The following is a 576,716-nucleotide window of genomic DNA, read 5'->3' as shown; positions in this document are numbered from 1 at the left end:
TGTAACTAAGAAATGCGTGCCTGTTGACACAAGAGCAAATGACATGAATGAACCTGCAGACCTCAAGAGAAAAAGGGAAAATGATACCATAACAGCCACCCGTCTGGTACTGATTTCATCGTATTTCCACCCAAATGTTTTCTTCAGCTTTTGTTTTTAACTTTCTTCTGGTGACATATTACAAAAACCTGGATACCTTGCTCTCAAGGAAAGCTTCTTTTTTTGTGTGAACTCAAAGGAATACCATGTGTAAAGTGCATATAGCAACATTATAAATAAAAGTGCTAATAGAACAGATATTGCAAAGCTCAGAAATGCAAACACATATTGAGGTTCACAAAAAAAGAACATGGTAAACCACTAATGATCGGATAATTTCATAGGTCTTACTCAAGTTCAGGGCAACATTAAGGAGACTGCAATTATTACTAAGCTCTCATGTTTTCAGTCACAGTGCCTTTAAAGAGTGAGTTATGGTCAATCAAACAAAAAGCTTATCACGGTCTTAAAGTGACTGATTACTATAACATCTCATTTCTAGTTTTGAAAAAAAAAGCTTATTTGGGGTCTGGGAGATGCTGGGTCTGTGTTTTCTAGATCTTACTATCCTCAGATTGCTGTAGATCTTTCCTATTTCTCCTTCTGCTCCCATTCTGGTGCTTTTCTGTTTTTCAATCACTTTCACTTGTTTTTAATCCCTCATAGTCTGCCCTAGCTTGCTTCCTCACACAGCTCTAACCTAATACCGTTCCCCCCACCCCCTTCTATTATTTCCTCTGAGGAAAAAGATGACGCTTCAAGTCTCATCCCCAGCAAAAGAGAGGGAAGAAGTGAACAGGCACATGTTCTCTACCAGCAGAAACAGAATTGTGAAACGGTCTGATAAAAATCAGCATCTATCTCATATGTGCTGACTACCAAATATTTATAAGTGACTCGTTTCCCAGCAACAATATTTCCTGGCAGGCAATGACGAATTCTTTTCTTTTCATGATTCAATACAAATTTTTAGTACCTCAAATGAAGTTGCTCATTCTTCATAATAAAATATAGAGTAGAGGTAGAATAAAGTAGAGCAAGGCTTAGAGAAGGGGAGGATGATTCATTTTGCCCTGATTACAAATAAAACACTGCAGGGTTTGTTAAAATTTGATGTGGATATCATTACTCCTTAAAATTTACTACCCCAGACTCCCTGTTGCTCCTAACACAATGCAGTGGAATACAAGAGTAACACCTCTTAAATTGTCTGACAAAATCCTGCCTTCAGCTGAAAATTTCTGACCCATCTGAAACCTCTGTTTAAGCTGGCTCTAGGCACAGCTTACAACTTTGCAGATATATATTCTTAAGCCTATGCTCTTTGCATATGCAATGAGCAGTCCCCTCAGTGATTTCAAATTCCACTTCCAAGCAAAGAGTTTTAACCCTCTAGTTCCTAGCAAAGGTGAGAAGACCCTCAAGACTAAACCCTGTGTTTCAAGTACTCAGACTGATAACTCACAGATGAGAATCTCTCTTCCCATCATGGCAGCCTGAGCAATTGGGAAGAAAGGGATCACGATCTGTCTCCCACTTGAGGAAGGAGGTGAACAAAAGAGACAAAGGGACAAAGACAGAGGCAGGGAGGGAGGGAGAAGATGTCTAAGGGCAAGCAGAGATCCGGGCTAATATGGATAACAGCAAAACCACCAACTCCTTTTTCAGTGTGTGCAACCCCAGGGAGGCAAATTCTGAGATCGTATTGTTCAAACAATGGATTGATCGGCATTTTCATGGGCTGCGAACAGGCCAGCTTGTGGTAGAGAGGGGGGTGGTGGGGGAACAAACAAGAGATTTGGAGCATTAGGGAACCGGGAGGGAGGCCAGCCAGGCATACTCTGCGCCATCAGCCCTGACATGTGGCCATGACTGCTTAAAGAGTAAAAATGCGGAGGAAGAGAAGTTAAGTAAGGCCATGCCAGAAGAGTTAGCTCAGCTAAGATCTGTCACAGGGAAGAAAAACGATTCTGAGTTAGAAGACACAGTGTCTGGGTAGGAGTAGCCATTGGAGTGGAGAGAAGCTGTGCTCTGAATGTAGGCTAAACACCACAGAAAAACAGACTGTAAGAATCTCGGCCTGGGTGATCTGAAAACCAATGAGCATCTCTGGTTTTGATCTCCCTCACTACCTTTAAAAGTTAATCAGAATATTTTTTTTTTTATTTCTCAGCCTTAATTGTATTCTGTGATAGCCAGAGTACAAAGATTAAACACATTAACTTAAAGCTTTACTGCTATCTCCCTCTCATTTGAGGAAGTAATTTAAGTGTCTATGTTCTGATGAAAAACTGTTTACATTAAGAAGTAGCAGAATGGATGTCAAGGTAGAAATAACACCACATTTGACTCCTAGACCTACTGCAAGCTACAACTTAATGGAAAGCCTACAAGGAAGAACTTTGTTTTCTGAAAAGACTTGTACCAACATTAAGTTTTGTGGCATTTTATAAGTCAATCATAAAAAGACAACCACTTAAGAATTTACATTACTCTGGATTTGCCCAAATAAATGTTTTATTATCCGAGACTACATCAAGCAAATACTGCAGAGCGGTAGTAGATCTGTAGCACAGTTGTTGGCTTTGAGGGCCTGATGCATGCACCGTATGGGTTTCATGGTAGGTAACTTTGAACTAGCTGTAATTTTTGGCCACTGCCAAATCAAAATGAACATTCTGGGGAGAGCAAAAAAGATCACACACTGCTGTATAGCTGAAGAAGAAGAGTGGTTTTTGTCTGAGGTTCTTTCTTTTAAGGTACAGGACACACACAGGAAAGTCTTCCAAGCTATAACTTCTTATGAAAAAGCACTGACAGCATGAATGAGTTCTATAAACATTTATTAAATAATTTTACAATAAATAGTAACACATTAAGTGTTATCATCACTTATTGTAGCAGTCTCATTCGAAGAGGGAAAGCACCAGCCAAATTACTTTTTAAGCCTTTAAGTTATTATTTTAATTAATATCTAAGATATAAATTTCTCTAGGGTTTCCCTAGAAGATCGTTTACTTTGTACAAACATTAGGATACTGTATATCTATATATATAATATTGAAATTAATAAAGAACTTTCTGATTGTTGAACTACCTATACTTCATAAGTGGAGTAGTGTGTACATCCTCTAGTCTTTTGGGCAGGAAAAAGCAGAATACACACTGGTAGTCCATGTTTGTTAAAGCCATGGAGGATTCAGATTTCATAAACTGCATATTAGTTTATGTCATGAATTTGGGTGAATTAGGAGTTGGTGCATTCAAGTTTATTTTGCAAAAATAAAGAGAAGAAGGAAAAATACAGCCTTAGATCCTTTTTCTCATTTTCATGTTCTTGCAAAAGTTAAACAGCTAACTCTCAGGCTCTTTTCCCTTCATTTTCTTCACTTTGCTAAAAGCTTTGACAAGACAATGATTTTTTTCCCCTAGTTAAACATTGTTCACATCTTACTCTCCCAAATCCCCACCTACTGTGAGAAAAAGTGCTCTGTAAACAGCAGCATAGGCTAAGAACAGGGAGATATTTTCATATGTGTTTTAACTGAAATGCCATTTATTTTAAACAAAAAAATCTCTTTGAAATATTGTAGATTATTCTAATATTTGCCTTAGAAAATGTATTTTGTGCACCCAGTAATTTTTCTGATCAAGATTTGCAGCCCTCTTGTTTTTTTTCACATGAAAACCCAATAGTCCCTTCCCTTCCTTTTCTTCTCTTTTTTAATACAATAAGGACACAAAATATGAGGTGCAAATAAAATCTCCTATACAGACACAGCAGGAAAATCTGTTGCTGTGGTGGCAAGTGGCTACCTACATATTGTACAGCAGAATACAATACTATTTCCTGAATTTGGAATGAATATTCTCTGTGCTGCTTCTATGATGGTGTGACTGGCTGGGTAAAGTAAGGGATGTTGTTTACCTAGACTTCAGCAAGGCTTTTGTCACTGTCTCCCATGACATCCTCAAAGGTAATCTTAGGAAGTGTGGGTTGGATGAGTGGACAGTGATGTGGATTGAAAACTGGCTGAGCAGCAATGCTCAGAGGGTCATGATCAACAGGGCAGAGTCTGGCTGGAGGCCTGTAACTAGCGGTGTTCCCCAGGGGTCTGTGCTGGGTCCAGTCCTGGTCAACGTATTCATCAATGACCTGGACGAAGGACTCAATGTATTTTCCGCCAGTTCACTGACAATACCAAGCTGGGAGGGATGGCTGATAGACCAGAACACCTGGCCAGGCTGGAGAGCTGGGCCCAGGGGAACCTCAGGGAATTCAACACGAGCCAGTGCAGGGTCCTGCCCCTGGGGAGGAACAACCCCCCGCACCAGCACAGGCTGGGGGGGACCTGCTGGAGAGCGGCTCTGCTGAGAGGCCCTGGGGGTGCTGGGGGGCAGCGAGGTGACCCTGAGCCAGCACCATGCCCCTGGGGCCAAGAAGGCCAGCGGTGTCCTGGGGTGCATGGAAAGGAGTGTGGCCAGCAGGGTGAGGGAGGTTATCCTGCCCCTCCGTTCTGCCCCAGTGAGGCCACATCTGGAGTCCTGCGTCCAGTTCTGGGGCCCCCAGTTCAAGAGAAACAATGATCTACTGGAAAGAGTCCAGCGGAGAGCTACCAAGATGATTGAGGGATGGAGCATCTCCTTTATGAGGAAAGGCTGAGAGACCTGGGTTTGTTCAGCCTGGAGAAGAGAAGGCTGAGGGGGGATCTCATCAATGCTTATAAATCTCCAAAGGGTGGGTGTCAAGAGGCTGGGCTGGACCCTTTTCAGTGGTGCTCAACGACAGAACAAGGGGCAACGGGCACAAGCTGGAACACGGGAAGTTCCACCTGCATAGGAGGAAAATCTCCTTCCCTGTGCAGGTGCCAGAGCAGGGGCACAGGCTGCCCAGAGAGGCTGTGGGGTCCCTTCCCTGGAGACATTCACCCCCCGCCTGGATGCGGCCCTGTGCCCCCTGCTCTGGGTGTGCCTGCTCAAGCAGGGGGTTGGACGGGGTGATCTCCAGAGGTCCCTTCCAACCCCCACCAGGCTGGGATTCTGTGACTTGTGTTTGCCACTGACCACACCACATAGCTGCAATTTCAGATCATCAGAGAATAAGGTAGCTTCCTAAAATGCATCTGTTTTGCCAAAGGAAAGGTGCCCATCATGGGGAGGTGGGGACGAGGAAGCTGAGGTGAACAACAGCCCTAAGCAGATGCCACTTGACCATGCCTCTTTTCCCCTTTCTTCTTCCCTCTTCCTTTTTTAGCACTAGTAATGAAGCGTGTGAGGTTTATTTTGACCTTTTGAGCAAGTGGGCAGGAGGCAGTGCACCCAGCGCCTTGGACTACATTGCATGCCCTGTGTTTCCTTTTTTGGCAGGGACCTTACCCCTTTTGCCCCATCTCTACCTTCCTTTTTGCAAAGGCACATTAAGACAAAGTGGGGAAGTAAGTTGCTGCAGCAGTGTGATGGGCCAGGGTGAATATCCTCTTCAGAGGACCTTCAGGACCTACAGCAGAGCCAGGGCAAGCATTAGGTCAGCATGCAGATTGCTGGGTGTTGGGGGAAAAGAGGAGGGTAAAGGAGGACCTGAAAGAGGAAAAGGGTGGTGAGAAAAGGAGCCTGTGAAGTGCCCAAGAACCCAGCAGCCAAAAGCCCCATTTCTAAGGTTGGAAAATACCTGTAAAATGCAATGCAAAATAGCCATATTTCTCAGTGCAAAATAACCATGTTTCTTACATACAAAACAACAAATTTCACTCATTTATTATTTCACTAATTCAGTGGTATAACCCAAGGACTTCAAAACACTGCCAATAACTAAGAAACCATGCCAATGAAGCTAAGAATTAGCATTATGACATTGTGAATAAGCATTATGCATAACATACGTACAAAGAGTCTGAACGTATAACATTGGTAACTCTTCTGAATGCTTGAGTTTGTTGTCTTTACAACTAGCTTTTTTATTGTATTAAGAGCTAAAAGTTCACAGCCAACTATAAGACACAACCCTCCCCCCAATTTTATGAAGTTTTTTTGACCAGAAACCACAAAAAATAACAAAGAAAACCCCGAAAAAATTCATCAACTATCTGCAGTAGATTTTCTTTTATCATACTTTGTGTTACTTGTTGCAACCACTGTTAAAGTGAGGATGAAACTAACCTTTTTATTCCTCCTGCATGCAGAGAGATTTTGGGATTTCGTTAGCTTTTTCTTTTTCTTTTTTCTTTTTTCATATTAATAAGCATGCTTGAATACCAGGTCACTGTTGAATACTTTCAAATTGCTCACTCACTGTCCACAGAGAGAGAGACGTTTCCAACTAAATTTGAATAACAAATTTGAGGAACCTGTGATCAGGTGAAAAAGTGTGCATAGATAATTCAGTATGAAATATTAATTTAGGTTTCCTAGGAAAGGTATTTATGGGCTACTCTATCACTAGCAGTAAAAGGAAATAAGAAGTAGAGATATAATAATTTTGAGAAGTACTCAGAAAAGCCAGCGTGTTTGGGGTTACTTGAGCATTTCAACACCAGTTTCCGTGCCTTGTTTAGCAGAATACTGGTGCGCAGATGTTAAATAGATATTCTGGTTTGGGGCCGAGAGCCCAAGACTCTGTTCTTCCAACTAATTACTTTAGTTTTACAATTAGAGCACAATGCTCTCTCCTCCCTCCTCCAAATGCTCCCTCCCCCCTCACTGTTCCCATAAGTAAACCCTCTGTGCTCGGCTCCATCAGCCTCCTATCCTCTAACTCACTGGCATGCTCCCTTTCCTCCTATCAGGCAAATAACTTTTTTTTGGCTTTATAGAGAGAAGAAGTTTGAAGGACACAAACACACAACCTTTGGGATTTTTTTTTAAGCAGAGTTCAGATGAGAGTGAACTGATATTACCAATGTACAAGCACTCATTTCTGCATTTTCGGGGGGAAGAAAAGGAAGATTTCAAGGGCAGAAAGGAAAAAGTAGAGACAAAGTTAGGTTCTTCTACCATTATGGAGCACATAATATAGCAGCATGACCAGACTTTCTGGTCATGTAGCTATACTGTACAGGAACAGACCAAAAGGAGTAAAACTATAGCTCTGCATTCCTCTACATATAACAAACGTAATCTTGTTACAAATAACCAGTCAATAAGGTGTAACAAAAATGAAGTTGTTTCCCACGAGACGATAGCCAAGGCGTGACATGGCCAGCTTTTCAAAAGGCAATTCACGGAAAAAACAGTGCAATTTTTACTATCAAGCAAGCAGATCCCAGAAATCATCTAAGAACAGGCTTTCACGCAGAGTAATAAACACATCTTAAAGTTAAAAACAAACCATTTTTGCCAATGATTCTCCTTGTGCCTGACCAGGGGTTTTTAATTATGGACAGTGACAGCTCCTTTCAAAAAGTTCCTCTACAACTTTGACAACTGGAATTTCCACTCTGTTGATATGAAGCTGACTTTTTTGAAGGTAATGTAAGTACTGTGTAATACATTAAGATAGATTTGACTCTTTAATATTTATAAGATTAGCATTTATATTAGACCATAATGAGCTCCAATTAGTATCATTCCAATCTAACCTAAGGTCTATAACCCAATTTTCTTACATTTCAGACATCATCTTCAAAAGTAAGATGGAAAAGAATTGATTGATTCACGACAACATTTTTTAGGGTCTACTGGGAAGAAGAATTGCTTGAATGATTGATCAGCATTTTTCATCTGTCGCTTGAGGTATCTTTTATGAAAAATACCTTGTAAAGCTATGAATTCACTGATAATAGCAAGTATTTAGAAATTAACTTTTTTTTTTTTTGCTTTTTCAAAATCTAAACATTTCTCTTGCTTGTCAAATAAATCTTTAATTAAATTGATTTCCCCTGTTGCATCCTTTTCACAGGTAGACTGTTAAATCACTTGAAACCTCAAGGTGTTGCCAGGCTGGCATCTAAATAAATTTATCCTGTATAACCCCTGCTGACACCCTGTGCTTTGCTCTAGTCAGCAATGCTGTGACTTATCAGAAAGCTCGCTTTGTGAGATTTTTAGCTCACATATCCACTGTCGTTTGAATGAGCCTAGTGCATCCACAGAGAGGTGTGAGGTGAAGGAAATACCTCACCCATGCGGGAGAGCATCTGATGGACACACAGAGCTTGTGCTTTGTGGAGAAGACATGGCATATGCCTGCTACAGAAGGGAATGGAATGTAAAAAGAAAGTATAAAAGGGTTATTAACCTCACAGAGACACCAGAAAGATGAGCCTCCCCTAACTTCAGGAATCAGTAGGCTGGTAAAGATAAACTTCTGAGGATAATTATAAGAGATGGGTTTTTTCATAAGGTTGTAATTTTTTACAAAGGTAGTCTTTGCTTTATGCATTTCAGTCAAAAGAGGCTAACTTTTTTGGAAGTGTTTCAGCAGAAGAGAGTCCTAAATCAGATACGGAATTGTTGTGGGAATAAAACACAAGAGGTGTCAGAAGTTGACACATTTGACCGGTGATGATGAACTAAGATAAGGCTGAATAAAGATGGAGCTGTGAGAGGACAGTGCCTTGCGTGCAAAATCCCACACCTCCATCACCTGGCCTCTGCAGCGTCTCCTTCCCGTAAGCATGCCCAAAGACAGATCCTATTTCTTCTTCTGAAGAATTACCAGAAATGATTACTTCCATATCAAATGAAAGAATGTGTTCTCTAACATTCAGCCTACATAAACGATGAGTAATTTACCTATTCATATTCATGACACATACAATCTGATTTATGCACGTCTCTTCAAGCAAGGTCTCCCACCTGCTTTTGAGGACTCTCCCTTTACCAAGCACAGTTCCCTGGTAGCATACACTAATTCGTTAACAATCCTATGCTTTTGTACATGCTCCCTACTTTAGATTTTACCCTATGAAAGTCCTTCTAAACATAAATAAAATAAATATAAAATCTGTTCTTAGGCATCATATTAGCAGATGCTGCTCTGCCCATAGAAATATTACGATAGATACCAATAGTCAATGAAAACAAAGATTAAAATAACATTCAGAATGTTGCCCTTATTCTCAGTTTAGTCTCTCATGTCTTTCCACAAGATGGGCACATTCTCTAGTGCGTAACTCACTAGGAATGATTGTTGCTCTGAAGTGCATCACATAAGCACATCACGACCATGTGCCCACCACGCTGCACTTCACAGCTTTTCTGTCTTCTGCAGCACTGTCCCTCTCTTGTCCCTCAACCTGAAGTTAGAGGGCTAAGACCCTATCTCAAAACCTATTTTCAGGCAATAGTTCCCTGATAGATATGCTTCACTTCAATTTATTTCATAAGTTAGGATTTGTAGTCTTGATTTCCAGTAAAAAGAACAAATTCTGTCCTATGTGCCTTGTGAGCTCTAATAAACCATTACCCTCCTCTACTAATTTCCATCTTCAGTTCAGTCCATGTTATCAAGTCCTCCTAAACGAGTATTCAGATCAGCTCATAACCAGTAGTCCATCAGTGCTGATGGAACGTCATCCATCGTGTTTCGTGTTTCATGTTTCTGTTCCCTCAGTATCTGCCGGAGACATTAAATGGAAGTATTTGGAAAACAATCCTTCATTCTCTTGTTTCATGAAGCAGTCTCAGTGATCTCTACTTTCCTGCAGCACGTCCACTTTCAAGTAAATTCTGTTAACTCTCCAGTTCAGCTGGCAGTGCTGCTTCTTTGCTGCTTCGGTTGTATACTTTTCTCTGTGCCCAGGAATTGTAAAATCAATTTGACTCTACACGTCATGTAGCAAAGGAGGATTATGCAGGGATATCAGTGAAGGTCCTGAAACAGAGGTGTGTTTTAGATGGAGTGCAAAATTAAAGAATACCGTTTCTGCAAACCTTCCCCACTACAGCATCATCCACATGCTAATCCATTGAAATCTTTCCTTTTATGACCCACCAGCTTTCAGGGAAGTGGGCTGTTTCAATATATCAAATGTGCTACACATGTTCTTGCACTCTTCCAAATGAAAATCAATGCAGGAATGAGAAAAGGTGTTGCTCATAACAGAATTAAAAAAATAACTAAAGGTTAAAAAAGAAAATCTGTCAAGACTGGAAATCACGTATCCAACAGAAGAAATGAGATGAATCCTTAAATGCCCGCGGAAGTTGTGATTAAACACAGACCAAATGGCATACTTAAATTAAAGGTAATTGGAAGTTTGAATTGTTCAGAAGACACTAAATTACAGTTCCTAAAATGGCTGGGATACCAGTTGTCCCATCAATGACATACTTCCCTCCCTATCCTAAACTGATAGAGGTACCTTTATGCTGGCAGTTTTCAGCTAACATTAAAATGAGCAATCAGAATAATGAAAAAGTCTAATGACTGAATTAGAAAGCATCTTGCAGCCAAACCCTTTATCAGCACCCAATGTTAGAGGCACCACTACGGAAAACATCTCAAAAGTAAGGGATTAGTACTGTACTATTTCCTTTATGCCTACGCTCTATTTTAGGGGAGAAAAATAAAAAAACCCAAAGAAAAAATTCATTTGTTTGCCCTACCTCTTTCTGCATCATCCATGTTGATTACCAGTGTTGGTTTGGGGCAATTAAAACAGTGCGAGTGATGAATTTGCATACCCATTTTTATATTGACTGTACAGCACTGGTGGGAGAAAAGAGGTAGTTAGCTAAAAACTCATTAAGTAAGTTATGCATGCAGACAGAGAAGCTGCACTGAAAACAAACATACAAGAAAAGCATTTCTGGATCAGACCAAGGGTTCATCTCACTCAGCAGCATATTTCCAATGGCAATCAGAAGCAACTGCAGAGGAAATCTTAGTACAGGAGAATACATAATACTTCCATTAACACTTTCTCAACCACCAGACCTTTTCAGTTCTGGGTCCTCTCGAGAAACATGTGGCCTTTATTTAGTCAGAAAACTCCAGTGGATTGCTATTGCCTGAACCTCTGCAGCTTTGCTTTGGTTGCTTGTTGTCTCAGCTTTCGCACACTGCCTTGGCAAGGACTTCCATAGCTCAGATGCACATTACGAGCACGGCTTTCTTTTGCCGGCTTTCAACATGACTTCTACTAGCTTCTTTATCCCCTCCGGAGGATCTGATAGAAGTAGCATGGTATTAATTCCTTCCAGTAATGTTTGTAATTCCTCTATCCATTCATTACAAGTACGCTTATCACCACGATGTCTAGGGGCCCTTTCAGAGCTCCTCCTGCTTTCCCAGGGATGTAGCAGCAGCCAGAAAGGCTTTAATCCATCTGCATGTGGTAATAAGTTTGTGACCTTTATTCTCTAAGGCAGACCTCGAAGTTAACTATGCATTTGTGACCAAGAGATTCAACTGCAGCTGAGGGCTCTGCAGGAATTGCTCTCAGACTGCTCTGATAAGACTCCGTGCAGAATATACCTCTCAGTGATGTTGTAGATTTGATATAAGATGTCCACAGAGACATTGAGTTTCTCTCTGCCTACATTACCAAAAGAAGGGTAAGAGAGTAGGGCTCAATAACAGGTATTAAGCATTTTTTAGCTATTTCAATTAGAAAGAATTTTTGCTTTTCAAATTTCCAGTAGCAGATATTTTTTGCTAAAAATGCAAATAGCTGAAATGCACACATGCTATTTTAATAAAACAAATGTAATTTTTTTGCTTCAAGCAGGCTCCATTTCTCTAGAAAAGATGACTGCCTTGCTAAGCAAAATACTTTTCAGAAAACTGGGTCCATTTTCCCATTTGAAGCAAAATGCATATGGCTAAGCCACTATTTATGAGCCAACATATTTTCAAAAATAAGTACATCTAATTTAAGAAAGGTCTTTGGAATCTGCTTTGAAAACTACTACATAGCAACTTACGTGACTTGTACATCTCTTGGGATCATAAACTGGGCTTAAAGGTATAGGAAAAAGCAGTGATTTGATCAAAGATTTTGCTTAAAATAAAATATTTGCTAGGGGTACAATCACTTATTGGTATTTTAAATAAACAGGCAGTCTTTGCTATTTCCTAAAGCCCTTTTGGGGTATTTTTTCCAGAGAAGCATTTCCCAGAGGCTTTTATCATGTCTGGAAAGGGGGCTTATTCACAGAGTATTATTTATGATTTGTCTTCAAGGTATATGCTATTTTTTGGACAATGTCTTCTGTGGAAAACAAATAGTTCAAGACAGAATACTTTTAAGTTCAAAACAGTCTAAATTTCCCCTTGCCACACAAGAAATAAGCCAGTCTCATATCTTTTGCTGTAAATATTTCAAAATATTCAGCAACGATCTTATCTATGAAATAGGTCAGTGAACCCTAGCTATTAGTGACTCTGACACTACACACAATACTTTTGTACCATTTTCCATGAAAAACAGGAGATCCTTACATGTCAGGCACTTGCCCGCATTGGCTGGATGCCAAACCAGATCCTGAGGAGACCTGGCATGCCTTCAGCAAGTAAATAGAAAGTTGTTGGCCATGTTTTGCATCAGGGTCAGGATTTCTGCCCACCTGCTACTGTGCCGTTTCTCAGTATGGGCCAGCAGATACACTCCTGAAAGATGAGATTTTATCACTTATTTTATTCCACCTGCATCCAAAGCCCTGAAATCCCTTCTTTTATTACTTCAAAGGCTAAACAACTCGTTCAGAGGAAAATCACTTATTTTCTGCACCTTAAATCCCCAGTCAACATCATCAAGAGCTACTCAGTTATTCCTGCGATATTCTTCTGGATTTTTCCCCCAAGGACATTTCACTAAAAGCATATATAGTTATAGAGCTGTTTCAGAATTTGAGCAATAGTTATGGTCTACAAAATGAAAGCTATATTGCAGCAGATGAGAAACAATGGAAGAAAATGGAGGCACTGGAGAGGATCAGCTGTGGTTCTGAATTTCTCACAGGTGTACGATGATTACCTGGTGGATCACACACATCAGTGTGCTCTGAAGAGAAAAAAGGCACTCACTGAAGCCTGTGTTTCAGCCCGAACTGTTCAATGTAATTCTAACTGCAAAACGAGAGAAATTTGTCCACCATTTTAGCACATTTCTTTTTATTTCACTGAAAGCACAACTGGGAATAAAGTGTCCATCCAAATGGCTTGTTTGGAGCTGACGGCAATTCTAATCACTGTCTTGTTTAGGTTGATAGATTAAGGGGAACAACAGGAAGTTTAATCAACTCTAATCTTTTCCAGCCCAGAAGCTGTATTTCAGCTAGTGTAGTAATTGAGGATATTTGTGTTGTGTGTATCACTTGTGTGACTGTGCATAAGGCATTCAGTTACCAGGTTGGAAGGTGCATGTACACTTGGCTAAGCACATCTAATGATTAATTTAATGTAAGGTTCTGCATCACCAGGTTAAAAAAGATATCTCTATAGCAGCAGGATTAAGTCTTTTCAATGGATATGTTTTGCAAAATTAAAAGATGGAGTGATCTGTTTTCAGTTTTCATTACTAAAAGGCTAACTCCTCAAGTTTATTAGCTCAGTTGTGATTGGCTCCTATCTTTCATAATACTTTTGTTCCTTGATGAATAAGTAGAGATTTCAGCAGCAAATGAACCTGTATTATGAATTTAAAACATGTTCTTCTCTGTATAATATTGTATGCCAGTTTAATAAGCCAAATATTAGTGCTGGTAGAAATCATCCAAAAGTGATCCTGCCTGAAAATTTTACTCTGAGTCCATATGTTTCCACGAAATTCTTTTACCTATGAATATGGAAAAAGAAGACACGGACAAGAGGATTATTGAAATTGGAGATTAAAAAATATTTAATGTTTGAGTGTGTTTTAACACACTAGCCAAACAGGAGAGTTCATTGCCATAGCATTGAGTTCAGTTTAGTTCTTGACTATCATGATTGATGACCAAGTAGGTAGATAATTTTTGGTTTTGATTTTATGATTCCAATCCAAATTTTACTATGAAGGGTTTCACAATCCTTACACTGGATTGTGAAATCAGCTTGCTAAGGTAAAATTAGTATTTAAGAGGAAATACTCCAGCACAAGAGCTGACAAAATAGCTGCAACAAATGAAGCATTTATTGTGAGAAGTCATGAGAATTATTTTGCCAATTGTCAGCTAAACATCGAGCATTTTCATGTTAACTTGGAAATAGCAGTCTCCATTGAGAAACCCCAGCAGCTGAAATCCTGCTATTCACAAGAAAATAATAAGAAAAAAAGCCCTTACTAGACAATATTACTTTGTATTATCTACCAGACCCTATGCATGAGCTCTTCTCTTGAATATCCCCACTTTGTTTCACACTGATGTATTTAATGGCTTCATTTGTGTATTGGTTCACATTTTCATTATATTTTGCCATTTAGCATTCTCCATGATTGTGTTTCATTGAACAGATGCACTACAGTTTCTCTGCAGCAAATTCTATGATCCATAATTAGATGTCAATATGTTTTCTTGTAATGCTATTGTGAATTAAACACATTTTTAGTTACATGGACATTAATTAAAATCATATGCTGAATTGTTACATCTTTTCAAGCCAGTTGGAGAAAATATTTCTGGTTTACTTGAGTGCTGTAGAGCATTTCATTTTATTTCTTCATTAGTTACTGTACTGGAAGAATCTACCCCCATCCCACCCCAAATGACGCAGTATTAACGTTTATAACAAGATCAATCCTGCCCTGCAATGCACGCATCTAAGTGCTAAAGAATGCCTTTGGTCATACACACTTAAACAGGAGATGAGGACACCTTCTCTCTAGGAACTAAGATCTGCATTTATTAAACATGACAGAGGGAAAGGTAAGATCCGGAGTTTACCTTCATCCCAGGTGTCTCTGCCTACACAGGGCATACTGGAGAATAAATGTATTACAGTAGGAAAAGGTGACCTTAAATCAAGGAAGAACCAGGTCTATAGTCCCAAACTAAGTGCCTACAAGCAAAGTTTAGAAACTTGACTGCTGTTAACAGGTAGGAGGAACAGAGGGAACAAGAGTAGTACCAAGATCTTGCATAATCATTGACATGTTTTATATACTAAATCATGTAATTTTTTTTTTGCCTGTAGGGGAATCAGTTTTGATGGGCAGGAGCTAAGAATTTGCTTTAAAAAAACTCTATAGCAGTAAGTTTTGGAGGAGGTTTCAAGCAGGTCCCAACAGAATGAATGGCATAAGGCTGGCATAAGATGTGTGAAATAACTGTAAACAGCTAGTGGGATGTGAGCTAGTGAGGAAAAGAGCAAAGAACAGCTTAAAATAATAAGGCGAACCAGTGAGAACCAATATTCTTCCCTATTATTGTAGGTGGCATGTCCTTCCAAAAACACCCTTTTGCTTAGTATAACATTTATTTCTACTTCCTACTCACTAAGGGCAAGTTTTGCCTCCACTTTTCAGTTGCTGAAGTTTCCAAGACATAAGTGATGGTATTCAGAAAAGTAAAAGCAGGATGAAGAAAGGAAGTTGGGGTTCAGCCTCTGCCTGGCGGAGGTTCACTCTGTGGAATATATTGCTGTGGGCTGCAGAGGGGCAGAGACAAGGCAAAGAGATATCCACTAAAAACAAAAAGCTAGCTAGATCGCTTGTTTAAACGCCCCATCAAAGGCAAAGTACGGCTGAACTGTTCAAAGGGAGGGTTCTGCGCTGCCCCTCTTTTATTCTCCTGCTCTGGCACATCCCTTTTGCAAAGTCCCTCTCTCCAGAGAATTTAGTTACGCGTGTGAGTTTGCTCCAGGAAGAAGCAATGACCTAGATAAGAGCCCAGTTCTGCTTTTTCATACAATTGTGTCATGCACCACCATACGAACATGTTCTGCAGGATCTCAGTAGTTTTCAAAGGTCAGGCTAAGGATTTGATTAGGAAAGTATGATAGAACATACAGGGGAAAAAGAGAGATTAATCCAAGCCACTAAATGAGCGTCTGTCATCTGTGGGAATGTAAAGCTGCCCTGTAACACTTTTACACCCCACAGGTATTTTGCCGCAGCGGGAAGACATTGCTAAGTTGGCTACAAAAGCAGTATTTCTGCAGCTTTCCTCATTCTGTCCTCCCTCACCCCTCTCCATATGCAGCTGTATAAGGAAGATTATAACTAGAGTTTGTGGGGATGTGCCTTCAGCATTTTCCAGAAGATGCTAATTGATTAAAATTTGAATGTTTATAAGATGGGTATTTGCAAAATGAGACATTCAGAAGGAGAAACGGAAAAATTTTTCTTCATCCCATTTCATTGTTATCTGAGTAAAAAGTTCAAATTTTTAGCTTTCAGAAGATACAGAAAGACTTATGTGAAAACAAAAAACTTATAAATGACTGCCTTTTCCCAAGTTTTCAGCTTGTGAAAGTTAGAGAGATTGCAATTTCTCCTCCTGACTTAGCTCTATTTTCAGTGAGAGCACATGCGGTTCTAATGAGTGCCATTAGGTCCGTGACAAATTTTCTGAGTATCAAACCTACTTATGGTAAAACACAGACTTCACAAAATTAAAAATAGTGTATTGAGTTCTTAGGAGATTGAAAGGCAAACATTCTGAACTGTGAATAAGTCAATTTTTTAAAACCTGTAAGAAATCTCAAATTTAGAGAGGAGCTCAATTTGCATGCAAGATATACTGTAAATTTTGAACACAAATGTCATTGAAATGTTCACAGAATTAGGTTATACAAAAGACAACTCTGACTGAAGACTCTTTACTATTTGCAAGTATCACATAGGCAAATAGCTAGAGCAGTTATGAGTTTAAAGACTATAGATCAAGGCTTGGATTCTCTGAACACATCAAAAGTCTCATAGCAGCTCCCAAGGTTCTGCTGATTAACCCAGTAGGATATTAATTAAGGAAACATCTGCCATCCATACTCAGCATTCTCTTTCACCAATTAGGAGAGATCTGGGTAATTCAGACTTCTGAAGCACATCTTTATTTCTTTTTTTTTTTCTCTTTTTTCCTTCTTTTTTTTTTCCCAGAGAATTAAGTCTGTACAGCACTGACTGAAATAAGCCAGTTTACTACAAAAACAGACTGTAATACCTACTGGAAGTAGCAGAACTGAAGGAAAAAGAAGATTATAATTTTAAATATAGTTCAGGCTACCTGACCCAGTTTTGTATAGCTGCTGGATTCTCAGGCAGACATCTTCCTGTGCCAGGTACTGGAAGAACAAGGGGTTAGCTCGTCCCTTCCCAGAGGAAAAAGCTCTGAAGCAAAGCAAATCAACAAAAGTATTCAGTGGAGCTCCACGAAAAAGTCTAGATAGGGAGAACAGGATTATTATTTTTGAAAGTTGCGTACAGAAAGGTCAAAGTTAGAGATATGTTAATCATTTTGCTTGCACTATATCTGCCTTCTCATGATCTTGAGGTACTTTGTAACACTGGTGGTGACATTTGTATGACCACAGTCAAAGGTACAGTGCTGTTTCTGTGGTGCCTACTTTGCAGAGGTTTATATATTTCACTTAAATATACACCAGAGTGTAGCAGATCACCAGCAGACCTTTCTTACCCTTGTTGCCAGCACACAGCCCTGTCCAGTTTGCCCCACCTTACATCTTGACTTCACTAATCAAAGCCAGGCAAACGCTGAAGCCAGTTGTGCCTACTCAAAGCTAGCGGAGATCTATCACTCTCCCAAAGCTTTCCCTAGTCCACTGCTTCGATCGCATCATCTTCCTTGCAGTCACTTTAGTTCCCCCTTCTTTAACCTGCTGTGATCTTCAGCTTGTGCCCCCACCTTGTCCCAGTTATCTCTCCTTGTCCTCTACTGGGATGTCAGCAACTCCATCCAACACACAACAGACCATTTTTGGTGCTTTCACTCTTGCTGCCCATGAGAACACGGGGTCGCTTGTAAACACAAAGAACCACTTAACTTTTTTATTTCAAAACTAACCTTAAAAAAAATCTCCTCTGCCATGATGTTTTTTAAAAAAATATGTCCATGGTTTAGCAGCTGGTGTGCCGAGACCACTGCCTACTGTGCCAGTCAATTTCCTCTTATTTTTAACACTCCCCATGTAGGACCAGCCATCTGTTTCTTGTTTTATCCTTTGATTACAATCTTTTGGGGACGGGTTTATTTCTGTACATTTAGCACCAGCCAGACTGGGGTCCATGAACCCAGGAAGTCCCATTCAGTAGTATACAAATACATAATAAAGCGCTTCATACTGCAGTTGTGGGGATTGCGTTTATTTTCCTTTTGCCATTGGAATGGGAAGTAATCCAACATTTTTCTTTAGTTCTTTGTACTTTTTAAACTAGAATCCAATAATAGCATAGACAAAATAGTAAAACAATGTTGTTGTTTTTACAGGTATGTCATACAATAACACAAATTAAGGATATAATTTATTGCCGAATACCAAATATCTGCAGTGAACCTTTCTTCCCCGCATAAGAACACTGAATCCCAAAGCAATGTATGATGCACTATGTTTTGTTGCTTAATTCTTAATTACCACTGAGACAGAATACATGCAGAACTGTGACTAGTTTTATAACAAAAGAAGTGAAAGTGTAGAAGAACTGAAAAAAAAATTATAAAAACTGGGAGTCTTGCAAGACTTACTTCAAGTTTTCCGAAGGTACTGTCTAAAAGGGCTTAATTTCAATAGTTGCTGTGCAGTAAGACCTGCTTTGAATCACTGAAAGGTCTATAAACCAGAATTACAGAACTTGGGTAGATGGTGCCCTCTGCGTTGGTACCATCCACCTCATTGCTAAAATGCAGGCTGCATCAAATAGATGCCAAGTTTTTCCAAACTGCAGCCTTCACTGCCACCAAAGATGTGATTATTTTGTCCCTGCAGATGTCTTTTCAAGCTTGTTTTAAAGAGCCCTCGTTACACTGCTTTGCACGGTAGGGGCACGGCAGGTGGCAGATCATTTTGTGAACTGGCTTTCGTAAAACAACAGCAAAAGGTGGGAAAGGCAGTTTCAGATTTCCTTTTTGTCTAAGGCAGCTTGATTGCATTTTCCCATATCAGCTCCCTAACCATCCAGAGACAGGTCTTTGGTGAAGCTGCACCAATTGCTTCTCCTGAAGATATTGCATTACTTCTTGCAAAACTAAATGGCTGTGCCTCCAATTCTGCTCCTTTTTACAGTAGACGTATGTGTGTTGTGTACCAGACCTTAGGCTTTCCTGCCATTTGTCCAGGTCCAGTGTATCTTCACAGATAAGAAAGTGTGGGAATGCCTACTTGATAAATGCCAGAGGGGTTTAAACATGTTAGTATTTCTCAGAGCTGAAAAGTGTTGCACACTCCCAACCATGCCCAGAAGATGAAATTTATTATGAAATTTTTCTTCTGAAAGAAACAGGCTGGAAAGGATTTGAGTTTCAGAAGTTACATGTCGAAGAGGTGGGTTTAATCATCAGAATTTTGGCCTGAGGTGAAGAACGGTGATTAATCACCTAATCACATCATTTTCTGTATCTAGTTATGCATACAATATACTCCCTTTTCTAACATGATCCTGTATGAAAAATGGCTGTGTGATGTATCTGCTATATGGAAACAAAAGATAATCAAGTCACTAAAAAAAAAGGAAAGGAAAAATATCCAACAAGCTAATACAGAAGACAACAGAGAGATGGAAAAAAAAAAAACAAAACCCAAACAAAACAGAACAGTAGTTAGCCAGTCATTTTATTTTGCTGTACTTCTTGATTTATGAAATCCAAGAACAAAATATGTGAAGAAAAAAAAATCTCTCCCTTGGACATTTGCTGGTATTTCAGGTCACACTATGTAAGATGCCTTATTTTAAGGATTTTCAGAGGATTACTTCTTCTGTGTCTCTGTTTTGAATTTGGAATTCAGGAAAAGACTAATAAAATTAACCAGATCCACACTGACACAAAATCATGTAACATATCACACATCCACACAGCAGACATCAAAACACAAGGGCACAATCCTGCAACCTTTTGCTCAAGGAAGTCTTTTTGTCTTTTTTCCATGAAGACAGCCCTAGAATACCATACACGTTCTTTCACAAACACAACATATACAGTACTTCACATCTGGAGTACTCTGGAGCAGAAGCTTAAATGTGCCAAGTTATGTGGTGCTTGCTGTTGTAGCAAACGTCTGCTAGGGATTTATAGGGGAAAATTTTGCTTTGGCAAGGGTGATAAACATGTACTAATAATACTTTTCCATCTCAAACATTCATGTTTCTATGGGTAGACAGGGACCAACAAACTTATCCATTGGTGATCTAAACCAAAACATGAGCCCAGAGGTGAAACCCGCTGTGCCAATAAATGATTTTTCCTACCCTGAATCCACAGGTTGCAGAATGCAGGAATTAAAGCTATCATTCATTTTGGCTTGTTCCTAGTGTTGCTGTATGAAAGCAATGGCTGATGAGCAGCTGCATCATCCTGGTGCAAACTCAACGAATTTGCCCCAACATAAAGACAAATCACTCCAGTTATTAAAAGATAAGCAGTCACTAGGAGAGGAGCTGATTATTCTACCATATTATACTATCCTCTCAAATGTCTTGATTTTGTTTGATTTTTCCCCATCAAGTGCCAGAAAGAGCTGGCTGTCAACAACTCGCAGGTTCCTTTTACAAAGCTGTAGATTTTCCAAGACTACGCACCAAACCAGAATTTGTGATGATTTACACCCACTCACGCTGTACATGCAGATGGAAATCTGAACAATGAAACAAAGCCCGTTATATATCCTTCTTTTTGTGACCTGCAGTGCCGGGCTTTATATGGAGCACCCGATGGTAGAAGTTACTTTATATGGAGTACTCTCTAAAGATTGCAAAGATACTACAACTCACCCCTACTCCACCAAAAAAAAAAAAAAAAAAAAAAAGAAGGCCTGATTCCTGGCAGTAATAGCCCCAGGAAAGTTTTGACCCATTCTGTGAAGACTGGGGTACTTTTCCTTGTCTTTCCTGACACTAAGTTTTATTTCTAAACCGTGAGAATTGTGTAGGGTTTGGGCAATGGAGAAACCACACCCTATTTTCCTCTTGCCCCAAATTATATAGCAGTGTAGTCTTTATTCCCTGTGGCTGGCTTACTTCTGATCCACAGTGACAGGAATAAGCAAAGAAGCAATCTTTGCTTACACACACCAGATTTGAACACCTGGAGAGGGGAGAAGCAGAGCTGAATGTTTCCCTTCAGAAAGTCCTCGGCTCTGGTTTTCATCAATTTTCAGTCAATTCACAGTATCAATATACTATGATATACTGACAATGACCCACCTTGTTAGACTTTTCCTTCATGTGATGAATGAACGTTGCTAAAGAATAAAGTTAAACGGTAAGTTCACACAGATAGTCTTCACAACTGGCTATAAATCTAAGTGGGTGAGAGCTTCTTAGCCAGCTGAACAGAGTCATTCAGCACACAACTAGCATAAAAGACTCAAACTTGTCCTAGGCACTTACCTGGGGCATTTCCGGGATTCTTGGAAAGAACTAACGGCTTCTAGTGTTTACCCTATTTCAGCCTTCCCAGGTATCTTATACCACTCCATCTCCAGTACTTGGCAGTATCACTGCTTTCTCCATTTAGAGTGACACTTCACACCATCTCATCTCAGATAACACTTCTGCCTTATATTATTCCAATAACCAGGCAGATCTATCCCATATATATATCCTTTATGATATATAAAATAAGTGAACTAGAACTCAGCTTACTGATCTTTTGTTTGTGGAAATAAATTGAAATAATATTAACTCCTCATTTTATATTGCTCAGAAATAATAAAACATAAAAAGCAGGTTAAATATTTGGATCCCTGTTAATGATTTGACTCACACCTAAATTCTCCTTTGGCTTTGAAAGGGTGGGAAAGGTCAATCTTCCTGCAATACCATAATGCATCCTTACATTACCAGAATAATTACGATGAGTTGAGTAAATTCTATTAAAGGCTAACATTAAAGTTAAAGTGAGCAAAACATGTAGTCCTGATCAAAAGGCATATGCTTCTCTGTGTAATTTGTTCTATAAAGCACTCACTGTCAGACTTTGTGGTATTCATCAAAAAAGGTAACAATTTTTGTCTTCCCCTTCTATATTCAAACTATAAAATCTTTTAAAATATAAAATCAGGAAAACCACAGTCATTAAGGCATGTATGATGTTAATCTAGAATTACATCTAGTACTACACCCAGTACGAGGCCTGTCAGTTAGCAAAGGCTGTATCCACCCATGCACCATCCGTTTCTGATGCCTGTCATATGATTGACAGATCTCAGGGTCAGCAGTGCCTATACTGACATGGAGAACACAAAGCTACATCGGAAAGAGCCCAGATCCTGAAAGGCTCAGTAGTTATATATTCAGATATTTTAGCCCAATACACTGAAAGTGTGCTACAGACAGGCTGTGACCATTATTATAGCAGATAAGCTATAAGCTAATGCTCCTCACTTGCCCTGAAGGGAGGCTTGAAACCTAATGTTTAGAGAGAAATCACCATGTCTAAATACTCACAGTTTCCATACCTGAAATGTTTTTCAGGTTTCTGTAAGCTAGTTGGGTCGCATGCTTATTTCACTGTGCAGGAAAATGTAATGGTTAAGCCACAGCATACCTTGAACTGTTAGACAGTGATGGCAAAGGGGCACTAACTTATTTGACAGGCCCAAAAGTCTCACTTTCTTCAAAAAGTGATGGCCCAGACATATAATCCATACACAAGTAAAATCTCTCAGATCTTTCTGGGTAAAGTTCCTCCCTCTCTTTCTTCTTCCCTTCACTTGCAATTCCACACGCCCATGCGATACTGGAGCAATTTGTCCATGCGAGGAGCTGTGCCAGGAGGAATCAGTCTCGGCAGCTACTCTGCAACGGGCACCACAACCCCACTGCACTGCCTGTATCTCAGAGAAACCACCTTCCCTTTCCAAGGGACAGACTACTATTCAGTTTTTTCATCATTACTATTTATGCAGCTCTTCCTCACCCTGTCCCCCCACTTCCCAGTCCATCATGAATGCTCTGAAGGGCTTTTAAGCTATGTTATTTCTTTTGTATATGCTCAATATGCTCAAACTGCTTTTGACTCTGGGTTCTTCCTATAACAATCAGGAGAGGTTTTTTTCATAGCTAATTCTTTCTGTCTGACACATTGCTGTAAATGACATGAGTAACAGTATTCTGAACTATAATAAGATTATATAGTCTGAAAAACTGATATGAACCCCTCCCTTGTCCCTGTGCCTGTTACCAAAAGTTATTTTCACAGGTTGGCTTTTTGGAGGGTTGTTTGGTGGTTTGTTTGATTTCTTTTTTCATCCAAACACATCTTTACAAAGCTGAGTTTATAAAACAGAAAGGTGTTTTCACGATGCTTTCATTATTTGCTGACACAATGTACTTGCACTGAAAAGAACTTAAAGAACCAGAAGAAATTAGTGAAAAATGCATATAGGAATAACACATATGTTACAGGTAATGCTTTCTTGTTTCCTGGGAGGTAAGGAAACTTGTCTGTGTTGTGAATTTAGGCCTTAATCACCTAATTTAACCAAAAGTCTGTAGGACTTTGATTTATATACCATGGATTTCTTAAAAGTTTCAGTATTCTATACATCACAGAATCCCAGAATCCCAGGTTGGAAGGGACCTCAGGGACCATCTAGCCCAACCCCTCTAGGCAGAGCGCAGTCTAGACAAGATGGCCCAGCACCCTGTCCAGGCGGCTCTTGAAGGTGTCCAACGTGGCTGAGTCAACCCCTTCCCTGGGGAGATTATTCCAGTGGTGACTGTCCTCACTGTGAAAAATTTCCCTCTGGTGTCCAATCGGAATCTCCCCAAGAGCCACTTGTGTCCCTTCCCCCTTGTCCTCTCCATGGGACTCCGTGTAAAAAGGGAGTCTCCATCTTCTTTGTAGCTACCCCTTAAGTACTGGTACATGGGGATGAGATCCCCTCTGAGCCTCCTTTTCTCAAGGCTGAACAAACCCAGCTCCCCCAGCCTATCCTCGTATGGCAGCTTCCCAGTCCTCTGATCATCTTGGTGGCCCTTCTCTGGACCCCTTCCAGCCTGGCCATGTCCTTTTTGTACAGCGGGGACCAGAACTGTACACAGTACTCCAGGTGTGGCCTGACAAGCCCTGAGTAGAGCAGGAAGATGACTTCTTTCTCTCTGCTGGCGATGCCCTTTTTGATGCAACCCAGCACCCTGTTGGCCTTCTTGGCCGCAGCAGCCACTGTTCGCTCATGTTGAGCTTCCTGCCCACCAGGACCCCCAGGTCCCTTCCCACAGAGCTGCTCTCCAGCCAGGTGGATCCCAGTCTGTGCTGCACTCCCGGATTATACATCTCAACTTTAACCCAAACCAAGCAAGTTCAGAAGGTTGCCATAGGCTTTCATCTTGTTGAAGGCCTTTACTGCAAATAATGAACTCAAATACAAGGTGGAGAAGAAATACAAAGGCCGTTTCACCTCTCACAACCACATATAACATACAGGGACAATTTTTAGGTTTCACATTTGGGTTTTTTCTATATGCAGGGTATAATACTTGATGAGAAGATGAAGGAAGTGACCTAATTCCATTTCATAAGAGCCCTGTTTATTAAAAGTCAAATTTTCCAATAGTATATAAACATATAGAAGATGCAGTTAGAGCAACTCATTATTAGCAATATCGAAACATACAGAAGAAGTAGCTCCTCCACCCCTGTGCTGCTCTCAAAGCAGGAGATGGAAACAAGCAAACATCAGAAGGCAGCAAGCAGACATCAACAGTCTGCTCTAAAACACGTCAGCAAGACAGGGTAATTGATCAAATGAACATCAGGAAAGCTAATGGAGAAATCCTTTGCTAGCCTTATCCTCCACCTTCCTTTATAATGTTGACCAGGAGCAATATGGGGCTAAACTCTGCATGACTGAGTAGCAAGTTCCACCTCACGATTTTGCACTGGTCATTTTCACTCAGTTACAAAGTTATGCCTTGTGCAGCTCTCAGTAGACATTCCTATTCAGTGTGTTCATTAAAATAAAAGTTAAAAAAGGAAAAGTGTTTGCCTCAGCTTCTTTTTTTATCTAGCAAGGTGTAAAAGTACTATTGATCAACTTTGCCTTTTTTTCTAATTGTGTTATGTTTCAGTAAAGGATTACTGTGAATTAAAAGTTGGCAATTGCTCTAATCTTGGCTTCTGAAAATGTGTAATGAAATACACATTGCACAATGTGAAATGAAACCGCATGGGAGGCAAAGCAGGGGAGGGCAACACATTCACCATCATACGTGACTATGCTGAACCAGATAAGCATGGAATTTTTTGAACCAGATCATGGTTCCCTTAGGCTTGCAGTAGTGAAACTTTTCATTTCATTAGACAAAAATGATGAGGGGAGCTGGAGAAACTTGTATGTTGAAGCTGGAAGTAGTAAGAGCTCTCCCATAGCCTTACCGACCTGTTCACACAAAGCAAGTTCCCTCTTTTAGGGACATGACTTCCAGCACAAAATGGAACAAAAGCAGAACACTGGTAAATGCATTGGTATGAAAGCATCTTTTCTTGTAGGAAGGGCCTGTTAAATTTATGGTTTATAGTAGAGCAAATACTCAATACCAATAGTATTACTACAGTTTGTGACTGCACTAAATAGTAGTGTTATATTTGAGGTTGGAGATGGTTTTCCCAGAAGCCCTTGGCAGAGAGCTTTCCTTCATCAGACATAATTTTACTGAGAAGGACTGATTCCTTTCCCCTACTGCTGTTGTAGAGTGCGATCGTTATTAGTTACATTTGGCCCCCAGGCCTTTAAATTCCTACAAAGGAACAAACTGGTCTAATTTGCTTTTTGAGTACTCTGCTATCAGACATCACCATGTTTTTGCAAATAGTAATATCAATGTGAAAAGCACCACATTTTAAGCCAAAAAGCTCAAGTCTAAACTTTTTCCTTTTAAAAAAGACTTAAAAAGAATTCTGCAAATTTACTTCTACCCAACGAAAAGCCATACATCAATGAAAATCCTGGCCATTCCCAGTCTTTAAAACTACTTAAAATGACAGTAGCAGAGGTATTATCCCATGTACCATACCAAATATAAGCAGCTATACTCCAGCCACCTAAGTTATTTCTTCAGTTTAATTGAATGGCTGAATTGAAGTGTTTCCATTTCCTGCACTAAAATGGTGTGCAACATCCCAGATCAGTCTTACCCACCTTCTTTCAATCAGCAATACGTTTCCATGAAAATGTAAACCATTTCATTACGTGTATGAACTCATTTGTGATCTCACATGCTAGAAGACACTGATAACATGCATTATTTAGTCTCAATTTAATAGAGAGGGCTGGATCATTAGCTGGGTTATATGGCTTACCGATGCTCCCACTGACTCCAGCAAATGAGCCTACTCAAGATAACAGTTATAGAGAAACCTTCAAGCCTTGCACCATCGCTTCACTTATTTAACAGCCAAATGAATCAAACAGATACAGAAACTATTGAAGAGGTTTGAGTGGAGAAGTGGGAGAGCCAGAATTGCTCTTGCCAGGCTTTCCCTGCCAAAAACATTAGGAAGCTTTCTCTATATCTAATATTAGACAGCAGAACTGGACCTCTAGCTACTGTCTCCAGAAATGCACTCAGCAGGAATGAATATATCTCCACATGAGATGACATGAGAGTACATATGTCGTGCCAGGCTATCACTAAGCTTCAGGCGGGTTATCAGAGATGATGCCAGAGGCTGGATGCTGCTGAGAGCAATGCTTTTTGCCCATAGAAGAAGGGATGTTAGTCCAACAGAGCATAACCTACAATGCTGCCGCAATTTTGAAAAGGATCCTTCAATGTTGTGGGGGGCTTTGGGTGGGAAGGGGTAGGAAGGCTAAGACAATGGCTCATTAACTACTTCTCTCCAGTGTACACCAAAAAAATATTTTCTAATTAAAAATGGTGCCAACTACAGAGAGAATGATCTGAAAATAACTCTTACTTCTTTTACTAACTCCCCCCCCCCCATTTCTTCAAGTTTCTTGGCTTTAAGACTTTCCACACTCCTCTCTCTGCTTCCCCCTCTCCCACCTCTCACCTCCTCCTCCTCCAATCTGGCTTCCCCGCCTCCCTTGGCAGGCTCTTTAGCTTTAATTCAATAGTTAAAAGACTGAATCAAAAGTTGTATAATCCATTTGAACCAACTTTTATTCCGTATCAGAAAAGGAGCAGAGGCTAAGGACAGCCCAGCTGTGATTTCAGATCCATGGGAGTGAGCACAGTGGGCTACCAATATTTTCCCCTTACCGTGCATGTTTTATTTGCCTGGTGGGAAATGGTACCTGGGCAGTCAGGTGCAGCAGCGGAGCATCTTGGTGGCAGGTATGAAACTGCACAGGGCTGTTCCTCTGGCCCTTCTCATCTGACACACTGCATCACTGCTGCCATGTGAAACCTAAAACCTAGAAGCTGCTTTACCTCTAGCTTTAGCGGGAGGCGCATGTCAAGGAGACAAAGGCAGAATAAGGCAAGGAAAAGGAGGGAAAGAGACAGAGGAAGGAATGATGGAAGTATGAAAAAGGGGAGAAAGACTTCCCAATTTTATTCTCCCTCTACAAAGCAGTTCAATTTCAGCTGAAATAAGTGCAGGGAATGCAGATAGGCTCTATGGGAAGTATACCGGGTAGGGGAGACCAGAAGATGCCTTGATTAGCCTGACAAAAAGGCTGATACGTGTTATGACTGCTGTGTCTAATTACAAAGAATGAGCACCAGTGAAGAAGAAAATGTCTCGATGTTAGTAGACAGTATTAATACAAAACCAAGTATAAGCTCACCATAAATGCTTTTAGACTCCAAATAAGGAGTTATGGCACTAAAGCTATGAAAAGAGTTGCAGGAAGAAGAGTTTGTGTCTTCCAAGGCACAGTTTGGTAGGAGTTAAAAGAGACACACCATGTCTTCACTACCAAATGGCTATGCAGAACAGCAGTGAAGGAAAAAAAGTAGACTGCAGGGGCAGGAACTGAATCGCTCTTAGTGCTGGCAGTGTCACAGGCATCTTCAACACACTGTCTTCTGCTTCAACACCCCAAAATAATACACCACAATGTGCTGAGACTGGTAGCAGAGTCTCTACAGCCCCGGTAACATCAATACTTGAGCCAGCTGCAGCCCCATCACAGGAGGATCACAGCCTGGTCTCGATCAGGAGTTGAGTAACTGGGTATAATGAGGCTCAGCCGCCTGGACAATGCAAACCGGAATCAACAAGTGATGGGAGAGCAATGCCTGAATGCTGGAAATGCACAGGACGTCACTATGGGTTGATTTCATTGGTGTCCGGCTGTAAAACAATATTAAATATTTCGAGTAGAAAAAAGGAAAAACAAGTTTTATTTACTTGGAAGACTTGTGCTGTCTTTATTTAAAAAAAAAAAAAAAAAAAGAAAAAACAATCATGCTGCCTTATACAACTATCAGAGAAACAAAAACACTACACAAAGATTTTTAAGCTGCTTGTGGAAAGCAGACAGGCTGATTTTTCTCAAAGGCCAGCACTGCATCATTTTAGTTTGGTTTAACCTCATTAACCCTGTCTATAAAACCCTTAAATTCCTTCAGATATTGCCTCTCACAAAAAAAAACATCACCCATTATATGTGTTTGAGGCCAGGTATTCGTTACCTTCAAACCATTTCCTTTAAGGTAAATGGTAAAATTGGAAATCTAGATTATATGAATTTATTCTGTCTGTCCTTGGTTTTTTTCCCAGCTATTTGAGGGTTTAAAAATAAACCAGCCATACCGCATTGCTTGAGAAAAAAAAAAAACTTAGATCTCAGATATAACTTATAATGGGCAATTTTTTTTTTTTAAATTAATCCTAGGATTTTAAAACTTGCAAGAGCATATGGGAACTGCACACACATCTTCGCATGCACTGAAGCCTGACACTTGCGCAGGGGCTGAATTTTGGCTGTAAGTGATCCCATAAGGACCTTCTACCCTCTGAGAAATGGGGCACGCACCCCAGCAGCAGTGCCACACATCTCCCAGATCCTCACAAGACTCAGACACGTGTGTCTTGCATCCAAAATATTCAAGTTACACATATTTTAGAAGTTGGGCTAAAGACTTTACCAAGTTGCTATCAGTATCACGACTATTGCATATTCAGCCATTTCTTCTCTTTTTGTCTGGGTTCTTTTACCAATCCATCCTTCTTGTATGTAGTGACAAAATACAAACCAAAATCATTTCTTTATGATCTAGGGGGAAACAAATCTTACAGTAGCTTAGAAAACACCTCTAATTTTGATAGTTACTATCACACCAAGAACAATACTAGCTGTTTTTGAGGCAGCTGCTTAAGACACCATTCCTACTTTTTCAACCACTTTCTTGATTGCTTCTTGAACATATCAAAACCTAAAATTTTCTTTCATTTTTTAACCACTTAGTGGCAACAAAAAAAAAAAAAGAAAAACAAAACGGAACCAAAGACACTGACTGTACCCTGTTATTACAAGGGGGTTTTATTGCTAAAAAGCAGAGATAAAAGTTACATTAATTTCATCTCCTACAGCTCCTTCTCACGTGTTGCCAGCTCCCCTCATGCACACACGTCCACCCTACACAGAGTGAGTGCATTTGGGACATTGGAGTAGCTGCTGGATAAGTGCAGTATTAGCTCAGCGTGGTCGCTTTGATACGCGACTCTCTGCAGGGCTGCCAGCAGAGTGACAGTCTCCTTACCCTAATGCAAAGACTATCCTTCACCTATCCAGTTCACTTCTAATAGCCTTATATTGTCATTAGTGGCACAAAGCAGATTGTGCATTGCGACAGAAAGCCTTGCATCCCTGAGGATTTGTTCTTGCTTTTGAGTGCCAGTACTGAAACATCCGTCAATTTTTATCAGATGAAAATACGGGTCAAATGCAATCAAATGAAAAGGAGGGAAAACAAACAGGCCAAAATAAAATAATGAGATAAGCTAGAATTCCTGTTTCTACTACATTGCTTCCAAAGGCAAGAACTAGATTTTTGCAGCAAGGTATATTTCACACCAGCAAAGTTAGGACTTTATCTTTGAACGTACAAAGAATATTGCACTTTAAATTCGAATATATAGACAGCAGCAGTTAAACATTAACTGCTTTCTCCTCAAAAAATCATTGCAATGTACTCTTCCATGAAATAGATTTGGTGCATTTAGACCTACAAATTGTGCTAAATTTGGACATCGGAAGACCATGAGAAATACCTCAGAAGGTAAAGCAGTTCCGAGTGCCTGTGACCCAGTTCTGATACAAGTGCCCATGGTAAGCAGAGCTTTCCTTTGAGTGGGTTTGCAGATTCAAGGAGAAAAGGTGCCGCTTAATTTGTCAAATCCATTCTTGCTGAGGTTATAGGACCACTGCGCTAGGTGCTACAGAAAAAAGCCATCTGGAATGTTTACAGCACAGAGAGACTAAATATGACGGAGAAGTAACTTGCCTCTAGTGATATAGCAATTCAGTGGTAGAGCCAAGAACAAAGTGAAGGTCTCCAATCCTAGTCTAGCAGTTCCCTCCTCCCCACCCCATCCCCCACCATGATATTACTGTATTTTAAGGACTCGTTTTCAAGGCTCTATTACCTGTAAGTGTGGGAACATTTTGTGTGGAGGAGTGCTGGTAAAAGGCTATTTAAAAGAACAAAAATACCATATGCTTCCTGGATTAATTTTGAAGCCTCTTTAAGGTCACCATAAAAGACTAAGATACACTTGTGATTTGGCATGTACTTTCACTTGATCAGAGAGGGGTGGTATTTTTGTAAACAAAGTCGCTAATTTAACCCAGTCCAGAATAGACTTGTGTGTAAATATCCTGAGCTGTAATAGTGTTGTACCTTAGGAACAAACACCCTAAGTAGATGCTGCCCTCTGGGTTTACTAATCCTAAATACTAATGCCACTTCATTTATGAACACAACAGGGTTCATGTTATCTAGCATCATCTAAGGAGCTTTCTACTAAACTAGCAACTAGGTCTCTGAACTGTTAATTTAAAACCAAGATGGAGGCTGTACCTCTGTATGACAAAGGGTCTGTAAGGGTAATAATCCTTGTGCCTATTAACAGCAGATTATGCATTAACTAAGGCTACCACACTCACATACTGTGATTTTATTCTTGCTAATAGCTATTAAAAAAGTATGAGAAAACAAGGCTGAGATTCTGCCCTGAAATATTCTAGTGACACCAAACATAGTCCCAATATCCTTGAAGAGAAAAACAAAAAAAGTAGTAATATAGTAATTATATCCGTGTAAAACCTAAAAGCATAATTCTCATCCGGTATTGGTTCTGTAAATAGAAGAGTATTGATCTCAGTGAAGACATATTAATTTTTTTCAGCCTGGAAAAAGAAAAATACTTACTTTCAAACTGCCAGCCCAAAACCTAATACTCCTTTCTGAAAGCTCTGACATTTGTTTTCATGTTAACAAAGTATTTTTTACTCCAGTGACTTATCAGTGGAAAAAAAAAGTCAGAAAAATTGGAATATCTAATCTGATGGGGTGCATTTCCTTGAATAACCTTATCCCAAAACTAATAGTGTTCATTATTTGAAGACCAACATTTGCAGAAGTTTAATTTAATCCTACAGATCACAGAACCTTGTTTGATACTGAAGCGAGAGGTAAGGAAGGACTCACTTGACCAAACTGAAAATATTTGTTCATCTTTAGCACCGTTCACTGAAAACCTGTCTTAAATTTTTAATCTTTAATAGGTGATTGAGACCCACTGATCTTAATTTTAAATCTTCCTTAAAATGTAGACTTCCAAAGTAAAAATCACAATAGCAAAGGGCAAAGGCTGGCAGCTGATGAAAATTAATTTGGTATAAGGGAAAGGAAGCAGACTGGCAAAATCATAAATACAACTACTCAACATTTCCAGTTTTCAAGTTTATGCAACTATTTACATTTAAATTTTTTATTGATGCTTCTCCTTTAAAGCATTTAAATCCAACTTTTTAGATCTAAAACAGACATCTTTTTCAGTTTAGGGAATGTTGAGTGACAAAAATCTTTAACTGAAAAAAACCCAGCCAGTACCAAAGAAGAAACTTTCCCAGGGAACATCTAGACTTTGAACACTCTTTATAAGACCACAACTTTTTCTTCTAAACTTTTCTATATTTTTCCACCTAATTACTTCAACTGACGTTAATCTACGATAATTCCATTTGCTGCCAGAATTTGTACCCACATGTCAAAGCTATCCTGCTTTAGTCACAGCAGAATAATTTATTCCACTGTAAAATGTTTAGGTGAAATTCACTGTGTAGGTGAATTTCACTTACACCCAAGAAGGAGGTCTGAATGTTGACAGGTCCTCAGGAAAATACTTCAACAGACTAATCCCATTGACTACACACACTGATCTATTAGGTTCCTCTAACGTCCCCTAAAATGCAGTTCAGAGTGCATTAAGACACACGCTGTGGAGGCATCTTCAGCCAGCCAGCAGGAAAAATATAGCTACATTCATAAGGTTGAATTTAAAACATCTGAATATGGCAGTGTCAAGTCTGTAAGTGACAGCTATGTAGTTTTGCTATTAGAGACGTAACAGCAGTAGGAGCTGTGGTGGCTCAGTCCTCCCGCACTGGTACAAGCCCAATTCTCCCTCATCGCACCTGGCACCTGTGCCAAATTTCCCGCCTAAAGGTCTTTGATGAAGGGCTCTGCCTGGATAAAATGTTCAGTATTTGTCTTTTCTGCTGTACCAACTCTAACAGGCAGTTTTCCTTACTGCCGTTTAAAACTTTGGGTTTTTTTTTAAAACCTACCCATTGGGCACAGGGCAAAATCGCCACCTTTCTTGCAGCAAAACTAGTGTCTTATTAAACCCTTTGCCCCATAATTGCCTTCAAAGCTGCATAAACCCATATCCTTCAGTCTTTCCTAACAGGTCATATCTTCTAGATCTCCAGTCACTCTCTGCAAACAACTATAGTAAAAATCATGAATCCAGAATTTATTGAAGGAAGGTGCAAATAATTGGACTTTCTTTCAACTATGGTGTCATCAGCCAGAATCTCTTATAGACAACTTTGTTTCAGTATATGTTTGACTCTTCTTTTTTCCTTTTCTTTTTTTTTTTTTTTGTAATAGCAGGATAATGCAGGCAACTCATTCCAGCTGCAGGTGACCTCACAACACTGTATCTCATTCCCTCCAGACAGGAGGCATGTACAGATATTTAGTCTTGCCTGAAATAGGTATTTGCACTTGTTCCTATTGAACTGCATCAACAAGCGCCTTGGCATTGCAAATTTGCCAAGACTTTTCACTTGTGATCTTCAGCCTCCAGGGCTCCTCCAGCCTTCCATGCCGTGCACAAAGCTAATGAACACAACATGTGGTCGACCAGGATTTCAGAGTTTTCGTTAATACCTGATCAAGAGTCATCCTTACAGAAACTCATTTTGACAGAAATCCGTTGATAACCACTTTAGTGTCATTTTGCAAATAGATTTCTTACTTTCTGCCTGGTGCTTTAGTTTAGATCAATTGTAAGGAACTGTCAAAAACCTCACTATGCTCATGATGTACACCTACAATTAATGTGTCTCTTAGTGCCTCTTGTCTAGCCAGAGTTGGCTACCTGATTACAGAATAAGCAACCAGTGTGAAAAAAAACCTGCTCCCAAACTACTTGCTAACTTAAAAACGCCAAATTAGAAACCTTATCTTCTCTTGTAAAACTGAAGAGAAAGGAGTTTTAGGATGAAAAAGAATAATTTCCAATAGGTGTCCACCTGTTTTTGTACCAAGAATGACTGGGTCCTCTGCAACTTTGAGGAACCATAAAAGTGCTGATAATATTACCACAAGATGGGATATGTAAAAGAAACACTCACATGAAATCACACGAAACAGAGGAAAAAAGAGCAGGAGGGTTTCTAATTGAGCATGTTCCAACAAATGTAGGACAAACTCATGGTAATGGGAGGTTGGCAGGAGGGAAAAGAGAGGTGAGCAAACAATTTAAATGCCATACATCAAAGAAAGGCAAAGGCACTACCACAGCATGAGCCTCACAGGAATGCTTATGACTCTATATGTACCTAAGACAATGAATAAACACATGGAGCATAGAACAATAATCATTTCAGCACTGAAAATAAGAAGAAAAAAGAACAAAAGCACAACATACCTTGTAAGAGTCTGATGATCTGATCAGTCAGTACAGTAGCAAAAAAAATAAAGATTAATCAGCATAAACCTGCTAAAAGTATAAACAAAGAAAATGTATTTTTAAAACACAATTAACACCTATTTGGGCATTGCTTTCAAATTTCTTTTTTGATGAAAGGTAAACGAACATGAGGCAAGGCCTAATTACCTGTTCTTTGTAGGCAAATCCCAAAGCCATTACCAAGTCTTGTTGGATTTAATGTGGATCTGTCTTTAAGAGTGGCTGAGAATATTGTGTATTCCCCACCCGTATACCTGCCCAGCAGCATGGGAAATCACTGGCCCTGCTTAGTCCCTAAATACATTGGAGGATGTCCTACAGGCACACATGTGGGGGATGCTCAGAGGCTCTCTGCATGAAAAGCAGGCACTGTCTTGACCATATCTTGACTGCAACAGCAGAGCTTCATCAGCAAACAGCAAGACCACAGTAAAATTTTTTTCCAGGAACCCACAGTTTTCCCTTCCACCCTTTGCTCAATGTAATCCCTTCTGTGTAAATGCTGGTGTGGTTCTTAATGCTCCTTGGGCCACTGACCTGTAATTTTTGCAAGAAAGTCTTTGCAATTCTCTGGAGATATATAAATAATTGACAGAAGTTAATTATTATTATACCTGCCTAAAAAGTGAAGACAGTGATATATCACCAGAAGTGGAAAATTACTAAAGGCTATACTTCAGCCAAGCTCTCCAAAAAGATGTGTTCTGACCTTCTTTCTGCTGCCTTGCTTTTCCTTTATGATGTATGTATTAAATGGTACCTTCTGCACCAGAAATTTTCACCAATCTTCACAAATTTCAGAGGCACAAGCTGCAACTAGATTGCCACTGTCAATATGCTACTGTTTGGGGCCTCTGCTTTTAACACCAAGCACTGCTCAGAGACTGGAATGATGCTTTTTATTTAACCTATGAGGACCATCGGGTCTAAAGACACCACAGCATCTCATGTTCGTTCTCACAACTCCCCTCTAGGCGTGGAGATTTTTAAAATAGATGACCAGGTGCAATCTCTTTGCAGCAAGAACTTTTTTCTATGTTTACATAGCCTAATGAAAGGAGGTGCTATCCTACGAACTAGAGCCCCAAACACCTCAGTAATACAAACAACCGTGCTTTATCAATAGGAGACAGAGACACAAACACCCTAAGGCTGCAATGTCATCTGTCATTCTCCATGTTTCCTTGACAGTAGGTTTGCAGTCATCCAGGGCTCAGCCAAGTGGGACTTACAGGGAAATTTCAGATGGCGTTTCGTGCTTCGCACAGCAACATGGTTCTGGAGCTTTACACATGACGGGTTTTATCTACCATATTCTCCTGCAACAACATGATACAAGCCACACTTGGAACAAGAGCTGAGTTCTTGTTAGAAAAACCCAACATTTTGTGCTGCAAGAATAAAGCAGAATTTACAGGTATCCAAAACTCAGATTTCAGGAGCCTCTTGCCTTTCTAGTCAACTCCTGACCAGCCAGATCTTGTAAGTACAGGTATGGTTTCATGCCTTGTGTGGGGCAACTGAAGCTTGTGGCAGACCAAGTCCAAGTTTCCTTAGTATTTTAGACAAAAAACAAGTGTATTCTCACTACTAATACAATAGAGGAAAAATGCAAGTATCTCCTGCGTTATTTTCCATACGTTAATTTTGTGAAGTGCTTCCAATCCTTCAGTACTAAAGACTAACAAAAGATAGATGCAAAGTTATTTTAATTGCTATGGATGCAGCAAAAAGCCCTTTGATTTTTTTGAGGGTTGGGTGGATTTTTTTGTTGTTTTTTTTTTTTTTGTTAAGCAAAATTTCTGCGTTGGTGTAAGGCAGATTTTCCAGGCTTCAACAAACCAGATGGCCATCCAAAAATGCGATATGAAATTTTTATAGGAAGCTAAGAGCTGAACCCATCTAAGGGAGAGATTTTTCAGAGATTCCAAACTTTTAAAAATAAATATTACTGCAAGATCTTATGTATCTACATTTGAACCGTAATGAGTAAATAAATAGCCACAGTGATAATTACCTAAATTCTATATTTAGAAGGAACAGAACACGTGCAATAAACAATAGCACATTGTGATATTAATGAAGCGCTTGCTTCCTCTAAATGTAGAAATTCAGCAATTATCACCAGAATTGGCATGTATAAAGGTGCCGGTGACAATTTTAAAAAGGCATATTGCTTATCTGATAGACCAGAATGCATGCTTTGGACCCGATGCATTCTGTTATGAAGCATTCAGTGACACAGTCCCACACTGAGCCAAGCTTATGCTCGGCACAGTGACGGCTCTGGTGGAGAGGAAGAGGTGATTGCAAGCCTTCCTTCTGCTTGCCCCAACTTTGCGTTGGCCGGAGGCCAACTCAGCCATCAGCACAAATTAGAGCTGCTATAAAGATGTTCTATTTTACACCAGCAGGTTTGGACCCCTGAGGAGAGCACCACTCAGACATCAGAGCATGTATTGAACTTCAGACCTTTCCCATCAAACCTCTGTCAGGCTCCTTCCCTGCTAAAAGGTGTCTCCTTTATGCTCTCAGGCATTTCGCCCCGTGCATTTAGAGCCTGTCAGAAAAACTGTCAGAGCTGGCCACACCAAGCTGAAACGTCTCTGAGTCACAGGACTTGCCCTCTTAAGCTTTAAGGTCACTTTTGGTAATGCTGCTTTGTGGCCAAAGATTTGGCCTGGAGACCTTGCCAAAGAAATACCTCTCAGCGGCTCGTTTTTTTCAGACCTGCATCTCTGGCCCCTCGTGCACACAGAGCTAAGCCGCTCTGCTGCCAAGCACACCACTCTGTGCCTCTCCAGCCTGCCTTTGTGTCCTTAACTCTTTCCAACTTTCATTCCCGGGTTAAAAATACCCCACTTCCATTTTTCATTAGACTTTTCTGTGAAACCCGGTTTCCTATGACCCTATTCTAATTCACTTACAGACAGAAAACAAAGTTAGCAGAATGTGGGAAGGTGATAATTTACCACCTGGCTGACTCCAGGGTCTGAGTTTTAGCTTTCCACCCTGTTACATGCCAAGCAACGTTAGTCACAGGGCAGAGGACTCAGGCAGTGGATGAAGTCTTCTCTAATTCTCTGAGTAATGAAGGTTTCATACTCAGCCCTCTCCTTTGCAGCATATTTGCTGTGCAGAAAGCACTGCTGAACTGCTAGAGCAAATTTCCTCAAAGGGCACTTAGTGGCCAAGGAATTTGTGGCACATAGCGTTACAGTCCAGCCACACCTTGCAGCAGTCAGAAAGCTCTCCTTGTGTTTGGGAACTTGGCACAGGATATACGAGAAAATTAATTACTGAAGGGCTATGGTAGCCACACTTCCAAATTACACAATTTAGCTGTTTGGTTCATTCATCAGCATTCAGATCATGTTTATTCTGCAATATAGACATAATTGCTTACTGTGGCTCTGCTCCTGCAAATGCCTCCTGAAAAATGGACACCTGCCCCTGCGGCACTGCTAGAGCCCCACACGTCCCCTCCACCCACCAGCTGGGAGCAAAGACTGTGTATGGTCCTGATGGAGAGACGTCAGGAGTCGGTCACGCTCCTTCACATGCCAGAGATGTTGACTCCGTCTCTGCCTCAGGAAGCATCACCAGAAGTTGACTCACGGGGCTGCAGGAACGTGTTCGCACGCAGAGGCTCCCAGTCTACGGGGAGGTGACAACCATCACACACTGCCAGGGTGGGAAGACAAACTGCTGCATACATTGGAGCGTTACAGCACTGAACATACACAAGATCACGGGGGGAGGATAACATACAACGCAGAATTCATGCACCAGCTGTGCCAAAAAAGAGGTGACTAAAATGACTGCAGCTCGTGCTTACCCCCTCTGGGAGGTAACATTGCCAGAGGCCACAGGGTGCAGAAAGCTCTCCATAGGTATATACAGAGGCATCCTAACCAGCCTTCTGGAAGGAGTAATTGTATTTTTTCTACAGAAACTTTCAGATAGGATACCATGCATGACTATATCCATATCACTGAGGCTTTAGGTATATCAAATCTCATTATTTGTTGGCATAAACTGCTCACAACAACTCTTCCCATAGAATAAGCACTCAGAAGCTTGCAAGCACAGTAATGTGATTCACTCGGTAGTTTTGCTGTCTCTGACATCCCCATCATCATCATACACTGTCCCTCTCCATAAAGGGCTAAAGACATGAGGATGAAATAATTACCACAAGGACTCCTCTCAGCCACCTAACCTCTTGGTGGCTTTCTGACTTGGCAAAGTAGCTGAAGTACACTAACACAGGTCTGGGAGCTCTTATCGCAACAGCCAGAAAGGAACGACTCTTCCCCCACTAAATCAGGTCTCTCCATCTGTTTCTAAATGAAACCTGGCGTTTCTTTCCCTACCAGTTATGTGAACTCGTAATAATAATGTACTGTGGCATCCCAGACAAATAGCCTAATAAATGCAGGAATTACTGTGTCTTAGAAAAAATGTGTACTTCCCCTGTGCCTTCCTGTGCTGGACAGTAATGACAAAATGCCTGCCGCAGGGGCAGGTATCCCAGTCCTCCGTGCATTTGAGATATACTGAACCCACACAGGGACCGCTAAACAAGTGTGTGATCCAACCGCTTGGCTTGGCCCTTCTCAAGATGCTCTTTGCTCACGCAAGCTCTTGTTGTGTTTTCCACTCAGCAGCCCGATGACTGTCTACAAAAACATGTAGTTATAAATGAGCACACCAACTGGTTCTCAACACAGAGCAGAACAATCAGGCAGTGGAATGCACTGGGAAATTCCCCGTTCTGTGTCTTTTGTTCCGAGGCTGCTAATGTGTTTTCCATGAGAATTTCTTCTGCAATGGAAAAAAATAAACATCTCCTCAAATGTTAGGCAAACAATTTATTTATTATTAGAATGAAAGGCAGAAACGGGAGTTTAGCAGAACTTTAAACAGAGATTTATTATGTAGGCTAAATATTTTCAAAATGCAGAAATGTGTTTCAACAATAGTCCTATTTGAGAAGAACTGCCATCTCAAGGACATACAGTCAAACTCTTCCAAACCACCTTTCAGATTAGCCGAACTGCAATCTGGAGCAAAGTTATGTACATGCAGAAAGTGCAGGATCAAGTCTCTATTACTGGCTATGGGACTACACAATCTTAGGGACACTTTTCATGTCCAGAACACCTCGGTCCCTATGGAGATGGAGCCATAGACCTAGATGGAGCCAAAATAAAAGGGACACCACACTTCCAAGCATGGTAGGCTACATTTAGCATGATATCTGCTATGAACATATTGATGTTGCCCCTCTAAGTTCATCCAATTTATGGATGACCTCCAAAGTTGAGGATTCTAGTTCTGGAGCAAACTCCGGATGCAGCTCTCCAAGAATTGTCTAGGTTTAACTGTTGCCTAGCATCCTACCTCTGAAAATGAAACAGAGGAGGTAAACGGGGAAAAAAGGAGAGTTGGTGAAGAAAAAGGAGTAATTATGTAGCTGAAACGAAGTAAAGGGGAGAGGAAATGTGAGACAAGAAAGAAGAAATGGGGAGAAACACAGGCAGAAAAGAAGGATGGGTAAGTGCAAAGGAAAGGAGTGGTCAGGCGAATTCTGCTGGTAAAGTCCTACCGTTCCATGTATGTTTCAAAACAGAACTCTTGTAACAGATAATCCATGACTTTTGTCTCTTAATCCTCTCAGCGTGCCTAAGCAGCACCATGGTCTATTGAAAGAAATGCTGCACCATTGACCATAATTACAATACCAACATCCTCCTACCTACTGCAGCCATAGCCTATGTAAAATAAAATACAAACGTACGACAACATGCACAGGAGAATTACATTTCAAGCAGCAATTGCTCTATAAACATGCTATGGATTAACATGTAGCTTTCAAACAAAAATCTTTTCTGCAAGGAGTGCATAGCTGAGGGCTAAACAACATCTTTTAGCCTTTTCTCAGTATTTCTGAAGCAGTTTTTTCCTCTGGCTATTTTCCTAAGGCACAATCTGTTTTTAGGCTGTGCAAACAACAACATTTTTGCCTTTTTGTTCAGGGGAAGCAGGGCTTGTGGTGGCTGAAAGGGCAGCTGAGGTGAGCACGATTGGGCCCGTCTCTTCTGTGGTGGCATTGTGGTTTTGCTACAGGGACCAACCAAATGAAAGAATTGTGTGTCTTAATAAATACAGCCCTGTGTAATGCTCACTGTGAACATGTGTACTGGCCTTATGAGTGAGAATAAAAGGGGTGTACACTGCCCATAATTGATTTTCTTGTGCAGTTGTCCGCACTCCCCTGTACCCCAACCACATATCCTTCTGTAGCAATCTTGTGTCTTGTAACTGTTTATCATGCGGATTCAGCAAACCTATACACAGCTGAATTCTTGTGCAAAACTTGATTTATGGTCACTGAACTCATTTTTAATGAACCCTTTCCCAAAATATCAACAGTGTGTTTTGATTTCCAAGAGCAGTTTAACAGTGAAAAAAGAAAAAAAAAAAAAAAAAAGAAAGAAAAAGAAAAGAACCTTCTTGCTCCTTGACTTAGGAATGCCACAAAGGCTACATTTTCCTCCAGCTTTGGATGTTACAGCTCACAGCATCAGCTTGTACTAGTATATGAAAAAGACTACCTGTATGTTTACACAGCTACAGCCTCAGAAAAATGTCTCAATTTTTACAGCTGCAGGGCAGACACAGGGGTTTTAAGGGTGAAAGTTCAAGAGAGGTACAATTAAGGAGTCAAGGCCTCGCAGAGTGTCAAGGGCTGGAGAAGCTAGTTACTTTCTGATGCATAAGGTCACAAAAATATCACACAGCATTTTAAATTATACTTAAATAATGTAGCAAATGCTGAACAGCAGCTCTTCTCTGCTGCGTTGCAATGCTAATGGTCATGCAGTCATGCATAGTACCTTGAGGTCTAATCAGGAGCTTGCATGCTTGACATTACGTGGGCTTAAGAGCCTGCTTCCTTCCCAGGGAGCCAAAACATAGATGAAGACTAAAGTTAATCAGAGTTTTCCCCATCAAAGCTAGGTTTTCCATAGGAAATACCAACTTTTACTTATATTTCTCATGTGAAGCATGTAGAGGTAAGAAAATTAGAGGTTTTCTTTTCATTTTTTCAGAAGTATTTCCACAGGTGGACAATCTCTTTACACAAGCAATCAACAGGACTGCTGTCCTTACCCATGAAAGGGCTCCTCACAGCAGGTAGCAGTGTCCACAAGTGACTTTGAAGAAAGGGAGGGAACTGAACCCATCTGAGCCACCCAGGCCATTTCACTAACTAAATTTTTGCTAAACCTTGGAGCATCCTGGATGACTGCTGAGGCCCCAGCAGTTCACAGCCTAGTAGAGACATCATGGTGGAGAAAACCTAGGAGCAGCAGATATCCCTGGTCCTCACCATATAGCAGCTATGAGAGTGTCACAGCAATACACTACAAAGCAACACCACGGACTAGCAAACACAAACTTTTCCATCTGTTAGGACAGACTTAAACGCTGAGCTAAGCAATTGCATTGTAAACTCAGCTCATGTACAAAGGAAAGTCTGGCTTCTCTTACAACTTCTCTGCAACCATATGCCCTTCATTGCCCACTGCCCTTCATTCAGCAAGGACTAAACTATCGTTTCCTAATTAGACAAATCAGTAATCGTTACATGCAGACCTTCAAGTTCCAGGCAAAGAAAATAAACACAGAAGTTAGAAGAGGGCCTGGAAGAGGTCCTTGTAAATACTATTACTAGAGACTTTCTCCTATCTATGCATCCTATAGCTGCAATAGAGCAAAAATTCAGCAGAAAACTTGGCAATAACTACTACATATTGGATGTGACTATGTCTTGTACAGGAAAAGTGCATCACCTTTGGGCTGAAAAGCACAGAAACAAGCTTGTACTGAATTAAAATGACCTCCATTATCAGTTATAAAGGAGACAAAGAAGAAAAATCTAAATTTTCCAATGGTTTTGGACCACAAGTTATTATTTCAAATGTCTGTACAAGAATTAGCTTGATTCTAGAAAATCCACAGAACCTTGAAACGGATGTTTTGTTAGCAGATCAAATACCCAACAATTACAGACTGTCATTGTACCAAAGGACATTATCAAAGGATCCATTCACAAAATGTGGAGGATTCTTATGCATGGGAAAAATAACATGCCATCTTTTAGCTTCCAGTCTAAGGCATGACATGTAGTCATCCGCAGGTCTTTCTGAAAAGGCAAGGGTCACACATGAAAAGCAGAAAAGCTCAGGAAAAAATTACTCTATTGGGATTTTTTTTCCAGAATTGGCAGGACGAAGATGCTTGAAGGCAACCTGTACTAAAGACAGGAGCAACCGGCATCTTCCTTCTATCTCAGTGCCTGTCTTTTTAATTTTCCGTGCCTTCCTCTTACCTGTTGACATTGAGTTATTCATCTTTTTCTTTTTTCTGTTATTTGTTTTCTTGCTTGTTTTGATAGATGCCATACAATTCTTGTGCTGAGATTATGGCATTTTAAACAGAAATGGAAGCATTTTTTGAATACCTGGGCTCTTTTCTGATGCACAGGAGTTTTGTATTTGTTCGAGATGTTTGCACCTAGACGGTTTGTTACAAAACAAATTGCAAATGTTTAATAAATAATACTGTTTAAAATAATTTTGGCACAGAAAAATATTTGTAAATAAGTTTTAGTAAAAGTAGCTTAGGTAGAAACAAACGCTTGAGTGTTTTTCTTTCATTGTGTAAAGCCAGTGTAGCAATTGTGAACAGGTTTTGCCATTGACGCCCTTTTCCCTTCTGCTGTATAAAATAGAAAGGCAATATTTGCTGTATAATTCCCTTAAACCTGGTGATCCAGGCAGAGGTGGTAGGGATTTGTAACTTAGTCTGGCAGGGACTGCACCCTTTCTGTTTGCAGCCCCTTAATAAATCCTTGTACCGCTAGCAGGCTTGGACTACTATTCAGCCTATGATGGCCTGGAGCAACTGCCCTGGTTTCTTGCTCCCTAAAACTGCTTCTGCCTTCAAATATATTAGTTCAGCAAATATTGCGGATCTCCATCCAAGCACAGGAAGCTGCTCACTCGGTATGAAGTGAAGGTCCAAGCCTCTGTTTCTGAGATCAGCTGGTGCTGTTTCATTCTCAGACTAAACCAAAATTAACTCAAACATTGGGCCAATCAGTAGGCTGTGAATGAAAAAAGAAAAATCCTTTTGGGAAGTGTTACCACCTGAACCAGTGAAATATTTCATTGTTTTATCTTCTTGTGCCCATGCAAAAACAAGTGTCAAAATACAAGGGGTTCCTGAAAGGCAGACACTCTACTTTTTAGCAGTACTATGGAGGAATAACGCAGGAAGTTTTTGCTTTGTTTCCCTTACTTTAATTTAAATAAAGAATTAAAAAAAAAATGGCCGTTCCAAAGCCACAAATGTAATATTTTATATTTTATCCAGTCTATTGTCTCCATGGGTAAAGATTAATTATAATATTCAGACTAAACTCCAGAGGTACAAAGAAATATGTTTTTAAACAGAAGCCTTCATTAAAATACGGAAGTTACACCAGCCATACTGCCTCTTCGGTGCTTTTGAATCAGCTTTTTTGCCGAAGGCCCTATTCTGGTTTCATTCAGGAAAGCCAGAGAGCTACATGTGGAATGAGAAGTGATTGCAACACCCAGAAACCCACGTGAGGTTTACTTTCAAAGAGACTTTCAAATGCAAAGTGTCTGGGCTACTTTTGAAAGTGGGAGCTGGTCATTCAAATCCTGACTCTTCGATGTGTTTAAGAACATATATACACTGGGAGATCTTGGCCGTCTGTGCCTCGGAGCCTCTCTCCGATATTAGGATGCACATCCAGCTCACGATGCTCAAACTGCAGTAGGGTTACAGAGTTGGGAAACTGACATCTGAGGGCTGAGATGCTAGCCTTCTCCTGTGATTTGCCCCAGTTTTTTACAAGGAAACATGTATTACCCTGGACAGGTTTTCTATAATTTTTTTGTAGCACAAAAGATAGAATCTATCCCATGTTAAGAGAAAACCATTAAGCAAAAAACATTTGAATTGCAGACACAGTGAGATCAAATCATCTGTTCTGATGCTACTGAGTGATTCCCAGCTTTGTCCTTCATACAGCCCTTCTCTCCTCTTTCCTCTCAGCTTTTTTATTATAAAATAGTAATAATAGCAGGCCATCACCTGCACTGACAAGAACACTGAGATGTTTTACTTTTCTTCCCCTAGGAAGCTGCTTTCCCACAGGCTGTCTTTCTGCCCGGGTGACAGCAGAAATGAAGTGCCCAAAGGGTTTATCCCTCTGTCCCAGTTAGACCCACACAGTTCCCTGGGACGGTGTAATTAACTCTGTCCCATTAAAACACTGCGCACTCTGCAGCAGCACCTCAACCCTGGTACTTGATGGATCTGTCCTAGTTAATAGCAGCCCTGCCCATTCTGTTTTTTGAGGCACAATTACAGTCAAGCCTGGAAAGAACAGCATCAAAATCAACCATTGCAGAAGGGTAAAGTGTATTTTCTGTGTTGCTCTTTATAAAGTATAGAGTCAAAATACCAATGACAGCAATCACTGAGAGGTAGAAATCAGATCTGTTACACACCATTTGGCTACTTCCCAGCAAGATGATTTTTGTGTTTCTCCAACTTTCTCTCTCCAATATTATTCAGGAGGGAAGGGGGAGAGGGAATACTGGGGAAAGAGATTTCTCTTCAAAGTCATTTAACCAAAAAGCTCTGACTTATCTTGATATATAATATGAAATATTAACAGCCTGACAGTGCTACAACATTTTCCAACTACCAGTCACTGTTATACAAAAAAAGACATTGTACTAAACTGTTTAGGGTGAAAATTCTAACAAATATCCTCCCTCCACACTCCCTGTTTTTATCAATTACCTTTTTAAATTTTGCTATTTGTAAAGGAAGCAGAGGAAAACTCAGAACTGGGAAATGCACTTGGTTTTGAACATGAAATGTAACCTGTTTATTAACAACAGGCAATCTTTCATCTTTGGGATTTGAGATCTGCACAGATTGCAGTGTCACCTCCCGGCATTCCCCACTGCGAACCTCAAGTTCGTGGGAATGACCAATACTAATGATCCCTGAACTGTTTCCCACAGCCAAATGACAGCTGTGATTCTTTAGCCCCAGCTCTCCTCCTTAGAGCTGATTCAGCGGTAAATTTATGGCACTTCCTCTGAAGTGTCCCATGCTGGCTTTGGGCATTTATCACCCAACCTTATCACCAGAAGATGAGTCTTCCCCATAATTCATAGTCAAGTGCCTACTTCACAGGACCACGGGTAGCAGGGAAAGGCAGGTCTGGGTATATTCTGGGAGATGTCTGAGGCATTTATCTTACTATCATCTTTCTTCAGTGGAGGAGGAATAATGGTAGAACTTTGTGCAAAGCATGGAGGAACTGTGTCTAAAAACGTGGTGTTAGAGAAACATCGAGCATTCTGAACAAGTATACAAACAAACAGAAGGAATGACATCTTGAACCTATTTCAGGTTTGGGACTTTTGTACTGCCCATCTCAGAACTCATGGGAAACATTTATATCCAAGAGCACCTACTGGCATGGGACCAGTGAAGCGCTGTAGAAGCTAAACATGAATTATTTAGAAGTCATTACCCAAATCACCCAGAACCCAAAATCAATGCAGATCACAAAATCTGCAGTTAATAAACAAATCTACAGGTCAATCCGTAACAGATTTAACATTTTCTGCTATATTCCTTATCACTGTATTTCAAAGCAAGCAACATTAACAACTTCTCTGCATTGCTCTTTCTACCTGTAAAATTGATCCTTAGAGCCAGAATATATTTCTAAATTTACTGGTTAATATATTATAGACAGTGTGAAGCAAGGTCTGCATGCAACAAGCTGTAATCCCTCCAACATGAAGACTTCAACTCCTAGCGTTTAAAATGGAGCTCCCCTGTTTAGTCATAGCTGAAAGTAATATAAGTATGAAATCCTGACCAGAAAGGGCCTCCGTGAAACCTTAATCCAGATTTTGTCCTGACTGTGGACTGTTCATGCCAGAATATATGATGAAGTTAGGCTAGTGCAGGTTTTTAAACTGCTTAGAGAGCAAGGCACTATTGGGAGGAATTGTTTCCAGGTTTGGATGTGGATTTCAAACCACTTCTCCTTCCTCCCCATTCTCAGCTCTTCCAGGCAGTATTTTATTTTTAAATGAGGGCAAAACCCAGTGTCTTTAACTTCATAACTTCTTGTTCAGAAACTCTAGCAGCGTGTGATAGTCTGGTTAAGAACTGTTTATCCTGCAGCCATGCCAGCAAAGCAATGCACCCTTGATCTTTCCATATGAGCTGTTACACAGAGAGCAGGTTTCACAGCAGGTTCCGTGGCACAAAAGACATCACGATGCAGAAATAATGCTCCAAACAGCCAGACGCATTCTCACTTCTACAAATGTCTGAGCAAACATCCGCATCTGGTATTCTGATTTTTTTTTGTTGTTGTTTTAAAGAAAGTGAAATTCTGAGTATTCACTTCTGTACTTTGCCATTTAAGAGAGCCTCCACTGGCTCAAACAAAGGTGTTCTTGCATTGGATCTGGCTAGAAATTGGCCACCGGATCAGGAGCACATTTTCAGCGGGTTCTGCACAGGATACACCTGAAACGCAAGAGTTATTTGATCCTCACAGTAGAAACATCTAAGGAGAGGTTTTCAAAACAAAGCTATCAAAAAAACCAGCATGTTTTTCAAAGTTCTGTAGGCTATATATTCAAACACCATTTTAAATTGGGCTGAGGAAACATTTTTCGTCTGTTTTGAAGTCACAAAAATTCTCATTCGAAGTGTTGCTATTCCATCTGGGTAGTAAAAATTAGAGAAGTAAATCCTGAGCAAACAAATCAGACTTTTGCACCTCGTTCTGTAAAGAAAAATATTAAAATTGCAAACAGTAGATAAATAGAAACATTCTAAAATGCAAATTAATTGTTACCAGTGATATAAGGCCAAGCCAGTAAAACGCTCTCATTAAGAAGCTTTACGGAGGCCATAGATTTAATTATCGGGGGCAGTTGTACAACTCGTTCTGACCTACTAGCAGCATTTTTGGTTTGCACAGATGGGCCACAGTGCTGTCTCTTTCCTCTGTCTGTCTTCTCTGTTCCCCAGACCAGGCAAATTACTGAAATCTATAAGTATTCTGCTCAGCAAAGCTCTCACACTTGCTTGTCAGTCTTGAATGCAGCATGCTTTCTGCTGGCAGCAGAGGTGGAGACAATTTTTAATACTGTGAAAATCTTATAAGTTTCATTCCTTAATAGTTATTATTCTGCAATTGGTGAAGGTAAATGCAGCCTGTTCTCCATGCTCATTTTCTGCAAACAGCAGTGTCGTACAAGCTTAAACCATGTGCCGTGGACATGCAGGGTGGAGGATAAAGACAAAGCTTACAGAGCTGGCTTAATAAATAAGGGGCTTAAAATGTTTCACTAAGTATATGTAGGGTGTATAACTCTTTTCTGTTCACTCACCATGAAATAATGAAGTTTGGGGCCTGCTAAAGGACGTATACTACACTTGGCTGTGTTAGTTTTACAGGAGGGCAAAGACTTGTGAGAGGCTTGGGCTTTTCATTTTCCCCTGAAGGGAAAATGAAACCATCAACAGCACATTGCTGAAAAGTCCATTAAATAAGGCCCTGGAAATTTCTTCTATATATTTATGCAATATCTTGATAGAAAAAAAAATTATCCTGTTTATCATAATGTGATACCCACTTACTTCAGTTATAAAGTATGTCACCTGTGCTTCCATCCAGGGGTCTCTGCTCCTATAATCCTGGGGATTACCTTGAGTAATCAGTTTTCTGTAGCCTGCACTTCTGTTCTGTTACCAAGTAAATGCATTTAAAACTTACATTGCCATTCAGTTCTCACAATACTTGCCTTACAAATTATGGACCACCATTAGTAAAAGTTCTCCATTCTTTGTCTCTGGCAAAAAAAAAAGTCCTAGGACTTTTGTCATCCCTAGAACATTACTCCTGGAGTAGAAATCTTGGATCACCAAATCATATGTGAAGAGTGGAAACTTCTGCCTTAAGTTCCTTCTCTTATTGATGATAAACTATAAGGACAGTGGAAAGCACAGGTTTCCCCTGCAACACTAAGTAACTGGATAAACTTATGTCTGACCTGATCATTTCTCATTTATTAAAAAAAAAAAAAATCTCTAAATGAGTGGCTGAAAATACACTGCCAGCTAATGAATACATAGGACTCTTCAGATCTTGACTTTGTTTTTAATGTTGTTTAAGAGGACCTGTCTCACATTTGTCTTCACACCTTCCTTCAGCTTGTCTGATCCATTGATTAGCAAAGGTTAAAAGAAAGAGCTTCTGCCTGGACGCACCACTTTTGACCCATGCCACACAAAAAGTCAGAGCATCCTTTAAGGTAATGGTTTTCCCACAGAACCCAGTTGTGAACACTAGACTTGCTTTTAACATACTTAACTTCTAAAAACAATCTTCTTGACATTGATGTATCCACGTACTTAAGCTACAGTTAGGATCACAGTGAGAATATTTCCTTATTTCCCAGCCCTAATGTTCAATTTCTCTTTGAGGCATCATAACTGCATTTTACTTTCACTGATCCTTGGTGCCAGCCAGCCCTAGCTTGCCTAAGTTTCACACAGTGTGGTTGCATTCACTGTGCTAATCTTATGTTACATACATTTTTTTGTCACTCCATGTGTTTCTAATTGGTTTCCCAAGCACCCGCAGCATTACAGCTGCTCTATTTGGCAGCTGCAAGTGCCCACAAACCCCTGTGTCTTCCTCTTCTACACTGTTTTAGGTATTCTCTTTTGGCACTAAAGTGAAAACAGTTGTAATCAGATGTAAAGTATTAAAAAAAAAAAAGCATATGGAAATCTTGTGGCTTTGATGTTGCAAGAGGAGAGAAGTCTCTTCCTGCGTTATGCCCGCTGCCCCACCCCAGCCAATGGAAACTGGCATTTCTGTCTAATCTGGGGCTATTATAAGAAACTACAAGCAAAATAACTGCAACCAGACGATGAATGACCAAGAGTGCACAAGATGCAGTTGGTGGTGGACTAGGCACGGGCGAAGGCAGGGCTGACCACAGCATCCCTGGCTGGAGGCTTTTCACACCCATGTGCAGAGCTGCCTGGCTGGTCTTAGGAGGCTGAGCTGTCCTCCCAAACCCTGTTGTGCTTTCGCTGCCTGGAAAACGGCACACTGGAGGTTACTACTCCACAATGAAAAATGTAAATATTCTTTAAAAAACACAGGTTCTTGCATAAAAGGCCAAAGAGATTACTTTTTAAAGAGCTGTCTTTTATGAGTAGCAGGGGGATAAGCACAACAAGGTGCTTTGTAAGCTGCCTGCAAACAGGCAGTGAAATGCTGTGTGGAAACCCATTAAGGAAAGGACTATGTTATCTTTACTGGGCATGGGGAGCAGGTGGGTCTTCACATTGGCATCTCTGATCCCACCTCAGAAAGATACGCAGCGAGTGAAAAGCACAGTGCTCGTTTTAACAGTCATGCAAGAATGAAGAGTGGAACCAAGCCCAGCACCACCTGAACCTATGGTTCAAGGAGGTCTAGGTGTTTTAAAATAAATACCCAAGCCCAACCAAGTTGTCCTGAGTGCAGATGTCCTAAGGTCATGGGTTGGCTTGACTGTGAGCATCAGCCCCAATCCCAGGTAGGAACCAAACCACTCTTCCTGCACAGGACAGTTAAGAAATGCTGTTTCTTTGTCTATCACCATAGTTTTCATTTACTGGAATAAATACTCTAGTAGGCCTGTAACATGAGTTTCTCATAGCAAGTGAATCACTATTTGTGTATAGAAAGGGACGGAGAAAAATAATGAGTCTCAATCCCATGCTCATTTTTTGTGTAAGATCCCGGTGGAATGGACTAAAAATAGTCATGCAGTACAGCAAAATTTTTGCTTAATAAGACAAGGGTGCCCAATCCACACATGTAATCCTTGTAATGGTTCTGCTGAATCGAGCTTTATATGGGGGTAGAAAAGAACTCCTACAAAATATGCTGTTCCATTAATTATAAGTTTTCCATTTGACAGCTTAATTAAGAAAAGAAGTTAGTGTAGGGCTTGCAGAATTCATGATGAATCACACATATTCGTACAGACTTCATTTTCATGTTTCAATTATACACATTCCTAACTGATGAACAGCAACATAGCATTTTCTGTTTAATAAATGTGATATCTGTTGGAATTGATAACATTAGTTCAGTAATTACTGAACCATTATTGTCAGGCATCAGGAAAAAAAAGTGGAAGGATGCCCTAGTTATTAAAGTTTAGCATCAGCACTAAAAAAAAAAACTGTGGGGGCTTTACCTACAGGCGCCCTATTTAGCAGGTCAGAGACTGAAGGTTCCTATGGATCCAATTAGGAGACAAGGGGGAGAGAACAATAGCTTCACAACTGGAGAACCAGACTGAGGGCCGGGAGGTCTGTGTTTAATTCTTGTGTCTATCACAGACTTCATGTGTGGCTTTGGTCAAGTTATTTCATCTCTTTATGTCTCAGCTCCCTATCTGTAATAATGTGATATGCAATAATAAATATCTCCTTCTCCCACACTCATGTTATCCTTTTCAATCGCAGCAGCTTAACTGTTGGGACTATCTCCTTCCCTGATACAATAGCTCTCCAGTTGTATGGGGAAGTGTCAAATGTGCTACCATAATACATATAATTGTAAACCTGATTGTCTTTTAACTTGGGGTGCGGGGAAGCAAGCCCCTTCTATGTAGACACCTAGAACTACAACATTGAGAGAAAAGAAGGCTTATATTAATCACAGAATCCCAGAATCCAAGAATCCCAGAATCCCAGGTTGGAAGGGACCTCAGGGATCATCTAGTCCAACCTTTCTAGGAAGAGCCCAGTCTAAACAAGATGGCTCAGCACCCTGTCCAGATGACTCCTGAAGGTGTCCAACGTGGCCGAGTCACATATTAAGCTCAAGCAACTTTTCTAAAACAATTTTTGATACACCATTTTGTATCCAAACTTTCCAAGAAGAATTTCCTTTTCCTTTTTCCCAAATATGAAGGAAAGGAAGCAGAGGTTAAGAGCAGGGCATACCTTCCCTGACAGAGCTGACAACATAGAGCTATGGATGATGGTTTAGCTGTGAATTCAGCCAAATCTTTTGGATTTCTTCTCAAAGAAGGACTACTCTCTTGGCTACAGGAAATAAAGGTTTGCAAGAGATGAGCATGCGTGGAGATGCCAGGGGTCTCTGTCTGATGGCTTTTTTCCCTTTTGCAATAACGGCAGCTTGAAATCAAGTTCAGAGGCTTATTTCTTTGGTGACCTATCCAATGTTTCCTTACTGCCATAAAGGCAACTGCTTACACATAAAATAGGTTTCTGCTATAATTACCTTTGAATGTATTCATAATTATCTCTAACAAGATTACTGATCAAGAGTCTCGCCTGAGAGAACAGCTGGAAATGGCTTCTCATTCAACTTTCTAAGTAGGAGTGTCTGCTTTATTTTACCTCCTCATCACGAGAGACTGATAATGCACAAAGCACCTGACTCTTATTTCCCAAAACATTTTTTAGAAATGCATATTATCTTTCTGACTTGATGACATCAAATGAAGCACAAGGACACTGACTGTATGGAAAAACAACAGGTGGGCATTTTGTACATCCCATCAAGAGCAACAAAAAAAATATGGTTTGATATTTCGATGTACACAAAACTGACAAAAAAGTACTAGGGGATGAAGAAGATGGCCCCTTCCTGTAACCTACAAATTTTTGCCATTTTATGAAATCTGCATAGCAAACATGGAAATGAATGCCATCAAGAAGCAAAGGATTATTTTCTTACCATTTCATGCAAGTATTTTAGCAGACAACAGATAAGCACCAACACAAGACCTGAGTGAACTCCACCTGATGTGGTAGGTCGTGGTGTTCGGCATGGTGGTGTGATGCAAGCCCACTGCTAGAGCTGTTCTCCAATCCATCATCTCACATTTGATTGTTACTAGAAATGACGGCAACTGTTCCAACTGAATGTTTTTGTTTTTCTTTTTCCCACTGGAAAATGCTGATTTGTCAAAATGTAGCTGATCCATGGGAACAGAATGGTTTTAATGAAGTTCTGGTTGAAGCCAAGGAAACTGGCAGCTGTGCCAGTTTTGAAAATCTCTTGCTCAGGCAGGTTTCTAAATTTATCCTATGTGATTTGCTGCCTGTTCACCTGATATACTGCTAAAGAAACTGAGCTCCCCCAAGTCCCAGGCTCGCAGACACGGACTGACCAGACCTGGAAACACAGATGCCCAAGTGCCACCTTTGGAGTTTGCTGAGACTCGGTAAAGTTTGGAAAGAAAAGTTTTGAAATTATTGAACAAAATAGCATTTCATTTTTTTGTTAAACAGAGCTGTGGACTTATTCAGGAGGTCATTTTGAAAGTCAGTTTTTCACTTGAGGTTTTTTTTATTTTGAAATTTTCCATTGAGTGTCTGAAACGCAGCAGAGTCTGTTTCTTTGTTTTGTAGTTACCACCGCAAAGCCATTCTGACTGATCAAAAAGAAGTACAGGAGTTCTGCTGGGTTTTGTCTCAGCCAAGGTGGCTCTGTAGAAGAATCGACCTCTGGAGATGCCTTTGTCTTTTCCAGGCTGTGGAAAGACCTGCGCAGTTAACTGAGGCTAGACACACATCGTAGAATTTCAAGAGAGCAACAGTTCAGCAAAATAAATCCTATTCCTGAACATTAAAAATCCCTGTGAAATTAGAAGAGCCTGGGCATGCTACCTACTATAGCTGGATGAAATATAGTCTATAGCTTATCTCGCTTTGTTTGTCCAGTTTGGTGCTTTGTACTCAGACCATTAAAAAATAGATTTATTGATGAGGATGAGTTTGTGTTCTGAATTTAGTTTTATTCATAGTATCTGAAGTATCTGAAGTATCTGAGTACCTGTGTGCTCTCTCCCCTCTTCCAAATGATGTGCTGTAGTCTACTGGAGAAAAAACCACTGGATTTCTGCTTCCATTCTGCCAGTTCTGTTTTACAAGAAATATTTGTGATAAGATAATTTGTTTCTAGACTTTGGTGGTCTGCAGGCCTTTAGATGTCTGAAAAGATTGCAAACCCAAGACCTTTTCCATTTCACATAATTCATATTCCAGCTTCCTTAGCCTCGCTGGGCAGACCTGTTTCTTTGGGCACAGGAAAGTCCTCCTCAGCTGTTCTTTAAAATGTGAGACAAGGATTAGCTGTCGAGATAAAACCACTGCACTAATCAGTTTACAGAGGTGTAAATTGTTTGTCAGAACACAATGCCAGCGAGGCAATTTTGTTTAACAACAATCCTAACAGCAAGGGTCCCTGGGGCGGAAATAAATAATCAAGCAACCAACCGGGGCTGAAACTTTGAGAAAGCAAGGAGCCACCTCCTTCCAATGCATGCGCAGTATAATGAGACCTTGCACAAAACACTGGGAGAGGAACCAGACTTCTCTTTCTGTGACCCTGAAACCAGCATTTATGCAACTAATCTTTACTCACGTGAGCAAACTTATGCTTTAACATGAAGAAGGAAGAACAGGAGGACCAGGTCTTTGCCCAAGGTTTTCAAACTTGCCCAGCACTAAGTTGGTTGTCCTTGAATTCAACGGTTTTATTGCCACTCATGATGTGATTAAAAGAAAGTAATCAGAATTAAAGCCAAATGAAACAATCCTGGAAATCCCATCCTCTGAGTACCAAAGTTATACAACATTTCATTCACTCACTCCTAATTAAATCATCCCAGACATTTTAAAGACGGCAGAATCAAGCCATTCTTGTTTTATTGTCTTAGTACGGAAATTAATTCTGTGCCTATGCCCATACGGGGGTATGTCCATAAGCCCAAAGCATGAGGAATGCTGAGAGCACCTCATTTCCCCTCACCAGCTACTGCATGGATAGATCAAAATTTATTGAATAAAAGCTTCTCTTTTTCCCTACAAATTTTGCCTCTCTTCTGTCCTTAGACAATCATTGGTCCCATCACACCATTACAATCAGTCAGCACACCAAAATGAAATGATTGAAAGGCAACTCTCAGCAGAACTGGAACAGCCCCTTCATTTTTTATTTCTTACTTTCATGTGTGTGAGACAGGGAGAGAGAGCGAGAGAGAGACTATTGAACTTTAAACTTCCTGATAAGCTGTATTGTGGGAAAGTGCCATTTTTAGGTTTACATGAAGGAGCTACCTCTGAGAATGGCCTTTTAGCCTGTGAAAAAACTAGAAACATCCCAGGAAGTCTCCAAAACATTGTAGCACTGTGAGAATTTGTATAAAAATAAACATTGGATTATTTCAGTCCTACTCCCTTGAGAAAATGAGACCAAATTACTCAGAGCTACTAGCATAATCTTGACAGAGGAAGGGAAATTAGCAACTGATGCCAGGGATTTTTGTTTTATTTGGGGTTTTTTCCCCTTCTTTTAGTGTAAAGTTATACTTGGAAGAGGCAGCAAAGGCAGGTTAAGCATGTGATTGAAATGGGCTCAGAGCTGAGACCAAGCCCTGGAGGACAGCAAGCCAAGCCAGAAGGACCGCTTTTAAAAGGTGTAAACTGGAATTCACAGAAACATGAGAGCTTGGAAAGTGTCCACTGACAGACACAATCCAAAAGTAGACAAATCCTGGTCTCTAGAGTTCAGGGGATTTTTTTAAAGCTTTTTCGTTGAGCATTTTTCTCAGGAGAAATTAAGATGTGAAAGGCACAAGGAGTCAAGCAGGGTCCCATGTCAATGCAAAAGCTGTTTCTAAGCCTGGTCAGGAAAGTCCTTCATTTCATGGAAAAATTATTCTGATTAATCTGTCTTCCCATCAGGAAAGGCTGAGAATCCCACGTGGTAATAAACCGACATTTTATTCATTGCTCCTAGCACTGGTAAAGGATGGTAAGAAAGACCATGAGATGTGATTTCAGTAACAACTGGTACGTGATTTTTATAAACCAAGACAGCTACGTAGAGCAGGGAGGAGGAAGTCTAACGAAGGGTTATGTGAAGCCATAATACTGAAAATGCATGTGTAAGAAAAGACATAGGATGAAGGCATCCCCTCCACAGGGATGTCTCCACAGCTATGAACTGCTCCACGGTATAGAGCAAGGCTGAGCAACTGTTTGATGGAGAATGCACTGCGCCTTGAGAGGGTTTGTATGCACTCGGAGGAGGGCATGGACTTGCACTGTCCTCAGTTCAGAGCAACGGTTAAAAGCAGAGGTTTCATTAATGGTCTAACACATGAGATCCAAGCCTCAGACTTAAGTGTACTGTCTCTCTCCATACCTTGCATGGCACCAGGAATACAAGGAAGAGAGCATAATATGTGAGAAAACAAAAAGAGAGAAGGTATTCTTCCTGCTGCCTTGGCTGACTGTGGATTAAAGAGTAAAAAAAGAGTTAAAAAAGCATTAGTTTTGTTAATATGAGCTAGAAAACTAGGTTTTTAGCTGGATGTGTAACAAACTCATATTTCCGTGGTGTGAAACACACATGTCAACCCCCAGAAAGCTTTGAAAAAGGACTGCAGAAGCAGTCACTGCTACCCATACCCCTTTCTGCAATAATCATTCCAGGCAATTCAGGAGTGGCAGCAGACAGGATCTGGTCCTTTTGCTGTCAGATTGGCCAGCAAAGAAAGACAAAGGCAAGGATCTCCAATAAGAAAAACATGAAGGCAAAGAAGTTGCTCCACAACAGGGAGAAAACCAATACCTCCAGAAGCAGGAAAAAAGTATATGATACATTTTTAACTTCACTGCCCAATCAAGTTATTAAAAAACCTCCAAAAAATCACTATACAACTGTATGATATCTACAGTGAAAATTCAATATCTACTGCCATTAACAACATCATTAATAACAAATGTCTGTTTAATTACTCTTGCTAAGATTAAAAAGGCCATTATTCTTGTAACTTGAGAAATTCATTAGCTGGAAAGTCTGTTTAATGCCAAATGCACCCCCCTTAAAGGAACAGGGTTTAATACTTAAAGGTATTTCTGACATTCAGGCATTTGTGTAGCTTGAAGAATCACTACCCGCCTGGGCTGAAGTTTGTGCTGTGACAATAAGCAAGTGCTGTTACATTTCAGACACTCAAATGGAGCTACAAGATGTTTGATAGCACCTTCTTTCCTCCAGAACATTTAAAAATGCACAGGGACAGAGCAGGTTTCAGAGAAGTACCTAAATCACATAGGCCCCTTCACATACATGAAGGAAAAATAAATGCTTCTGAAAGGTAGGCTTTGGTACCTATATCCTGCAGCAAATTCTGAAAACGTTGCTCTGTAATGTAGCCTATATAAATCAGCTTTCTCTCGTCATGTGCTGAAAGGGTCTTGCACCACCAGCATAAACCCTAAGTCTGTGCATTATGCAACATGCACCTTCCATAACCGAATCTTCGTGACACCTAACAGTTGTGTTTGCCTTGCTATTGAAGAGAGGAAAATGTAGCAAATCCAGTAGCGCCTGGCATTGCAGCGGTTTGGCTGATATCCACCTTTTAATGGTACTAAACTTTAATGCACATTCCATCCTCAGGCCTGAATGCAGTTGTACCAGCAGGTACGAACAGAGCAATTCTTTCCTTCTAAAACACGAAACGCTTGTTTTACTCCTCCTTGACTGAAGTCCAGGGCAGGCAGAGGATCTGGTCTGTAGCACAGCCTGACGTGGAAAGGTAAAAACATTTCCCACCTCCGATCTCTGTGGATGGTGCAGAAAGGCTATAGAGAAAAACTATTGCAGTTGACAGCAATAGCAAATAGGGATGTGTTTAGCAAGGTAATAGGTCTGAGAGGTAAGAGGCTGCATAGAAGAGTGGTGTCCCTGTTCACGTGCTCCTCCAGCTGGCTAACCTCCACACCACGCATCCCTTGTAGTCACAGCTCTAACAAGGGAGACACATCGAGACAGGGGTCAGAAGTGGGGCGTTCAAAAAAGACACCCAAATGACTGGTATCTCAAAAACTAGGTTGAAAGAAGGGTCACTGCTTAGCCTGTTTGTTTGTGCAGTTTTGACAACCACAGGCTACGCACCAATGTCTGTGCAATATCCTGCTCATTTTACAAGAGCTGAATTAACTATCCAGTGTAACAGATTTTTAATACTGGGTTGTTGAGCATTAGAAAATACAAAGTGGGATTAGAAAAATGTAAAACTGCAAAATTTGTCTTTGAGGGAAGGGCAGTGACGTATCCTCTTTCTGTCATTTCCTCAGAAAATTACAATTTTCTTGGTTGCTGTCGTCATTGATGTGATGGTGACAGCAAACCATGAAGGGTTGTGCGGCTACTTGATATAATACCAGGAGAGTAATTGACACCAAGTATCATGTTCTGAAAATGTTATAGATATCTCTGATCTTAAGAAGATCTCAGAGCCACCAACCCCACTTCTTGGGTACATTTGTTCTGGTTTTCTGCTTCTGCTGGAGACATCTCCCAAAAACAGAAGTCCGGCCTCTGTGTTGTTGTTGCTGCTGTTTTAACCTTTCTCTCATGTTGATATCACCCCCAATCCATGTCTGTTTGGAGGTGATTCCATTTTCCCCATCATACTGCCTAGGGAAGTCAACTATAGTGGAATACAGACAGTTCTCCCTAAAAATAAAGCTTCCACTAATAATACACCATCAGTTAGCACTTACAGCTTAAAACAGTCCTACCATGTGACACACTGGACGCTTTTACATAGTGAAAGCAGAATGTCTTCAAATTATGAGGAAGCAGATGTCAGGGGACCAGAGCAGTAATTCTGAAAATCTTTATGTTTGCCTCCTAAATACGAAACTATTTTCTTTGCCCTACTTACAGACGTTCAAAAGCCTTGTCTTTTACAGTCACTCTCCAGCAATGTATAAAAGCGTCTCCTTCATGTTGGGCACCAATATATGAATGTCTACCACAAAGTCACAAACATCTGTTAAAAGAGCTTTTTATAAACACTTCTGCCCCGATTCTAGGTCATGCAAGAAGGTACACTAATCCAGTGTCAAGAGTAGTGGTATTGTGGGCCAGTAATTATGTTAATACAGATAATGATATGTACTTCTATTACAGAAGCTTTTTCAGTGTTAATTTTGCAGTCAAGCAATTGCTTTGCTCTGTTTAGCTTTGCGTTTGGATAGCAAACAAAGTAAAACAACAACTGTAATTTTGGTCAGTCAGGAGTGCTCCATTACAGAAGGAAGGGGTTGTCTGTGAACAGAGGTCATTAACCATTTTCCTCCTGGCTCAGATTTCTACTGCTTTGCTCTACCTTGTGAGCCTTTAACAGCTGGCTTTGAAATGCCATACCCATCCAGCTATACCTTGCTTATCTGAGGAAAGCCACACAGGAGCAGGAATTGGTCTTGCCAAAGAGCGATGCAGCAAAAAAAAAGAAAATCACTATAGATTAATTGCAGTGATTAACGACTTTCTGAAATAGGTAAGAGACTCACAACAAGCCCTGGAGTGTCTATCACAGGCCAGAGCTGTAGAGGATGCTGGTGTGTTGCTTATGCCCAGGTGAATGGGTCAGAGCATCTGTATGGGACAATTAATTTAAAAATGTATATACTCTGTGTAGTGTGTATTAATAAGCGTGGAGCTAGATCCATCAGTGCTCCTGAGCAATCAACCAGCCCTTATATCCAACATGGGAAAGTTGGGTTGCCTAGGCTTCCATTTTAATTTTTAGAGCTTAAACCCAAATATGATTAATAGACACAAAATCTAACTGCATCTTTGTTAACATCCTCACTCAACTAAATACTTGAAATATGTGGAAGCATAATATACGGAAGATAAAGCTAGAAATGAAAAAGTATTATATGTATATATAATGTCACATCCTTTTTCTCAGGAGCAGTATGATCACCATACATGTCCAGCTATCATACACTCTGGGTTAAATTAAACCATGGTACAAACAAAAGCTGTTTAAATGATATTACCCCAGGGGTCAATTTGGCCCATCACATTCTAATTACATCCCTGAAAATTAATACTTTTTTTTTTTTTTTTAGGTAAATAGTATTTTCTAAAATTATTTTTATGGAAAACAGGTTTTGTTTGTTTTTGCAAGAAAATTACATATTTGCAGAGTTCCTGGACTTTTTATGCTGTTACAAGTTACATCTGGTTTTCTCCACTGGCGCTGTCCAAGCCAGCTTTAAAGGTAAAGCTAATCCAGAGCAAGCCAAGGATCTGACTAAATTCTATAAGCCAAGAAACAGCCAAGCCACAGAGAATATTTAGGCACGAGGCTGCTGCCCGCAGCCCAGCGCTGCAACCCCCAGGAATGCACTGTGATTGCTCTACAACCTTGAAAAGCCTGGAGGCAGCTGCCAGTTCCTGGCTGCAGCCTCCGCTGCTGAAGCATTTTTTTCCAGCTTGGATTCTTCCCATCCCTGTCCAGGCCAGCCCCAAGCCACGAGCCCCGGTCTAGGATTTCGGTGGCTCCCCCATTCCCTTTCCCCCTGCAGCGGGTGTTCTTCACCACCCAACAGGGTTAGGCAGGAGGATGAACAAACTTCCTGAGGCTTGAGGCTCTGCAAACACTTGCTCTTCCTTCTTTGCAAAAATAACTCGGGTCCACAAGCACCTCTTCTTGCAAAGCCAAATACCTGACCCAGCAGTGTGGTTTGGGGTTTTTTTTGTGTGTGTTTTTGTCTGCTTGTTTGTTTGTTATTGAATAGAAAAGGGAGTCGTGTATTTCCACTTCTTATAAGCCAGGCTGGCAGGAGGGGGTCATCCGGATATGAAGTGTCTAGCCGTACCTCTGGTTCACTTCTTTATTATGTGTTTTCCTCTCTCCTTGCTCTTTGCTCTGTAATTTCATTGTGTCTGGTATAACTCAAGTCTTACAACTGAGTCTGAGCTTGCTAAGCAAAATTCTAGCCCCAAAAAATGAGTTTTTGAACAGATTTCAGTGACAGCAAAGAAAGTATAAATATTTATCCTTTGCAAGAAGACATAATATTAACTACATAAATCTTAATGTAACCTCTGTGTTTATTTGTAGTGATATGGCATGAAAACCACCAGTATCATCATAGCTGCAGGGCAGTATTCATATGTAAAATCTTACTTTATCCTGTGATAAGAATCCCTGGCTAAGGCCAATTGAAAATTCAGCATGAAAAATGGCCATGTAATTGGTAGACTTCTGCTTCTGTCTCTCATTCCTGCCTCTGTTGTGTTTGAACGTATACGTTTCTTGTATCTTCTCTTCAAAATATAGATCACATGCAGGTAAATTTGAAAGAACCAATGAAATATTTTACTGGGAAAAAGTCCACACTGAGGTAGCAACAAGAACCTGTTCATTAAATAAATGGGCTGACGGTTCTCAGTCTCATTCGCCCACTCTCGTTACTTGTGTCTCTTAGCATGTCTCAGGGCAGTGTGAGTACCCATATATATAACGTGTATTGCACTCTGCCACTGCGTGGAAGATTTAAACTGGCCACTGAATTGCAATCCCTTTTACTGCTCCCTCCTTGTTTTGCTCTCTAATGCCTTCCCCGGACACTAGGAAACGCAGCTTCCCTGTCTTTCCAGAGCTGTCACAAATCCGAGCGCCTCGCATGATCAGCTCAGACGGATGGAGCCGGTCATTGCCCATTGCGCCCCGACCCATCCGGATGCCACGTGCCGCACAGGAGCTTTTCATCCTTCCTTGTGTCTGCTCTCACTTCACTCTTCCCTGGGGGCTGTTCCCTTCCTCTCCCCATTGCTTTCTCAGTTCTTCAGCAGATGTTTCTAAGTCCCTCCTCGAGTGTTTCCACGAAAAAGGGAGGAGGTAACGTTTCTTTCATTGACAGGGCTTGCCAGGATGGCAAGAAGGCACGGAGAAACCTTTCTGCTCCACAAAGCCCGGGCTGCTGCATGCCAAAGCTCAGAGCAAGTGCCCTTGACAGCTCAGGGCTGGATGGATGGGCAAAGGTCCTCAGCCTGGAAAAGCAGCTGAAACAAAAAGTGGGAAAGATTTAATCCTTTTGGAAAGCTTATGCATCAGACAGTTACACCTTCCAGGGCTACACCTACAAAATTTCCCTGAACTATGTCCTTGATGGACCCTTAAGTCTGGCAAGGCCATTCCCCGAGTAGCTACACCGTCCCTTCAGGAGCCACTCTGGTTTACCCAGCTCCAGGTCCCTAGGAGATGCCACTTTAAATATCCTTTTTCCACTCCTTCACTTGCAGCTTCCTTTTCTGCTCACCTTCCCCACACTCTTTAACAGGGTGCTTGTGCCATTGCCTGCTTCCAAACGCTGTCACAAACTGCAAGTGTTTGTATTAATATTTTCATAGATTTTCTGTCTCTGACACCTACCTACCTAAAAGGAAGATTGCAGGGCTAGGACTGGTACTATTTTTTTACTTTTTTTTTTTTTTAAATAAATTACCAATCAAGACTACAGAGCAAAAGTAACAACTGCAGAATCCTACTACTCACATATGTTTTTTATCACTTTTTCACTCACTCACTTTTCTGCTGTTTGCAGAGTTCTGCTTTCTGCTAGTAGCCCTCTTGGTAGTTATCAATTTTGCCTAATTTACAAAGAAAAGCCATGTTCTTTGATTCTCCTTTGTAATTTAAACAAATTACAAACTATTATTCATAAACAGGACCATCTTTCATTTGAGAAGGCATGAACCAAAAGATTTTGCCTTAAAGTGACAGTTCCCCGTTTTGTTAAAACAGATGTGCCCTATTCACTAGGAAAAAACAATAGCAAATCTGAAGTGCGTGTTGTCTAAACATAATTTTTTATGCCATTTGGAGAAATAACTGGTGCAATAGAGATGAAGCAAAAACAACTCAAATTTTAGGTGCATATTAGAAATAAATTTTCCTTTTTTAATATCCTAGTTTTTCCATGTTCCAAATAGCTAGCTTACATTTCAATAATCTTCTTTAAACTAGTTTTTCTTAACCTTTTTAAAGATTATTTAAAATAGCATCAATAATTTAGTTAAGCCTAAATTTATATGAAACACCTTCTGTGCCTATTGCATTCCAGTCTCTTTTTTTTTTTTAATTAAGGAGATTCTAGCAGTCATTTCTGACTGCTGTGGCATCTCTCTGCAAATCCTTTCTTCAGCTCTGCTACACTGAGGTTCATTTGTGTCATTCAAATCCTTGCTCTTTAAATATCCTCTTATAAATTTATTATGGCAATACATTCATATCTTTAAGTTTAATCTGAAACTTCGGTAACAAGCAGGAGATGGAATAAATGAGTAGAAAGGAGACCAGATAAAAATTAAAATACTGTTCTGTCATTGCCCATATAAACTGTTAGGGACACTGACAGGATGGTATTTTAATTTTATCCTATTCTCCCTCGCTTCCTCCACCCAACTTCACTCTTCCATCTTCAGCTTGTTACCAAAGCTTCTGATAAAGCCCGGGAACACGGTACCACACACAACATGCTCGGGAGATCTTTAAAAAGCAGGGATATGAGTGACACCAGGTAAGCACTGGTGTGCCACAACCCAGCAGAAAGGGTCTTTTCTTTCATTAATTAGATATCCAAGTGATCCTTGCAGAAAAATAGCCTTATTTTCTAAGTAATTATAAAAACCCAGCATCATTTAACCCTGTCTCTCCGCCCGCCCGTGATTTACAGTGATATTATGCGATCAATTACTTTTTCCACAATTCACATTATGACACTAATGCTAAATCTGTTCGCAGGCCTCTTTCCAACCCTCTCTAAAGCAAAGAGTTCAGTAGTGCTATCACTGTGTAACTAAGAATCTGAATGTTGTTGGATTTTTTAACATTCAGGTATGACTGTTTTCTCTTTCCTTCAGTTAAGGGAGAAGAAAACAAGTCTTTTTTTCAGTTTTCTTATTTGTTGAGTATCCAGGTAACAAACTACTTAAAATCAAGCAAACAAAACTTGATAATTGGCCCCCATCCCCATCTGAGCTGCAGAAGGATGTAACCATGGCAACGTGTGGTTTAGAGCAGACCATTTCGTGTACCTTTCAGGATTTAAGCTTGTGAGAATCTGTCCATTCCTAAGTAGAATTATCACTCCGGGAGCAGTTTGTTCTTTATTTTAAAGGATGGTTGAAGCCGGGGCCAGAAATAGTCCTTGATAATGGGTTTGGGGAGTAGAGGGGGAGGAGATGAAGGCGATAGGGATGCACACACAAAAAGGAAAACAAAAACAACAAAAAACCCCTCGAAGTTTCTCTGTGCCAAGGAGCAAACAGGAACGGACACTGCAAAAGACAATAATTAAGGATGAGTCAAGCACAGCAGGTTGTCAGAAAGCTCTCCTGCAAATGTGTTTTCTCATGAGCTAAGAAGCCTGGAACAAAGTTAGTCATATCTCAGCCCTAAGGCCCAGCATCTCTTTTGTTGCTTTAGGTAACATTCATTGAAAATATATGTGTATATGTAATGTTGAAGGAGTGTGTCTATGAAAGGAAATTTAAACAACCCTGCACACCCAGGTTTGTCATAGGGCAACTTCTCCTTAATCAAGCTAAGTCAATTCAATACATTCATGCTTTTTTCCCCATTACATAAGGTTTTCTAGGTTTTCTTCTATCTATGCAATCCAACCACCTTTGTATGTTTACAATTAATACCTCTGTAATATGACTGTGTTCATGGAGACGTGCATATTATTTTGCTTTCTTCCTGCATCCCACTAATTAAATTTTATTTTTTAATGTAATTAAGAGTTGGTCTTGAAATCCACCCTGCTAATGTTAGTTTTTTGTTTTCCTTTTGAAACGGAAACTACAAACACAACAGATTGTAGCTGTCTCTTTTTACATGAGACAAGTCGCATTGTTTAACCAGAGCCTGATTAGGCAAATCAACTGACATGAGAATGAGTGATTGCAGTGAAGAGGTAATATGCTGCACAAGGCAGTGCTCAGAAATATCTTGACATGGAAATCTAAAGGAGAGGTCTGTATTCGGATTTGAAAGGAATTAGATTTGGATCAGAATAAAAATATTCTGAGTCAGAATGAAGTATATTCCTGTACATATTATCCTGTTACCCTCTGCAGCACATGAAAGGGAAAACATCATTATATACAGGAACTTTTTCAAGAGTGGATGTCCTTTAAATGGGGAAATTCCAGGTACTCTGCACGGCTCTAAGGCTGGAGGCCAGTTGGGTTACTGTTTGGCGTATGTGATGTGGAAAACTACATCACAGTCGCTGTAATACCATGAAATGTGAGGGACACACAAACACTCCCTTAGAACACTACAATAATGACAGCTAGCGCTATTCACTGGCAGTACACATTGCTTCCCCTAATTAGCACATCACATCCCACCTTTTTCTTTTTTTTTTTTTCCTTTTCTGCAATTGATGGTATCCTAGGTATCTTATCCATCTTTCTGAAAAACAGTAGTTTACAATAAAAAGGAAACTGGGGGGAGGCATTTACAATATTTAGATATGGGCTATAGTCAGATCTGAGTTTTGCACGGTCTAAGATCAGGTTTTAGACCTGCAGAAGCAGGTATTCTTGATACCATTTCTCTACTTTTGAAGTAAAACGTAAGAGAGATCATCTGGTTAGATTATTATTGTGCTCCTACCAGTCTTACTGCCATTACTATTGCTGCTACTACTACTATCACTAATACTATTTTTTTTTCAAGGAGTAAGCAGGTTTTTATTCATCAGCAAATAAATATTGCTTGCTGTTTAATTTTATCCTCAGAGAATTTTGCATCTTGCACACTTTGATAGAAATATAAGCTCATTAACAGAATATTTTTTAACCAGACCATTATGACTTCATTTTGAATCAAAGCTCATTAAAACAATTATAATCAAATGTTTCATTTTCTTTTTCCCTTGTGAGGAACAGCTGAAAAGGTTATGTTTGTTTTTCTTTATCTGAATCTCTAGGGCTATATAAACAGACTACATGGACTTGTTTGTGCTCCTTTTTCTTTACATTTAAGGGTTTGCTCGGCAGAGTATCCATGAGCGCTCTTCCTGGGGTCATCCACACAGAGTGGTAGCACAATGAGCTGCAACCCAGGCCACACGAAAATCAGTGGTAACTTTCAGTTTGGTGCCCAAGGATGTTACCTCACCACCAAAGGTCAAAACGGTGGCCATCTCTTCGTGTCAGGTCATTGATAACCGTTTGAGAGTGTGCACATCAGGGATGGGTTTGCAAGGTGTTTTCCTTCCCTTGCTCCACTTGCAGGGACCAACACACTGTGAGCAAGAGCAAGGGGAAAGGGTGGTGGAACAGGTGAGATAGAGAAGATCCTACAGCTCAGGTGGCAAAACTTCCTCTGTTTTTGTTGTTGCACAGCAAAACTGCTTTCACAGAAACAGAACTGGGGCTCCTCGAACAGACCGCTTGTGTTTTGTGGGTTACAGCAATGGTACATAGGCAGTGGCACGCCACGGACACTTAGTATAAACCCCATTAAACCTTAAAATTTAAAAAATGTTATGCTTAGTTCTTTGGTGCAGAATAAGGTCTCTTTTTCTTTCAACACAGTCACTTAATAACATCACTGTTGTTAAGCCTGAAACTGTGCTTTCAGTAAAGCGTATCTGTATTAAGCAGTCTGTAATTCAAAACAAAAATGACCAGCTCCAGTTAAGAGAAAATGAATCTCTACTTGAAACCTAATAAATCTATGTAACAATACATTTAGAATTAAGGGAGTTTACTTGGAAAGAGCATTACCTTCATATGGAAAATAGTGATTATTTTTTTTCTCCGAAGCAGCTAACAAGTACACAGCATTTGCAAGCCACAAGAACGGCCCTTAGCTACAGTGCAACATCATTTATTGTAACATCAATCATTGTCTTTCAACCTTGAGACTAAAGCCTGAAAGCTGAATATGAGGGTAAGAGCTGAAAGCTCTGTGTACAAAATTTTACTCAGGAAGGACAGTCTTCCCTATTTGTCTTGAAAATATGAGTCTTTGCCATCCTGATAGAGCAGAATTTTTGTGCTAGCTCAGTGTAACCACCATTTCCATGTAAATCAGCCAATACAAGGAAGAAAATTTTTAAAGTAGTATAATGACACACCATCAGTAAAGCAAACATGGGAAAAAAAGCCAGTTTAACCAGATGCATCATTTTGCTCCTAATAATCGACTAATTTTGAGGAAAAAGATAATACAATATAAAAGTAAATAATATTTGCGCGCTTTCTGGAAGCAAACTTATTTATGGCAGATGTATTTCTGGGAGCCATATTTGCCAATGGTTAGGGTGATGTCTTGGATTTATGGGTTGATGCCAACACTCTCTGGGCTGCAAGCAGAGCCTAGGACCCGACTCTTCCATGTGAGCATAAGACACAAGACAGAAATGGGGACGTCAGTGTTTGCTCAGCACCATGAAGGACTGAGCTGTTCAGCCCGCTCTCCTAGACCCGTTAGGTGTCCTTTTCTTATTTCCAATTTATGGACCATTTCCTAGGTTGAGAGGCACCAACTAAACCCTGCGTTTAGTCGGTGCCTCGCAGCTTGGGGTTTGCATGACCTCTTGGCAATAGATAGGAATGGCTTTCACAAAATCTTCTGAATGCGTATATTCAAGAATCACTTAGTCTAAGTGTGGGTATGCAATTCCACAATTCCATGTTTTAACTTAACTTTGAAATGCTCTATAACTGCTTTGTTTCCTCAAGCTGGAAAAACACTGTCTTTCTTTTCTTATTATTTTTCGCTTTTTTCTTTTATCTTTCTTCTTTTCCTGTTTTTTCTTTTCCCTCCTTTTTTTTTTTTTATCCCCTCCCCCAGGCTCAAGCAAACCAAGGGATTTCAGAGACACAGACCGGGAATCCATGTGGACCTCCTTGCACGTTAATGGAAATGCAAGCTTTGCTCTTTTTGGGTTGCAACATCTCTCTCTGTTTTTCTATACACAGGTAAAAGTCAAGTTTTAAGTGGCCACACATAAGCTTTAAATAATAACCAATCTCTAAAAGCCCATCTAATTCTTTACAATAGAACAGAATAATAGTTTAAAAACCCAGGTGTTAGGAGTGCTGTCCAAAAAATAATAGAAAGGATAGTTTGCAAATACCTTTAATTTCCTCAGACTGTTTCCAAATGCAGACCTCTAAACCAATGGACACTGGATTTGTTTCAGATTTAAACAGGTTTAGCTTTCAGGGTAAAGCTGTCAACTAATGTTGTCAGTCATTCTTAGTAGGCTGCCAGGGCTGGAAAGAAAAAAAAAGGAGGGTGGGGGGATGGAAGGATGTGAAGAAAGATAAATTTTTGAGCATCATTTCTTCTGTCAACACCAGTCCTTTCCTTGGTCTTTCTTAGTTAAAAAGTTGCTTCCCAGAGACAGCAAGGGTATGATATACGAAAGACATTGCATTGCTTGATGGAAACGTGCTCTTTTTTTTTGTTTTGTTTTAAACTCTATTTGTTAGGAGGGGTAAGTATGACCCTAGTGTCAAGTCTAGTCTGCATCTGGAGCATTTTGTAGTGGTCAAAGAGACAGACTGTTTCTCTCAGGACAGTGCTGCTCTGTCCACGCTTCTCCAGCTCCCGCACCATGGCTGCAGTCCTCTGCACCCTACTCAATTGTTGCCAAATGCATTCAAGACCCTCTTGCCTGCAGAAAGACAAGGTTTTCACCTTCACAATGAGCTTTGCCTGGGGGATCTGTTTTTTCTACAAACAAGCTAAATGATTTTAAAATCATTTCTGTTGTTGATGATTACTTGTTTTAAGGATGGCAGCAGACTGGAAGGCGGTGACCTACTCGCGGATGCTGAGATCATTTAAAATTGTACAACGCAGGCAGTATGGCCAAACCCAGACATTCCAAACTCATGAATCAGGCCCCATAAACCATGAGATAGTCTTGAAATAATGATCTTTTTTAAAAAAATAATGAATGTTGGGTTCTCTTCACTGCCTTCTGGCTTTGTCTTCTTTTAAGGTACACGTGAGATCAAATTTTCAAATTTTCCTCATCAAACATGAGGGCCTTAATCTTCTTTTCTTTTTTTTTTTTTTTTAAAGAAAAGCTGAGGTTGTTAAAATACTACATGATACATGGAACTTTGGTTTTCAAGAAAAACATCAAATATTACCACTCTTCTGATGATAACATCATAAGAGCTGGCAACAAAGGAATAACATTTATGCATTGAGATAGTCTTTCCCAGGCACTTTAATAAGACTTACACATTTTATATTCTAGCTGTGCTTTAATTAAAACCAGTTACTTTCTTTTGTTTGAAATAGCTCAAACAATTCAGCACTTAAAAAAAGAAAGGAAAATAGAAGAAAGAAGCTATCTGGATGAGTTTCTAATAGTGGGTGTAAATCCACTCATAATCAAGATTTATTTGTACAAATCATTTCAGTGGGAAAACAGAGCCTCCAAAGTGTGCATTCAATTAAGAATCATACCAAACCTTTGTTATCTTTGTGTTAGACCTGGCTAGTGTCTATGCATATTGTTAATCAAACATAACAATATCATAATCATAAATAATTCCTATTTCTCATGAAAAGTTGACTTCAGTTTAAACCGTTGGGGTTCTGCATTTCTATTGGTACTTGTAACTGCCTGAAACCAAAAGCAACTTTATTATTACAGATTAAATTGCAGTCAAATATTAGCTTATGAACTCTCTTCTGACTTCACAAGATTGTGCGACATTTTTGCCTGTTATCTGAAATCCTTAATAATACATTAGAAGACTGAAATTTCAGAAGAATTTGTTTGAGATTTCTTCTTTGGCTTCATCTGCGGTTCTCAATGAGCAATGCATCATCCAAACACATTATAGAAATTAGAGTCTGCATTCCATTATGCATTCAGACATTTATAGCAGAATGATAAACCTGTCTGTACCTCAGGGAGTTGGCTTTATAAATCAAGGCTTCCTGTAAAAAGATTACATTCCTATTTGAAATTATTGGGGTTCTATATCTTCTTTCCATATCAAGTTACAATATACGTCAGAAAAGTAAAGGAGAATGGAATTAAAGTGGGGGGAAAGTGGTGTTTTATTAGAGGCAAAATGTGTTATTATTTTATTTTGATTTTTCTGAAAGAAAGCTCAGATTCTATAGTTTTAGGTTTGAATGTTTCACTTTTCTGGAGCTTATACAGAAAAAACCCCTGCTCTCTCAATCTATTTTTGAAAATGATCTGCTTCTGTAGTACCGGAAAACCTCAGAAGTCTTTCATGTATTTATCATCACTGAACCCCTCTGAGGGAGGAAAATACTGTTATCACTATTTTAGAGATCAGATACTAAAGCACAACTCCTCAGGTCTCACGGGCGACTTCTTACAGAGCAGGACATTGATCCAGTGTCTCCCAACCCCCAGGTCATGCAAGGGGTGGGGGAATGGGAAGACCCATCACAGGAGCATCCCTTCTCAGGAAGCAGGGCACGGCAGCTCAGGACACACTCCCTGCACCCCTTAGCAAAAGGAATGGACTTGGATAGGATATTTCCCAGTGTGGGGGTCCCAGAGGGACTGCAACTCAGTGCATCCAGATGCCATGCAATCTGTCCTGCAGGTAAGATGCTTCTGTCAAGCTCAGAATTTGAGCTGTCTTAGTAAATGCAATGAGAATTTAGCCTGCTAACATATGCAGAGAGCAGAAATTTGAGCTCCACAGATGGCACTCACCCATGGCCATCCCTATATCTTCTTCCACCACACATTGAACAACTCCCTCAAGCCTCACCTTGGCCTTCTTGAGATGTCTGTCTTGCAAATTATGGTCAATACAACGGCAATGCTCACAGAAGACCGGGTGAATACAAGTGTAGCAAGGTAATATTTTGTCTGAAAAAAAAAAAAGGTTTTCTCTATGATGTCAAGAAGACATAACGTCCTGTAAAAAACACTTGGTATACTTTAAGTTAGGAAACAGATATACATAGCATGGTTTCTTGGGATGAGGCACTTTCTAGCTATGGTGTGGAATAAGAAATATCAAGAAATATAGGAAATTAGGGAATACAAGACATAGGGTGGAGAATGTGAAATTATCTATTATTTTCTTCTTACATGTGCTAGTACTTGACTTAATTTAACTTATAAGTCAGTGAATTCAATAACACTGTCTGTTCCTCAGCAGACCTGAATTTTCACTGAGAAACTACCTAAAACCACATCATTAATTGTTTCCCAGGCATATTCAATAACGGAAAGGGAAAAAACAGATTTCAGGATGGAGGTGCATGAAAATAGTAATTTTAGATGTAGGAGACTGTCCAAAGCCACCTGGGTTACTGATTAACACTGAAATGTACATGTGAATGGGTAAACTTTCTTAGTTTTGTTATTTAAAATTTTAGATCTGATTTTCAGAGCTCAGAAGATAATACACTATGAAACACTCAGCTAAACTGAAAAAGGCCTGTTCTCCTAGGTCCAACCACTTAGTTCAATGAACGGCCTGAAATCCTATTAAGACAGTAGAGTTGGGTCTTCTGGGTCTTTAATTTTTACCGCAAGTGATACCCACAGTGACTCCAGCATCTACACATTAACTTCATTTAAGCCACAGTGACTTATCATCTATGCATTAACTATTTTATTCACTGATTTGAACAGAGCTCTTTAAGGTTGAAATGCCTCTTGAGAACTGCAGGTTACATCCACCTTAAACTAATTGAAAGGTTCCATGGATCTCAAAACCACCAAAGGACACTGATGTGTTAATATGACACGAGACCTTTGCCTTGAAAAATAAAAGCTTTTCACATGTGTGTAAATGCAACCATCCTTCCTCTTCCCCCTGCTCCTACTCCCCCCCTCCCCCAAATATCGTTCCTTGCTTTCTCTGTGGAACAACATTTTTGCATTTGATATTTTTCTGCCTAGAAGCAAAGGTTTCATGCACCATCCTTAATCTTCTAAAAACTTGAACCATGTGTTCATTGTCTGGCACTTAGATATTCTATGTTAAATGTAAGCTATTTGCAACTTTGCCATCAAAAGCCTGCCCAAAAGCTAAGTCCGATAAGTTAATTTGATCAAGAAAATTTATCCTACATTGTTCGCTTAATCTGGGATTTAGACTCAGGAAGTCATGGAAGTAAAATCTGCAAGATGAATCCTATTTTACGATCAATAATCCTTACTCTTTCCTCATTCGTTACAGTTAGAGATATAGCACAATATAGATAAGGACTCAGGAAGTTTAACATATACAGTATTGATTCCTTTTTGTGCTTGTTTTTTATTTTATTTTTACGTTATAAAATACTCCCGAGAGTTGCAAACAAAGCCTAAGGAGGCCAGACGTACATGCTGTACCAGCACTACAGAACAAAATAATTCAGTGTATGCAATCTTAAAACCATAACCATTAATCTTTTGATGCAGTGCATCTCTGAGTGTGGACTCATAAAGCATATAATAAAACACAGATATGCCACAACAATTGAAGTCAAGTCCTGCCTTTGCTCAGCCATGTGACTTACAACAGCAGAAGAAGAGCACAGGAATGAGCAGAGGATAAACTCTAGGGGAGCAAACAACTAAATTACTTTATGCTTTTAATCCTTAATTTCCTTTAATGTTTTGAGTTTTGCAGGTCAGACTATAGAACCACCTATTCGACAGTGATTCTGTATTTTGGTTGACTGACATTCTCCGCTGTCAAGCTGTCAGACAGTTTCACTGTCTAAAAACTTTAAAAAAATTTAATTGTCGGAGTGAAACTCTTCCAAGCCATGTGTTTGAATTTGGGAATATTTCAGAATGGGGTTACCATATCTGAGATGGAGTTAGTGAAAAAACTTACCTCATTTTGTTTTATTTTTCTTCAAAGAAATCACCAGTGTCTTTTCTGAAAAGTTCAAATTAATCAATTTCTAAGGGATGTAATAGAAGTTTGACAAAGGTTAACATGTGAGTCACGTGTGTGGCTTTGGCTGTTTCTGGGAAAGTGTACCCAAATTTAGACAAAATCACATGCCTATTTTACAGCTCACAGCTGCAAAGGAGTTCTGTGGAAGCTGTTTGAACTGCTGTGCAAAACTAAGGCAACTGCAGTAACAGGAAACAGCATATCTGACTGGGCACCTCTTTGCCCCATGTTTCTGTGTGGGATTATTAGTTACAGCTTTTTATCCCCTTTTTTCATGAAGCAGTGATGGGACCCACACAAGGGAATGTCAAAAAGTAAATAATGCTGTTTTTACAGCAAAGGCTTAAACAAAGCAAAGGGTGACATATTGAAGAAAGAAAATAAAATATCAGATATCTCATCATTAATCACCAACCATCCTAGGTACTAAATGAGATAGTCATCTTTGAAAAGTCTAGGATGCGATCATATAATTAAGTCTGAATAATAAAGCGTGGGCACCTTTTTTCTGCTATTTCCTTACTTTCACGTGCCTGGTTTTGTGATCTTATTAATGTCGTCTCGGTGACAATTGCGTTGTAGTCATAGTGAGCAAAGGTGCTAAGAAAAGCTGGATTTCTGGGATCGTGCATTTCAACGGGCGAGGTTTGGGGAGGCATGCCTACAAACTTTGTTTCCCTGGTGCTCTTCAACATGGTATGCGTATGAGTCGTGTGTGTGTGTGTATCTAATATATAAATAATATAAGAAAGACATGGTTCATGTGTGAGAGAAAAATCCCATTGAACTATAACATTCCCAGATGTTATTTTCCTCGTACAGTGTATATGTAGAAGTAGCTTCCCCTTAAATAGCTTGCAAACCTCCTAGTGCTGTTCACTGTACTCGTTGTTTCAGAGCCACCAGAAACCAGCCAGAGCAGCAATATGTATATAACTAGGCCTTGCATGTTTGTATATTTTTAGTAAACATATTTATTTGGTACCCAGCTGTGCCCCTGTGGTTTTTTCATATTGTTTTTGTTGTTTAAAGATCAAAAAGCACAGGCATATACTGTACATTGTAAAGAAAGGAAATGAGGAGGCAAAACTTAGATAATTTAAAAATCTCTCTGGCACCTCTCCAAAACACAAAATACAACCCTAGAGATATCCTTGAATATTACATTATGTACCTTGTGCAGAGCCAGGATCTCTGCACTGTTTGGTTTACATTACTCAAACTTCCAAACAGTGAAATTCTCTTAGTATTGGCTTCCACAACCTCATTATCTTTTGTACCATCAGCTCCAAGGGCCTCAAAGAAGCAATTTTTAACTTTCAAATGTGACTAATGTAACCATTTAACTCTAAAAGGCCTTTTGTTTCATGTCTGAATGTGAAGATGTTTTTCTTCTAATCTTCTTTCCTTGACAATAATGTGAACTGTTTCGCAGACTGTTGAGAACTTTGTCTCAGTGAGAGGTTATTACTGATCTCTCCATTTACTCTGTGGGATCTTAAATCACATGAAAATATCTCACAAAGGAAGAAAAAAAATTACTTTATAAACCTGGAAGGTGATTGAGATGTGTAAAGGTAATATCAGTGTGAAGTTCTCTTCATTTGAGCAAAATGGCAGCAGTGAGAAAGTTGTTTTATGTAGTGACAGTACAAAACTGGGGAGGTCCTGACCAAGGTGTTAGTGGTACAGTGAAACCTCAGCGGCATTAAGCCATACGGTTTGAAGAGTTTGACGGGCACCGAGAGCAAGCACAATAGACTGGAGAACAGCTGGTTGTAAGAGGAAAGCAAACCAGGGAAACGTATAAGGAACAGTTATGAGCTTAGCCCAGGGGAGGGGTCGTCTTTGCATCCAGTGTCCAGGAATGGCAAACTCAGGTTTATGAGCAAGGCAATTTTCTATTGTTTGTTTCTACTGTGTACCAAAAAAGAGGTTTAGACCAAGAATTAGCTTCTTTCTCTTTCTTAATTTTGGGTTTGTTTGGGTTTTTTTTGTGATGGAAACAACATTTCAGGGCTTGAAATCTTAGTTATCACTTGAGACAAACAGAACAATATTACTATGTCTGAGTTTCGGAATTATCCTAAGGAAAGTATGTACGTTCAGCACAAATCTGTGGGTTTCATTTCCAACCCTTTGTATTTTCTGAGACTTATCTTTTACACAAATAGGATCAGCCCAAGAAAGTGAACCCTTTTGCAGCAAAATATCCAATTACTCTGTGTGTGCTCCACCTGAAGGAAGGCTTCTGGATGTGGGCATACAAAGTGCTTTTACTGTCATATTCACCTCCGTTAGGCCATAAATAAAGCATGTGGATATGTGTTGATATACTTCCCTAGAAAATACAAATGCCACAAGTATTATAGATTATGGTACATGGATCCTGGCAAAGTGTCTGTAGATCAAGATTTTTTTCCAAAGTGAAGTCTCAGAGCAAAAGTGTGCCCTCAAGGTGCACCTGAGGTTCCTGTTGACAACAAAGGGACCTGAACACACACACACATCCAAAGGCAAGGTCTGGACCTCAGTCACACCACAGGAAAAGCTCTGACAATGAAACTGGGGTTATATAAATTTATAAAAACACTGAGCAAGATATCAAAGTACAGCACAAGCATGCAGGGAGAGAGGTTGATGCATGAAATAGGCTGGGGAGCAAGCACTCTGCAAGAAAGATGCAAAGTGACATGTTAGAAAAGCAAACATCTGGCATACATGGAAACAAAGGTTGTCTGGATAAAGTGAAAAAGTGACTGGAGGATTATGCATAAACTGTTTTTTGAAATTCAAGTGAGAGGGCAGCAATTAAAATCCTAGAAAGTAATGGAAGCTTTTAAGAAGCTAAATTCTAGGTGGGTCAAAATAAGCAGTGGTGGAACAGAGTTGTCTAGGTTTTAATTTAGAAATCTATATAGAGAAGAAAAATTAATGCAAATTCACTTTCATTTAAATCACACTGTTTCTAGATACCTCCATGTACAATATAGACACATCTCGATGGGACTTATATTTCTTTAGATACCTACCACTTTCCCATATAGATATTAAACTAAAGAAAGAAAATAACTCCACATATTTAGTTAGAATTCCACAGAATACAAATTGTCTTACTTGAAATGTGGAAAATTATTTAGATGGTGGGTGTGTGTATGTACGTGTGTAATAAAGACTGATGGACAGATACATCAATAGATTCCAATGAGTTTGTATCTACGGTGGTTGTAAAACAGAATTTTAAATTCTTCCTACAGTAGCGTTTGAATAATATATGTAAGAATACATGGCTTTTCTGAAAAACCAATGTTAGTAGTACACTGAGTCTTTGAAACACCAGTATCAGTAGTACATCGAGTCTTTTGTCTCGAGCAGATGAATCCTGTGCAGGACATCTGTGACGTACTCAGTATTATTGCTGTGAGAGTTCATGCATGAACTAATTTTTAATCATTTTCTTTCCAATCCCCTTTCCAGGGAATGAGTGTCCACGTTCAAAATAGGTCTCCGTCGCTGCCATCCGTGGTCTGCCAGGGAAAGCTGCCTGGGCCAAGTAGCTTTGGAGTTACTCCTTCATGACTTGCAGCCCACCCTGCAGGGCTGGCCCAAGTGTCCCAGGAAGGACGCAGCATGCAATCAGCCAACAACACATATTTATGGTTTTAAGGACAAGCAGACGGGAGGCCAAGGGCTTTGGAAAGAGAGTTTGACCCTCACCCGCAGCCCTTTGCCTGTTCCCCTCCTCCCCGGCCCCACTGCTGCTCCATGCTGACGCTGTGAGTGCAGACTGCCTCCAGCATCCTCAGAGCAAATGCACTGCAGCTCCTACCCAAGTATTTCCGCAGCAAAGCACAGCACGGATGGCTGTTTATTTAATGAAAGGGAAACACATGGATGCCTTCTTCCCCAGGTCTTCCCTCCTCCGTGGTTCAATTCCCATCTAATTGCAGATGGCAGGAGCAGACCCAGGGTCGGTGCTACTGAGGACGCTGAGACACTGCCTTTGCTATATCCCACATTGGGACCAAGACTCCGTGTCCCCTGTTGTGGTGGCATCGCTCCATGCAGGGCAGCGAAAGGACCCAGTGTCTGCACGTGCACTGGGGAGACCGGAGCAGCTGTGGGGCACGGTGCCCTGGCCAGGGGGCATTCAGCTCCATCACACCCACCACCATCCAGCCCCCAAATCCAGTCCCTGCTCTGAAGAAATGACAGAATAGAAAAAGCACTCTAATGCCAAAAGTGAAAGAAAAGCCTCAAACTGAAAGGGATTGATTTTTTTTTTTTTCATGAGACATTCCGTTTTCAGACAGAAATGCCTTTTCAGCTAAACAGACAAAAACATAGGCTTTTTTTTCAAAGATATGTTATCCCTCAGACAAAACTTGAAAATAGAAAAATGTTTCTACAAACATGTTCATAATAAAAATGTCCTCAAGAGCCCTACTGAAAACAGTTTCAGTGGGTTTATTCTCTAATTTCTTTCCAGGCAACACTGTCCTTGAACTTGCTGTTGAATAAAGTTTCAAGACCTGACCTTAAAAGGTTCGTTCTGGTCCCACCACAAGGAATATGCGTAGATTGTTTTATTCGTACATATACAGATTCACTTTGAAAGATTAATTTTTCAAATTAATCCCCCAACATCTAAAAGTATTTATAGGCTGAAAACTAACAATCTGTTTTAATATAATCTAATGTAGTGAAGGAAAGAAATATATTGTTTCCATCTGTCAATTAAAATGCTCACTTGAAGCAAACAGTTACCTTGTAGGTAATTCTCCTTAATCTCATTGCTCAAATGAAGCCAAATATATTTGCTTGCCTATAGTAACAAAATCCACAACCTACTCTGTACAGCAACATACATAAGATCATAAGAATGGTTATTTAGTACAGAAGGTTTCGGTTAACACTACCCTTATCATATATTTGTTTTAAAGTTCCCTATGTGCTCTTTGTAAAGATCAATTAATTTAAGACTATGTCTTTTTAATCAGTTATTCGCTAATGCAGTATTTCACTTAATGTCCCACATTTTCTCGAACCGCCTTACAATAAAAAGTCTTCCTTTAATCATTTCAGACATTTTAGCAGGCAATCATTTATGTATGTATGTATGTTAGCAATTAAGGATACCTTTAATATTAACCTAATCAAGCTCCAGTTTGTGGTTAAGTAATCATCACTTTTGCTTCAGTGGGATCCTGCCTTTTATATATTTTGCTTAACATATACACATAAATACATAAAATACAGTATAATAAAGGGCAGGAAAAGGTCTCTCTGGTTGCATTTTCTCCTGTTTTCCTAAAAGAATTTTCAAACCTTGAAATAATGAAAAACAATGCCCATAGCCTGTCTGTACTTGAGACTAAATAAGCATGTATGTTGTTTATTGTCTCAAGCCTCCTTTTCACTAGCACTTTGTTCCAAATGCTAAATGAAATAATGTATTTTAGGAAGCTGCTGATGACTGCACACTAGTTTCTGCAGGAAAAAACTTCTTAAAATCTAGTTAAACCAACAGAAATATAATGGTCAGCAAACATAGCAGAGTACAGAATAAAAGCATGCTACCTCCACGGCAGCGAGGGTCTGAACTGGGACATCAGCAAGAATATTGATATCGTCCCTCACCAGTGATGAGTTCCAACAAATATCTGCCAAACCCTGTGGGTACCTGCACTGGTGGAGAGAGGTTGCTCTGCTAGATGTTGGTGGGACCACTGCTGAGTACTGGAGCAGGGGAAGCAGGAAGATCTGTGACACGAGGGATGCTCTTTCTGGTAGGGGAAAAATAACCCGCAAAAATTACTGAGTTATGGGGACTCACGGCCATCTTTCTGATTTGCCTGGCAGACAGGTTTTGTCACACAGATGGCTCTTCAGGGTGCTGGAGAGAAGATGGGTGTTCTATTGCAAAAGCCCTGCGGGGAATTCTCAGTTTATTCACATTTCACTGTGCCACTTTCTTGAGGTGACAGCAACTCCCTTCAGTTGCTGGATTTAGAGTTCAAAACAGCCTCCGATGTCCTCCCCAGATACAAGATCAGCTGTATGAAGGAAGGTTTATTGGCAAACAACACCTCTGCAATCAAAAATCTTCCTACAGAAGGAAATGGGTCATTCCATACATGAAAAAAAAGTCATTTATTTCTTCCTTAAAATAATTAGAGGGCAGAGCAGGGAGCAGAGAGACATTTTAGAAGGACAGCATTATTTCATCATATAGACAATCACCTTGCTTTAATGCAATTTAGAAATTTCTGATATTGGACAGATAAATTAGGAAGATAAATTGCTGGTGACAGAGACAGGATCAGAGAGAGTCTAAGGAATGTGGCATGTGTGTTTTATCTCTGCGAACACAGGTTTTAATACCCTGTGTTCTAGGTTACCTTTCCCTAGTAGGCATATTGTCTTTTGTAAAAGAGAAAAATGTATAAATTCTGAGGGAAATGTAATATCTTTTGACATAGTTTTAGACCACCCACACAGCAAGCTATGGAAGCCAATAATCTGAAGCCCAAATATGTTTAAATCACTGAACAAAGCTTTTGCCTTTTTACACGTCTTGTATTGTCTAATAAAAACAACATGAGCTGGTTGTGAAATATTTAGAGTTTTGGAGCCCACTCTTTTGTCCGGTCTATGATGCAGTTATTAATTTTCCTAATATAAAATCCATTTTCAGTAAAAATATACAATCTAATGTATTCTGAAAACAGGCCTCCAATTTAGAAGGGAAAAGAATGCCATCTATTTTTAGTGCTGCATATCTTTTAGTACCTGATATGAGTTCAAAATCTGCAATGATACAAAGGATTGACAAAAAGATGGAAGGGTATATATACATTTTATTGGAACCTGGTTTTTTTCCTCACTTAAAAATCAGAATTACTGTTGACCTGATCCACACTATACTTAGCACTGGTTTTAGAGACTACTGCTGCAAGAGAAGTCTCACAGCGCTTCACAGCACTTAGTTTATGCTTAAGGGTTGAAAAGGGCATGCCCCATGCAAGGTAATTACCATCAACTCCCATTCATGGCTGGTCCCTCACAAGGGGACACTTAGTAACCTGGGAGGTGAATTCGAGACCAGTTTCCCTCACACAAGGATTGTTCTCAACTAAAACCACTTGCCTGAAATCATTGGAAAGGGTTACCCTGAATTCAAATGATCTTTTGATTGACTTCCTAGGTAGCAAAGGGAGAGCATCAACAAAAGAGCCTTTATGTGATTTTGAAGATTTTTGCAAAAATAGACAAAAAATCCAGATGAAAAACAGTTGATTTATCCAAAAAGCTCTAAATATGACCCCCTTAATTAGAGCCATCAGATATAGTACCTTTATCTGAGAGGAGTCCCACTGGCTTCAGCAGACCCATGAATGGAAGAAGAGAAGCAGTCAGCAGCTCCGCGCAGATAGGGATTACAAACCCTAGTGTTTTATTTCTCTGCATTAACTGTTTTCTCGGCATTGCCTATGGAAAATTTACTCCCTTTAGAGCAGGGAACTACTGGGGTTAAGGAAAGCAACAGTTTTATTTTATCCTTCTTTTGTTCCTGCTACAGGTAATACCAATAGTAACAAAAATATTTCCAAGACAATGTTCCAACCCTCTACCTGAGGTTATTCTGGAAAATGTTTTTGCTTGCCAGAGCTGTGGCTTTGCATAAGGCAGGGACCCCTGTGCTCTCTGCACTTTCTCCAGTAACAATGCTTTGATTCACACAGTCACCAGCTTGAGTTGAAAACAGTGAGTAAGCTTGGCTTAAGTTGTGAGAATCATATCAAATATCCTTAAGTTCATTCCAAACACATCTTTTCCTTTAATAAAAAAAAATTATGAGTTTTTAAATGGAGCTTAAAACGAGTGGTCTGAATTAAGTTTTAGTTGTGACCTCAGGTATTGCTCGTTTTCCTTCTGAAGCCTGGGATTTGCAAGTTAATTGGCTAAAATTTCAGTGCAAGCTTGAATAAACCAGATTGTCTAACTAATATTTTTGCACAAGATGAAAAAAAATTATTTAAGTGTGAAGCTGGGTAAGAGGCAGAAGAGAGGTGTGAGGAGCAGCAGCTGACCTCAAGTGTTTCGTCCTTCTTTTCAAGTTGATTATTTTAGCACAAATGAGAGAACTACGCATATAAAAGGAAAGGAAATTAGGTGCCAGAACAACACGTCTATCGGAGATCGGTGTAACTCAGCTTCCTGTGACTCTTCTAGCAATGAAAACGAAAGTACCAGGCAGGACAAGTCCCCAGGCACTATCAATGCTGTGCAGGAGTGGGGTATCTCGACCTAACCCAGGTCCAAACACGTTGTCAGGTGCCAGTAGCTCATCATCTGTCCTTCATTTGCACAGAAGAGAGCAGACTGCCTTTCCCTGGGTATCTGTGCCTGAAATGCCACCCAGGGAGCCCAGCAATTTCTGGGAATGACAGCTTACTGCAGGAGATGAGCAGGACCGTGGACTCGTTTCACCGCCTGGGGAGCAGCGTCCAGCCGCACGTGGGACATTACTTCTGCAAGAGGGGAGGGAGATGACTGGGTGGTGCGAGGATGGAGGTGGCCCTGCCATGCTGCCAAAGCGCTGCAGCCAGAGAGCCCAGACATGGGCTTTTTAGGGCAGCCCCCGGCAAAAGATAGGCTGCTTGATGTCTAGTGGAAATAACTGTAAATGAAGCAAAATGGCTCAATCAAGCTGGTCTTTTACATCCCCTGCTTCTCCTTTCTGTCCTCCCCTGATACAAGGAAGAGATTCCTTCACTTTGTTTTACCCCTTGATTATCTGGAGTCTTGATTCATGGTATTCACAGCAAAATTACTTAATTGCAAGACAGACACATTTTCATGGGACAGCTACCATTTTTATGCTTCCTAACTTATAATACTTTTCAATTATATCAGCATGGTTTTGACCCTAACAGTACAGGCAGAAACCCTTCCCATGCACCGACAAAAACTAGCTCAGCTTAGCTCACCATTATGTGATGGAGGAGACATCCCTTTGCTGATAAGGAGATACACGGTGTTTGCAGAAAATCAGGCACAAGCCTGCAAAGCTCTTCATCTTTAGCTCTGAACAGTTAAGCGTTTTACTGGGGCTACTTGCATTGACCTGATAGCAGGCTTAAATGCTTTGCTAGCTTGAGGCTTTTTAGGTATATACATGTGTATTCTTCCTCTATAGAGTATTCTATACCACTGCTAAGGCTGGTGTGTTGCCACTGGCAGCAGAAGGAGCCAAAAGAGGCTCTTTGCTGTAGACTGCACCAATTGCATAGCCACAGAAGACCTTCATGGCATGGCAGCCTTTGGTGCCATTTATGCATGTGCTACCTGGCAGCACATGCCTTTGCCCCTGGCATGCAGGGACATCAGTGTGGAGAAGCCACATGTGGCTCTGGTTTTCGTGTCACATGTGTCCATGCGTAGAGAGCCCATCATAGCCGGAAGACCCAACAAGCGGTAGGGTGAAGTGGTGACACTGCCACCATGGACCACACACTGGGCAAGTTTGCTGCGAGGATCGGGAGAAAAATCTTCTCCAGAATCTACTTTGACTGAGTTTTCACTCTTTTAATTACCAAATATGTGGCTGCGTATCAAAATCTGCAGAAACACTAATGCTGAACTACGGGGAGACTAAAGGCTGCTTTGAATTCTCATCAAGTCACAGGGAAAAGGTCTCTTTAATTTCAGCCTACATAAGAATTTGCTCATAGGAGTTTTGCTAAGACAGAATAAGCTTAATTCTCTCAGGTCCAAAGGAATGTACCTGTCTGCAAAGTAATACCTAATGGTAGAGCTTTTAACGTCGAAAACATCCCACCTGATTTCAGCATTTAAGGGTCTGCATCCCAAAGGAGACAAATCCCCAGGTGCAAGAAGTTGATCTAATGCAACAGCAGCTTTTCGAAGTTTAACAATGAGCAATTTGCATTGTATCAATCAAATACCCTCCCTCCCCCGGTCCATGTGAGAATCTGGAGACTGTTCATAAATACAGATTCCCCTTTTCCCAACTTTCATCTGCTGTTTTTTAAACAACAAGAGTGAAAGTATTGCCTTTGCGTGTGTTCCCATGAGCTTGTGGAGATTCAAAACATTTAACCAGCACATTGTAGTTTTTATCTATTACTTTACATTTTTAAAGTGGGACAATGCAATGCTGGAAATGGTAAGGTTTTAGGGTAGAGATCTGTTAAAAAAAGATTTTAAGACGGTAAAATCAATCTAAAATCTGTACTAGGCAAGCAAGTGGCAGGGGATAACATGAGCAAAGGGAATAAAAAGAGCTCTGAAGAGCCCATACCAGTTGCTAATACTTAATCTCTTTAAATAATGAATTAGCTGCTCATATCTACTGTCGCTGCTAAGAGAAAGCACTTTCTTTGTGAAGTGAAGTAAAGCTTGAATACCCATGAATTATTCAATATAAAGTGTGCCAGTTAAAATGCCTTGATATTGGAAGTCAAGTGTAAGATTATCTTTTGTCTGTCAGAAAGCATCTCTCCCATGTTACTGAGACTTGAGGGGGTGGAAAAAGGGGCCAACCAGTGCGCAAACACATCAAGAAAAACAAGGGACAGATTGGGGTAACGCACAGAACCTCTCCCACTTATGGATGAGTTTCAGTTGTATGCAGGAATTATTTTGTTGGGCTTTGTTTACTGTTTCTGCTCTTCTTTGCCTCCATGGTTGCTCCATTGGCTGTGACTGCAAGGGAATCACTTGTGATGCAATGATGCTGCTCCAAGGTTTCTTCCTACAGAGACAGTATCAGCTATTGATCTGTCAGCCTTTGCTGACTTGTAGAAATATATTTCCTTACTCAGGTTTCTAACAGTTTCCAGAGCTGAATAATGACCTTTCCTGTGTATCAGTGTGTAATCTAGAAGAATGCACCTTGCAAGAGAGTCTGGCGCAGAAAATGACTGTTTCTCAGGAAGGTTTAGGTCATCTAGCCCTGAGGTATGATATGGGCTTTCCAAAGGGCCAGGTAATCAGCTGCTATTTTTCATCCTTCAGGAATTATTGTGTTCCTTCTTTATACAGTCCACATTGTTGGTGGCACCTCCAGATATCTCAAACATTCTTTTTTAATTATTTTATTTTATTTTATTTTATTTTATTTTATTTTATTTTATTTTATTTTATTTTATTTTATTTTATTTTATTTTATTTTATTTTATTTTCTAGCTGTGTTTTGAATGGATTCCAATTATTATTTTTTTTATGATTGCAGTTGAGTTCAAAATATCACGAAGGCCTGAAGCTGCAGAGAAAAGCAGAAAAGCAGGCTGATGTTTAGGAGGATTTTTCTTCTTTTTTAATCTCCCTTTCTCATTCTTCCCCTGCAAATTATCCCAACACTAGATTACCTCTACCACACTAGTGCCTCCATGGTGCCTTTTGATCTTACAGGTACGTGTTTTGTGTTTGGTGATTTTTCAGGTACAGTACTGCAACGTTAGAAACTAACCCACAGATGTACCATCCATAATACTAGTCAACAATCTGCACAGTCAAAATCACAGAATGGAATCACAGAATCCCAGACTGGTGGGGGTTGGAAGGGACCTCTGAGATCATCCCATCTCACCCCTGCTGGAGCAGGCACCCCCAGAGCAGGGGCACAGGGCCGCGTCCAGGCGGGGGGTGAATGTCTCCAGGGAAGGGACCCCACAGCCTCTCTGGGCAGCCTGTGCCCCTGCTCTGGCACCCGCACAGGGAAGGGGTTTGTCCTCATGTTCAGGGGGAACTTCCCGTGTTCCAGCTTGTGCCCGTTGCCCCTTGGCCTGTTGGGCAGTATTGAAAAGAGTCCAGTCCCATTGTCCTGACACCCAGGGACAAAATGGGATATATACAGATTATCACTTAAAAATACCTAATTTAAGCATCCTTACTCTTCTCTTCAGCAGCTACACAGGCAGCGCAGGATCTAGTAGCTCTGAACAGAGATTAATCTGGGTGGGTCATCATGATACTGAACTGGGATGCTATCATAAATGCAACAACCACACTTAACATCTATAAGTGGCTTGAGTGTAGTCCAGTGTAATGCTGAACACCAAGTTGAGATGACTTAATAATTTCTGGAATACTTTGCCATTATTGTCTATTATATAATTCTAATTGATATCAACAGAAGAGTTTATCCAACCCTAAGACCCCTCAGAAACCTGACCTTGGACTTTGAGGTGAGACTGGAGAAGAGAAAAGGTATCCTGTGTCTCTGGATGGCTAATAACACTCTGTGGAGAATTGTGCTAGTACAGCCAAGGGTGACGTCTGAGGGCTATCACTTCCCTGATCATCAACTAAAAAAAAAAAGAAGTTAAAACAGAACACTGAAAAATATCTCAAACTGTAACAAATGTCATAAATGTCATTAAGGGGATCAGACTTTGGATTGATTTACTCAATCTGAAGGGAGAAGGGTTACTTCATACTTTTCAGGTACAATTTCAAACAGTACTTTCTCTGTATTTAAATAAGATTTCTAGCATTATTGATCAGTCCAGGTTTGGATAAATTCCTCTATTCATAAAAGGGATTTACCTCTTTGTCTTAATAGAACCATCCAGCCCAGAAGTCATCCGTCCTTTTTCATGTTTTTGTTGAAACCTGAAGAGCCAGTCTTCACAGCCAGACCCAGCCCAGGCCAGAGAAAGTTTGTGATTGTCTTTCTAATTCACCTGTGCTGCCCATGCATTAATAGGTAGAGCTATAGTTTCAAACATTTATTATTTCCACAATAAATAGAAATTTATGGTCACTTTTCTACATGTTGGGTGCTATTTAATTTCCCTTTTAACAGATATTAGTTAAACTGAGCAAAGGTAGACTAGCTCTGTTTTCTCCAGCCTCAAATGTACCCCAGTGAGAATAAAATCTGAATCAACTCATGAGATGAAAGTGGAAAAATAGTAGCACAATTAAATTCCAGAAATTTTTGTCTGGACTACATCGGTTGAAGATATTTTCAGTCTTCATTTTTTCTTAATGTAACATTGATATATACTTAATATAAAGAAATATAACCTTAGCGAGAAGAATCAGAGCTGGAAAAATTGCATTAATTCCCTTGTTTTGAAGGGAGATAGTTGCGTGATGTCTTTTAAAATATGGCTTGCAGTGTCCTCATTCAACAGATTAAGAATATACAACATGTTGCATGACAAATCAAGGCATAGTCTTTAGAGTCATTTAAGATTGATGTTTAGCAACAAATGAAAACCATTTACCATTCTCCCCAGAGAAATTTTGGAATGAAAGATTAATTATCCATATTATTGTGAAAGCTAGATCCAGAAAAACTCTCTTGGTTTACATCTTTTGTTCCAGAAATTAATTTAAATGTCTTGAAAAGATTGCTCAGAATTCATATGGTGCCTTTCCTCATTAAAATCCATGGATATAAATTTCACAGTATTTAAAAGTACACAGATTTTAACAGGGAAAAATAAGAGGCCTGTGGCCTTTTAAATGTCAGGGACCAGATTATGGTCCCTGTTGTATGTATCTAATTCTTGCTGAAATGAATAGAAGTCCCACATATACACTGTCTTCCTAATAAGAACCAATTGTTTTTCTGTTTGCACGATTCAGTCTGGATGAATGAGAAAACATCGGAAACCAGGCATCACAGGGCACCATTATTCTTTGGTTCTCAAAGTGTGCAATGCACTAGGTCTGATTTCACTCATTTGTGGTTTTAACAGGATTTTTGTTACATCTTCCATATTTTTGCAATGAGAAGAACCTCCATAATTTCACATAACTCACAATTTTACATGTTTTGTTGAACTATTACCATTTTATATTTTTCTTGCTGAATAACAATTTTTCCTTCGCTAACTAAGGTGCACGTCCTTTTGTGTCCCTAAAACTACAAAAGCAGGCGATAGGCCCATACACACTTGAGTCAATTACCACAATGTGTGGGACAGGGCATGGTTCGTTTTGGGTGAGCGGCATGTCTGAAATTTCCCCCCAGGGTGCCTCCAACCTCCATTACAGATTTTGCTACCGAGAAACCTACAGTCTATTTTGCAGTGTGGGGTTTCTTGCTTGGGGTGGTTGTTTTTTGGTGTTTGTTTTTTTTTTTTGTATTTTATTTTTTTTTACAAACCGACAACTGTTCCTGACTATTTACACACAGTGCAATATGTATGTCTGTTAGAACGACCTAGTTCTTGCAGAATAATGCCAGATGTCCTGTGCTCAAAAATACCTACACTAATGCTACAACCACCACTATCACTGTTTGTTTATATAGTAATCAGCTGTCACGCTGCCTTTTTATATCAGTGTTTGTATTGTTTTGGAATGAGGTCTAGAAGAAATAGAGGAAAGCACATAATTTAATTGGGCCACACACATCTTTGTAGAAAAAAAATCTAAAACCCCTCAGTTTTCAAAGTACTAAAGTGCTTCAATCTCTGCTCTACCTGCTAAAGAGCCCAGATACACTTTTAAGATGCCGTGTGAACACTTAAGGACACTACTTCGCAATGGAGATTTTATACATTTGTTTTTTCTGAGGCAGGGCCAAAGGTCCTGGAGATTTTTGGTTTTACCCTGATACTTTTTCCTGGCAGGAAAAAATTAGATAATTGCACATACACCTATGGGCAGTCAGGAGTTGTTCAAATCCACGTTGTAGTCAGACTTCTTCTCTACCGGCTGATCTGGCTGACTCTGTTGAGTCCAGAGCTATAAACTTAATATTTAGAAGAAATCTTTTAACAAAAAAGTTTTTTGGAAAGAGTCCACAAATAGATTTAATTTAATAATAAACATTTTGGTTGGAGCAATACAACATGGGACAGAAATGCTCTGTTGCCCTTCCCTAAAAAAAAGTACTTGGACTTCTTGACCCAGATCCTTTCTTCAAAATACCTTCTAAACACAAAAATCTTAAAAATTAGATAATAGTCTTGAGTACTTCTTGTGCTGACTTGGAAGCTCAAGACTTGTTGGTTACTAAAATGCTCCACTAATCTTTAAAAAGAGTGCCTCTCACAGCTGAAGGAGTATCTACCACAGCTGTTAGCCTTCATCTGTAGTCCATACCCAAACAAAAGACCATATCTGTAAAGCTTGTTCACCTTGAGGAAAACTCTGGTTTTGCTAATATTTAAGATGCCACTGTTGTCTTTCCATCAGTCTATAAATAAATGTAAAAGGTATCAGTGTATCTCTAGTTTGCTGTAAGTACAGCAGGTTGGCCTTCTTACCCGATTCAGCAAAGATGGGGATATATGAAAAAGAGAGGGGTGGAAAAATGTGACCTGCATTGGGGAAGTCAGCCTTCAGAATCAGACAGAGCGGAAGAACGTTGCACAAAAAGGACTGACTCTTTCCTAATCTACACCAGAGTAACTGCCTTGCTTTCAGTAGAGTTTTATTCACTATTTGGGGGACTCATTTTATAACCTGACTCAAACAGCTGAAAACTTTCCCCTTCCTTCCTTCCTTCCTTCCTTCCTTCCTTCCTTCCTTCCTTCCTTCCTTCCTTCCTTCCTTCCTTCCTTCCTTCCTTCCTTCCTTCCTTCCTTCCTTCCTTCCTTCCTTTCTTCCTTCCTTCCTTCCCTCCTTCCTTCCTTCCCTCCTTCCTTCCTTCCCTCCTTCCTTCCTTCCTTCCCTCCTTCCTTCCTTTCCTCCTCCCTCCTTCCTTCATTCCCTCCTTCCTTCATTCCTTCCTTCCTTATCTTCCCCCATCTCCCTCTTTCTCTTTCTTCATTTTCTGCCTTTCGAAAAGCAACATATTAAGCCAGTAAATCAAGGAGGAGACAATAAACATGCCCACTCCACATAGCAAATAACTGTTCTGACCAACCAGCTGCTGGCCAGTATAAAATCTGAGGCAGCTGGTTAGCTAACTCCTTAGGGCTAACTGCTCTAAAAATCACTTCTTTTCTCTTCCTTCTTTTTTTTTTTTTTTTTTTCTTTTCACAGCAGATATCCAGATACAGAATCTCCGAGCTAATTATCAGGGCTGGGATTCTCAACTTAATCATCACTATGAATTCCCCAGAGTATAGTGGCATCTAAGAGCTAACCCCTGCCATGCTGAATCACAGCCACACAGATGAAGAGCCAAAACCCACTGAGATTTTCAACGGAGGAGTCCTGTACACATATATAATATAATTCTGTACTTTACAATTGAAGTGTAAACTAGGAGACACTAGCTGATGAAATGCAATTAAAAGTTAAAGGATGAATGTTATAGATTATTAGTTTAACAAGGCTTCAGGGAAGAGAGAGTCCATCTGTCTGCTTTGTCTAAAAGCAATTTACAGTGGTCTGTCTGTAAGAATTAACTCATGCTATGTTCTCCATGACTGAAGAAAGGTGGAAAGATAAATAATCCGTTGACTAAGTAGCTGTAACTTTGCACAAAGCATTCGGCTTCTGGTTAAATTAAGAGCAGGGAAAGGTAGATTGCAGAATTATTTCTCTCCATCATCCTCATTAAATTTCATTTCAACAGGGAATGGTGTCACTGCTGCTTTAGTTATCTATTATGAATTCAACCCAATATTCGGCTTGAGTACTCTCTGTATGTTACTGCCTGTACGTGCAGGTATACAGAACGGCGTGCAGTTATGTGATGCCAATAAATGGCAGGCTTAATTATTTTGTAATTATTCCATGAAATAATTTATTTTGCATGAATAAACACAGATGCTTCTATTCTCTGCTGGTGTAATTCAAAATTATTCCACTGACGCTGGTGGAGGTGTGCTAATTTACACCAGCTGAAAATTTGGCCCCATTATTTAAGGACCTGAGCTATTTGGCAAACGCTCAATAGGCACAACTGAATTGTAAATTTTCCTCTTAGGGCATTTCAACAGTAAATTACGTTTTATACAGAAACTTCAGCTATCTGGATGTAAAATCTTCCTGGACTAACTGCGGTAAATTAGTTAGTCTGTCAGATGCATGCTATTTGCTACACCACTTGCAGATGTTCAGTCCTATGTGAGATTTCCTTGATGCAACTGCCTATAACAAGGACATATTTATCACACTTATAGCTGTCTAACCTTTAACTAACGCTCCTCAGATGGAAGACACTTCTTTACAAGAAATCTAAACTGTGCTATTATTTTTTGTTAAGGTTTGGGTATCTTTAGCAGCACTGGCAGCTTACAACATTATTGTCCACAACGCACTCTTTGGTGTGTTGTTTAAGGCTGCAGCTTCTGGAGTTATGACAATATGTCAGAATTTATGCTTAACTTTTTTAAGCATAAACATCTTTCTAGTGCACATCATGGAACAAAAAATTAAGAAAATGTCCTCAATAAACATGGAAACCTCAAAACCACTCATTTAGGAAACTTAGCCCCAGACACTTTCTCTCCTTCATCTCACTATAGTTATGGCAACTTCATAATTTTGGAGCACCTTACATATTGCTTGATTTGTGACTTTGGCAGCACTGCAGAAATGCACCCTTTTTTTCACAAAATTATACTGGAAGATATGAACCTCCTGCCAAGAAACCATGGTGCAATTTAGTGAGATTTCAGACTGAGTGGAGCAACCATACACACATTGGCAGAATCTTCTACACCTAAACAGAAGATTGTGAAATAAATGAAAACTTAAAGTTTAAAGGACGTGAAAGGAACAAAGGAACTCTGAATTTTATTCTCAACACTGCCGCAATCACCCTTATTCTCCTTTTGTTTCCCTTTCTCTAGCCAAAAATTAAGAAAGCAACATTTCTGCATCACCATTAATTTGTCCAGTTTCGAAGAATCCTCCAGAATGGGTTCCCTTGTACTAAGTGTCACAATAACTACAAGAAGTATATAATTGCTCTGTAACCTCAAAACCAACTGTTTCTCTGCATGTCTTTAGGATATAAACCTCTAATTCTCATTGTTGTGTAATCAAATTGTCCTCAGCTGTTGCTAAATGAAATTCTATGTCCAGACAGAGTTCTGCAGCAGTCAGATTAAACTACAGGAACACTTGGTTAAATGGCTTCTTAACTGCTTAAGGAAAAAAAAAATCAGGTTTATTCCACTATTTCGGTAATCAATGCAGTGTGATGTGTGAAACAGTCTGAGGGAAAACCTTGGACAGATTATACTTTTTTTTTTTTGTACACTTCTAGCTCTCTGCAACAGCATGGTCTTTCATATTATAAGCAGAGATGTCTTTTATTTGGTTTCATTCCATCTGCTGGAGAAGGATCTGGTGCCTACTTGCATCTTCCTTAGAAACAAAAGGAGAGGGGAGGCACCAGTCTTATTTTCATCCCCTTTTCCATCCTGGGCACATACAAACAGTTTAGAGGTTCTCTTCCAAATTACCTTTGGAGTGGGGGAATCTGACTTGGCAACTATTTTTGGCTGCATGGGGTTATACCATAGCTGATGAGCAACCAGAGACCGCCTTTAAACGACTGTCTCCTGTAGATTATTCTGGTCCAATCTCAGGCAGACTGTAGTAATAGGAGCCCACTTCTTTAACCATATAGGTCCTATTTTGAAATATTTATGCATATTTATTCAAAGTCAAACATCTCAGGAGGTTCTCAAGAGCTCTTTGCCAAATGCTTCTGAAATTCGGCCTGTGAAATCATTCCTACCTTGACTGGCTGAACACCTTTACAAAAATCAGATCCTTGATCTCCACTAGTGGACAGTGCCAAAGGTGGGCACTTTACTGTCTGTCTGGTCCCTCCTTCGTATGTCCCCGTGCACAAAGCTGAACCGGGGAGGTTTCCTGGCAATGTTGGTGCCGTTACCTGCACAACTGCATGCACATATATCCCAGTGCACGGGCTGTCCTTACCCTCATTACTTCATGCAAAGGTCATTGAATTCAGAGAACGGGTTGGTGATGAAGATGGCTCCTTGGGGGATTCACATGAGCTTGGAAACAGGCTCATCCATTTAAACACATCTTCCAACTATGTTATGGTCTTAAGTTTATATCTTTTAATGGATTTTCTAAACAAAATGTGATGAACACTCAGAATTTGACATCAGACTTCTACTATATGAAAACTCAATTTCCTCACAGCCTTAGTAAAGTGAATTCTAGCACACACCTTTTAGCTACCTGTTTCTAAAAACCAATTGCAGTTTGCAGTAGCCTCCCATTTGAAGCATAACCTGCTTTGTTTCCTTCTGAAGAAAGCCAGCTGCAGCTCCAGTGCCCAAGTTGCAAGGATGGACAGAGATTAACAGGTGACCTGCCGAAGCACATTCCCTTTGTGGAAATGCATCTTCAGGTCCCCTGCCCCAAGATGCTGCTGCACCAGAGTGCACAGGGCTCTTTTCATACCTGGCAAGTCACAATGTCCTGAAGCATTACATTTCTGTACAGCAGGACACTACACCAAGGTTTCACAGCTGGATTTGGGGGCAACTTTTTTTCTGGATATTTTGCACGTTTGCAACACAACCTTTTAAGCATGGACAAACTGCTCCTGCTTTCCTTTTGTTTTCACAGTGCAATGTGCTAGCAGTCATCTCCTTTCCTGCAAAGCATGCTAATGTTTTATACCCCTTTGCTGCAACTTTACTCAGGATTTTCTCACAAAACCGTACAGGAACAAGCAGATTTGTAGGTACAATTCCACTGCAGACTTCTACTGTTTCATTACAACCAGCTCTTGTAAAGGCATTTAAAATTGGTCACAAAATGCATGCCTAGCTCTGATGTATTGTCTTTCTTCCCACTTAATTTGCCTTAAGCAAGCTAGTAATGGGTATAATGTAAATTCCCTAACAAGCACAAGGCAGCGTGTTTGAAGTAGCTCACTTGGAGCTTCGGTAAGGAGCTATGGCCTCTTCCAGCCCATTCATTGTCATCTCTCAAAACTGCAACGGAGAGTGTGCCAGAGGGTTTAGGCGAGAAAGGAGGGCGGCTTCGGGGCACAGGGGTAGCAGACATGTCCTGGAGGGCCTTGAACTGTCAGGAAAGTTGGGAATGGTTGAGAGCAAGGAATAGCAAATCCTGAGAGCTGGGACCCTGTAGGCTGATAAGGGGTGTGTGGGACCTCGCGGGACTTCAGCTGGTTTAGAGAATCACTCCAACTTTTGGGTATTCACCTGAAACTTGCTTCTGCTGATACCACTGCCACCATTTTCCTTCTCCCTTGTCTAGCTACAAAATGTCATGTTGTTCTTGTAGACATAATTATCTAATTGTTATTTGAATCCTCCTAAACCCTTTCGCTGTTCGTTCAGCAAGTTACCAGCGAGGCTAATGACATCAAGAAAATTGCTCTGAAAGGAGTTGCCTGTATACTGTGATCTATCATAAATATAGATGAATGCAAAGTAAGATGCTAGGCATAAAATGCAAATGAGCGAGCAATGAGATTCAGTTGTTCACCAGAGATTCAGATCTTGATGGAGAAGCCTCTGTAGGGCTACCAAGCAAAAAACAGGCTTATGTTTCAACTCCCCAGCTGCTGCTGAGTAGGGACTGCAACCTGTCATAGAGCACTAATTGAACAGGATGCTGCTGGAAGGAAATATGTGTCAGTGCCAGTCCCCCAGTGAAAAGCCATAAGGCAGATTCATGGAGGAGCAACACACAAAGAACAGCTTGGGCCAAAAATGTAGCCTCGAATGCTGAAAAAGTCAGGAGGGTAAGCAGCCATGTGAGAGCTTTCCTGTGGCTGGGAGAAGTAAAAGAAGGTTAAAATGCCCCAAAGATTTAAATGGCCGCTGCGAGGGAAGTGGCAGAAAGACTGCTGAAGGGGCTAAACAGCTGTCGTGGGAGGCAGTAACTCGGTATAATACAACTTTATTTCACTTTGCATCTTTTATACAAACCATCACGCACACCGTTTCGCTGGCTTAAGCACCCCAAGACAGCCAATGGTGCAGGGCAAACTGCAGGAGGCAATAGAGGGGGAGCAGAAACTGCACCCCTGCCAGCCCACCTCCACCACGGTGGGGGGAGACGAGGAACCAGACGCTTCTTACAGCAATTTTGGAAGCACAGCATGTCCAAGCACCTGAAACTAAACTTCATGTTCTGTGATATTTTAAAATATTGTTATTATCTAATTTTGTTCCAAATCAGAACCAGTGCTCAAAGCACTGAGGTCTCCTGGTTAGCCAGCCTGAAACACTCAAAAGGACCCTGAATTTCAAAGGCTTTTCTATTTGCCTAGCAAATCTTTCAGATGTATCTAAAGAAATAATCACAGCAGTCTTTTGATGAGAGTAGTAGTTTGAGGTGGTGGAAGACTGCTTGCATTAATGAACCCTGCAATCTTTGGTCAGCTTGAGCTAGCAATGTCATTCCACAAATAAAGATATGAGATCTTTTTCATGCCTATCCATGTTTGTGTCTCAATTTGGGCATACAGAACACTCAGTGGTGTTAAAACCTATAGAGCATGAGCCACAGAGGTCTGTAAAAGTTTTGAGAGAAGTTCACTCCAGCAACATCTCAGAAGCAGGCATGGGCAGTTTAGATATGAGTTTGCTGTTACAGGACTGCAAAGTCTTTGATCAGCTCCCCTGTTTCTGAATTTATTAATATTTGCATCTCACATTTTTTTAAATACATTGTGAATTATCTCCTAGGTGATTAGCACCTAAGACTGAGATCAAGAAGCCCGTCTAGGTGATAATTTTAAAAAATATTTGTGCTTTCACTTGTCTGATGGGTTAGGCATCTTGCCTGTGGGCAGATGTGTGGTCCAGTTACATAAAACTTACAAGATGGGGTGTTTTTAGCTTTAGCCAAGAATATCTGATTATTTGCAGGTAAGATGATATTCTTGTGTGGTTTTATTCCCCTTTTCCTCAAAACATCACCTGTACGTACCCTCTAAATCCTCCAAAGTGTGCCGAGCCTTGCAGAGGGATGTCTGCAGGGCCAGGCACAAGCCCACCCTCGGTCGTGAAACTCTCAGCAGAGTCCCAAACATACACTAGCGTGTCCTTGATTTTTCCACTGGTTCCTGCCAGACCCTTTCACTTTGGCTTGTACCAAAGTGAAAGTAGGAGCACAGCATAAATTAGGGAGATGTGAGGAAAGATAAAACGTCCGTGGGATATTAGCACAGGAAGAAAACCTGGGAGCAGCAGCGAGAGCTGCAGGAAACGAAGGACACAGAGCCTGGAAAAGATGCAGATGGGTTGTGGGGATCAGCAGCCGATACCGAAAGGGAAAAGGGGGCAACGTAGTGTAAGCTCTTTCTGTGTATAAAAAGTCATTCTGAGTTTGAAGCAAAAAGCCAGTACTATTTTTCAGATAAACCGTATTGTGATGTACACTAGGAGAGTTTGGTGTTCCTCAAACAGACTTATTGTGTAATTCAGACAGCTTATTATTACTAACTATCCCCTCATTAATAAACTTTGTCCCTGCGAGGTGCTAGGATTAGGTCTGCAAACCACTTTTAGTAAGGGAAAGAGATTTTCTATTTTGGATATTGTTTTCTGGTCCCTAAAACCTCTCCTGTCAAAAATCAGATAAGTTCCTGGAATTGCCCTTATTGCAAGGATGCTGGGGAGAGGCCCAGGGAAACAATTCCTGCTCCAGTAGTGTGGAAAAGTACTTTGCTGCTGAATCCTTTTCTTTTTAGGGTACAGCCCTGTTAACAACCCTATCTATATCTTGCAGAAGAAGAAAATCAACCATAACCTAGCTGAAAGGGGAAGGATACAAAGGAAAACTTAGAGGGGAAATGTGGAAATATATTTTTCAAAGTCTCTGCCTTTTCTGAGCTAGCAGCTATTTGAATATGACTGTTGTGCAAGAATCCACTGATGTGATTTAAAAATAAAAAGACTCTAGGAAAATACCAGTGGTTTTCATTATTTCTCCATTGGGAATTTCTGGCTTCGTTAGTAGATTCAGACTGCGTTGTTAGCAGCCAAATGCTGAATACTAAACAAAGCATTTCCTCCTAAATTAAATGAAGCTTTTGAATTATGCAGCTTTAATGCTCACTCCTTTGCAGAGAAGAAAGGGTTACAGCATGAAATATTACCTCTCTGTGAGAGAGGAGGGATTTAATTTCAGAAGGCAAGATCTTACAGCATATCCTGACTCAGACATGCTTTTACTGATTCAGCCATAGCATTCACTTGGAAAGCTTTACATCATGGCCTTGGCAGACTCCCAGGCTTTCCCAACGCAGGCTGCTATTTTTCCTTTAGCTTACCAAAAATAGCCATGCATAGATTTAGTGTACTTGGTTTGCTGGTGTTTACAGGCGTGTGAGTGTTGTCAAGATTGCTCTGGGCAGGCAGAGACTATTGCAGGTCAGGGAAGAATGGGGGAAATACCAATTTGCTTTGCAGGCAGAGCCACCCACCCTACAGTCTGGGACTCTGGAGGCCTCCAGGCATCTGGCCTGTGCGCTTCTCTTACTCATTGTGCTGGCTCCATCATCTGCATTTGTGTTCTCAGCTCACGGCCAGCCTTTCTGCCTGCTCATGGTGGTTTCCAAGGGGTTAATCGCTCCCCTCCCCATGACCCCCAAGGCACACTGACCATTAGGACAAAAAAGGTAGCCGTGACTTTCTTCGGAGCAAGGTGTGCCCAAAGTCCAGCTCTAAAATGTTGAGGAAAAAAGAAAAATCACTTGCTACACAAAGGGATGAGCATCACAACATCTCCTACAGATTTGCTGACCTCTTTCTAGGCCCTTTTCCTGCAGCCGGGAGGACAGAGCCTCAGCTGCTATCACAGCTGTCATGCATTACAGCTCCTGGGCGGATGGAGCTGCCTTCTGCTTCATGCACTATGATGCGAAGTGACTGACACACCCCAGTGCAGAGGATCCTTGGGTATGTATCACAGAAAATTGTGAAGGAAGACCAGCAAGATGCCTAAACCAGGACAGCCTTAATGCTCAGCTGCCAACACAGGCATCCCCAGCACACTCCTTGTCCGGGGGGCACGGCGAACACCAGCACTACCACGCTGGCCACCACAGGACTTCCTAAAGCAACATATCTAAAAGGCAGTGCTCCTGCCAGCATCCAGGCTTGCGATATAGACTGCAATTTCAGAAGGAACACACAGTTGTTCCTTGACTGTACAAGGCAGTTGGCAATAGCAGTGAGCACTCAACGAGGTTTTCCTGAGACAGCTTACCTAAAACAAATCACAGCAAGAGTTACAGCAACAGGTTAGCACATATTTTCACTTGAGCTCCCTACCAGCCAGCTTCAACAGCTTCCTAGCATGACTGCAGAAGGATGACATGCTCCATGTCCAAGCCCAGCATTGTTGCAGTGATCACCTCCAGTATAAAGAAAAAAGGACGTGACAACCTCGTAGCTTTTGGCCCAAATTCTTTCAAGTAAGTTATGTGAAATTATTGTCTCAAGGCCTGGAAGGCTGGTGAACAGGATAACTGCAAAATGTCATCAGCTGTCATAGCTCTCTCTGCTGCACTTCTTGTCTCATTGGTCATCACCACTCAACACCTGTGGCACAAATCCAGAGAGAAAAAAAGACCAAGACCTCGTGGCCATATGGTGTGTCACCGTAGTGTACCTGCTCTTCACTTCTCTGACCCTCCACCAGGGAAACGCTGTATCAAGCACTAGTCTAAAATAGGCTTCAGCTTGAATCTCACCTGGAGTGTGAGTCCTGTTGTGATGGCATTAGTGCAAATGCCTCAGTCAGAGCTCACCTTAGGAAGGCAAAGATGCTGAACAGATCTGGGAGCATGGGAAACAGATTGCTTTTGGATGTATTGAAAGTCTAACAGGGGAATTGACTGCCTCATTTAGTGACTGGAGTTTTCTTTGATTTCTTGTTCCACACAAACAATGAGGACGAAGCTCACTGTCCAGATCACTTCACCCCAGGGTCTTTCCCTAACTTTTTTTTAAATTCATTTACAGAAGACCTCACTTTCCAAGTGGGCAGAAACAAGTATATCCTCTTGTGATACCACTTGTGCCCATATCCTTTCAGTTGCATGGTCTTCTCCTAACAGCACACTCTCATATTTCATCATCCAACACCTTCATTTGTTATTTTTCTTTCTTTTTACAGGTGTTGCTTATAAGAACTGGAAAGGGCAGGATATCTGTGAAACCTGACAAAAGACGGTTTCTTTTACCTAATTAAATGTATGGGACAGAAAGCAGTGTATGTACATCATCTGTCCCTGGACATGTATACATATATGTGTGTGTGAGTGCATATTTTGTTTTCAAAATCTTTCTCAAATGTGCTCTTAAATGCTGACAATGCAAAACCAACAGCCCCATACAACTCTGGCAAGTTAGAAAGTGTAGGTTGGGCAGCCAGCACCAACCTTAATAATCAAAAATAACTGCTTGGGTCTGAACCAAGTATTTTCTCATCAGTATGCAGCACCAGGGTGTAGGAGGAGGCAAATGAGGAGTGGGAGGATATAAAACAAACAGTGAAAAGGAAAAATGTCAACTGTGCTCTGGCCTTCCTTTCTGCTTCTCACAGCCCACCCGAAGCAATGCAGTTGCGGTATGTGACGGGCTGCGTACAGAGCCGGGGTAGCACGCATACAGCTGAACACATCTGGTGAGCAGTTGCCTGGATTTTGTGCTGCGAGTCAGCAAACAGCATCCACATTTCTAAGCGAGTCCTCAGCCATTGTTGCAGAGTGGTTTATGACTTAACTTTTCCTTTGTAATAGGTTCATTCCTCCATCAGCCATACTGCTGTCGCTCTTTCATCTTTGCCTCCCCGCTCGCTACAGCCTTCATCCACACATGCGTACGTACAGTCAAACACTCGGTGACTCTGTCGGAGAGGGAGGCATTTGCAACGGAGGGTTTGATACTGAAATGCTAAATCCCTTCCCCTCCTAAGGCCGCTCCCTTCAAGGCAACCCGTATTTATTTAGGCATGAAACACCAGTTCACAGGCCTGACTTTGGTGTTAAAGTGGAAAACTATGGCTTCAGTACTGCCGGGTACAACACAAGATGTATGTTAATGTTATTTCTTGGGCAAGCTAGACTTGCATAAGGAAGTGTAAGAAAATGGACTCCCTTTTTCAGGTTAGCCTCACTGATCCAGAAGCAGCACATCTGTCCTTTCCCTCTTTTTGGTTGTCCATGCTACCAGAAGAGTGGCTAGGGACAGTTTCCTCCTCTCTGAGCTTTGTTTGCTGTAAAAGATATGGTGGAGGAGAAAAAAGCCATCACACGGGCTGCTACTGGTTACTGTTCCCATTTTAATTATTTCTACTTTCTCACCCTGCTAAGAACTGAGGTTTCAACGAGGCTGGAAGTCAAAAATAGTAGCGTGAGGAAGGTTCCAATAAAGAGAAGAAAATAGCGAGGTGTGCAGACACGTATCTGTGAGCTGGCCCAGGTGTAGGACAGGAAGAAAGGTTGGAGAAGAAACTCTCCCTGGGCACTGGGGGTTACACCAGACAAAGAACAGAGATACAGCCATGGAAATACAGCTGTTCACATAGAAGATGTGATAGACTGGCAAAGTTAAATCGCTTCAGAAGCAAAATTAACCGTGATTACTTGATGCAAGACATCACTCAAACCAATCAAATTGTTATTTTGGGAAATCATAAATTTGTATCCAGAGTCAGTTTGTCACTCATTAAAATCTTATAAGAATGATTAGGAAATGATCTTAATAAGTAAATGTTCTCCTCTTTTTCATTTAATAGCTTAAAATATAAGATGATCTCACCTGGCTTTTACATGACCCCTGACCACCTTGCAGGTAATTATTTTTATTCTCATCCTTACTGCTAGGATTGGGCCCAGTCTGATTCTTTCTGGCACAAGCCTAGCTGAAGTCTCCTTGCTACCATCTTTATCAGGATGAGGAGTATTGCCCCAGTACGGTACATCTGTAACTCATTTATGCCGGCTCATTGCTTGCTTCCCAGGGCTAGGGGCAGAGTAATGCTGCTGTGACCATGAAGTACATGAAAAAAAAAAAAAAAGGAAGAGGAATCCTTATGAATCCTTGTGAAACAAATGAAAGGGGAGTAATCCAGAGCAGCCTTCCGATTCCTCCATATTATAAGGCAAATTATTTTGGTGGTTACATGTAATAGATGGAAAATGGTTACTTAGGCCACTTCCAGCAGCCTTTTTGGCTCACATGAAAAGCTGTTCTTGCTAGGAAATCCCCTGCAGGAGGGACTTCACAGATCAGTTCGCTGGCTTTTCATGTGTGCTGCATATCTGTAGACTCAAACTGGGGACCTTATTTTATTTTAAGGAGCTTCTGTGAGAGGCACCATTGTTAAGATATGCAGAAGTAGGCACAGTCATTATTAAAGTATCACTTAAATTACATTTTCAAAGGGTGACTTCGGTGCGTATCACTTCTTTTGACTACACAGGGCATATTTTGCCCACCAACTTATGACATGTTTCTGAGTGAAATATTCTTCTCTTTCCAAGAATTACCCTTGCAAAATGATGGACTGGATCTGTACATGGAAGATCATGTAAGGATCATTGTGTCCTTAAAACTAACAGGTAAACCATACTGGAAAAACCATAAATCAAATTCTTCAGAAGACAAATTTAAAGAAAAACAAACCCCAAACCAACAGTTTTTTAAAAGGACCAGTTTCAAGTGCAGGTTACTGTAATACAAATGCAGCAGTGGATTCACTTTACCTTTAAATTTTACCTTTCCTTACACAGAGCTACAGGCAATTGAAAAGCTGTTGAAATCTGTACTTCTTAAGCCTCCTTTTCAATAGAATAACTACAGAAAACCCAAGGGATTCAAGTGCCCAACAGGTTAAGAGCAGTTTTATTTAATACATTGTCCTGCTTTGCTGAAAGAGAATGGTGATCTCTTTAAGAGACCTTTTTGATTTGCTTTCAGCTCATCCCTGCTTCACAGTGTAATTCGCTATTTCTTTCTCTCCGTGTCTAGAAAAAAAAAAAATAAATGCCAGTGTGACACATTTTCAGAAAGTGACAACATGGTTTAGAAACTGTCAGTACCTAATGAAGCATTTCAGCTCCATTTTATAAGCTGTGATTATCACGATCATTTTACTGATACATATACGGATTTGACATCTGCAGCCCTTTGACCTTTTAAATAATCTGGTCAGCAATATTGCCAGTATGTAGGTCAATTTAACCATTTTTTTCTAGGTTTTCTGGTGGTTTTTTGGTCTTATGCTCTGGGTATATTTTGCTTCTTCCCTGTAGGAAACAGAGCAGAGAAGACTTGGAAGATTTTCAACAAACTCAATTATAAACTCAAGAACTTTTTATTACTTACTATATTTGTTCAAGGCAATGCATCATGTAAGTAACACTGACAGAAAGGCTCTGACCCAAGAATTAAAGCACAGACCAGAACTATTGCTCCTGCTGCTCTTAGGTTATCAAAATGTTTGGCTAATTGTAACTCTTCTCATATAGATCTTGAGATGACAAGACTAATAATGTGGCTGTAGGAATAAGGAGAGGAGCAAAAGGAAATGAAAACCCAGGGATCAAGTTCTGGACTGGCATTAGGAAAAAGCCCAGCTAACATTTCTGAAACCAGGAGTAATTAATGCTTTTCTCCAGTTTTTAGACACATTTAGTTTGGTACCATATGAAAAAACCCTGTGGGTCAGGTCTTTCTGCCTGCCTTTGCACGGCATTTGCTCCCATATGATTAGCTCGGATTCCGTGGTGGGATTGTAGTGGTCCTGGCAATGCCTAGTGCAACCAAGCTGCTGACGACACAAAGTGGGGAGGGGGACAGTGCAAGAGCTGCATGTGCAAACCCAGGACAGCAGCTGTGCAAGGCACGCACACCTCGCTTGTGCGTGAAGGTGCAAACCAGGAGATACATGGATAATCACAGAGCAATTTGGGTTAGAAGGGACCCCAGGCTCAAGATTGGCCAGGTTGCACAGGGATTTGTCCATCAAGACTGTAGTCTTGTACTTACAGATGTTCACTGTGGTGGCTCGCGTTTTCGTTCCCTGGAAGGCAGCTGATTTGGGTCCAGATGTGACCTTACACAAGTAACCGCGACACTGAGTGAAGCATTTGAATGTGTGCCTCGTTTAAGCATGCAGGTGGTCCTGGTGAAGTTCAGATGCTTTCAAAATGCCCCCACGGAGACTTGGACTGAAGTGATTTCACATGATGACTGTGCAGTCTGACACACAGCATGAGTGGACCTCATCAACAGTTCGTTATCTGGCTCATAACAGAAATCCTCAAAACACTGATTGGACAGTGTCCCCATGCCTTGATTACTACAAAATTTTGCTGTTAGTCTCAAAGATAAGGAAGCAAATATTGCATGATGTGTCTAATGATTTTATTTTCCTTAGAAAAAGGAGAAAAAGAGTTGGTTTACACTAAAAATGTATTACTGTACCATTGTTCCAGGCTGGATGGAGATCTGCAACTAAACTTGCTCTTCAACAATCTTGAAAAGCATTTTCCAGACCAAAACTAAAAGCATTTTTTGATGTTTGTGAAACGGTTGGTTGGTTTTCAGCTTGGTTCTGCTATTCTAACACATTAAGTACAATCTTTTCACAGAAGTAGGTCTGTCTACCCTTTTTCACTTTGAAATCAAGGTGGTTGCTCAAGCAGCCAGACACAAGGAGTGCAGAAGACCTCACACAACTCCAAACCTGAGTGGAGCAGCATAACAAGTGCTGTAAGTGATGATCACAAGGTAAGTGCCACAGCATTTGGACACCTCTGCTAGATATTCATGCTGTGCATTAAATGCTTTCCTAGATATACACAGTGCTGATGGTAGGTTTAGCACCACGAGTCACCAAAATCAAGTGAGGTTTATTGATTCAGATGCGTGTGTGTCTGTGTCTGTGTGTGTCTACACAGAGGTACTTGCATATTTAACAAATTAAATAAATGCCAACTAGATTTTAATATCAATTTATAGGTAACTCGGCTTTTTGCAAATGCTGGTTTGTGCCTCTTCCTGGAAACCACCTACAGATAGCCAAGAACTAAAGAAACCTTGAAAACTGTCATAGCAACATTTCAGATTGCAGTTGGGAAGCCTGTGCAATATTGGTGCCTTGTTTCAAAACTGACATCCAAAAATTCAAGTTTAACATCCAGCACCTGTTCAGTGCTTTTCTGAATCAGGGCCATTCACAATAATAGTCATTTTCCCGTGCTCTTACTGCACAACCAATTTTTAACCCATGGGATGCATTCGCAACAAAAATTGACCAAACTATATTCTCATTATTAATTGCCTGGTGAACTTTCCTGAAATAAAATATGCTCGCTCTCTTTCACATGAAGCTATAGCATAATCTTCAAAAAGCAGTACACACAGATGGGAACTCTTTCCCCTTTTCAGTGTTCTTTGTAAACACATTTTTCCTATAAGAAATGATGAGATGAAATTCATTCCTGGAACGGTGAGTACAACCCTGTGTCAGATCTCGAGGATCTTGTTTTCATTTTCCAGTTACTGTACAAATGAAATAATCATGAGTGCCCAGTGAACAACTGCGCTGGGTCAGAAGGTCTTCTAAATTATTAGCAGTTCATTGCACCACAAAATTTACTACCACCTACCACAGTCTAGGCAGGGATGTACAACAGATTAGCTACTAATTAAGGACTAACCTCTCAGCTGAAGTAGAGGCAGTGAAAACACTCTCTTTTAGACAAGCTGGTGGTCTGATTCCAAAGTTCACGAATGGGTCTGTGGCTCAAAGCAGCAACACCTTTTATTTTCAAGCAGCAGAACTAATGGACAGAGTCAGAAGTTCAATTGCAGTGCAAAAGATTGGAATATCGAGTGTCACTTAAAATATACATTATGCATTTTGTCTTCTTCAGCAAAATCTCCTGAATTTCTCTTTCTCTATTTTTCACCCCAAAAACTCTGTGACTCTACCGGAGCCCTGGACAAGAGCTACACACCAATTTTCTGCCTCGCAGCGAACACTCCTTGTAGAGGAGCCAGCCCACCCACCCGTGCCTACCGGCACCCTTGTGCCTGCCGCAGAAAGCTGTGGCCACAGGTCTGCTGCTCCAGAGAGGCTCTCAACGCTCTCCCAAGCACAGCACCCATTTTTTAACACCTCCGTCTGCACCCAGAACTGCATGCCTGGGGTTTCTTGTCCATTTAAGTTCAGTGTCTAGGACCTGACATGCTGCCCTTGCTGTGTATTGCCCATAACTGTGCAGCTGCTATACATCTCTGTGCTGTTAGCCATGAAATGAGCAACGGATGCAGAGGTCAAGGCCCTTTCTTAAACTTTCTTACCATTCTGCGAGAGTGCAGGTTCATCTACAATTGTGCTTATTGTAAGGGCTGAGTGTAAAATGTGGTATGAATCAAGAAATCGTAATCTCTCTGCTTTTGATGTCAGATTTTCTATACTCAAAATGCACCTTGAAAATGCAAATTACCTTCTTTTCTTTTAATTTTTCTTTCTGTATTGACCCTAGTCATAGAGTCATCTCTTCATCGATTTTCTGGCTAGCATTTGTAAAGACAAGAAGCCACTCGCTTTTTCCTCATGGGCTGTTTTATATCACGGTCTCCTCGCACAGCCCAAGAGAGCACCAATGTCCATGAAGGGACTTTGGACAAGTTCAAGAGAAGCTGGCTGAAAAGGACATAAACAGTGGAAACCCCCTTTGGGTTTCTTCATCCTATAGATTCATCTTCTTTTAAGTTGGACTGGCTTAAAATTAGCGCACGCATTGTTTCTGTCCTCTTATGCGGGCAGAACACTTGCAGACAGCAACCCTATAAAGCATGTGTATCGTCTCTTTTTTTTTTTTCCCTTTTTTTCTCTCTTACACAAACCAAAACACAGACACACACACACACACATGTGCACACACAGAGTCACAGCTTGTCAACAGCTTTAGCAAAGTAAAATACAAATGATAATTAGAAACATGTGACCGTAGGAAAGCAGCACAGAAACTAAAAGGTCATCTTTTTTCCAAATGACCTAATTAGAAAATCCTGGAGTGTTGGCTACAACATAATGGTTTTACACAGCTTTTTAACATAGACTTCCTGTTTTAAAACAGCGCAATTTAGTGCTCCTGCGAAAAAATATGAATTGGCATTTAATGCCAGCAAAACTAGGCCTCACAACAACACCTGCCTCAAGCAATCTCCAGCCTGTTAGATCTATCAACAGAGCATTATGGATTTGCCATCCCATAATGACCATCGAGAAGCCCACGCCAGGACCGCTGCCAGCTTACGAGCGAGCCTGAACAGGCACTCCAGCATCAGATGGAGCCAGCAGGCACGCGGGGCTCACACACATCCCTGCCTGCACCGTCCGGCTGGAGCATCCTCACCTTGGCTGAGCCGGAGGCAACAGGCGGAGGAGAGGGGGCAACGGAGCAAGGAGAGGAGGTGGAGGCATGACGAAATGCAGAAAAAGATGGGAAAAGGAAGGTAGGGGCAAGGGCACAAGGGAAGGAACGGAGGAAGATTTCTTGACCCGGGCCATCTCAAAGAGAAGAGCATGGCATATGGCTGGGGGATTTGCTGAGTTTAGTTTCACCTCCTCACTCCTCACTCCACGTTCCTATTTAATAATTTTCTTTGTTCTGGTGAATGTGCATGCCATTTACTTCTGCAAAACTATTAATCCCAACTTATTCATCGTTTAACGAAGCTATATTTAGTTTATGGCTTTTCCTCATAAATCAAACCCTGCAGGCTCCTCGATTTTAAACAGTTTAATTATGGCAGCTATTCCCAAGCTGTAGGGCATGTCCCCACCACGGTGGGAGTGCAGGGGGCTGCAAGATCGGCTCAGGACAGCAGCAAGGGGAAGACGTGAGCTGGCTCCCAGGCTGGAAGCAGAATAACCAGGACACCATGGGTCTGGCCTGAGCTAATTAGAGAGAGGGACAGAGTTCACGGAGGAAGAAAGAGCTGGAGAAAATAGCTTGGGAAGCACTGAGTTAAGGCCATACTCTGGATTATTAGAGGCAGCCAAAATAGGTTTCTGTGAATTCAGCTGAAGAGAAGCCTTAGTTTTCACATGGCAGACAAGCTTAATGCTTTGCAGCCATCGTAAAGGTGGGAGGGACATGAAGTTTGCGCGTCCCTGTCCCAGGGGGCTTAGAAGTTCTCTGCTCATAGTGGTTTCATTGGGAATCGACGGCATTGCCCATTTCTCAGGCAGTCTCCATGTCCCATAGGATTGAGTTGGATGAAGCAGCATGGAAAAATAATATATACTGTGCATGTAATGTGCTGCTTAACCATTTTTTCCAAACTTACAAAAGCATGTGATCTTCATTGAAAACTGTGTACATGCCAAGTTTAGAGCTTTACATTCAAACTCCATTTGAGAGCCTGTAATGGAAAAAAAAAAAAAAAAATACACACTTAGTTGGTAAAAAACCCATAATATTTCCCTGGTTTCATTGTTCTGAAGGATTTTATTCAGCTGTTCATTTTTTTGTTTGGTCTGGTTTGAGACGAACAAATGTTAAATTTCAACCTCAAAGGTAATTTTACTATGAAAGCCACTGAAAATAGGGTTAGAAAAATAGAAGAATTATAACAATAGTAGTGATAGTACAATGATATTATGTATTAATGATAGTTTCCTCGTGGTAATACCTTTAGTAATAGTGGGTATCCCATCCATAATTAGACAGAGACATTCAGATATACTCAGTGCTTACAATACACAACCCAGAATGAATATGAAGCATCAGCAAGATACCGTATCATTCGTAATACAAGTTATGTGAGTGCCTGAGGTTAGAGAGTGGCAATTTACATCTTCCCTATATTGCACTGGAAATGTAGCCCTTATTCTCAAGACTCTTCTTTTTTTCTCTCCATATGTGCAAGGGGTAGTGAGTCCCACTGAGGCAGAATCAAGTCCCTGTAAAGCATTCACACCTGCATGGGGCTGTCTGTTGATCTGGGGAGAATCAGGTCACTAAGACGTAACTTGGTTTCAAAGACTGAAAGGTACTAATTTTATATGCCAGTAAATCCATCAGATCACAAGGAGACTGAGGAAATGCTTTTATCTTTAAAACGACAGGCATTAATAATGTTACCAGAATTTCCCTTATATATAACTTTAATAGTTTCGGGACTCTTCAATATCTGCACAATGTGAAAGCTTCTGAAATATAAAAGGCAGTGTCCCCTTCAGAGTTACTAGCGTAGCCAGCATGGCTGTGGGAAGATGAAATACATTCTCGGGAAAAAGAAAAGGTTGGACAGAAGAGAGGAAAAGCCATAAACGTTTAAGAAGACATATATTATATAGACACTCATACTGACAGCATTGTAGCTGGTTCCATAAAGAGAAAGACCAGCTCCAGAGTGGGGTTGCAGCCACCAGTTCAAGCAGGGAAGATTTGTGCTGAATGCCTGCTCACAGGTGCGCATGAGACATGCATTTCAAGACAACCATTGCTAGAGACCTTGCAAAGTCAGTGGGAAATTTACTACCCAATGCAAAGCAGGGTCCATAGGAAACACTCTGGGAAGCCTGAACCACAAGCTCCAAGTATGACCTAGATGGGAAATGTCTGGCCTGTTTGATCAGAGCAACATAGTCTCTGTAGCTTCCCTCAGCCTTTCTCAGACAAGGTCCTGGGAGCCAATGGACAGAAAATGGCTGCTTAAACTCAAACAAAAGTGGACAAATAAAGGACTCTGTTGGGATTGCAGGTTGTGTTTTAAAAATCTCAGGTTAATGGGTTGTCAATCTTCCCTCCACCTCAGGATAAGAAAAAATTACAAAAAGTATTTCTTTTTATGTACATGCCGTCAAAGGAGTTCTGCGCTGCGTACTTCTGATATACATCTGCTTGGGCCACAGCAGTAAGTTCATGACAAGAACATGATAAGCACAATCTACCTTTGTGCTCACTCAAGCCTCTAATAATTTCCTAGCAGGGTGCCAACATGCATCTCAGCTGGATGAAGTTGGAGTGAGCATGCCATGACCTGAAACGAGACTAATTACTCCCTGAACTACACCCAGGATGAATTTCTCCCGATACACGTGAGAATTAGCAAGGAGAAAGTACCTCATGGGCAGAATATAATGCAGCAATGGGTTGCGTGGGTTGAGTGGACATCCTTACAGGTAGTACTTGCTGGCTGCCCCATGAGCATTTAGTAGTCTGTCTGGATCATTACTTTTTTGCTCTTTTCTTCCCAAGCTAATGGAGTTCTACCTCCTTCCTGGGAACGGTTCAGTAATGGAGCTCTGCAGGGAGTTAGTGTCCCTGCTTTTTTGTCTTCACGCCTTACTTAATCATCTCTCTAATATAGGACCTATATTAGCTATCTCATATAGGAGCTGAATCTTTGCCAAAATATGGCAGAGCTCAGAGGGTGGGGAAGAGACATCACAGAAGCAGCAAACCACACAACTTTTTGGTTTTGCAGCGTGAATTAGTTACTACTACCCCACACCTGCTTCTCCTTAAAAATCAATGAGAAAAATATCCCAGTAAAATGATACAGGTGAACAATCAGGTTTATTTACTGAGGTTCCTGTAATCTGAACTTCTGTTCTTTAAGATACTTTTCATTAGTATCACGTTAGTACAGCACACTGAGATTTTTATAACAGCAGCAGCGATTCATTGCCTTTGTTAAAGGTTATTTGAAAGTGTGCGCAGAGCAGATCTATAGAAAGTCTACAGGATATTCCATTTGGTTCGTATGATTCAAGCTCACTGCAGACTGTACAGTCACAGCTTCCCATTTCTGCTGGAAATACTACAAGCTATTATATTTTTTTTTATTAGCTATAATGTACAGATATGGAAACTGAAGGATACCCAGCTCCTTCCACTTCTCACTTCCAGTCGCCCACTCTCTCTTTCTTTCCCCTTCACACACACACTTCATTGATCTGAATTCTACATTTCTTTTCATCAGAGAACAGATTTAGTTGATCACAGAACGTTGCTCATTCCAAAGTGGAAAGATTTTTGCTTTGTTTGGCAATGGGAAGCATTTTTAACAGGTTTGGGCTTTCAAAGTTCACATTTCATAAACTAAATGCGTGACTCGACCGAGGCGGTATGAGCAGAAAAGGCAATAGACTATGCACAAACAGCTCTGTAAAATAAGGTTCTTCTAACACTGATTGCCTGAGTATCAGGTTTACAAAGTTTCTTAATTCACAGAAATCCTGTGTAGAAATAATTGCTGTTTTTTCTCCCAGCCTATTTTTTTAATTTTTTTTTTTTTTACTTTTGTGCTCACTGAACACCAAACCAGACAACTGGCAGTGTCTGTCATTGCTGTCTGATTATTAACAAAAGCTGCCAAGTTTACAGGGTCTGCACAAGGGACTAACTTGTTTCTGCCCATGTACCAGAACCCCAAAACACTCCTCCTGCACCGACGTGAAACACTGAGCGCCAGCTGCAGTGAGTTAAACCCCTGCTCCTGGATGGACTCGCGCAAGCGTCCCACTTGTGGCTGACAAAGAAGAAAATGTTGCAAAGGTTATCTGTGCCTCGAAGGCAACACCAGACCCAGGAACTCACAGTTTTAAAGCTGTCGCTTGGGGACTGCTGAACATGTATATTATGACTGCAGGAGTGAAACTCAGAAGCATGGCATGCAAGAAACAGTTCTCACTAGGGGCTGGGAGGAGAATAATTCAGAAGAAAATCTTTCTCTTTTCAATTTTTTTTTGTCTTTACATAGCCAATTCCATAGCTATATTCCTCAGCTGCTGGGAAATCAAACACAGAGATAGTTCCCGGACTGTGTAAAACTGGCATCCAGAAGGTGCAGGAGGCTGGGGGGGGGGGGGGGGGGGACGGGACAGGGGACCCCTGCTAGTGCACCCATGGGGAAATAAATCGGGAAGCCACTCCAGCAGAGCCCCATGCTGCCGCAGAAAAAGCTGCTTGCAAATCTACAGCGGGTGGGAGTATGGCTCTTCCTCCAATGAGCAAATCCTGCTCCAGGGGGGTATGTATAGAGGTCGTGTTTTGGAGAGTTTTTCCAGGTTTCTCCACCCTCCATGGAGAAGGGAAGCAAAATGCTGGGTGGTGGAAGAGCAGACAGCAATGCACATGAAATACAACATTACAGGCACACTGGGGGGCATTAGGAAGTGGCAGCACTGCACTAAAGTTACCATTCCCAAAGATTTTAGTCCACCAAGAATAAAATATGCTGCTGTAATCGATCCCTGCAGCTATGGCCCCACTGGTAGCTTGCTCCACAGCTTGAAGGAGCCGTGCCCAGAAGGGCAAAGCATGGTGCAAGGTGAGAGGGAAGCTGTAAACTTGACTTTAACGCAGATTTTTAGTCCTGTAGAAAGACAATAAATAACTTGGTAATCATCACTCCGGGCAGGGAGCATTGCCTTGCGCAGGAGAGGTCAGCAGGACAGTGTGTTACAGTTTCTGGAAGTCACGGTAATTACTGAAACAAGAACTCCCTATTGTTTTAACATCCGTATCAGCCTAGAAGGTAGATTTTGTCCTCCCTATCATCTACAAGGGTCCTGATACCTGGCGTGGGGAACCGTAGGCAAAACCAGAGCCAAAATCTTTGGGCCACGGAGCTGGATAATCAGATTTTCAAGGAGCTGCCTGGCGGAACAGCCCTGCCAGGCAGGACTTGGTGCCACAGGGACCAGCAGATGCCCAAAATCCTTGGAGTTCATCACAGCAGTACTTGCACCTGGAAGGAGGAGGAGTCCTGTGCTGCAGCTCCACAGGAGTATCTCTCGCTTGGTTAATGCTATTACAGAATAAATGGTCTAGAAAATATGGCTTATCATGGTAGTGCGGGTTTGGGCAATGCAGTGAAGGTTTGCCATGTCCTGCTCGGGGCTGGCACAATCTCCACAGCAAGGAGTGCTCTGGGCTCAGCGGCTCCGTATCCACAGTCAGAAATGACCCAGTAAGATCATGTTGCTCTCAGATCAGGCACGTAGAAGCACACGACATGCCAAAGTGGTGCTTCCATGTCCACTTCCAGCACTGTCCTTATGGCTTGTGGCCAGGGGTGGGGGAGGAACAGAGGTGTTCAGAAGCATCAAGCATCTGCCAGCCTTACTGCCCTCACAACCTCAGGCCAAAGCCAGGATTTTACAATCAACGTCTTTTCCATAAAACCACCCCTGAAGTTCTTCCTCAGGGTTTATTCAGTTACATTTCAGGCCAGTCTGTGAGATTTCCTGAGAAAGAGACATGGGGAAAGGTGTACAGATGCTGAACAAGGATCTCAAACTTTCTTTTTTTTTTTAATCTTCTAAATTGTTTCCTTAGTGGTATTTGGACCAGACAGCATTTGCTAAGACAAGTAGCAGCTTGAATGGAACATGCCAATGAAACACACATGCACAAGTTATGGCTTGTTAGTATTAAAAATTATATTTTTCTGAATCAGGGTCCTTGACAGGTGGACAACTTTTTGATTGCAGTACGCCTTTGGATGGCTCAGGCAGAAGCATCTTTCTCTTTCATCAGGAACTTAGGTCTGTTGTATAATGATATCTCATGTCAGGGATTTGCAAGATCATGATCATATTTTACTGGAGTTGGTAACAATTTACTAATTATTAACTGCAGGTTTCTGAAAAACATTTTTCTTTTAATTAAGTTTATTTCTTACCTTTCCTCAGCAGCTGAACTGAATGTTCACATGTAGAACAAATCCCTGCTAATTTGGCTTTTTGCTGTTTTTTTCAGGTGGACTGTTAACCCATCACTTTTAAGGCATTTTTACATTTGCTGTATTTTTAGAATCTTTACTGGGCTGTTTAATTACTTGGAAGGTTTTTTTCTTTTAAAGCTAAATAAAAAATTTGTTCCAAATCAAAAGTTTATACATTAAAAGCCATGCACGCAGCCTCTTGTATCTGCACCTACAATTTTGTGGTTGGAATCAACTGCACATGATAATTTGGCGCTTGGTTTTATCAGCATTTTTGAAACTGATCTTTGAAACTAAGCATCTGGCCAGTTGTGAGTAAAATTACCCAGTTTGCACAAGTAATTGCAGCATTTCAATATGAAGCCTCGTGGCTCAGTTCTGCCCCATTCAGTGTCACAGGCAAAATCCCACTGATTTCTATGGCAGGCGCAGACTAAGAGCATGTGGGCACTCAACTCTCACAACTGGACAAAACATAATCTTTAAGAGCAGGGCTTCAGTCATCTGGTCTCACCTTACTGACATGCATGCAGATTATGAGCATCCAGGGCTTCCTTCTAGTTTTGCAAAACTACACCATCACCACAAACATCTTTACTACCATTTGTGAAATACTTAAGCCAGAGTCCTGTTGTGCTGGGCACAACACGTGCAGAAGTCAATCATTACACCAAAAAAAATTTATAATCTATGTAAATATCTACTATTCAGGGTTTGGTTTTTTTTCCCCACCCCAACCCTATCCCAGCTTATTTACAGCAGAATTTAAGTCTTCATGTTGAGCCTGCTGATGAGGGTAGCTCAATTTATTACATCAGTTAGTTTAATTTTACAACCTTATCTGAAAAATATCCCAGATTGACTTTATAAATAAGAAAGCTGGTTACAAAAAATCAAGAGATTTAGGGTTCATTTGTTTCCTTTTTTTAAAAGAGCAACAGGCTGAACTTAAAAAGAGGACATCTAAGTTAAATTCTCAACTTTGCCAGAAATTCCTTGTGTACTCTCGGGGATTAATTTCATTTCTCTCCGGCGCTTCTTCCCATCTTCAACAGCAGCATAAAAACCTTTTCTTTTTTCTCTCGCATCTATTTAGCTCCTTAACACTTCCTTGGCCTCTTGCTGTTTCTAATGATCTTAATACTTCCAGATGCCAACGTGATACAAGTAATAACCACAGGTTTCATACGATCCCTGCTGGGGCAGTGTGAGACGGACTAGGTCTGATGGGTTTGTCCCAAGGTCACAGAGGGCTCTTTGGGAATGAGATGCTTTAGGAGAAAAAAAACAGTATTGCATTAGGAACATTTGCCAAGTCTTCAGCCAAAGCCCATAAACTCTGTATATCTTAGTTTCTCTGTATATACAGGGGGGAAAAAGAAAGAAAAAAAACTTTACCTTCTAAAAGGATTGTCAGTAGTCATCGTCTCATGCTCATGAGGCTCTCTGTTAATGGGAGTGAGCTCCACAGAAAAAGCCCATCAAAAACAGAGCCTAATTTTCCCACCTCGTGAATTTTGTCTTCAGTTATAAGATCACGGTCCCTTCCTCCACGATACTTAAATCTGCCGTTAGCTGCAGTAGGGCTTCTCAAAGCTCTTTTATGACTGGAAAATAAAAACCAGAAAATTTTAAATCAGAAAGTAAGGAAATACTCTTAGGATATCAGGAAGCACTAAAGGAAAAGAAATGGGAGACAGATTCGCATTAATATGTGTGAGTTCAAAAAGAGGTTTTCTTTTAAAATTCTCCTCCAAAATGTTAGTCTGTATAATGAATTGGACTAGCAGGTATGCTATAAATGTAGCAACTACTGTAAAATGCCATAAAAATGATGGGTTAACAATCTAGGTGAAAAAATAGTAACAAGTCAAAATAACAGTGATTTGATCTTTCATGTGAATATTCAGTTCAGTCTGTGTGATGAGAAGTAACATTAATGATGAGAGGATATAACTGTCAAAAAATCCTGGGAAAGAAACTTAATGGAAAGGAAAATATTATTCAGACCCCAATGCTGGTAATAAGTAAATTATTACCAACTTTGATAAAATTGTACAATTAATATGTAGAAGTGCCATAAAAGCATGTAGAGTCTCTAGCATGCAACATGAGCTGTTGCTTAATAATAGAGGACCTGTTTTAGTCTAAAACTTTCATAAATAACATCTTTTTATATTGTCCTTTACATTTGGAAAATTATCCCATTTTTCTTGAGAACTTTTCTTAGGGTGTTAATAACAGAGCAGAGAGTTTTTGAAAAGGCTTTTCAGAGATAATCTTCTCAATTTTTTAAGGAGTGACTGCACTTCTCCTTTGATAGCAGCAATTTTACTTTTAACTGCATATAAGTTGCCCTTGACTATAATGAGGTATATTAAGGATGTAAATATTACATAGGCACGCATCTATAAGTGAGTCTATGGAGCACATGAAGGGTATGTACAGGTTATCCACAGTTATTCAGGACTGCTTCTGCTGTTATGCAGATATATATTGAAATGGTAGCTGAGACACTGTCAGACATCTTTGGAAATATACGTAAGTCATAATATACAGTCAGTGCGTCGTATAGCAGAGCTGGTGCAGACAGCCTTTAAGGGATCTTGCTGCAGATCCAGAAACGCTAATTCAAGCCATGCCCCAGACTCACTCTGAAGCCAGCCTTCATGTCTTATCACCCCAGCTGCAAAGAGTTAGGGGTCATTTAGGATAGAAAGCAAAATCAACCAGATGCGAGCCTTTGTGTGCCCCTTCTTTATGCACCTACTTTAAGGAGACTTCAGAAACTGTCCGATGGTGCTAGCCTCAGGTGAGACTTTCTTTTAATATGATAATGATGAACATGTTCTTAAATGTTACAGCAGGGATATTTACAACATGAGAACATCTCGCGGGAAAATCTATTCCAGAATAGGTCTGTGCAAGAGGGGATGTTTTCCTACATGCAAAAGGCTTGGTTTGCTTTCATAGCAAATTCACGGTGCACATCAGGGCTCACCCAGAAACAGGGCTCCCCAGGCAAACTCCCCCCCTTCGCTTTCCTTCACAGAACTGGCCCCAATGATAAACAATAAACGTTTTTCTCCCGTGACCTGGCAGACAGATGGAGCGTATAGGATAAGCCATAAAAGCAGTATGGTGAATTGCAGCAACATCTGACACATGGAGTTACCTACAATGTCTCAAATGGGTTGAACTGGGATGAGATCTGATATCAACCAGCTATTGAGAAGATGATCTTCTCCATCTAGGAAATGCTGCCAGAAATGCAGTCAGCAGAAACTATACGGTAAATGAGAAGAAGCCAGCACAGAAGCAATGTCCTTCCTCTCCCAAAGGCTGCAGTTTGGGTCCGTTCATCTTGTTTTTCCTCCCCGAACGAGACCCAGCTAATAAAGCACCATATAATGTATTCAGATTCCTGTGGTAACAGTGGATCTTTCTTTTTTGCATGACATTTTTTCAAAGTCAGCTTTATGTATATGATTCCCGCCTGCCAAATATCTGCCCCATTTGAAATCTATATCTAGCCTGAAACATTGTGTTTTGCCCTCTGGTTGACCGTCTGCGCCAGTGAAAGACATCCTTGTGAAGAAGTGCCCCTTTGCTCCTGTGGTTACCAATACTGTTCCACACAGTTTCCAAGGGTGATGCTATTATATTGCTCCAGCCACTGTATGCACCCTATTGAGTAATTTATTGGCCAAGATCCTAACAGAGGAAAGGCCTGTCTAGAATCCTGCTGAATTTTAAAAGGTAGGAATATTGCACTTCATAACAAGCAGCCATTAATGATAACCAACAATATAATTCTTATGGAATTATGCCTTGCATCTGCATCAGATTCCCAAGCATAATAAAAAGCGAACCAAAGAAGTTAACCTCTTGTGCGCCACGCTTCCTGGAGCGCAATTACGGAATGGTGGAAAGAGCGTGACCCCGTAGCTTTCCAACATTATAATTAGCATTCCCCATACTGAAGCCTATTGTCTGGAGGACAGTTTTGTCTCTCCTCTGTTCTGACTTGTGCAAAATTACACCCCTAAATGAGAGTTCATGGCCCTTTCTCAAAGCTAGCCTTTTGTTTTCAGTGCAGTCCCAAAATCAATGGACTGGCAGGATGTGCAGCATACACCCACAGGGTCAGTTTGATGCTCATTCACTAGATACATACGGTGCATTGTAAGGATCTGTATGAGATAACAATGATTTTCCACTTTTCAAATCTAGCCACATGAGATTAGGGTATTCGGCAGAAAAATGCTGCCAACTCTTTATGTCATCCTGTTAATGGCGAGTAGCAGTCTGTACGTTTTGCTTGGATTATAGAGCAAAACCTACTTAAAAGTCTTCCTGTTTCTCTTCCCTTGTATAAATGAAGCTGTGCATTGTACCTCATTAAAACAAACTAAGGTACCTCATTAACACCCGCCAAGAAGTAGTTTGAATGTCAGAATTGGAAGCCTGTATAATTCTGACACGAAAAGTTTTACTGAAGAAAAGCTCTGTTTAATTAAGGAGACACTGACAGGTTTTAGCAAAAGATTAACAATCAGAAGTTCAGAATTTTGCCCAGACTGAGGTCTGGTGAAATATCATGAACCCTACCTCAATCTATTTTTTTCTTGAAAATTTCTGGCTGTAGTAATGAAGGGGTTTCAGTTTGTTTTCTTTTTTTTCTACCATTATGTTTTTCATCTCTCCAAGGGTAATGAATGGACCTGCACGGGCAAGTTTTCCTGAACCTGGCACCAAAATAAGCAGACTGATTTTCAAAAGCAATCTTCACGTAAAGCTCTGACAACTCAAGTGAAGGAAGTCACTAGATAACACTTCAGATAGATGCACTGTTTATAAAGCTGTTTTCTCATGGGACCCTCACTGGCGCACTGGGTGATCAGCACTGTTAAAAATTGGGAATTTACTTAAGAATCTAACAGAGATTTAGGCGCAAAAATTGAGACTCCTATTCTTGAAAATCTTGCATTAGAATTTCACAGATTCACTACATGTAAAATTGTAATGAAAAACCTCAGCTTTTTCTTATGGATTTTATCTTTCCTGCAAAGGTGGTGTCAGAAAATATAAAATAATTACAGTGTTACTGTCATAAATCCCCAAATAAGTAGGAATATTGTAATCCAGACAATAGCAACCCTCTAAAGCAGAGGCACAATGGCTGCTGCCTGCTCAGAAACGTTGGTGCTACGTGTGGTACTGTACAACTTTATACTCAGTTTGCCTCAGCTGCCTAGAATAGAAAAATCTGAGCCTAATACAGTTTGAGTACTGTGAGTACCCATCAGTTCAATTTCTCTTCAATGAACCTTTTGTCCTTAGGAAGATTAAAGAGCTGGCAGCACTAGAAGCCGAAGTCTACCATTTATTGGGGCAGGGAATTAACAATTTACAACATGATCGTGCTCCAAAGGATGTTGAGATGGTGCGCATCGTGTTAAGTTGGTCCAGGGTCAGAGCTTCGGACCGTGCCAGAACCATGCGATACAGGTATAGCACACACTGAGCTGAAATCAGCCTCGCTTTTGCCTGGGATTTCCAAGTAGATGTAGGCAGTGTGTTAAAGGTGGAAAGCCAGCATCTGACTACTGAAGCTTTTAACTTATGTGGTGCCTTTTGACTCATTTCCCATCTTACTCATAGCCAGAGCTCAGTGAAAAATTTGTGGTAAATAATTAACACAACAAATTTAGCCTTTTTTTCCTGCTCTGCAAGCAAATAGTGATTTTTCAAGCGAATTTCTATTCAAATTTATCAAATGCATGCTGCACAGTTGTTTGGTTACTTCATGGCTGAACACAAATAGCTCTACAGGCATAGTAGATGATCGACTTCTGAAAGGCGACCTATGCTGTCTAATTGTATCAATTAACTAGGAGTTTTAGCCTTACTTTCTGTGTGAAGGATTAGGAACAAGCTGTACAACTTTCCACCAGTTCCCTCCTTTTTTCTGGGAATGGTGTGTTACTAATTTTTCTAACTCTATGAGGTACAGTGAAATTAGTTTTTTCTAGGTTTTATTTTAATATTTACTATGAATAGTGAACCACTCAATGTGTTCTAAAACTTTCTTTATTTGTATTGAAATAAGTAATTTATTTTTAGTGGTCTTACACAGCTAACACCTTCTTTTTTTCCCATGGGGATGAAGGAAAGCATGGCACACACCACACTGACGTACAGCCCTTATGCTGGCACTAGACAAGAATTTTCATTATAAAGTTATGTTAAAAAGTTATCTGCTCAGCTAATTGCAACAATGATTTCCAATAAATTGACCTCCATAAAAATATTTCAATTTCCTTTTGATTTGGAATCCAAGATTTTTCTGAATGGCTTCTTTATTTTCTGTCAGGTTTACTTTTGTATAGTTAGACAAGTTGGATTCCTATATTAATGACAAGAAAGTTAGTATTGTGAGCTTTTCATAATTTAATAATAAATATATAAGTAGTCTTAGTTCATGAGAATTTTTAGCAATTGCATGCAGGGGCTTTTGAGGCATATAGCTAACCCCTCCCAGATTTGCTCCTTTTATACAGATGTATTCAGAGAAAAGAGTTGATATTAAGTTTGTTTCCATTATTCAGTGCCAACTGAAAAAAAAAGACGACCTTGAAAAAAAAAAATTGACCTGTTTTTTAACTTCTGAAGTTCCCAGTCCAGTGCAGAAGTTAAATGGCTTTGCTTTTCCACTGTGAAATGCAGAGAATGTGGTGGGAACAGAATAGCAAGGCAACTCAGCTGGAAAATATCTCAGATAGATGAAATATTTGTCAAGCAGTTTTCTCATGTGAATATGCCTCTAGTTGGTATATGCCAGTCACTAGAGCATGGCATTTGTTTTATCTTCTGTCCCAAGGATTTATTTTAAAGGAAAAACTGCTGTGTAAGGCATCAGAACTGCGGAGAAAACAAAGCAACACAAGTTTAACAAGAGCTTTATCTTTCATGAGGCTAACAGAAAGAAAGTCAAGTTTTAATATCCTCAAAGGTCCTTTTTTCAGATAAGAATTTTATAACAAAGGAACCTTAAGGCAGGTTCTCTTTCTTCTTCTCTGTTAGACTTGTATTCATTATTGCCAACAAGGCATCATTTTGCATTTTTTAAAGATGCAGACATCAAATATGATAGTGCTGAATTTAAAATGAATAACAACAACTATAATATTAAAAAACATGTTTTCCCCAGATGTGCTGATGTCTCAATAGAATCTTTATGCAGAAAAGGAAACAAGGCACATATAAGTGTTTATCAGCTTTGCAGCTTACAAAACCAATGTCCTGAACAAAGACAGCAACATATCCAGTGGGTGTTATCTGATCAAAAACATTCCACATGTACAAATCAAAGCTAGGGGGAAAAAGCCATATAAAGGAGAGATAGCTGAGAAAGCAGCCACATTAGGAAAGGGTCTACTATTTAGACAGGCTTTAAAAAAGGCAAAACCAGAGCTAAGCAAATCCCCCCTTGGAGTTCATGTTCTCACAAATAGGTCTCTGAATTGGCTAAAGATACCTAATGATTCTGTTTTCCAGCGTGATGTGGACACTAACCTCTCTGCAGGGCATATTTGAAGGTGTGCATGGACAAAAAAAGAGAGAGTTAAGTCCAAGAAGTCATGCAGGCAGCAATTGGATTAAATTAATATTATAATTAATGTTACAAAAGGAAATATTATTAACATTATGAAAAGAAAGAGCCCTGTAGTACATTAATGCATAATACCTGCACCATCCCAATTTACTGCTGACCCTCATTGGGTAAAAACAGTGTCTGTTTATTAGTCACCTCCTGGATGAGGCAGTAAAGCAATGCAAATGAGAGGGGGTCTTTTCCCATAGGAAAGTTGCCCAGTTACTGGCTCTTTCCTCTCCAGGATGACCATCCTGGGGATTGTTTCAGTTCTTATTTGTAAGTTATTTGTGTCTCTGACCATAAGGGTTCAATAAATAGTTCAGTCAGTACTGAAACTAAAGAAGCTGGCTCATTTGCGTATCCTCTCTGACTTACTTTCGTACCTGAGGTGTGAATTCTTCATGAAGGTTTTGCTGGGGTACACCCACATAGATGAGCTCTCTGCCACCTCTGTTCTTGGGGATCCAAAGGATATCAGATTAAGCTACTGTCCCCCCACTACCCTGCCCGCATATTTAGATGGTTTGTACTCTATTTCCACAAAATATGCAGGTATTTAATGGCCTTTTTGTTGCATATTCAATTTTATCTTCAGATTTTTAAGGTTTTATATCCAACCATTCAGTCCTGAAAATTAATTTGCAAACAAATAAAAAATTGATATTAAGATTATAATAAAAAATAATTGCTATTATCATGTGACTTCTGAGTTTGGAGCCTTTAAAATAAAAAGAACCAAAATTGTTAAAAGTTTTTATTTAAAATACAAAACAGCATTAATGCTGGCAACACCAAGATAGTTCCCACGTTTCACTTGCCAAATGAATCTTCCAGGAGCTGTTTCTAAGTAAAAAAAAACCCTTGCTGGGAGGATGAAGAGGGAAAATCAACAAACCTGGGAGCTGAGTAAGTCTTGTTTAGTCCTACCTCTTTCAATTGAACAGTATAATTTTGCTTTATGCTTTCAAAGAGCAATAATTAGTAATCTGTTGATGCAGTTAAGGAGAAGAACAGAAATGCTATTGATACAATTGTATTAAATAAGCTAGGAAGACCAAAAGGTTTGGATTGGCCACCATACTGGTCTTAAGTGCGATAAGAATTACCTACTTACTTGGAAAAAATATGAAGGATTGTTATTCATTGGTATACAATTTGGAGGTGCAGTGTCCTGATCAGCTTCAGAACATAAATTGTTCTTCCACAAATAGTGTGTAAGAACCAAGGCAATGGTCAACATCTTGCATCAAAAAACTGTAGTGAATGGGGTGGTTTGAATGCGGGATCTGCAAGCCAACATGTGTCTGAAAAAGCCTCCTTCCATTTGTAGCCTTCTCTTGACAATGTAATCACCATTTTAAAGCAAATCTTTTGTTTTAAGCAGGTATCTTGCGCTTAAGCAGGTACCTATGAAAGGCAAGAGTCGCCAGAGGCAGTGTGGAATAACACAGACATCTCCACAGAGATGCCACCAGTGTAGGACTGGGACACTGAAGGTGACCAGTTAGTCTGTAGGAACCTCCTTTTTGCATCTATCTCTGTAGATAGTCACCAGATGATGGCAAACTGAACCAAAACCACAATTAATCCATTTATCCTAAACATCGTACAATGTCTCCCAGTGCTGTATGAACTTACACTGAGTTTCCCCTAGCTGCTGCTTTCAGAACCTCTGGTTCTGAAGTAAGATAAGTATGGAATTACTCTGAGGTTGTCTGTGCAGGATGACGATGAGACAGACTATCTGCAATCCTTAAACTATTCTTTGTGGTTTTGTTAAGAAAAAATAACTTTGAAGCGTTTATTCAGTTCAGAACACATTTGCTTTGTGTATCACAGGTAACAGGGCAGTGTAATCACAGCCTGCCACAACAGATTTATTCTCCTGGTGGCAAACAGGGAAGGGAGAGGTACCAAAAGAGACAAAAAGAGGAAAATGGGGCTGTTATTACTGGGTGAACATTTGGTGTGGGACAGGGTAAGGGAAGGAGGTACCAGTTCTGGACTTCTGTACTACATCACAGATTATTCTGCTTTGCTTGCTGCCCATGAGACTGCAATGTCACCAGTCTGAGATCCTCTACCCTAGACCCTCAGCAGCCTGGGGGTTCGTTCGGCTCATGACAGTTCCTCCTTCATTTTGCTCTGATCTGAAATTGGGCAGGAGTTTTATTTTACAACAACATTTGAAAGATTATGCTTTCTAACATCACCTCTTACTTGCCTTTGTTCTCTAATGCAATGTGAAGCACGGGTAGCTTGGCATCTTAAAATATAATTTGCAGAGGAGCGTATCTTTCGATGCTACCTTGCTTTAACAGGCAGCGCCTGCTGCCTGTGTCAGATGCCTCATTGGCTGTAGGTAGCACGGGCAGCACAGATTCCAGCAAAGGTTCCCCGAGCCTCTGCAGCGTAAGACCTTGTTTTCAACTGTTTAGACTCTGCCAAACACATCTGTATTAATCTTTTCACTGTGAAGTAGGTTCCTTTTTATTTTCCTTGCCAGTGATGTCAGATGGGTTGTCTGTTTGCATCTGGAAATCTTAATCAGTCCAGTCACCTTTCATAAAAGAACAAAAGAAAACTGAGTTTTAGCAAATGAGAAATATGAAGGAAGTATTATAATTGGCATCTCTTGCTCCCAGAGGCAGCTATTACCTCCTCCTGCAGGTCCTCCCACAGCTGTAACCCTAGCCGACTCTTGTCGAACTTGGCTTGCAGTCAGCGCTGTGATACTCAATAGCTTTGAATCAGTGCTGATGACTGAGATAAGGTAAACTACATGAAATGCTGGGTATTAAAGACAGAACTTCTTTTGCTATGAACATGCCAAATATTGCTGATGCACCTGTTTTATGTTCAGAGTGGGAAGACGGTCAAAAAGGAAGTGGCCAGCTTTAAAAGAGAAGCAGCACTTTCAGTTTCTGAAAATAGCCCAGATACAGAACTGGGTAATAAGAATACGTTACTAAGTAAATGCATGTTTGAAACGTGCTTGGGCATTTTTTCATGGTCAGACACAAATAGTATATGCAATGTTTTCAACGTATAGCTTCATTTTCACTGCTCTGTAGCACTTCTTATCTCCGTCTACCACTGGCAGGGTTAAGGTGCTGCTCGGTGGCAGTGGGCAAAGGTTTGCGAGAAAGCCTGCAGTGAAATCCATTATATGAATTGATTTGCCCTTTTCCCCTGATTTTCACCACAGTTCTCACGCAGAAATGAAGGAGAGCACTCGAGATGTTAGTGTACACAAGTTAACATCCTCTGGCATACAGATTTTCTAAATTTGAGGGTGATTTTTCTAGGCAGCATGTTAATTTCCTCAGTACTCAACAGGAATGCTGGCTGAAACTGCACTGCAGGCAGGGAAATTATAACAGGTCAGAAACTTGTAGGAGCGTTAGAGAGTAGAGGAAAATGTTGGTCATTGGTAAAAGAAACCTCCATTAGAACATGAAAGTGTGCAATATCCTAGGATGTCAGGGATGAGGAAAAAAGCATTCAGCATATGACATATCTGCTCTCCTTTGCTGGCTGAATCCAGTTAGATGGTACACAAAAGTGTCTTATAATGAAGTGAACAAAGATTTTCCACACCTACTAGGGTGGTAACCCTGGAGCTATGAAAGAAAAAAAAAAGGATCTCTTAGAAACCACAGAACACTTGTTAGTACTTTAAAAGATTGTACAAGCCAGGAGAAAAGGTTTTTATGTTGGCTAGTTGAAAGAGACAAGAGAACTTACTAAGAAGTATGGTGTGATTTTTTTTTTCTTTTTTTTTTTTTTTTCCTTTTCAGTTTGACCATGAGTCCCTCCGAGCAAAGCAGAATATTTGCAACCTGGGAGCTTGGTTTTGGGGTAAAAAAGAGCATGAAATACGTGGCGCTCATACTTGAAAAGCAATCTTGATTCACTCCCACACACGTATAAAATATCTATACTACACAGTTGTGAACAGCAGAATCACAGCATTTTATCTGTAGGCAAATACAGATCTATAAGGTAAATGTGGCCATTCCTCTGCCTTATAAAGGGAAACAGTTGTAGAGACTGATTACCGTGGCGGGGGGACTGCTTGGAGCCGAGCTTTCAAGCCTGCTAAGCAGGCAGGTTTCTGAGCCTCCACACAGCACATGGGAAACGTGCGAGGGCGTGATCGTGGAGGGGAAAGGACAAACCCTTGAATCATTAGAGCTGTTGATCAAGCATACCATTCATGGGGTAATGTCAGTGCTGTGGGACCAGGAGAAGGAAGGGGCTGCTGGTGGTGCCACTCTTCACTGCAGCTATTGAGTTCTGCTGAGAAGTGTGTCCAGGAAAGATTAACGTACTAAAAAGGTGTGTGTCGAAGAACTGCCTCTTGAAAACCTTATTTTTCCCTCTGAGTTAAAAACCTATCCAATTTGATATGTTAATAAACATTCATTCCACATATGGAATTTAAAAGCAAGAATCTGCTTTCAAAAACACATGCGGCATCTGGACATGCTGCATATAGAAAATCAAATAAATAGCTTTGGAGAAAATGTGTAATTTAGAGCAGAGATATGTCTAGTGTTCAGAGCACCAGGTTTCATTCAGGACCATCTCAACTCCAGAATTTGCCATCTGAGGACTCCTCTAATGTTCAGGACTAAGGGCCAAGTTAGAGATCAATTGCCTTTGAGGATATGGATACTTAAATGCTATTCCCTGTGTATCTGTTTAATCTCCTATAGGTACACAAACACACCATGACACTGAGGAGGACAGAAGGTGTTCATCACTATGCCTTTGGGAGGTGCCTGTCAGTCTGTGCAGGACGTACAACACAAGCACACCCCAACCAGTTCAGATTGCCAACTCCCAGCATGCATTTTTTTAACTAAAAGGAAGAATTTACAATTTCAAAGATATGCTATGTGCTTGACCTATCTCCTTGGCTTGTTCTTCAGTGGACGGTGTTTTGCTAAAAGCTGCAAGCAGCTGTCAGAGCAAGGATTGCAGTGAAATTCTCCCACCCACATCCTCCAGCCCGTATCCTTGATTCCTGGTGATGAGCGTTGTTCCCAGCATGGCCCTGAATGCTATCTGTGGTAGGCTAGCTAGCTAGGGGTTATTCCCTGTGTGCAGGCAGCTGGGAACAACTGATATCTGTGCCCTTAAATAAAGCTTTGAATGTGGGTATTTTGCTAATGTGGACAAGAAGCAATATAATTAATACTTTTTTTTTTTTTTAATGATGCTTGGATTCTTTGATTTCAGGATACTTTCGAGCCTTCTGTAGTACATGCTGAGGTGTGAGACCAAATGCAAGCTTGGCACTCAGGGATGATAATCACCTGCAGGCAGCGTCTCCATCTGGAACTCCAAGGAAATCACACAAAGAGCCAGATCAGCCATCCCTGTAAATCAGCCCCTTGATATCAATAGGGCAAGGCTGACCCACTTCATCTAAGAATCCTTCTCCAGATTCCCCAGATATCCAATGACACTGAGAATCTGAGGGCTGGGATGCTCAGGTTTTAACTGAAATTAAGCTTTCCCCCATAGTTTTCTAACTTTAAGATGTGGAGCTCATCTGCACTGCTACCTCCATCCCTCACACTTTTTTTTAAGACAGTCATTTGGAAAAGAATAAGCTCTCTTTATAGACATCTGAAACATTAGAAAGATGTTCAGAGAACTCATTGTTGTAGTTAAAATAGAACCATAGTAAAACCAAATATTCTCTCACTTAAAAAACAGCAACAAGCATGCTGATATAAAATCACTGCAAGAGGTTTTAGCGTAAAAGGCTACAAGAGCCTAACAAAGTTTTTATCACTTTTGAGAAGCACAGTCTCCTCTGAGCCTCGAGAGACTACTGAGTGCTGTAAAATTTACCAACAGCCATGGCTAGCACAGCATGTTATCAGGATTAGCTGCCTTGCTTTATGAGCACATTGTAGCCCGTGTGGATCACACCAACGACTTGCTCTGCCATGGCTTCGTATGCCAGCGTGCTGAATTATTCACTGCCTGCTATCTGAGTGGCAGAGTTTGCAGAAGTCCTTTTGAAGAAATAGGAAAGGGGAGCTGGTGAGGTTGGTGCAGGGGGAATGAGGGAGAAGATTTGGTCCACGAAACATGCCAGAAGGCACATGCAGATTCTTGTGTTTTGATGTGGTAAACAATCCTAGCTATTACACAGGAGAATAATCTTTAATAAAGATGATAGCTAGTTATTAGCTACGCAGAGTGCAGTGAAAGGAAAAGTGGAGTGGAAAAAGCTGACTGTCTGCCTCAGATTATTTATTTCTGGAAGCTACATTATTTTTTATTACATCTACGTATAAAATTCTTCACACGGAGCAAGTTTAATCCTCCCCAGATCTGTGAACAGTGGTTAGCATCAAGATATTACTCCAGAAAACTCCCGTGACACTGCTTGTTATTTCAACCGGGAAGATTTCTTTTACAATTACACTGCAATGATGGAATTAGCAGGGTCAGAGGAGGTAGCATGAGAGATGAGAAACAAGCATATGTGACAAACTCCAGGAGACGATTTACATGCGCAAAGCAAAACGTTTCCAAAACTAAGAGCTGTGCGGGCTTGACTAGCAAGAATGCAAGCGCAGCCCTTTTGAAAGCTGGGCTGCCTTGAACAGACGGGCAGCCACCTAACCAGAATAGGGGTTTATTTGCTAGTAAAGGTCAGAAGGCAGGCTTCTATGGGCACCAACCGAGGGGAGAACCAGAGGTGGTATGTTTCAGGGTAGGGTCATTCCCAGTCCCAAATTTTGGTCAGTATCCATGAAGGGAGGTGTTAATTGCTGCACTTAGCACTGGCATTAAATGATGCTGGTACACATAGCTGCCTCCAACCTTGACACACTCTCAGCCTCCGGCACAGCCTGCAATGCCATGGCCAGTTTTCCCGAGCAGAAGTCACCGTGAGTGGTTGTGTTCAAAGAGGATTGACGGTTTAGACTGAAAAAAACAGCTTTCAGGCAGCCTAATCTCATAAAGTATTACAATGTACAAGGGCAGCAAGAGTAGGTGTTCACCTGTCAGTCTGCTGCATCGAAGACAAGAGCCTATCTCCACTCTCCCATGCAATGACTTTAAAAAAAAAAAAAAATCACATGGGGGGGGGGGAAAAAACCCACAACATCTTTGCTACAGAGACATTTTTAACAAGTATTCCAGAAAGAGCACCAGCTATCAAAAAGGCTGCCAGGACCAGAAGGAGCCATCAATCGAACAAGTTTACATTTCAAAGTTTTTTGAGAACAGTGAAAATGTCTGTACCCTCCTTGATGGGAAAACTGCAGTGCTGTAGGAAAGTAGCTATTTGCTGCTTCTTACTGAAACACATTTCTCTGAAGTGGCCCTTTAACCCCGCAAAGGGTGATAGAATATATAGACATATATATATGTGTGTGTGTGTGTGTGTGTGTATATATATATATTAAGTAGCTCTCCTGAGAGTTCTTCTCGGAGCTGCTTTAAGACCGTGGAGTCAGTCTGCTCTCTTTTCCCTTTGTATATGCCATTGTTCAGCCCCAGAGCTTCTCTCTGATTTTAGAGATGAATTGGTTAATTTTTAAAACCCTTTCCTGATAGTATTTAAGAGACAGCAGAATGCATCTGTCTAATTTTGACATTTATCAGATAATTCAGTCAAGTTCCCTCATGTGACACAGCTTTGTTCCCTCAAAAAGAACCTGCTGCAAACAAAAGGCCATGGTATATTGCACGGCATCACTGCTCCCAGATGTTTCAAAATTAAACTACTAAGCCTCCCTGGCCCTGAGAAACCTGGAAAAAAAATGGAGTCATTCTTAACAAGCTGCATTTTCTGTTTCTGTGCTCCTTATTTCATCTCTGTGCTTGATTTTTCTGAGTCATTTGAAAATGATTAGGCAGCTCAAATAATTGTTTCCTGGGTATATTAGCAGCACTATAATTGTCATGTTTAGAGCTAAAGTTGGTAAAGACTGTAGTCTGCTCTGGAATATTCTAACTTCCAATGTACAACAGCTCACGGATAAATATTTTGAAACTTTTATTACGAGTTTCCCTCCCAGTTTTTTCTTTGTTTCTTTGGCAGGACCCCATGTGGATTCGGTCTGACACTGTTCTTTGCTACCCAACGGCACTGCCTGAACTCTGGATGGAAAGGTTGTCATCTAGCCTTTGGCCAGCATCTTGCAGTGGCTACCATAGGCTGGCTGTTGCATACCCTCCTCTTCTGGGTGGGAAGGGTAAATGGCAGGCCTTTACTTCTTTGTAGATGCAGAAAAAAACAAATGCTATCTACCGCAATATATAATTTATGTGAGTACAGTCACAGCCTCAGACTGACTTATTGAAATAAATTATACTTGGTATAATTCATTTGATGAAAAAAAAAGTTATTGGTTACCATGCCAACACTCTTTGTAAATACCATTGGTTCTCAATGAACTCCTTTTGACCCGCTGGTCTGAGGTTGTTGCTGTGTGATGTACATAATTCTCTCAATACTGGTCCATTACTTCTGAGCAGGGTTGGGGGTCAAGCCTGTAGTGTAAAGTCAAAGAGAATTAGCAACCCTATCAATAACCAGCTGCAGGACTGCAGCCCAAATCATAGACCAGAAAAATCCAAGGAAAGATGAATAAAAAGTGGAGGAACATGCGTGTATATTCTATAGTTGGAGCAGCTGCTGTGGACTATCAACATCATCAGGAGACCTCAGTGCATTAGCATAAATTCAAATGACAAATGCAGTGCTATTCAGAGACTCATTAATTTGCAATGGGTGCAGTGCTCATGACATATTAGTGAAAAATTCAAATGTCTTTGTGGCATCATGAGTTTAGTTGTGGGACCTAAGTTGCTAAAATGAAAACGTCTGCAATTTTTTAGCAATTTATTAAAAATTATGAAGTGTGATGACTATATCTGTGCATCTTTTTAAGCAGATGAGGTCCAGCGTGCTCCAGCACCAAATTGCATGGTTTGTGTTGAAATCTGCCTGTCAGACAAATTTCGAGCAGGAGCCGAAATACAGGCTGCCTGCTCGCTGCTGCAGCATGCAGGCTGATATCTCCCCCTTCTGGGTGAACTGCATTGCCAGCGAGACAGAAGGAAAATGAGGTTGCTTCATGGCTTGTGCTTTGTTACGCCTGTCTTCTCTGCCACTTCAGCCACCGATTTTGTTGCACGTTCAGAGGAATCAGCGACAGCAGAAATAAAGCAACGCAGTATGACTGTGTGCGAGTGCAAATGGCTTCTTACATTGGTCCCCATTCACCCCCACAGCCTACACATATAAGATAACTTACATGTGTAGGATATGGAGAGCATTAATTATGAGTATCTTCTCTTAAGCAGTGGCTTTGTTCATCTGTAGGGAGAGAGGAAAGGTTTGTATTTTTATATGAAGAACAACCTGGCCATAGTACTCTTTCATAACATTTAGATCGAGCTTGCAATTTTAGCATACGACAACTGAAATACACAGCGGTGGTGTTTATTCTTAGTGACTTGTCTCTGCCCGGGGTGCGCATCTCCGACACACTGTTATATCTTTCCAACCTCAATGAACACTGCAAGCTCCACCTTATATTATTTCTGCTTCCTCTTAGACCTCTAACTATATCATTGCCTGGCCCTGAGTTTACATGTTTTTCTGTCCACCTGGCTGTCACATCTAGTGTGGGTTTCCTTTACCAGGAAAATATACTGTAAGGTAATTGCTAGTACTTTTTTTGAGGAATGAAAACCTTGGTTTTAAAGTGCAGGAGCCACAATACCTAGCTAGCAAAAAATAGCTTACATTTTTCAAAGGCACTAGTGATTTTAGCTGCAGAGCCTCTGAAAAATTTTGAAGCAACCTGATTTTTAAAGACCAGGGAATCAGCTGCCAGTTGCATGTCCAAAACCATTAGTTGCTTTTAAACATTTGGGTGTCTCTGTAAAACACAATAATATTTTATATATACACCAGTCATTAGGTAGCACAATAATAAGAGCCTTAATAAGGTTTGTAGCATCTCCCAGCATATGTCACGCCTCAGAGTGAAAGGAAAGCCATTTCTCACTCTGGCTTCTCATCTGTGTCATGCCACCTGCCACGTAGGATATGGTATGTCACAGCTCCAACAACAAAAAAGAAAAAGACAAGAAAAGGATGGCATGCCTTTCGCATCCCTGAGAGGAGTGGCACATTCCTCCCTACCCCCACTATTTGGGTAACCAAGAGGTTTCCCGGGTGCCATGGGCTGCCAGTGAGTTTAGTGCATCTGGGAAGTGCTTTGCCCTCTCTAGAAATGGAAGAAAAGCAGTCAGCACATCACCAGACTAAGCCTATAGGTCACTATAAACTGGCTTAAAGCTATAGTTTCCAAATTACACAATGAGATTAGGATGCTTGTCTGCCCTCAGCCTCCACCCCCCTCCAAAGGCTTTCCAGATAGGCATCTGGGGTAAGACCAGAAAAACTCTGCGTGAGCCGCCCATTAAAGTCAACTGAAGAATCATCACACACACACTAACATCATTTATTTTCCTTAACCTTGCCCAGACCTGACATGAACCTCCACATTGCTTCAGATCTGAGTTATTGCAGGCAGAAGGAAGGAGTTTGAGAAGGAGAGGGCAAACACAGTGGCAAGGTGTGATGCAGGCAACGGCTGCGCCTGGCAGTGCAGATGTCAGGACCAGCTCGGGGCCGCGCCACTCCTTCCCTCTCCAGGTTTCAGCTGTGGGAAACCAGGTTAAAATCTGGATCAATGGTCAAGACTAGACCTACAGTAATTTTAGACACAGAAGGGCAAACGTTCAGCCACGGAGGCTGCTCCAGGGGATTGCAAGGAAGGAAGAGCCAAGAGGGAGCACAGCCGTGCCTCCATGGCCCCGACTGATGGAGGAGCACAGCAACAGCCCCCCAACTCTCACGTCCCCTTCACCACTGAAATCCCAGTGTTAAACAACACAGGCCTGTCAGACGTTTCAAGCGCAGTGTCCCTGTCCTGACCGGAGCTGCCAGGGCAGATGAAGGTCCCTCTCCAGCAGAGGAAGCCTTTGGTGGCCCTCAGTTGGCTCCAGCACTCCAATATTTCCTTCCCTCCCCTCCTCCCGGGGTAAGACTGGAGCAAACAGCACAGTGCCATGGATGATTGCCTAACATGATTGTTGATGCCAGCAGGACCTTAAAGCTTAAATGACAGCCATGGGATCAGAAGAGCCTGGAAATGAATGAGCCGCCCTTCTCCTCCCACCACCCACATCAAAAGTGCTGAGCAGGAGCTCAATGCAGCTGAGGATTCAGGCCATTAGCTAAATGTCACTTACACCGACTTCTGTGGAGAGATGAAATTTTATTTCGTGTGTGTCTCTCAAAAGCCCAGTTAAAGGAAACTGGGCACTGGGGGATTTTTTTAAGAAAGTATTCTGTACTTATTATGAGGAACAACTTTTCTTTATTAGCAGGCAACACTGAACAACAGGGTTTGGTTTAAAATATAATTGCCTAATCTTTGTAACTGGTTGCAGGAGTTTGCATGTATTTACAACAAATGCAGATTTAGTCATCAATGTAGAAAGCATTTTGCAGCTGACCAAGAACACAGGCAAAATAAGAGCTTCATGGCAAGGAAGCGGTTTTCTTTTACTGCAAAGGGCAGAGTTTTGCTTTTCAGAAAAGCTTCAATCTATTTTCTATTTTGTTGGTTTTTTTAATGCATCACACCACTCAAGAGGTAACTTCTATGGACACCTCACTTCCAGGGGTGATTTCAGGAACATGTTCCAAGAAGATGTCATAGGTGTTGGGTGGCTGTCTAGCTAGCAACAGGACTTGAATGGGGGAGTGTCCCATCTTAAAATCCTACAAAATTATTATCACCTGCCGAAAAATCCCAGCAGGGGGAGTTTGATAAGGCAAATGGAAAATTAGATTGTGTCTACAAGCAGGCAGAACCAGTGATCTCCCCCCAGAGATTTGATCAGTGGGGAGAACTCTGGTCTGAGCTACACCAGGTAAAATCCAGTCAGTCTCCTGGCTTCAAAAGTAAAACTTGGTCTGAAGTAGTTAGGAAGAAGGAGGTGACAATATTATTAAGCTTATGACACTGTTTGTGTTAACATCTTTTTTTTTTTTTTGGTGCAGAACATGTTTGTATTTCGATTGGCAAAGTATTTACAATGAGACTAGATATACTCACCACCAAGGGCAATTAATTCAGGGTTATAAAGCTTGTGTGTCAGAACAGGCATGAATAATTCAGTGTTAGGTTGTTTAAGTGTGTTTTGTAAAATAGAGCTGCAGCTTTTGTTTTTCTTGAAAGCTTCTGGAAAAAAAAACGTGATTTCTGTTTTTTCCTTTTTTTCTTCACCCCTGGGGAGAGCAGTGGCCTTTTGATGTTGCACATTGACCAGCATTCCTTGCTTGTTTCCCACTAACTTGAAGAAAATAAGACTTAAAATGGGAGGCTTGCATGCAGGGAGTAAGGAGTACAGCACTAGCCCTGGGTGTCAAAGCCTATCAAACAGCCTGCAGTGCTTCAGACTGCCTTAATCATTACCAGCCTTGCCAGATTGTGAACTTTTACGATGCTGATAAGCTGAAGTGCACACACACATAAATGTGGTACTTGCTTTTGAGTGCAAGTCTAATCTGACTGTGCCAGTGTCTCTCCATCTCTGTTTCAGGTGCGTCACATTACTTTCACCCTACTCCATGGGCTACACATGTAAACCTAAAAATGGAGCCTGGGCAAGTGCTGGCTGGTGGCTGAATTTTGCCAAAAGTCGTCTCTATCACCCAGACTCAACTGACAGCAAAAGGGAGGAATTTTTTACAACCTTTTCAAACTGTTGCCATAGTTTAACGTATGTACAGATCTCTTATAGGCCCTGTTAGTGGCTGGGTGGGCAGAGGTGTGTCAGGAGAGAAACTGTGACTTCTGTGATGGCTCCATCATGTTCTTCAAAACTTCAATATTTGGAGGCCCTTATTGAAGAGTATTTGTAATCAAGAAATAGCAGAAAGCCAGAAACAATATGCCTGAGAGGTGTAAACCTCCTCAGTGAAGTAGTAAGGCATTAGCTCAGACCACTTGTGTTCATAACGTAAACCTTGCTGGACTTGGTGTCTTGGCAGAGCTGAGGAAACTTGAGGGACTCACCAAAGACGTTCTTACACAACGGGGCAGGCGTGGCCAACCATGCCAGCCACGGTAAGTACCACGTGCTGAAAAGCAAATCACCTCAGTGGTTGGTAATATGCTTTGGTGTTTTCACTATCCACCTAAAGTGTCTTCAAATTATGAAACCTCATGGTAATCACATGGCAGCTGAGCTGAGCCGCTTCAGGCTAGGGAATAACCACTGCTAGCTGGAGATAATCTCAGTATCTCTCCATACCTCCACAACCAGAGAGAGAACAGGGCATGGTGCAGCTAAAATGCTGGATTTTCACCCTTTTCTGCCCAGGCTCCTTTGTTCAAATAAGCCACGAGACTTCTGAGAAGGAAGGACAGTATGTGCACATCTCTACTGTCACTCAGACCGTGTCATGCTCACCTACATATTTTCCTGGGAGCCTCCACATGAGGGAAAATATTTGCTCCCACAAGAACACAGCCTAGGAGATTACAGAGAAAAATTGAGCCTGGTAATGCAGTGTTTTCAAGATGGCTTTTCATATTTCTATGACAAATAAGACCACATGGCAGCAGCAGGGCAAACTCAACAACATTTTTTCCCTGTGGCAAAGGGACAAATGGGAAAGTCGATATTGAATATTTGCAGTAAGTTGTGTAGCTTATATAGGCTGTCTGCAAGGTTAGTGTGATTAAAGATTATGATTTAAAGGGAAACAAATATGTGCCCAAACTAGCATTTCTCTTCAGGAAAAAAAAATTACATATTTAATTCTTACCTCTATAGTGCTTGTTGTAAGGCTGATTTATAATTTTTCCTGGAGTGATAAATCTCTAACAAATGCTTGGATGCTGTTGTGTACGACAGCGTGTAGCAGATTTGTTTTCTAGTTAGCACTCCGTATTTGTCTTCATGTGTGCTGCAGCAAGAGAGTGGTGGAGTGTAATGTCCAGACCTCGTGCATCCTAGGATCGCTGGCTTAAGGAGGGATATGCCAAGTGCTGGGAAAGTGTGGGAAGGAAACAAATTGACAAACAGCCAATGGGAAACAGAGGAGAAGGCATTTTTACTGCACTATGTTTACAACTTGTACTTTCTCAGATCCTAAAAAATCCGCTGTTTTGCCTACATGTCTGCAAGACATTATAGTTCGACTCGGTAAAAAACAATGCAAGCACAGTTATTAAAGTAATAGCTTCCCAAGCTAATGTGTGCTGAAATTCATGCTTAGAATTGCCTGCAAATTCCAGCAAAATGGAAGATTTTATGAAAGGGTCTTCAGATCGCTGAACCTGGACGGTGAATTTGCAGCCTGCCCCTTCTTACTGCTTTTATTTCTGTATGACAGTATTTTATCCTCAACAGTTGCACTAAAGACCTCTGACAGTGAGCTAATGTGAAAGGGAGGATCTACGTGTGTGTGTGTGTGTGTCCTGCACCCGCTTCTCGAGTTCGGAAAACGGCTGACGTGCAGAGCAGCCAGGAAACCGTGGCAGAGACAGTTCAAGATACCCCTGGGTACACGTGTGGGGGCTGGGGAGGGTAATTACATTTACAGGACCCCCTCCCCTTTTTTTTCCTCTTTCCTTTCACACTAAGAAATGGTGCTGGCTTGTGTTGCGAGGCTGTGGAGGGGTTGCACTCCCCTTACCCTGCTGGCTCTTGAGGGGTCACGCAGCCACCACTGGGCACATGCAGCCAGCTTCAAACAGCGGCATCCGTTCTTTCTCACAGTTTTAGAATTATTTTTAACATTAGAATAAATTAAGGTCCAAGCCTTAGTGGCTATAAAGTGCATTCAGAAAACTTAATTTACACCAGATGCATTTTCCAAAAATGCATTTTTAACTGATAAATAAATAATTTATTAGATAGGTTCAAAAATATTGACCCAGGGCTTTCTTAAAGCCCTTTTATTATGTTATAGCTTGTTTTTATCTATCTTACAGTAATCTCCTCTGCCCTTGTTCCACTAACGAGGCCATTGCCTTTGTTTTCACCATACCTCCTCATTATATTAATTATTTTCTCTTGTTCTTTACCTGTCTTTTGCTGTTAAGAAACTCCTCTGTGGTTTGCCGAGTGACAGAATTGTCAGAAGTTCTGCATATTTTGTTTGTTATTGTCTTGTGTAATGAATACGAACTCCTGGGCATTTTGCAATATTGCATTTCCCAGTCTGTAAAACGTACAGAGTGAAAGTAGTCATGTGAGAAAAAATACTATATTTACAATACCTCCAATAACAAACCTGGTACAGAGCTCACACTGGAGCCAATCTAAACATTGCAACACTTAATAACGGAGCCACAAAAGATAATCAGCCCAAAGGAGAGTGCATTATGAAATGCTTGGAATATTTACCAATTTTTGCAGTCCTGCTGCTACCAGATAAAGTACTGGTGAAGATAATGAAATTTGTTATTGATTTCTTCAAAGAAGTTTCATAAAATGGATTTAGGAAAATAACTATGTCTTCTGTTTAATATGATTATTCATGCCTATTGCTTTTCAGTTAATAACTAATAATAAATCTACAGTTAAAGATACTGCAAGACTCGATTAATTTCCTCTTAGGCTTAGTGTAAGTACCATTTTTGTAAAGACACCAAGGCCCACAAGTGATTAGCTAGAAAGTGAGTTTGGGTCTGAACTGTAAACACACCAGCTGTTTCACAGGTGCTGCCCATGTCCATAATTTTACACTCCAACATTGTGCATGCAGAAAGGCTTAGTGCTTTCACAAAGGGCTTCATCGTCACAGATCACCTTTGCTTTTGGCGCTGAAGCAAGAGGATCGTACAGGCTCTTGAAGGCAAATTTCTCAGTAGGTGTTTTTTCAGAGTGGCATTCTGTTGCACCATCCCAGTGCTGTCCAGTCTTTCTGACCTAGCAGATGATGCACCTTCTTCCACTAAGTGAATGACGATGAATGATGCATTTGCTCACCCAATGTGGAGGACCATTAGTCGAAATAGCCTCGGGCTCCTTGCCAGGGGTTTGCATGGCGTCAGGAGGTGCCCAGGCTGGAGATGACCTGGAGACATCGCTCAAGCTCAAAATTTAAGAATCCGTGCTCTTTCCTATTCCGAGACTTGTAAGCTTACGGTCTTGTGAGAGCAGAATCAGTCTAGTTTCCCCTTCAATCACAGGTGTAAGACAGCCTAGTCAGACCCAAAGACCAAGTGAGGTCAGGGAGGGAAATTTTATTCTTTAAGGGGATTCTAATGCCATGGATATATTTAATCTGCCTTCTCATCCAATTCTTTTTGTTTGTCAACTTCAAGACTGCACAAAAGTGAGCTCCCTTTAAGAAGACTGTATTTCATGCTTTGATACCAGCTACTCCCTTAAGACAGTCCTTGATAAACAAATGCAGAAGGTGATGAAGATAAAGGTTATACAAAGTTTATCTTTTATCTTCATACAGAGGCATTGCCTAAAATGGTCAAGTTTTCTCAAAAAAACCTCTACTCAGTGGTTCACTAAGCATAGCCATGGCATTTTAAATTGGATGTAAACAGTTTATTAACCTATTTTTTAGTTTTTTTCTTTTTTCTTTTTTTTTTAATGCATTGTAACTGATGTGCTTTGTTTCAGTGAGAGAAAGAGACAGCAGAGAGACACAAAGCTTCCTGAGCCTCTTCTCTATTATATAGTGGAGTGCATAATTGTTCAGTGCTGCAAAACAGTCTGAAGGGACCTGATTATGCAAATACATTAAGCATCTCTTAAAATCTTCTGAAATTATACCATATTAGCCACACAATTAAAGAGGGAAAAGATCATCTTGTTTAAGTGTGCGTGGTCTTCACTATTCCCCAAAAAATATCTTTTTCAGAAGGAGAGAATGGAAAAGGATCAGGATATAAGCCTAAATCCAGGTTACAAGCTGGACTGCTAGTTGTCTCATGAGATATAACCCAGTGACAATTGACATTTTGTCCTCTAACCTTACCTCAGCCTTCACACAGTTGTCTGTTCCCCTTGAGCCAGGCAGATCTAAGCTGTCAATTAATAGATAATGTAAGTTTACTTAGATGTCATGTAATGCTGTTATCCATGTGGAAATACATCAAATGTCCTAGTTTGCTCTAAAGGCTATGGCACTTAGTAAAAATCTTCTCCCGTGGGAAGCCTAGGCTTGACAAATGCCTGAGGATTAGTCATAGTCAGCCATCTCTTTGTGATGCAAAACGACATAATCATTGACTTTTTCAAAGAGTATTACACTTCTACTTTCTCCAAATAAAGAACCCAATCCCAGGTTTGCAAACAGTTTAGACTGTACAAATTTGTTGTTGAATAAAGATGCCTTACTAAATCTCAGGAACAGAAGAAACAGTAGTTCAAAGACTCCTTAAATTCTCAATAAATTTAAGGATGTCTAAAATCCAATGTTTTCTTCCAATATTTGGCATGGGTTTGTATCATATTGCTGCAGCACTAGAAAATCAATAACTTAGACCATTCTCTCCAAAACCATCCTGATTCTGCATTGAAAGCACCAAAAAGTTTGCACAATGCAGGCTGATATTCCACTGAATTAATTGCAACCTTTATTTATATTATTTATTTTAAATTAGGGCATCTTTAAATTAATTTTTTTGTTTTAAGTAGGACCAAAAATTCATTAAAATGCTTATTTTTCCTAAACCCCAACATCCAAAACATATGGAAAAAATTGCCTCTAGGTATTGAAAGTTGTTGCCTTTATCATACTGTGCATCTAAATTCCCAAGGATGATTGATTTAACGAGGTTTGCACATTAAAAGTCTTTTTCTTTGTTACAATAGAGGAAATCACAAGAAAGATTAATGCCCCCTGCATGGTGCCACCGAATTAAAATGTCTTTCAAATGTCTTCACTCCAGGAACACTTTGCTATCCAGGCCTGTACTTAGTAAAGCTTTTCTGAGTGTAAAGAATGTATTAGTCATGGCTGATGATGCTGGTGTGCTATAACCTAAATACCTGGAATATGCATATATTAGGAAAAACTGGGCACGTCAGAAGCCTTTAAAGAAGTGTTCATTTTTTCAGGTTGGTATTATGGATTCCATGTCAGAAACACACAAGGCTACCCAAAGGTAGGACATTCAGTCTTGACATATTTTTCCATTGCAGTGGTGTTATCTGACATGAAACAGAGGTATATGTTCCACCATTGCTTCAAAACTTTCTTATGCATAAACCCTCAGCAGTATTTTCTTTGCCTGATATGACAACATGTCACCCTGGAATCTACTGCATTAATGTTGTACAAAACCTTTTTTTTTTTTTTTTTTGTTATAATTTCACCTGCTTTTACAATTGTGAAGAATATGCTGCTGATCCAAATATATCCTCCATACTCTTACGTAGATTCAGGCTATACTGTCTTAGCACCTCAAAGGTGAAGGGACACAGACCAGCTTGAACATATACTTCTTTCTTTAGGGGAAGGGCTTGCATCCATACTGCGTATTGACATACCACAGAGCACGAGCTTTGCTATCATACCCCACTTTCAACAACATACCCTACTTTTGACTTGAATGCAGGGAATGGAAGAAAGGGTGGGGGAAGAAACAAGAGTACTGAGGTGGCCTTGGAGAGTTGGACCGTGTCTGCTGGAGGTCATATCCATGCTGGATGTAATAAGTGCCATTCTGTGCATCCCACCAGAAGACCACTTAATTCAACCCCAGACAGAGATTGGGACACAGACGATAGGTGCAACATAGCTGACAGGAGAGTACACCTCTGTGCAAAGCAGGGAGGTAATCAGCCTGGTAATACAAAAGACTCAGCACAGCAGACTGGCTGTTTAGCTTAACACCTTCCTTAAGAAAAGTATAGGTGCTACCACATTAATTTCTTATGGAAAAATAGCTTAATTCAATACCTCCTTCAAGGAAAGTGTGTTATATAGTAATACAAATGTAATGCCTGTATATTGGAAAAATCATAGCTTTATTTAGGCATAAAGCACGAATGTATTGACAGTGGGGGGAATAAAGGAAGTCTAGAATAACAGAATCATAGAAAATTCCAGGTTAGAAAAACCTCTGTAGCTCACCTGGTCCAACCTTTCATTAAAAGGAGGGCCTTGGATTAGGTTATCCACGACCCTGTCAAGTCAAAACTTCAATATATCTATCAGGTGAGATTCCAGCACTTTGCTGGGTAAAATATTCCAATGTTTGAGTTTTCTCATGGTGAAGAATTTTTCGATACTCAGGCAGGATTCTACCTCAAGCAACTTGTGCCTGTTGTCTCTTGCCTTGGCACTGTACATCTTGTGAAGTGAGAACAACTCACTCTCCATAACCACCTTCAGGGTTTTAGAAGACAGTGATTACATCCCCCTGAGCCTTCTCTTCTCCAGGCTGAGCAAACCCAGTGCCTCCAACCTGCCTCCATATATCAAGTTCGCCAACACAGTGAACACCTTGGTGTCTCCCTGTGGATCTGACGGCCTTTCTCTCTTGAAGCAAAGGAACCAAGAGAGTTTTCCAAGGTATGGCCTAAGAAGTGCCAAGTGGAGTTGGATAATCACATCCCGAATCTGCTGGTTATACTCCTGCTGATGCAACCCAGGACACAGTTGACCTTCATAGCTGCAAAGTTGCACTTGTGTCCCGCTTGCCATCCACCATGTCCTTTCCATGTCTGCCCACAGACAGGTGAATGCAACACATAACATGACCATGGCCTTAGGGCTGCACAGTCTTCTGAGGTGTATTATAGGGTTTGTGCTTGCCTTTGCAGATCTAACCAATTGGTCAACAGGAATCAGACTGCCACCATAACTTCAGTCCATCTTTCATCCACAAAAAAGAACAAAAGAGCTTTCCCAAAGACTTTATGCCTGATTACAGTGAGAATGAAAGACAGAGAGAATGAGCGCATTGTTGATGCAAGACAGAATAAAGAGTGAAAATATAGACCTGAGCTCAATAAATGAGCAAAAGTAAATATCAAAAGAAGATTCCAAGCTGAAGAGGGTTGGAAAGTGAAATATCAGAAAAGCGGCTTAGAAATTGAGGTTTGCTTTCAACAACAAAAATAGTTCTTCAGACAATACGTGAAAATTGGGTGCGCTCTGCCATCTACTATAATTATTAAAACTCATTCGTTATTTCTAGTTTAGCAATATGTCATGAGTTCCACCCAGGCATTTTCCCATTATCCTTCATATTCTACAAACATATAGTAAGAGACAGCACCTGTCATGACAAGCCTTAAATGCACAAGGTAAAAGATAGGAGAAAACATGGAAATGAATCACAGAGAGACAAGTGATTAATTTTTTTTAAATAATTGAAGTGATTTTGAATCCTTTCACATTTAATAACAATACCCCTAGTGACTGGCCCAAGGACAAATGGGAAGTCTGTTGGAGAGACAGATATTTAGCAAACATGTTCTGAGTCACCATCCAGAGACTTTGACAAAGGCTCACATACCATGAAAGACACTGACAATGGGGCAGGGGTGCAGCATTGCTGCCACATCCCTGGTACCTTTTCCTAATATTTTACAATTCTATTTCAGGCAGGGTTTTTGGGGGGTTTTTTTGTTTGTGGGTTTTGGGTTTTTTTAAACAAAGAAGACATGAAAAAAGTACAGCTGGTCTCAGAGGGATGGAATGGACAGACACCTGCCATACCAACTATTTCATTATTTCTCAGTAGAAAATAAAATCCTTGAAACAATGGTTTCTGTTTCTAGGATCTCCTTTAAAATTACATTCTTGTAATTAAAAATGTTTTAAAGCATGCAATGAAAACAAGAGATAAACCCATGATGTTGCACAATTACATTTTGCTGATGTCAATTATGAACATCTCAAAAAGGGAAAAAACAGAGAAGACTGTCAATATCAGGCAATAAGCTGCTGTGCAGCCGTAAGTGGGGAGAATTGTGCCTTTTCAGTATCTTTGTTTTCTGACCAGCAGGGCAGAAATATTTGAAGGGCTAAAGCCAGTGACTGTTCTGGTCTGCTCCTTACAGTGGTGCAGGAACAACCATCTTTGTGGATCCGTAACAAAACCAGAACAAAGCCATGCAATACAGAATACCCTGGATCATCTGCCTTGTCTACGTGGGACAAGAGAAAGAAAAGGGGAGCAGGAACAACTTGTGCATCTTTCCTTCCCATTCTGTGCAAAAGAAATTCATACGCTCTGGGGTGTGTGGTCATCCAAAAAGGAAAGCAAAAGGTTAGCGGAGACTGGAGGATGCGGAGGCGGGAGGGTGGTAACCCAGTGGGACATGGTAGTGCAGAGAGGGAAGGAGGGCATGAGGGTGGGAGAGGAGTGGGCACAAGGTGGGGAGGAGATGGGGTGCTGGGGATGACCACAGAGGGGCACGACTTAGGGCAGAGGTGCAGAAGCAGTCCTGGGATTTGGCCTCTGTCGCAGGGGACTGACAGAGACAGAGACTGACATTCATGAACTCTGAAAATGTGGTAAAACAGTGGATTGCCCGGGTCCCAATTCATTGTGCTACAGCTGCAGAGACAGTGGGTTGGCTCCACAAAGGGTCCTCTAATTTCAATTACATTAAATGCAAGCACACTGCTCCCAGGGCCAGCAGAGTGGTGCAGACACTTTTGGGCACCACCAAATTTGATGCACCCAGAGCCAGCCATGGAAACCATCTGCAAGAGCCTGTGTAAGCCCTGACTGCTCTGTGCTGTGCTCTCCTGCAGCGAGACCCTTCCCATCACCATGTTTGCATTACGCACCTTTCCCGGTCCTGCAGAAGGGAACGATGGAAATAATTCAAATAAACCAGCCTGGCACCCAAGTGCACAGATGGGGTTGGTGGGAGGCAGCAAACAGCCTTTGAGCAGCCCGAAGCCCCATGTCCCCACTTTCTACCCACAGAAATGGGGTATGCTTTCTTGGGACTCACCTCAGCAGCAAGATGTTTAACGCAGCCCCTTCTACAAAACCAGCTTAAGGAAGGTGAGCTCTTTTTTTCCCCAAAGACACAAGCCATAATCCTGCCGATACATCAATCACTGAAGAATATGTGGCATCCATTTCTTCAAAAATTCCCCCCAGTACTTAGCTAGAAGTGTACCCTTTTCGATCCTAACATAAGTGAAAGGAGATTGTGATCATGATTCCTTAGATGATTTTTCAGCTGTCCTGAAATACTGCTGAAATACTCCCTGTTCCCCTGGATATCTTTATCATCTCCATCAAACTGGGTGTACTCCTACCCTTGCACTGCATGTTTGACCACAAAACCATGCCAGTCATCTCTTTCTTGAGCAAATAATGTCTGCTTTTTAGATGTTCCATTGTTTCAAAAAAAAACCTAAAACCTCCACAGTGTCTTTTTAACCATACATTTAGTTCATATACAGTTGAAATTAATACATCTTCCAAGACTGGTAGAGTCCATTCATTCTGGCTGCAATTCCTCAGTATCTGTTAGCTCTTCTCTTCCTCCTGGTGCTTCAAACCCTTGGAAAGTGATGAAATACACTCAATTTCTTGCATTTTTTTTTTTACATGTGAAGCGTGTCTTTTGTTATTTCCCACCTGAAGCACACTTCCAATTTTTATGCAATTAGACTTTTGGTAACTTCTTGCACGTCTATCATATCTGCAGTAATAGACCTCTTATTTGTGTACTCTGTAGTCTGACAAGTTCTTTTTCTTTTCTTTTTCTGTCTGCCTGTCTCACTTATTCCCTTTTTTCTCCCAGCATTTTGTTCTCATCGGTAGATAGTAGTGACCTCCCTAGAAATGGAAAATTGGCTCATCAACATTACACTATCTACAAATTCCTCTGTGTTTGCACCTTCCCCCTGCCTTATCTGTGTAAAGCAGTGTCATGCACACTTTATGTTTTCATGTAGCGGGTTCTCAGGCTTTGTGACAGCGCTGCTGTTAGCAACTGCTGTCTCACTTTATGAAAAGTTTTTACCAGATGAAGTGCTTCCAAACCAAGTCGTGTCAGAACAATGCAGTTCTTTTTATTGCACTCCATTCTGGTGGCACCCGCAGAGAAGAGACATTACTGCTTTCCCCATATATCTTCAGTAAGTCCAGAGAGTTTTAGCACTGATGGAGCTGTATTATTTTCCACCTTTCAATCAGGGAAGGAGTAACTTTGCCTTTTTCCACTCCTGGTCCCATGTATGTTTCCAGAATCACTCAGGCAGAGGCCACAAGCATGCATGCAGTACACAAGTAACATGCAACACATGTCTGCTTCTTTGTACCGATGTTTCCAGCTAGGAACATGCCGCCCATTCTACACTTTCCAGACCAGGAGCCAAGAACCTGGCTGTGATTTCATCTGTTGGTCCAATATTCGGTCCAGACTTGAACTGAGCCTGCCTGAGCTGGCCTTAATCTGGGTGTGTTGGGGCATGAGAACAGTCCTGCAAGCCGCATGCTACAAGCACTGTGGCCTCTAAAGCGGCAGCGAAGGCAAGTCCCAGGACTCTCCATATTGGGCCTGTTTGGAGAAAGGGAAACACTTCCACTATTTAGTTGTTAAATTTAACTCCCTGCCTTGAGCTGCTACAGCCACGAGAGCTGCAGACCAGCGGTGCAGAGGACAACGAGGCCAGCACAGCAGCAGATGCTGCAAAGGGTCTCCGCTGGCAGAGCGCAGGAGCAGAGCAGCTGTGCCGGCTGGGAAACCTGCTCCGAGAGGCAGCTGGGCTCCCATCCCCAGCTGCAGAGGGTCCTGCGCCCTGAGAGGTCTGACCTTGCAGGCACCGCTGGCCAGGGGAGCACAGCTGGGCAGGAGCCGCTCCTGCCGCCTTACACGATATCACACCTGGAGCCCCGCGATTGCCAGGGAAGATGCCCCAGCAGCTAACATTGCTGCAGGTGGGACTGTGCAATCCAGCTGCTCACCACGCTGGGACAGAGCACCTTGCCCCGAGGTCCCTCTTGATGCTGCTGCTCCTCAAAAACCCCAACTTCAGGAAGAATTTGGATGCCATATTCGTGTGCTGACAAACAAATTTATCACTTAAAACAGATATACTGTTGCACTTAAGCTACTGATCTTTATTTCTTAATGATGAATATAACAGCAAAGGAGGAAGAATGGCTGCTTTCCTAACAATTCAGTACATTTAAGGTTGTTGTAGTATTTTAATTCAGCATAACTAATGTGCCGTATGGAGCATATAGAACATTGGTTTTTGTCTGCATCTCCAAGAAAGCACTGACCAGACAGCTTTACCCATTCTCTCCCAATGTGAAAAATTGTCATGCCTGAACTAATTCCTCTATGACAGCGATCATATCTAGCATCCTGATAAGCACGTATTTGTGAACTAGCTCTTGCATAGATCCTTGAGAAGATAATAAGTGATATTTATCTTTTTCAGCATTGTTGTATACTGCTTGTCATTTTATCTGTGATGTATCTAGCTAGAGATCAATGAATCCAGCCATGACACTAAACAGCTAAATAAACCATCATATTCAGCATATGACAAATCTCTCACTGCCTCCTGCTTGCTCCTGGTCACAAATTTGCCTTTGTGTTAAAATTTTTGTGTCTGGAAATGCTTCTCCTGAAGACGGATTTTAAAGTCTACCAAAGCCTGTACATTTCCACCAAAACTGCTGCATGAGGTCGACCAGAGGTAGAAAAAGGATAACGCTTTGGCTGGCAGGCAAACACAGAAGAGAGACCAAACACATAACTCTAATAGAAACAAAACAGCCCTCTGAGCAGACTGGATCATTCTCTCCTAAGCCATGAATTTTCAGTTAATTTTACCATTCAAATTCCCACTAATAGAAAATAAGCTCATCAGATCATTCAGAAATGGCCAATTCTTTTATGTTCCCACATTTCTATTTTTGCTTTCATTTGCTCCTTAAACAATGCTAGTTCTTATCCTGGAGAGAGGCCAAGCATGTTGATAGAGACACTTTCCCCGTAGCTAAGTAAGTATATGTTCTCTCACCCCTCAAGATACTCAGTTAAGTCCTAAAAAACATGCCAGTAGAACGAGGAGGAACATGTTGTCTGAGTTTCTCTGCCTATGGCCTCATATCAAGCCCCAGATTTCTGCTGTAGAGACAAAGAGTGGTTGCCACAACTGAAAATGCCGCTAGGTTAGCCGGGAATGCAGCAGCAATGTTAAGAAGCAGCAACAGCTTTGTCTGGAGAGAGGTTTCCCTGTTACTGTTACCTGTATGATATTCTACAAGAGGCAGATAACTGGAAAATTACGAGTGTAGGTAAAAAATCTATTTCAAAGTGTCCTATGGTAAAGGGCAGGTTGTAGGACTGATACGGCAACTTATCTTTAAGGCATATAGTTTTGTCCTATCTGCAGGCTGCGGATAGTCCCTGTTAATGTTCTTTTCCCAGCAGCTGCATGTACCTCATCCACTTAAACTCCACGGGCCAGGCTCCTCACCTTGTCTTCGCTCTGGAGCATCCTCAAGGACCACATAGACAAAATATGAAAACTGAAATTATTCAGGGACCATGACCATACTATATTAACCGAGTATTTAAACATACGTTTTACTGTCCCTGAGGTCAGGTCAAGTGTCTTTCTGGACTAACACAGACTTGAGCAAATGCTTTTGCTTAATGCTGGACTTTATGCACTCATTATTCAGTGCCTAACCCTTTTCCCTGATTGCATGAGCTTCTTTTTGGCCGGTTGGGCCTATGCTTGTGTGTATTTCTGCCATGTCTGTTGCACAGCAGCAGCTGAAGCAGCATGTCAAGTGGGGTAACAGTACGCAGGAATCTTCAGTAATTGCTCTGTGTTTTTATTCCCTTGCTGTTGATCCATTAGCAGCTACTTCTAGGCCACTGCCAAACAAACTACACATTAATGCTGCTGTACATTAAAATAGAAAGCACCGAGCTACAGGGTTTAACATGTTGTCAGTTTCACCTGAAAATGAGTCATCTGGATTTCTTGTAATTAAATACAAATTTAAAAATTTAAAAAAGCAAAGCCTTTGGCTTCTGTTTGTCACAAGTTGCAGAGACTAGGGGAGAATCTCATGAAATTACACAATTTTCATTGAAGAGCGGCACTGTAGAGGAGTCAGTGAGAATGTTATGAAGCTTCATTATATTAAAGAGAGAAAATGTAGTCCTATGATACAGAAGCAAGGGATGATAGTATTTTTTCACAGAGGAGGAAAACAAGGCCAGACACTTTACTGTGTTTGTATGTGATCTCTACAGTATGACCTTTTACGGTGTCTGAGCTCCTCGCAGAATTAAATATATGCTCACAATACTTTTCTCAGCTGGGTTTTGGACTAAGGTTTTAGGAAGCTTAACTCCCAAACAGTTCCTAGCAGTCTAGAAGTTGCTGTAGGTGCATCCCAAAACACAGGACTGTGCTGGGATTACTTGACAGTGGCACAGGAGCCTGACAAAGCTTTACCTAGCTCTGACCCGAGGGCAGACCTAACTGCTTATAGCTCAGAGATCATCTTAATAGAGGAAACACAACCCTTTAGGATAAGGAAGTCACTTTGTAGTAGGTATTTTCAGCTTCTTTAGTGGTCATCAGAAGGGATGGTCAGCTGTACTGGTTAGAAGAAATAACAATCTGGGAACTCAGTGAGGTTTGACAGAGTAACTACCTTTTTAAGAGTTCTTTTTTTTTTTTTTAAAAACATCTGAAATGTTATGGCTCATTTTGAAAGTAGAAATTTTAAAAGGATCTAAGAATAGTTGTTTCCAACCAGAAGCAGTCACTACTAGACATCTCCTGAGATCTGGGTGGAACATTTTCAGTTGAGAGACGTTCTTTTTTACCAGAGCTTCATTGTCTGAATGGTGACTGCAAAACGCATATCTGCCCAGAGTTTGCATAAGTAGGTTGAAAGGGTTGATTGTCTCTGCAAATAGGCACCTGTATGCTCAGACACTAAATTTGCAAGCACAGGTGTAAAATTTGGGCATGGTTTATGTAGGCAGAAATGATCCCTTCCCTGACGGGTGAGCCTTGCTGCTACTCCTCCCTCCCACAAAGGGTGGCTGAATCCCAGGAAGCAGGAGATCCCTCTGGGCAGATCACCAGTCCTCCTGGAGAAAGCCACACAAAAAGACGGTGGGCAAAAAAGGAGGTCTCCTCCCAGCTTCCCAAAGTACAGGCTTTCCATGCTCACGGTGCCTCATATTTATTCAGAAGGGGCAAAACACCAGTTTGGCAGTTCCTTCAGATTAGTCTCAAAATCAAGGCATGGTAATGCACACAAAATAATTTTGAGGGGGAGAAAAAAAATACGGTTAATTTACCTCCTTAAAAGAAACTTCAGAGATGAAGGATTCTGTTGGGCCTGTAGGCCAGCTCCTGTTGCCCATCAGGTATTTAAATTTAACACTGAATACCACTGAACTGATTAGGACTGAACCTGAAGGAGAAATCATTGTGAGAACTACCTCCTAGGTATTTCGTTGGGGGTCGTCTGCGCTGCTCGCATTGGCAGCTCTGGCAGGGTTGGTATAATTTGGGGAAGGTTTTCCCATTCTCAGTCTGCCCAGCTATTCTCTGGGAGTAGGGAGGGCATTCAGAATTTTTTCTAATACTTCCAGTAGAAATCTGTAGTTACCCCATGCAACCAGTGTACCTAGTCATTGATAAAAGCAGAAGGAAAGGTGGTAATTCCCTCCCGCCACACATTCACTGCAATGACATTTGGGAAAATATTAAAGACTGGCTGTAATCCCTCAGCTATTCATGTTAAGAAACACATATTAATTCTGTTTTAATTATTTGAAAAAAAAAATCATAAACCCTCATAATAACAAAGCATTTTACCTTTTTTTTCTGTAATTAAGAAGATAAAATATGAAGGAGAAAAGCAGGGCCCTTTGCCTACCTCCTTTTTCTACACAAGCTGAGAGACAGGGCAAGCCAAGGAAACTGGAAGATGTCCGAAAGATATTTTAAGGCTAAAGAAACAGTCAGCTAGTAATGCAACCAGCATTAGCATAACCACTGATACAACAATAATTTATAGAAAAATCACAGGTTCTATAATCTTCCAAAAGCTTCCTTTGAATGGAAAGCAAAGACTCTTTAGTGAAAACTTCCACTCTTTTCAAGGGTGGATACCTCAAGGCAGGGTTCAAAGGATTTTCTTCATGGGGTTTTTTGTTGGCTTTTTTTTTTTGTGGTGGTGTTTTCTCAATATATAATTTTATAATGATGTAACTTGCATCTCTCTAAATTATATTCCATGTGTCAGAATCAAATGCTCCTAAAATACCCTCGAAAGACACTAAATATATTTCATACATTCCTTACTAACTCTATGTTATAAAGTAATTGATACACAGCCCACAAAACATCTAAAAATACTCTTTCAGCTTAAGAGATGCCTGCAATTTCTTCTGCTGTGCATAGCTGCAGACCACAGAAACCAATCTGAAAATCCAGTTAAGGTAACATTCAGGAAGTTACAGAGAGAAAACAACTTTTCACAACCTGAGTATTTGCTTTGTTTTATACTGAACTGCCAGCATGTTTGCAGAAGTCAGGGACATAATAAATTTCCAGTATGTCTTTTCCTAATGAAAAATATTTTTCCACAGTTCTTGACAGTATTGGTCTTTCTACAGTTAATATTGTATAAATCTAAATAAAAAAGGAGATACAATTATATCTAAATTGCCATTGTGGATGTTTGTTTATTTCAAGCTGTGTGTAATCTATCCTGGATTATTAACACTATTTCTAAAATGAATAGACCTATATCATTTATTTTCTGAGTGTGCACAGAGATGGGTTTGGGGTTGGTTTTTTCTTTTGCCCTTCCTTACAACAGTAGAAACTGTTGGTACGTCCATCGTGATTCACAAATATCAAAAAAGAGTCCCATAAAAATGGATTCATGAAGGCTTAAAACACAATAGGATTCTTTCTTTCCATCAGTGGACTTTTTCCGTGACGTCCCATTTATTTCTGCTGCAGCAACTTTCAGCCAAATAAAAATAAAAAAAAAAAAAAAGTGAGAAGACTGAATTTATGCTGGATGCTCAGAAAATTTTAAAATGTAGGAAAGGGACAGGGGGAGCATTTCAGAGGCTTCTAGGTGACCCAGTCCCATGGAGGAAAGGTGGGGAGCATCTCCTTCCAGCAGCTTGGCTGCAGCCAGTCCTTGCAGGAGCATGAGGTGGGGAAGGAGCCAAGTGTGCCCAACAGGACAGCAACGTGTATGGGTATGACTCCTCCAGCACCTGCAATTACTCGCTTCACTGCCATGCTACAGGCCAGGGAGAGCATAATGTATGTTGGCTCACTACTGCTCCTCTGCTCCAGGAGTATTGTCACTCCTGGATATCACAGGAGGAAGGGAACAACTGCATTTAGTACTTCCATATCAGCATAATTTGCAGGATCATGTCATAAAAGTGGGAAAGAAACTAGGTAAAATTGTATATTCTCAAAAAAAGAGAAGAGAAATGGATGCATAGAGAAAAAAATATTTAAAAGGATTAAAGAATTATTGCCCATGGCAAATCAGATCAGAAACAGAGCCCAAAAATTTACCCAAAAAGTCATCGTACCATTGTGGGTCTGCTGCAGATAGGCTTCACCACTCATGGGGGTGGAGAGCCCGGGGATGAGCCTGGAAAGGTGAGGAGGGAGGAAGGGCCACTGCACGCCGCCCAGGGTGGATGCCTTCATGGGGAGCAGGTGGGAAGACCAATTTCAGGAAAGACCTGGACTTTCAATACCATTGAAAGCAATGATGGCTAGGTAGGAAATTCAGTGCTCTAGGAGGCATTTAGCCTATGTATAGCCATCATTGGCAGGGCTTTAGGGGCAGGAGAGAGTGGTTTGTGCTTCCTCACTGATCATGTCCTTATCTCCTGTGCTGGGGATTTAATTTTGATTTTTTCTCCCCAACAGGCCATTGTTCTGCTCTGCCTGTAGGGCACTCAAAATCCACTTTTGCAAGCCAATGCCATGCTGGCCATGATGGATGCAGCCCATCCTGGCCCAGTGGTGCACATCCCAATGCAGTCCCAGCCAAGGGATGGAGCTCCACCAAACCGCGCATGGGGAGAGCCATGGCCAGCAAACAACACAGCCTCGTGTGTTCACCCCTCCCAAACCACCAATGAGTGGGAGGAGGCTTATGGCTGCATGTACAAGCCTTTGTTCCCCAGAAAAGAAAATATCTCTTTTCATCTAGGGAAGGAAAAAAAAAAGGCAAAAAGTCTAGACTTTTCCCTTCCAGTGATAGTTTTCTGAACCTTTGCGAATGGATCGCTGGGGTTAACAGAAATACACAGCTGCTCTCGTTGCAGAGGGACTTAAGGTTCCTCCTCCTAAGTCCCACAAAGCCACTTTTTTTTCTACTATTGTGAGAAATGACTCAGTTTGGGGGGTTGCGCCCAGGAGTGTTACCTACATGAACTGGCAGGAAGCTGGCGGTGTAATTTAGGAGGCCAGCTGTCTGCAGCACATTGGCATTAGCTAGCTCTTGGGGGTGACCAAGGAATCTTAAATAAAGTGGGGAAACACTTTGTGTTTGACATTTGGGCTTTTTGTTTGCTTGAAAGTAAGTTTTTAAAAAAAAATTCTAGAAACTTACAGAAAATACAGCTGCTGTGTGCAATAGAGAGTGAAAACTATAGATGAATCGAAAGGGGGGAAAAAAACGCTGCTAACCTTAAGTAAATGGATACAGACCTGTATTTTAAGCCCTGATAAAATATTTAAGGTCATATTGAATAGAAGCACAAGGAACATCTCAGGAAAAGCTGTTTTAAAACCATTGTGTAAATGGACAGGCACAACCACTTGTCCAGGCACAAGTCCACTTCTCTTATTTTGAGAAAACTGTTTTGCAGGCCCATTTCAGATGGCGATGTGCATTTCATTTAGAAGGCCAAGGTTAAGAAAAGGCTGATAAATAACTTCTCTTGGAAACTAGCTACCAAACTGGCAGGGAGGGATGCAGATGGGCTTCACTTGGAGGTACTAAATGTACAGCTACTCACCGTGGGAGAGTAATGACTAAACACAGAACAACAGGGAAGGGGAAGGAATAAGCAAACCCAGCAGATCTTCTCATCACAAGACCCCTTTCTCTTTCCTATGGAAGCCCCTGGTTGAGTTATCACCCAAGAAAACAGAATTTTCCTTAAGCCTTTGCACTTCCGATGCAGGGACCTCCCTACCAACTGGAGGCAAGGAACAGCAATGTTTTGTGGCGTGTGAGTCCTCAGCTGGCCTCACCAACTGCTAACACGCCTCCTGACCTGGCTCCATGTGAGCCAGTTTCCTGCAAAGGCAGTTACAGGGGTGAAGGATCTCAAGAAGACAAGGGCAGGGGGCTTTAAAAAGCAGCTGCCATTAGCCGCTGGTTCAGACACCTACCCTTATTCTTCACCACAAGCTGTTGTTCAGCCTAATCCTACTGAAATGAAACAACAAAGTCCAATCTTTTTTTTGCGACAATCATCCTGAACAGCATATCTGAACTGTTTGAAATTAACAATATTCCCATAGCATCTATTAGTGGTCCAGTATCACTCCTGGACATGTCCATCACTACACATGTAACCTTCATCGCCGCAATCTCAGAGGAGAATGTTATCAGGGACAGTAACTGGAGGTAAGTGTATCCCTAATGACCTGGCAGTCAAACCTGTGAAATCTCAGTGGAAACCCTCAAAGGCAAGAGCAAAGGAACAAAATAAACAAACCAACAGTTGAAATCTGAGAAATTTCTCCAATTCTCCCCTTTTCAGAACTTCCTAAAATGTCCATTTTATTATTAGCTGCTTTTCAGCTGTAGTTACCTTCAGTATCCAAAGAAGTTGATTGGATTGCTGAACTGGGATGTTTTAATTTTAAAACAATGTCAGATTGATTCAGTTTAGCAATTTCAAAATTTTCTGTCAAAAGCATTTCCTAATTCTAATGTAAGCAAAAGACACCATTTTCAGAAAATTGTTGTGTTGTAAAAACACTCATTTAAGCAGATTCTAAACTGGCCTTAAGGAAAAAAAAAAAAGAAAAATTCCTCAGTGAACTCTGTTCTTTATCGATTACAGCAGGTGTATCATATGTTTTATATAAGATGCTCCCATCTATCTGCACAGAGCTCCTTTCCACCTTGCATTTTGGATGCCAACTAAAGGTCCACACGGGGTGACAATTACACCTGTGCTATTGCCCTGGACTGCCCAGGCTCCCACGGGCATTTTTTTAGATTTACGTAATCATCCATGACTAAACGTAACAGCCAAACCCACACATTCGGCAGTGAGGAAATCGAATGGGCTGACATGCCTTTCAGATAGATCAACACAGCAAGTCCACGGTTTAAGAGTTTATAACTTCTCTGCTTAGAGACCTCCAGGTCACTTGAAATCAAAACGTTAAAACCTTTAGATCAAAAAAATCTCCCCCCTCTACCTCCCGTCTTTACCTCTCATTCCCCGGAGACACAACGAGATGCTGACATAACTTAAAAACATTTAGCTGTAAAATAAGAGCAAAATATTTAGAAGGTATTTCACATACAGTTGGGTAAAACGGGAAACCTTATATTGCCAATTACCTTCCCATTTATTAGAGTTTAGAATAGACTCATCGAATCATAGGATATTTAGTTTTTGCAGCTCTTTCTCCCGTGAGAGTGTTTTTTCCTTGTCCTTCCACCATTCAACTTTTTATCCTTCTCTGTAATATTGCACATCAGTGCCCATCTTTGTCTTCAGCATCTGCTTCCTATTAGCCTCCTCTCTTCCTTCCTGACTTGTCCCAGATTATCAGATCCAGATGCAGGCTTGAGTAATACTGGCAGATTTTTTTATTTTTATGTGAAGATATGCACATATACACACACACACATATATAGAACCAAGAAAAATTATATCTATGAATTTGTGTAAATATACGTGTATATACATGTATAACAAAATATACGATATGTCTATGTTAACAAGTATACATTACATATATGTACAGCCCGCTCAAAAGGTGCGATGAATGACAAATAAAAGCCCCAAGATAACTGACATATAACTATGTATATCAGAAAATATAGGTGGTCTCAGAATACCACATATAATGAAATTAAAAAAGAAACTGTGGTGTGACCCAAAGACCACAGAAAGACCCAGATGAACTTTTTTCCATCAATATTAGGTTCTTTCCAACATTTCAGCAGACGTTAAAGCGAGGTGGTCTAACAGTAACATGAAAAGCTTCAAAGAGCCACTAGTTTCACAGCATGAGATGCTCTGTATGCGAAATTACAGAGTTTATAATACATTCCTAGTCTGCAAATCAGTAGACCTAAGTGCTTTATAATAAGATTGCCTCTAAGTGCACATATAAATACATAGGCTAAAAATGCTCCAAGTAGACCATGACGCAATAAGCTTAACTGCTGTATTATGGGATAATGTGTCAAGAATTCCTGTTTTAATAACTACTTGATTACCTACTTACTCAGTCTGGTGAATATTATGTGTTTTCTGGTAAGGACCATCGGGTAAATACATAATTAAAGAATTCCTGAAATATTCATTCTGGGGACATTTTTCTGCAAAAAAGAACAAGAGAAGACTGACTGAAGTGCCAGGAACAACAGAACTATGAAAGGCTACACTCAAAAGACACTGAGACTTCAGGAGACAAAGGCCAAAAAGTTTAAATTCAGGCTGAAATATCTATGTTGACACACAAGTTCTTAAAAAAGCTAAAAGATAAATGAGGGGAGCAAGATGGAGTTGCGGGGAATGAGCTATTAAAGTCAGCCTGGATTTTTAAGCTTAGTTCTAAATGTCCTGATTTATGTCAATTTAAATATGATATGGTCTTTATTTATAAAAATATTAATTTATGCTTCCTACAGCGGTAGCAGGTAACTCTATTCATCCACACTAGAGATTTCAATTACAATACTGTTGCGATGCCCAGGGAAGGGTTGCACCGTAATCTGCTTCCCTACATGCTCTTCAGCAACACCACAGCGGGACGAATACAGTCACTTTGCTTCAGCTTCACATGCTGATTCAGTGATAGAATAAAGTACTCCACAGATTAGCTTAGTCTGCAGCACTTAAAGGTCAGGATTTATTGTAATGTAAATCACAAAGCAATTTTATCTTGACAGAGATTACATACTGTTATAATATTTCTCACTGAATCTAGTGATGCGTTTGCTTTTTCTTTGCAACTGCTGTGCAAAATTGGACTTTAGCCCAGAAAAGAAAAAGGGATGGCAGCCTGTTTGGTTTTTCAGCAACAGCTTAATTTCTCCTCAGATTTTTCAGCACTCAGAAAGAAAGGTATTTAAAAAAAAAAAAAAAAAAAAAAAAGAACCCCAAACCAAAACTGAAAACCACCAAAAACCTTCCATAAATACAAGAAAACCTTGTAGAATGGAAAAGTGGTTTGAGTAGATGTTAGGCAGGACATCCACCGAGTTATCCTGCAGTATAACAGGTACTTAGCTCCTGTTAGCTGGAAGCAAATGATCTCATTACACAATGCTGAAGCAGCATCCTGTCACGTCATTCAAAATGCATTTACTAAAAAAAAAAAATAAAAAAAAAATAATAATTGACATTAATATCCTAACTGAGATTGCAGTGGTAGAGAGCCAGCGCTCACGCATCTGCTCCACTCTCGGGTGAGCTGCTGTGGGCTACACGGTTCCAGGACTGCCCTGCACCATCCCCTTACAGGGGCTGAATCAATTATTTTTGATCATGTTTACAGACAACAAAGGTTCTGTGTATTAGTGCGTTACGCGGCCACAGCATTCACAAACGTGGCAACCTGCCCTCATCTTCAGAGTGGCATCAGGAGGAATCAGCGGCTCTCCACGCCTTGTGGCAGAGGCTCGGGGTTGCCTGAGGTACCAAGGGCAGGCATACCTCCGGTTTACCTAAACCTGCACGTTCCCAAGGACAGGACTGCGATGGTTCAAACCCGCCTGGGAAGTGCTGCACTGGATAAGCCGAGCTGGTGGTGTCGGAAGCCTGCGTGGAGAAGGACGCTGCTCCGTTTGCATGACTCCTTTATCGCAGCCTAGCCTTAGGTTAGAAGTGAGACGAGTTAAGTACCTCCTTTTTTGAAAGTCTTGCTACTTTCCCACTCTGTCTTTCAAAGGTTAGTACTTTGGAGGCAAACCAGGCGTTTCAGTGAACTCCCTTTTGTGTGGAAAACAGAAGGGAGGAGGACAGGAAAACACAATGCAGGGTGGAGAAACTTGGAGAAAGGCAGCAGCATTTTTATAGTCCTGTATACCACAACCCTAGATTGATGTGGTGACTTGATAAAATGTTGAATTACGCAACCGATCCCACAGATGTACTATGGCCCTCGAACGTAGCTAGACTTGCTGACCTCAGGCTGGGCTTGTAGTTAGGATAAACAAGTTGCTGTGCCAGTGTACAAATCAAGTCTGGAATCTGAAAAGTCATTAAGACAATAAACATGATGCTAAGTTTACAGATTCACTTTTCCAAGCGAAATCACACTTTAGGCTATATTAAGAAAGCTCTCTTTTTCAGTCAAAAATGCAGAGCTGCATATAAACATACAGTTGTACAACTGCTGTGCATATTTTATATTTAGATGAAATGGCAAGTTAGTAGATCCTGATGGATTTTCTGAATTCCTTTCACTGAATTCCCACCCTTTAAGTTTGTTTCTCTTTCATAAGGTAGAATTTAAAAATGCAACTATAGCAAAGAAGTAAAAACCATCATACGCTCCTGGATCGATCACTGGGGCTGAGTAAGGATGCCAATTAGTATTCACAAAGCTTGCTTCTAATGAGCAGGAAGAGCAGGTGTTCACGGAAAACAGCAAATTTTAAGTAATTCTACAGTTTATGAAACTTTGTATTCATTTCAAAATGCAGTTAACATTACAGTAATTGAAATGAGGGATTCTTGGGCCATATTAATGTGTGTCTCAGAATATCAGCTAACTGTCAGACACCAGGATCAGTTTACAAAAAATAGCAAGAACTTGCAATAACTATATTCGTGTTTGCATCAGGTTTTTTAATTGTACGCAGTGGGCTGAGTAAACAGTGCCATTGACCTGGCTAGTTGGGATTTAGGGTATCTTGTTTATTTACACAGAGATTTTGTAAGCTATGAAAACAAATAAACAAATAAGTAAATAATAAAATACATCTTCCACATGAGCTTGAGACCACTCTTTTGGCACCAGCTCAGTTCTAGCCAACGAGAATGCATTTTAATCAATTTCAGAACACACAAGTTTCTTTCGGTCCCTCCAGAGCAAAGATTCCTTAGTTTATTAATTTTAGCATCATTACCCTTCCATGTAAATACTTCTTTCCAAAGCTGAAAAGAAAAACAGCCTCAGAAGCAGCCACCAGGTTCCTGGGTTTTTTAAAGCACACATTTTACAGACTGCAATCAAAGCAGGTTAACAGCACATTTAGGTGATTTTGATTTTTAGATCTGCCAATGCAAATAAATAATAACCTTTCAATGACTGCAAATGAAATCTGATATAAATACCTACCCCCTGCGCCTTTTTAGGTGGTCATTTAGCAATCGGATGCAATAATAAATGAAATGCTACTAGCTTGTGCTGAATTAAAACAAGGTCATATTATTATTATTGGGTTATTATAGCTCATTTATTCTTTTATATCTCACATTCCTATTGATCACAGATCTTCACAGCAGCTTTAAAACAGTTTCCACAGATGGTAATTTCCTAGTAGATTGCACATGTTGTCCTTTTTTTCTAGAAGAGAATCTGAACTAACACATTTCTTTGCATTTAAGCATGTGCCCTAACACAAACGAGCCTGATGCGCTCAGTGTGGCAGCATGAACCCACTGTCTGGTGTTGTCTGCAGAAGGATCCTGCAGAAGGCCCCTAAAACGACCGCAGTGCAAGAACTGAGAGGCCCCAGACCCCCTCCAGGACTCCCTGGGGCTGCAACAGGAGGTGCAACAGCTCCACTGCCTCGTCTGAAGCTTAAGATGAAGCCAGGCTACAGGCATCAGCTTAACCATTACAGCTCAAACTTTAGTTAGCACGATGCAAGGTTTCAACAAATTTCAGGGTGGTGCAAAGACGCAATAATTTCAGATGTCAACATCCCTTCTGTCTCTGAAGCCCCAGCGCCAGAAAGGAGCGCTTCTTTAACAAAACTTGCAGAAGGAACTTGAGTTTGCACCTTCTCCAGCTTAATTGGCTGGGAAAAGTTGGGAGAGCACCGAGGTGTGAGACTGGGGCAAAAAGATGATGTCCCTTCTGCTGGTGTCTGCTACAGAGGCCGCAGCACCCGCCGGGGCAAGACCTCGCCTGCTGCACTCCGTCCTAACGCCGCCCCTCCACCTGCTCCAGTGCAACTTTGTGGGCCAGGCCTCTGGATAGATCAGGACTGAAGGACTAGAGAAATTATATGCATTTAATTTCCACTCTGTTTGTAAAATGTTACCCGTGCTAAAAACACCTTTTCCGTGTTTCCACCATCCACTGTGTTTCACCTCATCGAAGTATAGGGCAAATTCCTGCCTTCCACACCCAGATCTGACATTATTATTTGTGCTGGATGCACAAACACTAGCACAGATCAGCCAACATCAGGTTCATCACTGTGTGGCACCTTATTATCAATAGGGCTGAAGTGGATGCAAACCCATCCTTCAACCACATCAGAACCTCACAAAATTGTCTGCAGTTTAATTGTTTTTATCCCCTTTTTAAACTCACATGAATAATAAATACACAGTAAAATAAAAATACCTGGAAGCCTGCCACACGTAGAATATCAAGATTCCTGCACAGGATGAGGGTAATAATTGCAAAAGCAACTACGTGATTTAGGAAGCTCAAGTCACTTCCGAGGGGTGTGCGGGTGCTTATTTTCCAATGGTAGCAGGGGGATTGGAAAGTCCATTAGGTTCAAGGGCCGAAACACTGGTGACCGAGATGCCCACCTCCTGTGGTTCGCTGTGGAAATCAAGCTGCAGATCCATTAGTTACACAGATGTGATCTGAATATTTCATCCCAAAGCACCGCATCACGTGTCAAAAAGGGCCATTGAAAGGAACCAAATAGGCACTTTGCTGAAATAGTTTTAAAAATGGTCACAGCGCACAATTGTTCATCAGTCTTTTATGCAGGAGGATAAAAGTTTACTTAGTAAACACTGATTCAAGATAAATTTTCACTCTTTTGAGCATACTTAAATAAAAAATGCTCTTTGTTAAAAAAGTTAATGCATCGTAACCCCATCACCCCTAAGAAAAGAATTTAAAATATTAAATGTGCGAAATAACAAGAACTAACAAAGCTATGCATTCTTTCTGACAAAGCATGGTTACTAGTGGCATTAGGAACAGTATGAAAATGACTTCACTCTAGGCAGTAAGCAATAATTTCCATCGCTTTTTATTTTGGCACACCCAAGAAACGTGCTGTCCCCAACTTTTTAGAGCTTGGGCACCAAATTCATCTTGACAGAAGACAACATAACAATAAAAAGAATAAAAGGACTCAGATGGGGGCAGGGAGGAGGGGGGGAGGCGTAACACCACCAGATGAAGTGACCACTGATCAAAAAACGTTGCCTGCAGAAATTTCCAGATTGTTTTATTGCTGTTTGTTTTTCTCAGTCCGCTCTCCCCTGGTCTACCTAAGCGAGGTGAGGGGTGAGATGGGGCTAGTGAAACGAGGCAGGGGGAAAGATCACACACAAAGACAAGCCTGGAGGCGCCTGCGGGAGGCAAGAGGGATGCTGAGCGTGGCACCGCGCAGGGGACAGATCACGAGTTAAGGGACAGGGCCAGGGGCAGCCACAGATCCTGCTGACTGGAGCATCTCACAGGCAGGAGGGAGGCAGGGCAGCGTGGCCGGGACGAAGAGGGGCGAGCCCAGCACAGGGGAGATGCAGGTATGAGATGGTTTTGCAAGGAGCCTTCTGAAGAGCAGGGCACCGAGTTGCAAAGCCCAAAGTAAAGGCGGGTGCATGCTTGAGGCAGGAAATAATCAGGGCATGGGTGAGCTATTTGGTTGTCAGAGCAAAAAAAGCACGGTTTTAAACTCCCTCCCAGGAATAAAACAAAAACTCCAGCACATCTTTGAACAAGCATATGCTTCCTCAGTAAATTCTGCGTGTCACAAGCACCTAAATCTTCTTTCTGTCCATTTTTATTTCAGCATACAGCTGCAAGGTCACCCAACATAGAAACGTGAGGTTTCTGTACTTGCAAGATGCTCAGCTCTTATTTGTGCTGCACAGAAGTTGCATCTTAGTTGGCAAATCGCTATTAGATGGGTGGAGGAGGCCCACGGGTTTTTAAGGTGTGTGTACACACCAAAAGAGTGAAAAGATTCTGGTATAAAAACTCCACCTGACACTCGATTAAGCTGGTTTTGTTTTTATAACGTCAGATCCCTCTCTTTAGCCAGAACAATGGGTCCCCCTAGTGGGTAAAAGCATAATTGACGAATTTTGTCCTTGCAAATTTCCTCTTAACACTGCAATGTATCACACTCGATTACCAACTGGAACCTGCCCGTTTGTAGAAAAGCGAGCACCGAAAAGTATGGTTAACTTTTGAGCGAATTTTTTAAAACATAAAGCACAGCTATAGTGATATATACTCCTACTGAGCTGTTTCAGTAAGCAATCAAGTCACAAATCCTCCCAGCGGATCACTAATGTGGCATAGAAATCGCATCTCGTAAGCACGTAGGTTTTAAAAAAAAAATAATATAAATCATTTTTTCTGTTAAGATTGCCCTAGGTAGGGTGTAATTAATTTGTCAGAAAGAACTGTGTGGGAAAGGCAACACATACAACATTTTTTTTGTTTAGTTCTTGTTTGTTGTTGTGGGTTTTTTTGGTTTTGTTTTGTTTTTTAATAAAAATGGGTCACACTAACACTTTTCCAAGTCATGATATCCAGTGTTTCACAAAGTAATGAATTAGTTGCTGTTAGCACAAATGTGGCAGCCATTATAAACAGCTGTAATTAGTTCACTCACATAGCTCCAGACATCGGTACCTATTTGATGGGCTGAAGAAGGCTCAGGAAGGATAGTGGGGGTTAAGTTTTGCTCATTTAAAAGTACCAGGGAATTATCTAACTTGCAATGGGAAGTGAAGAACTGGTTTAATGCGTCTTTCCAACTTCAAAACCTTGAGCAGGATTATTCCCCAGCATTGAGGAACCTTGGAGAAGGAAGAGGGGGGCACAAACCATATTTTTTAAGCCTTCAGACATTTTTGCCCTTTATTTTAAATGACTTTTTAAGGGACATCTGTTTTATGAGCTTTATTTACTAGCATTTTTTACTAATTTCATTTTACTTCGCTGGTTTGCCTGCGATTGTTTTTTTATATATATACAGCAATCATAAATACCTTACAGATATTTTACTACTTTCCTTTTTGCATTCCTTGGTACAGCACATTACTGTGTAGTTTTGACCTGTATTATTGTACTTCGGCCTTTCACTAAACAAGAGCACATGAGGTGGTTCGGTTTTTTCCCCCGCCGTCACACAGGATTAATGTAGATCTATTTATTGTAATGAGCTCCTATCTCAATGGGTAACTGCTTTCTAAGACATTTCTCTTTTATCCCACACTTCCATTCACAGTTGGGACAGTTGCTGTGTTGTAACCTGCCTCCAGGAGAGGGCTGGGACGGGCTCCTTCCAACACCTGGGAAAACCTTTCAAACAAGAGAAGGTTTTGGAACTTGGTGTAAATTACTGCAAGTTTCTGCCAACACAAATTGTCCAAATTCTGTTCACACCAATAAAGCAGTCTTATTGTGAGTCAAACTTCAAGGTCACTTCCTCAAAAAAAAAAAGAAAACCCAAAAGAAAAGATCCTTTCACAAGTTCATTTTATGAAATTATAACTAAAATAATGCATTCATAACCAAGCTCTGCAATATAAAAGTTTATCCAGATGTTATAACAAGCATTTCTGCAAAACATTTTGGGTTACCTTATTTATAAAGTATTGCCTAGCTACCTAGCTCTAAATGGGTCTCTCTTAGTAAAGTAGCCCTTACCTGCTAAGCCCAGTCTTTATTTCTTAAAGAAGAATATTTTAAAGGAATTATTCCTTCAAATTCATTTATTTATTCCTTTGGAATTCCTTTAAGTATTCCTTTGTAAGCGAAGTAGTTTTCAAAATAGTAAGGGCTAAAAAGTGGCAAATACAGCCTCCACTGGCTAAACACTCATATGTCATTTCAAAAAGACCTACAGATGGAAAGTTCCCACTTACCATGTATTCTGAGAGCTATCACTTCTGACTGCTGGCACTTGCCAACCTGTTCAGTTTGCTTAGCAACAGTTTTACAGTAGATGAACCATTTGCGCTATCATAAAAGTAAGATACTTGCAGATTCTCTAGATGTTTATTAAGTTTCTACTGATTTTCTGTTAGTGTGTGTGACACCTTAGTGGGACTGTCCGAATTCATTTGTCCAGGTCTTCCCTTGGGTTACCGTAGGGAAGGTAGAAGCCCTCAAAACACTGACCTCTTTTTTCCCTCTGTGGCATCATTTTTCTTTTGTTAATCAAGGATTAAAACACTCTTGGCATCCCTACAGACTTACTTCAGTGGCGATTATCCCTCTGCAAGAGCACTACAGAAAATCACGTCTGCAAAAGTTTTGCTAGTGCCAGACACTCTCTTCCACAAACTCTTGGCCTAATGGAAAAGTCAGAGAAAATTGCAGCTCTCGCTTCAGATACGGTTCTGTGTGCAGCAAGGCAGAGTGCAGTCACAGCTGATACCTGCTTAATAGTAGGACCCAGTTCGACAAAAACAAGTAAAGGGTTGTTTCCGCGAGCTGTGCATCCATCAGATGTGAGTCAGCAAAGAACTCCACTTGCGTGAGGGGTTATGAGCAACTACAAGCAAGCTACAGGGCAACTGGATTTAGTGCAATTGCCCTTATCCTCTGTTCTCATGTAAGTTGTGATAAAAACCTCTGCTAACAGAGTTTACTAATCTGAGACATCCCTGGACTCCACATAGCCTGCAAAACTTGCTTCAGACAGAAGTTTAAAAGTTGAAGGATTTCTCCACTCTGTGTTTCATGCCATGAACACCACGCATAACCTCCTACAACACCAGTCTCCAGTTAAGCGTCGTCCTGAGCTGCAGCCATGGTGCAAGCAGTGAAGATGCACCCACAGACTATGCCATGAATTTGAGGAGAGCCCAGGGGCAGAGAGATTGATGTGGACCCAGATGCCCTCCCCTCTGGGATGCTGTTGCTCTCACACAGGCACGTGGCTCTACCAGGACCTCCTGTCCTTGTGCTCTGAGCTCAGGGCCAGCTGGGTCTCTTCCCAGCGCTTCTCTGCTCATCCCTCCCTTCGCCAGCTGCCTCTTTGGCCTCCGCTCCATCACCAGCCAAGTTGTCGTGGTTTTCCCTTTCCTCTTTGCTGAGCTCCAAGGGCACAGTTAAGCAAGGCTCTGCTGCATGCGGTGAAGGCGGCCACGTCACCAGAGCACTACAGAGGTGTTTGTGAACTCGGGCAGAGCCTCCACATGATGAGGCATATGTAACCTTAACATTGGCATTTTCCGACTTTGATGATTTAGCTGTGCCACGGAAACTTTCCTATGAATAAACACAAACAAAAAATGTTTGACGTGACAAACTCAGTATTGAAAACTGTTCTAAAATAAGTTAACAGAGTAACATTTGGTGTGCACTGCACTCCACACACAGTATTTTTATTTGTTTGGAGGTTCTCGATTTCCTCAAGGTTGCATGGGATTAGTTAGGGAAGCGATGGACTAATTGGCACAGTTAAATTGTTGTTACTGTAAGCTCTTAAAGAGAGGCTCCAGAGGATTTCAGTGCAATAGATTACAACATTCCCTAAGCTGCCATTTTTGGACTTCTACCAGACTCATTGCCCTCCACAGCAGAAGTGACAGAGCATTTCTCTCAGGTACTCCAGATCAGACCCTGCTGTTTTAACACTAACCTTTGCAAGTCTAGCAATAAGGCACACATTCACAGCACAGCTTTTCAATATGTAATGATGACTGTTGAACCTTGATACTATTCCACAACAGACAGGATTTAAATATGCCACCAAATTACTCTCTTCCTCCTCCAATATCAGACAAAGAATGAAAAGACAAAAACTGGGAATCTGTATCCTATGATACACCAAGCAAACTACCAAAAAGCACCAGGAGAGGTGTGAGCATCACAAAACAGAGAGCTGAATGCAGGCGTCAATGCTGGGGCCTAGAAGACAGTTAGAAGTTCAGAGCTCTGATCTTGCCAAGCTGTGGACTCCAATCTATAACAAAATACTGTTGGTCAGTGATTATCAAGAAAGGCCAACAGAAATCGCAGCACCCTGGTACAAAAAACAGCAAGGTCACCATTCAGTAGCAAAAACAAGCATGGTTTTGTCATGCAAAAATCTCCCAAGCAACGAAATGCAGAGGAACAAAAAAGCAACGCCAAACATTGAGATGCTACCACTAAATACTAGGCTGATTCTTTCTCTCTGTGCCGCTCCCACAGTCTGAGCAGCTTACAAGACCTGTCCAGTTCACCAGCCTCTGCTTACAGAGCATTGCGCTATCGCTGTCTAGCCCATAACAAGCACTGCCACACCTGCAAGAATAAAGTCAGGCTTTTCAAGTACATTGCAAAAGCTAGAAGTAAGGCCTCAACCCAGAAGAGACGAAGTGTATCTTTCTGGAAGAGCTATGAACAGAAAGTGACACCTATCAAGAAATCTGATTAACACATGGCTCAGAGGCTGGTGTCATTGGTGGCATTTGGGTTTTTTTGATCATGGGGAGGTTTACAGGGCACCGGGCCAGCTGGTGGCAGATGGTCAAAGGGGGAAGGGATTCTTGCAAATAAGTTGGCGGGGCTCAGCGAGAGGGCTTTAAACTAGGAGGAGGGGGAAGTAGCCAGACCCACCAGAGAGGAGCCTAGGGGTGGTGTACCAGCGTTGGGGGTGGAACCAATAGCCCAGCTCAAGTCCATCTATGCCAATGCACGTAGCATGGGCCATGATGCTGTGGGAGGAGCTGGAAGCCATTGTGCAGCGGCATAGCTATGACTTAGTTGCTATCACAGACATATGGTGGGATGACTCTTATGACTGGAGTGCTGCAATGGATGGCTATAAGCTCCTCAGAAGGGATAGGCAAGGAAGGAGAGGTGGTGGGGTGGCTCTGCATGTTAGGGAGTGCTTCAATTACATAGAGATTAGCGACTTTGATAAGGTCGAGTGCTTATGAGTAAGGATGAGGGGGAAGGCCAACAAGGCAGATATCCTGGTTGGGTGGTCTGTAACAGACTCCTAGCAGGATGAAGAGGTAGATTAAGTGTTCTACAAGGAGCTGGAGGAAGTATCACAGTCGGTTGCCCTTGTCCTAGTGGGAGACTTCAATTTACCAGATGTCTGATGGAAATACAACACAGCAGAGAAGAAACAGTCTAGGAGGTTCCTGGAGTGTGTGGGAGATAACTTCCTGACACAGCTGGTGAGTGAACCTACCAGGGGAGGTGCCCTGCTGGACCTGCTGTTCACAAACAGAGAAGGGCTGGTGGGAGATGTGGTGGTCGGAGGCCGTCTTGGGCTTAGCAACCATATGATTGACTTCTTGATTCTTGGCCAAGTAAGAAGAGGGGTCCGCAGAACCACTACCATGGAGTTCCAGAGGGCAGACTTTGGCCTGTTCAGGGCACTGGCTGGGAGAGTCCCTCGGGAGGCAGTCCTGAAGGGCAAAGGATGCCAGGAAGGCTGGGCTTTCTTCAAGAAGGAAGTCTTGCAGGTGCAGGAGCAGGCTGTCCCCAAGTGCTGCAAGACGAACTGGCGGGGAAGACAACGACCAGCCTGGTGGAACAGGGAGCTTCTGCTGGTACTCAGGAAAAAAAGGAGAGTCTACCTCTTTTAGAAGAAGGAGCAGGCAGCTCAAGAAGAGTACAGAGATGTTGTTCGGTCTTGTAGGGAGAAAATTAGGCAAGCAAAAGCCCAGCTAGAACTCAACCTCGCTACAGTTGTCAGGGATAACAAAAATGATTTTACAAATATACAAACAACAAAGAGAGAATCAAGAGAATCTCCATCCTCTATTGGACGTGGAGGGGAACATTGCAACTGAGGATGAGGAAAAGGCTGAGGTACTAAATGCCTTCTTTGCCTCAGTCTTTAACAGTCAGACCAGTTATCCCCAGGGTATTCAGCCCCTGGACCTGGAAGGCAGGGACAGATCGCAGAATAAACCCCCCATAATCCAGGAAGAAACAGTTTACGACCTGCTGCTCCACCTGGACCCTCACAAGTCTCTGGGGCCAGATGGGATCCACCCGAGAGTACTGAGGGAGCTGGCGGAGGACCTTGCCAAGTCACTCTCCATCATTTATCAGCAGTCCTGGTTAACAGGGAAGGTCCCAGATGACTGAAGGCTTGCTGATGTGATGCCCATCTAGAGGAAGGGCTGGAAGGAGGATTTAGGGAACTACAGGCCTGTCAGCCTGACCTCGGTACGGGGGGAGGTTATGGAGTGGTTCACCTTGAGGGTGCTCACCAAGCATGTGCAGGACAACCAGGGGATCAGGCCCAGCCAGCATGGCTTCATGGAAGGCAGGTTCTGCCTGACCAACCTGGTCTCTTCTATGACCAGGGACCCGTCTGGTGGGTGAGGGAAAGGCTGTGGATGTGTCTGCCTGGGCTTTAGCAAAGCCTCTGTGTGCTGGTTTTGGCTGAGAAGGGGTTAATTCTCCTCACTGTGGGGGTCAGCTACCTTTCCAGCTTCCCGCGCTCTGCCGCGTGGCAGGGGGGGCTGGGAGGGGCGGGGCCATGGTGGGGGCGGCTGACCCCGACTGGCCAATGGCAGGTTCATTCCATACCACGTGACACCATGACCAGTATATTGGGGGCGGGCAGTGGCAGCGCGGGGGCGGCGCGGCGTCGGGTCGGCGGGCGGCGCGTGGCTGCGGCGCGTGCGGTTTGTTTCGGCGGTTCGTTCCCCCTCTCCCCTCCCTTCCCCCTCCCCGGGGCTTTGCGCCTCTCGTTGTTCTCCTTTACATTGCATTTCTGTTGTTGTTTCTTTTAATTTTAATTATTAAACTGTTCTTATCCCAACCCACGAGCGTTACCTCGTTCTGATTCTCTCCCCCATCTACCGGTGGGGGAGTGAGCGAGCGACTGTGTGGGGCTGAGCTGCCGCTAAACCACGACAGTCTTTTTGGCGCCCAACGTGGGGCTCAAGGGTTGGAGATAACAACAGCTGCTGGTCACAGCACCATGTTGTCCTTTTTGCAGTTGGTGTTAAAGATCGGTGTTGGTTGTTTGAGTCTGCTGTGTTCTGCTGTGATTAGTAATGTTTTGCCTACAAGATTTGTTATACAAACACTCGTTTTCAGCTTTATCTGGTATTTGGGGTTTTTGCTGAAACCGTTACTGTACTTCGGATACCACCTTGTTGAGGCATTTAGCAATTATACCTCCTCCTCTGAGAGATTTTATATGGAGGAAATACAGAATAGTACCTTTGCAACTTTGTTCTATGATGTCTGTGCCTTTGTTATAACAACGTTTTTGTATCTTGACCATCCTTGGGTGGTTAAGGTGCACTTATTGTTAGTTTTTGGGCATGTTGTTTTGGTTTTGACTAAGCAACTTAAGAATATCACCCAGAAATCTGCCCCGAGGCTTGATAGTTACGAGTGGCAGGGCATGTGGGATAGCATGGGCAAATACCTAGGGCAGTGGGCACCCCCAGTGTTTTGGAGTTTCACCCCCGAACAAGTGCAGAATCCTAAAAAACTAGTAGAATATTTGGAGAAAGTATGTTGTTACGCTGGGAACTCCAGAGAGACACAGATAACTGCAACATGCTGGGGCCTGGCCCATGCATACCGAGCCCTGCTCAACAGTATTCAGTGCCCCCAGGGGGAAGAGAATGTCTCTGGATTGAAATGCAAAGTGACTGGCACTGTAGACAATCCAGCCCTGACAACAGGCACTGCAGCCGCTCAAACCCCCACAACAAGTACCGGAGCTGGCTCAGAAAATAAACCCGTACCAGTATCAGTTGCCCCCATACACAAGACGAAATATTGGAAGCGGACATCAACTCGTTTAGAACGGGATGATGAAGAACCAGGGCCATCGCGGGGAGAGGAGGGAGAAGTAATAAATGCAATAGAGACCACCCGATCCCTGTCCTTAAGCGAGTTGCGAGATACGCGAAAAGATTATAGCCGTCGTTCAGGTGAGCACATTGTCACCTGGCTGCTCCGATGCTGGGATAATGGGGCCAGTAGCCTGGAACTAGAGGGAAAAGAAGCCAAACAATTGGGATCCCTTTCTGGGGAAGGGGGCGTTGACAAAGCAATTGGGAAAAAGCCACAAGCCCTCAGCCTCTGGAGGCGACTCCTGTCTGGAGTGAAGGAAAGGTATCCCTTTAAAGAAGATGTTACATATCGCCCAGGAAAATGGACAACTATGGAGAAAGGCATCCAGTATCTAAGGGAATTAGCTGTGTGTTTGAGGTGTTTTATGGTGACCTGGACGATCAACGGTCATCCAAAGATCCAGATGAAGCCGAGTGCACACGACCCATGTGGCGGAAGTTTGTACGGAGCGCACCATCTTCGCATGCAAACTCATTGGCAGTGATGTCCTGGAAAGATGACGAGACACCAACGGTGGCAGAGGTGATTGATAGACTCCGGGATTACGACACAAATATCTCTTCCTCGCTCGTCTCTGCTGTGGAGAAACTATCCCAAGAGGTCCAGCAACTCAAAGAAGATCTGTCCTACTCCCCACCTCGACAGAGCAGTGTCTCAGCTGTTAGGAATAAGCATCCTTTGGCTCAAAGGAGGGGATACACACCACGGGCCACCCTATGGTTCTACCTGCGTGACCACGGAGAGGACATGATGAGGTGGGATGGCAAGCCTACTTCGACCCTACAGGCACGAGTACATGAACTGCAAGGAAGAACAGTCACTCAGGGAGGCTCTTCCAGGAAAGCTGCTGCTCCAGTTTCCAGCGAGCAAGTCCCCAGACAGAGGAGTAGAAGCGCAGATTTTATTTCTAAGTGTAATAGAGGGACTCCTGATTCACATTTACAGGAAGTGAGTAGTGACTGCCATGATCAGGACTAGAGGGGCCCTGCCTCCAGCCGGGTGGAGGAAAGGGATAACCGGGCTTACTGGACTGTGTGGATGCGATGGCCTGGCATGTCCGACCCACAGGAGTATAAAGCTTCAGTGGACACTGGTGCACAGTGCACCTTAATGCCATCAAACTATATAGGGGCAGAACCCATCAGCATTGCTGGAGTGACAGGGGGATCCCAAGAGCTGACTGTATGGGAGGCCGAAGTGAGCCTCACCAGGAATGAGTGGCAGAAGCACCCCATTGTGACTGGCCGAGAGGCTCCGTGCATCCTTGGCATAGACTACCTCAGGAGAGGGTATTTCAAGGACCCAAAAGGTTACAAGTGGGCTTTTGGTGTAGCTGCCTTGGAGACGGAGGAAACTGAACAGCTGTCTACCTTGCCCGGTCTCTCGAAGGACCCTTCTGTGGTGGGGTTGCTGAAGGTCAAAGAACAACAGGTGCCAGTTGCCACCACAGCAGTGCACTGGCAGCAATATCGCACCAACAGAGACTCTCTGATCCCCATCCATAAACTCATTCACCAACTGAGGAGCCAAGGAGTCATCAGTAAGACCCACTCACCCTTTAACAGTCCCATATGGCCAGTCCGGAAGTCTAATGGAGAGTGGAGACTAACAGTAGACTATCGTGGCCTGAACGAAGTCACTCCACCGTTGAGTGCTGCTGTGCCAGACATGCTAGAACTTCAATATGCGAACTGGAGTCAAAGGCGGCCAAGTGGTATGCCACAATTGATATTGCTAATGCATTCTTCTCAATCCCTCTGGCAGCAGAGTGCAGGCCACAGTTTGCTTTCACATGGAGGGTCGTCCAGTACACCTGGAATCGACTGCCCCAGGGGTGGAAACACAGTCCTACCATTTGCCATGGACTGATTCAGACTGTACTGGAACAGGGAGAAGCTCCAGAACACCTTCAATACATTGATGACATCATTGTGTGGGGCAACACAGCGGAAGAAGTTTTTGAGAAAGGAGAGAAAATAGTCCAAATCCTTCTGAAAGCTGGTTTTGCCATAAAACAAAGTAAGGTGAAGGGACCTGCACGAGAAATCCAGTTCTTAGGAATCAAATGGCAAGATGGTCGTCGTCAGATCCCCATGGATGTGATCAACAAAATAGCAACCATGTCTCCACCAACTAGCAAAAAGGAAACACAAACTTTCTTGGGCGTTGTGGGTTTTTGGAGAATGCATATTCCACACTACAGTCTGATCGTGAGCCCTCTCTATCAAGTGACCCGGAAAAAGAATGATTTCAAATGGGGCCCTGAGCAACGACAAGCCTTTGAACAGATTAAGCGAGAAATAGTTCATGCAGTAGCTCTTGGGCCAGTCCGGGCAGGACAAGATGTAAAAAATGTGCTCTACACTGCAGCCAGGGAGAATGGCCCTACCTGGAGCCTCTGGCAGAAAGCACATGGGGAGACCCGGGGTCGACCCCTAGGGTTTTGGAGTCGGGGATACAGAGGGTCTGAAGCCCGCTATACTCCAACTGAAAAAGAGATATTGGCAGCATATGAAGGGGTCCGAGCTGCTTCAGAAGTGGTTGGTACTGAAGCACAGTTGCTCCTGGCACCCCGACTGCCAGTGCTGGGCTGGATGTTCAAAGGAAACATCCCCTCTACACACCATGCAACTGATGCTACGTGGAGTAAATGGGTTGCACTGATCACCCAGCGGGCTCGAGTAGGAAACCCCAGTCGCCCAGGAATCTTGGAAGTGATTATGGACTGGCCAGAAGGCAAAGATTTTTGGATTATCACCAGAGGAGGAGGTGACACGTGCTGAAGAAGCCCCACTGTATAACAAACTGCCAGAAGATGAGAAGCAATATGCCCTGCTCACTGATGGGTCCTGTCGCCTTGTGGGAAAGCACCGGAGATGGAAGGCTGCTGTATGGAGTCCTACATGACAAGTAGCAGAAACTGCTGAAGGAGAAGGTGAATCGAGCCACTTTGCAGAGGTAAAGGCCATCCAGCTGGCCTTAGACATCGCTGAACGGGAAAAGTGGCCAGTGCTCTATCTCTATACTGACTCCTGGATGGTGGCAAATGCCCTGTGGGGCTGGCTGCAGCAATGGAAGCAAAGCAACTGGCAGCGCAGAGGCAAACCCATCTGGGCTGCCACATTGTGGCAAGATATTGCTGCCCGGGTAGAGAACCTGGCTGTAAAGGTACGGCATGTGGATGCTCACGTCCCCAAGAGTCGGGCCACTGAAGAACATCGAAACAACCAGCAGGTAGATCGGGCTGCCAAGATTGAAGTGGCTGAGGTGGATCTGGACTGGCAGCATAAGGGTGAACTATTTCTAGCTCAGTGGGCCCATGACACCTCAGGCCATCAAGGGAGAGATGCAACATACAGGTGGGCTCGTGATCGAGGGGTGGATTTGACCATGGATATTATTGCACAGGTTATCCACGAATGTGACACATGCGCTGCAATCAAGCAAGCGAAGCGGGTAAAGCCTCTGTGGTATGGGGGACGATGGCTGAAATATAAATATGGGGAGGCCTGGCAAATTGACTGTATCACACTCCCACAGACCCGCCAAGGCAAGCGCCATGTGCTTACTATGGTAGAAACAATGACCAGCTGGCTGGAAATATATCCTGTCCCCCACGCCACTGCCCGGAACACTATCCTGGGTCTTGAGAAACAAGTCCTGTGGCGACATGGCACCCCAGAGAGAATTGAGTCAGACAATGGGACTCATTTCCAAAATAGCCTCATAGACACCTGGGCCAAAGAGCGCGGCATTGAGTGGGTGTATCACACTCCCTGTCACGCACCAGCCTCTGGGAAAATTGAACGGTACAATGGACTGTTAAAAACTACACTGAGAGCAATGGGGGGTGGGACATTCAAGGACTGGGATACACATTCAGCAAAAGCCACGTGGTTAGTCAACACGAGGGGATCTGCCAACCGAGCTGGCCCTGCCCAGTCAGAAATCCTACATACTGTGGGAGGGGATGGAGTCCCAGTAGCGCACGCAAAAAGTATGCTGGGCAAAACAGTCTGGGTTCTTCCTGCCTCCGGCAAAGGCAAACCCATTCGTGGGATTGCTTTTGCTCGAGGACCTGGGTGCACTTGTTGGGTGATGCGGGAGGATGGAGAAATCCGATGTGTGCCTCAAGGGGATTTGATTTTGGGTGAAAACAGTCAATGAACTGAATGGCACAATGTGAACTGCTATATAATACTGTGTGTCACCTCTGTGTTGTATCAATGATATCAGAGTACGAGCCTCCCAGCCCATGGAAGATCAACTATGAAACAAGCCGTGCAGCAGTGATGGAACGATGACTGACTCGGTATGCAGCAACCCAACGCCACACACCATCTCTCCCACCCGGAAAGACTGATACAACAGATGGAGCCCAGAGTCACGGACTGGGTGAACTCAATGGACATTTTAGTGGACATTTTACAGGGAAGGTCCATGAACTAAGGGAATGATGTCTGTGTATTATGTTAAAGGATGGGAAGGGGAGGGGTGGTGGTTGGTACGGTTGTATTGCATCATATGGGACCTGGGCATGGTGTAAATGGTATGGAATAAGGGGTGGAGAATGTGCTGGTTTTGGCTGAGAAGGGGTTAACTCTCCTCACTGTGGGGGTCGGCTACCTTTCCAGCTTCCCGCGCTCTGCCGCGTGGCGGGGGGTGGGGGCTGGGAGGGGCAGGGCCGTGGTGGGGGCGGCTGACCCCGACTGGCCAATGGCAGGTTCATTCCATACCACGTGACACCATGACCAGTATATTGGGGGGGGGCAGTGGCAGCGCGGGGGCGGCGCGGCGTCGGGTCGGCGGGCGGCGAGCGGCTGCGGCGCGTGCGGTTTGTTCCGGCGGTTCGTTCCCCCTCTCCCCTCCCTTCCCCCCTCCCCCGGGGCTTTGCGCCTCTCGTTGTTCTCCTTTACATTGCATTTCTACTGTTGTTTCTTTTAATTTTAATTATTAAACTGTTCTTATCCCAACCCACGAGCGTTACCCTTCTGATTCTCTCCCCCATCTACCGGTGGGGGAGTGAGCGAGCGACTGTGTGGGGCTGAGCTGCCGCTAAACCACGACACTCTGATACTGTCTCCCACAGCACCCTCCTAGAGAAGCTGGCGGCTCATGGCTTGGACAGGTGCACTCTTTGCTGGGTAAAAAACTGGCTGGATGGCCGAGCCCAGAGAGTTGTGGTGAATGGAGCTAAATCCAGTTGGCGGCTGGTCATGAGCGGGGTTCCCCAGGGCTCAGCGTTGCGGCCAGTCTTGTTTAATATCTTTATCAATGATCTGGATGAGGGGATCGAGTGCACCCGCAGTGAGTTTGAAGATGACACCAAGTTGTGTGGGAGTGTTGATCTGCTGGAGGGCAGGAAAGCTCTGCAGAGGGACCTGGACAGGCTGGATTTATGGACCAAGGCCAGTTGTATGAGGTTTAACAAGGCCAAGTGCCAGGTCCTGCCCTTGGGTCACACCAACCCCAGGCAACGCCCCAGGCCTGGGGCAGAGGGGCTGGGAAGTGCCCGGCGGAGAAGGCCCTGGGGGTGGGGGCTGACAGCCGGCTGGGCATGAGCCAGCAGTGCCCAGGTGGCCAAGGAGGCCACCAGCCCCCGGGCTTGTGTCAGCACTGGTGTGGCCAGCAGGAGCCGGGCAGGGATGGGGCCCCTGTGCTCGGCCCTGGGGAGGCCCCACCTCAAATGCTGGGCTCAGGTTTGGGCCCCTCGGGACAAGAAGGCCGTTGAGGGGCTGGAGCGTGTCCAGAGAAGGGCAGCGGGGCTGGGGCAGGGTCTGGAGCACAAGTGTGCTGGGGGGCGGCTGAGGGGGCTGGGGGGGTTTAGCCTGGAGAAGGGGAGGCTGAGGGGAGCCCTTCTCGCTCTCTGCAGCTGCCTGAGAGGGGCTGTAGTGAGGGGGGGGCTGGTCTCTGCTTCCAAGTCACTTTTGATTACACAAGAGGAAATGGCCTCAAGCTGCATCAGAGGAGGTTTAGATTGGATATTAGGAGAAATTTCTTTGCTGACAGAGTGGTCAGGCATTGGAACAGGCTGCCCAGAGAAGCGGGGGAGTCACCATCCCTGGAGGTATTTAAAAGATGTGTAGACGTGGCACTTCAGGGCATGGTTTAAGAGACGTAGTAGTGTTGGGTTGATGGTTGGACTTGATGATCCTAGAGGTCTTTTCCAACCTTAATGATTCTATGAAGTAAATACTAGCCATCTACAGAGGAACAGAATGGTAACATCCCCGTTAAAAACACACCAGAGTATCAGAAAAATGGCATACTTGGAGTAAGGCTGTGATTCTCAGGGAGAAAGTTTTTTGATGACTACTAAGGGACCTTTTAAGTTCTCTATCACTTTCACCGTCTGCAGAACATAAAAATGTCCCTGAAATTACTTACATAAGAAATTACAAGCAAAGCCAGAAACTACTGAAGTGGACAATACCTGCATTGTTCCTAGGAAACACTTGTTAAGATTAGTTCATCAGCTCAATCCCAAATATGGAATCTTTTCCCCTAAATATTCACCATCCCAACAAATCTGCTAAGATTGCAAAATGCTGGCTAAAAGTTGTTGTGTTTTTTTTGTTTGTTTGTTTGGGGTTTTTTTTAATGGTTGGGGTTTTTTTAAAGAAGTTTTACATTTTATGTGTGTTTTGTTATTCTGAAGCATTTTACCTGACTTCTAAGAAGTTTGCCCTATTTATTCCCAAGCATGATTTTCTCTTGCATGGTAGAATCCTTTAACTTGTATTTTTCCCCTTTCCCAACTATTATGCTGAAATAATACAAAAGAAATAAAGTATGTCCTTCTTATTATATATAAAATAATTTTCCCCCTTAACAGCAATCTTCATCCTGCAAATATTTTGTGCTGTTTACTTTTTGAGCATGAACCTGCTTATAAAATTCAGCTCTGATATAGCACTGAAAGTTTTACTCAAACTTTAAGACTGAGACATTACCTGAACATTAACAAGGCTGAAAATTCCTGGCAAATACCAATTACTCCTTCACTCCCACAAATTTCATATTAATTTTATCCCTACCATTTTTTCCTCATTTTCAAAACTGATTTTGGAAAAAAAAAAAAGAAAAATAAAATCTGAACAGGAAGAATGTCCTTTCCTAGCACCAGCTGTTCAAAAGCCATCTCTCTGAATGAGAGTGATCCAGCATGGAAATCCCAGCTGACGGCCACATATCCACTGGTTCATATTACTTGATGAGTTACATGGAGCCACTGATAGTCATTTTGAATTGCTATAACCTCCTGTAAGAATGGACTGGTATTGATAGCTTAATAGAGAGCAACACAGTATTTCACAGGTAAGAATGTTACAATACACACTGGAAAAATAATAGGAAAAATCTATTAACTTTAATGACCTTAACTTCTATCTTCAGTAAATTCTAGGCTCTGAGTGTTTGTCCAGGGCAAACCTGTTCATTAACCCAGGATTACTGACAGTTAAAAAGCAGCTGCTTTTCTGACAGTAACAATGAACACAGGACTGATTTACCTACATTTTCTGATATATATGGAGAGTTAATTTTAGAAAGAAGAAACTACAACTAATACACAGGAAATCTGGAAGATCACCCACAAGAACTCTTCTGGAGGACACCCGGCAAACTAGAAATACATCCAGTCTCTTCAACTGCTTCAAAAGTTCACTCCCTGTGATGCTTCTCCTCTAACTAGACACTGCAGAAGGAGCATCTACTCATTGTAAACAGCTGTCATTGTCTCCACAGCTGTCAGAGCTGTAGTTACTGAAGAAAAAGCTGCTGGCTGACAACTGGATGATTTAAGCACACTTTTGATACAGTTTATCATGATGCGTGGTTGCCTGTCCTTTGCTATCACACAGAGGTAATACAGAGTTAATAAATTGCATCTTTGAGGATGCAAATGTTTGCTCATTTAATATTACCATTCACCTATAACAGTGGAAGTACAAGCCTATAAATAAAAAAAAATCTTTTACCCAAAGAATTTTACGTTATACTCTAGTTCAGATCAAACTACAAAAATAAGACTTACAAGTAGCAACAGCAAAGAACCCTTTATTAAAGTGGAAGTTTGTCAAACTTTATGTGTCAAAACTAAGGCCACAGCTAACACAGTCTACCTCAAAAGGTGTTCTTCTACAGTACAAGTTAGAAATCTTATACAAAGCTGTTTTAGGAGTGCGTACTTGATGCAGCGTTACTTAGTGATTCTGAAGTGAAATACCAATTACTCTGGTGATAATATTTAGTGATACAGAGTGCTAAACTATCAGTGCACATAACCTATCTCTATTTTGGTCCTCAGAGGAAAGTAACACTCTGCATCACTCCAGCTACAGACGTAAATGGAAGTACAAAACACTGTAATGGAACTGCCAATGATTCTTCCTTTTTGTGCCGAGTTCGTTTCTTTTCTTCTAATACTAAGTATCTCCAGTCATAATAGCAATGAATTCTTCTTGATTGACTAGAAAAAGAGAAAATCATTAGACAAACAGCAAACATTCACAAACCATAAAGAAAACAAGGCATATTTGGATTATACTTTTTACCTAAAGGTTTCCCGGTTAGTATTCGTTGCCTCACCCATTACTAATCAGGGCTCACAAGTCTGGATTTTTGGCTTCTAGAACAACAGAGATTTTGCACTTTTTTCATGTAAAGAGAAAAGTCAGAATGCAAGCTTAATTACGTGGAATACTTAAGCCAGAACGTAGCTCTCATTCAACAAGCTATTATTTTCAATTCTGATAGTAAAAATTTTCTAAAAGTACAAGATAGAAAAAACAAAAAACACTGAAAAAAGTATGTAAAAAGATGGCTATGCAAAAGCCTAATACTTTATTATTATTATTATCTTTTAAGATTTATAAAAATACAAATATAATGTGCTCTTCAAGCAACAATAATGCAGGTCCAGTTATGATCAAATTCAGTTTTATTCTTAAAATCATGATTCAGACATTTATGTACAATCTGCCCCTCCACCCCAAACCATGCTATTCCTCTCTCTCTCAAACCTGTAACACTTACCAAATACAAAATTAATTTTAAGATCATTTACTAATTATTCCACAAATTAGCTAGAATTAAAATGGATTTTGACAAGCTTTCCCCCATCTGAAATTTCCTCATTCTTCAGTTATAATTAACAGAAATTTTATAAAAATTTGCTTGAAGAAATTAAGTCATAATAATAAATTAATTAGCAGTCATTAATTATTTTGCTGCACTTGTACCTGAGCTATTGACCTTACTCATGCGTTAAAACAGAGCCACTGTAAAAGAGTTAACCAATGAACATGTTCACTCTGCGACTAATTACTGTAGTGGGGAATGATTAGAGTAAGTCAGTGGTGCTGAAAACATCAGACACGAATGAAGAATTCTCCCTGACATTATCTGTCCCAGCCAGTGTACCCAAGCTATTCCTAAACAGAGCACTGCAAAGTAAGAGCTACATTTAGAGCTACAAGAAAATTTTAAAAAATCAACTATGTTACAGGATTAAAAAAAACCCCAAATCTGCCCTGTTGCAATACATGTTAAAAAATATGAAACAAGTAGATCTAGCCTATCTTAGGCCCCTTTATTCTGAAATATCAGCCCACCGTACGACTACATCAAGTTCTACTACATATAAGCACTATGTTGTCTGTATGACTTTAAAAAGCATTTCCACAGCTTTATCACAGTAACAGCACAGTAACAGCACAAATACAAACATCCACCCCAAAATATTCTCTGGTTTGAAATATCTTTGTTAAACAATGCTGCAAAGTGGAAATACAGTATTATAATGACAAGTTTTGTAACATTCAAACAAAACTGCAAAGAGAAGCATAGTTACAGTTCTCAGTAACCCAGTTAATCCCAGTTAATCCTCCTCAGACTTGGGATCTGTTCACAAGATAAGCACAATGAAATCAGATGCAATCACCGTCTTTCCTAGCATCAGATTTCCCTCAATTCTATGACATAAATGATCATAAAAGAGCAAACCAGTATAACAGCTAATATGAAGAAAACACTGATTAAGACTCTGGAGAGTTAAAGGAGCATATTATTCCAGTGGAGTTGGTTTTTTTTTTTCCCTAATTCTGTGCCAAAATCTGAGACCTAAGACTGGGTAGTGTTTCCTACAGGTGCATCCACACAAGATGAAAAACAATGCATGAACTGACAGCATGTGTTTCTAAAAGTAGTCATACTCCAAAACAGAGTCATTCCTAAAACCAGGAATATGAAAACTAGACTATTTGCATTATTAAGGCAGACAGAAATATGTCAAAAATACTTTCTTCTACAGAAATTTAGGTACAGTGGACCAGTACAGCTCAGTGATTTTACTGGCAATGCAAGGGTTCAAGTAGCCCGAGTATCACACAACAGGTCTTATTTCACTATGAGCAAAATCTCTTAAATATAAGAAGGGTGTTATACCACAAGTGGTATTATTCCTGTATTTGAAGCATCAATTAAAAAAGCTACCAACTAACAGTTCCAGATAATTTTTTTTGGGGGGGCAGGAAAAGGAGAATTAGATGACAGCAAGATTTTGCTACATGACCCAGATGTTTGAAGCTAAACGGAACAGTGATTCATAAGATTATTTACTTTTTCAGAATGAATCTTAAAAAAGCTAGAAACAGCATCAGCTTTCTTTAAAGAACAGAAAACAGACAGACCCTTAAGTATAAACAGCACCATATACAAACATTATGCTGTCAATCTTCCATATCCGATCTTGTGCTTGACTGCTCTAACAAAGAGAGTGAATGGATGAATGACACTGAGGAAACTGAGCCACCCACTCTTAGCTGATCGAGTTAAAAGATGTAGCACTGACCTAAAATAATTATGACTCTGTAACCTTCCTGAAAGGAGCTAATGGTCTACATTCAATTTGTAGTGACCAAATAGCCACATGACAAAATACTATCCTTGATCCATGATTATGACATCTCATATGGCAGCTCCAGAAGCGCAACACGGAACAAAACGTGCTTGCAGATGACACTCACTCTTGCTCACCTCTACAGCTACACCTTCATTAAAAAAGTAAAATGCATCTTAAAAAGTAAAGCTAGCAATGCAATGTCCTTGCAACTCTTCATTTTAAAAGGAAAACAAGCTCAAGATTAAGCTATCTGCCTATGATATCCTGAAGAACATGAAAGTTTTTGAGTTCTCTGCTAAGCCATAACAATGAACTATGTGAGCTTGGCAAAACAGAATTTGGTAGCCCGAAATGGGAACAGAGAGATAAACAAGCACCTGTTTTATGACTACGTCCCTGAGGAGAGCTGAGAGACTGATGAAAGCAAACATCCAGCCTCAGAAGCTGCTGAGAACAGGGTGATAAAGTGTACAGTCAAGGAGAACAACTAATTGGGATGTTGATAAGAACGAAGTGCCCAGAAGGGGAACTATCTTCAGTATAATACTACAAATCAGGCCCATAGGCCAGGAACCGCCCCCCCAGTAAGTCCCTTAGTCTCTGAGCATGTGTGGTAAATTAAAAGTGAGGTGTGCCTGTACATCAAAGCAAGAAAGAAATTAACTGTGTGAATATTAGCTCTGACTGACACATTTAACTGTATAAATACCTTGTAATTTCTCAGAGTGGGGTGCTAGCTTTGTGGGTTACCACCTAGCACCCATCTTTGTGCAAAAATGAGTTGAATAAAATACCTCTGCTCTGTGTGGTTTGGTGGTTTGCACACCGGGCGAATGAATCCGCTTTTCAGGATAACACCTAGACTAATCAATCTAATGCAGTGAGAAAAAAAGCATTATTCCTTGTTTGCCATACAGCTACTGAAAACAAAGTAAGTCAGTATCCTATTGTCTACCAGAAATCACAACTACAATCCTGTGTGTCACTGCACACAGAAAAGTGCCTGAAAACAGAAGATTTGCAGACTTCACTATCCTGACCTGCTTCAAATAACCTGTAGAAAACACTGAGAAAAAACAAAATCTATTTTCTCAGGATGCAGCTCCAAGAAAATCCGATCAAGCACCCTGAACAGTTCAGGAATCTAAGCAGCAAGAAAAATAACCCTTAAAGACTTAAATGAATACTTTTCTTCTGGCTTAGCTCCCTTAAACATCTCACCCTGTGGGATCAGAGATGCCAGTGCAAGAAGTGGTCGGAAAGACACAGCTGGGAGCATGGAGGAACATGAGAATTATGCAGTGTGAATTTATTGATGAACCATGGCCTCAGACCATAGAAAGATACCAGAAAACAACAGCTCCAAAAGGAAAGAAATCACATACTTGCCTCAACACTTACTTTAGTAATAAGCGTGTCAACATTAACACTCTTCTGGCAGCTGAAGCACTGACCTTTCACTGCCTCTGTCCCCAGGCCCTGTATTTACACCACTACAACGGGACAAAAGATTCTCATTTCCACACCACTGACCACATTTAAAATGTTCTGCTCTTCCTCTTGAAAAGAAAGGGGTTGTTTAAGCACTTCAGTATTTGTATTCCGAAGTGCGGGATAACATCCATCTCAAACAGCGTAGAGGGGAAGAGTGTCTGCCACAAGGCCAAAACCACCACAGTATTTTTTCACTAGCAGTGAAAGTTTTGAGTCCAACAGATGTGGTGGCTCACAAGTAGAAATACTATTGCAACTGGAAAAGTTGATGCACTGCTAGTGAAATCTCAGGCATGAGTCACCATCCTGAAAGAAAAAACTCAGAAGTGGGTTTCGATGACTGTTAACAATGCTGTGTTTATGTACATGGTCTCAAACGAGTGGTTCCCGAAATTCAGATATTAAGGTTCCTGGTGTAAACATAAGGGTGTTTTCAAATTAACCAAAAAAACCCTAAGTTTCAGTGCTCACAAAGATTTAATAAACATAGTATCAAACTGGATTTGTTAATTCATTCTTTATCTAGCTAAAATATCCCTTTTGCAGCCCACTCTGTACGGATCTTGTCAATTGCCCAGAGCCGTTTTTCACAGTGTTCTTCAGCACTCTTAGTTTCAGAAGTACATTAAAAACTCATCCAAACTGATCCTGCATAGATTTAGGGTAAGGGGCCATCCAGCATGACTTATTAGCTTAATACTCCATATCTGACTAATGTGCTGAAATCACTATGGTGACACATCACCACTTAAGAAATATTGACTAGGCGATCAAAAGTGTTTCTCTTAGCCCTTTAATCCTTTTACTGATTTATAAAGAAATAAAAATATAATGTAGGTATATGGAATCTCCCATGTACCAGTTCATTTACTTCCACCTTCAACTACACTTTCACTAATCTTTTAATAGAGATCGGTTGAATAAGAGTTAGTGGTGAATCAACCTGAGAAATCAATTAGATTTTCAGACTCCGAGATGTGTTTCCAGAGTTAGTAGTTGTCAAAAACAACAGTTTCCATTATTTGTAAGCTAAGTTAAGTTTGAAGTGAAAGTTACTTAGAAGGAAACTGAAAGAATTAGAACTGTTGTGACTAAAACGTATTGCTTTCGGGGAGTCGGAAAGGCTTCAAGACAAGCTCCTAAATAAATTCATGACAACATTTGACCTTAGAAAAGCAGGTGTACAGAACCATAAAGATAAGGAACTGCACAGCAAACACTAAACCAGAACAGACTACCCCAAAAGGACAGTTCATACGTATTCTCAGAACTGAGTTTGCACGAAAGCAAAAGTTGACTAGCGGGCACAGGGAGGAAGAGTAGATCCTTCATCCAGAGACCTCTAACAACCACACAGAGACACCAACAGGCATGCACAAAGGACATTTGCATACGATAGTGAGTTCTTGGAATATTAATGAATATGTATATCTTTTCTCAGAAAACTGAATGTCTAAAGGTTGTATAAGTTATGCAACAAACCCTGTGCAGGCACGCACATTAGGAGAAGTGATCCCCTGTGCGTCCAGCGCTGCAATAAAGAATACCTGCTTAATAGTCATTCAGACTGTTGAGTCCTGATTTTGGCTTTTCATGGCATCAAAACCAAAGAGGACATTTTCACAACAAAACCATGTTTAAAAATTAGTAACAGATTATATGGGGTTTTGTTTGCTCACACATACTTTCTCCATCTCCATCCTTATCAAATTCTTCAATCATAGCCCTTAGTTCTTCATCAGACATATTTTCACCCAACTCCCTAGAAACACGGCGCAGGTTTCTCAGACTTATTTTACCAGAGTCGTCATCATCAAACAGTTTGAATGCCTTGAGCATTTCTTCTTGTGGGTCTCTCTCCAGCATCCAGTCTGTCACTGTAAGAAGGATACTTAAGTCAGACTAAAAAATTCTGAAGGGTTAACTCAGAATGACCTTAGCAGACTGAGACAATATGAAGAACATAAGATCTCTGGCTTCACCTGTTCTTCCATTTTTCTGTATTTCAATTCAACATGTGTATCTGTTTGGCTGTTTTCTGAGCTCTCCTTCTCAACCCTCTTTTCCCAAGCTGAGTTTCTCTTTGGGACATACCTGTTGCAATGCAAAGCTATGTGGCAATTTAGACACAGTCATGCTTTCAACACACTTTTTAACAGGAATTAAAAGTATACGCATGCCTCCTCTGTTCCAAACTTACCTTTCAGAAAAACATCAGCTCTGACAGGTGAGGACACGTGATTTTTTTTTTAATTTTATACATTTTGATCAGGATAGAATTTTGACTTGGAGAGAACACTGAAACACTAAGTAATAAAAAAAAATTCACACGGAACTTCTCTTTTAGATACAAAACTACACTAACAAAAAACCCTAATCCCAGGGGTTATGAATAGGACACTACTATGAACTGCAATATGTTAATTCTGAAAGGATTTATCAGTCTTTATTATTCCTTTTATCACCATTTGCCAGTTTCTGTAATAGAAAAGACAAACTTGCCACATAAAATATTTTTCTAGTAACTATTTCAGACATTTCTGGAACGAACCATAAATAATCTTCACATCTTTGTACCTGCTAGTCTTGTATTACAGGGCTTGCTATTTATGACTTTCATCAAGCCATTAAAAACACATCAACCCCGCTCGCGTGTAGAGAGCCACTTAGCATTTGCTGCTATCTGCAGATGGAAAGCCTGCTCTGGCTTAGTGAACTTGACAGGAAAAAATTAGATTGAAGCTCATACAAGCTCATTAGAGCAATGAAGTTAGTATGCCTACATAAATCCCTCAGATTTATATTAAATTTAAGTGTTTTCATTTAAACCAACTACACTGCATGACTGTGTTACGTAATTTGAAAAATTCTACTTTTTGTAACAAAAAGACAACAGCAACGTCAGCTGAAGAACAATAAAATACTAGATCTCTAAATACTATAGGTAACATGATTGTACAAAACAAGGCAAAATATAACTGCATCTTTACACATATTATATGGGTCATTCCTACATTTAAAACCATACAAAACATTAAATTATGAAAAATTGATGGCTCAATAATTGCTTAGCTATATGCAGCAGCTCTTCACAATTAAAACTTCTAAAACCTATTTTGCCTAACTCCCTGATCTTTCTTCTAGAATTAATTCTGTGTCGAGGTCATATTGTGGCATAGCAGCACTCAAATCCGATTCAAGTTTTGGGACAGGTTCAGCTGCCTTCCAAGTACGTGCAGTGCTTTCTACAACAATTTTCCTAGCTTCTCACAGCACATATTGACTGCCCATATTCATAGGCCGGTCAGAACCAGGAAACAATGACAAGACTGAACATCAGGAATTAGAAGAGAATTACACAGTAATTACAGTATATTCAACTGTATACTATTTTAGCATAATGATGTAATTATAAATTTATTTTTACTATTAAATCAATACTCTCACTTCTTTTTCTTTTTTTTAATTAAATCGGGACTGTTCACATATATTTCCCCATTAGCTTTATTTTTGGTTCTTTTCTGACTTAAATTTGCTCTAATCTGGAATACAACTACAAAAATATTATCTGTTATTAACAATACGTTTTGTTCAATGCTAACGTGTTATATTGTTAAAATTTGCCACGTTTCAATAAATAACTGTTATGCCACGTTAAGTAGATTGTTATTCATAACCAAGAGCAAATATACATGTACACTGGGTTTTTTGCTTTGTTCCCCCCCCCCCCAAAAAAAAAAATTTACAGAAATCTAATACCTTGAACACATGGACTAGAATCATGAAATGGAGATATGAAGCCATACATGGAGAAATCCCACACAGCTTATTTTTTTGGTAAATGCAAATTGCATGTAAAAGTATAAATTATGTGTAAAAATGAGAAAATCCTTAAATAAACTTTAATCTTTAAAAATTCTGAAGATCACTACATACTCAAAATATGTCAAACTGCACAATGCACATTCTTCAGATGAAAGAAACAGCTTGTGAAACTCTACTGTTTTTATCAACAGTTGAAAATCCTTGAAGCACAATATTTAATATCTGCTTCAATTTCTCTTATCTTTGGTATACTTGAAGCCTGTATTCAGTTTACAGTTTGTCTGTGTTTGTAGACTTCTTCCCATGAAATTAAAAGCTAAATACTTTCTCCACAGTATGAAGGAGAATCTTACAAAATCCATTAAAAACACATGAAAACACATTTTAAGTTAGTACTTGTTCCTTTGTATAGGTTTGAAAAAGACTAGGACTGTGTATACTCTATTTCCTTTTATACCATGGCTATCATTTATCTCTACGTATCAAACTTAATATTCAGAATGCAAACATTTATTTTCCTCCACTATTAATTTTTATTAAGAAAAATATGAAATTACATCTCCCACTTCTATTTCTTAATAGTACTAGATAACTGAAAAAGTACCCAAAGTACTGCTTCCAAATTGTAGCCATGACTATAGACTAAATTTCTCTAAAGGTGCATAATCAAACACATACCAACTTCATTAAAATCTTCAAAGGTGATCCTGCCTGTCGTTTCTTGATCATAATCTTTAAGTATTTTCAGTACATCAGCTTTTTTCACATCAAATCCCAAGGCTCTCATTGCCACCTTTTGGAATAAAACAGAAGTGCAACCGTATATGAAGATTAAATTACAGATGTAACAGATTTCTTTTTATTTTCAGTAATTACTCTCTTGCCCAAGAGAGAAGGTGTGTATCAGTGATTTGGCAACAACAATAAATAAAATTAATACAAGTAAAATAGCTTTGGATATAAAAATCACCTAAAACTACTATTACCAAATGGAACATCAAGTTACAGTGAAAAACCAGCCTTTGCATCTTCAGGGATTTTACTGATGGGACCAAATGCTTCTTAGGACAAGTAGGTTTAATTTCCTCGCTTCCAAAAACATTTCAAGTACCAACCATTTTTCAAAGATAAAATTGAAAAATCATTCTTCAAATTATCCTTCTTCAGTATTCATACTAAGCCTGCAAATGTTCACAGGTTTACAAGTCCTCCTACAAGTGACTTTACTGCTTTTCCAGTGAAAAATATAAACCAGCCTATTTTTTATTTTAGATAGCTAAGAAACAGTTTTGCAAGTGATCACAATGGCTGAGAATTCAAAGTATATGATAACAGTACCAAAACAGTCCCTGGTACTCCCCTGCTCACTGTGGCTCCAGCAAAGATAAAATACCTGAACTCTGAAATAAAGGGAAGAGAATCACTACACTTAAGACGTTCCTGTAACGGTAGTTAAAGTAAAAATAAGCCTTCCTGCTCCCCCTCCCTTTGAGTTACTTGGTAGAGCCAGAATGTGGAACGGCAGGCTGGATTAGGTATTCCTTCCTGAAAGAGTCTCACTCAATAGGTGACAGAAACACTAGCCTCTTCAAGCCGCCTTTTCTTCTTGATGTAGCATTATTAGAATAAAAAATCACCAAAGATTTAAAAAAAAACTTTAATAAGCTTCATGTACTAGTTCTAGAGGCTTCCAGTCAGGAGGACTCTCTAGGAAAGACTACCATTCTAGCCTTCATCTGCTGATAGCCATCAACAGGAGAAGCCTTCGCTGGGAAGGGAAGCTACTAAGTGTCCCACAGGCACAGAAAACAGCACACCTCATTCCTACAATCCATAGGCTCCTGTTGAAAAATGCAAGTGGGTAACCTCTGGCTTGTAGTCAACAGTTTTACAAATTTGCTGTACATCTTTTACCTAAGCACCTGAAACCTGTGGATTTTCAGAAAACCAAGCTTTAGATTATGTAGTGCCTTTAAAAAGAATGAAACAGCCTTTTCAAGAGCTTTTCCCACTTAGTCATTCTCTGCAGAGCATTCAGACCAGCGTTACACAGGACGCTGCAGCAATTCAGTTACTGCGTCAAGTACATAGTGTGGGAAGAACAGCTTATTCCTACACCAATGCAGTATTTCCTTCCCACCCCCCCTCAAATATCCTCACTCCATTAGCCCAGTAGAGATCCTGAACGTGGAGCATTTTCTAAAGACACAGCCAACATCTTAAACACTCACCAAGGAGCAGATATACAATATCTGCCATAAAATTGTGTAAGTGAAAAACACTTTTACCTTCAGTTCATGATAATTTATTACTCTATCTTTGTCAGTATCAAACAACTCAAAGGCATCTTTAATTTCTTGCTTCTGTTCCTCAGTCAGTTCCCTTCTTTTCTTCTTTCTAGTTTTGTCTACTGAAAGCTCATTCCTATAGAAGAAGAAGAAAATTAAGTGTAATTGATTTCTACTGGGAATATACGATTGTAGATAACATTTCCCACTAATAAGAAACTCACCATAATTGCAGAGATCACTACCCGCCCTATTCAATCTTTTCCCAACTTGTCCTCACAGCTTAAAATAACATCTGAAATGGACAATTCCTTTGTGAAAGCTGAACAACACTCCCCACTCAAAATAAAACCATCACAGGTGTTCAGGTTAATAAACAACAACAACAAAAAGGAGGATAGAAAAATGACCAGTTAAAAATAATACTTGAGGTTACACACTTGATTAGCAGTTGAAATGGTACAACTGCTGAAAACACTTTATTTCTAAACTACAGCTTGTAAGAAAGAATTCTGAGACAGACAGGCCACTGGAGGCTTAACTAGGCCAGACAACTGGGTTGTCTGGCTACTAAAGTGGGCATTAGGTGCAACAAATCGGCTTTGTTGCCAGCAACAGTTCTTAGACAAATAGCATTTATGGATTTCTTTTAAATCCTTTAAATCACAAACACACGCGTGCACACACACTGTTCTAAAGATCTTTTGCTCTGGTTTTGGTATACATAAAAGAGACAAGCCCCCCAGATCAGCACATCTGGCTCAAAGGCAGCCCTCCTTTCTTTGGCTAATCTAGAAAAAAGATTACGTTTTTACATACCAGACAGAAAACATATGATCTGTATACTGGAAACAACAGTTGAAAACACTGAAAAGGATGGCACTGATAAAAGATACTTTGGGACCAAGCTAGTAAAGCATAAACTTTGCTGTAAATGTGTTTTATTCACATCACTGAGAGTGACCGTATCCAGAGTAATTGCTTAGATAATGTCCATTTAAGAGCAAGAACTCTTAAAAAAAAAAAAAAGGTACATTTTGAGGTAACACATGGTTTCAGCTAAGGCTGTTACAGTACCCAAGGTAGACTCTTGGAAGAAGTGGGCATGTGTGCAGCTCAGCAACATGCTGCAATAAGCACAGCTAATTGCAGTGCTAAATCCCCTCCATTCTGTGACCAAGAGGTATCCTGCGTCAGGTTGTGGACACCTCAGTACAACAAACATATAAAGAAAACCGATGAGGTCTAAGGCAGACTACCATGCCTGGTGGCTGCAGCATGTGGTGCATGAGAAGCCGGGGGAGCTGGGTTGGTTTAGAGCAGGGTGGTGGGGCAGGAGGACTGGGTGGGGAAGGGCTAAGGAGAGGGGATCCAAGTGCTGCCCTTCACTGTCTAGAAGGCTATTGCACAAAAGACAGACAGGTTTCCCTCAGAGGAGCACAGCGAAAAGACAGGAGACAACAACTACAAACTGCAAGAGGAGAAAGTGTAACTGGATCTAATGGGAAACATCTCGCCAGTGCCAGTGTTTATGCACTGGAACAGTTGTGCTGGGAGACTGAGGAGTCTCCATCATCAGAAATGTTTGGAACCCAACTGGAGAAGGTGCTCAGCACCTCATTCTGTTTTGAGTGGGACCTGCTCTGAGCTGAAAGCTGGACTAGATGACTTCCAGAAGTCCCTTCTAACAATAGTTTAGGTTATACTCTCAGGAAAAGGCTTCTTACACTCATCTGTTTATTTGCACCAAAGGCACAATGCATGCTGTGTCACCTACTGTAAAAATGCATAAAAATCACTGATGAGTGAAGAGAAAACTGCTTTTCAAGGATATTTATTTTCCAGATCTCCTGTAACGAGCTGCTTTTTCTTCTCCTTTAAGGGTTTGCTAATTTTAATCAAAACCAAAGATTAAACACACAGCTGGGATTTAGCTTTCAACAACCACTGAACTACACCAGTAAAAATTCCAAACACAGACACGAGAAGTGCAAGCTGCACAAGCTGGACCTGCCTCAGACCGCAACATCCTCAAAGGGTGAGAGGTCCTTAGCAGACCAGTTGAGACCGCGTGATTTCACACAGGCTTTGGAATACGATAGCTTTTAGGAGGACTAAAATAACTCTGAGCTGGCTACGTAATTAGCACTGGGAGAGCACCTCAGCTCCAGGCAGCCCACATTTTTTGAGCTGTGATGATGAAATCTGTTTGGAAGTCTGACAGCAAATTACCGTGGAACTCCTGCAGAAGGACCCGGCTACTCAGGTGTTTATTTATCACTTAGCACAAAAGAATTTAAGACAGAGCAGTATTTAAACGCAAGTAGGTTAGCGCCACTTCTTCTACAAGCGCTTTTACTATATAAAGCGTGGCGTTCTCAAGACTCGAAAACTTAAGGATCATGTATGCCATATATTAATCACGCCTGGAGACGAGGATTTGGCAGGGATAGCGTTTACAAGCCAGGCCCCTTTATGCAACAGTTACTGAATCTGAATAAAAAAAAAAAACAAAACACAACAAAACACGAAAAAAAAACCAAAACGAAAAAACAATCCAACAGGGGAACTTAACGCCTACTAAACGGCCTTTTGACGGTGCGTTACTTCAGACGACCCAGAGGCGAGCCTCTCGGAGCCGTTCGCGGCGGGCCCAGCCCTCCCTCGGCGAACAGCCGGCTGTTCATCCCACCGGTCCGAGGGGATCGGACATCAGCGGCTGACTACCACCGGCCCGGCCCAGACCCCGCCGCTGCCCCCCCTCTCCCCGCTTTCCCCCTACACCTCCTCCACCGGGACGTTACCGCGGCCGGCGGCCCCTGAGGGAGGGCCCCGGCCGCCCCCCGCCCGCAGTCCGGGGCCCGAAGGGGGATCGCCCGGCTCGTACCGACCTCAAGGGCAAACTCATCGTGGTAGTGGTGGTGGTGCCGAGGCGGCCCGGTCCGGTCCGGTCCGGTCCGGTCCGGTCCGGTCCAGGCTGCGCCCGTCGCGCCGCACCGTACCAAGCCGCACCGTGCCGCCTTCCCCTCACACAGACCCACCGCGCTCTCTTCCCCTTGGAAACGGGGCAGCCACCAATCCGCGCCCTCCGCGGCAACGCTGCCGCCGCCTGACTGGGCGTTTGGCGGAGATATTCCCGCCTCCTCATGTGGTGCACTGGCCTATTAGCCGGAGAGCTGCCACTCAAGCGGGAGGGGGTGTGTCTTTTCGGTGTGGGAGGGTGCTACCCAGGATGCTGCGCGATGGTGGGCGGAGGGTCGGGGGGGACATGGCGGCGGCTGATATAGCGGATGTCTCGGCTCTGTCCGCCCCCTAGCACGGCTGGTGGGCTTCTGGCGGTACTTCGGAGTGAGTGTGCTGGCTCTGCTTGTCCCTCTCCAGCCCAGACGCGCCAGGGCTGCGGCACAGGAGTTCCTCGACTCCCTAGGCCGTCCCTGCCGCTAGGTGCGGGACGGCACCATCTTGAGCGGGAAAGCCCGGCAGGCTGCGGAGGAGCGGTGTGAGGCGGCGATCCGGCCGCGAGGAGCTGGCCGGGGCCTGGGCTTGGGCCCGGGCCCGGGCCGCTGCCGGTACGGCAGGCTGTTGGCGGTGCCTTGAGGAAGGAGCCGCTGTCGGCTGGGAGGTGGCGCTCGGTGTGCGCCGTCGAGATGGTGTCTGGGAGCTCGGCCTCACCAGTGTGAGGGGAGATGTGGGTCGTAAGGGTGTTCTTGCAATATGGATATACACACCTAGTATTTAGAGTACATCAAGCCTTTCTGATAGGCACACTTTGCCTTCCTAAAAGTTTAGGGGGGAAGCAGTCTGACGTGAAGACTGAAGACCTTAAGGCATGCTTCCAGTTCTGTATGCCGGTAATAACTCAATGCTTTGTAAACCAGTGACTAAGCCAACTTTATGTATTCTGTGGGTGGGGGAAATACTTTACTGAGAAGAAAACACTGGCTTGGAAAAAGTGCTGCCTCAGTGCTCTGGTCTGTGACAATAGATGCACCTTGTGCCTTGCCACTTGGGATGCCCTGAGCTGACAGGGCTGTTGTGTACTGGTTAGCATCGCCATCCCAGCAGTCCACAGGGAGGTCACTAGCCCTGCCGGTGTTGCGATTGCCTGTGGTTTCCAGGTTGTCCATCCTCATGGAGCACCCCTGTCCTTGCTGCTGCCTGGCAGGTAGGCTCAAATACTTGATACGGAAGGCCCTCGGGGTATGCTTCTGGGGACTGGAGATACACCTTCAGGTCTCTATTTCTAAACATAGCAGCTGAACTAGGAAATGGCCTTCTTGCCTCTGAGGCCAAGGAACTGGCCATGATATCAATGAGAAGAGACGCACAGCTGATTAAGTGCTTTCCTCTAGCCTGTAGTTACCAAACACACAGACATCTGTTGTCTTGTGTGTTTCCTGCGGGTGGGTGTTGAGTGTGGTGGGTTGACCCTGGCTGGAGGCGAGGTCCCCATGAAAGCTGCTCCCCTCCTCAGCTGGAATGGGGGAAGAAAATACAGTGAAAGGCTTGTTGGTGGAATAAGGACAGGGAGAGATGCCTCACTACTGTCATGGGCAAACCAGTCTCAACGGGGGAAATTACTTTATTACCAATCAAATCAGAGTAGGGTAATGAGAAATAAAAACTAAATCTTAAAACATCTTCCTCCCACCCCTCTTTTTCTTCCTGGCCTCAGCTCCACTCCTGATTTCTCTCCCTTCTCCCCACCAGCAGTATAGGGGGTGGGGAATGGGGGTTGTGGTCAGTTCATCACACATTGTCTCTGCTGCCCCTCCCTCCTCAGGAGGAGGACTCCTCACACTCTTCCCCTGTTCCAGTGTGGGCTCCCTCCCTCGGGAGACAGTCCCCCACGAACTTCTCCAATATGGGTGCTTCCCACGGGCTGCAGTTCCTCACAAACTGCTCCAGCGTGGGTCCCTTCCCTGGGGTGCAGCCCTTCAGGAACAGGCTGCTCCAGCGTGGGTCCCCTGTAGGGTCCCCTGTCCTGCCAGGAGCCTGCTCCAGCACGGGGTTCCTACAGGGTCACAGCCTCCTTTGGGTATCTGGTGTGGGGTCCTCTATGGGCTGCACAGGGATATTTGCTCCACTGTTGACCTCCATGGGCTGCAGGGGCACAGCCTGCCTCAGTATGGTCTTTATCACGGGCTGGAGGGGAATCTCTGCTCTGGTGCCTGGAGCACCTCCTCCCCTCCTCCACTGACCTTGGTGTCTGCAGGGCTGTTCCTCTCACATGGTCTCACTCCTCTTTCTCTCAGCTGCTGTTATGCAGCTTTTTTCCCCCTCACCTACATTACCCCAGAGGTGCTGTTGTTGATGGGCTTGGCCAGCGGCGGGTCCATCTTGGAGCCAGCTGGCATTGGCTCTGTTGGACATGGGGGAAGCTTCTGGCATCTTCTCACAGCAGCCACCCCTGCGGCACCCCCGCTGCCAAAACCTTGCCAGGCAAACCAGATACATAGAGGCAGGACTCTTCGCCCTTCTGCTGACCCACCACAGCGTTTGCAGAAGGCAGCACACAGCCAGCTCTGCTGTAACCACTGCCCGTGCCTAACCTGGGTAGGTGATCAGTGAAGGTGGGCTTGGAAAAATAAAGGCAATTAGGAGCTACAAAACCCACAGGAATAAGTACAGCCCTGTGTCCTCTGCCTCTAAATTTGATTATTTGCAGCCACACTTACTTGCAAGTGTAGGAAGGGAGAGTGTTTTAGGATTACAGGTTTACTTAGGTTCTTAATGGGATGCTATGGCAAAAGCTCTGCTCCAGAAACCAAAGCACCACTTTTTTTAAAATTTAGTAAAGCTGGCAGCAGTGCTTGTATTGCACATGAAACGGAGATGCCAGGAATTTAAAACTGCAAAGGCATGATCAAATTATAATAGTTTAAAAAAAAAAAAAAGAACTTGATTTTGGGTATGGTAGCTGAGCCTTGCAAACCCTTACATTTTCAAAGCTGGTAAAACCCCTTCTAAAATTACCTCTTACGAGTAGAGTAGGTAAATTAGAGTATCAATAGAATGTTCCTCACACCAGCTTAATAAGGAAAATAATTATTTTTGAGGGATACTTGAAGGCTTTATTATCTGTATCTTCAGCTTTTAATTAATTTTCAAACTTATCTGTTGCTATATGAAAGTAATTTGTCAGCCGTATCTTCCCTTTGAGTACATATTTTTCCTTTTCTACTCCTAATTTTATTAGCATCTGAAACCATTCTACTGTTCCCTTGTCCCCAGCTGAATTTGAGGGTGCAGGAGATTACAAACCTCCTGGCTGTTCAAAATCAGAACAACCTGCTTTGTCAATAAAACTAATCCAAAAAAGTATTAAAGGGGTAGTTTTGCTTGGGCAGATTTCATGCAGGTTCAAGTATTGTTTCTCATGTCACTCACACCAAACCACAAAATCTGTGTGGAAATGTAAAGCTGCATTAAAAACATATCACGTGACCTTCCTGGTGATCACAGGAAATGTACCCCAGTGTACATCTGGGCCAAACTGCTGGGGAATATCTTAACTCTCTAGCTCTGGTGCAGTCACAGAAGTGTTGGCCAAGGACCTTTCCTGAGTCCTTCACCCTGCATTGGGGTTCTTTTGTTTGTTTTTCCTGCGCTTTCCAATTTTAATTGCTGTTCAGTGTTACCTCCCAAGGACACTGTTGGGCACGCATGGGAGCATACACAGACAAAGTCACTTACCATATAGGTGAGATTAGCCCATCCAATAAAAGCAGGGTAGTTGGAGGAACGATGTACTGAAAATGGTTTTGGATAGCACAGCAAAAGCAAAGAGAGGCTCGTAACACTGTTGGTTTCTACTTTAATCTATAATGATTCAATGAAGCCTGTTATTTTATTTGCATGGTAAATTTAGATGCCTCTTTTTGTGCAGAGGGCTGTAGTCCCTGGTGGCTCCTGCCTGCGTGTTCCTCCTCGGGGAACAGCCAAGCACCGCCGCGCTGCCCCTGCCCTGGAGGCAGCTTCTCCCTGTACTTGTGCTGCTGAAGCACCGGGTGTGAAGCCTGCTACTGCTCCTCTTCCAGCCCAGCCTGCGCCGCCCAGGCTTACCGCACCTGCACACCGCAGGCGGGTAGGAAGACAATAATGAATTTTATTGCCCTTAGCAGGAATAGAGGAGCAGAGAAGGGATATTCCACCTGTATTCTGTAGAAGCATTAACTGACTTTGAGCCGTGATTATGCTGCACAAAGCAACGTCGTGTTAATGTGGAAGCTAGTAGTAAGGTGATTTGACATCGCACTAGAGTGGTCTGGGCTAGTCACGTGCCTCAGAGGACTAGATTGCTTCCTGACTAGCCCAGATACCCTGTCCACCGGTGTGTGTGCAGTGCAAATATAACCTAACATGTTCTTACGTGCAAAACCCCCATGTAATATTTAGCTTCAAGTAGTGTTAAATTTAAAATAAAACCTAACGAGTGTTTTCTGATTGCATTTCAATGGTATCTGTTTCTGTGGTTTGTAAATCAATTTGGAAGTGAGGGGACGGAAGAAGAATTAGTTTTGGATGATGCAATCTGGTTGAATTGGTTTCAGTAATGCATACATTAATTATAAATAATAACTTGAAACAGTGTTGGTTGAATTCTTAGACCTAGATTTTAAAAGTTAAATACTCATAATTTCTCCTTTGCCATGTGTTTTTCCACCCTTATCTCGCTCCCTGTTCCCTATCAGATCTGGATTTTGTATTCTTTGGCTACAGATGCCTGCTCTCAAAAGGCAAGGTGTTACACTAGGCTTTAGCAGCACTCGTTCTAGAGCTTATCCTGAGCTCTGCTCTGTAGCATCCCACAGTTTAGGGTGTAACAGTAAGGATACTTTTTTTTTTCTCCTGTCCCTGAGAATGTTCTTTTTAGCAGAAACATCCCATGTTTCTTTTGTAGTAACATGATGGCAAATAAAGATGTCAGTGATGTAAAAATAAAATGAGATGCTGTAGTACTGAAGTAACTAGAATGACTGTTTTGTTTCCATGGGTATTAGAAAGACGATTGCAAAGACCCCTTACTCATCTGAGATAGCTACCTCACAACATGGCATCTCCTCTGAAACACAGGCGTAGTTTAAGGTGATGAAAATAATGCAATGCATTCACAGTCGCTGTAAATAAAAATCATATGTAACCAGTAAGAAACTGGAATCAGATTGCATGCACAGCAGTATGAAAAACAGAATTTTGCATTTTAAAACTCAGAATTCGAAGCGCCAAAGAATGACTGAAACACAGATTGTTGTCAGATCCTTTCTACGTGAGCAGAGTATGGGCTGCGTGTGAGATGAAGGCACGCAGAAGAAAGGTATGAGGCAGCCTGAAGGGTGTTCTTATTTACGCAGAGATACCCTGTGTGACTAAAGCCTCAAGCTCCGTGGCTTCCTTCTCCACCTGGCAAGCTGTAAGAGGGACAGTGGCGCGTACCCTCCACACAGAGGTTGGAGGAGTTACAAGCATCATGGAGGACAGGATCAGAATTCAAAATTGCCTTGATAAATTGGTGCAGTGGTCTGGGATCAGTGGTACGAAATGGAACGAAGGCAAGCTGACAGTGCTCTGTTGGACAGGAGCAAGATCCAGGGCAGAAATGCAAGATGGGAAGAAACTGGATAGCAAATATTAGAGAACAGAAATTGGAGATTACAAGGGACCAGAAATATTTATCAGCAATAGGATGTATTAGCAAGGGTGCAAACATGTAAGGCAAGGGTGAGCCTGTTCTGTTCTGCTTGCTGCTGGTGGCTTGAGAGGCGTGGAGTTTTGCAGGGTGTAGTTTTAGACAGGAATAAAGAAACTGGAAAGATCTGGAGGGTAAAAAACCAAAGATATTGCATCTTTCCTTGTATGTCATGTTTTTAAGCTCATGGTAGCTGACTAGCAACAGTTTCCTACTGTGTAAAAAGATGTTATGCAGACACCGCATCCAATAATAACAGCTTAATTTGGAGAAGAGGAAAACCTGGGCTGAATATGAACAGAAGTCTAGGTCGGTCAGTAAGGCATTGTGGAATGACCTTTGTGGCCGATGGTGAGCCCCAGGGCTGCCCTTTCTCTGTTGGGTTTCTTACCTTGCTTCCCAGACCCAGTGCTCCAGCGACGGCAGATTTCAGGTATTGTGAAGGAAAAGAGGACATTTCTCAGCGTGAGGAAGAGGGGGGAGAAAATGTGGGGGGACTCAGGCAGAGGCATAGAAGTCTGGGTATGTGTGAGGAAGCAGCAGCAGAGGCGGTGGAATGAAGAACGCTGGTAAGAGGCCAGCAACATGAGGCAGTTGAGGGACCAGAAAGTGAAAAAGTGATGGAAAACAGCAAGGAGTAGGAGCAGGCAGACCTGGAACCGCTAGTTTTAAGCAGACATTCTGCTTCTCTGCATGAAGATGGTGCCAGGTGACCTCAAGATGTTCTCAGCCCTCTACTTCTTACGTGTCTGCAAAGAAGCGCAATATAGCATTTAATTTCTCATCTGCAAACTGAACCTGTTCCCTTCTCTGCTGAATGCCAATGAAAAATACTCATTTTTGTTGCTAGGACAACTCACCATACCAGATTTGATGTCAAATATGATGATTTTCACAGTCCATGTAGCAAACGTCCTTCAACTCGTCAGCAAGCCCATTCATTGAGAAAGGAGCAGTGACAGCGACAGTTTCAGCTGACACCTTGGTTTGCTACTGCTCCTGCTTCAGGCACGGCAGAAATGCTTGTAACCGGGGCACCGACATCTCTCTGTCCTGCGCTGCGGTGACACAGTGCCGCTAACTCTCGATGTGCATCTGAACTCGTCACTGCCCCAGATGACAGAGAAAGGCTTTGCATGTCCTTCAGCAAGGCCCAGAGTGGAAGCTGTGGGTTGCTGCATTTAATAAACCCAGATAGGGGGTGTCTTACTTCCACTAGAAGTTACCTTGTTCTGAGAGGTGTAATAGGGAACTGGGTGGGGGACCCTAATAACCTACTCTGAGAAGTGGAGCCTCCCAGCTGGCTGCTCCTGGTTTCTTGTTCTTTAGCTAAAACCGACATTGTAATATTTTTAAATTATTTTAATTTAATTGCCTTATTTCCCTCAGAATTACTTAACCATTCATTTCCCTCATAAAATCATCTTATTTCTACCTGTATTTCCCTTCAAATTCTGTCCTCATCATCCATAAAATAAAAATTTTAACAAGGCAAAGTAGTTCTGAAAATAAGACTGTATTTGTGCTAATATGCGAAGAGATTGACTTGAAGACTGCAGCGTGACCCTGGAGCTCCTGGGAGGAAAACAAGTGCAGCGTATTAACTGTACAACCACATGTCCCGCCATCGGTTGTCTGGAAGGAAGCATATCTTCATCTTTGAATGAACATGTGCATTTCACCTTCTTCATTTATTCCTGACTTTATACAGGCACATTTCTGCTCGTTTTCGTGGCAGCAGCTGCTTCTGTTATTCACGGACTAATTTCCGTGAAACTTCTACAGCTTATCAGTTAATAAGGAGTCTTATCAGAAACTAGACAGCAAGCATGCTAGGAATTATTTCAAGCTCCAGTTAGGTGCTGAACAGAAGCTATGCAGCCATTTTTATTTCAAGTAAACAGCTGTCTCTAGCTACTATCTTCTGCAGAAATAATAACCTACATCACCACAAACTGAAACTGACCCCATAAACACACTTCCATCACATCCATGTTTTCTGTGTGTGAATTCTGTGGAAAACCTAATTCTGATTTGTGTTAAAACATGGCAGGGTTTTTTTAAGAAGTACCCACTCATAGTTTGGTACAAGCTTTGCATGATTGCCTATGATATGTAAACATTTCTAAGTGTAAAAAAAACACTGCTAGCAACTTCTACAGCTTTTGCACTCCATTTAGCAAGAAAAAGTGCTTCTCTTAAAAATTACCTAGAAATTATGACTGGGCTGCATAGGATTTATAACGTTTTTTATTACGATTAGCCACAATAAAATTATTTTTTTAATGTGTAAACTGTTGTTTAACATCACAGAAGTCTCGACAGATTACAGAGCAAAACTTCCCATCTGTTTTTTTTGTTAATTCCACAGTCTGCTCAAAACTGCATTAACATACATTTATATTTTACAAATAAAATCAACGTAGTTCTAAATGTCCAAGATGTTGCAATATTTAAACTTATAATGAACATTTTAAATATTTAATCCAAGTAGTGTTAAAGGGACACTGTCAAACTCTCATGACTAAAACTTGGTGATTCTTAACAAAAATAGTCAGAGTCAGTTCTTTATACTTAAAGATGTATCATTTACCTAGTAGTGAATTTCTTAAAATACAAAAATAATTACAAGATCCTCAAAAACTACTGTCAACTGGGTTATAGCAGCAGTTTACTAACACACCCCATTTTGGGCTACGTTCACGTAAAGCTCACTCCTGGGCTAGGAAATTATTCTCTAGATTTTGGTCAAGAAGAAAACCCCAGGCAATTGCCATTATCTATGTATACTTACTGGACTTAGGCACGGCTTAACAGGGCATTTTGGCAGTGATCTGGACACGTAAGGATCTTGTAGCTGATACTGAGCGTGGATTTAAACAAATGATGGAGGGTATCTTTCCTTTTGAACTGGCATCCCTCTGAGCCTGACACCTTGAACAACAGCTAGAAGATAGAAGGTTCCAGCCTCAACCCCCAGGGACCCCGGGGCTGCCACCAGCAGCGCCGGGATGTGCCTGGAAGCGGCTGGTGCTGCCTGGCACGGTGTGGAGCCTCGGCTGGCCACATCCCATGGGTTGGCGTGGGGCTCAGCAGGGCAGGAGCTGCCGCTGTCTGCTCACCCATTTCCTCGTGCCAGGGGACTTCTTGGGGTGCCAGGGGGCTGTGGAGGCAATGTGGGGGTGACCAGGGGACCCCTTGGGGCACAGGGGTGTTGTAAATAACTAAAGGGTTAAACTTACAGCTTGAGCCATTATCAACCTAAACCCAGATCCTAAGAAACACAAATGACTCCATGAACCAGCCTAAGAAAGGAATTCAGGGTTCACCAGCTGAGAAACTTCAAGGACCGGTAACAGAAAGAAATGTCCTCCTGCAAGTAAGATCAGGGATGCCACAGCCATGAAACGATGAAACCAGTAAGAGTCACAGGAGCTGAGGAAAGGTAATTCCAGAAGGGGGAGATTGTGACCACCGACTCAACTGAGGGATGAAAGGACCACCCCTCCACTCCTCTTGAGCATGTGCAGTGAATTAAAATAGCACTGCAGCTTTAAATTGAAGCAGAGAAGATACAGACCAATGGAAGAAGGGAATGTTCAGTCAGGGCAATGATTATGTATTCAATAGGCTTGGTGTGTTAACTGTCATGTATAAATATCAGAAACAAACCCCAGTAGGTGTGCATGATAGGCAGAAGGATCCCCCGGGCATCTGGCACTGAAATAAAGAGAATTCCTGCTTCTTGATGCTACATTGGTATAGAGGTTTATTCCTGATTCCAGTGACAAGCCTTCTCTTAGGAGCTCGGGTTTTACAGTACAGTAAAATCTGGCTTCAGGACTTCTAGTATCGCATCAAATAAACAAACCGATGGTGGTCTAACACGAAATGCTATTTCAACACGATCTCACTCCCCTAATGAACGTTGGCAGAATTTTAGCAACTGGCATGCGTACTGTCAGGCTTTGTGACTAAGAGGTCTCCCTGTCCATGTTAGTGCACAGGGTTATCACTGGTGCTCCTACAGCCTTCACAAAGCATAGAGCAAAACTACTACTGTTTTTATGCCACAGACAGCTAATTTGAAGGAATTCAGTCACTGCTGGGTAACCGGTGTCACCACGGCTTCATCCGGGTAACTGGTGTAAGCTCCAGTGCTAAGTATTTCTTCAGCCGTTATGACCTTCCTGCTTGCCACCTCATGTCCATGACTGCCCACTGCACACCCCTGCCTATCGAGAACAGTGTCTGGACTGCCACGTACATAGCAGCATGCCTCAGCAGGCTAAAAAGGAAAACCGCTTTGTGGAGTTTGTCCTGGGCCTCTTCACTGCATGGCTTTTTTGCTTCCCAGGCTGAACTTCTGTATTTCTTCCTCTGGCCAAATGAGGCCCAGATAAAAACCTCTTAGCTTCGTTTATGACAGACATCTACCCACTGATTAAATGCTCCTCACATTAACACACTGAAGTACTTTAGTTTCTCCAAAAAAGAGGCTATGATCTGAGCAACTTTCAAGTGCTGCACCGCTGTACCTGTCCTGCCCACTCACAGTTTTGCTTCAGCTTGGAGACAGGCACTGCTAACAAGAACTTGGCACACCACAATCTGCCAGTACAAATCCTGGTGAAGAATATATTCAGATAGTAAAGACAGGAGTGCAGTTATCTGTGAAAGGAGAAAAGTACTACCTAAGATATTATCTTTCACAGTTTTTAGACAGAGATGCTTTTTTTTATTTTGCAACTGTTTTGGGTTTTTTTCCACCAGAATTTATACCTATTAAGATGACTACCAATTTCTACTTCCCCCATGCCTTAGACAGAGCTCAGACTTCAGGCCCCCCTTCTGTTGGGTATGATACGAGGGGGGGAAAAGCTCCCCATAAAGCGAAAGCCAAACACGTAAGGTTAAACTCCACTAAAACTTAGGAAAGCATTTGCATTCTTTTTTAGGAAAGTATATATGTCTATATACAAAAATAACAACAGACAGTGTCCTTTTAAGAAAGTTAAATATATAGATATACTGTTAGAATAGTTACACAAACTTTAACCATTTCAACAGCTTTTAAATATCACACATTCAATTTTCATAAGCAAGTTACAATGTCATTTAGCATTTCTCAAACTATTTTTTTTTTGTAACAGAGTCAAAGGCAATGCACTTTTCATAAAAACCATACGCACCAAACACCTCATAAGCAGCGAGCAAACAGTTCAAGTTACATTCGCTTTGTGGTAACAAGTGTGCCGCCTGTTCAGCCCAGCACCTGCGGTAGGGCAAGGTTGTCTGACAGCCTCCATCCTTCCCCTGCCCCAGAGCATTACCAGCCAAGTCACAATCCAGTCACACAAAAATACTCTTTGACACAAACAAAACCTTTAAGCTTGTCACAGTCCAGTTCTCTCGAATTCACAGAGCAACTGTAAGCAACATTTTATGAGCTCATCAGAAAAAAAACACATCAAGCAAGGGCTCAATCAGTGTTGTACATAGTAGCCTAACACATTAATTCATTAGTTCACAAATTCTCTTAATTCCTATCTCGCATGCCTATAAGCAAAACAGTTCCCTAGCAGATGGTGAGAGTGCTCTTTCGTGGTCCTCTGTCATGGTACAGGTGTCCCCTGCACCACACTGAGAAGCATGAAAGCCTCAAGAGTCCGCCTGCTGCGGGATCCACATCAAAAGCTTTTTGGGTAAGCTGATGTATCTATACACCTTCCAGCTCAGAATTTTGGTCTATAGCATTTCCATACATTAGTGGATTCTAAAGAGACTGCCAGACAGCTCCTCTGCAAAGACAGAGGCAACAACGGGCGCATCAGACAGCGAGCAGCAGGTGACAACGGCTGCAGAACGGCCCTTGCCTCTTTCTGCCCACTGAGTCCTTTGCAGGCGCTGTCCTTGCTTCGACCTCATGGTGCTGCACCTAGCGCACACCAGGTCTTAGCACAAGCTGTGCTAGGCCTAAACCTGGGTGGGAGTTGAGTGAACAGTCACAAACCTAGTGCTACATCAACAGGCTTTCCGGCATGAATGTAAAACTTCGCATTCTGGCATATATGGATCTGTCAGAATCGTAACAAAAATAAAACAGTATATTTCAATCACAATACATGTGCAAACATGCCCTGAAAAAATAGAAAGAAAAATGGTAGCTTTGGCTATGTAAGCTCCTAGCTTACATATTTTTTATAAAAATAGGAATAGAGTAGGCAAAAATAGGGAGAATTTTTGCAGCTCATCTGTATCAATTTGCCAGCTCTTTACTAATGCATACCGCTTTTGCTTGTATCATCACTTTCACAAGACATCTGGTTTTTCAGCAGTGAACAGATCACACAACAGGCACCGTCACTAAGAAGTGACTCTCGAATTTGTAATGCGAAGCGCTATGCTTGCAATGGATCTCATGGCACAAGCAGAAACCTTGTGACAAACTCCAGCTTGCGCGATGTAGTTGGAAGCTAAACGATACAGCCTTTCCGCCCCAAATATGTTAAAGTGCCCAGGCAGTACCTTCTCCACGAGACCCTTGTCCACTAACTCCATGAGGCGCTGGCAGCTTGCGACGTAGTCACTTATTCTGCTGTAGGGAAGCCAGTCAATCATGGATCCATCGTACACCACGTCTCCGCTGAACAGAATCTTCCGGTCTTTGTCATGTAAGCAAATACTGCCTCTTGAATGACCAGGCATGTGCATGACAGTAAGCTGACGGTCTCCAAGGCTGATCACATCCCCTGCAAACAAACGTGTCACAGGAAAATGTTGGCATTTATCATGTATTTCAAACACCACAAAGAGCGCGACCTACCCATAAGCTGAGAGTTTGTACATACTATATGTCCGCAACGATGGGAGTGGGACATTTATTTTCTTGGTGAATGCCAAAGAGGTGTCTGAAAGATAGACTTGACAACAGGGGATTTTCCAATTATCTTTAACACAGGCTTGGGTTGTATCAATTGATTCTATTCCCACCCCAATAAAGTAAATGTGAAAAGAAATGTGACAGGGAAAATGAAACAGGCAACAAACAGACCACATCTAAGCTGGGCCTCCTTTGAAAGTTTACCACATAGACATTTCATCATTTGTTATAATTTTTCCCTCACTTAATTCACCTAGAATGCCACTGCTGTTACTTTTGAAAAGCAAAATGACCAAACATAAATTGGTGGAGGAGAACCAAGACTGGCCTCCACATACTTTCTTCATCCCATTCCATCAGATACATAAAATTAGAACTTTCTTAACATTAGGTAGGGTTTTTTTGCCAGCTTAAATGTGAATGCCTTCTCATTGTACTGGTCACTGAACTGGTACTTTCAGCAAAAAGTCAGTCCATGGATGGAGAACAGGCCAAGTAAGCCTGCTGTTGATTTTAAATTGCAATGCCAGCTAAATGATAAGTGTGCAAACCCCATTAACTTACAGGTGGTAAATATGTAAACTTTAGGGCCGCGTAGGGAAAGATGACCATCGTATAAGGCAACCTTCCCAGAAGCAGCTGCTTAACAACTATATGAAAGAATTCTGAAAGAAATAACATCCAGTACTATTATAAAACAATGCTTAAAACTGTAAAATGCATTTCAAGCTCCAAGGAGAACAATAAAAAGGCACCAAACCTCTACTGTATTAGAAATCTGGAAGTTACAGATCTGTCTCACGCCAGAGACAGGCATGCCACGAATTTGCTTAAGACTCAGCGAACCTAAAGGTACTTAACTCTTGAAAAGGCAGAACTTGTGACAGGACCTGATGCATTTTGGTACTCAACTGAAAATTTCAGGATTACTGAAAATGCTAGAAGAGCGTTTGTAGGGCACTGAATAGCTAACATCTGACCACGCTGCACCCAACACGGAAATGGACCCCTACGTCTGCAGAAACAGCTAGTTTCAAAATGATCAGAGAGAATTTTTAGCCAAATTCTCTATTGGGGAAATGCTGAGAAGCCTTGGCAGGAGAAAGAAATAGACTTGACTACTGAGAAGATTGCGTAGAAAATGCCTGCGTTGGTGAAAGAAGCAACTGTGGAGATGGTGAAGTTAATGGAGCCAAGTGTTCCAGTGGGCTTCCAGCTGCTCTTGGCACTGAGAAGGGTACAAAGGAGGAGAATGTAGCACCCAAAATTTAAAGGAGACAAGTACAGAATTTAAGAAAAAAAAGGGAACTGGGACAGCTGAAGGAAACTGAGCCTTAGAAGATACAAGTGACTAGGAAAACTGTAAATGGTAAGGCACAATGGAAGACGCAATTTTAGCTACAACAGCCAAAATAAAAGGTTCTTGGAAGGTCTGCTAAGATTAAGGTAATGCAAAACCAAAACTCAACAATCAAAGCAGGCAATATGCAAGTACAAGCTGCAGCTTTCGACTGCAACAGAATATTGCCCCTGCCACGTTCTGTATTTTCGGCATCACCAGGTACCCTCAACCCCACAGCAACGACACATGCTGAGACGACACGCCACGTCCACACAGCGCGTCTCAGTGTGCGTTATCTTAGAAACTCTGATGTTACTTTGACAGTGAGCGTGCTTGCTCTTTTACCAGATTATTCTTTAAATAATTTTTAATCAAGAAAAAACAACTCAAAACTTCTGTTGATTGACCATAGTTAAACATCACCTCAGATCTCCTCTGAAGTCTTCAGTAAGTTCAGTTCTGCTTTTCCAAGCACCTATGCGGGACGGTCTAACACACCCAAGAAGAGACTAAGTCCTCTGCAAAAGGTGTCACCTCTCTGTCACACAGCTACCCTTCAACTCCTGCTTCACCACTTCATACAGTTTGGTTGTTTGTCACCAAAATAACCTAGTCATTGTTAACTATGAGGGGCTAAACGCATTATTTTATCTGTAATAAGCCATTTCTGTAAATGTTACATTTAGGTAAATTCTGTAAAACAAAACCCACATTCTTCACAGTCCATATTTCAAGAAATTGCTTTGTTCTTTACGCTGTTGTGCCTTGGCAGTTCATAACTAACACGGGCCACCAAACGCCAGAGCCGACTGACAGGGTGCCACGCCGTTAGAAGCCAGAGGCTAAACCTGGGGTGCTCAGTTAGTCAGTCACTCAGAGTACTGTTGAGTGACTCTTATTCCAAGGGAAGAAAAAAATCTGAAAGAGGGGAAGAGGTTAGGCAAGCGGAAGGTACTTTGCGCGTTTCTCGGGTTCCTGTCAGCGCTTTCCAGAATTGGTAGAGGCCAGAATTTAAGGCACATTAAATATAAACTCTTAAGAATTTAAGAATTCATCTTTTTTGCCCCACGTTGAGGACTGCAGGAGGTTTGTAGATTCTGCGAAGCGGGTCGCAGAGCGTGAGCGTCGGTTTAAGCATTGTTACGAGAGGCGCGACGTTACTCTGCGACCCGGGGTACGCAATCATTATGCGGTTTTGGCTTTTTTTTTTTTCCCTCAGACGACTTCAGCACTGACAGAAATACGGATTTAAACGGCGAAGCTGAGCGTGCCCCGTCCCCCCTTACCCTCCTGCAGCAGGCGGGTGGGCCGGACCGGCGGGACGCGGTACTGCCGTGCCCGCCAGCCCGGCCGCGGCGGCCGCGCCACCTCCCGCTCCGACAGCCAAGTGACAGCCTCGTAGTTGTCGCCGCGCAGCAGGGCCGCCGCCTCGGCGCTGTGCACCGCCACCTCCTCGAAGTGCTGCAGCCCGCCGGAGTGGTCGAAATGAACGTGGGTAGCGACGGCGAGCAGCGGCCGCGGACCGCAGCCCTCCGCCGGCGCCAGCAGCCCGGCGGCGCGCAGGTAGTCGGGCAGGCTGCGCAACCCCAGCCCCGCGTCGATCACCACGTCCCGCTGCGAGCCCCGCACCAGCCAGATATTGGCCCGGTTGCCCGATTCGTAGAAACGCTCTTGGATCCAGAAAATCCCGTCGCCCAGGGGCTTGTGGGCGAACCACTCCAAGGCCGACATGATCCCGCCGTTCCTCCCTCCTCCCCCTCAGCGCCGCGACGGGCGGGGCGGCCCCGGGCCCGCCCCACTGCGGCAGCGGCGGGCGGCGGGCGGCGGGCGGCGGGCGGCGGAGGGAGCCGTGAGGGGTCCGGGGCGGAGCGGGGTGTGGGGGGCTCAGCCGCGGGCGGCGGGGGTGAACCCTCTCCTCACAGTCCTCCTTCTCCTCTGTCGTGACAGGCGCTGTCGCGGCGGGGCACAGTCTGCGGAGGTTGAAGGAAAGGCGGGAAGCCGCGGTGGTGCGGGAAAGTCTGCGGGGGCTTGGGGCGGTGGTGGGGCAGGGCGGGAAGGGGGCAAGGGAGGAGCTGAGGGGGTGAATTCCCACATGGCAGGCGCTTCTGGCCGTCGTGACAAATGTTTTCCCCGCTTAACCTTCAGGGGCATCGGGGGGTGGGGGTGGGGGGGGAGGTGAGGGGGGTGGTGGAGCCAAAACCAACCCAAAATCTCAGTGTTTAAATTTTAGTCCTTTCTCTTTTACCTGCTGTTTCCTTTGACGGATTGCACCCGCCTCTGAAAAATCAAGGACTGGGGCGCCATCGAGGGTTTTCTGAGGAAAAGGTGCGATAAGGAGAGCTTGTCCGAGCAGCCGGCGGGGACCCCCGCGCCACTGGCCTTTCGCTCCCGAGACCCTCCGTAGCCATCCCGACCGACGGCCCCAGCGACAGCGTACGTAGTTCCGAAGGCATTTTGAAAGCTTAAATCTGAAATTTGCCTTCTCGTTCATAGAGTAAATGACACCCAAACTATCCATATACACAAAAAATGAGCTCGGGTGCTCCATTAGGCATCCCTCCTGGCAGCCAGAACGCTAGTTGTGCTAGCTTTGTCATGCTCAGCGACTTCACGTTTCCCCCAGTCGTCTGTCGCTGTCAGTTTTTGGTATGCTTGAAAAAATCATGAGTTTCAGTAAAACTCCTGAGTTGAAATACTGCTCGTTTTAAAGCTCGTTAGTTTTCATCAGACTAATGTGCTATTTCAAGAAAATCTTACCAAGAATTAGTTTTGAAGCAGCATTTTTAAAATGGAGCTTTATAATCACTGTAGTGCAAACAGTGTACCTCTCCTTGCTAGCCGGACATCTCACTTAACCTTTTTTTTTGGTTTCTTCTGTTCTTTGTTCCCCTTTTTTGCACACCTAGATAATTGCTCATGTTTGGGGCTTTACTGTGTCTTTTATCTTTCTCCATTCTGCCAGGCTCACATCTTGGCTTTCATCCTGCTTTCAAGTGAGTTTGCTATTTCTTCTTTCTCTTTTTTTTTTTCCTTTCCAGTTAATTAAATTCTCAGGCTTAGATCTTGCTTTGTTGTCTCCCTTAAAATGATCTATTTAGGTCTTCCTGCATATTTTTAGACCGTTTTCTGTGCTGCTGAGTGATGTGGGTGTATGTAGTGTGATTTTGTTTTATCCAAGCCAAGCTTATTCCTGTTGAAAATAATAAGTAGGAAAATACTTGCAGCAACATGGTTTTCACTGGAAGTTAATAAAAAGGCCATTGATTCCATTTGGGGGGAATCTTAAAGGATCTTAATCTTAAGTATGCATTTCTTTGCTTCTAATCATAATTCTCTCCTGGTTCCTTGTTATTTTAAACAAGTGTATGAGAAGTTTGAACTACTTGTCTCATGCGCCCACTAGTGGTGGGAATAGTTGTGATGGTGCAGGTACAGCAGTAAGTCTGGAACAGACGTGTTCTTAACAAGCAGGGTGCAATGCAGTAACCTTGCAATTAATGGCAAACAGCTCGTGGGATTTCTGGGGTGGGGCCTTGAATTGATCTTTACATGGTCTTGGGGAGCGAGCAGTAGCACACTGCTTCAGCTAGGCTTCGCTTGGGTCCCATTTCTTGACCTTTTCCCCTGCAAAAAGTGCATTTCTCACATTTTGCTTTACTTGCCAACCCACTGGTCATACAGTCCTGAGGTGGAGATTGGCATAATGTTGAAGGTGGTGAGACGTGACTGTAAATGTAGTTTTGCTGGCTGTTTTTCTTTTATATTCTTGGTGAAATACTTTTGGTAGAAACAAACAGGTTTTAACAGCAGTTAGCTTGCAGATACGCTGGAGTGGAGCAGAGAGGCTGTTGTGAAGAAAAGTCCTTCAACGCACTTACCTTGGACCTCTTTGGTTATTGTTATTTGTCAGTACCCAAAACTAGTCATAAAGGGAAAAAAATAATCTGAAGGTTGAAGAAGCCATGAATGACAAACACAAGCTGCTTTTTGGAGAAAAGTTCAGAAACTGCAAAATGCATTCACAGCAAGTTCAAGGTCCTTTAAATTTTTTTTTTAATCTTACCTTTTTTCTGGTTCTTCTACCCTGATTGAACTCAAGTCAGTGTATCTAAGGTTTAGAATAAGGTTTAAAATTCCTAGGTTAGGAGGTAGTTTCAGACACGCAGAGGTGGCTAGCAGAAATGAGGGAATGGAGTTCCTCTTAGGCCTGCAATAAATTTATGGTACGTGGAGGAACTTAAGATGGGCATTAAAAAATGGCTTGCTATTTAAAATTATTTTTGAGGGTTGTTTGAAAATTATCTTAATCTTTGTTAAACATAAATTTTGTAGGTAATACATACATGTATTGGCTACACGTAACAAAAATAAATCTTTAATAACCTGTAATATTTTCAGTAACTCCAAATGGCTGGGTCAGGTAGAGGACGTGCTTCGTTTACCTTCAACATTGAGGCTATTGGCTTTGCGAAAGGTGCGGCTCTACCTGATACCGTCAGTGAGCCTCCACCGCTGTTCCCTGTAAGTACAGCAAGTATCTTGGAGCGCACCCTCTGCGCTCAGGTAAAGCGTATTCAGTGTCATGTTCAGATAATGTAATGAAATATGTGAACAGCCCTGAGCACTTCCGGTCAATTTTGAAGCATTTAATGTAAATGTTTTTCTTATTATTACTTCCTGTCCCTTTGCCAACTGTTGTATCCCCTGTTTAACTAGATTGCTTGCAAGGTGTTAGTTCATTAAAGTCCTCATCATGATTTGTTACAGTAACAGAAATGCTGGATATTTGATTTTGCTGGAAATGAGGTTACACTAGTCTTTGAAGCTGATTTGCTCATTTTAGAAATTTACTGTTGATGCAAATGTAAAAGATTTTGGATGGTTGTCTTGCACCTCACTACTCTGAATTTGAAAATAACTCAAAAGTATTTTATGTGAGTAAGGAAACTGAGATTTTGCATTTGGGTTGTATTTGAAAATTAAAGGGGAAGAAAGAGCATTTTCTGACTGAGTTTTGCTGTGCAGGGAAGCTTCGACAATTTTGAGGCTGAAAAGTCGTCTTAACAATGTTGCTGTTTTATACAAGATGACTTCCCAGTTATGTCAGGATTTGATCAACATGCATAAATTTTTTCTCAGTCTTGCATGTTATGACACAGAACTTGTGAGTTTGGCATATCATTGGTGCTACGCTGAGATTTCTCTGAATTTCACCCGAGGTTTTGACTTACTGAACCAGACGTTATATGTCCTCTTAGTCCACCCTTGCAATTAAGTTACGAGATTTAATTGATGCTAAGCCATCTGCAACTGTTCCTAATGGGAATGGGGCAGTTCTGCTTGGTAGAACAAGGAAACAGAATTCTATGTGAACTACAGCTTCTGCAGTTGCAGCCTTTTAGGAGAATTACTGGCCCCAGTGTACCTAATGTATGCCATGGGGAAGTTAAAGATGCTTTCTTTTCTGTGAACAAAGTTTCAGAACTAAGTTAAACTTTTCAGGGGAAAGCTAGTGCCATTCAAAAAAATCAGTTAACCTAGTGGTGTAACTACTATTGACAAAAATTTAAAGAGTTAGATTTAATGATTGGGCAGTGACCAAAAGTATGTTACAGTTGTTGGCTGGCTTACACCTGAATTATTTTAAGCAGTGAATTGTTGCTATTACACATTTCTAATAGCCACTTTTTGAGTTCTTATGAATTTCCTGTAAGTGCAATTACAAACCCAGTTAAGGAGCATCAGCTGAGCGTCAGCAGCATTAGTGATTTGAAGTGTTGGCCAGCTAGCAAATGTAGCTGGAAGCAGTAAATTCCTTTGTTTGTGATCCAGCCCTGCGACTTGTGATAGCACTTTGGGCTTTGCAGCCTAGCACTCAGGTATTGATGGCGCACTGTCTGTCGTGGGAGAGAAACAACATCCATTCTGTCATTCTGCCTCTGGCCCCAGTTTTCGGTGTATTTTAAAAACTGGTTTTGCTTCTTTATCTTTCCCAATTTCAAGGTTCATAGTTCAAAAGAGACCCCCAAAAGATCCAAACCTTAACAATTCATTTAAATTCATTCGGCAGAAACTGAATTGTGTGAGGGCCTGTGTGCTGCCTGGTTGTATGACAATACAACCTGTGACTGTCACAATAGTCATGGAAAGGGTGTCCACACTTAACGTAGTTAAAACGTTTTAGAAGAGGTTAAGGCCAGTGCTGCTGTGACTGGGGAGAGAAGTAATGGCTACCGAGTAAGTTAGGCTAGTGTGAAAAACTGTTTTGGTGATTAAGAGCTTAATATGACTATGAATGACTATTTCACAGTTTTAATACTTTTTTTTTTTTGATTTCTTGATATATTTTTGCAGAAAGATACAGCGAAGTCATAAAAGGTATCAATTTAGTTGTAAAAATAGTTATGCATGTCAGAATGCAATGAAGTATACTTGCAAAGTAGCATAATGCATAGTTTTGATGGATATTAAGACCTTACAAATAATAAACATAATTTGTACAGAGTACAGAGAATAAGCCAGTGCCTCTGAAAACAGGAGAAGATGAAGATTACATGTTGGCCTTAAAACAAGATCTTAGAGGAACTATGAAAAAAATGCCATATTTTTTGGCAGTAGAAGAAGATCGTGAAGGTTTGTTTGTGTGCTTTTTATTTGTATTTATATCTTCAGTAGTAATTATTCCGTGAAGGATTATGCAGTGAAATGCATGTGTTGAAGATGTATTTTGTACCTATAATAAGGAATAAAAATTAGCAGCTTAAGGTAATAGGGAGTTTTTCTGCTTTTACACTTCTTGAAGTTGTAGGTCACACCTGCAAGTGGAAAGCAGCTACTGTGTGAGAGAGGTATCAAACAAGTATTCCATTTGATGCAAAGTAAGAAACAGCAAAATGAAATATATGCAGCCTTTTCAATTATATGCTAAGCAATACAAGTGAAATAGACATTTCTGCATGTTAAAATACCCTAAGAATTTTGCATTGAAGCAAAGAAATATGTAGTAAATACCAGTGTTGAAATTCAGCTTCCGTTTTAATTGGGGAAAGATGTAGTTACAATAATCAATGTTATATTAAATAGCTGGACATTCTAAAAGGTACTGATTTTTTTCCCTAAGTCCATTCAGCAAAGATAGGTAAGTATTACCGGCAAGTCGTGTGGAATACAAAGATTGCGATGAGGATAAGTGATGTACTGAGGTTTGCATCAGAAGCAGAGCTGGATTAGAAGCCAAAGCTTGATCTTATTCTACTTGACCTAAGACTGTCTTTTGCTTATCTGTAATTAAAAATTAAACACTTTTTTATTGTTCAATAACAATAAATGCTGTGCTGTACTTGACTTCCAGTCATACACCATTATCCTGTTAATATCCAAGCTTCCTGGTCAGAAAACTGAGCTGGTGGGCAAGAAGGAAAGGGGAGCAGGGTAGGAAGACTTGAATGTCTGTTTACCTTGCTGTGGGGGTATTTTAAGTCTAGCAGTCATGGGAGGTTATTGCTGTGAGGACGTTTAAGAAATCCAAAGTGGCCAAACACTGGATAATCCTTTCCATGCTATCTTGTGCTGATTTTAAATAATGAGAACTGACTTGAACTCCAGAACGTGAGATTTAATTTCCACCCCAAAACCCTCAGAATATTTGAATATTCATAGTGTAGATACGATACAGGTACATAGTCCAATCCCCTGTGAATTTTTGGTAATTTTTGTTCATGGTGCAGTGGTGAATTCTAGAGGTTTTTGAGACCGTGTGCAATTTCTTTTTTTTAGTCTTTGAATGTAACACTGATTAACACAGCTTATTGATTTGCTACTTGTTCTTGTACTAAAGCCCTGTTTAAAATGGAGCAGTGCTGTGCAGTATGAGCAGTGAACAACCCTGCCAGCCAGGCATTGTGGCTCACAAAAGGCAGAATATTTCCCCTGACCTGCAGCTGGAGCCCAGCGGTCACCAGGAGGCAGCAGGCAGCTTGTAGTGCAGCGCAAGCTGACGGCCCAGAGTGGACCCTGACGGTGTGGTCAGGTAAAACCTTGGTTATGAGGCAAGGAGAACAGATCTGATCTTCATTTCTAGATCCCTTTGTGATGGTGGAAGTATTCCAAATTACTCTTTTATCCCATCTTGTCTTTCATCTTCTGAGTAAACTAATTTTAATCTCTTTGGATTCTCATCTCACCAGAGGCTTGCCATGCACTTGATCTTTGTCGGGCTTGACGTTTGCTATTTCCGTTTGAGGCACAGAAAAGGAAACTGTTATGCCTGAGAGCCAGTCAGGGTTATTTCCAAGGAACCAGCCACTGTATGAGAACACATTATCTCTCTTGTCCAACTTTGCCTCCTGATTGTTCTTACTGTTCACCTCAAAATAGTCTTTGTTTTTGCAGCCTTCTTTTTGAGGTGATCTCACTCTGTTGCTGAGTGTGCTTCTTAATAGAACTGCCAGCTTTGAAGGCTGTTTTTCTACAAACACTGGCAGTTGCAGGGAAGGCAGGTACACAGCCACTTGATGGACTCGAATAATGCCTCACATGTTCTCAGTGGCTCCCCAGGGGTAAGCTGGTAAATTGAGGTAACTTTTTACTGAACCTTTAGTTGTACAAAAATGCCTCATCAGAGGCGTGGGGTATAATTACATCAGTGGTGGTCTGCAGCTTAAAAAGCTTGCTTTAATCTCAGTCACAGTATGCAGGTGTGTCCGGGACTGCAGTATGAGGCAGGAGTGGCCTAGCTTTAAGAAAATCACTTTCTTCCTCCAGGATAGATTATTTTTAACTGATCTTTTTTGCTCTCTGTTTTAGAGCCCTTTCCACCCCTGTATTTCATCCAAACATCTGGTAGGAATAAGAGAGAGGCAGGACCGGGACTGCAGGCAGGAACTTCTTAAATTGTCTTTGCTACAAGAGCAAATGGATTGTTTTAAACACTCGGCACAACATCTGTGAGCCAAATGTGAGAAGGGAAACATTTTACTCAGTTAAGACGTAGCTATCTATATATCTTTCATTATTCAGGTGGAAAATGAAAGCCACGTCTAGTGCTACCTGGCAATTTTGATGCGTTAGTATGCAATGTAAAATAGATTTTCATCATTCATTTCAACACTCATTTTGAGTGCGAGCAGGCTTATTCTGTAGTTAAGTTCTCTACCTTTCCCTCTTCATAAGCTATGAATCATTAATATTTTCCCTGTAGGAATACCTGCTATGACGGGGTGACCGTCACCTTGGCAGTGGTTTGGAATTAATTCATTAGTGGCAAGTGGTGAGACTCAGTCAGATGTATTTTCTTACCAACGGCATCAGCAATTAGTTCACTGAAGAGCCTCAAGCTGAAATCAAAACTAGTAGTTTCTTTCCCTCCATGTGCTGACAGTTTCCTCCAGCATCTGTGAAGGCCACCTTCATTAAAGGCCCCATGAGACATTGTAATTTTAAATGCAGGCTCTTTGTTGCACAGTTTTAAGTAGGTCTTCTGCTTGCCATCATCATGACTAAGTTTAAAATTCCGCTTAATTTCTGATGTCTTCCCTCTCCCTTCATTTTCTCTGGTGAGTATGCTAGAAGTCTTTGACTGTAAAGGTCACGGTCTGTCTTTGTTACTGTCTTTTGTTCAATACCCACAAAAATTATCCCTGTTTGGGTAATGAGTTATTACTGCAATCAGAATAAATAATTTTGCATTAAGTGGATTTTGCAGTTGGGCATGGTAATTTGGTAAGAAAAAATGGGACTGGTTTAAAAATACTTAAGTCTTTATATTGCTTTTGTCATTAGAGATTGTACAAGGAATTTTATTTTTTTGCAGTAATATAAACGGGTGTACTTACACTGTATAACTACTGTATTATTTACAGTGAATTTCTCGTTTTAGTTTCTTGTGCCTGGAAAGAGGTTAAGTGGACTAAAATACGTTGCTGCTGTTCAAGACACATCTCTGTTATGCTGCAAAGCTTTGCTGTTGTAGAAGTACTTAGTGTCTTGGGAGTTGGTCATGATTAGTCTGAGACACAGCATTCTGAGACCTGGGGACTCTGGATACTCTGTGGTTAGCACAGTGGTGATAAATGTCACTGACTGGTTTGGTAGCAAAGGTTTGATTGTGAAAGTGTTGAAGAGTAGAAGAGTTAGCGTTCATTCAATGTTTCAGTCTAGTTTCTCTGACTATATCTGCATTTTATGTTTTCATGCTTTCCAAGGAGAGAAGTATAAATTATAATAATTTTGGAGTGTTTTTTTTTTTCCTTTGGGGGGATGCTTTGATTGAAAGGAGATACCCCAAAAATGCAAAGCAGTATTCTGGGTTTTTGTCTTCTTTTGGGGGGATATGAAATCTAGGTCTTGCAAGTACTTAGCAGATGGTTAGTCCTGGGCATTATCATGAGAACTGATCAAAGTAGTGACATTAAACTGTTTCCTAAGTGTTTGACAACAGCACAAGAAAGTGTTCAGTGTGGGATTGAAAAAATACACTGTATGTTTAGTTACAGAAGAATATCAAGGGCTGTGTCTGGATTGCTTTTTTAATTAATTGTATCCAATAACTCTCTGTTTACTTCTCCATAGTAATTGAGAGGTACAGGAAAAAGTACCAGGACAGTGAAAAGGAGCATGCCACATGGACCCCAGGTAATATCTGAGATTATCAAAGGCTAATTCTTTATTAACCTGTGAAAAGTTCCGCTTTTTTAAATGTTTGACTCATTATCTCTCAAGCAATAAAAAAGTATGCAAATCCTTAACAAGTCATGCATTCCCTGTTGATGGTTATGCCCTTTGCATGTTTTCAGAACAAGGCAAAGTATTGTCCAAAAAAAAGAAAAAAGGAGGGAGGAAATTCTGATTTTATTTATTTACTCAGTTGAAACAACTGATTTGCAGCAAAAATGCAAGTTTTAGCTTTTGCTCAGTTTTCCTTCTTTCTTCCTCGCCATGCAGGTGGCAGTTTTGAACTGGGAGCAAACACTGATGTTACTAAAAATAACCCAACCTGATGTCTCAGTCACAGGTGGCTGGGTTTTATAACATTGAACTTCCACAGCCGTATCTGTATACCTCACTACTGCCAACAATTATAGAATGCAAATCGAAGGGCGTGTGGGCCACTGGATGGGCTGAACTTTGTCTTTTTGGGGCAGACGCCAGTTGCCATTAAGTAGGTGAAATGCCAGTCCTCACTCTGGTTCCTTGATTTAAAGTACAGCTAGAATTCTGTAAAACTGCTGTGTATGAAAACACTTAGGATGAATGTAAACAGTATCAACACAACAGGGGCCCCTGCCTTTCCCTAGTGCGGGGCAGGGGGAGGATTGCTGCTGTGTATTATCATTCATATATATTAAAGCTATTTTCTGTACAGATTGGAGAAGACTCCCAAGAGAGGTGAAGCCAAAGAAAAAGACCAAAAAAGGTATATATTTTTAAGAAGCATTTAGTAGATGCTAGAAGGCATACTGGAGCTGGCTAGGGAAAAAAAAGTGGTAGAAATGTTAATTAGTCAAAATAAATCAGGGCTTTTGGCACATTGTTTCTAAGTAATTTACTAGTTTGCCTGTCTTTTATGGTTTTTGCTTTGCTTCTGTGGAATGTTTTAACTTGCTGGAACAGATATAACTTCCTTTCATGCCTTTCGTACTGATGTACCATATTAACGTAGGAGGTATGTAACAGTGAAAGATAAACCACAAAACTCGTGGTTGTGAAAGTTTGTATCTTTAGTCAACACTCACCCTTCTTCTATACAATGAATAGCTGGATGTTCAGGTTTCCTCTATATCTTCGGTTTCTCAATTTTCTTGTTTATGATTTGGTTGGCTTTCACACTTTTTTTAAGCCTTTTAGATGTGATTTAATGTAGGTTATTTTCTATTTTCCCTGGTTTTACTTTTTTTGTTTATTTTCAGCTTTCTTCAGAATTGTGAACCAGATCCTTCAACAGCAGTTGGAGCTGGTATTGGTTGTTCTTAACAGCAAAAAACTTCTTTATTACATAGCATCATATATGTATTTGTTTTTCAAAGTGTTTTCTAGTATGCATGACTGTTGTTCTCTGTAAAAGCCTGTTGCTCGGTTGATGTGAAATAACACTTGGCCTCCTGTATCTAGCTGTCTGTTGTATTTAGTTTTTTACTTTCTTGTTCTCTAAGTGCTTCATGTGTCATTTTTCAGTTCAAGGATAAAACAGAAGGAGAAAAGGGAATGTGTAGTAGTCATGGAGATATGTTCAGCTGGAAGCTTTGTTCCTTTTAAGAGTGTCATTGAGAAGCAAGGTACTAAAGGAAGACTGCACGACTCAACTGAAAATTAGATACTTATTTGCTAAATCTCTAAAGATGCAATTAGTACCTACCTACTTTTTTTTCCCCAAAAAAACAAGAAACTGCATTGGGTTTTGTAAGCCTATATGCAATAATTAGCTCCCCAAGATCCAATGAAATCATAAATGCCAACTTGTTATTTCTTGTTACAGTAATGTTGTGATTATCATAAAGAGAGAGTCACTGCTCACTGTGGGGGATTTTTCCTCTTTCTTTTGTGCCAGTTTCTCTATTTGCTCTTAAAAGTATATTTTCTTACATAGTTGTAATGGCAAAGATCAGCTGACCATCAGGATTTGATTAGATAAAAAAATAGGTTCCTCTACAAGCAAAAAACATGTGATTTTAGGTATTTTTGGGGGTAATCCTGATGGCACAGGGGCCATACAAAAGTAATATGACTCAGGAAGTTTGTAAAGAGCTGATCAGCGACACGTTAGCCCTTCTGGTACAACATATCTTTGTTGTATTTTGAGGGCAGCCATTTTAGGTGACTCTCTATAACCAAGTGGAACAAAGGTGAGGGAGTCAAGAGAATCTGCACCAAAATTCAAACAGGCTTCCTACAATTCTGCCTTTGTAGGCTGCAGGAGTGGTTTTGGGATCGCTACACAGGGACATATACAGGGATGGCTTAATTTTTACACTCCTCTCCCACCCTCTTTCTGATTTCCCTGAATGTTTTAAGCCAAGACCTGACCACCTGCTTCTTAGGGACAGAACTTTGGGTAGAATTCCACATCTCTCCCCACTTACCCTGGGCTGTGGACCACACTGTCCTAGATACCAGCAGTGCCTGCCAAAACAGCCAAAACGTTGTCTGGGTTCAGCTCATGTAGGCCAGCTATATGCATAGGCACACAGCAATCAGATGTATGCGTTTAAGCCAAGAGAACAGGTATTTGGAAAGCTTAGATTGCATTCCATTGCATCTCAAAGCTACGTGGATGTAAGGAGCTTGAACTTCTGCTAACGGTGGGTCAGTGTCTCTGATTTTATGGTAAGTTCCAGAGATGGCCAGCATTTAAGGAAAGATCTTGCATGTCTGTTTTAATTTCCAGGCTGTTTGTTTTATAGGCATTGTCTCTAAAAGCCTGCAGGGGTTTGTGCAGAGCTGATAATTCTGAATCGCACTTTCCACTTGTTTTCCTTAAAACCCTACTCCATTCTGGATGTGTTTGCTTTGATGCTGTTCATGTGTCATTACTGAGCAGTTTGTCTCCCCTCAGCTCTGTGTGGTGCTTTTGTCACATAATCCCTTCCTAGGCAAAACACTGAAATGAACTGGATGTTACTTATGCCAAATGCTATTGATAAAATACAGTTGTTTTATTTGCAGTGCTTGGAGCTCTGCTTCCTTAAGCGTTAGGCCAGATAAAATACATAACCTGATTAGGATATCCCCTCCATTGATGCACGCAGTTTTTCTTTCTGACACCACTTAGTGCAGCCTAGTGTAAAAAAAATGCAAGTGGCATAATCTGGTTTGTCTGAAGCTGCCTTGTCCATCAGAGGCCGTGCAGCTGCACCAATATGGCACGTTACACAGGCAGTTTTACCCTGCTGAGCAGAGCTAACCTGTGGTAGATACAGCCCTATGTTGTAAGTTCTATGTGGTGGCGCTGAATATCGCAGGAGACCTGAAAGACAGTTGCATCATGGAAACAGGGTGACTCACAGAGCTCCCTAAAGGCTGTGACATCTCTCGGTACGGAGCTCTTTGCGTCCCCTCACCTGCTGGTCAAACTGCACTTCTGGAGCTGGGGCAGCTATTCCCTTAGTTTAAGGTGCTGTGATTCAGCTGGCTCTTACCTGGATACATGGAATACTATTTCTGACCCTTGCTCCACCATATAGTTACGTAGCATAACGGCTGCAGGGAGTGACTCGATAAAGGTGTTGGTGAATCGAGGGACTAGGTGAAAATGTGCACTGCGGACTCTAGATGAGAGCCAGCCGTGGCACAAAAGCCATTGTAACCATGCCTACTGCATTGGAGCTAATCAACTCTGCTGTCTGCCTTTTCCTACCTGTCTGAAGCACCCAGCTGCCATTAGTGCATTGCATTAATTAGCAACATCAATGAGTTTTTATCTTTTTTGAGATGGTGAAAAATAACAGTTGAGATTCTGTTCTAGTTTCTTCACATATTGTGAGTATGTAGGAAAAAAAGTGTTTTGTGAAGCTGAATGTCATACTTTGGCCAAACCTTTGGTCAACATTGGTTCAAAGTGAGTTTCAGACTGGCCCTGTAGGCATCACTTATGAAAGTCAGGCATATACACCTCCATGAATGATGTAGCTCAAAGTCTAAGGTAATTTTAATAGAGATGGTACAGGATTTCCGTGGCATTCTCAAGATGTAAGCTCTTAAGAGCAAGTAAAAGAAAACAATTTGTATTCTTCCATATTAAAAAAATAATCGTGATGTATTTTATTTCAGCAGGTGCAAAACCAAAAAAGGCAAAAAGCTCTGAGCCTAAAAGTAATCTGGATGTGTTGAAAAAAATTGAGGTAAGACGCACATACTCTTCCTAAATTGCACACTAGAAGTTGCTGAAGGAAAAGGAAACCTTTAGAATGTTTTTTGGTACCAAATAGAATAACCAGAGCAGCCTTTTTCTGGCCTGGTCTTGTTACTCTGACAGACAGCTGTTCTGCAGTGTGGCAGCACAAGGGAGAAGATAAAGGTAGAGCCTGGCTGGGGAGAAGCTATTTTCCTTGCTCTGGTTTGACTCAGAACACGAGCGTTGTTCTTCACTGGGTAGTGATGTAGCCTCATTGTAACAGCAGGGCTACTATTAGAGCTTATTGAAGGAGGAAATGGTGCCAGAGCTTTTAAATCTATTGCTGTTTTGCCAGTCTGCTGATGCTGGAAATGAAACAATTCAGTAAGTTGAGAGGGAGGAAGCGTACAGGAGTAACTTCGGAGGACAGCGACCTCGGTTGTGGAGGTGACTGCCCACCATGTGGGAATGGGAAGCTTAAAGATGAAACAGCCCTGTAGGTTTTCTCTTGGTGATCCATCAGTCGTTTGGTGCAGAAGCATTATCGTATACAGCCTGTGGTATTATCAAGTGTGACATGGCCTTCTACTGTCAGTTATTCCAGCAGTGGATGGTACAGGGAAATCATCGCCTCCATTTCTTATGCAAGACATACCTTTTTTAGATATCAGGTCTGATGGCTAATGCTTGATCAAGTAAGTCCTTATGAAGTTCTCGCGCTTCACATCATGTTGTTTTACGCATTGACAAACAACATCTGCACAACACCGTTATGCTAGTTGTCTTGCCATTACCTGCAGCGTAACGTTTTGGTAGTGTGGGGGATACGCTGTTACTGTAACGTGGGGTTGCCTTGTAAAGGATATTGCCTTGTGACAGGAGTTGGAAAAGAAGGGTGATGAAGAAGAAAAATCTGAAGATGAGAAGGACGAACCAAAAGACAAAGAAGATGAAGATGATGAAGAAGCAGAAGAACCAGAGGAATACGATGAAGAGGAGCATGAAGAGGTACTGTTAGATTTCCTATTTACACAAAGTCAGATCCCAGTGCATTGGCTTTCGGCCAGAGAAGGGTCCCCATCTTCTCTGATGCTGAGAGTTGTAGTGAGAGGCATTACATTAACGTTATTTGCTGCACTACCTTGCGTTGCAGTTAATTTAAGTGGGTGTTTTAGATTTGTTACTCCCAAGGAGCTCTGAAAAAGAGATCTTGAAAGCAGGAGCGGGTCCTGCCACAATCAGCACATACCATTATTCACTTTCATCACCAAACAGCGATGCCACTTCTTTCATAGGTATCAGAACTTGATTACAGTATTCTTCTTTTTTTTTCCCCAAAATAAGAAAAAACTCCTATTACTGTGGGTGCTCAAGTGCAGTTTAAAGCATGTTTCTCTCATAAATTGTCCCCTCCACAGGTAAGTGATAGATTTTTTTTCCATTTTGCATAGGAAAATGACTACATTTCTTCGTATTTTGAAGACGGAGATGACTTTGGTGCCGACAGTGACGACAACATGGATGAAGCAACGTATTAGCTATTGTTGCTAGGCGGTACAATGCTCAAGCCTTACACTACTTGAATTCTGGAGGCAGGCTGGGTACCAATAGAACTAACGCTCTACCTCTGTTGGTTTTAGGTATACTCTCCAGAAACACGTTGGACAATTCTCTTTAAATGTACTGTGCTGTAAACTGGGACGTGGGATCCTCCGTTTTGTTCTTTTGCCAGGTGTTTTGCAGACATGCGACTTTTTAAGGTTCCCTGGAATGCCTACTGATGGAGTAAGCTATATGCCATTATGTTGCCTCTGCACAGAAAAAAGAATGTATGTGCTTTAATCGAAATTGTGCCTAAGCATTTGCACTAGCCAGTTCTATGCTTTAGCAGTCAGACCTTGAAAATAATAATGAAATTCGTGATGACTGCAGCAAGAGAGATAGAGCCTTTATGGACGTAAGCTGCTCGTATTCGGCAGCTGACTTCTCTGAAGGAATTTCTGTAACTTCTGAATTCAGGTGACTGCAAATAATTGACTACTAAGCACTTTAATATAAACTGACTTGAAAAGACCTTAGTAATATGGACAAACAATATAATGAGAGTATTTTGAAGAGCTATTATTCTAGCTAAAAGAACTCTTTATTTTCAGTATTTTGGTAAAAAGGAACTGCAGTATTTAACAATGTGTTACATTACCTTCATGAATCAGCATAAGTAATAATTAAGGGTAATTTCATTTAGAAAGAATATATGGCAGAATTTAAGATCGAGACATGACGGAATCCTGGTTTTCACCAGTGGCACACAGATTAGTGATAAGAATTTGAGTCCTTTGCCTTTGTCTCTGCCTCTAAAGCCAGTACTAACTTTACTAACTTTCCTACCTCACAGAGCTACTTAACAGAGCTGTTAAGTGAGACGGCAGATAGCTATCCATGTCATTGCTAATGCATTTACTTACTTACAGAACAAACAAGACAGAAACGTAACAGACAGCAAATCAATACAAAAATCCCAAAAATGCAGGAAAAGAATGTGGGGAAGTATTTTGAGGCATGAGGTTTTAATTAGGAAAACAAGACAAGAATGCTGAGAACAGCAAAACCAGAATGTTTGGAAACATTAAGAACCAACCACTGAAGTGTAGAAAACCTACTCCTGAGGTGAGAAACTTGAGGAAGTAACAGAGCACTCTCTGTGTCCCACTGTCCTTTGATGATACAAAAGTGTTGTTATTGATCAGTGTTATTGTACGATTGATCAGGGGTTTTATTGCTGGGGTTTTTTCCCCCAGTTTTTTAAAACATTCTGTTCCTGGTAAGTGCCATTACCAGGTCTAACAGAAGAACAGTTTTAAAACAAAACCAATTCCTCTGTTGGCAAAGGAAAGCACAGAAGCTTTCCTTGCAAGTCTGGTGTTCTGTCAAGCAGTACTTTACCTCACTGCTGACTGGAACACAGTACTGCATTATGCTGTGAACTTCTATATGCAATAAGAATTTGTTCCTTAAGGTGTAGCTTTCAAGTGTTCTGATAAAATTCATATCAGGTGTAAAGGAGATGAAACTAAAATGCTATGCAGGTCACACCCAGAGGTATACCAATTTTATTTTGAAGTGTTGGTAGCTAGAGCCATAACCTTTAATAAACATTCTGCTGCATTGCTTAGGAAAGGTGTCCTGTCTGATCATTTTCTTCTAACACCACACATGCCAGCAGTTGTCTCTTCAGCAGGTGTGCCTGTTTCTTGCAAGTGATATGCAAGAAAAAGCACGAAGATGTGAACAGGGTAAGCATGTTGAAAATTAAATTTGCGTGCCTCAAGTATAACTATTATTATCTTCTACTAGCTGTTTTCCCCTATGCAATGTAAACGAGACTCCTTGCCTCTCATGCAAGGGTGCAAATAGGCGGCTTCTGCCAAAGACAACTAGAGAATGAACACTGGAAAAAGCATCACTGCCAGAGTTACAGTTTGGTCACAAGCTGTGGCTTGCCAGAACAGTACAGTACCTGATTTTGTAGCAGACAATAATTTTGGGGGAGCAATTACTTTCTTCATTCATCATACTGCTAATGAGAGAGACAACCGCCTCCCCGCTGTACTGCTGAGAAATATTACTCTGGCAGAATCAGCTTTTTGAGACGTTTAAAAGGTGAACTGTGGTCACCTCTGTCCTCCAGAGGGAACCAGAGTCTTAGGATGGGCCCTCTAGGACCAGTTTAACGCCAACGCTTATGAACAGGCTGCATTCTGCAACAATATAGGTCTGTGCAAGGCACTTCCGACACGAAACGAGAGACTGCTGTTCCAGAGGCGTGACACCCACAGCTGTTTTTATACGCTGATCTTCTGATTGCTTGGAATTTATTGCAAGACCATAATGCAGATAAAACTTAAGACAGTTCTTTGGGTATCAGCAAACCTCAGGTTTGGACAGGCACAGCAGGACAAGAAGGCACCGCTTTCAGTGTGCAGGGACATCACCATCTAAGAACTTCACTGATCCCTGCCTTAATTTGTCATGGGTATTTCTTAATCCTTATTTCACAGAACTAACAAGTTCTCAGAACTTTATGCAGAAAAGTTCCAAGTTCTACAAGGCGTGCACAGGATAAGCTGTTAAGGCTCCAGTTATGCTATGCTAGATATGAATGCTGTATGCAGCTACTGCCAACAGAATACTTGTTGGCTGAGGATTTTTATTCTAGATCATACATAAAACTCAGCCAAAATAAATACAAGCAGTGGCGTCCTGTAAGAAAACACATGGAGTGTATAGAGCTAAGAATACATCATATGCACCAATTCTGCTGAAGTCTAAAATAAAATCTTTATTTTATGTATATTACTTACGTTCTAAAAAGCAGAGGAGCAGAAGTACTTAAAATGAGACTTGCGTCCTCATTCAGGAATATTTTACAAAGTTATATTTTCAGCCTTTATAAAATAGTTATACAAAGACTGCGACAACATACTCTGAAATGTAGCAGATTTAAAGCATTTATGTTTTACATGATCCAACCGTGCAATATGCACTTAAATGCAAAACCAACTTCCTGATCAACAATGTCCTATAATCTAAAATGTGATTTACTGATCAGTTGTTTGGTTTTTTGGGCTTTTTTTTTAAACAAGTCAGTTTCTAGAAGACCAGCTTCATAGATTTTAACATAAATCAGATATTAGTTCCATACAGAGCAGTTACCCTGATTATTCAGGGCTGACACGTGATGATGCATTGCCAGTTGTGTTGTACTTCGGAAAAAGCACTGAAGATCCCTGCATCCTGCAGAAAGCCAAGCCAGCTGATGCTTGTAGATCACCACTACCAGCAGTCCTACAATCTTGGCAAGAGACCTCCTGTGTCTTCAGAAGTTAACTCCCTAAATTAAAAATACGCTGTAGGAAATACGCTATGTAATGAAATAGTAAAACCATGCTAGGCTCTTGGTCAGAGCATAACATGGACCAGTAAAACAGCTACCCCCGTGTTTTCTTAAGGACTGCTCATCCGGCGGTAAATAAAGGCCCGTCACACTCAGCGGTGACAATAAGCCACAGGCCTTCCGGCACTGTGGAAGCCCAAAGCCCGACGTATGCCACGGAGCTCTTCAGCTGTACCCCCACAGGACAAAACCCAACAGTTAACCACCGCACTCTCTACTCGTACGTCAGCAGGATAGAGACCTCTGTGACCGAGTCAAACCTCAACTGCAGCTATGTTCGCTTCTGTACCACAGCAATTTAATACCTGTCAGTTCCGGTACATGTGGTAAATTAGGCTTACGTTGCATCATCGCAATAGCTCATCTCATGTTCTTTGACAGTTTCCTAACAAATAGAAGGATAAAGTATTAAAAATGTTGAGGTTTCCAGAAACAGATTGAAGGGGAAAAAGCAAACCAGCAAATAAACTTACAGCAAAAACCTGACGCCTCATGTACCAAGTTTCAGTCCTACACTGAAAACATCTGTCTTCATGTGCCAAAGCACAACAGTCTGGACTTGGGCAAGTGACCTCCTGAAGTTTTAGCCATAGCAGCTGCATCACATTAGCGACCATAAATTATTCTGCAATGCAGTTTTTCATACAGCCTTGCCCAGAACTGGTACCTCGGTGTTCATGCTTGTGTTATTAACGTATTGTTTTCGTGGGAAGAACTATTATTTTAAAAGATCTTTGAAAACAAGTGTAAATGAAACACATTCATCCCCATTCTCAGTTCGTCTTCTAGTGTTCAAGCATGATCATGCTATCTCTGCAGATACAACTTCGGTCAAAGGGCTCAACAGCCACAGATCATAGTCCACAGATAAAACCGCACAGTGGTTCCCTTCAAGCTCTGGCCTGCTTCAATTTCAACATAGTATGTTAAAAGTTATCCAATTCACATTCATATCCTTAGCATGCCAGCGACGAGCATCTCTCCCCACTTCTTGGGTTAACAGGTGCCCCAAGAATAGATGGGGCTTGAGTCTTTACCTTCAAAATTTAGGTTGATAAAGCGCTTTGGAATACCTCCAATCGTTAGGAAACATTCACTTTATCAGATATTTTTTTTTTATACTGCATATACTTAGTCAAGACACTCAGAGGAAAGCTTGTAATAGTAGTCTAAAGGATAGTGATATTTCTCCATTTCTCTCTTTGTAAGTCCTATTCGGGTTGATTATCTTGGGCTGTGGTAATAAATGGTACTTTGAACAGGGCAACAGAAATCTTACTCAACAAGGCAAATATAACAAAAAGAATTATAGGCAGCATCTCATTTTTTATTTCAAAATACTGTGAGTACATGAGTACCTTCTCCTTTCTGTAGGAAAAGTCCAGGTGTTTTTTTTTCTTTTTAAATCTTGTAGCATTTTCAGATAGGGAAGAAAAGAGGGGAAAAACAAGGTTGCTCATGAAACCCCAAGTGAAACATTCAAGAACAGAGTGGTGGATGAATACACTACTACGTGAAGAACAAACCTGAAGCTGCAACTGCTCTGTTCTGCTGCAATTTAAGTTTCTTGCAAGCAGCCATTAAATCTCATTTGACATATTCTAGGGGATTTCTGTAAAAAGTTAGTGTTTGAGGTTCACGGGCACACAACTATTAGCATACTCAGTACCCCCATGACTCCTGTCAGAAGAATCAGTTATTCCTGAACTAAGATTAACTGGAGGAGAACACCACCCATTAGCATAAAATAAAGACTACTGAAGCAGTCACAGCAAGGTGCCACACCCCTGCACTTCTTCCCTTCTGTACACAGCTGACCAGATGAGAAGTGCGGTCCAGTCCAGTCTGTTTTCAGTAGGATACCACAGAAAGATGTGAAGTTTCAGCAAGACTCTCAACTGGACTGTGTTGAGAGTGTGACAGTGTCACACAGATAGAAAACAGATTATACTACTGCCTATACTGAAAAGTACTAAAGAATGGGTTGACCGCAGGCACGAGGTGTGAAGATTCCAGCCGAAGTATTAGCTACTGCCTCTATAAAAGTCACTTTCAAAAGAGCACTTCACTTCATAGTGGTAATTAATTATGGAATGATTGGGTTTAAAAAAAAAAATCTATAAGAAAGATAGTCATGAAAACGCAGTTTTAACTGACAACTGTAAACCTGATATTAAAATGTCAAGTGTACTGTGCATTCTATAAATACTTCAAAATGTCCAAAAGTTAGATATCCCCAAATGCCCATTTTAGGGCTGTAAAACATACAGTGAGGCTCCTCACGTGTTAGTTTGAACTAGATTTCTTTCAACTCATCATTAATTAAAAAAAATACGCCTATCAAAATAGAAAAAAGTGCAAAGCTTCAGAGACAATTTTTATACCTCAATTTACATCCCAATCTTGCAATAAAATCACCTGTCTCAGGCATATTCAGAGATTACATGATCCACAGAGATATCCTCGAACTGGAACGCTGCCCACACAGGCAAGTCGCACACGGGTACGCGTTTCCTCTGCATTCCACGCGCATTCTGTGGTTTCCCCTTTACCTAATGCTGTGTGACACCTCTATAGATAAGAGTTGCCTGGGGTTGTCCGTTGTTAAGGCTGAAGGTCTCCTTGATGATCAATGTTTATAATATTTGCTGGATTTACTACATTTTCCATCTGTTTCTGATGCGATGCTGCTGTGACAAACAGATGGGAAGACTCCATTGTAGAGTGGTGACTGACATCTGCTTTCACTAGAACTTCGTAATACAGGAGATAAAAAACGGGAGTTACTATGCCAATGATCAACATAATCACTACCGCCGTCCACCATCCTATCCCCCAATCTGCTCCATAGTAAGGATCCTTGCATTTTTTAGCTTTACCATCAGTTTCAAAACAGATCTGTTGGGCTGCTAAGGCAGAAACAACCTCATCAAGATTCTCTCTCTTTGTATCATTACACTTCACTATTTCTTCTATATCCCGATCCACTTCTTTTAAGAAGTTGCCAGCAGTCTCATTAGCAGAGAATTTATCAGAAGGTGACGCTTCCTGCATTTCAGGGGAACAGAGAGCAGGCCGAAGGACCGCTCTTCCTTTTGGGGAGACGTGTGTTTCGGTCAATACGCTGAACTTCTTCACTGGAATTTTGATAGACCTCAGGGCAAAAAAATCTTGATCGTTGATAAGATTGTTAACTCTCTTGATATCTGCAACCTAAAAATAAAAAAAAAGAACAGTTAAATATCAAAGCCCCATTGAGCCGGAACTCTTTAAGTGTACTACATCCTTGAGAAATACAATTCTTCCCTAATGAAACAAAGGCAGGGCCTTTGGTTTTGGTTTGCCTTTTTTTTTTTTTTAACCGATACCCATTCAAACAGTATGAATTGAGAAGAGGTCAATGGCCAAATCTGAACAATGTTAAAGCAAGAAGGTAATTGCAGTAACATGAAGCTGCCTCGCTTCAGGTGGGAAGACTGAAAGTCACTGCAATGCATATATATATTCACTTAATCCATGTTCAACTATCGGTGGCAACTATCTCTGTGAAAGGAATGGGACTTTACCTCAGTGTTTTCAAATGAAGTAAATTACTGTGAGTTCCTAATTAAATTTAAAACTTCTGAGTAAGGATTATTAAAAATTATGAGCTTCCAATTAATCTAGCCACAGCTGTGGTTTGGATACTCCCTCTGCTTCCAGGGGCTAAGGCAGAAACCAAGCATAACTTAAATGGCCATCCTCCCTTCACAAGTCGGCTCTCCTTTTCCCTATTCATGCTCAAAATTAATGTCATTTTGCTCTCAGTAAGTTCAGATTTTAAGTCCATTATGAAATACTTTGCATGGATTTAAGTGCATCTGGAGAATTAGCAGCCTCCTCCTGAAACAGTGACTCCCTCAACATGGAAGGCACAGCCACAGGCCTCACCATAATGAAGTACTCAATAATCAGGGCTTTCTTTGCAACACATGGTAAGCACACAGGAATTGCACTCATTTTCAGATGCAGAGTACCTGGGTTCAGATCCTTCCTGCCCTCGCTGGGAGGACGTCTGCCTCAGGAGAAGTTACTGACAGACAACAAGGTAGCCCACAGACCCTCGCTCCTGTGACTGCTCCACTTACAACACAGACGTGACCAGGAGAAGTAAGTTAGGGCGATCAGTGCCTACTGCCTGCACCAACCTGGTAACACGTGAAAGCGTCTCCCTTCCTGTGACAGCGTGTTTGTGACTTGTACCACACTGAGTAAGGCAGATGAGCGTAAAAAGCTGCCAAATGCAGCGTTTACCCCAGCGATTGGCGATTCCACTGCAAGGCAAGTTGTGCTTTCTGCCCAAGGCCCTGGACCGCTCTTCCACATCTGCCATGAATGTCCAAGAAAGAGCACAAACTCGGTTATCTCCTATTTCTTATCTGAGGCCTGATCTAGTAAGCCTGCTGGAAACACCTGCTTGCGGTGGGTTCTGAAGCCAAAAATTGGTTAATGAGACTAAGATCTGTCATGATTATGAAATATGTATGTCAAGGCTTTGGTACCTAAGCTCACAATGGGAAGCCCCTAATTCTGTTTCTGCCAGAAGAATTCGGTGACAGCAGGACTTCTGTAAATACAGATTTTGAATGTGACCTCCTGCAAACTGCACAGTTAGCATCACCCCACCACCACGTACAGCCTGCTGAAACTAGATATATGCAAAGGGTCGCATTAACCAAGACTGGTGCCTCTGCCTTAATGAGCACTGGCCAGCCAAAAGTACTGGGTAGACATTCACCAGACTAATTTAAGACCGAGGAGAAGCACAGAAGTCTGAGCCCCAGAAGGGAAGGCGCGGGCAGAGAGCTCCCACTGGTACAACCTGCTCGTGCTGATAAATATCGAGGCAACGGCGCAGAATCTAAAAGAAAACTACAATGTGGGTTTTTCCCCCCCCCCCATCCCTTAATGGAATTAAGGCAAGCTCTCAGTGGCAACACGCTCACCATCGCTGGCGCGGACAGCGAAGACGCCGCGAGCAGAAGTGCCCCTGCGTAAGTTTCACTGGGACGGGCCGGCTTGGACAGCTTCTTCGAGTGAGAACCCCACGGAAAAGGAACCCCGATACCCTGCGCTGTCACACGGACGCTCTGCCGCCGTCCCGTCCCGCCCCGCCCGAGGGCACTCACCGAGCAGCAGTACTGCAGCGAGATGGCGTTCAGCGTGTCCCCCTCCTGGATGTCCCTGCTCAGCAGGACGATGTCATCCAGCCGGTCCCTCGACGCGCTCCTCCGCACCTTCTCCCTTCCCCGCGGCCGCAGCTCCGACACCTCCCCCTCCTCGTCGGGCCCCTCGCCCTCCGCCCCGCTCACCGCGGGGTACAGGTGCCCCGCGGCCGGCGGCTGCAGGCCGCACACGGCGTCCCGGCCAGCCATCCTCTGCGGAACGGACGGCGGGGTGGGATCGCCGCGCCGCTTCCCCGCTAACCCGCCCCCCGCCTCCCTGCCGGCCGGTCCCCGTCGCCGAGGGGAGGGAGGGACGGACGGACGGACGGACGGACGGGAAGGGAGGGGAAGGGAAGGAAGGACCGCCCGGCCCTACCTGCCGCCGCTCCTCATGGCCACCGCAATGGCGGCCGGCCCGCCACGTCCGCACGGCGGCCCCGCCCCGGGCCCCGGCCGCCCTTAAAGGGCCCGCGCCTGCTGATGGTGGTAGATGTTCCCGCCTTCAGTCCCTGAGGGGAGGTGGCCGTGCCTCACCGAGGTTTGCCCGGCGTGGGGAGGCGATCCGCGGCGCGGCCACCCGCATTGGTGAGGGAGCTCGGCGGCGAGCCGTGGGGCTCCCTGCCCTCGCTTCCCCGCCCGGGCCCGGCGGCCGAGGGGCGGCGCGGCGGCTCTGAGGCGAGCCGGGGGAGAGGCGGCCGGCTTGAGGGTAGGGGGCCCGCCGCGGGGCTGCTCCCTGTAACCCACCCTCCTCCCGGAGGAGCGGGGCTGCCCGGGTCCGGGACGGTAAGGTAACTCTTCCCGGCGCCCTTTTTGCCTGCGGCAGCGCCCAGCGCCTCCCCAAAACGCCGCCTGGCCCTCACCGCATCGCTCCTCGCTCGGTCCCTGCCGGGCGGTTTCTTCTCGCCCCTTCCCCCCTCAGGACTGGTGCTGCAGGTGTCGTGCCCGCCATGAGGTGTTTTTTTCACAAGGGAGAAAACATAAATTAAGCCCCGTAGGTATTTCAGCTTTCCCTCCCACTGAGCCGCTCTCGGTGTCCACTGTCAGCAGCTGTGGAGGTTGCTGAGGCAGCCGTAGGACCAGTGCCGAGCCTAAAGAGTAAGCGTGGCCTAGCGTGGGTTTCTGCTGACACGGCCTGAGAAGGAAATTTTTGATTACAGCAGGAGCAAGTGCAGTATTTCTTGCAAAAGCTGGCAGCTCTAAGGTTAGGCTGAATATGTTGGAACACATGATTGTATTGTTGCTGAAGACAAATGCGGTTGCGAGTCTGGTTCCTCAACAGATTAAATCTCTTAAAAAAAAAAAAAAAAAAAAAGGTAACTTTAAATCAGGTCGGTTTTTACCTCGTTTTTGAGCTTTATGATGTTTTCAGACTTTCCTTAACAGCTGAAGACGTTAGGAAAACATTTGGTATTAACAAAGGCAAAATTCATTACTTTAGTTTTGAAAACTAAATTACTTGGGCCTCAGGACATAAACATAAGAGCTAATGATTGCATAGCTCTATTGAATGTCGCACTTCCCACCCATGGAAGTTGAAAAGATAGAAGTTGCTTTTCTAGGCATTGTAAAATAAGCTATCAAGGTGCGGTGTGTTCTTGCATGTCAGCTTATTTTAAAGAGTAAATATATATATATTCTGATATCTACCTTAAAATAACGCCCTGTTGTGGATGCAGGGTGGATTGGCTAAAATTGAAGTACTCCTAAGGATGTCTAGGCGCTCCCTAGCCAAATGGCATCAACAAGAAAAGCAATGCATTTCAGCATAGGCGTTCTGTAGGAGCACGGAATTTCTGTGCTGTGAGAGAAAGTTTGCATGAAAAAATACAAATATTCTCAGGTGCAGACATCAGCAGTGAGCATAAAACAGGAGCTGGCTAGGTGAGGCAGGTCTGATTGCTGCCCTTCGTGGAGAAGAAGGGAAGAGTACTAATGTGTATGGAGGGGAAGATTGGGTACAGTCAGTAGAAGCTATTTTTCAGGCTCTCTTATTCCACATTTGTTAAAATATTGCTTTAGGTGCCAAATGTAATTAGAATTCCCTCAAACCAGAGTTTCTTACAAGTCAGAAGACTTGTATCCCCTAATTAGGGGATATGTTCTTTCCTTCAGAGTACTTCATAGCATCTTCCCAATCAAAGCCTGCTCAGAAATAAGACTTCTGTTTTTATCATGGGTCAGATGCACTACTTGTGCTAATTAACACAGCTGCACTGAAGGCCTTAGATACAGTCCTGCACAGAAGCTGCTGCACAACAAAGGCAAGCTTGGATTGTCAGATTACATGACAAATGCGTGAGCATACTTGTAGGGGTCACAGAATGATTTTCTGTATTTGTGGGGATGGCAAAATGCAGGTAGACTGAATCTTCCACCAACTGTACTTCCAGCAAGAGCAGTGTAGAAGGTGACAAAATTGAATTAATTTCCCATAAACCCAAAGTTTTCACATGGGATCTCTAGTTGATGAGAAGTAATTGTAACTTAGTGAATGAGAATTCCATCTGTGAGGAGGTGTCGTGCCACATCTGGCAAAGAATATCTGCGGCACCAACCAGTTTTGTTTTGGTTTTTAAAGGGAGCTTTCTGTAATAGAAGTGAAGCAACTGTAGTTGTCTGTAGCTGGGAAACTGATGACTCAGACCCTATTCATGCTGTTGAAAGACTGTTTTATGAGACCAGTCAGAGCTGTGGGTGGACCTGGAGAGGAGTTTGAAGGCAGGCTTCATGCGCAGTGATGCCTACAGCGCTGTCTGATGATTGTTCCATCATACACCGCTAATGGCATATCCTTTTGGAGGTTTTCTTTAATCTTTGGGTGGTGAGGCTGCGGAAAAGGTCAGAGCAGGGAATTTCACCATTTCTTTTATCTAAAGAGGTGTACCATCAGGTCAAAAAAGAACTGCTGAAGCAGCACTCTGCCTTAGAGGGGGAAAGAAAGTATTGGAGTTTGCTTTGACCCTGCTACACCCCTGTGTGTAACCATTTGTAACTAGTGACATTTTCCCATCAATAACAAAAGGGTATATTCCAAACTTGATGAACAAGACTGTAGCTGCATAGCTCCCATGAATGCTAATAGGAATACAGCCTTTCTCCATCCCCATGTAAGTTACTTTGCATATCCTAATAGTGCATTCTCAATGAGCAACAGGGTCAGTGTTAATCACTCCATGGCATTCCAAGAGCAACTGCAGGGATCTCTACCACATTCCCCTTGGTCATGTTGTATCTAGCGTGGCTTGATCGGAGCGGGCAAGTCAAGCATATGCGTAGGAATATTAAAAAGATTGTAAGGAATTAATAGAGAGGAACTGTAAACGGGATGTTGGAGGGCTGATAAAACTTGGTCATTTTTAATTAAAAGAACTGTATATTCTTTCTGTCTGGAAATTACATACATGTCATGTGGCACCACTGTTCTTGTAAGTCTTTAAGTCATTCTGTGATTCAGGACCAGAGGGCTAGATTTACATTTAGATAGCTGGTGCCAAGTGCCTAAATGTATGTTTTAATTGCTTGAATGACATGACCAGCTATGACTCATTAAAAGATTCACACAGAAATAAATACACAGCTTTTGTCTGTCTCCCCTGCTTGGTACTTGGAAGTGGTACTAAGATTGTGGGAAATAGTAATGTCAGGGTACATCTGCAGCTCCAATGGAGTCCAAACAAAGTGGGAAATTGTTACGCAGTGGCTGGCTGTAAGGTGTGGTAAGAAGAGCTGTTTAATAACTGTAAGAGTATGCAGAAAGCAAATAATGCTGCATCTGCAGACACTTAAAGTAGTGCGTTCTCCAGTGGAAATTTTGCATGTATACGTTTAACTGTAAGTATTATCATCTGGGTCTTGATCCTTGAAACTAGCAGAAGCCTTTTTTAGTTAGCAAGGTTCCAACAGTTTCACTCTAAAATGAGTTAAATATGACCACAAAACTTAATTGTTAAATTTAGTGTTGTTACAGTTTTAATGAGAACAAATGAAAATGTATTTTTGAATGAGAGTTATTTCCCAATTTCATATTTCACATATCTGCTGCTTCCGTTTGGTTACTCAACATGAACTGGTTACTTTTAAATTAATTGTATTTAAATTTAATATGCATTCATAATAGAAATATGCTGTGTACCTTCCATAATGCAGCCAGTAGGGTGCATTGGTTGTTTGATGTTTAGTATTCGAAAACCTGTAAAGAACTGCATGTTTGCTTCAGATTTACATTTCACTTTGCTCAGCTGTCCTCTGAAACCATTCAGTTACAGTAAAGACAGTACGCAAAAATGGAGTGTAGACTCTTGAAAATGTATTTCAAATTATTCACAGGCAGATTTTACTATAAGTTTCTGAATTCCTATTTGTATATCTGTATTGATGAATAAAAGTTTCTGTACCGTGATAGCAGAAGTTTTTTTTTTCTTTTTTTCTTAGAGATTGTAATTTTTAGAAATTATTGTAGATTCCTTCCAGTTTTAGTTGGATGAATCTATAGTTAAGTCCAGGAATAGCTGTTACTGTTTGATATGCTTTCCCTAACTAAAGAACCCTTTCAAGTGCTTATCCTGGTTTTCCTCTGAGGCAATTTTTGCACTGTAGTCAAGTCTTTCCCTTCTTTCCTTTTTTTATTTTAATGAATTAAACATTCAGAGCTTGTTAACTTTTGCTCTCTGCTTTCTCTAGCTCTCAGGTTCTGGGGATTTGATTTGTTTGCATCCTGTGTGGGTTTCAGCATTGCTTTTAAAATGTGGACACCAGAACTTTATGCAGTTTCAAATATCCACCCCATTAGTGCTACGTACAAAGGTAAATGATTCCCGCACCCCAGCTACTTGTCAGTAATCTCCTGCTGCTGCATCTGAAGACCACAGTAACGCTGTTTTTTTCCCAGTCACAGCATCACATTGAACACTTATGGTGAGCTGCTTCTCTGCTAGAGTTTCTTCAATGAAGATGATCCAGAAGATCATTTGTAAGGTATAACCTGTACTTCAGCTATGAAGGTATTCAGCAGTGACTTGTTTTAATGGAACCAGCTTACCTGGTGAGCCGTATTGCTGAAGTACTGTCATTTCCTTTCTCCTAATATTGACGTCACAAACATCCAGTTGTGACTTTTCTATTTACAGGGAGAGAGTGTTGACGAGCAGCAGATCTATTTGTAATCCTTGTTAAACTATGTAAAATAAGTATTTTCATTTGTTTACAACGAAATTTATATCTTGTTCATAACCTCTTACTGGAGCATGCTTTTTGAGATCTACCAGTTAGTTTTTAACCCATTTTACCCCATTGCATTGCTTGCTAGGATTGCACTATGTCTTTACCATATAGTAATGTGAAAAACTAAGTCCTCCAACTATTCAGTTCTGTTATACCTGCACAATTACTGGCATTCAAATTTACAATCTTTCAGAATTAAACCAAATCACACTATTTGTGTAAGATCATATATTTGTTGCGTTCACTCCTTTTACCTTCTTAAAAGTGAAATCCCACATCAGCCTTTACATTATTTTGGCTAGGTTTGCTGTCAGGCTGTATTTATAGTCTGAACTTCCCTTTGTATCTTTGAAATTGATTGTAATGGACATTTAAAAGATGCTTTTTAAACCTGTCACTGTCTTGCCAACCCAGCGGTTTTCCCTTATGTCTTTATTCTTCTATAATTTATACAGTGTAATTTAAAATGTCTGCTCTCTAGTTCCCTTTTCTGTAACCTGTATGCTGTTTTACTTTTTCTTTTGTTTCTGATTGAATTTTTAACTCTACTATTGCGCCAAGATGCATGCTTTTTCAGTTTTTTTCTTGATAATAGAACACTGGCTCTTTGTCACTATAGTAAGCTCTTCTTAATTTTGGAAAGTAAAAGCTTAAGGGTTTTGATAGTTTCCCACCCCACAGGAAGGAGTTGAATGTTATATGGTATTTTTTTTAAGCACTGGGATTTCAGCTGTGTCAGGAGCTTTCTTTGGCCTCCTTGGTACAGCTAATTTGCCCTTACTGCTGGCACGGCTACGTAGGTGTGGTTGCGGCTTCATTGATACAGACCTTTCCTCTGTTACAAGCCGACTGTCAGACGAGTTGTTACTGCAGATGTATTCTGTACTGGTACATTGCTACCTACAGCTACAACCGAGAAAAGCTTTCACTGGCAAACAGTCCTTTGATGCCCGTCCATTGAGCAGGGAAGCGCCCTTATGCAGGCCCCGGTATGCCTGTGCAATCACATCAGCTGCGCAGCCTCTTTTTCCATCCCTCTGCTCTTCTTCCCACGTGAAGAGAGGCCTACAGGCAAGCGAGGGAATTGTCTGGAATATCCTAGTCTTACTGTCATCCTCTGTTTTAAGATCCTCATGGCTGCAAGAGTGGGGTATGCCAAACAGCTTTTACAAAAGGGAGAGGGAATAGTGGAGGGGAGTGGGAGCAGGAGCAGAGAGACTACCTCAGGGTAAAGAGTCTGATTCAGAGTCTTGAAAGTGTGCAGATATGGCATTCACAGCCTGCTATATAGACAAGTATTTGAACTGTGTACATAAGGTGCCTTCAATTCTCACCTGTAATGGCATGCAAGTATAAATTAAATTGTTGAATTAGTGCTCTCTGATATTAGTAACAGTAATGGTACTGTAATTGTAAACACCTTGCTATGCTTGCTTTCAAATTTTCAGTATAAAGTTGATTTAAGAAAAATGAAAAATTTGTCGTGTACTACAGCTATCAATAATCTACAATATTTATCAGGATAGAGCTTAGATGGTTGTTTTTCACACTAAACATGCTGGTTTCAGTTTTGCCTTTGTTAAAATATGTAATAGTTACCTAAAAATGACAAACGTGAAAGTACTCGTAAAATAAATCATCCCATTCAACTTTTTAAGCATTTAAAGTATGATTACGAATGTCCAGTTTATGACATAAAAAGGAGGGTGATCTAGTAGGCATAGAAACTCTTTGACAGGAGCATTTTCATGAATTTTAAAACAGATTCCCTCCAGCCCTGTTTTCTTACAACTTTTGTCTTTCTATTCAATTCAGCTTCTATACGGGACAGCAGAATGTGTCAGAAACCTTTAAGTTCTTTCAATGAGTATCAGGCATGTTAATGCAAATACATCACGAGTAATCCCTCCGTAAGGAGAGACAGTAACATAGCCCACACGACATCAGTAAAGTGTTTACAAGGTATTAATATGCCTACTGTGACAAGATGTATTTAATGGGAAGCAACAAGGAATTTGTTTTATTAGTTTTCCTCCACCCTCAAGTAATAAATCTTAAAAGCTTCAATATTGATTCAATGAAATGAATGGCTGAATCGTTCTGGAGAGGCTCTGACAAGTGGACAAATGCTTCCATGGTTACATTGTGCTATGCAGAATGGTTACTGAGCTTTGTTGGTTTCCTCCCTCTGCCATTCAAGTAAAATAACAAACCACAGGGAAGCACCACACATGGTGGGCATAAACTGGAAACAACTTTAAAAGACCAAGTTAGCTGATCTTATACAGACTTTACACAATATGGGTTTTATTGATTTATACCGTATACCCTAAGCATGCATTTCGGTACTTTCTGCTTTGTACATCACTTTCTCATGGAATATTTTATATCTTATCTGAACCACCTCTCGCTTTCAATTTGCAATGCCATAAATTAAAACACTGTGTGAAAGTGTGTTTCATAGTAGTGTTACATGGGTTATGTTTTTCTAAGAATATTTTATGTCAAGTGATGTTACTGCATCGATGCGGGCTTCTGCAATACCGAGATAATTAATAACAAATCATGTATAGAACTTTTATGTGCAGTTGTTTTAGGGTGCTTTGCAGTATAGGATAATTAAGTGGTTTGATTTCCCATCTCCTTGCATCTAATGTACTCAAATTTCAGGTGCCACAGGGAAGAGGGAGGTAATAAACACTTGATTTCATAGATATCATGTTGAGAAAAAAAGATAAAAAGTAATGGCATACAATTGTTTCATTAGCTTAAAAATGTTGCCGATCAAGCATTACATTAATAGAAGGAAATCCCGAAGACCTTAGATTTTGTTCAGGACAGAGTGTAAATGGAACTGAAAGCACATGTGTTGGGAGTAGTTGCTTCTCTTTTCCTTGCAGACCAACTCTGAGAAGAGCACGTGCTATCCTCTGTACTAGTAGCTGAGAGGGGTTATTTTCCTCTACATGGCTGAGAGTCCCCAGGATCGCTGTCTCAGCATCTGAATGCTAAGGTGTTCCAGTGCCCCTCTGTAGACACAATTTTGCTGTGAGGATGGATGCCAGGATTCCCCACAATGCCAGGAAAATAAATTCATAAACATGGAGGGCAGTTACTTCTGAGACAGAAATTCTGGCCTTAGCGCTGTCATTGGAAGCTTACGTTTATTGTGGCTACTTAATTTCACATTTACTCAAGTAACACCTCTTTGATCTTTAGGGAAAAAAGCAAGCAGCAAATGACTAGGCACTTCAATGTTTCACTTAAAGAATTTCAGAAGATAGTCAACTCTTAAACTGAAAGTTTTCTGTGTTTCCAGGTAGGGTTTTTTCCCTATTTGAAAGGAATCAAACAAAATACCTATCTGTGGATTGGGAAGGCAAGCAAAGTTGTATGCAGCAGCTGGAACCCTTTTGCTTTTATCTTTATTAGTCTGAAATACTTTTTGAGGACTTTGAAATTAAGAGCAATCAGGATGCAAGAGATTATGGAGAGATTTTAATACTTTTATTACATTTTACATTCAGAAAAAATGCTTTTGGTAAGTGTTCCTTTTGAATTTGCAGTGCTTGACATGCTCTGAAGTTGTGTGTTTTCAGTAAGTTCATGGATGTTTGATGAGAAAGCTTCTGATATTCTGCATGCTATCTGCATAGTCAGTGACATCCTGCAAATGAAGAGCTGGACACACTTGATTGGAAAAACAAGACTGCAACTTTATTTAGCAACAATAATTGCACAAGAGGAGCAGGCAGACAATTCTTGGCAAGTTGTCATCTTGCTGTTTCTCCATGTGACCTACAAGCCAGTAAGCATCCACTGTGGTTTGAAAGGAGCCACTGAACATTGCAAGACCAAGCCTTCTCTTCAGAGATGGCATTCTTTTTGTGTCATTATAATGACACAAAACGACAGAAGTTGTGTCAAAATTGCATGCTGGAGCTTGATCAACCAAATCTGAGATGCAGTAAGTTGAGACAAAGAAGTTATTTTCTCATTAATTTGTACAGTTTTTTACACTTGAACGTACCTAAATTAACATTTTCTAGAAGTCTTCTCATTTTTTTGTGGAAGTCTTGTCAAATGTCTAGCTAAGTTCAGTAATAAAAAGGTTATGATTATATGAATGGCATTTCTGCTGTAATGTGTGTTAAAATATAACAGCCTACCATGAGCAGATGCCAGGGAACATTTACATTTTCCCTGTCGTAGGAATACTTCAATTTTTTTCCAGTTAAAAGCTCTTTTTAAATACCTACATCAGTATGCTTTATCAGTATACAAATAAGGAGCTGTACCATAAAAAGGTTAACCATTGCCAAACTGATCACAGGAGGCATAAACAAATTAACGTTTGCCCATCAAAAAAGAGCACTATCTGCTTGGAAGTTCTCATTTTTCAGTTTCTTAAATCCTAGACATCTCTGACAAATAGAGGATCAAAACCTGAATTTTATCTATATCCATCAGCACATCAGCCAGTCCAGCATAAACCACTGGGCCAGAAGCATAATACCCAAATTTTGTAATTCAGTCTTCTCAGACTATTGGTACTCTTTGTATTTGTCTGCTTTCTGCTCTTTTTTGCATGTGTTTGTTTATTCTTCAGGAAACTACACAGTAAAATCAAGATTTTAATATTTAAGCATTCCCAGCCTGTCAAGAAGGATGTGGAACAGTTCAGGAAAGAGAGCAGTGCAAGTGCCTGGTACTACAGAAGAGGCATCGGTGATACCTGACAGTGGTTGCTCATTTCTTCGGTGCAAGGTGGCTGGACTGAAGTCACCAGAGAGTGCAACAGGAAAGTGATCAGGAACCTCATTGCACATTCTGAAGAACAGACTACACAAGTGTGATCATGAGCTGCGATGGGATTGTGGCCAGAAGCCTGGTAATACAGCCTAGTCAGGCTCTGAGGTGAGCACGCCTCTTCGGTATGAGTCTTGGTCGGTTCTGCCCTCTTTCAAGGCATGACTTTTGGCAGAGTTCACTGAAGATTATGCTGCCAAAGCCACGTTGTGTAATTCTGATTGCTGTTCCAATGCTGCCAGTTAGATCTGCTCCTCAGGGTGAATCACATTGAGAAGTACTACTATAAAGAACACAGCGGATACATCCTAGACATCAGCCAAGCAAACAATTATCTGAATGGAATCAAATGTATATTTGTCCATGTAAATTTACACCTGCACAGGGAAGAATATAAGTGCTTGTGTTCATTTATAATCATAATGTTCTTAAAAACCGTCTGTCTTGCAGAAATGCTCCCCACCATGGACCATCGTTCATAGAAAATCCACTTTTCAAAAAAAAAAAAAGCCAAAACAAACCAACCACCAAACCCAGGTGAATTTCTTGCAGGAAAATCATCTGTGTCTTGTTGATTACTCAGTGAAGAGAGGACCAAGATCAGCCTCAGTATTCTGCCTATACGCTAGAACTAATCAGAACAGTGTCTGATGGACGTTATGTGTTTTTTGAAATGCGGTGTCATATTGGAAGTGATTCACTAATAAATAGGAACGAAGTAAAGTTAACTCGTGTCTGGTGTATTTTAATTAAGGATTGATCTATGAAAGAGCTACGCACTTACTTAATGTTCCTCAAACTGAATAGTTCAATGTGCTTCAGCTGAAGTACTAGAAGAGGTGATAGATAGAGCAATGTGGAAACCTGTGCAGGACCAAAATCTCAAAATTTTCAGAATCTCCTTGTTTGTTACTTGCATCCAAATAAGTGCTTAGCCCAGAGTTTTGAAGCTTGAATGGCACAGGTGAAAATAAATCTCATCTTTAGTGGCGTTTATGGATACTCTGAAAATTTTATTACCAGCATGTAGTTTTGATTTCTAATATTACTAGTTTAAGATTGCAATGTCTGATTGAAAACCGAATGGCCTTCACACCATGCAAAAATCTTTCTTGATAGAAAGGAAAATGTAAACAAGAAGAGACAACACTCCCTTCTAAAGCCTGTTGACTGCATTTTTTTTATTTCTTGCTGCATTAAGTCCTGCTTTCCGTCTCAGGGATTTGTTTCTTCTTCTGACTCCCTGTTCTCTGGTCTTTCCTTTCAGATGATGCCAATAAAGGGAAAAGGCAAGATTTCAAAACAAACAAACAAACTGGAGTCCATTGATTCTATTGCTGCTGCTTTCAGTATTGGTTTACTCGCAGCAGAGCCATTTTTAACTTGCAGAGTTTTAATGAGTTCAAAACAAAGGAAATCCAAACAGACAAAGAATTGAGGGGTGTACTTAGTACACCTTATTTACTGCTTTTATTGAGAAGAGAAGTTAAGGCTGACCTGGAGGCATAGTTCTGTGTGATGCCAGATCTATTGTAGGTCCCAACACCAGGCCTGATTGTTTATCCCTGACATTTGTAAGGGGTGAGAGTGCTGTGTGGGCAGCATGCTGAGCTGTTAAAAGTGCATTCTGGGTGTCCCATGTCAATCACCAACAACCTTCCAGCTGGTGGAGGACCACCATTGACAAGATCCCTTGAGAGCTCTGTCTCATCCTCGTGTGTAACAAAGAGAAGTGCAGGTCTCTGGAATGGTGTGATGAAAATGGGAAAAAGTTATTGGGAAATCCTCAGGGATCAAGAGAAAACATGGAGTAGTGTGTGTTGAGTGGAAGAGAGTAGCAAAAGCTACAGTCATTTGGATCTGCATGTGAGTTTGCTGAAAGACTCCATGAACAAGTCTGAGCTCTCACTCTTCCTTTCGTTTTCTAGCTCAGTAATTAGCAATGTTTAACATGCTTAGATCTGTAATCGAAAACCAATGACTTATGGCAGCCCCTGTGATACTGAGCAGCTTGAAAGCTCTTGGTGGGAGCCAAACTTCCCACAGAAACTGGACTATAGAAGGGCAGCATGAAGTAATTTGTATAAGCTGGAGCAATATTACAGACTAAAAGATGAAAAGGATCTTACACCTCAAGTATCCTTTTCACCTGTTGATCCAGAGAGGAAAACCAATACGGGATCTAGATTGTGAGGCTGAGATAGGAAAATAATAATGGTATGGTATTGAAAAACATACTCCTTATCTCTCATGTTTATACATTAAGTGTTCTGTCTAATGCAAAATCTGGCAGCTAATAGTATGGGCCTTTGAAGGACTGCTTCCTGCTCTCCTTTCAGTACAGAAAAACTGGAGCAGGTGCATGGGAATAGCACATAATATTGATTGAAAAATATATTCATAAATAAACCCAGGTGGGCTACTGCAAGAAGTGATCAGACATGTAATACAGATTGTCATACACATCTACCTGAATTCCTTTTAGGTGCACAGCGTAGCTTCTTGTCAGAAAAAAATACACTTGTGTTTTTTTTTTAAAAAAAGAGATATTTTATTGTAATGTTTGGTGAGTCATTCCAGTGGATCGTTTCCTTCACTCTTAACAACTGGAGTTTATTCTGATTATTAATGTCTACTTTTGTGTCTTCATGTTAGATCATCTGTGCCTTTATCTGTTATACTGCAGATTTTTATTTATCAGCATTCATTTTCTCTGTAGCTGTATACAGAGTGAATCCAGAGATTCATCTTACCAAATGTGAACCTAATGTCCCTATCCAAAAGTTAGGCGGTGGTCTAATACAGTCATTTGGACTCCCTGTTTAGTCAGAGGGAAATAAGCAGCTCTCAGAGGTAGTTCATCCTGCCCTACTACGTGGGTAGGCTAGACTGGAGGGCTGGCGTTAGGTGGAATGTTTTCTACTTGGAAGCATCGCTTTTACTTTTATAACTAAAATGCTTCTTGAGGTCTTTGAATCTTCTGCTAAGTCATTTTTCAAACCTTTCTTCATTCTCTAGCATCTTTGCCTTTTCCTATTTGTTTATTTAATTTTTCCCAAATTGTGATCACCATAACTCTGCACAGTATTGATGTAGTGACCAGGCTAATGCCATCAGAAGGCATAGGGTCTTCTGGATCCTGTGTTTTTTATGGTCCTAATACTTCTGCGCTGTATTCCTTCCTCCTACATGCAAAGATTATGCTAGCCTTAGCAGAATCAATGCTTCCTCTCTCTGTGATTTCTATCACTGTAATTGCTTTTTCCATATGCTCCAAATAAATTAAAAACAAAGCAAAGGAAGCGCATTTGAAATGCATGACTTCTCAATCAACTATAGTGCAGGTGAAAATCCTTCATTCAGGGCAAAATCCTTTTTTGTGCTTAACATTTCCCTCCGCCCTTTCTGTAAATGTGCTGTCTGTGAAATAAAGCTGTGAGTATTACTATCTAAAATTAAGCCAGAGTTTTATCTGGGTTTGTTTCTAAATACTAAATAGGCATTTACAACAGATTCTGTGCATTCGATACTAATACGCAATACGTGATTTTAAAAAACCCCACATCTTTCAAGTTTCACGTTAGATGCACGTTGGTTACTACATTGCTTTTGCACAGAGTTGTGTCAGAGGCATGATTTTTCGCGCTACCTAGGAGTACTGTTTTGACAGATCTGTCTGAGTATTTGGGACAAAAAAGAAAGAAATGACAGGATCCAGCAAGCTCGAAGTACCAGATATAGTAGTGTACAGTTATATTAGAAATGTTTTGGGAATTGGATTTCCTTGGAGTTGGAATCAATGCTTTTTTAATATTTGATAGAATGGTTTCAATTTGTGTGAGAGATGAAGGGAGTGTGGGAGGGTTAACGGATATAACTAGATCCAGCTACATGAAATTGTGCCGCTGCTGCTGCATTCATTTGCAATAGCATTTCTGCTTTTCAAGATCTACTGGTTATCTCCCATTCTGGAAATATAGTGAAGACTGTAAATAGGACTAAGTGAAATTCCATGAAAATTCAGTGTTTTATATGTTTTGGGGTTTAATGCATCAACATTTATTGGATAAGTAGGAATTCTGACACTTGTTTACTATTAAATGGGAGCTTTGGGGAGTTCGGGGGCCAACACTAGCAAGATCAAGTGCTGCCTTTGTGCCTTTGTATCTCTGCCGTGGCTTAGGATTTGCTTGGAATGGTGGTGACCATAAAATGTGGATTTGATATTAGTTGGATATATTACTGGGTCCAGAATGCTTGATCTAGGATTGGAAATTGTTTCTCCCTGCTGAGCTCTGAATAGCTGTGAATTAAGATGAGCTGCATGTCTGGTGCAGCCGAGGACTTGAATCCAAAATCTGTCATAATCCAGTAATAAAACCGGCCAGTTTTGCTGCCTCCAGTCATAGAGCAGTGCAGTTCTAGCTAGGCGGAAGAGCTGCTGAGGCAGTGGCTGGAGGGGCTAGTTCTGTCTCAGCTATAGCAGGATGGGAGCAATTGCTGGGGTTTGAAAAAATTTAGTGCTCTTCCATCCCACCCCTTTTTATCTCCACAGAGTGGGAAGGCAGCAGGAGTCAGGAGAGGGAGGAGAGTGGTGGACGCTGTGCGGAGCGGAGGGAGGAGTAGGAGAGGGGAATGCATAATGCGTGAGTGACAGAGAGCGTGCAGGCGGCTGGCTGGGTCCAGAAGACGCGGATGTCCATGTCCCGGGGTCTAGGTAGGTTTGTTGTATCTCTGTTTGAGGTGGTAGTTGCTCTGGAAGCATCCCGTACCAGCTGCAGAGATGTTCTCTGTCCAGCTCGGGGGTTCTGCCAGCAGCACCTGTTGCAGCAGAGACCGGGTTTAACCAGCGGCAGACAGCGAGCGTGTCGCTCACCCCGAGTGGCTGCTGGGCAGTAAGAGTCTGCTAAGGTTTCTGTTGTTCCAGCAGCTCCTCTTTCTGCTCTGCAGAGCAGGGCAGGTGGAGACAACAGTCTTTCCAATGGAAAATCCTATTCTCAGGGGATCATATCAGGATGAAACTCAGCCTGAAGTGTCCTAGCTGGCAATTTTTAACTCTCAAAAGTGCACAAAACAATTTGACTGTTTAAATCAGGTGAAAGTAAAAGAAGTGGAGGAGCTGCCTACGCATTGCCTATTGCAAAGAAGAGTGCGTTGAAAGTAAGAATGAATTTTTCAAATCATCATCTGATAAGGAATGAGTTTTAAACATGTTAATAATTGAAATATGACATGTAAGTAATTACAATTGGAAATATTGTTCATGCTTCTTGCTTTTCATATGCTGATTCTGTAAAAGACATTGATTGCATAATTCACTCTGGCTAGCCCAGCTAAAGTTAAGACCATATGTATATGGAACTGCTTGCCAAACATCAATCATTGTTTTTTAATGACTATAATTGTTTTATAGTGCAGATGTGAAATAATGTGTGATTTTTAAAAATCCTATTCATTATATGGAAGCCAAAATTGTTTTTTTCTGATAACGCTTCACACACATCTTCTACAATGAGTCTTTTGGTTACGTACTAAGCATTTTGAGATCTGCCATGAGGGCATTTTAATAACTGAAAGTAGAATGTAATATATTTAGTCTACCTGTCCCTTAAGCCTAAAACAAGCTCTCTCCTACTAAATGTGTTCAGTGTCTCCATGTGGAAAGGAGAACAGATTCCTGAGGAAATAAAATAATTTGTGGCGTATTAGGCTTAGAACTGAAATGGCCAAATATCTGATAATGTAAAAGCTAATTTATTTCAAGGGTGTACAATTTTTGCTTCCTAATTTGTTGTTATTACTAATATTTATGTTGTTATTGATTTCTGACATACAGTTTTGTGCTTTAGTAGCTTTCTAATACACTTTTGTGTTTTAATAGCTTTGCATGAAGAAATCAATGGTATTTACTAAATTTGCATCTGAGTGAACTAATTAACATCGACAATGGGAACACATGCTTATTAGCTTGTAATTGTGGTCTGTGTCCTGGTCACATAGAAATCAATGAGCAAAATGATACTTGCTTTTGTGAGAGCTAGTGCTGGGCAGTTTGTTTGTGCTGTCAGAATTTTTAAGGCTGAAAAATATTATGGGATGAGTTTAAAAGGGTTGATACTAGTGAGTGAGATTGATCCTTATGCATTCAAACCTACAGTGCAACACTTCCCTTGGAAACTGTTGTTGTTTATATGAAGGAAATTTTCAGAATCAGGTCTAAATCATAATCCATTTGTTATTTAAACTTACTGCCTTCCAGGTTTTTGCTTTTGGAATTACATTTAAAAGAAAGAGTGCTTAAGTCTGCAGATGCCTACACACATATTTTACTTAACACGTGAATGTGATTTCTGAAACTGAACTACTGGAAAAGCTGTGAAGGCATATGCCTTTAGTGCCTTTAGCACTAAAGGAGAATACCACTACAGACGCCTGTAAGGATCTCAGTCATGTGCGACGAACAATTTATGGTAATTTGGGGGAAAAATATTGGTGACCCACAAATTGCCTTTGATATTGTTATAGAACTACCATAGTTGTTCAGAATTACAACATGGTACGATGAGGTGATTATTAAAAGTACATAGCAATAGTCTATAAGCTTAACAAAACTTAAATTTTAGAATGGTTCATTGAAAACTTGATGGAAAGGTATGTCCTTGCATCACACTTCAAAGAAAGGGAGAATTAAAATTTGTCTCAACTACATCTGAAGTTTTTTAGCCTAAGGTGTTTTTGGAAGTATCAAAACAAGTAAACTGTATGTCTGACTCTTGTTATTATTTGAGACAGGGTATCTGGTGCAATTTAGGTTCATTTTATTGCTGAATAACCCTGCTGTCTGATTTTGTCCTTTTTTGGCCAGTCTCTTCCAGTATGTTCTTGGTATTGGGTCAATTTAGTTGTTCACTAAGAAATACAAAAAAGTAGGTAGGCGAGAGAAGGTAAAAAGAATGTGTTGAAATTCTTTGCTCAGGGAGTATTAGGCCTTGACCTCCTAAAGATATAATCACATACATAACTATTTTTACATGTATAATCCTATAAATTGGTTTTACTCCTTTGTGGAAATCATGCATGTGTTTCAGCTCTACAAGACTGGCCGATTTAGGTATAGTCATTGCTGTATATAACAGTGAATATAACACTTTTCCTCACTAGAGATAAAAGCATGCATAGTATCTGAGTACTTCTTTCAATGTGTATTAAGACTCAGATGCTATATAACATCTCCACGATGAAATTGAAGCTTACACTGCTGTTGATTGTAGGCATTTGTCAGAGTTCCAGAAATTCAAGGATTATGTCTATCTAGTAGGAGCTATATTATTATTTCCTAGAAAAAAAAAGATTGACAGGAGGAATCAATGTTAGAGGCCATTTATCTTATTCCAGGTGGACCCACTGTAACGTTTTTTACTATAAAAGTTATTGAATCACAAATGATACTATTTCTGCATAGCCTCCCTTGCCTAAGTCACTCTATGAGTGAATGATCTCAGTTGAAAATACTTTGTGTCAGTAAACATTTTCAAGATTGAGTTTACTCCATATATGAGAACTTGTGGCTGTTTGCAGAAAGAATGTGGAAACCAGGTGCTGTGAAATACACTTAAAATATGAAGAACAGTGTTTTATAGATTGACTTATGAATATTTACTATAAAACTAGTTAAAGTTGCTTAAATTCCTTTTACTGAAATATTTTGTAAGTCCAAACCAAGGTTGCTATTAAGATAAAATTGTACATGTATAAACAGGCTTATCTGACAGCTTTAATTTCTCTGGCAAAATTAAACAACAGAGAAGATGCTTCCCATGTTCATTGCAGCTTTTGTTTGTGGATTTTTTAGCAAGCTGAAGACAGAATTTCCTCTAGAATGTTATAGCAATATATTTTCATATACCAAGATATTTTTGTTTGGTTATCTCATTTTGTATTGAGCACAGATTTATTGGCTGGAGTACAGTTATGATTCTCATTTTCAGATGGCAAAAGACTTCCTTTTCCTCAGTCACTTATCCTGGACTGGTCCAGTATGTTACTGCTCTGAATTGTTTCAAGCTTTGCTTCATTAAGGATTTAACATGGCCTTAATTCAGCCATCTGTTATGGGTCTGGCAGACCAACAGATCTGAGGTATTGGTCAGAGCTTTAGAAATTTCCCACAATTTTAAAGGTTAGGAAAAGAGCTACCTTTATGAATAGATTTTGAATAATTCTCAGCAAGACAATGGTGCAGAAGTGGGGTAAAAAATGCATGTCATTCTCTGAAGCACAGGGTCCCCTGTCTGCCTTTAGCTTTCCTGAAAGGCAATTAGCATTTCAACCAGCCAATTTGGTTACATGCAATGAAGTACTTGGGTTTGTAATTTGCTGCTCCCGGCTTGGTGCTGTTGAGAACTAGCTCTGTGTAATCCTCTCAAAGCACCTTTCTTTCCAGCATAGTTATTGTTGCTGGTCTTAAATAACTGATCAACAAAGAGATTTCCTTGTCTTGAACTACAGGGTGCCTTAGAAGAACGAAAAGAAATACCCAGTTAATAAGGGAATGATTATAATTATTAAATAGTGATTATTAAATTGTGACATAGGTTAAAAGGTTTAGAAAACCAAGCAAAGCACAGTACATGATAAAGGTAGTGTGGGAAGTCTTTGAACCCAAACAAATTTTGCTTGGGGTGTTCTCTTCACCACATAAATACTTCATCATGTGTTTTATTTAGAAACGGATTGCCCAGATTTAAGGGATTAATTCACGGTATAGATTAGAGTGAGGGCCCCATACTAATCATCTTGAAAATGGTGTAAATATATTTTTACTTCTACAGAAAGAAGTCTTTGGGGACCTTGTAAAATACAGATCTGTAATAAAACCAACATTCTTTGCTTCAATCTAATAAAAAATGACTACATTTAGCTGTAGAAATAAGTTTGGTTTGATATATGTCTTAAATTTAATATGTATAGTTGATACAAATTTTCATGTTTAATAATACAGTTTTATGAACTCAAGAATAACTCACTGACACAATTATTCTAATAGTTAGGCAACACATTAAAATTCTGTTTGGCTCATACAAGCTTATTAACTCGTAAGAATTCACTGTGGATAGCAATAATTCTTCTGTCAGCATACCTTAAATAATGCCATCTAATCCCCACCATGAGACTAATTTACTGTTCTATACTTTGCATATTTTTTTCTTGCAAGAGTATTAAGTGTGAAGCATCATTGCAAAACAGGTTCTTATATTTTTGGTTTTAAGTATGAAAAAAATAACCACTATACTGCAGAAGCCCATACCTACTTTTTCTGAATCATGCTATTCATTCAGGCCATAGTTCTTCATTCTGGACAAGTACTAGGGGTTTGAAGCTGTGGTAGTTGCATCCTCAGCTCACATATTCTAAAAATATGTTAAGTAAAAGTGTTGAGGGCATGCAAGAAACCTCCAGAGTAGAGACAGAGATTATTGTGAACCCTCACATCTTTACTGAAGTAGAATAAGTGGGTGTTTCTCACTGAAGCCTGCAGACCTTCCTCAGCTGCATTTCTGGTTCCATATCTGTAAGAGCCTGATCCTGCGGCAGGCTGAGTCATGCAGTTACTTCTACAATAAGCCTAATCTGGGAGTGCTAAGTATCTTCATGTCTGGGTTGTTTGGTCTTGGATATTTTGGGGGGGGTGGGGCTGGTCGTGTTGGTGTCTCTCTTTTGTTGTTTTTTTTTGTTTGTTTGTTTTTGTTTTTTTTTTTTTTTTAAATCTGCTAAGGAACTGTTTGAGAGAGAGTATGAGTGCTTGTAGTGTCTCAAGCCCTACTTGGAGTCAAATGGCTAGGTAAAAAGCTGGACCCTTGTTCTGGAAAACCCTATAGAATATTAGTGAAAGGCATCTGCTCTTTTCATTAGAACTATATAGGTGGAAAAAAGATTTCCAATGTGGAGCTGAAAACTAGATGTACCTTTTGCTTAAACCTATACTATATGCTAAGTGGAACTATTCCAATATGATATCTTGGGTTTTTACAGTATATAGCTAGAACTATATATGGATAGGTTCTCATCAGTTGCATTAGATAAATTAGAAGTTCTGCAGCGTTGTTTTGTTGGTACAAATTATGGTAAATTCAGATTCTTACTGGTGTGTTTCTTAACATTGTTAAATAGCGGATTTCAGCCACAGTTTGTTTACATTAGAGTCTGATCTCGGTTCTAAATATAAAGTAACCCTAATACCTCCAAGTCGCTTCACTGGAGGTACACTGGGTAAAGATAATCTTGATCTTACAGCTAGTCAAAGTTATTGTCTGGTTCTCTGTTTGACCAGCAAATTATAAGGTAACTGCAAATGTTTGCGGAAGAGGCTTGTGTTCTCTCTGCTTGCTGCTAGCAAACAGAAGTAGTGGATTCAGTACTGCTTGAGAGTTTTGCGTTTTACTCCCTGCTCAGAATGGGAACAGTCAGAGCAGGCGGTTACCTCAGAAAGCCTTTAGCATTACCTGGCTTAAGAGATAAAACTTGGTTCTACAGTGATGATTACATGCTTTAGAACTTAAAATTCAAGGATATAATTTAGATCCACTCAAAATCTTCTAAAGAAGTGAAAAGAAGATTCCAGAAAATTTACAAGGGTTACTGTGGGCTTATGAGGCTTTTTACCTCTCAGTGACCTCTGACAACAGGATGAGATGATTTGGGTTTCTCATCAGGCCTCTGTCTTGGCCTCGGCTTGCAGATTTACCACTTCCAGTACTGGCTCCTGGCTGTGACGATAGATTCACCTTTCTGGCTAGTAAATGTGAATACAATGGCATGCAGCTTAAGCATTTTTTCTTCCGTAGGATAAGATGTCTGTGTTGAAGGGTGTGTGTTCCTTTTACAAGGGAATGAATTTGAACGAAAAAGAATTTTCATATGGAGATGTTGTTGAGGTTACATCAGATTGGCCATTCCCAGTGATACGTATGGTCATAGATAATAAGATTTTGTTTTTAAATATTGCAACTGTTAGAAAGCAAATGGTCAGGCAAATTGTTGACTGATGTCAGGGTCATTAATCTCAAATGCAGATAAATCTTAGCACCTGAGGTTACGCTGTGGTGCTGTTCTGTCACGGCAGCAGCAGTGAGTAGGCAAGTAAACTGTCGAGCCCCAAAACTTCAGTACAGTGAAAGCTGATCAAGGGATCTTCAGCACCAGGTAGTCTGCATTTGTGCTTTGGCTAGCACTTTCCAATTCTATTAATAAGAAGGGGGATGATGGGCAGACACCTGGAATGTCTTTGTAGTGAAGAGGAAGACAGGAAGCCTTAGAGAAGAATTGGAAGTAAAGGCATCCAGTGGCACCACGTAACGTGGAATTGGTGAGGCAGACTCTTGCCCCAAATGCTGCAACTATTACTGCAGTCCAGGGGTGCAGGCAAAGTAGAACTTGTGACTTTCTGTAATTCTTATCCTTTATCCACCTTGAAGCAGGTTGAAGGCAAAAAAGGGATCTAGGAAGATATTATTTTCAAATACTACCTTTAGAACATTCTGTCTTCCAGTCTCTAATAGAGTGAGAGACTTACTTAGCCCACATCTAAACAAAAAAGCCCAAAACATAAAGGAAACAAGAACCAACAGAGCAGACTTGGTTAATACCCCCTATCCAAATGCGAGGTTTTGCAGACACAGCTGTTGTGGCCTCCTTTGCATGTGTGTGAACTGTGGGAACTTTGAGGCAATGAAAACCCCGCTCTGAAATAAAACATTTCTCTCTTAATTTGGGATCATGACAGCATAGAAAAGCAAAGTTTAGTAAATGAAAGTTTAGAATTCCTGCTAATTTCCTAGGTTGTTCTCCAATACTGATGTGAATGTCAGTGGTTCTGAGAGTGCCTAAAATAAAAATGCTGAAAATATGCAGGTTTTTAACACGTTTCTACAGCAGGTGCAGCAAGGGCAATGACCTTGTGAAACTTCTTGCTCTGTGCTGTTCCTGTGTACTACAGAGAATCGCCTCTTTACATATGAAAAAGCACACGTATCTCTCTCCCATTGTGTTCACCCAAAGATGCTGCTGGGTGCTGACATCTCTGCTGTGAATAGACTTCTCTCTGGCAACCATTGATAGCTGCACTGCTGTACTCAATGCAAAGTACTAGGCATGCCAGTTTTTGAATGTTCTACTTGGCTGGGTATTTGTAATCGCGGGGAGTACACAAGGACAGACAGTGAAAAGTGCACTCGGCTTTATGCTTGCTCTGCCGCACTGTGTTTGTGGACTTCAGAAATCTACAATGAGTTGTGCGAAGATGAGCGGTGTTAATCAAGTTGTAGCTGCTGGTCAGGAGAGGTGCTGCTTCTGCATACCTGCTTGTTTCTTCTCCCGAGCAGCATTGGGCAAGTCTGAGAGACAGGGTACTTAATCCCTCATTCCATCTGCTTCTTTGTTAGTGAACTCCCCTTTCTTTTGCCATTCTCCATTACATATCTGGCATTTTACGCTCATTTCATTTCAGATTTGGAATCTTTTGCAGCCCTTTCATTTCCCTTCTTGATCTCTCCATGCGCCACTGGTATGTAGGTTCCCCCACCCTTCGATGAATACGGCCAGCAGATCTTTTCATTCTTAGGGGTTTTGATTTATTAAGCACAGAAGCCAGTGCAAAAATGTGCAGAAAAGTCTTCTAATTCTTTATGGAACTCTGCAGAAAAGGCCTCTCATTCTTTATAAACGCTAAGTTCTTCATCTGAAATTTGTTCCAGAAAGTGAGCAGAAAAAGTAAGCTAATCCTGGTGATTCATCAGTTACAAGAAATGCCTGTTTCATAAGCCTGCCTCTCCTTGGCTCCAACTGAGCAATGGATTGAAATGGTATTCCTCACATAATTTGTGATATTACTGTGGACATTGCTATGTGGAATCTGTATATGTTCTGTTGGGTTCTGTACTAGGACTCTGTGTTCTTGGGGGAAACACAAATGCACTTCAGAAAGTGCCATAAAATGCAGACTAAAAGAAAATGCTATTTAGGGATCATGACTCAGAATTCTGAGTTAAATGTCTTTGGTTTTTTTTTTTTAATTATATGGTTGAAGAATGTGATTTTTAGATTTTTAAGATTTGTTAATGCCATTAAAGTGTCTAGGTAATGTTTTGAGAGGTACTTTTCAGTTTTGATGCCAGAAACTTTTATTATAAACCCCGTACAAACATAACCTAGGCCTCAGTACATAGCATTGCTTTAAACTACCACTGATACTACAGATCATTATTTGAAATGGCTTCAGTCAGAGCATAGTAACAGATAGTTGGTCCGTTGGCTTGTACATACTCTGAAGATGTATAATATTCCATTGCTTGTTGTTGTTTCAAAAACATTTAAATTACTTTGACTCATTAATCTATTTTAAAACCTGACCGAATATCCTGGACTGAGTGAACTGAACCCAATAATTTTTATATAATATATTAAATATTTAGTATTTAGCTGAAACGGGAGCATTTGATGCACCAAATGCATAGTTTACTAAAATTTAGCAGTAAACAAGGACTAGAGTTTCAGCTTCATTTGAAAAAAAAAATAAAAAACTTAAACACACCAGTGATGTACTGGGGTGAGGGAGGTGGGGAAGAGTTGACTTTTAATCCCTGATCTTGCAAAGGCTTCTGCTGAACTTTATGCAGTGCAGTTCATAAGGGACAAATTGTATTTCCATATAAATTTATGTAGAAATTTAGTACACAAAGTGAGTTCATATTTAATAAAGTAAAATACTGTGACCTATAATACCTTTTCAGCTATTTGAATAATTGGTTCTGCATTCTTTAAGTCTTGATTTGTTACTTTTACTATATTACACCCATTTTTAAAAATAATTATGATTTTCAAAGTTCAGAGTAAACAGAGTAAAAACTACTTTTGGCAGGCTGTGCAAAGTAAATCTTAGTACAAATAATGTAACAAGGAAGAGTACACACCCGCTAAATAATTGATGGTATGGCTGCGAAACCTCTCTTGTTCCACAGGAGTAATCCTATCGTTTCAGAATGCTCTCTAGTAGAAGGAATAAAGTTCAAGTAATTCTAAACTTTGTAATCTTGCCCTCAGGGATCATGTTTTCAGTATTATTTACTAGAAGCATGTACCGTGGGAAGATATTTGCGAAGTCTATGACAAGGTAACAGCTGAAGCTAAAAGGTCAACAAATTCCTCAGTTTAGTATGGATGATGCCTGCAACTGCAGACAGTGTAATTGTCTCAGAGTTTACAAAGGTTAGACAACTGTTCTCTTTCCAGCTTGAAGGTTTGTATTTTTCAGAGCAGTTCCACATAAAACCAACAAAAACATCTTGCAGATTAATGCAGTCAACTTCAGAAACGCTGACAATTTTAAATCCCAGGGGTTTTATGTATGTGTATTTTATCTTTGCTTCCTACTGTAAGTTTTTTCTGTACTAGAATTACTAAACAGATAGATATGTAGGAATCAAGTATTGCTCCTGAAAGTCTGTTACAAATTGAATTCTCAGTAAGAGCCATGGCTGTCTTGAGGGACTGTGTTCATAGTAATAAAAGTTTATAGCAACGTGAAGTTCTGCAGCAAGATTATTTTACTGTGTGACATTTTTGCTGGAACTAACAAAACACTGTTAAAATAGGTTGTAAAATTGATAGTTGTTTTCACTGGGAAAATGGTTAATCCTGATTTTTTGCACTTACTTTCATTGCATTACTGCATCTTTCTTCTGTGATGTTCAGAAGAGCTGCGTGAATATTTTATTACAAGTAATTAAAAACATCTAATTTTGTCATCTCACCAATCTTTGCTTGAGGAATTCTGAGGGACAGTGGTAGTTTTCTTGACTGTACTTACAACTTACAGTTATTTAATAAGTCATGACAGCAGATAATTTTTGTTCTTTCATGTCAGTAGATAATTTTTATGCTTTCATCTCAGTAGATAATTTTTGTTCTTTAACTTGCCTGAAAGCAGTTTATTTCAAGTCCCCACAATGTAAAATTGACCCTTGCCCAGACAGAATTTACTGTAAGATGAATCAAAGTCTTGGAGTCTTTCTGAAGCTGTGTTCATTTTAGTGGTCTGAAGGCTGTCTTACTCTCTGTTCAGTGCAAGATTAAAGCTACCTGACTGTGTACACAAAACACTCAGAATCTGCACTGGACCTCAGATGTGTTCTGATTACAAATTTGACACACACTTTACAAAAAGATGTTTCAATATGTGCATGACATTTTCTGTTTCAGTGACCATTTCTGACTGAATATTCATTTAGTGTCACTCATAAGTAATGGAAACAAGTGCTTTGCAAACATGGCTGAGCTTAGATATTATTGATATGCAAATATTAATGTAATGTTCTGCACAGTTTATCCGTCACTGATGAGATTTGTCTGATAAGCATAGAATTTAGAAGAATAATTTTAAGCAAAGTGACATTTCATTTTTGTGTAATTACACAAATGTATCTTATGTACAGAAGTTTTAAAAAGTAACATTATAAAATAGTGACTACAGTTTAAAAAAAGCGTGTTGAAAGAACTAATTCCATTAAGGATCCATGCTGTAATGTTTTTTGTTGTTTAGAGCACAACTTTGTTATCTTGGCTTGTTCGAAACTACTCAGGTTCTTATGACAGAAATCTGCTCCATCCAGCATTCCAGTTCTCAGTTCTTGTCCGCACTGTACAACATGAGCCTCTGCACAGCATAGCAGCTGTTTCCCATTTGTTGTGCCAGACCCCCTCTTAAAAATGCGTCTTTCACAGTATCCGCACCTGACTTCTTCACTGGAACTTAAACTTGTATTTTACATTACGTAACTGGACTCTGATGTAAGAGAAATAAACCAACTTAGTTTTAAGGTGTCTTATCCTAACAGAAAAAAAACCTAGATGTTTTGCAGAAACAATTAAAAAATAAAGGTCTGGCTGTACAAAGGTTACAATCGCATTAAAATGTGCCACAGAGATTCTCCGTGACAAGACAACGTGAACGAATCATGGGATAAGAGAAGCAGTGAAAAGAATCTCAAGTAAATATGCAAATATTTAAGAACATTTCATGGTCCGTAAAATATCAGAAGACGGTCTATGAGAAGACTGCAAACATCCAACCCCTCACCCTTCCTGCCAATTCATGTTTATTTCTAAAGAGAATCAAGAGAGCAAAGAAAGTGGAAATAGAGCTGTCAACCTTTCAGCTAATTATTTGTTGGTTGAAAATGAAAACAATTGTGGCAATGTAATTTTTTTTTCTTAAAAGAAATTACTTATTCCTCCACTTGAAAAAAGTTGATCAATACTGACTAGAAAATCACTAGATGAAAATTATGAAAATAGACTTAGATGTAGATGATAATTACTTTTTCTGACTTGATTATAGCTGAGACCTGTGCATGTTTTCGTCTACTTTCTGAAGCTCATAAGATAAACAGTATTTGAAAGGTTGACTGGATTGGTAAGGTCGATGGGGAATGTTTTTATGTATTTTAGCGTCACAATCTATTTTTAATTATTCTTTTCTTTTCCTGTAGGGATGCCCTCTGCTTCTTTATTAGTTTCTTTGCTTTTAGCATTACTCTTTCATTTCACATCTGGAGAAACAGAAGTGAAGTTCAGTGGACAAACAGAATTTGTAGTTAATGAAACAAGTACAACTGTTATACGTCTTGTAATTGAAAGGACAGGGACACCTGCTAACATCACAGCAATTGTGTCGGTAAGAAACTACGCCAGTTATATTTTCAGTAAATATTAATATCTTCCCTAAGATTTGAATGTTGCGTATGTTTTTTGTTTCAAGCCAGGGAAAAGGAGGGTGGTATTTCACTGAGGCAGTGCTTCACTTTGAAGAAGCAACACCCAGTTTCTGTAACTGAGTAAATTCCTGCTGGTTGCATCAGGAGTTTCAAAATAATGGTATAAACATCTCCTCAAGGAGCCAGCTCCTGCTGTGCAGGTAGAAGTCCAAACTGATATGCTTGTTTGATTTTGATTGTGGCTGTGAGCTCATACTGAAAATGTGGATATATAACAATTCCTTCTCCAGATTATGGTAGAACCTGCAATTTACTCCACTTTTTGAGTCTGATTTCTATATGAATTTTAAAAATTACAGTGTTCAATTGATTTGGAGATCAGAGTTAGTATTTTTGCATTATTTTCTTTATTTCTTAGCTGTTATTAACCATGATCTCAATTGTATTCCCTTTAAAAGTTTGAATGCCTTAGAGCTTGCTATACCGTATATGTGTGGAGTAAGATGCTGTGTGGTATGAGTACCACATGAGAACACAGCAGTGTACCAGAGAAGGTGTACTGCGTATGAATTTCTGCAGCCTGTAGACAAAAGACATAGTCTGTGTTCCTGCACAATATTTTAATTTCCTGTACCTAAATATGAAAAATACATGTCTCAGAAATTACAAGGAATAGAAATAAATCTATAGGGATTTAACACTTCATTAATATCTGAGGAGAAAACCTGGAGAAAATGTGATTGTACTTTGAAACTAGTGCTGTTTACTGATGTAACAAGCAGGGTAACTTGGTTTCCTTATTAAGGACCTGAAATTCCAAAGTTTGTTTCTAACATGAATATTTTGAGCAGGTCTTTTAGGAAGACGTTTATAGCCTGTTTTTGTAAGAGATTTTGGTAAGTCTAGTGTTGGCTCAGATACATAAAAAGTATGTCCAGTGATAGGTGAGAGCCACAAAAATACCTTCCGTACTCTGTTTCCTCTTCACTGAACTTATAATTTCACTGTTCTCGAACAAAGAATAGCCTTTTTCACAATGGTACATTCAAACCTTTAGGGCTTATAGGGCTGGTAGTTTCAGGTGTGGCAGCTGTGCTGGTTCAGTTGCTTCTCTCCATTTAGTCTCAGCTTCCAACTGTAAACTTAACCTAGACACTTTGCTGTCTTGACACTACTGCCTTTGTAATCTCTCCTCTAACCACTTTACTTACACTAGAACCAGTGGGATTTTCTTTTGTGTTGACTGAAGTGAAAGCAGGGCTGCTCATTATAGAAGACTTCATCTTGCCAGCTTTGGCAATCAAAATGTTAGTCTAGGTTAAACGTGTAGGCTCCTTCTAGTCCCTTGAGTGAGACAGGAAGGCAGAGGGCAGTTACATCTTAAGGTAAGTTTAATTCAGGTAGGGTATTATGAGGTATGCAGATCTGTGCTAGGAATAGCTTTTCATTAAAAAACTGGTCATATGGTGCATTATGCAAAAGGTACCCAGTTGCAAGGAGGAAGTCATAAATGGTTCTGTATAAAATGTTATGTATGTTTTGTTTCATTTTCCTGGTTACTCAGCATGGATACAAGGGGCTATTATCTACACCTCCTGTCCAGAAATCCACTGCATGACAGCAGAGGAAATTGTGGGTAAAATTATGTACCAAGAAGAGTGTACAAAGTCTGTTCAATGAGTCCAGAATAATATTATAGAAGATAGTGGGGGAAGAAAGAGATGGCATTCAGTTCTGTATTTATTGCAGATTGATGGAGAAAACACAGGAGACTTTTTTGACACATATACAGCTGCATTTATACCCGATACAGAAACAAACCGAACAGTGTATATATCTGTCTGTGATGATGATCTTCCAGAGGCTGATGAGACATTCACATTTTACTTGACACTACCAGTAAGTCTCAATTTTTCAATTTACCTGTTCCCCAGAAAGCAGTGGGTGATCTGACATAAATGAGTGGTATTCCATAGATTTCAGTGTAGTCATACTGCTTGTGAGCTAAGAACTAAAATCTGGAAACTAGCCAGGGTGGTGTTCACTGCTCTTTAGAAGGTTTTGCCATTCCTGTGGGTGTCTGTCTGTGATGTTGCTGTGCAGTATAGACATTGTCTGAAACTTCAGCGGGCACTGCATTCAGCTGTGGACATTTGAAGGTGTACTAGAGCCCAGAAGATTGAAATTGTGAAGGAGACTCTGAGCCTTTCCTGTTTTCCTGCATAGACTGTACCTGGAAGAGAGGGTGGAAAATAGCAAATGAAAGAGGATGACTTCTAGTCCTCTGGAAGCAGAGGGTAAACGAGACTTACCTAAAAAGAAACAATTTTTAAAATATTATCTGTAAGTCTTTTCAAATTGTTTTGTCTGACAGGAGTTGTGCTACAAGAGAGGAGTTCACATTCACTTTGGTTTTTTAGGTAACAGTTCATGACTAAGTTTGACGTCAGTTCAGGAAAGATAAATTTTATGTTTTATTGGCAATTATTACACATCTCGGGATGTTCGTGGTGAATATGCAGGAAAACGCATATTTTCCCTTCCTTCTTCCTTTGATTTGTAAATATGGTAGCTCACTTTTACAAGACTGTAAAGATGCTTCTTTTAGCTGATATCTCAGTACAGTAGCTTCAAAGTTTCAGTTTTATACCAATGTAGAAAAAAAGAACAACTTTGGAGGTCCTGGCAGTGTTACATGCTCCATACCTAGTTCCCTCTTGCTATGGTGTCGTTAATGGATTGCCAAACTATGATTAATCATTTACAAAGTTTGTTTCAAGCACTTTGCTGTTGACTGTATACAGTGTATTTGCTCAGTAATTAAGAATCATTTTGGTGTATTCTATTGCTTTAAATATTTTCCATTGTAATATATAATAGGAAGACATACAGTTTGTCATAGGCTAACATTTACTCTTAAAAGACAGTAAAATCAAAATGTGTATTTTTTGCCCATCACCATATTTAATATCTTACTTTGTTTTGTTAATTTTAGAAACCATCTGCAAGGATAAAGCTTGGCTCACCCAAATCTGTCACTGTAACAATCTTATCAAATGACAATGCCTTTGGAATAATTTCTTTTAACATGGTATGGCTTTTTATATGGTATATGTGAAAATTTTAGAAAGCATAAAGGTGAAATTTTGAAAGATGCTGATTAGTTGTTCAACTGAATCCATTGAAAACTGATTCTGAGTTACATCTTTGAAAACATCTCTAGAGGTAATTTATACATATGTATGTAATTTGTACATATATACAGATTTAATACTTCTGTACGCTCTTAGGTGTTGAGATGTAGCCAGAGTCCCTCACACGTGAATGAATATCTATGTTGCTCATCTTAAATATAAAACTTCTAAAAAGTTCTTCAGTCTCACTGCCCTTCATCTATATGTCAGGATGTTAATACAGCGTGGAAGAAGGGAGGAACGATACCATAGGAAAGTTAAAGATGCGATTTGGAAATCTTAAGAATATATGCATTTTCCTGTCTTTAGTGAGAAATTTTATGCTTAACTCTCAAGCTGAGAGAACAGTATCACGATATATGCATTGTATAACACCTTCTGCGATAAGACACTCTTGTGACTGGTGGTATGGAAAATACTTGCAATAATACAGAGGTTGTGTTAGTACAAAGAGAAGCTATACCTTATTGCCAGCATTATGGCTATATAATTATTGTAGAGGACTTCCCTGAAAAAGCACAAGAACATAAATTTTTAGCACCACAGTACTAAGCCATGCTGCTTCCTGAAATAGTGTAATTCTTTGAAGTCTTTCACCTACAACAGTTTGATAGACAGAGTCCATTTGTAACTAGTTGTCTAATAAATGACTTTTTAATGGACAAAACCAATTTTTAATGGGGTTGGGAGCTCCTATAAATATCTATAAATAGTGCTAATATGCTACTGCTTTGTGTATATTGACTATGTTAATTTATGAAACAGCCCCCACCCTGCTTGCTTAACTTATGATAATTTTTTAAATCTGAAATCTTTCAAGCTTTTTATTAGCTGAACTAATTGGTTGCTAGGAAATGTATGCCATCAGTGGACTGGTTTGCAGATTGGATTAACTTGTCTGTGGGAGTTTGGTATTTCTATGGTAACAGTTTCTTCCTTCTGCTGTGATATTTGATCTGTGCCTGATTGCCTGTCCCTTTTCTTCCTCATTAGTCTGCCTTAATCACAGTGAATGAGCCCAGGGGCAGAAATGAATTTGTGCCTCTCACTCTAATCAGGGAGAGGGGAACCTACGGGACAGTCGTCGTAACTTTTGAGGTGAGTTTATCACAAAGGCTTCATATCTTAGGCTGTTGGATGATACTTTGATGCCATAATCATAACTTACCAAAGCATTTATAAAAAGTGAAAAGGGGGGAAAATACCTGTGTCTACATTTGCTAAATCTGTTTCATAAAATAGAAAGATATTAGCTGTCAAATGAAAATATTGTAATTATCTGGCTGTTTAATTTGAGGAAAAAGTAAGAGACATTAGAGGAAACTTCTCTGTCATTTAGGAAGGTATTTGAGGCAGCATTAGTTGGTATTATTAGAAAACAATGTGTATTAAGTGTGTAAGAAATGTCTTGTTTAATATTTTTTCAAATTGTATCTATATTTTACTAATAAACATCTGAGTGAGTCTTTAATGCTTGTGCCAACTTTGAACATGTCAGTATGACAGCTCAGTTTTTAGTGAAATTCTGTATCTGTAAGACTGCAGTTTGAATCCCCAGAGACTAAACCACTTGTGTTGAATATTTAGTCTGTTACTTATGTGCTTGATTTGAATGTGATACAGTTATTTCCTTTACTGTGTTGTTTTTTTTTAACTTAATCTAGCTTCAACTCTATTACATACTTCAAAATTATATATAAATTTTTTTCATATGGATATTTCTTTACCAGTAGTCTGGTCTTCTATGTCATCAAGGGTTTAATCTAGACTTGTCAAAATCTGAAAAGATTTGTACTGGTGTTTATTGCATGCTAAATATAGCTGGTATAGTTAAAGTACAGAATGAGATTCTAACTGTAATTTGTTGCAGATCTATTTGTTTTAAGGTCCAATAAATTTTACTATCTGCACAATGAATCAGGTCCATCTCACAGTGCAGGTTATGTACATATGTGAAAAAAATTTACAAGATTTTCTAAAAAAAAAAAATAAATCACCATATTGTCTCTAAGTGGCTTCCCAGATGTTTAAGTTTCACTGTTGAATGTAATAACCTCAATATCACAAGTCAAGATAGAAAGCACACAAAACCAGTAACTGCTATTGTTTTGTCTTGGAACTTATGAAATACTAGTGATTCAAATTAAATTAGAATGAATATCCTTCCTGTTATGTGAAAGAGTCAGTTATGCATCAGTAGATACCAAAGAGCCCTCATAGACCTATATGGAAGTAGTTTTCTTCCTCTTTTTCTGGCAATACATAATTACTTAAGTGTGGTTACTCTGACTTACTCCATCTGCCAAAGAGGAGCAGATTTTCACGAGTGGATGTGTGTGCCTGTGAGCAGGAGATGACTGCAGAGTCATTTGTTATGCATGTCACTGTATATTGATCATTGTACTTGTGCTAGATTTGTATTCCTGTTTTATATATTTCTTACTGCAAAAATTAATTATTTGCAGATAGAAGATGGACCAAACCCAGCTGAAGAAGACTTAAGTCCAGCTAGGGGAAATATTACATTTACCCCTGGGAGATCAGTGCTGATTTATAATTTAACAGTGCTTGATGATCAGGTAAGAACAAGCTGACTTAGTTTTTGGTTTGGATATGTAGAAGGTTAACTGCTGTTCTGGAGAGACTTAGAATAATAACTTACAAAAATGCCTGGTTTGAACAAGGTTAAAAGTGCTTCTAAAGTGATGTTAAATTTTGGTTCTATCACCTCTCATTTACACTCCTTCTAATGCTACCTCTGTAATTCTCAACAGTTAATTTTTTAGGTTTCTGAACACACCCTGGCTGCTCTTACTAGACCTGTTAGGTGCTACTGCAGTGAATGTGTAGATAATCAGGAAAGCATTATACTTTTGTTTTGTTTTGTTTTTTTTTTCAGATGGAATACTGAGATCCTTGTTTTACAGCCAAGGATGACTTTCTTAAACTGGGTCTAGGTTTATCTATTAGACTGTTTTCTATATTTAACTTATCTGTATTTCTTTTTAAATGTGCTCTGCTCTTCCCTAATTGTCTGCCTTGCAAATTCACGTTATGTTTGCATAATGAACTCAAGCTCTCCTTTTTGTCTTTATTAATTGTTTAGGCAAAAGGGAACTAATCATTACATTGCTTACATGACTCATTTTTGATTACATCCTCAGTGATGCCTGTGCAGCTCCTCTTCCTTCAGTTAACAATGCATAAGAATCCAGCTTATTCTTTGTTACCTTGATTGGCTCTCATTCATGTGAAGAGCAGACATGTTATGTTTGCCCCTAAAGAAAGAATATAACACAATGAATATTCACAAAGAAAAGACAGATGGAAAAAATTTATATGTTTTTATATAGATATGTTTCAGTGTAGAAATGTATTTTTAAACATACTTCTAAAAATAGATAAGGTTCTTAAAAGAAACAGACAGTCTTGTGAAGAGCATGAACACTAGGTGACAATTTAAAATTTTCATTTTTTAGATTGGTCTTTCAAAAACGTCTATATGTTGTGAGTCTTTTTTTCTATTTCAGAGTAAATAAAATGTTATTCTACTTTTCAATTTCTGATTTTCTTTTGTATTACACATGATTTTCTTTTCAGCTTTTTAAAAAATTTATAGTAGAGTTGAGAGGGAAAATAGAGGCACCAAAGTAAGTAAATATGATACAGATAACTTAATGAGAAAATTCACAAGAAAAAATTAAGGGTAAATAGTGCCTGTCTTGGAAGTGAGCAACTTTGAAGCAATTTTGTGTATTTCTGTTAGTTATAAAAAATGTCTTTCTACATCAATACTGGTATTTTTAATATTAAGAAACTGTGCCAGACTGAAGAGGTGTAGAAACACCTCTTTCAGATTAGATGTAATATTTCTGCGTCTTATACACAGAAATAAATCATTACACTTTTTGGGAGGACATGATTTTTTTTTCCTCTGAGAAATGCTCTCAAAGTTTTGTTTCTCAAAGTTTGATCTGTACAGGTATGGCTGGTCCACTCAGTGAAAATCTTTCAAAGGCACACATGTAAGGTTAATTTTGTGTAAAAAACCTTTATTGATGATGATGGTGATGGAATTCACAAGAATCCAGTCTTACTCTCAGAAATTAGTTTGAGCTTTTAGGGTCCTAAGTTAGGAAAAACAATGAAACAAGTATTTTTCTGAATTGGGTAGCACTTCTACAGAAATTAGGGGCCTGCAGATCTGATCTTCGCAGCCCTACATTAATAGTAATTTTATTGTGTATATTTCCTTTTAAGTGAGGAATAATGGAAACTTTGTTAAAAGAAAATGAAAGAGGCAAGGCAGCACTGGAAATCCTTTATACAGTTGTCTTTGAAATTTGGCTGGTTTATTTTTTATTAGTCAATCATGATGCCATTAAAAACTCCAGAATGTCCCATTTATATGAGATACTAAGAAGTAAACTACAAGAAGACATTCTGAGGGTCTCTTAAATATATTTTTATGGTGCAAGATGGTATATTAATTAAGGAGCTAAACAAAATGTAACATCTGTTCTAGTAAGGTAAAATAGCTGTGTTGTATCTGAGTATATGAGAGAGGTGAGGGAGAGCTTCCAGATCTCACATTGACAAAAAACCCTGCATCAGTCAACAACATTATGCAAGATTAAGTGCCAGAAGCCAAACAAGGAACAGAATTGGCATCAGCTCTAAAAGCAGTTGCATGCCCACTCTCTGAGCCCTAGAAAAGATTCTGAGGGTGGCCAATTACCAAATGAGTGTGAAAGAGAAGAAATATCGGACAGCAGTGTTTTTAGAACTTTTTTAGCTCGCAAAACAAAAGTGCATGAAAAGGATTTGTCAACTTTATAACCGAGTATTACCATTAACAAAAAATAAGTAATTTTATCCTGGAATTCTTCTCAGAAACAAATAATACCAGTTTCCAGGAGTCCATAGCAAGGATGGGGTGCAAAGTTCATAAATAATTTTTAAAGATTTACGTTTTACCTTTATGTATTAATTAAATACAAATACTTTTCAGTTAAATAGGTTTAGCAAATCAAGATTTGGGGAATAAAATGTAGTAATATAAAGCAAAAATATAATCTTTAAGTTCTGTAATTTGCGTTTTATAAACCTTTCTTTGTTGTCTGCTGCATCAGATACTGGAGAAGAAATAGCTAAAACTAAAATGTAGTGTTAAACAGTCATCTTATAGAAATGCCAAAGCCTAATTAATTGCTAAGCACCAGAAAACACCTTCTCAAATCTGTGATGGAAGTTTTCCCTGGGGACATGGGTGTGACTGAATTTAGGAAGTGTTCCTTTTCCAGTTGTACATGAATGGATGGGCCAAGGTAGGTTGTGTCCATTAGTTGTTCCTATATTATCTCAGGCATGCATAAAGTTAATCAGTATCAACATCAGAAAATCAAGATGTAAATCTAAATAACTGGGAGGAAATAATAACAAATTACATTTGTTTCCGAATAGCGGTGGCTTCCCAAAGTAGAGTTTGGATCTCTTTACAGTCTCAAGTTGGAAAGATCCAGCTTTTTCTGATTCTTGCCTAGTTTTTGTTTTGTCTTTGTTTGGCTTTCCACCTTTTCTCATATTGCCAGAGCACAGGATTATGTTTTAGAAAAAAGGAAATATTCAATTTTGAGGAGGGATTTTCAGCCAGAATTAAGAGCAAGACGTCTCTCCTGGTTTTTTTAGTATGAAATGAACTGTCAAGTTTGTATTATTTCCCTTTTCCGCAAAATATATAAAACATAGTTCTCACTAGGAGTGTTCTGCATGTATTTGAAACGTGACTTACACCCATTTGCTAATGTTATTTTTCCAGATACCTGAAAATGATGAATTGTTTGTTGTTCATCTGAGGAGCACGGAGGGAGGGGCTGAAATCAACACCACAAAAGATTCTGTTCAGATTAATATCAAGAAAAACGACAGTCCTGTGCGTTTTGTTCAGAGTGCTTATATGGTGCCTGAGGAGGTTGATGTGGTAGCAGTTGAAGTGGTTCGTGGTAAGGATATCGGTGGAAAATTAATTGGACCTGATGAACATGAAGTCTCTGTCAGCTACGCCATCATAACTGGGGATTCAACAGCACATGCACAGCTTAATGTAGACTTCCTAGATCTACAGCCAAATACAACTATTGTTTTCCCACCTCTAGTTCATGAAACATATATGAAATTTAAGATCCTTGATGATGCCATACCAGAAATTGCTGAGACCTTTCAGATCATGCTTCTTAAAGACACTTTGCAGGGAGATGCTGTTTTGGTTAATCCATCTGTTGTTCATGTCACCATCCAGCTGAATGATAAACCCTACGGAGTACTGTCAATCAACAGTATCCTGTTTGCTCAGACTGTTATCATTGATGAAGACCAGATTTCAAGGTACTACAGAACTTCAAATCTAGTATCTAGTCAGTTTAAGAGATCTGTTTGGCATTGTTAAGCATCCTTAGGATTTCATTGAAAGTAATTATAAAATTGCTACTGAGAATATAACATAGAAATCCCTTAGTGTGTTGCTATTATTATCAACTGTATCTACAACGATTTCCAGGAAGTGGTAATGTCTAATTTTACAGCGAGTTTTTTAATATTTATAAACTGTATGTAAAAACTGCAAATATTTAATCACATTATCAGAACAGTGAAAAACCCTTAATCTAAAGGCCAGGACCAATGGAATAATGATGCTGCCACACACCAGTTCCTACAAGTGGGAAACAGATTTTAGGCTTCCTTCCCTGGTAAATCTTTGTATTTACTGTATGTGAAATCAGTCTCTGGTTAAAAAAAAAAAAAACAACAAACAAGGTTGAGTGTCTCCCATGACCTACTTACACAAAGTTTAAGCCTTGACTCAAATATCAGTTGCATCAGTTAACATTTTTTCCACTGAAGTCAGTGTAAATCTTTCAGGGAATTGATGACTAAGCAAGCAGATATTAATTACAATTTTATATTGTGGGTTTTTATTTTCATTCAAAACCATAGGTTTGAAGGAATCACAATTGTGAGAAATGGTGGAACACATGGAAATGTTTCTGTTACCTGGGTTATAATCCGAAATAGCAGCGATCCCTCACCTGTGACTTCAGACCTCATTCCAGAGACAGGGGAGATATGTTTTGATCAAGGACAGATGCTGGTAACACTTCCTCTGAACATTGTTAATGATGATATACCAGAAGAGTCAGAGCCCTATCTTCTGAAACTCTTAGCTCATACAATACAGGGAGGTGCAGAAATCAGTGAACCATCTGAGGTAAGTTTGCTTTTAAAATTATTTGGGAGAGGGTAATAATAGGTAATAATGAGGGACTTGACCAGTTTTGGTAGTGTTGATTGATTGGCTAAACTGGCTAAAGGGTTTGGGCTTGAATATAAGTCAAACAGATTAATCCTTAATATAATCTTAGTATATAGAGCCATATTCAAAGTATTTGGCTTAGTATACCATACAAAGCCAGACCTTTTTAATATGGTAGCATTTAGTTTAGATTATTCCCAACACACATAGCATTGCATAAATCCTGTCTTGGATAACTGCTTGCTAAGAGAAGGCAGGAAGGCTTTTTTTACTTGCTCATTCACCTTCTTAATGATTATTGGAATGTTTTACACAGAATAACAGCTTCAAGGGGAGGGATTGGTGATTAAGACTGTAACCTCTGAACTGTTAAATAAAGGGTGGCTAGCAGTGCTGACAGTTTTGTGACTAAAGCCCCTAATTTGTTTTTCTTAAAAATGGTTGGAGTGAACTTGGTGAATAAAATGAAATTTTTCACAATCTGAAAGATTTTTAAATTGTTCACTTTAGCTGCTGAACCAAAAAATCAGTTATTCAGAGCCCATTGTAGGACATGGATGATGCATAGTGGGAAAGTTGCCACTGTCACTGTTGTGCTGCTTGGGTACAAAGAATACTTTGGGGCTGTCAATCTGATTTCTTTCTTGAGAGCCAATTCACTAAGGAGAAAAATGTATGGTGACAGTCAGGACGTGCTTTTGTGGAAGCATGAAAACTATGGTATGTAATAACCGTAGCATAGAGTAAGTGATGCTGTTTTCTGTTTTGCAGCTTCTGTTTTACATTCAGGACAGTGATGATGTTTATGGCTTAATAAAATTTTATCCTTTGGAGAATCAGAAGATTGAAAGTGATCCAACGGGACGCTTTTTATCCTTGAGCTTTGCAAGGGAGAGAGGAACAGTTGGAGATGTGCAGTTGGTTTATACTGCACTGTACATTCCAGCTGGAGCTCTGGATCCTGAGAGAGCGAAAGATGGCATTCTAAATACGTCTAGAAGAAGCATTCTCACCTTTCCAGAAGGAAAAACACAAGATACTTTAAATATACCAATAAGAAATGATGCTTTTCTTCAAAATGGTGCTCATTTCCTCATACAGGTATCTCAGTTGTGATTTGGGATATTTTTTTTAGCCTGTGTAATATAAAGAAAATAATTTAGCATGGCTCCTTCCCTTTTAATTTAAATCAAATGACCCTGCCTGTTAAAAAAACCAAAGTTATTAGCTCTGCAGATAAGAAAACTTTCTTACTTAGAAGCAGCTCCCATAAATATGCCCTAAAGAGTTCTATTCCTAACCATTACTTACTAATTACATCTTTTTTAAAAAATAGACTGTTGTAACAGGTTTTGGGTATTAATCATGGAATTCAACAAAATGAGATCAGTGTTGCATACGTTAGTTACCTTTTGAGGTATGTTTTTCTGTCTACCCCTTAGGCTTTCAATTCAACCAAATTAAGGTTCTTAAAATTGAACTACAGAAGCATGAAAAATTTTAAAGTTACAAGCAAGTAAATATAAACTAAAAATAGTCAAACATATATTATATTTCACTTAGGTATTAATTTGGTCAGAGAACTTAAAAAGTATTTTTTCCAGTTTTCTCTGTATAATATTCCTTGCAGCCCTTTTGGGGGTTTTGTCCTTTTTTTTTCTATCTGAATTCATAAGAAAGGAACTTCTGATATTGCTAATTAAGGCTGGCTAGAAAAATTCACTAAAATTGTGTTTTTGACAGAAAACTGGATTTTCAACGAAAATATTTAAAGAATTTCCACTTTCCAATGAGGGCTTTCATTTTTCACTGGAGAAAATCAAGTTTGCTTACATTTTCGCAAGATGGTTCAGATATACTGCTGTGGAAGACCCTGGCCATTGTCATCAGTATTTGTTACGATTATTTCCTCATCTGCAGTTAAGACTGCCCATAATCTCTGCCTCCTGTGATTAACTGTGCCACTCTGGTCATCTGGGATGAAGAGCCCAGGTAGCGATCTTGATACACAGACAAAGGGATGACCTGGCACATCCAAAGCACACAGCAGAGAGGCATTTCTTAGTTCCTTTAGAGGCATTAGTTCATTTTAATCTTTTAATTTCAAGTCAGAGGTCTTTAGAGTTTTCAGGTAACAAAATAACATGTTGATTCTGAATCCATAGATTTAATATTTGCCAGGTTTTGTCTTTAACTTATGGTCTACTAAAGATGTTTTAATTACTTCTGGGGCCCTGAAAAGATTTCTTCCCTCCACATCTTTCTCCCCACATTCTCTGAAAAAAAAAGAAGACAAAAAAACCCCAAGCCAGAATTTTATTGTGGTTTTACTAATATGCAAGTTTTGGCATTCACAGATAGGGAATTGTGTTCTGGAGTACTAGAATAGATTAGTATGTTTAACATCTGCCCGAGATCTGAAAGATCTACAGAAGAATTGAAATAGCTAATTCCAAGCCCCCTTTAAATGATACATTATAAATAACGCTGCAGTGTGGACTATGGACAAGACACACATGATAAGTATTTCAGAATGCAGGCACTTTGCCTGGCTTTTCAAACTGCAGATTCCAGGGAGGCAGGGGGTGAGTGTTCTGTACTTTTTCCATGAACCATAAAAATCCTTTTGTTTGAATAAACAAAATCCAAGGGGCTTTCCAGCACAGAAAATTCATTTAGAAACTCATAGAGAAGGAAGAAAAATACCCCTATTTATCACTATGACAATCCTTCTGCATTGTGAATAAACGATAATCTCAGTAAACATGTTTAGAATGAGAAGATTACGGAGTTTGTACTAGGCACAATAAAGGATCAGATCAGGAATCGGGGGAGGAGGAGTGGAGGAGGAAATGAAGCTTAAACTCAACTAGAGAATGGAAAGAGGAACTGGAAAAGTGAGATTAACATTCTTCAGTGACATCTTCAATTAAATAACCTACTGTAGTCTGAGGTGCAGTTTTTGGTACGGGCAGGAAGATTAACTAATTTAATAAACTACTTGTCATTATTATTCAATTCACAATGCATTCTTTTTTCCTCATGAACTGATTTGCTTTAAAAGGAAACACTGGAAAAAAAAAACCCTCTTGGTTCTTCATTAATTATTACTTTAATCTCAAAGTTATTATCCAGAATCAGAAGCACCTAATAAAGTGAATGGTTTCAGCTGTGTAGTATTGCAGAAACTTTATTGAGCTAACAACCACACAGTGCTGCATGCTGTTAATTTTAGGATCAGGGCCTACCCTAAAGAAAGCTTAGAAAACAAGTGAAACAAACAGTCCCACCATCTGTTCCTCAGACTCTCAATAACTATCTGGTATGGCTGAGAATCAATTACTGAATACAGTCTTTGTAAAACAGTTCCGTCTATCATCACGTAAAATGTGCATGAATATTTTTGTGTGTTAATCAAGCAACAGTAGAGCAAAGTATGATACAGCCCAAGTATTTTATATAGACTGGTTTTAAGAATGGAAGGGCTTAAAAGTCATTGGTTGAAATGGTGGTTCATGATCACTACATGGATTTAAATAAGGCCACTTTCCTGTCCTCCAATAAAACCTTACTATATGATAACATCTGATAACTTTAAGATAACATCCTTGCAGCAGCTAAAGGTGGTTGTCATTGAGGGTTCATGACCAGTGAAATATTAGCTGAAGTGTATGCAAATCAGCTATGGAAACATTTATTATAATGATGCATGTAGACAGAATCACACAGTATTTATTATATTTGAAAGAAATACTTAAACACGCAAGTCCTGTTCTCCTTACTACATCAGTACCGCCCCTGGGTTTAGTGAGTGATACATCCCATTCAAAGAAAGGGTAAACACTTTTCTGCTTCTTCTTAGTATTAGAAATATGATAACACAAGAGGAGTGACTACAGTGTTGAAATACTGTACTGATTTTCAGTTCTGAATGCAATTCTAGTCTATTAGTTACTATAGATAGAAAAATCCTTAAAGTTGTATGGAGGAGGAAAGAATGGATCGCCCTTTGGCTTCATCAGAGACTGTAAATTATTACGGTTCCAGTGACTTCAGCATGTTTTTGTCAACATGTGGCACAAAAAAAATGAAGTTAAGACCATCACTTGGGCCGCTTGTAAAATCAATACTGCCATTCATAGGTCTAGTAATGGATCAGCCGATCTGGAAGGTTTGTTCTCCCGCTACATATATTTTGTTGTGTACATGAACATGATTTGTCTGAGAGGTATACTGTTCTGCTGACAAAGCTCAGTGGCATCCACTTCATTTCTGTGACACATCTACTTACACATTTTTGTAACAGCAATGTTGCCAGTAAGAGAAATTTGTTCTGGAGATGTTTTGCTTCCTGCATATTAAACTTATTCTGAAATGTCAGAAGTGTTATGACTTGGTACTAAGGCTTCTTATTCCTTGATTTTTTTCTTACTTTTTCCTACAGCTGGAAAAAGTTGGGCTGGTGAATAGAATTCCTCTAGTCCCACCTGTGAGTCCTAGATTAGGTGAGATTCGTAATATTTCTCTGAGGATTACTCCAGATATTGCAAATGGAGAAATAGGCTTTACTAGCAATCTTCCAATTATTCTTTCTGAGCCAGAAGATTCTGCTGCTATGGTGGTAAGTAAATGTTTTTATATTGCCCATTACTATGGAAAATTTATTTGGAGAAAGCAAAGTTTGCTATATTCAGTGTACCATATGAAAGTTAATGTGAGGAAGATCCTTCCTCTAAGTTCTGCCTGATCCCAAATATTCCTCTGATTTTTAAAACAAAAAAACCAAAAATGCATTTAAAACTAAGGCCTAAATAATGTGTTAATCATTATCAGAAAAGTGATGTTGATCTTTGCTTTCTCTGTAAGCATCCAAAACCAGTTAGGTCCTGATGCTCACACAGCGTGCTGCAAACAGTTCTAATTTCTCTCACCAACTGCAAAGGTAGTAAAGTGGGACTGATACCAGTCCTAGATTTCATGGAAATGTCTGTGTATGTTACAGCTGACTGGCTTATGTGTGAACATATTTTTTGCCTTGCTCAGCATGTTTCCCAACAATTGTGCCTTTTAGTTTTCTGAGAAGCCAAAGAAGTATTTTCAGAAATGTTGCCATTCATATGACTGCCTTAGTCCCAGCTGGAGAAACTTTTCTTAAAATGTTTTTTTCATACATTTTCACTTTTTACCCTGGCTGTCTTCACTGAAATCTTCCCACAAATCCTGAATCAGATAACTTGTTTCTCATTCTTAGATTAAAACTGCTAGTTACTTTAAGCAGAGTGCAGGTTCCATGGTACTGTAACAACCAGAGTAAAAATATGATGGTTATATTTAAAATCTAGGTTGTGTCTTGAAGAGGTGGGCACTGATTAAATCAGTCATAAAAGGCTTTTTGTGCTTGTAGTTGCTTAGTGATTTGTGATTGTAGTCTGTCATCTCCACTGTCTAAGCATGATGATTCCATATATGTTTTCATTGATACACCATCTTTGATTTCGTATCATATACATAGGTATGAGTAAAAAAATCAAGCTGAACATTTTGAGGCTTATATTCAAATAGTAATTTGCAAGGCGGTAATTGTTTTTGCATCTGGTTTTACAAGTTACAACAGATTCGTGTGTTTCATAGGTTTCCATTCCATTGCATCGAGACGGGACTGATGGCCAAGCAACTGTGTTTTGGAGTTTGAAACCTTCTGGTGTCAATCAAAAGGCAGTAACGCAGGACGATATAAGTCCTTTTAATGGCTCCATTGTTTTCTTATCTGGACAAAGTGACACTACAATCAACATTACTGTTAAAGCTGATGATATACCTGAAATGAATGAAACTGTGTTATTAACTTTGGACAGGTATTGTACCCTAATCTCTGTTCATATGTATTAGATGTAAAACTTAATTTATGTATAACAAATTAGCACAGTATTAATTAGGAGTTATTGCCTGTATTGTGTTGATAAATGCCTGAAAAAATATTAGGCCCTTGATTCAGACTGTATAGATTCTTCTTTGATGGGAGATCGGTGTAAGAAACTGTTGTATTCATTATCTAATGACTTAATTATGTTTATATTTTGATGAAAATGCTGTTTAGAAAGTTCTTTCAGCTTTGATCTTTAGTCATAGATCTTGGTTATAACACATCTGTTCAGAAAAGTAATATTTAGTGAGGTAGTTGGGAAAACTGTAGTGAAGAGTAGAGAGCAATACATAACTGTGTTTCTGTCAGAAAAAGGTTTGTAGCTAGGGTGTTGTTGAATTAGATCAGCTTTTTATTTGTTTGTTCTGCGTGTTCAGCATTGCTTGTTCTTGATTACTTCCACCACAACTCCTGGCTTCCGTATTAGCCCAGTGTGACCATTGCCACACTCTTTGGCTACAAAGAGAGCCACGGTGTTTCTGAAGCACAGTGTTCTAGTCTCCTTTCTGCACAAGATCAGGATTACAGGATAATGGAGGCTGTAAGCAACCTCAGGAGATGCTATTATCTGCATGTGAGCACTACTCAGAATGCTTAAATTAGTTCACATCCAGAAGTGTATTCCCTCTTTGATTTACTAACAGGAGAATCTTGGCCGTGTCTTCTGTCCTGCTTCCAACAACTCAATTGTATACATAGTTTAGAAATACCACCACTTCTACTACCCCCTATTAGTATAAGGTACAGTTTTCCACTTTTTCTGGAAACCTACTAATATGGGTCTACCAGCAGCAACATCCACACTGAACACCTACTCACACAGTCCTTACCTTATGCAAAAGTATTTTTGTCCCATATAGGATGTGCAAACTAGCTCTTGGGAGCTTCAACACCAGATGCCCATGGTGGTTACATACTAGCAAACCAGCAACCAGCTCCTCAGGCTATTGCTGATCCTGTGTCAGAAAGCCTGGTTTTTGAACATCATTCTATCACACAGGAAAGATGTTATTCCATTGCGGGATTGGCCTGCTTCTGTAAAGGCTGGCTGGTGAATGCATCTAGTACAGAGTAAGTTATTTCATTCTGCCTTGGCTACTCGCTACATTGGAAAGGCAATCCTGTTAAAGGCAAAACCAAATGGAAGCTATTGCAAGCGGTTCTCTGCTTTCCTGGTTCATCTCAAAGAATTCCTTAGTCTCTGGCACAAAGGGGGAAACTAAGATTAGACATGGTGAAGGAAGTTGTGAAGAAGTCGTGTAAGGTGGTCAAAAAATGGGAGTGGAACAGCAGGAAAGAGATAAGTAGATGGAGGAAGTAGACAGTGTAAAAGGTTAGCTTTTTAAGTTCTGACAGCTCTGCAGTGTGTGTAACTACAGCTTTCTGCCATTTGTTCTGAGTAGTAACCCTAGGTTATGCCTTGAAAATGATGGCTGCAATGAGGATTGAACCGGCAGCTGAACAAGCATAACCACCGTTCTGCTTTTGCTATGTACGGTGGGAGTAGCAGGTTCTGCTGATCATGAAGTCGCTGGTAAAAAGTGTGCCAGGAGTAAGCAGCTTTCCCACACTTGGCAAGGTCAGAGAGGGAAGTAAGGAACAGGTGGTGTGGCCTGGAAAAAGAAGAAAAAAGGAGGAGATAAAATCTGAACTTTTCTCTAGACCTGGATAGTTTCCCTCAAGGCTATGAGTGAAATTTGGCAACTTCAACGTTATCAGAAGCCAAGAGTGAAATAACTGCAAAGATCATCCTTTCAGTACTGGAGATGACTCTTCGAATCAGGGTTGAAGGATACTGGCAGGGTTATGTGTGTAAGCTTGTGATATTGCTTTCTGCGTAGTTTGTATTTTCTGGATGAACAGAAGATTTCAGTTTGCAAGGCTGGCAGCCAGCACCTCACAGCAGTGGTGAATTAGCATGAAAACAAAGATGCACTGTGCTGTGGATGTGCTTGTACTGTTCTATAAATTGTAGCATAAGTCAGTAGGAAAACAGAGCATGTAAGAACTTTAATGAAACTATAGACATAGAAACACGTTCATAAGCATTCTATTCATTGCAATTAGTAATAGCATGGATAAAATAATAAAAATGATTAGTTCTAACAAGGAGGTATTATTTACAACTCAGTGGTGTTGTTAAGGCAGTTTACATTTTAAATGAGCTTTAATTGCATCCATAATTATAAAAGAAACTCTCCAAGCCATTAAAAATAGTATTTTATTTCCTTGTTCTATGGCCCCTCTCCGTGGGCCATAGACGTTAAAAATAACTCTGAATTATGTCCACAAAATGGAGGCCAATGTATATAATGAAGAATACACTTCCAAAGAACACAGATGAGTAATAAGGAAGCAAGACAATCCTGTACCTGCTGAAGCTTCTTCATATTTTCTTTTTGTAGGAGCAGCTTCAGGTTGAATGCCTGCCCATATCTGAATAGGCCTGAATTGAGACCAAACATAAATAAAGCCAGATGTCTGTAGTGAAATCTGTATGAGAAAGAAAAGGCCTTGGTCTTCTTGATGAATGTAGGTGGAACAGGCCATGGAAATTGTGTGTATGCTTTGTGAAAGCATATATACATACTAGGGCTGTTCATTTTACCTGGTAAGCACAAATAGAACTCAGTTTTTTAAAAATCTGATTGTTGTTTTTCCCTTTTGCACAACATATTCTCCTACTGGCAGTTCTCATCTGCTCAGTAAAGTGCAGGTACACATCTATTGATTTGGCAATTGGCACAAGTGGAGAGCCAGGACATCCCGGGCATGGGGGTTGTGTTTGCATTCTTAAATGAGTGGTGGTGAGAAAAGGAACTTGCGGACTTTGGGATCTGTGAACAGCAATATACTGATAAATTGACCTTAATTTATGAAAGTGATGATCTATGAACAGATGGCTGTTCAAACAGATGACTTATGCTCAAATTTTCTTTTAAGTCATGACTCTCATAATTAGGATGCCGGAACGTATTAATGTACCTGTGTTATGACCTAAATCTCATTTCCTAGATATAATATGCACAACTGAAGCAACCTAACATGGGGATTTTTATAGTTCTAGCGATGTCTGTGATGTGATACAAATTTCCCCAGGCTGAAATTCTGTCTTGAGTAAATTTAGAAAACAGATTTTTAAAAAACTGCAAATAAAAAACATTGGTTCGACTATTTCACTGTGAAATGTCGTGTAGTTTTAAAATATTTTTGTGTTTAAGAGATTATGTAAAAAAATTAGCAAATCATAGAAGGCCCATTTAAAGCACTGCATACTGTAAATGGCCCTTAATTCAGGGCTCAGGTGATGCTCATATTGTGGGTTGCTGTCTGCACTGGCATGCACAGAAACACTAATATACAGTTTAATGGAGCTGGGATTTTCTCCTAACTTGGTGATTTCCTGTGGCTAATGTCTGTTTCAAAACCATACCTGTCTTACTTAAGTAATTTTTCTGTTAAGTAATATGTGTGATGCTGTAAGAATTATCTCTTTCAGTGTAAATTTTTCTTCAAGGGTTTGGTCAGACTTTGTTTTGATGGGGAAAAAGTTATTAGAAAATAGTAGTAGTATGTTGAAAAGAGTGCTACTGGACACCTACTGCTAGCTTTTATTACTTTTCAAAATAATAACAATACCATATATCTCCCGCTATGAGTAACAAAAATTAAAATAGCCTCCAAAATCAAATAATTTGTGGATTAAACCTGGAGAGATGGTGTTCCCTCTGATGAGAAGCACTGTGGAATTTATAATGTGGCAAATCCTACTTTAATCCTGTTCTTTAAAGCTAGATCCTGCCACTAATTGAATCAGTAGATAATCCTGAAAAAATTGAAGAAGGGGTGAACACTGACTATAATCTAGCAAGCAAATTGAGTAGCATTCCACAGGCAATCTGAATGCACTTTTTCTGAGATACTCTGATAGAAAAGAAAGACTTTTTAGAGAAGTGTGTTTTTAATAACAACAGCAATACACATGCACAATTACAATTCAGTTTTTCAGGTGCCTTTCAAAACATTCACTTTCTGCAGAATTCCAATTCTTGGTCCAAAGCTATCAAATTTGGCCACATTGCATCTCTTAATAATTATTATTTTATTTGCAGTGGTTTTTAGTTTGTAATAACATCGACATTCCCATGTTACTTTAAACGCAGTCAAAAACCTTCTTTCTGATATCTTGGCTTGCTACATGTTTAAAAAGTGCAAGAAACATTTTGAAGCTTCTAATTAATCTTTAGTTTTTGCTAAAAAAGTAATTAAGGTTGTCTTAAAGAAAGAATTTCCCTAACGATGAGTCATTTCACGTGAGATTTGTCGTATGGAATTTTTTTTTTACAGCTGTTTCATCACAGAAAACACACGCAGTTTGAAATTGTGTTTCTACGTTAGCATCATAAACATTGCCAGGGCTTATCCTCTGTGCTAAAATGAACCTTGGTGTCCACAGACAGCTGTTTTACAGAATAAGTTAAGCTGAGGAGGAAGATAGGCAAGTGGCTTTCCCAGTGTGAGGGATCTCCTGACTCTGGGTCAAGTGCGCTCTCTACTAGCTGGATCTCCTTAGTACAGCTAAGAAACTGTGTACAGGAGCTGTTTTAACTTTTACCATTACTTCTGAATGCCCTCACCCAGGCAAACCATGAGTTTTGTAAGTTCCAAATAGCTATTTTTGTTCCATTTCTGCACTGCTGTTGTAGGAGTGCCTAAAGAGATGGTTTCACAAAGAGTGAAGTGGGACTAAACTGATCCTGTGCACTCTGTGGCAGTTTGGATGTCTTTACTCTGCAACGAAAGGACTGTACATGAACCGTACGTTGCTCTTGGACATTGTCAGGGCACCAGGCTGATGGCTGGTGGCCTGGGGGCTGCGCGGTGGTGTAGAGCCAGGAGTCCAGCCTGATAACATGGCTGGTAGGGCAGGGGCCCATCCCACCTCCCCCAGCAAGGTGGGAGAGCAGGCTGGAGCAGGTGACTGGGGACAGCCTAGAGTCCAGGGCATCAGGCAGGGTTGTGGTGGTGGGGCAGGTCAAGCCAGGAGCATGAGTCGGGTTTAGGCTGGATGATGGTCACGGGTCAAGCCCAGCCCAGCGATTGCCAGGCAGGCCCACAGCTAGGAGACAAATCCAAGGGCAAGCCAGGAAGTCACCCAGTGGGTCCTGGTCCAAGGATGTTATGAGAATTTATATGTGTGTGCCTCAGAGTATAGACAGAAAGGATCCTATTGAGTACACTGTTTGTTGCTCACGTAACAGCAGCTCAGAGTTGGAAGGCTAAGCCTAGGTGTTTCTATTCCATTTTAGCATAGGCTATTTTATGCCTTTTTTGAATGGTAACCAACATTTACTACATCAGAGCAGTGATAGCAGTCTGGCCACTCATGCAGAGAAAACATGGTCAGATTAATTAATCAATCAATAAATAGACCCTAGAAAATGGGACTTGGATGGAGAAACCTCCCAAACAATGGTTTCCTTTAGCTAAATCTCACTAGTTGCTTTCTGACCTGCAAGTTCTCTAGATTCTGGTCTGACTTGCACTATGACTGTTTTAAAGTAATAAAGTACTGCCAGTCTTCTCAGTCCTTTCAGATAACACCTGGAGATGCTCAACATGCACACCTTATGGTACCTTTCAGCTGTTTCATGTCTGCCACCCTCTTAAGGTTTCTGTAGTGCTGCCATTGTGCATTCCAACAGAATATTAGATTCTAGCACTACTCCTCAGTTGAGCTTAACAGCCTTTTTTGTCTGAGCTGTGTTTGGACTCATGCAGTATAACTCCATAAGATGAAAGAGATTTTATTTGTGGCACGACCTTTCACTTCCTGATGAATTATTGTGTCTTAGCTACTTATCTTGTGCATACATATCAAAAACTCACTTGACATAATGGTTCATTTGCATTCTCTGTTGTAAATTACATTACCAACAGCTTAGTGATATAACTAAATTTTAGCATTACCAACTCTGGAATTTTTTCCTTGATCTTTTCATTATATTAATACTTTGATGGCTTTGGAACACTTTTGCATAAGTTTCTGAAGGAAGGGAGAATGTCTCAATGTGTAATACTTAAAATCTAGCCTCACTGGAAATTGATGACAAATTTATGTTAATGCAGATCTCCTCTTTGAAAGAATGTATCTGCAGGTTTATTTGCTTTATTTTCTCAGAATTTTGAATGAAACCTTATCTCTATTGAATTCTGAACCTGAGTTCTTTTTGAGATTGCTGAAGTCAGAATTTCACTTCATAAATTCTGTGGTAATCTGTTTACTGTGTTTTGACAGAAGATAAAGGTTTTATACTTAATTTTTACTTATTATTAGATCAAGAAAGCCAAAATATATGCTTGCCATTGCAGAATAATACTGCCCTTTCGTCTGACGTGGTGTTGCAGATATAAGTGCTTTGCTGAAACTGAACCAATTAACAGATTCACAAATACTCTTTTCTTACTTTTGTATTTTTGTTTGTTACATTTATGTTTATTATTTTACTTTGATTAACTGAAAAATTGTCACAAAGTTTGCCGTGATTTTGTGCCAAAACAGTTTTTGACATATGCTTGTTACAACTCCCACTCTGCTATTCTGTTTTTATCATTACGTCAGCAGATTGATGAAATAACATATCATGGAAGCATGTTGATTATTTTTTTCTTAACTGAAGGGCTATTTATAAATGTGGGCTGCTGGTGCAGTTGTGAGCAGGCACAGAGCTTGGCAGGGTATACCATGAATGTGTCCTGATATGCTGAATTGGTCATGGGGTCATTTCTCCTAAGTGGGAACTGCCCACTTGCTAGCATTTGTCAACAGGAAAATGCCAAACATAGGGTTCCCATAAAATGAACATGACAAGCTTTTGGGAAGGAAAGAGAAAGTTTTATGTTGTTTTTTTTTTTTAAATTATTATTATTTTCTAAGATTAGTACTATTGAAATTCTAGCAGGTGGCACTTTCATTCCTTCCCCCATCCCCTTTCTTTCTTTCTGTGTTGACAGGGTAGAGACAGAAAGGTTTGTCGTGTACTTTGGGTAAGTGCAGTGAACTGTGGTTTGTCTTCAGTGAATCAATGCTTTGTTTTACAAGTGGTTGGTTTGGACAGAATCTGTCTTTATAACTTCTTGTCCTCTCAGGAATCATGTCTTTTGCATCTCTTTATACAATGCATGCCTGCCCTTTGGTGTTTAAATTTGATGGCACGAGGTTCTGGCTTGAAGGCATTTCTCTATTGAGGATCTGTGAATGATGAAAGTTATGAGCATGGCTCAGTGTTTGATATTTGAGCTTTTGATGCAATAATGGATTAGTTGTTTTAAACTGTCACAAATACAGTTTGCTGCAACTGAATGACTGAACTGACTAGAATTATAGAAAAGTTTTCTGTGGTCAAAGATGATTATCTTGTTTTTAATAATCTACCTTTAGTTTATGTTAACACAAGTTATCGTGTCTGCTGACATATTTTTTTAATGTGCAGTAAACATGACATGTTACCCTGTCAAATAGATATTTCCTGTTTTGCATCTTGTGTCCTGCCTGTAGGCTTTGCTACAAGATACATTGCTATTTATTTTTGTCTGTATGTGAGCGTTCCAGTTATTTATGGAGTGTTTCTGGAAACAGTTCTGGAACTGATTTCAAATACTGGATGTAATAGATCACATTTCTTTCTACCTGAAGTAGCGTTTGATGAAGTCTGGATTGTAGTATGGTGAAACCATAAAAATATTTACAATACATTGAACCAAGATTTCGTTGAAATTTTCTTCCAGGAAACACAGAATATGCACAGGAATCTAAATACATAAAACACCATGTAATAAGCCATATCGAAACCGTCAGTCTGAAGGTGCATTCTTGATGCATCCTTCAGTAGTATGTTTTCTGGCATTTTTAATGTAATGAACTTAAAACAATGCCTTTGAAAATTACATCTGAGGAGATGAATGCAAGAAATGTGCAAGGTTTCCTTCTCTTGTCAGATATGGCCCATTCATGTCCCTGACTAAGAACAAGCCCGTGTAGCGGTAGCTTGGGGAGAAAAATCCTCCACCAGAGGAGCACTATTAGATCGTGCCTGCACTGTTCACCGTATGCTTTTAGGCAGCAGGTTTGTGAGTAAGGGAGGAGAAAGGGAATGTGTCTGAACTACTGAGAGTAGGTCCAGCACTTACTAGAGCCTGTGGGTAGCGTCCACATGACAAGGCAGGTTAACACACGATTGAGGATGAAATCCAAGTCTGGAGGGGCAAGTCTCTTTTTATTTGCAGCAATAGTAAATTTTGCAGAAGAGGTTGTAGTTGTCAAAGTAACACCTGTTTGTTTAAATGATTTTGGATTATCCTTTATGTTTTGATCCAAATACAAAATAATGCTGAATGTGACTCTAACTTTTAGCTGCACGATTCTGTTTCTTTTCCTGCATGTGGTGTGCACATGTGCCTAAAAAACCCCAGAATCATCAAATATAAAAACTAATTGGAAAACAAAGTTATTTTAAGAAAAGGTTTTTTTTACAAATTGATAAAATATACTGATGTGTCTTTCTTAATTTATTTCAGTCTTTTCAGGTAATTGTTTTAATAATTTATTAATAAAATTCATCAGTATTCGTATCTCCTTCACATAGGTGTGGATTTACTTGCCAAACAGAATTGTCACTCAAAAAACACTCTTACCTTCCTTTCTCAGGGTCAGTGTGGAAAATCAAATACTGAAATACGGGTTTACTACTTGTGAAATTATTATTTTGGAAAATGATGATCCTGGAGGAGTGTTCGAATTTTCTCCCTCTTCCAGAGGTCCCTACAGTATCAAGGTAGGTATCTGAGTCATTCGTCTTAACCATTAGGGATAACTTAGTGAAAGCAGAGTGCTAGAGAAAAGTTGGATTTTCTTTTTTACAGGAAGGGGAGTCTGTTGAACTGCAGATTGTCCGCAGCAGAGGAAATCTCGTCAGGCAGTTTCTACGCTACACTGTAGAACCAAGAGACAATAATGAGTTTTATGGAAGCACGGGAATTCTGGAGTTTAAGCCTGGGGAAAGAGAGATCATAATTACTCTTCTGACAAGGCTGGATGGTATTCCAGAGGTAAAAATTAATATTTTTTTCCCTTCAGATTGTGTTCATGGGCATATTAGTTTGTCACTTATTAAGATACAAGCAAATATGTAGGAGCAGAACAAGTGTGTAATGGCTTTTCTGCAGAATGTCTTCCCGCCCTCCAAACCAGGGATGCCTGGATAAATAGGTGTCTTTGGGTTTAACAGTCCTCAGTAGAGGACTTGAATTCAATTCTATTTCTGTGAATTGAAACAGTTGTGCTTTGAATCCATGTAAGTTTTTAACATCTGTGACATTCTGTAATATAAAGTGCCATTGTTCAATTGAACTCTGCGTGAAAAACAACTTCCTTTTTGGTTTTTGTTTTTTTGTTGTGGTTTTTTTTATTTTTCTAGTAACCATCCCCAGTCTAGCCTAATATTGGCTTTATGTATGTGTAGATTAAATACTTGTTTTAATGTTACTTGGAGCATTCTTAGTGATCTTTTTGCAAGAAAGATATGAAGTAGAAAGTCCTGTTACGTTAATAAAGCAAGCTGATATGTTCTTTCTAAATTAGCATGCTGTCAATGGCTTTAAAATCTTTGCTTTGCTGTTACAAAGCCAGAAAAGTTAATAAATCTTATAGAAAAGGAAACTTATTTTGAGGGATTATTACAAATATATTTGTACTAGTAAATTGATGTGATTTAAGTACACAAAAGAAATCCTTGCCTATAGCAATGCCAGAATTTTGGAGAAAATGATTCTATCAGAGATAGACATTTCTAATTATTTCTTTGTTCTGATGGCAGTGTACAAACACATTGTGCATTTGAAAGTGTGTGTGATTTCCTTATGTTTAAATTTATATCTCTTTATGCCAGGCTAGGGACTGTGGGTGTTGGCCCATTTGTCTTAGATGTGAATATTGAATGTGTATTTTTATTCTGACTGAGTTTCCCTCTTCTAGCTGGATGAGGTATATTCTGTGGTACTCAGTGGCTACAGTGAAATGCCAGGCAAGCTGGGGAATGCCACAATGGTCAGCGTAACAATTCTGAAGAATGATGATCCTCATGGCATCATTCAATTTCTACCCGATGAACTATCAGCAACAATAAAGGAAAGTAAAGGAGAATTCATCTACACTGGTAATTCTTTTTTATTAGAGTTACTGCTTTATCTGCTGTGTGCCCCTGCAAGTCTTCTTTTCCCTATTTCACCTTTCTAGGACAATGTCTGACTCAATTCTCCACTCAGGAGTTTCCAGAGTGGTAGAGTGACAGCAAGATGAGCAGTGGAAACTAAAGTGGAGAAGGATGGGCCTGGAAAGCCAGAGGGATCAATCCAGTAAAAGAAATGGCTAGAGATATGCCAGACAGGAGGGACGGAGTATTGATGTATGTGCAAAGTGCAACCTGGAGGTAGTAGCTCTGTTTGTGGAGCATGAAGGATAGGGTGCTATGTGAGAGAAGAATAGAGCTAAATCTTCAGATGGATGACTTCAATATATCTCTCTCTATTCAATATCAAGCGTATTTACAGGCAAAAAATAACAAATCTGAGCAAGTTTGAACTGCTTTAATGGTGTGTCTTTCTGTGTCCTTTCACGTAGTGCTCTCACAGGTTGTTAGTTATGCAAGAAGTGGATTCGGTTACTATTTCCTTTCCTTTTTCTTTGTTTCAGCTTTGCTGACCTTTTATTTTTGATTTGTGTTGTTCTGAAGATGCACACTGACTGTCTATGTTTGCATTTTTTAGCTGCTTACAGAGTTGTAAGACACCAAGGAAACTATGGCAATGTTAGTGTGTCTTGGGTTGTTGACCCAGCATGTACCAGTGACATCTATCCAGAACAAGGGACTATTTTCTTTGATGATCTGGAGTTTTCAAAAAATATCACCGTTTACTCACTGCCAGATGAGGTAAACATTTTTACAGTGTTTTTGTGTGAGTATAAGGGACAAAGAGTAAGCGCTAAAACATTACAATTTAAGGAGAAAGAAGGAATGTCTGTTTTTTAAAAGCCTGATAAGTATTTGTAGGAAAAATCAAAATAACTTGGGTAAAACTGAGATTACTTCAGCAAATCATAAAAGAATTTGGGAAGCTGTGCATACCTATATACAAAAAAGAAGTTAGAAGCTGAGAGTGGTTGAATGTGGTTAAGTTATAGAAAAGTTAATTTGAATAAAACCCTTGTTTTGATAGCAGAAATCTTAATTTTTATTTTTAATGCTGATATATTTGAATTAATATAAGAAAGAATAGGAATAGTCAATAATAATTAAAGGTATAAAAATAAATTACTTGTATCAGAAGCAGAAAACTTCAAGATAACTTTTGGGTTATATGCACAACAGCAAAGATGAGGGCAGTTATTTACACGGATTTTAGACAGATGATGATTTCTGTGTAACTGTATGAACACTCATTTGTCATCCCTCTTGACACACTTAAGGATCAATACATTAAAATCTCTGGTTTGTTAACCCCCTCAGCTGTTAATTTTAATTTCTTCATTGTTTTGTATGCAAGAAATTATTTTGTAATACTTCCTCTTTCAGGTACCTGAAGAGATGGAAGTATTCATCATCAGCTTATTCAATGCTACTGGAGGAGCCAGGCTGGGCAATGTAACCAGTGCAATTTTACAAATTACAGGGAATGATGATCCCATTTATTTTGCAGGTTAGATAATATTGTTTTTTAATGTAGAATACATATACTACCCCAAACAGATTTTAATGAGAGACCAGATCTTTGAGAAATCCAAAGGAGCTATTATAAAATGTTCATGTTTTTGTTGTCTTGAATTTGTATTTGTTTCCTTCAGAACCTTCTCTTATTTTATTTCATTATTCTCTTCATTGATGCTGGGATTGGTTAGGTGGCTAAGTACAACAATAGTCTCCTGTACCCACAAATATTTCCATGCCTTTACCACATAAGCCTTCTCTGTCACTGAGAAGAAGGGGCCTCATGAGGAGGATTAAGAAAATAGGCCACATGCAAGAAGCTCAGGCTTGAACCCAGGTGGATTTGTTGCTTGTGTATTTTCAGAACCTCTGACAGTGAGTGTTAAAGAAGGAGGTGTTGCAAACTTTACAGTCCTAAGGAATGGATCTGCTGATGTTGCTGTTGCTGTCCAGTATATTACTGTTAATGGAGATGCAACAGCTGAAGAGGGAGACTTTGTTCCCAGTGGAAAGAGCAGTGCCATTTTGTTCGATGCTGAAGAAAGAGAGCAGAACTTATCTGTGTATATTAATGATGATGATACTCCTGAAACTGATGAAACATTTTATATCTTCCTTTTGAATTCTACAGGTAAAAGTAATGATTTGATCTATGTTTAGTAACTCTCCTTTTTTTTTTTTTTGCTGCAATTTTTTACCAGCTTGGTCTTATTGTAAAGCAATATATAAATGCCAAGTGTTATGAGAGTAAGGTTTGTTTCAACATTTCTATACAATTCTATACATTTCTGTACATTCTATACAATTACTGTGTTTGGATTTTCAACTTCAATTGTTTAACTGGAAACAAAATTCAAATGATACAGCTGAAACCTTTCCTGCAAAAAAACCTGGAGTGAAAGTCTCTTTTCAAACGTAAATGCTCCAGATTAGGTGGGGTTTTGAGGACAGAAATACAGGGCTAAAGAATGTTAGTACTGCAACAGTCTTAGGGAAAGAGGGATTCTTTTAGATTTTTTGTCATGCTCCAGTATACACTACACAACTGCCTGATTTTTGTAAAAACAAACAGAACTGCCTTATTTTAGAGGAAGACCATGAAAATCGGTCTCTTTATTTTTGTAGTAGTGCAATGTACGCATACCTTTTTTTCAGTCTGACATTAGCTTTACAAGGCTTAATTGACAGAAGAATGTGTGTTAGAAATTACCCAGTGTACCACCAGTAAAGAATGCGTTTATTATCTTAGAAATTACATTGTATTTTTAAAAATAATATTTTTAAAAGGTTATTATTTAGCAGGAATTGATACAAAATTATTCAGCACATTCCTATTTTGAAATAGACATCATCTGGAATAAACCACCACTGCTGTGTAATATGGATAAGAAAATATAAGTTAAATGTGAGAAATACATAAATTTTCCTGGGCTATACCTACTTAGTAAAGACTCTTTCCACCCCTAGCCCTGTGAAAAATCGTGGTGTAGTGGGAGAGTCATCAACAATTATGTTAGCAAATTTTAATGATGTACTGTCCTTCAGGTGTTATTATCATCTAGCTGAGAGGTAATAACAGGCTGTGAATGCACTGCGTATCTTTGCAATGCAAATCAAAACTGAACTGAATAATCTGTCAGAATGAGGACTAGGACTTGAGGGACTGTAATTTAATAAAGCAAAGGAAAACTATCACAATTAACCATCAGACTATACCTTCTCATTAGACTGCGTGGTAGGTTCACAAAGTAAAATGCCTACCAGGGATTCAATTCAAATCAGGAAATATAAGATTAGATTTCTTCATTTAGACATGCATACTAAGTGTCTTAGCCCTCATTACAGTCTATAATGATCTGATCCACAGTCAGTGAGCCTAAGAGAGTGCTTCAGGTCACACGAAAGTGGACACCCTGTGGCTGGTCTGTGAATTGCTCACAAGAGTCCATTGATCTCGAACTGCATCTTCCCTAGACATTGGTAGCAGACAGCCAGAGAATTAGAGGGCAATTTTCAGCAATTACTTGAGTATAAGGTAGCTTATGTGTTTCCTGAGGTCAGCGGCCATTCGCTCTGGTGCCTGGGTCTCCTACAGAACATCGGCCTTATGGAAATGATTGGACAAAGCCATTCTTCTCCCTTCTTAGATTTTCCCTTGGGTGATCTCGTACTATTTACTAAGTTTCTTCAGGGTCTACTGGTATTTTCTCCTACCACTTGTTGTGTTTTAACCCAGCAGGTAGCTAAACACCACACAGCCATTCAGTCATCCCCCTTGGCCCTGTAGGATGGGGGAGAAAGAAAAAGTAAAATTCATGGGTTGAGGTAAAGACAGTTTAATAGGACAGAAAAGGAAGGGAAAATAATAATAATGATAAAAGATTATACAAAATAAGTGATGGACAATGCAATTGCTCACTACCTGCTGACCAATGCCTGTACTCCGCTGCCAGAGGGATTGAGAAGAATGTTTTAGCAATGTCAGTTGTGCCATACCACTTGGCACTTGGCTGCCTTTGACTCCAGTTGGTACTGAAGTTCTAGCATGTCTGGCACAGCAGCACTCAACGGTGGAGTGACTTCATTCAGGCCACGATAGTCTACTGCTAGCCTCCACTCTCCATTAGACTTCCGGACTGGCCATATGGGACTGTTAAAGGGTGAGTGGGTCTTACTGATCACTCCTTGGCTCTCCAGTTGGTGAATGAGTTTATGGATGGGGATCAGAGAGTCTCAGTTGGTGTGATATTGCTGCCAGTGCACTGCTGTGGTGGCGATTGGCACCTGTTGTTCTTCGACCTTCAGCAACCCCACCACAGAAGGGTCCTTTGAGAGACCGGGCAAGGTAGACAGCTGTTTAATTTCCTCCCGTCTCCAAGGCAGCTACTCCAAAAGCCCACTTGTACCCTTTTGGGTCCTTGAAATACCCTCTCCTGAGGCAGTCTATGCCAAGGAGCCTCTGGGCCAGTCACAATGGGGTGCTTTTGCCACTCATTCCTGGTGAGGCTCACTTCGGCCTCCAATACAGTCAGCTCTTGGGATCCCCCTGTCACTCCAGCAATGCTGATGGGTTCTGCCCCTATATAGTTTGATGGCATTAAGGTGCACTGTGCACCAGTGTCCACTGAAGCTTTATACTCCTGTGGGTCAGATGTGCCAGGCCATCGCTTCCACACAGTCCGGTAAACCTTGTCAACCCTTTCCTCCACCTGGCTGGAGGCAGGGCCCCTCTAGTCCTGGTTGTACTATCCGTTACTCACTTGTAAATACGAATCAGAAATCCCTTTATTAAGATTGGAAGTAGGATCAGCTCTTCTGCTCTGTCTGGGGAACTGCTCGCTGTAAAGCTACGCAGCAATTTTCCTGAAAGAACTCTCTTTTGTCGTTGCTTTTCCATTCGACTCACATACCTGCACCTCTAGGGTCGAGGTAGATTTTCCTCATGTCCTCTCTGAGGTCATGCAGGTAAAGCCACAGGGTGGCCCATGCTGTGTATCCACTATATCCCCTCTCTTGAGCAGGGGGTGCTGAGATACGGGTCCATATGGGTGGAGAGTAGGGCATATCCTCTCTGAGTTGCTGGGACTCCCAGGAGAGCTCCTTCACAGCTGAGGCAAGGAAGAGATACTTTCTTCATATTCCCAGAGTTGGCCAGCGCCTCATCCACTGCTGGTGCCTCTTCATCTTTCCAGGTCATTACTGCCACTGAGTTTGCATGCAATGATGGTGTGCTCGATACAAACGAACCCCATGGGTTGTGTGTGTTTGACTTCCTCGGGATCTTTGGATGACTGTCCAAGTCACCATAAATCACCCCAAGCACGGCTAATTCCCTCGGGTACTGGCTGCCTCTCTCCATGGTGGTCCATTTGCCTGGGTGACATATAACAGCTTCCTTGAAGGGATACCTTTCCTTCACACTGGACAGGAGTCACCTCCAGAGGCTGAGGGCTTGTGTCCCTTTTCCAATCACTTTGTCAATGCCCCCTTCTCTAGAAAGGGATCCCAGCTGCTTGGCTTCCTTCCCCTCTAGTTCCAGGCTACTGGCCCTGTTATCCCAGCATTGGAGCAGCCAGATGACAATGTGCTCACCTGGACCATGGCCAAAATCTTTTAATGTATTTTGCAGCTCACTCACGGGTGGGGATTGGGTGGTTTCCATCTCGTTTATGAGTTCTTCTTCCTCCTGTCCTCGTGATGGCCTTGCTCTTTTAATCATCTCCTTCTAAACAAGCTGACTTTCACTTCCAAGATTTCTCCTTAGGTACAGGAGTGACTGGTACTGGCATGGGTTGGTTCTCTGGTTCAGCTGCAGTGTCTGTCACCAGGGTTGGAGTGGCCCCAGTACTCTTTGCAGGGCTGAATCTCTGGATGATATTCTTAAATAGTTGTTTAATCCTAAACAAGGCTTGAAACACATCCAGGAGACACAGCAACAGGAGCATGATGGTTTGAACTTCCCAAGGATATCCCAAATTCTGAAGAGCAGTTGTAACTAGCCTGGAGGAGAAAGGGAAGGTGAAGGACTGGGGGTTAGTGTTCCCCCCCATCTCCCCTGTAGACTGGTTCTCCAAGGAGAAGAGGTAAAAACTGTAATTATTAATAGTTTCTGAGATATGTCTCCGAAAGTATGGGGATGACAGCAGTGCTGAGCACAATCTCATGGCCAAAAATTTTATCCCAGCAAAAGCCACTGTTGCACAGTACAGCAAAGCAATAACTTTAATCCAACTCCCAGAGGAGTTAAACAGCGCATAAATTCTGATAAACAGTATATGCTGCAAGTAAGGTGTTACATACCACAACTCTGAGAACAAGCACAACTGTGAGAGCAAATAAACCAACGGGTGTGACCAGCAACTGTTAAACTAGTACAATGAATGCTTATCACAAAATTGTTTTAACACACTCTAGTCAGATCTGTCATTATCTCAAACCCTTTGTGCCTCACATTGGGTGCCAAGAAGGACTGTGGTAGTTTAACCTGGCAGGCAGCTAAACACCACACAACTGTTCAATCACCCACCACATCCCAGTGCGATGGGGGAGAGAATAAGGAAAATAAAAGTAAAATTAAAATTTGTGTGTTGAGATAAAGAGAGTTTAACAGGACAGAAAAGGAAGGGAAGATAATAACTATAACAATGATAATAATGATAATAAAAATTTTAAATAACAATAATAACAATAACAGAATATACAAAATAAGTGATGCACAATGCTATTGCTCACCACCCGCCAACCAAAGCGCAGCCAGTCCCCAAGCAGCGGTTGTTCCCACCCTGGCCAAGTACGCCCAGTTTATATACAGAGCATGAAATCATATGGTACAGAACATCCCTTTGGCCAGCTGAGGTCAGCTGTCGTGGCTGCGTCCCCTCCCAGCTTCTCGCTGGCAGGGCATGAGAAGCTGAGAAGTCCTTGCCTAGTGTAAGCACTGCTCAGCAACAACTAAAACATCCCTGTGTTATGAACCTTATTCTCATGCTAAATCCAAAGCACAGCACTGTACCAGCTAATAGGAAGAAAATTAACTCTCTCCCAGCTGGAAGCAGGACACTGCTCTATTGGGAACATATGACGGCTTTCCTTCTGGCACGCTGGTCCTACAGGAATGTGTAGCTGCAGGCTCCCTTTGCTTCTGAAAGGAGGGTCATATCGTGAGCCTCTCTAGAATCACTAAGAATACATAATATTTCTATACACGTTCCTGAAAGCAAAATTATTTTCTTTCTATGATCTATTGCATATATTGGCCTTGATTGTTACATCCCTTCTGAAAATTATGTTGGGCTGCTTCACATCAGAGAAAACACAAGTAGCAGTATATGAAGTTAAAGCCGTAAAAGCATTGTTTACTTTGGAACAAAAGCTAGTCGAACACTTAAACAGGGTGAAAAATGGGATGGAATGGAAGCATAATGTACATCTGAGGACATAAGATGGGTGTTAGAATGTCCCTACAGTGCTAATATACACACAGAAATCCTACCAGCGTCCACTCTGCTTCACAGGTATCTTATATTTTTTCCTTTCATATAGGCTGTGATATGGGTATGAATAAACCAGTAGACATTGTTCTTAGCTTGTATTTAGTTTAAATGCAGTATTTCTATTCTAGATCTAAACAAGAGCTGGGATCTCATTACCTCCATTTCTGATTCCAGTTTTAATAAAATTATTCACCCTTTTTTTAGGGGATACTGTTATTTATAAGGCTGGAGTGGCTACAGTTATTATTGAAGCAAATGATGATCCTAATGGAATTTTCTCCCTGGAACCTGTAGAGAAGCCAGTGGAAGAAGGCAAAAGTAATAATTTTTTGTAAGTAACTTTTAAATAATACTTTTTCACTTTTTTTGAAAGATCTAAGTGGTACTTTATGGATGGTACTTTGATCTAATCTTGTACCCGTTTGCACTGATAAAAATGTATTAAAGGAAAATAGCTTTACTAAATTTTGGATTAAATGATTTGTAAATGTTTTGAAGATGTGAACTGTCATATTATCAAATAGACTGCATATTAAAATATATGCAGAAAATCATGTTAAAATGCAAATAAATAAGACTACAGCATTGTTGTTTTCTCATATTCTCAGTAGGCTTTAGACACAGAAGAATCTTGGTGATTGAGCAGAATATAACCTGAACTAATGGAGAAGTAAAACATCTTCTCGAAGTACAGCTAAATATGACTACGTGGTTGTTAATTTCTTTTTGCACCCTACTTTGAAGCCATCCCCTAAGAACAACCTATATTACTGTATTTTTTCTGATAGTTTGTTTTTCTTCTATCTGTTAATTACAGATGGAAGTCTATACTCAAAATCCAGATGTGCTGTCTTCTAGACTGAAGATACTCTTCCGTAGTTTGACCTCTGAAAGTATTTTCCTTCCAGCCACTGGGATGTATTCAAGAATGGGAAGGGTTAAGAAATTAATTGGCTTGGCATCTTACCGTGTTATGTTCAGGATGGAATTATAATTTGACAAAAATACTGATTTTTCATTAAGAAACCTCTAGGCAGGATATAAAGAGAAGTTCACAGTAAATGTGATAGTGTGAACAGTTCCACATTTGTTTAGTTATCTTATATATTTTCATTTTTTGTTTGTTTTAAGGCCTTGAAGCGATGCTTATGACTGTGAATTGGGTCTTTATGCTTGTGTTACACATCTAAAGAATGAAAATCCTTGGGGAAAGACCATATTGAATATATTGTGTGTTTGGTTTTGCTAAGCTGCTCTTTCGGGTATTTTTTTCTGTCCTTTATTGTCATATTTGCAGGATAAATTGTTTTGATTTGATGGTGTGAAGAGGCTTGCTCAGTCCTCGTTGATGACGTTTATTTACTAGGGAGCTGTCTGTTCCATACCCTCATGGCTTTGGCTGTTATGTAGTACATAACAAAAGGGTCAGAGTAGCATGTAAGCTAACCACTGAGAACAGCCATGGCAGCACTGGGGTTTCAAGGGAGTAATTGGAGTTACTGCAAACGTGCTGCGCAGCTGGGGCAGAGCGCCCTGGTTAATGGCAAAAAAAGAAAAACTTTTGGAAGCAGAAACAACATAATTGTGTTGCTGTGCCTAGGCTAGTTATGCTGAACTAATTTTTCAGCCTGTTATAATCTCTTTGTAAACCATTTTGTTTTACCAGGCCAAGAGAAGCACATTTTTTATATATAAAGCACACTTTGTTAATAAAGGCACTTGATGCTTTGGTTTATATTTATAATGCCTTTGGGAAATTGGTGAAATTATATTAACAGATAGCTGTACAAAAAATAAAATCTTTTTTTTTAATTTACTACACTCTTAATCTGGAATAGGCACAGATTTCTGAAGGACATAGAACATAACTCAAATTTAATACCAATGTAAGAAAGAGTTTAAGGAGTCTTGATGGTTAAAGGGAGAAATGTTTGTGGTTAAAGGTAGGTGATTCTCTTTCTTATCTAAGGGTGGCCAGGTATATACATTTTTAATGTTAATTTACTGAACTATTATATATTTGTATTTATTATTTACATAATATAAGTGCAAGACGAACTGATGTTTAGCTTAACAGTACTACTTTGCGTGGCCCTGCATTGGTTACTTTTTTCCTAAGGTACCTGTGGTACACCTGGGAGTAGAATTATACTGTGAAATTGCGTGCCTTCAAAGAGGATTGTATTATCATTCATGCTTGTGTTTGTTGTACGTGGTCAGTTAGAACCTTGTATATTATTTTTCACAGTAAGGAAGATCAGTGTAATTGTGTCTTTCCTTGCTAATGAATGCTGGTGCATACCTGCCAGGAGGTTCACTCTTTCTGTTATCACTGAACAGGGTTTTGAGACATAGAGGACACTTTGGCAATGTCTCGTTGACCTGGCAGCTGTTTGATAATGACTCTGCGCTGAGGCCAGGAGAAGAGTTCCATGAAACTTACGGGACTGTGTACTTCCTGGATGGTGAAGGATCAAAGCCAATTACGCTCCGTGCTATTTCAGATAGAATTCCTGAATTCAATGAATTTTACATTCTAAAGTTGGTAAATGCTTCAGGTATTGTCTTCGATATCAGCATTCATTCATATGTGGTAGAAAAGAATTAGTTTAATCAATCAAAAAGAAACCAGCCCTGGAAAGAGCTTTGCCTTGAATCATGTCTTGATATCCTGTACTTTTCTGGTAAGGTTTTAGGTTTTATTTTTCATTTAATCTTAATTTAGGTATATGAGTGCAGGATGCCTCTTGGTGATTTCAGAGATATAGATCTTCATGTACCTGAAGACAAAATATAGCTATTAAAGGCTATGCATGTCTACCGTAATGGAGGTTGGTTAGTTGGTTTGCTTTTTTCTAGAGGAAGTAAAATACTTATAGTAATTTAAATCATACGAAGTGGTAACAACTGCTACAGGTCTGCTACTGAGCAGAGTTCCAAATCTCCTGGTCTCATTCCACCTTAGTACTATTTATGGTCTTCTGTGCCCAGATACAACTGAAAATATGTGTTTACCTTTCCTGTAAGTGAAATCCATATGCATGTACAGAAAAACTCCTACTTATGAAATAGGTAGATCTACATTCACATCGTGATCTTTGTATCATGAATTCTTACTGTGCAGAAATAGGTGACTAATGGCAGGACGTGGCAGCAATTTTAACACACAACTGGTTGCTGATTTTGCAAGGTATCTGCTTCTGTTTCAGAGGCAATGGGCCAAATTTTGCCATTCCATATTCGTGTAAATCTTGGAGAAATGAGAGAACTGAATTTGGCCCCATGTTTATCAAATGAATCAAAGGTAACCTATGTCATTGACTAGTTCAGAAAAATGGGAGCTAATCTTGTTTTAGCTGAAAGACAACTTTACGTTGTGCGGTTAAAAAATATCATACTGCTTTGTTTTCTATGAAAATTGTGTCACTATAGTGTTTTAAAAGCAATACAGTCAAATTATGTTATTTTTAAATTAGGGCATTTTCTGAGACAGAGGCTCTTTAAAGAAGATTTACTGCTTTTTAGAAACATATTTTATTAAAAAAACTTTAAATACTTAGTAACTTTTTTCAGACTGTGTTGTTTGAAACAGACCATTAACTTTTGCTCTAACTTCTATTACATAGGCGGGTCTCCTGGTCCTGGTGGTCAGTTATCTGAAGCAAACCTTGCTGTAACCGTGGTGATCCCATTCAATGATGACCCTTTTGGAGTCTTTGTTATAGATCCAGAGAGCCAGGACAGAGAGATAGTGGAAGATGTTGTTTCTGAAGATGATCTTTCCTATATTACGGACGTCACCATCTGGAGACAGCAAGGCACCTTTGGTGTTGTCCGGTTAGGTTGGGAAATACTGTCTAGTACGTTCCAAGCTGGACTGCCATCAATGGTAGACTTCTTGCTGCTGGGTTCATTTCCAAGTTCAGTACAATCCCAGCCTCACATGAGGCGCCATCACAGTGGAACAGATGCTTTGTATTTCAGTGGAAAAGAGGATGCATTTGGGATTGTTGGTCCAGAATACCCATACAATGGAAACACTGCAGTAACCAATTTTACATTTTCTGCGTGGCTAATTCCTAACGTCAGTACTGATGGTTATATAGTTGAAAAGGATGATGATAATGGAACCTTGTATTACGGCGTGAAAATCCAAACAAATGTTTCTCATGTTTCTGTAGTGCTTCATTATATGGCGTTAGGATCCAATATGACATATATGGCTAAAGCAGCAGTCCTGAAATATCTGGATGAAAATACTTGGTTTCACCTTCTTATTACTCTGGATGAAAGTATAATTGAATTTTACATGGATGGAGTTCTAGTTCTGGGAGGAATGAAGAGCCTTAAAGGAGAAGGAATTGCTGATGGTGAGCCAATAGCCTACATTTTTTCCCCATTTAAAGTTCTGTGATGTATAGAAGAGTCTAACTCCTTGACAGGTGTATGCAAGGTACTGAAATTATTATATCTGATTAGTTAATTGAAAAGAATGGATGGAAAATTCTGAGTATTTTCAAAAAACATATGGAAATAAGAGCTGGGAAAGTTCAAAAAAATTCAGAACTCTAACAGAGCTTGGATTGCAATAATTTGAAAATAAAATTTATAATTATATATGTGTGCTTATCATGTATACATACAGTTAAATATATTTGCAGTGAATAATTTCCATAAGATTTACAGCACTGTATCTGAGAGAGACTTTTTTCCTCTCAGTCTCTGAAACAAAATGCAATAATGACTCTGTATTATATTACAACTAAGCCAATATCTTGTAAGCAATAGAATTTTTCAGGGTGTAGAGTTACTTAACTATGTATTTGCATGGTATATTGAAATCATGCCTACAAGTGTAATAGTGTTCCAAGGAACATTAGCATGTGTACTTCAGTTTATCTAACTGGATAGTCCCATATGTGGTTTCAGTCATAGGTAACCGTTCTGGACATTCACTTTGAACTAGCATAGCTGTGACCAGGAGACGTCAGAACAAGTACTTTATAAGCTCAGATATTATGTGGTTGGAATACATTTATATTTACTCTTTCTTCTGCCATTTCCCACTCTTCCACATGCATTTTTTTTTTCGTGCAGATCATCTCCATCCTTTCCAGTAGCAGTTTCACATGCTTTGTTTGGTGGGGATATTAAGTGAATGATTATCAAATTCTTGAATGCAGTCTCATTTTCTGTAATCAAAGAAGAGGAATTTAAAAAGATAGAGTGATGTTAAATGCATATACATCTACACGCCTATATATACACAAACAGAGAGTGAGAATAGAGGGGAGAATTCATTAATTGATAAGGCAGTATTTTATTTCTGCCTGTAAATTTCCAGTGGTGAAGTCTGGGAAGGAAATTTGCCCTCTGTAACAAAGTAGTGCCTTTGCAATTAGTAATTTCCATCAGATTTGCAGTACTATAGCTGAGAAAGGATTTATTTTCCCCTCATTTTCTAAAACAAAAAGGTGTGAAATGCAATAATGCTTTTGTTGCTAGAAGGATATGTCTGAGTTGTAAATTTTCTTTCGAAGTAGAGATGGCATATGTTCTGTCCAGAGATACTACAAGGGAAGGATGTCATCTGTCTCCATGTAGTGTTGGGTACTACACCGTGGCAAGCATAGCCCAGTTTTCCTCACCATCTTCCATCTTGTACCCTGGGACAATTATCAGTTGCTGTGGTTGCTCATCTCTAGAGCTGACACTCAGTGTCATATGTATGCCAGTACATTCAAGACCACAGTTTCTTCCAACCCAGAAAGCAGCTGCAAAGAAGAGATATCTATGTGAATCAATAGGAATGAGTATGAGCTACCAGCTTCATGTATTTGTGAAAAAGCCAGCTGTCATCCTATGAATTCCTGAGCAGGATAATTGTTTGGAGACAGAGAAATATTAATGCTGTTGTAAAAAGCATTTGGAATTTGGTGTACATTTCTGAAGTCCATGTTCCCAGTGCACTAAGGGAAAAACATGTCCAGAAGGGATAATGCAGGGATGATGAGTATTATCAGAATGGATCCACTGTCCTAGCAGAGAGAGATAAAATGGGGCCTGTTTAGCAAAACAAAAGCTGAGAGGAATTGCAGTGGTGCTGTGCAAATCTCTAACGGAAAGAAAGAAGTTTCCAAGCCTCATTGAAGTAAGGGGTGGTGACAAAATGCTGGTACTAGTAGGATGAAAAACCTGAACAGTCTGGGATGGAATTGTTTGATCTGTGATAATCTACCTGTAACATGGAGATGAGGCTCGAGGAACCTCCTGATTTTGCGTTTCAAGATCAATATGATTCCTAATCCAGAGATAATAAACAGTTTACCATTGAGTTTTAACAATTACAGCTATTCAGCTGCAGATCTATTACTCTGAAGAAATACAATAACATGAGGATATTTATAATTTCCTTCTCAGGTCCAGGAATAGTGAGAATTGGAGCAGGAGTCAATGGAAGCAGTAGGTACACAGGGCTAATGCAGGATGTAAGGCTTTATGAGCGTAAACTAACACAAGCAGAGATCTATGAACTCCATGCAACTCCTGCGAAGAGTGATCTTCACCCTGTCTCTGGGTATTTGGAGTATCGGCAAGGAGAGACCAATAAATCATTCATTGTGTCTGCAAAAGATGACAAAGAGGAGGAGGGAGAGGAGTTATTCATCCTAAAGCTTGTTTCTGTGCGTGGCGGAGCTCGAATTTCACAAGAAAATACCACTGCAAGATTAAGAATACAGAAAAGTGATAATGCTAATGGTTTATTTGGCTTCACTGGAGCATGTATACCTGAGGTAAGGTGTTCATAAGGGAATTTATAGGTGAGGTTTTGGACAAAGAAAAATAAATGGCAAGACTGATTGACCTGCATAGGGCCTTGATTTCACACTGTTAGTTTTTGTAGCTAAGCAAAGTTTTTCTAGAATTTGGAAACATGTAAGTTCTGTTAATACAGCCTCATTCTCATTGGCATTTGCAATATCGGTTTTAAAAATCCCCCCAAATTATTTTTGTTAAGAAAATTGATCTTATTGCATAAACTGAAGACTAAGGCTTAAATTTTTCTAAAAACACTTTTTTCTTTACTTTTGTCACATCTGAGACTGGGTTGTCAATTAAAATATAAAATTTGATTTTCTTGTTTAGACAATGGATTATTACAAAGATTTTTATTTTATTTTTGTGTCACATGATGTGTTTGAAAGAATTTTACTAAAGGTCATACGAAGACAAGGTCTGATATATTTTTCCACAATCATTTGCTGCCATAAGGTATGAGGTATAAATTGCACATGTGGTGTGAATTTGGTTGATATCACAGAATTACTGAACGGTGGGCGTTGGAAGGGCCCTCTGGAGATCATCCTGTCCACTCCCCCCCACCATCATCCTGACACCCACCCTTTAGATATTTATAGGCATTGATGAGATCCCCCCTCAGCCTTCTCTTCTCCAGGCTAAACAAACCCAGGTCTCTCAGCCTTTCCTCATAAGGGAGATGCCTCAGCCCACGATCATCTTGGTAGCTCTCCGCTGGACTTTCTCAAGCAGTTATATTAGCTGTGCACAGATTTTTTAAAAAAACATTAAATTGTTCTTTGGTGGTAGCCACCACGTATGCAATATATAAACTTGCTACTTGTTTGGGAAGGATTGAAATAAACATAAATAATTTTTACTTCTTTAATTATGAGGGAGAAAGGCATGACACTTCTTTCTATTGGTATTGGATTATTTTGGAAAACAGATTTCAGAATACTTTCCAGTTTGGAAACTGTCATGACCTTTTAATTACATTCTTTCTAACCAAAGGGCTTATGATGTGTTAGAAAGCAGCCCTCTTGCCTGAGTGATACTGGTTTTCATTTCGGTTCAGTTTGCTTTCTATGTGCCTACCATATGCTACGATAATGGATTCCTTCAGTTTCAAATGGCACTGATAATACTGTGGTGCCACAGATCATCAACCAACCATGAAGCAAAATTAAAATTTTATATGGCATGTTAATTGTCTTGCACTTATCTTATGTCCATTTCACCAGGAAAGTACTGGAGGTCTCAGTGATGATGCGGATACACGTCATTGTTTTATCAGCAATTTAGTTGCTTTATGTGTGTATCTGTTTACTAGGCAGCTGAAGCCACATGCAGTATCTGCACTGTGTTACAGAGCAGCTTGGAAATTTGGAAATTTATCTAATGTTCAAGATAGCTTTAATCTTTCTGGCAATTTTCAAACAAAATTATTTTCTAGTTTAGTTCTATGCTCATAATTTTCTAAACCATATGGTCAGTATCAAGCCCTACTTTGTTCCAAATATGTGAAACTGTTGCTGCTGAGGTCATGTCCTCTGTGAAGACAGAACTGTAAAGAGGACTCTTATACACAAAATTTTTCAAAGTTTCTTGTGAATGATAATAGTATAGTTTAATTTTCATATACCTGGTTTGGGTTTTTTTTCCCCATAGCATTTCTAGTTGGGGACTGGGGAATGCAAACCTTTCTTTAAATTATTGCTAATGAAAATTGAAATAATTGGCATTAATATAAAGCAATAGTTTTGATTGCTTTTGACATGTGCACTTCAAGCATATTGATTCGGTCTTTGGCATGTAGTTTGGGGGAAGAGATTGTGTCGGAAACTAACGACAGGGTAATGGTTGTTGGCTTACCTTTATAGTCCACAGACAGACACTAGAAGCTGTGGCAAATTCCACTAAGATTTTTCTGATCACCATCAAGTTGTTTCAGATTCCTGCCACTCCAAAAGTGCTGAAAGTAACATGACAGCAATTTTTTACCTGAACATTTGACTAGCATTACAGAATTCCATGTTTTGCATTTATTGCCTTGATTTACTTTGACAATGACAAACACTACAATTTCTTGCTTTCTTCCAGACTGCTGATGAGGGTTCCACTATATCCTGTGTCGTTGAGCGTACAAGGGGAGCCCTAGACTATGTGTATATAAATTACATTATCTCGCAGGTTGATTCCACTGGCATCGATTACTCTGTAACCGATTTTTCTAACAGCACTGGCACTATAACATTCCTTCCTTGGCAGAGATCAGAGGTAAACCCTACCTTCCCAATAAGTATTCATTCTGTCCTTTGCAAACCTGCCAGAAAATACCTTCTGACAATACTTGACTGGTTTTCGTACCAGAGAGTGTTTCCTTCGCATGGCTTTTGTTACATTTTGCAGGATTTTTTGCATCCCTGGCACCTAGCAAGTGATATGATAGGTGGTTATAGATCTGTACGTATCTCAGTTCAGGCGTCGCCATGTATGCATGTATGTTTGGATGCACATAATATACTAGATATTTTTACATGTATGTATGCATAGAAAATATTTACTAGATTTATTTGTGTTTATATGTATAGTTGAAGTGTGGATAGTCCTCGGCTGAAATAATGGATCCAGCTACTTTAAAACTGGAAAAAGATCAGGTTTTGATCCGAGTATTGTGACTCAGATTTATTTCCACATCAATTAAATAGCAGTCAAGTTCATTGCCACAATCAAGTGTCTTCCAACTGCTCTGTGTCACGTTCTGTCCCTTTTCCTTAACCTGTTTCTATGAATTCAAGCCTGACCCGCAGGACAGGAATTTCACGTTTATGTGAAGAAGGGATGTGGGACTGCAATGCTGTAGAAAGTTAATATGTTTCTGTTAGTGTTTGTAAAATAGAAAGGATTAATTGTTAGCAGAAAATGCTGTCCTCGGTTTCACTTTTACCATTCTGCTGAAGTCAGTGTGGACTGACTGAAACTCACTGGCACCATTTGAAAGGATCCCAGTGGCTCCACTAGAACTGTGGATCTGGTCCCAGTTAAGCAATGCAAGTGATTAGAGCTTGGCAAAAGCCTGTGATATCTGAAAATAGTTTGTTCGTGTCACTGTTCATTCAGTTTTCCTTCTTCACTGCATTGAATTTACTTACTGCATTGAATACAGTCATATAAAGTGAAAATTTCCAAAGCTTTTCTAGTCAGGCAACATGGTTGAGGCCTGCATTATGCTATCTAGTGGCAGAAAAGGGGTGGTATTCCCTCTTGCTCCACTTCTGTGTGGTCAAATTTATTGCATACATACAGAGGAGTTACTGGGCAGACTAAAAACAGGCTGGGAGCTGTTGCTCATCAGGTGAGGTATCCTAAGAGACTTTCCATTGATGTTCGTAAGCTACTCATTCCCATACCTCTAAATACAATCAGCTACTTAAACCTTTTATTCTACATGTTTGTCTAATCATATCACAACATATAGAAAGCTGGAATTGTCTGAGGTGAATATTTTAGCCTGTGTAGAGCAGGTTATGTTAATTAATAGTATGATCTGCAATCTCGAGTGTCAAGTGGCATAAAAAGCTTGCTTTACTTGCTCTCTAAACTGGATCAATCTCTGTAATTTCTCTTCAGAAGTACAATTTCTTCAAGATTTTGAAATCTTTCAGATATGTCACTTTCAATATACATAATTTAAACTGGTTATTTTAATATATATGTTAATAAATTGCTTGCTTGGTTATGTGTTATGTAACTTGAAGTACTTAAGAAATTATGCCTTCCATTTCTAATAGCTTGGTAACATTGTTTTTGGAATACATATTCTAAACATAAAATATTATCATAGAAGTTAAGTTAAATATGTGGAAAGCAAAAATGTTGTCCTCACTACTCTCAGAACTACATAGCAGATACAGCTGACTGACTAATCAAAGAATCTGATGAGTTAGTCAGGGTCATAAAACTCGTGATGTATGTTGCATGGTTTGATTTCTCCATGATTTGATCCTTCTCTAGGTGTTAAATTTGCATGTTATTGATGATGGCATACCGGAGCTAAATGAATATTTCCGTGTGACATTAGTCTCTGCAGTGTCTGGAGATGGAAAACTAGGTTCAACTCCTAACAGTGGAGCAAGTATAGATCCAGAAAAGGAAACTACTGATATCAGCATCAGAGCCAGTGACCACCCATATGGTAACGATGATGGAGACTATACAGTCTTGTTGCAGATAATTGTGTAGGTCTAGCTCAACAGGTAACTTTGCTTAGCATTGATAGTTGAGGAAGCAATGCCAAGTGTTCCACTTCATCCAACTTGAGATTAACTAATAATTTGTGTACAAGAGTGAAAACCGAGTAATTATTCTTGAGAATTTTACGAAGAGGTAGCGAATCTTCCCTGACCAAACAGGTGATGATTCCCCACTGGGAGCAAATAAAGGCTGCACGTAGTTGATCCTGTGCAAGTTTTTCTCAGATGAGAATTGCTGACGAAGAGGGACATTTTTGCATGATTATTAAAACAATAAGTAGCCAATACTATGACATAGTGAGGCTCTTTTGGGAAGAGCTGGATTCATTATTGTGCTGTGGCTGTGTCAAGACTGATATGGATATCAGCAAGAGAATGGAAGGTACACAGCACATCCCTGTAAATAGCGTGATTGAGGCCCAAGGGCATATCAATAATTGATTTTTAGTTTCAGAAATGTAACAAAATATAAATGTTATAAGTGATTTTGTTTCAACTGATTACCATAATTTAAATTTGGTGAGAGAAGTATGTAAGTAACACTTCTTGTCTGCCAGGTCTATTACAGTTCTCTGTGGGGCCACCTCCTCAGCCAGGTGATGAAATGATTCTACCAGCATCTGCTGTGCCCCATATTACTACTAAAGAAGAAGTAGGACACATCAGATTATTGGTAGTTCGTGCACAAGGCCTTCTTGGAACAGTTCTGGTGGAGTACAGAACACTGCCACTTACAGCTTTCAGTCCTAAAGATTATCAGGTATGCCCATTGCCAAGGTGTGTGTTTATTTTGGAATTTAATTAGCTATTTGTCCTGGAGGTAGCCCTCAGTTTGGGTATTTTAGCCCAGCTATGAATCTTTTCAACAAAACACTTTGTTTTAACTGGTGGTGTGATAAATGCGTGATATTAATTTTAAAGTATATATTAGTATGTGACTTTTACCTCCTGTGTGTGCAGGATGTTTTATTTCCTAGGAAAAGTTTTATTTTTTTATTTTCTTAAAAGAGTTGTCCCTGGAGCAAGGAGGGATATTTGCTATTGTTGCTGGGTGAATTGAATTTGTATAAGCATTCAGGTGCATGTACAGGTTATGATTATGTTTGTGCATACTGGGATTTGTACATGTTCAACAAAATAACCAGAACATATCTGTGTTTGCTTCTCTAACTGATATTCGTGCAGAAAAATGTAGATGAGTGCAGATGCTCATAATTCTGTGAATTTAGATGTGTTTTTCTCATAACAAAGATTCAGCAGGTATTTTAGAAGCTTAAACTGAGAATAGTGGGTGTTTTGACAAAGAAAATCAAGGTTCTATTTCTTTTTTCTTATGGATGAAAACATTAGACTTGAACAAAAATGTGAAGAGCTTTCATATTGCAGGCTGTTGTGGGCACGCTGGAATTTCAGCCAGGAGAAAGATACAAGTACATTACTGTTAACATCACTGATAATTCTATTCCTGAATTAGAGAAAACTTTTAAAGTGGAGTTGTTGAACCCAGAGGGAGGAGGTAAGGCACATACATCAATCCGTTGGTGGTATTTTCATGATCTCTACTCATCCATTAAAATCTTACCTTTCTTAGGTGTACCATTCTGTGTTATTTCTAAAGACCCCTACATCCCCCAGACAGCTGTAATTGTTCTTAACTGTTCTTGAGATAGTTTGTTAAACCACCAGATCCCAAGGAAAGTGTATTATTACCATGTATTAGGCCACTGAAAGGCAATTCCTGCTTTTCACTTTATATAATTTCGTGGTGGATAATGAGAATTAAAACAATGTAAAAATATATAAATTCCATTTTTTTTAAAAAAAAGGTCAATATTTATAAAATATTTAAGGCTAAACAGCCAAAGTGGGTTTTTTACCTGCCACCTGGGTGAAATCAGAGGAACTGTGATAAACTGGCTCATAACGTGTTCAGCTGGATTACAGCAGTAGGGGACTGTGGGTACCGAGAGGCCGAGGGAGTTGAGTTGAGCTGAGCTGGAGAGGCAGCTGGTAGCTCTGTGGAGGAACAAGGAAAACCTCAAAGGAAGTCTTGCTGTGAGATGCTAGTCTCAGAAGGGATGGCAAGCGTCAGTGCCCTTGCCACATAAAACCACTCATCCCTTACTGAATTTTTTTCCATTGGAGAAATTTTTTGAGGGAGATTGTAAAGCTGGTTGGAAGAAAAGAAGTAATTATAAATCTTGGCAGCCATAAACTGACTTCTATTAAGCAATCCAGAAATGTAAGTGTCGTGCCATCTGGGAAATTGTATCGTGCTACCTTGAATGAATCCAGCTCTCTACTGTGACTACATCTGTCTGTTTGGTGCAGCATGGCCTTAGTGATGCTTCCGATAAAAACTTCAGGCTTCCCATGCATGTGGACTTTTTGATTGAATACTTGTTTTGTTAAAAAGAACCAAACTTTTCTCTTTAAATATGTTTTATTTTTTGGTCAGAAAACTTACAGCTAACTTCAGATATTCACTAGGCACAAACTCTTAACACAAACCTTCTTTTTGGCTTTTCCAACACAGTTGCAAGCACAAAACTTATGGTGAAGTCTCCATAAATTAAGCTTTCTGTAGATTTTTCCAACTTTCTGACATATGTTTTCGCTTTGTGAGGAAATATGAGAAAAAGAGAGTTGGGGGCAGCGGAGGGGTTAGCCCCTGGTTTGTTTTTCCTTTAAATTCACATTTCCAGTTTCTCCATGGCAGACCTCATTTAGGAGTGAGAAAGGGGACACAAGGAGGGAAAGAAAGAGAAAACAGAAGTTTGTGTTTTCTTCCCTTCTGACCTCCCATTGGTATTTCCAATGCCATAAATTAAATAAGACGTGGCAATACAATACTTTTTCTGACTTTTATCAGAAATCCTGTATACTTTCATACCCAGAATTGATGCCTTCTTAGACTACTTCCCTCTCTTTTTGTGTTGTCCAGAAATGTTTAAATTACTTTCTGCTTCCTCTTTATTTATAAATGTATATATGTGTATATATCTGTATGTCTGTCATCTTAAAGTTGCTGAGCTCTTTAGAAATGATGGCAGTGGTAGTGGTGATGGGAACGTGGATTTCTTCCTTCCGACTGTCCATCAACATGGTAAGCATTTTCAATTAATCCTATTTTTTATTGCTAACTGTAATATCTGTCATAAATTACTATACTGACACAACATGTCAGTGTTACTTTACTTGCAGATATTGGTGATTAATTCAGATTTATCATAAAGTTCTGTCAAAACATTCCCTTCCATTTTAATTCAGGCATAATTTCAATAGTTGGTATTTAGTATAACAAGAAAAATAACAGCTTCTATACCATCAATACTGTATTGTTGTAAAACACAATATAGTAATTCCAGAAGTTTTGTTTGAAAATTGTCAAATTTTATGGAGAGCAAAAAGCAAAGACACTTTTTAAATTGCAAGTAATTTAAAACTTACCTGGCTGTATGCTTTTATATGTGCTTTATTTTACTTTGATTCTCTGCATGTCAAAAATACTTTTAAAGAGAACTAAGCTCTGTTAGATTTTTTTAAAGGGAATTTTTGGTAGTTTTTAATTTCTTCCCTTTAAGTTGGTTTTATGTCATGATATACAGGAAACAAAGATAATTTAATACTGAGAAAATTTTAAAAATACTAGATGCAGAAATAACATAAAATCTGAGCCCTAATCATACAGGGCTTCAAATGAAACCCTACAGACCTGAAAATGTTATATGAGCACCCATTGTCCAAACTGAATGATTTATTCATATGTGACAGCCTAATTTTCAATTTTATTTGTAGATGCAAAGGATTTCTTTTTGAATCTGAGTGTATCTGTGATTTAGCCACTTTTTGGAGCTTCCTGGGTTTTTTAAAAGTGCTATTTCCTTGTTCCTTGTTTCCAGAAATTGTTTTCTTAAGTGCCAGGCTCATTCTGTCTCTGAGCAGCAAGTTATCTCACCCAAGACAATCTTTTTAGCAGTAGAATTTACCGGACTTTGTTTTAATTTTTTTTTTCATTCCAGCTTATGTTAGGATGAGACCTGCATTCATCTGGTCTATCTGCTTACACTGTGGTTTACCATATAACTCCCCGCCATCCTAAATTCTGCTCCATTTTCATTCATTAAACCTGTAATTTTGTTTCTATTCCTCTCTTAAAATATTCATATTTATTATATTTTTTTGTGTTGCATAGTTCCACAGAAGGGCTGCGATAACTGTGTTATTGAAAGTAATTTCCTTATCCATGTGGATAGTTATCATGCATTTAAAAAAAACAAAGACAAAACAGCATGGCTACTCCAGTCATGCTTTCCTGTGTATTTTTTGTAACATATTTCTTCAGCTGTTTGCTTTCTTGTAAGAAAAGATGCTACTAAAAAATAACCCTTTTTGGCACTTGCAATTAACAGCCAGCTTGGGAACTGCATCCCGCATCCTTGTGACTATTGAGGCTTCTGATGATGCGCACGGTGTGTTTGAGTTCAGTAGTGAGTCACTCTCGGTAAACGGAACTGAGCCTGAAGATGGAGGTAGCACTATTGTGCTGCAGGTTAGAAAGCTTCGAGTCACATATTGCTGTGCAGTCCTCTTCTGTCTCTGTTTTTACTGGGCGGTCTGTGATGTTTTTCCGTAAGTCTATAGGGTTTATAACAACGTTATCATGCACCTCTCTCTGCCATTTCATACTGAGTTTTCTAATGTGTGTCATTCAACGTGACACTAAAATGATCTAATAATAATATCCACAGGTTTAAAATTACACCTACTTGTTTACATTTGAGATACTACTATTTTAAAATAAGTGTCAATGATACAAAACAAAGCTAAGAAAGATTACACTGTTTTTTTAAAACACAAATTTATTTTTAACCCATTGTGTCATTGTCTTTACGTAATTCCAGCTCATACTTTTATGTTTTTCTTTCCCGTAGAACAAAAATATGCACATCTTTGTATTTTTTGCTTAGGTTGTGAGGACACACGGGGCCTTGTCTCAGGTGACACTGCACTGGATCATAGTCTGTGATCTTACCAAAGACCTGATCTCTACAGATGGGAATGTAACATTTGACGTTGGCCAAGCGAGAGCAAATATTACAGTACAGGTTTCTCCTGATGAAGTTCCAGAGTTGGATGAGGTGTTTTCAGTTTTGATCATCAATGTCTCCAGTGGTCGTCTTGGAAATCACACTAATGCAACATTAACTATTTTAGCTAATGATGACCCATATGGAGTCTTCATCTTTTCTGAGCTAAACAGACCAATAAAAGTTGAGGAAGAAACAAAAAATATCTCCCTGACAATAATAAGATATGGTGGTCTCCTCGGTACAGTGATGGTAACATACAGAACTATTGGCAATGATGAAGAGTCACCCTTTCTTCCACCTGATGTTGTTAGAGCAGTACAGGGAAAAGATTATATACCCATTACAGGTTACATGGTCTTCACAGCCAACGAAAGTGAGGCCACAATATCTTTGCCTATTTTGGATGATGATGATCCTGAGAGGTCAGAATCTGTTTTTGTGGAGCTAAGCAGTATTGTTCTGATCGAGAAAGTACAGGATCGGCCAAGTAAGTATCTTATATATGTAAACCCTACAGTTCAAATATGAAGGCTAATATTTATATTTAACAGGATGAAATGCAACAAGTTAAATGATAAACTTTCTACCTCTGCCAAACTCTGTATAGTTAAGAGATCTGAGTCGTCTGCCTTGTGTGATGTTGGCATGTATTTCCTTTAGCGCAGTATTTTGTCAGGAGTGGATGAGCATTTCTTTATCCCTTTTGCATCACCTTATTGAAGGTCTTTCAAGCCAAGTAAGTTATAGTGTTGGTTTTGTGCAGTAATACCTGTTCATTTAGTGTTGTTTCTCTATAGTTCAATATTAAGAAATAACTAAGCTAGTTCTGCTTATTGAAAGCCAAAAAAGTCTTTTAAAAATAAAGCAGTATAGAATTACAGCCTCATGTAACTTTTTTAATGTAGAGAATGTTTTCTTCGTCCTTTATTCAGACAAATTGAGGTCATTACAGCCTGATTTGTGCTTCAGAGCTTCTTGATATGCCTAATGGCTGCCTCCATCCCAGATTAATCTTGATATTAAGGGAAACCTCAAATATAATTCTGCTGGGAGTTTGAAATGTTATTTATATTTCATCATAGCAAGTGTAAAAATGAAATTCTTCTGAACTGTATTAATCTTACTACTGGCCTTATAGGCAAATAAATAATTTCACATTACCTCACCTCTTCCAAAAATTAAGGCTTATACCCTCCACAGCAGGGTACAATAATAAGTTACTAAAAATCGGGAATTTTCTGCCATCACATAATTCAAACACCAAAAGTATGTTGGTGCGGTTTGTAGTTATACTTGGTCCCATTCTGAAAAAGATAATTTTGTTGAAAGCTAGTGGCAACTAACCACTAAACTCACATGTATGTCTATGAGCTCTATAGCCATAGAGAGCAAGGACCTCAGGCACCCCCTCACTAAGTTTTCTTTACATTTCAGTTGTAAATTCCCCTCGACTTGGATTAGTGGGTGAGACAATAGCTCATGTAATTATCAATGCCAACGATGATGCTTTTGGAACACTTCAGCTTTCAGCTTCAGCTGTGCGAGTTGCTGAAAATTATGTTGGACCAATCATTAACGTGACCAGAACTGGGGGAATATTTGCTGATGTTTCTGTGAAATTTAAAGCTTTGCCAATAACTGCAACAGCTGGTAAGAAATCATAATAGCAGAAGTATGCAGTCTGTGCTAACGTGGAAAGAGCATACTCTATGCTTTGAGTAGTCAAGCAAACAATTGTGCATGGAATGCACTTTTGTATAATAAGTACAAAAACAAAAAAGGTTGTGAGACATTTACTCACTCTGCTTAGCAAATAGGAATCCAAGCCCTATGGGAGAAATCATGCGTCAGCTTTTAGAAAGCTCTGAGACATCATCACTGAAGAATCTAGCAAGAGAAATGAGTGAAGGAATTGGGGTGTTTGTTTCCCTAGTAGCCCACCACCTCTTCAAAAAAAGAAAATAAAACCATAAAAAAATACTATTGTATTATATGTAGCTACTGTTTAGTCCTGTGTACATATTTAAACCCACCACGCATTGTGTAGGTGAGCTTGTTGGAGAAGTAGTGAGAACTGGGAACTCAGCTGTAAAACAGGCAAAAACCAATCAAAACCCAAGAAGACTTGAACTTTTAAAAATGCAAGGTTAAGTTCTTCAGTTGGTCCCTGCTATAGAGAAGGTGCATAAAGAAAAGAGCAAACTTATGAAGTGTGCAGGGTCAAAACCACTTAGATGGTTATAAATCAAACCCACTGTCTTTCAGCTGTGTCTAAATTGAATAGGCGGGTGGTACATGCTCTGAGAACTGGTATTTTAGTTTCCTTTTTGTGTAACAGACTTTCTAAGTAAGTGTGTAGCTAGATTGATGTCAGAGTATGCCTTCAATTAGTTTCTGAAGCAGAGCCATTATCTAGTGTATCACAGCTGTCCATCTAGACCTTCTTAGAGAGAAGTTTGCCTAAATTGAGGTCCACACACAAAAAGTGCCCTTTACTAAAATCCACTTTGACAAAGGTGCTTCTGTTCACTTTTATCCCTTGGAAAGCCAGAGAGCAATTAGAAATCAAAGACAGAAACATCTTGGTAATGTGACCACGTCAATGGAAGACAATAATGGACCTTTTGTAACTACCTCTTGGCCTAACAATGCAAACTCTGTTTTGGCCAAGCCAAGTTTTATTTTAATCCATCCAGATATCAAAAAGGCAATGGGAATAAAAAAGACTGTGAGGTCTGGGTCTGAAGATAAAGAAAAAAACATTAACAAATGGAGAAATGCATGTGTAAGCAAAAACAGGAGATAAGTATGACTGATGATGTTCAATACACTGATCCATAATGCATTAATATTCTGTGGTTTTTATTGTTTTGTTTTTTTCATCTACAAATCTAGGCGAGGACTACAGCGTAGCCTCATCAGATGTTGTCTTACTGGAAGGAGAAACAAGTAAAGCTGTGCCAATTTATATAATTAATGATATCAGTCCTGAAGTTGAGGAGTCATTTTATGTTCAGCTGCTAAATCAAACAACAGGAGGAGCCTTGCTTGGATCTTTGACTAGGGCAATTATCACTATTGAGGCTTCTGATGACCCATTTGGATCCTTTGGTAAATGAGTGTTATTTGCATATTTTCTCTCTTCTGTTAACACATTTACTGTAGATTTGTGGGTAAGCTGTTACTGGGCAACTGAATAAAAACTTTCAGAAGATAAAGTTGAAGCCTGGATGAAGACAGTAAAGGAAAAGATAAGATGAACTAAATTAAAACATGTAATTAAGGAGTAATGGTGCTTTAGTATAACAAAAAAAAAAAGTATCATTTAGTCTGTTGATATAGCAAGATTTTGGTTTCTCCCAATAGTGATAGATGGATTTTAGTTTACTTTTTTTATCTAAGTGCTGCGTTTCTGCAATAGGTTTAAGCCAAAATCTGCATTCTAATATTTGTTGCCTAAATATTCTGATACCTTTGTTTTAATGGATAGTCAGCCAAAGCAGGTTTAAAAATCTGGGGAAATTAAAAAATGTAAAGGGACATTAAAAAATGTAAAGGGACATTAAATTATATTCTCTTATTTTCTGTCAAGTACTTTACTTTTTCTTCTGCCTATTATAATCAATAAAAGCAATTGTATATACTTTCCAAAATTAGTTTCATTACACAGGTTTTGAGAAGGGCTTTGGTGATTTAAATAATTTAATGATATTTTGCAAGTCTTTTTTGTTTGTAGTTTGTTATTTGGTGTATTTTGTCCTGCTTTTCCTTTGACTTACTCTTTTCTCCCTTCAGTACCTTACTTAATTCATCTTGTTCCATTTTGTCAGTAGAAAGTGGTAGAGGAAAGACAGAAAAAAATGTCAAATATAAATAATTCCAGATGGGTAATTAATTAACTTAATTATTAAAAACTAGAAGTTTAATACAAGGAAGGCTTTTACTTGAAACAACTTTAGCTGGAATATGTTGACTTATTCCTTCAGTAAGTGGCATGAAAGCTGCTACAGAGTTTCCTTGCTGAAGCAGCTCATGGTTAGCCTTGAACAACGGGTATGTTCAGATAAACTTTTTGGGTGAGGGCTTGATTATCATGCTAATTTCATCTGTGGATGAAAATATTAAAAGTTTGTTTTAACTTTGAACCTGATTAAAAGTGATCTACTTGCGCAAGCAAACGCAATCAAGTGAAGTAAAACTGTGTACTTCAGGAGTTGATATAATTTCAATTTTATTGTTAACGTAAAGCATCTCTCTGTGCTGTGCTTCAGTTTTTCAGATTACCGAATTCACTGTGGAGGAGCCTGAGTTTGGATCAGCAGCCATAAATCTGCCAATAATCCGCAATGCTGGTACACTTGGTAATGTTACTGTTCAGTGGGTTGCTACCGTTAGTGGACATCCTGCTGATGCTGACTTGCAGGTCGCCCTGGGTAATATTACTTTTGCTCCTGGGGAAGCCATTCAGATATTGCTGTTGGAAATCCTGGCTGATGATGTTCCAGAAATCGAAGAAGTAAGTAAACCAGTTATGGGTTTCTTGAATAATGTTACTGTTTAACTTATAGAAATGTGTGCAAAGAAAAACAAAGAATGTTCTGGCAGGAAGGTGTGAGAAGTTCAGATTTTACTTTGTGATTTTTGTTAGAAATACCAAAAATTGTTTAACTGCATTATTTCTTTTTCTTTTTTTTTTTTTTTTTCTTTTGAGATTGTCCATGTAGAATTAACTGAGGCCTCCAATGGTGGTACTATTGGGTTAGATGGCGTGGCAAATATTACAATACCTGCCAATGATAATCCTTATGGCACAGTTTTCTTTCATCAATCCTTGTATCGAATTCAGGAGCCGCTAGAAAGAAATTTGCTTGCAAATATAACAGTCAGGCGAAGGTTTGTATAATGTTTGCTTTACTTATATCTTTTGGTTTTTTCTTTTTCTTTTTTTAGCCTTGGCTATAATTTCACCTGTCACAGTCCTCCTGTATAAGTATTTGTATCAATTTCTTGATCTGCCAGCACAACGCATTTTTATTTCATATATGTTGTTTTTGAACTAGATATCTGCTTATTAGAAATATACAAAGTACTCAAACGTACTATACCTTGTAATGTACAATCTAAACCTAATGTACACAGTGTACCTGAAGCTTCACTTTGCCTATTTAATTGTCAAGTGTCATGGTTTTAGCTGGGATAGAGTTAATTTTCTTCACTCTAGCTGGTATAGTGCTGTGCTTTGAAATTAGCATGGAAAAAAAATGTTGAGATAACACAGAGATGTTTTGGCTGTTGCTGGGCAGGGCTTGTACTAGTCAAGGACATTTCCAGCTCCCCGTGCTCTGCCGGGTGCACAAGGAGCCGGGAGGGGAGGGGGCACAGCCAAGAGAGGGGATTCAAACTGGCCAAAGGGATTTTCCGTATCATGTAACATCGTGCCCAGTGTGTTACTGGGAGGGGCTGGCTGGGGGAGGGGGGCAGCGATCACGGCTGGGGGACGGGCAGCGTCGGTCGGCAGGTGGTGAGCGGCTGTACCGTTTGTGTTTCTGTGGGTTTTTTTTTTCCTTTTTTTCCTTTCCCTTCCTTTTCCATTTCATTATATTAACATTATTGTCATAATAATAATTATTATTATTATATATAACATTATATATTTTTTAATGTAATTATTAAACTGTGCTTATCTCAACCCACAAGTTCTTTTGCTTGTCCGATTCTCTTCCCCATCCCACAGGGGTGGGGGGGGAGTGAGCGAGCAGCTGCGGGGTGTTCAGTTGCCACGACATCAAGTCATTTAAACTGCACAACAGCCTGGTCCTGTGATTTGAACTGGAACACGAAATGGGTCAACCCTTGTGAGCTGGAAAAAACAAGAAAAGGCAAACAGGTTTTATGCATGTTGTAGGGTATCCTGAGGATACCTAGGAGGAAGGACAACAAGGTTGGGCAGCACAGGCTTTTTCTTCCTTGCCAGCCCTGAGAAGACTAAGTTAATTCCTAGAAACAAATGTTTGCAGACATGTATTCTTAACAGACTGCTACCCAAGCTATAAATAATCAAGCTTCCTATGCACCAAAAAATGACAACTCAGTTATTCTGGTAATAGCTTCAAGGGAACCCACTTAATTAGCTATTTGGAGCTTTTCAGCAATTCAGAAAGGGGTAGTTGATCTTGTTCGCTTTTATTCTTAACCCAGAAACATACAGAAGATTAGTCATACTTCATTGGCTAACATGACTTTTTTATTTTAATGTCTTTTAGCGGGGGAAGGTTTGGTCAGCTGCAGATATTTTACAGCACTTCTGAGACTGACGTTGTAGCTCTTGCCATTGAGCAAGGTCAGGATATCCTGGCCTGTTACGAGTCTCCTGTTCAAGGAATTCCTGACCAACCATCCAAGACCAGAGTGAATGTGTCGGGAGCAAGTGGGCCACTGTACGCCTGTGCAACTCAGTGCCTAAAAGAACAAGCGTGTTCAGCCTTTACATTTTCCAGTGCCTCCGAGATCCCTCTCTGCCTTTGGCTGACATCGGAGATCAGCCCATTAATTAACACTTCAGGATTCTGGACCTACAAGAAAAACATCACTAGCGCATCCGCTCTCTTTAGCGCACAAGCCATCGCTGGCAGTGATTATGAATCTGTTACAAGACAGTGGGCCATAATGCAGGAAGGGGAAGAGTTTGCAAATCTCACGGTTACCATACTTCCTGACAGTCTGCCAGAGTTGGATGAGAAATTCGCTATATCCCTTTTGAAAGTTGAACTAATGAACATCTCAGCCAGCTTAAAAAACCAACCAACGATAGGACAGCCAAATACTTCCACGGTTATCATAATGATGAACGGAGATGCATTTGGAGTATTTAAGATCTACAGCCTAAGTCCCAATGCGACAGAGGAAGGTCTGTATATTGAAGTAGAAGAACGTCCTCAGACCAACGTGCAGCTAATGATACACAGGACAGAAGGCAGCCTGGGACAGGTGACAGTGGAATGGCATGTGGTTGGTGGAACTGCAACCCCAGACTTGGATTTTGTCGGTGTTGGTGAGATTCTAGTGTTCGCTGAAGGTGAGGCAAGGTTTTGGAGCAGCTTCTGTGTTATAGAACTAAAGAAAAGCAAAAAGAACCTGACAAGCACTCAATCTGGACGTTTTGATAAGCGATGTCTTATTCTTAGGTTAAACCTCCCTGAATGCTCCAGATACATCTTCAAAAGAATATAGTTTATTAGCATATGGCATTATAATGCAGAACACACACAATGATAGTTAAAAAAAAGACAAAAACTGTACATATCTAAGTAATTTTTAAAGAAATATTGCAGTATGCATTACAAAGAGTACCTTTTATCAAATAAATAAGGAATTATAATGCTAAAGATAATTTTTATATCAATCGTAATGAAAATGAGAATCAGGCCTAAATGGTCTTTTGTTAACCTTCCGTTAATACAGTACCGCTTTTTCATGACATCTCTTTTTAGATTTTGAGATCATATTGATTTCATAACAGCGTATTAAAAAAAATTGCAAACAGGGCAACCCAGTCAATGGCAGACATTACTTAAGTACCACACAGCGTGACAGATATGTTTTATATTTTCAAACTCAGAGTTGATGGAACAGTAATTTCGAAAGCAATTTATGGGAGTATAGTCAGGATTCTAGTGTGCTAGCTAGCTCGCTAAATCACACTCAGAAGATGGGTTGCCAGCAGCGATTCTGTGGCTGACATGTAATTACATTAGTGGTTATAAGTTCAGGAAAAACTCTTTCCAAAGTATTTTGAAACACAACGTAGCAAGGAATATGTGTATCTTATAAAATTATATAATCATAAAACACAGGCTATACACATGCACTGAGCAGGAGGAGTGTGCTGTAAGTTATAATGGATTATAGAGACTGGTGATTGGTCATGTCTTCTGTTTTATTCCATCATTCCTTGATAGTCCAGAAGACAAGTAACTAACTCAGTGACAGCCCTTTTAATGCATTCCCTGGCCCAGTGAATATAATCAAATTGATTGTACATACTTGTGTACATGGGTCATCACAGAATTTATGCACTTGGCAATTTTTTTACAAGAATTATGTTCTCTTTTTCTAGCTTAAATTTGGAAGTCAGAGAACTTATAACTGAAATAAGGAATTCTAGACTTTCAGAAATTATGCCTACATTGTTAATGTCTACATAGTATATTTAATAATTTGATAATTACATTGCCTTAAGGTAACTTTTCAATAGTAATTGAATAAAACTTCATAATGATATTCAGTGACTTCTCGACAGGTAAATAAATAAATACGCTTTGTGTCCTTTTTTGCATTTTAAAAATTTTTTTTAAGTATTAAGTATTTTTAAGTATTACAAAAGGAGATTATGAAGTCTTTTTAAAAGGTGGTTTCCACATGCACACCTAAGTATGTATATGTTCTTCTCCTTGTAGGGGAAACAAAAAAGATGGTCACGCTGACAATTTTAGATGATCCAGAGCCAGAGGATAATGAAAGTATCCTCATCAGCCTGGTCCATACTGAAGGAGGGAGTCGGATTCTGCCCAGTTTTGACACTGTCACAGTGATTATTCTGGCAAGTGACAATGTGGCAGGAATTATTAGCTTCCAGACATCCTCAAGATCTGTTATTGGTCGTGAAGGTGGGTTCTTTATGTTGACCACACTCTGTTTAACATTAGCTTCCGACTCCATGCTTTCTCTTGGTAATGACTCACACTGATTGCATCATTGTTCAGAGAATGCCAGCAAGCAAAGAATAACCACATACTTGGCATGTATTTCTTTGAATTTTTAAATTTTACAAGCATAGCACTTAAATCTGTGATGAGGACACCATTTTCAAAATAATTTTATATATCATCACCTGTGCTTCCCTTTTTTTCGGAAGATCATGCCTTGCTTCTATTGGTATTGCATTTCAAAGCTTCTTTTAGCATTTCTTGTCTTATTCATTTATATCATTTTCCAGAACTCTGTGTAACTCCCATCATACACACCTATTAGTAGCCATGAGCAAATCTCATCTACCAGTCACTTACAATTCACTTTAAATCTTTTAGAAAATATTCCCACAGGAAGATTAGGGTCACATCTTCCCTCTTCCTGACTCAATAACCTGCTGTTTTAGAATGTACTGTTTATGCTTTTTTATGGTAGCTAATTTGGGAATGTAGCAATCTTGCTGCCACCACTCAGACATGACATTTGAGAAAGAACAATAATAATTTGATATGGACCAAAGATATCTACTGGTGTTTCAAAAGAACATGTTGCATGTTTTATCTAAGGTTTGATGCAGTTTCGCATAGGTTAATAATGGTACTGATGGTGGCTTGATTTTGGCAGCCTTTGATGTGTTGCAGTATCATGTCTCTCTGACATATAAACTGATGGGCAGGAAAAGTTAACAAAACAGAAATTTGCTATACAGCAATGTGCACGTTGCATTTTCTGCTTGAAAGAAAAAGGTGTTTCTCCACCAATCGTGTTCTGTTTTTTCCAGACATAAAAGGACATCATAACCTTTGTCTTCTATCTAGATATGGTTTGTGTTAATTGTGTTCTAGTGTGTGCCTGATTTTCATCCTTTATTCCTCCGCATTAACAGTTCTGATCCACCTGCCAAGCCAGCTGCAATCTGGAAAGCTAAAAAGAGCACAAGGAATTAATAACAAACTGTATCATTCCCAAAGGTTACGATGACCCTCAATACTTTCAGCTGGTTAAAAATTATTCCTATCATGCTAACAAATGCTGGCCATTTGAAATACTGTGCTGTAGTTTGGCAATTGCTTGATTCTAATTCCTCCAGCTTGTGAAAAATTCATTGGCTCAGACCAAGAAAAAAACACCAAACTAAGTCCCTTCGATAAAACAAGGAATAAGCTAAGGCCGTTAGATGATTTCATTGTTTGTATTTCATTTTCATTATCAAGTTTTTCATTTTGAAAATGAAATTTTCAGACATAAATTCAAATAATGTTATATTTTTTATTGTATTATTGAACAATTTCTATCAAGCAAATCTGTATTAATGTCAAGCTGTGCATATTATTTATCACCTTTTTGAGGGCAAGGGCAGCATTTTGGTACAGGCAGAGGCATGCAAGAGCTGTGTGGCTAAGACTGTATTAAAGGAAAATGCACTGCAGTAGCTTGAAGTAATGAAGAGGATTATGGCTGAGGTCCCCTTCCTCTCCCTGATCAATGAAATCTAAAGATGTTGATAACATGGTTAAATATTAAGAAACTTTAAATAATGAAATTAGCCTAATAACACTTTCAATCTTCAGGAATCAGTTAGTAGTTGTATTAGTATTTCTTTCTGGACGGGGATACCAAAGGTTTTGGTAAAGCTGACCAAGAAACTATCAGTAATTAACTGCTTGGGTTCTGTAATTATGATCAGTCATACTTCAGGTTTCTGCATCGTGAAGTGTTTTGTCGCAGTCTTCAGTGAAAATCCATTGCATTACATAATGTATTGAAATAAGCTCTAAATTGTGTGTTCTGGAACAGTACTAAAGTAACAGTCTTTCTGTTAACTATTTATTTCTTTGCAATGGATGTGTGCAGTTCTCAGTTAAGGGTAGAAAGGATTTCAGTGCAGTGTTAAACAATATGATAAATTAGCCTCAGGGGAATTTGCAAACTGGTCATCTATCCTCAGATAGCTGACTGTAGGAGCAGAATTCTTCTGATGCCAACAGATATTGAATCCTTTTATTCTCTTAGAAGCAACATGGAACAACTTAAGGCAAAGATATGAACATTTGTACATCATCAAGGCTTAACTAAAGTTGCAAATGTTGAGGCTGAATAACACATTCTATTTATCTGAAAACGGGTGTATACAATTCTTGTATTACTTCACAATGTTATATTTTAATTAATTGTATTCAGGTCTCCTGAAATTAGTTGTTCATCTCACTCATATTTGTAGCCAATATACAAGCGTCTCTCTAATGTTTCCTTACCAAAAAAAAGAACATGTCTAGAAAATGTTCAAATTGTTCCTGCCAGTTTTAGCTATACAATACTGTCCTGTGACATTGTGTTCTAGAATAGCCAGGTAACATCCTAACATCATGGTCATTAAATTACATAAGCAGAGCGACTAGCTGGGCTGCTCAGTTCTCTGTGCCATGGAGTAAGAAGCTACACAACACCACATCTCCTCGTTCACTTTCAGAGATGTACCTCAGTGTTTCTCAGTAGGTTTGCTTCTAAGTGTGTATGTAACACAAATCAGAAGACAGAATGATTCCAGATTTTGCAACAGTAAAAAAATCAGATCGGTCTATAGCAATATCAGGAAGACTTTTTCAGTCAGTTGGGGATGGAACTAAGCATGTCAGATTCCTGTTTCTGCATCACTAAAATGCATTTTGACAAATGTTTGCTTAGTTTTGTTCATTCTTCAGTAAGCAAAACAAATCTCATGTATTATTATTTCCAGGTATCTCAGTATTATAGATTTCTGCACATTTCATGCCTTTGAAAGACGATGGGACGCTGTGCAGACTGGCAAACTTAAATTCCGCACACTTGAAAAATGCTGTCGACATACGGATGCAATACACTTACATATTATAAATAAACATCTGTCCTCTAATGTGAATGTATTGCATAATACTACTATTTTTTTCTGCTGATGTTTTTCTTATCGATATAACATGTTAATTTCACACATCCACATTTAAAATATTTAATATACATAAACTATATAAACTTTAGAAATCTATATAAACATTTAATGTTATGTAAGTGATATAATATTTCTAAATTTTACAAAGCTTTCTGAGGAGTTTGCTCTTTTTAATTAAAGTGGCTATTGGGTTAAATGTTATGAGTGTGAAAAATACTATAACTGCTTCTTATAGATGCACATTGTCAATTCATACTGATTGTCCCAGAAATTATAATGAATTATAAAAATTTAAATTATAAATTATTAAATACTAATATTTTAGTTTTAAGTGCTTTGTTTTTAAAATTATAATTTTTTAAAAATTAACATTTTCTGGATATTTTATTTTCTAACACTGATGTTATTTGTAAGTTCAAACTCACATAAATTGAACTTAACGTAATTACAAGCATTCTTCTTCATGCACTATGTAAAGTCATAAGACACTGCAAATACTAGGACAATGTATATTCCTTGCCAGTTTTAGCTGTTGTAGAAAACTGTTTGTAGTGTTATAGCTGCTACATACAGCATTTACTATTTTGTGTAGTTCACAGACAGCTATTGCTCTTCTGTTTGTGCGTGTTTTGATGGGCATTTATTTCCTAAGTTATTAATCTGTACCAGGTCCCCTCATATTTTGATAGTTCTTTCCAAGAGTGAATTAAAACCAGACAGACCCAGGATGAAAGAGTTTAAGGTTTTTTGTTTCACTATTAAAAACAAATGTGTTATATAACTACTGTGAAGCTCACTATTAAAAGTATGAATGTCTTTCAGAAAAACTGTTTTGACTGTGATGCATGTTTTTGGCTTCTCATTTTTATAATTGATATGTAGGAGAGGAAAACCCAACACATTGCATCTTACCCTTTGTTCCTAGGAGAACAACTGCAATTCCATATTGTAAGAACTGCCCCAGGACTGGGAAATGTTACTGTTGAATGGAAGATAGTCGGGCATAACGTAAAACAAAATTTTGAAAACTATTCTGGAATACTCTTTTTTCCTGAGGTAAGTCCATAAGCAAAGTTAATGGCTACAGGAGTGTATTGTAATTAGAACAGAGCTGAGAAACAAAGGCGCTTTTATCGCGGTCTTTGTTTCTTGACCTGATTATTTACTTGCTCCTTTACTCTTGGAGTTCTAAACTGGAGGGATTTTATAGTTTTTGGTACTCTGACTTTACATTTGTTAAAGCTGTTGTTCAAAATACATATGATACAGTGATATCACTTGGATTTTTCATAGTAATGACTAATCACTTTGTCAATAAATAAATAGGAGACATTGAATATAACATTGTACGTTCACTTGCTGGATGACCACATTCCTGAAGAAAAAGAAGAATACCAGATCATCCTATACAACATCAAAACAGAAGGTAATGCAGAGCTATAGCCTGCTATATCTTAAAACTACCATTTAGTAGTGTAATATTTTTGTATGTATTAATCCATTTTGGAGGTGTAGGACTAAACATACTGCAACTGGTGTAAACTATGCAAAGTTCATTCACATTTTATTAAAATAAGCTCGATCCTTCTGTGTATATGTGTGTGTATATATATATAAAATCAACAGTGTCTTTGCAGTTTTCTTCAATTGGTTTTAATCCTGATTTAACTCTGCCTGTTTCATTCAATGGTTATTTTCTTCCCTTTAACTGAATGCAAACTTGAGCTTGCTAATGTATCCTGGATATAGTTGCCATGAAATAAGTGGATATTTTTATCTTTTAAAGCAATATTGTCATGCCACAAGCTGACTTTCTGATCTGTCTCTGAATTCGAGGAGGTCAGAATGTTTTATTCTTGCCATTCAAATTACAATGAGAAAAGAAGCATGAAACTGCATCCCTTCTGAAAATACCCTTTGTTAAACTGAAATTAACGTCTAAACACCAACTAAGTTGACACGGATTGTGTTGCGGCTCGGTGCCTTACCAACTTGGCAGACTCATTTGTTGACTCTAATCTGTCAGGATAAGCATCAACTGACACACCAACAATTATTCATCAAGGCAGCTCTTAGGAAAGGGAATAATTTCTCAATGGAATGATTGAGAAGTTGAACATAATTTTAACTTCTGGAGTTAATTCCTGGGAAAACTTTCTCTCCCCTTTTACAAGAGAGAAAGTTTAGGGAAGTTGATATTTGGCACTGGCCCATTAAATTTTCTCATTTCTTAATAAGTTTTTGTGACTCTATACTTAGCATGCATATAATTTCTGTTGTATGTTCCTGCATTTCGTACAGAATGTATATATATCTATATACATTCCACACCATCCATAAACTTCAGTGAGCACTGTTACTGACTGTCATATGAATGTAACAATTGCAGTAATATTAGACAAAAAAAAATTAGTTGCATAATACTTTATTGACTGCAATCCACTGATTCTTTTGTAGGAGTTTCTTCTTCAGGTGCTGCTGTTTTGGATAGTCAAGGATATGAAGCTGTTCTGACAGTAGAAGCTAGTGATGAACCACATGGAGTCTTGAATTTTGCTTCCCCATCAAGGGTCATTTTAATTCCAGAGGAAAACAAAACAGTTCAGCTTTATATTAACAGAGAATTTGGATCTCTAGGTTTGTATATTAACTCCAAGAGAAAGGAAGTTTTGTTTTGGTAATCATTAGGTGAAGGAAAGCCATGACAGGGAGGCTGGAAATTTTGAAAAATCTTGGGTACAGTTGGTATTTTCAGAACTTCTAAGCTTCTTACTGCATGCTTGGAAACAAAGTGTTAGTTAAAACTGGAGCCGTAGCCCTCATTTCCACAGCAAGGAGTCTGGGAGCTGTGACGTAACTAGCTGCTATTAAGGTTACTACCTTTATGTCTACTGAGTCTGTCTCAAAGTGTTAGTCTCTTCAGAAGAAATAAAAAACAGGAGAAAAGGAGCTTGTATGGAACAGTCGTTCCCACATATTTCCTCTCAGAAGTTCCAGAAGTCGACAGCTTAACAATGTCCTGTGGATAAAGTAGCATTTGGACCACTGAATTCAGTTTATGTCTCCTCTGAGAATTTCTTATTCCTTTTTAAATCTATTTGTCTTTTAACATCCATAAAATTAAGTGGTACTTAATTCCAAAATTCAGTAATGTACTTTGTCCAAAAGTATTTTCTTGTGTTTGTTGCCTGAGGATTTCAACTTGTATTGTGACACAACACGTGTAATAATTTTCTGTTTACCTTTTCAGACTACATTTAGACCTCAGCGATAACCCCTCTTAGTTTCTTTTGTTGTATCTATTTTGAAGTGAAGTGACCAGTTACAACCAATATTCAAGATCTGGACACACCACAGATTTGTAGAGGCATTTTAATGACATTTCTATGTTTTCCCATTTCTTTTTTAATATCAATCAGTATCTAATTTACTTTGAAACACTACTCAGGAAACTAATGCTTTAAGATAGGTATGCATAGTAAAAGTAAGGTCTCTTACTTAAATTAAACTCCATCACTATTTGTTAAAACTAAGATCCTTTTATAATTTATAATTTATTTTATTCAGACTAACTATGAGTTTCATCTGTCATTTTATCTCCAGGGTCTCTTTACATTTGCCACTTGACTTACCCTGGCAGATTAGCGAGACATGGCTTTATTTTTAAAAAATTTTGTCTAACTTTTCCCCTTGGTATCATTTATCAGTTGTCCTCTAATTTTATTCTTTATTGAAATCTATGTCAATCTGGCTGGGAAGGAGAGTAGATATATTAAGCTGTATTTCCCAGCACTGTCTTTAGAGCCTTTCTCAGATATCAGTCGTTCCTGAAACATTCTACTTCCCTTGGCACCAAACCTGATATTAGTTATACATTAGATGTCCCAGGTAGTACTTCAGCAGTATAGTATTTGCGGTCCACAGCACCACAAACACCTGAGTATGTTTGGTCTTAATGCTTTTTGAGGTGTTGGACAAATCACCAAAGACTGTACTGAAAGCACATTAAAAATAACAAAGTTCCATTGGCTTTAGAATAACCTTTTAAACTCTCTGTTTTGCAGTTAGTCTTGCCATTTTGTGGGGGAGGACCTGATCTCTTTTCTTTATTCCAGTGAGCATTGCGTAAGAATTGAAAAATTGTGTTTTTTTGTCACAAATTGAACAGGTGCCATCAATGTTACGTATGCCACAGTTCCAGGATTGCTCACTTTAAGTAATCAGACAGAAGGGACCTTGGCTGAACCGGGAGCTGATTATATATCTGTTTCTGGCTCACTGGTTTTGGAAGAAGGAGACACATCTGCTGCCATTAATATTACTGTTCTAGAGGTAAACTCTAAACCCCTTTGTTCTATACTGATCTGTATGAGATCAGAAGAGGAATATTTTGGAACCTAAAGCTTGCAACCTATATGTTACTTGAAGCTATATATTTCATCGCCATCTACAAAGACAGTTTATCTTAAAATCACAGGAAAACGAATAATAAAAGGAAGGAGCTCTACCTGTGCATAAACGAAATTTATCTGTCTCATTAAGACTTTACTGTCTGATATTCAGAACACTGTAATTCTTTGCTTGCTACAGGCACTTACTTTATTTACAAGAATAGTTTAGTGCCACCACAGACTCTTTTTCATGAAATATAATGTCTTAATTCATCATTCATTCAAGATAATCAATTTTACACCCTACAAAAGTCTTTCAGGAAAATTGAAAAATGAATTAGTTCTAGTGTTGCTATAGAATTAGAGACTTCTAGTGTGTTGCTTTTTGGTGACTTCTGTGACAGTGTCTTAAAGGAAAATGAAAAGGGGATGTACTGAATTTGTGTTTTGCAGGATGATGTACCAGAGGTGCAAGAATTCTTCTTGGTTAATTTAACTTCAGTGGAACTAATCATGAATCATTCAACTTCATCCCCACCTAGGCTGGGTAAAACAACTTACATGGAATTACCTTTGGGTTTCCATTTATATGAGTTGCATTCAGATTTTATGACTCTGGCATATTATTGTTAGTCTGCTTACTTGCTTACTATGCCAATATGAGACAGGGTGTTCTGAAAGAATACCAAACATATTCATTTTACAGTTGCTTCTTACTTTTTTAGTTTATCTAAAAATTATAAGGCAGTTTTCATGGAAGAGTTAGTAATTAATACTTGGAGAGCAAAATTATCTGAAAAGTTTTATTGGCAGCGTCTTAACCTGATTTTCATTTACAAAGTACGTAATGGAAACAAAAATATCAAAAAACTTACTTTATGGGATTACATTGTTCACACTTTTAAAAGTGTCTTTATTACTCTTTATGAGATCTACTTTTAGGAGTCATGTCCTATGATTTTCCTACTCTTCCAGTAAACTTCATTTATCATTTGCTTAATTATCTCCTCATTCTGCTTCTGAATTCAGTAGCATAGCTGCCGTTGTCTTCAAGGGCAGTTGGATTATCTTGTGGTACTACAGACTAGTTAACACTGATTCTTTCTAACATCATCTTTGACTCTTTTCCCTTTTCTTTGCATGCCTATAGAAGTGACTGAGTTAATTCGTTACAGACTGAAAGGTAACTTGGAAGACTCATTGCTGATTTGTAGAGACTGAGCTGTGATTAGTTGAGCCTAAAATCTAAAACATAAGAAAAGTGACATATAATTACAAAGGATTCTTGTGAACCAAACTGTGCTGAGTGCTGTATAGTCTCACCTTCTGTCCTAACAGATTGGCAGTCTCCTTGAATAGTGACTGTTCAACCCTGCTGCGATATCTGCATTGCGTTAAATGTGTTTAGGATGAACAGATAATAGTTTCAACCCACAAGGCAATAATTTGTCCTCATTGTAAAATCCCACTACAAATTCTGTTATCAGACTATTTTCTAAGCTTGTTTTCCCTCTTGGTATATTTTGATTTGTTATAACTGACAATTTAACTCCTTATTGGTGCAATGCATTTGTTTAGGATTTCTAGCAATCCCATACCTTATACAAGATATTTGAAGTATTCCTAGGAGGTGTCTCATATCAAGAGAGATGGGCGTTCTGCACATGATACAGGCATGTGCAGTCAATCCTACACATCTGGAATATATTGCATGTGCTGTTATTGTCATGGGCATGTGTGTGCAATATGTGGAGTAAATCTGGTATGTCTGTGATGTAGACTTGGTCACACTGAACTTAAGTGACCTTCATTTCTGATGTGAGGCTTCACTGATCAGGAGCAGGAACAGCCTGCATAAAGACAGTTCTGTTTTCTTCTTGCTCCTCTTGCTCCCATGTTCTAGAAGAGGTGGAAGGGCGAGCCTCACTCAAAAACAAAAGTGCAAGGAATTTAAAAAAAAGGAAAATGATCAACAGCTGAGAATGATGAAGGAAAAAGGAATAAACTTAGTGGATACAAGAAAGAGCTAGGTTGGCGGAGGGGTGCAGGGGGGCATCAGGGGAGGGGAAGGATGCCAGATATGAAAGAAGAGGTGTGATGTTGAAAGCAAAGTATTACAGATCCTGGGTGAACTGATCTGACTATGACAGGACGAGGGAAAGTCCAGGGTAGGAGTGAAGCTGAAAGTCTGTAATCACTAGCACTCCCTCTGGATTACTAAACCTCAGGAACATTTCTGCTCTTTGTGCAAAGATTTTGCAGCTACTGCTAATCTTCATCACTACCTCATGGTGACAAGTTTGGATTCATGGCAATGACCTTTTACTTTTATTCAGTTTTATCTGAACTGATAGAAATCTTTCCTATGGACCTAAATATAGTATATTTGCTACAGATTCAGTGAGATTAGTTTAGTTGTAGAAACTGTCATTAGTTTCTTCTTAAGTCTATTAAAAATAAGTTGAAGTAAATTAAGGTAGTCATGTGGTGCTGTTGTCTGAACAAGTTAAGGCACTATTTTCTCAGAAGAATCAAGTTCTGACTGTCAAGTTCTGGTCCCTGAAATTAGCGGACATTTCTGGCATTAATCTATTAGTCAGTATTTTCACAGTGCAATACCTTCAATAATCTGTCAGGGTTACTGTGAAGATACATAAGTCTTTGTGGAGCAATAGAATGTTACAGTACATAAACAGCCTACAAAGAAATTAATAATTCTGTATTTGTAGCAGAATCTGAGCTATGTGCCAGTAAGGTTTATGATCAGGCACTGGAACATGGATAGGAGATGAAGTACTGGATTATTTATTGTTCTTTCTTACTCATTTTCCTTCCCATATTCAGAATGGCACAGTCTGCAAAATGTTGAATGTCATCGTAATAAACACATAAAATAAACACACAAAATGAAGTTAAATTAAGATTCCATGACAAATCTTGCTTTTGGTATTGCCGATTTTTTCTGTGCTGTGTTTTGCTTTTTAAATTTTCTTTAGTCTTTTTTGTATGCATTATTAAATGTAACAGTGGTAATTCAGGATACTGTGCTGCCGTTCTAATAGTAAGGTAGTAAGTAACTTTCCAGTTATATTGCACACTACCATTTTCTTCTCCACATTTTGGAAACAGAAAATTATGTATTTCTTCTGCAATATTAGTAGAGATGTAAGAAATGCTTCTATTATTCTTGAAAACCATGAAAAGGGACTTCATTGTTCTTTCAATTTTGTCCTTCTGTTTTCCATTTTAGATGTAGAAGGTTTAGCCTCTCAAATTATCATTGACGCTAACGATGGAGTAAGTGGCGTAATTGAATGGGAAAGTACCAAGTAAGTCTTGTCTCCTTGAAGAGGTCACTGTTTCTGTTGGTGATTGGGGTTGCCCAATTATTTGCATTTTCAGTTAACAGTAAAACTCCCATTAAAAACAGGGCCAGATCTCTGAGATGGCAAAACATCATTCAGTTCAGTAGAACTGGAAAGCGTAAGGTAATTCCCACTCTGAAAAACAACATTTACAGTATGTTTACTCAGAAATCTTTTGCTACCATGTACTTACTCTCACTGCTGTCTTTTTATGTTGCGAACTTCCATCACTCCCCCAGCCTCCATCCAGTGTTCCAGCCTCTGTGTCCATGTAAACACACACACTGGCATCTCCCAGACCTTTTCTCTCACTAATTTTCAGGAGCTAGGAAGAAGATGTCCATGAACATAGACAGGCTTCATCTGCCACTAATAAGCATGAAAATGCACAACCTCCTATAGCTTAATTCCATTTAGATAAGAAACAAAGGTAAAAAAGTTGTATTAGACAATTGTAATGGTGCTGATACTGTAATGATGCCTTTTTCTTATAAAGCAGAGGGAATGATTTGAAGTGAAAATGTAACGGCTATCTACCATCTTCTTCAAAAGAACGTGCTTAGTGAGCACTGAGGATTTTTCTTCTTTTTATTCTAGTTTTGAACTTAATGAATCTCACGGGAATCTGACAATAACGGCATACCGAAACAGAGGATCGTATGGCAATGTGTCTGTATTTTTTTATGCTCAAAATTTGGAGGCACAGCTGGGTTTGGATTTTAGTGTGACCTCAAGGGTAAGAAGCAAATTCTATATCTAGTACTTTTAATTCCTTCAGCTTCCTCAAAAGAATGTCGTCTTGTTTATTTGCAAAATGATCAGTAGCGCAGCTAGATTTTTTTCGACTTGCCTCAATTGCTTTGATCATCTTAACAGAATGAGATAAAATTAGTCATTTTACTCTTTCTTTCTTTTTAAATACTGAAGTATTTTTAAATGTAAGACACATTGTAAACTTTCAAACATCTATCTCAAATACAGTTTTGCTTAGACAAGAGCATATAAGATTTCATATAAGGTTTCATATTTTTTACAACAGAACTTTCAAAGTAAATTGCCCTTGCTTGTCCTCATTCTGCAATGTGCTGAATGTTTTTACTTCTGTTTCAATCAGCCTTTAAGGGACATAAAGGTTATACCTCTCCTTGCCTCCTCTTCCTTCCTATTTAAGACAATTCTATACACCTTCGTTGAAAAATCTGTGTCCATTAACAGCTGTTAAGTATTCAATGCTTTCTGTGTTTCAATGCTAGACTCTTTTTTTTGCTGATGGAGAAAGGAATAAATCTGTTGTTGTTATGATTTTTGATGATGATATTCCTGAACGTGATGAGAAGTTCCAGTTAATTTTAACAAATCCCTCTCTGGGGCTGGAATTAGGGGAGAACACAACAGGTAAAGCTTAGTTTTGACGTTGTCATTCTTTGGAATTGTATGGCAGTAATTTTAATGTCATTCTTCTGAATAATCATATTTCAGAAAACACCATTTCCCTGCTATGGTAGATCTTTATACTCCTCTGGAAAGTTCCTAAACATCCCTATGAAATCTATGCAATTACCAAGATAATATGTAAAATAAGGAATTAAAAAGTGTGAAAGTAAGCTTTTTAATGAGACAGTCTAGATTCTTCCTGTCTAGACATCTTCCTAGATAAAATACATATTCTCTTCAAGTAATATCACAGACATAAAAGATCATATATGCACTAAAGGAAGCATGGATTTATGTTTATGTGTATTTTTTATTTATATATATGTACAATTATATTTTACTATGTTAATTAAAGAATATTTCCATTATTTATTTCTCAAAAGCCACAATTACTATACTTGCCAATGATGATGGCCATGGAGTTTTGTCATTCAATAACAGCGATCACTTCTTCCTAAGAGAGCAAACAGCTCTCCATTTGATGGAAAGTGTTGCAGTATTAAATATTATTAGAGAACCTCCTCAGGGGATATTTGGCACCGTGACTGTTCAATATCTTGTAAGTGAAATTAATTCTTCAGAGGCATCAGTGGATTTGACCCCTTCTCAAGGATATATTGTGCTGGAAGAGGGAGTCAGATTCAAGGTAAATGATAGTTACCAAGGAGGTGAAGAAAGCTTTTTTGAAATTGTTGGAAATATTTCAGAAATATCTGTGGGTTTTCCTGTATTTATTTTTTCTTATGTTTTCCTTCATTCTCAGAACATATTTAGTCTTGGGAGTGGGAAAGCACATAAATGTGTTCTTTGGTAGATATTTCTCTCTTTGTGATAGTTCAGGTAAATTGGAAACAATATAATGGGTATATAATGTTTATATATGCATGGGAACTTTGTATGTATTCAGCATGTAGCTGAAACACAGATTTTGAAATGAAGTGATACTTTACAAACAGAAATAGTTAAGGTTGAAGTAAAAATCCCGTTCTGTAATGTGATACTTCAGCTGGTCTGAACTGAACAGAGAATACTGCAACAAAGGCATAAAGTGAACAGCTGTCAGAGTCTTTGGAATAGAAAATTACTTCTTCTGGGAGTATTAATTTCACCTCCTCTGTACTGTCCCCACATGAATGTCAGCTAGAAAATAAGCTAGCTTCCTAAGTCTGTGAAATCCTGACCCTTCTGGAGTTTAATGACAGTTGTTTTTTTATTTTATTTTGTCAGTGAAGCTATGATTGGTAACAGTTTAATATATTATGGCTAGGGGGATAGAATCTGGAACAAACCTTTCTTAGAACACCATTTTCAATTTCTGAACCTCAAATGCATTTGGAACCACAGTGCTGGCCAGCGGAGCAGATCTGTGGGGAGTCAAAGACTTCTTAAAACAGCCTCTAAATATGGTTTATTGCAGAAGTAAACAGGGATATAAAAGGTTGTAAGCTCCAGTTTAGTTCTAGATCCATCATTACTAACTTTTTTTCCTATAGCAAAACTGTCTACATCTGTAACTTTTGCCTGTTTGGGTAGTGAGAAGGATGACAGTGAGCCCCAAATGATAGTGAAACACCTCTTCTAGATAACTCTCTGCTAATTTGAGACCACCTTGAGAGGATCCTATTCTCATCCACAGTGGTGCAGTAGAGGGAACAAAATCAAAAAGAGAGACAGTATTTAAAATATCCTTCTCTTCTTGCCTTTTTACCTTCTTTCTTCCCAGCACCAGTAGTGGAATTGCACTGTTGCCCTGGAGCTGTTTTAGCTACCAACTGAAGTTAAAACCTACTTGGCTGAGCTGCATTAGGGGATCAGGCAGCTGTACAGGGACTATGAATTACCAAGGAATGTGTGAAATAAGTAGAGAACTGAAGTATGAAAAAAGGATCAAAAACTATTACATTTCAGAGGGTCCTAGGATGACAGGGGAAAAAGGAGAAGGAAATAAAAAAAAAAAAAAAGGATGTATGCTTGTCTTAGTGTTGCACCAACGGAGGTCACCAGGATGACTTTAGGACTTCAGCCTGAACTTGCCTCACTTCTGTCCTCTCCAGTTTCAAGAGCTGCTATTCTCCTGCTGTGCTACCCAGAGGCGTACTGTGAAAGAACAGAAACGTTAGCACGGTCTGATAGGGTTGTGCCATCATTAGCTGTTAAGTCTCAATAACTTTCTACGCTTGTTTCCCTGTCAGACACTGCATATTTCTGCAATACTGGATGAAGAACCAGAAATGGATGAGCACTTTGTTGTCACCCTGTTCAATCCAACTGGAGGAGCCAGACTAGGCACAAGAGTGCAAACTATGATTACAGTACTACAGAACCAGGCTCCGCTAGGGCTTTTCAGCATCTACCCAGTTACAAATAGGTACTAAACACTGAATCTGTTAAAAGTAGATTTTTCATATTCAGTAGAGATGGTATCTCTCTACAATTTTGTTTATTTTATTAATCCCTTTAAAGAAATTCAGCAGTTAAATTGTAAAACATTTGTAATTTTGAAAAGTATACTATCTGTCAAATACTATTACTGCTATACAAAAGAACAGAAAAACACTTAAAATGGACTAGTCATCATTAGAAATGCAATTTTCTCTCTGGATTTTTTAATAAAGCAGTAATTCATTAGTCCCTAAACATTCTGCTAATAGTAATCCATATTAAGAGCACCAAACCTCAGATCAGTGCCTAGGGAGTAATAGATTTTATAATTTATTTTTGTTTTAAAGCTTGTGTAAAATATACTTTCACTCAGGGCTGTTTTTCAGAAGTAAATGAGCCATATGGAATGACATTTGCAAAACTCATTCAGCTTCAACTATGCATATGGTGTGTTAAATTTCAGGCTAGTTTAAGATTTTGTTGAATTTCCTATGATTTTGCCATGGTCTTCTGGACAACTTTAATTAATGTAGTTATCAGTCTGTCAGATAGGAAAAACAGTTATTAATATTTCCTTGTTATTTTTGCTATATATTCTACATTGGAATTGTACTGTAAGAATCTTATTTGTGTACTGTAAAAATTATACATCTTTTTCTTTATTTTCACAATTCGCACATTTAGGAAAAATTTCCTCATAATCGAAGAAGCCAACACTACGGTTTATTTAAAAGTTTCACGGAGTAATGGGCTCAACGTGTCTGTGAGTGTTGAGTGGGAGACGTTGTCGGATACTGCATTTGGCATCAGTACGTTCACTTTATTGAGAGCGTCCACAGCTTTTGTCAGAGTGGAGATAGCGAGAGGCTAGCCAAACATACAGATGTAACCTTGGAATGTAAATTCACGTATTCAGATTTGATCACATTAATATTTCTCTGAGCATGTCAAAATTCATTAGATAAAAGAGCTTAACTCTCACCTTATCGTCAGCCACTTCTGCCAGAGTTTCAATAATCTGTATTGCTCTCCTTGCTGCTTATATTAACATTATTGTCCATACACTTTTGTTTAATAAAATCTGTTTTTTACTACTTGTAACTTCTGATTTTTCCAACACAGTATAAGAGGCACACTTTACATAGCCTTAGTTTGAAAAAATGCCACCACATGTTTCTACTGTATCTCCCAGTGTGCCTACTGAGATGTGTTTGTGGGAGCCTCAGCTGTAATTCCACGAACACTTAATCTGGTCCAGATTAGCACTGCCATTGAAGGAAGCCATGCTTCCATCTCTGCCCACTTGTTCCCATTTCCATGCTAAGCTGATCTGTGGTTGATGGATGATCCAGTACTGATACCTGCATAGCCACTCAGTAATCCAGACTGAAACTAACACGGCAAAAAAAGGAAATTCCTGGCTTTGAACACGGATGAATACCCTGCCTGGTTCAGCACCTCCTCTAGCCTATGTTTGGGACTGGGAGTCTGTTGGAGCTCTTGAAGTTGAGTTCTGACAACGCAGTGCTTTTTTCTGTAACCAGTCGAAAGGTTTAGTCCATTTCAGAATCTTAGTGCTGTGGCTGATTCTTATGAGGGGGAAAAGGGGGACAAACACACATTTTGTAGTTTCTTTGCCACTTTCTACTGCTTGCTATCTAGCTAATTTTCTGACTAGCTAAATTCCGAACTGAATCATTCTGAATCAGACTCGAATTGCCATATGCAGTTCTAATATATGAAGAATTTATTGCTTAACCCTCATTACACCTTCCGTGCTCTAACAGTTTTGTGCATTTATGTAGGCTTATACCAACTGTTTAGAGACAACTTCAACATTTCTGATAGTAGGTCTGGTTTGGGCAAGTAAATAATGAAAATGACATTGAAAAAGACCTAAAGAATTAATAGTATTTTCTTTTACTATATTGCAGGGGGTCGCATTGGTGTCCTGTCTGTCCTGCAAAGTTTTGTGGAAGAGTCAGCGTCTAGCTGGTGTTTCTTTACATCAGGAGAAATCCTGTACGGTGTTTTGTTGCGTATGCCTCCAGCTACGTTTTCTACTGTCTACCAGTGGAAAGGAGTTTTTGTTCCTGTCGAGGTAAATGTTTGCTTGCAAACACCAACCATACTATTTAATAAAGGTTTTTAAGTCTCGATTATTCTTTTTTATTCCTCTCTCAGAATTTCAGTATGTGGAATCCTAAGAGCTGTGTCTCCTTCCAAATCCATACCTCTCCCTACCTTGTGATTACTCATGGAGGAGCCAGGCAGGGAGCTTCCAACAACAGTGTGTATACTTTTGTGCCTGGACGCAGGCTGTTGAAGGTAAATCTGGTTTACTTATAAAACCGTAAAATAATGGGGATGAAAAGGACCTCAGAAGGCCATCTAGTCCAGCTACATTTTAGAAAAAAAATCATTCTGTGCTCAGCTAGCTTGGGGCCCTAACACTCTGCATGACTGCAGTGGTGTAAGTTTTTACAGCTGGTTGTCTACTGTTTTTTTATATGTATATTTTGGGGATGGGGGAAAATGAACTGGGAAGTGAGGAAAGAATTTGTGGACCAATCAAGTCATAGAACATTTTCTGAAAAATGTATGATAAGTTATGTTAATTTTGTAAATCAACGCCACATATATTGACATATTTTTAAAATTGTAAAATTACAAATATATAATTTAATATATTGTATATATAGTTTTATATGTCATTTTGCAGTTTTTAAAAATAAGCGTGTATATAAACTTGTCATTGAAGTGATTTCCAAACACCATTTTTGTCATATTTCCCTCACAGATACAGACTCTCTCTATTCTGGATACCAGACATGTGAAACATTTTGCTGTAGATGAAGACGACTACTTGATTTTTGTGAGCCACACAAGCAGTTCCAGTTCCATCCAGGTTAGAATGTACTTGTCTTCCCTGGCTTTGATGGGGTACTTTGGTTAGTTTTGAGTTTGAAATATGAAGGGAAAATTAAAATTTATAAGTATATATTTCTGAAAAATTATGTTTCTATTATGGATTTATAAATTAAAATTCTATACTTTTTAAAATGTAGCAATACTCTCTACATTAACATATAATTTACACTGGGTTTTATTTTATTGCTAGTGTTATTTCTGTTTTGTAATCTAGCACGTTGAATGTCCATAAGAACAGAAAGAGCTTCTGACATAAACCTGCTCATCTGAAGAGCAGGCACAGCTCCTTGCAGTACAGTAGTTAGCTACTAGTGTGCTTCTACCTTAGGGTCCACCTTAGAAATGAGGAATTCAGTTCACTATAAGTCTTCCCAGTTTTGCACTGTGATACTTAATTTGTCTTCTCTTGGTGCTAATTATGAATATATAATTTAAAAAATATTTCATGTTTCCACAGGTTTTCCAGTGGAATAAAGATATATTTGTTCTGCATCATCAACTTCCACTTTACAGAGCTCTGAACATAGCTTTGTTTCCTAGAGGAGGCATTATGTACCTATTAGTTTCTTTGTCAAATACCACCCAGAACATGCTTTTGTACCAGTGGTTGAATAATGAGTTTAGGAATCTTCATCAATTACCAGCAAAAGAAATAAAACATATGGAGGCCTGGATTTCTGGATCTGATATCTATTTAATTATTGCAAAAGGTATTTAGCAGAAGACAAACACTGAGTTTGTGAAGTATATGCTAGCTTGTTTGGTAGCAAAGGCATTTGGGGTAAAGGAATTTAGGTAGGGATTAAAGTATTGCTGGGGAGTGACAATTCACTGATAAGCATTTAATCCAAGTAATTTCTGTTTTCTCCTCAGAAAATAAAACCATTGCATTTGTTCTCAAATACTTACAAAACTAATGAAATGTTTTCCTAAGAACAGTAGGAAATAGTAACTCAATTTAGCTGCTGATGGCACCTCTTCTAAGCTTTTCTAAGCTTTGTGATATGCAAAGATCATTGGTCAGCAAATCATAGAATAGAATCATAGAGTCATAGAATCACAGAATGGTTTGGGTTGGAAGGGACCTTTAGAGGCCATCCAGTCTGACCCCCTGCAGTGAGCAGGGACATCTCCAACCAGATCAGGTCGCTCAGAGCCCCGTCCAGCCTGCCCTGGATGTTTCCAGGGATGGGGCATCCACCACCGCTTGAGGCAACCTGGGCCAGGGTTTCACCACCCTCATAGTAAAAAATTTTTCCTTATAGCCAGTCTAAATCTACCCTCCTTTAGTTTCAAACCATCACCCTTTATCCTGTCACAACAGGCCTTGCTAAAGAGGTTGCCCCCATCCTTCCTACAGCCCCCCTTTAAGTACTGAAAGGCCACAAAAAGGTCTCCCTGCAGCCTTCTCTTCTCCAGCCTGAACAACCCCAGCTCTCCCAGCCCAGCCTCATAGGAGATGATGCTAGAGGATGAATCATCCCATGGAGATCAGTCATACCATGGAGTTATGCACCACGTAAAAAAGAAAATATGATAACTGATCTCACTTCATAATTAAAGCTGCCAAACCCTGCCTTTTGAATAGCCAGCAGTGTACAATTTAACTAAGAGGCAGCAAAATAATTTAAGTTTTTTCATTTTGCTCGTTTGTAGAATCTGGAAATTCTTCCGAAATTTTCATCTGGGAGACAGGGCAGTCTACCTTTAGACACTTTCAGTCTCTTCCAGTCTGCGCTATAAGAAACATCCATGTTTTCATGCCTCCTTCAGGTTTAGGTAAGACTTAAATCAGAGTATCATGGAATCATAGAATCATTTAGGTTGGGAAAGACCTTTAAGATCATCGAGTCCAACCGTTAACCCAGCACTGCCAAGTCCACCACTAAACCGTGTCCCCAGCACCACATCTACACATTTTTTAAATACCTCCAGGGATGGTGACTCAGCTACTTCCCTGGGCAGTATAAATGACAGTATTTGTTCCAATCCTAATTTATAATGCTGGAATTGCAGAAATATATGTGCGGCTTTTTTTTTTTTTTTTAATTATTTATCAGACTTTAAAAATTGCTATAAACATTGTGCTACCAAGGGCATTTCTGGCATTACAAGCAGAACTTCTAAATATACCACTGAGTTTTTATTTCTTCTCCTCCTTGCTCAATGTAGTTCACATCCTCCTATCTGGTAAGGACACAACAGCGCTGTATTCATGGAACTCCGAAGAGAACCAGTTCTCTGTAATGCTCGAAGCCCCATATGCAGATCATATCATTTCAGCTACTGCAAGGTCTCTGAACTCCAGCAAGAGCTTGATTGCTCTGTCTGTAGAGTCCAGCTCCCATATTTATGAGCTGACCACTATCTCCAACCAGTCAGATTTTATACCCAGGTAGGCTTTTTTGTTTTATATAACTTTCTCTCAGATCTTGTGTTTCTTTTTCTGTGATACTGTTTTTGTAACAGTGGAAAGCTTTATATACTTCTGTGTCTGGTGTGCTTATTAAGACTAAAGAGAATTTTTAACAGGTTTAAGACAACCTGAAGTCAAACAGCCTCACAACTGGCTTTAAAACGTGGCAAGAAAGGACTTGCAGACTTGATTTCTCTAAAGCTTTCCTTTAGGATAAATTAAATTACTTGCATAAATAGTTTCAGTTACTCTATGACCTATTGTAATTTTTTTAAAAATCCCAAAACAACACAGAACCGACAACCTTTAAACCTCATTTACTTCCTCAGGAATATAAACAATAATTCTAGCTCCAAAAATGCTCATTTACAGCAGTGCATTCAAGTTCATTAATCAGCTATCCTCAGTTTATAATTATTTGATGTGTGTGTTTTTATGCTAGTTCAGGTGAATTGGTATTTGAGCCTGGGGACATGGAAGCTGTGATAGCAGTCAATATCTTGGATGACATCATCCCAGAGGAGGAAGAATGCTTCAAAGTGTGGCTGAAAAACCCTAAGGGTGGTGCAGAGATTGGTGTTCATGGTTTTGTTAACATAATTATTCCTTCCAATGACAATGCCTACGGAGTCATTGCATTTGCTCAGGTAAAACTTGTAAGGTAAATCATTATAATATGTATATATAGTTTCTGAATAATGGAACACAAACTAACTAAAACTGTAAACTGGAGCATGTGTCAGGATTTTTTTTCTAAAGTCTTGCAGCAACCTGTTAGAAGCTTTTTAACATACATTTAGTGATACTATGTGGAAAATCAGTTCCACAGTCTGTCCCTATTGTAAGATTTTTATAATCCCCTTATGTTTAGATTAACACATTAGTTTATCTGCTTGGTTTTGCAACAACCTAAAAGTTAAGTTTTCAGGTGGCATATATGATATCATCACAGCGTTGCTACTGGTTGGTTAATCAAAGGAATTAAATAAACAAATCTGAAGACCCTTTTCCCCTGAAAAAGGTACTAATTTGGTTGTGTCACAAGATGAGCCAGTCTGCCAGGCCAAAATAATTTATTTGGAAAAAATGTCAGACTGAAGGTATTATTTGGAGTGGTTAATTCTTGAATCATCAAACACTGTAGAAGTTACCTAGACAGGTATATAGTAAATGCATACTGAAGATATAAAAATATAAAACACAGAAGGGTTGTTACTGAAATGAAACGTTGCAAATGGTCTTGTGAGGGTGAATAACAGTAAAGTAACAGCACTAGAAACATGTCTGTCTTGAAGGTCCACTTCTTTGTGATCTGCTTCATATGATTTGGATGTAAAATACTGTACTAAAAAAAAACCCTAACAAAAATAAAACACTGGATTTTTTTCTCTTAGGATACAGAAGCCTGACATTTTAAACTCTTACATCCATGAAACCTTGGAGTATTGAGTACTTCTGAAAATTAGGACATACAAATTTAATCAATGAACATGTATTTAGCTATTTAATAGTAGACTAACTTACTGATGCCCAATGTCACTGGCCCCCATTGAATACCCAGATCGCTAAAGAAACTTTTATTTATAATAAAATAATGTTATGGTTCTGCTATTTTCTGTTTCCCAGAGTTCTTTATTTAAGCAAGTTGAAGAAATGGAGCAGGACAGCTTAATCACCTTGAATATTGAACGTTTAATAGGAGCATATGGACGAGTTACAGTAGAGTGGATCGCTAATGGGAGCATAAGTGATGTATTTCCAGCTTCAGGAATGGTATGTAATAACATCACTGATATAAGGGAAGCACTGACTGTATTGTCTCAGACAATAGGTGCAGAAGTACTGAGGGAGACGTACAGTACATGTTAGATTGCCCCACTCTTCTTTTAATTCCTGCTTCCTGGTCCTTTCCTGTGGTTCTGGCAGCTTGCCCTTTTGGCTGGCACGTAATACCGCAGCATCACTCTAGCTCTTCTGGAACCAGGCACTAGAAAAAGTGTATCTGTAGCATCCTGTTCCCATCTTTTCTTCCTCCTGTGAGATCCATCTACTGCATAAAACCATTTGCACAGGTGGGAATCTGGGAGTGTTTGCTCTTCATCCTGACCTTGTCAATACAACTGAGAGCCTCAGTGGCCCAGAAGAATATCACAAGTCCCAGTTCTCTCAGTTTCTGAGGCTGTTTGGATTCCAGCCATGATATAATCCAGTGTTTCCTGCTAGCCCAAGCTCTTGGTATGCCTTAAGACCAACAGATGCCGGGTTCTTTAAGTCAAGTGCCTCCACCTGGTGGCCGTCTGTAGAAGACACAACGTCCTTATGGGTTTTGGGGCTGTAGAGCTGTAGCACAATCCGTAGCTGAGGGAAGAAAGGGCCAAAAGACTGTAGAAATAAACTTTACACCTGTAAATAATGGGTCTGGAGTAACATAAAAAATTTAAAGAAAAATTAACAAAGGGGAAATCAAAGATACCAAACCAATCCAATTCAGTACTTAAAGGTACTTAAAAGTACTTGGAAGAATGGGGACAATCTCTTTAGCGAGGCCTGTTGGAACAGGACAAGGGGTGATGGTTTTGAACTAAAGGAGGGTAGATTTAGACTGGATATAAGGAAAAAATTTTTACAGTGGGGGTCTGAAGTGCTGGAACAGGTTGTCCAGAGAGGTTGTGCAGGCCCCATCTGTAGAGATATTCAAGATCAGGCTGGATGGGGCTCTGAGCAACCTGATCTAGATAAAGATGTCCTTGCAGGGGGGTTGGACTAGATGACGTTTAAAGGTGCCTTCCAACCCAATCCAGTTTATGATTCTATGATTCTATGAATCATTCTGAAATTGTTAAAGTGCTGCTTGAACATTCTAGATTGATGCTACATGGTTTCCCCACATATGTTTGCAGATAGGAAGAGACAGAAAGGTAAAGTAAAGGTATGATGTTGTTCACTGTAAATTTCTGTTTATTCTTCAGTGTAAGTGTAGCCTAAGAGTTTATAGACATGTCTTCCTTGTTGAGAAAGACCTAATCAAGTAGCTGGCCCTTTGAATTTAAAAGAATAATATAGATCATAGAATCACAGAATGCCCTGAGCTGGAAGGGACCCACAAGGACCATTGAGTCCAGCTCCTGTCCCTGCACAGGACAGCCCCAAATTCACACCGTGTCTCTGAGGGCCTTGTCCAAGTGCTGCTTGAATATCACCAGGCAGGTGCCGTGATGCCTCCCTGGGGAGCCTGTGCCAGGGCTCCACCACCCTCTGGGGGAAGGACCTGTCCCTGATACCCAGCCTCACCCTCCCCTGGCACATCTCCCTGCCATTCCCTCGGGGCCTGGCGTTGGTCACCAGAGGGAAGAGACCAGCCCTGCCCCTGCTGCCCTTGGGAGGGAGCTGCAGAGGCCCATGAGGGCTGCCCTCGGCCTCGTCTGCTCCAGGCTGAACAGACCAAGGGACTTCAGCCGCTCCTCGTACGGTTTCCCCTCTAAACCCTTCCCCAACTCCGTGCCCTCCTCTGGACACTCTCCAGTAGCTTTATACCCTCAATGTCCTGTGGTGCCCAACACTGCCCACAGCGCTCGAGGTGAGGCCACCCCAGCACGGAGCAGAGCAGGACGATCCCCTTCCCCACCCGGCTGCGATGCAGGGCTCGATGCCCCCCAGGGCATGCTTGGCCCTCTTGGCTGCCAGGGCACACTGTTGGCTTGTGTTCAAATCAATAGCTATCAGACAGATAGACAAAGCATTTCTCAATCATTTTATATGGAAAAAAAAATCAACAAAACTGCAGACTAGACGATTCTTCAATTAGCAGTGATTTTGATACATATTATATGTTCATCATTCTTTTGACATATTTTATGGGGTGTGTTGACCTTGGCTGGCTGCCAAGCCCCCACCCAGTTTCTCTCTTCCTCCCCCCTCTGAGCAGGACAGGGGGAAAATTAAGTGGAAACACTTGAGATAAAGGTAGTTTAATAAGAGAAGCGAAAGCCATGCATGGAAGCAATGCAAAAAAGGGAATTTATGTAGTACTTCCCGTCAGTAGACAGATGTCCAGCCACTGCCTGGGAAGCAGATCCTCAGTACAAGTAGCAGTTGCTTTGGAAGAACGCCATAACCTCAGTCATCTATGTCTGTGCCCCACCTGCCTGTTTACCCTCAGATTTTATTCTGAGCATATTATGTGGTATGGAATATCCCTGTGGTGAGTTTGGGTCAGCTATCCTGGCTGTGTCCCTTCCCAACCTCTTGCCCAACCCCAGCCTATGATGCTGTGGGAGCACTGCTCAGCAATAGCCAAGATATTGCTGTGTTATCTCAGCACTGTTTCAGCCACAAATGCAAAGTACAGCACACTACCGAATGCTGTGGGGAAAGTTAAGCGCAGCCCAGCCAGACCCAGTATATTGCAGAAGAAACGGTGGTGAGTTGTAAGCAGTTTACTGATTCGTCCTCTTTTTTAATCTTTGAGAGGATCTTAAGCTTAAGTGTATTATGCAAGAAACCTCAGTGAAGACTGGTAATTTGGAATAATTTGAAAGGTATGTAATGAAAAACAATAAACTGGACAGGAGCCAGCTGTGTGTGCATACTGGTCTGCGCAGAGTATTGCCAGCAGGTTGAGGGAGGTGACCCCTCCCCTGTACTCAGCACCGGTCAGACACATCTGGAGTGCTGGGTCTAGTTCTGCACTCCTCATGCCCACAGACTTGGGCATATTGGAGTGAGTCCAGCAAAGGGACATGAAGATGATGAAGGCATTGGAGCACCTGACACATGGGAGGAGGCTCAGGGCAGATCTTACAACTGTATGAATACATGAGGTCAAGAGTAAAGAAGATGAAGACGGATACTTCTCCATTGTGTCCTGTGCCTGCAATGGACATAACACAGGAAATTCCATTTAAACATGAGGAAAAACACTAAATCAGGTTACCCAGAGAGATTGTGAAGTCTTTGTCCTTGGAGATATTGAAAACCTGGTTGGACATGGCCCTGAGCAGTCTACTGTGGTTGAACCTGTTCTTAGCAGGGACAGTTGGACTAGGTGATCTATAGAGATCCCTTCCAACCTCAGCCATTGTGATTTTTACAATAATGAAGGTATATGATCACTTTGAAACAACTGAGCTGTTTTACCTGAAGTTGGAGTGTAGTTGTCAGAAAGAGGTCTCAGGTTGAATGCCTGTTTATAAAGCAGGCAGCTGTGGGTAGCTTGATTATACCAAAGTAATTTCCATAAATCATAGAATCATTTTCTACTGGGAATTTGGTCTCTCTGATTATTATACTTCTGATTGAGAATTTATTTATTGCTTTGTGACCTCTACTTCAAATGATTGTACCACATTGCGTTTTTCCCAAAATGTTTCTTCATATCACCTGTCTCTCTGGGTCTTATATTTTTTTCCATACACTTAGGTATATACGCAGCCTGGGGATCAAACTGGAGGAACTAGAGCTCTGTGCCCAGTCAGAAAGTTATGATATCATAGGAATAACTGAAACATGGTGGGACAACTCACATGACTGTAGGATCATGATGGATGGCTGTAGGCTGTTTTGTAAAGACAGGCAGGGAAGAAGAGGAGGAGGAGTCGTGCTCTATGTTAAGGAGAACCTTGAATGTACAGAAGTCAACTATGGCAATTGTGGAAGCCCTATTGAATGCCTCTGGGTGAAGACCAGGGGGGTTGTGTCCCAGGAGGATCTTACAGTAGGCATCTGCTACTGACCTCCAACCAAGACAGTAAGGCCAATGAAGCATATTTGGGTCATGTAAGCAAGCTTTGGGTCATCAGAACCTGGTTCTTATGGGTGACTTCAACTACCCAGATATTTATTGGAAGAACGATACAGCAGCTCACATGTCATCTATCAAGTTCCTGGAATGCGTAGAGGACTGCTTCCTCGTACAAATGTTAGATGTGCCAACCAGGAATGAGGCACTGCTGGACTTGCTAATCACAAACCAAGAAAACCTGCTGTGTAATATATATCTCAGTTAGTGACAGCCTTGTGATTGCAACATTGTGGAGTTTGGGATCCTGCTGAGCACTTGAAGGTCAGTACTAAGACGAAGGTTTTAGATTTTGGAAGAGCAAACCTCAAGCTTGCTCAGAGGTCTGTTGGGAGGGATTTGGTGGGAAGCTTCCATAGAGGACAAAGGAGCTATTGAGTACTGGGAGCTTTTCAGCAATGCTCTCCTGGAAGCACAAAAACAGTTCATCCCCTTTAAAGGTAAGGGAAGTAGGTGGAGCAAGAGACCCCCTTGGCTTAACTGTCAGCCTCTGAGTCTGCTCAAAACCAAGAAAGAAGTGTACCAGTGATGGAAAAGCAGATGAATACCCATCAAGAACTACAAGGGCATTGTTGGGAGTGCAGAGATGCAGTTAGAAAAGCAAAAGCTCAACTCAAACTGAAATTGGCCAGAGATGTCAAAAACTACAAGGAAGGGTTCTTCAAGTACATGAACAACAAGCAGAAGCAGAAGGAAAATATTGGCCCACTGTTAAACAGGAGGGATGAGTTAGGCACCAGCAATGCTGAAAAGGCAGAGGTTCTCAACACTTTACTCACCGCTGTCTTTTGCCAGCACTGTTAGGCCCCAGGCCTTGGGAACAAAAATCCCAGTTGATGTAAACACAGACCCACCGTCAGTGAAGGAAGAGGTGGCCTGTGAACTATTACAGGAGCTTGACCCTTGCAGATCGGTGGGCACTGAAAATAACCACCTGAGGGTGTTGAGAGAGCTGGCTGATATTGTTGTGAGGCCACTCTACATAATCTTTTAGAAGTCATGGAGATTGGGGGACATCCCAGAAGGTGGGAAGAAGGCTAATGCCACCACCATCTACAAGAACTTAAAGGAGGGTCCAGTAAATTATAGGCCCATCAGTATTACTTTAGTCCCTGGCAAAATTGTGGAACGAATCCTCCTGGGAGCTCTCACAAGTCAAATGAAGCACATGATTGTGAAAAGCTAGCATGGATTCACCAGGGTCAAATCATGCTTGATGAACCTGGTCACCTTCTATGGCAAAATAACCTGCTTGGTTGATGTGGGGCAAGTGGGGGACATTGTCTACCTGGATTTATACAAGGCTTTCAGTACAGTTTCCCACAGCCTCCTCCTAGAGAACCTGATGTATTGTGACCTAGACAAGTGGTCTGTGCAGTGGGTGGGGAACTGGCTGACAGGCCGCACCCAAAGGGAGGCGGTAAATAGCTCCTTTTCAAACTGGCAACCTGTCACTAGTGGGGTCCCCCAGGGATCGGTATTGGGCCCAACGCTGTTGAATATCTCCATAAGTGATCTGGATGACGGGATCAAGTGTACCCTGATGAAGTTTGCTAATGATACCAAACTGAGTGGGGAAGTGGACGCTTTGGAAGGGAGAGCCACCCTGCAGGAAAAGGTGGATAGGCTAGAAGAGTGGGTGAACAAGAACCTTATGAAGTTCAACAAGGACAAGTGTAAGATCATGCACCTGGGAAAACATAATCCGGGAGTGCAGCACAGACTGGGATCCACCTGGCTGGAGAGCAGCTCTGTGGAAAGGGACCTGGGGGTCCTGGTGGGCAGGAAGCTCAACATGAGTGAACAGTGGCTGCTGCGGCCAAGAAGGCCAACATGATGCTGGGTTGCATCAACAAGGCCATCACCCGTGGAGATAAAGGAGTCACTATCCCACTCTACTCAGTGCTTTTCAGACCACACCTGGAATGCTGTGTTCAGCTTGGGACACTGCCCTGTAAACAAGATGTGGACAGGCTGTAGAGGGTCCAGTGAAGGGCCACAGAGATGACCAAAGGACTGGGAAGCCTGCATTGTGAGGAAAGGCTGAGAGAACTGGGTTTGTTCAGCCTTGAGAGAAGAAGGCTTAGGGGAGACCTTATCGCCCCATCCAGATGACGGGGACTCCCTTTTGACAAGGAGTTCCACGGAAAAGACATGGGGTAATGGGTCCAAGTTACTCCTGGGTAGATTCCAATTGGACACAAGAGGGAAATATTTCACAATGAGAACAATCAGCCTTTGGAATAATCTCCCCAGGGAAGCGGTGGATTCCCCAACACTCGACGCTTTTAAGATTCAGCTGGACGGGGTGCTGGGCTGTCTTGTCTAGACCATGCCTTTGCCAAGAAAGGTTGCGCCAGATGATCCTGAGGTCCCTTCCAACCTGGTATTTGTAATTCTATATATTCTATTGCTTTATATATATAAAAGTATATCGATTGTGTGTGTGTGTGTATATTTTTTATTTGATAGAGTTTTACAGAATAAAACAGTTGGTATAACAGCATTGAGAAGAAGTTTGACCTTTTTTTTTTCCTTCTCTCTAAAACTTTAGATTACGTTTTCAGAAGGTCAGGCCCTGTCCACGATCACCCTGACAATTCTCGCAGACAGTGTTGCAGAGCTTTCAGAGACCGTGGAGATCACACTCACGCATGTTACCACTGTGGGTGTTCAGGATACCACAAAAGGAGCTGTAATCGATCCCAAAAGGTCAACAGCTGTACTCACCATTTTACCTAGTGACTCTCCGCACGGTGTGATTGGGTGGCATATGGAGTCTCTCTTTGTTAAAGTCAGAGAGCCAGAAGGTAAGGCTGTTTCCTGGTTCTTAGGAAAAAATACATGTTTTTTTCAAAGTCAACATCATTGAAGCTATAACAACTGTTATATATATAGAAATATTTTGTATATATGTAATGTATACAATGTATAATATATATTATACATTATTTATCAGCATTGTGTATACATCAGCATTTTTCTATTAAAACTGTAGCAGAAATATCCTTTGAAATATGTAACTATGCTATTTCATTACATACATTTTATGCTGTATTTCACATTGCATATATCAGCATTATCCAGTCTTTTTTTTTTAAGGGGTAAGTTATTAAAATCTTGTCATCTTGTGTTGCAAATCACTAATACATAGAATACTTCTATTTAGATAAAAAGCCAAACTTGCCCATTTAATGGGATTAATATGTTGTTTAAATTAACTTACATAGAAAGACTTTCCTCATGAATTAGGTCAAAAAGGGAAGCTTTTTGTTCTGTGGGATAGGGGAAGGAAGGAAGCAGTGCAAGCCTGAATTCCATTTCAAGAAAGTTGAATTGGGGTTTTTCTGCTTGCCAGCTGCGTGTTTGGTTGGGCTGTGTCAGTTTCCCTTGCAGGCACCAAGGGAAATTGTAAAGGATCTGCCAGGCAGTTGGCCAGAGGAGGACTGCCGCGGTGCTCAGGCTCCCGCCCTCCCTGCTGGCACGGGGAGCCAGGCAGCTGGTTGCTCTGGCATGCTCTACAGCCTGGTGGCTTTCCAGCAACTGCCTGATGGGCTATTCATACTTCAAACGCCCAACTGAAATTTCCTGGCAATTTAACGTTGCATCCGTATTAACAAATAAAATTTATGAAAATACGCTTTCCGTCAGAATATTATTGCAGATGAAACCTCCTCACCTGTTATATTTTAAAGCGAATTAGTGTTGCCCCTTTTTTAGCTCCTGGAAGTACTGTGAAGGGATACTGCTTGTTCCACACATACACATGCACACACATTACAATCATTTATACTTTGAAGTTAGGGTTCAAGGCATGTTCTTAGGTTTCATTTGTTGCAGTTTCTTTTCCAATCTTTAAATGTTGTATTTTTGGTGAATTATATACAGGGGCTAACTGTGAAGTAGTATCTAATTTATACAAGTAACAGAATCTAGTCTGAAGTACAAAGGCTGTTGCTTTTCTATTTCTCCAGTCATAAAACGAGCACTTTTAGCCAAATGCTGTGTTTGGAAGTTTTTTGGAAACAATTGCAAATCTGCTTTCCCAAAAGCGATCTGAGCCTGACTGATACAAGTGTATCTCATTTTTTTCAACATTTGAGTTAAGGAAATTTAAAATCTACAGCCAGAGTGACTGCCTCCAACACTGCTTTCTGTACGAGAATCAGTAGTGATCTCCGAGGCTTGTAAAGGCCAGGTAAAATAGTGAGATGGGAGTTTTGAAGGAAAACTGAATAAAAATGGCAATGTTGAAGTAACAGTTTCTGTAGCAAACATTTAAGACTGTAAATATTCTGTATTTTATTACTCCTGTAGATCCAGTTTCAAAATCCTTTCCAGATGTACAGACTGTGTGTTGTGTGTGTTCACACCACTTGTATGTGCTCATTTGCTTGAGTTGTTGAATTATCCATGTATTGTTGTGTTGCTAAGCAGAACTGAAGAGGGCTCTAGCAAGCAGCTCCAGTACAATGAGGTGAGCTGAAAATCAAGAGAGCAAGGCTTAAAATAATCATATCTTGATTTTTTTCCCCTTCCTTGTTATAGGGCAAGTGAATTCAACTACTCTTGCTTTACAAATTGTTCGAGAGCAAGGGTTTGTTGGAGAGATTGCAGTCCATCTGAGCACTGCACCTAACTTCGAACTCCCCCTCTCCAACCAAGCCACAGAGAATGAGGATTATGTACTGGAAAAGAAGACAATCGTTATGGCAGAGAATGCAACAATAACTTCTGTTGTAGTCACTGTTTTGCCTGTGAGTAGTCTAACAACAACTTTAGCTAGTAATATCTTTTAAGGAAAGGGAAAGTGGTGCTGCTTCTACACCAGAAGTAGGATTTAGCTTTCTAAAAATAGCTAAGGTGTGATTCTTACCTTGTCAGATGGCTGTATCTTAGTAAAAATTGCAGCTATCTCTTTCAAAAGAATTTGAGTACTCATCACTAAGAATGAACCATATTCTTTGTTTTGTTTTGGTCCCAAATTAACATATAATAAGGATGAAAGGAAAAATTATAAATGTCTTAGGTCCTTGCTGGTTTTGCAACTTGTTGCAGATTTTTACAGAGGATTTATTTTACTTCACACGTATCTTAATAGATTTGTTCTGTAGTTGAGGAAATGTTGATTTTTCACCAAAAATATGTATATTCTTTAAATATATTCATAATGGATGTATTGCTTTTCAAGTTCTGGCTTAGTTTCTGGAATCTAGCCACCTTTCTAATCAGTAGGAGGAACAAGTGACAGCGAGCAATACCTTCCACCTTTCTTACAGACCTGGAATCTGACTGCCAACTTCAGTTTCTAAAGCTCAGCAGAGGTAGTCTTTTTCACCTTTCATACAGTGTGAAACAAGGCATTTGTTATATGGTACCAAGTGCTGAGAATTTTTTAACAGTTAGCAAGCTACAAGTACTCAGCTTCCTGCATGTATTATAACTTACAGTGTTTTATTTTGAAAGTGACATTTAAAAGTATTTTTCCAGGACAATGTTCCAGAATTACAGGAAGGATTTATAATCAATATTACCGATGTGCAGCTGGTAGATTCTCCCACTGGAGGTCAGCCAAGCGTGAAGAGGCTTGGGTTAGAAGTAGCTGAAATAACAATTGAAGAAAACGATGATGCCAGAGGAGTATTTATTTTCAATGCTACAAAGGTAAGTAAGTCTGAATGAAACATATTTAAAGTAGCATTCCAGAAGGACAGTCCATGTTTTCAGACCAGTTTTGATAGTGTTTTAATAGGCTTTATGACACTAAATTGTTCTGGATATAGAGGCCAGATACCATACAAAACTCCTTCTTGAAAGTTTCTTCAAAATTAATATATGATATTTATTTAGGGAGTTGGAAGTGCTAAAGCTGGTGTCATAGAATATTCTGAAAGGGACCTCGGGAAGTCATCTAATCCAGACTTTTGCTTAGAGCAAGGTCAATGCTAAATTCAGACCAGTTTACAAGCGATTGTGTATTTCTTTGTTTATTTTTACGTACAAGTCAATATGCCAAAAAAACCCAGACCAAAACCCACCCAAATAAAAAAACCCCAAAACCAAACGTTGCTGTGACACTCAGCAGTCTCCTGTTGAATTTATAGGATATAACTGGAGCTGTTGCTGGTTATGAGGTTCCACCACCACAGAATATACTGAAACTTCCAGTTGTTCGGCAGGCTGGGAGGTTTGGGTCAGCAACTCTGTATTGGGAAGCCATTCATTCAACTGCCAGCTTTGAAGACTTCACACCATCATTTGGAAACCTTACATTTGCAGATGGGCAGGTATGCGCTTGCTGAGAGCTTATCTGTCTCTGCATTATCAGCTTAACTGTTTCTCATGTTTTCTTCCAGCAGAATTTGCATCTTTTCATTGAAAATATTTTATGTATGTCCTTATGTGTGTGAATGATGCTCCTGACTTAAGTTCTTTAACATGGAAAAGCAGAATGTTCATAAGCGTTGACCAAATAGGGTTGTGTGCCTTTGGTACCTCCACAAGTGAAGACATAATTTCTAATAATAACGCCTGTTACACTGAAAATTCGTAACATAACCTGACTTCTCTATAAATTATCAGCGTAAGCTTGTATGTTTTCTTAGCTGTGTCTACATATAGTTGTAAATTTCATGCTGCCCCTGACAATACTTAGTGTACACAAGGGGTTTTGATTTCAAATGAACAGAACCGGTCTTTGGCGAATAGAAAGATATACTTTGTGAGCAGAATTTTGACTGAAGTACAATATTGTGTACTTTGTTTTCTACTGAGTAGAAAGCAGAGCAGTCAGCTGGTTGTAACATACAAGATGGACTTAAAAACCACTCTTGAAATTTGCTATCTTATAAATATACAAGTGTGATCAGAAATAAGCACAACTCAACAATGTGTATTTATCTATTATTAGATAAAATATACTATTTTAGATTTCAGATTTTTTCAAACAATTCACAGAATATTACAAATGAAACTTTATTGCTCTTTTTTTTAAACAATTTCTGCAGGCTACAGGAGAAATAGAAATTACAATCATAGATGACAGCGAAGTTGAATTCCTTGAGATATTCAAGATTGCCCTGGTAAGGGTAACAGGTGGCGCAAGACTTGGGGATGACACCCTGGTAACTGTCGCTATTCCACCAAATGATTCCCCTGTTGGAGTATTTGGATTTGAAGAAAAAAATGTAAGTTTGATTTGGATTGCTTTCTTTTCTGCTAAAGCTGGATGGATGGGTTTGTGTCACTAACACATTGCCAATTTTGGTAAGCCTTCATTGCAGTGGAAGACATGACTTCATTGAAAGGCGTATTAGTACTTGCCTTCATCTAGCTGTGTAGGGTGGTGGTAACAATGAAAGTGCTGCTGCATAGGTGTAGATTTTGGTGTGACCGAATCAATTTAATTCAGTAGACTCACAATTCAGGGCATCCCAGGTAGGATTTTTGGTAGTCTGTTGAATATTAAAATGGTTTTGTAATGATCTGTAGACCTGAAAGTCTATGAAACCTATCTTGTCTTAGTTCTTGTCCGTGAAGATTCTTCTGCTCTCCATTTTGCTGGTGCTGTGCCTGCTTGTGACTCATTGTCTAATTGTCTTGAATCACACAGCATACAGAAATAACACGAGTGACTGATCTTTGCTAGCAGAATTCAACACATTCCTTATCTTCTGTTACCTCCCTGTTGATTTTCACTCTTTTTGTTATTTTACATTGTCATTGATAATGTTTTTTGTTCTTTATCTCAAGTCAGTATCGATGCCTTTTGCTACAGCCTTTCCTATTTCGTCCTTCTCTTCCTTATCAGGTGACAGTGAAGGAACCTCAGACACCTGATGACTCTGCTGCAGTTGTGTTGCTCACTGTAAGCCGAAGTCAAGGAGGACAAGGAGCAGTTAAACTGTTATGGATTCTTGAGGAAGCAGCCAGATATGACCTGACCCCTTTGAATGGTACCCTTCACTTCAACGAGGTACTTCTGATATTGCAATAAATTATTTACTAGTAGATTTTTAAATACTTTCTTCTTCTTATGTGTGTTTGCAAGGTTGTTGTTACATGTTTATAGAAGCAGGGGGTTACTAAATATTCTAACACTAGGGGAAAGGCCAGTTTGAACTGGTAGGATTAGCAGTATGTAGTGTCTTTTTCAAGAAGAAAAGGAAAGCTGCCATGCTATTTTTAAGGCAGCACAATGTAATCATCAGGAAGACAGGCTCTTCAAATCTGAATTGCTTTTACAATTAAGAAAGAGAAACAAAAATGTACTAAATGTGAAGAATGATTGCAGAAACATTTTTCCCATTGCAGTATCAGACAACTGAAAGAGAAAATTAATATTGAAAGCATGAGAAGGATAAATGAATGCTCAAAATTTGCAGATTTTAAAAAATAAATAGTAAAACACCCAAATGACTTTCAAACTGGACAGTGGTATTTGATTTGTGTTCCATGGCAGGTTAAAACTCTGAAGTAGGAGCTGAAATACTGGACATTGTCAAACTATTGTTGTTATCTTAATATTTGTATTTTACAGTCTACTCAAAATATTTAATGAAGGAATTTTTTTAACACGAAGCATTATCTATTCGGTCTGTACAAGGCTATTTTGCATTAAATAAATACGCATACCAGTTATTTGTTTTACTTTTAATCTGCTGGGAAATAGCTTTTTTGGTAAGACCACCAGTTTTGGCAAAGTTATGCTATCATTTTACTATCCATTATCTACTGATAGGCCTGTATATCTTTTCCCTGAAGTTCTTATAAATGCATACATGTAAGGATACAAATATGTATGCATGGAGTACTAAAGTTTTACAATATTTACCTACTTTTTTTCCTATAATCTAATTTTAAGCATTTGCTACTGCCACAAAATGTGAATTAGACAGGACTTTGCTATGGCCTAATATGTCTAATCTTAATAATGTTAATCCTTAGAATGTATGTGTTCTATTGAATATGCACTTTCTGATTAAAAAGGTTTTGTATTGAAATTTTCCACTAAGTTGAAAACTTCTTTGTGAATAGAGTTTCAAAGTAGTTTCAATAGTTATTCACTTGAAAATAGCCAGGGTATTTTTGGGGTGGCACACAATGTTTGAGAATCAATTTTCACTGTTTGTTAATCTGTGATTCTGTGATTTCGTCCAGACCAGAAATGTCACTTAATTTATGTATTTTTATATCATCTGGTCTTTACGCGATGCAGACTGAATCCCAGAAGTTGATTGTTTTACATGCGGTACAAGATGATCTGCTGGAGGGGAATGAAACATTTACCATTCAGCTAGTCTCTACTGGTGATGCAGAGATATCGCCTGTAAATGGTAAAGAATTAATTCAATACATTCTATTTTAGGACATTTCATATGAGAATTGTGTCTGTTCATACTATTTTAGTCTGCAGTGCTTATATATTTTGTGTGCAGCTAGTTGGTAGCAGTTTTGAGTGTCAGTCCTTCTCCCTAAGTTGTTTCCTTGTGTGAAGAAATCAAAGAGAATTTTAGATCATAATTTTTCATTCTAAATTAGTTGCTGGTGTAGACTTTTTGTTCCGATAGTTGACGCTGTCCATAAAGAATTTTTAACAAGAAGAAGCAAAAACCAAAACCAGGTTCAGACCTGTGAGAATCATAGAATAATTTCATTTGTAAGGGACCATACAGGGGGTGATCTAGTTGAAAACCCTGCTCTAGGAACAGGAGACTTCACAATTAGATCAGGTTGCTAAATGCCTTGCCCACTCTAATTCTGAATATCTCCGTGGATGGGGGTTCCATGGGCTCTCTGAGAAGCTGGTCCTTAACTGCTTACGTCACAAAATTTACAAAAGTTAGCTCATTAGTTAGTTTTCATTTACCATGAGGTTTGCTCTCTTCATAGGTGTTGCAACCATCATTATTGTGGGCGATGAAGGAGCCTCTGGGGTGGTTGGGGTAGCCCATTCATCCAAGCATGTTCTGATTGGAGAACCTTCAGGAAATTATAACGGAACTGCTCTTATTAGGTGGGTACATCACTCATCTTTCCAAAGGAAGGACAATAGCTCAGTTTCAAAAGCTAAGAGACTCCACATTTGGCAAGAATTTCTGGAGTGCTGTACTTCATTATCACTTCTAAAATCAGAATTATTTTTAAAATTCGATGCCTTTTAAAGGAGGGCAGAATATACTATGTCTGCGTCTTTTCAGTATTACTGGGGAGCTCCAAATACTCTCAGTTTCAAAATATTTATAACATTGATCCGTTAAAGAGGATTATAATGAAAGGAAGAGGGGAAGGGTATCCATGGCATTTGAAGATGCTTTGTGCTCTTCAGGATTCAATTCCTGAATTCTATTTCAGTATATTGCTATGATGGGTAGCGTAACCAAAGTGGGAACTGGGTTTTTAGTTGAAAGAAGTGGTTATTTCACTGCATTCTGGTCACTGAAAACAGGATGAAGAAATGAAGATGTTACTGTACCTTCTAAGAGTATTGGATAAAAGGATTATGACAGCTTCCTTTGGTGAACCAGAAAATACAAGCGACAGAACAGCTTCTGATGCTGCCCTGAGAAGCCCAAAACACAAAATGATGTTTTGTGCAGCAGCGGTTGTAGATCATGTAGTAGATCATGTTCGGTACAGACTTAGTTCACCAAGACTGATGTCATGAGTAGGATTAGGCTTTAGGTTTTTAGACAAGTAGATCAAGAGATCTCATAGCAGTGTTCTAATGTCCTTCTGGCTTAAAAACCAAATTGCATTACCCTTAAGACACATTTCCCTTCTGTTTTGCATATTTATCTTCAGAAAAGCAAAATGGAAGCAAGAGAGCTCAGTTTTCAGCCCCCACCTTTGGGCTTTACTTGCAAAGAAACTTTAAAGAGTTCTCAGTAAAAATACATCTCAAGACGCCTCCCTACACTGGGAAATAAAATGGAACTGCAAAAATGTTATTGGTCTGAAAATGTCTTAATAGTGACTTAGAACATTAAAACTCAAGCTCCACACTGCTGACGTTTCTTTCATTCACAGCAATATAAAATACTGTCATTCTCTGGATTGGATGTTAAGTATTAAAGGTAGAAAATGAAATCCGTGTTTGTGTCCTTACCTGCAGCCTGATACGTGGCCCAGGGATTTTTGGTGAGATCATAATATATTGGAATATAACACCGCCTCATTACACAGAATTTATTGAGACATCGGGGACCTTGACAATGCGAGATAGACAGTCTGCGGCAGTTGTTCTAATACAGGTACATGAGAGATTTTACACCAGTAGCTATTTCAAGTACTTCCTTTTATTTGGTTAGTATCCTGGTTAGCAATCAGTTATATCTCTCTCCCTGGATATCGTTTAAATCCTTTAAGCTTTCCTTGTTTCTTCTCCCCAGGCTGTAGATGACAACCGTCCTGAGGAGAAGCATTACTACCAGTTTCAACTAACTGGAATTAGTGATGGAGGACACATAAATGAATCCAGCAGCACAGCAAATATTACCATGGCTGCCAGTGATTTTCCGTATGGGGAGTTTACGTTTTCGCAGGAGCTATTGCAAACAACAGAAGAAGAAAAATGGGTATTAGATTAAAATTCCTCCTTATGGAAAAAATTGATAGATATCAATATGATTGCTAGATTTATGCTTAACTCTAGGGAAAAAAAAAACCCAAATCAAAGATCTATGCTACATTTATCATAGCACAGTCTCCAGAATGGCTGTCTGAGGCTTTTTAAGGTTTTTAATACTCTGAGAAAGAAGGCTATCTGCTGAGTTACCATTACTCTGTACTTGCTAAAGCAAATTGTTGTTACCTGGCAGAACCATTGAAAAGACGCCTTTAGAACATCTCCTAAAGGCATCTGTAACAGAAAAACCAACCCATTTTTTTTAAAAAATGTTCTCTTTTCCTCAGGTTAACATCACTATTGTGCGTTCCAGGGGATCCTATGGCAAAGTGCGTCTTTGCTTTCAGATACTAAATGGGACTGCCGAGGAGGGAGTTGATTTCACTCCTACAGTAGGGGAATTGCTGTTTGAGCCGCATGAGGAGATTAAAATGGTTTTGGTTGAAATTCATGATGACGACTTTCCCGAAGGTCCTGAAGACTTTTCAGTGATGATTACCAAAGTGGAACTCCAAGGAAGGTAAAGATAAAATTCTTAGTTGATGGTTACAAGCAGAAGGACAAACTGTATTTGTAATCTGATATACCTGCAGGTATATCCCTGATATACCATATCAGCACTGGATTTCAGCTGTTTTACTGTAAAATTGTGTAAGACAGCTATAACAGTAATCTTAATAGAAATTGGATATATGGGGAACCCAATTCTTCTAACATTTGTATATAGATTTTGCTGATCAAGATTGACTAAAGTTAAAAGTCCACACATTACATACAAGTTGTCAAGTTACATGAAATTCAAATAAGAAGACAAAACGATAAAACAAAAGTACACAATTCTGTGAATAAAATACTATTTTTGCATATATAATAGTTTGAAAAAGTGTGACCAAAAAGTCTTTAGTATTAACTGTCAGAAAATAAAAGTATTTGTGGTAACTGACAAATTGTCATACTTGCATCTTAATACTTCCACAAGAATTTTTAATATAATTTTCCTTTTTATGTTCTTGCAAGTGGATTTGATTTTACCATAAAAGAAAATGGTCTACAGGTGGATCAGCCTCCAATAACAGGAAATATCTCGACAGTGCGAGTCACTATAGCAAAAAGTGATAATGCAGAAGGCATCATAGAATTTGATCCACAGTATATCCTTTTACAGGGTAAGTTTACCTTAAATTTTTGCTTAAATTTAGAAGAGAAGTCTGTGGCTATGGCATAAATTTTGAAATGAAATAACTTTTTCTCAATTTTTCTTGCAGTGGAAGAGGATGCTGGGTTGATCATGATTCCTGTTGTGAGAAAGCGTGGAACTTATGGCTGTGTAACAGCTGACTTTCTTTCTCGAAGTATTTCTGCACTTCCCAATGGTGTTGACTATGTCATCCATAATAATTCTGTCATCTTTTATCATGGCCAGAACCAGACTTTTATTTATATATCTATTGTAGATGATGAAGAAAGGTAATTCATTTTTCCAATATTTATTGACTGATTTACTTCTGAGAAATCCTTTTTTAGCATGTGCAGTATGCCTGTGTGTAGAATTGGAACTGAAAAACAAATTTCTGTGGTGCTGAAAAATCACCTAAATTTAAAGGGGGAAAAAAGAAGCTAGTATTAGTTTCACAGTTCATGTTAAATTTTATGCAAATACATTTATTTTCAATTAGACTATCAGACATTTTGGGTGTTAATAGTACTGCTGTGAATAATAAAATATTTTGACTTTTTTTTTTTTAAATTTAGCATGAGTAGAAAATAGAACATTATTTTTATTTCAGATATCACCGTTCTAAGCAAGTGGGAGGAACGTTCCACTCTGTGCTTACAGAGATGACTTCTGTATACTTTTAAACACATCCAGTTGGATGCATGATTGAATTACTAAGTATAGTTTTAATTTATTTTTTTCTCTGGTATCTCAGAATCTCTTTTTCTTTTTCGGTGCAGTGAATTTGCAGAGCAATTCGAAATCCAGCTGACAGGAGCCACTGGTGGAGCAGTCCTTGGGCTCCACCTAGTGAGCCAGGTCACTATTGCTAAAAGTGACTCCCCCCAGGGCGTCGTCCGATTTCTCAACCAAAGTCGAATTATTCTTCCCAATCCCGAAACACCCACAGCAGTGTCCCTGGTGCTGGAAAGGACTGGAAGATTGTTAGGGGAGACACAGGTGGGCCCTGGCTGTCAAACACTGGATGCTTTCCAGTGACTAGGTCAAAAAGCTCCTGCATTTTCCTTCCAGCACTTCTTTGTGACTGATTTCTGATAGGATAATTGCAGCTTTTTATTAAACGTGAATTGCATATGGTTGCAGTATAACAGAACATGTTGTTACCCTTTAAATCTTCTCTTTCTCCTCCTGCTTTCTTTCTTTTATTACGGTCTTGTATGCTTTGTTTTGAACTAGCTCCTAATTCCATTGAAAATATGGTTAATTTCATATACCACCAGTAATTTAATTTCATTTGGTTCAATTACTCCCTAAAGCTGGACAAACGTTCCACAGCAGATTGTTTACTATGAGTTTTCTGTGCTTTTTTTTTTTTTAACCCTGTACAGACCACTAACAGAGTGAAGGTATAAATATGAACTAAGGTAGGCCTTTCCCAGTCTTGGCAAATGACTGGAAGATTGGCAGTAAAGGCCATCAGCTCACCCATGTAAAAATTGCCTTGGTCTTCCTTGACTTTTTCTAGAAGTCATTTGAGAAAACTGGAAAAAAATGGCCAAAACATTTGTCATTTTCTGTCTCAATATCACCCTTCACAGGGAATTGTTTTGGACATAAGTAGTCGTTTGGGGAGCTTCAGATAACAAATCACGAATGGGAAATAGAAACTGGCCCATGTGTTTCCGGTTATGTGCTAAAGAAATCTCAGTTTCTCTTCTTTTCCGTGACTAAAATCTAGACTTTCATGAACTGGCATTGTGGCTAACTGACACTTCAAAATTTTCATTTGTAATTTGTCATGTTTATTCTTCCAAAGGATTATGTGTTTTCCAACATAGAATTAATTATGAATATTTTGTATTCTGTATTAACAGCAAAGACTTAAACCTAGCTAGTTATCAGGTACAAGAATTTTCATATCACTTGTGGTACTCTGTCATTTCTCCCCCTGGGAGCCTATTATAATGTATCACCGCTGTAAGCCTGTAACTGGTATCTTCCACAGATTAACTGGGACATCTTGGGACCCAATTCAGAAGAGGTTTTATCTTCCCTGAACAGTGACATTGGTGACCCTGTGAATGGATCATTCTATTTTGGAGAAGGAGAAAGAGGCTTGAGAGCTATTAATCTGCAAATCTATCCTCATGAAGAAGTTGAAGTTCAGGAGATCTTCATTATTAGACTGATCATTGTGAAAGGTGAAACAGAAATAGATCCTAAGGCAAACAACATTACACTAATAGTAAGTCATTGCTTTTCTGTCTTCTGAGATCTCTGTTGATATTGGTATTTATCCCGCAAAGCTTTTAAAATGTAATAATTACTGAATAGTTTGTCATTTGGCTTTTTTCCCTTTGTAATATTTACGTGCATTGTTACAGCTTACCTCTTCAGAAAAGAAGGCAAAGAATCTGTCAGTAAAAATTGGTATATAAGCCCTGACCTGATATTTGCAGATATCTGTGGTTCTCTTTGGAAAGAGCATGGACTGGGTCCTCATTTCTAAATGTCAGGTTTTTGTCATCCCTTCTTGACCTCTTCTTCTGCTCCAGCTATCATTTATATATAAAAGAAAGGAGACAATCTGACTATTGCAGAGCAAGAGAAATGCAGAAATTCATGGGAGAAGGCAGAGGAAGTTGTCAAATTACAACTCTACAAATTACTGCTCTAGGGATACTGCAACTAAGGAAATATTTATAAGGCTTTTAGAAGAAGCCCACAAAAAATAAATCTTTTTTTAGAAACTAGATTTTTATTGTTTCTCTGGTCTGTAGAGTGTTGAGGGAAATAGCTCCTGTTTCCACAGGCTCCTCAATGTTTCCTTCAGGGACCCAGGTTTATTCCTTGGACTGTAATGTTCCACCGTGCACGCCAATGAATTGGCTTCTCGGTAGGCACTGGTGTTACCACTCACTTGTAAGTCAGTTCACCACCAATTCTTGTTGCAGCTAGTGATCCACGCAGATGGATGTGGATGAGCGCTATCCCAGAGGGCTGAGTTTGCAGACTGATAATGTTAGAAGAGTTTCTGTACACTAGCCCAAGGTGCCTCGGCATTTCCTGCTTTAATAGCAGAATATTCAGACAGAGCATGTGAAATAAAACTCTGTCCTTTTCTTCCTTGGATAGTGCTGAAAATCTGAAAAGGGGACATGCATACTTTCTCTGCTGTCTCTTAGTAACGTGTATCCATGGGATTCATTTTCCAAATCCTTTCAAAATTACTGTCTGAAATGTGTTTAGACCATTTATAATTTATGAGTTGTTTAAAGATGAGTGAGGCTCAACTCAGTGGATAGAATCATTGTCATTGCTTGAATTTCTTTATATATAATGCTTTTATTGATCCAAGCCTGAAAACTTTCCATATTTATTGGCAGCATCATATTTTGACTCCTGTTCAATTTAGATTCTGCTTAAACTTATTTATGTATCATTGTAGGCTTTTCTCACAACAGAGCAAATTACCCATAGATTTCATATAATAGTCTTCCTTTGTGTGTGGGGGGTGTCTGTGTGTGTGTATGTACACACGGGCTTGATATCACTCCCTTCTCATACCTTGATGGTCTTCTGGGTTCAATGTTTTTTACTCTCTCAGTTTCACTTCTATCTGCTAATATACTGTTGAATCTCCTTAAGAGGAGAAAACTTGGTAGGAAGAACTAATAGATAATGTGTCCTGTAGCACCTAGCAATGAAAATCTCAATGACTTGAACAAGAATACAACTCACTGTATTTCTGATGCATTGTTTATTTTTTTGCAGATAGAGAAATTTGGTGATCCCAATGGAATTGTACAGTTTGCTCCTGAATCATTAACTGAGAATAACTATACAGAACCCTCAGCAGTAGAAGGGCCACAAAGTATTACCCTGTTTGTCAGACGAATTCAGGGCACTCTGGGAAACATAACGGTATTCTCAGTCTTTTCCTAATAAACAGTATAATCCAAAATCATCCTCAGTATCCATGTATGGATGAATATTTTTTTTTCATCCATCACTTACATTGGTTTTTACCTAAAGTTGTTTAGAAATCAGCATTTTAAGTTATTTGTTTAATTAAAGAAAAAATCAATTAATAAAAGCATCCGCTGTGTTTAATGAGAACTTGTCACCCCTTTCTGGTGTGAGGAAACTTGGAAAAAGGAAAAACAGCAAGGATGTCTTGGTGTAAAGTAGAAATAATTTTTTTAAATGGTTCAGACATTCCATATAGTTTGAAGATATACAGAGGAAATCGTCACATTCGTGGTACTGTTAGAGGAACAGCACACCCTCCTTTTGTAAGATGGTCTGTGTGTTTCTTCCTATGCATACCCAAACCAATTTCTATTTTACTTAGTTAAAACCAATCTGTCCCATATCCCATCTATACTGAATCCTGAATATGGAAGTTTCTGACCCTGTGGATAATTTTGCTTTCTTTTGTTTTGCACATTTTCTGGACTCATTTCAGGTTAACTGGGAAATACGTAGTGAATCTGACATCACAGGTGACTTTCTTAGGACAGAGGGATCTGTTGTCATTGCTGACCAGCAGAGTACAGCTGAGATAATTATCTACCTGTTACCTGATGATGTTCCAGAACTGGATGAAAGCTATGTGGTACAGCTGATTTCAGTAGAAGGTGGAGCAGAGTTAGACCAAGAGCAAATAATTTCAAAGATCAACGTTTTTGCAAATGATGATCCCTGCGGAGTGTTTGCCCTGTACTCTGACCAGCAGTCAGTACTAGTAGAGAGAAGCCTGGATCGGTACATTCAGATTAACGTAACTCGGCATGCTGGGGCATTTGGAGAGGTGGTCGTTGAGTACCATATCTGGTCTCCTCGTGAAGAAGCACTAATTGCACCTGAAGATGAGGTGGGATACCTCACAGTAAAAGATGGTGCCAGCTTTGGAGTGAAAAGAGTGCCAATAAGCAGCCAGGTCTGTATTATCCTTTCAGTTCCTACGATATCTGTTGTTTCCATTTGTGCTCATCACAATACAGATGTGCTGCAATAAGATACTGAGCTCTCAATAGTATCCACTCTGAAGAAGTATCCACAGAAAAGAGAGTTTAGTATTATGAATTTCATATTTATGGAATAGAAATGGGTTTAAATTTCACATTTTCAGATAATAATTGCAAAATCACTGCTATGCAAATTCAAATATTCAGTTTTGCCTTCTTTCATTGCTTGGTGTTACTATCACTTCAATATTTTATTATTATATATATGCAACTATTTTCTCAAGTTTCCCTTTTGGATTGTAAATCGTGATCTGTCAGTGCTGACTCACGAAGAGGCAGATAAATTTACCTTCAGTTCTCTGTGTTCCCTGCCTGTCTGTTATTACTACAGCGTTACATCCACACATACATCCTTTCACATCCATCTTGCATCTTTTTAATCCTAAGGATTAAAATCAAGCTGAGGCCCACGGTGCTAGGTACAATTTATTATTTATTACAGTATTATTATTTATTATGGCAACAGTTGCTCTACCAACTCACATTCCAGCAAACTGATGGTAAATCACATTCACAATATTGATGTTTTAACTGTATTTCTTTTGAGAAACATAATCAATAAAACAGTTGTCTTGAAAACACTGCTTTTTGTATGCAAGTAGAACAAAATCTGCAGATTGTTCTGCTACTTAATTCTTTGAACTGGTGGATATCATGTTTTTAGTGGGATTAAATTTCTAGCTTTTTAATTAAATTCTCTCTCTCAAAGGCATTTATTTTACTGGGCTTGAATTTTACTCTGGAACTGATTAATGTAAGCCTGGTTAGGGGAAGTGCCAAGGATGTGCCTAAAATATTAGAAAAAGCAAAATCAGCTGTTCTGCTTATTCCTGAGGAAGCTGCCAATTCACAGGTCAGTAGACTGGCTGCAGTGTAACATTTCTACCCCAGAAGGAAGGTACGCTTCATTACAAAATATAGCTGCTATAACAATTCAGTTGGCTCCTTGAAGTTTTCATCATTGCAACTAATTTAATGACTGACAAGGCTTTTCTGGTTATTACTTGTACTGTATATTTTCTTTGATACAAATTCTCATAGAAATGTGTTAATACAGTTTGAAAATGTTTCTTCATCTATAAAATGTAAATAGTCTAAATATTATGGTTAATTTATACCTTTGTTTACATGAGATGGAAGTTCTAAGACTTAAAGGAAAATACCTAATTCTGGACAATGTCATTCTTTTAAGTATAGCAGCCCCAAAGTAGATAGCAGCATGTATGCAGTATTCTGTGCAAAAAGAGATGGAGGTCATGCTGGGTTTTTATGCAGTTGACTTGAAGCTGTTCTGTCTTTTAATTTGTAATTGAACTTAATTCAAATGGTCTTCAAATGTTTTTTGAATGGTCTTTCTGTAAAAATTGCTTACTACTGTATCTTAGTCATTGCATTTAGAATGTGGAAATTATCCTTTCAGTCCCATTTGTGGCTCAAAGGAAAAAAGAGTAGATCATACTAGCAAGAATAATTTTGTGAACGATGTCATGTGACAACAACTTACTTTTCCCTGGGTACACAATTAATAATGTATTTTAGACCTATATGTATATATACAGTACTACAGCTATTGCCTGTGATCATTAAGAGCAGGTTGGTTTGTTTTTCTTCTAAACAACAGGCCCAGGGTGCTGTATTCAGTGTTTTCAGTGCTGAAACGTCAGTCATACTGGTTCCTTTTGCCTGAGATCTAATTCTCTGAAGTCTAAGATTTAGAAATATTGTTAAAGAGTTGTGTATTGTTGTAAAGTAAAGAGTTGTGTATTGTTAAAGGAAGTATGTGTCTATATATACACATGCATATATATACACACACATATGTACATCTATATGCACACATAACTATTGTAAAATGCCTATTTTTACAAAATATAATATTCTTTCACACATGTTATTGCCCCTTTTTACTAAATTTTCCATAACAAAATATACTTTGTTTCCACAGGTGGGCTTTGAATCTGTGATTTTACGACTTACAGACGTTGTAGCAGGGACAGGCCAGGCTGTCATAACCAGAAAAGGAGTTTATGGCTCTGTAATAGTTAGCTGGATTTCAGGATACCCACCAGACCTAATCGCTGACTTTGCTCAGCCAGGCAATATTACTTCTCCATTCGGTAAGAACCTGTCTGAGGGAACAGCTATGAAAGTTGCCCAAGTGGTGATGCCACCTTATGTTATTTGTACCTCTGTATGCTTCCTCTGTTAATGAAGAGATATTAGAAAAAATTGTATTGGGTAATTTTTATCTGTAAGGGATATGGTTATTTTATGAGCAAAAAAAAAAGAACTAAGCTTCATAAATACATGTCTGGGAGGTAGGCACAATGCTGTGCCTCTGAAAGACAGCTTTATATAAGACAGGCCCTTATCATGTAGATTTCTTCTTCCTAAATGGAGTGGAATTGTGGTTAAAGTCCCTATCTCAGAACATTCCCAGACTCCTATTTAGTGATTTTGACTTGTGCTCTCTGTTACCTTCTCTTTTCCTTCAGGTACTGTTGTATTTTCCTCTGGTGAGCGAAGTAAAGTAATTTCATTTCAGGCGACTCCAAGGCTAAACAAACAAGAGTCGTTTGCCATCACTATAACAGCAGTGCACAGCAACGTGTCTGGCGGGGCTCGCCTGAGGTAAGGCTATTACTTATACTTTTAGTCACACAGACGCTGCAAGAATAATGACCTGTGTACGGGCATATACCTTACACAAATCCCTACTGAATTATAGTTAGCTAGCCAGTTGCAGTGCCTTATTTGATAAATTTGTCTGTTTTGTCTCAGGTGGAAACAAGTGTCAGTACTGCTCAGAACTGAGGCTATTCTCCAGTTCCAGTCTGTTTCATATCACTGGGATCAAAGGTGGCTAGAATGTGTCTAGAATGATGGAGACAGTTAAGAAAACAAAGAAGCAAGATCAACAGTTTTTGCCAGGAAGCTGAAGGATGAAAGCAACTCTAACAGTTTTTATTAATGTCTCTAAAAATCCATATTTAGCAGATCTTAGATAACAATCATTATTTTAAATAAATAAAACAGAACAAGAAATGCTCCAAAAATACCTAATTTATATAAAACGCCCTTTTTATTCTTAAAAACAAAGCCATTTCATTTAATGTAGTTTTCCATCTTGGCTAAGTTGTTATCTATTTTTCAGACTATTTTCTTTTCATTATTCCTTACTCAATGATAGCTAAAAATTACGTAAAAAGAATGGACATAGAGTAACATCACATATGGAGGAAGGTATTGGCTTCACCATATTACAATTACACTGGCAAGGCTGAAGGAAGTAAGGAATGAGTCGGATGGCTAAACTCGTGAGGCTTACCCCTTCTCCTAGGCTTGTCTGTCCTGTAGACTGCTGTCCTCAGAGCACCTATTTACAGTGTGAATCAAATACCTTGGGTTTGCAAGGGGGACCTTTCCTAGAAGGCTTAAGACTACATCCCACCGAGGGTAAAGCTGGCTCAAAGAGTTTTTAAGTCCCTTAGCCATGGGAAGGGTCTAGTTTGTTAACCTAAATCCCTGACTATAATTGTAGTGCCACTTGGTAGCCTCTAGCAGTAGATAGAATGAATGGGTCAGTTCTACAGGTAAGCGTAAGATCCAAGGTTTACCTAAGGGTCTTAGTCTTTATGCTTTTTTTCTAATAAGAAGGGGATATATTTAATATGAATGTCATGGAACTTAAATTGATATTGATAATTGGGCTCAGATCTGGAAAAAGTGCTGTGAGTAATGTTGTGGGGGGACAGTTAGTATTTCAAAGTACCAGTGTAAGCTTTAAAATAACTTCCCTTCCTTCTCTAGCTTCCTGGCTAAAAGAGTAGATCTGCTAGCATCCATCTGCTCCACAGTTTTCCCTTAGTACAGGAAGTTCGTTCAATGGTTAAAACTGGCATTACTCAGAATGGCTGTGTTGTATCATACTTTCCTTTGCCTCCCCATTTTCTCAGGAAGACCTTATTTCATTTAACCTTTACTCTGTACCCTGTGCTGACTCAGGATGCATTAAGCCTGTTCAATCCAATCATTCCAAACCCATTTTTCAGGGAAGCTCTTTACATCTTACCTTGTATGGTTGCTATTTCTTCCCTCACCTCATGCATTTTTTTTACCCACTTTCGTACAACCATCATTGACCGTTCATTGGAAATTGTTCTGCTTGGGTGTTTTACTTTTCGTATTTCGTACTTCCTCACTCAACTTCAACATCTTTTCTGTTTCAGGTCAGGATTTACAATAGCTGAAATTGAGCCAATGGGGATCTTCCAGTTTGCTCTCGACTCAAGATCTGTTTCAGTTGAAGAAGATGTTCAGGCAGTCACACTGCATGTCCAAAGATTGTTTGGTTTTCAAAGTAATCTCACTAAACTGACGTATCAGACCATTCCTGGAAGTGCCAAACCTCTAGAGGACTTTATACCCATCTACAATGGAGAGCTTATGTTTTCACGTTTTCAGACAAACGCTGCGATAGAAATATCAATAATTGATGACACTGTGTCTGAAATGGAGGAATTTTTTTTTGTAAATTTGACTGCTGTGGAAATTTTGGATATTGAACCTGTGAATCCTGACTGGAGTCCACGTTTGAATCCAGCTTTCAGTGTTGCAACGGTTAATATCCTGGCAAATGATATTCTTCATGGAGTACTAAGTTTGGGGCCAGAGTTTATTTATGTTGAAGAAGATGCAAACAACAGTACCCCCAACACAGTGATACTTCGTATCAGAAGGACCAAGGGTTTTAGTGGTGATATTGAAGTAACTGTTAAAACCTTTGGGGGAGTGAGTGCACAGAGTGGAGTAGATTCATATCCTTTTGGGAATGTTTATGGAAAACCAAATTTAACATGGGCAATGGAAGGAGAAGATTTTGAGGAACAGTCAGTCTCTCTGACTTTGCTTGATGGAGAAAAAGAAAGCAAGATGTCCATAAAAATTTTTGATGATGATGAGCCTGAAGGGCAGGAATTGTTTTATGTTTTCCTCTCAGATCCTGAATGCGGAGCTCAGATTGTGGAAGGGAAGGATGAATATGGATTTGCTGCTTTTGCAACAGTAATTATTGAAGGTAATATTTTTTCCTCAAGAAAATTAGCAAATACATCTGAAATAACAGTAAATAACTGCTTCTTCTCATACTAATTTTAGTGTAAAGATTCAAATTCTGTTCGATAATAAGCAGGGTATTCTATTCCCAAATCTGTAGTTTTCCAGATCAGAGGAAGCATCTAGTGCACTGAGCCCACCCTGCATCCCTTAGCAATGTAGCTCAAAATACATTTAGAGATGCTGTCTATGTCTATTCTTGTCCTGTTTTACTTCATGAAGGGAAAGGCTAAGCCTGAGTGGTTTTTCTTTCATGTGCTGTAGCATTGCAGGCTTTTTTTGTTTTCCTTTGCGATTTTGATCACTTTTACATTGTATGGGGTTTGTACAAAGTAAAAGAAACAGTTTCTGTTTTCATTCTTTGGTACTATGCCGTTCATATCTGCAGTTCATTCATCTGCTTCTGGGAGGGAGGATAGGAATGGGCTTACACAGACATCAGGGAAGAATTTTTCTTTCAGTCTCTGCACACTACTGTGAGAAAGTGATTTCAGAGCTCCAATTTCCCTTAGCTTTTAGATATCTGTCAGACCTATCAACTAAATGAAAACCCAGTTTAACTGCAGTATAGATTAAGTTGTATAAACAAGTTGGGAATTGGAACAGTTTAGGCTAATCAAGAAAATTATATGTAAGATCCAACATTTACTGGAAGTTTTGTGTATTTAGATAGCCTTAACAGGACAAGGTAGGTTTTGGGAAAGAGTATTAAACTGTGCGGTTGAATGAGTGTATGCAGCAACCAAAATTGTGTATGCAAGAACAGGTAGTGTAAAACTTATGTTCCCTTCACATGCACTATTTCTAGAATTCCCCGTGCAAGTAACCCACTGCCTGTATATGCAAGTTAACCAAAGGAGTATGTGGACAGGCATGGGTTGGAATCTGACCTTGTACTGAATCCCACAGAAGTCTATCAACATGTTCTAGAGTTACACCCTGAGTACAATGAGTACATAAAGCAAAATCACGAGACAAGTTATGTTAAGGGTCAAGCATGTATCTGCATTTAACTGTATAGATAGAAAGGTACCACAGGTTAAATATCTGTGCATGCCCACAAGAAAACACACAGTTTCTGTTGATCTTCAGTAAATATATTGACATTTAATAAGCACTGTGTTGGAAATAGATTGCCTTTTCAACTGCAGGGTAAAGCCATCACTACCTGTGAGGAAAAGTCCTCTAGAAGCAAGATGTAATGCAACACAGTGAAGACATTAGTTTCCCCTCATTAAGTCCGTTTTTTTTCCTCCACTGCTGTTTTGCTGAAGTTTTTTACATTCCCATGAGAACAATGTGGTATTTTGCAGCTCCCTAGTTCCAAACACTGAATTAAAGATGCAGGATTACTGGTGAGGTAACAATCTGGGAAAAGGAATGGGTTCAACAGCGTGATGGGTGGGACAAATGAGAAAGCTAAAGATAGGTCCTTGGAAGCCCATCTTTGTCCCATAACCTATTATGGCAATGCTGTCCGTCTAGGGGAACGCTGAGGCTCATTTCTGTTTAGAAATAATATGTTTTAAGTGTTACAGTAAAAGTAAAATAATGTAGCTGAAGTGATATCTCATGAGGGCATTATAATCAAGGCTTTTGACACTGTTCTGGACTGCTGTGACACCTAACCTCTTGAAGTCAAGGGACACAGCATTCAGTCAGCTTGCTGAATGCTGCTGAAAATACAAGCTTAGGTGCATGGGTGTTGCCATGACTCCCATAAGGAATCTCCTTTCAGAAATACTTATTCTACTGGTTAAAAGAAAATTTAGAAATGCCAGCATTTGAAGTTCTGGGTAAGTATGGAGTGTAAATTAAGAGTAGAAATATTAAAAGGCATTTTCTTGAGGTGTCCCCAAGGGGTACTTGGCAGCATGCTTTTGATACCTAGTTTTTAATTTTTTTAGCTGTTATCCGTGTTAAGATTATAATTTAGCCTCAACTTAACTTTCTTGCTAATTACTTTCATGGGCTGTTTCCTATGTAGGAAGTGATCTCCAGAATGGCATTTTGGGATTCATTCCAGAAGTACAGAGTGGACTTGTACTTGATGAAGACTCAGAAAACAGAGAGGTGCTGCTGATTGTCGCAAGGCAACCAAACAGGTGCAGGCAACAGCTGAATCAAGTGCTCTTCTCACATGCTGTAATATGTTGTCTTGAGTCACAGAAGCTGCTGTTAGTGGAAGAGGTTATCATAGAGTTTTATAATAAAACTTTGCATTTCAGCTCCTTTAGTAACTTCCCAGAATTTGGCAAGTGGGCTTTTAAGTTGTGAATGTGATTAGTTCTGTCACGTACTGTTACAAAACACAAATGAAAAAAACAAACATTTTGCAGCTTAAAGCGTCAGACAGCAAGTGTGAAAGTTTTTGATTAAGGTACAGTATTTACACTGCTAAAGCTGCAATTCAAATTTTCATCTTCCTGTGTCATGTAAGTAGGTGAGAATACTCAGATGAGAAATTAAGACTACACCTAAGTGTCAGCACTATGCTTATGTCTTCAGTCATGCAGATACTGTGTTTTTTCTAATTAACACAGATATACATTGCACACTTCTGTGTACTTCAAACAAATATGCTGAAGCACTCAAAGTTCTATAAACTTATAGGAAATAAAAATTCTGCCTGGTTTTCCAGGCAGACGGTTACTATAGTATTAAGGGAAGTACTTAGGCACATCACTATTTTCCAAGCACGAGCGTCTCTTATTCACCTTATCTCAAGTTTCCTGAAAAAAAAAATTGAGTAGAATCTGCATGCCCATAATTGCTTTACTTTCTTCCTGTGTTACTTTTTGGTAATCTAAATAGGTTTTAGAGGGAGGAATTTAAGTAAGAGGGATAGTTTTTTGTCAGTGGGTTCCCTAGTGATAAGTTCTGAAAATTAACAAAAAATGTATGTTACTCTGTGATTTATGTTTCCTAAAGCAATAGTGCTGTCCTTCAGTACATGTATACTCTTGATTTGCTTTTAGGGCTTTTGAAGATGTGAAGATCTTTTGGCGTGTGACCTTTAATAAAACAGCTGTGGTGCTTCTGAAGGATGGGATGAACTTGGAGAACGAACTTGTATCTGTGCTGGGAGCCACTACCTGCATGGCAGGTCACACAGTATGCAACATCTCCATTGAAATAAAACCTGATAGAGTAAGTAATTATTGCTCATTTATGTGTAGCACTGTGGCATTGAATTGCAATTTATCAAGATGAAAAAACCCCCGTGATCCAGAGGAACTGATGTGTAGGACACAGTTTGAACATGGTAACTTGACGTCTGCTCAGTTCCTCTACAAACATGTTTATTTACATGCTTGTACTATCTGCTTTGTGACCGGTAAAAATTTGGGAAGCAGATGAGTATTTCGTTTGAAGAGTAAATTGCAGATCTCAGTTTTCTGTAGAACAATAACAAACAAAAAAAAAGAATGGAGTTATTTCAGTGATGGAATTAGTGACTATGAATATTTCACTATTCATATAGTGGACTCTTATCCTTTACATAGCAAATTTTTCATCTGTTAAAGCACTTCCTCAGCATTGTTTATGGGAAGCGTATTCTGTAAGTATTAACATTTCATTCAACAAAAAAGCCTGTTATTGCAACTTGTGCATAATTTTACATGGCTAAATCTCTCACAATGATCTGTGAAAAATCTACCTAATCATAAAGCTGCATGAGAATCTCTGAGTGTCTAAAAGTCTGTCGCTGTGCACATCCAACTTGTGAGCAGCAAAGTTCAGTTTAGGAGCCATCATCCACTAAAGCCATTTGGTGTTTGTCAGCTGGGTATGCCTGAGAGCCTTGAGAGGCCCAGCTGGCACTCGGAAATGCGGACGTCATTGAATTAACACAAAGCACAGCGTTCAGTCATTTTTATTGAAATGAGAAGGAAGAAATATTTTTGTGTGAACACCTAGAGGATAGAGTAGTCACTTAAGAAAGGAAGGATTAATGTTTGTCATTCTTTCAGAGTGGAGACTTTAAAACTTTCCAAGAAATTATCCTAACGGCCAGGCTAGTGGCAACGATGAGGCCTGGGGAATGGAAAAGGAGGAGAGAGTTTCCACATTATTTCTCATTACATTCTAGAAAATCATGAAAGATGTAGGATGTGGGAAACAGTGATTTCCCACTAGGGAACAGGGTGCCTTCTCTCAGTTCAGTAAGAGGGCCATTTTCCTTCTTCATCTTCAAATGTTTCTACATTACTGAGCCAACGAATAAAATACATACGTGAGTGGAGCACAGGCTGCCTCACAGAGTAAACTGGGACCCTGAACCTGTTTAGTCCAGAGGAGTGATATAATTATTTAATGACAGCAGCGCAGCAGCTGCAGAGACATGCAGTTGTACGGCGTGACGTTGTGCCACTCTAACAGGTGCTAAAGGAAGGCTGAAGTTCCCTATGGCATTCCAGTAAATTTGTGACTGTCATCAAGTCACCAAGATCATTCCATTTAAAGAATTACTTAACAACTCAATTAAAAATATATGCAATTTAAGCCCCCAAATATTTCCTAATTCTTCTTCCAGTTCTTCGTCCATAAGATAGCTTATAAATTAGTGACAAATACGTTATGAAATAATGGAAGTAATAAATACATTCAATAAATATTTTACATTTTTGTGGCATGTGGTATGACGTTTTCAGGCTTTTGAAAGTTTTTACTTAGTCAGCTATACTGGCTTCATTAGCTAAGACCTGAATCCTGCTTTCCTAAAATTAAAGTAGGATTTCCAAAAATCCAGAGCTGAAAAAAAATCTATGTTTACTAACGAAAAAATTGTCTGACATGATCACAATTTTTTGTAATGCTATTGTTCTGTAAGGAACTACTTTTTTTTGCAAGTTTCCTGCTTTATGAGTACATGTAATAGGTACAAATAACATATTTCCAATTATTTCTGGAATCTTGGTAATCATATGTCTATTTCTAAACATGTTTGTATTGTAGGTACAAAACCAAAGATGAGGCAGCATCTCATATTGCAATTTAAAATTACTACCTTATTTTCAATAAACAACCACTAAGAATGTAGAAATGACAAGGCTAATTCTTTGACATATGAAGACTAAAATTCAATAGCCTGTATTTCCAGACTGAAAGAAGCTCTTGCTATATCTAAAACCTCAAAAAAGTCGATCAGATAGTATCTCTAAGCTTTGTGATTTTCGATAAATTCGGTTAAATGTTCACATCTGCTGCAATTTGCTTGTAGAAAACTTGCATAAATGTGTTGTTTAAACTCTAAGGCTGTATGTGAAATGTTTTTTGGAACTTTACCAGAGTTCAGTACTTGAATACAGTTAAGTTAATTAATTGCAGTTTCAAAACTGCATACTTAGACTTTTGTGCAGTTTTTCCACAGCTGAGTAGGTGCGTACATGCCTTTTTGTAAGGCAAGAAGAAAATGAAAGAGTAAATTCCTCGCAAGACATACACCTATGTAAATCCATAATCTGTAATATGGAATTATCGGAGAGTTTAATGACATGTATTATGGCAAATGTACAGCCACAATACATGTAGTATATAAATAGCTGCTTTACTGCAATAAGTTCCGTGAGAAAACCTGTGATTTCATTATTGTACATGACAGAGTTGTGCCTGTTGCAGTCTTATTTTTAGGATATAGTTCATTGTACTTATTGCGTTTTTAAGGAAGGATGCTTGTGAGAAGTGTTAGTACGAGTAATCCACTGCAGAGACAAAATAATATATATCTTTTTAAAAGCAGAAACTAATTAGTAGGTCTTATAACAATATGAAAATCATCCCCTCGTTTACAGGTACCTGAATTCGAAACATATTTTTTTGTTGAGCTGTATGCTGTAAGCGCAGGAGCTGCACTGAACAGCAGTGCCAGGTTTGCCTTTATAACAGTCCTTGAAAGTGATGCTCCTCGTGGCTTAGTGTATTTTGCTGTGGGATCTCGTTTTGCTGTGGCTCATAAGAAGACAACTTTAATCAGTCTGCAAGTGCTTAGAGATTCTAGTACATCAGTAACCACAATGGTTAGCTACAGCATGCAGGTAAGACTTTTATCGTTATTATTTAACTTATCTTTAGTTTTATTTTTATCATTAAATCATTGTTCATTCTCTAAAGTAAATGTGACTGTAATTATCATTTTTTTCAGGAAACAGTCAAACATTTGCTGCGCCCATATGGTCTAGCTTCTTGGGTTTTCCATTAGTAAAAAGACCTTGTTTTCATTGTATTGTCAAGAGATTTTGTTTATAGCGCCTTCCAGTAGCCTCAAAGACTACAGTCAGTCAGGCATTAAATACATTTATCTCTTCTTCCTAAGGTTCTTATGAGAATCCAATTTTTGAGGCTTCTTTCTCTGAAATTAAGTTTTTATCATGATGGGTATGACTACAAGATTCAGATACCAACAAACTTGCTGTGCGAGGTCACAAATTTATTAATACACAGAGCACACTTAGGAAAAAAGAGAGAATGCTTTCTTCAGATTTTATTCCATGTTCTTGAAGTACTAAACTTCAAAATTGTTATTCTGCTTGAAAATCTCATTTTTGTTGTGTTTACAGCTGTAACAACCAGACTCTTCTAGTTGTTGACACTTTTATCTCTAAATGAGTACCTCATTGTTCTTGACAGATTATGAAGTTTCTCCTTTAGCAGAAGTAACACAGCTGCAAAAACACGATTTCTTCCACTTCCTTACAGTTGTGATTCCAACATTAGAGCACAGGCTGCAAGAAGGATCCCTCCAAGTTTGCCATTGCATTGGAATAGTGCTTAGTCTGATCTACTTTGTATATGTGGGATTTTATACCTAAAAGCATTATTTCAGGGGAAGGTTAATTATAACAAAGCATTGTGTGACCAGTGTACTTCCATCTCTCTTTATAATAAAAGGCTTTGCAGTCTATTGTTACATCACATGCATATGTATTTTGACTGCATATGGTTATATGGTGTTTCCATGCATTTATTATACAGTAGCTCGCCATTGTTTTAGTTAGATGGTGTGGTAACAAATTTTCACATTGTTTCCAGCCAAATCTTGATTATAATTGAGCTGTTAAATGGAGAATAAATTGCTACTGTCCAGTGTGTATTTCGTCTAAAATACTGGGGGCAATTCCTTATCTGTTTGTATTTTTTATATAACAGCCCTTCTTTGGTCATTTTTAGGTTTTCAGGGTGTGTGGCCAGGTACCAAAGCATTGGTACTATTGGTACCTGTAAAATAAAGGGTCACGGCAGACAGGAAGCATGAGGCGCTAACTGGAAACGATGTTTATCTCATTCCTACAATGGTTTCGTAAACATTGTTCTTGTCACTATTGCTTTTACTACCCCTTATTTCCCTGTTCCTTAATTCTCAGCTGTGAGGGAAAAACAAAAGGAAACTTCTCACTGGAATTTCCACAGACAATGTGATCATGTTCTAGAGCAATTCTGAACAGATACATGCTAGATTGATTTACAATATTCTCCTGCAGACTCAAAAAATGTCTGATTTATTCCGTAAGTAAACTTTACTAGTTAAAACTAAATGTTTTCAAAAGGGGTCTAGCATTTCACAAGTAAAAATCCTGCTTTTTTTCTGGTAGGAGATCTTTTCAAGAGTCAGTATTCAATCTGTAGTTATTAAATGATTAGATACTATTGAAAAATCATGCAGCTGAATAGTAGCCCAGAATTAGTTTCCACTTAAGGGAAGTTTATTATATTACCAGTTATAATATCGAGGTTATGGCAACTGACAAAAAGAGCAAGAATGCGAAGAGTGAAACAGTATCTGCAAACCTCATGGAAGGTAAAAATAGTGCTACTTCACAGGGAAATGAGGCCATATACCATTCCTAGATAAGTTCATCTGTCTGCCTTGCACATGTATTCTACAGTGTTTTCTTTGCCTTTGGACCTAAATGGATTGTTCTTCCTTTAAGTATTTATACTGGGGCTGAAAATATCATGAATTAATATTAGTTTGGGCACAGATTTCTAAAACCTTTGCCTGGCTTTTGTTTCATTTTTATGTATCTGTGATTCTTGTCTGTAACTGGAATTGAGAGACTTCATGCTGCAGACATAAAGTTACATCAACCCCTCCCAAATTCACCCTATGGATGTGCTAACATTTCTGTAATATCTGTTCACCCAGCAAAGCTTTGTGATTTTTTTTTTTTCTGGAAAAGAAAGAGAGGGATCCTGTTTACTGTTGACAATATATATGATTCTTCCCCTAGGTTGTCACTAGCCACAAGTGAACAGGTTGCTGTTTCAGGGAGGTATTTCATTTAATGGAATTGTTGTACCGTCCTTAACTACATTTTTAAAGGGGACTTATTTTTTACGCATTTAAGTTGTACCTATTTCAAATGTGCGTTCTACAGCAGCTGGTTTTGAATAATTGTATCTGGCATAGTGTTACCTAAAACTCTTTTACTTTGTTTTTAAGGAGCTACAAAAACCTGAACCTATTGGTCGGATCTTCATATTTCCCGCTGTAGCAGGGCAAGATTTTGCCAGATCTGAAGGCTTATTGACTTTTGAACCTGGACAGAGAAATACTTTTCTGGATGTGACCCTGACTCCAAAGACAGGATCCTTAAACCCCTTTCCTAAACGTTTCCAGGTTGTACTTTCTAACCCCACAGGGGGTGCCAGAGTAGATGGCTTGTATGGTATTGCTAACGTCACCATTGTCTCAGATTTGGACTCCTTACCAGTTTGGGGGCTGATTGATCAACTGCATCAGCCTCTTGATGACACCATTTTACACAGAGTCCTCCAGAATCTGAATGTCAAAGTGGCTACAGAAACCACAGAAGAACAGCTTACTGCTGTGATGCATTTAATAGATAAGGTAAACCTTTCCTGCTCTTTCTTGAAGGACCAGTGGCTTTTATTAAAGTATAACAACACATAGGCCTGTGATAAGATCAAGGTTAGCATCCACAGCAGAGACTCAGGGGCACAGACCTACATTTCTAAAAATAGAAATTGTGAAGTCCCACAATCAAGGAGGACGTTTGTCTGCCACTAGTTAGGATGGTGGCAGGAAATCAAAAATCAGATAGGTTGAAAAGAGCAACCAGTATTAATATTGCGTATGTACCTATAGCTCAAAATTTTATGCTTTGCAAAGTTTTCCCTTTGGTGCCATACCTTCATAGAACTGATTATAGTTTCTTCGTTCTCAGGCCACATCTTTGTTGGTTTTAGCCCTGGCATAAGAGAATGAGGCCCAGAGTTTACTCATATCTTCACAGCTGGCTGCAGCCAACACACAAGCAAATCCTACCAGGGCCAGCTGGAGTCTGCGGTGCTCTTAACAAGGCATATGCAGCTTGTCTTTTTTCCTGCAGTAGCTTTGGGAATCGGGTTGGCAGGGTAGCTGAGCACTTTAGCATTCCATTAATTCTATGAAAACTCTGGGACTAGTTTTATATCTTTCTGACTCTTCTGGACTTGCAGAATAATGCACAGGAGCTGGAAAATGCTTAAATAGCAAGACACAAAGAAAGCAGTATAACAATATTCATGATTTGTGACTGTTGCCATTTTGACACAGAAAACAAAAGAAATAATGTCAAAAAATCTCAGGACTCGATGATCTTTGATTTGCAAAAGAATAAAAAAATGCCACATGGTGTTTTTAATAATCAAATCCCTATTAAATGTAAGCATGTCTTCATGCAGTTTTGACATAGACTGCACCTCACACCTTGGCAGTGGTCATCAGAAGGTGGAAAAAATATTCTGAACTTTCAGAATGAATACTGGGGTAAAATATTCATTTTATGAGTAAAGCAGACCTCTTTAGTGCATAAAACATTGTTTCATTTCTTCTACTCTCTCTAGGTTACAGATTTAGGTGAAAAACAGTTACTCACTGATAGAAGCAGAAGCCTTTTCTATGAGATACTCTGTGCTCTGGCCAGCCCGAAACGCGAGGACACGCGAGGATATAGTTTGCTTGCTGAGGTGACTGAGAAGTTTGCTTTTTCCCTGTTGACTGGCATAATGTGTGGATCACCAGGAGAAAGGTTAGTAAACTTGAATTCAAAATATGTTTTCAAAATACATGACAACTTACCCATATAGAAAAAGTTTAAATGTCATTTTTAGAAACGGGACTTGTCTATCACCTGTAACCTGTATGAAAATGTGTTGCACTCTGACACAGTCTTGTAAAGCACTATATTGGCACTACGAGCTGGTGTCACAAATAACTGGTACACTGATACGGGGTAGCTGTGGGAGTAGGAGTCAGGAGAGCTGGGACATATTAGTTCGCCTTTAGCTCGAATATTGCCTGGAAGAGGATTCATTAATCTTTCAAAGAAAATAATATGTAATTGTATGATGGAGAGCTATGTTCTAAGACTTAGATGAGAGTAAATAACCAAAAATTCCTACTGGCATTTTGTAATGTCTGTGTGCTTGGTTTTGCTCACTCGCACATTATTTAAGAATTTTTTAAAATTTTTAAAAGGTACCCATAGTTTTTCCATGTGGTTTCAAATTGCTAGTTTTGTCTGCAAGTGCACAATGCACTGTGGTTAGGCTAATGGGCAGGGGAAACAGGTGACTGCAGAAATAGATGACACACTTATGAGACAAACGGTTTTTAACAGTGGGTTTCTCCCACTGTGAATCTATTAAACAACTGGTAGTTGAAATTAGGAAAAAAAAAAAACCGACACATTTTTTCCCCTCAGAAAGTGTACATGGTTTAGGTTTCTATCTCAACTTCTTTTGGAGATGTAACTTTTCTTGCCGTTTCTTAAGTTGTAGGGGGTATGAAACCCAACTCAGCCAAAACACAGTAAATGGCGTAAATATCAGCACTGTCCTGAACAATGTCCAGAACTTGAAAGTTTGAATTCTTTATTCCAAGGTTTTTTTTGCATCATCTGTTGGGAATAAGAGGTAAAGCAAGATCATCCGTTTTAAAGCCTCTCCTTCTTGTAAACTCATCTCTACATCGAGTTATAACGATGAGTATTATGATAACCTGTTCTGCCACGGTGGGGTTTTGGCTGCAGATCATAGTGAGCAAAACCCAGAGGGGAAATGGAGAAGCTGAAGTACCTAATAATTCAGCCCCTCGTTTTTTTCACAGAAACTGAAACTGTCTATTAAATGTCATAAACCCTGAAAGTGATGGAGGAATAAAGTATTAATTATGAATACATTTTAGAGTCATTCTGTGAAGAGTAGTGAAAGCTTAGTTCCACTTACCAGCCCCATTGCTTTTGCATTTCAACAGAGGTAAAAATATCCTTGACAGCTGCCCATACATTGCAATAATGGCTCACAACTGGTTTCCTCAACAAATCAATGGACACAGATTTGATGGAAAAGATGGGGATTCTATTCAAGTACCTGAACATTTACTAGAGGTTTCTGTTGTATTATCGCCTCCTCAAGAAGAGAACTGTGAGTCTGTACAGTTCATAGAATACAGCAGTCAGCAGTGGTTTCTTACTGGAGATAAAGAACTTGCCCTGAAGAACAAGGTTTGAAGATAATACGCTATTTTTTCAATAAATTAGTTTGATTTAGATATTGCTCAAAACATCTTAAATATATTTAAAATAAATATTTTTGTGTGTGCCTGATTGAAATGAGCACTGACTGTTGAATTCTGACTATTGAATTTTAATACTATATTTGTACGTATGTTGAACATATTGTTTCAGGTTTTTTCTATGAGTTTGAAGGGTCGGAGTTCACACCCTCTGAAAGATAACAATGAAGTCATTTATCGGATTTATGCTACAGGAAGTCGGATTGTTCCACAAAAGTCTCTATGTCTCCTCTGGAATCAAGCTGCTGAAAGGTAATTATTTTTATCTGTTTAGTTTTCCAGTTTCTGCTATGAACCTGTGTATTTGCCTAAGGTGTAATAACTCTGATTACATCAGTTGCAAATATAAAATTTATCCATTTCCTATCCGTCTTTTTTCCTTAACTTTTCTGGCCTTTCTACCAGCACATAAAACTTTCCATATAATAAGATGTGTAGTTATTCTAACTCAGACATTTCTCAGACTTCTACTCATGACTTTTTTTTGCCAAAATAGCATTTAGATTCTGTAATGATGTGTTAGGCAACACTGACAGGACAGAAATCTCAGAATTGCTTCACTTCATTAATATTAATGACTTTACTCTTCACAATTGTTATCAAACAACACTTTAAATCCATTCTTACAAAAGTAAAGAATTACACCTACATCTCTGTTAACTGCTTCAAGTCACTGGCTCAGAATTTTCCTGATTGACTAATATCCACTCTTTTCTTTGGGTCTGTGAAAGATACTGTGTAAGTGAACCTAAAAAACAAAGCTGTGAAGGGGCAGACTAGGGATTTATCTGGACCAGTTTCCTGTCTCCAGTAGTGGGTAAAAGTAAATGCTCAGGGAAGAGTAGGATCAGGACAAGCATACATAGTAGTTCCCCTTACACTATGCTCTCCTGTGACTCTGTGAGCTGAATGTGATATTGTGTATTTCATACTCCAAATAACTTACGTACCATAAATTTGTATAGTCTTTCCTTGCACCACCCAGAATTTTCGCACATCTTTTGACAATGACCTCTACAGGGCTGTTTCTTTTTCACAGAAAAGTGTCTCCTGTTGGTTTTTTTTGTTTGTGTTTGGTTTTTTTTTCAATATTGCTGCTACTAGCCTAAGTTGACGTCTCCTGGTTTTTAGAAGAAATGGTGAACTGCTGAGTGTTTCCCACTCTTGTTGCTACTCATACCATTGCAAACCATGGAATAAAGTTTTCTGTGTCTACTCTTCAATTCCCCGTTATTTGACTAGCCTGAGTCCTTCCTGTTCACATAGTATAAATGAATTTGGAGAGAATTATATTCTGTATCCTGCTGATATCTAGTTGGTTTAGATATGATTTCATTAGACTGACTGGATTATTTCAGTCTGTGTCTGATATAAACTATTTCTCTTCAGAAAGGAGGTGCAGCAGAATTTACCTGTATGCTCTGCTTTTCTCTAGACACTATGTCACAGAGCGTACCTGTATGATATATGATACATATGTATAGCAGAGCAGATGTGATTCCCAATAGAAATGGCTTAGGATGTTACCTCTAGTATCCTTTTTCAAAATCGGTTCAGCAATTCTGAAAGAAAACAAAACATGAATTTTACTTTCAAAGCAAGTAGCAGTATAAAATGAAGTGTTCTCCGTAATGGGGCAAGGTATTGTGCAAGTTAACAAACTATTTGAAAAGTCAGACAGACCTTAAAATCTTGCAGAAGTTTTAAAAACAGGGACACAAAAATTCTCTAGTGGAAAAAAATGTTCATTATGATAAATTTACAAATATTTTTAATCATAAAAGTGAAAAAAGCTATAAACAATGTTTTAATTTCATGTAAATATGCTATTATGAAAACTGTACCTGAAAAATTACACAAAACACCCTTGCAGTAGTTTAGAAAACTTGGTATTTCAGAAATAAAACAATTTTCAAGCCTGCTTAACATGTAAATTACACAAGTCCACTTCCAACTTTGTGAATCTCTTGTTTCACAGCTGGCTGTCAGATAGCGGGTTCTGCAAAGTGGTTGATGACACATCAGACTATGTGGAATGCTCTTGTTCTCATATGTCCATTTATGCAGTTTATGCCCAAACAGATAACTTGTCTTCATATAATGAGGCTTTTTTCTCTTCTGGATTCATCTGCATTTCAGGTCAGTTGTTTTAAGACAGTTTGCTCATTAATAACAACTGATGACCAGTACAACTGATTGATTTTTAGATATTTCAGTAACTGATGATAATCTTTTTTTTTTTGGAGGGGTATTGGAGGAATGTTAACTAACTTCATGGTATTAAAGCTGCCATCTGGTCTGGTATTTGCACACTGACAAATTATGTCACTGAAAAAAAAAATTCCAGCAAAGAAATGTTTCCTCGTGATGTTTTACTGAAACATATAAAAAGAAATGTGTCATTCATTTGAGGGAAGAAACTTAAAGATCCTAATTTCACCTGTGTCTCTAGCAGCATAGCAGTTGTCCTCTCTGTCAAATATTTCAGATACTTTTCTACCTAGGCTGAAAGCTCTTTGGCAACTTTAGTTGACAATTTACACTCAGAAGTGTAACCTGAGGGAGGTAGATTCCACATCACGCCTGTAGAGCTCCATTACACTCTGCTGCCTAACTGCTACCTAACGTCTTGGGATAAGCCCAAGAGTTTAACCTGAGAGGATCGTGACTCACTTCATGGACAGCTACAACAGCATTTGCAGAAGTCCCAGAATGCCAGATGGGAAGTAGGAGATCTAGGTTTTGAAGTCCGCTTGGCTTCTGAAGGAGATGGAAATTGCACCTTTCACATTGCAGTCAGCTCATTACTATGCTGCAGGCAATCCCAGATGAAAGTAAATTTTTCTTGTGTTGATAGGCACTGCGCAAGCTGGATCCTAAGGGTAACAGGGTCACTAAGAAAACATGCTAAAGGGATTCTTAGTCTAACTTTAAGGCACTTAAATGGGGTCCTGGGTCAGCTCCTTGCGAGGCTGATGAATTCTATACTAAATTATCACTGTATCAGTAACTGAAACAGTGCAGGCAGCTAAATCCCCTATTTATCCCCACCCAGCAAACTGCCCTAACAGACTAATGCTAAGCTCCTTAATTGTTTTAAAACCTCAGCCATAAAAAAGAGGACAAAGAAAGAGAAGACCCTCTGGTTTTCATCTACTTAATTATTTTATTTAGCAATAATGAAATAATTTTTAACAGATAAAGATAATCAGATTTTAAAATACAGTTAAACTTGTAACTTAGATGGTGTTAGTGAAATTAAAAAAAAGACAAACTATAATAAACAAATGTAATTACTGTTTTATGAAAAAAAAGTAAATTGATGAGACAAACATGCCATGGAATGGAAAATGCTATAGAAACTGAAGGAAAAAACCAATACTACGTAAGCCAATGTGCTGTAGGACTGAAGCTACGAGATATATTTTGCTGAGCTGGAAGCAATGAAGAACTGCAGATCCATGCACTAGTTGCTTACTGTAGTCATGTGTCATAAGAATGTATTTTAAAAATTAGAACAGCTTAGCCTGGTTAATGGTTTGTGTTGAGTATACCTGCAATGCCCTTCAGCTTCTTTGGCTGGTTGAAGGTGGTTTGGTTTTTTTTTTTTACCTGATTATATATATTTAAATCTAGTGATTAACTAGTTGCTTTAGGCTTAAGAGCTATAACAATATCATTTATTTCTCGAACATCTCCACCTAGGTATGAAGAACAAAAAAAAAAAAAAAAGAAAAAGAAAAAAAAAAGCACAGTAGAGTGAAAGGGAATATTATTATTTCCAAAGTTTTCTTATGTACATAGTTGTATAAATATCACTAGCTAATTTTTGAAAGGTTTAGAAATAATCTTTTCTGCAATGATTTCTTTCATTCATATCTTATACACTTGTACTTGAGCAACCAGTCTGTCTCAAGAAAGTATAAAAGATCTGCCTTAAGTATCCAAATTCCTGCCCTTCCTGGGGTGTGGAAGCCTACAAACAATTAACTCTACATGAGCTTTGGCAGTATTTTCCTTAGTGGCTCAGCTTTCCCAGAGTCCTTCCTCTAAGAACTGCTTCCTGGTAGGTAAGGGGCCCTTCCCACTTATGTTCATGTTCACAGTGAATTAGTGAAATGAAAAGTGGTGTTATTCTTTCTGGGTACTGCTATAACAGATTTCCATGCTGAACACAGGTGAAATGGGAGACTGGCATTTAGAATGTTATAGCAATCTCCTAAAGCAATGCTACCCAGCTGGAGACAAATATTCATTTATTTATTTATTTCTAAAAGCTGGGGTTTTTTTATCCAATAACATGACACTGAAGAGTTACCTTTGCTTTATATTTAACTATTATGATAATCATATCATCCATCATGGAGAAATTAAAAAAAAGAACTTTGCAAAAATTAATTGTTTACATTATGCAATTATTTTATCTCCCAAGCCTATGAAAAAGTTAAATAAATGCTAGCACTTCAGTGATAAATTCATGAGTGATCCCAGTGTGAACCAAAGTGAACATGTACCCTCTGTAAGGTTTGGGGTATTTTTTTGTTTTTTAATGATCTGCACCTTCAAGAGATCCAGCATTGTTCTTATCTAGCAGGGTTTATTAGCCTAAGCTTTAAATGTCCTTTTTTGTTTGTTTGTTTTGCTTTGTTGTTTCTGCGTAGGTTTCACTTTGGCTATTATCTCCCACCTTTTCTGCACCAGGTGTGCAATGTTTGCAGCTAAACTTCTCACTCACATGATGGTTGCTTGTTTGGGTACTCAGGTAAGAAAAAAGGATGAAGTCTTTAACTGTAAACTATGTACATCTTTATTTTCCTTTTCCTCGCTTCCGTGGCCATGTCTGAACAGACCTTTTATTTTCCACAGTGTAAATATTTCTGAAAAATGTAAAATTTCAACATATGATACTTACTATTAATGCAATATTCATAATCCTGTGTTGGGAATTCAAGTGAAATGATACATTTTCTGAAAATATTTAGAGAAAACTTATAGATGATATAGCCACATGAGAAGTTAGTCCTGTATGTGGAATAATAAATGTTTTGATGATGGGGTATGTAATTGAGACAGAAGAGTTCCATCATTAACATCAGTATTTGTTAAATAGATTAATGTCAGTAATGAAAAATTCTGTGGGAAAGGTTTATTTTGAGTGGCAGATGGTGAAAGCTCTTTTGCACTCTAGGATTTGTAGGAAGGTATAGTTATGAAACGTTTAAATAATAGAAGAGACTAAACAGTAGAAACTCTTCCTAGTTCTCTCATATTGGTTCAAATAGCAGGTAATAGAATGTCAGCAAACTGAAGTATCATATGAAAGGAGTGTATTTCTCTCTGTCCTATAAAATATAACTTCCTCAGCTTTGGTACCTCCAGTGAAATGGAAAGCTATGAATAACCTCAAGTATCTTAAAATTACTTTACGGAAAGATTCCTTAAGAAAGACATTTTATGCACATTTTTAGTGCTATAAATATGATGTTAATACAATTTAAGCATATTAGTCGGCAGGTATTTAGAGGAATGTGTTATAACAGGGAAACACTCTAGATAGTTGAAGCAGCCCTGTGTTACCTGTAAAAGTTTAGCGACTGGCACATCTCTCAGACAAGCTTTTGTATACTGCCATGGTTGGTATATAACGTCATTCATGTTACCTCATGATACAGTTCTTTGTTGTACAATGGCGTGCACTGATAATGTTCATCACACAACAGGACGTAAAATAGAAGAGAGAAGGAGCAGAAAAGGTCCTCACAGCACTTCTAGAGATCACTGCGTACCAGTAGGCTTTTTGCATCTTAGGGTGTAAAAGTATTTTGACATTTAGTTCTTGATTTTTGAAACACATACCTATGTTTGTTAATAGTTCTGTGTAGTTACACAGAAAGCTAGTTTGTTCCAGGGACCTGTAATGCGTGGTTACTAGCGTACAAATGTGCAGACTTAGTTCAGGATGCACACCTCATAACACATGTAAGGACTTTCATATGGTAATATGTCGATATTATACAAAACAAGACTACTGAGAGCTTTGCAGTGCATTTTACAGTGTAATGATAGATCTTGCAAAAGCTTCTACTTTTCTTATGCAGAGAATGTTGAATTGTCTGTGTTCCCAGAATTGTTTGATATTTTGCATATAATGGAACTATCCTTATCCATGTTGCATTCTTTCTATCTCAAAAACTTTTCCATTTCTTTGGAAAGGAGTTGTATTTCCAGTACAGAGAATCTTGCTTCTTTTTACAGTTTCTTTTTCACAGAAGTCTTTTGGTTTTTTTCTATAAGGACTCCTTACCAGGTCTTTTGGACCCATTGAAACATCTTCATTTACACACAGAATCACACAGAATTATTGAGATAGGAAGGGGCCACTGGAGGTCATCTTGTCCTGTCCCAAGCAGGGACACGAAAAGCCAGTTGCCCAGGACTATGTCTAGATGGCTTTTGAATATTCCCAAAGATGGAGACTCCACAAGCTTGTTGGGCAACCTGTTCCAGTTCTTGGTCACCCTCACAGTAAAAAAAGTGTTTCCTGGTGTTCAGAGGGAAGCTGCTGTGCTCCGGCTTGTGCCTGTTGCCTCTGCTGCTATCACTGGGCATTGCTGCACAGAGCCTGGCTCTGTCCTCTATGCATCCTCCCTACAGGTATTTACATATTTTGATAAAATCTCCCTAAGCCTTCCGTTCTCCAGGCTGAACAGTCCCAGCTCTCTCAGCTTTTCCTCATAGTACAGATGCTCCATCACTTACTTATCTTGGTGCCCCTTCATTGGACTCATACATTGTCCACTATGTCCCTGTCTCTCTTGTACTGGGGATAGAACTGGACACAATACTCCAGGTGTGGCCTCATCAGTGCTGAGCAGAGGGGAAAGATCACCTTCCTTGACCTGCTGGCAATGCTTTGCCTAATGCAGCCCAGGATACCATCAGCCTCCTTTTCTACAAGGGCACATTGCTGGTTCATGTTCAATTTAGTGCCCACAAGCACACCCAGGGCCGCTTCTGCCAAGCTTTTTTCATCTGGATGGCCTCCAGCATATATTGGTACATTCATTTAAGCAAAGTTAGTTTTGTTATTTTGACACTGATTACATAGTTAAAGTCATAGAATCATGGAATCATTTAGGTTGGAAAAGACCCTTAGTATCGAGTCCAACCAATAAGCTAGCACTGCCAAGTGCCTAAGTGCCACACCTAAGCATCTTTTAAATGCCTCCAGGGATGGTAACTCAACATGTCTCTTAAGTCTGTTGCGTACATTTAGAGCTACTCAGTAATTTTGGTTGGAGGCCACTTCTGAAAACTTTCTGATTTAAATCCCTGCTCAAAGCAAGCCCAACTTAGGCCAGGTTGCTTAGGACCCTGTCCAGCCGAATTCTGAGCATCTTCAGCAATGGAGATCCCACAAGCTCTCTGGGCAACCTGGTCCAATGTTTGACTACCTATTGTGAAAATTGTCTCCGAATAGCTAGCTTAAATTCAGTTTGTTGCCACTTGTATCCATTGTCTGTCATGCTGTCAGTATGCATCTGCAGGAAGAGTTTGGCTCCCTTATTTCTAGGCATTTCTATGAGGTAATTTGTAACAGTGATAAGATTTCCCCTCCTCCCACACTCCCACTCTGTGCAGTCCCACACTGTGACTGCAGAGCCACAGGTCTTCTATATATTTTGTTGTCTGAATATTGTGGTGGACCTTGACTGAACTTGCTCTGGTGTGTCCAACACCTTCTGTGTTGGAGACCCCAGCTGTGTCCAGATGTGGTCGCACAAGTGCGGGAACAGCAGGGAAGAATCACGTCCCTTTACCGTCAAACAGCAATATTGGGCTGCTTTGCAACAAGGCATACTGCCGACTCATGGTCAGCTTGCCATCCACTGGAAACCCAGGTGGTCTTCTGCAGGTCTGCTGGTGCCTCTTGGCCCCAGCCTCTGCTGTTACATGGTGTTACTCTGTCACCACCTGTACGACTTTGCATTTGCCTTTGTCAAACTTTGTCAGAACTCAGGCCATTTTTCCAGCCTGTTGAGTTTCCTTTAAACAGCAGCCTTACAAATCACCTGCACCCAGATTTTTGGGTCCTCCTCAAACTTCCAGTGTGTCCCTCTGTCCCATCATGTGTGCCCAGATGTTTTAAGTAGTATCAGCAACTGTATCTCAGCTCCTGAGGAGTGCCGCTAGCAACCAGACTCCAGTGGACTTCATACAGTTGATCACAACCCTTTGAGCCTCATGGTACAGATAATTTTCCACTCCATAATCCACCTAACCAAAGCATGTCTCAGCCTTTTAATGATAATACTGCAAACACCACAGAAACCATGTCAAAGGCCTTGTGAAAGTTAAAGTAAATGAGATTTGATGCACTTGCCTAAGCTGGTCATCTCCTCATGGAAGGTGATGGGTTTAGTCAGACATGATTTTCCCTCCATAAATCTACAAAGGCTGTCAAAACCCACCTGGATGAAGTCCTGTGCCCCCTGCTCTGGGTGTGCCTGCTCAAGCAGGGGGGTTGGATGAGATGATCTCCAGAGGCCCCTTCCAGCCCCTGCCATGCTGGGATTCTGTGATCCTGTCTTTGCCCCAGGTACAGCTTCCAGCTGGATTTACGCTATAACTGCCCTAGGGACTGTGGTCAGGCTGGTTGGTGTGTAGTTCAGAGGTTTTTTTTCCACCAATTTAATGATTCATCTCTATGCCCAAAAGTCAACCAGAAGGAAGGACAAATAAAAATAAACTGATGCTTCACCTGTACAAGAAGCACCTTCAAACATGTCATTCAAGGTCTGTTTTCATAACTGTCTATACCTGAAGTGAAGAGTTGAGGCCTAACTGCAAGTTCAAAGTTCTCAAAAACTAAAAATAAGTCATATTTCAAATAGTATCCCAAATCAGATTTTGTTGCACTTTGAGGCATTATTTGTGTGGCTTGCCTTGGTTCTCAGCTTTGGTCTCGTTATTACACAAGATATCTTCACTGTTACTTGGCTGCATTCACTAACTACTCTGAATCTGGCACCAGTATTTGCACAGGACTTTGTAGTAACTTTGTACTACAGATGCTGCTAAGTCTGAGAATTGCATATTTATTTCTGAAGATAACACTGAACATGATTTCCCTGATTTACTGGCATGATTTTCATTCAAGGTCTAATCAAGCTGCTAAACTCCTGTTTCTCCATTCTTAGGCCGGTACGGCAACTGCTTTACCATAAAATAAACATCATGCTGTCACACACACACTTGCCAAATAATGAATAGCCAGATCAGGTACAGCTATGGGAAATATTTCACTTGAATGGCATATTCAGTTGAAATTCAGTTTTCATGAAAGCAGTCTAAGTCAACTTATCTCCCAAATAGGTACCAAAACACCTAAACAAAGGCGTTTTTAAAGCTTGACGCAAATGGGAACTAAAATGAAAAGTTGCTGCATTTTGTATTAAATGCGGCTTTAAATGTTATAAAAATATCACTTTTAAATTTTCATATACTGATGTGCAAGCATATTGTCAGAAGTACACCTAGCAGTTCGTCTCTCTGACAGCTCCAGGTTTCGAGTAGTAACTCTGTTGTAATCTTGTAGGTTTTTCTCAAGGTTGGGCAGGAGCACAGGCATGGGCACAGGCATGGCTGGAGACCAGCTCAGGTAGAGACTGATGGCCTAGGGCTGAGCTTAAATAGAGCTGCTGGGCGTAGGAGCACAGAGTGGTGGAGACTCCAGTTTGACTGGTCAGGACCATTAAGGTTTGTTAGTGCACTCAGTGCCCTGACATAAAGGCAGCTTCTCTGATTTTTGCGTTGCTCTCTAGGAAGCATTTTAAGTATGAAGGGAGGGTTTGAATGTCTTTGGTTTTCAGTCTGTCTTCTCATAAGTGGAATAAATTTTGAGAATTAGTAAAACTAGATATAAAGAAAAACTATCTAAAAGGCATGTACTTCATGGGTGGAGAGGAGTTGGAATTGTTAATGCAGGAAAAGATTACAGAAAGTAATAGATTAAGAAGAATTTTCTACTACAGTTTCCTTCTTCATGTTCAAAAGTAGTACTGACATGTCAGATACTTCTGGCTACTGGAATACTGTGCTTTGTTCTAGCTGCTGAAGGACTTTGAAAGTCAGAAAGTTAACTTCAGCTTGGGCCCACAGGCTTTTCTGTCTGGTAGCTGTTCTTTGTTTAAATAGACTGCCTTTAAACTTTTATATGAAATACTGTGTGGAATAATTCTTGAGAACAGTTCCATGTGGTGTGTAAATACAGTAATTTAGTTTAATTACAGATACTATTTTGAATGGTTCTAAGGCCTTTTGTTATTCATCCTTGACCCCTAAAATCCCTGGCTCTCCTGATCTCTTTCCCTTTTGCCATGCAATTATTCTGCAAGTTTAGAACAAAACTTCTGAAAGAGGATCTTAGCAGGGTAGCTGCTTGGCCGGTTAGCTAGCTTGGAGAGGAAGTAAAGGCATTTTGGCAGCAGCTGTTGAAGAAAAGAAAGTGGCTTTAAGGCAGAGTGAAAAGAGAGAGGATATGTTTGACAAGAGTGAACTGAACTACTGTGTTAACGGCTCTGAACAGCTGAAGGAAAATCTTTATACAGTCACTTGTGTTGTGATATGTTGGCATATGTTCTGCCTAGAGAGAGCTAGCCTGATTAGGAAGCCCAAGTTTAATGGAAGACCCTAAACAGGAGACGTTTGTGCAGCTATACCCACCTACGAGTATTTGGAGAGTACACATATGATTAGATATTAACAATACAATTCAAATTTTTGTGGTTTTGTGAACCAATGACTCTGTATAAAAGGAGCTATTTAAGACAGTTTTAACTGAGAACTCGTTACATGCAAATCAACACTTAATATTTCCTAGTCTGAATACAAGGCAAATGCTAGTACTTTGCATTTTTATCTGGTAATATATAAGCAGTAGCAGACACTGGATTTGCACCTGTTAGATCTCAAACCACTCTAGAGAATGAAGGTAGCTGGTGCTTATGTGTGCAGTTATATTTTTATCAGAAAAAAAATACTTAAGAAGCTTCTCAGGTTACCTCCCTTGCTTTATGCATACATGAATAATTAGTTTTCTTCTAACATCTACACTGGGTGTTTGTTAGGTTTGAAGTATTTTAATTCCTACCGGTGCACTAATTACTATTATCTGTAGGTGGCAGTCAAACCTTTTCAGCACATTGCTCAGAAATTTGCTTTTCCGAGGCTGTAACTGCTTTGTGGTTGCTCACAGTAATTCATTATGCTGTCACTGATGGGGAATGGTGATTCACGATATTCGACCTTCATTTCATTCTCAGTGTGTCTGGAGCTTCCAGCATTAATGGAGCATTTGTAAAGCATTCAAGAATAGATGCTTCACGAAGTGTTTGATGAAACTCATTGGAAAGACATGAAAGGCTAGATACTTCTAAAACATTTTTTTCTCTTTTCCATTCTGATATTTACTCAAAGAATCATGGTGTTTCCAACAAACATTATTTCTTTCATCATCAGGTAGTCATAGTATTTTGTGTGCTTGTTTAACTAGCATGTTGTAAGGTCATGCAACAATAACTTAAATGCACAAAGGAAAAAAATATTGGGCTGAGATTTTCAGTTCTGGAGTAAATTTAGATGAAGGTTCGTGTATCTGGAAAATTAAAGTATAATGAGAACATACTTCACAGTGTCTCAATACAGACATACTACTGAATAAAATTCTTCATTTCAAAAAAACTATAAACCTAGATTATAATCTTAGTAAGAAGCATTGCTTATGGCTCCTCTGCTTTTGCCTGGGAATTCCCAGGCAGAAATACATGAATAAGCACTTTGTTCACGGCTTGTGCATGTGTACTGAGCTTGATGCATCTTGTCCACATTAAATTTCAGTGTGGACATGCAGGCTGTTTCTACAGCAAGTGCTGAGTATTGCAAATGGCATGAGCATGTGCAAAGTTCTCCATTTAGATTTTTCATGTGTGCACTGCTGAGCTGCTCTGTATATGAGCAGTCGGCATTTCTCTGGAATATTTGCACATTCCCAACCTGCTTGCAGCAACAATTGTGTACATATGGCCTGCTAGTCTTCTGGCCAGTAATGCAACATTAAAGTCTAATGGTCAAATAGAAAAAAAAGGCATAGGGGGAACTGTGTCATCCTATTTTTGTCAAACAAAAAGTGTATACTTTCTAATTTAACCAGTCCTCAAGTTACAATAACACTTAGCATCATCACCCATCACAGTAATATCTGTAATAATTACCAAGCTGGCAAGCCAAATGCATCCTACCGTTGTCTTTGATAGAAATGCATGATGAAGAATTACACTTACTGTGTTGAACTGTTTGAAAGCTGCGCATCATTCAACCTGAGCAGGAATACAAGCATACACATCAGTTATGATAACGATCCTAGTTTAAAAAATCATTAAACTTTTATTTGAAAATTACAAACTGCAGCCTTGGTAGAACTGTTGTTTTATTATTTGGACTTACTCAGATTTGGAGGAAGATAAAAAACACTGTTCTGCCAGAACTAAGAAAAATTTTAAAGAAGTGATGAAATCTCCAAGAGGTGATGAAAGAGCAGGATATGAATGAGTGATCATAGAGCCTGTAGCTTCTGCCATTGTATAAAAGTGAAACTTCTGCATTAACTGTGAAATGCTGCTTCTGCTGTGTTAGCATTAAGCTTTTCTCTTCTCTTCCAAACCAGGGGAATTCTCACTTTCCCCCCTACATAATATAGACTCAAAATAAAGTGTCATTTATACCTGGACAGGGGGAGTTTGCAAAGCATATTCCAGAAAAAGGTGGGTGGAGAGATCCTCTATACCATCCACCACAGGGGCAGCACGTGCTAGTGAGTGTTTGAGTGCCTGCCTCTCTCCTGGCAGTAGAGAAGCCTTCATGTCCATTCAGTCCCCCTTATGGTAAGCCTGCTCTTTTTAGTCAGCTGACGGGAAACACTAATTAAAGGGCTGTTCCTGAAGAGGCTGTTCCTGAAGAAGTGTGGTGCAGAGCTTCACTAAACTCCGTGTCCGTATGAAATATGAAACTCTTAAGGCATAGGAAACAACAAATATTTTTATGCATTACTATACAGTTACAGCCCAGTTGCCCAGGGTGAGGGAAATTGCTTTATACCACCTACCTGTCTTTTAGGACAACTAGGCCTGAGATTTCCTTGCTCTGATTTCCTTGTTGTAACCTGGCAGCAGTAAATAATGCTAAATGTGGTACCATCAGCCCTTCATGAAGTTAAACAACCCACAAGGCTTGAGAGGGTACAGAGGAAACAAAAAAGAGCTGGACCCAGTGATCCAGAATGGATGCCCAGTCTAGAAATTCAGCTCCGTGTTAGTATGTTTTATCCTGTTACTCTTCAATGGAAAACAGTTCAGTAAGAAGAATGATGAGTAGTAGGTAGTCTTCCTCCACCCTTAATGTCAGTGTTTCTGTCTTTGGGATAATAGTGTCTAGAATTCTCATTTAGAGAAAGAGAGATTCTACAGGTGTTACTTAAAATAGAAAGTGGAAAAGATTTGCCCTCCTGGAAGAGGAATATTGCAACATACTGAATAAAGCTGGACATTCTTTGTACTTTGGATTATTTGATGTCATTAAAGTGATCAGAACCTTTCTCAAATGAGTTCTCAGCCATTAACTCCCTAGGTGGGCTATCATAATGGCTGGATTTCTTAAGGATGTTATGCAATTTCTCTGTCCCTGCATTTAACACTAACAACTTGTGTTATGGCAATTGTAGAATATTCCTGCAATAAGCCAAGTTTCCATAGGGTGGGCAGATATTCCTGCTAAATCTTTTGATGTCATATTTCCTAATAAAGGAAGGCAGCCCTTCCAATAATCATTTGATCTCTCAGGAATAAATACGTAAATATTCTTGGAATTCCTGCTTACATTACTTTCACAGAGGCTGGGGTCACACTCAAGAGTCAGCACTAGGTTTCGATTGATACTGCATGATTTACTTAGTAGATCAAATATAAGAATGACAATTATGTTTTTCAGCAACTCTGTCTGTATATGCATAATATAACGGCGAGGAGGGACTGTTACCATAAAACCGCAAGCAGTTCGTTACCCTGATCACCTAAAGGTCATGCGAGGAAGTAGGAAGAGTAGCTTACCCACAGTATCATTACTGCAGCATCTCTCCATTTTTCCAGTAGAGGGAGGCATTTTGCCTGTGGACTTAGATCAGATGTCAAATTGCTGTGGCTCAGAGAGGCTTGACACAACCGTGATGCCATCTGCAGATACCTAAAGCTAAAGCTCAGGCAAAAGTAAAAGGCAATTCAGATGCTATAAGAGCGGATCTTTAAGTCTCGGTCTAGGGAGTGTGGAGATGTAGAAGCAGCTGAAATACCTCTATCCAATGGAAAGAGGGCAAGAAGTGCTCTAGTAGTCATGGCCAGGTAATGCAGAAATGAAGAAATAAACCTGAAATACTTCTAAAAGTTAAATTTTGTGTTACATTTTTTGATCAGCCAACACAGGATTTTGGTGTCTCACTGATAACTTACTCCTATGGCAGTACCCATATATTTCTGCTTCTACTATTCATAGGGATGATGTTACTTTACCACCCTTGTTCACTATTCTTATGTTGAGTCACCATGTAGTGTTAATGTGCAGGCTGTTAGTGTCTTCCTACAGATTATGTCCTCGTTGTTTGCCAAAACTCAGATATATGAGCAATACTATAGCATATGTTAGAATGCTGCTACATTATCTCACACCTCCTGTCCTCATTACAAACAGTCAAATGTTCTGTTTATCACTTTAATGTATAAGAATATGAGATTTCTATCAGCTAATGCCTTGCAGCTCTTTTTCATTATAGCCTATTTTTTCCCAACACCACAAACAGTTGGGGACCACACACGGAGAGGAATAGACAGCAACGTTCCCAGGTTCTGTTCATTGCTTTTCTCTGTGCCTTACTGTGAAGCAGGTTATACTGCTGCCTCTCTCTGCTTCATGCTTTCCATTGTCATTTTTCCACTCTTATTCCCACTTTCTGCCTCCTTCTTGCCTCTTCCTTTATTCTGTCCATTCATGTGTGCCATTCTGCTTTAATAAAAAGGTAGGTGTCTATTACTTCTCCTAATCAGAAAATGTCCCATTCCTTGTTTCCCTGCTAAAGGCGTTCCTCAGCCCTGTCATGATGGAGAGAAGAACCTCTGCAGTTGCCGTTACCCATACATTCAGGCCCTAGCAGCAGCTGTGCAGTCTTAATCTGAAGTTTCCAAAACATTCTTAACTTAGTTTATCTTTTGGAGGAAGAAATCTATAGGTTTTCATGAACAATAGTGCCTCAATGGTTTTCCTTTACTGCTAATTAAAATTATACTAACTGTTGAATGTTTAGCTTCTGTTTTTAATCCACCACTGTCACTTTGTTTGCGTCCTTCCGTGTGCAAGAATATGTGCAAGAATATTTTAAAAAGGTCTTTTTGTCTCCATTTTTGGCAGTTTTCTCATGACCTACTTCTTCATATCTTCCAAGCAGCTAATGTTCCATAAATAGTAGATTAACAAGTCCTTTTCAGGACTTAATTGGATTAATTACTGGTATACATGACACCAGAGCCTGACTGTGCCAGATTCATACAGCAAGTGTTGTTTTAAGCATATTGGGGTCCTGATTGCATTTGAAAATAATTGAATAAGATTTTCATAAATACCAGCTTACAAATGATTCCAGTTAACTGTGATTAAATACACTTGTATAATTTTTGATAGTTTAATCAGCATACTATAGTAAAATGTTGTACACTGGTAGATGTGTTTTTTTTTCTATTGTTGTAAAGAAAGTGCCTTTTGAAAATGACATTTTGTGGATTTATAAGAATCAAAGTAACAGGTCGTAACACAAAGGCAAGACAGACTGTTCATTTTGGTTATTCTTTTATTGTCCTACGTAGGTCATGTCAGTATTTTGTGCTAAATAAAATATTATTTGAAATAATGACGCTAATACAAATGTAGATCTGAAAAGACTCTGATGAATGACCATGAAAATCATAAATGCTCGGAATGACATTGAATGATCAATGAAATAATTAATGAAGAGTTTGGGCCATATATTAGCCAGAGGGAGAAACCAGAAACATAAATATATGTTCATGTGCAGAAAAAAACTAAAACTGATCATGTTCAGTCGTGCAAAAAGGCTTAAAAACCATGATGGCTGATCACAGGCTATGCTATATTTCCATATTTCCATTCTATTGGGAATCTTTTTTTTTTTATTAATGGATTTGGAAATTCAAGCAATCTAAAAGACTGCTTGCCTAAAAGGGCCTCACATAACAAGTTTGCAAAGTATGTCACCAGATACATCGCGCACTCCAACATATCACACAAAGCAGTTCAAACACACTGAGGTGCTATTTTAATGGGAAACCAGTCACTGAAGGGACATCATATATAAAATTCTCCTCAGTTCTTTGTAAATTAATAGCTAAGCAGCTGGTGGGTAACCATTTGTTCAAAGAAAATGAAGGGACCAGGGAAAGCTCTTTTTGGAATGAGATAGATGAAAGAATAGAAACCAAGTTCTAAAACACAAGGCATGTGCATCAGTAGAAATTAATTTGTGTGGCTGGAACACTTTGCAGGGGATGATTGAATTTTATGTGTCTCTAGGAGATAAGAGAGTGGGGAATAAGCAACATGAGATAATTAACTACTATGTTTTACTTCACAGCTGGAATGGGCTGGGACTCTTCCCTTAGTCAGTAATTGTGGGTCAGCTGGCAAGAAGTAACTTGGAAAGCGCAGGAATTCAAAGTCTTAAGATTGTCTGTCTGTGAGTAAACAAACAGAATTGAATCAAATGAGAACACCCAGCCGTCTTATCATTTACCCAGGGATATGAAATGTCTGCTCCACCCAACGCATAGATTTTCTGATGAAATGTGTTAGCCCCCACCCCAGTATTAATCCCTGGTCCTTCCACAGGTAGTGTCCAAAGACTTACAGGATTTTATTGTGCCCTGCATCAGTTTTGGACAGATACTGCACTAGCCCATGGTCTGATAGAGAACTGCATGTTCCAGCCCGTCCAAGCATAGATCTTTCACTACTGTATAGTGAAGCCAGGGGACACAAAAATGTTTTCACTATGTTAACGAGGTCAAGAGGATCCTCCTTATGTGTGCTTTTAAAGTGATTGTTCTCTGTAGTGTCTAGGTCCAAAATTAGGAAAACTCAGCTTTGAAAGTAATTTAGGAAATAATTTCTCTTTTTGAGAAAAAAAAAATTCTAAAACAATAACTGAAGTCCTGGTTCATGATAGGTGGCCTTTTTATTTAATGTGTTCCCACAATGAGAGCAAAGTTAGGAAGAGAGGGCTCAAGAAGTCATGCAATGTGAATGTGTCCCATGAAGATACATTAGTCCTCTAAATCTAACATACACATGTATTTTATCTTTCCACCGCCTCTTTCATAGGGGTGCATGACTTGACACAAATAAGTGGGAGGCAGACAGAGAAATATGTAGCTGAAAAGTGTAGGTACAGAACTGTCTGTTCTAGGTAAATTCATGCTTAGAAGTGGTTCATACTTACTCCTATTTGTTACTTCTGAAGTACTTTAAAAATATTGAAGTAGTGCTTGAGAATGACCTGTGATCTAGGTACCGTAGTGTACTTCAGTTAGAGACAGACACATGAACATTTTTAAAAGGTCACCACGGGAGATAAAAGACTGAGCTCTATAACAAAATCCATCCTCACATTAAATCATGCTCTTTAATTGGTGCAGATCCTTGCAGTCCCTTACCTTGGAGCAGAGCTTTGGGTACGTGGGTGGTTAATGTGTTCCTAAATCCTTATCATGACGATTGCCAAGTCATTAATGCGTTGCGATACACAGAACCCTACCTTTTAACCTGCGAAAGGTCAAAGTGATGATATGTATTAATCTTTATATTTTGTATAAACATGTACCTTGCCTTCTACAGTATGCTTTAATACTTTGCAGCTCATTACTAACTTTTAGCTGAGATCAGACGTGATTACAACTAATCACTTCAGGATGATTATTAGTTTGGGTCTCTCAGCTTCCCAACTTCAAAGAACAAAAGCTTTCAGGACATATTTTATAGTAAATGCTATCTATTGTTAAAATATGTTTTGTTAATGTCAGAGTGGTTTCTTAAAGCCTTGCATAAATGTGATTTCATTGGAAAAAGAATGGAATAGAAACAAAAAAAGAAGTTGGATGAAATGGTGTTCGCCATGTGGTTAGTAAGTCTAAAGCTTTTCAGCCCCCATTCTGTGGTACAAAATCCTACAAAATAGCGATGGAGAAGTCACATCTATCTTCTTCCACCTTTGTGAAATTTTTCTTCCATAATGTATTCTTGGTTGTGTTTATTTAATAGAGTTTTAAATGAATTTAGCTTTGATGTTTCTATCATTTAGACTCTAAGCTTTCTTTGTTCTGTGCCTGTATGCTCAGTGCTACTAAAAAGATATAATCGAAGGTGAATTAATCTTAATTGTACTAATAGATAATTCCTGACATAGGAAGCAAATGCAAGGCAATATTAACCCTCTCTTTAGAAGCATGAATGGAAAATGGGTCTTTTTATCACAAGCACAAATAAGAAGTAACTCCTTTGATATCCAGTGATAGCTGTGGACTGAGCCTGAGCTGAGCTTGGTTTGCTCTGGCTGCGGGGAGGAGTCACCGGGAATTTCCCACCAAACCCTCACTTTGTTGTTGCCAGGAAGATTTTTGTTCAGATTTATAGTGAACTTTTACTAAGATCACCGTAATTTACAGGTCTAGAAAGTGTGCATTGTAAAATAATAAAATGTGATGAGACCTCTCTGAAGATATCTGATCACAGCTGTCAGTTTTAGCATCCTGCTGCAGTATGTGACACTCATCCACATGCACAGGGCTGTGGTAACTTTCACAGCATTGCTAATGCTTTAGGCCTTTCAGGTTTAATTTTTTTATCTTTATACTGGCATCGTTCACTTTTGGAGGCAGAAACACAACAAGTATCATTTTGCCAATCTGAGCAGTCTGCCCAAAGGCGTGTATCATTCTTTCCTCCAGCTTTCACGATGGCAAGTGTTCTTACTAAGTTTCACAACAGGAAAATGCACCTTCAGAAACTTTCTTTGCCTGGAAATGTTGAGATTCACAGATGTTATTTGTGAGCTTGATAAATGTCAGATTCCAGTAGATTATCTGTCTCACAAACGAAAAAAGAAGCAGTTTATTTTTCTAATCTCTGAAATTGCTGGCACGTTATCATCAAAACATTTTAATATTCTACAGGATTCTGCTAACATTTAGCTATGTATAACACAACAGTTGTCCCTTTTTCAAAATGAACTGCCTATTTAGTTAATATAGGTTTGCAGAACCAGGCATATTTTTTTGTAAAGCAAAAGCAAATTAACACGAGCTTTTATTTTTCATTAGTGCATTGCCTGCTTAATTAGTCTGTATACAGTTTGCTCACTTGAAACTTCATTAGTTTATGAAGTGCTGCACCGTTTGTGATGCTTATGATGTGCTCAGCATTATAAACAGAAATTTGAAGAAATAACTCATTTGAGGAATCCGTAGTATAAAGAATCCACTTTGCCCTTATCTTCAGCAGACATCTTTCCTGCTTGGTGTTTCCACTGAACATTGCATCATGTAACCATTTCAGAATATTTAATCTTTTAAGTTGCTGAAGATTGTTGATTAAGAAAAATATATAGCAGATGACTCCAACTTCAGAGACTGTCACTTGCTATCAGTGATGAAAATGTAAGTGTTGTAGCTTCACTTGGCTTATTTCATATTTCTCCACAATTTAGTCTTAAATTGACCACAAGATGTTGTAGTGATGCTGTCCTAACATGCACTGAATCAACTTGGATGCTAGATAATCCTACATAGGTCTGTTACTTAGAGAATCTGGTATATAACACAGCTGTAGTCAAACACTGAGGGAACAACAAACTACAAAAAAGAAATGCTTTGTAAGACTTCATCTGGCACCACCCTAATTTTTGACCTACTATACAGGCAAAGTGTTGAAGAAGTTGTAGCTATAGGAGCTAGCTTTCAACCGAGGTCCAACATTCTGCTTTCAAACCTCAGATGATTTTACTACATTTATTTGAGGGAGAGAAGCATGATTTTTAAATAGGATTGTAGTTCTATAGAGTAAAATAAATGGGTAGAATCCCCATAATTTAATTTTCAGCATTTCTACTCTGAAACAAAGGGAGCTGGGATGTATTCTAAACTCAGGCTCGACATTCTTCTTTCTAATATTGTTCCATGCCTGCTTGTCAAGAATTTCAACTAAGCATTGTAGATTATTTTCATCAAATGAAAGAAACAAATTCATGAGGTTAAGAATAGGCTCTTGTTTGATAATTACAAACTAATATGCTTTAAATAATCCAGCAAATTATGACCTGCCATTTACTCGCTAATAGAGTGGCTTTTATTAAGATAGAATGAGATAGATAGATTAATTGTGGTACATGCCCAAGAATAAATTGTTTGCTAGGTCACATTGTTAAACACAATTTTTAATATGGCCAGTGCTTTCTAACTAAGATTTGCAAAGCTTTGTGCAGTAGCTTCCTATGACAGACAGTACCGTTCAGAACAGTCAAGTATCAGTGATAAATTTGGAAACTGTATTAGTCATCTCAGACTGTAAGTTCCCTTTCCTTTCCCTATCCTACTAAGACTTCCCTGCACAGCAGGTGGAAATCTGGAGACAAATATTTTCCTTATATTTTGTTTTTAGCCTCAGTCCAACTGTGTGTTCCATTCAATAGAATAATTGCATTCTCTTTGTTTATCATGACCCGGCAGAATAATAGCAGTTGTGACACCCTCAGATGATACAGGATTTCTAAAACTAATTCTGTTTCTGTGTTTGGATTAATTTTTACTTGCTTATTTTTAAGTTTCCTTTTGGAATTATTGCCCTCAAAAAAGCCAATATAATTTTAAAATCCAATAATAATATGCTTTATGTAGAGCAATTCCAGGATGTGTTTATTGTTGTCCTATCCAAGAAATTCAGTTCCAAGCTTAATCCTGCTGCTAAGCTCTGGTTTGCTAACTTTCAGTCAGATAGAGTTCAATGTTCACCCTGATCTGACTGTATCATTACAGTAGTAGCCTAAGGGGTATGCCCTTCCCTGAGAAGTTTGATCTTTACAATATTTTGAGAATGGTAAAATGGAAAATATACTTAATAAGGGGAGCGATACATTTACTATCCCACTGAACAGATCAGCAGTATGTAAAAAGCAAATGGATTTTATCCAAAGCCTGTTTCATCCTACAGGTGATGATGAACTTGGACAGGGCCCATGTAATTGCTTTTCATTCTATGTGATATTAACATATTCCCCACATAACCATTTGGACTGTAAATATTGTAAAACTTTCTACGTTTCACCAAAACGCCTATCCACTGGTGTTGATAATATAGCCATATTCTAGAGCATCTTCCAGAACTTTGTTGGACTGTGTGGAATTTTTCATGTTCTTTTCTAGGTGAGGTTTTTTTCTTTCATTGTTTAAATATTGTTTAAAATCAGAGATACAGGGGAAGAATATGTTACTTGCTTAGTTAGAGACTGGGGCTAAACCGCAGCACATTTGTCTCTATTTTTACTACAGTTGCTAAAATATCCCTCTGAACTTTCATAGGTGTGGAGCCACAGGTGTGAAGTAGCGTAAAGAATAAGTATGCTATTAATATGTCCTTCTGATTTCATTGGAATTTTAGCAAGTCTGGAAGTCTCTTAAAAATAAGAAAAAGTTGTGTAGATCTACTTTATTATTTGCAAAAATTATTGTGTCCTCTCTTTTCAGAGCTGGCTACCCCTTCCTCATGGTACTGAGGGTTCATTCTCTCTAAGCCCAAGGAAAGAGCCTGCTATTTCTTTATTTTAGAGGTTTGAGGTAGCTGGTGTTCTGCTTTGGCAGATTTTCTTATGTTGGTATAGTTCATCAAGGTAGGACTTTTGTGATTCTTAATCCACTTTGGGAATGGGGAGCTTTTTCCCCTGCGTGTGATAAGATTCTCGTCAAGTTTGGCCTTGTCTTTTTTTGTTATTGTTGTCTTCACACTTCTGTATAAAGTGATGAGAGTTGTGACTCCTTATATTTCTTGTCAGTGGGCCACTTCTTCTCTTTTTGAGTTTTTGCTGGTATTTGTTCAAAGAAGAAATCTGCGCGGTTCCTTCTATTGCGTAGTTCTTTGGTCAGTGCTTAGTAGTATTTGAGGTGACTTAAGCAGAGCTATGAACAGAGAGCGAGTGTGAACAAAATACGGCTGCTGAGTAGGTGTGCATCAAGGTAGAAATTAGCTCGTCATTGCTGGACAAATCATAGAATAGAGTCACAGAATAATTTGCCTTGGAGGGGAGCTCTAGGAATCATGTAGTCCAGCTCCTTGTGCAAAGCTCCCAGTGCAAATGGCAGAATATACGGAGAACTGTGCAGTTTATATTTGATTCTGATCAATTATATACTTGGAAGTGATTAGTTTCTTCTAGTGTTTCTGGACAGATTTGAAATTCAGAACAAGATTTTGGAGCATTTTTTCTTAATATAACTCAGGTTGTCCCAAATTACAAATCAAAAGTTTCCCATTGAAATAGATCAGAATTAAACAATAGTCTAAATGCTCTAAATAGTCTAAGTCATTCTAACCACCATTTATTTTTCAAAATGCTACATTTAGTGTTTATGCTTGGAGGTGTGAATTGAGATACTTCTGGTGGCTTAGCTCTGTAGAACATATTGTTGCCTGCTGATTTTTAGAAGAGACATGTATTTGGTTAATTTCAGCGGTTCCAGTGCAGGTATTTTATTGTGTGATAAGTAATTCTGGGTGATGTGTAGAGAAGATTCAGTCTTAATCACTTCTGTTTCAGAGATATGTGGTTTTAACTTAACAGTTTTACAGAATATAAAAACTTAAAGTTACCAAATACAATAGGTTTTTAATAATGTTTTCTAAGCTGTTTTCAAGCAATTCAAGCAAAATAACCAAACCAGGCTTTCTCTCACACTCTAATAAGCTGCCCAGAATAACTGTGTAGGTGTTTCTGTTTGAGATGCGCAGTGTCACCGTTTCCTGCTGAAGACCGAAACGCTGAAGGGCTGTGCTAGAGGTTCTTCTTGCAGAGCAGGTTTGACCAAAAGCAAAGCTACTGCATATCTCTCACAGAATCCTTTAGAAGCCTAATCTCCACCTTAATTTTTTTTCTAATCTGTTTCTCTTTCACGTGGTTGATGTGATCACTTGCTCCTCTCAAACTTAACTTTGATTTAGAATAGGGATCGAGATCAAGCAGTGTAGCGGAAGCTGACTTCCCGTCAGTAGTGTCACACCTCATCTGAAATGAAGACCTTTTGATGCTATCTATATCCAACTTTTAAAGCCTGTTATGACCAAACAATTTTCTCTTATTTTACATAGAAAAGTGAAGAAAAGTGGTGCACCTTGGTAGAGAAAAAATACTGCTTTTGTTTAAAAAAAAAAAAACTTTTAACAGCGAACAAGTGAAAAGAAATAATGTGCTTTATACATTGTGTTGAAGTTATAAATAGGATCAAGAATAACAACAGAAGACTTCTGATAAATCGAAGCGTGTACAGGAGAACTGAAGCTTCTGGTAGAATTGGCCACTCCTGAGGTGAACAGGAAGTAGACTCCAAACAGTTCTGTGAGAGACTAGGAAAAAGGAAACAATCCAGCCTTGCAGTCACTCAGTCCTGTTTGATTTACACCTGACTTCAGTTTACATGCGGCTGCCAAGTTATACAGGTTATATGCTGATGAAGTCTGTAGGGTCCACCTTGCTCTTCAGACCTGTGTCAGTAATTGCTCACAGGGATTGAAACTAACATTTTCTTTTGCAAATCTTTGTTGTAAACAACAACAAAAAGTTATTAGCATGGTTAGTAATTAATAAAATATGAGTTGAGAACAAAATTCCTCTTCCCATAATTAAACACAAATTTAATCACTGAAAAAGTCTACATCCTCAAAGTACTGGACTAACAAAATTGTACAGTAACCTGTGCTAGCATAGACTTTCTGCCCTGTGTTTTCTAGGTATTTTTTTTAGGCAGACACGGAGCTGCATGAGCACATCACGGAAGTTTTACCTTTCAGCAGCTGTTCCAGATGATGTAAAGGTTGTTCACAAAGGCTGGCTTCAGTTCAGTGAGCCTGACCTCCCCATGCTCCCTTCCTGTAGTGAGGTCTTCCTCAGCATCAGAGCAGTCGAGTTAGACTCCTGCTTTGAGTTGCTTTCTGGGGAGGTCTATCGCTCTTTCTTGTCTATCGTGAGATTATGTTCGCCAGGTTGAATTTAGCCTTTGTGAGTGGGTTTCTCCACTTCTCTTTAGAGGCGTCTTCATCCTGCTAGTATCAAAATGGAGCAGCACCTAATCAGCTTTCGGAGTGTTAAAGCATACACCTGCTCATGTCCATGAGCAGTAGTCACAAACTTGTCCAACAATAACAAATATTTTCCATTTTTTAATATTAATTCAGAATATGGGTGATGAAAATATTGTAGCTTCTAAAATTTTATAAGAAAACTAGATGCAGAGAGGTATAGAAAGGGAAACATCAGTGCTTATTTTTGCTTAGATGGTTACTTAAGTAGTCCAACCATATATTTTTTAACTAGACATCTAAAGATGGTCTAGCTATCTTGGATCAGTAGTTTAAATCTTACATAGAAATTATAGGGTAGAACATCAGAACTGAAATTACAAATGGTAAGAAACTTCTTTAGTAAAATGTTTAGTTATTAGACTAACTGAAAGTTACTGCTCTCGGTACTGGATCTGACACAATTTTTTAATTAACTGTCTAGTTTTTCATCATTAAATCATTATTTAATCTCTTGAGAAATGTCAGTATAGAAATATTTCAAGTTTAGATTTTTTTTTCAGAATCACTGCTCTAAAAAGCATGTGTTTATAATTTTAAAAAGAATTCCTTTCCCTTCACCAAACAAAACAATATAAAAATTAATTTTCATTGGTTTGACATTGGTCTATTTATATAAGTGGCGTCATAGTGTCTGAACTATTACTTTGTTTAAAGACTTAGATGATAAATGCTAATTTAATTAGTTGATAACAAATAATATATGAAACTACATATGATAAACTATTTAAGTCATAAGTGAAAGTGTATACATACGTGGCAAAAAACTCATTGTAGATTTTGTCTTTAGAGTGATACTTGCTGTGAAATTCCATACAATGCCATCCTGCTTGAGCTGGCGGAGTTGCGGGCAGTTCCAAGACAACACAAGCACAATAGTAATTTTATATCCCTACCTGATATAATCACAGACAGACAGTGTGGGGTTTTTTTTTTACAGAACAGAAATTAAATGGTTGGGCTGCAGTTTCCGGAAAAGTTGCTCTCGCTCATTATTTCTGGCTTATTTACGTTTTTAAAATAATAACAACTAAGAATAAGACACTATTCAGTAACTTGTATTGCCGGAAATAATGACAGTGCTAAATAGAATTTCTTTTTGTAAAGAGGTCCAATTACTCCATTATTAATTATATTATTTAAGTACTCATTAAATGTGACATTATTTAATGGGTTCATGTTAGTTTAAAACCTTCATTAAAGGATTACTGTGGGGGGTTTTGTGATCTTGTATTTTTCCATCCATCCAGTGTTATATTTCCTACTGTCCCTATGAATTTGGAAACTTTTTTATTTGGACAGTGAATCTGGGATCTCGGGCCCTTGGTGACAGTGAAGATCATGTAGTTTTCAGATGATATAAGAAACTGTAAACAATTTAAACATCATTGCTTTCCATTGTCCTCTTTGAAATTATTATATGGTGTTAAGGTGATGTTTATTTGTTCTGTGGGCCTTAATATCAGGTGGCAATTTCTTATTTTGATAAGAGTTAAACAGTCCCACTAAACAGTACTGAGTTTCACAGTTGACCAATGGCAGAAGCAGAAGCAATCCCAGTATGAGGAACATCCTAAGTATACCTAGAGCTAGATTGGTAAAGATGGTATTACTGAAAAACTTTTGCCAAAACTTAGAAAATTTGCCCTTCTTATGTACATTTTCTGAATGATGACTATAAAGAAGTAGTTTTCATCTGACCAAATTTTTATGTTTCCAAAGACAGGGTTTATGTCAATAAACAATAATAAATTTCTGTCACTTTTCATTTACTATAAGTTACTGTTTGAGTAGATTAATTTATTTCATAAGGCCTGCTTAGGAATAAGTATCTCGAGATCGGACAATCTAATTCTGGAATTTGAGAAAATCTGACTGCAGTACACTGACATTGGATCTTTTATTAAGGGATGTTTTGAGGATCTTCAGTGAAATAATATTCCTCAGGGATCATTGTGTGAGTGAAAAAAATAAAGTATAGAAGTATAAAGTATATAAAATTCTACATACTTTAAGCGTTTCTAAACTGTACCAGGCTAAAAACTGACCTCTTTGTGTATACATACATGGATATATATGGATATCTGTGTGTGTATACATAAATATATATATATATATGAGGTAGATATATAGAGAGATACAATTACAGAGAAAAGAGAGAGTAAAAGACAAGAGGCTAGCTAGACCAGACAATCTAGACTAGACTAGCTGAGGCAGACTAAAAGGCTAAGCTGAAAATATAAGCACCAGTGTAACTTACAATAAAAAGAAGCTACACAAATGACAGACTACAGAATGCATGCATATTTAAATATATTTTTTTATATATCCTTTCTATAACAGCATTAACAAATGTGGGAACCTGCTGGTTGTGCCTTCCTGGGTTTCCTCCAATTTACTGCTGAAATTTCACATGTTTATGAGACTGTGTTTGCTTCTTATTTTTTCAATGCCAACTGTTTTCAAAGTGTTTAAAGTGTGTTCCAAGAGGGACTTATATTGAAGAAATGTCATCTCCTACTTCTCTCAAGATTCTGATTACATATGCTATAGTTAATCTCATTAGCCTTTTGTAGGCCTTCCGGGTTCAAGAAGCATAGACCGCTTTCCTCTGAATTGTCCTCCAGTGATTTTACTCTCATAAAAGCTTTTCTCCTTCTGGTATCTCCCTGCAACTCCTGTTACTCCTCACACTAATCCCAACATAAACTTTGGATTTAGCAAAGCTAATTAACTCTGTTATGTCCTTTTTATTCAACCAGCAGCCCTTGTTAACTCTTCAAATGATCGTCACCAGTGGTTGGGCGCTGTACTCTACTTAGCGTTCTTTGATGCTGTGGGTGTCCTTTTAATGTGCTTTGTTACAAATGCCTTCTCTGTGGTGGTGAACATGAGCAACTCATCTTCTTTCCCATGAAACAGCACGGCAAGATGTCATTCAGGGCCAAAACAACTTCGTTTCATGGTAAACAAGCCTTCTCCTTTGAATTGACCCATTGGTCTGCTCTAATTGTTAGATGAATGCGGTGTGCACAGTTCAGGCACGTGTTGAATAGCTGATAAGCTCTGACAGGAGATCATTAGGACTACGTGTAGTCTGAACTGAGATACTGCAGCCCGTAGCAGTAGCGTAGGAGGCTGGTATTTTGGGGAGACCTGAAGACTGATCAGAGCAGGAAATTTGAAAATAATAAGCAGTAGCAGCTAGGGGAGAGGGGATCAGTTATCATCCCCCTAAACTCTCTGCATTTCAGTGATTTCTCTTGGAAAATTTTCCCTATTGACTATCAGATTTGTTGTTGGGAAACCATGAGGGAATGAGGAAGTTTTTAACAAAAGTGGTGCAATTTTCGGTTCTTTTCCAGAAGCTGGAAAGTTAGACACAAGAAGAGCTGTGCACTGTCACATTTTTTCTTTAATACTTAATATTCAGTATTAAGTATAAAATAATACTGGATTTTCTCTTCATTTATTAACCTGGTTTCTTTAAATAAATAGAAATTTTATTACCTTATTTTACTTAATATACTAATATATAATTATATTTTGCATTATAATTATAAATTTATAAAATATCTGATTATATTTTGCATAATTATATAACTAATAAGTCATATCATTATATCTAATTATATATTATTATATAAATAAATAAAATTAAACATTAATTTATTAACCTGCTCGCTTTTGATTATGAATCATGTGCAAGTTTTAAAAAATTGAACATGTAAATGTTGTTCATTTAGTTCTTTGATTATGCAGATACGATGTTGGTTACATAATAATATCATTGTATGTTGTTCCAGGTGGCTATGATTTAACTGAATCTTTTTATCTCAACTGTATAGATACATAAGTCTTCATTTGAAAATAGTGACAAATGGAATACGTAACCTAAGCCCACAACTCTGTCTAAGGTCTATCCAGGGAGTTCCAGTAAAGTAATTCCTCACGCCTAATTTCTGAGCCATATTTTCACTTGCTTCTGTCCTTTTTTCTGTTTTATGAGTTGAATTTTGGTGGTTGATTTGATAGTGTAATTACTATTCACAGGTATTCTTCTCATGCAGAGTTCTGTAGCACGTGAGCAGAGCTTACCTTAGCTTCCCCGTTGATAGGCTGGTTACTGGAACTGTGTTCCCAGATCTGCACGGTAGACCCTTTATGGTATGTACTGTAAAACAGTAAAGTGCAGAGAGCTCTAAGTTACCACTAATTGAACCTGGTTTAGACTTGCAAACTGGGCGGCTGTGTTAGTGTAGCATTCAACTCAACCCAATTAGTGCTACCCAGAGGCAAGGCTTAATTGTTTCCATCTAGACCTGATGCAACTGTTCCTCTTCCAAACAACAGGTAGTGTTTGTGCACGCTACTGTACTGCACAGAGGGACGTAACAGCTCAGGCGGTTGATATTGTCAAGGACCCATGTGCTAGACACCTTTGCAGAATGTGCATGTGTCATCAGTACACATTGACATAATTTTTAACATTCAGAAAGGCAATGTGGTGCAGTATATGCGTTTGTCCTCAATCTCATCTGCCTATAATTTTTACCTGTCCTACCCCATCCTCCACCTTTGATTCTCGCTGTCCGCAGAAGCACCCCCAACTTGTTCATACATCAGTAACAAGAATAGGATAAAACAGGTTACATTATTAATTAAGAAATCAGACTGGACAATTTAAGGCTTAGGAAGGCTGTAGTGCACTCTCCCAGGCAAAGGATATCTTTCTGCAAGATATATGATAATATTTACAAATAAAGGCAGCTTGGAAAGAAAGGAAAAGAGCATACACTTATGAAATAGCCAATGTCAGGAATTCATAATTCTAAAACTGTTCTAAACTGTTGAGCCTGATTTCTAGCATTGGGCTACTTGTCAATTTAATATAAATTGAGATGTTTCATGTTCTTATCTTAAGGTGTTTTGGCAAAGTAGAGAGTTTTGACTGTGATCATATAAAAGACTAAATATTTTTGTGTATATGTTTGTATAGCTCAAATAAGACTCACACTTCCCATGTGGTTTTTTTTCTTTCTGTTGGTTTTCTTTTCAGTATAGTGTGCTGGGTGTATTCAAGCTGAAGTTAATTTTTTTTCATAACAGCCTCTATAGTGCAGTGTCGATAGCAGACCAGTCTTTTGGCTGGGCAGTTCTTGCACAGCGTCAAGGCTTTCTCTTTTTCCCGCTCTGCTTCCACAGCAGGTAGGCTGGGGATGGGCAGGGAGCTGGGAGGGGACGCAGCCGGGACAGCTGACCCGAATTGACCAAGGGGATAATCCATGCCATATAGCATCATATTTAGAAATGAAACCTGAGTTTTCCTGCATTTGCTCTTCTGATTCTCTCCTGCATCTCACTGGGGGAGGGGGAGCGAGCTAATTTTTAATTTTCTACCATCGTGCAGCTGGCATTCTGATTGAAGAAAGACTACTTTTTAGGAAGGAGAGAAGGATCATAACAGGGTTTCCTTTATGAACACACAACTATAACAGAACTGAAATATTGCAGAAACAGGCATTTGTCCTAAGCAACTATTCCTGACAGAATAAGATTATCTTCTTGGTGTCAAGTACATTCCATTTCCTTTCTAGAAATAAACACTCTTTCCAGTAAAATGATAATGACACTGTGAGCGCGTTTTATGTGGGTGATAAATGTTCTAACTAATGTTTTAGATGTCTAGAAAAAAGAATGAAAAATCACCCTCATAAACTTATTAATGTCACATGTATGATTAAATTTCACATGTATCAGTGAAGAAATTTACCCAAATATCAGTTTCTTGAAATAAGGTCAACAGAATTTTCTTACCACATTTTTGGCCAGCTGCTTTTGGGCATGCACGTTGCAATATCCAGAAATATATATTCTGCTTCAGTAAAGAACTCTGTAACTTATCAGTAAAGGCCACCCACTCCTTTTCATCTTACTATTCCTGGAATTTGAAATACTACTGTAATTTGTTTGGCCCTATCACTTTTGCCTTGATTTGCCTCAGTCTTCCTCTGCCTAAGGATTATGAAATCTCTTCCTTGAATCTCACTTAACTCGGCCTTAGGGAACAGCAATGAAGGGGTTTCGTTTGGGTTTTCAAGGCCTACTTCTGCCTGAAAAGCAGAATATACCTGACTCTGCAGGGCGCTTTTTTTTTTTGTTGTTGTTGTGTGGGTTTTTGTTTTTTTTTTTTTTTTTTTCCCCTTCACTAGTATTTTAACCTTTACTTTGCCTGGTTTTAGTGGGTGGTTACAGTGATATTTTTCCTTCTTATATTTTATTAAGCAATTCTTATTCGATAGTAAAGGTCACAGAGTTATATTTTTATTCTTTGATTTTTTAGTACTAGATGATAGAGATAAATCTGCATCCTGGTTGGCAAACTCGTCTATCAAAATATGGAACAGCAAAAATACCAAACATGATACATCATATGCATATTTTTCTCACTACTTCTGAAACCTGCAAATAATTCCAAAATTGCTTGATAAACATAGGCTTTAAATGAATATAATGTTCATTTAGGAATTATATCCACAATCAACCTTCCAGTGTATTTGGGGGGAAAAAAAAGCCTCACCATTTTCTCCTTTATTTCTTGGTATACATCTTCACTAAAATTAGAGCTGGTGAGACATTTTCTGAAGACATTGTTTTATTATTAGGGTGAAAGGATTGTGTTTATTTCTGACAGAGAGAGAGAGACACTAAGCCTGGCTCTATTGAACACTATCAAAAAATGGAAAAATGAATCTGGAGAGACTAACGTGAACCCTATGCAGTATAAGCAGAGACTTGTTGGTTGAGGTATCCCTCTGGGATAAAGGAGAGTGGTTCAGCAGCCAGTTAAATCTCCTGAGCTGTTGCTTCTGCTGAAGGTTTCTCATTTGCACTTAAAGGACTGAAAGTACTTAAAATGGTCTTTATGTTAGTCCTAATTTGGAATATGGTGGTTTTTTCATGTTATTTTTACATTTTCAGCAAAAAAAAATATATTTTTTTCATGAGTTCTACATGAAAGTCTGTCTTTTTAATGACTGTGACCCACAGATGTCAAAGTAGCTTAGAAATTATCCAGGTGCTTGCTTTACAGTGTGTTATCATCAACTGATTCTGCCAGAGAATTTTAAGTGCATTTTTCTGAGTCATTGTTTGCATGTATATTGTTACTAGCATGTGAGGAGAATGGGAGGGGTTCTTTTGTGGAGATGTCCAGGTTGGATAAGATAGCAGTCACATTAGAAGAAAATTAGAAGCAGGTAAGCCTGGAAAGGAAGTTTCTACTGCGCGGCAATATGCTGTGTTAACATACCAACAGGGATGAGGGATATAAAAGTTTTTTTTTATCCATAACAGCTTGCACTGGGGACCTGGTTTAAAGAGGAGCCTACAAACATATATTTTTTTGTGTCTGCTCTTTCTTTCCCTTCTCAGATTCAAACCTTTTCTCATGAGTTTTTCACTCAGCCTGTTCTGCTGAGATACAGTGATCTGATTCTGACTCTGGCGTCTTTTTTCATAAACTTCAAACATATGTGCCTCAGACTTGACATCTCCCATCTTGTCTGCTTATGATTCAGTCCTTTCTTTCAAAAACAACAACAACAAAAAAACCCCCAAGGTGTGCCAGCTTCAGTAAATGAGAGGTAATAAGGCTCAGTGTGCATGTGCCAATGCATCTGTAAAGAAGAGTTGCCACACCTTAAACCTCAAGCAGTATTCACCAGCCAACATCACTAGGATTTAGCATACCAGCTCCTATTTATTCAAACCGTTGCCACATGAGCTAATATTTCAGCCATGTTTGGCATAGACAGAACGTGCCAGTTCTCAGCTTATCTCCCTTTGCATTCTGAGTACTACTATTGTAGGACTTTGTCAACAGCGCTGCATTCCTTGGCTTTTATCAGACGAGCTTTGACTGTGAGGAAAGGGCAACGCCAAAGGTGCTAAAGTCCCAGTGCTGCTATTGCAACTGATGCCTGTCTGGTTACTCTTTCTTCTTCCCCATATGCCTATCAATGAACAGGTTCATTTTTATAATCTGTTTGGATTCAGTGACAGCCTTGTGGAACAACATATACTGCAATATACAGTGACCGTGGCAGTGTAGTTTCAGACTGGCTGAGAAGGTTTTTCATTTCTCTTAGCGATAAATATTTTCTATGCAGTACCCACGCTGAAAAAGTGTGTGCTAACCCCTGCACATAAAGCTCCATTTTTTTCTCACAGATGTATTGATCAGGTTTTAATTTGGCACAACTGAACAGAGGTTGTGTGCCAATACATTTACAGTGTGGCTTTTTTAAAAGCAGGAGCGCCAGAGCACTTGCCCAGGTAAGGATTTCTAAGTGTTGTTGACAGTCAACTACACTCAGTTTCCTAAGAGTGAAACTTTAATATGGAGATACAGTCCCACATAAACTACACACCCTAACATGAAATGTTTCAGCTTGCCCCGTTCTTAGTGTATAAAGATGGTTCATTTCATCTTGGGACCTGACTACCATGCTATAGGCTAGTCTGGGTGGGAGGCTCCCTCCACTTCACCTTTTGATGCTGTGCCAGCTCAAAAAAATATATCAAAATTCCTTAGGTCAAAGAGAGGGAGCAAGAGGGAGCATGACTCTGTGGCTAAATGATTGGGGCACCTATTTAGAAGAGGGGAGATCCCAGTTCTGATTTCTGCTCGAAAGACTGCACAAGAGCTTATGCTAAAGAGTTATTAGAGTTCAGAGATGTGGGTCTGCCCCCTATGCCAACCCACAGGTTGAGGACGGCATGGAAGCCAAGTCTTTCCATTTCTTAGGTGGATCTTACCATCACTGACCTGTTTTACAGCAGGAGGTCATTGTTACCATCTGAAATATTTGTGTGTTTTTAAAGAAAAAGATAAGTCTCCTGCTGACGTCTAGAAGAAATTTTCCGGCTGTGAACCCTAATCAAATACCAACACCTCCCTGCAACTCTGAATTGCAAGCCTAAGTCCAGAGAAGAGGCAAGTTTTCATGGAGGTTTCTCCCTTCTGTGTTCCCTCTTGATGGGAACTCATGCTCTGTCCAGACGTGCCCATGATGCTGGGGGCTGTGAGTTACGTTCACAGGAGACTGTGGCAGTGATGAGACCGAGACCCATCTCAGCTTGGGCCCGTCTGTACCACGGCGTGTTCTTACTGTCTTGTCTCTTGACTGTCCACCTTGGAGACCTGCTGGTAGCTTGCCTGGTTGGAGCTACCTCTCTGACAGAGAGATCAGACTCCTAGCTTGAAGGAGGGACACAGTGTAAGGTCCAGGCAGATACATTTTAGGGCTGCAATCTTGTTTTTAGGTTTTTTAATATGACGTTGCCTGCTTAAGATCACACGGGGCATTTATGGTGATACTGGGAGTTTGCTGAACTCCCAGACCTCAGGCTGGAACTTCACTATACTTTCTCCATGGTACAAAGTGTGATTTGCATTTAACAGAGTACCTTTTCCCACTCTGATGAATATTTAAAGAAAGTAGTCAGGGATGGATTTTATAATGTCTGGCCATAGTCTGAATGATATGCTATAATAGTTTCCGTGGTTTACAAAATATTATTAATGATATAACACATTCTTAAGTGTCTTAAATATAGAACATGTTGAGATACCTTCATATTCTGGAGATTTTTGTTTTCACATATATTTGCCTTTTTCTTTACTATTTAAATTCACAATCTCAGTTAATTTGCAGCGGGGCTTTTAATTTCCTGTGCAAATTAATGAAGTCTACCCTTAGGCATAATTCAGATATTGCCAAGCCTCCTCAACTCCCTCCCCCAAATAGCAGCAAACTGTTAAAAAAGTATTTAATGTGCAGAAGTACCTACATTCATGCATTTCAGCAGCTATTTTCTTAAAAATGTGATTAAATAACCAGCACTAGAGAGCATTAAGCAATATTAAAAAAACCCTTCTGGGAAACCGCTGTCGAGATTTCATTCTCTCAGCTGGAGAGTAGATCCTGGATCATCCTTACTCCTCCCAGATTGTAACCTAAAACAGTAGCAGTTTGATAGAACACAAAATCCTAGATATGCAGGTCATTCAGGCCTGTATACTAAATGTAGCTGTTTAATCTTTTTAGGCCATCAGGCTTTGTAAGTGCTGTTAATGCTCACACTTTGTTCTTCACTTGCTTTTTCTTCTTGACTTGCATCTTAATAAATAAAAAAAAAAGACGGTGAACAGATATTAATATACAAAGATCAGGAATAAGATAACATTGTTACCTTGTGCTATAACAGCAAGCAGTTTATAAAAAAAAATAGTTATTTCATTTTCTCTGCTAAAGATGTACTTTCTCTGAAAGAAAAATAAGATATTAAAAAATGAATTTATGTGGAGAAAATAAGCAAAAATTAAAGAAGCAATGTTTTCTTCTCATTCAAATGAATATAAACAGGGAGCAATTTTATTTGCCTCCATGGTAATGACCATGAAAATAATACCATAGGAAGAGCATAGGACCAGCCAGTTGAACAGCCTGAAGAGGGAAGTTAATGTGTGAAGAATTCTGTCCATAAAAGAAAGAGCAAGGTAGTGTATGAGATTTTTTTTTTCTGCTGGGTAAGTGGCATTAGTATTGCATTTAGTGACCCAGAAATGCCACCTTCCTCATTGGCAAACTTACTCCTTTCAAGCTGTCTCCTTGATAAGTTCATGCACATTGACAAGAGTACGCCTCACGTGTCTGAGGTACCACTGGAGGATTCCACTCTCTGTTTTGTACATCATTTGAGTTACTGAACTTCTTAATATTGCCTGAGTACCAATGATCAGCCTTTGTTTTGTTTTTTTTCTCTTTGAACAGGGTCTCTTCAAGCCTCTTGGTCTTAATCTTTAACATCTAAGTCATCAGAAGATTCTTCATGTGTGTGCTTCACAAATTTATTATCTTCCTATTCATAAAATCATAGAATAGTTTGGGTTGGAAGGGATTTTTGTTGTTCTCTCTCAGTTTTTATTCTAGGCCATGTCTTTAACAGATGTATAAGAGGCATGATTATATTTTCGTTCTGAAATACTCTTAATTTGCGTAGGACATCATAAATACTATCATCTGCTGAAATTTGAAGTATCTAAATCCCTTTAGACATTATTAATTCTGAGGCTTCTTTGCTTTCTTCAGTGACGATTGCAATACTTTACTTGGTCTGAATAGGATTTGCTGAGAAACTTATGCATATTTTTAGACTAAGGGTTTAGTCTGTGGTTAATATGGTCTGCTTCTTACATGTTCAAAGCCCAACTCTGCAATTTAAAAAAATTTCTTAAACATATATTGCGGTACATTGTCAAAACGAGCTCAGCGCAGAGGTTGTCTGGCAAATATTACTTTGCCGTAATTTACCACACTGCTTGCCAAATGGCTGCATTCTGTAACTTAGTTATACAAGCAAGACTGTAAAAGTGCACTGTCAGCAGTAGTTGGCAGTCTTTTTAGATATATTATGAACAAGTATGATGCTCCTTAAAACTGTATGTACTACAGCTAGTGGAAACATGGCATTTTCTAATTAGTGGTGTTGCATGGATTTTTAATGTGAGGCAAAATTTCACAGTTCTAAAACAACATCCAAAATATCGTTTCAGTGTAGATGTCATAAAGATTTTTGAATGTGGATAACTGCAAACTTATGCAAACCAATTTGTTTTCAACTTTTAAGACCAAATCCTTTCTTGAATTAATTGACATTGTCTCGGCTTAAAATGAAATATCTTTTCAAAGTTTCTTTTCTAATCTTTATTACTAACATAATGATCAGCCTTTAAATGTGAGGTGTATAACCTGGGATTTAGTGTGAAGTCTTCCACGTCCTTGTCATGCACATGTAGGCTGTGATCAAGTGTTTTCTTTGTAACATTCTAAAGATCCATTCATTAATAGGTATCCCAAATCCTTCATATTACACTCTGATACTTCACTTGTTTCCTGGAGGTTGTCCGTATGAGCTTGAACCCAAGCTCATCTTGCAAAAATATTATTTCTTGTGTATACTGTGCCATGTAGGTGGCACAAACTTTGAGTGCTCCTCTGGGTGTCATGGAGACCACGTATCTTGTCTTAATTTTCAGGAGCAAAATTATGCAGACCTAATCCTCCATATATTCTTTTTTTCTTCTTTTATTATATATGTCTAACCTTCTGTTTCTTGGGTGATGACTGCTCTCATTTCATTCTCTTTGGTTACAGGTTCTCATATGCAAGGAAAATGAGTAAACAGACTTTTTCATCACAAATTAGATACAGTACTAGGGTATGATCATAGAATTGGAAAATAATTTACATTGGAAGGGACTTTCTGAGGTTATCTGAGGAAAAAAATCTTGCTCAAAGCATGAACCAATATATCCTAGAGAATACTTAAAGTTTTGCATTTATTTTTGTAGTGGTAGAGAGTCCACAAAAGAATTATTGGGCTAGCTAAACTGTAAGACAATGGAGAGAGGAAGAGAAAAAACAGAAATGACAACTGAGGCCAAAAGCCTTCAATTCTGCACTTTCTCTGGAGTTTCTATTTCTGGATATTAAAAACAAAGTCCTATTCATGCTTATAATTAAATAAACCAAAACAAACCAAAACCAACCAAACAAAACCCAACCAAAAACCAAACACAAAACAACCCAGTAACAACAAAAACAACCCTTAGCCTGATAATTTAGTATTGAGTATTTGGCAGAATGAAATGGAGTGGTTGAGTTACAGGTAAATAGATGCAGTCTCTCTTACTCGTTATCCCTAGTACAGTTATGGGAATTCTAGGTCCATTAACTTTGTTTTCCTATCAGGTAAACTGGTTAAAAACAGTTAAGTAAGAGGCAGGAAAATGCCCAAGTCAGCATGAGTGCAACTGTGTTCTTTTGCTGACTTTCCCAGGTGGTAGCTGATAGAAAGCTTACAGAGATGCTAACTGGGTCCTGTTGACTCACTGCAGTATTGGCAGCTCGTTTTCCCGTTTCAGATGAAGCAGAGGTAAGAGTGACTTCTGTGAATAGAGGCATGTAGGTGCAATGCTAGGAGAGAAAATCCTAGAAGAAGCCAAACCTGGAGAGAACAATTTTCAGGTTGGAATTTGTTCTGCATTAGCTTCTCAACAAACCAACCTTAAGGAGGAGTATTACTCAGGTTTCCAAGCCTATCTGGTGAGAAACTGTATTTCTGGAGGCACTTGGGAGTATCATCAATGCATAGAGGGGCATAACTAAGCGTCTGTTGGAAGATGTCTCTGGAACAATCCACTGTGGGAGTTAGTCGTTAAGGGGATTAGAGAACAAGTTAGATGAGTGCTTAATAAATACAAGTGGTTATACTACCAATTTTCTTATATCTTCTTTTGTCTGTTTTGTTTTTTAAAAGTAAATATTTCATAGAATGTTTATGTAAGATATTAAAGTAAAACAAATTTTAAAATAGCAGTAATGTCTTTCTAGGATAACGAATAACCTTAAAGTGAATAGCTATTCACAGAACTACTTTTAAGCAAACAGTATGGAACTTGCATGCAGGGACGTGCTGTGACTACCAAATGCTTCTCTATTTCCAGCTCCTATTGGCAGGGAGACCAACTTCCGGCTGCTTTGATTTGTCAATATAAAAGTTTTTAAGTTATAAAACAATATATTGCAAAATGGTCTGCCTTTGTCTAAGTGCAGGTCAGAGACGACAAGTCATCTTCCTCCTAACTTCGCCCAGACTTGGTTCAGTGCATCTCCTTAAATTCATTTCCACAGCTGTCTGTCCCAAAAAGCTATGCTTTGAAGCAGATTTCCTGTTTTACCTCCATAGAGGGGACATTTCACCACCACTTTCTTGTACCTTGTTTTGCCTAATACCCTTTTTGCTGTACTGCCAGTCTACTTCGCATGAGTCCCGTGTGCTCACCATGTGATGAGTATACCATATGTCAGTAGCATTTTATTGTGGTCCTGGCTTGAAAAGAATGGAATATATCCTATTATGAAGACCAAGCAGATTCTCCTGCGTTCATTATGTAGGACAGGATCTTTTGCTATTGGCAAGAAGAGAGAACATGCAAATGTTACTGAAGGAAATTGTGTTAGCAAAAAAGAAATACTTTAAATACTTTGAAATGCCATCCCAGAGCATTTAAAGAGTTGTTTAAGGCAGCTTCCTAAAGTTTCTACTTCTGATAACTGGAGTAGTTCCCAAATGTACTGCACTTCAGGCCTTTGATTTGACAGAATTCATGTTGTTTCCCTGCTGCTAAGTGCCTCTAAGTGCCTAAGTTCTCTAGTTTTTTGGGTTTCGGTTTGTTGGGGTTTTGTTTTTTTTGGTTAATTTTTTTTTATATTGCTTCTTTGGAGAAGTCCGTTTCCATTCCTTAAGCAGCCATTTATATGAACCTGCTTCTGCCTCAGCCACTGTAGCACAGCATCCTGAGTGACTGCTCGTGGCACTCTGCTGTAACTATGAACAGGGTTATCTGAATACAGGACACATTTATCTCTGCTGCTATTCTGAAATTTTCCTTGCCCTGCACTGTGTTTACAAGCAGCCTGTCTTTCAAACAGGTGTCTAGCTAACAGCCAAGCTTCAGGCTAGCTTTTCAGACTGAAGAAACATCTGTGTAGGACTATTATATACTCTCCACTCATCAGAGAGCACATACTCAATTTTCGTGACATTATGTAGCAGTAAGCTGGTTAGAATTATCAAGTGTTCTTGAGAAAAACAGAAATATGGTAGTTTCATCATTTCTTTATGTGTAGGTTGGTCTTGCTCAGGAGTGAAAGCAGAATATGCTTCTGTTTGGGTTTTCTTTCTGAAGACTGTAAAGTCCAAGGAAAGCATGACATCTTTTTAGTGATTCTAAAAAAAAGTAGGAAATTGTTAAAAATGGTACATAAATCGGCTTCCTGAAATCCATAGTTAATTGAATAAGTGAACTCCTTCCGTTGCATACATCTCCCAAGCTTGTCAGAAAGAGAAGATTCGGAACCATCAATACAAATCAGTCAGATAGATAACTAAAATCCTTAAGAAAAATTGTCTTCAGGTATGAACGTTACTGCAAAGTATTTTAAATAGTGAAAATAGTGGACCTGCATGGTGTCCATGCTTTTCCTGCAAAGTTTACAGCTTCTCAAAGCAGCCATTGCACAAATGGCTATACTTTTTAAATAAAGTATCAGAAAATGTGGCACTTAGTCCTGCAAAGCAATAGCTGTTGGCGTACCACAGAGTCCAGCTTTCTGAATAGTGATACTCCAGCCATATGTGGGCAGATTAATAGAAAGAAGCCCATAACTCCTGTCTCTAACATATAGGTACAATCCTGTGGGTTTAATTCAAATTATTTCCACAGTATTATATTCATAAATGTGAGGATAGTAAAATACATATAAATATGTATGCGTGTCAAATAAATAAAGCAATGAAGACCATTTTAAGCTCTTCATACTTATGCTGGTAAGATATCAATCATGCAGATTTTGCTACTGAAGCCAATGGGATGACTCACAGAGGGGAATAAGACAGTGAAAATCTGGCCCTAGGTGACTTCAGAAACATATTATACTCATGGACTGAAACAATTATGATTTCACAGTGCCAGTTTAGCTTTAAAAATGTCATGTAAAACTCCACAAAGAACTGAATCATGGCATGACCAGTGTAAGTTTAAAGCAAGGAGTTATTTAATTGTTTAAAGGAAGACTTTAAAGTTAAGTTAAAGTTTAAAAGAGTTCTTTAAAGCAGAGGGTTGCTCAACAGAGCCTCACAAATTATTGTCACTCCGGCATTTAAATGTTGCTCCCCTTGTACTGCCTTTTTACTGGATAATAACATAGGTTGTATTTGGCTTAAGAATTTTTTTGGGAAATTTGTTTTTCAGTGACCACCATGCAACTGATGTGTACAGCTTAAGCCTCTCTGCGTGTCTGAGGTTAAGCGGTTCCACTCTGCGTAAAGTGTTTTGTAGCGCATTATGAGTATATTCACTGCAGATGAATTGGTGCCATTACTGAGAAAGAGCAAGATGTTTGTACCTTTGTATGCTGTGTGCTAGCTGAGCATCCTAACTACTAGGTTATTAAATATTCCACAGGAGGGGTTCATTGGTCTTTGAATAGATATTTTTTTCTTGCCAGCTATAGCTTAAGTATTCATTTCAGCGAATAAGGATTTCTGATTAAATATCTTGCTAATGGAAAATCCCTGTATGTGGAATTTTACAGAATTGGGGATGATTATCGTTAGGGCTCCGTTTCTCCAATCAGAAAGAGTAAACAAAATCCACTGTTGAGGATAAGGTGTGATAATGTTTGCAACTGTGGTAGGCAGAAGTACTAAACTGTTCACAGCAGTATGTTTCAGCTTGTTTTTCACTAATGAGAAAGCCCTCGTCTTTCTGGGAAGGTGCAGTTGTTTACTATGGAGGCGATACGTTGTCATGATGTTGATGTTCTGCAGTTGTGAACCCAATTTGAACTATCCAACATGGAAAATCATTTGTTGTCTTTGTTTTCTGAGTTATGTGCCTCAAAATGCTACCCTTCAGGGTCATCTGACAGTAGCCAAATGTAGCCTACATAGCAGACTAAACATAGCCTACCAAACCCCTTTAATAGTATTATTTCATTGTCAAATATTTCTGATTATGTTGTTCTTGCAACACTGTCCCTGGTGCTTTGGATGAACCTTAACAGGTCTAAGTCCAGAGTCTAAATCCAGATTTATGGATTAAATAAAGAGTTAGCAAGATTATGCCCTTGTTTGGGCAGACAGAGGCAGGGATCTGCAAACAAAACACAAGTATGTTCAGGCTGCCATCACTAAGTATGTTCTCTGGTACTATACTTCAGTGCTTCTGAGAATGTGATATATGCCTGTTACTGCGCCGTTTCACAATCAAAGCAAAAGGTACCATCAGGACATTGTCCTTTTGCACAACAGTAATGCTTTTGCTCCTCAGGAAAGAAGTTACTTCATCTTAGAGTGGGTCAAACAAACAGGCAGTTTAGAGGCTAACCTTTTTATCATACTTTCATTGCAAACACTCCAGAGAGAGATAAAAATGGGGCATGGAGTAAGTTTTGTAGCCAGGAATAGTTCAGTTTTCAAAAGGACAAACAAAAATTATTAAAAGAGCGTTGTAGGTAATCGTTCACAGACAGAGGGTCTGGAGGTTGTGTATTGGCTTTATTAACTTTTTTTCATTCTCAGTGAACATAGGTATGTGCCAGCATCTCCAGACCCAAACATTCTAGCTCAGCCATCACGTGTTGAGTGCATGGGCAAGTCACCTTTGTATCTTTCCAGAGTTCATGCTGAGGTCTACTTTGTGTTCATTCTTATTGTGTTTCCTGGGAAACAGAAACATTGTAGAATAATAGTGGTTTACTAAGCAGCTGGGAGTATCATGTCTGATGGCAAAGTACGTTGTATGCCCATGATGCTGTTTTTCCTTGGCTCTGTATAAGTATTCAAGGATTTTTTACAAATTTCAAATACCAAATAATACCTGTTTCCGTTGGAATTTGGGAGAAACATGGGAAATCTTGTTTACAAAACACATACATGATCCCATTTTGGCTTCTCTTATGCAAATGGTCCATCCTGTCTAGTTGGGAGATGCTGCCTTACATGTATGTCCTGTGTGATTCTGGCTTATGTTCCCAAAAGGAATATGAAGAAAGGAATACAAAGGGCAACAATAAATAAGAAGTAAATTGTACTTTCCTGCTTTGCTCACACAAACAAGCAGAACTGGAGGGATTTTGAAAAATTTTTTTATTTACCAGGTTAATTTGAAAGGATGAAATATTTCTGAGTCTTAACAGACTTCATTTTTCAATGCAGTTATGGCCATGCTCAAAAAACTTGTATGATTTTAGAAGAGATGATTATAAATTTGATGGTTGTTCACAATGTTAAAACTATGAAACAACAGTATAAAGAAGGAGGTGTCTCTTCCATAAGCTGAATTTTATTACGTATAAATGTTACGTCTTTCTATTATGTGTAAATGGCCAAAGAGTTTGCTTGTGTTATACATTTATTCAGAATTGGTAAAACTATAGAAAATTACAGAGATTCTAAAGCACTGAAATAGAGATTTGCAGCAATGGAATAGCAGAGATTAAATCTCAGAAGAGGATACTGTATATGAGTGTTTTCTTGGAAGAGAACATCTTTCTGTGAGTCAACCTGGTAGAGAAAGAGAGAAATTATCAAAAAAACATTGGGAGAAGCAGGAGACAGCAGTTAGCATCTTTGGCTTAATAATGAAGGACATAAAATCCAATTTTGCTTATATACTTCTTATACTTTTACTTATATACTTCTCAAACCAAAATACAGTACCATAGATTTTTAGGTGGAGGAGCTCCTGCTCACTCTGCCTTTTCTTGTGTTGTTCAATAATTTTAATCCAGCTGCTCAAAAAGATCCATCCGTGTAAACAGCCATTAGGACACAACACCTTCTGTGTCAGATATGTGACACAACCACTGTGTTGCCCTTGAATGACCATTTTGCAGAATAACATCAGGTTAACCTAATTTTCTTCAGAAGACATTTCTAGGTTTACAGGAGGGCTCTTTGGAAGAATTTTGGTTAATCATTTTCTCACTGGCAGGTGATGTTATACCAAAATAGAAATCTTGTGCTCAAAATTTTAATTTCAGTCAAAGTTTCCAGTGGGTAGAACTGAAACTTTTCGTTTTATTGATCTAGACCAACCATTGGAAATCTGGAGTTGGCAAATTCTGTAGGAAAAATCTTTATGGAAAGATCTCAGATGTTTACCTAGTGTGCTTAGATCATGTACTAAAAAATCATGTACGCGGTGTTTTGTTAAGGTACTTCCTTTTCTCGTAATAGCAAAAGAAAAATTTAAAAAATTATTCAACATCCTTACTCTACAAGGTTATAGAGAGCCAAACAGCAATGAAACAAGGCAACCATGTTTGAGCTTTCCAGATTGCTGATATTTCTCAGCAAGGGTGACCCATAAGGTAGGGGCACCAAAGACAGTAACACTCTGGCCACCAAAATGTGTCACTTCTCTACCTTGTCTCCGAGATCCTTTCCTTGTAAGGTGTGACCATTCCTTCTCCTGCCCCTGTCAGTCCCTACTCTATAGCTTGCAGCTTCAAAATGAGTGAACTGAAGGTGCTATACAATAAGTAGTTCCAGAAGCATATCAGGACATTTTGGCTCATTCACCATGTCTTCTACAAGTAAAGCTTCCACAAGTAGCCTCTGCTGCAATTTAACATTATTGTCTCTTAGCGGTCAAGATATTAATACCTTTTTGTTGATATTGGAGTGTCAGCGTAGGCTTCTTGCAGTGATGTCCAGGGGCCTATAGTAAAAACAGTCAAAACTCCTCTAGGCCAAAAATGATCGTATGTGTTGGCATAAAACGTTTCAGCCAGCTGCGTGTCTCCTGAGTCAAATAATATGACGAAGCTAAGCTTGGCAGATGAAAACCTGCCAGTGTGGAAGGGCCCTGATGTCTTCTGATTGCTATGGTAGGAAAAACAGAAGTGAAAACACCACTAGAAAATACTATGCTAAGTCTTTTTATAGGCTGACGTTTCAAATGGTGTCAGTGGAGCTGTAAATTGTAAGCTCCTGGCACAGGGTGTAACGTTCCAGAAAAAGAATATTTTTTTCCACAGAATCAGATTTAATGTTTAATAACAAACAGTGTGAATGTAGCCCAGTGAACTTTAACACATCAAGGACAGTGTTCTCAAATAAAGTGGCCTGCAAAGGTGACAGAGTTCAGTTCTGGTCTTGTAGACCTTTGAAGCTAGTTTGTTTAATTTGGGGCAAGTTTATATACATGAAAGAGAACTGTATATTTTGGCTTTGGAATCTAGATTGCTGTTTAACCACCATTCATAATTATGGTATTACTTATTAATCTTCTTAGCCTTAGGTCAGTAGAGGTCTGAAAAGCAGCTGCGTGGCTCAAGCATGACAACTTGCCTTCTGTCTTTCCAGTGACAGATGGATTTCAAAAATAAGCACAGCAAAAGCATGTAATGCTTATATATAAATTTTTTCACAGCCCATTGCAAAGTGTTTAAAAAATATTTGAAATCTGTATGTTGTAGGTGGATAAAGTGAGAGGCAGAGAAGCATCCTTACTCTTCTCTGAGTCTTTACATTAGGATACGGCAGAGATTCAAACCTAGGTCAGTGCAAGACCAGTGGTCTGACTACTTCGGTATGTGAAGAATCAAAACATAAGCATAGTCTTAGCAAAAATCTAAACTTTGTCTACCAATTTTGTAATCCCATGAAGAGCTTCCCATTGACAAAAGCTCAAATTCTCTGTTAAATCTTCTGTTAAAAAGCAGTTCCACTGCCTGAGAGTAACTTGCTGCAATTCAAGTCTATGAAGGGTTATTTGGGTTTGGTGTTTGGGTAAGCAGTACTCTCCCTGTCTGTTCTTAAACTGATGCTATATATTCATTGTTAGGTTAAGATGTTAATGTTTAAACAAAGTGCCTTAAATAATAGTAGCCACTTTTAAATTTAATATACGTAAATGTAAACATAATTATTATTTTTTATGTTTCTCAGAATAGTTTACTTGAAAGTGCTCAAAATTCTGCCTGTCTGCAGAGCCCTCTCTCATTTTCTTGTGCATTTTCCTAGATTTTTCCGTGGTAGATAGGATGCTAAATTCTTAGCACAGGACAGGCACTTTGTAATTTTCCATGCGCTACTTAGAAGTTTATGTGAGATTTGGAATTAATCACTTATACAGTTCCCCCTCATAACATGGGTTATCCGTTACTGATTGACCAGTGTAAGTAAAAAGCTCTTAAACTATTGATGCCCTTCTATAAATTAACAATGCCATTAACCTCCACTCAAACAATGAATTATTTTCCTGAAAAATCTCTCCCTGGAGAAAGGGGTTGAAACCATAAAGTCAGAAAGGTTCTTCCTATAGTAGCCTGTGCAGTGCTAAAAACATACCATGGTTACATATAAATATCTCCTTTTGTTTCAATGTATAAATTTACAAAAGAGTGAAGTGAGTAGTTGAACCCCTCAGGGAGCCATAAACAATTACACTGGAGCCAGAAGCTTCAATCATTTTTCCGCAGGAAAGAAGACTTTTCCTTTTTGTTAGCAGCTGGAACAGAAACAGGCAAGATTGGTTCCAGTGGTTCCATTGGTAGCTTTCCCGTTATTCAGAGGAAGAAAAGGGGGCAAAGAGGGGAGGAGGAAATTACCTTTAAGGAGCACTTTTTTATGTTCACAAACAGAATTTTGCAAGTAGCCTCGTGTTTTTCTATTATGTACGCTGGAATGAAAAAACCTCTCCCAAAATACCAACTACTTCAATAAATTTATGTATCGTAAGAACTAATCATATTTTCAACTTGAGTAATGAAGACTTGAGATAGTTCATGGTGGAACAGCCATAGTCTCCTATCTCCAAGCAAATTAAATGCCAATGTGAGAATGTACAAAACGATGAATATTGTTTTCAGATTACCCTGAAAAACATTTCTGCATATCAACTCCACATATAATAATTAGAAACTGTGAATATTTAGTTAATGCTGGATTCAGGAGGAGCTCTTACACTTTTCCCTTCTTAAAAAAAAAGAACAGTTATGACTTACTAGGATAAATGTAGGGATGAAGTGGAGTTTTGTTGAACATACACTATTTAAGACTTATTTGCAGGTCACACAGTTCCACAGAGGTCAGAACTGAGTAGGATGTGCTCACTGTCACACCAAAGAACTCTGTTTTTCAGTGAGTGGTGGCCATTTCTTACCTGCAGTAGAAAGCACTGGTCAGAGCAGGAATGGTGATCAGGAATCTACTGTCTATATGGGCTGGTGTAAAAGGCAGCAGAGCTATGGGTTATGTTTTGTAAATCTGTAAGAAAAAGCCACACTCAAAGTCATAGTGTCTTTATAAACTAATACTTTCATGCAAATCTTTTCTGGAATTTCATGCATAGCTGAATTTGTAGGTGGGATGCACTGATGACGCCATTTGCTGATACCATTTCACTTCCTAATTTGATACCTGTATTCAGTGCACATCAGGAAAACATGCCTGTGCATGGGAGGGGAGAGTTTTTCTCTGGCCATAATGCCTGCATGTTCAGGCAGCAAAAGCCCAAGTTTTGTCTATCTCGAACAGTGCGTTGAACTTGTAGGAGTGATTGCTTTGAAAGTCACACTTACTAGCCATCTAATACTAAAATTGTCAGCACTAATATGTCCATGATCTCATACTGACTTCTCACATATTCTATTGCAAAAATATTTTTCTGGCACTTAGTCCGTTTTTTTAATGCTGCCTTCATTTCAGTTTCATCACTGGGAGAAATGGAGGATAGTGCAGTAGAACACATACTTTTTCCTCTCCTCCTGCTTATATACTTCAGATATTTGAGTTTATACCGATCACCTATAAACGCTATTTTGAACCTCTTTGTCTATGAATGAATATCAGTCTGTGGCTGACAGCCAGAGTAGTCTTTTCTACCCACAGCACCACCTACTGAGACCTGGTGCCCGCTCTCGTAAGTGCTGTCTCCTAGCAATCATCTTGTCACTTCCACCTTCTGCTTGCAAATGGCACCAAAGTCCTTTGTAATTGGTCATTGTAACTTTTTCTTGCCTTAAATCACAAATAAAAGGGTATTAAAAATCAAAAGGAAAGGAAAGGAACATTCTCGTTAAGAGCACGTAAGGTATTTGTATGGTGGTGTTTGTGACAGATTCATTACACCGGCTCAAAACTGACAAGCCAGCCTGCAGCCGTGAATTAATTCTCTGTAGTGATGCAAATAACGTGAAAAACATTTAAACATACTGGCTGGATAAGGCTAGTGATATCACTCCTATACTTAATGTTTAAAATACGTTTAATTACACAGCTGTCTGATTATCTGGCAGAAATATTTTAAGACAAGTGGAGAGTATTTTAATTTGGCTGATACATGGCAGTTCATTCCCACAGAAAGCACTGAAGATTCTCAAATAAAAACACCTCCAACCTCGACATAGGAAGACTGACATGTCTCTAGTGAGCATAGGCGCCAAGTGCAGACTCACTGCAATCAGCAGGGCTATGTTTTTACTTGGCTGTCCTGCAACATTATTCTGCCACAGTGGAAAAACATATTAGGAATTAAACCTTAACTTATCACTCAACTAATAATTAATTAATAATGTTTTTTTTTGGGGAAAAGGTCCATTACCTTTTTTAACTAAGATGCAACACATTTTTGGACCCTCTGTCGCATTGCAAACATGCTTTGTCTATTAGAGGATAGTCAGTTTAACAATAAACTCTGTCCTGGGTTAATTTAGACAAGAAAAGTAACTGTCACAACTCCAAAATATTAACTCTTTACATGCAATGGTTCTGAGTACTGTCTTAGTTTTTAAGGGCAAGGTAACCTTTTTTGTGTGGTTCCTCAAAACATGGATAATATTAATCTGTGTCATTTGAAGTTGCTTCTGGGTTGTTTCTTTTTAGTGCCTTCCTGTATTTCCAGCTGGTGCTTTTATTCTTCTGTGTATCTTGCTTCCATTCCTAAAGATAATTTTTAATAAAATATTTTGAGAGTTAGGCTGGATATCAGGAAGTAAATAAATACAGAACTTTAAGTCAGGGAAGATGGTGGGAAAAGGTAGAAAAAAGGCGAAGCCAAAGAATACTCATTTTCAAGCCAGCTTCCCCTGTGCCTCATGCCTCACCAGTATGGATGAATTCCTTTGTTTATGGTCAGTTCAGGCCTAGAGGAAAGAGGTTTTAGAAGAATAAAAGAAATAGAAACCTGTTCAATTGCTCTTTGAGCATAAAGCTTGAGATTTCACTGTGTCCTAATGCAAGTGCACGCTAAAAATATGTTCTTCTCCAAGTTTTGTGGCTTGCTAACCTCTTTGGAGATGCCAGTTCATAAACTGGTTATGTCAGTCCTGTGCAAAGAACATAAGCAACCTCCATTTCAAAGGTGTGTCTCATAGTCACAAGACTTGAGCCTAGAAATAGCTGGCCTTCAAGAGAACAGGTGGGCTTCAAAGATTTTCTCTTCCTGAGGGGTGTAAAACATGACTTTTCTTTTCCACCTGTGCTCTGATTCAGACTTTCTAAAAGTGCTGCAATGCAAACTCTCAATTTAACATTCTCCTGATCGTCTGCAAATTTACTTCACCCTTAACCTTTTTCTTAATGCCTCTTCCTCTCCCCTGCTTCTGTGCCAACCCTTTCTTCCTGCATCATTTAGTGAGGGCCCAAAGCAAACAGCAGTATTGGTTTTACTCCGTGTGTTCTGCCGTGTTGTTTAAATGTAATGAAAAACAAAAGCCACTTTGAATGTAGGTAAATATTTGCAAAATTGCTTCCTGAGAATTAGAAGTTTTAGGAGATTGAAGATAATATAATGAAAGTTTGCATGTCTCTACACTTCTGGAACAGAGATACAGATTAGTGTAATAGAATTATGATAAATAAAAATCAAAATTCATAGGCAAAAATGAACACAAGACAAATTCCAACATATTTATAAGAATGTACTAATTTCCATCTCAGCTTTATGGCATTACTGTTGAACTGCTTACTTCTAGAGGAAATAAAATATATTGCTCTGTCAAGTATTAGAATATACTACCAAAGATAATAAACAGTTGCTTGATCTTTACATAGCTGATAATAATCTCTTCAGCATTGTCTTTTGTTTTCATATAGTCACTATCATCAGAATATTACAGAAGTGATGGCCTCCTGTTTCTCATTTAAATGTTAATTCCTGAAGGGTGTATTTTTTTTATTTTAGTTTTATACTTCCTGGTCAAAGCAAATATTCTTTAATACTCTTTTAAAGAGATTTGGTGCAAGTTAGGGTTTTTGAGAGCAGAGCAGTGCTATTTACCCATGATCTTGGTCAGAGGAGAATGAGTTGATACTGCTGGTGTAATGATAAGTTTGGGACATTTGTCAAGAACCCTGTTGATATCCAGCTTTTCTGAAAAAAATAAAAAGACAGCAGAAGTTATAAAATTAGTGAAAGTAGATTTTACTGTGAAGAACAGGTCACTTTTAATGTGTGCACCTGGAAAAAAAAAAGTCCTTTTTATTCCGGGAAAGGCCTCTATTTCCACTATAGGAGTTCTAGTGATGATAAGCATAACAGCACACAAAAGTACAGTAAATCACGTGAATTGCTGCATTTCTAGGGAAACACTTGATGGCAATCTCCATCCAGATCTGTTTAATTTAGACAGTGACATAACTACTAGAACACATATGATGATGGGGGATTTCCACTTAATTAGATGACTTTCACTTTCACACTGAACAGACATGCCCACTGAGGGGCAGTCTTCACCCACGCTCCAATCTGAATGATCAGAAGGCTGACGTTACTTAAAATTCATTCATGTGGGGTTTTCATAGCTATTCTACGTGGACTTTCTTTACAATTAATTTACCTAAGGAGGGAATGAAAGAGAATCCTGTATTGCAATCTCTGAAGTGTTTTGAATTAATGCTCTGTTTTGAGCACTCATCAATATCTGCAATATGCTACACATACCAGCAAATGAGATATTAAGTAAACAGGTTTGAGAATGTGGAGAGAAAAAAGTATTAACAGAATTTTGGGCTCATTTTCTCTGCATAGATACTAATTTTTGTAACCTTTGGGTTTTACATCAGCACTCAAGACTCAAAAATGCAGTAAAACATAGGAAAAGAATCCCATTTTTTCCTATATTATACTTTGTAACAAAAAAATGGGTGAAATGGGTAACAACATGTATTGAAAAGTAGAACTTACATTTTTCAATTACATTCACACTGCTTCCAGATAAGATTCTGAGGCTGGCTACTGCCTGTATGCGAATCAGGGAATCAGAGTTAAACCTGCAGTGAGGGATCTGGGTCTGGCATAGGCTGCGCACCTGGGCTTTTAACCCATTTGCCTCATTCTGTGTTTTCATGCTCTATGCTTACATCCAGTGAAAAAAAAGCGCAGAGATTTACATGTTCTTCAAGATATGTTAAATTATAGTTTGATTCATGTAGTAATACTGCGTAGCTGCGGTTTGTTTGCAGCAAAATTTGTAGGACAAGATAATACCCTTTTATTACAGCAGCTAGCGCAGTTGGAGAAATTTAGGTAAGTCGTCTAATATGCAAACACTTTTAGTGATGAAGAGCTGAAGAAGGGGCTTGAGTCCCTCAACTTCTGTATTTTTTTACTAATTGGGTGGTTTGGACAAATTTACTACCTTTGCTTCACTGTAAATTTTGTGAGTTGCCAGCGGCCCAAAGGGGCCATCATGGCAGCCTGCAGTTGCTGGAAAATTTTAGAAGAACCCTACTTTTTTGCCCAATAACTTTCCCTGATCTCCCTTCTAAGTGGCTGTGAATGCAAAAAAAAAAAAAGCTTATGAACTTAATCTTATCCAGTGACATTTTATTCAGCAAGAGTATGCCTGTGTAGTCCTTTCCTGGCAGACATAAGTGTACACTTCTCCACTTCTCGTGCTTCAAGCTGGACTCAGGCCAGCTCTGAACAAAAACTGTTTAGCTGCAGTTAGAGTTGCTTTGTGTTCAAGCTAATATGGGACTCAGCCTCTCAGCAAGAGTTATTTTCTCAAGTACTACACAGTGTTAGCCAAACTATACAGCTTTTGATCTGGAGCTAGCTCATATTCGGCTGTCTTAAAGTATAAGGCAGAAGAAATCACACCTGTTGCAAGATACAATACAAACTAAAGCTGATCTTATGCGACATGGCTAATGGCCATGCGTGGCAGAAGGTCTGTCCTCGCTGCCCCAAGGGGCTTGGGGACAACCTTATGAGCTATTTTTAGACACACCCTTTGGAGGTGGGTAGGAGAATGGGAAGCGGGGGGGGGGGGGGGGGGGGGGGGGGGGAGAGGCAGGAAGGTACCTGCACAGATGAGATTAAGGAAATCAAGTTATTTTTGATTCAAATGGCAAATTCAGTTTTGCTTTGCTGTCGAGAAGTGAACGCAAGCAAGGTCATCCACAAATGCAGTATGGAAGTGGCGTGGAATCAACGCAAGTTTGGAGTTCAGAAGTTATTTCAGTGATAGTAATTGGCTATGTGAACACATTAAGAAGAAACAGAAAAGCAAAACATGTGGTGATGAGGTCACTTCAGTTAACAAATTAATGTGCATAAGCTACTTTATGCATGTTTGACCTTCTAGTGTTGATTAATTTAACACATGGGAGGGGTCTGAGGAGAGCATTTGCTATTATTAGTATGGTCGAGCATAGGAAGTGTTTGAAGCACTTGGTCACAGCAAAAACATCCCTGTTTCTGTAGGAACAAGCAAAATGTTGAGACTAAATACAGAAACGATCTCTAAAAGGAGGCAGGTTTGAGATGTGTGACTGTTTAAGACAAACATTCTTTGTGTTTGTCTTGTGTTGCAATAAAAGATAGGAGGATAATACCATGCTCCTAGAAAAAAAAAAAAGGAGACTATAGAAAAAGTGCTTTTGCTCACATCTTGAAAGTAAATGGGGTGATTAATTGCCTTAGAAGTATCAGTTAAGTAGACAGGGCGTTTGCTTTCTTGTATATGCACCCATACACAAAGCCATTCTGCTCGGCCTGTTTTCCTTGCGTATGTGATTTAAGCGTATGCTCTTCAAAGCTGTTTTTCAGAACTCTGTTTTCTGTCTCAGCTTTTTTTGCCTGCAGGATTACCACACATCCATGAGAAATATTCATCATTTTGGGCCTGCTAAACGTAAACAGCTCAGTTTTACAGCAACAGAGCTGCAGAGGAGCTGCAGTCACCTCAGGGAAGGAATGTGAACCGGGCTAGGCGGCTATCAGCTCACAAATAGCTCTTTTTAAAGAACTTAGATCTGAAGATGTTTGACGCTGTCCTATCAAGCGAAAATTGGTCTCTGTTCTATGAGTGGCAGGAGCATATTCAGTGCTTAAAACGATCCCAGAAAAAATTTTTAAGCCATGGATATTTATTCTTGTGACTCTGAATGCTGCATCGGAGTTATTATTTGAAGAGAATTCTCCTTTGCACTGCATTATACAGTTTATAGCCTGCAAAGTCAGAGAAGTTTTTCTATTCTTGCAGCTTGTTTTGTCAGTCAGCTAGTGGTACATGGAATGGTCTGGGAATCAGTTTTACTATCACTAAAAACAATAAGGCATGGTCATTACATATGACAAGCTTTCCTTAATGTTCAGTAAGGAAACAGTAGAAGTTAGGTACAGTAGAACACATTATTTTGGAGTCTAAAAAAATCCATGGCTTATTAATCACTTGTGAAATACTTCCTTGTCTAAGATCAATTTTTGTGCACAGAGGTTCATTTGGAAATTAATTTGAAATGTTTCCAGTTACTTTTTCTGGTTTCAGTCTGACACAATGAAACAGAAGATGGTTCTAAAATTACCACCCTGTTAGGAATGGGCTTTGTTTTTCTTGCAAGGTAGGGTCAGTGGATCACGTAATTAGAATTATTAAATGAGGTTTCAATGGATTAAATGTAAGCGTCTGAGGGTAGTGCTTCTTCACTACTAAAGCTGGAAGAATTTATAAATAACTAATATTACTACTAAAATAAACTAGTTTGAAGTATTTGCATTAAAAAAGGCTGTCGTTTGGCCTTTGGTCGTGACCTTTTTATCAAAGGGTGTCCTGCATTATCTGGCAGCTATCGTGTTAATCAGAGGAGCTGCCGAGAGCCAGAGCCACCGCTGCTGGGAGCAAAACCCTGGGAGAGGAGGTGCTGGGGAGGGGGACACACTTGCTGGGAGAGGCAACTCATCCCCACCCGGCAGAACAACCCCACTGGGACCCGCTGCTGAACCATCTCGTGTGACCACAGGCTCACCGGCCTCGCACGCCGTGCCAGATGGCCGGTTCTGTCTCGGGAAGCAGCACAGACCTTCAGGGTCTTTGAATGCCACCTGTGTTGCTTTGAGATGAGCTGATAGAAACAGGTGACAAAAGTGGCATGGTGTAAGCCTTTACAGGGGAAAAAATAAAGCAAGGCTTGGAGATCAGGAGTCTCGTTCACTCTCCATCTTGTATTTAGTATCCATCTTGTCCCCTCCTCCCTTCAGTGGCATTATTCCTTCTTGCTGTCACAGTAAGCGGAATCTGTGTCAAGGCCAGAAGTTCATCTTTTGGAATAACAGGTAAGTGATACTTGAGAAAACAGGAATAATTTTCAATTTATCACATAATAGCTTGTTTCAGGAAGGTGTTTTTTTTTTAAAAAAAAACCACAAAACTTTGGGCTCAAATCTGGTTTCCCTGAAGTTGTCTTGACTGCCCCATGCAGGCTTTCTCACATGCAACATCTGATCTCTGCAGTCAAGTGGGAACCATAACTGGAGCCTCCCTACTGATGCCCAGTAATCATAAAAGAGTCCTGAAGCTGCGTACAGCTGGTGAATTTAAAATGTAGAAAGCAAACCTCCTTTCTGTTTCTACTATGAATAAAGGGACAGCCGTTCTCAACTTAACAAACTCATTTTGATGTTCCATAAATGTGCATTAGAAATTTGAAGCTAATAAGTGTGATAATAAGTAGGATAGAAATGGTGCCCAAAGCATGGAATATGTTTAAGTGCTTCATTCCCAGGGTCCCCTGGTGCTAGTTTACCAAACTAATGTTTCAAATTGTGAGTAATTAAGACAGAAATATGCAAAAAGCAGCTGACTAAATGACAGTGTAGAACTGTGTGCTCAAATTCTTTTAGTATTCCATAGGAGATCCTGACCAAGAAACAGGCATTAGACCATATCAGCCTACATAGCCCAGCCTTGGGCATGGCTGTCTAACCTACTAGGTAAAATACAGACAGTATTTAGTTATTTTTTTAAATGCAAAAATCTATGTCTACATTACTGTTTTAGTGGAGTCCCTTTAATAACATCGAGAGGTCATTTTAAAGAATTAAACTGGAATGCCTTTTTATTTCTAGAAATTTTGCTAAGTCTGGCCTTTCACTACTATCTGCAAGCCCGCTTACCTTAGATCAAAAAGTTGTGTTCTGCATTCTCATTATTCATGAAAAACTATTTCAGAAAACATTATATTCCCAAGTGCTCACCAGAATTTCTAGTCACTAAATATCAAAATAGTGAAGTAGACATTACAGAGTAATTTTTCAGGCTAGTTTCATATCCAGGTGCTCTATGCCAGAATAAACATCAGTTTATTTTAAATCATTTTTGCATTGAGACCATCAGAATAACAGTTATTTTAGGAATAAGTTACTTTCTCTGCAGTTCTTTTTCACATGTTGGCAGAACCTCAGAGCACAGATACTGGTTAGATAAGGAAGGTTCTATGTTTGAGTTTGAAAAAGCAATTCAGTCTGTACCCCTGAACAAAGTCCATGGCAGCAGCATACAACTAATTTCTATAAATACATGAACCACACTCTGGAACTTATTTTTACAATACTGTTTGTCTACTAAAATTTGTACTCAATACCTAATCTACGTTACTGCTTTAGGATAGTCACGGTTCTAGGATTCTTATCTTTTTGGCATATTTAATGCATTTTTCTTTATCTGTTCTTAATCTAATTTATTGCTCAAAGCACTAGTGACCCAGTTCCTTTCCCCACTTGTTTCCAGATGAGGTGAGCCTGTACAGAATAGATAAACTAAGACTACTAAGAGATTATTTAATGCTATTTAATAAGCTGTGTCAGCTGGCATGCTTGTGGTAGTTTTATTATAGGTGTCTGAAAGGTCCTGTCTTCAGGTGGAATAATCTTAAATCTTTACTGCTTGTTATAGCCTATACTATTTACTAATTCACATTGATTATTGTGGGTTCAAAAGTCAATCTTTCCATTAACACAACAAAATCCAAAGGTTTTGTGTTCTATTATTGTTAGGGAGGCAAATGTTCTTATTCTGCTCCGTAATTATGGAGCGTTTTGCACTGAGAAGGCAGTAGTTGAAGATACCTACATCACAATAGATGATACTGATCACTGAACAGATCATTCTCTAGGCTGTATTTTGACATTTAGAAAGGATCTGGATGAAAATTGCCACAAATATTTAAATAAGGCCAGCATTTATTTGATATCATATGTTACAAATAACAGTAGCACTAGGGAACTTACCTGTTAGCCCTTGTTGAAGAATGCTTGGTTTGTGTTCAGTAAATTTCTCTTTATGTGTTAAAAGCTTCTGGCAAGACTTGAATTGCTTCAATTAGATGTTCTTTCACATCACACCAAACTTCATCCTAGAATAGCTCTTCCAGCCAATAAATTAAGACAGATCCCATAGTCTTGCAAAGATCTTGCTTTCTACATGTAAACCTTTGTTTTTTCATAAGACTGTAGGAAGCATGCACTCTTCCAACAGAGGTACTGGTGAAAAGCATAACCGTTTTCCATCACCAGCTTTCTCCTAGAGGTTACATTTTCAGTCTACCAGCTTTTTGAGTACACAGCCACTTATTCTGTAAACATGTCTCAGATTATCACTAACAGTTTAACTAGGAGGTCTTTGCTTAACCTAGCGCATTTTAACTGAAGGAGAAAAGGAAAAGGCCCTCAGGATGATCTCCAGACCAGTATCAGGGGACTAATCTCTACGCAGAGGTGTGCTGCTGAAGCATGGTGAACCCAGAAGACACTGTGTGTCTGTAATTATGTCTTGGCTATTTCTTTTTTAAGAAGATAGGTAAATAATTATCCTTCACAGTCGGCTAGCCATATAGAGGAGCATGGGAGGCCTCTGCTAGCATACTTAAAATATTAACCAAGGAGACACCCTGATGGTATCCAGACTCCAATTGATGGTGTGTCTGCCCTACCCTGTGTTGTGATTCCTACAGGGGGAAATCTCCTCTGGGCATGCAGGTGGAAGGAGAGCTGCAGATTACTCCTTCCAGCATCTAGACTCTGGGAACTGATTTTATCTTTCTCATCTTCAGGTTGTTTCAAGAACAGAATAGAAAAAGTAGAATAGTTCCAGTTGGAAAGGACCTACAACAATCATCTGCTCCAACTGCCTGATCACTTCAGGGCTGACCAATAGTTAAAGCATCCTTTTAAGCGCATTGTCCAAATGCCTCTTAAACACTGACAGGCTTGGGGCATTGACCGTTTCTAACTAATTACATAAAGCATCAGTTAACAGATGTGTTTCTCTTACAGTAATTTTACTTACCCAACATCACATATCTCTGACCCTCGATAGAGACCTAAATTCAGTTTAGAGGTCATGATGTCAAATTTGTTTACACTTATTGGTAAGGAAACTTACACCTGAACTTTAAGAAAGACTATATCCAGAAATGGAGGAAATTAAAAGTCACTTTATTAACAGTTTTACCTGATATTACCCCTGTCATGGTTATACAGATCCCACTTGAGAAGCTTCTAGAGGCAATTAATCTGTCATGGCAGATCTCCTCCGGGTCTAATCTCACATTCTAGATAAAAAACAGTACAAGGCAGGTCCGACCACAGAAAGTCAACATCCATCAGAACAGCTTGGTTTGGACCTGCCAAATCAGCATATTCAGACTGCCCTGAGCTGTGTCTGGGCACTTGAAACTGGAAAAGACTGTAGATATGTTTTTGGTGGTTTTTAAAAGAGGGTTTTTTCAGCTTCTATTTGCATCATTATAGCAAAAGTGTTGTGTTATTGAGGACCTTGCAGGGGGACTGCAGGAGGTCTGGCTCATGTTCTGTAATGAGTGACAAAGCAATGTGCATCTTTGTCACAGATCTAAATGGAGGTGATAATAGGAACTGTCTTTGTAGGGTACTGTGCCAGATACGTTGTTCTGAATCTGTATATAAAACTAAGTGGATTAGGAACTGCTAAGAGCTTATAAGTCCTTATTTTTCCTTATTTACAAATAAAAAAAAAATCAAGTATAACTTCTCGATGAGTGTCACTTGACACATTCTTTGTAAGGGACAGCGCAATTGGAACAGAGGAGAAACTGTTTTAGAGGAGAGCCTGCGTACTTGTGTCAGGGTCGTTATGTGGAGGGTGCCAGCTACCCCAGCCTTTCCCCAACAGCTGCCTTCTGCTGCACGGGCGGCGGCTGCGCTGCGCGTCACGGTGCCTCACCCCCTCCTACCCTGCATCCTGCACCCCCAAATGGCCTGCCGCCTTGCTCGGAGAAGCAAAAAAAGTCCCTGAGCTTAAAAATGGGAAGTGAAGGGGCAGGGGCTGCACTCACCATGAAACCGTCTGCTATCCTGCTCAGCTGGGGGAAGGGAATGTGTAATGTACGGTCGCTGATGTCTAATCACTACTAATACCATCAGTATTTTAAGTGATTTTCTTTTAGTTAACTGTTTGGGTTTTTATAAAGTGCTAGTTTACAGTGATATATAATCAACATACTTTAAGCAAATAATTCGTAAACCCAAAAAATATCTCTTAGATACACAGCACATGCAAATTATACACTAAGACTTTGGAGTTGCTGTTCATAAGGTACTTACTTATTTTTTAATATATATGTACACTGATTTAACTGAAGCCAGAAATAAAGCTAAACCCACATGCATTGTCTTTTTTCTGGTGTCAGTTATAAATCACCCCTCTGAATGACAGTAATTTCTGAACAAATTTAGTGGCCAGTGAAGTCGTTTAGCATGTGTATAAATTCACAAAGGAACTTTAACTGCTTATTTTAGCACCATTAATACAGCATAAATATGAAATGAAAAGTTAGTTATTGAACTTTTCTTTTGACCCAGTTAAACACTGTTTTGAATCTTCTAAATTATATAACCTTTTCCTCTGTGGAGTAAAACATGCTGTGTGTTGTATTGTTACTTTTTCCAGAACGAGTGACATAGAATTTTTGCTAGAGTCCATAGATCTCTGCATTTTTTTTTTCATCCTTTGTTGGTATTTTTGTACTGGTGTTTAATATCAGAGCACAAAACACAAGAAGAACACTTGGCTTACATCAGTGCTGTCCTGACCGACCAAGCAGTAACAAAAAGTATGATTCATATGCTCTATTATTAAGCAGCGTCCCTGTGTTCAAGGAGGGAACCCCTTTTTTTTACCCATATAAAGTAAATTCAAAGCAGAAGAGAGCAGTTTGGTGAGGACATGGGAGTTTTAGTGTGTTTATTTTCATTGCAATTAAGTCCATCAAAAGGAACAGCACTGTAAATTATGCCTTTGATACTATTCCTCTTTAGAGATTGGGTTGGTATAATGACAGATAGCATGTGGTTGGGCTCTTTGTTTGATTTTCTTTTTTAATGGAAACGCATGTAAAGAAGCTCTATAAGGAAGACAATCTTTTCCTAAGTGGAACAAAGAGATGAATTTTGAATTATTAAAAGAACATAATAAAATTGATAAAGGAGAAAATATTTATTTAACATGAAAAGAAATGAACACTGTTAGGATCCACTCCTCTAAGACATATATTAAGACATTTCTGTCGAGAAGGACACCACGTCAAAAGCTCTGTGAGTTCCTACTGTGAAACAGGAATTTTCAGAAACTGCAAAAAACGTGACAGAAGTATACTGACATGTTCTTCACTGGCATAGTCCAAAATGCTCTAGAGGAGCTGCCGCTTGGTCTGCGGGTGTCTCCCCGTTCTTCTCAGCTACAGGAGGCAGGGGTTCTTCCTGCTCCGATCAGAAAGTGAAACTGTTCTGAGCCCGCAGATGTGGCAGGCCCCAGCTCTGCGCACTCTTCCAGAGCTAAACGCGTGTTGTTCTGCTCCTTGGTGCTTTTATATCTGCTTGGGTTAACCTTCTCCGCAGCTATTTCTCTAGAGCGTAGCACGGTGCTCTCTTTCTTTGTGCTCCACCCAGCCCAGCATGTTGCCTTTTCAGCACTTCTTACAATACAAAGGAAAGGTTATTAGCCTCAGATTTGTTCTTCCCATGTGAAAATATTTCTGCAGTTCTTAAAATTATAGATCAAGTCTTGATAATACTTTACTGCTTTATTACTTCACTTTTACCCTTTATTTTACTGAGGGGGTTTAACTGAACGTTTGCAATATCGGTGCTGAAAGTTTCTGTTTTCCAGTATCTCTGATGGAGTTCTGTAGCTACTATCACATCAGCTATGCTTAGGTCTTTGTAAAGTAAATTTTTCAGTATTTAGTGTATTGTCAGGCTGAAAATTTGGGACAGAATCTTAAGGCAGACTGGTTCATGTTGAAGGGAACATGGTAAATCAATTATCTATGGATTTTAAGAGAAAACATTCCTGCGTTCATCATTGGGTATTGCATATTCTCTGACGAGGGTGTGAGATATAATGTAATGTGATTTGCCACAAAAAGGAATTAAAAAATTCTGAAATAATAAAAAAAGGAATATTCTTTCATCAAAGTATTCCAAATTCATCAATTTCACTGCAGTTCTGTGGCACGGTTCTGAAGGGATGCCACAATGTTAGCCATTTTAATACAGTACTTTCCAAAAATGTTCAAAACAGTTGGTGGAAGATAAGATGCGGTCTTAAATCCAGAAGTCAGTAGAAATGCTGATATTTTGGATGTCTATTTGGAATCATTGGCTTTTATCACTCCTGAAATATTAAATGCAGAGGAACAAAGCTACCTGTTTGGTAAAATTCATGAAAATGTGCACTGCCCAGTTCATAGTGGGTACTGCTGCAAATGTATGTGGTTCCTTGTGTACTGTGTCTGGACTGGGATGGAGGTAACCTTCCCCATGGCAGCCCTCGTAGTGCTGTGCTTTGTATTTTTATCTAGAACAGTGTTCATAACACACTGATACTTTGGCTGCTGCTGAGCAGGACTCACACAGCATCAGGGCTCTCTCTCCAACCTCCCTCCTGTCACTGCCCAAAGGCCAGTAGACTGAGGGTGGGCAAGAGGGTGACTCCAACTGACCAAAGGGATATTCCATACCGTATGATGTCATGCCCAGCATAAAAGCAAAGAGAAAGAAAGATATTTAAGTTTCTTTGAAGGCACTCACAACTTCACCCAGCGGTAAATTTTCCCATGCATAATCCTGGATTTGATCATACACTGATGAAAGAGTATATTATGCTGTAAATAATATGTGAGTTTTGTACATATGCTAATTGTCCAAAACCTGACTCTTTCCACTGTGGTCTGATGTATACAGCTAAGGTCATTACTCTTACCACAGAATCACAGAATGGTTGAACTTGGAAGGGACCTCTGCAGGTCACCTTGTCCAAAGCTCCTGCTCAAGCAGGGACACATAGAGCTGGTTGCCCAGGACTGTGTCTAGATCATTTTTTAATATCTCTGAGGACGGAGACTCCATGACCTCTCCGGGCAACCTGTGCCAGTGCTCAGTCACCCTCACAGTGAAGAAGTATTTCCTGATGTTCAGATGCAGCCTCCTGTGTTTCAGTGTGTTCCCATTGCCTCTTGTCCTGTCACTGGGCACCACTGAAACCACCACCTGGCTCCATCCTCTTTATACCTTCCCTTCAGGTATTTATAGACATTAAAAATACCCCCACATGAACCTTTTCTTCTCCAGGCTGAACAGTCACAGCTCTCTCAGCCTCTCCTCAGAGGAGAGTTGCTCCATCCCTTAGTCATCTTCATGGCCCTTTGCTGGACTCTTTCCAGTATGTCCATGTCTCTTATTGGGGAGCCTAGAACTGGACACCGTACTCCAAGTGTGACCTCACCAGTACTGAGCAGAGGGGAAAGATCATCTCCCTCAACCTGGTGGCAGCACTCCTCCTAATTCAGTGCAGGATGCCATTATCCAAGGGCACATTGCTGGTTCATGTTCAGGGCCTTTTCTGCCCTGCTCTCTAGGTTGGTATTTCTAGTTCTAAGCTGCTGTCCAGCTGGGTAACCACCAGCATGTGTTGGTACCTGGGCTTGTTGCTTCTCAGGTGCGGGACTTTGTACTTCCCTTTGTTGAACTTAATGAACTTCCTATCCGACAGTCTCTCTAGCCTGTCTAGGTCCTTCTGGATGGCACACAACCCTCTGGTGTATTAGCCACTCCTCCCAGCCTGGCATCATCTGTAAATGTGCTGAGGGTACACTCTGCCCCATCATTGAGGTCATTAATGAAGATGTTAAGCAGGACAGGACCCAGTGTTGACCCCTGTGGTACACCACTAGTCACTGGCCTCCAACTAGACTTTGCGCCACTTATCACAACCATCTGGACATGGCCAGTTTTCAACTCGCCTCACTGTCTGCTTATCCAGCCCATAAATCAACACCTCATCTGTCTTATGGGGGACAGTGTGAAAGGCCTTACTGAAGCTCAGGTAGACAATATCCACTGCTCTCCCCTCAACTACCAAGCCAGACGCTTCATCATAGAAGTTCATCAAGTTGGTCAAGTGTGACTTCCCCTCAGTGAAGCTAACGTTCACTACTTCTGATTATTTCCTAATCCATAATGTGCCTGCAGATGGTTTCCATGATTAGCTGCTCCCTCACCTTCCCATGAATGGAGGTGAGGCTGACCAACCTGTAGTTGCCCAGGTCCTCCTTGCCTTTCTTGAAGGTGCAGGTGACATTTGCTTTCCTCCAGTATTTGAGCACTACTTCTAGTCACCATGATTTGTTGAAGGTTACCAAGAGTGGCCTCATAGTGATGTCTGCCAGCTCCCTCAGCACTCTTACGTGTATCCCATCAGGCACCATGGTCCAGTTTGCCTAACTTTTCTCAGACTTGATCCTTTCCCACCAAGGGTACATCTTTCTTGCTCCTGGTCTCTGGGTCCCGGGATTCCTGAAGGCTGGTCTTGCTAGAAAAAACAGAGGTGAAGAAGACATTCAGTACTTCCACCTTTTGGTTAAAAGGAGAGAGAAGATTCGTTTCTGTGTGTCATGCTGTATCCTCATTTTAAAGTCCATCATATGGTAGCACTTCAGCTTACCATGGCAAGTTGTAATTACTGCTATTCTGTATTCCACTTATTTATTCTTTATGCATACTTCTTATTTAGGATTCCGCCAACCTACTCAGTTGGCTGCTGCTTACCGGATTGGTATGGAATTGCTTCAGTCGTCTGGACTTTCCTTTTTCTCTTTCATAGTCTCCGAAACACAGCTCTCACTCAAACTTATTGTTTTCTCTGTAAATTTCTGTAGTAAGGCCAAGTTTAGCTCTGCTATTTCTGCACTTAGATTTTAATATGTTCTTTTATTCTTAGAAAGTTGATTGATTTCCACACTTCATCTACAGTTGGCGTCAATGAATAAGCCGTGCACGTTTGGTTGATTACAATAGTTGGCACTAATGAATATGCCATGTACATTGGTTTGGTTGACAATAGTGTAATCTTTCTGTGTGGATTTTTAATAATTATATATATATATAAATATGAAGAAAGAATAATGTAAAATTTCTGGTAAAAAATTTGCAGTGAGGCAGAAAATGTAAATATATTAAGTCTGACCCAAAACAAACAAAATCTTCACGTTTTCAGAGAAGACAGTGATGTTAAAGATCACCATTGGGATAAAGGCAAGACGGTGAATAGAGTTAGTAGCATGGAGTGAAAGTTGTGGCTACTGAGGCAGAAGGAGAACCCAAAGCATAGGTGCATTTACAGGTTGGAACAAAAATATCCCTATTCCTAACTTTGAAAATGCTGGCATGATACTTTGCAGGTCTTGCAGCAAGTGCTTTTAATAAACCCTTTGCTTCAGAGGGCTGAAGTGACTGGAAGATAATATATTAAAAGTAAGATGTAGTAAAAAAAAATAATCTTGGCAACTGCAGGCCCATTAATTCAGTCTCGGAAGCATGTATGTACGGGTTTAGAAAAAAACTGTGAAAAGACATAGTGCTAAATGAAGCGGAGAATAAGACTCCCATGTGTTTATACTTGGAGTGTGTCAGAGTAGTCTGACGGTTTTCTTTGTCCAGATAAATGCAGTAAAATACATGATATGTCAAATGATTATTAAAATAATAATGGAGGAGGATTAGTCCCAAGAACTTAGATGTGGGAAGAGATAGACTAACAGGAAAAGACAGCTATGAGAGTGTGGCGAATGAAGAGAGGTATTTCACTGATCCTAAAGGACTGGTTTGTGGAACAGAAAATAACGTGCCCAGGCAAAATGCACTGATGGCAGAAAGTAGAGAAGCGCTGACACTACGAAGTGGTAGTGGGGTACGTGTAGAGAGATGTGAATAGCTTTGAAGACTGAAGTGTGAAATACAAGGATATTTCCTAGAACAAGGAGAAAAGTCGTAACCTGTAGGCTAACAGCAAACTTCAGCTCTGTAGCAAGAGGTAGCCAGTTGGAGACGAGAGGAATAACTGTGTGTACCAGATGATCACCAAGGTACTAGTGTATATCAGAAAAAGCATTTGTGCGGTATATAGGCAGATAAGAAAACTCTGGGATGAGAATCTTGTGAGACCTCTGCAGACCTTCTCCATCCAGCCCTGAGTACTTGTTTTCACGAAGGACAGAATCGAAGTGGCACAGTATGGAGAAGGAAGATGAAACTGGTATGCGATCTGCAAAGATGTTTGCACAAGGACAGACTTCACACGTGTAAGCGTACATTTCACAGCACAATACATACGGTTACGTGAGAAACAAGATAAATTGATCCAAGCAGATGTTGTATTTATGGAACTAAACTACTTTTGCTGGTCCAGCCCAGCTTAGGCATCTCTATAGAGTACTGCCTTGTGCAGTGGTTGGCTTATTTAACCTTGAAAAATGAAGCCTGAGGGAGAATACTACTGCTTTCCGTGAATTCATTATAGTGCAGACCCCAAGGAGAAGGAAATCCTGTTTAACCTGAGAGGCTTCCAACAGAAGAAAAAATAGATATAAATTGACCATGAATAAGTGCAGGCTGGAAACTAGGAGAGGGCTCTTAACTAGCAGAGGGGTGATGTTCTGAGACAGCCTGCTGCTTGGAAACAGTGGTACAAAATTACTCTTCTTCACAGAGGAATGTATAGTTTTGTAAATCATCTGTTTTTATTCATTTATAGTTTAGTGTTGATGACTTAGGTTGAATACCCAGGTGCTAATTTCCTTCAAGCAGTTGATAGGTAATTGTCTTAGAGTTACAAAGGAATTGCAGTATCCTTTGATTAATCCACTGGGTAAGTGACTGTCAGATGGGAACCTTGTGAAAGATCTTCCTGCTCTTTAACAGAAGTGCATTGATTTATCGTCTTTTATTTTTTAACTTTTATTTTTTCATTTTGTCAAGAGGAGACTTGTGAGTGATACGCTATCACTGTAATTTTGAATGTGGCACTGAACACAAGTTAGTGAAAGTAGCAGCCTGCTTGTTATCCCTTAGTTAAATCATTTCGGGTCAAGACTGATCACCTTGACAAGTACCAGGAAGAAGCGTTATGCTATAATCTCGGCATAGAACCAAATAGTGGGTTACAAAGATTGTTTGAAAAGGGGTGTTTAAAATCATACGATCTCTGTAAAAAGAGCCCTGAACAATTGGTATCAAAAGGAACACATCCAATATATACTTTTATTGTTCCAAATGGGAACGAGTTATTCCAATAGATGGTACATATTTTGCTTATTAAAGTAATAGGTTCATTATTGCAAAAGATTGCCCACTACAGTTAAAAACTAAGCGAAGTGCAGAAGATGTGAGGCAGTTAGGCCTAAGGAACAATTTATTTGGAAGGTGGTTTTTTTGTACATTTCCCTAACTGCCTCAGATAATACGGGGGAAAGGTCTGATCAGTGGTCTGTGCTCCATGTGTTCCTGCTAAATTGCAGTGCCTTGCGTTTTAAGCTGTAAGTGCCAAAGTAGCCAGCGTTTGTCAGAACAGCATAGCTGAACTACAGTTTCCTCTCCCAACATTTCAAAATATGGTCTGCCATTTGTTTGTGTTATAATCCAATTCGTATTTGTATCTTCTGCCCAAGATGCAAGGTAAGAATTACATGAAAATAATGTAGAAATCTTTCTTTGCCTCTTTTACCTTTTCAGCATTTTTTTAATCTAAAAAACTAGTGTTATTACAGTGAATTCTTAGCTGAGTGATTACTTCAGCCATATTGCTGTTTTACTTCTTCAACAAAAGTCGATGTCCATGAATAGTACAAAATTTTAGCAAATATTTGGACTATTCACATTGTTTTGGTTGGAAAACTGTTGACATAGCAAGATACTTCTCCTTTTTAATATACAAAAAAATATTTTTCTTGAAACACAGGAACAGGCTAGAAGTTATAGTTTCTTTGATTACAGATGCAAAATGCTTTCAAGCCAACATTCAGTCCAGAAGATGCTAAAAACATGTTCCCATCAGTCTGCTTTTGTGTTTTCATCCCTTCTTTGTCTCTATATGTAGTCTAACAGTCTATCCTTAACATATACACACGCCTTCAGTGAAAAAAAGGTGGTAAAAAGGTGGTAAAGCCTCTCCACCTAGATGTGTCTTGTATTTTGCTTGTCGTAAGTAGAAGCATTTGCTCCAAGTTTGAGGAAAAGTACTGCTGGTACTGTTTGAGCTAGCTGGTGCTATGGGGTTGTTTACACAAATATTTCTTGTGTTTATCCCTAATGGAAGGCAGCCATTGCACACATATTTCAATTGAGTTTAACCCACTCCGGACAATGGCATTTGTTTGAGCAGCATCAGAATTTGGCAAATAGCAGTCTATGTTAGGCTGTGTGTTAACCTCTTAATAACTGACTGGTTATGTGGCCATGGTTAGATTCCACTTCCCAGCAGAAGACTGAAGAACCACACATAAAGCACTAAAAGTATGTTTTTTCCTTTAGATAATGAAATGCATCTTACAATTGGTTTTAGTCCAGATGTTGTCCAGTTGCTCATCCTTATTCTTCCATTTCATCATGAGATGACACTGTCTATCTGTCAGTATACAGACCCTGCCTTTATAAGGGTGGTTTTATAGTAAAGGGAGTGTGTTAAGAGTTATCCAATACCATACATTTATTTTTTTGTAAATACAAACTCCAGGTGTATGCCAAATCATTTGGTATACTTTAATTCCTTCCCCATCCATCTCCTGATTTTAGAAATACATAAAATCAGTCTGTACAGTCCACAAATTGCAATTACTAACAAGTCAATGGGCTGTTGGTCATAATAGTAGTATTCCTTGTAAAGGAAAGGAAAAACCGTCAGTTATTGCAGGTGTTCAATAAGTAAATTGAGCCTTTCTTTATATGAACACTTAAATTCTTTAATAAAGAACTGCTTGTAGAATGATTTCCTCTGTTAAGGAATTCACAGAAGACAGAGCTGAAAGCTTCTGAGTTGTGTTTTAATTTTAAACGCTATATTGAAATTGTTTAGCAGCATTCATTGCAGTCAGGGTTGGAATACCTTTGTTGCTTAGACAATACATAGGCTACTTATCCAGCCAGTGCACAGTCCTCTGACATTTGGCATGTCATGGAAAAAAACCCTTATATCTGCCTTGTGAATGTGAAATTAGAAGAAGAAATGCTTAATCCCTTTTGTCCAGTATTGCTATATTATGTGATGGAGTATAATAATGCTACGTGTCTGACAGTCCGAAGACAGTAAATGCCTCTTGAGTTTGTTAGTTTATAAAATTTCTGGCCTTACTGAAATCAGAAGATAGCATCTCTTTTTATTTTATGGAGGAAAATCTCCACCCACAGTTACAAAACCGGTGTCTAATGTTGCATGGCATTTACTGTGTGGAATAATATTAAACAATAAATATTCAGTCTGTCTAAAGTCTTTTCAGATGTGCTTGTAATGGATATTAGATTGTCTGCAAAAAGTTTAAAGCTAATCTTGTGGCTGACAGTGTTAAAGGTTCACTGTTTTTGGGTGAATATTAAATGTTGAACTTATCTCTCCTGAGTCTCTGGAACAGCGAGTGTAAATTTTACTTCCAAACTGATTTTTAAAATTATTATTATTATTATTAAATTAATAATGTGTGATGCCAGTATGATTATATTAATTTTTCCCCTGCAGATTTCATTTCTGGCCTCTGCTTACATGAGCCAACATCTTTCAGAGGAAAGCTGCTCTGCCCTTGCATCTGTTACCCATTACCTTTACCTCTGCCAGTTCAGCTGGATGCTGATTCAGGTAGGTCTCTCAGTCCTTTTCACCCTCTCCCCAAGCCTCTGTGAAAGTAATGGATACTTAGACTGTATTTCGGTTATATCCTAGTATATGTATCTCTGCAATTCAATGCTACTAGAGTGGCAAAACATTAGATGGTCTTTATTAAACCTACAGTGTCACAGCTCCAAGGGTAAATATTCAAACTATAAAGACTTTTGCCAATAATATCCATTATAACTGTGTAAGGCTTTCCACATCTCACTTTATCTTGTAGAAGTTACTGTCTCAAAACACTGAAAAATTATTTTTATCAGAGTTAACAGCTTTTCTAAGCATCTCTTATTTGGTCTTTTGAAACACTCTCTTACAGGTGAAATATAAATGTAAACTACACTATATTTTCTGAGTCAATAGCTTTTACTCATTCGACTTGTATAATATGACAAACATACCTTCATAAGTTTGCAATAAAATAAGGAGTATATACATTCATAAATATTGCCACAAGTTTCATATAGTAATAGAATCATAGAATCATTTAGGTAAGGGAAAGGTCCTTAAGAACATCGAGGCCAACCGTTAACCCAGCACTGCCAAGTCCACCACTAAACCATGTCCTGAAGTGCCACGTCTTCTCCCCCAGGGATGGTGACTCCACTGCTTCCCTGGGCAGCCTGTTCCAGTGCTTGACAGCCCTTTTGGTGAAGAAATTTTTCCCAATATCCAATCTAAACCTCCCCTCATGCAGCTTGAGGCCGTTTCCTCTCGTCCTGTCACTGGTGACTTGGCAGAAGAGACCAACCGCCCCCCCCCTCACTCCAGCCCCTCTCAGGCAGCTGCAGAGAGCGAGGAGGGCTCCCCTCAGCCTCCTCTTCTCCAGGCTAAACCCCCCCAGCTCCCTCAGCCGCCCCCCAGCACACTTGTGCTCCAGGCCCTGCCCCAGCTCTGTTGCTCTTTTAACACATTATAGAATAGTTAATGGTGTAAAACCCAATTGAACTAATGTGGGACACTATGAACAATCTAATTTGTTATGGGGAATTACCAGCTATAACTTAGTCAAAATAACAAGCTGTGAGGTTACTTGGAAAATACGTTATCATGCTCTCGGTCTAGAAATGTGTGTTTAGCACTAATGTGTGAATTATGCAATTTATTATTCTATTATTTTAATGGGATTTGTCCATAACACATTTATTATAGCATATAGCTTTATACATGCAGCTCTGAATGTCACCGTACAAATCTTCCAATATGCAGTTCGTCAGACCAAACCCAGAATTGCAAATTAGGCTATATCTAACAGTGGCTTTCTCTCCCAGTGATGTTCATTTGGTATCTGGCACTTTCCTGGGATTATGTCAGGCTCACTTTCACTGAGAACCCTAGCAGCCTTTCTAACAGCTCCACTGTGCTTGTTGGTCTCAGCAAGCTGCAAGCAGATAGTCTGTCACATTCGCTGCTGCTGCAACTGCTCGTAAAAGTGGAGCGGAGAGATCTAAACTGCTCTGTCTTTAGTGATACTAGTACTCTTTTTATTCTTGCTTTTCCTGAATTTATACAGTTAGCAAGATTAAATATTCTTTCCAGTGGGTGTTACTTTCTACTGTCTCAATACAGAATTTTTTCTGCTTTATTTCACCTAGTTTGGCTTATGACTTTCTCTTAGGTTAACTAACTTAAAGTATTTTGTAAGCTGTGAATTATATTCGTCTTTACAGATGCTTATTCGCTTCCTTCCTAAGTTGCTTCAAATGTCTTGAACATTTACTATTTTGGACAGACAAAGTAATGCCTTTATTTGCCATTTTACTGGGATATCTCATGTTTTGACTGTGCGGTGCCTGATAGTGTTTCATCTTCCCGTCCTACACACATTACACTAAGTCACAAAAGGATTTGAATGCTTGCTCTTCCAAGGATTAATCACTTACAATGATAAAAAATTGTATGGCTCTTAACAGTTGGTCATTTTTATGGCTGTAGTTGAAATCCAGTGTTATTTTTGTTGTAACAGACTTTGGCCAGGTCCTAAAAACTTACATGTCCCCATGCATTTAGAGGAGCCTCAAGTCTGTGTTAGTCGTGAAGACTCTTCATGCACATCTCAGGGGACAAAGGTGCTTGAGAGGGAATCCTTTATAGCCTGCTGAGTAATGAGCTGCCAGGAACAAAGCTCAAAATAAAGGGGATTGCCCCTTTTTGTAGGTGCATGTCCTCAGCTGTGAATAATTCCTGAAGCTCAAAAGACCCAAAAGGAAAGAAATGATCTGAAAATTAGATCAACCCAGCCTTCAGCCTCAATTCCTCTTGACTCAGAATAGGTCCTGAATTTATATTTCTCATTGCAGAGTGAGGAAGCAATGCCAGAGCACTAAAGGAGTGCTGGGGACATCTCTGTGCTTGAATTGGTCCCCATGGAAATATTAGCAAAGCTTGTGGATCGAAGGGAAAACCAGACTGATCTGGGAAGTATAGATGCTACTGCTGTGTAAATGGCAGATCAAAATGCTTGGGAAATGAATGTTTGTATGTCTCAGCATGGTATACTTAATACACATGACTTGATTTGGAAGGCAGAATTAATAATGTATTTATATTTAAGTGGGACTTAAATAATTTCTGCCTGGGAAACAAGAATCACAAAATAGTATCACTCATGCAGTCGCTCTGCCCTCTGTGAGGCTGTGTAGCATAGTGCATATGCTTGATCACTAGCTCATTTCATACAAATCTGCTAGTGTCAGTCTTGATCACTGCATACAGAGGTGGGGAAATGTGAAAATCAAGTGCAAGCAGCGTACAGATATGAGTAGATATGTGGAACTGAAGCATCCAGAAACTCCAGACAATTTTAAGTGATCAAAAGCTGGTGGAGCAACATTTCCAGGCAACAAAAGTCTATAGGAAAAACAGATTTAACAGGACAGTTGGACCTATGGAGGTGAAATTCTGTAGTCCAGATCAAAGATCTTAACTTTCTAGACTCTAGGACAACTTCCTTACCTTTTTGTCCAAATCTTTCTGTCTTCTGCATATTGCTAGGTATAGAAATTTTACTTATAATTTAATTATATTTTAATAGTGGTTACAACAACAAAATCTGTAGCTTCTTATTCTGGTTCTCTTTCCATTTTTAGCTTCTCGTGTTTGTAGGCTTACATTCAGTATCAGTATTTGTAATACACACATAGATACTACCCACATATTGACTGAAAAGCAGGAACTGAAGTGCGTTCCTGAATGCAGGAATGGGAAGGACCTCAGAGATCACCTGGTCCATTTTCAGAGTCAGAGCAAAGGCCACAACAAATCATCCTTGCTTGCCTGATTGTTCCTGTCCCTGTGTATTGCATTGTCTTGCTTCTTGGCTTTTATAAGGAGATTTCTGTAAGTGGCAGGATGTTGATAACATTATCCCATTTTTTAAGGATGAGGCATTCTTGACTGCAGAAGGAAAGGAGTAAGCAAGGTGCAAATTACTCTTTGTGCCCGCAGAGCGAGCTTACCCTGAAATATTTGCCTTATACTAATGTCTGAAATTCAGAACTCTTCATCCTGACAAATGTCCCTGCATACAAATGTAGGTTGCTACAGCATAAGCCTGTATTTTCAAATGCAGTCTGTGCTTTTATCTTAGGATCACACACTAAGGATGCCTTTCTGTATTCTGTTGTTCTTCTCATGACAAATCTGTAGTACAACAACCATTTATCAGGAAAAAATGTCTTCTTCTTTTAGCATTTTCTAACTTGTTACCAAAAAAAGTTGCAAAAAGAAAAAAAGTCTAAAGCTGTCTTTTGAGGAAAAAACTAAAATTGTGTAGTTTTCAATTGCCAATTCTGACACAGAATAAAATTACAGTAAAATGTGGACCTTTTGTATTTTTTTGAGCTTTTGCTACAGTGGAGTAAATCAACAGCAAAAGTGGCAGTTAATAAGCAAACCAGTGTGAATGTCATGAGCTTGCTGTCGCCCATATGTGAATCCTCCTCCTTTGTGGATTTAATGACACCTTAAATTTTCTACAAATTTATTGCAGACTTGCAAGACAAGCACTTCTCCTACCATAAGTTTAATGCTTATTTTTAAGAATGATTTATGGACTGCTTAACAGCTTTGAAAAAGGAATTGTATGAAAGCATGAAACCATCCCAAAAAAGAAAGCTGGGCCATTCCTAAAAAAAACGATGGGAAATAGAAGTTTTCCCACTGAGTTGGGAAAGACTTTATTTAAGTATTTTGCAGCTAATATTTACCAGATATCCACAGATTATTACTAAAGATAAATGAATTAATAAATAAAGAAATAAACAAAAGCCCACCCGTTTTGAGAAGGTAATTTCAATTAATTGCAATAAAAAAGCTTCACTGAAGTTTGCATTGTCTCAGTAGAGCGTTATTTGAATTCATAATTGTTTTGCATTCTACATTGGAACAATCACAACTTGTACATTTGTTCTTCCACTTGAGCAGCTGGGAAATGGACTGTATGCTTTATTCTTCTGTAGAACTGGTTATTGTTGCAGCATGGCAACAGGAAAGGATTTGCTAAAATTAGCTCCACTGTTTGTATTTCATTGATTAAATTTTGGAACATCAAAAGGGGTTGAAGACAAGAACTTATAATTATCAAGATAGAAATGTCACTGCGCAGGAAATGGTGAACTATCCAAACCCCTTTACATCTTTGCAGCAGATAAAGTGTTCTTCTGTGAAAAATGAGGTGAGATAGATAGGTAAATATGGCTAAACACACAAAGAGCAAGGACATGAGGTACGATTTCTTAGAAAGCAATCTCAGCTGGATGACTGAGAACAATGTTCCCCAGATTGTCAGAATTAGTAGAACCAACAATCCCTGAGCATAATGGCATAAATCAGCTCAAGGATTTTTCTGTCTGGAAATGCTTGCAATGAAGCGCAGCCTAGTCAGCACTACAAGGGCATGTAATTTGAAGAATGTTTATTGGCATAAGGTGACAAAGAGAACCTTGAACGGGTTTTCAATCCCATGTAAAAGTTAAGAGGCAAAAGGACATTACAAAAGAACGATCAAATCTTTCCACAAACCAAATTTTTTTTTTCCAAATACCATTTTCATCTGTTTAATGTTTTCTTCCTGTGAATTCCCAACAATAGAATTAATATTTTTTCTGTGTTCTTTCAAACTACAGAAGACAGTTACAATTACATGGTAGGATTTTCCTGTGTTCTTTTAAGGAAAACAAACTTTGCCTTTGTTCGACTGCACCAATCACCAAATGAAAATAAAAAAGGCCGTAATAATTGCTATATAATTAATATAATTACACACACTGGACATATTTATAAAATGTCATTCTCTAAGGGAGCATTTAAAATGCTTACTAAACTAATTTTTTCTGAAAACAAGTTGTTAGCATATGCAATGTGCTTTATGATTCATGATAGAAAGTCTTGTATATTCATGCTATATAATCACAGAAAAAAACCTGTAATTATAATTAACTGATGAGACTTACATAAGGAATCCACAAACCACTAATTAAGTACTTGATTGTGAAAATTCAGTCTGTGTGAACAAACTGGTAGACAAACCCTTGGCTGAGGGGAATCCACAAAACTTCACAAACACATACAATCACTTTGCAATTGTCTTGGCACTGTATACGGATTTTACCTATCCTAACAATAGAGAGCTGCAAATTAAGCATATAAATAAACATTATTGTATTAAATCTCTGCGTAGACAATGGAGAGAGATGAGTATGGTTGGGTAAAGATCAATGTGCCTGAGGATGCCTGCCTTCTCTCCGTTGACTGTCAGGATAGGCCTAGAGGCATGAGCTTGAATTAGATGCCCTCTAGACAGAAGAAGTCAAAATTAATCCCTTGATCACCCCATATAAAAGGCCAGAAATAATTATGTAACATGCAGAACTGTAGCTGGCATAATATGTTTGAAGTGGAGGAAGTAAAGAAATATTTTGCAAAACGTATTTTTATTGTGGCTAGTTTAGGTGTTTATTAGACCTAACCTGTGTGTGTTTGTGCATAAAAAAAGGCTCAGCACATAGGAGAGTGTTTCTACCATTAACCTCTTAAAGAAAATGCAAAGATCAAAGCAAAGCTCTAAGTATTTTGTTTTACTTGAAATGTTTCCTTACTCTGACTAACAGTTTTTTCAAGAGTTTTCAACTATTCCACTTCTTCATTTTGATTCATATATGGTTTAAATTCTTAGTTATGCCATTTGATGATGAGTTGATTATAAGAAGACCCAGATTGTTGTAGAGATGCATGTAAATCTACAATCACTTGTTTGCATTTTTTTCTCAAACTCTTATACAATTATTGCACAGAATCACAGAATCATTGAAGTTTCAGGGGCATCCTGAGACTGTCTAGTCCAACACCCTGGCTCAAGCAGGGTCAACTAGGGCAGGTTGTCCCGGACCATGATCTGTTAGGTTTTGATTATCTCTAAGGATAGAGACCCCACAACCCCCCTGGACAGACTGGCCCGCTGTTTGACCACCTGTACAGTAAAAAAGCTTTTTCTTGCCTTCAGGTGGAATATCATGTGTATTAATTTGTGCCCATTGCCTCTCGTCCTTTCATTGGGCACCACTGAGGGGAGTCTGGCTCCCCCTTTGTGTCTCCTTCCCATCAGGTGTTTATATACATGGATAAGATCCCCCTGAGCCTCCTCTTCTCCAGTCTGAACAGTCCCAGCTCTCTCACACTCTCCTCATAGGAGAGATGCTCCAGTCTATAAATCATTTTCATGGCCCTTGGCCATGGGCTCACTCCATGTCTTTGTTGTACTTGTGAGCCCAGAACTGGGCCACAGTCAGAAGCTCTGAAGGAGGTTAATGCATTTCCTACAAGAAAAGGCACAGAGATGAACAACAGCATAAAAAGATTCAATACAGATCAGATTTAGCAATATTTTATGTCAGTCTTTTCTGTGAAGGTATGGAAATCCAAGACGAAAGCTACTTTTGTACCATAAAGCTATTTCTGCACTCCAAAAATAGTGTTTTCTACTAAACAGGGTGTCCCTTCCTCTCTGATAGTCTAATTCCAAATCTAACAGTTATATAAATAACCATAGCTCTTTTATAATCAGTCTCTTTTGATTACTTAAGAGAACAAAATGAGAACAAAATATTTATGTTGAAAAATGTTTATATATACACATATGCTGGGACAGAAATATGCTGTATTATGACTTTCAGAGTGATTTGTTTTTTGGGATAGCTAATCATCCACCAAGTCTACTGATTAATATTCTGCATTATTCTTCAGGCTGTTAATTTCTGGTACGTTCTGGTGATGAATGATGAACACACAGAGCGGCGCTATCTGCTTTACTTCCTTTTGAGTTGGGGGCTTCCAGCTTTTGTTGTGATCCTGCTTTTAATTATCCTGAGAGGAATCTATCATCACAGCACAGCACAGATTTATGGCCTTGTCTACAGTGATCTGTAAGTTTTCCTTTAAAGAATCATGAGCTAGCTATTGTACTCTCTATATTGTTTTATATTTAATTTGTTTGCACGTAGAGAAGGGGATGTGCATACAGCCAAATGCAAAAAGGGGCATGGGGATTCCTTGTTTGGTGGAGATGCAGCAAGTGTGTCACCCATATGCAATGCAGCACTTTCTGTGCAGCTGGGCTTTCCTCCAGTTTCTCCGCAGTTCCATCCTGGTCTCAGCATTGGCAGATCCAGCTCGAGCATGTCTGCTTTGTGGGTATATTATTTATTCTTTTCTGAGACTGTGCAATTCCAGGGTAGAGGCTAGAAATGGCTACTGCTGCAGACGTGAGCAGAAGAGCATGTTTTGTTTCCATTTCAATTTTTTGTTTAAAAAAACATGACATCAAACCAAGCCATAAACCCCTGTCTCTTAGACTATAAAATATATTCTTTGCTAAACAATGTTACTACATTAATATGTCAAATATATTTCCTGAAGTATTTCTCCTGAAATATTGAATAAGTTTTATTCCAAACTGTCCCAAATTTAAGCATGGCTGTGATGCCAATAATTAACACAGCCCTTTCAAAGCTACAAATAACCTCAGAAAACTGTCCTAATTAAAGCAGTACATCTTCTTAGAACTTGAGAGATTTAAGTGAAAGGTATATAGATAAATATTTTTGTTCTCCTTCCCTACCTCTTTTACTCTAGCCCCTTTTCTGGCAAAGCTGATCTATGATAATAGCTGTTCTAGGATATGAGGCTATTCTGCTTATTCACTTTGTGTCATAATTACATGCTTCATGTGCAATAAAGAGTAAACAGACAACTTCTTTTTAAATAATAGAAGAGTGTACAAATTCTTTTTATGCAAACTTCGTATGATGGTGCTTGCAGAGTAGACCCAAAAAGGGAGAATATTCCTCTGTCTTCAGTAAAAGAGGAAGATACAGTGTACATCATTCTATTATAACAGAACAAAAGTCATTACAGTGTTTTTTGGTCATACAAAGGGAATTGTTGTGAGAAGTAGATACTGGATTTCAATATCCGTGTGTTAGAGTACATACATACACACATATATAAATGCATTTATGAATATTCCTTGTATATACATGTATTTGTGTATATGTGTACAGTGCATGATAAGCAGGAATACCTGATTTCGACCTAAATGAGCTATGCTGGGTACTGCAAGCTGTCTAGCCGTGTTAGCCAAGGTTTAGTCCCACGTTAATAGACACCGGCTCTCCGCTCGGAAGAGCACGTGAGGTCCACAATAGCAGACCATTGCTGATATTCACGCTACATCAGGGAGTGCTGCATAGCTCTCTACCATCCCATACATACAGATATTTCGCAGAACATGGCAAACAAGAGTATTGTTCTTTCTGGTAAAATGCTTCTCTGTGCACAGTAAACACAACAAAAGTGTGTAGTATAATCAAGCCTTCTGATTGCAATCAGGCAGCGGGCTGATGTATCATCATGCAGTGAACCACAGTTTCACAGTTGTTTTCTTTTGATGTTCATGTCTCATTCTTTCAAAACCAAGGAAAAACCCCTAAGTTTGGATAAAATTATTAAGTAGAGGAAAATTACTCAGTCTAACCCATTTGCCCAAATTAAATATAAAACTTTTCCAGCATTTTATTAGAGTGGGAAAATACCAGAAATCATCCCAAGCTTAGTGAGGGCGCAGTTTATTCCAGCTCAGTCAACGTGAACAGTGTAAGGAGTTACCTGCAAGGATTTTCATAAATAGCATCGGTGCTGATTCCTAACTTGAAGAGCACTTTAAAAGTTGCTCTTAATTACACAAAGAGGACTTTCAAAGGCAGAATGCAGGAAAGAGGATAGATTGAACTACATCACTTGGTTTGTTTTTTCCAAACCAGGATGTAGTAGTGGAAAAAGTAACGAGATTTCCAAAGTCAAGGTCATTACGTACTAACTCCAGAATCAGCCTCAGAAATACTTTGAGAACAATGGTGTGCTGCTAAGGAGCTCATTTCATGTGAAAGCTGGAAGACTGGTTAAAGTAATAAAAGCAGTGAAGCCTGTTATCTTAGCTCGCTCCTAAGTAATCATTCCTTCAGGCAACTCATTTTTGCATTACTGTGGTGTCTGACCAACTATTTTGTTCCTAACCAGAATGCCATGGGCTCAATTAGTAGCCAACAGGATGCCTATGCTGAAAGAACTTCACTTTATGCTTGTAATGAACAAAAAATTGTTGGAGCTGTGTTGGATTTTGTGCTTCAAAAGAAGTATTATGAGAGGGTCTTCCTTCAAATATGACAAATTCTGCACTCAAGTGCATATATTCTGTACAATAACTCCCATAAGAAGTCACAGTATAAAACTAAGAGGCTGCTATGCTGAAAACAGTATACATGTTGGTGATTATTTTTGTAATTAGCTGAGTTTATGTATGGCATGAATAGTGTACTGTTTGGCATTATGTGAATTTTTTTATGACACTGATAAATTTGGCTGTATCAGTTGCACCAAGTAGCATATTTTTTTTTCATACCATAGCTCAATGATGTGTGAAAGAGCTAACTGCCAAGAAAGGGCTCTTTTACTCCTCCCTTTGCTAGTTTCCCCATTGCCCAGCTGAAGAGGTGAAAGGCCGTTTCAATAGGGCTGGGAAAGTTGGCAATGAAAGGCATATCAGCGTAACTTGAATGAAAGAAGTAGTGAGATGGGTATTTGCCTAGGATGGGTTTGAATGCTGGAAGAACAGTCTATCAGGATATCTTTAAAGAAAAATGTGAGGGTTCTGTGAATACCTGATACAATACCTTTACTAAGGAATGTAATAAGATTTGATTCCCTCTTAAAAATATGCATTAGCTCTCTTCTTTAAAAAAAATAATAATTTATTTCAGACGCAGGTGTCTATAGCTGTGCCTCTGCTGAATTTCTGGGTGTAATAACCAATGGCTCAATCATGCTATGAAACTTCAAAGCGAGGGCATTCTTTGTGTGCAGCTGACTTGCAGAAGGGGCTTGGATCGGCATTTGCCATCTATCCGGATTTTTACTTTTTTGTGTATGATAGAAGTCTTACATGAAGGTTTGTCAATGTTTGTAAATGCAATCTTTAATGTGTCTCTGAATTTCAAGTATATTTTCTACCCCGGCCTCCAGTAACCATGCTCTTAAATGTATATCCTTGCTTAAGAATTGCTGTGATGGCTGACATATTCATGGTTTTTAATGACAAGAGGCAAGTGTTAGCTCCCTTCAACTGGCTAAGAACTGAAATTTGAATTAAGCTCTGAACTAGATGGTTTAAAATCACTCTAAAAAAAAAAAGGTAATATATTATCCTTCTATATTTGCCAGTTTTTATGTCATACAGACACTTTTCTAACCCCTGTTTGAATTTGCTGTAATCTCTGTCTAAAATATCTTCTAAGGACATAAATTCTACCAATCAAGGACATGCTGTTTTAAAAAAAATATTTTCTTTTGTCATTTCTTATTACACTGAATGTCAGCATGACTTTGTGTTGCGACATAACTAAAGACCTCAGGATAACATTTCTCTTCCATTTGTTTTGTCTCTCCCATCTGATTGTCTTTCAGGATTATGTCCTGGTATATATAGCCACACAGTCATGGCCTCATTTCTGAAAATCTTTTAGCTAATATTCTCAAAGTCAGTTTAATCTTAGCAAAATGTTTAAGCTGAGTAGTTTATTTCTAATAGGTCTCTTGAAGTACGAAGACATAGTTCACCTGGTATGGTTGAAAACATCTGGAGGTGTATTGAAACTGTAGATGTTGGCAAAGAGTGATGTAAAGTGCAATGGAGAGGTGAAGAGTGGAATGTGAAGAATTACATAAAATCTAGCTCTCACCGGTTTCATCCCAGCCTCGTTGGTGGTTACTTTGAGGGAGAAATGCCAGCAGTATATGTCTACCCAGTATCTTTGGAGGGATTGCATCACAGGGGACTTACAGACTGCAGACAGTTCTGAAAACCAGTGCAGGTGTAGATGTAAAACCTCAAACTGGCGAATGACTTGAGACTAGCGACAATTCATTCATCTTTTACAGAGGAAGCTGGGTTTGGCTTCATGACACCTTATAACTCTTACGCTTACAAAGCAAAGAAGCAAGCAAAAGAACTTCTAAAATGGGAATCCTTGACAGTAAAGCAGCTTTCTAATTTCTCATATAACCCTGAAAATTTAATTGTCCACACTTGCATACAAGTAAAAATTTCAATACCCTTTGAAGTGAGTGGAGCCACACCCATTCGTGGGGTTTTGCCTTAACTCAGCTGTTTCTGAGGTCGGAGGGCAAAATTATTTAAGTATCAGGTTTTGTTCACAAGCATGAGTTTAAAGGTTAATTACGGTACATTCACTGGCGTTGTACCAAAGGGATTGTGCAGAGCTATAATAGATGTTATAAAAAAATGTACTACTATGAAATTGGCCAGAATCACAGCTCAGAGGAGCTTGAAATTTTAACACGCTTGGGTGGTTTGAAAACTCTTACCCACAATAGCATTAAAGTATGTTTTTTATAATCTTGAGAAGTATTCCTAGCTTTAAGCTTTGGGTCTGACTAGACCTTCTTCTTGAAACTGAAATCCCCTAAGAAGGCCAAAGTGCTATTTTTATTAGAGTGTAAACTAAAACAAATAACCTTTGAAAAGGAGAAAAATGGAAGTGATTAGACATGACAGAATACAAATTTAAAAGTTTATAAACAAATATCTCTGTGCCCACTGTGTCCTTGCAAAAGCTGGTCAAGCTGGTTTTCAAGCATGGCTTTTGTCAAGCTTTAGCCTGCTTTTTTCAATGGAAGCAAACTATATAATTTCCTCTAGTTCCTAGAACGGGGTTTTCTGGTCATTTCGGAGACATGGCTGTCTGCTCCTTGTACTTTTAAGAGCTCTTCTCCCTCTGCCAATCCCTCCAGTTTCTAGAATTGTCTCTTTTTTAGCAGAATCATTTATTTGCCCAGGGAAAGACTGACCTCCCCTCGCAGGAGGTCCCACCTGATTCACTCACTTTCCACTTTAAAATCCCCAGTGGCAAAGAAACTGAGCACAGAATTGTACCATTGCAATACTTTAAAATTACAGAAATATCCGTGTATTTGGTTTCAGTGATAGTGGTATGATAACATCTCACAGCAGAAAAAAGCTAAGCTAAATGTTCTAACAAATAGACGATCTTTGTATCATATCATCTGCCATGATGATATCTGTGAGAAATAATGAAAAAAGATTGTCCAGCAAAATTCCTTTCTAGAAAAAACCAGGCACTTCTATCTCTTCTACAGTCTAGCCCAAGGCAGAGGTTTTTCCAGGAAAAAATCACTGGGTCTGTGACTGCAGCCACATCCAGGGGACAGGAGAACGCAAGGCTACAGAAAGCTGGAAACGATGAACTTTTTTCAGTGACTGAGAGTTATAACTCGTCTTGTTGCTCACATTGCAGTTTCTCTGAGCCAAGCTCTTATGCATTGCGTGGCACGGGGCGCAAATTAATGTCTAGGAGCAGTGGCCATCTTATTTGGGAAAGAAACTTGACAGAAAATGCATTCCAGTACCAGGTGCATAGCGATTCAGACAAAACAAGCAGTGCAGTTGCTGTCTGAATGCTCGGTTTCTTTGAGCAGGTCATGCTGTGCTCTGAGATATTAAGTCTTAGTTGTTGGTTTGTTTAACCCCTGTATGCTGAGAGCTGTACAATGCGCAATAATAGAGGCAGCATACACTTCCAAAGATGCTCTCACGTGATGAAGCACAAATGCTAGCGGGGTAGCAGGGTTCACATCACTTGCGAGCTTAGTGAAGAAGTGGAAGGCTTGAAAGAAGCACAAACCTGTAAATGATTATGCCCTGCTTGTATACTTGGTGTTACGCAAAGTGCATAAAAGTTGTGTGTGATGAGAAATGGTTAAAGTCTTGCCAGGACTGGAAGTTTGAATGATAAGGCTTACCACAGATATCTTAAAGAAGTTTTAACTCATAGGGGTAGGTGGGAAGATGGGGACAGTGTAGGCTCAGGGCTCCACCTAACAAATCCATAGACATAATAATTCATAGTGTGTTGTCTAGGTAATTCTCCAGGGTTCATTTGTTTTTATGCTGTTATAAGGATAAAATCTGCCTGAAACAGATTTCCAGACACTACTTTTCATTAAGTTTTATTTCAAGGACTACAGCCCCCACAACTTCTTATTTTGCTGGCTGCACTTCCAAGGATGACCCTGTAAACCTTAATTATTTGTTACGTGCGGAGTCATGCTTTGTCTATCGCCTAACACCTGCCAAGCTGCTGCACTGGCACTTAACCGGGTCAGACAAAATACTGGACATGCTTTGGGTCTAACCAAGTTGGATGACAGTTTCGCTGCTGGCATATGTTCTGGGCAAAGGTCCCTGAATTGCTAGCTGTTCCCTAAAATGGAGCCTTGCTTCTTAAACCCAAGGGCTTGTGCCACTGTCAGGAACAGGAATTTTTTAGTTTGAGTGAGAAATTATCTGTCCAAGTATTTGGATAAAGTCTCTTATGTCCCACTTCCCCTATTACTCCAAAAGCGCTGCATTTAGTCCTGAATCTTAGAACAAAATGCTTGAAACAGCAGACTTTTACCAGCAGGAATAGCTAAGAATAGCCAGAAAAAAACATTCAGGGATTTTAATTGAACTGTCAGACGTGCTAAGAGGAAGAGGTTTGTATGATGAATCAATGTGGAATTCCCATCCACTAATGGCTGAGCCTTGCTTCATATTCTGCATGGACTTGGAAGCGTTTCCCCATGTGGTCCTCTCCCTCCAGCTTGTGCTTCCTGTTATCCCAGTTTTCCCACCTCCTTTCTCCTCAGTTCACTGGCAAAACACCTAGGATTTTGAAGCTTTCGCAAACCGCTGTTGCTAGAGCTCGGTGCAGAATGATGCTTGGACGTCTGGCTGTGAGGCCAAATGCTGCACCCAGCTGAAGCAGTGCAGGGCAGAAAAGCCTGCATCTTTCACTGGCTGGTTTCTCATCATTCACTGTTTTGCCCCTCTCAGCAGGGTAAATTAGCCCATACTGAGCTCTGTGCTACTGTAGGAGAAGTGTTTCTGATGGACCAGAGCTACTTGGATTATGCCTACACTACACCACAATATAAATATTCATATATATATATATGAGTATATAGTGCATATATATGTATATATACTGGGCAAATTACCCCGCTTCTCTGACCTACAGCAACACTTAAGAGAGGACAAAGTTTGGCCTTTTTGTATTCCATACTTGTGCTTTATTTCCTGAGTCCTCCATTATTTCCAGTGAAGCTGCCTAATGTGCTACCCACTGCTAAGGATTATTTAAAAATATCTCACTGCTAAATGTGGTGGCTTTAATTACCTTTTATTTATCCCTCATTACCAACATATGTTTTCAGTGGAGGGAGATAGTTGGGGGTGGGGGCAGGGGGTTGAGTGCTTTTTATATCTTGGCAAATATTTACTGTTAATGTTAAGCAAATGTTAGCACATCAGAAACAGACACAATCACTGTGTTGTGCTCTTAAAGCATTTAAATAAAGGAAGAGAAATTCTGGCTGATTTGAGTGACGGAATTTTGAAAAGTGACTAGAGAAAAATATTTATTATTGCATTAAATTCCCAACCACTGTTAAGTCCTGACAAATCAAGGTAGTTTTCAAGGGTTGCAAGGATAAGTTGTTATAGGTGAAAGTTGCAGCCACAAATGATGTTGGGGCTTGATCCTTCAAACCGCTTCAGATGAGGGGATTTTTGTGCCCAGGCTAAATTCCATAGACCTCTCCAAAGCCTGCATAGTACTATGGCAAGAGTAACAGAGAACAGCTGCAGGATGGAGGCTTCCATCCCTGCCACTGACAGCTTTAAAAGCTTCATATTTCCTTTCAGGTTGTGTAAGAAATTAGCAAAATAGTCCCTCCTACTTTATGGTCTTTAATTAGCAGAATACCTCCTACTGCTACTAAAAAAACCTCATTCTCTGTTTATCTAGTTTCCAACAGTTTAGAGAAGCCTTCATCTGATATGCCTAGAATGTGGAAGGAAATGCTAAAATAAGCAATAGTGAGATCAATGAGAGCAAGTGGCTCCAACTACTTCATTGACACTGACATGCCGTGTATAATAAGTATATATATATATAACCTCTTGTATTTGATCTTCGTAAAAAGAGTAGAAAAAAAAATAGTTTGGTGGTTGTTTTTTTTTTTAACTTCACCACAGGAGTGTTCTGCAATAGGTCAGTTTTGTGCTCACATGTTAGTTGTGCGAAGTACATGGACATTGTATTTAGGGCAGCGAGCCATGCTTTGGAAGGCAAACTCTCGTCTGCGCTGCATAAGAGCACCGGTAATTAGAAGTGTATCCCGCTGAACTGTGCTAAGGTACATCTGAGAAAAAGGAACACAGCTTTGGCAGATTGATTTGTATTAGTAGTATCAAATTTAATTGTTGGTAAGGTTTATACAGAACCAGCGTGTCTAACCGAGAGGCTGCAGTAGCGGGGGTTGTAGTTCATGCTTATCCTGGGCATTTATTATTTTACAACAAAGCAAGGAATTAAAAGAAGTGTACGTACAAAATACTGTTTTGAAGCGGGAGCACAACTTCTGCAAGACGTTTTGTTATTCTTCATGCCAAAGGGCAGGAGTGTGAACGTGAGCTGTGGGTATGTTTGACAGTTTGCACATGGAAAATATCTCCTTTTTCAGCTAGGTTTATATTAAAATCCTTGGTTTAAAGAATGCATAGGAAAAGTGAGCTAATTGGAAGTATCTGCCCTAAAAGCTAGTACAAGGGAAACGTTTTCTTGCATGTGTGAAACTGTAACAAATACTAAATAGTAACACCCCCCCCCCCAAATAACCATAATAATAGATCATTGTTTCAAAGCCATTGACAATGGCTGATACACGAGGAAAAAGCCTTAGATGTAAACAGGAGCAGAACAGTTAACTGAAATCAGACACATAACTCCTTATATAATTTTAAAATTGCAGTGCTAGCAAGAACCCTGCTTTAAGAGATTTCAAACAAGTTTCTGCCAGCTTATTTTTCTAGTCAAATGCTGAAGGCTACAAGTCTTGTGGGACTTCTGGGATGATCTGCCTGGGGAGTCCAGAGCTTCCAGTGCCTTGGAAGCCTAAACAGTATTAATGCAGTTCTTCTGCTAGGTCCTTGCTGCTTCTCCCTTGGTAATTGGTGCTTCCTTAGTTTTCACTTTCACAGGATGGGAAAAAAAAGAAAAAAAGTAGTTGTAAAATTGTTCAGAGAAATTTCCAGAGGATAATATAACGAGAAGACTGAAACACAGTGGGCCACATTCTAAAACATCAGCAGATGACATTTTGGGTTCTCATTATAGGAAAGCATTGCTTAGGCATTTGCTTTTTCCCCCTTTCCCAACTGTTTAGCTCTACAGTAACAGCAGCAGTAGAGAAAAATAAGAAAATTGTTTTTTGCTTTATTATGCAATAGATCTGGTTTATTGACAAGGCTGTTGTTGCACACACTGACTCAAACTGAATCTTCTGAAGATCCTGTTCTTTGCTGTTTCAAAACAGCGCCTTGGCACTTCTTCATTCTTTGTTTGCAGTGGACTGGATTTTCCCCACTGTTTTCTATCGTTGGTATTTACTCTGCAAGTACCTCCATTAATGAATATGGTGCTACTTGTAATTAATTTTGACACGTGAGTAAAGGTGATAGGGTCAGATTTCTAGCAGCGGTCCCCACTGATGTAGAGTCCCTTTCAAAAATATGTTGGGACAATCTATCAAGACAAGCAAGCCTTGGCTGGATTTCTGGCAATTGTAAGTTCCGCTGCTTTCTGAGTTTACATTTCCTAACCAAAATGGTCTAACTGTGGTTTTGTTACCTTTTTCCCCTCCTTCTTCTCCTCTTCCCCTCAATCGCTTTCCTTTTTTTTTTTTTTTTTCCTGCATAGCTGAAAGAAACTGAAAGAAAACTAAATAATGCCAAAGGGTTGACTGCCACGTTGTCACTCCATAAAACCTGGAAAAACTGTTTTAAACATTTCACATTTCATTTGAAACTTCCATCCTGTAAAATAACTTCCCCATGTTGAATTATATATTAAATAAAAGGTATAGGTGTGTCTCTGAGCTAATCTGCATGAGATATAAATTGATTTTAATTAATCAAACACGAAAGCAGCTTTCATTTTCGTTCATACCAAACAATATCCGCAGCAGTAGTATGGGCAACAGGAGATGTCTTGGGTTGTTTCGATGAGGTGACAGAGGCCAAGTACAGCACTGCATCGAAGGGCGTCACTCTAGCCACGTTATGCTTTGGGCAGTAGTATTTGATTACTGAAGTCTCAAAATGTACTTGAAGTGGGTGAACGTTTCGCAGCTGTACTGGACTCTTTGGGGCAGCTTTTATGGTTCATCTGAGATTTGCTTACTCTGACCCATAAGCAGATGACGTTCTGTGTTCCAGAGAGAATACCCGATTTCCTTTTGAGGAAAAGCGATTAAACAAAAGCAAAATAACATTAGAGTGTGTTCTTTGAGCTGCAGCTACAGGGACACCACTTGCCTTTTTAATTTCTTTCCAAAATAATTCCATAGGTCTTTACAACTTTTCTCAGTCAACTGTTTTGCTGAAATTATAGGTGAAAAGTGTTTTTTCCCTGATTCTACTTCTTGCACCCTGTCTCTTTGGTAAGTAGGGCAAATTGAACCAGGAATCTTTTACGCTGTGACACCAACATTTGTGTAGTTACCACCTTTACTTTATGGATCAAGACCACATCTAAATGTAGGATAACCTGTGAAGCACCTGGTGGAACATCATGGCCATGGGTTTATGGAGAACTTGCACAACATGCAGGGAATAAGATTTCTTGCAGCAGTGGACAAAGCATGAGGTGAAGTTGTAGCTCCAGCCAGACAGGTATTTTTGTGGCAGAGGCTCAGAGCATGTGCAGGGGCTGCTGTTCCACCTCTTTTCTAGGTGCCCCTTCTGCCGCAGGGAGCTGCACTGGCTTCAGGATGCTCAGCCGCAAGGAGCAGCTTATCTCACAGTCTGTTTCTGCAACATGCCGACACCGGCTTACAAAGCACAGCCTTGTAAAACCCTGTTAATAAATAGGTGGCGGAGCCATTAAGGCTCAGCCTTCAACAAGTGGCAGTTTGTCGTCCCTGGGGCTAACAGCGTGGAAGCGGTGCCCGCCGTGCCCCTTGCTGGAGGTGGCTGCGCGCCGTGGGACCGCTGCCGGAGGGGAGCCCAGCTCCTCACGTATTGCCCTCGCCGATTGCTCAGCAGCAGCACCCGGAGCCAAGAGCCAGGCTTTGCTAGGCGGCCTCGCAGGCGGCTGGGACCGAACCTGCCATTTCACCGTCTGGGAAAGGCAGATGGAGCAGTTTTGAGAAGGCGCTCGGGGGTGAAGTCTCGCCGCTCTGCAGGCTTACAAATTTACGTTTTTCAGGCTGCTTGTGGTGAAAGAAACTGGTACTTCCTCCAAAGCAGTGACACCACGAGTTTCCGCTCTGCACGGTGTCCTGCACAGGCTGTGCTCAGAGCTGTGTATGTTTGCAAAGCGGGAACAGGGGGAAACACCCTGAAACCCACAAACAAACAAAGCTCTATGTATTGCAAAAGCCTCTGTTAATATCCAGAGCTGGTGATTCTCTGACTGGGCTGTCTGGAGGTGAGAACTGAGGCAAAGTTTTAAAAAAACCCAAACCTTGCTTGTGTCAGGAAGGCTTGTGTGTGGTTCGCTTATCAGCAAGAACATTATTTCTATTAGTGTTCTTCGCTTATCAGTAACAGCTCTGCATAAGCTTATGGTAAAAGTTCAGCAAACGCTGTATTGTTTAAGTTAAAAATAAGAAATACTTATAAATACTGGTGCATTTTGTTATATTTCTAAGTTGTTTTACCGGCCATTTTCTTAGCTTTCCTAAATGTCTTACCTTACTGGTAGAAAGCTTATAAATTTTTAGCAAATTTTCTTTGTAAGTTACAGAACGGATTTTTTTTCAGAACTCGAAGCAACAAGAACTGACATTTAAATAGCTTCACATACATATTAGGCAAAGAGAAGTGTAATATTTAACGCTGTTGTGTTTTTCACCTTAAATTTCAGAGGTGTCTTAGACATAACAGATGATTATTTTTGGGGACTGGAACCCACTAATATTAGAAAAAAAATTTCATAGTAAGATGTAACTCCAGAAGAGTTCAGTTTTTCAGAACTTCTGTAGACATCATGCACCCTTCATATTCAATAGAGTATGGATTTAGGACAATTGCTTGCATTTAGGACCCAATTCTCACAGCTGACTATATATTTTTATGGAAAGGAATAGGCAAAATATTTCTAGTAAGAGCATGTACGTATGTAAATATCATTTCAAAATCTTAAACTGTCTAGTTAGAAATTTTCAGTGTGTAACAAACACAATTCCAAGGCTTTTCTAATAATACCAGAATTCTATTTTCTAATGCTGAAGTGCAGTTTGATTTAAAGAAATCAGAGTTCGGATTAGAATGTGATACAGCCCGTGAAATTTTGCCAGCATGGATTAAGCATGCAGTTTGTTTGCAAGTCATGAAAAAAACCAGAAGTGGCAGGGTTTTTCCAAAGAATACAGGAGAGCTGGTGGGCAACCACATCCTGCCAGCGCGATGTCAGTGGGATGTGGGCTGCGTCAGGACTCTTTGAAAGCTCCAGCAGCATCCTTTGACTCAGTTGTAAACCAGTGCTGCTTTCACATTACCATAAGGCCATTATTGGAGTCACCTCATGCAAATATAAATCAGATATCTCTCTCTGGTTGTTCTGAGGTACTCTCTTGTTGCAGAGCAGGGGAAAAAAAAAAAATCCATTTCCTGAGAGGAACCTCCTGCTAAAAGAACCCTTGCATATCGGACAGTCATCAAAATATGAAACCATGCCACGTTTCGGTCGGTCTCAACTGCTTGAACAACCTCTCTGGCCTGCCAAGCGTAATTTAGAGTGCCCTGAGGTGGCTTTAATTTATGCTGACCAGTGTGAAATTGTTCTTCCCCGCTCAGTTCTGTAGAAAAATCAGCCTAGTTGGAGGGAAGGTCCTTGCTCAGTGGGATCATACGAAGATTTCTGAAGGACTGAATCATGAAAGGGGCCATACTGTATCTTCCTGAGTCACGACACCACTGTGCTTCCCTTCCAGTGTTCCACTTACCCAGGCCATGTCACTCCTTCCAGCCCCGCCGTGTGCCTGAGGTTACGATGACTAACGAGCTGCTAGAAATGCACGGTGCATCTGACCATTATTGCTCGGCTTCAGTACAGCTGCCACAGCCTTTTGAGACTTCTTTTTGTCAAGGCATCCATGGCCTTGTGTAGTGATGCTGGAAGCCAGATGTTTGTTGTTGTTACTGAATCGTGTTTTTATGCTTTTTGGTGAGGGATGTGTAGCATTTAGAAAAACAATGCTATTAGCATAATCATTATTACTATCATCATCATCATTAGGTAATGATAATGTATTTTTAAAAGAATGGAAACTCTTGCTTCCTTTTAATGCAGGTCATTACGCAGCTGCAGTTCATTATTTTATTACGGCTCTTTTTTTTCTATAGTTGCTGGAGTTTTCTGCTTGAGACAAAGAAGCTCAAACACTGCTCTCAGTTTCTGAAACAGCACAGACATAAGCACTTGTTCACTTTTGCTGGCTGGGAAATTATGACATACAAATTTGCAGAAAGACCAGTTTATGTTTAGGCCTTAATTTATATATTTTACCATTTTAACTACCGGAATATGACTATCACAGTATGACCTTAGTGTAATGAATCAGTATTTCAATATATATTATTAGCTGGTTTTAAATTACACATAAACACTGTATTAAAACTGTAAGAAGATGCATTTTCCTGATCATCACTGGGTTTTCGGTAGGAGTTTGATCTTACCACTGGAAGCAAAGACAAAGAGAAAAAACATTCTGGTGTATAAATTTTCAAGACCAACTTGAAATAATTATGCAGGAGCCTGCCTCTCTACAACTGTTAGGTATCCACCATCACCCAAAATTAGCTATTTTGCTAGGCTGCCTGGAATTGAGCAGGTTACTATTTGTCACTTTTGAAAATGTTTTGAATCATAAAATGACACCTCAAATTCCAAACATTCATGCCAAATAATTCCAAAGACTGATACATGGCCCAAAGGTTAAGTGACACAGACTGGTTCTCATTCACATTTGTTAGAAGTATCTGTCAGCCAAAACTACATAGCTCTTGGTGCTGTATCTGCTCTGGTCACTTCCAAGAGTTTTCATAGCAGCAAAACATATTGCTTTGTGTGTTTTTTTTCAATTTTTTCTTCTCCCAAGTTACTATCAATAGAACGAGAGGAAACGGCTTCAGGCTGCGTCAGGGGAGGTTTAGCCTGGATAATAGGAAAAGCGTCTTTACTTCAAGAGTGGTGAGGCACTGGAACAGGCTGCCCAGAGAGGTGGGGGAGTCACCATCCCTGGGAAGGTTTAAAAGACGTGCAGACGCGGCACTTCAGGGCATGGTTTAGGAGACATGGGGGTGTTGGGTTGATAGTTCGACTTGATGATCCTAGAGGTCTTTTCCAACCTTAATGGTTCTATGATTCTATAACTCATAGTATCTGAAACCACATGAGAGTTGCATTGGAGGTAACCAGGGAGTGTTTTTATAACACCAAACTGAGGGTATGTATGGTGTGCCCTCACAGGTGGCACATAGGCATTTTTGAGAGCCCTAAGGCCTGGAGTAGTGTTTAAGTAGCATTGATAGACTGCAGAGGATGGAAGGAGTAAAATCTGCTCTAGTTTCATGAGTAATGACTTTTTCGACTCAGTCTGCCTCTGCCTGGACATTGTTTTGAAAATATCTGGTTGGAATGATGCAAAACAGAGTTAGGCATTTTGGGTGGTAAGGGGATCCATGCGTGACTGTTGAACCCTAGATTTTCATTTTCCAGTGTGGATATCCCCCACTAAGTCAGTATTGCAAGAGGACAGGAATTCTTCCTAGATCCTTGTTTTTCCTTTTCACTTCACCCAGCAGATGCATTGTGCCAACACTGGACCAACATTTGGTTGAAGAATGTTGTTTCAAGCTGTACTTGCATGTAAATGCACCCGGAGAGGCAGAGGCCTGATTGTCTAAGCACTGTCCTGACAGCTGCAGTCTCCTGCGTTGTGCCCTTTTACCTGGTGGTGGCATCCTCCAGAGCCTTGTAAAAATTATTTTACGTCACTAAGTTTTTATTATAATTTTGGAAGCTAATTTTTCTAGCCCATGCTTAATAAGTATAGATGATAGAAGCATTTCTCAGTGCTATCATTTGTGTGCCATCTTATTACTGAGAGCGTACCTGAAATTAATGGTTGCTTTCTGAAGGCTTAAGAAAAAAATGTAATGCTTGGATGTTGTATTGTATTGCAGTGATCTTTCCCCTTCGCAAAAGAAAAAAGAAATATAAAAATCTTTGCTCGTGGCTTGTTTTAAAACTATCTTGTGTCCTATGCCTATTTTAAGAGAGATATTCTCCAACTAGGAGCAGGATGCAAGACATATCAGCAGTTGAGGTAAAGTTTTTGATAAACATTATTTTGGGTACTAGATAAAGTAAACACTGCATTGTTAGATGGGAGATATATATGTGGTTTTCACCCTTGTGCATCTGAAGGGTTACTTTTCCTATTTTGCAGTTTGGATTGTGCAATATTTTAGCTGATTATGGATATAAATGAGCTTGCTTATTATCACAGGCATTGGCAGGCAATATCCTAGTCAAATGACAAATAGGATGTAAATAAAATAGATGCTAGGCATGTTCTCAGGATGTGTGCAGTTATGTGCATAGTTTGCAGTTATTGATAATGAGGGGAAGGGAAGGGAGGGAGAAAAGAGAGGAGAAAGAAGATAAGAAAGGAGAAAGGAGAGGAGAAAGGAAATGGGAGGCAAGGAAAGAAAAGGAGTAGAATTAAGAAATTGTCTACAATGGAAAAAAGAAAGCTCAGCTGATCTTCTCTGTTTCCTATTTTGGGCTTGGCTCTGTGGATTGCCTGGGAAGTGTTTAACAAGTGTTCACCAGAAGCCAAAGCTTTGTCTACATTAGAAATGAACCTCAGGGGCTTCATTGGAAAGAATGGTTCAAAGAGAAATAAGAGCTGCCTAACATCGTTCATTGTAAGGCATGTGCTTTAGGTATTTTTGTATTTTTTTTTCCCAAGTATTGATTTCTGGGCTTGAAAGTACCTTGCAAATTTGTATCTGGATGCTTTTTTAAGGGACCTAACCCTGATTTTTGTGGATCAGGGTAATACAGCTAATCCCTTCTGTGACTACTCTTGACAGCCATCAGCCAATCTCAGTATAGTTTAAGCCCCTCAGCCTATGTTTTCCAGCAAGAATAATTTATTACAACATGCAGAAAGTTTGTGTTTGGGTTGTTTTGGGGTTTTTTTTGCCTACTCATATATTGCCGGTTCCTTTGCCTACTTGTAGTTTGCCAATACATGTCCCTTCTCTTTATAAAACAAACAAACCAACCAACCAACCAACCAACCAACCAACCAACCAAAACTATTTTTTCAGTCTTTCTGAGTGGAACACATTTATAAAGCCTCATGTAGCCTTCACAGCTCTACTGTGGACTTTCCTCATTCAATTCATGTTTCTGAAATGCGCCAAAACCAGACACAGCTTGCCGCTGAGGTTTTGGTAATGGTGTCTAGAGCAGAACGGTTACTTCATATGTGTTGCAACATATACTGCTGCACATACATCCCAGTATGACATCTACCTCTTTGCAGCAGCGTAAAGTTACGACTCCTGTTCTGCTTAATGTGATCCACTGTCGTTTCCAAATTCTTTTCTGCAGCGTTAAGAACTAGCCAGTGTATGTGGTTGGTGTGTAGCAGGTTTTACAAATTTGCTTTCCTTGTGTTGCATCCTGCTGTGTAATTCAGTGTCAGAAGTTTCCAACCATCTTTATAAACCAAGCCTGTAACCTCATGAAAGAACGAAATAAAGTTCCTCTGAAGTAGTCTGTTGTCCAGAAAAGCCTCTTCATTTTTGCTTTTTAATTTGTCATGAGCTGAATTTTTTATCACGTCTCATATTTGCTTGGTTAGATCTGTTCAACAGGCTGATATGTCAGTTAGGTCATGTTGTTGCCCTTCCTGACCTTTGGAGCAAAGTTAGTGCATATCTAGTCATCTTGAAGTTCACTCTGTATTCCAAGACATATTGAAAAAGTCTGTTAACAGACTAACTGTGGTCTCAGGTAAATTTTTCAGAATTCTTAGGTGAAATATCTCAAGGAATCGTGACTTTAAAATGTCCTTCAGTTATTGTTCAACATCTTCCTTGGCTACTAGTGGACTGGAAAATGTTATATTCTCTTCATACAATACAAGCCTGGGATAAAGGAGTTTCCATTCAAATTTACAACAGCACAAAGCTGGGAAAGAAGTACATTGATTGTCTGTTATAATTCATAATGTTATTGAGATCTGAGATCTCTTCTGAAAAAGTGGTGTGGTATTCAGTGGGAACATGTGGAGAGAATTGTATCTTGCCAAGAATAATTAGCTCTGCAAAAATGGGATGGGGAGTAACTAGCTGTTTACCAGTTCTTCACGAAAAGGTCTTGTGCATATTGTGGATGATAAATTGAGCATGAGTTTACAACTTTGTGCTATGGCACAAAAGGCAGACATGGTATTGGCCTGTCAATAAAGCAACTTAGTCTTAATGACACGCAAAGTCCTCCTGCTGTGGTCCTGTACTCAGATTAAATGCTTTCAAAGGTGCTGAACCCCATCATTTAAGAAATACTTTAGCAAAAAGTGGTGCAATCAACGAGACCGGCAAAGGTCTTAAGCATAAAATATGCTCAGAAAGACTGAAAGATCTAGGCCTGTTTAGTTAAAAGAAGCCTGCAGGGGAAAATCTTAGCAATTTACAAGTAGATAAAGAAATGTTGCAGCAAACAAGGGAAAAATCTGTTTCCCACATCCGTGTTGGCTATACCAAGTTGTAACATGCGTACACCGCACCAAGAAAGAGTTAATTTCACACTGGGAAACGGTCTCTAGAGGTAAGTGCTGTGAAGCACCAAAACAGGTTTCTTGGAGAGGTTGCATGTTCTTTAACAGACTACACAGACATCAGGCAGTAATGACGCAGGCCGTGGTATAAAGAAAAGCTTTTTTGTGGAGGGAAAAGCTTTTTACTTCTCAGCCACAGGACAATTGCCTTTTGTAAAAGGTTCGCACGGACAACATGTCATTTCTGATGGTACTTCAAAAGTATTTTCAAATTCTCACGCGTGTTAAACCATCCCGTACCTGCCTCCATGATACCATCACAGGCCAGCACTCACTGCAGTGTTAGGTAGCAAGGTGGCATCTGGGATACATGCAGTTGTTTTTTGTCTGGGTTGCAAACTTCCTATCTGTCCAGTAAAGCTTAAAAAACCCTCCAAATAAGTGCTGTGCCACCTTCCATTGCCCAGGGCAGCCATAAAGCACATCAGATCGGGCCACTCTCTTTAAATGGGTCTTCCACTGAATTTTAATACATGTTGAGTCCACGTTTTCATGGTGGTGTGTGGCCTGTTGTTAGTGTATCTAGAAGACTGCATGAAGTGGAATGAAGACTATGGGTCTAAACCAGTGTCCTTTTGGTGCTGTGAATTTTTGTATGATCTTGTAGAAATCTCTAGAATCTTATCTGCTTGAGAAATGTGAATGTGGCTTGAATTTCCTCAGGAACTAGTGACTATCATCTCCAACATTACCCTTTTTAAGCTCAGCATACCCTCTCTGGTTGGTCTTCTTCACATCAGTTCATAGCAACATGAGCAATTTTTTTTTAAAAAAAACAGTTCATACAAAAAAAATTGTCCACATATTTCTTTCCCTGTCAGGGGAGTGGAAAACGAAAAACAGCACAAACATGAATCTTGTTGCTTAGTGTATTTATGGAGAATGACTACTGTTACAATATAAAACAAAAGAAGAGTGGAACTGTATAATCTGTTCAGGCTGAGAATTCATCAGCTTCAGGAGGCTTTGACACTGCAAAAGCTGACGTGGTTATCTGCCCTGAGGGTATGCCCACCGCCGATTTGGTCTCAAACAGTTGCTAAACTGTGCATTTTACTGCATGCACTTTTGAAGTAAATGAGCATTGGTTTTTTTTGCCTTAAAATGCTCGGTGTCTCATGAACTGCTCTCGTTGATTTGCTGCATTTATTCTAGCACCGTTGTAGATGGCCATGTGCATAAAACATCAGCAATCCGAATTGCCCGTGCAGAGTCCATGCACCACGGTCTCTGGCTTGGTGTTAAGGGAAATAAAATAGTACAGCATTGCCTGGACACATACTGCTTTGATTTTGTACCTCACTGCCAAAAGCTGTGAAGGTATGTGATATTAAAACCAGCAGTATTCCAATACAAGGTTGGATGGGACCAGAGGGAGCAGCGTAAACTCCTATAGGAATTATTGCATTAGGTGTAGGCCCACACAGGAACAATTTCTCAGCTGAAATTGCAAACGAATGTATAGCACAAAACTGAGTTTATTGGTGATTCTGAGATGTGATGCAAGAGATCGCATCTTCTCAGAGGGTTATGCTTAACAACTGTATTGAAGTTAAAAACCCAGAGCTCCCACCTATTAAAAACCTATAAAGTTTTCAAAAGATGGTTGATTATCAGACTGCTAAGATGCCCAAAACATCACAAGCAGATAATAAATATCATCATCTAGGATGAGCACATAAAAGACAGACATTTTAGTTTTCGGTATGTTGCTTAGATACAGGTCATACACAATTTGCTGCAGATAAATTGTCAGATTAACAACTTTTTAGCAAGTAATAGTTTGCAAAAAAAAGTTTCCATTGACTGTCCCGCTCTGCACTTAGTAGAAAATTTCTGAGCATGTTCTAGAAGAAGTATGAAGTGCCATCTCAGGGGTAATGTGACCTATTTCTACAACAAAACCAAGATCTGGAACAGAGCAAGTTGCTTTTTAAGAAAGCCCAGAGTGTGTGAACATCTGGTAGTGTATGTAGACCATAACCTAACTTGCATACTTTCATATTTTAGCATTGTCTCAACTACTTTGTGAAGAATTTTCTGAGTAAGCATGAAGAAATTATTCAAGCTTTTTTTTTTTTGGTGGGCATTTTTTAGGTACACAGATTTCGTTCACCAAATGGATGTGATGAGATACAAATATAAGTGCAAATTCACGCGTCTGACTTTTGACTTCTACTTTCCTGATGCAACATGTGCAATATGAGCAAACTCATGTGGTGCCACAATCCTCTGTTCTCTGTGCCAGGCTGCTGGCCATCCAGCTGTGACAAAAGCAAAGAGAAGCTCAAGAGTTGTCGAGCTTTGTGCCCGGGATTAAATAATAATAACAAAAATTAAAATAAATAATAAATAAAACATAGCAACAACAACAGTGGCAATAATAATATAGGCAATAATGAGTTTCTGGTGAGAAACTCATGTGACAAGCAAACGTCAAGAAGTTAGTTGTTAGTTTAATAGTAATTCTATGATTGTGTTAACAAGTAGTTCCAGTATACATCATGTCAGTTCTTTTCTCTTTTTGCTATAAAAATATTTGGGAAAATAAAAGAGGGCCTTGTGTATCTTCTGTAGCTGGGATCCCTCTCCAGATTTCAGGAAATGTTATGGTTAAGGAGTCACAGAAGACTTTACAAAGACACTTAAAGGGTCAGATAAACATGCTTCACCCCCTTGAGAAGAAAATAAGCCTAGCAGTCCCTTTTTATAGACTAGAAAGGGAAAAAAAGAAAACAACAAAACTAAAGTAAAGCCCTGATTCTGACTGGCCAATAAGTGAGGTAATTTTAATCAATTAATTGATTTAAATGTATATGCTTTTATGAGAGGACTTCTCTTCCAAAGGGAAGATGATATGGTCTGTTAATTTGTATGTCCTAATCTCTCTGTCTTGGCTGTATTTAAAAGTATCAATTTAGTTTGAATGAACATCTGCTGTAGTTCTCAAGAGAGAAAAAAAAAATCTTGTCTATTAAAGCTGTTTCTGATCATTCTAGTCCTGGCAAAAAATATGTAAATTGTCTGATTGCTTTATATTGAAGGAAAAAAACTCATATAGTTTCGGGGTTGGGGGGGTGTCAGTTCTGAAATTATTAACAAATTGTTACTTACTGTATGGAATTTAATTATATCTTGGAGAAGATAGATACTAAAACCAATTATTTCTAAAATTATTTCTAGCGTCTTTCATAGAATTATAAGAATATAGACCTACACAGGGCTTTGGATAATGTGTTTGATGTTCTCATAAATTGGAAAAAACCAAAAGTCTGTAAGTTAGAAACTTTTGAGATAGGAGTGGAGTGCTGTTTGTGGGAAAGGTGACACCATGAGTGGGATGGGAGACTGGGAGGCTACCAGAGGGAGTCTTGAAGATGATGAAATCAGTTTAGCTAGAGTAGTGGAGGAGAGTCATCCAATGGGAATACATCATTGTTGAGGTTACCAGAGAAATGTATGCTTATCAAAACAAAATCAGGGATCAAAACAAAGTTGATGGTCAGAACAAAGTAGTCAGAACAGAACCAAAGATTGACCCTCCAGCTAGATAACAATAGTAAAGATGGGCAAGAGTGAAGGCGGCTTGGGACGAAAGCTAAACAGTTGTCTTTTTGATGCTAGGAGAGATGTAAGCTGGTAGCAAAACATCTCACAACAGTCAGGCAAAAAAAAGAAAGTACAATTTGGTAATAGAAAGTGTTAATAGGAAGTCACAGAAACTTGCAATAAAATCACAGTCTCTGAAGAAGCTAACAGTGTGTGATTGCTCTTGTCCCGTTGCACAAGACATGTATTTCAACTGGTAGTTGTAATTTTTTGTTGTTGTTATTATGACTCAGATTCAAAACAAGACCCAAGAAAGAAATACATAAATAACTTCATTATGCACAGTGGCCCTGTCTTTCACGGATTAAAAACTTACTTTACAAAGTCTAGTGCCTGTTTTAAAAAGAAAAAAATAAGCAACTTCTTTAAATTTGTTTTAAAGGCTATACCGCAGGAGATAATGCTCTTCTTTAAACAAGTAAGGTTTCTAATTACGTAGTTCACTCCAGTTTCCACATCAGCCTTTCTAGGCCTTTTTCTATAGAATAGTCGAGTTTTGGAACACCAACTTAATGTTTTGGTACATTTTTCTTCTATTACCATCCAATGCTAGGAATATGAGGCACAGAGTAGGTCCATGTGGCAAGTGTGTCATGGTAATGGAATAATAAATGTGTGCCCCTAGTGTCTAGTATAATAACAACTATTTTCAGTTGATCCCTATAGTGATATCCTATATGATTTCCAACATAAATTATATCTTTTAACATATGCCGTCGCACTACTATATGTGAATAAAACTTACAGGAAGTAGTGGTTTTGGTTGAATTGCTCACCGCTGCTTTTAAGGAAAAAAATACAAATTAAACTTTGTAGGTTAATACAGCTTTGTGTATTTCTTGTCTGCATAACTTTTCAGTGTCTTTTTTAGAGCAAGTACCTAGGGGTATTAGTAAAAATGATCCATCTCAGTGGGTTTTGATTTTTATGCGGCTTTCATTAACTGAGTATAAAGGAGTGTTCACAGGAAAACTTTAAACCCGTCAGAGATTTTTTTAATGAGTATATGTGATCTCTAAAATACAAAAATGTATCAAATTGAAAAAATTACAGGTCTCAGAACATAAATATGATTTTATAGAAAAGTATACTCGTGCTAAGATTCATGGCTTTAGTATAATCATTAAAAGCAGCATAGGTTGTGATAATGTGCATTCACGTCTTAACGCTAACTGGGACCACTCAAGAATACATTTGGGGAACAGAAATAGTTTTCATACCTAAGAGATATTAAAAATTAGAAGGATTAAATGGATCAGATGTTGTATCCAGGAAACAACTGTGCTGCCAGCAGGTCGAGGGAGGTGATCCTTCCCCTCTGCTCAGCACTCATGGAGCGCTGGGTCCGGTACTGGGCCTCTAGTACCGAAGAGACATGGACGAAGTCCAATGAGGGGCCACCAAGATGAGGAAGGGACTGGAGCAACTCTCCTCTGAGGAGAGGCTGAGAGTGTTGGGACTGTTCAGCCTGGAGAAGTGAAGGCTGCGGGGGATCTTTTTAATGCATGTAAATACCTGAAGGGAGGGTGCAAAGAGAACAGAGCCAGGTGATGGTTTCAGTGGTGCCCAGTGACAGGACAAGAGGCAATGGGAACACACTGAAACACAGGAGGCTGCATCTGAACGTCAGGAAATACTTCTTCACTGTGAGGGTGACTGAGCACTGGCACAGGTTGCCCGGAGAGGTCATGGAGTCTCCGTCCTCAGAGATATTAAAAAATGATCTAGACACAGTCCTGGGCAACCAGCTCTATGTGTCCCTGCTTGAGCAGGAGCTTTGGACAAGGTGACCTGCAGAGGTCCCTTCCAAGTTCAACCATTCTGTGATTCTGTGAAACAAACACCTCTAATTGCAATTCCCTGTTGTTCAGTGATGTTATCAGTGGTATCTCAGCTTGGTCTGCCTGAGCCTGTACCCTCTGAAGAGGGTTGTAGAAGATAGCTAGATTCTGCTGTAAATGGTTTGGGATTCACTGAGTGTGCCTGACTGATGCTGTGGAAGAGCTGACACAGAATGCAATCCTGGAGTCTTGCAAGACGTGCTGGACAGAGTACACGTGTCCACATAAGCAAACCCAGAAGGTGTACCAGGTATACCAGTGAAACAGGTACCCAGGCTCTTCTCAGATGTGTATTTTACCAGCTTTGACTCTGAGCTTATTTAGCAGAGCTGACCTGACAAACAGAAGGGCTGGGTAAGTTACACCCTCTTAATAGGGATAGCAGTGACCACATACTCTCTAGACATACTGACTCCTGAGCCGTCCCTTGGGCTGCTCTATCGTGCGTCATCTCCAGAGTAGGTCAGTGGCAGTAAAGCACATACTGACCTCGAGGGAGTTCACAGAAAACCCTGATCTCTCATGCCGTCAAGAGCTCTCTTTAGCTATCATCTCCATATCCTTCAAGCCATCATCTTATATGCATAATTTCACTCTTTTTTAGGAATAACTCATGTTCCTGTCACATCTTTATAAATAATTATAACTTTAATAAATGGAAAGGGTAAGGAGAGTCAGGACAATTTGGAAAAAAATACAGGAGGGAGTGAGTATTTGGCTTCAGAGTGCAAATGACATATAATTTCCAACAACTTGAAGAAGAATAGTTATCTTGCCATTAAGACTTGTTCATTTATTTTAAAAATATATTTCTAAAAATTTAATTTGTGGTTTCGGAAGCTAAGTATAGAAAATTGCATAATGCCCTTTTAGGCTTTGGTGACTAAGAGTGATCACATTAAATGAATATAGCATGCATGGAGTTTGTTAAAATATAATTTGTTCCATTGCAACAGTTTAAATCTCTTCAACTTTGGTTAGCTTAAAATATAACATGCATACTTTTAAGGGGCAAATATTAGATTCATTGAGATACAATAAGGAGATAAGAACTGACAGAACCCAATGCATCCTATCAAGGTTACTCTGGGAATAGAGTTAAAGAATTTGTGGTTTATAAAGCATATCTCTTTCCAAACACATCTGTTTTTTGAAATTTTGCTCTTTCAGGGTGTTCAAGGTGTCTCTTATGTTTATAAACAGCATTTTTTTTTCCCATTTTTTCCATCAGGTGCTTCATTCCAAATGCCTATGCTGCTCTCTTCACTGCTGCTCTGGTGCCATTGATGTGCTTGGTAGTGGTTTTTGTGGTGTTCATCCATGCCTACCAGGTGACTCCACAATGGAAAGCATACGATGATATTTTCAGAGGAAGAACAAATGCGGCAGGTATGATTTGTGGGCTACTCGGCACAAACAAGTTGGACTTTCAGAACAGTACTGACTGTTCTCGCCAGTTCCGAAAACCCCACTAGAAACCACAGTTCGGTAGAAACCTATGCACTTGTTTAAGATTAAGCACGCTAGTGGTCCCTTTGAAGTCTCTCAGAGTACTTTAATGGTGCAAGCTATGCAGATGCTTAGCTGTCTTATGAAGATAAGAATGTGCTAAACCTACAACAAGATATTAGTATCAGAGGTTATGGCTAGTTCAGTAAAGAGAATAGCAATAAGACGCAGCACTGCCCTGCTCGGAGCACTGTGTCCCGTGCCCGGTTTTGTCTGGGGTTACTGAACAGCCCTGTCCCAGGGAGGGCTGGGACTGCTCAGGAGCAGCGACTGCAGGGTGGGGGGCAGCCATCACGTACGAACCCACGCTGTGCTGCTCTGCTCAGCCCCAGGTGATGGGCACAGCTCCTCACCCTTGCAGTTTGCAGTATATTCAGTGGCTGCAGTCGTGCGCTGGCTGTGTGCTGGAGTATTTGGAGTTAATGCCTTTGTTTTGACATTTCCTAGTGCTAGTCACAACCGAAACATGCTTGAAAGAAAAGATCCATCTCGTGCAAAACAGGAAGTATCAGTCAGTCTCCTCTGTCAGAACAATTCAAATACAATAATGTTCCCAAAATAAAGTTGCAGCAGTTTAGACCAATACCATAATAATAGGACACTCTGTGGGAAGCTTAGAATAATTCTTTTGTTTTCATAGTGTTCTGGGAAAAAAAACCTGAGTTTTATAAACAAGTGCAAATATGCAGTTTTTTAATAGAAGCATATTTTCTCCCTGAGTGCTTGAAGCCAGTTAGACTTTATAAACTTGTGAAAGATTCTTGAATAATTTTTCCCAATTCATTAGATAAATATTATCTGAACTTAAAAGGAACAGTGGATTATTAAAAAGTTCCATTGACTAGTCCAGTGCTTGTAACTGTTCAGATTCATAAAGACTAGCTGTCTTGTTCAAATGCTCAAATTTCTAGTGATAACTGTGTTACGAAATGAAGGGCTGTGGGATTTTTGAACATTTGGGTTATAGAAATATATTCCTTCTATGAGAAGATGGAAATAAATATTAATTATTTATTATCTGTACAGTTCTCAAATATTAATTTCTTAGTGACAAAATGTCAGCTTGGCTAAGAGCTATATGAATTCAGATAAGGTCTGATAAACATAGCTTGTAAGTGTGATACTCAAGAGCTTTCTTGCACTTTACTCTCTTTTTTTTTCTGATATAAAAGGGAGTGCCTGGAGCAATCACGAAAGTGGCTCCTTATTCAGTCCTGGATAATGTTGTTTATTTATTTATAAATAACTTCTTTTAGTACCTCTAATGATGGAGTTTCCATATTCACATGTTGAAGGTTAAGGCTTGTCTCATGGCAGTTAAACCAAGGAAAAACTTCTGAATATCTTAAATACCTTAAATGAAGTTGGCATGCAAAATGGCAGAAAGAACTATTAGCAGTTATAATAATAAAGTTGAAATAAAACGTAGTATTCAGGGCGGGATTTTTCTCCAACAGAGTCCAGAGAATGGCATAGAAAATGCTGAGGTCTCAGAAGAAAAGAAAAAATAATCAGGAAGAGAGACATTCAATAGCATGTCAATAATAGTGTGTGGGGTTTTTAAAGCAGGTTGTAACTTTTTACTACTTGCACACCTTCCTGGCAAACCAACCTCTTGCTGCCATAGGGGTTTTGCAAGCACAAATGAAAGTACATTGTGCAGTGTGGGTGACAGCAAGCTGCAGAGAGGCTGTTTTAGAGAAGAAAAAGAGATGCCTCGTGAGGTTTATGGTGCTTGTGGTTGTACAAGGGCTCTCTGTAGCTGTGTTTATCGTGTAAGCTTCCAGAAAGAAAGGCCGGTGATTCCTCTAGTTTGTTACGTTGCCTCTAACTACATAACATGGTATTTACTGTTAAAGGTCTGTGACTTTCTGCCTGAATATTTCTCTCCTGGAACATGAGATGGTGGTCCTATATTTACATTATTTTCAATATTTTGTGGGTATATTGTGATTTTAAAGACATATTCAAAGGGATTTTGCAGTGGTAAGACCTGCTACCACTTTTAAATTTTGAATCTTGCCATATGGCCCACTCTCTGGAGATCACTCCCCTGACTCTACATTCTTACAAACACAGTGGGACCTGTTCCTGCTTCAGTGTTGTTGTTGCAACCGCCGCAGAGGATGCTGTGAGAAACACCATTTTTCAGAACATCAAAGTTTCCTGCAATCAGCTGCATGATGATATCTTGCTTCTACAAGAGAGGGGGTCCAGGATCACACCTGCGCCATGCTCTGGCTTCAGTGTGACTTACGAGAACCTATGGGGTAGGGAGGCCTTTTAGCAATGTGGTCTCCTTAGGTTGCACAAGCAGTCATTATTTTGCTGTTTCGTTGCAGCACTAAATATGCCAAGGTTTCTCTCTGTTTCATCCAAACCCAGAGGAAGGGTGGAGCTACCAAGCAACAGTGGCCTATGTGTAGTGTCTTGTTCTGGATTGTCTCCAGCTCTCATCCCCATATTGATTTCCTCCCTGTTCGGTCACCCACAGCAATGAACTCATACAGCAAAAAAAAACCCTTTCCCAGCCTCTAGCCTGAGGTTCAGTACCCAAGCTTCTCCACTTTGAGCAGTGTGATAAGTAATGGAACAAAAGAAAACTAAAAAAAAAAATTCACTGCTTTGGAAAACCGTCTGCTTTCCATTAGTTACCTTCTCTAGAAAGAGTATAAAATTCTGGGTGAATGACACTGTAGATGATTCTGACATATCAAGGGTGTGGAGCTGTAAACATAGACAAAAATATTGTTCAATACATTTTTGCTTTTACTAGTAATTGTGGACACCTGTTAATTTAAATTCCAGAGAGCAAAGAGTATTGCAGAAAGGAAAAAGTGGCATATATAGACATGTAATTATCATTTATACATAGATACTCATACAAACACCTATTTGCGTGTGAATATTTGAACTAGCAGTGTTTATTCCCCTTCTGGGGGTCATTCAGTTAGAAGACAGTTAAAATTGCAGTGTGATACAGATGACCCCATGTGGATTCTGCAATAATTCATGCAAAAGCTACTGAATGTTGCCAATAAAAATAAAATAGCAAGGTCACTGGCTTGCACATTAGCATAAAACAGAAGAAGGGGTTGGATATGCAGAGTTGAAAGAAAAAAATTGTTATCTGGCTTCAAAGTGTACATTCTTTAGGTCATTTCATAGATTGTAGGAAAAGCCTTTTAGCTGGCTATTCCAAAGTTCCGTATTTGTGATCTCTACTTACGGAAGGCTATTACTGACTTCAATACAAATTTAACAGGAGTAGAAACAGTAAAGTTTATCCTCATTTGTAGTGTGTACTGGTTTTTTGTGGGTTTTTTTTTTTTTTCAAATAAATTGAATATGCCAGTGGCAACGTGAAAAATTGAGTCAACATTTTTTCTTATTCTCTTTTCTCCTATTGTTGGAATACTCTGAAGCTTACCTTGCAACGAAGGTTCATCTTGAACTATGCAGAATCATGGAATCATAGAATGGTTTCAGTTGGACAGGACGTCTAAAGATCATCTTGTCCAACCCCCCTGCCATGGGCAGGGACAGCTTCAACTAGGTCACATTGCTTAAAGCCCTGTCCAGCCTGACCTTGAACAGTTCTGAAGATGGGACATTCACAACTTCTCTGGGCAATCTCTGTCAGTGTCTCATCACTGTCATTGTAAAAAATGGCTTCCTTATACCCATTCTAAATCTACCCTATTTCAGTTTAAAACTATTGTCCCTTGTCCTGCCACTACAGGCCCCGGTAAAAGATCTTCATCTTTTTTATAAGCCCTCTTTAAATATTGAAAGGCTGCACTAAGGTGTCCGCAGAGCCTTCTCTTCTCCATGGCAAACAACCCCAACTCTCTCAGTGATTCCTCATAGGAGAGGCGTTCCATCTCCCTGATAATTTTTGTGGCCTTTCTCTGGACCTGCTTCAACAGGTCTATGTCTTTCTTGTGCTGGGAATCCCATATCTGGAAATAGCACTCCAGATGGGGTATCACCAGAGTGGAGTAGAGGGGCAGAATCACCTCCTTTGACCTGCTGACCATGTTTCTTTTGACGCAGCCCAGGATGCAGTTGGCTTTCTGGGCTGCAATTGCACATTGCCAGCTCATATCCAGTTTTTCATGTGCCAGTATCCACAAGTCCTTCTCTGGAGGGCTGCTTGCAATTCTTCATGTCTCCAGTCTGTATTGATACTGGTGGTTGCCCCATCCCAGGTGCAGGACCTTGCGCTTGGCCTTGTTGAACTTTATGAGGTTGGCATGGGCCCACTTCTGGAGGCCATCAAGGTCTCTCAGGATGGCATCCCCTCCCTCAAGCATATCAACTGCATCACTCAGCTTGGTACCATCCACAGACTTACTGAGGGTGCATTCAGTCCCACTATGTCATTAATAAAGATATAGAACATTACTGGTCCCAGTACAGACCACTAAAAGACACCACTTGTCATGGATCTGCATTTTCACATTGAGCCATTGACTGCAATTCTTTGGATGTGGCCATCAAGCCAATTCCTTTTCCATCAAGTTGTCCATCCCTCAAAACCATATCTCTCCAAGTTAGAAACAAGGATGTTGTGTGGGACATGTCAAAGGCTTCAGAGAAGTCAAGATAGATGACATCCATTGCTCTTCCGTTACCTGGCAATGCAGTCACTCCATCATAGAGAGGCACCAGATTAGTCTTCTACAACTATTAGAAAAAATTCTTTCTGCTGTAATAAAATATCTTCCTGGGCTTCAGTAGGAGTACCGTGTTTACTATTTTGTTCTGTCTGTGTATGTTGTTACCCATACTAAAGGGGACTCCCATGTATTTTCATTACTAAGAGCACGATTACAATCTGGGTTTCACCATACCTATCTAAGAGAAAAATTTTGCCCCTTGGTAACTGCAAAGAGGATCTGTTTGTACATGGTTAAATAGCTTATTGGAAAACTATTGGATATCGTTGGTTTTCTTTACATGTATTTGTACACAGATATTCATTTATTCATTGTACCTCCTTTTCTGTCATGCATATATTCTTCCTAGACCTCTAGATTTATCCTGGCTAATCTTAAGTAGAGTCACATCTCTCATACCCTATTCTGGTAGTTTCTAGGCTTTCAGGAAAACATCATGGCCCAACGACTGCTAACCCAGCAAAATTCTGATTTTACTAATTGTCAGTTCCATTGGCAATGGTTTTTTGTCTTCCCAGAGAGCTATTCATACTCTTCTGTTATGCCTGGGTTACTGCTGTAAAAGCATATGATTAAAACAATGTTGTAGTGGAGGGTAAGCGCAGATAAATAGAATTTGCCAACTCCCAATTTGAGCATTATGCACACTTCTCATTGCCCTGCCTGGAACACCAAATACGTGAGGTTGCCCTCTCACACTCTTTTTTACTGCTCCAGAATTGCTCTGTTATTAGTCATGTTGTTCTACACGGTGATAGATACAGCTCGCTTAGGTCAGGGAGTTTTCCTCAGCAGTAGAAGGCTAGAAGAAAGGGCAATGGGAGAGTCAGGAATTAATTATCTCTTAGAGCAGGCAGCTCTTCCTCTTCAAAAGCAAGTGTTGGAAAATAGTGTGAAGGCTGATTTACAAAGAATATCAACTCTACTTCTAGTGTACTCTTTCAAAGGTATGCATTGACTTTGCTAGAAAAGGGACTTCAGTTTGAACTGATTCAGTTTGCCAGCCTTTCAGCAACTATGTTCGGTTGACTGATTTTTCTGCTATATATAGAAACTAACTTCTCAAAAGTTAGCTTTGACAGGAGCCAAGTCAGAAGCATGCATTGGATAAACAGCCTCTGGGTGAACTAATATTTAAGTACGCAACAAGACTGCTTTTGAAGGAAATCAGGTGGTATAAAGCAGTATGGTTGTGTTTGGCTGAATTAACAGGAGGTTCAAATAGGTATATATATTACTGTTTTTTCTTGACAATCCCAATATACAAATATAGAAATTGTAGGTAAATAAGACAGCAATCTAATATACATAATTTTATTTTCCAACTGTTTTCTAACATTTCCTAATTTCACTAAAAGTTTAGAAAATATAACAGAAAAATTTGAATTGAAAAATCACTTGCATTTTTTTCTGATAATACCTTTGCCACAGGACATTGAGGGTATAAAGCTACTGGAGAATGTCCTGAGGAGGCCGCGGAGCTGGGGAAGGGTTTAGAGAGGAAACCGTACGAGGAGCGGCTGGAGTCCCTGGGTTTGTTCAGCTGGAGCAGAGGAGGCCGAGGGCAGCCTCATGGCGCTCTGCAGCTCCCTCCCAAGGGCAGGAGGAGGGGCAGGGCTGGTCTCTTCTCTCTGGTGACCAACGCCAGGCCCCGAGGGAATGGCAGGGAGATGTGCCAGGGGAGGGTTAGGCTGGGCATTAGGAGAAGGTCCTTCCCCCAGAGGGTGGTGGAGCCCTGGCACAGGCTCCCCAGGGAGGCATCACGGCACCTGCCTGGTGATATTCCAGAAGCACTTGGACAAGGCCCTCAGAGACACGGTGCGAATTTGGGCTGTCCTGTGCAGGGACAGGAGCTGGGCTCGATGGTCCTTGTGGGTCCCTTCCAGCTCAGGGCATTCTGTGATTCTATGATTCTTTGTGAAGAGATGACCTTGGTTTATTGAACAACATGTAGTGGCATAATTTTTGTGCCCTACACATTAAATATGCAGTAGAACAAAGCTGATTCAGATATCATCATTGGAAATGTGCCAGAACTAATTTAAAGGTTAAAACTGTATGTTGCCAAAATAGAACTTCATGAAGAATGCCTTAGATACAAATAAGCCATACAAAATACAAGTGCAGGACATTCCAGCCGTGCTTCTGTGCTCAGGAAATGCTTCTGAGCACAGAGCTTTTGATACTAAGAGAGAATGTGTCTAAACCTGTAGTTACATGTCTCCCTTATCCTGAGAGCTATATGCTAAAATCTTTATCTTGAATTATAAGATACATAACATGTATCTAAGAGGATTGAAGGAAGAGTGAATAGCAAGAGGGCTTTCATCTTGATGACAGTATACATCTTGAAATCAAGAACCAGATGTTGGCTACCTCTGAACGAACAGTTATGGACATTATTCACACTACTCATCACAGTCACACATTTGATAAAGTATTTTGGTCTTCATAGTGCTCCAGGGTCTTTTCTTTTTTGTAACTAGGAGAAAAACAGATCTCTGCCTCCGAGATTTTTACAAATATAGTTAAGACAAAATGCACAAGCATAATTACAAGCTGAAATAAAGAAAAAAGATCTGAACAAGATAATAACTCAAATGCATCATCTGCACTCATGTAATTTAGATTGTTTGCACAGTGCTTCACATGCTCAGATTAGCTTTCTTTAAAGAAATCTGCAGAAGCAAGTTAATTTGCATGAGTTATGCCTTTACAGTTGTGAATTTAGCACTCGTAATATTGTGCATAATACTTGTAGATAATTTTGTTATATGGAGATAAGTGGGTTCAACTTTTTCTTTCTTTCCTTATTTGCTGTTGTTCTGGGGTTTGTCATGTTCCCTGCATAACAGTAATAGCATAAGCTATAACAAGATGCCTGATCTTTCATTTGATTATACCACAGAGTGTCTCAAAGATGTATGAGAAAGTTTGCCAAAAAAAAAAAAAAAAGATTTAGTGAGGAAGTTAGAGAGACCAATCTTCTGTGTTTTTGTAGTAGTGAATCACAGAATCCCAGAATCCCAGGTTGGAAGGGACCTCAGGGACCATCTAGTCCAACCTTTCTAGGCAGAGCGCAGTCTAGACAAGACGGCCCAGCACCCTGTCCAGGCGGCTCTTGAAGGTGTCCAACGAGGCTGAGTCAACCCCTTCCCTGGGGAGATTATTCCAGTGGTGACTGTCCTCACTGTGAAAAATTTCCCTCTGGTGTCCAATCGGAATCTCCCCAAGAGACACTTCTGTCCGTTCCCCCTTCTCCTCTCCATGGCACTCCATGTAAAAAGGGAGCCTCCATCTTCTTTGTAGCTGCCCCTTAAGTACTGGTACACGGTGATGAGATCCCCTCTGAGCCTCCTTTTCTCAAGGCTGAACAAACCCATCTCTCCCAGCCTATCCTCGTATGGCAGCTTCCCAGGCCTTTGATCATCTTGGTGGCCCTTCTCTGGACCCCTTCCAGCCTGGCCATGTCCTTTTTGTACAGGGGGGACCAGAACTGTACACAGTACTCCAGGTGTGGCCTGACAAGCCCTGAGTAGAGCAGGAAGATGACTTCTTTCTCTCTGCTGGCGATGCCCTTTTTGATGCAACCCAGCACCCTGTTGGCCTTCTTGGCCGCAGCAGCCACTGTTCCCTCATGTTGAGCTTTCTGTCCACCAGGACCCCCAGGTCCCTTCCCACAGAGCTGCTCTCCAGCCAGGTGGACCCCAGTCTGTGCTGCACTCCTGGATTATGTTTTCCCAGGTGCAAGACCTTACACTTGTCCTTGTTGAACTTCATAAGGTTCTTGCTGGCCCACTCCTCCAGCCTATCCAGGTATTCCTGCAGAGCAGCTCTCCTTCTGGAGTGTCTGCTTCCCCACTCAACTTGGTGTCATCAGCAAACTTCATCAGGCTACACTTGATCATGTTATCCAGATCACTTATTAAAGGTGTTGAATAACATTGGGCCCAATATGGATCCCTGGGGGACTCCACTAGTGACAGGTTGCCAGTTTGAGAAGAAGCCATTTACCACCGCCCTTTGGGTGCGGCCTGTCAGCCAGTTCCCCACCCACTGCACAGACCACTTGTCTAGGCCATAACGGATTAATTTCTCCAGGAGCAGACTGTGGGGGACCATATCAAAGGCCTTGGAGAAGTCCAGGTAGACAATGTCCACTGCCCGCCCCATGTCAACCAGGCAGGTTCCTTTGTCATAGAAGGCCACCAGGTTTGTCAAGCACTATCTGCCCTTAGTGAAGCCATGTTGGCTTTTCCCAATCACGTTCTTCACTTGACTAGTGATGGCCCCCAGGAGGATTCGTTCCATAACTTTCCCAGGGATTGAAGTAAGGCTGATGGGCCTATAGTTACCCAGATCCTCCCGCGAGCCTTTCTTGTAGATAGGGGCAACATTTGCCTTCCTCCAGTCCTCTGGGACATCCCCCGTTCTCCACGAATTCTTGAAGATTATGGGGAGTGGCCTTGCGATGATGTCAGCCAGCTCTCCCAACACCCTCGGGTAGTGATGTAGTCTTCATGCTCAATGGGAGGTGTGCATCTCTTCTAGAAGGTATTCTTTAATTTCAAACTCTTACTTGCCACAAGAAGCAGCAGATCAAAAATATAAATTAACTAATAATAATGTTTTAACATGTTTTCTTCTTCCTGTTTTTACAAATTATCTGTGAACAATTTTGTCCAATTGAATTTTATGGACGTTTACCTACCAACCTTCTGATCTGTATATCAACTACTGTTAAATTCTGCACACCTTTAACATTCCTCATCTGGAATCAGAGGTTTTGTCATGAGTCACTGATTGCATATTGATGATGGTAGTGGTATTTTCTCCTTTCAACTCTATGAGGAAATCTGTTAACTTCTTTATTTTGGCCTCAAAATCCCGTTACCAAATCCCTTTTCTACAGCAGTTGTCAAAAGCATTTGAAAATGGAGCCAGAAGGATTTGGAACAGTGTTATTCAAGCTTATTTAAAAATAAAAAATAATTGGGTTTGTGGCATTTTCGTAGTCTGTTGCTAAGTTTAACCCATGACTTCTTAAGCAATAGTCTGTAAATGTTTTATTAATTTAGGTCTCCCACAAGTTGGTGAAATTCTCTGAAGCAATACATTCACCCCAATCATCTAGGAAAAAATGTCTGGTAAAGATCTTTCAGGTTTTGCAGTAGGTCTTCATGTCTAGCCAAGAACAATTAAAAGCAATTAAAGTTGCATTATCAGTTTAACAACCTACGGGGAAGTAAGAGTAAATATTTATAGGTAAACTCAGAAGATCATTAAAACTGTATTATTTGATTGGTTCTTTTATGGACTTTCCTATTTTTAGTAAAAAATTAAACACCTCAGGCAACTGAAAAAGGCATAATATAGGCCAACACAGTAGTGAGAATACAAACATTTGGAAATGTTTCAAAAGCATAGTACATTCTTTATTTTCCATATTTAAATCATCTAGATGTTTGCTGCAAAGACATACTCAGCATTACACTTCAGGCTTTTAATATTATTTAATAATTTCCAGTTTTATTAATTTCTATTTGATCTGAGGTTTTTTACTGCTCAGATGCATTGCCCTGGAGAATTTTATTTATAATATCAAGTATGGAAGGAGAGAAGAAAAGCTTCAGGTAGTCTACTTGATAGTCTTGTAATGAAACAGACTGAGTATCTAAAGTTGAGGAGTAGTTCTAACTCTATAGACAGAAGAAACAGAAAATTGGAAATTTCAGAATATGAAGTTTATTTTCTTTTTAATTATATATCTTTTCTAGGAATAAGATAATGTATTGTCTTCTGAACTATGTAGTGGAATTAAAACTGAAAAGTTATGCTTTTTTCTGGATACCAATTGCAAAGACATCCTCAAAACCCACCTGCTTGACTGAACATGGTATTCTCAAGGGACCAATCCTGGTGTCCTGAAGAGAGTTCCAGTGCTGGTGATCCATCAAAGCAGAGTGTTGTTTTTCTAGTTCATTTCAGTTAATCTTCCTAGTGGTGTCACAGACTTTCTCCATAGCAATGAGCTGATATTCATTTCATTGAGCTTATCGCCTATTTCTGTTTTGATCCCTTTGTTCAAGCAAGTTGTTGGTTCATTCAGATGCTAGGCTTTCTCTCTGCCAAGTGCTCATCCATTGGTTTTCCTAACTGTGATGTCTAAGCTATAGAGCAAGAAGGCATTTTTAAAGAACCTTTCCTATGCACCATGAGCAGTTGTTGACTGAAATTGTGCAGGATTTCCACTGCTGCTTCCCTCCCTGGTAAAACAGGTGTGGCAGGCACCATCAAGTTATTGTTCATAATCAGTAGGCAGTACATAGGGATGAGAGAGGTTAGCCGTGTGAATGGTCCCATCATTAGGAGAAATTACAATGACATACACGAATCCACCTCCATTCTCAACTTGCCGTTAGATGAACCATCAAAGGTGTGACAGTGGTTTGTGATGGGGAACACTGCAAGGATCCTCTTTGTGTTCTTGCTCCTCTTTGCAGCCGTTTCCACCTTTTTCTTCTTCATTCCTCCTTGTCCTCCCAGCACGGGACTACCAAGAAGCCACATGGCTCTTTGTGCTGTCAGGTGCAGGGGCAGAGGTTGGCAGGTGCCTCTGTCATGTGCTTTCCAAGACAGGTGTACCCTATGTGTGAAGGGAGTTCATGTACAGGATGCTTTTGACACTGGAAAATAACTTCTGCTCTACTCTTCTTTTTTCTCTGCAGCACTACTCAACTGGCAGAATCTGTTCCAGGCCCCAGAAAGGAATAAATTTTAGGCGGTATCATTCTGTATTGTAAAATTCAGGATTTTTCATCATCTTTCCAGTCCTTTCGGGCACATAGATGTGACAACCGTTGCAGTTCTCATTTCTGTGGGAGTCATGCAGAGGCTGACTGGACCGCAGGCCTGTGGTCGTAAACTTCTTTGTGGACCTCATCAAGCTGCTGCAACCTGCTGAGGCTGCAGTAGGTGTAGGCACATGAGCCTCATCATCAGATGATTTCCCTGTGTAGGTCAGTACAGATGCCTTACAGCGCAGCAGAGGTTTATCTTAAAACTGTCACCTTAGTCTGTCTTTGTGAGGTTTATTTCAGAAATATTAAATTGTGTGGGTTTATTTTATTACAGATATAAAACCACTGTAGGTGAAAGTGTAGCTGTTTGGAAATGTTTTGGGTTTTTTGTTTCCTTCTATCTCTTGTTCTTGCTTCTGCTATAAGGAAACCAAACCAACGCAAGCTGACAGCTGTTTCAGCCAAGCAATCTGGAATTTCATTACCTGAATCTCATGCTATTCCTGTGGAGTTCCTTGCCACTTGGATACTCTGAATTATTGAAGGTCACTGTAATTAGTTCAAGATGAGTTTGTGAAAGAGAAGTCCCCTGAAGATTACTAGGTAGGAAGAAACTATGTCTGGTCCAGGAAACAGCTGCATTGTAGTTAGGAGAGTTTCTGGGAGAAGTATGACATCTGGCCAGATCTTTTGGCCCTTGTTGGAGGCAAGGCCAGGTAAACTTCTGTTCATACCCAGTACTGCTCCTTTTAAGATCCCGCTGAGGTAAATCAGTTCTTCCAGCACTTTAATACTTTTCCTGGTTCATGAATTTTATAATCTAATCCAAACCTATCATGAAAATATCGTAGCCTATCTTTCAAATTCTCACCAGCATCATTTTTATGTAAATCACAGAACAAAATATCATGTTTATGCCCAGGACTCCCCTACTGTAGTAAAACTACAGGTTTAGCACCCATAAAAACTAATTACAATGTACCACAGCCCTCAGAACAATAAGCATTGCAGAAAAGTACAGTTTCTAGATAAGTTAATAAGGAAAGTAATCTTTTCTCAGCAATAGGGAAGAAGTGAGAAACAGTGAGCACATTTAGTTGTTCGGTAAATTGGATGTATGAAATTTTACCTGGAAAATAATAAGCTGGACAATAGTAAGTTTTCAAGCTAAAAAACTGCAGCTAAAGCTGCATAAGCTGCATTTACCTGTATTGAGTCATCAACTCTGCTGATGTTTCTTAAGCTTGTAGTTAGGGGCAAGGAGAGATACTTCAGGGAGAGGCATGAACAGCCAAGATGGTGATATACGCACATAGGTACACATAAATATATTTAAGGAGTGGGTAGACTGACTGTTGTATGAATAAGACCCTTCATCATTCCTAGTACTAAAAAAAGGTGTGATAATGGTGTAAAAAAAACCAAAAAGTGGACCAGCATGGTTCAAATATGTAATGCCTAACAGAGTTGCTGACATCTCCTCCATCACACTGATGCTGAGTTGACTGCTGCACAAGAGTCTTTTATCTGCTAAGGTTTACTCAAGTAGTCTAAAGGCATCTGCTTGCACCTGGATTTAGAGTAAAATTATTGTCAGTGAAGGTTCATCAGCCCAGAAATACCCTTTGAGATTGTTTGGGAGGGGGGGTGTTAGTTTTCTTTCCATATGAAGGAAACCACAGACAACTAAACAGTCTATTTTGGTTCATTCCAAGTTTATTTATTGGCTTAATTTTCCTTTATGCAGGGCTGTTTTTACAAACTTAAAATACATTGTTGCTGGTTTTCTGATATGTTTGTTCTAGTAATTGAGCTTTTGTTTGATTAAATACAACAAATTGGCTGATCAAAATGAGTGAAGAGAATTCAAACAGCTGGAACTAAATGCTGCCAAAGTTTCAACTCTGTATTAACCCTTTACAATACTGATAATAAAGCAATTCTTACTGGCAAAGGTCAAAGCAGAATCATAAACTGTACAAACATTCAGCCTCTGACAAAAATCAGGTATTTTCAAACTATCTTTATTGTTATAATGCATATATAAATTGACATGTTTGTACTGAGTAGCATTCATTACATAAACTTCTATCAGAATTACTCAAGGTACACTCCATAGAGATCTTGCTAGCTTCACTGAGCTTGATTCTGGTTTTACCTGTGGTAATTTTATTCTGGTGAGATGGCAGTGAATTTATCAAAATTCCCCCTCACATACACTTGAAGATAATAAAGTCAGATCATTGTACATCAAAATTATGTGATCTAGATATCACATTGCTCCGTTTCCTTCAGCTTTATGTGCACAGCTATTTCAGTCACCTATGGTCTCAACAATCTAGAGGTGCCAGGCTGTGATTAATATTGTGGTATTTTTCCTTAGGTGATATTTATGCACTAAAAGCAGAAATCATGGTGGAATTTTTGGCATGTTCTACTGCCTGGAGTTTGTGCTTCCACAGTTTGCTTTCTTCTCTCCCCTGCCCCCTACCTGATTGAACCATGTTGCAAAGTAATAAAAAAAGCCAAATCATTATTCATCTTCCTGAAAGGATTCTCCTCACTGTGTGCTTTGGTCTACATACAGGATTTAGAATTTATGCATTAGTGACCATGAGTTGCCAGTCCATTATATCACTTCAATTTCATAAGCAGCTAAGGTTTATTGTATGATTTTGAGGTTTAAACAAAAAGATGGTATTATTCCATTAATAGCTGTGCTCTACAGATAATTACTGAATTTATGTTTAGAATTACATTCATAAAAAGCAACATTTTTTACTGTATGTTTTCTTATTTTTTATTTTGGTGAATTTAGTTATTATAATTGCAAACACGTTGAGGTTGCCAGCTCTGTGTTGGTTTTTTTTTTTTTGTGAGCGCTGTTAAGTACACATCTAATAAGTATTTGGATTCATTAGAGAATGCAAGGTAGGATAAAGAGAAGTACTGGATGCTCTGCTTTTTACTGTACTACCTGGTACTTTAGAGGGCTTTGCCTTTTTAAATATTGGAAAACATTGTGATATGGGCATGTATATTAGTAGCTGTTATAGAAAAGTTTGTTTCAACATCTGTCGAGGCCACAAGGAATTTTTCCACTTTGCCCTAGGGACTGTGAGACGGGTGCTTTGTGTACAAGGGGTACCAGTGCCTGTGGAGCGCAGCGTGAGAAATACTTTGCATTTTCATTCTATTCATCCAACAAAATTGAGTTCCTCCCAGAAAAATAACAGAGGTACATAGCCGTAATCTTCTTCCCCTGATGCTGCTCTGAGAAATACACATCTATTATTAGTGTTGTGTTATGGATCAGGGGTCCTTGGGAAGTCTCAGACCTTTAATAAATTTTGGCCAGACCTCACCTCCCCACGGGAGAAGTGATTCAGGGGCTTAATGGGCATCGATTGCCATTTGAGACAGCCGTGGTTACTCAGTCTGGCCTCCAGCTTTCTCTTTATATGGAACGGGTCTTCCACAGGTCCTGTGTTGTATGTACCGATCATCTACAAATCCTTTCGGTCTCCTGTGGCATGAAATGCATTAATCTAATGCCATTCTAAGGCACCAATACCCACACACAAGACCTCAAGTCCTGCTGGAGGTCCCTAGCTGCATGGGGGTCACAGCACTGCATCCTTCCCATTCACTGAGAGCAAGCCTGCGATCGTGCTTGCACAGAAATAGCACTATTTACAAACGGCCAAACTGGGGAGGATTTATATCACGTCCTCAGATGTAAGTGGCAGAATGGGAGTACCTTAACGATGATTACCTCTGACCGTTCAAACACGTCTACTTAAGGAATCTGATTTTCTTAATGCTGTAATAGCTGTTGTTATTTTCCAGTAAAAACAGCTTTTTTTTTTCCCCCTGCAGAAATAGCAATGCCTTATTAGCTGTTGCAAAGAACTAAGTTTATTTTAATACTTCGGTTTTATTACCTCTAGTCTTAGGCTACCACTACCTCAGCATAATGGTAATTTTCATGTGTAACACAGTACGTCATTATAACTTAATAAGGAAATACATATCTTTTTGTTAAACATTATGTCACACTATCAAACAGTGGTTGCAGAACAGCTCAGGTTTGCACCCCAGGTTTTACTGAGCAGTATTAGGCTTTAATAGGGGAAACTTTAGGAACACAATGCCTGCTCTCATTGTGCTTCACTTCAAATCATTCCCTTGTTTATAAAAATATGCATTGCATTTCTGCCAAAGCAACAGTTATAACCCTGAAGCAGCTACTGACGGCCTCGCTGGAAGGTAGTCTTGACTTTGGCTGGTACCTGTGTTCACTTACTATTTTTAGAATATTAAGCAAAATGCCTAAGTGCTCCCAAACTGCTGTTTCTAGAACGATGCCTGTCAAAAGCATGTCCCCACTCTTTGCTGATGCCGCATGAGTAATGCGGAGAGGGGCAATGCCTGGCCGAGCACCTCTGCCCCTGAAACATGCAGACCTGGGCAAACATGGACTTTGAAGTCTGCCGTGAATACGGTCAACACCAGGGGCCAGCGTGGTGTACCCGGCTGTCGGCAACGGGAGCTGGTGGGGGCAAAAGCTAACTTCTGCATTCCTTTTTGCACACTTCGTCCGTGCAGACCTCTTCCTGCTGGCATTGCTTAAATCCTCTGTGCTGTAAATGCAGTAGGGAATATAAAATGCAGCTCTGTGTGTGTGCTTAAGGACAGATTCTGCACATATTTTTGAAGATGAATGAAGTTAACCGGTGCAAAGCCTGTCTTTGGGGGGCTCCTCAACTCAGTGGAGCTTGTCACTTAAGGTTTTATAGGGTCAGATGCCTTCTCACGTTCAGCTTGCAGTGAAAGTAACTAATCAGAGAATAAGTCATTTGTACAATTTCTACATAATTCTGTACGTTGCCAGAGCCATAGCAGCTTTTTGTACTGATAATGTTTGGCTTTTTCCTTTTCCCTTTCCTCTCAATTCTTGAAAATCCATTTCCTCCCAAAATTTACAGAGCTTGCCAAGAGCTCTCCCATGCCTCCCCCAAGGTCAGCATGCTTTCTGACTCCACGTGCACTCTTCCCACCTGGAAAGCACCCCTGCCTGGTTTGCTGTGCTGGGCTGAGCCCCCCTGGCCCCTCCATCCCCCAGTCCCCCAGCCCTTCTGCTGTTCTGCTGGCCCCAGGGAGGATCCCAAAGGCCCTGGGACCCCCCTTGGCTGGGGCAAGAGAAGGGCTGCCCATCACTGTAGGGTGAGCTCCAAGGTTGGCCAGAGCCAACGAAACCAGGTCCTGCGTCAGTCATGCTTTAAAAACAGTTTTTCCCAGGGCGCACCGTCTGAAATGCTGTGTTTGTGGTTTTCAGAGATCCCCTTGGTCTTGTACCTCTTTGCCCTGATTTCCGTCACCTGGCTGTGGGGAGGGCTGCACATGGCTTACCGGCACCTCTGGATGTTAGTCTTCTTCATCATCTTCAACAGCCTGCAGGTAAGAGCTGGCGCCTTCTCCTTCTCCTCTTGCTGAGCTGGGGGTCGTCTCCACCGCTCACATTCCAGCTTCACCCCCTGAGCAGCGTCCACAAACACTTTGTGACACGGTGGAAGTGTTTATTATGCTTTCTGTTTATTTCTGAAATGAACATACAGGCTGCACATTAAAGCAAGGGGTGTGTTGTTTTGAAACAATAGTGGTATAATTGCATGGATTTAATTTCATAGCTAATACACTGGGAAAGAAAATTGCTTGCTTCTGCAGGTAACATATTACTGAGGTAATTATAGCAGTAAAACTGAAATATCTGCAGCCTCTGCAGAAACACTGAGTATTTCAATTTTCTGTATCTGTTAACTATAATTAAAAAAAAACACAAAGATTTTTAAATTTTATAACCATAATTTTGAAAATTTTTTTCATTATTAGAGGTTAGCCTTGAGGCTTAGCTTTTATCATGTAATATACGTATTGGTAAAGCAAAGATCTTTTCACTGAAAAAAATCAAATATAGACCTGATTTTGATTATTAGTTATAAAAAAACGCAAATTTGTAGAATTTCACATGTGCAAGTGCTTCCACTGGACTCAGTACTGCATTTCTCTGAATTCAGTGCTATAGATCACACTGTGGAATTGTTTACAGAATAGAGGATGGTATATCATGGATGGGAAAATGGCTCTGATATCTGAAAACAATGAAATGATGAGGAATTAGAAATATATATATGCAAATCTATGGCATGCTAGTTCCTCTGCCATTTTTGTAACAGAAATATCCGTATTAGCATGTATGATTTACCTATATTTATATTTACCTATATTAAAAATCTTTATGCCTCGTGAAATAAAAGTTAATTTAAAAGGTATGTTTTCAGAAAAGAAGATTCATTTTAGATTTTAGTTCAAAAGATGGGAGTTTCCTTAAGCAGAAATGTAAACATTTTCAAAATGTACATTTCAGACATAAATTTTTTTTAATTGGGGAAAAAAAAGTAGCTTTTTCTTCTTGCAATGCTTTTAATTATTCAGTATATATTGTCATTTAACTCTTCTGCATATATTGGCTCGAATTAGTTATGAAGTTATTTTCTGTGAAGTTAGGTGAGTAGAATCGCTCTAGTAATTGTCCACAAACAAATAAAAACGCTTTTTAGGAAGGCAGCTGAGCTTTTCTTGCAGTCAGACTGCCACAGCTCTGCAGGGCTGTCGTACCGGAGCACATTCTCTCCCTTCCCTCTCCCCCTGCAAACTCTCAGTGCTCAGGCCAACCCGCGTGGGGGTTCAGCGCTGCAGCTGAAACTACTGCAGCTTTATGGTGAGACTTAAAGCATGAAAATGCAGTGACGTGTGTGTATGTACATGTGGTTATACGTATAGGTTTTATATATCCTTCCTTACTGCTCACTACAAAGAATTATTACTATGCTCGGATCTCTGTTTGTGTTACATACATCTATCTTAGATACAAATTTTTGAAAACATTAATTAATTGTAATTGAGATTTTATGGCAGAGGTAAAACAGTGCCAGAGCACTGTAATGTGTGTGGAGATTTGCTTCAAAATAACATTAGTTTCTTGCCAGTGCATATTTAGAGAAGAGGGATATGATTGCTTTGTGAAAATTACCATTCTTGGCCTGAGTGTTGGCCCTTCCGTGTAATTGCCAGAGGAGACTTTATGTTAGTCTGCTTTATATAACTTGAAATTTAGTTTTAGTCAAGTAAAGTTCAAAGCCATAGAATTATCATTATTTTTATTAACGTTGCCAGTTTCAATCAAAATACCAATTCATGCAATAGGGTCAAGAAATAAAGCAGGATGTTGAAAGCCAGTCATATAAAATATGAGACCCACAAGGTCTGCGAGGGATTTATTGCACTAGTGGTCCGGTATGGCAGCAGGTGGTATGGAAAACACAGATATAAAAGCATGCCTAGAATAGTGTTAAAGTCACAGCTGCTGTTAGAGATGCACCACTGAATGACTCCAAAGTTAGGATTTTGTTTGGATCCAGCTAAAAGTGAGATGATACCAGAAATATTTGCTTTTCTCCATCTATGTGAAGTTTTTCAGTTGGTGAAATTTCATGCTTTTTATGGTTTGTTCCCATTCATGCGCTCTAAAATTTTTGAACTTTAGGAAGAATTTTTTTTTTTAATTTCTTTTATTGGCTATTTGATTGTTGACCCGTCTCTTATGAGCATTGCTTGTCCGTACGAAAGGTATGTGCTAATAAGACCTGCATATGTACTGCAGAACTCTTGTGTATTTCTGCTGGAACTTCTTGATGGGTTTTACAATTTCAGAAATATTTCTACCATAATTCCATGCCCCCAGCATAATACATATTTCTGTATATATTGTTCTGGTGCTCAAGGCCTGACGTGAAATAACTTTCACTTTCGAGAGCTGTACTCGTCTGCCGGCTGTATCCTGCAGCAGCACGGGGTCATGCGCAAGGGTCAAATAACCTCTCTTGGCAGATGCATTTCTGATCTTTCAGCGACGTGCCCCCGGTTGTATCTCCACCCTCAGTTAGTCAGCTGGGAAATATATGTACAGAAACGCTGTTGGAAATCCTTCAGAGGAATTTGGAAATGAAAAATTAAGAAACCAAATACTACAAGTTTCACCCTCTCCGGGCTCGCTCACTTTGTGCTGTTGTCACTGCTGTGCAACCCCGTGGTGATGCCCGCACCGCCCTTCAGCCTGTAACTCTTCCTTTAACTCTCTACCAACATGAGCAACTGCTTCACCAATGGATATCATCTCTTTTGTATTAACACCAGTCAGTTTGGCTTCTCGCCCTAATGATAGATCATAATTGGGGAATAATTGTAGATGTCAACTGGCCTGCAGGAGATACTGCAGGATCTCCACAACAGGCAAATTTCCATCTTCCACATCAGAAGGAGAAATCTGTTGGTTTTGCTATTCTTAGCAGCTAGAGAATCTGTAAAATCTCAAATATAAAATAAATATTCCTTTACTGAAAGGAGATGCAAAGATTTCACATGTATATTCTTGTCCTAGTTAATATTTTAAATTAAAACATGCATGCAGGTCTGTAGCTCCAACTCAACCAGTAGTAAATAAAAACTTTTCCTTCCAGCTCTGAAAAGCTTAAGAATGTCACACTTCACATTTTAAAAATATTTTTTATCCTTTGCTGGAATTTTCAGACATAAAATGCCTGAAATAGGACAGTATCCACTACCTCTTATTACTAGATATTGGAAATTACTTTTTATAATTAATATATACTATGTACTATATATTTTTTATATTATACAACATATATGTTATATATAATTTCTATACTATAGAATATGTAGTAATATAAGTAAAGTATAAAGTTACCAAATATTTAAAAGGAAAAGATGATACCTTTTTAGTGTTGGGTACACTCAGAACAATAACAAAAAATAAAACAAGTTTAAAAAACATTTCCTGGAGCACTCCCACATTTTAAGTAACTACCCCACATATATTGCTCTCCTGTTTTAAAGTTACCATTTCTCTAATGAGGAAACAGAAAATCTGAAGTACGATTCAGGTGACCAGACATGCAGCGTGAAGTCAGAAACAGGGAAGGAACAAGGTGAAGAGTTTGTAAATTTCCTTAATCTATGCTTTTTATCACATAACCAGAAACACCAAATTACCTTAATTAGAGAAAATGTCACTATGCAAGCTGTTTGTGTAGACAAAAATAATGTATTACAAATACTGAGTATTGAATGAATGCAGGTTTTGCTGTAAGCAGGTACAGCTTTATAAAGCTTTGTAGACCTCAGTCCACATAACGAGGGGCTGGTCCTGGGGTGCACGTGCCCCCCACTGCAGGATCCTTCTGGCCTCCGGGCCCTGCAGAGCCCGGTTCATCCACGACATGGAGCGCTGTCTCCAATGTCCTTTGAAGCTTTAATCTCAGCCCAGCTGTTTGGGAATGGGAGAGGAAGATGGGACTTAACGGTGGATAACACATTTTCATAATGATTTCGAGAGGAACTAGCTGTCTTTTAGTGCATGCTGTTGGCATCTCATTCCCTTGTGTTACGTCTTTATCAGCTCTCAGAATTGATAATGATTGTTAGAACGAGGCCATTTTTCAGCAACAAAAGGCAGTTTTACCATGTATTGGTGGGCATTTCTGTTATACAATGTGCTCTGTTTCAGCTGGAAAGCAATTTGGTGTTCGTTAAGAGCTTTTCCCTAAAACAGGAAAGAGAACATGATATAGTTTATGAGAAGCAGAGACCTGCTTCCCTGCTGCTCAGGAGCTACAGACCGTGCAACGAAAGAGAACATGCGCCATTAAAATGCGTTGGATATCCAAATGGATTCAGCTCAGGAGATTGGAAGGACACTGCGTGTTACCCAGTTTAGGTGTTTAGCCTTATGACATACATTTCCTAGGAAATGCACTTAATAGAAAAATTATCTAATGAGGACAAATTGTTTCCAAGCACTTCCTGCGGGAAACAGTTCCCATCAGAGAGGAGTTTATAGTACGGGCTATTCTGGTGCATGGAGGGGAAAGCAACCGTGTCCCTGTAACTTCAGGAATAAACATGTAAAGCGCCATATGGGGGAACAATAGCTGATTTACAAAATAAAAAATAAATTTAGAAAAGTATGAAAGGAAAAGGGTAGGAAGCATGTTTGGGATATCTGATGTTTTGAGCTCCTTGGCAGTATGCTCCTGATTATCCTACCCAGGCAGCATCTGTGTTGCAGAAATGTACTCTATGCTTTCATGTGAAAGGCCTCAGTTCCTCCTCTTTTCACTTGCAAAACTGAGAGGAACGTTTACCTCTTTTCTTTACATAAAATTGCCTTCATGGATTTATTCACAAGATATTTGCTGGGGTCAGGAGTGAAAGAGTAAGCTGCCGCCTTATGTGCTTCTCTCAAAAGGTTAGGGTTTCACAAGCTGTTTTGCATATGCCATGCTCGTCTCAGTGATCGCCGTGTTTCTCATGCAGCTAGGGGGGTGTCTCTGGTTTGTATAGCTAACGTCATCAGCAGCATATTTGCTGTTTGGTGGATCCAAAGTTCAGGGTGGTGGGTGGATCTCTTTCCGGAGGGCTTGGGATGAGGCTTCAGACCTGTTCTCAGGCTCTTCCCCAAAGACAGCTTTCTCAGTATGATCTTGATTAATCTTTGGCTATATTTCCAGCAAACTGCACTGCACACCCCAACCCTCTATCTCATGTTTTGGGGAGTATCTACACTGCAAACTACAAGGTCCTGAGCTATCCCTGTTGTGGTTTCCTGTGTGAAGCCCCACCATGCCCTAGCCCCATCAATAAATTAATTAACATTCTAGGTAAGTAATTCTGAATCAAAATCTTGCTGTTATGAAATACTGAAATATTACCTGTCAAGAGTATCAAGACTCCATTTTCAGCAATCTTAAATCAGGAGGAAAATAAATCAAAACTGGGAGGTATGCCATTTTTATCCACAGTGTTCAAAAAGATCTTGTGTGGTTGTTTTGGCTGATGCAGACACGGGTAAAATGTCTTTGCCCGCTCTGTGTTTGAGCAGCCCAGAATGACTCATGCGTGCATAATGACCGGCAGCGTTACCCATAAAATACATTTTCCCAAGAAACACAGGGAAAATATGGCAGTAAAAGTTGACTGCTGGTCTTCCAAACCGGGCAAAGTGGCTGACTTGCCTAACAGAACAATTTTTAAAAGTCAACTTTTTCGTAGTGGATTACAGTAAGAGAAGATTCTGAAATTCAGGTACAAATGTTTGAAAAGCCCACGGTCCCTTTAAAAAGAAATATGGACATACAGAAAATGAGTGAACAGGTGCACGCCCAAACCTGGCATTGGCTGGAATAGATGTGATTCACCAAAATTCATTAATTAAAATAGTAGAGGCAGACCAGAATGGGAGGGAGGGCTAGCTCTGGCAGCAAAGGAGATAAAATATCAGAGAAAACTACTAGATATGGTGGCACCCCCCACCCCCTACCATTTTAATGAGGAATACCCTGTTTATGGAATAACAGAAAATGAATGTAGCAAGAGAAATCAATATGCCACAGTTTTAGAAGCAAAAAAAGGTAAAAAATTACAGCATATTGAGTATGCAAGAAGAGAACAAAGATGTACAGTTTTGTAAGTACATTGTATTAGTGTAGTAAAGAAAATAAACAGAAGTACATGGTTTATAAAGCTCATGCCAGCACCAGTTGCAAGTGAAAGATATGTTTTTTCCTGGAATGTACTGTTTAACTGAGGGACATAGTCAAGGAACACTGAGAAGGCTGCCGCTATAAGCAGGTTCACTTCCTGTTCCTTATGGCATCTTCCTAAAGCATCTCCTCCTGGTGAGTCAGAGATGGACTAGATGATCCTGTACAGGAGTTCTGTTGATCTAAGCCACAGAAACCCAAACAGAATCAGGTGCTAGACAGACATGAGATGCGAGTAAATATGGTAGGCTGCAAAAGGCTGCCTAAAGATTTTGTAAAAAATGATTCTACACTGCAAATAAGCCAAACAAAAGACAATGTGGTCATCACAGTATTGCCAGGATAAAGTGAACTATAAGCAGAGTATCAGGAAAACACATAAGCTTGTTCATGTAGAAATAGTACAAGCAATACCAAACCCTCTTCTGTCAGCTGAGTGCATAAACCAAACAAAATTAAACACAGCTCAAAGAATTCATACACTACCCCAGAAGCAAAATAAAATACACATCCAAAGCAGGCATTGCATTCTGACATCTGTGCAATAGTGCAGGTGCCTACGCTGTTTCTGGGGGCTTGGATTCTCTTCCAGACATACTAAACCTGGAAGGAAAGAAAATAGTATACTCAGGACAGTTCACTTGCTTAATAAGTCAGCAAGAAAAGAGTAGAAAAAGAATTTATTTTTGCTAAAGTAAAAAACCCTAAAAGTTTGTTCAGTATATACCTTTATTTAAAAAAAAAAAAAGTAAAAGAACTAATATAAAGCAAATAAAGATCATCCCTTGGCACTTTTTTGACATCAGCAGCTAAACTTTTGGGATATAATCCTGATTTTGCAATAGCCTTGGTATGCATTATACCAGCTGTACAAACTTATGAAGGCATCCAAGTGACTTGATTATTCAGTGAATCAAGACAATGCAGTATTCAATTTTATATCCCTTTCTTTATGTATATTACTTCCTTCTTAAAGAATAATTCTCTGTGTTCCTAGTTACAACACTAAACATACTCCGATACATGATTACTGTCATGACTTAGGAAATTATGGTGAAATATCCCCTTCACCTATTCAAGTTCTTATGTAATGGACCCAAAGTCAGTCTGTAGCTGAAGACAAAACAAAGAAAAAAATATGCAGTGTCAGGTAAACAAAGGAGGCATTGTTAGGCTGGAACTAAATATCTCCCAAGTATACAGGAGAAACTGACATCAGAAGAGAGTAGCTTGTGTCTAGAGCTGTGTTTATGATGATGAATGTGTACAGAAAATGCATAATAAAATTGCAAGAAGTAAGAGTGAAAGAATGTACTCAAGTGGCCTTTGATTTCCTGGATTTTCAATCTATTGTCAATCAAAAACATTTAGAGTATTTCAAGCAGTTGTCCATTTACACTAGAAGAAAAGGAATAAAAGGTATTTTTTAAAACAAATGCAATAAGTAAATAACATTGAGGTCTTCCAGCATTTATGAAGCTACTTCAGCAGTTCTTGAGGATCTTACATTAAAAATATATTTCAGGAAAAGCTTCTAAACACTTCAGTAATTTTTTTGAGGTAGAAGATGACGATGCAGTTCTAACCATTCCCCTAGGAAGGCATCAGTAATAGCAAGAATTTTGTAGTACTCAACAAGAAGTAAGAAATGTAACTATAGCATGTATTGCTACAGTCAGTGGAAGTATATCCTCTGAAAAGGACTTGGAGTCATCTTCCAACTCTGTCAGTGAGATCTGACATTTCTTATTGTGGAGAATAAAATAGCAACCATCTTGATTTGGTGTCTGTAACAAATCACCCACCTTTTCATTTTGCATTGCTGCCAATCTCTTTCTATCACCATAAATAGCATTTTTTCAATAACTCAGCTAAAATAAGTATCTCAGTATAATCATAATGTAGAATCAATCTTTATTTTGCCTTTAAATCCAGACTTCTAAATTCTGTGCTATAATTTTAAGATCATTAATTGATGGTCATAGAATTGTGAGCCTGTTTTTGAAAAAATCACAGTGAGTGAGGATAAGAGTGATGGCAAGGAAAAGAATAACATTACTCTCAAATTTTAGAAAGGCAGAGGATAACTTCAGGAAATTTGCAGCTGGGGAGGTGGAACTCCTCTTGGAAATAAGGCAAAGTACATACCAAGCTGCATTAGGAGGAATTTGGCCAACTGATTGAGTTACCATACTTGTCTACTCAGAGCTTGTGAAGCCACACTTGGAATACTCCATCCAGTTTTGGAGTCTCCAGTTCACGAGGTGTGTGGAGAAAGGGAAGCCTACCATGGTGGTCAGAGGCCTGGAGCACATGTCCACTGAAGAGTGGTCGAGGGAGCTGGGCTGAATTAGTCGGGTGAGGAAGACATCACTGGAAAATATAATAGCAGCATACAAATATTTGAAAAGTAACTAAAAAGATGATTAAGTCATGCTCTTCCCCTCTGCTGTCTTGATAGTGCCAGGTCATAACAACAAGGGCACATGGCCACAAAACTGTGGTGTAGGAGGTTTTGAGTTTGGACATTAGGAAAAACAATGCATGAGGAGGAAGTACAGAACTGGAACCATTGTCCAGAGGGGTTTGGGATCTCCACTGCTGTATGGTTTTAAGACTTAGCTAGACAAAGACATACTGACCTGATCAATGGACTGACCCTCTGAGAAGGCTGAATGACCTTCAAAGGTCCCATCCAGCCAGTTTTCCTGTAATTCTGTGATTTGACACGTGGGAAACTCTGCTCCCCCATCATTGATCGCCCATTCATTGTGATCGATAGATAACAACACTGGCCATATGGCCCTGATGTCATGAGAGTTTAGAAAAGCATCGAATATCACAGAATGGATGATAAAACCCAAAGACCTGGAAATGATATAGACAGGAAAGTTTAGGTAAAATATTAGCCATCTTTAGGAATGGCTTTGGAGCAGTGGATTCAGCTTCTCATGTTTCAGAACTGCAGAGTGGTCTGTGTGCATATGTTCCTTCTGAACATCATTGGGATATGAAGGCTGATCTGAAGGTTCCTGTGAAATAAATGCATGTAAAGTTTTAATAACCATTCCCTTTTCCTCCACCCACACATTTCCTGCACATGAACGCTCTATATTGTACAAGCCTGATGTTTCACCAGTATAAGAAGGATGTTTTCTCCTTCTCTTCATGATAAATAGAGATGAGGCCTTGTCTGGGGGCTTGTAAAAGTCATGTTAAAAAAAAAAAATCATTCTCTTGTTTTATATAGAGCTTCAGTGGCATCCAAGCAACTACTGCAGAAAGAGTGAATGGCGTTACTGTTTTTATCTCTTGTAGTTTCATTATTACTCAGCATATTCATGGCATGCAATTTTAGCAGAGACCAGGATAAGCTGAAATTTCATTCTGAAATAACACCAAAATAAAAGGAGTTCCGTAAAGACTGACTTCATTAACTTTTTTCTGAAGTACTATATGCAACTTTTAAGTTCCTCTTTGTGTTTTATTTTGTCCTTGATATATAAGAAAAGACACTGTAAACAGGAGGCACTGTTGGAAATCATTTCGATTTTTGGAATGTCATCCAGCTGGTGAGTGTTGAAGGAATATGAGTTAAAGGACCATCCAGCCTTAATTCTTAGAATGACTTGTTGAAGTGGTAAGAGAAGAGAACAGGAACAGGTATTAAAAATGTGTACAAGACTGGGAAAAACAAAATCCAATCATTTAAGCATATGATCCTTATAGACTAATGCGTGAAGGAACTTCTGTCATGTGAGTAAAAAGGTTATTATATACAGCAACTAATGTCAGTTAAGTAGGAGTCCCAAACTTTAAAAAAGTATAGTTTTATCACCTAGTGAAATTCTCCTGGATTCTGGGCAAGATAGAGTTAAAATAATCTTGAAAACATCAGTGAGACCAGTCCTTGGCACCTTTTTCTTACAGTGCTTTAAAAAAAAAGTTTCTTGTATTAATCTACACGCAGATAAACTGTAAATGCTTATTTTCCAGTGGGGGCAAAGCAGATCTCAAATTGCAGTTGATAATGGTTTCACCAGCCTAGGAAATAATGAATTAGAAGTTGTCCAAACTAGAACAAAGTTAGCCTAAAAGAACTGTTCAATGGATTCTTTTTAGAAGTGCTTTCTTCTAAAGAAGTGTTGTGAGACCCAGCAGGTCATATTAGGACTAAAGGGGAGGTAGTTTGCCAAAACAAACATTACTTTTTGAGCCAGTGACATGATATAAATATATATAGTTTGCTTTTTACTCAAAAGCATTTTGGAACAGAATAAGCAAAAACTCCTTGAAATAAATCTGAGAGACCTCTAGACATCAACAAAATATTTTTGTGCCACAACATAGGTTCAGCTGTATCTTACTTACATGCTAAATATATTTTGATTTTGTCAGCTAGAAGCCTGTTAGTTAGTTCTACAATTAGAGATCAGTTACTTAAAATTAAGATAAAATCTATCTTGGATGTAGTGAAGGTAGTCATACTAGTCCAAGCCATTGTCTGCTAATCCAGACAAAGGAAATGCAGCAAATCTGTTCAACTCTTAGGGAAGTATTTGATACAGTGCCACAGCAAAATTGGAGGAGCAAGAGTAAAAGGAAGAATACAGTAAAAATATAAAATGGGGGAAAAAACCACCCCGTAATATTGCATCTTGATACTAATCTTCACTTTCATTTTCATTATGACCGTGGCAGAAAAAATGCTAATAAAGCTTTTTTTTTATTACAACAATTTAGGAATTCTTGGTGATTCAGAGAACTGATATATCCTACACAATTAAATGGATGTTTTTTAGTCTGTGGAATGACTTAACAGTAATTAGATGAGATCTGAGAACACCAAGTGCAGCGTTACGCACTAAGTGAAGGAGCTTCTGCTCTAAGTTGATAAGTTACATGTAACTGAGCAGTACAAACTGCGGTGGGTTTATGGCTTTATCTCAGCAAAAATGCAAATCACCAGTATGATACAGGCTTGAAAGAAGCAAATGTGATGCTAATTTTGTACCCAACAGCAATATGAGTGCCATTGTAAAAGGTGCTGGTGACATGTTATTTGGGATCCTGTGGACAATTCTGAGCCCATTGGTCTAAGAGAATTCGGTACATGGTAGGAGTAGGAAAAAAGGTATTAGTGGTGATCAAGGATTTGAAAATCTTATTTCAGAAGCCTCAGAGTATTTCACGTCAGCCATCATCTGTTGTCTGTGTGCATGCTGGCCTTGATTCTGCAGCTCTATAATCACAATAGTGTCATGTTGCACACAAAATAATGTATACTGTCTCTCAGCAAGCATTTTTTAAAGACTTTGGTCCTTTTTCAAAGTTGACCCTCACTCAGGACAACTTTCTGTGTTACAACGCCTTGGTTCTATGCAGGAGGCAAGGTGGCGTGAGGGCAGAAAGAAGGCATTGAGTGTCACTTTCAAAGTTAACTTCACTTTGACTCCATCAGCTCTGCCAGCTGCGATGCGTATGGGCAAACAGTTAAACAACTATCTTGCTCAGAAACACTAAGTGTGGCTATGACCTCATACTACTAAATTCTTTGAGATTTTCAATATTCCTCTCTATTAACAAAAGGACCATGAACTTAAGGAACATGTTAATTGTACTGGCATACATTCATTCCATGGTCAGTTTGTTAGCAAGTTTTCAAGTGTAATGTTGCCAATGTTTTCTTTTCATACTGAATTTTTGTGCTGGATTTTTTTTCTCCAAAGGGGAACATGTCAGCAGTTAAATCTGAGATCTGAATATAACCACTTAGTAGCAACTCTCTCAGGAAGCTTTCTAATGCATTGAGGACTGCAAATCATTTGTGTCTGGAAAGAGTTGAGCAACTGTGAAGCTGGAGCTAACCACAGTTGGATGAAAATTGCTAAATTATGTTTTCTTTATTTTGAGCAAAATGTCAAGTGTTGCTCTTTTGCCTTTGCCTTGACAAAGGTCAATTGGATTAAAAAAAGCACCAAATCAACTTGTACTGTCAGCTGATTATTTGTTTAAATCTTTAGATGTGTTGTTTTGCTGTTACAACAGAGTCATGGAAACTTTTAGTGAGAAAGATGTATTAGATCCTTCATTGCAAAACTGGGAACCACATTGATATTTCTTCTTTGTTCTTTGTATGTCTTCTTAAAGGAGGGTGAGTAGAAGACTTAGTTTTGAGAATGGTACCATCTTATTTTCTCTGTGTGTGTGTAAATAAAACACATGATCTACCGGAGACTCCCTAAGTCGTGATTGTGCTTCAAAAAAAACATGTGACAGAGAAGCTGGCTGAAAATCATAACACTTATTCTAAAATATGCTCAGGTAACCTGCATACTCAGTAGAGGATTTTGTAAGTTCAGTATTTCTTATGCCCCAGCACACTCTAGGATTAATCTTTTGAGTTCCAGGAAAGAGAAAATTGGCATTTTAATAGGCAGAGTGATTCCTTTCCAAGTGGCGTGGAGCCAGCAGCTCTTGCAGGACCTTTTTCTCCTTCCTGACTCCTGAAAGGTGGCAGGAAAACAGTGATTCCTACCACGAACACTGCTGCTTTCCTGCAGAGCTTTGTTATTTTCACACTAGCTTTTGTGTAACCGCCTACTATTAGCTGAATAGGCCAACCTATGTGACAGATTTTTTTCTTCATAAAAGGAGTATTTGCTTATAGGTCTATTTTCAGTTCTGTAATTTCATTTTCATCAGTGAACACAAAAAGGTTAGTCACACTCCCCACCTCTAGGCACCTAAATTAGTACCTGGGTTTCCAAAGGCTTTCTCATGTGGTCAGTAAAGAGAGAAATGTGATTCCAGAGGATGCTTCACCAGACGTGTATGAAGTTCCTGCTTGCTCATTGTTTTCTGTTAGTGCAACATTTCAGTATTTAGGATCTTTATACTGTAAATTTCTTAAATAGAAATGTCTTTATGTTCTAAAAAAACCCCAGCAAACCCCAAGAGATAAAAAAGTGAAAATAATTAATAGTCATCTTAGGAACTGGCTACTCTCAGGTTGCCCTTTAATGATTAAGAGTGCTTTGTCCTTTCCTTATTACAGCATTTTTTTGCTGATGAACATCTGCTAAAGTCTTAAGAAATAAGCTCATTTAGGACCACCTGCTTTAGCTGGGTACCTATATACTTGCTCCTTAGTAAATGCTAGTGCCTAGCAATTATTTAGACTGAGAAACTGTGATTATGTATTAACTGTAGTGCTCTGGGATTCATGAACGGGCCAGACTTCCCTTGTGTTGAACACTGCAAAAAACAGAGAACAAAAAGAAGTCCTGTGCCCTAACGTGTCTGTAAGCTCCGATGTGAGACAAGAAAAGGACACGCAGGGTGCGCAGTACAAGCAGGCAATTAGACAAGAGCTTTTGTAGCAAAAGACCTAAGAGGCGGTCATCAAGGTGAGCAGGTTGGGTATTTAACTGTTTGTCCATAAAAACTGTAGCTGGCAGTGCTGCATGCTGAGAGGATGAGAGACAGTGGGAATAAGTTGAAATAAACCTCAAGTACGCTGGATTCCTTTCAGCTGAGTCAGGGAGGAGTAAAGACTGTTTCTGTGCTCTAAACCTACCCTAAGGACCATGGCTGTGGAGGGTTTTGCAACCAGCAGCAAAGTTTCTCCCCTTCTTCCTGTGGCCGGAATCCAGTCCTGTCCTTGAAACTCTACCGAGGGTTAGTCCCAAAGACAACCCTGTCCTTACACACCAGCTTGTCTGTCCCCTTCTGCATAGGTTTTAAAAAAATAATATCTAGACAGTGCATACATTGGGAACAGAAAGTCTGCTAGCACCCATTCCAACATTTCTTTGTCTATGTCAGAACTTTTTCCATTTTTCCCTAAGAAATAGGTAATCTCTGAAGGAAAAAACAAATCATTTGTACCCACATTTCCACAGGGGCTTTGCTTTGCAAATAAGCACAGTGTAGATGTCCTTCACATAGGCTACAGTAGTATAGGATGTGTTGAGGGCATGGAGTCATGATAAGATTCGTGGGCCACCTGAACTTTTTCTTAAGAATCTGTGTAGAAATAGTCTAAAAAGGAATTTATCCAAGATCTAGCTGTGTGTGCTGAATTTTGTTTGAAGTTGTTATCCCAAACCCTTGAAAGACAATGTAACTGCCCTACACACATGAAAAGCAACTGAGAAAGTGTCTTTAGGGTAACCCGTACAAAACTTTAGAAATATTTAAAGTAACAAAAATTTTTATAGTTTTGCCTCTAAGAAAATATATTTGTAGAAAAACACAGATCTTATCTGGAGTATTTGGACAAACTTATAGGGAGACCTGAGAAATGTGGTATTTTCACTAACATAATACAAACTTTAAGTTCATATATTGTAAGGCAATTTCAAAGCACTCGCAAGTAATCATTTTTTGCTTGTGAAAATTATCACAATAAGATACATTGATATAATATATGAAAAACTGAGACAAAATGACTTTCTAATGGCTGTCTTTTTTTTACAGTTCATCTGGCCTGTAAGTAGTTAAGTCTGCTCTGCAGCAGCATGATTTTGCAGCCTGTCAATCTTCGGAGTAGCTTTCTGAGATGGATATTATCTGTGTTTTATAGATGGCTGGAATGAAAGCCATGGGAAGATAAATGGCTTGTATAGGGCTAGCACACTTGCTAATATAGGAAGCAAATTTAATGGTTCCTGCATTTCAGGTTTGTGCGCAGTTTATTAAACCGCATTACTACTAATCTCTTCGTCTGTATTGCCGCAAGTACTTTATTTTTTTTGAATGGATTGTGTTTTCTAAATGGAAGCCAAATATAGTGCTACTAGTTCATTAAATTTCTGTAACAGTAGAGAGTAGAAGGAGCTGTGGGATGAATGATTTTCAGGATAATCTAAATAAAGACCCTCTTCTTCCTGGAAACATCTCTTTTTGGATTGCTTCAGATTGCCACCCTGCTTTCCACTGGCAAAGAGCATTAGCACAAACTGTTAAGTGACTTTGCTAACATGGCTTGGCTTAGTTTGTAAGAATGATTTGTAATAGCTAAAATGCCAAGCATGGACTGGAAGAAAGTAATGCCGTACTTAGCACTAAGTGACGTCTATCTAACTTGCCTGGAAATGTATCCTTGCATAGTACCAATACAAGCTATACAAGAATAGAAATAAATCCCAGGATCATAGTTGGAGTTTTCTGCCGAGAATATGATTTCTGTGTGTGACTTGAGTAGAGTTAGCCATCTAGTGCATTAAAAGATTATTTTTATTAGCTTTGTTCATGTACAAACCTAAGTTATACAGTATACTGCAGCTTTTCAAAACGTTTTTGAGTAGGAGTTAAATGCTTCAGTCTTTTTTTTTTTTTTTTTAATAAAAAATGAGAATCAGTCATAATGTCAATATCCAAAGACTTTGTGTAGAAGATGGAAGTCTTGCAGTTTGGGATTTAGGTGTGTTTTGTAGGATGCTTCATCCTATCCCACTGAGTAATCTCATCGCTAGCACTGCTGAGCCAGAGGATCAGAAGTTAATGTCTTTCCTTTACTGCTATCTTCATTGCTATCACAATGCCCGGTAAGGCCACAGCAAAAACGATCCCAGAAAGAAGCAGCGCGTAAGGTTGCTGTATCCTCTCCTCTTCATATCATGTCCTATGGGATCCTTTTGTTAGCAAACTGCGTAAGATCTCAATTTTAACGACCTAGTAAGAACATAGAAAAACAGTCTTTTCATTGAAAGCGAAACCTTCGTTTTAGCACATTCCACAAATACTGAAAAAGGTGCAAGGATATTCCTTTGGGGTTTTGTACAAAAAAAAGAAGTCAGTGCGTCCTTAAAGCAAAATTGCCGGGTTTTTGGACTGCCATTTTAAATACATCCGCTATGTGATATGACACAGGTAACCTTTAACTGCCATAAAGCACATCTTCCTTGGAACCAAGAGTAACGTAACAGTGTCAACGGAGATGCAGAGCCAGGGAGTGCAGTGATGGCGGGGAAAGCTCCCAAGTCTGGCCTCAGCACTGGTTACTCTACCACGCTGCCGTGGACCTGGCCCTTGCATATCCCTGCTCAGACGGTGACTCCAGGTACCCTCTACCTCAGTGGCCTTTGGATTGATCGTTCGGTTGGATCATGTTTTGTTTTGTGTTAACTTTTGTTTTGTATTAAAATTTCACTTTCAAATGTGTGATTACCGTTTACTAAATAACAGGCGCTTTGGTAAGTGCTTTGTTGCACAAAGTCTGTTAATGTCCGACAGGTTGGACTATAATTATCCATAACTATCACAATAGCTGTGCCACGAATGCTGCACTTAGTAACAGTTGCAAAACATCACAGTTATGCCTATACCTTATATTAATGATTTAACAACCTTTTAGAAACTATGCATAAATAGAATCTTGGAACAGATTCTGCCAGTTATCTCAGAATTAATAGCAATTAATGATTATACCTGCTAAGAGTTCATTTGCCAAGCGTTAAAATGCCGTGCATGGGTGACATTCTTGTGCAGGCCAATGTATTATTGACCACTTTATGGTTTTTTGACTAGCAGCTTGTCTTCCTTTTATGCCTATACTGGATTTTATTATAGCATTTTCTTTGCATACTGAAGGTCCAGTGGTGTATGTGTGATACTCATATGTAAGATCAAATCATAATCTTTAATTCCTTTTCTGTTGCTTTCAGCAAAGTTAGGAAAGATTGCTACTACCAGTACTTTTTTTTCATTTTCCTGCTAGACTCCTTTCAAATTAAGAAATTCAGTTAAGCCTCCATTCATTCAATTTCTGCAGTAAAGGCAACATATAAGTATGACACAAAGTAAATGCATTTTGTTGCCTTAATTCATATTGGTAACTGTGACCTTCGTTGTATGTTTATACCTTTTAATGAAGGAAAAAAAAAACCATTTTACCATCTTTGCCCCAAATTTTACATCTAGTAATGTAATTTCACATGTAATTTTGCATCTAGTGTTACATCTAGTAATTCATTACACTTGAAGCCTAACCTAAGTCTGTCGGAGCTGTTACAAGTAACTGAACTGAATATGCTTTATCTCTATATCTGAATTCAGAGGTACGTCCATGTGCAGCACTGTTATCTAAGGCATAAGATGGAAGTTCATCTGTACATCAAAACTTGCCTACTTGCTGACTGTGTTCAAGGAACAGTTGTGCCTGTGCCTAGTTTATCTCTATTAAATTACATTTAGAGGTATATAGTTATACATATATAGCTATAGATGGTTGTGGGTAGACACAAATTAGTATGTATTTCTGTTACCCAGAAAATATTTATTGTATCTATCTTAGACAGCACAGAAACCACCTTAACAAAACCCTGGCTGGCTGTTTGTAGCTTTGAAAGGCTGCTAAGGAAAAGCATGGAGCGACAGTGAGGCAGAAGGTGGGTATGTGGAGGCAAGAGGCTACGGTTTTACACTGAGAGCACTTGGAGGAACTGGCTTGGCCAGTTTTAGGGGTGTCATTATATTACATTAAACTGCAGTTTTCCGAGTGAGCCTGCAGCAAGAACCATGGACCCTGTGGCAGTGCTGGAGACACCATGCCTGATGCAGGAGCAGAGAAAGCAGGAGCATGCTCAGGGTGTTACCATTTCCACTGTCCTCACTGGACTGGGACGGTGGACATCACCCTGTGGACTCCTACATTCATTAAATTACAGGAATTATTCTAATTATTAATTACGTGAAATGGCACTGCCACACCAGGCAATGAGACTTCCAGTACTTGCCTATATAGGTGAGTTTTATAGGCTTTATGTTTGACCTGCTTAACTTAAAATTGCTTCATAATCCACCTGCCTGGCAAAGTTTCCCTCTCTCACTTCAGAATTTCCTGCTAATTCCCTCAGGAGATTGCTTTTAGCCCTCATCAGGCTTTTCATTACTCGCTTATCAGCCCATCTTTCCTGCTAACTTCTGCAAGGAGCCAAAATGCTGTTATAAACACCTGAACATGCGCAGCCTGGCGGTGGAAGCCTAATGAGGTCTGTGTTCCCGATCCGGTCTGACCCGTAAGTACCTCCAGGTTGGTGGAGCTCACCTCCACATGCTGGCCCTGCTCTGCAGGCAGAGCTGGTGCTGCCTGTGATGTGTGGGCAGGGAGGAACAAGGCTCGAGGTCTTCCTCCCAGCACTGACTGGAGCAGGGATAATGGCAGAACTGGTAGCTGCTCTGCTGCAACTGAGGGCGGGAAAGTGCAAAGGAAGAAAAGTCAAAAAACACTAGAGTAAAAAAAAAAATAGTGAAGGGCTTCTTTCAGTCATGTTCTCTCTTCTTGACCCAACCATGCAGCTCTGGAGTTGGCAGCTGTCTGTGTTTGCTTTACATTGGACTTCACCATGCAGCCAAGACAGCGCTGTCAAACACTTTGGGTGGTTTTGCAATGAGAAAACATGATACTGCAGAGCCAGCAGTTATTGCCATACAAGGGTGCTGGAAAAGAATAGACAGCGCTCTGCAGCCCTCACACAAAGAGGGAGACCTCAAAAGGACATATATTCCATCTTAAGTAATAGGAAAAACTAAGCTAAAATAAAAGCCAAAACAACAGCTGAGAAGCTTATTGCTTTGAAAAATATGTGAAAGTCCATCCATCAACAGCTCCTATCATTTTTTCCTCTTAAGAAATGCTCCACAGATAGCTAGCAGGAATGGGTCACAGAGCGGGTCATATCCAAATTCTTCTGTTTAGTGCTGCAAGCATATTTTAGGTCACTTCTGGCATTATTCCATCACAGAGAACTTCCGAGGTGGGAAGTAACTTCTTTTTTTCCGAGTACAAGAAGAACCACCAGTTTGATATATGTTTAACGGCTTGCACTATCTGTTGCTGACAATGGGTAGAGCTGCATTCCTGCAAAGTTCAATAAATATACCAAGGCATGGAAATCAGATGTTCCAATTGCTCAATTTTGAAATACATATGGGTATATATATCCTTTGGTATTGCATTGATATGCATTGACATACAATCTAGGTTTTTATAAGCAGAATCACAGGGACATAAGTAAATACTACGAAGCCATTGCTCTCACATGTGTTGTTCTTGTCTCATAAGTGCAGTGGTCCCTGTTTAGACTCAGCATCAATGTTCATTTCATTCCCTTGCTATTTGCTGTAAATTTCCCCCCCTTTTTTTTTTTGTTCATAGCTTAGTAGTGGTATTTCTGTCTGAGTCTATTTAGAAAGTCCTGACATAAATTTTTGTGCCAATGATTTTTCCATTAAAAAACAAAAAGTTGTAACCCACAAATGCACATTCTAGAAAGCTTAAGAGCTACCATTGCTAAAAACAACCTCAAACCCGAAGTTTCTAATACAAGGCTGACATCATATCCATATTTGATGTGAGTTTGTTTTTAATTTTACTTTGAGTAACATCCCCAATGAAAAGAGCTCTCATTAACTCTTGAAGTACTTTTTATTCATCCAGAGCTTTCTCTCCGTGCACAGACTGGGGGCAAGGATGGGGGAGGAAAATCGGCTCATTATCTCAAGCCAGGAAGTGAATGATTTCAGTGACAGAGCCAAATATATGATCATACCTCCACCTACTCTTGTTCACCTACTTGTCAGCTATGGAAGGACGTCTAGTCCTTGTCCTCATTTTTGCCCACGTTTCCCTTTTTCTGAGGAGCATCCCTAACCAAAACAGTGTTAACTTCCTGCTTTATAAATAAGACTTGCCTTCTGCTGTCTCTGAAGCTCTGGAAAGGCAGTCAATATCTACAGTAATTTTCATTAAAGTCAAGGGGAGTAGGGAGTGTTGGTATGCTGTCAGGTTCCTATGAATATCATTTAACAGCAAAGCCTGCTAAGCAAGACCTTTACTTCTGAGAGAATCAGAGCTCTCTGGCAAAAAAAACTACTTCTGGTTATCCTGGACATAAAAAGCATAGAAAGTCATTGTAAGATACTTGCTGAGGTCAGTTTTAACTAAGGGGATGTTGAAGGTAGCGAGGCTTTATTTGCTTCCTTACAGCACTGTGTGGCTGTAACTCTCCAACTGGCTGCAGCATCCCCAGAAGGTTTTTCCAACAGTCAGAGAACGCTGGAATGTAGAAACAACTTATTCCCACCAGTCTTTCCCTAAAACACCCAAGCAGCAGGTATGGAAAATAATTATATCGGTAATCCACAACCCTTGGGTCCTCTCCAAGCTGGAGTTTTTGAAGGTTTCTTGTGTTTATGGCTTTTAAAGTTGCACCAGTCAGTCGCAGTTTTACTCTTTCATGGCACTGCAGTGAAATGCTGCTAAATAAATGGTCTATCCAAGTTCTCAGTCAGAAATCACAGAGTAACAAGAAATAAAGAGATAACAGCAGGCGTAAGAGAGGTTATGACACTGAAAGAATCAATTAACTTGAAGAACTGTTGTTATAACAATAACTCCTAGCCTTTACTGAACTCTTCATTTTGAGATTTTCTATAATAGCAAGTAAAAGTTCAGCAATAAACACAAAGTTAACTTCTCTTTTGACTCTTTGTGTCTGTCAGTGCTGACTTTCAACTCCCTGTTTCTTTTAACTTTGTGTATTTGTTATTAAGATACCTAAATAGAAATTATTGCTTTAAGAAAAATAATATTATTTGATGTGCTGCAGAAATACCACTTTCTTGGACTTTTTAAATGGGCAGGATTGACTGTGTTCAGTGATGCTGGTTTGCCTGGTCCCGGAATGTAACTTCTTCAATTGCTAACTTTCCTCATGGGTATCGCTTTTCTATGCTAGCTTTCAGCCTGCTTTCAGATATGACTAGAGAATTAACTGCTTTAACGCTGTCAGTCGAGGAATCTTTTGACCTAGGGGCAGAGGTGACAAAGGCTTTTTCATCAACCACTTCTTGTCTGCTGGAGAAAGAAGCTAAAACAGTGGTAGGCTTAGACTGCAAGGTGTGAGCTGTAATGTAGGGTTATAAATGTTTACCTTGGAAAGCAAGTATGAGAGTAAATGTTTGCAAAATATTGTAAAGTATAGGTGCAAATTCAAGACCTCTGAAATTTCTAGGCCTTTACAGTCAATGCAGTTTAAAAATATGTGAGGAATAACCTTACAGCTTTTGGTCTTTCTGGTTTTTCTTTTTTAGTATAATCAGTGGGCAAAGGGTCTGTTTTTCATTGGTATGTGATCGGACTGCCTTCTGCTATGAGTGGTCCTCCACATGGGACAAAGCACAAGAAGAACCTAATGAAAAGAGGGCCTGATGAATGGGTGCTCTCCCTGACTTCTGTGACATGTAGGAAAGGAAGAAAAAAAGGTGGAGGGGAAGAAAGCCACGGGCAGAGAAACGGGACAGAGATAGGGAGCAGTGGGGTGCTGCTCTGCTTTGCCTGCTATTGGCTGTTCTCAGCCTCCTGCAACCTCGTGTGGTTGGTGTGATGTGCCGGATCTCACGGAGCGCTCTAACGAGGGACTGTAGAGGTGAATTGCAAGCCTCTTCTGCATGCTGACTCCCCCATGTTTGCGCTCCACAGATCGCGCCTATCCCACTCTTTGTACCTTTGGTCTTTGACTCAGTGTTTGTTTCTTCCTCAGCTAAGCTGAAATACAAAAATAGGGCTTTCTTGATATTTCCGGGATGACTGAATTGGAAGGAAGTAACAGGCTCTTATTCTAGCCCAATCTACACATCTGGCAAATTTGGCTAGGAACCTGTATTTTCAGTATGTCTTCAAGCTGAACATCTTTCTTTTAAAATTTGAATCTGTCTTCTTAAAACAAACAACAACAAAACCCCAAAACCTTTTCCACCACTTGTAGGGTTGAAATTGGTGGTACAAATGGCTGTTGTGTGGGAGTAGCTGCAAGTCTGCTGAAAGCTATGCAAAATATTTATAGTGAATCCTGAGTATCCAAGCAAATCTGCTTTTAAAAGATTTGCCAAAGTTTGTGAACCTCTCAAGTAAGCCTGAGCCAAGTTTAGACTAAATCTGAGCTGAATGCAGTTTGCCAGGAAGGATTTTATGGCTTTGGCTTTGGTAGAAACTACAAGATTCAGCACAGTCTTGGCATAGCTGACTCTGCATAAAGAGAAACTTGGCAGTTTAGACCAAGTTTCAGGTGTTACATTAATATTAGGAAAACGTATTCATAATGCTGAAAGCACAGTATTTTTATCATTGTTGCAGAATATACCCATAACCTGTTTATCTGAGGAATTATAACTTTACAAAAAAAAAAAAACATTCGAAATAATCATATCTTAGTGCAAACCTGTAAACACATTCTTAATTTAATGACAGATGTATGAATGATTACTTTTCTTCATTCCATTTTTTATGGTAGCTTCTGTGCGTGTTTGTGTATGTGGTGGCAGTTGGTTGGTTCAACAGATGGTCTTATGATGTTGCCTACCAAGATGGTATGAGTTTTGCAGTCCTCAATTACATTTATTGTTGCCTTTTTATTTCAATGTGAATTTTTAGAACTTCAGCTGTAACTGACACAAATCTTTTCCTGTAGAGCAAAATGGAGAGTAAATACCTCAGGAAGCAAAGTACGGATAAGTGGTAAATGTTCCCAGTAGAACCTGTGATAAGAGAAATTATATGATTGATAAGAAGTATTATAGCTTCATCAAAACTGGTGCTTAACAGCAAATAAACAGTGAAACCCTTGATGATACATAGGAGGTCCAAAGTCAACTTATTAAGTGTAATCACAGTTTGGCAGGGTTGCACTGCTAAGGACATGGCTTTTACAACAGCCACTTTGAATGCTAAGGAAGAGATTTAAACAGAAGGATCTGATTTACATTTCAAAGGTTAACATTTCTGGAGAGCTATGAGTGGGAGATGTTAAGCAATGGCTTAGGATATAGTATCATGCGACTAAGATGATACTTCTGTCATGATGACACCAGTAAAAGATCTTCAAGCTGTTCTCAAAGAAAAATATGATTGAAGTAGATACAGACAAAGAAAATGTACATTAAAGTCTGCTTTTTGATACCTAGACATGCACAAAAGTGCTGTGCCTGCAATTTATCGTAATTATCTCTGAAAACAGGGAAACCTGCAGAAGGAAATAAAGAATTGGATACATTTTATGTATGTCACTTGGTTAGCATTATTAATGCTATTGTGCATTTGAATATTCATTTCCATAGTTAATTTTCTTCAAAAAAATTATTAGGAAAGACAACAATATCAATATATATCATGCGCTGTACAATGGCCCTGATTATAATTTCCTGATTATGATTCCCTTAACATTGTGAGTCATTTTTTGCTATGTAGATACTGGCTTCTTGAACATGGTGAAACACGCAAATTATCTGGATTAATCAGACCAGTAATTTCCCCAAAGCAGTAGGTACTTCTTATGTAAATCAGTGTTAATCCACAGCGGGCTTTGACTGGCCAGTGATGGAAAACTATGTGAGAAATAAGAAGTCCGCAACATAATAACTCCCAGTAAATCAGTGAAATCCCCAGGGAAGATCACAAGAAGTCAGCTAAGGCATTAAGGTACACAAGCACCAGCCAAGACGCCGCTACAAGGACTAGCACCAGCACCCATGGCCATCGACAGCGCCCAGGAAGGACAGTCTGACCATTAAACTGACAAGCAAAGAACTTTCTAGGACTGGGTGCCAAGAGTAAATTAGCGCAGTCCAGACGGAGAATAAGATTAAATCTCACCCTGATAAGATTAAAAAACACTAAAGTGAAACAAAGCAAAGCATAAACCAGCATGCGGAAATTCCTCTCGAGTGACTACAGACAGCTAGTCTCAAAAGCTGACCTGAGTAAGGACAACTCTCCTGTCGGCAGAGACAACCTATTTGTGTGATTTCTTGGGTTTTTTACCACTTGGCGCCAGTAAACATGTAACTTTAAAAATAATAGTCCCATTATGCTTGACCTACGTCAGAGTCCTTGGATTTGTTTGTAGAATGAAAAGACATTGTGGTTCCTTTTTAGTGTCTCTTAAGTGCAACATGTGTTTGCATCCGTTTTTTGGAATGTATTTACTTACATGTATCACAAAGAAATTTTCTCTGAGTTAACTGCTCTGGGTCCTTGAGACAAAAAAACAATAATCTGGAAGAGTGGGAAAATGTCTTCTCAAAATAATTGTTTTTAAAACTTTTGTTTGCTGGTTTGCTGTTAAAAAATGCACACATGGAGCTGTATGGCTTTATAGCAGCTGTATGAGGGTATTTCCAGCGTTTGACCAGCTGAGATTGAAATCACATTGAATCGCATTAACTTCTGTTAGGTGTCACTTTGGACCAGACTGTTTTGCCATATAGTTTTGGCATTAGAAATTACAAATCTGTGGATCATGAAGTGCTGCTGCCTGTTTTATAGGGATGGAAATGAACATATATCTTGGGTATTTGCAGTCTCCATGTATTTTCAAAATTCCTTCCATTAGGAATTCCCAAATACAATTAGATGAATCTCCTTACGATTCATGATCCCAGTTATTACTTTCTTGCCAATGGGTACCTTTCCAATAAATTGTTCTGTTTAGTACAATTGGTTTCAGGGGTCTAGAGGACAATACGGAATACAAAAAACAATGTGAGTGTAGTTGTCTTGCAGCAATCGGGAAGAATCCAGAAGTATTCTTTCCATACTCTTTTGGTTAACCCCTTCATTAGTAATTATTGAACTGGTTGATTTATCAATTGAAATGGATTATTTTCCCTCAGTATTAGTGCAATTTAAGAATTAGAGAAAGTCAGATTTCATATTCAGAAGTTCAGTCACTTTTGCAAACAAAAGACATGGTTATAATACTTGTCTTGGCTAAGTCTAAAGGTCAAAATTAGCAAGTTTTAAAGAACTGCAGAGGCATACAGCAGAGCCTTTGTAGTAATCACAAATGAAAGACAGTGCTGAATTATTGGGTATCATAGAGCATCTAATTTATAGTTACAACTTGGTATCTGTGACGGCAGCAGTGCAGTTTGCACAAGACTGAAATTGGGGCAAGAATGCAAAAAGCCAGCAGGTCAGTAAGGAAATAGAGAATTGTGGCTAGGGGCCAGCAGCCAAATCCTATTGTAAAGGCGGCCCTTAACCACATTTTCACTATTATGACAACTGTGAAACTCAAGTTGGTTTTGTTGTTGTGATCTTGGCTTTCCTTTGCAACTGTGTGGGTTCCACCAAACAATCATTTTCAATTACTCTTTTCGGGTCTTTTTTTTTTTGTGTGTATGTGTTTAGCTGGAGGCTTCAGGGTATGAACTTACTTTTAACTTCCAGATCTCTGATGGGCAGTGACGTTGTCTCTTATTTTCCGTAGAAACTGGCTGCAGCCCTTAGAGGCACAGACTGCTGGTGTAAGGGAAGGCATCTACTACAGCATATAGGACCCTGCCATGACAGCGTTCAAACGCTGATCTAAGCTCCCTGCATTTCACAAGATGATGTTCTTTTTCTCTCTCTGTTTCAGGGTCTTTATGTCTTTGTGGTGTATTTCATCCTGCACAACCAACTTTGCTGTCCTGTGAAAGCAAGTTACACTGTAGACATGAACGGGCATACAACTCCAGGATCGGCTTTTTTCACACATGGCAGTGGTCTGCCAGCTGCAGGTGGAGAAATCAGCAAGTCCACTCAGAACCTCATCAGCGCTATGGAGGAGGTAAAAGTGCTCTGTAGTCATTACCTTGTGTATTGAAAGCATACCTAGAGATTTAAGTGGCAGTACTGAAATGCAATACACAGGAATGAGATGCTAATTATTGTAGGTTGGCTTTGGGGAGCGGGGAATTATTTTTTTTTACCATAAAAATTGTTATCTTTAGCCATGGTGATATTTTTGGAACTTACAATTCCCTGGTAACAGCCCTTATTTTCCCTTTTCTACTTGAGCCTTGAGTTTGTTATAGAGGCTGATTAAAGTGTTGTCAAAAGTAGGTCATGAGAAATCAAAATATCAAGTTAATTTTCAGCTCATTCTAGGTCTTAGATGAGTTTAAAGTCTTTAATTTTCCAAAGCCATGCTGTACAAAATCTCTGGAATTTAGAATAGAATAGAATAAACTTAGAAGAGTTGGAATAAAATTGAAATAAAGTTGGAATAAAATTAGACTAGAGGAGAGGAGGAGAAGAAAGGAGAGGAAGGGAGAGGAGAGGAGAGGAGAGGAGAGGAGAGGAGAGGAGAGGAGAGGAGAGGAGAGGAGAGGAGAGGAGAGGAGAGGAGAGGAGAGGAGAGGAGAGGAGAGGAGAGGAGAGGAGAGGAGAGGCGAGGAGAGGCGAGGAGAGGCGAGGAGAGGAGAGGAGAGGAGAGGAGAGGAGAGGAGAGGAGAGGAGAGGAGAGGAGAGGAGAGGAGAGGAGAGGAGAGGAGAGGAGAGGAGAGGAGAGGAGAGGAGAGGAGAGGAGAGGAGAGGAGAGGAGAGGCGAGGAGAGGCGAGGAGAGGAGAGGAGAGGAGAGGAGAGGAGAGGAGAGGAGAGGAGAGGAGAGGAGAGGAGAGGGGAGGGGAGGGGAGGGGAGGGGAGGGGAGGGGAGGGGAGGGGAGGGGAGGGGAGAGGAGAGGAGAGGAGAGGAGAGGAGAGGAGAGGAGAGGAGAGGAGAGGAGAGGAGAGGAGAGGAGAGGAGAGGAGAGGAGAGGAGAGGAGAGGAGAGGAGAGGAGAGGAGAGGAGAGGAGAGGAGAGGAGAGGAGAGGAGAGGAGAGGAGAGGAGAGGAGAGGAGAGGAGAGGAGAGGGGAGAGGAGAGGAGGGGAGGGGAGAGGAGAGGAGAGGAGAGGAGGAGAAGAGAGGAGAGGAAGGGAGAGGAGAGGAGAGGAGAGGAGAGGAGAGGAGAGGAGAGGAGAGGAGAGGAGAGGAGAGGAGAGGAGAGGAGAGGAGAGGAGAGGAGAGGAGAGGAGAGGAGAGGAGAGGAGAGGAGAGGAGAGGAGAGGAGAGGAGAGGAGAGGAGAGGAGAGGAGAGGAGAGGAGAGGAGAGGGAAATTTTGATTTTCAGTCTCTGTTGCTGGTGCTGGAATGCTGCTCGTATCACTTTTCACTACAGGTATTAAGCCAAGGTGACTTTTGCTGCTATGCACATGCACATGTTGATAGACCTAGTTGAAAATTTTCCAGCTAAACAGTTTTTCCAGGAAAAACACTGATTTAATGGAATTGAAATATTTCAAGGGAACTTGTCAGTTCTAGTAATAATTTTTGTGGAAACCACACTGCTCACCTGGCATCTGTTTTGCCCATTTTTCTACCTGCTTGACTGTAGTTTTGTCTGGATTTTAAAGCTCCTCAGCTGCCTCCTGGCAGACAACTAAATTCATTCAACTTCTCAGTGTCTCACTTAGGGTGGTGCCTGACTCCCCAGTTTAGCCGACAGCATAGCTTCTCAGCTCTACATGGGAAGTTTCTATGTTCCTGAGCTCCTAGACAATGGATGAGCAATAAACCAAGAAAATAAACTTCGATTTTCCTAAAATATGTTTTTAGAGTGCAGTATTTTGGCCTTTCATCACATTTGAGGAAGAGAGGGATTTTCAAAACCCCCTCTTTTCTCATGAACTGAAATTCTGGGGTTTTGTGCAGCTCCACCTTAAACTGAAGAGGGAGATAACTATAGCAAAGTTGATATTGAAACTGTAGGGCTGTATACCACCACCAGAGCCTCCAAAGGCTGGCAAATTACTTTAAAATATTGTACTGGTAAACATGGGAAGCAGTGGGCTGCCAGCTGTAGATCATATAATGGAAAGTAATGATTAGTGGCTATGGAAGGGAGAAGCAAGGTCCAGCAGAGGAGGAAGCAGTGGTAAGAGAGGAGTGAGCTGGAACCTTTCAGTGCTTTAACTTAAAGTTCTCCATACCAGGGGCCCCATGTTCAGAAATAGCAGTATTTTTTCAACTTTTTGAGATAGCTATGACAGGCATAATAAACACAAGGTTAAATGACTTGTAGTTGAGTTATATAAATATCTATTAAAAAAAAAAAAAAAAAAGGCTACCTGGTTCACGATAGAAGTGATAGAATAGCTGGTTCCCAAATCTCTTGGCCTTGAGTTCAGCTCTGATCATAGTTTATAGTGTCTATGCTATAGTTTTGATGATTATTGCATTTCTGTTCCTTTTTAAAACTTTGCAGGTGCCTGCAGACTGGGAGAGGGCGTCCTTGCAGCCTGCTAGTCAAGCTAGTGCTGCCTTTAAGCAGAGTCCACAAAATGGCAATGTTTTCCACCCTTCTGGAGGATTTAGTACCAGCTCATTGGTTGCTGATGAGGAATCACAGGAGTTTGATGACCTAATATTTGCTTTAAAGACTGGTGAGTGACTCTTCTCCTTGTTCCTTAAAGGCTGTTCTTCACCTTAATGATGTCACCATTCCATGAGACCTGATTGATGAGAACCATTAACATAATATGATTGCCAGTGAAAATCTGAAGTAAAATTGTTTTGCCTTGGACTGCTATTCCATTAAAAATATTGTGCAGGCTATCACAAATAACAGAGAAGGAGTCTGCAAAAATATATTTTATGTCGTGATAAGGAGCAGACCTACAAAAAGTAGCAGCAGATTGGAGGCTCTGACATACTTTCACAATTGCTTAAAAGGCTAACTTGCTGCCTTTAGACATGGGCTGTCTTGTCTTCTTTTCCTTTCTTTTTCAAATTGATAGAGTATATACAATGCCTATCTTTCTTTTATATATATACACCTGTGAGGAACAGTATATTAAAAAATATTGATTCTCCCATAAGTGTAAGACAAAATATTTATATAAAATACCTTTTGACCTTAAAAACAGTGTATACTGGAAAGATAAACTAGATATAGACTTCTGCCCAAACACAAGAGGCAGCTGTAATGAGCTCACCATGCTGCTGTAGGACAAAAGCAGGGGAGGCCACTCTAGGTGTCTATGCTCAAACTACACCAGCAAAATAAAACATTTGTAATCAGATTCCCCTCAATAGCCTTAGAGTTCAAGTCTTCAAAATCCCAGGCTTTGCCCTCAGTTATCTATTACTTTTTTCTGCCTTCTCACCCACTCCACCGATGAAACTTCAGGTAATTCAAATGATGATATAAATAGATATAGCCAGGCTTGGCCACAGGCGGAAGAAATGAAGTGGATGAGGGAAAGGCTGTGGATGTGTCTGCCTGGACTTTAGCAAAGCCTTTGACACTGTCTCCCACAGCACCCTCCTAGAGAAGCTGGCGGCTCATGGCTTGGATGGGTGTACTCTTTGCTGGGTAAAAACCTGGCTGGATGGCCGAGCCCAGAGAGTTGTGGTGAGTGGAGCTAAACCCAGCTGGTGGCCAGTCACAAGCAGGGTTCCCCAGGGCTCAGTGTTGGGGCCAGACTTGTTTAATATCTTTATCAGTGATCTGGATGAGGGGATTGAGTGCACGCTCAGTGAGTTTGCAGATGACACCAAGTTGGGCAGGAGTGTTGATCTGCTGGAGGGCAGGAAGGCTCTGCAGAGGGACCTGGACAGGCTGGATCGATGGGCCAAGGCCAGTTGTGTGACGTTTAACAAGGTCAAGTGCTGTGTTTTACATTCAGGTCACACCAACCCCAGGCAACGCTGCAGGCCTGGGGCAGAGGGGCTGGGAAGTGCCCAGCGGAGAAGGCCCTGGGGGTGCTGGCTGACAGCCGGCTGGGCATGAGCCAGCAGTGCCCGGGTGGCCAAGGAGGCCACCAGCCCCCGGGCTTGTGTCAGCGCTGGTGTGGCCAGCAGGAGCCGGGCAGGGATGGGGCCCCTGTGCTCGGCCCCGGTGAGGCCCCACCTCGAATGCTGGGCTCAGGTTTGGGCCCCTCGGGACAAGAAGGACCTGGAGGGGCTGGAGCGTGTCCAGAGAAGGGCAGCGGGGCTGGGGCAGGGTCTGGAGCACAAGTGTGCTGGGGGGCGGCTGAGGGGGCTGGGGGGGTTTAGCCTGGAGAAGAGGAGGCTGGGGGGAGACCTTCTCGCTCTCTGCAGCTGCCTGAGAGGGGCTGGAGTGAGGGGGGGGCTGGTCTCTGCTTCCAAGTCGCCTGTGACAGGACGAGAGGAAACAGCTTCAAGTTATGTCAGGGGAGGTTTAGATTCGATATTAAGAAACCTGTCTTTACTGCAAGAGTGGTCAGGCACTGGCACAGGCTGCCCAGAGAGGTGGGGGAGTCACCGTCCCTGGGGGTGTTCAGAAAACATGTAGATGTGGCAGTTCAGGGCATGGTTTAGGAGGCAATGTCACCAGGTGAAATACAAATGGACTTAGTAGTAGGAGATCACCTGAATGACCTTTGGGGATACCATCAAACCTCGCAAGAGTCAACAGCGAGGTTCTGGTGACATTGGCAGGTGAAGTACTCTGGCACCAGTAATTTCAGGGGTTTGTTCCCTTCAGTGACACCAAGGAAAACAGTCAAACTGGTTGGAAGACTGGGAATGCTGCTGGTGAATGGGTAGTTTTGTACAATATATTCATAATACTTTATATCCTAAACCAATTTCCGTTGCAGAAAACTCTTCTAATTATGAAGATAATTGGATGATTAATAACTGAGCTAGTACTAAGGAACAGAAATTTTTATGAAGGTTGACACAATATCTCTATCGTACCTATTAATTTTTCAGGCATTTTGCAGGCTGCTTCTACTTTGTTATGGAGTTAAAGACTTTGGGCAAGCCTTTCAAATCTGAGTGCATAAGCTTACAGTTGCAAACCTTTTTTTTAAGTACCTGAGAAAGTAGCTTTTACTTTTTTACTCCATCCTGAATATTTTGAAGTGAAACAGATAATTCATGGATAGTTAATAAGATATGAAGCCATTCACATCTAACCCTCCCACCATTGCACACAGTATTCACTGCTTAAGCAGCTCAAGTGACATCAGTTGGCCTGTTTTCTGCAATAAACCCTATGCACTGTGGAATACTGAGTTTTAAATCATGAAGAACAATCTAGGCAACAGCAGTAGTTAAAACTCATGATTAATGTAATTCACCACAACTTTAGCATTTAATGATTTTTTAATAAATCTTTAAGCTGAATCCTTAGTTAATTTGTTTTCAGGCCTTCTAAAGGAAGTAGATCTAGAACCAGCTTTTGATTATTTTGCCTAAATTTTATTATTGTCATTTTTATTAATATTTTATTATCACTTGTTTGTGTGAGCCTTTGTATTAATGTGATTTGAAGCAGAGACCTCAAGCCACAGTTGGAGAAAAATATTTTTGTTTTCGTTACTGGTTCAAGTAGTACCTAACCATTTTACCCCAATGCTTATTTGTGTGCCCAAACTGTGCCACCAGCAACATTACAAGGGCAAAAAAAAAAAAATTATTTCTAAGCCAAACCAGTTGTCCTATCTGGCTCCAACCCCACACAACATTTGAACAAGCCAAACTGAAGAGGTGGTGTTGAGGTTAGAGTAGCATTAGCCACCAAAGTAAATGTTTATCAGCTAATGCCTTAGATACAAGCTCAATGCAGACTTTAAACCAAAAAACATGAGATTTTCTCTAAAATGTGTATCTGTTTTATTATTTTTATCCAGACCTCCTCTCTGGTCCAGTTCAGTGCACCGCCAAGGAGTCAAGGTGCTCCCAATGGCACGAGGGAGGGAACCACGTGAAAGCAGTAAAAAGGGAGATGAGGTGGTGGAAAGAGGGATTTCTTCTCTTTTTGGCAGTACAGGCTTATGCTGCTAAAGTATTCACTGAACTGTGGTCTGATGGGAATTTTATGATACAGTTAAGCTAGCAGGCATTGAAAGGAGCCTGTCTTCTGGTCCCTCCTGGCAGCACAATTTTTCTTCCTCTCTTGTATGGTTAATCCTACTCACATGAAACCACAACAGCTCAGGTTAGAGACTTCTCTTCTCTCTCTTCCTCTTCTTCTTCCTTTCTCTCCCCCTCTCTCTCCCTCTCCCCTTGCCACTCCACATCAGTCTGATGCTCTTTGATCACCAGTCCCAGCTCCAAGGAAGCAGTGGTGATGTACAACTGGGAGACCACCACCTCTTCTCTAAATAGGCTAAAATGTATGGGCAGCTGAGATGCCTTTTTGCTGCCTTGCTCTTGTCTGTCATTTGCTGTAAGCAGTGCTTCTCAAGCGTTTTTAGGCCACACTTTATATCAGTAGGGTGAGAATTCCTCGCTCAAGAAGACAAGCCCCTGGGAGAGCCGGGAAACGGTGCATTGCACCATGTTAGCTGTTTTTATCACTCCTGAACAGGGTGGTGTAATTTTCAGGTGTAGAGGAAGAATAGAAATGCTTGCTCTGCTGTTGCTTGAGCCTTACCTCTGATTAGCAGAAACAGAAACCTCCATTATCTGTTGTTCCCTAAAACTGTCAACCTATAACCAAACTCAGCCTTAGCTGTTCTAAAATATCGGCTCCCACTTTGAAGGCCAGTGGAGGATCTGCACTGATTAGCAGAGGAATATGCAAAAAATGTCATTATACCCCTTTGCACTTCATCTGTCCTTTGTGCTTATGTAGTATGGAGCTGTCTAAAGGTTGCTTTAAATTATGCGTACTGTCTGTAGCCGCAAGGTTTAATCTGGTAGCCAGGATCTGTGAAAATGAGAGTATAATCACAGCAAAGCTAAAATCTCATTCCTGCCCTCCTGCCCCACCCGTGCATGGCAGCTGGCCCCTCTCAGTGGTGCAAATGAAGGATGACTGATGCAGGTTAAAAAAATCAAACAAGCCCCCAGCACAACTTTATTCTTTAACTTGTTTGGTAGTTTGCGCTTTGCAGTGCAGCCCCACAAATAGATGCGTTGGCACACTTGGCCTTATTGCTAAAGAAATGTGTTGTAGAACTATGCACTTAGCCCTTGGTTCCGTAATCATTAATGCTGGGCCTCATTACAGATTAACCTGAAGTACGGACTGGGTCAGGTGAAGGCATACAACTTCATTTCTAGCAAACTAGGAGGACAACAGTGTCCTATTTCTTAGCCAGCTTTTAGGCCAGCTTTTAGGCCAGCTTTATGCAAGCTCTGCATTACACGGCCATGAAATTTTTTGTTTGGTGTAAAAAATCCAAAAGCTGGACTTCTTATATCATAAAGCCATGGTGCATAATGCCTTATCCACCAAATATGTTCATGTCCATACAGAAATATATAGTTAGGATTAGCTGTGCTCACTATATCACCTCATCTCCTATACTGTAGGAATCCTTTGGAAAGCCAGCCAGGTCCAAGACAGTTTATGTGAAGGAAATCATAGAACAGTTGTGGTAGGAAAAAATAATTTAAAGACATGTGATACCTATTGATATGTGCTAAAACCTTTTTATTTATTTTAATGTTTCTGAATTTGGGTTAAATTATTAATTTTATTATATTTCATTTATGCTTTTTATAATGAATCAAAGGTTCAGCTTCTAATGAGGACAATTATTTACTAATTAGTTTTTATTAATTGCACTAATTAAATTAAAAGTGCTGTTATTTTGGACTAGATGTCATTTTTCCTCTGATTTCTTGTGCAAGGTTTGTATTGATAGACAATTTAATAAGACCATTGCCTTTCAGAGTGTCACAGAGTCATATGTTACTGTCATTGAGGCTAAAGCCCAGTATAGCAAAATTCCCTAAGGACTTCTACTCTGGTTAGGGCTGCGGCATTAAAAAGGGAGTAAACAGAATAAAAGTAGATGGAATATGCCCCAAAGCAGCAAGCTGTCCATCAGCTTTGCTCTAAAGCATAAATACTATAAATGTACAATAGCTTTACAGGTCTCTGAGCTTCCAACCATATTCCCATCTCCTACAAATGCTTTTGTCCTCCCCCTTCTGTGATGCACAAAACTGAACCAATTCATTCCTTTGAGTGAGCTGTGAATGCAAAACACAAAACAGAGCAAAGCCTTTGAGAGAGGCCCAAACCCCTCCAGTGCTGATGGTGACCCACCGCTGTAGGAATTTGTTTGCAAAGACATTTATAGCTCAGAGCAGAGCCTAGCACATGGTACTTTTGAAATATTTTCTTCACTCTGAGGATGGTGAGGCACTGGCACAGGTTGTCCAGAGAAGCTGTGGGTGCCCTATCCCTGGAAGTGTTCAAGGCCAGGCTGGACAGGGCTTTGAACAACCTGGTCTAGCAGAAAGTGTCCCTGCCCATGGCAGGGACGTTGGAACTAGATGATCTTTAAGGTCCCTTCCAACCCAAACTAGTCTATGGCTCTGTGGTATGATTCTATAAAATATATATCGAACAGTATCACTGGGGGATATTGCTACCTCCAAATCTCAGTGTACTTTTGCTGTTAATAGAGACACATGTGATAAATCCTAAATAAATATTCTACATGGAGAATACCTGGAAAAAACTACTGCATAAATTAAAAAACCCACAAAAATGCAGCCATTGCAATAACGACGCTATATAAACCAGTCCATAATTTTCAGTCTAATACAGATAGAGTTCCAAAGTCTGTATTTTTAAATGTCTGAAGTTTTTTAAACCTTGGTGTTAGCACTATAGGTGCCTGGTTTAAGAATTAAGCATCTCCTGTTGGACATCCCGAACTAGCGGAAACATTTGAAATTTCAGATTCTGAAAGGTGTTCAGTGCAACATCCCGTCTGTCACAGGGCAGATAAATTGTAGATGGTGGCAAAGTGCTGGATTCATGCCCAGCCTTACAAACCTATATCGTTTCTGTTTTGAAGGGCTCACTTAACACAAAAAAAGGAAGGAAGGGTAGCCAGTTTGCATATTCATTCAATTTCTCATTTGTGATTTCTCACAAATATGCTACCCACTGGCTGTTGAACGTATAATATTATTATATGTTCATGTATATGATAATATATAAAATTATCATACATTCCTATATTATGCGAATAATAATTGGCATAATATCCAGGAAGAATTTTTAGTTCAATCTGAACTTTGTTCATAGAAGTCTGGATGTCTGTGGGTGTCATTTCTGTAAAGTCAAAGCCCTGAAAGAATTAAAGTGGGTTCATGTAGCCTTTTCATTTCTATCTTACACATACAGTATGAATAATGGTTGTTTCAGAAGGCAAGATGGAAGTCCTTAGAAAATAAAAAGTTTCCCCAGCGACATGAGTACAGTAATTACACTCCATTTCCCTTAAAACGTTGCAGTGAAAGTTTGAGATTTATCTAAACAAGCAGATGATAACAGCTGGTGTTCAAGGGCACATAGGAATGCACTGACGGAACCCTTCAACCAGTAGATGTCACTGGAGGGATCTCGCTGGGTTTGCAAAGCGAGCTGTGACTTTTCAGTTTCTAGCTAGTCCTTTGATACAAAAAGAAAGGAAGAAAGGCCCCATTTTTCTGCGTCTTTTTCCTAAAATAGTTCCTTCGCAAACTGGGGAAAAGTAATACTCCTCGCTATGTACCTACCATCCAACTCTAGCATCTCTAGGGGAGTACATGCTTTTGGGGATCCGACTGAGTTTAAATTCTGCTCTAATCAGAGAAAAAGCCAGACCTATGAACTCTGTGAAACTCCATCGTGTAAACAGTTGTACCCTTCCCAGTCTGCTGGCTGTTTGGTAGGCTGGTATCTTGGTTACATTTCAGCTCTCATTCCTAAAAAGGATCAGCTCTTACATAGTTTGTCTTTGCAGCAGCATTAGAACAAGGCCCCTGTAAACCCAAAGTAGCCTACTTCAGTCTCTGGTTTACCAAGTTCCTGATAAGAACTTCCGTAGCAAAAACAATCTCCTCTTACTTTGCACAAAACATGCACAAAGCATGCACATACATGACATTTAAGAATATACATACTGTAATACTGTATTAGAGTGGCATTTGATCCTTTTATAGTGACCAGCACAAGATTCTTTATGAAACCCCATAATGAATAATTGCAGTGTAGCCACCAGTAAGACAAATATCTTTCTAACCCCGACAGTCAGTGTTCACCTTAAAATCTGAACCCAGGGCGATCATATTTATATAACACGATTTAGAACATTTTCTAAATGATGTATTTTTTCCCTTTTCAAAATTCATACCCTCTTCAGCCTAAATAAATGTTTTGAGTGAATTCCAGTGTTCATGATGATACATAAGAAGTATGTTTTTTTGTTTTTGCATTCAAAGTATTTACCTCAAGGTTATTACCTTGTTTTTCTGTCCCCAAATGGTAAATACAGGAGTCTGATTTATCTTCTCTATTACACTCACGTTTCCTTTATAAAACAAACAGCTTTAGAGAAGATAAGGAAAAAAAAAACCCAACAACTTGGTTATGCAATTGCTGTTTTTCCCAGGACTTTCAAGCAGCTTTTAGTTATTAGGACCATGATTCAACAAAAAGGTTAAACATGCATATAAATTTAAATCTGTAAGTATGGCTTAATCATCTTCAGTACCCTTATAAACAAGTATGTTAATGATTCAGAGCCTAATCTTCTTGTCTTTATTATTGTATCTCTGTACATCAATGGATTTTTACTCTTGCCACACTCTGACAGTAATTGCTGGTCTCTCAAGTGCTTGGGTCATACAGACCCAAGAACAGGACTCTTCTAGTAGATGTCAATAAATGCACGTTCGCTCTGCAACCTAAACGCCAAAACCAGGTGTAAGAAAGATCATGGTGCAGAAATACCCACTCTTCACCTGGATGCGGTAGGGCTGGGTTCAACCTGCAGCCAAGTTTGGTCCCTACAATACCTTCTTCCAGACCTCTGCAGGACAGCCTGGCCAGCCCTGCAGGTTCTTCTGCTCAGATTCTCTGAACCAAGCTCCATATTCAAGACTGCAGCCTGGCATCCCACAGCAAAGGAGCATCCCACTGCTGCCCCCTTCTCCATACTCTTCTACTTGGTGGGTGGTGGAAGGAAGGGTGCTATGGAAAAACTGTAAAAGTGGAACAGCGAGGGGCATAGAAGATGAGGTAACTCCAAAAAACCAACCAAAGCTTGGAATGTCAACTGAGGCAGGCACAAGAGATGCACTGCCCAACTGATAGAAACTCCTGAAGATATCTTTTAGTATGAAAATGGAAGTCACTGCCTCTCCCAGCATACCCTGTTCAGAGCTGTTTGAGCCAAATGTCATTCCTTTGTGACTCCTTTGAACTGCATGTAGTTACAGATTTACTTCTGCCCAAAATGAACAGTTTTCCTAGTTATTTTTGATATCGCTGTAAGATCATACCTGAAATTAGTCTGTCTTGAAATCACCACACCTAATTACACTGATGTGCAGTTCTCAACAAATTTAAAGCCTAGACACCCTAATAAGATCCATGTATTTTTTAGGACTTGCTCTGCAACTCAAAGAGAGGAGCTGAAAATGCACTTAAGTTTATAATTGCAACCGATATTCAGTGAAGAAGTGGTCTGAAAATAAAACATATTTCATAAAAACTAGTGCAGGATTATGTGTATTCACACTAATCAACGCAAACCTCCCCCCACCGCAAAGAAAGCCACAAATCCCCCCAAAACAAGGAAGCAACAAGTTAGCAAAACTCCTGTGATAAAAGGATGGAGAAGGTGGCCTCCTGAGGTCTCTTCTAGACATGTTTTGGAAGTTTCTGTGGGCCAAAGTCTAGTATTCTCTCACAGTAGAACTAAAACACAATACGCCAGCTTGTGCCAAATGTGGGTTTAAAGAATATTTAGTCAGCGTCTTTTCTCATGTTGAAATTACAATCCTATTAAAACAGCTGGGATTATAGTTTAATAGGGAAATTGTATCATTAAAAATCAATTCTTCATGAAGAAGTCCTTGGAAATACCAAACTGTAACAGCCAGACCGTGAACCCAGCCTAAGCCAGGCCTTGATTTATGCTGTTGTGATTTCAAGGCAACCTCTGAATAGCTATTGTGCCATTTACTGAGATGAATAAAGTGACTGGCAGTGGATTATGAAAAAGCATATCTGGATGATACAAAACTACATCAGATAATGTTATAATCTGTGGATTCAGAATTTTAGATTAGTTGTGGGCTAGGGAAACGTTTCAATAATTGGAATGAAGCAGAGCAGGACATGGTATCACCATTTCTGTGTCAGGATTTCATTCTCATGGATTCTTTTTTTGTTTGTTTCGCTGTTTCAGGTGCAGGTCTCAGTGTCAGCGACAATGAATCTTGTCATGGCAGCCAGGACGGTGGCAGCATGGCTAACTCCCAGATCGTAGAGCTTAGAAGAATACCCATAGCAGACACTCATCTCTAACTCCATGGCTTGCTTGGTTTTTTTTTCTTTTTTTTTTTTTAATTCAAGCCTCAGTATTTTTATATTTGTACTTCCTTTTGCACTAAAACACTATATGAAACTGTGTAGTAAAATGCTCTGAGCTTTACTGAATGTTTAACAACGAATGTTTGCTTGAGGTTTTGTATATCAGAAAATAAACTGTAAATTTTTTACAGTGGCTGAGCATCGATAGATACCATGGCAATCGGCCTAGATTTGTATCTTGTAGCTAGATGACATATTTCACAAACTGTAGCTTTTTTAATTAACCTGTATGCGTAACACTCATTAATAAAAACAATAGGGTCCCTTTGATACAAACAAGTCTGTTATTTCTGCTTGCTGCTTATGGAGCTGGAAGATGATGCAGACACCCCGTTGGACAGGAAAGTTTTTTAATTACACGGTTTTTCTAAGTTTCCTAAACTGTACTCTTCTCCCTGGTTTTTGACTACCCAAGTCTGTGAATTTTACAATTCAAATAAAGACACAGTCTTGAGCCAGAGAGCTTGAAATTTGAATTGTGACATAATAGTATATGCAAATATCTGAAACAAACAGGGGGAAGGGGAGATGAAGGACAAGAGTGAAACCACTGGCAGCTGCCTGGTGTTGACTGTGTTACTTTGCTCGTTTCATAATAAATTCTGCCACTCTTCTCACAGTCAGAAATAAGGGGGAATTCCAAAGTGTTGAATTTTCTGTTAATCTCTGTGTCCACAGAGGTATCCCTGTTCTGACTGAAGGATTCAAGTATCACATTACAAATAGATCAGTAATCTGGGGTTATACATGAGCAGGAAAAGTTCCTTCCTTGGAAAAAAATATGTAGAGGAAGTATTTCAGAACTGAGAGGGGGAGGCAGGCTGATCTTGTAGGAATCATTAACTCTGCTTCTGCACACAGTCTGGAAGAAAAACACATTAAAGCAGGAGACCAGGGGAATTTTCCTCTGAACACTTCTGAGCATAGTATAGAAATACAGTAAATGAGAATGCAAGCCTTTCATACCTTCTTCAGGAACTTGCCTAAAGGCCTGATGCTGGGCAAGCTCTGAGCAGCTACCTCTCCCTTTAGAACAAAACTTTTCTTATGGAATTCTTTCTGTGAATTTTGTTATAGTGATATACAAATTTTACTGTGTCTAATTATTTGTTGAGCTGAAAAAGAAAAAAAAAAAGCCAAACAAACCCCACTTCTGTGTCCCCATTCTGTAATAGCTGGTAGGACCGCACAGCTTAGAGTCATCACTCATAGCCAAACCAGACATAATCTTTAAGTTCTAATGCAAAAGCATTCACAGACACAGGAAACTCCTTCTAGTCAGCAAACCCCTTAAAGAAGTGCTTTTTAAGTACACATTTAAATTGATGGGAAATGAGAGTATGTCTATATTTAATTAGTACATGTTCTGCTGCATTGAGTCTTAAATTTCTGACTCCCAGGAATTTTGTTGACTCAGTTTATGCTGGTCACGCTATGGAGCAAACAGGGCCAAGTCTTGCGGTCAGTGGCAAAACTTACTGGCAGGGGTGAGGGTGGTGGTGGGAAACGAGCCTTGTTTCACCATGGGCAATACACAGAAGCACAGGGCAGTCAGGGAGACCCGTGCCCCACTGCAGAAGCGGCAGCCTGTAAAATTGGGTGCAGCGCATCTGAAGCATAGCGGGCAACTTTATACCGGAGTAAACCGTCTAAGCATATTTCATAATTCACTTTTCTGCCTATACCTGTGCCTGCTGAAAAGGGACTTTCTGGGCACTTGAGCGAACTGCAAGTGTCATCAAAATAAATCTCTCAGCCTGGAGTTAAAATTATTTTTGACACTTTGCAGTGTAGTACTATTTTACCTTCTACACAGGAAACCTGGCTCTTGAGGAGGTTTCTTTTATTTTATTCCTTTTTTCCTGAATCAACTGAGATGAGCATTGCCCATTGCTGAACCTTCTCCTCTGCCCACTAAAGCCCTAACGTGAAGCCTGGCGCTGCAGAATGATTGCAACACTTGCCTAGTTGCGAGAGCGTCAGGGCTGTAGAGATGTTTCGTTACTCAAAGTACATGCTACTACATGCAGTGAGAAAGCTTATAAAAGAAGGATGTTTGTATGATTTTGACTCAGCACCATAAATGTTAATACTTTGTGTCACTTCAACTTGTTGCACAACTGGCCTGGTTAGGGATTTACTGTAAATGCATCAGCATTTTCAGGGCAGATCAGTAGGATGATGTCTGCTGCCAGCATTTGTTGAATTTTAAATCTCTAGGTGGTGCTCACATGGTTTAAGACCATGAGATGAATTTTGTTACTGTGCTAGGACCATTTTTTTTTTCCTAAATATTCTGTTTGTAGGAAAGTCAGTGTTTTAACAGCATGGGTCTCCCTCAGCTCCTTTTTGCTGTTCCTTGGTCAGGCAAAGATTGCAACGAGAGCCGGGCAGCTGTGTGCTCTGACTCAGATGTGCCCAACAGCCACACCTGGACAGGAGGAGTACCTTTACGGTTGACTTGACTTAACCAGAATGCCTCCTGCGGTTACCTGATCTTAGGCGTTATTTAAAGTTTGATAGAGAGTATAAACATTTCTTTGTTTCTAAGAGACGAATTAATCCACAGCTTGATAGCTTTCAAACCACAGGGCCCACCACGCAAAGGTGGCTCGCTCATTCGCTCATTGCTTTGTTCCTGCGTGGTGAAGAGCACCAGGACACCTGCTGCCTTTGCTTTTTTCCCTGTGAAAGGAGCCATCACTTCTCCACAAGAGGCCATTCTCCATGTTTTGAGGGGTAGAAGGAGATGTGGTTAATATGGATGTCACATTTCATAGTTTGCTCTGTGAAGGAGACCCATTTTCCAGACAAGCTTCACCTAAAGCTACTTAAATATGTAGGTAGATCAGGTGGATGAATGGGTGTGTTTCAGGAGTTTTTCACCAGTCATATGCCAACATAAGTAAATTCACGTTTTTAAAGGATGGCTGATTATAGTCCACATTCAAGCGCGTAAGTGATGAAAAATGCTAAGTTCAACAGACATCTTTTAGTTGATGTTTTAGAGAAAGCGCTGTGGAAGAGTCTGATGACACTTTTCTTGGTACATATCCAAAATAAGTCAATTCGTGTCAGGGATGTGAACAGAAATATTTAGATTTTTTTTTTTCTTAGTTGAGAGCCCCAATATATCCACGTTCTGTCTCTACGATGCAAATGCTTAGTACTCCAATATCCTACAGCCAAAGTCATCATCCTGCCAAGAACTGCGCAGTGAGAGCTTTGATCTGCAGGGGATTAAACGGTGTTGAGAGCTTTACAGCAATAAAGTGCCTATGTGTGCAACATAAAATTATGTTAAATTGACTGATCATGCAGAGGTTTGACTAGAAAATTGCTTAAGTTCAGGCATATCCTGCCTTCAGATACATTTCCCTATAGCTCAGCCTGTACTGTGGACCTTGAGATACTATTGTAGGTTCTGCTTCACCAGCACTGGTGTAAACCAGTAAGAAATCAGAATGTGTGCCCAGTTTGCTGGCAGCAGAATTTGCTCCTGTGTTACTTCTACTGGCAGTAACATGTAGTGAAAATAGCACCTGCAAGTTTGGGCTCACCTGGTCTATATATATATGTTATTCTGTTAATTTTCACAGAAAAAATCAAGAAGAATTTTCATTTGTCATTTCATCGTTCAAAATCATCATCTATGCAATAAATACATTGAAATTATTACAGTTAAATATTCTCATATGCAATAAATACATGCAAATAATTGCAATCCAATAAGTATTATTAAGCAAAATATCTGGGATTAATGATGTGCTGAAACTGAGAAGACAGTTGTGTAAACTGGCCTAAATGGAAACCCAAAGACCCTAAGAATGGCTTTCTTTGTCTGGGTTTTAACCAAGTTAAAGCTATGTTCACAGGAGAGAGAGCATTTTCACAAAAACACAAGATTTGGAGAAAATTATAAATACCTTTTTCTTATTGCTACTGCATTTCAACATTTCTTGCTTTCTGTGCAAACCCAAACACTAATGTGGCATCTCTTTGGACCTACCACCCAGGGAAGTGGTTGCATCAGCATCCCCAGAGGTATCAAAAAGACGTGTAGATACGGCACTTAGGGACATGGTGTAGGGGTAAACTTGTGAGCGTTAGGTTAATGGTTGGACTCAATGATCTTAAGGGCCTTTTCCAACCTAAATTAGTCTAGGATTCTTTAAAAAGAAAGGACAGTGACTTTGCTCAAGATCCTTGTTGTGTCCTGATAAAAGGAAATAACAAGTTGTTCCTCATCAAGTGTGTGCATGTGGTACTTCCTGCAGGATGGTAACAAAGTCAGCCCCGTTGCCTCTGCTGTGGGCACAGGCAATATCTGCCCTCGCAACTTAAATGGGGCTTGTTCTCCAGTGCTTCAGCCCCAAAAGAAGCCCTATTAGCATCTGTTTTCCAAGCCATGGGTATTGTTTTCAAAGCTCCTTGCAGCAGAAATCTAAAAATAACCCACGGACCAACTTTATTCTGCTGAAGGAGTGACCCTCCTCCCTGATCTCCTGCTTGCCCAGCACCTTATCGCTGCTGTGGGCCCACATTCCTTCTCAAAGAGATTCTTTATTCACTTAGTCCTTCTAATAGCATTTACCTCAATAGCAAATGAGCTTGTGCTCCCCCTTCCTCAGCCAGGCCTTTATAAGGACATAATGCCAAATGTGTACCTTCTGGGTTTCTGTCTTGTAAGAAGGAGCTGGTTTCCTTAATTCTGTGTTGCTCCGCAGTTACCATGTTTTCTACCTTCTGCTGGATAAGGTCCTAAGGAGTCAAGTCCTACTCCAGCAGAAAACACTTGAGACCATCTTCAGAGGTGAACATATATATATCTACTTTGGCTATTTGGGTAGCAAAATACATAGTTCATTGGTTAATATTTCTCCACCCACTTGAATCCTGTTGTTGTGGTTAAACCCAACAGCCAGCTAAACACCACACAGCCGCTCGCTCACTCCCCGTCCCCTGCTGTGGGATGGGGCAGAGAAACACAAAAAAAAAGGTAAAATAAATGGGTTGAGATAAAGACAGTTTAATAGGACAGAAAATGAAGGGAAAATAATAATAATTATGGTAAAAGAATATGCAAAGTAAGTGATGCACAATGCGATTGCTCACCAGCTGCCAAACAATGACCAGCCTGTTCCCAAGCCATGGCCACTGCCCGCCCCAGCCAAGTCCCCCCAATTTATATACACTAAGCATTGACGTCATATGGTACAGAACATCCCTTTGCCCTGTTCAGGTTAGTTGTCCTGGCTGTGTCCCCTCCAACTTCTCGTGCACCCGGCAGGGCATGAGAAGCTAGTGGAAGCACTGCTCAGCAGCAACTAAAACAGCCCTGTGTTACCAACCTTATTCTCATCCTTAATCTGAAACACAGCACTGTACCAGCTACTAGGAAGGAAATAACTCCATCCCAGATGAAAACGGGACACCTGTATCCAGCTATTGTCTGTTATACATTTAATAAAGCTGATCTAGCCGTTTTAACTGGGACTTTCTGCAAGTTTTGGGACACACACCCTCCCTTGTGGTATCTCTTGATTTTTCTGTCCCAGCAAATGCTGAAACCTTGCTCGTGCTGAGGCACAGCCATGTGCAAGCGGTAGAAACTCACTACTCCGATCATCAGTCCGGTCTCAAGGTTTAAGAAGTGAGTTTGAGTTTGGTGGGGCTGCAGAGGGCCTGAAAGCCTCCCCTCGTTTGCAAGCAGTGCTCTGATTAGCTGTCTACTGTATAAAAGGTGAGGTCTTTACAGCTTCTGCCGTTCCTTATGTGTGCTCTGGCCAGTTCCTCGGAAGGGTGGAATTAGGTATGTCTGGCAGGAAAAAAATACAGCTGTAGAGCACAAGCAAAGAGAGGAAACTGCTGAGAGCTTCCTTGCCTTTAGTTCTTTTCATATTTTCCATGAGCCAGTCACTTCCCACTATTTCCAAATGTGTGATGCGCTACCTTCTGACGAGCGTTGCGTGCCTGTTCAGAGCACCTAAGGCAAGCACTGAGATTCTCCTCCAAGGACCATGTGCCTACAGCTTTTAGGTTCTTCTATCTTGAGAGCCAGATGTAATGAGAATCATGTTCCTTTACAGCACCAAGGGATTTTTTCAGGGTTAAAAATGTATCAACTCCTTATATTCAGTGCTGGCAGAAGACCTCTGTTGCACATTAGAAGACCTCTAATCCTGGTCCTTAGTGGACTAAGGCTGGCTTACGGCAGTGGTGATGACCATTGCTGTTTGACCAGCTGGGAAACCGTCTGCCCACCTTAAAAATCATGCCCTACTGCGGAGTGCAGAGCAAGAACCAGCAGGGCAAATGCCAGGCAGTTACTAGCAAGCCTTCTGACTTGCAAATAGAATGGCTCATTACAAGCGTTGGGAGATTAATATTAAAGATAATCCTCTGAGCATGGAAAAGAATCCCACGTAGCCTCGGGAGACGGACAGCTAAATCCTCGGAGCCAGTATATGCAGTTATGCCATCCGACCCTCGGGACACAGACCTTATTTTTGAAAGCAGCATGCTCTAGAGGAGAAAGTAAATGGAAAAACAATATCATCTTGCTTTCCTAACCCAGAAAAGTAGCCTTGAATGTTCATGAAAACAATCTTTTATTGCAAAGGAAACAGAAGTTGAGATTTTTCTGCTCCTCATAAAACTGAGGCTAACGTAATTTAAAAAAAGTCATAGCTTTCTGAAACTGTGTGAATTAGCAAAGAAACAGGGTGCATTTCTATTAATGCCTTCTCTGGTACTATTTGAATGCTCCCAGAAACACTGTTAGAATTACTTTTTTTTTTTTCTTCAGAAGTATTAGCCAACAAGAGGCAGTATTTTACTTATCATATGAAGTAAGTTAACATCTAGATCATAAAACACAAAGTGCCTGTAGACCACAAATGTTCAGAATTCATTAGTTCTGACTAATTGAGCTGCTTGTTACTTATTTTAATCAGATATCTAGAAGGAAAATTGTTGTGTTGAAACTAATTAAAGTCCTTTATTTTTTGTCTTGTATGAGTTATATTAGTGGTGGCAATACTCGTTTTGTTCAAAATTAGGTCCATTATTTCTAGTTTTCCTGGGGGAGAGGGAAATAAAGATATGCTTAATTCCTTGTACTGAAGAGAGAGCTTCTGTATTGTGAATAGCTCAGTATTTTATTAAGTAGTCTTAGGCTTAAATAAATAAATAAGACTTTAAACAAATAATACTTCTTGGATTTGGAGGGGTGGTTTGAATGGGAGATGTTTCCATGTCTACATTTCTAAAGAAAGAACACAGAGAGCAGGAAAGGATGAGGGATGTTAATCCCATTAAGTGTGAAGAAGAAGAGGAAGAAGAGTGTCTTCCTGGTAAGACCTATTCTAGGCCAAAACTGAGAACAAGAAAACAAATCAGTGACAGAGGGTGTCATTGTCTTAGCTTGAGCATTATCAACTGCAGGATTTCACCTGGGGTGACTGTTTTCATTTGTACTGGCAGGGCACAGTCGGCAGTGACCACTCTACTGCTTCTCAAGGTCAGATCCTGAGCCAGTGGCTCCCAGACAATATTTCTTAACATCAGATTTCACTGGCTAGAATTTCCATTTTGTATTTATGGGCTCAAAAATCTTGTCTTAACTGACTTGTGTTGTGAACTTAAAGGCTATTTTTTAGGATACAGGTGGAGAAACGGACTTTCCAAATCTCCCATAAAAACCTGGAAAACGGTGTTAGTCAACTGAGTGTGAGACTGGGGTTTGTGTGATCCCAGCAGAGACAGCAGAATGGCATGATTGACACATCAGCTTTAGAAAGATTTTCCCTGTTTGAGGCTGACTGTTGATATTGATATGTGAGCCATCCACCTGTGATCCTACATGCTGGCATACACTTGGTCTCAAACATGACACCTGTCAGCTGTCCATCCTGTGGAGGAGAGCAAAGGATGTCCCAATTCAGCGCGATCTGATGGACAAAGGTGCCACCTGCAACAGCAATGCATATGCAGGTGGCAGACCCGGCTCACTCACAGCTCTTGAGCTGTAAAGTGTGAGCTTTGAGCTTTGTGCTCTTGCCTGGCCACCTGCCATTCTATGCAATGTCCCAGCATCAACCCACTTAAAGCTCGTCTGCCCTTGGCTTTCTGCTGCAGAAACCAGGGTGTATATGAAACCATTACTCTTATTTCTGGCTAGGACTTTATTCATGTGAAGCTCACCATCTACTTCCCACTTACACTAAACATACACCCAGCAGGAGTGCCCCTCCGGGAGGTATTTGCATACATCAGAGACAAAATAGATTTTGCTTCTGCCACCTCCTTTGCCCAGAGTCTCGCTTCCCTCTTCTCCTGCAGCCACAGTGACAGCCTTGGGCGATGCCCAGCTGATGACTTGGATCTTCTGCCTTTCTCAGTCCTTGGGGGTGTTTATCTTAGCATTAGGATCATGCTGTAGGGATGCTCTTCTTCTAGAGGACTGTTGCTGGCATCCACGTTGCATGTCTAGGTGGGACAGAGATAAAACATGGCAGTGCCCATGCTTCGGGTGTCTAGAGCATGGAGATCTTGAAGAAAAACTAGTTGCACCTGATCAAACCCCTCTTTCTGTCTTCAGTTTGTGCAGTTACATGGATCATGCAAAGTTCCAGCTATGTTCTGGAAGAAAAGTGGTTTATTGTCTGGACCCCCAGGGCATGACTAAAATGTTAGGAAAGAGATTTGGAAATTGGTCTGGCACAAGTTGAAAGGGGGAGAGGACATGGGAATTTCCATGGGAAGTCTGGGCTTTTGAGGCCCAACAGGCATGGAAGGCAGAGCAGGCTAGCTTGCTGGTGTCCTGGGATCTTTCCAGGGCTCAGATGTAGCCAGTACCAAGGCTACAAGGAGCCCTCACTGAATTGCACAGTGCAGACCACCTCGGCCCATGGCAGCCCAGCCCACAGCCCAGGGTCAGCAAAAGCTGACCTGACTTCCTTGTAAGCAGGACCTGGAGAGTATATGGGTGTGAAGCTACCATATCTTTGCTCAACCGGGTTACATATTCAATAAAGATGGTTTAAAGTCTTATGATACAAGACTCATCCCTTGCTGTTTGGCCAGTTTTTTCTCTGAGGCCATAAAAAGTAGCTCTCTTTGATTCTGAGAGGTGGTTTCAGGCTTATTTTTGTTTCTGGATTGATCTTTAACTGGTTTTCAGGGATGCTGCAAGGACTGGAGAGAGCCATGCTTCTACTTGCTTTTCAGGCTGTCAAGTTTTGGGCAGAAAGTCAGTCTGAGACCACAGTTTCCTGCTTCACTGTTCTCCCTTCCTTTGGTTTTCTACAGGGCAGCCTGCTAGGGTTGTCCTCTACGACAGTGCTTTCTTTTCAGTGCTCACCTGCTTTTTGTTGAGCTGAAGGGCTCTCGAGAAGCTACACAGGCTCTATGATAACGTGCTGGACAATCAGTGTCTGCACAGTGCAAGTCAAGGGTGGGCAGCGTGTGTGCTGCAAGGGGCTGTGGTGGTCGATGGTGAGTCAGAGCCAGCTCCTTGCATGCTCTAGTTGCCTGCTGTAGAAGGGATACAACTGGTTTGAGCCTTCTAGCTCGGTGAATTCAGACTTCAGCTTCTTTCAAAGACACTATGTTCCTTAAGTGTGAAAAAACAAGCTTTTGCCTTATTCAGTCAGGAGTTTCAGAGTATCGGTGTTGTATAAAAACTGAAAATTATTAATAATACAAAACAGCAGTTTACTGTGATGTTGCTTTTGTAAGTAATAAAACTGAAGGTTCTTCTATGCATCAAGGAGCTGGGAAGATACTCCAAAGACACCCATATTATTAATGTCTGATTAAATGTCTCTTGCTCTTGATATTACTATAATTTTCACCACTCAGTAAGACAGCACATTATCCTTACATATGACTAGTGTACTCCGGAATGCCTGACCTTGATTAAAAACAAACATGCTTCTCAATGTTAAAGGAAGAGGAAAGGAAATGTTATAGATAACATGCTAAGTTCTTTTTTTTGTTGTTTGTGGCTGTGTCTCTTTTTTTTTTTAATTTCATACATAACTACATCATCACTGAAGTAAGCACTGCTGCATTTCATCCTATGCAAATACAGGGTCTTTAGTGTCATCTAAAGATCAAGGTTACTTGTTTGCTTGGAAGTAATATAGTAATATTTGTTTGGACTTTGTGATTGAACAGAAAGGGAGAGGTTATCTATGCACATGCATTTGATTGAAAGTGAACGCTTTTTCCCATGGATAGCAGCCTGAATATTCAATCATTTATTTGCAAAACAAACAACCCAAAAAAACTTGGCTTGCGCCTTCCATATATATCTAGTGGGATTTAGTCAGAATTAACTGCGTATACAGGAATGCCACATGACACTTGGTTGCAGTTTTCATTTGGCTGCAGATTTTTCACATTCAACCAGCATCCAGTGTGCAGGGAAGGTTCATGGTGCCATAGGGGTGTGCTGATGATGATGGGGGTCAAGACATCTTGACAGTCTTTTATGCTAACCTGTTGCACGACAACATGATTCCTCTAGGATTCCAGCGGGGTACTGCTCTGCTCTCCTGCCCTTCTCTGCTCCAATGCTAGTCATTAAGGATTTTACTGAGAGTAGATGCCTGCTGGAGATGAAGGTGATGAACTTGCTGTGCCTGAGGAAAGCCACTAAAAGCAACAAACAGCTGTTGTAATGGAACAAAGTGGTCTTTCCAGGAATAATGCCTTTACCATTTCTTTGCAATCTCACTTAGGTTTGGGACAGATTTGTATAGAGCGTACCATGAACATTACCATGTCCTGAATGCTAGGGCATATTTGATTAAGGGTTTAAATCCATTTTGATTTGAAATGGGTGAATCAAAGTGATTGGGACCTCTTTTTTTTTTTCCCCCAGCTAAAGTAATAATAAAGTAACGTGAAAATTTTCAGAGGAACTATCCAATATCTGCTAAGTCCACATTGAAAAGAAAGTAATGAAACTTCCTACCTGCCTCAGTTAAGCTTTCCAAGACACCCATCCCTCTAGTAATTAAATGATTCCTTGTTTCTCAAACTCTACCAGCCACTGCCAAATAAAATACAACCATTTAATCATGTTAAATTAGAGCTATAATAATATTAGTCATTGCCTAATAGCCTTTTTTAAGCCACTAGAAAAGTAAAGTCTTGCCAAGAAGACTGTTACCTTTCCACAGTATAAATCAATAAATCATAATTGTACTGCGTACCTTGACCTCTTTTCTACCACAGCGTGGAAAACAAACAGCAGGAAGCCAGAGACTGGTTAAGTAATTTAAAACAGTTTGTAAACTATAATTCAAGGGACTGGTTAGGCCTATTAATTCGTAAATCATTCATAATCTCAAAAGTATTCAAATGCACTCGATTTCAGTAAAGTATAGTAGGTGGAGCAATCTGATAACATCGCTGTTACGATCAGGGCTGTAAATGACTATGTCCTTTTCAACTGTTTCTGTTAATGTTTGAACATAAATTGGTAAACACATGCTAGAAAGTAATTAATCAATTGCAACCATTCCACCAAATCTAGATGTGGCATAAATTACAACTAGCCAGAAGACCTTTATTTTTAACCACAGCTTACTGATAGTCTCATCAATATCCCCAAACTCATATTTCTGCAGCCACTGCAGACAAGAGTCAGAGCTTTTTTCCTTCCTCTTTGCTCTAAATTAGCTGCTTTCTGGCAGTGCTTCCTCATTGCTTTACCCTCATTTTATTAACAGTCAGTGGTAGGAAATCACCAGCTCTGGACTCCTAAAACTGCATTTGTGCTGTGGATATTTGCAATGTGGGCAGCGAACATTCTCTGAAATAACAGTCCTGGTTGGGTTAGAAAGGATTTAGAAAGGACTGGGATTTAGGAGGAATTTTTATGTGCTCCTTCAAATACTGGCTGAACCCTTTGGGCTGCCTTCCCCTCTCCTGGAAGGGCTTAAGTGGCATTTCTTTGTAGGTGCCCTAATGTGCTCCCTGGGACAGCTCAGGAGCTTGACATGTGCATCATGCCACAAAATAAAAGAGGTCTGCCAAATAATAGAGCCATAGAATCATTTAGGTTGGAAAAGAACTTTAAAAACATAAAAGTCCAGCTGTCAACCCAACACTGCTGAGTCCACCACTAAACCATATCCCTCAGTGCCATGTCTACACATCTTCTAAATACCTCCAGGGTTGGTGACCCAATCACTTCCCTGAGCAGCCTGTTCCAGTGCTTGACAACCATTTGAGTGAAGAAATTTTTCCTAATAACCAGTCTAAACCTCCCCTGATGCAACTCGAGGACATTTCCTCTTCTCTTATCGCTTGTTACTTGGGAGCAGGGACCGACCCCCCCCCTCACTCCAGCCCCTCTCAGGCAGCTGCAGAGAGCGAGAAGGGCTCCCCTCAGCCCCCTCTTCTCCAGGCTAAACCCCCCCAGCCCCCTCAGCCGCCCCCCAGCACACTTGTGCTCCAGACCCTGCCCCAGCCCCGCTGCCCTTCTCTGGACACGCTCCAGCCCCTCAAGGCCCTTCTTGTCCCGAGGGGCCCAAACCTGAGCCCAGCATTCGAGGTGGGGTCTCCCCAGTGCCCAGTACAGGGAGATGGACATCTAACAACACTAAACTCCTTACTTAGCACAAGAGCTAAACCCTAAACCTTGAACGGTAAGGAATCAGATTATCCAGGGCTGGCAGCTGGGTGTCTCTCACCCTTGAGAACTCATCCTTGAAGAAGACTGTTTCACTAAGCGAGGCCATAGGAGATGTGAACAGGACAGCTAAGCCTTGGGCACATGTGAACAAGCATCAGCATTTACCAACTGCAGCAGAGAAGCTGACACAGTGACAGAGGTACGCCTGGACTGTGTTTGTGTACACACCATGGCTGGTGTTGCACGAAAACTGACATGCCAGCCCCAGGAAACTCCAAGTTGAGAGTGAAGCACTTAAAAGGCGGAAGTGCATAAAAGAAAAATGTGAATACTTTCCAGGAATACTTATAGTGTTTGGACATTTCAAAGAAAAAAGAACGAAAGCAAATGCAAACCACAGGGAAGAATAACAACATTTCCAAAAATATTGTTTCAGATCATTGTTTATTGACTGCTTCCTTACTGTTCTAATTATCAACATGATAACCAGCATTTATATATAGAAATATAAAGACTAAATCCTCAGTAAAGGAAGAAAAATCTCTGATCTTCTAGGAAGGAACAGTCTGAGGGGAAAGGGATTGGCTGGATTGTGACTACTTAAAAATAATTTTATTAATATTTATAGAGTTTAGTGAATATTTATATTCTTTGCTTTTTCCTGATGGCTCACTGTGTCAAGACAAGCTTGTATCTTACCTTATTATTTATTGAGTCACTGTTCGTCTTCCCAATAATAGCATCAAGATATGTTCTACTTCTCTGGTGATAAGTTCCTTCTCTAATGTATTCAGCCCCTTTTAGAAAACACACTTGGTGTGTGGGGAGAGGAGCTTTCAGTTTCATATTAGCAACCCAAATGGATCAGTCAGCTTTTGCAAATCTTATAAAAAATCCCTACATCTAGAAACAACACCTATCTATACATCCTTAGTTAGACCTTACCTGACTTTGATGTCAGAGAAGGTGTCTACAAGCTTGGTTTCCATCTGGTTTTCACACTGGGACTAGAAACACCATCAGCTGCACAGTGAATAGAGGGGCCATTGCAATTTTGGGTTCATCATTGCATTTTAAACTGCAGAAAGCTCTGGTCAGGAGCCTGAACAAACTCACACCATGCAATAAAGCTCTGAAAGCACACACACAGAGGAGAGAGCAAAAGTACAGTTTACCTAGGGAGTTTCAAACAAGGGCTTGTGCAAACTATCTGTTAGACACACACCTCCGAAGCCTGCATGTTCAACAGGAGACCTTCCTAGCCCTCCAAGGGAAAAATGGGCATTGGTCTTTGTCTTGGCCTGGCACAAGTCCAGCTGCATCCCTGCAACCCACACCCACCTCTCTGAGTAAAGGGGTGAGGCTGCCGTAGGAAAACTCCTAGTTTAGGTGTGTCCTCGCACGTGGATGTCTGTGGAAATACCTTGTTTAATGTCCGTGCTGGTCAGTGAAAGCTGCAACAGTGAAATGACCCATCAGTGCGGCCACAAGATGCTTCATAACTTCACACTGGCTCTGATCCAGACCCCTCAGAGAAGTGGAGGGTGAAGCTTTGGGGGTCCTGGGTGTTAACGCAGCTTAAGAAAAAGAAAAATGTGCATGTGTGTGTGCGTACACCAAAAATCTTTGACACTACACCACGGTTACTAATGTTCGCAGATGATTTAAAATATTTTTATCAGAATTTTAAGTTTCGTAGTGAAAAGAAGATCTCTCCCTCCCTATGGAGACAGAAAAAAGGCTGTCTCTGAGGGGCTGAAGACACCGTGTGCAGCTCCATTCCTGTGTATTTTTATATTTTTTTGATTGTATTTGGAATTTAGCAGCATTCTGCTTTGGGAATTTGCAGTAAATAGGACATGTCAATGTATTTATGTAAGAAGGCAGCTGCTGGAGATGTATGGCCTGAAGAAGTGTTTTTGCAAGCTAGAAAGCAGTAAAATGTGAGTCTGGAGCACAATATTCACAGAAAAAAATTAAGCTTAAAAAAGCATATGTAGCAGGATTTCGTCCTCGTTGGGCAGAGACTACACTGAATTGGAATTTTTAATTTTCCTTTTAAAGGGACATATTTTCCTCATTTTTCCAGTATCAGGTTGAATAGCAAAAATCCAGGACTTAAAAAAAAAAAAAAGCCCCACTTTAGGTGAACAAGTTCTTTGTTTTCCTCAGGTACGTGGCTTACTTATTTTTCCTTTAGAAAAAGTATCAATTGCTTTGTATTTTTGGTGACTTCATCAATTGCACATGGTGGGAAAAAACACATCTCCACTGCTGAAGGTGCCATGTGAGGAATAAAATTTAATTTTCCTAGTGCTAGGAATGGAAATGTGGCTGTTGTCTGGGACAATCTTGAGACAGCTCAGATTTCTGTACTGGAGGAAGATGGGGAGAACCCAGCTAGGCTTAATGAACAAATTAAAAAAGAAGTTCTAAGAAAGTTGACGTTTCAGCTAACGTAAAATATCGCTTCTTACAATTTAACCTCCTGCTATATCATGTGGAAAACTATTTATGTTTAGCCATGTAGTGGAATTGATATAAATGAGGGATAGCAGAAGGATTCTGCCTTTGCTCATCTTTGATTTGTTTGATTCTTGCTTTCACTTTTACTGAGAAAATTTCTGCTACCTAAAATTATTCATTGGAGGATTCTTCGACTGGCTGTTCCTCCAGCACTGCCCCATATTTTGTGTTTACATAAACATATTAATGGATACTAAATAGGTATACAATGATACTGTTCTTAGTGTTGGACGGTAGGCTGCGGCACGGTGCATATGGTGGGATTTAACCACAAGAAAATTCTTCTTAGAGTCTGATACCTTGTGGCTCCAGTTGTAATAATATACACATACACACATCTATTCAGTTTTAGAATAACTGAATTGAAATTTTTAATAGTGAAATACTATATATTTTTATATATACTGGGGTGTGTGTCTGTGTGTCTATATATACACGTATAATGACATTGCTTCCCAGTTTTGGCAAATCTGTTGGGCACATACTGCTCACTGGTTCATCACACGCTGTATGTTTTGTGTGTGTGTTATTAAATAAAATTATTATATTATCTTTAAAAAATTGACTCAGGCAGTAGGAATAGCATTTGTAGTCTAGCTAAATCTCCGTCTGCAGGTTTTCTGAGCTTTCTTTTTTTTTTTAAGAATAATAGTTCTTAAGAAATCATACAAGAATCGCTTTTGTTATTGCAAAAAATTAGCTCACTGCCCAATAGAAAATAATCACTCAGCCATGCATAAGGTCATTAATAAGCAAATTAAACAAGCTACTCATGAGTCAGTGTACCTCTTTCTCCTTTTTTTTTTGGCATGTCTGATGTACAACTCATAGTTGTATTGAACAGTCAATTTGCGAGGTTAACTGCAGATGAATGTTTAATATGTGTATATGTGTATATGTAGTAGTAAATCCTGAGGCAGTAAGACATCACTTTCTACAGTAGGAGTGCAAGTACATTGACTTTACAGCTGACTAAGTAAAGAAATGTGTGACTTCAGGGCCTGATCTGAGCCAGCAGAACAGTTTTGCTAATGACTTAAATAGGAGCAAAGTCTTACTTGGAGGAGGTTAGTTGAGAATTACAGACAAATTTCACACTAGAGCTGGCCAAATGATAGCACACTTGATTCATTAGTCTTTAAATGGCTGAAAGGGATCTTCGTTTTGCTAATATATGCACAGAGAACGTTTTTTGTTCGTCTGTACTCAGGCTACCATATATCATTGTTTTCTCAAACTGAAACGTTTGTGCCAAAAGCAAATAATGTGCTAGTATCAGAGCGCTTATAAACTGAAAATTCATTAATGTTTTATTTGACAGTTGCACTCCCACGAGTAACAAGTCAAAGCAAAGTGTTGATGAGCAATCCTTAGATTAAAATGTGTTTGCAATTGGTGAGTTCGTATGAATAATGCACACATATGTAGGTATAAAGGTCAGTTAATGAACAACTTCCAGCCAAGTGGACCTCTGTTCTCACAGGCTCATAGGCCAGTGAGGTCCTCAACCATCCTAGCACCAGGAAAACTGCTTATACCAGAAAAAAAATTCACTACCTAACAACAAACCTTTACATTTAATAGATTTTTACTGAATATGTTGTGAATGAAGACAAAGTTTCATTTTTTTCACATCAGACTCTTGCTCAGTTTTGTAAACTTGTTAGTTGTCAGAGGCAAGCTGAACTTGCCAGAAGCAGTTTCAGTTTATACCCTAAACAGACACTTCATAAGTTGTGAAATATTTTTGGGATCCAGTGTCCCAGGGCATTCAGCATTTGTACTGCTGAAGCGTAGCTGTTTAGTGTACCACGGAAGAGCAAGAAGAGGAAACAATTTTCCTTTCCTTAGGCTATGTGAGCAAAACTTGTAATGGAGTTCATGGGGGAGGGTGGAAAAAGAGTTTGGGAAATTTATCATAGAGTATCTGAAAAAATATGAAAGGAGACCTATGAAGCAGTACTAAACTCAGGGAATGGCTTAGGTGGTAAAACCAATTGATGATAGGTTAGCCCTCCGCTGAAAAGGACTGGGAAATTCACAGCCCATGAAAAGCCTGGGAAGTTGAACAAAACTAGAGAACGAAGTTTGGAAGCGCTTGGCCAGATATTTTGGGCTTGTCCATATGTCCCTGCACAGGTAGAAATAGTACCAGATTTGCATTATGTAGTTCTCTTGGCCTTTCTCCCTGCCAGCCCTGACTTTGTCAGACAGAAGATTTACAACCGTGTGAATATATACCTGCCCACCCAAATCCTGACCCCTTTGTGTTGTTTCTGCTAGGGGTCAATGTGCACACCATGTACAGGGTGACGGTGTGAGGCGTGTGTTAGGAACAGACACAGTGTGTTGCGATGTTCAACACTGTATGTCTAATGACTTTGCAGATGAAGGAGTTCGTAATTCAGCTGTAATTTTTTTTCTCTCAAAATCCCGTGCTCATTTTTGACTCAAGGGCTGAGTTTAGCACTCCCTGACTGTACTCTAGCATCTTATTCTAAACTTTTACTAGTTTTGATGATTAACACTTTCTGTTGTTTTAAAGCAGTCTTGAAGATCTGTCTAATGCAACACCTTTATCTGTAATGGCTTTCAAACCATTCCATGTGAAATATGTTATGTGCCCTCCACGTACTTCTGCAATGGCAATGCACATCACCTTGAAACAAACCTGTGAGGGACACTGTGTGAGAGAACACCTCCCATGGCAACATCAGCACGGCCAAACTACTACATTTCTGTATGATCTGGAAGGATTTTCCAGGGTGCTCAGTGATCTGTAGACTCTCAGTAGCATTCAGTGCTGCGTGCAGATCTCTTGGCATCTGGAGGTGTCTGCTGTGTGGTAATGCAGTTGTAATGTCACACAAGAGTGCCTTAAGTATGCTAATTTTCCTTGCCAAGCCATTAGCTCTGTTCCAAGGTCCTGTCAAGAGCTGGTGGCGGTGCCCTTAGCTGCAGCATGAGCCCTTGCACTTTTATTGTTGCTTTTTCTCTCTTTCATCAGGGAAGGATGGACCTGAAAAAGGTTGGCCTCTGCTTAGTGAGAGCTCGTCATGGCTGAACATGAACTCCTCCCGCTGTCCCCTTCCTCCTTCTTGGACTCCAGGTGTGGATTGGTGATGGAACAGTAGTATTATTTTTTGTCTGTCAGCCTCTACATTTGTCATCCTGCTGAAGGAAGGATCTGAGCCTTCGTGTTTGCCTGTGCCAGCCTTAGAGAAGCAGCTGGAGTTGTTTGGCTCTGGCAAAGATGGTCATATTTTATCTTATTTTTTTCTTCCCCTGAGAAATCTGTATTCCAGGAATTCAGTGGTGCTCTCAGACAGCCTCTTCCTCCCTCCTGCAGCCAGGCTTCCACCAAAGGGAGCACATCTATGGCCTGACTACTGTGAAGAGACTGCCAGCGAGGGATTTGCTCTCTGAAGCATCCCCTCAGCTGTGCTAGTTTCACGGGAAAGCTGTCAGGATAATTCCTGATGGGATCAGAGTCCTGCCAGCCACTCACAGTTGCAGCACTTCGGTCTGCGCAGGATTAGGTGAATCAGAACAGCAATCTGCAATGCCATGGGCTTAAGCTTCACGGTGACATGAAGTTTTGCAAAAAGCTGCGTCTGGGAGCACGGTGCCATGCCTGGTGGTTGGCAGGGTGGGAATCAAAGAAGAAGGAGCAGCGAAGCAGCATCCGCTGAGGCAAAGCTGTGTCATCTGTGTGAAAATGCAGAAGTAGGTAGCGCGGTGGTATCCGATTGCATTTTGAATTACAACTCCTAGGAGACAGAGCAGCTGATAGTTTTCATAGTTTTTGAGACTGAGGGTATGATTTTGTAGGCAGAGGAGGTGCATACAAACTTTTCTTGAGGAAGGAGGTAGAGAGACGGGGAAATACCTTAGAAAATATACACCTATAACTTTTGTTGCTGTTTTTGCTGTTCTTAAAGCCTGAGAAAACAACATTTTTTGAGTGCCTTGTGAAGTTTGCAGAAGAGTGTGAATTTGTTGAGATAGTCATTACCTTGTCACTCCCCAATGGGCTTGCAATAGCACAATTGCAGTACTTTTTCTTTGCATCAATTGGCTACGCCTAACCAGTTTCTGTTGTGATACAGATAACCTATATAAAGCCTCCACACGGCTTCAGAAATATCTATATTTAAATATATACTGCAACGCTGGCTTGCACTACACTGTAGGCAGCAGGGAGTTGAGCAGGCAGAGTGCTTGTTGACAAGCCCTATTTTTGGGGAATTTTTGTTTGTGTTCAGAGAAACCTTCGGTCCCATTCCTTAGCAGGTAGCAATGGTGAGTCAGGCACAGTTTTTCTCTGCACACCAGCATCATTGCTGCACATCAGCCTGATGCTTTGGACAAAGAAACAGCCAGTCCTTCCTCCATATCCCTTTTATTGGGTATCTATGTCAAAAAAAAAATTGTTTTCTGTGCAAGGACCAGATCTTACGTCCTTCTGCATCTTCACCCTTTTTTTTTGCCCAAAGAGTGGGGAAGGTTTTCTTTTGCAATTTCTACCCCAGAATAGCCGTCAGTGATGTGGGTAGATACCACCATGATGGAGGTCAGCACAGATCAAGGCTTACAGGATTTAGTCATGAGTATGGGTTTTAAATCAGTAGATGAACTTTTAGACCAATATCTCCTATTATTTTCACCCCAAATAGGACTGTACCACAGAATCATAAGCTGCTATAGGGGCTTAGGGTTAGTTAACTGATATAGGATCTTATACTAGGACCCTGAAAAACACATCTATGCTTTGATTTAGGGCTAGATTTTGCTATTGAATCCCACACTTTAACAGAAAAGGCATATGAAAATCCAGCTTTCAAATTTGCTCCTCTGTAGCCAACTTTTTGAAACAAGCTTCAACTGCCTTTTAACTTTTTAAGAATAAACAAGACTAAAAGGCAACAGTTTTCTTTCAGAAACACAAAACAGCAGGAGCTAAATTTTATTCTCAGTTATTAATGGTGTTCTGCTGAAATAACAGTGAAGCTGTGTTGCATTTTTCCCAGCTTGGAGAGTAAAATCTGTCCCCAGGAGCTTGGAAAATGCCTGCTTTTTCCAAACTGCTAAAACTGTCAGTGCGGTTCTTTTATTTTCTGTTGTTTATTGAGGGTAGGGGAGGAGATAGGGGAAGAAAAGAATGGATTAATCTAGAATGACCCATAGAAAATATGCACTGACTAAACCTGTTTAGCTTTTACTTAAATAGTTTAAATAGAAAGCAACTCTTTTCTTAATCAACAAAATGAAATTATTATCAACAATAATACATTCTTGTAAGTGTTTGCCAACCCCACGTCTCAGCCAGTGCATTTTACTTGGAGCTTACAACATAAATCTCTTTATTTTTCAAAATGCCTGCTGTAACAGCCCTCTCTCCTCTGGTATTTGCTGAGCACGGGAGAGTCACTGTCTATCCTGTCCCCAGCCTGGCTGAGGCAGGAAGGTTATTAACCCTTTAGCATGATCTCCAGGGTAAAGGTCAGTGGCAGCCTGCTCAGCATCTACAGAGTCAGAGTGTGCTCTCCCAGATAAATAACGAATAAAGCTCTAGACAGCTTCATCGGGAGGACATGCCACCCATTTGATATATAAGGTAATTTTAGCACTTTTCTTAATCTGGCTGCCCAAATCATTTTGAAGGAAATGAAATACCATGCTTGCCACGTGGTGCTGCTCCACACAAAATGCCTTCTGCTATTTTCTTTTGTGGGCCATAATCGTTTCTGTCCCTGATTTGCTGTCCACATCCTGCAGATCCAATACTTCAGAAATGGCAAAGATGATCCAGAAAGTTTAAGGATGAAAAGGAGATTTTTTTTTTTTCTTTACCAAAACTCAAGAATCTAGGTTTGAATGCTATGTTAATTGTAGATTTTATGCAACATTTAGAGTAGGATATATGTTTGCCACCAGTATATGATAAATTTATGTTCAAAACTTTTCCACATATCTTCTAGTTTTGATAGTTAAAAAAAAAAAAAAAAGGTAATTAGTAGACGGTATTCTGGAATACCTGCTGCCAACTTTATTACTTGCCCAGAGACGACAGACAACCCCATCAGACTTCGCGATGAAACTCACAAACAGCTGAAGTTGCAGGGATGCAAAGGCTTACCAGGCTGCTCCGATGACTGAAAATTTAGTCACCAAGTTCCACTACTGCATGGGGGTCACTGCTGCTAAAAGCAAGTAGGAAGAGAATCTTTTTCTGTTCTCTCTGTTTTTTTCCCTCTCTGTTTTTGATGTACCATGGAAAAGAATCCTTCTTCCAAGTAAAATATTCTCTTTCCCTATAGTCCTCACAGAAGATGGATAAAGAAAATTATTTTATCCAGTGCCTGAATGATCTAAACCTGTGTAAGTGTCCATAACGTACTTTCAGGCTGTAAAACTCCTCAGATACTGTCAGGAGATTATCAAGATGCAAGCAAATTCCTGGCATCTTTGTCTGAAAAGCAAAGCCAACCTTCATATACCTTTTAATGGTCAGAGACAGCCTCCTTACCTCCAATTTTCTGATAAATAGCAGATTATTTACAGGTACAAAGATGATTTTCTCTTTAACACTTCTGACATATTTTGTTGCCAAAACCTTGATAGTTGGGATTTGGCAAATGTTCTCTGACCTGGTTCTGCTTCCCTTCAGAATTAAAACACCTTCAGCTCACCATGAAGCTGGCAAGGGCTGTGAGGTCTCTGTACCTTGATGATCATCCCACTGCTGGCTTCTGCCTAGAATTTGCTGACTTTGAATAACAAAGCTTAACAAGAAAAATCAATACATTAAAGGCTAAATATACAAATGTTTTGCAATCATGCAATGCTGAGCAAACTTCAGGCAAACAAGCATGCGTGGTATTCAAATTTCCATTAGTCACTTAGAGTGGAAAAACTGACGTGATTGTCAATTAGTGGAATGGGAGATTCAGCTTATTTAACCAAGAAACCACAATGCAACGATAGGCTCCTTAGTTAATGTCTCATTACTAAGTTACTTTGATATTTCTTGTGTTTATATAAGATCAGTCATCATTCAGGCACTGAAAAGCTATAGAATTAAATACATGTGGACTTTACCAAACGTAGGTCCGACCCCTCCTTTTCAAGGTTTCATCGCTTTTGGCAGGTCTATACAGCACTTAAGGTTAAGCACTTAAGGAGCTTATACCTCCTCGAACTGTTTAAGAAATACAGAAGAAAACACAGAGCATCTCCCTGCTGCTTCAGCACATGAACTTTCTTTCTCTTTCTCACTCAGATGAATGATTTGCTGCTTCCCAAACTGTGAGTCAAAATAGCTGTTTTTGCCTGTCTGCGCTGTGGTTGTGTTGCCAGCGTCCGGGGAACTAGTGTCAGCATGTACCTTATGCAAGCAGGGCTTGATAGCCGGTGCATTTTGAACTGCATCAAAGTATTTTTCATTTTTAAGGGAGATTTTTCAGAATTTTGTTGGGTTATGGTCACTGTTTTACACCCAAAAATGGTTTGTGTAGAATCACATGGGACAAAACAAGTCCTGGCTGGCTAGAAAATACAATTCTAGATAGTTCTGTCTCTATGCTCTGTACTAATGAAATAGTGACCGAGAAGGAATTAAGATTAAACAACTTTTGTTTTCAAAAAGCTGCTAAGCACTAATTCTTCAGAACCCTGGTAAGTTCTACTCCCTGTAACAGTGTGCCACGGCTTTTTTTAATTTAGGTTTTTGTTGCTCTTTGCCATTTTAAAGAGGCCCTATTCTTGCACCAGCTAGGATCAGGCTAGTGCCACCCTTGAGACATTAAAATAGGTGCTTTCCCAGATGCATCTGTGTCCTGCTTTGTGCGCTTTTCTGGTTAGATCTACTGCTGGACAAAAAAATAGCTCATATAGGAAACATATGTTTCAGTAAGAGGCCAGACATGTTTAGTTGGAAGGTGAGGGATCAGGATAAAGAACAGTCTGGTCTTGTGGAATTTTATCAAGAAAGGTGACTAACGCTGTTGGAGTTTGCCGTGTCTGAGCCTGTGCCGCAGGCAAGAGCTGTTCACGGACCTTTATCAGGATGGAGGTACCAGGGTGTTACTGGACACTGCCCATAAATGACAGGCATGAGAAGCCCTTCAGACATCTGGAGTTTATTTAACACTGGCTGCTTTCTGCATCCATGCTCTGACTCTGAGGAGAAACATTCTCTGGGATCCTCTGGTGATTCTGGGGTGAAGTGGTCCCTCCTCTCTGTACTCAGGGCTGATATCAGGCTGGTGAAGAGAGGACCTCTTATCAGTGAAACTCCAACTGCAAACAGCTGGGTCCAAAACCCACCGCACGTTTGGTGTGTCTCACATCATCCTCTAGACTGACAGGCCTCTTCCTTAGGTTGCTTACAGATCACATGAGCCCTGTCCCTGCCGTTCACAGCCAGGACTTTGTTTTTGGAAGAGTTAACCTGGCAGCCATCCCTGTGAAATAATGTAAAGCTAACCACTTTTGGTGCACGGGTAGCTTGCTTTTATCAAAAGTGCCGATGTAGCGGAAGAAGATACAACAAGTTTCTATCACAAACAAAAGCAAAGTGTCCAATTTTCTGCCAGCGTGTTCTGCCTTCATTTGGCTTTGAAAAGGAGCATCTGGAATTCTGGAAAGAATCTTGTGAGGCTATGGAGTCAAGAGCAAGCCTGCAACAGGCCTGGCTGATATGCATACCTGAGCAGAGCACTGTCCCTCCCTTAGAGATGTGAAGGCCAGAATCACAGCATTTCTTCTCCATCAAACCCCTCCATTCAAAAGCAGATGGTCATGATTGCCTAATGCTGAACAAAGACCAAGGCCAAATGAAACTGTTTTTATTCTTAGTTCTTAAATTCCCTCCAGGGAATTCAGAGAAAATATATTTTAACATAATCCATTTAGTGTACCAAGACCAGACACTCTGTATATTGTGATGCAGTTGATCTTTTTAAAAACAAAAAAAAAAAAAGAAAAGAAAAGAAAAAGATCTGCGTGACAGTGTTTTTATTGCTTTGGGTTTTGGGTTTGGGGTTTTTTTTTCTCATTATCCAATCACTCAACACAGCCAGCATATAAAGATATCGGCCAATGCCTTCATGCTACATCTGAAATACAGAACAGAGTTAATTGCCCATCTCCAGCAGTAGGATGTGCCAACGATCTGCCAAACAGCTTCCATAGTTGAATGGCTCCAAGTAATTCTGCTGACATCCTGTAAATAGGTGTTTGTGCAACGGCCCTTTGAACATAAATAAAATCAAGAAACATGATGAAATTATATGCTACCCTGCAAAGGTGGTGATTTTTCATTCTTCTGCCTTTTTTTATAACTATATGATAAACATTCCTTGTAAGAGTGGAGTAAGTTCTGAGTGTAGCTGGTTTCTGCTCTCCTGCCAGCTTTTCCCTTGTGACTTCTACCAGGCTTCTCATGATCTGTCAGATCAGATTGGACCCGGCCTTGTCTCTCCTTCAAGAGGACCTCTGTTTATTTGCTGTGCAGTGATGTCTCTCCTTCCTCTTTTATCTCCTCTTCCTCCGAAGACACTTACTCCTGCTAGCAGCTGGCTTAAGTTTACTACGGTTGGATCAGGTTTGCCCATTCAGCATCATTTGAGAACACCAAATTCCTGATTAGTTATATGCACTGTTATTATGCAGAGAGCTGGTTTCCTTCTCAGCCAAACCATTTCTCTCAGTCTTGCAGAAATCAGGCTCCTCATCGATGTGGAAAGTCTGGGTAGGCAGAACCAATGTGAGAACACAGCTGGAAAATAGTCATTATAGTGGAGACAGACCAAACAGAGGAAAAAGTGACTTGGAGGATCAGAGATTTATGTCATTTGGTTGTATTTGAAAGCCTCGGATGAATAAAGTCCTCCCTCACGCAAAAGATTTTATGTTCACTTCTTACTGGTTCCAGTGAAATTAATTTTGGATCAAATTATCTTGCCAAGTCTGAGAGTGAAGGTGGGATTTGGCATATTCCCACATGAAAATAAACTCCAGTGTTTTCTCATTGAATTCTTGATTAACTCCTTGCAGGCATTGCTTAAGGAGGAATTTTAAATAGGGTGATAACTAGGCAGAGGATGGGAGCAACTATTATCTCTGGGCTGAAATGTTACCAGACAGTACCAGTTACCATAGACTTGTCTCCTGTAGGAGGTGGTCACTCTATTTTTATTTTATTCCTATTCTTTCCCATGATTAACACAACACGGACTCCAAACGGCAAGAAAGCTGTACAATTACCTAATAAAACTTGCTTCCTAGGAAAGTATGAGGAGCAGGCTCATTATCTCTTTCCCTCCCAAACCTCTAAAAAGAGTAGATTGTGGAAAGGGATGCGATAGTCTTAAAATATTTATCCATTTACATGAACTGTAGAGCTACAAGAGTCCAAAAGACGGATAATTCTTCCTACCCAGGGCACGAAGAATGTGACTGAGATTTGCTTCGTGGCTGTGGCAGTGGGTTTGACTATATGGTTACTGTTGGTGAGTGACACAGGGGAAATGGGTGTTTTAACACAGACAAGGACCGTGCAGGTCAGCAAGCTCCAGCGTGGACCACTGTACTATGCAGTGCATACTGGTGGCCTCGTGTTGGAGGACAGAGTCTGTCCTGAGATGAGAAAACTCACCGTCTTCAGTGTGGTCTAGGTGAAGTTCAAGTATACTGAAATTCATGACAGCACAGCTTGGGAACTGCATGGTGTCTTGATATCTCTGATATCTGATAGATTCATGATACCTTGATATCTCTGTGGCGTTTGCAGTTACTGTTGAAAACCCATGGAGGCTGGGCAAAACGATGGAAGGATGAAAAAAAAAAAAGGAAAAACCTGCTGTCTACCTTGTTTAATTTTTAAAGAGGGAGAAAAGGGATAGATGACAAACTGTTTCGCAGCTTACCAGAAAATTCTGCAGAAACACTAGACAAATACGGCAGTTTATAAGTACCTAGAAGAAAACAAGGAGCTGAGATAACAGCCAACACAGATTTCTCAAGAACGAATCATGTCTAACCAGCTTAATATCCACGTTTGAAAATAAGGACGGCTTTCTTAACAGATAGAAACAGCAGATGTTACACTTTCTGCTTTTAGTACAAAATTGTTGTATTGTTTCATGTGTTTTTTGTTGAGGAAGCATGGTCAGCTGTAGGTGATGAGGGCTCGGTGCAATTTGGAAAACTATTCCCAGAATCCGGTAGCTTGAAGTTAGTGAATATGACCTCTGTGTGATACTCATCAATACTTTGCATTAATGATTGGATGATGAAATAAGAGTATGATCATTAAATTTAGAGGTAATATTAAGCTGGAAGAGAATGAGAATGTGTAGACAGGCTTAGCATTAAAACTGGTCCTGAGAAGCTGGTGAATACAAGGCAACAAGGACAAGTGCAGGGCACTGCATCTCAGTGGGAACCGTCATCTTTTCAAACACAGGAGGAAGAGCAACCGAGTTAGTAAAAAGGGACCCAGGAATGACTGTGGTCCACAGGTTGCATGAGTCAACAGTGCTGTTCGGGTGAGAAAGTAAGCACTCTCCTGGGAGTGAATTTAGAGGATAGTCTGTGAGAGTAAGGTGAAACAATCTTTCTTCTTCATCATTCAGTCCTTCAAGGTTTCCATGGCAGTGCTATGTTTTTGATACCGCACATGGAGGAAAAATAATTTGGAGACAATCAAATAAGTAGCAACCTGGTCACAGACCTAGAACAAAAGATCTCCAGAGGAAAAATAAAAAATGTTTACAACTTCACCTCACCAAGGCAAAGTAAGCCCTCCAATATATAAAAAAATATATTTGCAAAAGCCAAAGACGGTCTGTTCTCCCATAGGGATGGGAAATACATCAGAAAGCAATGTTTAACTTGCAAAAAGAGAGCTTTGATTACTAGTTAAGATTCTTCCTTAGGGATAAGGAAGTACTGTGCAGGAAAGCTGCTGAGCACTGGAGGCATGTTGTAGTTGTGAAGAACAGGTTAGGCAAATGTTCTTCAGGAATGACACGTGTGATTGATCCTGCTTCATTCAGAAGGACGGAAGATGCCCTCGTCAGGTTTATTCACATATTCTAGTCTCTGACATTGACCAGTAGTCAGGAAAATTTAAACTGAAGGTTCAAATTGAGTTGCAAGCCTCAGTGCGTGGAGGTAGATCAGGACTGGAGCAGCTGGGAGGCACCTTGTCACGGTTTGACCTGAAACCAGGACAACCTGCAAAACAAGCCTAGATTTTAGGTAAGATTGTGTTCATTTACACCTTTTCAGTTCTGCTCTCATACATAATAGGCATTTTATATCTTTTTGTGATTCTCAGGCTGACCCCAAGTACCCCAGCAGAGGTGTGTAGCTGGTGGTCAAAACCCAGCCAGACACACTGAATGTGCACAGCAGAATGAAATATTGTGATCTGGATGTCAAAGTACACACGACTGTTGAACTAAGCATTGACAGATTGGCAAGGGCACCTTTTTGTGTAACAGTTGCCCTTTTTTAAAAATAGCACACTTTGGTTTAGTAGTAAGTGAGCAAAAAATAGCCCTTAATTTGTCATGGAATTGTTTGCTTTCGATCAATCGTCCATATGCAGATGATTCAATGACTTATTTCAGTGTCTTGGTGGCAAGACTTACTTCAATTTTCAAATTGTATCTCTTTGTCTTTCACAGCGCAAACAATGGGAATGGAAACTTGCTTAAACTGTAATTATGAACATCGCTATTTTCTGCACTTTATTCAACTCCCAGCAATTCTGTGTTTGTTGTCTCTGCAGATGAACAGATAAATGTGCGCTAGTTTCACTGGAAGGCAACAGGATTTTCCTGTTTATGTCTGCATATATTTCTCAAAAAGTGATCTTTCCATAACATACTGATATGCAACTTGTCAGACTTTTCTTCATATAGAGTGTGCATGTACGAAAATGAAAACGCTACAGAAAAAAACAACCACTGAGAATGCAAACAATGTGAATGTAAAAGCTGACACTGCAAGGATGCTGCTTCCCATTAGCATTATCCTCACTGCCCATAGAAAGCTATAGAAATTAGACATTCGCCCTTCTTATTAGCAGGAGAATTGGTCTGCAATTACTCTCCTAAAGAATCGTCACAGCTGAGACCACCGTTATCTTCTGAAATGCATTTCATGCAAAAATCTTGGCAGATAAAAGAAACCAGAAGTAGAAAATCCAGGTAAAGAGAAACCTTTGTGTGCATACGGGTCTAAAAAAACCCAGAAACTAAATGCCACTTGCATGAGTGAATAGAATATGAAGTAGAATAGATCTAAAGAATTCAAGAAGAAAACCATTACCACTAGTGAAGTTGCATCTTATGACTCTGATTTCCAGCCTTTCTGCCTTGGCCAGATGGTCAGATGCACCTACGTAAAAACTTTCTTTACATAAGAAATTAACACACAAGAGACTTTTTTCTTCACAGAATACCAAATATTTTGGAATATTCATTTTACTGTGTAGCATTTTTTAAGATTTTGTGCATCTGGCTTTTAGTTTTTAATGTGATATCAAGAGAGCTGACAAATTGCAGTGGACTTATGAGCACCACGTTATGACATGATAATATTACAAAATTAATATTTTTCATGTAATTAGAATACTTAAGATATAACTGAGATTGATAGAAAAAAACTTAAATTTGTTTCAACATTCTCCTACAAAAGCTGTAGCACCTACAGTGTCCACTTGAAATTGCTGTACTATATTGCAAGGGGTGAATGAAACCTACCTAAATTTGCCAAAATAAATTATTCAGAGAGGTCAAGGTTACTATTTTTACTCTGCCATTCTTTGTCAGAAAATACTGAAAATATTTGTGAAGAGTTTTGTAGGTTTACAACTAAAAATCTGAAAGAATACCAGCATACATTCTTCCTTGACTTGTGTTGATATTTCTTAACCAGAGAGCTCTGGAAATAGTCTGGTGAAGTTCCTTTCCCCATTTCTGCACAGCAGTTTGATTTGGTACAGTCATTGTATTTTTTTAAAAAAAATCATTTTAAGAACTGAGATCATATGTACAAAATCATTGTCGTTTAGAGAAAATGTGGTGTTTTGTTTGCTTTCTAGTATGCCTCATCACACGTTAAGCTTTAACATCCATGTTTGTCAGCATGCTTACAGAAGCAATGATAACATTTTAAAAACGTTATTCTGTGATATCACTTTATTTCAGGAGTGGAAGACTTTTCAATTTAAAATGCAGAGAAATTGTGATTATGCTGGAGTAGTTTACCAAAAAGACACGTTTATAGCAGAGATTTTCACTGATTTAATGACACCACTTTTTCTGCTGACTTAACCTTATGGCATAAAAACAGTTCATATACACAAATCTGCAGCGTGAGGGCAGCTCTCTTTCTTCCCCTAATGTATCTATAGATGTTTGCATTCTAAACATAAATACATAATCCTTCCTGCCTCTAGCTGAGCTCTTAAATCCAATGGCATTTTGGGTTTTAAAGGCTAATTATGTACTTTGCAAGCAAATGTTCTGTTACTAATTTAAAATTTGCTTTTCATTAGTAGATATAATCAGACCTAAAGTGCATAACTTTGTTTCTTTCACTTTGAAGATCCCCACAGCTGTGGCCATCCTTTCCCTCTCCCATGACGCTGCATCCACAGTGTGGTCCCAAGCAAGGCGTCGGTGTTACAGCAGCCACTGAGTTATATCAGAAGGGAAGAACAGTCCACCCCATCTGCAAGGAGAGCTGCTGTTTTTGTCTGCTCTCTAGAAAAGATTAATGCAGCGCTGTGAAATCAAAATGTGTTGAGAGACTGTTCCCAGGCAAACAGCTGCTGCGTTTGATTTTCATCGTTGCAGGACTGATGAGATTTACTTTGGGCTGCTTTTTTTTTCCATTGGCACTGCGCCCAGTGATAAGAATTCTTGTCTTTCTGCTAGTTATATTTTAACCTACCTGTTGGTTTTCTTATTTGAGAAGTTAAATGGAGCAGACTTTGGGGGGAAGGTCTGAAGTAACTTTGCAGTACTACTTCAAAGGCACTTCTGCTGTTGAACACCCAATCCACTGATGGCTATAACACTTTAATGCGTGTAATTGCCTTATGTAATGTAGAGAAATTAATTAACAGATGTTCTGGGTACTTTACTGACTTAAAGTGGACTCTTTCTGCAGATTCATAAATGCACAGTGGAACTCAGCACTTTCCTTGCAAGCCAGAGCCGGGATCCTGGCGGTGGCTGTATTAGCTGGCGCTGGGAAACTATTTTTAGACCTTCAGCTATTTAGGTAATTGAAGCTTTTCCCACTTTCAGCTAATGCACTCTCTGTTGTGTAACTCGGCTGGTGACCAGCTTGGTGCAAGGGACAGAGCCACAGGAGGCACTGCAGCGCGCGTGGAGAGAAAGAGCTGCTCTCAAGTTTGGGGATTTAGTGGCCGTCAAAACAAAGAATTATAGTAAATGCATGTGGAGATGGAGGATTTGTTAAGTAAGTCTGAAAGAGCTGAAACACTGGATGATGTTTACTTACACGGCTGAAAATGCGTTAGTGTTATTAATTTTCTGCATAGTGCTACCAGCACACTCAGTGCTGCTAACCCAGGAGTACATGAGCATCTAGAGAGGACCACTTCGGTCTCTGAGGGTGAATGGCATCATTTCAGCAAGCCATCACCTCTGAGAAAAGGCCAGGTCGAAAACAGGAGCTGGATTCTCACCAGGTCCAATGTTTCCCTACTGCTTTAACCTTGCTGGCCTTCAAATCTCCAGTTTGAATGCTAGGCATGTGTAGGAGACGTCAGGTAGGTCTGAAGTGCTTCGCGCCTAAACCCAGAATCCAGCCCTCCTCTCTACAACTGGCCCCAGGAGCGTAATCCAGCAGGCACCTAACAATATAAGGCTGCTTAGAAAATGTGAGATCTTTAAGGGTTTTTGCTAAGTGCATTAAGTACCATGGATATGCTATGCACACGTTCAGTTCTGTCATCGGCATAGCCGTTAACCCCCATAGTGTCCCTTCACATATCTTAATGCACAGTCTCACCAAACTCTGTTCTCTCTTTCTCACAAACATAAAACATTTGAGCAGAGCAGAACGTTGAGTCATAAAGGTTGCTTCAGAAAACTGAAATGGTTTAGCAACCTCAGTAGCATAGTTAGTTTTTCTCTTGAAAGCTTAAATAACTCACTTGAAATAAAGGAAAGTACATTGGTTGACATAATACTTCCTCTACCAGCTTATATCCAAACCAGTAATTTTTCTGTGTGGTATTTGGGATTGTGGAATGTGTGGAAGACAAAGCTCACGTTTCTTATAATTTCTCTGTGGTTATTAATGAAAATGATAATTAAAATTACATAGCATATTCACCTATCTTATCCCCAAAAATAACTTGGCCAAAAATTGACTAAATCAGTATCCAAAGGCTTTAGTATTCCAGAGAGACATGGATAGCAATTTAATAATTGAAGGAGAAATAACATTTTTTTTCAGTGATTTGAGAGGCGGTTTTAATTAGATGCATTCTTAATGGAGTTTTCAGTATGTTCCAGGCAAAAAGATTCTCTTACAATATTTGGTTTACACCATCTAGCTCTCCAGCTTCAAAGTAAAAGCCAAAAATACGAACTAAAATATGTAACTTGTCCCCTGCAAAACAAATTCAAGCCTGTCATGGTGCTGGCCTGTACAAATCTGTCTTCACTTAAAAAGAAGTAGAATATGGCTTTCAAAAAAAACTTTGCCCAAAGAATTAATCACAAATACAATTCTTGATGTAAGGGATAGAGGGGTTTTCAAACGCTTTTAAGTCCCCAGAGCAGAAAACTAGATGCTTATCCTTCCTTTTGCTCCAAATCAGGCTCTCACTCCCTCTGAAACTTTAATTACAGTACTGGTGTGGTAAGTCAGGGAGTGCCATTTCAGCTCTGCTGGACACAAATCCAGAAATGATGGTGTTAATGGTAAGTTTAGCTAGTGCTGAGTTTTAGGATCCCTCCTATACTCTGTAAGTGAGCAAATATGACTTACCAGATGGTCTATATGTACATAATAAGTGTGAATTCAGGTGCATGAGATCCTACCTGTAGCAAGGAAACCGTTCCTCTGTAGTATAAACTCACAGTTACTATAAGGCTTGCCCAGGAAATTAATTTTTGTCTGTAGAGAGGAGTACAGTTGTAATGCTGGATTCAAAAACTGATCATTTTTTAAATGAGGACGTATAAGAATCTGGGTACAGTAAGATGTTTTTCCTGATCTCTATTGTTTCTTTTACTTCAGTAATATCCTTCTGAGAAGCACGTCCTTCTATTTGGGAAAAAAGCGTAGAATGCCTACCCAAATTCTATGTTTTTCAGAAAAAGAAACAGCCAGACCTGTCTAGCATAGCCCTGGATGGACAGAAATGCCTTAGCAGACCGTGTGGTTTTAGCTGTGAGGTTTAGAGCACGGATTTTGTAATTCAGTGCTTTCCACTTCTATACATCTTGGGAAGAAAGTGGAAAGGAGCAATACTGCGTCCTACAGAAGATGACTTGAAGAAATGTAAATCATGAGACAACTCTCTTGCAAGATCATTTGTTATACTAGTAGTGCCAAAATATTGTTACTGTCTAAAGAACTTCTGAATAAAGAAAGTCTTGTGGAAGATCTCCTTTAAAAAGTACAAATGAAACTGCAAATTATGTAGATTCATGACACCTTGTAAACTGGTGTGTTTCTGAGCCGAAACAATGAAAATACAAAAATACTCCGTAAAACTGGCAAATTATCACTTTGCTATTTTAGAAGAAAACATGCAGATCCTTAGATATAATTATTTTAATTCAATATTTGCCCTCATTGGAAAACAATAACAAAGATCAAACTTTAACACAAAATTTTGGGGTTTTTACTCAGTACCGAAACGCAAGAACTCTCTCAGCGCAATCTGACTTTTCTCTTTTTTCTCTTTTTTTAGGGGCTTCAGTTCAGTTCACAGTAGATGAGCATCCCTTTTCTGCAAAGCCACCCTGCAGGCACTCGGAGCTTGCCCTGCAGGCAGTGAGCGGGGAAGGACTGTTAGATCTGCCACAGCTTTAGGGCAGGAAACCTCCGTTGTGCTGCCCCAGCTGCAGAGTGATGCCCCCATGGGCTTTATGACGGATGGGCTGGTGAGGGCTAACAGAGCTGCGGCCGTATCCCTTCCTCTATTGCTTTTTCATGGGAAAAAGGTAGTTTGTTTCTACTGCACAGGCTTGCCTTCTGGCCCTCCCCCTGTGCCAACACATCGCACGTGGGCTGTCGCAAGGCTCCGGGAAGGAGGGGAGAGCAAGAGGGCAACTTCTTGTTAGAGCACCCTGAGGCAACACTTGTGCAACCGCTGCCTCGCTCGTATTTTCCATGAGCTACCAAGACATGTCTGTTGCCTTTGTTGTTTGTTTTGGGTTTTTTTTTTTTCTTTTTTTCTCTATGTAGCTATTTTATAACACAGGTCACGTGAGTCCAAAAAACAACAATAAAATATGTAGTTTCCCAGTATGTAGTTTCCCAGTAGTGATGACTTCTGGCAATGAGTTTCACATGTCCTAATCTGAAACAAAGGCAGCACAGGAAGGGAGAGTGACTCAGTCTCTGAGTGCCAGAAAATAAACACTGTCTAACCAGTCTTATCTGGTTTTTAGGAGCTCGAACAGGCATTTTGCTGGGCCTGGATTTCTTTCGCGTGGGGGTATGTGTTAGGGACGGTTGCAGTTTGTGAACAGAAAATGGGTTGCTAAATGCTCTTTAGCTGGAAGACTTGAGAGGTCCGTATGGTCTTCCCCCGGGAGATGGCCATATGTCAGGAAACTTCAATGCTTTGTTTTCTCCCAGACAGGTTCACCGGCACTTTTTAAGGAGGTTTGGGGACCAGGGGGAATGGGATTTCTGTTGGGAAGGAAATTTAGGGTACGGCTCACACACTGTCCGAGTCAGTATGAGCCATCTGCTGGGGGAAGCCACCTTACCTCCGCAGCAGCCCTGTTTCTCCGGAGCCTACAAACCTCCCAGCTGACCAACAGTTGTGCTGCCATGTGCGGCAGAGATGGGTGCTGCCATCTCCAGTGCTGTAATCTTCACTGAAGGACCTCAGACCTCAGGTTCATCCGAGTAGCTGTTCTTCAGCTGTGGCCCTGCACTGGGGAGGAGGATGCTTCACACCTGCAGCTCTGTTGAACACACGCCTCATCACCTTGCCATCCCTTCTCCTCCCTCCTGCAAACGCACAGCCCAGCATACAGAGATATATCCCCAGCAGGTGAGCCTCTGCCTGCATTTTATCTATCTGGAGGTCTGTGAAGCTGAAAGAGCTGAAGAGGTACCCCAGCTTCTAATAGCTGCTTCATCTTGGGTGTTGGTGTCTTCTCCCAAGCAACAAGTGATAGGACAAGAGGAAACGGCCTCAAGTTGCATCATGGGAGGTTTAGATTGGAAATTAGGAAAAATGTCTTGACCCAAAAGGTTGTCAGTCATTGGAACAGGCTGCCCGGGGGAGTGGTGGAGTCACCGTCACTGGACGTATTTAAAAGATGTGTAGATGTGGTGCTGAGGGACATGGTTGGTGGTGGACTTGGCAGTGTTAGATTTATGGCTGGCCCTGATCTTAAAGGTCTTTTCCAACCTAGATGATTTTATGTTTCTATGATCCGCTGGTGGAGGGATGGCTATGGAAATACATAGTCCTGGCTACGGTCCTCTCTGAACGCCCTTGAAAGCTCTTGGGAGAACAGATCTACCTCCTTTGACTGCTCAACTTTTCTCTCCATTCCTCCTCCTTCATGGGTCCTTCAAGTCATATGTCTTGCCGGAGAAGCAGGTGGAGTCAGAACAAACGACTCTCCTTCTAGCACTGAAACACTGAACGAATGCTGTGATTATATTTTAATAACACACTGACATGACCTTTGGATGAGTTGGCCTTCCAGTCATCCCAGGAAGATGTTGGCAGTCGGTGTTTTGTACAGCACTTCTCAACACGTGTTGGAAAACGCTTCGGTGTCAACTCCATTTCGCAGATGGAGAAATGACCAAACAAGAAATCAAGTCACTTTTAACACTGTTAAAGTGGAAGCACAGAGCCAGGAACTATGGGCAGCTTTATCTGTCCCAGCAGTTCAGGCCAGCATTCTTCAGGCATCAACATTTCCACAGCAGCTCAGCATTTAGCACCTTCACTTGTGGGTTTTCAGCCATTCTTAAGGCATTCCCAGATTAAGAAACTCTGCTACTAATAAACATCTTAAATTCTGTGCAAGTTCTTTAAAAGTCTAAAAGTAACTTGCATGATCGGTGTTCCTTTATCATGTTCAGGGCAACTAGAGGTATTTCAGAGACGAGAACAGAAATGCTATCTACTTGGGCAGCAATCTGAAGTGAATAAATGTAACTCAGTTATCAACCAAAAACGTCCTTTGTTGTTTTATTTTGCCACTCGGTGCCAGCAGCCCATGCCAAGTGTCGCCTTGATCTGCGTCACCGCTAAGGCGGTTTTGCCCCACGCTAACTTTGCGATGTATGGCAACGATAACCTTACAACTCTGGAGCTCGCAGGGGGCCGAGGGGGAAGAGAAGTAGGGATGGGATTTATTTTTTCCCCTGTGGTACGGACTGATGAAGATGCTGGCTGCTGGGGGCTGCTTGCTACATTTGTCTGGGGCAAATGCGTGGGCATTTCAGCTCTTTTAATAAATCTTCAAAAGGAATAATAGTAATAGTACAGTAATACTAATAACAATAATAATAATAACAACAGAGTAACAATAAATAATAATAAACAGTAACAACAAAGTAACAATCATAAAAATAAAAAATAATAAAACAACAAAATAATGAAATAGTAAAATAATAAAATAGTATATAAAAATGGTAAAAATGAATAATTATATAATGACATCATAAAATTATAAAATCATGAAAAAAGAAATAAGAAAATAGATAATGGACTAATGAAATAATGAAATGATGAAATTATTGAAAACTAAAATAAAAAGTAGCACAATAATGGAATAACAAAACAATATAAAATTGAAATAATAAAAAATAAAATAAAAAATAGCAAAATGATGGAATAATGCAATAATAAAACAATGACATAATTAAATTATTAAATAATGAAAAAAGAAATAACAAAATGGTAGAATAATGGAATAATGAAACTATGAAATAATGAAATTATTAAATGATAAAAATTTTAAAATAAAATAAGTTAAGGAAACAACAAAATATGAAATAATAAAACAATAAACCCAGTGTGCTGCCCGTGCCGGAGCAGGTCTGCGGCTGCCGGGGGTCCCAGCGGTGCCGCCCCGGGGGAATGCGGGGTGTCCCCTGAGTGAGCCAGCGCCCAGTCACTGTCCCCGCCATCCCCCCGGCATTCCCCCAGCATCCCCCCAACCTCCCTGGTCCCCCCTGGCCCCCGCCCCCTGTCTCCGCCGGGCCCCCCCGAGGGGTTGGGGGAGCCGTGGGAAGCGGCTCCCGCGCCCAGTGGCCGGAGCGCTGGCTTCCCGCACGCTGGGGAGGCGGAGGATATTCGCAAGCAAAATGTGTTTCCTCTGCTCCCAGCACTGCGTCAACAGCAAACAAACAGGAAAAAAGAAAAAGAAAATAAAAGAGGAAAAAAAGGCAACCCAAACCCCTTAACCTGTCGTCCCCCCCCAACGCAACAAAAGCTCGCACCGCTGCTGGTGCTGCTTCGCTGTTTTTATCCCCTTTTGGGTTTAAACAGGATTTTGGAGAAATTTAATTCAAGGTAAAAGTGAGTGCTTGGCGTGCAAGGTGAAGTGCAGCCTCGCCAGCGCTGACTGAAGGAAGGACCTGCTGGGGGTCCGAGCCCTTCGTTCCTATGACTGCAGAAACTATCGATCCAACCCCGTTCTTTGCCCCCTCCCTTCACACAGACCCCAAATTATATGCAGCATTTCTGATCTCAGCTCAAGCATACCCTGGCTATTAAAATATGCTTGTTCGCAACATTAGCTAAGTAACCCAAACCCCTTTGGATTAATTTGGGGAAGTTCCCAGCTTTGCCATCAGTTTTGTGTATTGTGGTGTTTTCTCGTTTCACCATTCCCTTTCTTGTTATAAAACCAGCTGCAGATGGTTATCACTGACTGAATTAGCACCATCAGACATCACGATTTATTTGATGTTGTTGGAGGAGAACTCACTTCTGTGTCGGGAGGTGAAAACATTTATACAAACTCCTACAAAGTGCAACTGCTTTGCTTAGAGGCGCTTTGTGACCAACAGCTTCACACATTGCAGAAAATCTTACATAAAAGCTGCTTAACTGGTGCGCTTCCAGTCTTCCATGAGCAAGGCCAGCCCTTCAGTCGTGCTCTTCATCTTATCTCTAATTCTCCCAAAGCGTCCATCACCGAGGGGGATGTATTTCAATCTATCTGATTGCCTTCCTCGTGCAGCGTTTGCACTGTGTCAGATATGCCTCTGGTTAAGCTATTCTGTGAGGCATGTGAAAAGATACATGCAAAACAGATGGGATGCAGGCTCACGTTATCGTTTTTACCTGAACAGTCTGGTGTTGGGTTTTTTGTTTTTTGTTAGGGAAAAGGGTTTCTAAAAATAACAGGTAGTTTTAAACTCCTTGATTTGTGGGTGCCCAGACTGAAGCAACTGATTTCCAGAAAGCAGGTATCAATACCTGAAATGAGGTTCCTTTAAGATAACTAAACACAAATTAGTCCTTTTTTTTTTTTTTTTTTTTTGGAGGGAGGGGTGCTAAGGAAATGGCAAGCAATGTTTGACTTTGAATTCATATTGTGTGACTTATTTTAGCTGAAAAAAATGTTAGCTGTGTTTAGACTGATGGTTGAAAAAAAGAAATGTATAGTCAGGGTGTTCAATTTCTCTCCAAATTTTTAAAAACTAGGCCAGTTTTAATATTTTTAAAAGTGTATCGGAAATGACCATTTGACGATTTATCTTTTGTCTCTAAAAGTTGTGTTTTCAAAATCACTGCAGATGCATTTCATTAAAAAGGCATCTCTTCGGTGAGTTTTCTCTGCAAATAAGTGTTGATCTGCCTCTGCAGTGAATCAAATATTCTTTGATGTTCAAAGTCAGTGACTCCCAGCTCCTTGGATTGCAAACCCAAATCATTGGGCTTTTTTTTTTTTTTTTTTTTTTTTTTTTTTGGCCTAGCTTCTCTCTTTTCTCAAATGAGCTTACATTCCTCAAAGGTCTGGACATCCTCTGAGGTCTAGATGACCTAAGGTCTGTCCTTGCCTTTGTCCTTCCAGCTATAACCATTCCCCATGGACTTCACTGTCCAGCTGTTTCTCTTGAGGTTGCAGATATGGTGGGTACCCCTTCCAAGAGCCAAAAATGTGAGAGATGAGGCAAGACTTTCTCAGCAGAAATACTCATGAGCTTGCCGCATAGCCTTGAGAAAAGATTGGTTTCAAGGGGAGGGGAAGGAGGGAAGTGAAGACTATTCCAAAGGCCAGCAAGGAGCAAGTGCTCTTCCTCATCTGATGGTGACTGGGAGAGAGAGGACTGCAGGCAGTAGTTGGAAGTAGAGTGATAGTAGAGAGCTATACAGGCCTAAATGAGAGAAAAACAGGGGTTTGTGGCCTAAACAGCATTAAGTTGCCATAGACTCAAGCAGGAATGAGAAAGCAACAGTGTGAGGGAGCTCTTGGGTTGTTTTATTTTATCCTTTGGGTTTCTTATCGTATCAAAAGCCTGTCCAAGCTCCGAAAAGGGAGGTATTGAGAAAAAGTTATCTCAAGCTGAAAGTGCACCAACCTTGTGACCTCTTTTATGCAGCTGCAGAGTATCCCTGCAGCATTATCAGTGAGGCCAATTCATCTGGAGGAGCAGATAGACTGAATTCCTGCCCTCTTGCTTTCCCTTTGATTCAGCAGGTGGAAATGGGAGAGTCTGGCACACTGTGACCTGGTTTTTGCACTGTCCTTCAGGAACTTGATAGTGGTCCAAAAAACATTCCTCAGATCACAGGCTGTTGACACAGTACCTCAATATGAACCATGAACAGGCTGGATTCATTCTCTATCTGCTGCCGCTGGCAGCCACTGGGAACAAGACTGTGCTTGAAGCATTTCTAGCATCCTCAGAGCTTGTGAGCCCCAGAAAATGAATGTTACACAACAGATTTGGTCTGACGTAACAGGGCTTAGGGTATAGTCAGGCGATGCCCCTTGAGCTGACCCGCTGAATATTAGCCACGGTGTTGTGGTTCTCGCCTCTCCTGCCAATGGGTGAGCTCTGCTGGCAAAAAACCTGATTTTTTGTGCTTGTTTTTTTGCCAGTTTAACTCCCTAAGCTGCCTTACTGTCAGGCCAGCTGAGTACCAACACCAGTGTGAGGGAAAACAGCAAGTAGATGCTATAATGCAAAAAAGTATGGGACTCATGACTGTCTTATTATCCCCATAGAAATAACGAGGAGCAGGGAAAGTACAAACAGGAGAAAGCTGGTATAAGGAGGGTGAAAGGAAAATTTGTTTAAAAGAACATCCCCTTTAGAAGGAAAGAAAGGATATCTTTAGGTTTAATGTTTTTGTTCTTTAAAAAGGGAAGTAAGATTTCAGATCTCTGAAAAGCAAGAAAAAAAAAAGCTGACGATGATTTTTTTTGTTCCATTCTTTTTATACTATCCAATGGTCTGTGCTTACCTTAATGCTTACCTAAGAAGCTAAAATCCCCAGAAGTAAGCATTCGAAAATGGGCTCAAATTCAAACAGTGTGTAACCTGGCGTGTGCACACAAGCTATATAGCTGTACATTCATATGTGCAATTTTCTTATCATATCTTCATCAGCGAACTCTATGTACAGAAGATAGAGGGTGGTTTCTCTTCTTCCCTGACTTACCTTCGGTTAGCTTAAAAAAAAAAATAAATCTCTGACTCGTGCTGAAACGTATTTTGTACGGGTTTATGATGGTTTTAACTTCCAGCCTCAGTTTCCAAGCTAAACTAGGCTAAAACAAAGGGAGGCAGAACAATAGCCTGGACGTAAACGGAACCTTCGGTTGTGTGTTATGTATCCCTGGAAAGGAGAGGGGGACAAGTGTTATTAAAGTTTTCCAGTGCATATCAAGTGGAAAGCAGAGCCCAGAAAAGAAACATTCAAACCAAGATTTCTGCAAGTGATTCAACGAGGTTTTTCCCTCTTTCGTCCAGTAAGCTAACTTTATTATTGCTCCAATGCTGAGACCTCAGACTGTTTCAAACCAATAATCGCAATTGCTTCAGAATGCTTGAAGGTCTACCTTCTAGCTCTTCAGACCTGGATATGAAAGGCTAATTTTACTCTTTTTTTTAAGGCATTGATTAAATTTGAAGTCTGTGGAGTCACTCTTGAATTTAAAGGCAACAATTCTGCTGTTGCATATTTGCTGGCAAGGACTGGCATGGGAAGGGAGTGCTCAGAGAGAGTAAATCATCCTCTCACTCACAGAGTAAATGAGCTAAGAATACTACAGGGGTGCCGAGCTGCATTGCTGTGGTTACACGTCCTTACCCTACGAGGCCCATCATCCACTTTCACTATAATACTTTAAGACTGTGAAAAAAAACACTGCCTCTGAACAAACAGCAATGTTTTGCAGAAAGAGAAACTTATCTTGTGCAAACCCCCTCTGAGCAGAAGTTCTGAGCAGTGTTGGTGGGTCAGCAGTTTGAGGTCGGCAGTAGCTTGCATAAAGCAAAACTCATAAACAAGCCGGTGAGTCAAACTCATTTCCTTGACTAACAGGAATAGGATTTCATAAACATAGCAATCACTTTGTGCTCTCCAAACCGACTGTGAACTCTGCTCGCCAGTTTATGTAGCACAGAAACAAGGGGGGGAAGGCAGCTGTTTTCAGCAGCTTTTTTGGAAAGACGGCTAGAAAAAAGGCTCTTTCAGAAAAAGTGATATAAGTTAGACTTTGGGTAACAGGGGGGTCCTTTTAGTAGGACTTGCATAACCTGATAATACTGCCTTGTTTCTGACCTGCTCTGTGCTGAACTCGTGCATTCTCTTTCATGTTTACTCTGTGTGTTATGTAGTGGTGGCTTTATGCCCTTTCTTAATGTATCTGTGTAATTTACTTGTGTTTTAAAAAAGATTCAGTGGGCAAGACCAATCCAATTAAGACCCCAGTCTCATAAAATTCTGTCTTTCTATTGAAGCAGCAAGGACCTTCAAATCCTCTTTACTTCAGTGGGAATTCAGATAGGTCAGATTTGTAAGGGAGTTCAGACCTCACTAATGTGAGTACCTTACATTCTAAATTCAGAACATTGTTTTGCTCCCTCTTTTGTTTCTTTTTTTTTTTTTTTAATTTTTTACCAGTCTTTTAATAATGTTGTGTTTCAGCTGATCAAATATACAATATATTATGTATTCAGTTACAACTTTACTCCAAAGGATATATTTAAGAATATTTTAGTACACAAAAAGACAGTCTCTTTAGTCGTATTCATAAATATTCTGCCCTTGGTCCTCAGTGCAGCTGCAGACCAACTGCATGCCATGAATACACTTCCATGGGTGTTTCATGCCTGCAGCCATGCAAGAGGCTTGGGTGTGGGTCAGGGAATGCAAATAACATGCTGAGGCCCAAAGTCTGGTCCACAGTGGCCTATTGTGGATGATCGATGTAGCTTTCACACACCCTCCTTCAGATCTCAGGCTGGGGCAGGGTCTGCAGAAAAGTTCCTCCATTGCTCTGCAGCCTTGAGAGCATCTCTCTTCTTCATCATGAGTGATCCCATCTTAAATCTTTCATGGTGTTGGCAATGAACAGGTATTGAGACATCACAATGAACTGCTAATACTTTTTGGATGAGGGGGTTGGTAAATAAAACATAAACCGTGAAGGTGGGAGATGCCTCCTTGTCTCCCTGACTTACCTTCTTGTTTCTCAAAGGGATTTAGTCTTGCTGGAGGGGCAAGACCCCATGCAGGTGCTTTGTGAAGGCTACAGCCTGGCATTCCCCCTTTCTCTGCAATGTGCTGTGACTGTGGTTCCCACCCTTGCCACCACTCTGCTTGGGGCAAAGGGAGCAAGGGAACATGCCTTGCTGCTGGTTCCTCCCTACCTCCACTGCTGGAGCAGCGATGGTGGGGTTCCTCCTCCTCCTTTTCAGTTAGCTGGTGGCAGGGTTTGATGAAGCAGGTCTTGAATCATCACAGTACAGTGAAATCTGTCCATGACCCGTAAGAAATGTCCCTCACACTACTCTGTTGTCCCACTATCCAGGCAGTGTTTGTGCTGTCAAGATTTTGGAGCACGCACTAGCCTTTAGAAATTGCAGTGGTTGGTTGACACTAATTTTGTTCAGCATAAATGACCAGTGGTCTCCAACATTGTCAGTGGGGAGTAGAACAATTTCTTCTGCTAGATTTGTATTATAATTTACTAAAATGTATACCAAACAGAAACTAACCAGTTTTTCAAAGTATGCTATATCATTTTGTCAGAATCCTGTGCGATAAAGTCTAAATTATACACACTGAAGGGCTAAATGCTATTATTTCTACAGGATCAACTCATTGTGCAAAGCAAGGGCTTCTTGCATTCCTGTTTTATCCCTGCCAGCCTCCCTTTGTGCCACTTGCTACTTGTCCTGAATTCCAGGGACAAATCTCACATTTCCTGCCAAAAGTTTAATCCACAGTTTTCACTTGTTGAATGGCAAGGCTCTCTCTATGTACTTCCTCTCCACCAGTCTGGGACTTTCATATATTTCTCTACTCCTTTGTACCTTTATGCCTGTCATTGCCCTTTACCACCCTCACTCCTTTCTTGGTCTGTCTCTTCCCCCTCTTTCAGGGTGTGAGTGCTTTCAGAAGTGTATTAGAAAGTTAACAGAACTGAAATGGAACAACTTAATTTGAAAAAAATTCAAAAATTGCTAGAGTGTGAAGTTTTGATGATCACATTCCAGTAGATTCATGTCTCCACCCTGCCGGATCTCTGCTTTTCCAAACGACAGCAGTAGAGTTCTCCCTTTTATTTTCCCTGAAACTTCACAACTGATTGAGTACACATGACATTTGTAAGCCATTGTGTAACATCCAAATGGAGCAATATCTTCAAGTTGAGTACAAGACCTTGCAAGCTTGGTCAACAATTCCAAGAAGTTGACCTGGATAAGACAATTTTGTCAGCTAGGGGTAGACCCTGAAGGCCTGGCATCATCTTAGTCCTTGGGTTTCAGGGGGCTGAGTGGGCCAGGACAGAAGTTCCATGGAGAGGACAGGCTATCTATAAACACAAAGCTTTGAACCAGTCAAAAAACACAGAACCCCCAAACTCTGATATTATGGAAATCAGATGACTTCTGACCAGTTGTTTGTTTTCCAGTCATGCCTGTGTCTGAGTGAATGCAAACTGTGGAAATGAAAATTAACAAAAAAAAAAAAAAAAAAGATTGGCTGACAAACTGCTATGAATATTCACACAGTATTTTGCTATATTGCAATTATTTCAGCTAGAAAATAGAATGGCTGCAATTATTTTGGAAATCTGTTTGGCAGAGGAACTGGGAATGGAAACACAATAAAGTTAATATACCTTTCGACATATGGTTATGCTGAAGCGTAGATAAAACCTTACTGTACCTGGTGTGTGTAACCCCATGTTATCATCTAGGATAAATCTGAGAAACATTTAGGCTCCTCTGTGGAAGCAGAGAGCAAAACCAATGTGCACTGCTGCTGAAAACAGACACAGAGAGATAAAAGTTTAACCTTCCAGCGCAAGTGATTTCCTTGGCATCAGGTAGTAAATGCAAGGACTGGAGCAATAAATGGCAGAGCTACAGGAGGGAGAAACATTAGCAACTGCTGCCAACAAGCAAGTGGCAAATAAATCACAGGAACAACACGAGAAACCCTGATTAGACCTGAAGAGAAAACTTAAAAAGCATTGTAAGTGAAGTGCTGGTTTAGCCTAACAGGATCAGGCAGAAACGAGTGACATATACTAGCTAATATTAATCTATAGATGATTCCTATATATTCCTTGAGCAGGAATTTGTAATAGTGCTGGGAGCGTAACAGCAAAATTTCGCTGCTGAAGGATACCTCCTACAGTAGATATTGAACTCTATTTCAGGCAACCCAATATCCACATTTACATTAGGCTTTCCACATCTGTTTCATATCCAATTTATGTCAACAATAATTGAAAGCTTTTACCATCTGGGTTTTGGGTGGGCTACATGGAATGAGTTATCATGAAATAAGTGACTTCTAGTATGTATTAAATATCATTCTAAGTCCCCTGATGACTTGTGGGAACTGAGGGGAGAAGCCAAATTGAGCTGATTTGTACAGAGCTTGAAATTAAGGAAATAGATTTTACTGGAAGAAAGAAAAAATGTGACCTTCAACCTGGAGAATGATGGGTTAATACATAGGATCTTCTGTATAGTGATATTGGGTTATTTCAGAGAAATTTTGAATAAGCATCCACATGTCCACGTATCTTATACTTCACAAAATCAGTATTCAATTTTCTTTTATTTTTCTGTATCTCATGTAAAATTTACTTCATGCCTAGCAATTCTACATTTATAAACAAGAAACTGCTAAACAAATAAAAGAGCTGGAACAGATGTTAACCTCTTCACTCTGGGGAAGCCAGATGTAAATTCACCATAGGGGACAATATTCAGTAATCGGAATGCCTAAAAATTTAGATATCTAGTGTGTGCTTTGCAAGTTCTTTCTCTTTACAAAATCGCTTGTTTATCATTGAAATCCCCGTATTGCAAAACAAAGGTATTTCTTGTTATATTCATGGTTTCTATTTAGAAAAAAAACCCCATGATGTGAATCTTGGTGTAAAAATTTAGTGTTACCTTAGGCTTGGTTGTTACATTAGTACGTACGTCAGATACAGACAGATCAAGAGCTTGTTTGCATAACCCAACCCTGCTTTTGGATAAATTAATGGGACTTTTGCTACTGGCAATACTAAGGATCGGTTAAAGACTGCAGGAGCAGCTGCCAAAGGCAAGAGTTTCAGTATATATGGGAAAAAGTAGCCATGTAGCTCTACAATACTGACTTAAGAGAATGGGATTTGATTTGGGACCTCCAGAGGTCCCTTCCGTCTGTATTACCCAATGTTTCAATGACCGCTTACAGTTCATTACTGGAGAGCTTCCACTTTGAAGTCCCTATTGTATTAGTGATTCCCTCTGAACCGAGTAAATCCAATTTCTATTTGAGCCTTGGTATCTTTTTAATTTTCTGAAAAGATCACAGCTTTAGGACTGGGGAATAATGAATGACACGAGCTGTGGGAAAATATCTGCCCAACATATTTCTCTTTCATTCCTTGGTGGAACTGGTAGTTGCATAGATGCTTCAGTTTCCTTAGGATCAAGTCTTCATACCACTCGGTGAAAATATTCCATGTTTTTGAGAATCTGTCCCTTCTAGAGACCAATAAAGACAGCAGGACATTTGATGAAATAGCTGGCAAAAAATGCTGAAATTTTAGGAAGTAAACCAGAGTATTCAGTGACCATGCAAGTGTTAAGTAATCACCAGAAATATCCACACCTGTTTCATATTGAAGAAAGTGAAGGCAGAACCGTAGCAATGGTGCACGTCACAACTTCAGGACATCACTAGAAAATATGGGCAGCATCTGTGGCAGTAGCTCATTTTTATTTTGTGGGAACTCAGAGTTTCCTGTTTGGGTGTCCAGAAATGTGGCCGTTCCCCCTTAGCAGCAACTGCTGGAGCTGTGGGCATTCATTTGTGTGGCATAGAGGCAGGTATTTTAACCATGATATATGCCACATCCTTCAAACACCACCATCCTCTCTCCAGTCTCAGCACTGAGACAGGCACTTTCCTTCACCTGTGAGAACTGTATGATTGTTCACGACATGGTCTTGGGTCCAATGTGCTCTCCAGTTATTTCAGCTTCCAAATGAATTGTGGAAGATTGACAAATAGGAGAAACCTGCTAAGAAAACAGGATGAAAGTATGATTAATGTCATGCTGTTAGATGGCTAATGTCCCATCTTTCTTTCTGTGTGTATGTGTACAGATTGAGAGCTGGAGAGAGACAATAGCTGTTTCCTTGGCTCTAAGTTCCCCTTTCTTCACTCTTGCCTGGGTGCTTGTTGGGTTTATCGCTCTCACTAAGACAGGGGAGGAGTAAATTTAGACTCAGTGGACTTTTCTGTTGGTTAGAAATGATGGTAATGGTTGTTTGGATGTTGGAGTTAATAACTCTACCAAGGATAAACACAGGATGAAAGCAAATGGAGAGCAGTTGGCAGAGACTCAACAGACTCCTCCACCCTATCCCTTCGGAGAATATTTTCTTAGGCTTTGTAACTCGGTTCTCAGTAATGTTGAGTTCCATTTAAGATGGATGTAGAAATACGTAGTATAAATTTTTTGAAGTCAAAGCAAACATTGAAGAACAAATTGTGAAATTTCATTTGGCAGAGGGAGATTGCATCATTGGCTTTCCTCTTGGCCTCGGGAGGTTTCATAACATCTGAAGACATCATCACGAGTGTGAGAAAGTTGACATTTAAGAAAGAGTCTAAGAATGAGAAAAAATATTAACCATTAAATGTCAACAGTAAGAAGGGATTGCACCAGTGATCACGGGCTACTAAAGGAAGAAAAGATCATGAACAGGTTGAAGTATGTGTTCTCATGTCCTCTAAAAAGACAGCCCCTAAATGCTCCCTATCTGCTCCTCCATGTGGGGGAGCACCGTACACTCCCACGTCTCAAGACTTCAGGAGCTTATCTCCCTCCTTTGTTGGATGCAGAATGTAACTTTGCCATGAAAGATGAGGAGAAGGCTGAGGTACTTAATGCTTTTTTTGCCTCAGTCTTTAATAGTCAGACTGGTCATCCTTGGGGTTGTCAGGCCCCTGTGCTGGGAGATGGAGATAGTATGCAGAATGAAGTCCCAGTTGTTGAAAAGGTGGCAGTCACCGACCTACTTCTTCACCTGGATGCTCACAAGTCCATGGGGACAGATGGGATCCACCTGAGGATACTGAGGGAGCTGGCAGAGGAGCTCGCCAAGCCACTCTCCATCATTTATCAGCAGCCCTGGTCAGCCGGGGAGGTCCCAGATGACTGGAAACTAGCGAATGTGACACCCCTCTACAAGAAGGGTCGGAAGGAGGATCCGGGTAACTACAGGCCTGTCAGCCTGACCTCAGTGCTGGGAAAGGTCATGGAGCAGATCACCTTGAGTGCCATTACGCAGCACATGCGGGACACCCAGGGGACTGGGCTCAGCCAGCATGGGGTTATGAAAGGGAGGTCCTGCCTCACTAACCTGGTCTCCTTCTATGATAATGTGACCCGCTTAGTGGGTGAGGGGAAGGCTGTGGATGTTGTCTACTTGGACTTTAGTAAGGCCTTTGACACTGTCTCCACAGCATTCTTCTGAAGAAGGTGGCTGCTCACGGCTTGGACAAGTGCACTCTGTGCTGGGTTAAAAACTGGCTGGACGGCCGAGCCCAGAGAGTGGTGGTGAATGGAGTCACATCCAGTTGGCGGCCAGTCACGAGTGGTGTTCCCCAGGGCTCAGTGTTGGGGCCGGCCCTGTTCAATATCTTCATTGATGATCTGGATGAGGGGATCGAGTGCACCCTCTGTAAGTTTGCAGATGACACCAAGCTGGGTGGAAGTGTCGATCTGCTGGAGGGCAGGAAGGCCCTACAGAGGGACCTGGACAGGCTGGATCGATGGGCTGGAGCCAACGGTATGAGATTCAACAAGGCCAAGTGCCAGGTCCTGCCCTTGGGTCACACCAACCCCAGGCAACGCTCCAGGCTTGGGGCAGAGGGGCTGGAAAGCTGCCTGGAGGAAAAGGCCCTGGGGGTGCTGGCTGACAGCCAGCTGGGCATGAGCCGGCAGTGTGCTCAGGCAGCCAAGGAGGCCAAAGGCACCCGGCTTGTGTCAGCCCTGGTGTGGCCAGCAGGAGCCGGGCAGGGATGGGGCCCCTGTGCTCGGCCCTGGGGAGGCCCCACCTCGAATGCCGGGCTCAGGTTTGGGCCCCTCGGGACAAGAAGGGCCTTGAGGGGCTGGAGCGTGTCCAGAGAAGGGCAGCGGGGCTGGGGCAGGGTCTGGAGCACAAGTGTGCTGGGGGGCAGCTGAGGGGGCTGGGGGGGTTTAGCCTGGAGAAGAGGAGGCTGAGGGGAGGCCTTCTCGCTCTCTACAACTACCAGAAGGGAGGTTGTAGTGAGGTGGGGGTCGGTCTCTTCCCCCTGGTAAGAAGCGATAGGACGAGAGGAAATGGCCTCAAGCTGTGCCAGGGGAAGTTTAGGCTGGACATCAGAAAAAACTTCGCTGAAAGGGCTGTCAGGCATTGGAACAGGCTGCCCAGGGAGGTGGTGGAGTCTCCATCCCTGGAGGTATTTAAAAGAAGGGTAGACGTGGTGCTTGGGGATACGGGTTAGTGGTGGACTTGGCAGTGACAGGTTAGCGGTTGGACTCGATGATCTTAAGGGTCTTTTCCAACCTTAACTATTCTATGATTCTATGATTCTATGATTCTATGATTATGCTGCCTGGGCTCTTACCTGCTGCCCTTGGAGGGCTACCCACAAGCAGTAGAGGGAAGACATAGATGACTTTTAGTGTGTGAAATAAGGATCGTTTTCTTCCTGAGAACAAAATGTTCATTTATCACATTGAATTTTGACTGCCATTTTATTGCTCAGTGATGCAATGTCAAGAAGTCCTCTTGTAGGACTTTGTAGTTGGCTTCATTTTGACCATCCTAAATAGTTTTGTGTTATCAGA

The 576,716-nt window shown here is 40.0% G+C and overlaps 5 protein-coding genes and 4 long non-coding RNA genes across 22 annotated transcripts; 4 read left to right on the top strand and 5 right to left on the bottom strand.

The window, feature by feature from the left end:
• Window positions 1-173,836: 173,836 nt before the first annotated feature.
• On the bottom strand, window positions 173,837-187,365 carry CETN3 (centrin 3). The gene is made up of 5 exons (XM_075078555.1): window positions 187,196-187,365; window positions 184,305-184,440; window positions 182,695-182,809; window positions 179,877-180,068; window positions 173,837-174,264 (listed from the first exon to the last, which is right to left on the bottom strand). The coding sequence occupies exons 1-5, from the start codon at window positions 187,210-187,212 to the stop codon at window positions 174,221-174,223; spliced, it is 504 nt and encodes a 167-aa protein (XP_074934656.1). The 5' UTR covers window positions 187,213-187,365; the 3' UTR covers window positions 173,837-174,220.
• Window positions 187,366-195,227: 7,862 nt separating this feature from the next.
• Window positions 195,228-202,983, bottom strand: MBLAC2 (metallo-beta-lactamase domain containing 2). Its single transcript, XM_075079710.1, has 2 exons — window positions 202,505-202,983; window positions 195,228-199,745 (listed from the first exon to the last, which is right to left on the bottom strand). Exons 1-2 carry the CDS (start codon window positions 202,947-202,949, stop codon window positions 199,360-199,362), a joined length of 831 nt encoding a protein of 276 aa, XP_074935811.1. The 5' UTR covers window positions 202,950-202,983; the 3' UTR covers window positions 195,228-199,359.
• POLR3G (RNA polymerase III subunit G) lies at window positions 202,644-219,898 on the top strand. Of its 2 annotated transcripts, none has more exons than XM_075079712.1 (9): window positions 202,644-202,781; window positions 203,509-203,651; window positions 205,617-205,739; window positions 207,722-207,851; window positions 211,788-211,850; window positions 212,581-212,631; window positions 215,982-216,052; window positions 216,925-217,053; window positions 217,497-219,898. In XM_075079712.1, the coding sequence occupies exons 3-9, from the start codon at window positions 205,626-205,628 to the stop codon at window positions 217,581-217,583; spliced, it is 645 nt and encodes a 214-aa protein (XP_074935813.1). In that variant the 5' UTR covers window positions 202,644-202,781; window positions 203,509-203,651; window positions 205,617-205,625; the 3' UTR covers window positions 217,584-219,898. The 2 variants fall into 2 exon arrangements, with proteins under 2 accessions (XP_074935813.1, XP_074935812.1); XM_075079711.1 differs by lacking the exon at window positions 202,644-202,781 and adding an exon at window positions 203,103-203,224.
• A 2,407-nt stretch (window positions 219,899-222,305) lies between these two features.
• LYSMD3 (LysM domain containing 3) lies at window positions 222,306-226,682 on the bottom strand. The gene is given in 3 exon segments (XM_075079709.1): window positions 222,306-223,605; window positions 223,607-224,212; window positions 226,168-226,682. Coding segments are annotated over 3 exon segments (906 nt in total). The 5' UTR covers window positions 226,414-226,682; the 3' UTR covers window positions 222,306-223,551.
• Window positions 226,555-236,960, top strand: LOC142050699 (uncharacterized). 6 transcript variants are annotated; one of them, XR_012658102.1, is made up of 5 exons: window positions 226,557-227,194; window positions 230,891-231,006; window positions 231,092-235,390; window positions 236,033-236,340; window positions 236,683-236,960. It is a non-coding gene; the product is annotated as an uncharacterized LOC142050699 (long non-coding RNA). The 6 variants fall into 6 exon arrangements; XR_012658097.1 differs by having other exon boundaries at window positions 226,555-227,194; window positions 236,033-236,960; XR_012658101.1 differs by having other exon boundaries at window positions 226,556-227,194; window positions 231,092-236,340.
• A 15,818-nt stretch (window positions 236,961-252,778) lies between these two features.
• Window positions 252,779-528,180, top strand: ADGRV1 (adhesion G protein-coupled receptor V1). The gene is made up of 91 exons (XM_075079982.1): window positions 252,779-252,961; window positions 254,751-254,900; window positions 255,997-256,092; window positions 257,189-257,293; window positions 258,661-258,774; window positions 262,014-262,579; window positions 263,189-263,459; window positions 264,276-264,605; window positions 267,949-268,125; window positions 269,136-269,359; window positions 276,442-276,474; window positions 278,135-278,261; window positions 278,350-278,535; window positions 279,461-279,641; window positions 280,252-280,415; window positions 281,058-281,181; window positions 281,554-281,820; window positions 287,387-287,513; window positions 289,523-289,740; window positions 290,809-291,552; window positions 293,603-293,976; window positions 296,084-296,260; window positions 297,998-298,178; window positions 298,794-298,996; window positions 299,623-299,752; window positions 301,262-301,342; window positions 302,649-302,788; window positions 303,207-303,816; window positions 304,764-304,979; window positions 306,225-306,440; window positions 307,601-307,845; window positions 308,041-308,222; window positions 309,593-310,404; window positions 311,786-311,995; window positions 315,929-316,059; window positions 316,330-316,429; window positions 317,461-317,640; window positions 319,172-319,335; window positions 319,848-319,941; window positions 320,548-320,577; window positions 322,645-322,723; window positions 323,357-323,495; window positions 324,013-324,154; window positions 324,577-324,839; window positions 326,386-326,561; window positions 327,260-327,384; window positions 328,510-328,676; window positions 328,760-328,903; window positions 329,376-329,483; window positions 329,964-330,216; window positions 331,163-331,285; window positions 331,679-331,901; window positions 332,365-332,569; window positions 333,549-333,695; window positions 340,274-340,529; window positions 342,268-342,476; window positions 343,210-343,383; window positions 343,824-344,006; window positions 344,727-344,906; window positions 345,530-345,694; window positions 346,937-347,054; window positions 347,611-347,734; window positions 348,833-348,971; window positions 349,110-349,295; window positions 349,633-349,865; window positions 350,363-350,511; window positions 350,611-350,812; window positions 351,302-351,521; window positions 352,528-352,767; window positions 354,297-354,446; window positions 354,991-355,464; window positions 356,262-356,405; window positions 357,498-357,669; window positions 358,048-358,183; window positions 359,782-360,629; window positions 362,655-362,772; window positions 363,646-363,817; window positions 366,463-366,705; window positions 369,111-369,518; window positions 370,517-370,701; window positions 371,928-372,177; window positions 372,361-372,500; window positions 374,227-374,387; window positions 376,910-377,010; window positions 439,724-439,840; window positions 447,113-447,291; window positions 472,109-472,266; window positions 489,207-489,328; window positions 514,974-515,165; window positions 517,623-517,800; window positions 527,536-528,180. Exons 1-91 carry the CDS (start codon window positions 252,779-252,781, stop codon window positions 527,652-527,654), a joined length of 18,702 nt encoding a protein of 6,233 aa, XP_074936083.1. The 3' UTR covers window positions 527,655-528,180.
• LOC142050814 (uncharacterized) lies at window positions 414,456-428,421 on the bottom strand. Of its 6 annotated transcripts, none has more exons than XR_012658144.1 (7): window positions 427,912-428,421; window positions 421,678-421,770; window positions 420,503-420,541; window positions 420,203-420,338; window positions 419,740-419,902; window positions 418,561-418,664; window positions 414,456-414,953 (listed from the first exon to the last, which is right to left on the bottom strand). It is a non-coding gene; the product is annotated as an uncharacterized LOC142050814 (long non-coding RNA). The 6 variants fall into 6 exon arrangements; XR_012658141.1 differs by lacking the exon at window positions 420,503-420,541 and adding an exon at window positions 416,058-416,276; XR_012658142.1 differs by lacking the exon at window positions 420,503-420,541 and adding an exon at window positions 420,001-420,098 and having other exon boundaries at window positions 427,912-428,420.
• A 4,559-nt stretch (window positions 528,181-532,739) lies between the features above and the next one.
• LOC142050815 (uncharacterized) lies at window positions 532,740-541,637 on the bottom strand. 3 transcript variants are annotated; one of them, XR_012658146.1, is made up of 5 exons: window positions 541,318-541,637; window positions 538,705-538,782; window positions 538,227-538,382; window positions 537,085-537,257; window positions 534,270-536,210 (listed from the first exon to the last, which is right to left on the bottom strand). It is a non-coding gene; the product is annotated as an uncharacterized LOC142050815 (long non-coding RNA). The 3 variants fall into 3 exon arrangements; XR_012658147.1 differs by lacking the exons at window positions 534,270-536,210; window positions 537,085-537,257 and adding an exon at window positions 532,740-534,245 and having other exon boundaries at window positions 541,318-541,632; XR_012658145.1 differs by lacking the exons at window positions 534,270-536,210; window positions 537,085-537,257 and having other exon boundaries at window positions 537,963-538,382; window positions 541,318-541,629.
• A 6,529-nt stretch (window positions 541,638-548,166) lies between these two features.
• LOC142050308 (uncharacterized) lies at window positions 548,167-561,438 on the top strand. The gene is made up of 3 exons (XR_012657990.1): window positions 548,167-548,515; window positions 548,963-549,111; window positions 558,091-561,438. It is a non-coding gene; the product is annotated as an uncharacterized LOC142050308 (long non-coding RNA).
• The last annotated feature ends 15,278 nt before the right edge of the window (window positions 561,439-576,716 follow it).

This window comes from Phalacrocorax aristotelis, chromosome Z (assembly GCF_949628215.1).
Source record: "Phalacrocorax aristotelis chromosome Z, bGulAri2.1, whole genome shotgun sequence".
Classification (NCBI taxonomy): Eukaryota; Metazoa; Chordata; class Aves; order Suliformes; family Phalacrocoracidae; genus Phalacrocorax; species Phalacrocorax aristotelis.
The sequence above is the reverse complement of the archived record's forward strand: the minus strand, read 5'-3'. Positions and strand labels throughout refer to the sequence as shown.

Bases quoted from the DNA above. Each gene is read 5' to 3' on its own strand.
- CETN3 (XM_075078555.1), bottom strand. The intron at 182,810-184,304 runs GTAAAAGTGTTT...TTATTCCAAAAG, and splicing joins TAAATTATCATGAACTGAAG to GTGGCAATGAGAGCCTTGGG. The intron at 180,069-182,694 runs GTATGTGTTTGA...TCCTTCTTACAG, and splicing joins TGAAGATTTTAATGAAGTTG to TGACAGACTGGATGCTGGAG.
- MBLAC2 (XM_075079710.1), bottom strand. From the start codon at position 202,949: ATGTCGGCCTTGGAGTGGTTCGCCCACAAGCCCCTGGGCGACGGGATT. The intron at 199,746-202,504 runs GTAAGGGGGGAC...GTTTGTTTGCAG, and splicing joins CACCCGCCTGCTGCAGGAGG to GGGATGTGATCAGCCTTGGA.
- POLR3G (XM_075079712.1), top strand. From the start codon at position 205,626: ATGGCTGGGTCAGGTAGAGGACGTGCTTCGTTTACCTTCAACATTGAG. The intron at 211,851-212,580 runs GTAATATCTGAG...TTTTCTGTACAG, and splicing joins GCATGCCACATGGACCCCAG to ATTGGAGAAGACTCCCAAGA. The intron at 212,632-215,981 runs GTATATATTTTT...ATTTTATTTCAG, and splicing joins AAAGAAAAAGACCAAAAAAG to CAGGTGCAAAACCAAAAAAG.
- ADGRV1 (XM_075079982.1), top strand. From the start codon at position 252,779: ATGCCCTCTGCTTCTTTATTAGTTTCTTTGCTTTTAGCATTACTCTTT. The intron at 257,294-258,660 runs GTGAGTTTATCA...AATTATTTGCAG, and splicing joins CAGTCGTCGTAACTTTTGAG to ATAGAAGATGGACCAAACCC. The intron at 281,821-287,386 runs GTAAAAGTAATG...CCCTTTTTTTAG, and splicing joins CTTCCTTTTGAATTCTACAG to GGGATACTGTTATTTATAAG.